General features: G+C 46.8%; 1 protein-coding gene and 3 long non-coding RNA genes across 5 annotated transcripts; 2 read left to right on the top strand and 2 right to left on the bottom strand.

The window, feature by feature from the left end:
• The first annotated feature begins 99,799 nt into the window (after nt 1-99,799).
• Nucleotides 99,800-411,603, top strand: XYLT1 (xylosyltransferase 1). Its single transcript, XM_042972051.1, has 12 exons — nt 99,800-100,153; nt 190,954-190,992; nt 270,441-270,948; nt 328,031-328,203; nt 329,192-329,394; nt 363,505-363,585; nt 378,111-378,327; nt 381,387-381,563; nt 386,191-386,453; nt 392,917-393,112; nt 398,934-399,267; nt 405,476-411,603. Exons 1-12 carry the CDS (start codon nt 99,815-99,817, stop codon nt 405,796-405,798), a joined length of 2,853 nt encoding a protein of 950 aa, XP_042827985.1. The 5' UTR covers nt 99,800-99,814; the 3' UTR covers nt 405,799-411,603.
• LOC122234689 lies at nt 407,509-522,972 on the bottom strand. Of its 2 annotated transcripts, XR_006212598.1 has the most exons (9): nt 522,794-522,972; nt 522,051-522,110; nt 520,582-520,693; nt 497,816-497,913; nt 495,453-495,543; nt 444,154-444,198; nt 411,623-411,689; nt 409,000-409,079; nt 407,509-407,575 (listed from the first exon to the last, which is right to left on the bottom strand). It is a non-coding gene; the product is annotated as an uncharacterized LOC122234689 (long non-coding RNA). The 2 variants fall into 2 exon arrangements; XR_006212597.1 differs by lacking the exons at nt 407,509-407,575; nt 444,154-444,198 and having other exon boundaries at nt 408,999-409,079.
• Nucleotides 483,050-497,587, top strand: LOC122234690. The gene is made up of 4 exons (XR_006212599.1): nt 483,050-483,140; nt 484,222-484,379; nt 495,745-495,871; nt 497,432-497,587. It is a non-coding gene; the product is annotated as an uncharacterized LOC122234690 (long non-coding RNA).
• Nucleotides 522,973-554,057: 31,085 nt separating the features above from the next.
• Nucleotides 554,058-570,572, bottom strand: LOC122234528. The gene is made up of 3 exons (XR_006212296.1): nt 570,298-570,572; nt 567,800-567,900; nt 554,058-555,217 (listed from the first exon to the last, which is right to left on the bottom strand). It is a non-coding gene; the product is annotated as an uncharacterized LOC122234528 (long non-coding RNA).
• Nucleotides 570,573-576,716: the final 6,144 nt, after the last annotated feature.

Raw genomic sequence — 576,716 nt, 5'->3', positions numbered from 1 at the left:
GATAGGAAAAGGCAAAAAGTTACAGAAAAACATCTGGCAAAAGGGCCAGGAATGGCATTAAAAAAAATCATCAGTAGGGAATAGCTGAAGGATTTTCTAGATCACATGTGCCTAAAAATCAATTTTCAAGTTACTTGCTGGGTAGAAGTCATCCATCACCTCGAACTTCCCTTTAAGACTGTTACACACCCAAATAAATGTCTTTTGTAAATTTTGGACTCAGAAAATCAAAGAACGGTTTCTGGCATCCACATCCGCACTGGCATCCCCAGAGTGAAATTAACAGGAAATTAGAACCAGAGGTCATGGTAAGAATATAAGACTCTGGAATCCGCCGAAATCTTGGAGCAGAGATTAAAATTTCCAGCCCAGTGCGGAATGGAGGGCTTGAGTCAACTGTAAGAGAATAAGGCTGGGTGTTCTCGGCTGACTTGTGAGCCACGTGACCCTCTTCTTTGAAACATTTCATGCATTGATGCATGGATCACTGGAGGAACTAGGTTTATAGACCATCCTTATGATTGTTTGGGGAAGATTAGACATAAAAGACAGTGAAAGTAGTCATTAGGTTCTCAAAACAAAACAAAAGCATAAAAATCTCAACCTAAAAAATTATAAAACAGCCTAGCTAAACCTTCCAAAAAGAAAGGCTTCTTGTTGGCTGAAACAAAGAAGTCAGAAAGGCACAAATAGACCTTGGTTGTACTGATTTAAGATTCACAGTGAATCTTAAACTTTTATTTGCTTCCCCCACCTAGGCTAAACTTTGGTTTGGGGTGCACTAAGTGAGCTTTAAAGAACAGTCCTTGGAGATGTCTTTTGCCTGACTGATCACCCCACGATCAGCTATGTCCTTTTGAGCACTCAACATGATTCAATCCAATCAGCAAATTCTAGAATCAGCAAAATTGTGTAGAAGGAGCATGGATGATTAATTCTGACAGAGCCGAGTTAGATTCTAAGTTCTGTGTGACGATGGGGAAGCTAGCTTAGCCTCTTGGAACCTCAATATTTTCATCTGTCAAGTGGGCATAAGCATACTTACCTTACAGGTTAAGGGACCATAAAGTGAGACCAGAAGAGGGACGTGTGTGTGTGCGTGTGTGTGTGTGTGTCTACAGTTGATTCACATCACGTGTCAGAGTGAGGTACCATAAAGTTGCAAGAACAGCAATTTAGGTTCCTGCGAGCCTTTGGTCACAACATTTTCATCTGGCAGTCAACACAAGCCTTGGCTATGTGTGTTTCTATTTAAAGACAGCTTATCTAGTATTATTGTCCGAATTTTTAGCCTTGAACCCACTCAGCCAGCAGCACTGTAACTCCTGCCTGTTATCCAGCCTATCTGATGCACCTGCTTTCTCTTGCAAGCACATCACCTCCTTGCACTTTGAAACTCTAGACGGCACTTGAGCACTATGCTTGGGGGACCATTTTGAACAGAGAAATAACGAATAAAAAGTACAAAAATGAAAAAAACCCCACAAAACTCTAGCACTAAACAGACTGGGGAAGGACCCTTGTTTACCACATGAGAAGTGCAGCAAGGCTTGCTCGACCAGAGCTGGAAATGTGCACACTGAGAGGCTCAGATTGCTCGCAGCTCTTCTCACGGCTGCGAATGACTGCCAACACATCACATGTATTGAATTGGGGATTACAAATAAATTTTAGTGGGAAGGTGAATTCACAAACACAGAATCTGCAAATCATGAGGACCAACTGAAATGATATAGATGTCCCACACTCCAGTCCTTATAGGCCTTAAGCAGATCTCAAACCCCCAGGCTCAGCCCTTACAGGCCTGACTTTCGTCTCTGTCTTCATTTCCGGCCCCTGGTGAGTTTCTTCTCTTTGAAGTTTGGGTTGGTATTTTTATGTCTTTGCTCTGTGTCACCTTGCCTCCCTGTATGTTTGTAGCAAGAGAGGATGCCATCTGCCTCACCTTAGCCTGATAACTTGCTGGAAATCACGTGTGGTTCATTTTCTCCCTCTCTTACTGCAACTTGTGCCCCCATGGCGATGCTGTGCAAACCCCATCACAGCCCCACGCACGCTGACCCCAAGTGTCCTGGGTCTGCCACTTACGGCCTTTGCACCCCATGTAGGGACAATACCTGTTCCAGGTTTTTCATGACAGAGGCCATGGCACCTAACTAATATCTTCAGTATGAGGGCATCAGGTTCTGGAAAGATCTCAGCTGTGGCCTCATACTCTCCCAGGACCAAACTGCCCACTGCCCCTCTCCCCCCATGACAACTTCAGCCTGGTCTCAGCCTCTTGCCCCAGTCTAGCTTCTCCCCGTGCCTTGGGGTGCATCCTCTGCTGGTGTCCCCATGGTTTATGCTGCTAGCTGACCACAGTCAGAGCCACATGGATCAGCAGAGATATAACCTTGATCCTCAAAGGTGAAAGGACCAGCGCTTCAATCCCTTTTTCCCCAGTCTCTGCCCCCTACGCAACTCTAACCTGTCCCCCATCAGTAACCCTCCAAATTCATTTCCTATCAATGCTATAACAAACGACCTCACGCTTTGTGGCTTCAAACGTATTTATTCTCTTGCCATTCTGGAAGTCAGAAATCCAAAATGAGTCTTCCAGAGTTCAAGGCCTGGTGTTGGCAGAGTTTGTTCCTTCTGGAGCCTTGAAGGGAGAATTGTTTCCTTGCCTTCTGCACCTTCTAGAGGCTGTCCTTATCCCTTGGCTCATGGTCCTGCATCACATGGCCTCTTCTCTCTCTCTCTCTCTCTCTCTCTCTCTCTCTCTCTCTCTCTCTCTCTTTCTCTCTCTCTCTGCTTCCATAGTCATTTCACCTTGTCCCTCCCCTGACCTCCTCGCCTCCCTTTTGTAAGTACCCTTGTGATGACATTTAGGGGGCACCCAGGTAACCCAGGATGATCTCCCCATCTCAAGATCCTCAACTTGATCACAGCTGCAGAGACCCCCCTTGCCATACTAGGGAGCCTCCTGGATCCAGGGACTAGGACTTGGATATCTTAGCGGGGTGTGGAGGGGCATTAATCAGCCCACCACACCCTCCGTCACCTTATAAAGGAGAAGGGGGTGTGAAGGCCGTCAAACTAAAGTAGGACAACGTTTACATGCTGCTGTGTACACCCTGCCTTCAGGGCCAGTGCTGCCTCCTTGGATGGCACCAAAGGCACCACTCAAGTGGTTCTCAGGGATCCAGGGACCTCCCCACCATTGGACCCAGAAGGGCTGACAAGGTTTAAATGGAAGTTTCTCACCCTGTGTTAGTGATCATTATAATAATGTGTCTTACCTTACCCTGAGTCCTGCTGATCAGAAGGTGCAGAATTCTAACAGTAAATGGAACATAAGCATGCCAAGTTTATACATGCTTTGTGTCATTGGGTTGTTCTCAGAAGCCTGTTAGTGGACACCATTCTTCTTCCTGTTTTCTGGATGAGGTACCTGAAGCACAGCTAAGGATCGTGCTCAGAGTTCCTCAGTTATTAACAGTTACATCCAAGAGTGAGAGCCAAGCATTCAGACTCCAGAGCCTGTGCCTCCAACAGCTACAGATCATCGTGCTGCCAGGTTCTGCCTCTAACTTGCTGTGTGACCTCGAGGAAGCCACTTTCCCTCTCTGGTCGTAGATTATGAAAGTAGGAGCATAAAGCCAGGTCAGAACTTCTCAACACTAGCACTTCTGACCTTGGGACCAGATTACTCTTTGTGGTGGAGGCTGTCCTGTGCAGGGTATGACATTTGCCAGCTTCCCTGGCCTCTGCCTGCTAGATGCTTCCCCAACACCCTACTCGACTGTAATAATGACACATGTCTCCAGACGTTTCCAAACATCCCTTGTTTGGAGGCAAAATCTCCCCTGGTTGAGAACCCCTGGGAAGTAACCCATCAGGACTTGCCACACGTACAATATTCTGGTATTTCCTTAGCTTCAAGTTAGAAAATTGCTTTACATTCAAGAAGCTCCCTAGGCAGGCAAGAGTTCAGATGCAATGTGCAAGCTAACCAGTCTTATAAATTAGCACAAACATATGTCAGTGGTAATTAATTAAATACCTCCATCGCATCACTAATAGCACCAGCTGAGGACAATATTACCATTCACAGAGCACTGCCGCCCATTTCTCAGCTTCACGTCGCGAGAGGTATGAGTGAACAGTTTGTTTAGCGGGTTAAACAAAAGCTGTTGCTTCCTCGCTTTGAAGGAAAGGGAGAATGTCCCCCAGAACGGACACGGAGCCTTCTCACCCTCTATTCCTGCCACCTTCCGTGAGATCTTCCCAGGGAGCCAGTTTCCAGGCAGTGGACAAAGGAACTGGTCCTCAATGTTGGCTTCTCCTGTTCCCTCTCCAAGTGAGAGTTTGTTAGCTGCCGAGTTCAGGCTCTCACGTCACATTATTCCGTAGCAGCTCTCCAGCCCCCTGCTTCTACGTGGTACGTAGATGCTATTCTCTTATTATCTGACATCATATCCCACTTAAATCAGTGTAGGTTTTCGTTTGTTTGCTTATTTAGTTTTTTGTTTGTTTGTTTGTTTGTTTGTTTGTTCGTTTGGAGCATTTTGGAGTTTTATTTGGCTTCGTTTTGTTTGGTGCTGACAGAAGTCACGAAAAACATAGACAAATATCTGAGTCTGTATTCCAAGTCTTCCTACAACTTGTGTGAGCCTGGACACGTGGCTTAACGTCTCAGCCTCAGTTTCCTCTCATCTGTAAAATGGGGATAGGAACACTGATCTCAAGGATGGCCATAAAGATTAAATTAGACCATACCTATTCAGCACCTAGACAGTGCTGGGCAGGTACGAATAGTGCCCTTCTGCCAAAGTGGTTAGCCAACAGGCGAATACTTGGCTTTGAAATTTTCCCTTAGCTTCTGGCTGTCACTGTTGAAGAACAGTGTTAATATACACAAGATGGTTTAAGTCCACACTAAGAGAAGGAAGAGGTGGAATAATCAGCCCCTGAATAATGAGCGTCTGACTACATACTATTGCTTTGGGAAGCACAGCTCCAAAAGGCTGAGTCCACGCTGGCTTTAAGTAGGAAGATGTATCCTTCCAACTTGAGCTCAGAGTGGGAAGCTTTATCACACACATGCTTCGCATGCACACATAGTCAGACTGCAAAATCGAATCCCCTGGGCCACCACACTCCTGAATCCGTGGAAAGAGCCAATGTAGTATTCCATAGCATTACATTTGAGGAGGTTAGCATAAGGAGCAAATCTCTGGCCTCTGTTATAATGCTGAATGATCAGCGCTTTGGCTAATGACCACCCCCCCCCCCCCCCCGCCCCTGCTTTTCTCATCTTCTGTGTCAGTTAGCTTTCACCGGGTTATGCTATGTAACAAGAAGCCCAAAAATCTCAGTGGCTTACAACAATTCGGTTTTTACCGTCTCCTTATCTGCTGGTAATCACAGGTCAGCTGCAGCTCTGTTCCACATGCCTTCTCTTTCCAGGACCCAGGTTGCAGGAACAGTCCCTATCAAAGCCCAGTGACAGTCATAGGGCAAAGGGAAAGAGCAAGAGAGCTGACGGGAACACACCATCTTAAACTTCTGCTTGAACATGGTTGGCCTTATACCTACAGGTCTGCCACTGGCCAAGGCGAGTCCCATGGATGAACCTAACATCAGTGGGTCAGCAGAGTATAACCCTCTGACAGAATGACTGAATACTTGGAAGTATACTCCCAAATTGGGGGAAGTGATAGATTATGCTCTAAGCATTCCCAGGCCTTCTCTGATTTTAAACTAATTTTCAATTTTTAGAAGGCAGACTAGGTCAAAGGCTTTTTAAAACTAAAAAATCATTAATTTATTTTTAAAATTCCAGTGTAATTAACATACCATGTTATATTAGTTTCACATGTACAGCCTTCATGTTTCAACAATTTCATACATTACTCTGTGCTCATCATGATAAGTGTATTCTTAACCCCCTTCACCCATTTCACCCTTCCTCCACTGGCCTCTCCTCTGGCAACCACCAGTTTGTTCTCTATAAATAAGAGTCTGGTTCTTAGTTTGTCTCTTTTTTCCTTGTTCATTTTGTTTTCTTAAATTCCACATATGAGTGAAATCATATGGTATTTGTCTTTCTCTGACTGACTTATTTCACTCAGCGTTATACTCTAGATCCATCCATGTTGTTGCAAATGGCAAGATCTCATTCTTTTTATGGCTGAGTAATATTCCACTGTATGTATATATGCTGCATCTTCTTTATCCATTCATCTATCGATGGGCACTTGGGTTGCTTCCATGTCTTGGCAATTGTAAACAATGCTGCCGTACACATAGGAGAGCATACATCTTTTCAAATCAGTGTTTTCATATTCTTTGGGTAAATAGCCAATAGTGGAATTACTGGATCATAGGGTCGTTCTATTTTTAGTTTTTGGAGGAACCTCCTCAGTGTTTTCTACACTGGCTGCCCCAGTTTGCATTGCCCCCAACAGAGGAAGAGTGTTCCTTTTTCTTCACAACCTTGCTAACACTTTCATCCTTCCTAATAAAAACACTTTGTGTTTTTGATTTTAGCCATTCTGACAGGTGTGAGGTAATATCTTCTTGTGGTTTTGATTTGCATCTCCCTGATGATGCGTGATGTTGAGCATCTTTTCATGTGTCCATTGGCCTTCTGGATGTCTTCTTTGGAGAAATGACTGTTCATGTCTCCTGCCCATTTTTTAATTGCATTATTTGTTGTTTGGTACTGAGTTGCATGAGTTCTTTATATATTTTGGATATCAACCCCTTATCAGATGTATCATGTGCAAACATCTCCTCCCATCCTGTGGGTTGTCTTTTTGTTTTTTTTTTTTTTTATTTTTTCCCCCTCTGCACAGAGGCTTTTCATTTTGGTGTAATCCAGTAGTTTACATTTGCTTTTGTTTCCCTTGCATAAACATATATAGAAAAAATGCTCCTACCGACAAAGAGATTACTGCCTATGTTTTCTTTTAGGAATTTTAAGGTTTCAGGTCTCACAGTTAGGTCTTTAATTTCATTTTGAGCTTATTTTCTTGTATGGTGTAAGAAAGTTGTCCAGTTTCATTCTTTTACATGTAGCTGTCCAGTTTTCCAGCACCATTTGTTGAAGAGACTTTTTCCCATTGCATATTCCTACCTCCTTTGTTGTAGATTAATTGATCATACAATTGTGGGTTCATTTCTGGGTTTTCTATTCTGTTCCATTGAGCTGTGTGTCTGTTTTTGTGCCAGTACCGTACTGTTTGGATCATTACAGACTTGTAATATAACTTGAAGTCTGGAATTGTGATACCTCCAGTTTTATTCTTCTTTTTCAAGATTTCTTTGGCTATTTGGGGGTCTTTTGTGGTTCCATACAAACTGTAGGATTATTTGTTCTAGTTCTATAAAAAGTGCTGTGGTATTTTGATAGGGGTTTCATTAAATCTGTACATTGCTCTGGGTAGTGTGGACATTTTAACAATATTTGTTCTCCCAAACCAGGAACAAGGGATATCATTCCATTTGATTGTGTCTTCTTCAGTTTCTTTCATCATTGTGTTTTATAGTTTTCAGAGTATAAATCTTCTACCTCTTTGGTTAAATTTATTCCCAGGTGTGTTATTATTTTTGGTGCAATTGTAAATGGAATTGTTTTCTTAATTTCTCTTTATGCTACTTCATTATTAGTGTATAGAAATGCAACAGATTTATGTATATTGGTTTTGTATACTGCACCAATCAAAGGCTCCTTATACACACTATGAGGGGTCCAAAGCTCAAAGTTCCTCTTAAGTATTCTTAGGGTCTGTGGACTCCAACAAGGTTTGTCTAACAGATTTCTAACAGATAACTTATCAATCCCTAAATACTCTTTGTCAGAGCAGGAATCCATTTATGAGAACAGTAATCCATGGTAAAACATCCCTTTCAGGCATCTTTGTGACTTCTAGGTACTTTTAGCTGAGGGAGGTCACGATTCCTTTCTAAAATTGCTATGGCTATGATAGACCTCCCATTGATTCAAGATGGAAGGACATATACAGAATATAGGATGTGCGTGCACGTGGGGAGGGATAGGCTCCTGGGGGATACAGAAATGCTGTCACCAGATGGAAAATATGACAGCCAGCCAAAACTCCCAAGTGTGTAAGAAACATCAGTTCTTCCACTGGTTTCTGAGGTTGCTTTCACATCTAAAATGTTACTGATCTACGTTCAGAAACCACCTCCTCCATCCAGACTTCAAACCAATTTCAACATGTTTTTCTGAGTATGATCCAATCATACTGCTCTCCCCCTCCACCACCACTTGGAAGGAAGCTTTCAAACTGTCCTTCATTAATGCTTCTACTTAGACCTAGGACCCTTTTCTTCCCGTTCAGCAATACCCACTCCAAATGCCATCACCCATCTTCCTAGTCATCGGATCTCCCACTTCTCCCCAATGCATTTACCTTGGAAAACTTTGCTGTCCTTGGATGTGTAAGCAAGCCTTTCATAATATTGTTAAAGCAGCAGTCTGAATGCTCACATTGAGCATGCATGCATGGCCTTAGAAGAAAAAACCTTACCCGTCTTCTATGTTATCATCAATAACTATAATGTCGGCTATTTATTGAGTCCCCTATGATGTTCTAGGCTCCGTTCATAATTTTCATTTATTGTATCTACTCTTGAGTACAGGGGAAAATATATTATTACCCCAGTTGAAGAGAGGAGCCAGTGGAGACTCAGAAATGTGAAGCAACTTGCCCAAGTTCACAGATGCTAATAATTGGCAGAGCAGGAATTCAAACTTGAGTTTTGCCCGACCTCACTATCCATGCCTTCCTGCTACCTAGTGTTTCCTTCTACCTTAATGCTTCATGGAAAAGCGTTACGAAGGGCACGCCACCCTGGGCCTGAACAATGCCCATTAAGGAGAACTCACACCTTCCCTGCTGTTCCTGTACACTTCGATTCACTCAACAGACTGAAGAATGGAACTGGAGACACTTAGTCCTCTCCAGACAATAAATCATTGGCTTTTTATCTGTCACCGGCTCGATTTTCCAAAGATTTGTTTTCGTCAGTTTAATGAATTATTGGATCACCTGGAAATTGCTCAGAATTAACCTGTGGCTGACATTAATGGATCTGCAACACAAGTGTCGAGCTCTCTCTAACCAGTCCAATCCATCCTTTTGTGAGGGGGCCGGCTGCCCGGCACGCGGCGATCCGTCCATTTTGCTGCTCTGTCTGCCTGTGTCTACGGACGGCGAGCAGGCACCAGAGGAGTCTGTCAGGAGCCCGGGTACCGCCTGCTGCTTACCCTGCCTGTGCCGGCAGGAGGTGAGAATCCTAATAAATCCCTTCATGACTTGCCACACGATCCCCTGGTTCTCTGAGAAGCCTTTGGCAAGGGTTGGGCTTCTTTGTTAGGATCCACTCTACATCCCCGACTACCCTCGAGCCCTCTTAGCCCTGGTTCCAAGTATTTCCCTAACCCATCCGGTTCTCTCCACCTCCCCCAACACCAACCAGCCTCGTCAAGCTGCCACTACTTGATGCCCGAGTTTATACAAAGCACTCATTCTCCTTGTTCCCACCTCTGCCCTCCAATAACCTGCTGTCCACAGAGCGATCATTTTATATCAAATAATCACATCCACTTTGCTTAACATTCTCAGGGGCTTCCCCCTGTGTTTGGAATAAGACCCCACAAGAGCATCCATGACCTGGCTCTGCCTCCCTCCCAGCAGACCTAGGACCTTGCCCTGAGCTCTCACTCGGCCCCAGTCACTTTGGCCTTTGGCCTTGCCACATACCCTACTCATATTTTGGCCTGTTTTGCTCACAGCTGTATCCACAGGACCTATGACAGAACTTGACACACAGCAAGTACTTACTCCATCGCCTTAATTCATCAATCGGTTATTTTCAGGGTCCTAAGAACATTGTAGAGAATGAGGACACAGAGGGCTTCTGACAGCTTGTTAAGGTTTAACAACCAGGGTCAGCTCATAGGAAGTCCCAGCTCACCGTGCTCCCCTACCACTTCCCTTCACCCTCACACTCTAGACTGTTACTAGACTGTCTCTTTGGTCTGGAGAGTTGCCTCTCTAGACCAGAAATCCGCACACTTTTTTTTTTTCTGCAGAGGGCCAGAGAGTGAATATTTGCAGACCATTCATTCTTTGTCCCAGCTACTCAATTCTGCTGTTGTAGTGCAGAAACAGTCATAGACAATATGTAAATGAATGACCTGGTGTGTGCCGGTAAAATTGCCTACCTGCCGTAGGCTGGATCTGGCCCGGTGGCTGTAATTTGCTGCAGTCTGCTTAAACTCTAAGCTCCTTGGGGAACCCTAATACACGGCTGGCCACCATTCAGGGTCTGTTGGAGAAAGTCCAATATGATGGAGGCAAGAATTCACCCAGTGATGTGGAAATCAAGAAAGCCGTCTTCATAGCCTTCCATGTCTGAGACCAGCCTTTCACATCTTGAGCGTTGGAATCAAGTCTGTCTTCCACAGTGGCTTGCCCCACTCACAAGCTGTGCAGCTTGGGACAAGTTACCAAATTGTTTTCCATCTTTCTCCTATAAAATGGGATGAACTAATCTCTTAGGGGTCTTTAAAAGAGCAAAGGAGATAATGTAAGTGATTTCAGATGAAGTGAGAATCGCCCTTCCCTCCACCCCCCACATGTGCATACATGCATGTATGTAGGCTGGTGCAAAAATGGTTGTGATTGTCACTGTTCCGTTAACAACCTGGCTTTTGTCCTCCTGAGTGATGTTTAGGATCTAGAGTAGCAGCTGAATTCCTCAGGACAATGGAAGGCATTTCTTTTGTGATGCTTTAGGGGAAAAGGAGAAAAATGAGGTAACTGGCAAGGAGAGATTTGGCTGGAAAAAAATAGGTGGTTGAGGGAGATTTTCATCCTGTATGTGGTGTCTGATTGTAAAATCGCTTTCCCTTTACTACCCATGGGATTCCAGTTAAACGTCCTTTTCTTATTACTGCACTGGGTCCGGGGGCGGTGGGGTGGGGGGAGGGAGGTTGGATCTATTTGTTTTCAGGAGGGGCTAATCTGCACAAAAGCTGAACCCTACTCCTTCTAGGCATGAGCTGAGAACAAATGGCTCCCTTGCCTGGCACATGCTAGGGTCAGTAAATGCTAGTTAGTTCCATTCTTACCTCCCCTTAATCATTTCATCTTTACAAAAAAAAAAAAAAAAAATCATGTACTTCAGACTCTGCCAAAAATCCCTAAGTCTCAAGTACTGGATGTTTGTTGAAGGAAGAGAATAATTCAAATGAGGCTTGCCCAGTAGAGATCCCTCAAGGATACCTAAGAATGGCTCGTAATTAGCATACTCATTCTTAATATATAAATGGATGCTTCTAAAGTGCTGAAGTGTGCTTAAAAGCAATTTGATTATCAGTAGTCACAGCATTCTTTTTGCAACCTTTCCCCCACACATTCACACTGCCTATGGGGAAGTTTTTCCAAAGGGTGGAGGGAACTAGAGACCAGCCCTTGCCAGTATTATCACAAATTACAAATAAATAGTCCTAGCCTCATGCTCCCTGGAAGAGAGAACTCAACCAGGTTCCAATTGTCATTTTTCCTTATGTGAATTATATGATCTTGAGTAAATCACTTATTCTCTCTGTGTTTCAGAATCCTAATAAATTGGAAAAGATCCTGTGCCCATGGATTGGAGGATTTAATATTGTTAGCGTGTCACTATAGCTTTTCCTGGCATTTTCTCACATCGGAACTGTGATTCATTTCCTGGGTGAAGGTGCTCTAAAAAGCTCTTATTCTTATTTTTTTGTCCTCCCATAATTCTGGAGATATGCAAACACACACACTATTTAATTTTTTTGCTAGTGCTTTGGTATCATATATAAGAATTTTGCTAAATCCAAGATCATGAAAATGTACCCTTGTGATTTCTGCCGAGTTCAATGTTTTTGGCTCTTAAATTTAGATCACTGATCTATTCTGAGTTAATGTTTACCTAAGGTGTTAGGTCAGGGAGTCAAACTACGGCCATGTGGAAATCCATTTGTCCCAGAACCAGTTGTCAAAGAGACTATTCTATCCCAACTGAATGGACGTAGCATCCTTGTCCAAAGTCAGCTGGCCATAGCTATATGGGTTTATTTCTGGACTCTCAATTCTGTTCCACTGGTTTATATGTCTAGCTTTATGCCAGCACCACACTGTTTTAATTACTATAGCTTTGCAGTAAGTTTTGATGGGGAGATATGAGTACTCCCAACATTGTTCTTTTTCAGGATTGTATTGGCTGTTCAGGGCCCCTTGCAAATCCACATGAATCTGAGTACTAACTTTTTCAATTCTGCAAAAAAGGGCCATTAAGATCCGATAGGCCATTAGAAAAGATTTGATAGGTCATTGAATCTGTAGATCACTTTGTGTATGTCAACATCTTACCGATATAAATCTTCCAGTCTTTGAACACAGGATGCGTTGCCATTTATTTAGGCCTTCTTTAATTTCTTTCAACAATATTTTTTAGTTTTCAGTGAACCGTCCTTCTTGCCTCCTTTGTTAAATTTGTTTCCAGGTATTTCATTCTTTTAGATGCTATTGTGAATGGGATTGCTTTCTTAACGTCCTTTTGGGATTATTCATTGCAGGGATGTGGATACAGCATGTGTTCATCTTGTCCCCTGCAACTTGGCTGAACTTGTTCTTTAGTTCTACTAGCTTTCTTTTAGAGTCTTTGGGATTTTCTATATCGTGTCATCCATGAACGGAGATAATTTTCCTTCTTTTCCAGTTTGGATGTCCCTCATTTCTTTTTCTTGTCTAATTGCTCTGGCCGGATCTTCTGGTACAGTGTTAAATACTAGGCAGGAAAGCAGGCATCCTTGTTTTGTTCCTAGTTTTAGGGGAAAAGCATTCAGACTTTCACCACTGAGTGTAATGCTAGCTGTGCATTTTTCACAAATGCCCTTTATTGTGTCAAGGAAGTTCCTTTCTGTCCTTTGTTCTCTGAGATATTTTATCATTAAAGTGTGTTGGCATTTTGTCAACATCATTTGAGATGATTATATATTTTTCTTCATTCTACTAATCTCATGTATTACACTGATTCATTTTCTTATGTTGAATCACCGTTGCATTCCTGGGATAAATCCCACTTGGCCATGGCATAAAATCCTCAATAATATGTTGTTCAGTTCTATTTGCTAGCATTTATGGATTTAAAACAGTATTTTTTTCTCTTTCTTGTTTTCTTTCTTTTTTTTTTGATATATGAAATTTATTGTCAAATTGGTTTCCATACAACACCCAGTGCTCATCCCAAAAGATGCCCTCTTCAATACCCATCACCTACCCTTCCCTCCCTCCCACCCTGCATCAACCCTCAGTTTGTTCTCAGTTTTTAAGAGTCTCTTATGCTTTGGCTCTCTCCCACGCTAACCTCTTTTTTTTTTCCTTCCCCTCCTCCATGGGTTTCTGTTAAGGTTCTCAGGATCCACATAAGAGTGAAAACATATGGTATCTGTCTTTCTCTGTATGGCTTATTTCACTTAGCATCACACTGTCCAGTTCCATCCACGTTGCTACAAAGGGCCATATTTCATTCTTTCTCATTGCCACATAATACTCCATTGTGTATATAAACCACAATTTCTTTATCCATTCATCAGTTGATGGACATTTAGGCTCTTTCCACAATTTGGCTCTTGTTGAGAGTGCTGCTATAAACATTGGGGTACAAGTGCCCCTATGCATCAGTACTCCTGTATCCCTTGGGTCAATTCCTAGCAGTGCTATTGCTGGGTCATAGGGTAGGTCTATTTTTAATTTTCTGAGGAACCTCCACACTGCTTTCCAGAGCGGCTGCACCAGTTTGCATTCCCACCAACAGTGCGAGAGGGTTCCCGTTTCTCCACATCCTCACCAGCATCTATAGTCTCCTGATTTGTTCATTTTGGCCACTCTGACTGGCGTGAGGTGATATCTGAGTGTGGTCTGGATTTGTATTTCCCTGATGAGGAGCGATTAAAACAGTATTTTTAATAAAAGGCAAACACTTGACAATTCCATTGCAACCATAATGTAATGAACAGTAGTCCATTCTCTCCTGTCTGCCTGTAACTAACTTGCCTCCCTAGTACTAGCGCTAGATTTGTACTTTGATGGTATGTTTGCTGTATAGAGGGTAGTTTAGTAAAATAGCTGATCTTTTACATCCTTAAGTGTGTGCGTGTGTGTGTGTGTGTGTGTACGTGAAGCAGCATAGCATAGCAGTCAGCTAGGGGCTTTGCTGTCAGAAAGATCTGCACCAAACTGCTGGTTCCGTCACATACCATCCTTGGGAACCTGGACAGTGTTTTAGCTTCACTGAGCTTCGGTTTCATCACCGGATTATTTACTCTCTAGCTCTCAGAGCTGTTAAAAAAGAAAAAAGCAGATGAGATGTTGTATGCAAAGCACAACACAGTGCCTAGCATCAAACAAAGTCTCAATAACAAGAGCAACTCACTTATCAGGATCATTTAGATGTAACAAGTTGTAATTATGTTCCGTTTGAGTATGTTTCCCCCAGGAAGTTAGTTTTTTTTCACAAAAACTCTTAACATGACCTTCTGATGGAGGCTATGATTACATCTACCCGGCCAGAGGTACTGTGGAAACAGTTCCATAAGGCCTCCAGATGTGTCCACAGTGTAGACTGAGGGTATCGACATCTCACCCAGATGCTAGGTGCAGAGCCTCAGCCTCAGATTTTCCCTGATGTCCTGCTTTGTCAGGGCAATGGGGGTTCAGCCTTGTCCAGCCTGGCCCTTCCAGGGTGATTGCCTTCCTGGGCCAAGGGAAGGGTGCAATTCCTCATTCAGCCACCAGGTGGCAGATGACCATTCCCAGGAAGGAAGTTTAGGTGGGCGGGTGCCCTGAACCTGAGCCTATTGGAATTTTTTAAAAAAGGTCAGGTATTTGAGCCACAGCCTAAAGTCGCGGCCTAATTACAACTCAGTAGAAGAGAAATGGCTAATGCTGGTGCTTCCTTTGTTTCTCAGCCTTATCTCAAGAAATGGCGCCTTGTTGGGAGTGGACTTCCCTCTCACCATCCAATTCCAGGAGTGGTGCAGCAGGCGTATTGCAACACCGACGAGGATTCGGATTTGTGACAGTGTCTCCGCAAACAGGGGTGGTGAGAACAAATGAGGGAACACAGGCGAGGTGTGGGGAGCAGTCTGCACTCAGATCCAGGCTCACTATCAGAAAAAAACACGGCCTAACAACTGTTCTAAAAAAGGTTTATTAAAAATAAATTTTTTAAGTTTTTTTCTATCAGAATATGAAGGGGCCAAAAGTTTACAGTCTACTGATGCAGAGTAAGATACCATTTTTTAAATATGCAGAGGGATGGGGGAAATCTTTTTATCCTTCCTCCTCACCTCCGGTGCCACTCCAGAGAACCTTAAATACAGTAGCAAAAATTTCATCCCGGGGCATTTGGACATGCATTTTGCTGGGTAGTGGGGAAGGCTTTGGGGCCCAAAGGCGTTTCCTGATGGGATTTCGGGTACCACCACCAGCTGTGCCAGATGCTGATGCTTCCTCCTGACCCAGGTTTCCTAGAACAGGGGTTTTAACCCTTAATGTGCTAAGGACCCCATCTGCAGCCTGAGGTCACCTACGGGCTCCTTCTTACAATGATGTTTTTAAATGCATAAAGTACACTACATTACATTACAAAAGAAGCCTGTAGTTTGATCTTAGCTATGATTTCTGTAAGTGAAAAGTCACAGATGTTACTAATATTATAGTCATTTTTCTTTATATTCATCATTGACTGACATGCTCAATGTTAGGTGGAACTTTGTGACAACCGATAAGCAAATTGTTCTCACCCAATTCACAGACTCCGGAATTCTAGCCACAGGTATCTTGGGTCAGTGGATCTCAGGTGAAGAACAAAAACACGTCGTTATTATTACCACCTTAGGCGTCCTGAGCAGTGAGATTTTGTTGTTTATTTCAGCAATATACATTCCATTTTGCCCCAGTGGAATCTAAGTGAATTGATTCAGAACACATCGCTTATCACCTTTTTTTTAATTATGAGACTGAGAAAAACTACAAGTGCACCTTATGTTGAGGGGAAAATCCATCTAATTGGTATTGAATGGTATCAACAGCTAATTTTTTTAACACAGCAATTCTACATAGAGAAAATTGGTTTAGATGGTCAATGGAAAACAATGCTGTTTTAGGGCTTAATGAGAACAATTCTTCCTTTCCTTAAAAAGTTGTCACTTCATGGCCAGATTGATATGGCGCTTATCAATTGCCACATTGCTTTTTGTTAGAAAGAAAGAAAGAAAGAAAGAAAGAAAGAAAGAAAGAAAAGAAAAGAAAACGAAACTTTCCTGAAAACTTTTAGCCCTGTGGATGTGTGTGTGTACACATGTGTGAACATGTGTGCATATGAGTGCCTTATATCCCAGACTTGTGATATGGGATGAATAGTTCCATACCTAGTAGAGAAAGCCTTTTGAGATTGTTTCCAAAATAGCTAAAAGAGGGGGAAGATACAAAGAGGCTTGGAAGGGCAAGAGGGCAAAGAGATTCCTCACTCCTGCCTGACTCCCCTGAAATAGCTTCCTTTGCCACATCCGTTACGGTGACTTCATATTGTCACAGGTTCCACCCTCAGAACACTTACCTCAGTTTGAAGGATCAAAAAAAAAAAAAATTAAGAGTTGTAAGTGTGTTCCTATTTTGACTTTTCCCTGCCTACAATTCCTTATTGCTTCTCGAAGAGAGCCCTTCCTACTGTTATCTGTAGCACCTCCCCAATGCAAATACTTTGTCTTAAGATAATGCCTGTAGAGTGACTTACTTAACGGTTTGGTGAAGTCAGGGCATATCAGAACCACCCGGCATAAGGTTGGGCTATGGTCACTTCAGTACAAAACCAAGCCAAAAGTTTGAGTGGGTCAAGACAGTCAATCCTAGGTAGAGAAAAAGGAAGTGGGCCACCTACGAGGATGAAGAATCCATGCCTCTTCTCATTAAGCATGATCCTGTTGGTGTCTTTCCATGTTATCTTCCAGGATTGTCTACACAGAGCATTGAGAGCTTAGCTGAACTTAGACCAAGAAATTTCATGTCTTTATGGATGCTTGCCTCATATGTGTCTACACTCGTGTGTACATCTTCATGTTTGTGTCTTGTATGTGTCTTATGCAGCATGTCTGTGTATTTATGTTTGTGTGTGTGTCAGTGTGATTATATGGCGTATACGGCAATGTGCACTGTGGGTTGAACAGCATGGTAGACATTGCATGGGGCTGAGCTCCAGGATTACACTTTGTATGTTGCTAAACAAATGCCACCAAAGAAAAGCCAGTCGTTCTTAGTATATTCAAGGGCCCGAGATACTGAGAAACTCCCTGAGAAGGAAAACAGAAACCCTGAATCTGTGGAATGTCCTGACACCCCATTTCAATGAGTAAAAGTGACAGAGTTGAGCTAAACTTAAGAGTCTGTCAACAAAACTGTTCTTTTAATATTCTACCAAGCAAAACTATATAATGGTGTTGAATGCAAACTTGGGATTGATTTTTAAGGTAAACATGAGACATTTTGTTGTGTGAATGGACATCATATGGGAAAGTATTAGAGATACAGAAAGTAAGGCTGATTGGTACTAGGCTGGGGAGGGCCTTGAATACAAAGGTCAAGGCAAATGACCCTGGGGGAACCATCAGGGGCTCTGGCTAAGGTGTGGCACAATGAAGGGCATCTCTGCCATCCCCAGGGTGGTCCTAGCATTGGCCATGGTCCCTGGGTCTTCCTCACAGACCAATGTGGACATATTCTAAAAGGTATATAGTTGAGTTTCTTGTGGAAATGAAACCAAGTCACTGTGAACCCAGCATTCCACTGACTGCTTAACTCCAGGCTCTGCTATGCTCTCATCTTTTTGAATTGCCTAAATGCCTATATATATAATTTTTTTTTTTGAGAGAGAGAGAGAGAGAGACGTCATGAGCTGGTGAGGGGCAGAGAGAGGAGACACAGAATCTGAAATGGGCTCCAGGCCCTGAGCTGTCAGCACAGAGCCCGGCACGGGCTTAAACTCACGATCCATGAGATCATGACCTGAGCCGAAGTCAGATGCTTAACCAACTGAGCCACCCGGGTGCCCCCCTAAACACCCATTCTTATCTATTTATTAGTTCATTTAACAAACGTATATTAAGGGCCTACCATGTTGGAGGCTTTGTCCTTGGTACTGGGGATTGAGCAGTGAACAGAACAAACCAACAGCCTGTCCTCATGGAGCATTCAATCTAGTTGGGAGAGACACAAAGCATACATTAAACCAGTAAATTATGTACCATATTAGATAGGAATAAGTGCTTAGGAGAAAAAAAATTGGTGAAGTAGACATGGGAGTTAGGAAGCAATGGGCCATTTAGAACTTTTAAGGAGAGCCATCAGGGAAGGTGGTGTTTAAGGTGAGACCTGAAGACATGAGGGGCAAGCAGATGTCTTGAGAAATAAGAGTTTTAAACAGAGAAAACAGCGCATTCAAAGGCCCTGAGGTAGGTGCTTGTCTGCCTGCCATGGCCAAGGGATTCTGAAGAGGCCTGTGTGGCTGGAGCAGAGTGAATGTATGGGGAGATTTGGTCAGAGAGGGGATGGAGATCATCCTCAAGACATTGATTCGATCTGAATTCTGCAAAGAGTGAGCTGTGGGAGGTCAGGAACAAAGCTGGCATTCTTCAAAACAACGTCTGGAGCTGCATCCACAAAATGAAGCCACAGTTGCTGGTATGTTTTAGAAAGATGCTCAGAGCCAACCGTGGGCTGTAGTAACACTGGCAAGCTGTGGCAATAAACTGAGGTCCTGATTTAATTCCCACATGGCCTGGTTGCAATCTCTCTTCACACTGGAGGCTCTGAGCTCCGTGTTCCAGCCTCTGAAACCCCTTTCTCTCCAGAGAGTGGACTTGTCCTCCACCATCTGTTGAATCCAGCCAGCACTGAGAAACCAGAGGGGGTGACCAAAAATATCCAAATCTCTGTTTTCAGGGAAACTATCAGACCCAGGCTCCCTTTTATCCTACCCTCGTTCCATCGTCTTTTCTAACACATCTGGATTTCAAAGGAAATTGAAGCCACTTGTAACCGATGAATCACAGGCACTGAAACCATCGGGTGGGTTTTACACAATCCATTTAATATTTCAGCTTTTTACATTCCAGTCTCTCTTCCCCCTTCCCTTCTTTTCCTAATGTTTTTCCCTCTTCTTCTCCCTCTTCTAAATATTCTCCTATATATGCAGAGACAAAAGGGTTTTTGGTTGCTTGGGGATTTGGGGTAGGTTTGTTTGTTTGTTTGTTTGTTTGTTTGTTTTTTCGCTAACCAGGCACTTTGCCTGCAAAGACTGGATACCTCCCTACCTCTTCTCATTGACAGCTCTTAGTATGTCCCCCAGACTCAGCCGTCTGTGGCTTCTTATTCCGTGGGCTTCCTCCCTTGCCGGGAGGCAGACATCTCACCTGTCTCTCACCCCTCCAGGTCTGACTCTGCAGGAGCACCCATAAAGAATAGAGTAAGTGGGGTCATTGCGTATTCCTCTAGAAGGAGTTATGATTTGGCAGAGGGCATTTTTATCACTTTTCTGCAAATTGCCTCAAAAGGAATGCCACTTAAAAACGAGGCAGTTTGTTAATAAGGCAGCACGGAACAGGCTAATTCCAGTCACGACTTGCCTGCTGTGCTCAACTGCTATTTGAAGAGAAATCCTTCTTGCTTTGGAAGTGTATTTGGCATGGTGCGTATAATAAACATCAAGAAACCCTGATTCAATCCAGTTTGGCATTACATGAGAGAAATCCGGCTTGAAAAGATCCCAGAGTAGCTATGGGTTTGGCCTACTCCAACTTAAGGGGTGAGATTTGATGGGCAACAAAAAGTTGTCCTCACCAAAAATACCTCCATCACCATCATCCCCACTACCACGTTGATTCTCTCCACTCGTCACTCTCAGAGTGCAAACGTGTTCACGTCTTGTTTGTGTTTCCATCTAAACACTTGCACGTCTTTACCAGTGAGACGCTAAGTACTCCACTTAGAACCTTCCGCCGTGGTCCTACTCCTCCAGGGCTTATCCAGGCTGGAGGGGATCAGGCATCCTCAGCAATGAGCAGAGGCCAGGAGTCTTCTCAGCCCACCGCTGCCATTGCTTCTCGCAGCCACATGGTGTCGCTGTGGAAGACCGGTTCTGCCCCGCTCACAGACGCTCCACTTGGTAAAACCTAAATCCCAACAGAGGCTGCATTGGTTCTGTGAGAGTCCACAATCCGCTTCCTTGGGTTTCGGCACAGCCAACAGTGTTTCGTGCTCGTTTTGTAACCACAACTCTTGCGATCAGCCATTGTTCTCAGGAGTGCAAGCATCGTGTTAAGGTCTCTGGGTCTCTGGGAGCTTCCTGCATCAGCCAAAACCACACCCAAATATGTCTCCTCTGTGAAGAGACTCAGGGACCCTATTGTTGAACTGAGCACTGTAATTAACACAGCTAGGACTTACCCCTTTCTTTGAAGTCATCTTATTTTAGGAGTCTGGTTGCCCTTCCCTGCTCCTTTGCCATGGTCAGGGCCGCCTGGTCAACCTGGACAACTTGGTCAATAACCTCCCCCCCCCCCCCCCCCCCCCCCCCCCCCGCCAAACACAACACACATATGCACACCTAAGTCATGGAGGTACCTGGGCCCAACTGAAAAACTACATGTCCCAGCTTCCCTTGCAGATAGCAGCAGCTAGTGAGATGTGAGGGGAGGCCTTTCGGTGGAGTCATTGGGCAATCACTCTTGATCTTACCCCTTTGCTTCCATTTGGAGGCCAGACTTGTAGAGAGAACCCCAAGAAGCTCTCTTGGACCATGAAGTGGCCCAGAGGATGGAAACCATGAGATAGGGATGTTGGAGAGAAAAAGATAGGAAGAGTTTGGGTTTCTGATGACAAAGGAGCTGCTATACTGTCTTAAGTATTTATCTTCTGATTCATCTGTTAGCTGGACCTCTCAAACTTTAATATGCATGCTAATCGACTGTTAAAATGCAGATTCTGGTTTCGGGGGTCTCGGGAGGCCTGGGATTCTGCAGTTCCCACACGATCCCCGATTAGGGTTGCCAGATAAAATACAGAGCACCCAGTGAAATTTGAACTTCAGAGAAACAACAAATGAATTCTTAGTGTAAGTATGTTCTAAATGTCATTGCATGGGATATACTTATGCGAAAAAAGTTTGTGTAAGTATGATCCAAATCTTGCCTACTGAGCCAACAGGCAAGCTTCCTTTCAGGCACAGCAAAAATGCATATTGGTTCTCAGGGCCGTAGTGTTCATAGGGCTGGTGGATTTCCAGTGTTTTTGTGTTTTTTTAGTACTGGTGCAAAGAAAAGAAACTCACCCCATCTAAGTCGGGTTTTAAAAACACATCAATGGAAAAGGTGTGAGGGGAGCCCTTGACTCCAAGACAAGATGTCCAGCAAGTCCTCAGGAACAGTGGCTGGGGCCTCAGTGGTTGGGGACAAACGAATCTCTCTGCCTCTCTCTGTGGGCTTGAGTTCTGTCCTGCCATTGCTCCTGTCTACTCACGATGAACCAGCATCTCCTTTTTTTTTTTTTTTTTTTCCATCAAGTCTCTGATGCACTCCCAGCTTGCCCGGGCTTTTGCCATGACAGCAGCCGCCCCAGTGTTGGCTCTCCTGAAGTAGAAGAGGCAGCGTGGCCTCAAGGCTTGAAGCAGGGACTCCAGGTTCACACGCTGGTGCTGCCGCTGTTGGTACCATGGTGGGGGAGTCGTCATTCTCGCTGCCCGCCAGCTTCTTTGCCTGTAACATAGGGAGACAGTGGTACCCACCTTATAGGATTGCTGTGGGCTTGAAATAAGGTGAAATATGCACAGGCCTTAGAACAGGGCCCAGTGCAAAGTGAGCACTGAACAAATACGTGCCAGGTGTTAGTATAGCACAGCCTCTGACTCCACATTCCCAGGCTCCGGGTCATCTAGTTTAAAATCTCCAGAAGAGGAGGGTCTGGCTGGCTTAGCGCCGAGGGCTTCCAGTGCTGGGGCCGTGAGGAGGCTAATGATGTCTTCGGGAAAAAAAAGCTGAGACCTTGGCACTGTGGGAACACGAAGGAGAATCATCAGCCTTGCCTTATTTGGAAACAGCATCCCAGAGAAGTGACACTGAGCATCTTGCAGAACACAGAGGTTTGCAGGTGGCAAAGGACAAGAACATCCCAGGCCGAGAGGAGACTTTTAAGCATAAAGAACAGAGAAATGTGAAAGAGCTTGATGCCCCTCTTGGAGTTTCCTTAGCAGCACTAAAGATGTGTGATAAGATGGGGAGGTCGACAAGCAAGACAGAGAAGTCTTTTACTGGCAAATGGAGAAGTTTGAACTTCGTTCTGTGGGCCAGGGATGCCAGACGAGAGCCAAGAACCTCTCAAGGTCCTTTATGCCTGATCAGCGGTCCGGGAGTTCACATTGAGGATTTTCTTAGAAACCTTCTGGTGAGATGACTCAGGACAAGTTGAGGTCACCACTTTGAGCCTTGGTCTTGTCACTGATAATATGGCATTAATAATACTGTCTACCCTATAGAGTTGTGAGGATTAAGTAAATGATAATTTGGCAAGAACTTACAACAGTGCTTGGCACATAGGAATTGCTCAATAAATGCTCATGATTGCTAGTCCTAGTTCACCCATAATTTTAAAATTAGCATAGGTATTTTTTAGATCATTTGGGTGGCCCACTTATAACCTGCAATGGAATGCACTTACCGTTGCAATGGAATGACAGTGTCCGTGTCCACATTAATATTTATGATCTCACCAGCGCTAATTAGCATGTCCTTCACTGTCATGGGTTATTGGGAAAAGAGCAGACATGGAACCGATCCTTAAAGGGTGGCTTTGTTGCAAGTGAGTTTCTAATAGTGTCAGAGTGCGGCATTCGAACAAAGGTATCCTACCTTGTTGAAACTCAGGAAAGGGACCAGAGACCTGAGCCATCCCGGGACCAGCACACAGTGACAAAGGGCCCACATCGCAGCAGCCAACGTGGTACCCTACTCCCTCCGCCACAGGCCCTGTAGTTTTGGCAAAGCAACCCACCGAATTGATGTTGTTAATTTGAAGTTTCCTGGTTCTGTAGTCTGACTTTTTTTTTTTTTTAATTTATAAATTTGGTTTTGCCATTGGATAAGAGCTATGAGCGCACGGGGCGTTGATGCTGAGTTTTATGTTGGGACATAGTTAAGCAACAGTATAGCAAAGATAAGTCACTACTCGCACCTTGCAGTTTTTGTGTCCTTATTGTCACTCCCATCTGCGAATACTCTGGACAGCCAGGAGGGTGTTGAAGGGCTCTGAGCGGGGGAGTGGAGTGGTTGTGTGTTTCAGGAAGGTCCGGCCTAGGCAAGGGCATGGATGGAAGGATGGCAGGCAAGCTCTGTTGCCTCGGCGATATGTGTTGCTTTGAGAAACTAACAACCTTGTGGAGGTAACCACACTTTTTTTTTTTTTTTTTTTACTAGATCTATGTATTTGGAGTAGGGTAGCAGTCGTGGTTTGCCTGGGAGCAGGCAGGTACAGTCACACAAGGGCCCCATGCTCAGGACACCGTATGTGGCTTAATGCTCTGGTATCGCAGTCTTGAAATTCTTACTAAGGTTTCCAGCAATTCCTGCACTTTTCATTTTGCATCATGTCCTGCGAATTTCTGAGTTGATCGCTCTTGGAGTGAGGGGGTTTTGGGGACATGAGATATTCGGTGCTAAAACTAGGACAGGCGTAAGCAACCTGTCTTGCCACCCAAACTGGCACGCAGGGCCAAGCCCAGGAAGAAAGCGGGTTAACTTAGAGGGGCATCTGGTGGCTTTGTTCCCAAGCCCCTGGCTGCTCCAAGGGAGGCACCTGGCAGAGGGTTTGCTGAGACCCCAGGTCTGGATAATGAGCACAGCCAGGTTCCGGGTGTCAGCTCAGAGACACAGGCTGGGAAGTTTCCACAGGGGCGGCTCACTGCAGAGCTGGTGGATGGTGGCGGGGGTTGGGGGGAGGGTACGGGGGAGGCCTGGGACACAGCTGGATCTCATTTGGCTGGAGTTGAGTGGGATGGGGGAGGAGATGGCGTGGCTCTTTGAAAACTGTTGTGACACCAAAGGAAACAGTATCTGGACACGTCTCCTGGCAGCCTTGCTTTTTCCAAAGCATGAGACATTCGCAGAAATCCCCCACCCACCTTGAGAAGTAAAAGTTGGTCTTCCAAGTACAACAAGAAACCCCAGCAAGATAAGGGCCAGGCACCTTCAAAGCCCGCTCTTGAATTCAGACCAGCCCCTCAGTCTTGTTTAATCCCAGGTAATGGGTGAGGCCAGGAGGAGGAGGGGAAAAAAAAAAATAAGTAAACCTTTAGCTCGCCGGGCCCCTGCTCTGGCTGGAACAAGATTCGAGGGAGTCAGAGAAAAGACATGCCAGGGTCATGGGGAGCGACAGACGTAGAAGCCTCGAGAAAAATACCTCTCTGTCATTCTAGCCGCGATTCCTTGCCTTTCCCCAGAAGATACTCATACCCATTCTGTGTGAACTAGAAACAGTTATCCTCTGATCCTCTGAGGTTAGGTCAAAACAGTCTAAAATAGGGAAAGGTTACACGATCCGGTGGGATGCTGGATGAAAACATTAGAATTTCTGCTCATTTTACATTGTTATCTGGTGCTTTTCAGTGGCTCTTTTTTGCATGTGCATTATCATTTGGAAGGTATACAGTTCAACATAGAATTTACAGGTAATTAGTCACCTAACTGGGTGTTCGTTCACTTTTTTTTTGAAGGGGGCATCCTTGATCAAAAGTATTTGGAGACTCTTGGCTCAGAGGTTGTAAGCCTTTGGAGGTAAAAAAAAAAAAAAAAAAAAAGTCTGTAAATTTCTGTTCAGGCTCCCTTTTCCATCCCATAATTGAGCCGATCATGCGGCTGGCTATGTAGGGCATCAAATAGAGGTAATGAACAGTCACACACGATCGATGTCCCTGTGGTGTCTCCATCCAGGGACGCAGGAGACAGGGAGACACCCAGAAGGGGCCTAACACAACGTTTTTGAATACAAGACGGAGGGTAGGATTTACACACTGGTTAAGGAGTTACCGAGTGGACAAAGAATGGGAAGGTGTTGGAGGCAAAAGCAAGAGCTTGAACAAGATTATGGAAAGAATGGTATCCCACTGTGGTTTTGAGAGCTCAGGTGGTGAGAACGGAGAAGGTTTTGGACAGCCGGTGACTTGGTGTCCAGTGGAGAAAAGACACAGGAGGAAAGGTGCTTTTTCCTAGAACAGTGCCTGGAATGTAGCAGGTGCCCCGTACATATATTTTGTGTTTTTTTATTTTTATTTTTTAAAAAATTTTTTTAACGTTTTATTTATTTTTGAGAAGAGAGAGACAGAGCATGAATGGGGGAGGGTCAGAGAGAGAGGGAGACACAGAATCTGAAGCAGGCTCCAGGCTCTGAGCTGTCAGCCCAGAGCCCGACGCAGGGCTCGAACTCACGGACCGTGAGATCGTGACCTGAGCTGAAGTTGGACGCTTAACCGACTGAGCCACCCAGGCGCCCCAGCCTGTACATATATTTTGAATGAATGAGGAAAAGGATGCATGAAAGACAATCTTGAGTGCCAGGATAAGGACATGGGATTTAACTACAGGCAGTGAGAAGGCACGCTCATAACACTGGCTAGCATCCATTATCTTCGGTAGTTTTGAAAATGGGGGTGATGTGCTCAGATCTTCGCTTTGGGGGAAGAGGCCTATATTGTGCATTGGCTAGAGAGGCACTGAAGTCCAACACGGCATCTGCTCCCGTGGAGCCCAGATTCTGTTGGTGGAGACAGGGGTGGAAAAGACATAAATGCATAGAAAACTAAGGAAGTATGGAGCTAGGAAGGAAGCAATCAGGGTAGTATGGGATCAAATAATGACACTTTGTCATCAGCCAGGCAGAGGGAGAAGAAAAGAGCGGTTCAGGCAGAGGACAAGCCGGTGCAAGCTCCCTGAGTTGAGAAGGGGTCGGCCAACTGGAAAAAGTAAATGACACAGAACAAAACAACAACATCACTACTGTGACTGGCACATTGTAAGTCATATGGAGAGAGTAACCCAAGGTGCTCCTGGGAACAGGCAGGGGCGAGGCCGGGCCAGGAGGGACGGCTTAAGAATTTGATTCTTATCCAAAGAACAAGAAGGAACCATTGCAGGGTCCAGGTAGAGGAGTGGCAAGCTTCTCTTTATGTATTTTAACAGGTGACTTTTGAGTTCATGGGTCCAGAAGATTTGTACCTGGATAAAAGGCCTACATCCCCCCTCTCCCCAGACAGTCATGATGTACGTGTATTTGCTAGTAATAGAACTCTGGAGTAAAAGTATATTAACAATATTGAATAGTGCTTTTGCTTGTTTGCTGTGCTTAAGAGGCAGTCCAGAGGTAGGTGATCCCAGAGCTCACTCACCAGCTCAACTCAATAGCTTCTCTAGATTCTCTTGGCCCTTTCCTTATGGTCACAGTTTGGCTGCCACACCTCCAAATATCACATCATCACCCATCAATATACAAAGCAGAAAGAGAGAAGAAAGCCTTCTCCTTGTAGCTTCCCCCTTTTTACCAACAGGGGGTATATCTCCCAGAAACCTCTCTGCAGATTTTCTCTCTATGGAGATTAGGTCGCTGGCTGTGCCATAGGGAGGCTGGGAAAGTGAGTAGTCACCATGGCCTGCTTCTCTGCTAGCACAGAAGGGCCACTGAGCAGCCAAACAAGAGTGCCTTCCATGACAGCTTCTTGATGGGATGTTTACTTTTCCCCCGTCTTTTTTTGAGACTTTCTGATTGTGAAAAGAAGTTCCTCTTTCTTGCACTGAAGCCATACAGAAACCAAATCATCCAGGCTATAGAGCGATCTGGACCCCTTGAAAGAAGGGGCCAAAGGTGACAGAAAAGCAGTAATCAAGGAGGAAGGGAAGTAAAGATAAGTGTGACTCAACACTGCTTCTCACCTCTTGCCCACATTGCACAGTGGGGATAATTACCGGCTTTGTGCACAGCTTGCTGCAGGGGAGAGAGCACTGGTCTAGGAGTCAGGAGGCATAGATCCTTGTGCAGTCCGTCCTCGACTGGCTGGGTGACCTTAGGCCAGGCACCACTTGTTTATAAATGAAGTATTTCCTCTAGAAAAATAACGTATAAAATAATAGAACAAACATCAAACGTCTGCCCAGCCTGCGGACCACATCATGGGAACCACTAAGACCCCTGGTTCCTCTCCTACAATATCATCCCCATGCCTTTGACTACAATTTTGAATTCGGTGCTTCTAATGCCTTGAATTGGAGCCTTTCTAGTACATATTTGTATCCTTAAACAATGCATGATAATGTTTAGTGGATGTCTGAAACTTGGTATAAGATGGTGTTTTACTAACGCATTCTTTGACAGTTTATTTTTTTTCATTCAGTTTGTTGTTTTCTTCCATATTACAGGTGATATGTATACTTGTAGTCGATTCAGTTTCACTGCCTCGTGCCATTGCAGCACTTAAATGTTCTGGTTTATTTATCCTCTCTGCCACTGAGACACATTTGGCATCATTACCATTTGTTTTTACTGTTCCAGCCTGATATTTTTGCATACCTTTCCCTGTGCACACGTATACAGATTCTCCAGAGGGTATAGGTGGAGAATCGCTGTGCAGGCAAAGCACACAATTTAGAGCCACACCCACCAGGACCGGCTCCTAGTTCGGCCACGTACCAGGTGGGTCCTCTACCCTCCCTCCCCTGGTTCTCCATCTGCATTGATGATGTTGTTATGAGAAGCATTGTGAAATTCACGTGAAATTGTGCCCGTCAAATCAATGCCTGTCGGAAGCCGGGCACAATAGGTTTTACAGTCAGTGGTATCACCCTCCCTTTCCCTTTGTTTTTCTGTATCGCTATCTATAAAATGGTGATTCGGGGTGCCTGGGGGGCTCAGTCAGTTAAGCATCTGACTCTTGATTTCGGCTCAGGTCATGATCTCACAGTCATGGGATCGAACCCCATGTCTGACTCTCTGCTGACAGTGTGGAGCCTACTTGGGATTCTCTCTCTCCCTGTCTCTCTGCTCCTCCCCAGCTCCTGATCTCCCTCTCTCTCAAAATAAACAAGTAAATATTTAAAAAAAAAACTTTTTAAAAAGTGGTGATGATATCTCTCAGCTTGCTAACCACCCAGGATCAAAGGGGATAAGGTAATAGGTAATACCTTTGGAAATTTCTGTCCTCATAAGACAGAAACACTCTAATACCAGCCCTATCACACAATTCAGTGTGATATATAAAAGTGCCTCAAAAGTGGAAAACAGGCCTCTTTCACTCATTCGTTTGTTCATTCGTTCATCAGACATTTATTTAAGACACTTTTGGGGCGTGCTGCACACCAGGCAGCAGGTCATCAGAGACTGAAATAGACACAGACACGGACTCTGCATCTTTATGCAAACTGTACCGAACCTACAGACACAGGTAGTGGACACTTAGCACACAAGCAAGTGCAAAATGTGGTGACAGAAAGGAAAAGAACAACTAATAAGATGAGCCAAGAATCATCTGAGCACTTCCTGGGTGTCCTGCCCTGAAGCTCATTCTCACAACAACCCAGGGAGATCGATACTCTTACTGCACAGGTCAGAATCCTGGCAGGAAGCCGGTGGCACCCTCGGGGGGGTAACTGCAGGGAGGTCAGGAAAGGGGATATTTACAAGGTGTAGGTGGGGCTACGGGCAGGGGACCCGAGGCCCCAGAGGCCAACAACCACCATGGGTGCTGAAGCGGCACCACATGGGCAGTGGGGAGCAATTCCGTGAAGTAAGGACTCTGAGATCCTAATCAGGACCCGAGGGAGGGGGCTGGAGCCATCACCCACCGGGCAGTGAGCCGGGTGACTAAACAGCCTGATCTCCTCTCTGCCTGCCTCTCATTGACTGAATCCAACCAGAGGACACGAGAGCACCACCCATCAGCCCAATGGAGCCTCTAGGAGTGTGGAAAAGGCGAGCAGAAACTACCCACCACACTGTTGTCCTTATTTACCAATGGGGAAGATAAGGCACGGAGAAAGGGAAAGACAGTCTCAAGGTAAAGGATAATCGAAAGGCAACCTTTGACGTTGCGTGATCCAGGATGGCTTCTCTGAGGAGACGTGAGTTAAGACTCTCGGAGGAAAGAATGTTCCAGAGAGGATTTGCACGAGTAGAGTTCCTCAGTAAAGAAAGTTCCAGGTGTGTTAGAGAAACAGAACGAAGGTCAGTTCGGCGTGGCTGCAGTGTTTGAGCAAGGTGGAGAGAGAGAGACTGTTTAAAGGAAAGGGCTTCTTCTTACTGCAAACAAAATCTCCTCCCAAGGATCTTGGCTAGAAGGTCCCTGGTAGCTTGGCTCTCGAATCTGGATTCACAGAGGGCCCGCTGTGGACCCCCGGCTGGTTTCTCTTCACTGGGTCACCCCACTGGTGCGTGGTGACCTAAGAGTGACCACTCCTCAGCTGGAGGTTCGTGGCAGGATGCCCAGGCCGGATGGACCAGCTGAGCTTGGCTCGGGGCCGGCAGGACTCTGTGCCTCTTTGGTCAATCCGCTGAGTGATGAACACAGCCTGATGGCACGGGATGTGTTTAAAATGCCCTCCAGGTGCTGGGCCCTATTCTGCATATGGTACCATGAGGGTGCCTCCATCCTCGGCCGGACAGACTCCCGTATCGACAAGGGCAACACTTACCGTGAGATGGTACCGACATTGACTTTGGAGTCAACTTTCTCTGTGCGTGAGAAAGGAGCAGACGGAAGGGGGGCAGAGGGCACCTCTACTGTGGGTGCCAGGCGGTTGCTCTGGGTCTCAGTGGCTGATGTGCCACACTTCTGTTCCCACGAGGGGCAAGGCACACTTCTGAGGGAAAAGCAGAGTCTAACACCCGTGTTTGCATGCTGGACTCCAGGTGTGGGCATTATATAATGTGTGTATTTATTTTGGTAGCTTTTATCCAAGCATGCATGTGTGTATCTGTCCATCGATCTATCAGTCGATCTGTCGATCTGTTATTCCATCCATTCATCCATCTTTCTATCACAAACAGCCAAATAGGACTAACATTTTCCTCATTCAAGGAACACTTCCAAGCACATTAACTTAATTGCAGACTCACAAAAATCCCGTGAGGTAAGTAAGTACTATAATAATTCCCACTTTAAGATGGTGATAGAGAGACGTCAAGTGTTTACGGAACTCGCCCAATGTCATTGTGCAGCTAGTAAGCAGGAGAGTGGAGATTTAAGCCCCAAAAGACTGGCTCCAAACAAGAGCTCGAAGAATAGTGACCACCTTCACCTCCTCCCCCTTAGATTCAAAGTCATTGCCCCTTGGCAATTTCTGCCCTTTCTCTCTCTGTCCACATGCACATACACACACTCTCTCACACACATATACACACAGTTTTCTAAACTATCTGAAAGTAAATTGCAGATTTCATGTTTACCCCCAAAGCATGCATCTTCTAAGAGTAACCTACTCTCCTAGAATTCTGTTTGTTTCTCCCCAGTTTTCTTGAGATATAATTGACATATAACACTATATAAGTTTAAGGTGTAGGGGCACCTAGGTGGCTCAGTCGGTTGAGTGTCCGACTTCGGCTCAGGTCATGATCTTGCAGTTTGTGAGTTCAAGCCCCACATCAGGCTCTGTGCTGACAGCTCAGAGCCTGGAGCCTGCTTTGGATTCTGTGTCTCCCTCTCTCTGCTTCTCCACCGCTCATGCTCACTTGCTCTCTCTCTCTCAGAAAAAAGAAATATTAAAAAGAATTAAAAATAAGTTTAAGGTATACAATGCAATGGTTTGACATGTGTAGATATTGTGGAATAATTGCCACATTAAGTGCACCCATCACCTCACACAGTAAAGCCTTGGTTTGCAGGTATAATTTATTGTGGAAGCGTGTTTGTAATCCAAAGCACTTGTATATCAAAGCGAATTTCCCCATAAGAAATAATGGAAACTCAGATGATTCATTGCACAACCCAAAAATATTCACATGAAAATGATTACAACACTGTAATATCATACAAAATAATAAAGAAAATACAAAATATAAACAAAAATAAACAAATTAACCTGCACTTACCTTTGAAACCTTCGTGGCTGATGTGGGGGAGATAAGAGAGAGGAGGGTTATTGTGTAAGACGACTTTCACTATCACTAACAGAATCACTGCTGTCTATTGGCCCAATGGCATCTTTTATTCTTCGGCAGTTTTAACAGGGAACCTACCCAATGATGCTTGCTTTTGTCTCCTTTTGAGGATTTTGCGGAAATTGGCATTGCAATGTTGTTGAACAGATTCATCGCTCACACTGCTACAGCCTTATTCAGGTGGGGCTTTTCTACAGAATTTTGCACATCTCCCTAATCTCATTTGAAGTGAGGGATTCCTCCTCCTTTTTCTCCTCCTCCGCTGCAGACAGGATGCAGATGTAGACTTCTTACGAAATCTTACAATTTCGGCCACTCTCATACGTCGTTCGTACTTCTAGATGATTTCTTTCTTTCTTTTTTTTTTTTTTTTTTTCAACGTTTTTTATTTATTTTTGGGACAGAGAGAGACAGAGCATGAACGGGGGAGGGGCAGAGAGAGAGGGAGACACAGAATCGGAAACAGGCTCCAGGCTCCGAGCCATCAGCCCAGAGCCTGACGCGGGGCTCGAACTCACGGACCGCGAGATCGTGACCTGGCTGAAGTCGGACGCTTAACCGACTGCGCCACCCAGGCGCCCCTAGATGATTTCTTTCTTAACTTGCACTGCAATCATCTCCTTCTTCTTACTGCCTTTCTTTTCAACCTTTATCTACAATGGGAGCCATTGTATACGCTCTCACGGGTGTTGACTACAGTACAGTACTAATAAACTCTTGTCATAGACTGTATTTAATGTAACTGGCAATAAGGCAGCACAGGAAAGGGTCTATATCTGCAGGCAGCCTGACCTAGAACCAAGCAAAGCATTCCTAAGCTTACTCTTGTCTGGAGAAGCAAAGGATGGTCCGTAGGGGCTTTGAAGGGACAAAAGATACACTAGTGCCAATTGTGGGCACCTTCCCACGTTCTGAAAACTCACCGATATCTGCCAAACACCACAGCCTGAGAACAAGCATCCGAACATGGGAGAAGATCACCCAGAATCCCGCAGTGACAAAGAGAGAGAAGGGCCATTGGCTTAGTGGTGATCATGTGATGTTAGGTGTCACATGCTACTTACATTGCAGGACATTGCTTGTTTATCAAGTTAAAGTTTATCAGAAATGTTTGCTCATCTTGCAGAACAAGTTACTCAGAATCCAAGGTTTTACTGTATATAGTACGATTTAAAAAACTTTTTTTTAATCTTTATTTATTTTGAGAGAGAGACAGAGTGTGAACAGGAGAGGAGCTGAGGGGAGGGAGACACAGCATCCGAAGCAGGCTCCAGGCTCTGAGCTGTCAGCACAGAGCCCGACGCGGGGCTCGAACTCACAAACCGCGAGATCATGACCTGAGCCAAAGTCGGACGCTTAACTGACTCAGGCACCCCTATGATACCATTATTAACTATGGTCACCATGCTGTACATTATATCCCCAGGGCTCATTTATTTATAACTGAAAGACTCTGTCTTTTAACCCCACTCCCCCATTTCCCCACCCACCACCTCTGGCAACCGGCAATCTTTCTGTTTCTTTGTGTTCGGTTATTTTATTTATTTTTTATTTGTTAATGTTTATCTTATTTTTGAGAGAGAGAGAGAGAGAGAGACAGAGCAGGAGCGGGGGAGGGGCAGTGAGAGAGAGGGAGACACAGAACCCGAAGCAAGCTCCAGGCTCTGAGCTGTCAGCACAGAGCCCAACGCAGGGCTCCAACTCTGAAACCGCGAGATCATGACCCGAGCGGAAGTCGGACGCTTAACGGACTGAGCCACCCGGGTGCCCCCAGTTATTTTAGATTCCACCTGGAGGTGAGATCATACAGTATTTGTCTTTCCCTGTCTGATTTGTTCCATTTACATACTGCCCTGAAGATTTGTCCATGTTGTCACAAATAACATAATTTCCTGCTATTTTATGGTTGAGTTAAACTCCATTGTATATATATATATATATACCACATCTCCATTATGGATTCATATATCCATGGACACTTAGGTTGTTTCCATGGCTTGGCTGTTTTGAATAAATGCCACAGTGAACCTGGGGGTGCAGGTATCTCTCTGAGGTAGTGACTTCTTCTCCTTTGGTTATTTACCCAGAAGCGAAGTTGCCGGATGGGGCAGCAGCTCCAGTTTTAATTTTGCGCGGACCCTCCATACTGGTTTCCACAGTGGTGCACCAGCTTGCATTCCCACCGGCAGTGAACATGGGCTCTCTTTCTCTGCATCCTCACCGACACTTGTTGTCTCTTGTCCTTTGGTCATTGTCATCCTGACCTGTGTGAGGTCATTTCTCATTGTGGTTTCGATTTGCATTTCCCTGATGATGACTGATGTCGAGCATCTTTTCTTGTGTCTGTTGGCCACTTGAATATCTTCTTTGGGAAAATGTCAGTTCAGGCCTTTTCCCTATTTTTAATTGAGTTATTTGGTGTTTTTTTGTTTTTGTTTTGTTTTGTTTTTACTATTGATTTGTATGAATCTGTGTTCTCAAACCTTGCTAACTACAGATAGAACACTGCCTTGTGATTTCTTTTCAGCTGATGACCAGTTAACCCCCAGGGAAAGATGGACCTTCAGGTGGTTGGGGCCAGTGGAGTAGATTGAGGAGGGCTGGGCAGAGAGCTCCTTGTAAGAGACAAAAAGGAAGTAAAGTCCCGTTTTACTGAAGGTGAACCGTCTCCAGCTGAGTGATTCTGCACTTCTCACCCTGATTATTGAAACCTGCAATGCATGAAGATTTCAATTCCACCCTCTCTTCCCCTGCCTTAAAAATTCAGCTCACTCACTTGCCAGCCCCCCACCAGCATGCCCACAAACCCTCAGTCAATCCTTTGCCTCGGTTGCTTCGTCTGGAAATTTCTGTGTTGCTGCTGCAAGGCCCTCAGAGCTGACCCTGTTTCCTTCCTTCAGCATCTTTTACGTTTCCTCAGCCATGAGTGGAATATTTTTCAAGTCCTGTTGGCTGGTTTGTTTGTTTGTTTTTCCCTGCCTCAAGCCCAACTCCTTGTTCCTGATTGGTGGTAGGAAAGCCAATCTTTCTGACAGCTGGATAGACCGAAATAGATCACAACCCATAATGGGACCCTACAATAAATAGCTGTACTGCTCTGAGCGATGGCCTCTCTCAGAATGAGTTATAAAGCCGGCTAATGTATTAGCATGGCACGTTTTTACACTCTAACTTCTTCTCAGTGTGTTGTGTTCCACGGGGGACCTCCTGAGCCAAAATACGGCATTTTGCAAAGTCCAGTGAGAGTTATTTGTGCAGAGTTCTCACAAAAGCTCCTTTTTGAGGTTTGCAGGGGTCAGGGGTCTTTGAAGGTGGTAACAACTGTGATAGCAACAGTGGCTTTATCGAGCTCTTACTATATGCCAGACACTGTGCTAAGTAGTTTACCTGCATATCTCATTTAGTCCTGGCAGCGGGTCTCTGAGATCTAGGTACTGCTATTGTTTCTAATTTTACAAATGAGAAAATGGAACTCAGAAAGGGGAAGTCATTTGTCCCGCCCCCAGAGTTTCTGATTCACTATGTCTGGGGTGGGACCTGAGAATTTGCATCTCTAACAGGTCTCCAGGTGATGCTGCTGGTCTGGGGCCACACTCTTGAGAGCCGCTGAGTTTTCGAGCAGCTGCTCTTGTGCCTGGACTGATCCTCACTGCAATTCAGCCAGGAAGTTTCCTTACCCGCATTTGAGATCCCAGGTCCAGAAGAGGGAAGTGGCGTCCTCAGAAGCACACGGGTGTGGCTGACTTCACATCCACCCCTCTGTACACTAAACTGCAGCAGCTTTCTCAACGTCGATTTTAAAGCCCGTGCGTCAAATCGAGAATCCTGGTGAGGGCCTGCCCATCCCTCCTGGCTGTCCTGGAGTCACGGCAAGGAGCCGGAGTAAAGCCTTACAGAGTCACTCACCCTGACTTGGGTATTTTGCCAAATAGAGCTTGGGAGGAAGTTCTTGGACACACGCTTCAGTCTGTGTATCTGTGGTCCCTGACTCCTCTGTGCCCCACGCCCAGGAATGATGACCCTGTCCCTTCTCAGCACGGCAAACGGCCCTCTGGTGGACTAAAAGAGTTAATGCAATTTCCGAAAGGTTTAACATGGGAAGCACAGGGCGTCAGAACTCCTCTGCGTTGAGGCTCAGTGCTGGCTGTGGCCTGGACTCACCTGAGGCGGGTGAAAAATGCCAACCGTGAGCCCCAACGCCAGAGCTGCCCCTGCCGCTGGGTTTGGGGTTATCTAGCAGCCCAGGCATCCTGTCGTTCAAAAGAAAAGCGTTCCAGGTGAATTCTGAGATCAGCCAGAGGTAAGAACCGCTGGAGCATGAATCAGAATCCCCTGGAGAGCTTGTTAAAACACACATTTCAAAGCTCCACCCCCCCCCCCCCCCCCACCCAGAGATGCCAATTCAGTGAGTCTGGGTTGGAGCAACAGAATTTGCATTTCTAACAAACTGCCGGGTGATGCTGATCCCGCCTTCCAGAACCGGACTTGGAGCCAGCACGCTCATCCATGTCATGTTCAGAGAACCGCTCAGAACCACAGAGGAGTGATTGCTTCACATCACAGAGCCAGTGACTTGCACATTCTGGGTGACAACTCAGCTCGGCTGACTGTAGCCTGAGGCATGCTTTGCTACTGGGGCTCAGCACCTCCATTCAGCAGACCCTTGCTTATTAAGTGCTTATTAATAAGCACTTGGTGCTACTCTAGGTGCTGGGGGAGGAGGGGTGAGGATGAGAAGGACAGTCACGGTTCCTGTCCTCCCAGAGCTTATGGTCAAGTGAGGCGGTTTCAACCAGGGATGATTTCGTTCCCCTCCTCCCCACCGGGGACACTTGGGAATGTCTAGAGACATTTCTAGTTGTCACAACTGGGACAGAAGGAGAGGGATGCCATTAGCATCTAGTGGGTCAAGGCTAGGGATACTGCTACATGTCCTACAGTGCACAAGAGAGCCCCCTGCAACACAGAACGATCTGGCCCAAAATGTCAGTAGTCCTGAGGCTGAGAAACCCTGGCCCAGTTGGCAAGACAGACATATAAGCTGGTGATTAAAATACACCGGGGGTGACATGTGCGATGGAAGACGTGAGGGTGCTGTTGGATCCAGAGAAAGGGACCTCATCCACGGGTCTGGGGTCTCGGGAGTTCTAGAAGAGGTAATATCTAAGCTGGAAACAGAAAGATGAGTCAAACAAGGCAAACAAGGCAGTAAGTTTGGGGTGCGTAAAGAATGTTTACTTTGGGGGCACCTGGGTGGCTCAGTCGGTTAAGCAGCCAAATTGGGCTCAAGTCATGTTCTTGCGGTTCATGGGTTCAGGCCCCGCATCAGGCTCTGTGCTGACAGATCAGAGCCCAGAGCCTGCTTGGGATTCTGTGTCTCCCTTTCTTTCTGCCTGCTCTCCACCCCCTCCCCCCGCCCCCGCCCCACCACATGCTCTCTCTCTCTCTCTCTCTCTCTCTCTCTCAAAAATAAATAAAAACGTATTTAAAATTTTTTTGAAAAAAGAATGTTTACTTTGTACAAAGGAAACAGCATGTACAAAGAGGAAAGAAAAGCCCCTTGGAGGAGCAGGACTCACAAGTAACCGAGGCACAGAGCACCCATCAATGGGCTTAATACTCACAGCTACTTTATGAGGCAAATGCTTCCATTATCCCCATGTTATAGATGTTGCACCTGTGGCCCCGAGAGGTCAAATGGCTTGCCCCAGGTCACACAGCTCAAAGGTAGTGGAGCTGGAATTAGAACCAGGCATCCTGGCTTCCAGAGTCCCTAACTTTGACGACCCTTCTGCATGTAGACGATAATCCACTCTGTTGGGGCCTGCAGGCAACAGAGCGGAGAGAGTGTCGTGGGGGAGTGAGAGGGCAGGGGACCCGTAGGTGGGGGACAGGCCAGCAGAGACGAACAAGTCACCTGACTGGAGTATCGTGGTGGCAGTAGGAAGCCACAGAAGGGTTTAGCTGGGAAAAGGACCTATTTAGATGTTCGGGGAGTAGTATAGGTCAGGGAAGAAACCAGATTAAGAGTGAGCTCAAGTAGAGAATCCTTTTTAATTCATGACCCTAGAGGGAACCCTGGTCACTTTTGTATTTGAGGGAAAGGTGTGCATTTCTGGGCTTCTTAAAAAACCTGACTGTCCAGTGTCTCTCCCCGAGAGTGTCAACGGCTTGCCTGTTGGCCTGTGATAAAATTAGAACAAAGTGGGAAAAAACGGGCTTCGGTGTTGCATTTCAGAGGCGTCTTCTCCAAGGCTAGCCCCCGAGTATCGTTCAGCTAGCTCGCTAACTAGAAGCTTCAAAGGAACGGAATTGTTTAGTAGTAGAAAAATACAGTTATTAGCTATGATTATAGGGGAATCCGATCGAGCTGTGAATGGGCTCTGCCTGTCTCCTAACTGGCAATTTCAAGCTGCCTCCTCTCCCCAAATTTCAGAAAAGGAGGAACCCAAACCTTGCAAGCGGCTCCACCTTGTTTATTTGTTATTTTTAAACAAATCAAACGTAAATTGATCTGCCTTCTTGGGAACGCGGTAGCTGCCAAATGGCCTGGCTCTCCTGCAGGTTTTCGTGGCGAACACCATCCGTTAGCCGTGATCGCTTCAATTGTGAATAATCAGGGAACTAATTACAGGCCTTGTGGCATCGCCCTCACCAGCAGGTAACATAATTCACTACTAAGTGGGGTGACGATGAGCCTCCTGTGCTTTGGAGGAAGCGGTCATTCCTGGGTAACGTTCCAACACTTGTCTACTCCAGGTGTCCCTGTAGGAACAGGTTGAAGGAGATCGTCACCCATGTGCCCACCTATCCATCCCTTCCTTCTCAACAAATAGTGATTAAGGATTTGCGTTTCAGACACTACCCAGTGGAGCTTATGTCCTGCAGGGTGAGCTAGGCGATAAGTAACTGACTAAAGAAGACCAATCTCGATGGTTATAAGGGCCGCGAAGGAAAGCAAACATCGTATTACCTTAGAACGATGACTTCTCCCGAGAAGCCGCGTCCCCAGAGACCTGACTGATGAGAAAGACGTGGCCCTGCAAAGATCTAGGGGCAGAAGGTTCCAGCAAACGCAGAGGCCTGGCGGAGCAGCAAGCTCCAGGTTCTCTAGGGTAGAAGGCAGCGTTGCCAGAATGGATTCATGGAGGTCATTTCAGCTTTGCAGCCATCGCCCCGAGCTTAAATGCATTCTGAGGGCAGCGGGACACCCTGGAGGGCTTTGTGGAAGAGGAAGGCAGGATCATTGTGAGACCAATGGAGAGAGGAGAACAAGAGTGCGTGAAGAGAGACCAGTGACCACACTTGGCTCCTGGTGGCTTGGACCAAGGTGCTTACAGCAGAGATGAGGAGGGCAGGGACCCAGCAGTTGTATGGAGATAGAGCCCTGGCTGCCACATGTTTGGGTGATGATCATCCCAGGGCTCTGGACGCATCGCTGCCTTTCCTCCTCAGACCAGTGGACAGAGCTTCTCTCTACAAAGCCTCTTCTTCCCCACCCAGCATTTCTTAAGCAGCCGCTGTGTACGTGGGTTGGAGTTCCCTTTGAGCACTGTGTCTGCTGTGATACCAATACTCCAAAGCAATAGGCTTTTCTCAGTAGAAAACCTCAGTGGTTCCCATAAAGCCTGCCATATGAATATGAGACAATATACACTGGTTTTGGTTTGGGCTTATTTCTGGGTCACAAGGACCTTACAAATTCTCATGAGGAGGGATGCGGACTAACTTCCAGGAAAACGCGTATGCTCGAGAGATTCATCCATATATCCCCTAAAGACAATCCATGCACAGTCTGGGGGCCATGGGAACCCCAGTAGATTCTCTCCTATCAAGTGACAGGGCACTAACTCCCTCTATCTGGAAAATCTTTAAATAATTCTGCCATTGTTGGTGCTAAGTGCCACCCAGCATGACCGGTCACCAGGAGTCCTTGCCTGCCTGTCATAAGTAATAGAACAAGGGCCAATGCTCCCAGAGGTGTGTATTATCTCATCCACTTTCAAATGGAGATACACTGCTACTGTTGACCTAAGTGTGGTCATGGGGCTAAAAGAGTCAGGAACCAGCAAGGACATCAGAAGCCAGTCTGAACCCTTCATAGTGTAGTTTAGAGGTCACAAATGTGACCCCAGGGAGCCAGGCATCCTGGCTTCAGGACCCAGCTTCTGTGGTCACTACTTGTGTGAGCTCAGGCACGACAGCATGCTTTCTAAGATTTAGTTTGCTCTAGAAGGGGGAAGGGTATGGCAGTTTTCCCGTGTTTGGGGGAAAATTAAGTAAGACTGTGTCTCCAGTGCTAAGCTCCCCACAGTGGTGGTGGTTATAAGCTAAGAGGGTTTGGGAAGTCAAGGCACTTTGGAGCCTCACGTAACAATGTTCCTTCTGCATCAGGCTGGGTTGGCTGGAGAATCGAACGCGAGAATATGTGTGAAAACCCCTTTACAATCACAACAGGCAATGTTAAATTACTGTTGCTCTGAGTGTTTGCTAAGACGTGCTTCTGAAGCTCCCCCACTCAGAAAAGGGACGTTCTATGATTTAAAACAAACCAACCAATAAATAAACTTTCTTTTTAGTCTGTTGCAACATCCTTTGAGATAATTGGTGGCATCCTAAGAAACTGGGGCTGGAAAATTTTCGCCTACACTCATAAAGCAGGTTGAATAAAACGTTTGTTGGACTCAGCTGAGTAGCTGATGAATCACTGCTTAGAACTGGGTGAGTTCCAAAATGTGGTCACATCTGGATTAACTGGAAATGTGCGGAAGGAAATTCTGATCAATTGACTGCTCTGGTTCCAAGTCTCCCCTTTTTGTTCTTGCCCTTGTATTGAAGAGGATTTTTTTAAAAGAGAACTTAAGTCCACCATCCTTCCTTGTCAGTAGGAACTAGGTGGGGAGGGGAAGCTTTGGTGAATGCAGATCTTCATTGTTGTCAAGGTGATGGCTACTGTCACTGCACAGGGCTGGACAAAGATAGGTCACAGGTTGCATATTCAGGGTGAACAGAGACCGATCCCTGAACATTTGTAGGTCCACGAAATAGAATATTTTATAGCTATTAAAAATCATATTGTAAAGCAACATTCAATGGCAGGAGAAGCTATTATAGACTATGTCCTCCACCCCTGCCCTGCAAAAAGAAAGAATAAAAAGACATGTTGAAGTCATAATTCTCAGTATCTCAGACTATGTCCTTATTTGGAAATAGGATCGTTGCAGATGTAATTAGTTAAGAGGAGGTCATACTGGAGTCAGAAGTCCCTAATCCAATTGGACCAAGGTCCTTATAAGAAGATGGACATGTGAAGACAGAGACACACAGGAGGATGTCACGTATGATAAAGGCAGAGATTGGAGTAAGGCCACTGTAGGCTAAGCAACCTCATGGATTTCCAGCAGCCACCAGAAGCTGGGAGAGGCACGGTAGGATTCCCCCACAGATTTCGGAAGCATCGGGGCCCTGCGGGTGCCTTGACTTTGGACATTAGCCTCCAGACTGAAACAATACACTTCTGTTGTTTTAAGCCACCCAGGGTTGTTTCGGCAGCTCTAGGAAATAATACTGATAAGTGGAAAAGCCAACTGATCAGTGTGCAGAGTATGAGCTCATCTGTATAAAAGTCACAATTATGTAATCGTAAATGACAGGAAGGATGCCCGATACCATGCTAACGGAGGCATCGCCAGGTGGTGAGACCGCAGGTTTAAGTTTTTGCTCATGTTTCTAGTCTATATTTTCTAAATTTTCAGAACAGATTATTAGTATAATAGGGAGAAAGTTTATTTTTTTTACAAGAGAAATAATTGCTCCTGGAACTAGGCTCCCCAAACATATACCTTATATCAAAAAACAGCATATAAAATTTGCTTCCTAAGATCTTAAGCCTTAAAATATCCCCTCTCTCAGTCTATGGCTCTATTGAGAGAGGTGCTGAAGAGAGAAAGGACTTATGCTCTCTCCATTTTATAATCATTGGCTCCCCACTACCATCCGAATATCACATACAAGTTCTCGGGGTGCCGGGGTGACTCAGTCAGTTAAGCATCTGACTTCAGCTCAGGTCATGATCTCGCAGTTCATGAGTTTGACTGTGCAGAGCCTGCTTGGGATTCTCTCTCAGCCCCTGCCTGCCAAACCTCCCCCCACCCCCGGCCTCTCAAAATAAATAAATAAACTTGAAAAAAACGTAAAAAAAAAAGAATGTCCATATAAGGTCTGACATGACCCAGGCTCTGGAAACATAGCCACCCTCCTTTCCCACCCATACTGATCACTTGTACCTTACACACACGCGTGTGCACACACACACATGCATGCACGCACACACACATACACACATAACACACACATTACCTCCACATATCGATGTGGTAATATTCTGCCTCATTCCTGAAGGAATCTTATGTGGCTTTCCACATGGCTGTGCTGTGCCTCAGTGCCTTTTCTCATGCTGTTTTCTTTGCCAAAAATGCCTTCCCCACCTGAGTTCCAGTCATCTTTAGATCCTCAGCTTAAATGCCAATTCCTCCAAGAAGACTTCCCTGGTGCCTCTGCCTCATTAAGCTTTTTTGGGAGCTCCTACCTGTGCTATCAGTATCTGGGTGTCCTGATATCCTATCCCTAGTCACAATTGCTGGCTTTCTTATATCTGTCCCACTGCAGTGTCAGCTCCAGGAGGGTAGGAAATACTCCCTGATCATTTTTGTACCAGAGTGCCTGGGCCTGGTACACAGCAGCAATTCAGGAAGTCCAGGTTACAAAAGGCAATAGGATTGTTGGGCTGTGTCGTTTAGAGACTACATCTCTCTGCTCCTACTTTTGTCTCCTACAGCCTATCATCGACAAACCAATAATTTTAATCTAAATAGTATTAGGTCACCCCAGCTTAAAACCTTTGCATGGGTCCCAATTACTCTTAGAATAAAATTCAAATTCCTTGACCATTAAGGTCCTGCAGGACTACCTCTGACAACCCTAACCTCAGCTTATATAGTATATGTACTATAAATACTTGCTGAATGATGACATGGATGGATGGATATGAGATAGGTGGGTGGATGATGATGGATAGGTGGGTGGATGGATGGATGGATAGATGGATGGATGGATGGATGGGTGGATGGATAGATGGAAGGAAGGAAGGAAGGAAGGAAGGAAGGAAGGAAGGAAGGGAAATTGGGTGGGTGGATGGATGGATGGGTAGGTGGATGGATGGATGGATGGGTGGATGGATGGATGGATGGAAGGAAGGAAGGCAGGAAGGAAGGCAGGAAGGAAGGGAAATTGGGTGGGTGGATGGATGGATGGGTGGATGGATGGATGGAAGGAAGAAAGGAAGGAAGGAAGGAAGGAAGGAAGGAAGGGAAATTGGGTGGGTGGATGGATGGATGGGTGGGTGGATAGATGGATGGAAGGAAGGAAGGGAAATTGTATGGGTGGATGGATGGATGGATGGAAGGAAGGAAGGAAGGATGGAAAATTGCATGGGTGGGTGGATGGATGCATGTCCTCTCTTCCATTTATGTGAGTGTAAACTTGCAGGGAGTTCAGCTTCAGTATTGATTTTTCTCTTCAAAGACACTCTTTGAAAACATTCCACAGCAAGAGAAAAGTATGCTTGATTTTTGGTTTTGCCATTTATTGTCATTTGTGAATGTTTTGCTGCCCTGGGACTCAGTTTCCTTATCTTTTTACAGAGCATTAAGCCAGATGATTTAGTAAAGTTCACTGGAGAGTCTTCTCTGGCCAGTGGTCCTCAGGCATCCACACCGGGCCACCTAACTGATGTCTTTCACCTGCTCTCCCATCTCTTCTTTTTGTTCTCCAGCCCCACACTGGGGAAATTCTGGAGAATCATTAAACCTGTTTTTAGTTGACTGATGACGTCAAGGTTTCACTTTTCCTCCCAGTTGCCCATCGAGGTGGAAAGTCAGGTGAAATTAAGTTAACATAAAACTAGCCATTTTAAGTGTATAATGTATAATTATAAGTGTATAATTTTAAGCATATAATTCAGTGGTACTTAGCACATTCACAGTGTCAGGCAACTGTCACCTCCTCCTAGTTCCAAAGCACTTTCATCGCCCTTAGAGGAAACGTCTTTCCCCGTAAGCAGCCCCTCCCATTTCTCTAACCTGCTAACCACGAATCTGCTTTCTGTTGCTATGGATTTACCTATTCTGGATATTTCTTGTAAATGGAATCATACAATATGTGACCATGTTTTTGAAGTCCATCCATGTTGTGGCACATATCAGAACTTTATTCCTTTTATGGCCAAATAATATTCCATTGTATGTTTATACCGCATTTTGATGGACATCTGAGTTGTTTCCACCTTTCGAGCTACTGTGGATAGTGCTGCTATGGACATTTGTTTCTGTTTTCAATCCTTTTGGGAGGGCAATTGCTGGGTTATAGGGTAATTCTGTGTTTGACTTGCTGAAGGACCCAGTCATTGTCCATAGAGGCTGGACCATTTTATGATTTAGCTGCATTTCTAATATGTATCCTCTAGAATCCAAGCTTTGTTCACCGTGGTAGGCTCAGCGTCCAGAAGACTGGCTGGCACGTGAATAGGTCTTTGTTTTCTTCTGAAATGAATATACATGGCAGACTGCGCCTCTGAGGCTTATCTACCTGGGTGAAAATGGTATCTTCAGTGGAAAGCTACTGTCCCATCTTTTCCCTACATCCATGTCCTTCCGATCTAACTCCAGGATAGACAAAATTCTCTCCCAGGACTCTTTGAGAATAGCGCACTTCACTAAAGGAAATCAGGTTTATAGGAAGATGTTTCGGGAAAACTGCAGGTCTCAGAGGACTCAGGAGAGAAGCTTGGCAGAAACAGAAGATGCATGCCACTAAAGAGTGGCCACCGTGACCCATGCCTCACCACACGGACCCCTCCCTACCCCACTTTGCCTTCACTGTCCACCTAGCCAGGCGGAGAGGGAGGACAACCTTCTCTGCTCCAGGGTTAAAGTCAGGGCAGTCAGGGATGGCACCAAGATGATATTCAGCCTTGGGATCTTAATCTCCTGTTGGATGAGAACAGACTTATGACTCCAGGACCAGAATTAGAGCCTGAGCAACTAAGTGCTTTGTGACTCTGCTGAAGCAACAGATCCCTTGGTCCAATTCTGTTAAAACACGTAGTAAATTATATCAGTTGGTAATAGGTCCAGTATGGCAACTGAAGCAAAAACAAAGAGACAGACATTTTACGACTGGATGTTTGTTCTGTCTCGCTTTCTGTCTGCACCTCCTCCCTCCTCTCCCTACACACGTGTGTGTCCCCGTGTACACACACACACACACACACACACACACACTTAGTGGAGTCCCATGATGGTTTGTTCTTCAGAGATGCTATAAAAAGAATATGGATATTTGAAAGTCAGACAGATCTGTGTTAGCATCCCAGAGACCCTCCACTAATTAGCTTTGTGACCCCACACTGCTAACTTTACCTCTCTGAACCTCTATTTCTTCACTTAGAAAATGGGAATCTCAGTAATATCTATGCTAGTCACCATGACTGGCCTGACACATATTCGGTGCTCACCTCCACTTTGTAGAGTGAGCAAGTCTCTCTTTCCATCCCAGTGGGCCTCGATGTCAGTGGGAGGACGGGGCCAAGGACTCCGCATGCTTGAACATTTTCAGAGAGCCACGGCAGCCGTGTCCTGGAAAAGTCATATTGAAAACAGGGCCAGTTTGGAAGTGTTTGGTGATAATTAAAAATCACAAAGAACAACATGTAACCCAGTAGTCTTTGAAATACCCGTTAGCACCAACCATTAAGGAAAAAGCAAAGAGAGCCACAGCATCGTTCAGCACTCGATTTCAGACCGACACGCTTTAATCTAGCTTTTAAATTTTTAATTATGTTACTCTAATTTTAGACATTAATGAGATTGTGGTGCAGAGTATTTATTTCCATTTCAGGTTGTTTTCTTTTCTTCTCAATCACTCACCCTCTCAACAGTGCAGGGCGCCAGAGCCGGTGAGCTTCCTGGGAACGCTGGCGACTGCTTCCCCAAGTGCCTCTGCCTTGCCGCTCAAGGCATGGTCCGCCCACCGGCACCACCTGGGAGCTGGTTAGAAATGCAGGATCTCGGGCCCCAGCCCAGACCTGCTGAATCAGAATCCCCACTTTCGAAAGATGCCTCCCGGGTGATTCTTGAGTGCGTTAAAGCATGAGAAACACCCCACGTGAGGACCCGTTAGATACCTGGTGATGCTTCTGTGAACAGGGCTGGTCCATGGATCCGTAAGCAGCAGTGGGCTGCAAAAGCTAGGGAAGACCAAGTCATCATTCTGCTAGGGTTTTCATAGTTATTCTCGTGCTTGTTTCAATTTGGCTTGGGGACAGGACACATTCTCCTGAAAAATCCACACCCCATAGTGGAACATCAGTTCTATAGCAACACAAGATTGGTTCTATCCCTGTCAGCAGCAGCAGCTGGAGGGTCCCTGGCCAGAATAAGCGCAGCTCACCTTCATTCTGTGTTGACCGTGGGCCTAGCCCTGTTCTCAGTGCTTTACAGGCAATAGCTCATGTGATCCTTGCACTTCCCTGAGAAGTGGGCGCCACTGTTATCCCCGTTTCACAGATGAGGAAACGGAGGCTTACAAGTGTAAGTGACCTTCTCAAGATCACAGCCAGTGATCCCGATTCTGACTGCAGAGCCTGAACTCAGCAGTTTTGTGTCCTGGGGAACTTTCACCCAAGTGAGACCCTGATTCTGTCATCCAGCAAATGTCTGTTGAGCACCTATGAAGTGCTGGGCATGCATGAAGCACTGGGGATCGGATTGTGAATAGAGACCAGAGATTTCACCCCAGGGAGCCTACAGTCTAAGGGAAAACAAGGACATTAACCAGATTATCACATACAGACATATGTGTACATGTATCCTTGCAAATGGGGACAGTACTAGGAATGACGCTCAGTGCTCTAAGGGTACTAGGAGAAGAGACGCACGGTGCCCTAAGGGTGACTGGCAGGGGGATCTGCCTGGTTTGGGTGTCGGGTCGGCCTCCCTAGAAGATCTTTGAGCTCAGGGCTCACGGAGGTGTTAGCTGACAATGGGGCATGAACGGTCCAGAAACAAAAGACAGCATGTGAAAATACCCTGAGGAAGAGGTCCATAGGATGTGTGGAATATCTGAAAGGTGGTCCAAGTAAAGGTGCAGGAGGCAAAGGGGATAGAGCTGTCCTAGGAGGGGAAAGAGGGACGGGCCCAACTAGGAGGCCTCTGGAGGCATGCTCATTCATGGTCTCCTTGTCACCACATGGCCCCTCTCAGTGTCCCAGTATGTTTCCCCTCTCCCATCTCACTGTATCCTTGCCCCCTTTCCCCATGCTCCAAGCTTTCCCATCCCCTTCTCCTCTTTGAGGACCTGGCCCTGCTTTGTGACAGCACACATTTGCAGGCGTGTCATCTGGACAGTGGTGGTGCGTATGACAGGAGCCCAGTTCAACAGGGCTGAATTACCTAGCCTCAGGCACGCCTAGATTCAGGTGCTCTATAATGGCATTAGGAATTCCATCTCTCCATCTTTGGACTCTGAGTTCTTGGGATAGCTTCATCTCCATCGTGTTTGATGGCCCCCTCCAACTCTGGACCTGTATATCCCATTAGCTTATTACCAATCAAGAAGACCTCTTTCCTGATGATTCTATGACCTTTCCAAGAAGAAATCCCAGTGGCCCAACTTGTTTGGTATGCCTGTCCCTGAACCATTCACTCTAGCCAGGATATGCTAATGCTTTGGTTTTCCAAGTTAGGGAACCACCCCTGAAGCCCAAGGCTCCTTAAAGCTCTGAAGACAGAATGTGAATAGTGGATATTTTAGGCATGGTGAGCATGGTAGGGACAGGACTAGAGGGAAAAGAGCCATGCCCTTGTGGGTGCCCTTCACCATTTCAGTTACAGTCATCCTCTACTCTGCTCCTAATAGCAGGGGTGACTGAATCACTCTTACAGGAATTTACTCCAATTATAAAATGCCATTGGTTATTTTTAAAATGCTACATTAAAAGTAAACTTGTATCATAGAACACATGCTGGCTTTGGAAATGTCAACATGGTAAGGGCAGCATCTTAGAATCAACAGGGTGGCATTGAGTGCTCTAGTAGGCACAAGGTCTTGGGTGTGGCACCCGGAAAACCCCAGGTAATGAATTCTTGTCTCATCTCCACAGAGTTGCTGCATCCTCTTCCCTCACCCTGCACAATGCTATTTATGATCATTACTAAGGATATATTTGTTATCTACCAAGGATGGAATTTTGTATCTTGGGGTGGAAGAGTAAAGAAGGAGACAGACAGCCCAACAGAAACAGGGAATGGCAGAGACAGACACAGATGGAGAGAGCAAGAAACAAAAATAAATAAATGAATAGTAAGCTTTCGAAAGAGTTTAGGGAAGTGCCCCAAGCCCAAGTGAAAAATTAATCAAGATTCCACTTGTAAGTGGATATGGTTCTTGGGCCAAAGGACAGGAAGCACTTTGACCTGGAACCTTTTGAGGAACTGTGGACAGTTCCTGTGCCTAAGAGAGGGGAGAGAAGAAGTGGGGATCAGAGATGGGGATGGGTGCTCTTCTGGGAGCTTTCCCCTCCCCTCTGAGACAGTGCAGATGAACACAGCATCCGCCTCCAGAAGGAACTGCCATGGCCTGGTCATGGAGCATTCGCAGCCAAAACACACATCCACCCCCGTGCTGCTGTTGATAAGACGTTTACAAATTTCGTGAGAGAAAAATGTGGTCATTTATACTGCCACGTCGTAAAGCCTGACATTAGTGGAGCTATTGGAGCCCATGAATCACAGAAGGAGGTAAAAATTCAAATGGATATAAATGTCCATTAATAGTGAGAAAGTGAAATTACACTTCATCCACATCATGGAGTAATATGAAGCCATTATAAAAATGAGATAGACCTCTACTGAGTGTCATGGAAAGATCTCCAAGAAAAACGCTAAGTTAAAATAAAAAAGCAAATCACAAACAATACGTATAGTATAATTCCGTGTATTTATGCTGCAGGAGCTATCTATGTGTGTAAATGCACAAAGGATCTATGGCAAGCAACACTGGTGATCATCTCCTAGGAGGAAGTGAGCATAGTAGGCTTGGGGTTTCCATAATTTCTTTATATATTTATCTTCTTTATATATTTTCTCCTGTTGGACTCTTTCTCGGTGAAAAGGAAATAAATGACATTGTGTCTACCAGGTGAGAAATAACAATGGAAGTTAGTGGTTTGGGGACAAGGAAAGAAATTACTTAATTTACTCACCTTCAGCCTCATTAGTCACATCCCCACCACCACCAGCAGCACCACTGATACTCCATTTGTGGCCACATTGGTCTGTCTGTGATTCTCCTGCCCAGGCTAGAATACACTTCCTTCCATTGCTCTCCACGATTCTGCTCCATCTACAGGGTTGTTTTCATGCACATTCATTTTGTTCAAAAACATGTAAAATCCGGAGGTGATACTACTACTACTCCAATCACATAATACAGTGTGTATCAGTCAGGATAGGAATGGATATGCTGCAGTAACAAATGACCCCTAAATCACCATGCCTCAGAACAACAAAGGTTTATTTCTTGCTCACATTTCAAGTTGTCTTCAACTCTGGCATCCAGGGTTAGTCTCTGGAGCAGCTTATATCTGGGATGTTGCTGGTGTCATGTCAAAGGCAAAACAAGATCAGAGTGAGCCACATAATGGTTTCTAAGCCTTCTTTATAGAAGAGAAGAGCCCTAACCATTTCTGCTCAAATTTCACTGACTAAAACAAGCTAAGTGGCCAAGCCTGATGCCAAAAAGTCAAAGAGGTATGATCCTCCGGGGTTGGAGACTTGGATAGAGAGGGGAAAGGAGATACTTGTGTGTGGTTTTCAAAGACTTGAGCCACAGCAAGTATTTCTGGAGCATCTGCTCTGTCCTAGGTGCTACTGTATCATAGGAAGAATATGAATACAAGTCATAATTATAAAAATAGACCCTACAACACCAGATACTGTGCTAAACACATTACATGCAACCACTCATTTCATCCTTACATCACTGTTACTAGAGATGAGCAACCCGGAACTCTCACTGCCCTCCAGGAGCTTACAGTCTTAGGGTATCCTAGGTGGTGTCCAGACTTAAAATACAAAGATTGCTCATGACGCTCTGCTTTTCAAGAATTTATTTATTAACTTAACAATCACCCCTCATATGCAAAAACTGAGTGGGTTTTTAGGATGCTTTACAAGAAACGCCATAGAGTAGCGCTTAAGAATACTGCCAGGACCTTAGTTCTTCCTATGTCTCTATTAGCTCAATGACCGAGGGAGGTGATGCAGCCTCTCAGCCTCCACATCATCAGCTAAAACTGAGCATGATTACAGAGCCTACCCTTTGGGCTGTTTAATCAGCAGGATCTATTGAGCACCTCCTCCATGCCAGACACTCTTCCAGAAATCAGCAATGAGTGAATCATCCATAGGCTTTATTTTCTAGTGGGGGAAGAAAGAAAGGAAACCAACAAATCAATATATAACTTAATGTTAAGATAATAAGTGCTATGAAAAAAGATAATAAGGCAGAGAGAAGAGTCTGAGTGATGGGGGTGCTATTTTAAATGCAGTGGTCAGCAGAGACCTAACTGATGAAGTGATATTTGAGCAGAGACCTAAATAAAGTGAGGGACAAACAGGTCACCTGAAGTTCTAAGAAAGCGTGGGTCCAATGGAAGAGATGGTGGAAACAAAGTCCCTGAGGCCAGGCTGTGTTCCAATGGGGCGGGGTGGGGGAGAGCAGAGCAGAGGAGGCCCTCATAGCACAACTGGAGCAGGTGAGCATAGCGGAGGATGGCAGAAGTGAGGCAGAGAGGTTGGTGGACCAGATAAGGACCTCATAGGCCAGGGAAGGGGGTTTCAATTCTGTTCAGTTGTGAAGGTTAAATGTGATAATCCATGGAAAGCTGCTTAGCACTGTGGCAGGTGCATAGCAAGCCTTCAGCAGATGAATGGATGCCAGAAACTCCTCATCCATTCAGTGACCAAAGATTTATGGAGGGCCTGCTGTGTGCTAGGTACTGCCCTGGATGCTTGGGACTCACTAGTGCACCTGGCATGCAAGCCTGATTAGAGCACGAGAGCCAGAACGAAATGAATGAATATAATAAGCAGATAAGTAAGTGATAGAGCACATTAGAAAGTGGTAAGTGCTGTGGATAACTAACCGATAGAGAAGGAGGGTCAGGACGGGGACACTGGGGTACCAGGCTGTAGCACTAAGTACTGTTGATGGTTGAGGAGACCTCATTGAGAAGAAAGACTTGAAATAGGTGAGGGGTTTGGGGAAGTGGATTTCTGGGGGAAGAACATTGCAAGCAGAGGGAACAGCAGAAGGGAGCAAAGACCTGGAAGTAGAGCCATGGCTGGTATGTTTAATGAACACCAAGGATGTCAGGGAGCGGGGGCTGGGTGAATGAGAGGAGAGGAGCAGGGGATGTGGTCACAGGGTTGATGGGGGTCAGGTCATGGAGGGCCTTTGGCTTTTGCTGTGAGTGCCACAGTTTCCACCAGAGGGTTCTGAGAAGGGATGTGACCAAAGGTAGATTCTAACAGGGTGGCTCCAACTGCTGGGTTGAAAAGATACTGGACAGGGGGTGGCTGGAAGCAGGGAGATCAGTTAGGAAGCCGTAGCAGTAATCCAGGTTTGGGGCGGGGGGGAGTGGAGGAGGCGATGGTGGCTGGGGCCCAGTTGGCAGTGGTGGAGATGTGGAGAAGAAATAGGATACTGGAAATATTTTGAAATAGAACCCCTTCCCCAGACCCCTGTCCATTTCCCCCACCCCCAGCACTGTGCAGTTCCTGGCTCAAACAATTGGCAAGAAGAGGAAGCCACCATCAGTGTCCCATGCCTAAGCTCAGGACATCTCATGTCCCTCCACTCACTGCTCTGTTGGCTAGCTCCCAGTTATTAATGCCAGCTGTTCCCACCTCTGATGGTGTGGAAGCAATTCTTCTAATCTCAGATTGGCAATCTGAGGCTGGGCATGAGGGAACACAGGATAAAGATGCCAGCAACAGAAAGAAAGAAGCTTCTACATGAGAAGAATCTCTTCTCCCAGTCCTGATCCAGTGCTGTTTTTGGTAGGACTCCCCCCACTTCTACCCTCTTGAAAGTCGTGGAAGACCGATCTTGCCTGGTGTCCTGTTCTCATGCAGACATGCATCTTAAGTCTCTCTTTTCAAAAGGAATTAATGTATTCTTATTTTTATATGTTTATTCATTTATTCATTTTGCAAATGGTTTCTTAGGGCCAGGCATGCTGATGAGTGGTAAAAATCCATAATAGGCACAATCAGTACAGCCCCTGACTACATAGAGCATATAATTGAGTAGGGAAATAATTAATTTAAGTAATCCAACCCTTCAGCAGAGGAATGCTGTGGTCAAGAGGAAGTAGGTAGGGGCTGAGGGGGCAGACTTTGGAGTTAACTCCTCGCTGGATGATCTCTTGGGCAAGCTAACCTAACTGCTTCTGTTTTCTCATTTGTGAAATGAGGGATAATTAGATGGCCTATCTGATAGGTTTGTGGATGAATTAAAGGAAATCACATGTATAAAGCTCTTGTGGAATTATCCAGCACATAGGACACATCATGTGGGTGTTAGCTACGATTATTATAAACATGTAATTCAGATTTTGATAATTCTATGAAGGGAACATATAGGATATGTATGAAGGTGGAGAGGGTTGAAACTGTAGGTGAATTTAAGGTGAACACTGAAGGATGATAAACTAACTTTGCAAAAACGTTCAAGGACAAAGTGTTCAAGGCAGAGGGAAGGGTATGATATGGGTGAAGACTCTGGCACGGGGCGGAGGTTGGCCTTTTGGAGGAGTGCAGAGATGGTGGTACAGGGCACAGTGATTCAGCAAAGATGCTCGATCTTTTCCTGAGTCTTAGACACCAGGAAGCAGAAAACAGGGGACTGACCTGAACTGGCCAATGGCAAGCTTAATACCCCAGAGGTTTCTGCCATGGATCCTTGTCAAGTGGTCCTTTCAAAGCCTGTAATTGCCAATCACTGCATGTTTTTGGCCTCTTTTCCTGCTTAGTCTCGGGGGCAGATGCTTCCTAGCACCTGTACCCAGTGCACACCCCTGTGAGCTGATATCTACCCCACCCCAAGGGGTGAGCTGCTGCAGCTATGTTTGTGATATGTGACTTTGACCTCACCTTGGGCTTAGATGATTGGGCTAGAACGTACAAAATGGGCCAATTGGATCCTCTTCTGGGAATTTACATTTGGATTTAGTTGTTCTTGTGGGCACTTAAATGGAAAGACCATGAAGAGAAGTGGGGTGGCCACACTGGGGTCATGGGCAAGAGAGGCAACAACACTCCTCTGCAAAAGAGGAAAGCAAACAGATTAGCAGAGTGCCGCAGAGAGGAGCGAGAACACGGCTTCAGAATGAGAAGGAGAGAGAACAGAGTTGCCTTAGACCCTGATATATCAGGTCCCAGGTTCTAGACCCTTGGAGCCCAGCCGTGTTCTAGGAGATAAGGCTTGAACACTTGCCATCAAGCTTAGATCGATTTGAGTCCCTTTCCTTGGCTTGCAACCCCACACCCCATGAGAAACTCCTTCCTCTCCTTGACCATTCCATGAAATGCCAAGACAGGTACCATTACATTGTTGGACTTCTTCCATCTGGTTAGTGGACAGGATAAGATTTCACAGATGGTCTGTAGAGTCTTCCACTTCCCTGAACCTTTTAAAGTAGAAAATTCTCAGCAGCTAACAAGTGAGTATTGCAGGAAGAAAAAACCCAGGTGAACATGGCAGCCCTTTGTGCATAGATATATACAAACAGCAACACTTCTAGACGGTTTCCCCTAGAATCTCTGCACATACGGTCATGTAGTTGACTGAAACATTTGAAGAGCCATAGGGCACTTAGACATTGTAGGGACAGATCTATCCACAGAGTGGCACTTAGGGGTTTCCTTTTTAAAAATTTTCTCTTCTGGATTAATTTGTTGTGCGATTAATAATAATAGTTCACGTTTATCCATTAATCACAGTGTGCCACATCACTGCTTTGTGTGCTTGACATGAATGGACTTATTTCATTCTCATAGCAATCCTGTTAACTATCAGCCCAATTTACATATGAAAAAAACTGAGGCACAGAAGATTAAGGAATGTTCCCAGGAACATCTAGAAAATGACAGGACCGGAGTAAATGTTCAGCTCCTGAGCTCCAGAGTCTGGGCGTTTCAGCATTTCCACTGCATCTGCCCTGATGCAGAGTTTCACAATCCAAACAGTTGGCCCTGCAGGGGATCTTTATAGTTTTATCATGTTTCTGTCCCTATTTTCTTCCTATGAGATATTAGAAAGGCTCTTCCCGCAACCCCTCTGCCACTCTGTCATCCTCCCTCCATCCCAAATATTTGGTAGATATGGCCGATCAACCACAAGGCATTCTTTGCATGTGGGACATTGGGACCACCAGGGAAATAGTTCACGGAAGGTCATAAAAATAGTAGTTAGCATTTATTTAGTACTTGACGTATGCCAGGGTGTCCCCTCCGCAGTCACTATTTCATTTGATCCTTAAATCTCCCTCACAGGAACATACACGTATTTCCTCCTTTTTTTCAGATAATGAAGCTCAGGCTTAAAAAGATTATGTGACTCAGCCAGGGTCACTGAGCTCGTATATGACAGAGCCAATGTTCAAGCCCATGTCGCATGACACACACATAGACACACACGCAAAGCCTGGACTCTTAACCACAAAGATCCTTGGATCCAAAGCTGGAAGGAAATGCCAGGTAGAAAGCAGCACAACACGGGTTCTCATCTCAGGTCAGTCGCTCATGAGCAGCAGGGACTCATGCGTGAATACGAAAAAGCAGTCTCCAGAAAAAGAGGGACTTAAAACCAAAATGGTTGGTTGATGAAATTTCTGGGGACCCTGAGCACCCACTGGCTACTGGTGGCTCAGCGACATTTGTTTCGATGGGGACTTTTGACGTGGCCTGGTGGTTCCGACGCCACCTCATCACCGCTGGCCCTGATGGCGTCCTCGCCTCCTTACCCACGGGCATAGTGCAGAACAGAAAGAAAAGGGCAGGTTTCACTTGCCAGCCAAGCAAACTGGACTTACAAGAATAGGTGAGAGGTTCCCCCCAGAGACTCCCAGAAATGGCGACATCACTGGTAGTGGTGAGCTTTAGGCGGAGGTCGGGATGAATGCCATCGTAGGTATGGGACGGAGCCAGAAAAACACGGTTCTAGGATAGGTGTCCAGGATGATCCAGCAAGTTTTGTCACCTGATGACCCATTAAACACAGAGCACACACCAGTTAAAACAACAGAGGTTTTTTCACCCAAACTTCACATAACACAGTATCATGTGCCAGGCAGCATGGGGCACAGTGCACCCCACTGGAGAAGAGGCAGCACATGCACAGAGAACCCAATTCACGGTGATGCTGTTGGATGAGAGGGATCTCAACAGAGGCAGAGGAATGTAAGATGTCTTCACGTGGTCACACGTGCCAACACTAAGCTAAGGGATTTACTGAATCCATTTAGTCCACATACACAAAAACAAAAGCAAAAAACCCAACCAAGCAAACAGAGCAGGTATTAACATCCTTCAGGGATGAGAAAACTGAGGCTCAGAGAGGTGCATTAGGTCCCGAAGGCCACACAGCTAGGAAGCAGTGGTACTGGCTTCCAGATTCACCCAAATCCCTCTGGCTCCTGAGCCCAAGTGTGTGGACACCATGCAGCAATGCCTCTCGTTTGTCAGGTTGTTTCCTTCCTTAAAGTGGGCTCCTGATACGAATGGCCAGTTTCCCTTGGAGAGACTCCACTCACCCCACCAGCTGACAGGCACAGGTGCTGGTTGAGAAGTCACAGCAGAGGTGCAGAGAGGAGAGGAGACACCGCTGTCTCTCCAGAAGCTTCCAAGGGCTTATGCTTATTCCGCAGGTTTCCGTGGGCGAGCTCGATCTGGTTTTTCTTTTTTAACAAAACCATAAATAGTTGATGCGGTAAGGCTGACCACCTAGCCGGCCTCTCTGTGGTGGGGTCTGCATCCCAGCCTCGTAGGGCCGGGAGACATCTTTCCGCGGAAAAGAAAATGTCTCAACCACAGAGCTGCCGACACAGCATTTCGTTTCTCTACACAGACAGAGGCAGGAGTCAAGGTGAGCAGACAGGAAGGCCAGACTCTCAGGCTCGGGTTCCTAAGCAGGGGCTTCATTCCAGACACCCTGTCCTACCTGGGGACATGGAATGGAACGAGAGGTACGGTGACGTTGATGCAGGCTTCTGGTTTGCAAACAGAGCCAACCCAGGCTGACTTAAGCTGAAAGGGAAATGTATTAAAAAGTATTATTTAGCTCACAGAATCTCCAGGAGGTGATGTAGTGGATTGAATGGTGGCCCGCAAAAAGGTTTGTCCCTATTCTAATCCCCAAAATCCATGAATGTGACCTTATTTGGAAAAAGGGTCTTTGCAGACGGAATGATCTTGAGGGGACAAGATCATTCTAGATTATCCAGGTGGGCCCTAAATCCAGTGACTGGTGTCCTTATAAAATGAAGCTGAGAAGAGTTGACACCCTCAGAGGAGACACAGAGAAAAGAAGAAAGGTGACCAGAGGAGCAGAGGCTGGAGTGGCATGGCCATAACTCAGGGAATGCAAACAGCCACCAGGAGCTTGAACAAGCACAGGACCGATTCTCCCCTAGAGCCTCCTGAGCGAATGCAGCCCTGCCCACACCTAGATTTTGAACTTCTAGCATCCAGAACTGTGAGCGGGCACATTTCTCGTGTTCTGAGACACCAAATTTGTGGTCATTTGTTACAACCTGGCGAGGACAGGATTTGAGGACAAGGACACCAAGGACAATCTCTAAACTCGCACTGGAGACAGAAGTGGTGCAGCAGAGGCATCCCTTTCCCCACGGTGGGCCCCACGGACCTTACGATGCCAGCTCCGGGATGCTTTACTGAACTTGGGACCCCGCCATCCCAGGAAGCTGGACGAAAGCCCCCACCATCGCAGGCAGGGTCAGCTTTCAAGGCGAAGCCGTCACCAAGCAATCTGATTGGTGGAAACCAGGTCACATGGTTTTGCTCAGCTGCAAGGGAGGCTGGGGAAGGTGGTGCCTCAGACATAGGAAGGTGCTGGGAAGCCAAACAGAGAGGGGGGGTGTCCTCCAGAGGTGGCTAGTCGGGTGGACCTGAATCCTCTTCCCTGATTCCTCCCGCTGATCGGAAATAGCGGGGGGCGGCGTTCCCCAAGTATAAGCAGCCCTAGAACCGTCCTGCCGGGCGAGCGGTGCATAAACGTCTTACACGAGGGGATGGGCAACCGCAGGTGCTGCTTGCCCAATTTCATGGTTGTGGCAGCTGGGTTTGAGGGTTTTTGTTTCACAGAGTTAACTTGTCCTCTGTTGTTGCTGCCTGCTTCCTACTCAAGGCTGTTAAGCAATGTAGGTTGCGTTTCAGGAACTGGCCTCACCATCTCCCACCCCCCCGCCGTATCCCCCTCACCCCCTTGGCTCCAGCCCCACTGATCTCTCCGCTGCTTCTGGAACATTCCAGGTACTCGAGGGACACGAGCTTCAGGGCTTGTGCCCATTCATTCCCTCCTGCGTGGAAGTCATTTCCCTTGAACCTGAAAAGGTCCACTATCTCACTTGATTGACCTTCAGCTCTTTGCCCAAATACCATCATTTTTCCAAAAACGAAAGCAAAAACAAAAAGCCTTTCCTGACCACCCAGTTGAAAATAGCAGCCCCATCCCTTTACCCGGCTTTCTTATTAAAAGTTCTTATCATTAGCCAGTGTAAAATGCACAGTGATTAGCCATTGTTGTTGTTGTTGTTTTTACTGTGCCTTGCCCCACCCCCCACCCCCCAACTAGAACAAAAGGTCCATGAGAGGAAGCACTTTTGTGCTTTGTCTAGCTAGGACTGTGTCCCTCGTGCCTAGAATGATTCCTGGCATGTAAGTGGTGCTCAGTGATATCAGTTGAATGCAGAAGTCATATTGTCATTAATAGTTTTATTTTTTCTTTTCCACTAGGATTTAGCCATCTCTAGGAAATGATTCCATCTTCTTATTCTGTATTTTCTGTGGAGCCTAGCACAGTGCTGAGCACATAGAGGCCCCAGGGAATAGTTGTAAGAGGGACAGATGGATGGGTGAGCACATTTGAACTCTTGTAAATCCCAAACGCTTGATGTAAAACGCACGATTCTCAAGGGGAGATTTCTCTGAATGGTGTTTCCCGGCTCTAAGTGGCACCCAGTACAACTGGGTCTCTCTCTGGCTATCTCTGCACCTACAGCAGCCCCTATGGTTTTCTGCTCACAGAGTCTTATTCTAGCATGTAGCAGTCAACATCCATCTCACTCGTATGCTTTTCTTCATTAGCAGAAGAGCTGTCTTTTACCCCAAACAAGAGCTGGTGCTGAATGCCAGTGTAGGAAACAGGTGAAATGGAAAACGCCTGTGGCCGGGGGCGTGGGTCCTGTCCGTGTGGCCCCTCCTTGTGGCATCTCTCCAGTAAGCTCCGGGCCTCTCCAGCAGCTCTGGGAACACCTGTATTAATGAGAACAAGGAGTGCCCATGTCTCCTGAAGGTGGCATACAAACATCCCTTTCTTTCTTCTGTCGTCAGTGACCCTCTTCTGGTGGTGTGTCCGGAACTTGGATAATCTCGTGGGAGTTGAAAAGCCTGGCCAGGGGAGTGTGAGTTAGGCCATCCAGACAGCCCAGATGGAGATCGCCGTCTCACTGTCTCCTTCTGTGGCTCAGTCTTGGGTCATTATGAGAATTCGTTGAATACATACGGACGGACAGTGTGCTGTGTTCCAGCATTAAACACGTTGCCACGTCTACACTGGGTGGTTGGGACTATTACTGTCACACCCATTTTACAGATGAAGAGTGAAGGCTTCGGGAGGTGATCTTATGTATCCGGGGGCACAGGAGACAGAGCCTTAGAAACCCGATGTGACTTTGAACCTCTCCCCACAGAGGAAGGAAGAAGGGATGATTTCTTTCACAATCCATGGGTGTTTGTCACTGATTGCTTTGGAGAGTGCTTGACCATTGGCCATAGGCTTCTCAGCCTCGTTGGGCTCCCAGCTGGACCCTGCAGGCCCCCGGGAAGTGGTGGCCCAGCCCCCCGACTTACTGAGATTGCAGCTTGGCTGATGGCTGAACCATGGGAACCGCATGCTGAGAAGGAGGTGCTGCTTGCCATGTGGGCCTTGGAGGCCACCTGCCTGCGAGGGCTCTTCCCCCCTCCCCAATGATGGACGGTGCTGGAGCTCAGCCAGGCGGCATCTACTCATCCCCATTTCCGGGCCGTGGGTCTGTGCCAGGCACTGTACTGGGTGCTGGGGACTCTCAGTGAGCAGACAGCCATGGCCAACCAGGCCAGCAAAAGAGAGGGCGGCTCTCAGCCCCCAGGAACCCCCTGGGCTTTGTGCCTTACATGAGGTGCAGCGCAGCCCTGACCCTCATCCTCATGGAGCTGATTGTCAAAAGGAGGAAAAATACATGAGTCTACTGAATACACCATTAATGTAAGTGTGACAGGGGAGCCATAGGACTATATAAAAAAAGGAGCCAGGTTAGGGAGAGTGAGGAAGATCATTCCAAAAATGACTTGATATAAGAAAGATGAGCAAGGCTAAAGAATGTGGGGTTTGTATGTGTGTGTGTGAATCTGTGCATGTGTGTGTGCATGTATGGGTGTGTATGCTGGTGTGGATATATGTGGGTGGTGTATGGATATGTGGATAGATGTGTGTGGATATGGACGTGTGGATGTTGGGATTGTGTGTGTGTGGATTTGTGGGTGTATGGGTGTGTGTTTGCATGCGTGTGTGCTGTATGTGGATGGATATGTGTGTGCAGATATATGGATGTGTGGAGGTGTGTGGGTATGTTGTTTGTGTATGAACGTGTGTGTGGATGTGTGTGTGTGTGTGTGTGTGTTCTGTGGGTATGGATGTGTATAGATGGATGTGTGTTAATAGGTGGATGTCTGTGTGGATATTTGGGAATTTGTAGGCGTGTGTGTATAAATGGGTGTGTGTGTATGTGTGGGTGTATGTATTATATGTGGATAGATGTGTGGATGTGTAGATATGTGGGTTTGTGTGTGTGGATATATGGTGTGTATGTGTTGATGTGTGAGTGTGTGGATGTGTGTGTTTGTGGATCATCGGGTATGGATATGTATGTGGATGTGGATGTGTGTGTGTGTGTGTGTGTGTGTGTGTAAGAGAAGAAGTAGGGGCAGAGCCTGGAGCCCAAACTGAGGGCAGAACGAGATGCTCCGGGTCCTGAGCGAAGTCCAGTGGGATAGGTGACAGGAGAGCAGTGAGCAAACAGTGGAGCAGGAAGGAACCCCCATCAAAGCAGGCTGCCTTCGGTTCAGTCTCAGAATGTCCTGTGGTGAAGAAAGACAAATCGAAGCCCAAGAAAATCCGGGAGGAATGATCTGTGTCTTTCCTGAAGAACACCTAGCCATACTGAAGTCAGGAGCCCCCAGCCAAACTTGCTGAAATTCTCCACCAGCCATCTTTTTCCAGAGTCCCAAGAGATGCTATGTAGAAAACAGTGTCTTTAAAGGGGGCGGTTGAGTGAGGAAGGGTGTCTGAATGATTCCCCTCTCTTGTTTTTGCTTTAGTTACCCCTAGGTATCTTTTTTTAATGTTTATTTATTTTTGAGGGGTGAGGGAAGACACACACACACACACACACACACACACACAGAATCCAAAGCAGGCTCCAGGTTCTGAGCTGTCAGCACAGAGCCTGACATGGGGCTCGAACTCATGAACTGTAAGATCATGACCTGAGCCGAAGTCTGACACTTAACCGACTGAGCAACACAGGCGCCCCCCCTCCAAGTGTCTTAAAACAAATTGGATATTTGTTGCTTTTTGAGAGTCAATCAATTGGTAACCCTCATGGGGTCTACATATGAGATTCATTTGTCAGCACACCTCCCTTTGTCTGTTGGTATACCATTGACAGATCATTTTTAATTTTCCTTTTCTGACCTTTTCTACTAACATGACCCTGAAGAGGAGGGTAACCTGATCAGTGTTCCTTTCCTACATTCTGGCTTTCTCCTGCCTGCTGCAGAAAATGAGAATATTTACACAGGACCCTGGGGGCTGTGTTAGGCATCTTGGACTTTTTTCCTAAAAATAATAGGACATCAGTTGAAGATTTTAAACTGAGGAGTGTGATTAGGTTTTTGATCCAAAACAAGAGGATTTTACCTTTCTTGATTCACCGTGAAGTTTTCCCAAGGGCAGCAGACACCGTCTTTCCAAAAACAAGAGACCCTGCTTCTCCCAAGTGGATGCCACCCCCTGCCTGGCCCCATGCTCGGTAGCGTCGTCTTTCCACGCTCTGTCCACGCTGTGGACCAGTTAATTCTGTCTTGTAGGCAGTTGTTCTGGTGGTGTAGGATGTTCACTCGATGCCGCTAACGCCCCTCTGGGTGTGACAACCATAAACGTTTTTGTATTGCCAGGTGTTCTCTGAAAGGAGAGGGCGCAGTCGCCACCAGTGAGAAGCACTGCTCTATGGTTTCATGCTCACATTTTTTTTCTCACCATTTCATGGGACTATCATCTAAATTACATCTGTCAAAGATACATGGAAGCCTCCGTTTCCATGGATATTGACATTAGGGCCTTCCATTTAAGCTCCCGTGGATTTTCTTCTTTCGCTGATAAGACGCAAAGCTCTTGCTGACCCTTTAGCCACGTTCTGAGAATCTTGTCCAGCCCCATCCCATTTGCCTGATGGGCCTCTCCTTAACGCAAGTGGGCTCATCTTTCTCACACCTTTGGGGGCTTAATTCATTATGCGGTGGTCATTGAAAGGCTTGGACAAAGAGGGCATTGGGTAGCCATGACATGACAAAGAGTTTGCTGTGTTGGGAAGTCTCAGGCCTTTTATGATTTACTAAAGATAACTCTAGACTCTTAAACTGTTTGAAAATGTAAAAAAAAAATGACCTTGGACAGAAATGATCTCTGGATAACAAGTAAGAGAATTCATATTTCTATAGCAGAAAGCCATCCTGAGTACTCTCCGAAAGGAGATCTATTGTATTTGCTGGGGAAAGGGAGGTTCCGGCATACCCCTGACTGCCTGTCTCATTCATCCACTCCCAACTCTCTCAAAAGCACCAAACTTAGGATTCCACATCCCAGATCCCCAGGCTCACTAATTTCTCCATGTAAGAGGAGCAGGTGACCCGGCTGTCACAAAGTACCTAGGAGGGAACTTGTCGGAGTTCAGTTCATTGGAACAGAAATGACAGAATGTCAATTTCCCTCCTAACTGCATGTCATAGCCAGGAATCAAATAAGCAATTACAGAAGGCTGAATTGAATTCATTTCAAATTCAGATGGGCAGCCTGGACCTAGGATGCTCCACGGAGGGGAAACAGCCTTTCTGACTATGTATACCATAGCAAGCCATCCCCCCCGGGGCCGGCCCAGTTAAAATTGTCACTGGCAGCTTCCCACCTGGTCTTTCCATGTCAGCTCCTGATCTCACATCCCCTGGCTCCACCCAACCCAGAGATGCTGGCTCTGCTGCTGGAATTTAAGGCATCGAGTCAAGTTGTGGGGATGTGACCATGTAAGCCCGGCCCCTTCCAGGGGCTGCTTCCAGGGTCTCCACAGAACACCTTTTCCACTGGTCCTGCCAGGTAACAGGGTGCTCTTTGAAGGTGAGGAAGAGAGGAAGAGAACAAAAAAAAGGGCTCACTATTTTTTTTAATGTCAGTCACTGGATGATACATGGTTAAATAAGCTAATCCATTTTAGCCCATGTAATTCTAAAAATAACTCTGGAATAGCTATGATCGTAATTGTCTCCATTTTTACAAAATCTTACTTGACGGAGAAGGCGCTCACCATAATTTGTGTTCTTCCCTATGTTTCCTCGCCTCCCTTGGTATTAGTTCTGGGCCACGTGACTCATGCTGACAGATGGGCTTTGAGCAGAAACAATCGTGTTACCTCCTGGCAGAGGTAGTTGAGAGGCATCCTCCTTCCTTCTCTTCTGCTCTTGTGGCAGAAACGATCAGTGTTACCTCCTGGCAGAGGTAGTTAAGAGGCCCCATCCTTCCCTCTCTTCTCCTCTTGTGGCAAACGTGGAAGTCCCATGAGCCAAATGGCGCAGAACCAAGATGGTGGAGAGTAGTGTTAACTATGATTATACACTCATATTTGGAAGGGTGCTTAGAAGCCTGATACCTACCCTTTTCTGGCATTCTTGCCAAGTTCATTTCCAACCTCTTGTTGCACACTTTTAGTAAGAGAGAACTCACTACCTCATGAGCTATTTCTATGTGGTTATGTTCTGCTCCACTGCTCCTCATTCTACCTAGGGAGCCACACAGATCAAGTATCCTCGCCCATAAACAGGACACCTTTCTCAGTGTTTGGACATAGGTACCCTGTCCTCTGGGTGTTCCTTTTCCCAAGCCTAGTTCTTTAAGCTGTCCCTCTCTCTTGCTCGATGTTGAGCGTTTGTCTTATATGACAAACTGAAAAGCAGATGCCCACAGAGGGCAATTGTTGTAGCAAAATGTAAGTCACTCCTTAATGACAGAAACTGGCACTGAGGTGTCTAAATTCCATAAAAGAAAGGATTTATGTCTGTTTGCTTCATTCCCTGTTGTATACCAGAACAGTGCCTGGCACTGAATAGGTGCTCAATTAATATTTGTTGAGCAAATGAATGAACCAAAGAGTCCTAACTCCCAGTCACTTTTTTTTCTCTTTCCTTTAAACAATGTAAAGAAATCAACAGTCAGTCGTTAATTCCATGCTAAACTCACACCTTGGAATCCTTGGGCACAAAACACTATAACACAGCTACAGTCAAGATAAAACATGTATCAAATAGCCTGGGCTTATAAGGCACTTAAATTTGGCAAAAAAAGATATAGGTAGATGATAGATAGATAGATAGATAGATAGATATGGAAAGATAAAGAGGGAGGGAGAGAGATATGAGAAAAAAATCTTAAAGATGATGGTGAAAGTGTATTTGACCCCCCCCCCCCCCACCACCACCTCTCATTCCCTTTAACTTTAAACTATGTTGAGTCCATACTAAGGCATTTCTCATGGAATTTATTCCAGGTGCCTTCTATTCTAATTCTCTCCACCAATATCATGGTCATCTCTAAAGCCTTATTAAGACACATATATTTTGAGGCATACTTCAGTAGGTTGGTTAGTAGCTTCAGGGATTAAAGCTAAGCACAATAACAGAATGTACCTAGCTTTTGACATTAAAATTGTTATTTACAGTTGGGGCTTTTTTGCTGTGATGTGGCATTATAATGAAGGTAAACTTTTCTTTTGAAAAGATGGATATGATTCTGGGATAAAAGTGAACGCTGGTTAATAAAACCACAGATAAGTATACCCTTGTATGATGCTGTTGTGCTTAGGCAGTAATTCAAATACACCTGCCTTATTGGGACTCTACTGCTCCCCAGAAGACAAGGCAACATCTGCCTGAGAGAAATATAATCGAAGAGACGGGTACAGATCCCAGCTATGCATTAACCATTGTGATATGCCTTTTTATGGTGTACAAAATGAGAATAAGATGAAATTCACGTATGCATTTACTTTCAAAAAACAGTCTTGAAACCCCTGATATGCCATGCACTGAAAGTTGAATTGCTTTCTACAATAAAGGGAAGACCAGTCACTAGCTAGCTAGTTATGTGGGCGACTGGGTGGCTGAGTGGATGCATCGATATGTGGGTGGGTGAATGGGTGGATGGGTGGGTGGAGGGATGGACAGCCAGATGAGTTGTAAAGGATGGTACAGAATCTTTGCGTTTCTAGGATCACACCCTCCTCCCCCCCCCACCCCCGCCCCACTTCATCCAGTAATAACAGTCCAGTATTCCTTAGAGAATCACTGTCCTCGCTCTCTGTCCATATGGTTTATGTGACTCCGACCCGTCCTGGCCAATGAGACCTCTGAGACTGGAGCCCATCAGCTCTAATTCTAGAACTGGGGCAGGCGTGACCTAGAGAGAGGCAACTCTCTCCTACCGGCCTTGGATTTGGGACGCTGTAAGCCTGAGTCTGCTTAGTGGGCTGTGGGGACACACAGAGAGAGTGTGCCTAGGAGTGAAGCCACCAGAGAGGAGAGCAGAGTTGAGAAAAGGGAAAAGTCAAGTGCCGATTAAATTACTTGAACATCTGACTTCTGCCATGCCTGATATGAACACCTGGCTTTTGAATTAATGTGAAATTTTACATCCCGCCTTCTGTTTCCATAATTTTTCTTTTGGTCTCTTGCAATCAAAAGAGTTCTATGTAACACAGATCTGTAAGCCAGGAGAGGGACCCAGTTATTGTACAATGTGCTGGGGAGGATGAAAAGTGGAATTGACGGCAGCATCCCACTCACTACCCGCCAAGATAAGTAACCAGTCTCTGGGCCACGTGTGACCTGCCTAAACTTGGGGATAAAGTCCCTGATCTGATTTCAAACTGAACCATTTGAAAGCCAACTCCATGGGTCTACTTCTCAATATATACCCAAATATTAGCCTTTGGGTGGCCAAAAAGCAATGTCAAATCATTTATTGATGGCCTTCTACTGAACCAAGTAAGCTCAGTTTGAGAATGCCCCCCTTCCTGGCACGGAACTCGGTAAAACTATTTTCACTTTGTTTTATTTTATTTTGCTTTGTTTCATTTTATTTAAACATTTTTAATGTTTATTTACTTTTTTGAAAATGTATGTATTTATTTTTTAATTTACATTCAAGTTAGTTATTGTATAGTGCAACAATGATTTCAGGAGTAGATTCCTTAATGCCCCTTACCCATTTAGCCCATCCCCCTCCTCCCTATTTTCACTTTGAATTCACTTTGAATGAACCAGAAGCATGTGGCTGGAAAACATGTTTATTTTCTCCAAAGCACTCCTGTGTGCAAAAGGTTGCTCAACATTGTTCTTGATAGATTATATTCTCCAAGGGTGTTTTCAGCTTTTAAACTCTGTGCTTGCATGATAAGACCAGAGAGAAATTTCTCTCTGCGTCATCACGTAATATCCTCCAAGCTCAACACAGTGTCTGGCACAGAGGAGATTCTCAGTAAGCATTTGGCAAATAATTAATGAAAAAAAATGTGACCCTTCCCTCATCCCTATCTGCTCACCAGTAGAGAAGTAGAGAAGAATCTTAAAAGGATCTTAGAGTTAGATTCCAAAGTCATCATATGAAGAAACAATCACAGAGAGTCATAATTTCATTTAAAAGCCCTCTTAGATTACCCATGAGGAAGTGGGTAGTTTCTCAGTGTGCCCAACACAGTGCATTTTCCCTCCATCTTGAAAAGACCGCTGTGTCTTAGGCTGAGCAACTGATGACAGGGTTGAGTGGTGTTTAAGGGGATCATGGTGACTAAAAACAGCAGCCTGGCACCGAGCACGGGGAGACTCTCACACTCTTAAGAGCCAGAAGGACAAAAGGAGGGAACTGTAGCCTCAGGTTTTCCTGCTTTCTCAGGCTATGAGTGGGATGAGAATTGAGATAATCTATATGATTTAAAAGATTCTCCCTCCTTTGCCTTGGCCTCCTTCTCTTTCTTCACTCCCTCTCTCTCTTCCCATCCCTCTGCACTCTCTCTCTCTGTCTCTCACTCTCTCGCTCTCCCCAGTACCCACCTCACATAATAGAATTTGAATAACTAAAATATACTTCTTGCTGCAACTATGATGTATTCTTAAACATTCACAAACTAATGACTGTCCTGGTAAATGGCAGAGAAGGGAGATTTCGCTCCATCCCCCGAGGCCCGTCCTAACACAGAACATTCTGTGCTTGATAGAAAGTTTTCTTTGCAAGCTTCTTCCCTGCATATCCCGTTGATCTTGAGGAAGCAGAAAGATCGGAGGGAAATGCCACAAGCCATCTCCACGTTAGATGCTAAAACCACTATGATTCATTCTTTTTCCATCCAAATAAAATCCATGTCTTCCCAGTAAATGTGACGAATGGATATGGCCTTCTCAGGGATTTATGCACATCTTGTGGGCTTTTCCCCCCTTCCCTCTCTTCTTTTCTTTTCTTTTTTTTTTTTTCATTTTGCAGTGCAACAAAGTTTCACAAGGATGGATTTTATAGAAAATCCATGTCTGCGGATTTATTCAGGTCTTTGTCATAAATTATGGCAACATAGAAGCAGTCTCTTGCTATACAATTCCAAATATTTCAACAAAGCGATTACAATAAAGTCCATGGCTCTCTTCAGCTGGAGTAGGACTGTGAGCCCAGCTGCTCTCCCAGATACAAGTAAGACAAACACGATACAAAAGCTTCCTTTGATGAGAAGGCAAAGCTGGGTTTTGGAAGGAAAGGCAGTCTTTTCCCCCTGAAGAATACTATGTTGAAATAGAACGATCTTTTTAAAACCCAGATCTGCATCTATGGGGCATGGAAATGACAGAACACAAGACGAAAGGGTTTCCCTGGATGAAACGTGACCTCACCCCTTGATTCATCTTTGCAGTTAATATAACGATCTTTAAAATCGAGTTGCCAAGAATTGGACAAAGTTAAAAAAAAAAATCAAGCAAGAAAGCCCAGCAAAGATCATAAGGGATTGTTTAAATGCCTGCTAATTGGGAACCCTGTCATCTCTGACCTATAACATAAACCAGGGGGGTAGGTGCACCACTTTCCTCACCGTTTCTACATAAAAATCGAATGTGAGAATTAAGAATCCCTTTGATGGGCTGTTTGCAATCTGGGCCAACTCTCTGTGGCCATCCAACTCTTCATTCAGTCTCCATGGAGGCCCCGGGGCTGGTCAGTGGTCCAGCTGACCGTCTCACATAGGCAGAGTGGTCCCTTGCATCCTTTCAATGATGCTGTCAGTTAAATTCAGCTTTGGGTGGGAACTTGTGGGTCCTTTCCATTCCAAGAGCTGAAGTTTCATCTGCAGAGGCCGGGATTGCCTGTGTCTTTCACACCTCAACACTAATGCCACCCTTTCCAGAGGCCCTCCTCGGCTACCTTCTCAAAAGAATGTTTTCATGCCCCAGTCACCAGTACCATCCCCCATTTTATTTTCTTCATGGGCTTTAAAGACCTAAACTTCCTCATTAACGTGCCTATTTATTTGTATGTTGCCGCTCTCTTCCCATAGAACCTGAGCTTGAGAACCCGTGTCTGTCTCATTGACCATGGTGGTCACAGTACCTAAAACAGCAGCCGGATCACTGCAGTTGTGGAGAAAAAATGTGGATAAGGGAATGGCTGTCATTTCTAATAATAACTTGTATGTGTGTTTATTTTGTGTAAGCCAAATAAATGAAAACCTGGTATTTTATTCCTAAATAATTTGAAAGATTCTTCGACGTGAAATTCCACCAGAGAATCCCACTGCTGGCTCCACGGAGGCTCGAAGGGATAGTTCCAGCCTCTTATTTAGGAGTGCCACAGTTACAGATGGAAACTCATGTCAACTTTGGGAATTGCCGAGGCTCCTGGTTGGGTCTTCTAGAAGCAGATGTTGAGTTGGAGGCTAGGGTATGAAGTGTTTGTTAGGAATCTACACCTGGAAAAGGTCAACTTTGGCAATTGCTGAAGCTCCTGGTCGGGTCTTCTAGAAGCAGATGTTGAGTTGGAGGCTAGGGTATGAAGTGTTTGTTAGGAATCTACACCTGGAAAAGGAAGGGGCAAGAAGCAGGTTGGAGATGCAGTAAAAAACGGAATCGCAAGGCAGGCAGGTCTTAGCTCTGGAGCAAGTACCAGGTCACACCAGAGTGACCCAAGTGGGTCCTTGGCTCAATCCCCTTTTCACCAAGTCACAGGGTGTGGGCTCACCTGCAGCCTGGATCTCTGCAGCCAAAGCCGACCTTGAAGGAACTGACAGCTGGAGGTGGTTTTCCAGCCACACTCCCTAAAGCTGGGTAGCAAGTCCCTCCTCAAAGGGGCACTTGGACAGGACGCCTCCTCTGGGTACCATTGTTACAGATTTCAAGCTCAAACCTATACACTTTCAGAAGTCTGACCACCGGTGTCCACTGAGTTCCTGCTGTCTTGGAAGATGAGCCACAAATAGTCCAATTCCTAAATTAGAAGTCGCGTCCTGTAAGTGCTTGCTGGCTTGGCAGCAGCAACACTGACATAATTTCACAAATAATGATGTTATCCGAGGCAAAAGTTGCATTAGATCAATTACCACTCTATTTCGGTGCCATCTGAGTAGCTGTCAGTGTTTATTTCAGTTCGCCTATTTTTAAACCAAAGCTCTCAGGCTTCTGAACCACAACCATGAACCTACCCTTCCTTATCCAGTCCTTGATAGCATCTGGCTCACATTTTGAACTAAAGACAATGATTTGAATACCCTGCCCCCAGTGTCTCTTCTCAGTTCCCTTTCTTTGTGTCCTTTAATTGGCATGAGGTGGGGGGGGAGGTTGTTCAGCTACAAAAAGAGTCCAAAACTCAAGGCTCAAAACAGAAAGGAGAGAATATTGTTATTTTAGGAGATTGAAATGCGATTACCTTAAACTGTGAGAGGAGGAGGTTTGGGTTGGATTGAAGGATATTCTCCTATTGGAGAAGGATGTTGAACCCTAGTGGGTCTGGACTGTCAAGAAAAGTCCATAGCCTAAGACACACATCCACATGGCTGGTGTTATGGGTTGAATGGTGTTGCCCCAGAATTTATATGTGGAAGTCCTAATGCCAGCATTTCAGAATGTGACCTTATTTGGAAAGAGAGTCATTACAGAGGTTGAAGTGTGGTTATTAGAGTGGGCCCTAATCCCTTATGACTGGTGTCTTTTTTTTTTTTAATGTTGTATTTATTTTTTAGAGAGAGGCAGAGAGACAGCAAGAATGAGCAGGGGAGGGGCAGGGAGAGAGTGGGACGGAGGATCTAAAATGGGCTCTACGCTGACAGCAGCAAGACTGATGTGGGGCTCGAACTCACAAGCCATGAGATGATGACCTGATCCCACCTCGGATGCTCAACCGATGGAGCCACCCAGGTGTCCCCCCCTTAGGACTGGTGTCTTTACAAAAGTGAAGTTTTTTGGACACGGACACACAGAGCAAAGAAGATGTGGAAAGACACAGGAAGGAGAGGCCATCATTATATGGGCTGAATGTTGGTGTCTGTCCCCCCGCCCTGGAATCCCTCCATCCCACAAAGGAAAACCCCAGTCCTCCTCCTGTGTGTCTCCTTTGCTCTCACACAACTACTGCATAACACTTCTGACACCAGATGTGTGGGGACTCTTCCCACACCAAGCAATTCTGCAACACCAGCTGGGTGTGCTGCAACTTAACCCAATGCTTATACTGTGGACCTGGAGGTAGCGTCACATCCCACAAGTTAAGAGCTAAGTCCCACAAGACTGCCTCCCCTCCCCACTTGAGAAGCCAATCACAAGTAGTAGGTCCCCAGATTACCCACAACTTCTGTCCCACTTGGCTATAAATCAGAGGTTCCTATGACCTCCCCCCACTTAGATTCCATTATTTTCCAGAACAACTCACAGAACATAGGGAAACACTTACATCAACCAGTTTGTTAAAGGGTCTGATAAAGTACACAGGCAGTCAGATGAAGAGATCAATCAGGTGAGATCTGGGAGAGTCCCAAGCACAGGGGTTTCTGTCCCACTGGAATTGGGGTGTGTCACTGTCTCGGTACATGGATATGCCCCCTAACCTGGAAACTCCTAAAACCAATACTAGTTGGTTGATCAAGTAGGCATGATCAATTACTATGTTTCTGCTCCTCTCCCCTCTCTGGAAATTCCAAGCTTCTACTCATGCTTTGGTCTTTTTTTTTATTATTATTAAAAAAACTTTTTTACACGTATTTATTTTTGAGAGAGAGAGAGAGAGAGAGCGCAGAAGCAGAGGAGGGGCAGAGAGAGAGGGAGACACAGAATCTGAAGCAGGCTCCAGGCTCTGAGCTGTCAGCACTTGAACTCACAAACCGTGAGATCATGACCTGAGCCGAAGTCGGATGCTTAATGAATTGAGGAACGCAGATGCCCCAGTGCCTTGATCTTTCTGGTGACCAGCCCCCATCCAGGAGCCCACCAGCATCACCTCAATAGAACAGAGGATGTCCTAGTGCTCTTACCACTTAAGAAATTACAAGGGTTTTAGGAGCTCTGTGCTAAGAACCAGGGGCAGAGACCCATATATACATTGTCTGTTATGTCATACCTCCAAATATGTTGAAGCCCTACCCCCCCCATGTGATGGTATCTGGAGGTGATGCCTTTGTTTAAGCTGCTCAGGTTGTGGCCCTTTGTTAAGGTAGCTCTGGCAAACTAACCCAGCTGGGATAGATCAGGGGAACACTGGCTAGAGGATCCTTATGGATTGCCCCAGTTCCAGGGTGAAAGGTTTGCCGAGTGTCAGGAAGCAGAGAAATTTGGAAGATACAGTCCTGCTGTTGTGGGGGGGACGCATGAGGAGGTAAGAAAAATGCTTCCCTGTGCCTTTTCTCTCCTCTCCAATATCACCTTCACCTTTTCATTCCCTGCCCCCTGGTCTTTGTCAGAATCGATCAAACAGTGGATGTGTGGGCTCTAACACGGGGCTCCCCACAATCCAGTGCCCTCGTGCATGAAATGGGTGCAATAAAACCATTGACGTGGACATGCTGTTCAGAGGGATCAGAAGGCTCATATGTGTGTGTGCGGTGCAGGCACATGACAAGTGCTCAGGAAACAGACACCATAACCACCATTACTGTGTCCGCAAGGACTCCACATTATACTTAATCATTCATCACTTTAATTAATGATTAGAAATTATGAGTAATGGGTGGGTCATTATTACATTTGGCAAGCCAAAGTCCTCTTCTAGCTGGTCTGTGACTCCTGGGACATGTCAAGGATTATGTAAGCCTGGGGTCAAAGCCTGGCTCTACAGTTTACAAACGGTGAGGCCCGGGTAAGGGCTTAGGGGGTCTGTAGGGATGGGTGTCTAAGGGGTCCCAAAACACACCAAAAGATGGCACAGGGGTGGGGGGAGGGCACGGGAAATGGCCATCCCAGTGAAGGAGTTGCGTGGGGGAAGAGGGAGGTGGACCCTGTAACTGGGTAGTTTTAAAACATCTGGATGACTTTGGGGAAGAGGCAAGAGGAATGACAAGTTGTTTCCTTAACCCTTGCTGACACCCCTCCGGTTGGTTCATATTGAAGATGGAGCTCTTAGTGCTTAGCACCAGACTCCTATGTCCTGATTATCTCTTTGGCGATAAAGATCACAAATATCTTCAAGTCCTCCAAGGTCCACAAAGCGTTCCGACTACAGTGATAGTAATAATTTGGGGTGGTTTTGGGTTCTTGTTTATTTTTCTTTTTGCTTTTGTTGCTGTTTTGAGTCCCATTCTGTGCCAGGAACTTTGGTGACTAACCTCGTTGGACATATTTCTTATTCTCTTCACAATTCCTTAATGTAGACTGTATCTTGGAAAGATAAGAATATCCAGGCTTCAAGAGGCAGAGTAACTTGATCAAGGTTCCATGGCTAGTAATCCTGTATTAGTTTGCTAGACCCCCATGACAAAGTACTCCAGGCTGGGTGGCTTAAAAAACAAATTTATTTTCTCATCATTCTTGAGGGTGGATGTCCAAGGTCAAGATGTCAGCAGGGCAGGGCTGGTCTCTTCTTGTCTTGCAGGTGTCCACCTTCTCCCTATGTCTTCGGGTGGTTTTCCCTCTGTACATGCCTGTGTCCACGCTTCCTCTTATGAGGACACTGGTCAGATTGGATGAGGGTCCACCATAATGACATCACTTTAACATAATTATCCCTTTAAAGACCCTAATCCAAATGCAGTCACCTGCTGAGATACTGGGGGTTAGGATTTGTACATATGACTTTTTGAGAGACACAACTGAGCTCATAACAACTCCTCTGCCTGTGTGTCTTCAGGTGTAAAACCCATAGCATTGTTGAAGCAGCATGGTTTCTGGTATGGCCTGAATACTAACCTCAGCAAATTATGCTTAGGGAAGCAATCATTTCGTTACTCTGCACCAGGGAGGAAGTCTTAGCCGGGTGCTAATGACCTTAACACTTCTCCAAACCTTGCAGGTCTCTCCTTTGAGCAAAGACTGCTCTCTAACTAACTAGAATGAGAACAGCCTTGCTTATTTTCCCTGTACTTACTTTTCCGGTGATTTTCTAGTCAGGGCAGGGAAAACCAGCCTTCCCTTCTAGGGTGCTGATGTCAAGTTTCCTTCTCAAGTAAATGTACCATTTGAAAAAGAGTGAGTCCATTTATTTTTTTTTTAAGTTTTTATTTTAATTCCGGCTAGTTAACATGCAGTGTTATGTTAGTTTCAGGTGTATGGTATAGTGATTCAACAATTCTGTACATGACTCAGTGCTCATCACTTAGAGCTCATCACAAGAGTGAATGAACTCTTAATCCCCTTCACCCACCCCCCACCCTTCTCCCCTCCAGTAACCGTCAGTTTGTTCTTTAGAGTTAAGAGTCTGTTCCTTCGTCTTTCTCTCTCTCTCTCTCTCTCTCTCTCTCCCCCTTTCTCTCTCTAGTATGTTTTCCCTTTTCTTGTTTTGTTTCTTAAATTCCACATATGAGTGAAATCATATGGTATTTGTCTTTCTGAGACTTATTTCACTTAGCATTATCCTCTAGCTCCATCCATGTCGTTGCAGATGGAAAGATTTTCTTCTGTTATGGCTGAATAATATTCCATTGTGCGTGTGTGTGTGTGTGTGTGTGTATAGATATATATAGATATATATAGATATATATAGATATAGATATATATATAGATAGATATATTTAAGTTAAATACATGTATACCACATCTTCTTTATCCATTCATCTAGCCGTGACACTTGGGCTGCTTCCGTATCTTGGAAATTGTAAATAATGCTGCTATAAACATATAGGTGCATGTATCCCTTTGAATTAGCGTCCTTGTATTGTTTGGGTAAATACCTAGTATTGCAATGGCTGGATCATATGGTTGTTTTATTTTTAATTTTCTGAGGAACCTCCATACTATTTTGTACAGTGGCTGCAGCAGTTTGCATTCCCATCAGCAGTTTAAGAGGGTTCTCCTTTCTCCACATCATCACCAACACCTGTTGTTTCTTGTGTTGTTTAGTTTAGCCATTTTGACGGGTGTAAGGTGGTATCTCATTGTAGTTTTGATTTGCATTTCCCCGATGATACGAGATGTTGAGCATCTTTCCATGTGTCTGTTGGCCATCTGTGTGTCTTGTTTGGAGTAATGTCTGTTCATGTCTTCTGCCCATTTTTTAATTGCATTATTTGTTTTTTGGGTACTGAGTTTTATAAGTGTGTCATATATTTGGGATATTAACTCTTTATCAGATAGGTCATTTACACAGAGCTCTCATTCAACAGGTTGCCTTTTAGTTTTGTTAATAGTTTCCTTTGCTGTGCAGAAGCTTTTATTTTGATGCAGTCCCAATAGTTTATTTTTACATTTGCTTCCCTTGCCTTAGAAGACCTATCTAGAAAGAGGCTGCTATGGCCAATGTCAAAGAAGTTATTGCCTGTGTTATCTTCTAGGAGTTTTATGGTTTCAGGTCTCACATTTAGGTCTTTAATCCATTTTGAATTTGTTTTTGTGTATGGTGTAAGAATCTGGTCCAATTTCGTTCTTTTATATGGAACTGTCCCGTTTTCCCAACATCATTTGTTGAAGAAACTGTTTTTTTCCCATTGGATATTCTTTCCTGCTTTGTCAAAGACTAATAAATCATATAATTGTGGGTTTATTTCTGGATTTTCTATTCTCTTCCATTGATCTATGTGTCTATTTTTTTGTGCCAGTACCATACTGTCTTGATGTATGTAGCTCTGTAATGATGAAGCTCTGTAATATAACTTGAAGTCTGGAATTGTGATGCCTCCAACTTTGCTTTTCTTTTGCAAGGATATTTTGGATATTCAGGGTCTTTCGTGGTTCCATACAAATTTTAGGATTGTTTTTTCTAGTTCTTTGAAAACTGCCATTGGTATTTTGATAGGGATTGCATTAAATGTGTGATTACTTTTGGTAGTACAGAACTTTTAATGATATTTGTTCTTCCGGTCCATGAACATGGGATATCTTTCCATTTGGTTGTGTCATCTCCAATTTTTTTCATCAGTGCCTTATAGTTTTCAGAGTACAGTTCTTTCACCTCTTTGGTTAAGTTTGTTCCTAGGTATCTTATTATTTTTGGTGCATTTGCGAATAGGATTTTTTTTCTTAACTTCTCTTTCTGCTGCTTCATTGTTGGTGTATAGAAATGCAAACAGGGGCACCTGGGTGGCTCAGTTAAGCGTCCGACTTCTGCTCAGGTCATGATCTCGTGGTCTGTGAGTTCAAGTGCCATGTCAGGCTCTGTGCTGACAGCTCAGAGCCTGGAGCTTGCTTCGGATTCTGTGTCTCCCACTCTTTCTACCCCTCCCCAGCTTGCACTCTGTGTCTCTATCTCTCTCAAAAATAAACATTAAAAATTTTTTTAAATTAAAAAAAAAGAAATGCAGCTATTTCTGTACATTGGATTTGTATCTTGTGACTTTATTGCATTTGTTTATCAGTTCTAGCAATTGTTTGGGTGGAGTCCTTGGGGTTTTATGTATATAGTTTCATGTCATCTTCAAATAGTAAAAGTTTTACTTCTACCTTACCAATATGAATGCCTTTTATTTCTTTTTGTTGTCTGATTGCTGTGGCTAGGAACTTGCAGTACCAAGTTGAATAAAAGTGGTGAGAGTGGACATCCTTGTTGTGTTCCTGATCTTAGGGGGAAAGCTCTCAGTTTTTCACCATTATGGATGATGTTAGCTATGAGTCTTTCATATACGGCTTTATTATGTTGAGGTGTGTTCCCTGTAAACCTACTTTGTTGAAGTTTTTGTCATGAATGGATGTTATACTTTGTCAGATGCTTTTTATTCATCTATTGAAATGATCATATGGCTCTCATCTTTTCTCCTATTGATGTGATTGATGTTCATGCTGACTGATTTGAGAGTATTGAACCACCCTTGTAGCCCAGGACGAAATCCCACTTGATTGTGGTAAATGATTTTTTAAATGGATTGTTGAATCTGGTTTGCTAGTATTTCAGTGAGAATTTTTGCATGTATTTTCATCAGGGATATTGACCTATACTTCTCTTTTTTTATGGTGTCTTTACTTGGTTTTGGTATCAGGGTAATGCTGGCTTCATAGAATGAATTTGGAAGTTTTCCCTCCTTTTCTATTTTTTAATAGAATAGTTTAAGAAGAATAGGTCTCAATTCTTCTTTAAAATGTTTGATAGAATTTGCCTGTAAAACCATCTGGTCCTGGACTTTTATTTGTTGGGAATTGTTTGATAACTGACTCAATTTCTTTGCTGGTTATCGGTCTGTTCAAATGTTCTATTTCTTCCTGTTTCAGTTTTGGTAGTTTATATGTTTCTAGGAATTTATCCATTTCTTTTAGATTGTCCAATTTGTTGGGATATAGTTTTTAATAATACTCTCTTATGTTTGTTTGTATTTCTGTTGTGTTGGTTGTCATTTCTCCTTTCTTGTTTTTGATTTTATTTGAGTCCTCTCTCTTTTTTCTTGATGAGTCTGGAGAAAAGTTTGTCAATTTTATTGATTTTTTTCAAAGAACCAGCTCCTGGTTTCATCAATCTTTTCTGTTGTTGTTGCTTTTGTTTTGTTTAGTTTCTATGTCATTTATTTTTGGCCTATATTTATTATTTCTTTACTTCTGTTTGTCTTAGGTTTTGATTGTTGTTCTTTTTCTAGATCCTTTAGGTACAAGGTTAGGTTGTTTAAAATTTTCCTTGCTTCTTGAGAGAAGCCTGTACTGCTATAAAGTTCCCTTTTAGAACCACTTTTGCTGCATCCCAGAGGCTTTGGACCATTGTGTTTGTTTCCATATATTTTTTTATTTCTTCTATTTACTGGTTGACCAATTTATTGTTTAATAGCAGGTTATTTAATCTCCATGTATTTCTGCTCTTTTCAGACTTTTTCTTGTGGTTAACTTCTAGTTTCATAGAGTTGTGGTCAGAAAATAGACATGGTGATTTTGATCTTCTTGAATTTGTTGAGGTTTATTTTATAGGCTAATATGTGATCTGTTCTGGAGAATTTTCTGTGTGCACTTGAAAAGAACATGTATTCTGCTGTGTTAGAATGGACTGATCAAAATATATCTATTAAATCCTTCTGTTCCAGTGTGTCATTCAAAGTCATTGTGTCCTTGTTGATGTTCTGTTTAGATGATCTATTGAAGTGTGTAGGGTGTTAAAGTCCCCTACTATTATTGTATTATTACCAATTAGTTCCTTTGTGTTTGTTGCTAACTGTTTTGTGTATTTGGGGCTTCTATGTTGGGGACATAAGTATTTACAATTGTTATGTCTTCTTGTTGGATTGTCTCCTTTATTATTACATATTGTTTTTCTTTGCTGTTAGAGTCTTTGTTTTAAAGTCTACTTTGTCTGATACAAATATTGCTACTCTAGGTTTCTTTTGACATCCATTTGCATGATAGATGTTTCTCTATCCCCTCACTTCCAATATGCAGATGTCTTTAGGTCTAAAGTGAGTCTCTTGTAGGCTGCATATAGATGGGTCTTGTTTTTCAGCCATTCTTTAAGATTGAGTCCATTTAAAGAAACAAAAGTAGTGAGCAGATTAGAATAAGAGTGGTTCATGGAGATGACAGTCTTTCTAAGAGTTCCTATAATGACTAATGGTAGAAAGCCGCTTGTCCCTACTGTAGCCACAGGCGTTGCTGAAACACAGAGAAAGTCCATAAATCAAAGCCTGGAAGAAAAAAAATCCCTGAAGTAATGTCCCAGCTGGGGCTGGTAGGGGCAACTCAGGGATCTGGGGCTGAGACTCTATAGTCTTGAGCCAATGTCACCAAGCTGACCCTCTCCAGGAGTGGGTCCTACCTTGGCAATTCCTCCCTTTTCAGCATTCGGCTTCAGAACCGCACTCTTTCTTCTCCCAAAAGGGGCTAAGAGCTTATCAGCTACAACAAAACCTTGCTTTTTCTTAAACCTTCCCACCAGACAGCTCCAGGATGTTGCCTCTGGTGGTTCATTGCTACTCACCTTTTCACAGATTTTCCCAGAAGCACATGGGGAAGAAGCTTAATGAGATGGGTGGGTTCCAATGTCAGCTTCATCATTGAGCAGTCGCTAGTCTCCAGACAGCTTTCATGACCTCCGCAGATCTCAGTCTTCTCATCTCCAAAATGGGACTAACCATAGCTGGTGGTGACAGTCAAGCGGGAAATCACCTGTACCATAAGCTTCTGGCACCAAGTAAGCACTCAATAAACGATACCTATTATTAGCTTCCCCCAAGGCAGAGAAATGTAAATGTGTACTTGCCAAGTGTTCTGGGAGTATAGCCAAAATCACCCCATCTCAGATGAAAATTCTTCCCAGCCTTAAGTGTGGGATACTACTCTGTAATATATCCATGTTAGTTTTAATGTAAGACTAATGCTTTAAATTATTATCAAGGACAATTAGTGCTCCAAGAAAGTATCCTCTGCCATGAGCCCTCATTACCCTGAATATAAACAGTCTGAGCTTTGAGAAGCATGCAGAGATTCCCTTTAACTTAATGCTTCTCAACAAAGAGTGATTTTGCCCACAGGGTACTTTTAGCAAAGTCTGGAGACATTTTTGGTCACAATTTGGGGGCAGGGTGTGAATACTATACATCGAGTGGGTGGAGACCACCCAAACATTGAATGTCTTCCAAACATCTTACAAAGCCAGGATGGTACCCCACAACAAAAAAGTATCTGGTCCCAAATGTCAATAGTGCAGGTGTTCATGCCCCAAGGGCATCCAGGAGGCATTGTTGAAGCAAGACTGGCTGGTTTGTTTTCATTCTTCCCTCCTGCCTCCAATCCCTTGTTCATCCTATCTCTATTATTGTGGCCCTAGGTGTGGAATAATGGAATATAGCTATTATTGGCAAACTATTTTGAGAAACCCTACTTTAAAATGGCAATGGGGGATGGGGAGCATTATCACAACAGAAGGCATTTATACTGCCTTGTTTTCCATATCTCTTTAGACCAAACCAGTGACTAAGTGCCCACCAGACACCAAATGCTATCCTGGGTCCACACTGGCCCAATGGTGCTCTGGAGTGACAGAATTCTCTCTCAGGAGATAGCTGTCGTGATCGGAGCCAGAGTTGAGCAAAACCAGGGAGAGGACAGCTGGGCTCTTCCCACCTTCTCTGCCTGTACTCATCTCCCTGTTCTGGGCACTTCTAGCTCTTTTCCTTACTCCCAGGCAAGTTCATATTCTCAACCATCTAGCTAAGATATTGCCTGCTGTGTAAGTCAGTGTACTCTGAAGAAACAGAACCAATGGGATATGCCTATATATCTGGAAGGAGATTTACTATAGGGAATTGGCTTCCATGATTATGGAGGCTGGTGAGTCCAGTGTGGGATAGCTTGCTGGAGTCCCAGGAAAGTGTGTGGTCCAGTTCTAGTCCAAAGGCAGTCTGCTGGAGGCCCAACTTTTTGTTCTATTCGGGCCTTCAACTGATTGGATGAGGCCCACCCACATTATGGAGGGTAAGCTGTTTACTCAAAGTTCACCAATTTAAATGTTAATCTCATACAAAAGCACCCTCCAAGTTGACAAATAAGATTAACCACCCCACCTGCTAACTAGGGTGGTGGGGTAAATCATGGGACTCTGACCTTACCCTGACATATGACTATCATGTGTTCCCATCTCAAGCTAACATTGTACGAATGTTGCTGCTACCACTGATGTTATTATTGGTGGTGGAGAAGGGGATGCTAGAAGGAAGAATAGGAGCTCACTTTTTTGGGTCAGCCTGAGGTTTGTTCTGCTGAGCAACATGCTATTTTCTAGAGTAGGGATTGGCAAACTTCAGCCTGATTCCTATTTTTGTGAATAAGGCTTATTGGAACACAGCCATTCGCTTACAAATTGTCTGTATCTGCTTTCATGCTACAATGGCAGCGTTGAGTATTAATACAGGGATGGTATGGCCCATAAATATTTACTATCTGGTCCTTTACAGAGAAAGTTTGCCAAAACCATTTTTAAAGGCATGGACTCTATAGTCAAGCTCTCTGGCTTTCATTCCCCACTCCTCTACCTACTGGTTGTGTGATTTGAGCAAGTTACTTAAGCTCTCTGTGCCTCAGTCCCCTCTTCTGTGTACTGGGAATAAAAATAGCATAGTCTTAGATATATACTTGTAAAGTGCTAGTAATGGGGCCCATCTAAATAAGTGCTCCACTGGCTGTTGTATGTAAGTCAATTTGACAATAAATTATAGTAAATAAATAAATAAATAATAAATAAATAAATAAATAAGTGCTCCACAGATGTTGGCTGTCAGTATTATGCTTAGCAGGTATTTGCTTTCCTGAAGGTATGTGAAGGTTGACAGGACCAATTTGGCTGGAGAAGCTATTGGGAAATATTTTTTGAAGGTGGTGGTCAGCAAGAAGAAAGGAATATCAGGAGAGGATTAGTAGGAAGTTTGACATGCAGAAGACAGTGTCAGCCTCTCCTCTCTCTCCCAAGACAATTGCGCTAAATCTGTCACTCATCAGTGCTTTTAAGGGCATATGGGTTGAACGTATATATTACCGTGCTGTTTCCAAGGTGGGCACTAGGTAAGAACAAGAACAGCTCCCAGAAGCTGGTGGCACAGTTTTGTGTGTCCAGCCCCTCCTAGGGACAGATGCAGTCTGCTGGGGTCTCTGGACATGGGTAATTCCTGAAGATCCAAGGGGATATGTTTCTAGCAGTGGAATGTGAGACACCACTACAGGCAGTAGAGAGGAGATCGGGGAGTACTGAGCCTAACCAGTGCTCACACAGCAAGCATCTACTTTTCCTGATATGGCTGGCCCTAGGCATAAGAAAGTCACCATCACTGTGGCCATTGTAAGCCAGAATTGCAAGTAGCTGACCATGAGTAAAACGGGGTTGGCAGATACATTTTATTTAGCCTAAGCAATGTTTTTAAAAACTGAGCCAGGTTTTAGAAATCTAGGGACTTTGCACACACACATGTGTGCATACACACACACACACACACTCACACACGATGTCAATGTCTTCCTTCTCTTGAAACATTAGGAAATGCAACAAGAGCCCCCTTCCCAGATGACAGCAGTTGATGCATATTGGGTATCCCGTGCACTTTGACCCACCCACAGTCCCCACTACTCCCTTTTGTGTTACATCAGGCCCTGTAACTCACTCCTGGTACATGCTTGACCTCTGTAGGCATGAGTTTTCAAGTTCTATGTTACATGTTTGCTGTAAGGGCCAGGAGAGGGAGAGAGAGTATTTTTTTAAGAGCACAATCTGTAACTGATGAATTCTTTCTTAATAAAGTTCATTTCTGACTAAAATAAAGTTCCTATAGATTCTGGAGTCATGGGAAAGTGGGGCTGAAGCAGTCCCTCACTTTACACATGGGGAAACCAAGATTTAAAGAAATTAATTATTTTATTCAAAGGACTAATGTCCAAGCCCTTTAACTCCTGGTGTATTTGTGTGTGTGTGTGTGTGTGTGTGTGTGTGTGTGTGTGTAGGTGTGTAAGAGAGAGGTGGGGAGAGGAAAGGGGAGGGGGAGAAGAGGGAGAGAGGGACATTTGCAGAGAGATAAGAAAGTTATATTGACAAGGGCTGTATAGCAAACCTCTTCTCTTCTGATACAACATTTTTGTTAGTCTGAAAATAGAAATCCCCCCCCCACCATCACCCCTGGAATTATTAAAAAGGAAGTGTCTATTCTTCCCTTCACCTGATCCATTCCTCCTTTCCTAGAATGGAGAAATAATCGTATCTGCTTGGCAAGATTGGGAAGATAGGATCTGAAGGTGAGTTAGCTCATCCCGTTGGGCTTTCTTTTGGGGCACTGGCCTTTTCCCCGGCCAACAGTGACTTATATAGAATCAGTGTGCCTGGGTCAGGGCTCGGGGCTGGCCTGTGGAGACAGGAGCAGATATCCACCTCTCTCTGTCTCTACGCCTGGGGCCCAGGACTGTTCTCTTGCAGCCAGTGCTCCTCTTTAGTGGATCCAAGGATCCAGGCTCAGGAGCAGAGACCAGGGAACCACATTGTGGTCGTAGGTCCAAGCCATACCTCCCAGCCCATTGTTACCAATAATAAAGCTAATATGTTAGCCAGCAATTTATTTCTGTGCCTACTTCTCAATTTGTTCATAATGCAAAGGGAAAAAGGTGGTATTTCTAAATAGCACCTGATAGAGATCTCAAAAGGGACAACAGCCAAACTTCTCTGTGGGTTCATCCAGATCAAGGAACAGGAGCAGTTCAGATGACCTTCAGCAGCAAGGTCAGTGTCTGCTTTGGGTGTATACCACATCCCACATCCTAACTCATTTGCGTTTATCAGTGGTTGTTACCGCAGGCAGTTAGTCATGGGTGAATTACGCCTCTGTGTACAGGGAATTGTAACCAGTTTACCCCATAGACAGAGAGGATGACACTCTGTGTGATGCATACTATGGTTGACCAGTTGGCCGGCTGTTCTGCTTTTATTGTTCTCCATCAAGTTTTTTTCCCTATTTTATTAATTTCTACAAAGAGAGGGAAGAAACGGTGAGTGGTTTGGCAGGCCAGGTAAGAAACCAAGATCCCTGTACATCAGTCACTTCCCAACACTAACCTCTTCAGTTCCCAAGATCATCAGAAACCGTTAGATCTGTTTAACAACAGGGGTTTTTGAGATAGCCCCATTCCTTCCAATGCCAAGGCTAATGGGTTCATGAGATTCAAGATTTCTTGCTGCCTGCCAGTCCTTTGTGTTGAAAAGATATCTTTATTTTTTTAAGTTTATTTATTTATTTTGAGAGAGATAGAGAGTGCATGAGTGGGGAAGGGGCAGAGAGAGAGGGAGAGAGAGAATTCCAAGCAGGCTCCACACTGTCAGAGCAGAGCCTGACATGGGACTTGAACTCAGGAACTGTGAGATCATGACCTGAGCTGAAATCAAGAGTCAGATGCTTAGCCAACTGAGCCACCCAGGTGCCCCAAAAAGGTATCTTTAAAATACATCAACTCAAAAATTCATATGAACGAATGTATCCTAGGGTAACTGCTTACCCTAGTGTAAGCATGGGGTGCCTCTAAATTGCCACTGGTAGTGTAACCATTGACTTCATCCAGAATGTCCCCACCTTCTGCATGGAAAATTTATTTGCCCATCTTGCTCTTACTTCCTTTCTGCAACTTAAGCCATTTAGAGAGGCACTATCTCATTTACACAGACAACCACACATTGTATGATTTGTTTATGTAAAACGTCCAGGAAAGGTAACTCCTTAGAGATAAAATGTAGATTCATGGTTGCCAGGAGCTAGAAGTGAGAACAGGGATTAACTATAAATGGGCACGTGGCATAATATCATTGGAGTGACAAAAATATGCTAAAAGTAGACTATGTTGATGGTCACACAACCTGATAAATTTGCTAAACATTGTTACAGTGGGTAAATGTTATGGTGGAAAATTTATACCTCCATAGAGTTGTTGATGAAAAAAAAAAAAAAAAGAAGAAGAAGAGAGGTAGACACTGTGGCAGTTGTGTCTTGCTCACATTCCCAAGACTTTTAGTTTTCATACAGGCTCACTGACTCCACCTCCAATCCTAGAACTCCTTGCCTGGGGCTTTCTCTGGCCATCAGAGCCCACTGTGCCCACATGTGTGGCAGACTGCGGGTGCCAGGGAACTCATGTCCCTTGAGAACAGCCCTTGACCACTAACTGCTAGGAATTGGAGTACAAATACCCCAGCTCTCTTGCCTTGTGGGCACATCTTACATGGCATCTCCCAAAGTTCTCCAAGTGGGATTGAACTCCAGTTTCTCATATTGGTCACTTGCTTGAAGAGATCATTTTATAGGCTTCTTTTACTTCCCCCATCCTGCCTCAATTTCCTACTCTTTCCTTCTGGTGTTTTCTGGGGTCCCCAATGAAATATATTATTACTTCCACTTACATCTTTGTCTCGGGGTCTACTTTTAGGGTAACCCACTGGAGAGGATGTATTGGAAATTGTTAAGAACTAAGAGTTGATTAAACAATTTAAATTGAAGTTAAGCAGTGACCTTGGAGTCTGATTTCCTGGGTTAGAGTCTGAGCCCTACCTTCCTTGCTACTTATGTGACTCTGCCTAAGTTCCTTGGCCCTAAAGTCTCCTATGTCTCATCTGTCAAGTCAGGGTAACCATAGTGTCTATGTGATAGGGACACTGTGGGGTTGCCATGCAGTAGTGCAGCTGGAGCTCTTCACAGAGGAATTGGCACGTAGTAACTGTGTAATAAGATGTAATTATATGTGATTTTATGGGGTGATGACTGGTCCATTAAATAATCACAGACATTTGAACCTGAAAAAAAAAAGGATTGGTTGGATTTCCTGAGGCTTATTCATAGAGTGTTGCCTCTGTAGCCAAGATCATAAAGCTTTGGCCTTGTTGCTTGGGTAACACGAGTACCACCGTCACCAAATGACACTGGCCACTCTGGGGTTGAGCAGAAAGTGGAACAGATGATGCCTTATTGTGTCTTGATGAACAAACTGGATTGAATACTTCTCCAGAGGGACCCATTTAACTAAAGTGATTATCAAAAATTAGTAGAATTAGTTTTACGACCTTCTAAAAAGAAGCGGACATGATCACATTTTATTTGATTCCATGTTAAGCCAGGGTTGCTCATCGGATAGATAAGCAATCTTGCTGTGATTGATTGTAGACTTTAGAAGTCGTTTTCCTTGCCTTAGCCTAGATCCTCATCTGTAAGAAGGAAATAGCAATGCTTGCCTCAGAAGGATATCTTGGAGATTATATGACTCATTTTATGTAAAGAGAACTGGACAAGGTCTAGCTTGTAGCAGGTGGGCAGCATTCACTCTTCTTTTTTTTTTTTTTTTTTGAACTCCTCTGTTAATGCTTCTCCAGTGATGCTAACTTGGATAGGGATTTGGTTCCTTCAACCTGTAGGAAATAGAGCACGTGCCAGAGCTTAAGTGACCCTCACTAAACTGGCAGAAATAATCCAGCATACATGGCAAATGCATGGCACATACACCGCCATTCCCCCTTCTACAACAATAGCAGACATTACTAATCGATCATCGCTCTTTTCATTTGAGTTTGGATACAGTCCCAGAATCTTTCCCAGCAGAGCACTCTATGCCACTACTACCAACTGATCAAATTTGGCATGCAAGATGAAAGTTATTTGCCAACTTCCAGTGTCAGCTTAAAAATAATGGAGTTTAGCACAAATTCTGGAACTCAATAAATACTTAATAAGTGGACAACTAAGAGTAAATAAATGCAAGGAGATTATTTAATACTGCCATCGCCTATGTCCTTACTAGCAAACCTGCTCAGAGATCAAGCCCAAATTACTCAGAGTTCCCCCACCTATATTGTGCATCTTTCCTTAGTGACAGAAAGTTTTGGAGAATACCTGGAATACTCATAATTATAGTCCCAAAGGAACATCCTCGGAAAATCTATATATTGGTATGATCTTATCTTGGGATATTAAATCTCCCTGTTACAGCATTTCTGTCCAGCGCTGGCTCCACAGAAACTTCCCAGAAGTCTAAGTTGTCTGAAGAGCTATTCTGGCAACGAAGGAGAAATCCTTAATTGGTAGAACACAGTCAACTATTTTCTGACCAGGAGGCACATCTCAAAACTGTAGGTCAGGAGGCTGTGACTGAGCTGTAACGCAGAAGCTGATGGCGATCTCCTTAGGAAATTGGTTTTAGCCATAGGAGTGATGGCTCTTTTAAAACAAAAAGACCAGCATCGGACATCAAGTCTGCAATTCCTAACATCCCATGCTATTATAGTCACTGCAAGACTGATTCATGGTCCGATGTTTGCTTTTTTCTATTATAAATGTAAAAGTATTCACTATATTTGTATAATTATGAAAATTAAACACATTATAAATGCAAAAAAAATCTGGAAGAGGAAAACAAATTCATCTGTAGATTCACCACTCAAAGATAGCCAGTATTAAAATCTGGGGTATTTCCGGGGTGCCTGGGTGGCTCAGTGGGTTGAGCATGGAACTCCTGATTTCTGCTCAGGTCATGATTTCATGGTTCATGGGATCGAGGCCCACATTGGGCTCTAGAGTGACACCATAAAGTCTGCTTGGGATTCTCTCTCTCTCTCTTCCCCTGCATTCTAAATAAATATACTTTAAAAAATAAAATATGGGGTATTTCCATCTTGTCATATTTCAACACATATTTAAGCATAATTATGCTTGTGTATTACACACAAATATTATATACAAACCTTTATGTCCTGAAGGTTTTTTAAAATTTTAACTATGGGGATGCCTCAATCAGTTAAGCATCTGACTTCAGCTCAGGTCATGATCTCCCGATTCGTGAGCTGTCAGCACAGAGCCTGACATGGGGCTCGAACCACAAACCATGAGATCATGACCTGAGCCGAAGTTGGACACTTAACCGACTGAGCCACCCAGGTGCCCCAGAGCTGCCATGTTTAATCACTGTGCTGTGCCTCAGCTAAGGGAACGCATGCTCAAAATCGTGAGTGATGGCAGAGTACTGATCTCCCATTCAGCTTTCTGACAGTTGACCTATGTGAAGCGGCATATCCCAATTCTAGAAACAAGGAATCTGTACTTTATACCCTTGATGAAGTAGGATACCCTATGTTCTGCAGTTAATAAACAAATGCAGGCTTAGTGGCCTGAATATTTTTAATGGATTTATTGAGATATAACTTACATACTGTAAAAATTCACCTGTTTTGGTATGTTTACACTTCTGCAATGATTACCACAATCTAATTTTAGAGCATTTCCATCAGCCCCCAAAGAAATTATGTAACCCATTAGCCATTACTTACTTCCCATATCCCTCTGCCCCCAGCCTCTGGAAATCACTAAGTGTCTTTCTGTCTCAATAGATTGGCTTATTCTGGACATTTCATATAAATGAAATCATACAGTATATGGCCTTTTGTGTATGGTTTCTTTCTTGAGCGTGTTTTTGGGACTCATCCATGTGATAGCATAAATCAGTACTTGATTCCTCTATCTTGCAAAATAGCTGTTCAATGTGCCACGAATGTTTTCACCATCCTAGACACCTTTCTCTCTCATTCCTTCCCATTTTATAAGACTCAGTGTGTTCAAAACTGGCTTCCCCTTTCTCAAGTCAAGTGCTGCTAACCTTCTTCTCTTCCTGTTCTACTTCATTCTAGTTCATTTCTCTGTCTCCTCTGAAATTTTCAGTGTTTTGTTTTATTTATATTCAGGACCCTATCCCATCTGGAATTTCCATGTACTTGATCTAAGATAAGAGCTCAACATTATTTTCTTCCAATGGAAATTTAGTTAAACCACATTACCCTATTGGATTCAAATATCACCTTTGTTATATATTTGAGTTCTCTGTAAGAGGTCTAGGTGAGCTATTTTTTTCTATTCCTAAGCCAGAAATACCACATTTATATGGTATTTGACTTCATGGTATATTCAGAATATCAGTGAAGGCAAGTATGTCCCTGCCATTTATTTATCGGCTATTTTAGAGCATTTCCTTTTCCGTTTGTTCAATCCAGTCTCCTCCTTTCCCTTCCCTTAGCACTGAGAGCAAACTGTTGATATTCTAATCGATACTGGGGATTTTAGTTAATTTTATTAATTTGGGGAAGGCTTGTGTTTTATTTATTTAAATGAATAAATTTATAATAAACTTATTTAAATAAGTTGTTTACATGGTTCTCACTCAAGAACATAGTATTTATTTTCACTTTTATAGATCTTGTTTTATGAAATTCAGTCACATTTTGAAGATCATTTTAAAAATGTTTTTCTTCATATAAGTCCTGAATCTTTTCTTCTTAAGTGGTTTTCTAAGTTATTTCATAGTTGGTGCTGTTGTGACTGGGATATTTTATCCATCCAATTTCTCCTCGTATCTGTTTCAGAGTCATTATTGTTAGTATGTAGAAAAGCTACTAAGATTGTATAATTTTATTGTTTCCAGTCACTTCACAAATGCTCTCCTTGATTCTACCAGGATTATTGTTTTGCTCTTTTATTTTTCACTAGAGTCAGTTAGTTTTTCTTAGTGCATAGAGCAAGCCATCAGGAAGAAGAGTGTAGGCTCTTCTTTTCCAATACTTACCTGGTTATTTTATTTTCTTGTCTAGATACATTTTCAGAACTTCTGAAATTATTTAAACATTTTAATTGTTGCCATTTTAAAGTGTATATATTTTTGTCCAATGGCCTTCATTATATTTAGGTAACTTCTTCCTTTTAATGTTTTAATAAGATGGTGACTTATCAGGAATGACTGCCAAATTTAATCAAATGGCTTCTCAGCTTCACCTTTAATTTTTTTTTTTTATGTTTATTTATTTCTGAGACAGAGAGAGACAGAGCACAAGTGGAGGAGTGGCAGAGAGAGAGGGAGACACAGAATCCGAAGCAGGCTCCAGGCTCTGAGCTGTCTGCACAGAGCCTGACACAGGGCTCAAACTCACAAACCGTGAGATCATGACCTGAGCTGAAGTCAGTCGCTCAACCGACTGAGCCATGCAGGCGCCCCATCAGCTTCACCTTTAATATATTGATGTGATTAATGGATTATGTTGATACCTTCCCTGGTTCCAACCTGCCTTGAATTCCTGGAATAAACTCTTCCTGGTCATAACACTTTACTCCTTTGATGCTAGTACCTTATTCAAAGGATTTGTCTTTATTCATAAGTAATATTTACTTATAGTTTTCTTGGCTGGTACTATCTTTATCAACTGTGTTTTAAAAGAATTGAAAAGCTTCTCATTACATTCTATGGAAGAGGTTACCTACCCTGGCTACACTTGAGAACCAGCTGGATATTTATACCTGGCACAACACAGACAAATTGGAGAGGAATATCTGGGGGTAAGGCTTGGACAGCATTAGTTTAAAAAAAAATTACCTGGTGATTTTGTCATTCAGTCAAGTCTGAAAACCCGTGTGTATGATTAGGAATTGTTTAAATAACATTAGAGCAATCTAGTTTTTTTTTTTTTTTTTTTTTTTTTTTTAACATAAGGTTAATATAGAACTCAGCAATGATACTCTCTGATCTGGGGGTCTTTTTAATGCTGTATCTTCCATATCTTTGGTAACTGGTTTCTTCAAATTTGTCAACTTCTCTTGTGTCATTTTAAATATTTTTTCAATAAGCCATTTTATCTCAGTTATCAAATGTGTTGTCATAGAATTGCATATGGTATTGTCTTCCATTTCTCTTCTGTTCTGTAACTTTGGTTAAGTGTTTTTTTTTAAAATTTGTTTAATATTTATTCATTTTTGAGAGACAGAGAGAGACATGAGCAGGGGAGGGGCAGAGAGAGAGGAAAAGAGTGTGAGCAGGGGAGGGGCAGAGAGAGAGAAAGACACAGAATCTGAAGCAGGCTCCAGGCTCTGAGCTGTCGGCACAGAGCCTAATGCGGGGCTCAAACCCACAAGCTGTGAGATCATGACCTGAGCTGAAGTCGGATGCTCAACCGACTGAGCCACCCAGGTGCCCCCCCCTCTTTTTTTAAAATAAAGTTTATTTATTTATTTTGAGCGAGAGAGAATGCCTGTGTGCCTGCAAACAGGTGAGGGGCAGAGACAGAGGGAGGGAGAGAATCCTGAGCAGGCTCTGTGCTATCAGTGCAGAGCCCAATGAGGGGCTCGATCTCACAAACCGTGAGAGCATGACCTGAGCCAAAATCGAGAATCGGACACTTAGCCACCCGGGGGCCCAAGTCCTCTTTTTGATAGAACCGTATTTTCTATTTTCTTCAATCAGACATGGCCAGGGGGTTAATCAACAGAGTGACTCAATGTTTGTGTACATTACAAAATGATCACAATTAGTCTAGTTAACACCTGTCCCCATACATAGTTGCAAAATTTTGTTTCCTTGTGATGAGAACTTGTAAGATCTATTTTTTAAAGCAAGTGTCATATATACAATACAGTATTATTAACTATAGTCACCGTGCTATCCATCACATCCCCATGACTTACTTATTTTATAGCTGGAAGTTTGTACCTTTGACCCCCTTCACCCAATCTGTTTTTTTTTTTAAGTGTATTTATTTATTTTGAGAGAGACAAGAGACAGAGACAGCACGATGGGGGAGGGGCAGAGAGAGAGAGAGAGAGAGAGAGAGGGAGACGGAGAATCCCAAGGAGGCTCCACTGCCAGCACAGAGCCTGACACGGGGCTCGGACCCACGAAAGTGCGAGATCATGACTTGAGCCGACACCAGGAGTTGGACGCTTAACAGACTGAGTCACCCAGGCGCCCCCAATCTGGTATTTTTAAAAATGAGCTTTTGAGTTTATTTTCCTCTCTGCTACATACGCTTTCTATTCCGTTACTTCCAGCTTCTATCATTATTAGTTTTCTGTTCAGAATTTCTTTTAGTTTATTTTGTTCTCATTCTAGCCTCCTGGGGTTTATAACCATTTCCCTTGTTGTGTTATTAGTCATTCTTTATAATGAAGGCACTGAAGTCTATTAATTTTCCTCTGACTACAGCTTTTGTTATATTCCATAGATTCTATTACAACGTGTTCTCTTAGTTATTGCTGTAAAAAAGATTGAATTTTTGTTGTCTAGAATTATGCTTCTCAATTTTTAAGTTAGAAAAATAGGTATTTCTAACATTATCGGATTATTATCGGAGAGAATTTGGCTTGAGAAAAATCTCTTTTATTTGTTGAGGCTTTCTTATGTCCACTGTGTATGGCAGATTCCATGGATTTTAGGAAATATATTTATTTTCTGTTAAGGTAAGCATGTTTCTGTATATATCTACTAAATTGAGTTTGTAGGTTGCACAATACAATTTCTCCATGCGTTTACTTATTTTTACTTCTATTTATCTGCTTGATAGGGAAAACAAGTGTATTGATTTCTTCAGATATACATGTATTTATTTTCTCAAGTTCCTATTGTTTTTCTAATGGTGTTCAGTTTTGTACTGAATGCTTGGCATTGCTCTAAGTGTTTTTGTTAGTTTGTTTGTTTAAGTAGGGTTCACACCCAGTGTGGAGCCCAATGAAGGGCTTGAACTCACCACCCTGGGATCAAGACCTGAGCTGAGATCAAGAGCTGGATGCTTGGGGCGCCTGGCTAGCTCGGTGGATTGAGCATCCCATTTGGCTCAGGTCATGATCTCACGTTCATGGGTTAAGCCCTGCGTCAGGCTCTGTGCTGACAGCTCGGAGCCTAGAGCCTGCTTCGGATTCTGTGTCTCCCCCTCTCTATGCCCCTTCCCTGCTCATGCTCTGTCTCTCTCTGTCTCTCAAAAAATAAAATAAAAAGTTAAAAAAAATTTTTTTGAGTCAGACGCTTAACTGGCTGAGCCACCCAAGCGCCCTGCTCCAAGTGCTTGGTACCATGAGCATTATGACCATCCTACGAGAAGGGTGAGATGTCCTCCCAGAAGGAGCAGGGATGGGAAAAAATTTGCCAAATCCCCAGAGTTAAGAAGTAGATTCAAACCAGGGCGCTTTGTATCCAGAGGCTCGTTCTCAACTGTCACCCTGCGTCTGACACGTAGGGCATGACCGACTTTCCTCTCCTGCAAATGGCCCCCCGTTACATGGCTAGTGTGGGTTCCCTCTCTTCTTAGGGACTCTCTTTCTGGAGCTACAATCAGTGGCTCCCATGGGAGGGCCAGACTCAAGCCAGGATAATGATCACCCTTTGCTGAGATGTTTCTGGACTATGACTAAGAAAATGATTCATTCACTGATCCAGCAAAATTTAATTAAACACCTACTATGTGCCAGGTACTTAGTGCTGGGGATAGGGCAGTGAACAAAACAGACAAAACCTACCCTCATGGAGCGTGTGATCTAGTCGGGGGGTGGGGAGGGAGACAGACATCAAACCTAAAACTATGATCAGTGATTTATTTATGAAAGGTAAGAAGTGCCACAGAAAACAACAGCACCAAGTACCGGGCAATCAGGGGTGCTGGCTCGGGCAGTGCAGTTTCATTGGGATGGTCAGGAAAGGCTTAGCTGAGAAGGGGTCCTTTGTGCAGAAGCTTGGCCAAGGTCAGGGGCGGGGTGAGGCATGCAGGTACCCCGGGGGAAGAGCCCTGCAGACAGAAGGAAGAGCCAGGGCGTTGCAGTGACGTGGGCCTGCCTGGTGTGTCCCAGACCAGAAGGGAGTCGGGCAGGGGAGTAGGTCAGGAGGTGAGAGGTATGCAGAGCTTCCGAGCAGCTTCAGAGTGTGTGAATCTGGTGGGCAGGGAGCACAGGCCTGATTTAGGGCAAACGGGAGACCCTAGGTTAATTGTTTTGCAGCCATGCTGGGAAGGGAACAGAAACTTGGGGAGGTTGCTGGAGAGAGAAGTGGGGCCAAGAGAGGGCTATTTGTGTTTATTTGTTTGTTTTAATGTTTATTTATTTTTGTGAGAGAGAGAGAGTAGGGGAGGGGCAGAGAGAGAGGGAGACACAGAGTCCGAAGCAGGCTCCAGGCTCTGAGCTGTCAGCACAGAGCCCGAGGTGGGGCTCAACCTCACAGACTGTGAGATCATGATGGGAGCCAAAGTCAGACGCTCAACTGACTGAGCCACCCAGGCGCCCCTATTTGTGTTTGTTTTTGACCAGAGAAGTAGCAGTAAGTTTGGATGGTGGAGGGAACAACGAGTTGGATGGAGTTGGAGCCATCCATACGTGGGGTGCGGCCCCCGGGCAAGTGCAGGAGGGGCCCTCCGGCAGGAGCCAGGGTGGTTTGTCCGTCAGCACTCACTCCGCACTCCAAGCAGAGGAGTAGGGAAATGAGGCCCAGGCAAGGGCGAAAAGGAGAGGAGGCCCAGGAAGTGGAGGGCATCCGATCATATGGCCTAAGGCCCAGAGGGTGTGTGGACTAGCAGAATGTGCGGTGGTAGGGCAGCATCGAGGGTCCACTTGCGGCCCACAGTCGTGGAGGGCGATTCTGTCCCTTTGTGGTGGCTGTGGCATGTGACCCTCAGGAGCTGTGGCAACTGTGTTTCTTATACGTGGAGAGCGTTGCTCTGCCATGAGAATCACTCAAGTGCTTGGAGAGAAGCAGAGGCAGGGGCTGAAGCACCTGGCTTGCATGTTGGGGTCTCTGGGTCCAGCTCTTCCCAAGGCTTATCTCCATCCCTGGCCTTCGTTTAGGTAAATGGTTCAATGTCACCACACACCTCAGCATACCGGATATGGAAACAGAAACCCACCCTGAGTGGCTTCGATCAGTGGGAGGTTCCCTCTCAGGTTTGAAAAGCAGTTCAAGGGTGGGCCACATACAGCAGATCAGAAAGTATCAGGGACCTAGGCTGCTTCTGTCTTGCTAGCGCATCATCTCTAGCACTGGCTTCTATCCTCATGGACACAAGCTGGCTGCTGGAGTTCCAGCTATCCTTCCTGCATTCCAGACAGAAAGGGCACTCATCCCACCCAATTTAGCACCCTCTCCCAAAGGATTTCTTGGAAGCTTCACAATGATGTTTACTGCTCTTTCTTAGATCATCCTTAACGACTAGGAAAGCTGGGAACCATTGCTTTGTTTGGGCACACCGTCACCCTAAATAAATCAAGATTCTTGGTCAAGGAAGAAGGGAACAATGGATATTTCGTAGGCAGTCTGCAGACTCCAGCATATTTGATTATGCTTTCAATAAACTACCTTTTCCCTTAAGTCTTTTTGGAGTGGATTCCTGAGGTCTACAAGCAAAAAGATATTCGGAAGACAAGACGCTGAGTAATCCCAGTAGCTAAAATATGGGTTGAGATGGTGCAGAACAGAGTCTGCAAACAAGATGGGGACGATGAGTTTGTGAGGACGAGGCTGAACCTACCAATGCAGGGATACGGGGCGAGGTGGAAACTTCAGTCACATGGAAAGCCTTCGACAGGGCTGAGGGTAGATTAATAAAATAAAGGGATATTTGGACCAACGATACTTGTGATTTAATGCAGCAGCTCCTCCCAAGCCTTTTTTTTTTTTTGGTAAGATGGTATCTTTTTAATTTTTTCTCTTTTTTTATGGAATTTTTCCTGACCCATTCCGTATACTACACCACCAGTAAGATGAGTCTTTGTTAACCAGGGTTTGAGAAAATCCAAAATGACAGAATACCTGCCACGAATTAAGCGGCATTTTTCACTTATACATCCCAATGGCACATATATGAAAACATAGACCTCCCGTTATTTATTCGCCCAACAGATGATGCTTGGTGTGTGGAAAGAATCACAGCCCTCTAAAAGTCGCGATTTGTGAGACAGCGTATGAAACACTCCAGTGGCCTTCCGTCCATAAGGGAGGGACCAGCCCTGACCCCGCCCATTGTTGTCACTAGCAGAGGGCTCATGGCTCTCTGGTGTTCCTTGTGCACATAAGTAACTGGTCTCAGCCCTGCCTGCCCACGAGAATGTAAGTCCCATAAGGACAGGGCCCAGCTGTGCCCCCCTTCACTGCTGTATCCTCAGCATGAGCACTGTCCTGGGCATCGGGTAGGTTCTCAGTAAATATTTGGTGTAGTCCTGAATACAGGACTTGGCACATAGTAAGTGCTCAATGAATATTAGCTCTATCTCCATTATCATCACCACCACCATTTTTTTATTTTATTTTTTTAAAGTTTATGTATTTATTTTGAGAGGGGGGAGTGGCAGAGAGCGAGAGGGAGAGAGAGAATCCCAAACAGTCTCCATGCTGTCAGCACAGAGCCTGACGCAGGGTTCAGTCTCACGAACCGTGAGATCATGACCTGAGCTGAAATCAGGAGTCAGACGCTTAACCGACTGAGCCAAGCAGGGGACCCTAAACAGTTACTTTAAAGAAAAAGAAAAGATGCCTGCCACGCTGGACCTGGAGTGGGTCCTTCTTTCAAACAGCACAGCGTTGCAGGGTAGGGTACAGGCTGTGAGAGCTCAGGGGTCGGAGGGCTGGTGCCGTGCAAGGTCAGATAATCCTGCAGGCAGTATGGTGGTTTCTGGTTTTTCACGCGTCCTTTCTTCAAGCAGGTGTCTCCTCCCCTCCTCCATCACCCCCAGCCCCGCCCCACACCTGCTACCCTTGCCAACGGCTGGGGGTTCCTTCTGCACAGAATGGATGCCAGCTCCGCTTAGGACCCCTCCTTTTCCTTGCCGTCTTCAGATCTTTTCTGTGGGAAAGTCTGTGGCCAGAGGAAAGTTATTTGCTACCTAGAGCTCCCTCTGCTGATACACCGGGTGGACGATTCCCTGGAAAAGCAGCCTGTGTCAGAAGCACAGCTGGGTGTCTGTCTGGCAGGACGTGCTGCCTGCCTGTGTCTGTGGTCTGACCAGAGACTATTTCCTTTTCTTGGGTGGAGTGGGGGGGGGGAGGGGGGTACAGGTGAGGCGTGCTTGTGACCTCACGTGCTTCGGTGGGCCAGGGGTGGCTTTCGGCATCCTGGCTCCTCTGACCTCCATGTGCCCAGGGGCCACGGTGCTTTGCATGTGCTTGACTGAGAGAATCAGAGATGCCTAGGATGCGACCACGTTCTGTGCATCCTCCCACTAACACTGCCAAACAGGTGACCCATGTTTATGATGTCTGTGTGATGTTGAAGTGAAACCAAGGGAGAGGTGCTAAATTTTTTAAGACCAAAGTCAGGGTCACAACAGAGCCTGGGTCAAAACAGGCTCTAATAAACCAAAAAGAAACAGACACATTAAGATTAAGACAAATTAAGATAAAAAAAAAAAAACCCATGTATTTGACTACATTTGACTCTTAGGCTGAAGTTTATCTAAATTCAGAAGGCATGTCATGCCCTAGCTCTCTGGTACCTTCTGTGAGGAGTAGAGAAGGGGAGAGCATTTCTTTACAGACCAGCCTGCCAATATGAGCAGGCTAACATTCCTTCAGTGCTGCCACTGGCCAGTGCCAATATTTTATATGAAATAAAGGACACTCTGTTTTATACTCTACCCTGATCCCTACCCCCAACAGTCTTAGGACAGAAGTATTATTTTTCTTCATCTTTTATGGACTGTAATAATGAGGTTCGGTAATGTTAAGCAACTTGCGTAAAATCACACAGCTAAAAAGTTGCTCAGATAGTTATGGGTTCTGCGAAGCACTTGTAAGCACCAGGGTCTAATCCACCAGCTGGTGTTTATTCTATGCCCGGAGTTTACTCTGTGCCCTGCACTATGCAAAGTGCCAGAGAGAGAAGAGGTCCTTGCCCTTGGGGGGACTTAGAGTCTTTTGTCAAAATGGAAGACTAAATTTAGTGCTGCTTCCTCCAAGCAGCCTTCCCAGACTACCTCCCCCCCCCCCCCGCTCCGATACCTATGGAAACTCATAATTGACACTTTCCTACTGTTTGTTAACGAAATGAAAAATACCTAACATTTACTGAGCACTTATTATGTTCCGGTCTCTATACAAAAACCCTGTATATGCGTTATCTCATCTAGTCCTTCTGAGAAATCTATGAGAAAGGCCCTTTTAATACCCCCCATTTTACAGATGAGGAAACTGAGGCATAGAGAAGGTAAACAATGGATGCCAGAAGTCTCAGTTAAAAAGCAGCAGACCTGGGCACCTTGAGGGTGAAGACCCCTCTTCCCTGATTTCCCTCCTAGTCTCCAGCAGTGCTGGGCACACCCAACAGCTCAGAACTAATTGCTGGCCGATCTTCTCTCCCCTCATTTGAAACTGATGATCAAACAAGAAATGGGTGTGGGGTTGTGGAGGGAATCCCACAAATCAGTTGGAACTTCCTTAGAGCTCTGGCTCTCAGTTAACATGAGAATAAGAACCGTATTTAAAAAGAAAAAATTCCTTAGGGAATCTTCTTAATATCTATTTTTCTCTTGCCCAGCGTGGTTCCTGGCGCATAATAGGGTCCAATATATCTGTGTTGAATGACTGAATGAGCTTTAAAAATTCTACAGAGACTTGCTGCTGTTGTCACGGCTGCTGCTGCTGGAGTATTTCAGCCCCGTCTTCTATATCAAGCTCTGTGTAGATGCTCCAGGTGCTGTCTGTCTGTCTTGGGGCAGGAAGATAATCTCGGCGACCCTAGTAGCTCGCCTTCCTGCCCTCCTATCTCAGGTGATTTTTCATCCTGAAAACCTCACATAAGCTGTTTATGGCATCCATAACCTGCCCAGAGCTTTTAAACCTCTTTCTTGCATGGCTTTTTATGAGTTGAGATAAACAAACAACTCTCTCTCTCTCCAGGGACTGGGAGGCCTGGATCTTTAACCTCACTCTTTCAGCCTGTGGCCCCCAGGGGAGCTGAACCAAAGCATGGGCCCCAGAAGACCATGGTTAAACGTGTCACGTGCAGGAAGCAGATAACATCGTTGCTGTTTAGAGGAAAATGCAGCAGAGACCTTGAAGCAGAGACAGGCTGGAGGGAGCTGATGCCAAGAGTCCCCAGGGCAGCCTCTGATGGGATTGGAAAGCTCTGTTTCGACACCAAGGAAGAGTTCTGGGGACATGACATGATGATGCTGGGGCCCATCTATCTCATCCAATCCATCATTTGGCATTGAAGACACCAAATTATTTGGAGGGGAGTGACCTGCCTAAAGTCATGCAACATCGTGGCCGCATGGGATAGACGACGGTACCTGCCTCTCCTGTACCACTGCCCTCCTGCCCATAAGACCATCATCCCTGTAGAACATCCGGGTGGTTGCAGGGAAGCTAGCTTCTCCCCAGTGCCCACGATGGTGTATGGGACCTCGGCCCAGCTGATCAGCACGTTCCATGCTCCTGGCTACCTTGCTTGGTTAGGGGTGACCTGTGACCTAATACTAGTTCAATCAGAGAGCATCTCTGCACCTTTGAGGAGAATGCTGGGAAACAGTGACCCTCCTTCCTCTGGGCTACAGATGAACAAAGGATACAAGTAGTCTCAGCAACTGATGTTGTGACATGAAGAGAGAGCCTCAGGATGAAACAGACCCCATGAAAGGCAGAGAGCAGAGATGGGAAAGAAAAGGAATTCTAGGTCATCATTCTGAGTTGCTGGATCAAACCTCACCTGATGCCTGATGTCTTTAAAATAATCAGTTACATGATCCAGTCCACTCTATTTTTAAGACAGTTAGAACAGAGATTTTTATTAATGATAACCAAAATACTCCCAAGAGATAAATAGATGACAGAAGGCCAAAGAGCTTGCCTCTTCTTCTATCTCGCTCCTGGTTAGGTGGGCTGAACCCAAAGGGTCTGCCTCTGTGCCTTTCCACAGGCCTGGCCAGGCTACAGATATTCCAAAGGCTGAGTCTAATCTGCAGTTTAGAATCCCCGCTAGCTGGTCGTTTACACTCTCGGTTCAGGGAAGTGGGTTGGCTTGTTATATGGGTCCAGAAAGCATTTTCTAGGAGGTCACTCCCACCCCACCCTCAGGAACCAATAGCACTTTGTGCATCTCTCTCAAATCACACTGACCTCACTGCTTTTTAATGACCAACACCTACATCGGGATCCCCTTTGGACTCCAAGCTTGCTGAAGGGGAGACTAAGCCTTACCTTTGGATCCCTGCACCTGGCCCCGTGTGTGACACAAGTCTGATGTTCACGGATTCTTGACGAGTGGATGAAACCATGTCTTTCCCCTCTCTGCCTCCCTCTCTGATGGATCCTGTTTATTCCTGTACTTTCTTCTCTTTAAAAATTAGGATGAGGTTTCAAAGCACTGCAGACAAGATGCAAAGCATTCGCCCCTGCGTCCCCGATTTACAAACCGGGGATTTACTCTGCTACTGTCTTCTCATAGTGCTAAGGCCTGTCCGGGACACCCACTCCCTCTCTCTGCTCACCATGGGTTCAGGGCTGCCGTGTATAAAGCCCTGGGCGAGAGGACAAGGGAGGGAAAGAGTGGAAAGACTGAGTCAGAGAAGGCTGGGGATGAAACTTGAGTCCGTTGGGCTCATCAGTCTAAAATCTCATTGACAGACAGGGAAGCTCGGGCCCTGGGAGGAGTCCTCCTCGCTCAAGGTCACTGGGACAGTCCAGCCGGGATGGGAAGGAACTCCACTTTACAAGGCAAGACCCGTGACCCCAGAAGCTGAACCCCGCACAGACAGGAAGGTAGGCTTCGGGACGGATGGGAAGAAAGACTGGCGGAAGGCTCAGCGGCCAGACCTGGAAGCTTGCAGCCTTTCAAGGTTGAGACACTGCTCCAGTGGGTGCTCCCTTCCCAACCAAAGCCCTCGCTCGCCAACTGGGTTTGGAGTCTCTTGGCTTGTTTGTCCTTAGGGACCAGAGAAGTGACTCAGTGAAGCACTTAGTAAGTACATCGTTGGCTCTGGAGGGTGGGGTGTGACTCAGGAGCCACTCACAGAAACTCATTCATAGCCTCCTCCCTGCCCCTTCAAGCCAGGGATCCAGGGATCCGCCGCGTGAGACCCTCCCGCGGCTCTGACACTCCTGATCCGTTTCTCACGTCTCCACCTGCCCAGCCGTCTGTGTGCCCGTGGAAGACACCTGGACTGCAAACTCCTGGGCGGGGAGTCCGCTCCGCTCAGCGGCCTCGTGCTTGCTTCCCTCGTGGGAGGCAGGGTCTCAGGACCCCCAGATCTCCCTGACCTCCCCTGGATTCTGAGCGGGCCCACCCTCACCCAAAGCTTCCCCTGCTCTTCTGCCCTCCCCTCCCTCCCTGTGTCGTGGAAACTGTCCCCTTCTCCCCCACCCCGCCGCGACTCTTGCGGTGGAGGGTGTCTGACCTCTCTGCTCGCCCCCACCCCCTTCCTTTCCCTCCTCCTCTTTCCTCCCTCGCTCCGCCCCCAGGCCCCGCCCCCTCGCCACCCCGGCCCGCGTTCCCCCCCCCCCACGCCCCCCCCCCGGGCCCCCGGGCCCCCGGCCCGCCACCACCCCCCTCCGCCAGCCGAGGGCTGTGTGGGCGCGGGGGGGGGGAGCCCCACGGGCCAGGCCCCCGCCCGCCCTGCGCGCCCCCTCCCCGAGCGCGCGCGCCCGGCGGCCCCCTCCGCGGCCTCCCGCTCCCCGCCTCCCCCCGCCTTCCCCTCCTCCTGGTGACGTCCGGGTCCCTGCCCGTCTGAAAACTCCGCGCCGCGGCGGTGGAGGCGGCGGCGGCGGCGGCGGCGGCGGCGGAGGAGGAGCAGCGGCGAGCCGAGGCGGCGGCGGCGGCGGCGGCGGCGGCGGCCCGAGCGCGAGCCCGAGCGGCAGCCGGCGGCCGCGGGAGCCGCGGGGAGCGCGGGGGCGGCCCGGAGCGCCCGGGGTCCCCGCGCCCCGCTCGCCCGCCGCGCTCCGAAGATGGTGGCGGCGCCGTGCGCCCGGAGGCTGGCCCGGCGCTCGCACTCGGCGCTGCTCGCGGCGCTCACCGTGCTGCTGCTGCAGACGCTGGTCGTGTGGAATTTCAGCAGCCTCGACTCCGGGGCCGGGGAGCGCCGCGGGGGCGCAGCGGCCGGCGGCGCGGAGCAGGCGGCCCCGCGCCGGGAGCGTCGGGACCTGCCCGCCGGGCCGGCCGCAGCCCGCGGCGGCGGCGGCGGAGGAGGAGGACGGGGGCCCCCGGCGCGGGCGCGGGGAGGCGGCCCCGGAGAACCCCGGGCGCAGCAGCCGGCCAGCCGGGGCGCACTGCCCGCGCGGGCGCTGGTAAGATGCCCTTTCGGCTCGCGTCCCGGAGGGAGGGGGGGGGGGGTGTGTGTGTGAGAGGGAGGCAGCCCCGACCCCACGCCCCCCACGCCCCCCACGCCTCCGCCAGCCCTTGAACCCAGGGCGGCAGACTGGGACTCCCCAAGCCTGCTGGCTCCACGTCCCTTTCCCTGGAAGCCGGGGCGGGGTCCCTGCCGAGGTTCGGGGGCCGTGGGCTGCCCCATCCCGAGTCTGAGGACTGCCCCCTTGGGGTCTGGGGAAGTTGTCTCCAGAGGAGGCGCTTCGGGGGTTTTCGGAGCCTGGCCGGGTTCCCGTTCCCCGTCACTCTTGCTGGGCGCCCCGACTTGCACTGTGCGTGTGGGTGTTGGTGCCTCGCTCTCTGTCTGAGTGCGTGGATCGTGCCCGGGCTCCTCAGCCGCTGCTCATGGGCGGTGCTCACAGCATCTCTTCGGGTTTTTGCTGAGCTGAGTGCAGAGAACTCAGGTCCCTGCTTGGGGTCTCCTGGTCTTGTCCTGGCCTCAGCTGGGGTCTGGGATCGGTATCCCACAGCCCCAGCCGACTCCCGGAATCAGGATTCAGCCTTGGGCGCCTGGTCTTACTTCTCGGGCTCCCGTCTGCCATCTCTGGCTGTCTGAGACTCGTGTCTCTACCTTCTCCGTCTCTAACCTTGTCCTCTCCCCGGTGCCCTCTCTGACTTTCCTCAGCCTGCTCTCCAGTGATGGGGCATGCCCCCTTCTCCTGGATGATGGTTCTGTTCCCCGTGTCTCCTGTGTAGCCGATTGCCGTCACCACAGCTGTGTGTCTGACCACCTCATCACGACTTCGGCTCTCGTGGGTTTTCTTTGCTTTTCCTTGGGTGTGAACAGTCTGAGCTCTGAAACTGTTTTTTTCTGCAGATCTTCTGGGGCCATCTGGGTGTCTTCCTGTTCTGTACCCCCCGCCCCCTTTCTCCAGGGATGTCTTTCACACCTTCTCTGGGCTGTCTTGCTGAGAGCCGACTGAGCTAGGACACCCAGGACAGGAGGTCAGAGTCCCCAGCTCTGGGCCAGGCTGTCACTGTCCTGTGGGTGTGAGTGACTGTCTTAAGGAATAACAACGTGCAGGGTGTCTGTCTGTATCTTCCTCATGCCATCTGCCTACAGGGATTCTCCTAGTCCTTGGGGGACATCAGATGCCAGGGGTTAGTTTTAGGATTCTTAGCCACTGACTGAATACATATCTGTGTCGTTCGTCGCTCTGGGAGCCCTCACTGAAGATTGTCTTCAGGCACAGCGTGATGCTTTTTGATCTGTTAAACTTCTTTGGAATCGGCGGCGACCCTCTTTGCCAGAGCGCGGCTTTTTGTGCCTGTGGGCAGAGCAACCCCAGGACGTGATGTGACGGCATTTCGCTAGCTTGTCTGCGTGGGTAGCAGGTAGATGTCTTTCCCTCATTTGTAGAGGTGGGGGGAGACTGGAGTGAGATTCCCGATGGAGAACCAGAACATTCCCAATGTCCTGTGGCCGTTTATTTACAGAGAAGAGTATTCCCAGACGCTGTCTTTGAAACTCCTGGGGTGACTTGGGATATGTTTGGGCAGAAACTCAGTGAGAGGTTCTTTGTGGATTTGGAGCCCTTCCGGAGAGTGGGGTGGAAGAGGGCTCGGGATGTGCACCATTGGCCCGGAATGGGAATGTGTACGATGAACATGGGGGCATGGGGCTTCCTATAGCCTTTGCATCTGGGGTTCACACAGGCACCAGGAGGTATCTTTGGGTGCAGAGACCACATGTTGACAAAAGTGGAGAGAAGGAAGGAGGCCTGGATGGCTGATTTCTTCCTGGGTCCTTGACATTTTGAGTACTCTGTCCACACTCCGTGTGTGTGTGTGTGTGTGTGTGTGTGTGTGTGTGTGTGTGTGTGTTTAATGTCCTCCTCTCTTCTCTCTGGGTGTCTACCTGCTGTGGTTAACTGTTACCTCTCCTGGATTTGTATTTTACTTTCTCGGCTTGTCTGTCTCGTCTCTTTCCCCTGCCCCACGTCTACCCCCCTCACCCTGCTAGCTCCTGAAATCACAGCGCAGACACGCTGGATGGAGCCAGGGGTCGGCCCTCCCCTGGCTGTGCCCACCCAGCCCCTGCCCTTCCATGGGGCTCAAGGAGACCAGAAGAGGGCAGGCTGTTCCCAAAGTCCGATGTCGCCTGAGCTTGGGTTGCAGTCTAGGAGAGGACCAAACCTTTTCCAGAGCCCCTAAGGCCCTTGCAACATGTGGTTTCTCTGCAGACCCTGCCAGGGCTGCTGGCGGGATGCTTTGGGGGGTGGATTCAGGAGTGGGACATGAAAAAAAAATTCCCTGTGATTTTCCAGGTGGCTCACTTAAAGAGCTGGTGAGACGCATGCTTGGGACATGATGCTTCATCTCTGCACTCTGTGGAGGGTGGGGCTCGGGCCGGCTGGGCAGGGGGGGTTCTCGAAGGCAGAGGGAATCTGTCCCTCCGCCCCCCCCCCTTGGTGGCGCTGGTGGGTGTGTCCCAAAGAGTGTCAGGCAAGCATTGCCTCTAGAGCGTTTTCTGAAACAAGACCTTGCTGCTTCCTTGTGCCCATGGCCCCGGAGCTTCCGCACTCGCACCTTCTGTGTCTGGGGAGCTGCGCCCCAGTGGAAGGACATGATTATATTTTTGGTGCATCTTAAGAAGCCAAGAAGAAACATGCTGTTTCTCCAGCAGACAGAGTCAGACACAGCATGAGGATGGCCACAAGATGAGCATATCTAGAAAAGATTTCCAAGCTCCTGTGTCCCCCTCAGCCTCTTTCAAAGCTCTTAAATATTAGCATTATCAGGTGGCTTGCTGCAGAGTTGTGGCCGAGACGCCGATTCCTTTCCTGGGTCTCCAGTAAGCTGTGGATTTGTCTGTCGCCTCAGAATTTATGAAACAGATGGGCTCACTTATCGAGGGAGGAAAAACACTGGGGAGAGTGTCAGAAAGCTCACACTCCAGTTTCTGAATAGACTGGGGAGAAGGGAAAGAGAGCTGTGTGCATCAATGTCAGGAGAGTTTCTTTTCTTGCCCTTGGCCTCCAGCGAGGCCTCTGGAGGTCCCCACATTTATTGCTTGTGCCCTTAGATAAACTGCTACTCAGTAAGTTTCATTTAAGGAACCGAATTTTTAATTGCCCTCACACACATGCGTGCTTAGGATGGTGTTTCTGTGTCGACTGACCCCTTTGAAATGTTGGTTTTTCGGCAGAAATTCCTCATATTCCACATTGCTCAGATAACTCAGGACTTTTTCAGACCTTGGCAATGACTTTGAAAAATTGGTTTGCAGTATCCAGATCACCTCTGCTTTTAACAGCCTGAGAGGTGTGGCTTCTGTTTTTATCCAAATGTTTCGAGACCAGAGAGAACAGAGGATGTTTTATTGATGGTTTGGTTTCTTTTTTTTTTTTTTCACACTCTCAATGGGGTTTTATTTTGCTTGAGCAATACATTACACTTTGTATACAGAAATACGCATCATTGAACAATATTTATCTTACTGCAAATGTTGCCATCTGCTTAATCATATACTGGAAAATATTAAATAGAGTAGATAAATAAAAGCAGAAATTATTAGACATGTAGGTGTATGTATGTAATTGTGTATATACGTTTGCTTTCCTTCCAGTCTCCTCACAGTTTAGATATTCTCTCTAGTTTATTAGTTTATTAGTTTTTTTTTTTTTTTGAGAAAGAAAGAAAGAGAGAGAGCATGAGTGGGGGAGGAGTCAGAGAAAGAGGGAGACACAGAATCTAAAGCAGGCTCCAAGCTCTGTGCTGGTAGCACAGAGCCTAACATGGGGCCCAAACGCGCAAACTGTGAGATAATGACCTGAGCCAAAGCTTAACTGACTGAGCCACTCCGGGCGTCCCTAGTTCTTTTTTTTTTTAATCTTCTGAAAGTTTGCATGACAAGATACTTGCTCGTCTGCAAATAAGAAGCCAAGGTGTAAGTCCCTGTTTCCTGGGGAATCATCCAACTTTGATCCATAGGATCCTTTCTTTATAGGAAAGGAAATATGGTGTTTTGAATTATAGCAGACACCTGACATCCTGTGTGTGTGTGTGTGTGTGTGTGTGTGTGTGTGTGTGTGTTTCCCAGAAAACAAAATATTCTTAAGTATATCTCTGTAGTCAGGGGCTGCCCTCTCACCCAGAGCTATTTATGGTCAGTGGGGCCATAAATCTGCCTGCAGAAAGACGAAAGGTGCACATTGCCAATATAATCGGACGGCAGGCACAAGGTGCACTGTGTAAGGGCTGACCTCCTCTCTGTCTTTTGGTTAATCCTGCCCTAAGACTTGTCACTTAGGAGAACGCTCCCTTCTTTTTCTTTTTCCCTTTGCATTTCCCCATTTCTGTTGACTCTGGTCCCCATATTTCAGAACCTAGAAGATACTTTGGAGAAAATGAAAAATAAAACATAACCTCAATCCCAACAAACTCCAAGTTCAAAGGAAAAGGCATGGGAGCAGGACAAAAAGTCATAGCACACATGAAAGAGACCTCTGTGAAGTGTCCTTGGGTCTGAGACACCTGGGTTCAAATCTGGCTCTGCTCTTGGCCATCTCCATGACCTTGAGCAAATCATTCTGCTCTGCTCCTCTGAAAAGCTGGGCTGCCTCATAGGGTCATGTGAGGATGAAGTGTATTCATACATGTGAACTGATTGGGGCCTGGCACACGAAAATGCTCAAATGTGAGCTGTTGTTCTTAAAAAGAAAGTCTTAGTATGTTTGAAAATAAGCAATTTTTCGCAATTATTCATTTTCCCATGGAAAGTGGGGTTTGAATGAAATCCAAGGCAGTAGAGTGCGTCCAACACTGCTGTGTGGGCCAGACTTGGAGAAGGATAGAATGTGCTACAGGGAGGAGCACTAATATTTATTGAGTGCCAGCTGTATGCCAAGCATCCTGGAGATGGTTTGCATAAATTATGTTATTAAATGCTCACACACACATGCAAAAAACAAAAAAAAAAAAAAACAAAAAAAACCACGATGGAAGGAGGCACGATTCAATTTACACAAAATTCTTTGCAAATATTGCCTTACTGTCTCAGCCAGTCTTCCCAGCTCTGTGGGATAGGACTGTTTCTGTTCCCATTTCACAGATGAGGAAACCGGCTCAGAGAGGTGAAGCACCTTCTCACTAAGAGCCCTGTGCTGGGGAGTCCCAGACCTGGGATCCAAACCCGAGTCCGCCTTCTTCCGATGGACCTACAGGTTTCTGAGCACCTTGTGTGTGCGGTTCTTTGAGAAACTCTTCGTGCGGCCAAACTGTTCTTGAAAATCTTGAGACCACATTTCTCACTTCTCACCGCGGGTTTCCAAAAAATGTGCCGACCCTAGAGGAGGAGGAGGGCTGCAGCTTGCATTGAATCAGACCCCTAAACAATGACACAAATAGGGAATAGGAATAAAAATGATAATGACTCTCCAGAAAGCAGTTATAAGGTACCAGGCACTGTTTTAAGCGCTTCTTCTGTATTAACTCATTTATTCCTTCAGCGAATTGTGTTACAGTTGTGACAGTTGTGACAACAGTCATGGTGCTTAATGGAACTAGGCCCTGTTCTGGGTGTTTTACAAACATTAACTCATTTCAACCTCACGCTGCAGAGGAAACTGAGGCACAGGGAGTTTCAGAGACTTTTCCAAGGTTCACAGTTAAAAATGGCAGAGGCAGGATTTAAACCCAGGCATTCTGGGCTCTTAACTCCTCTGTTCCACACCCTCCCTCTTCTAAGCATGTTGAGAAGGTCCCCAACCTTAGAATCACAATGCTTCAAGGAGGCACAGAGGTGGTTGATTCCGTCACAATGCCCAGCCCCAAGCACGGATTTTTATGGTCCTAGAATGGTAGGTTAACACCCTAGAGTGAAGCATGCAGCGTCCATACAAGGGTTGAACTAGAACTGCTAAGTTGGCCCAGAGGAAGGAGTTTTGAACTCCGCTCTCTCTAGCCAGGAAAGGAAGGAAGGAGGGTGCAACACAGGGTTCCTTGCCCAGTGGAAATAGCCCTTCATTCATCATCAACGGGCTTCCTGCTTCTGCCCCCGCCCAGTTAAACTGCTCTGTGGTTCTTTCCGGAGGAGCCCATGGCTTGCCCCCGAGAGCCTGGGCGAGGCAAGGAGGTATCTCTAAGAACATGCAGGTCGATTGTCTCATGGCACTTCCTTCCGCCAACAACAGAAACTACCCGTTTGCCCGCAGATAGTCATCAGGTTGTGCCCCTCTGATACTTGTGGTTAATGTTGCCTCCTCCCCCTACTGGAAGCCAGAGATGTTGAGAAGAGGGAGATAGGGAGGGTGGATGGGTGTCACCTTGACCCGCTCGACACTGGAGTGAGCAGGGAGACTGGTATTATTAGCATCAGGGCCTATGAGCCCAGACAGCCAGCCAGGTGGGGAAGGAGGGCAACTAAGGGCATTTCCAAAGTCTCTTTGGGAGGAAGATCTCCCCTTTCTGGACCCTCTTTGGGCAGTGAAATGGGTTTGTTCTGTCTCTGGCCCGGTTTGTCGCAGCCAGATGACTGCTGGCTTATCTGGGTATCTAATCCAGGCTAATGTGTCTGTGGATTCTAATGACGAGCGTTTCTCCTCCCAGGGAATCCTTTGCTGTAATCCTTGGCCAGGAGAAACACTGGTTAAGCCCAAAGGAGTCAAGCTGATGGGGTGGAGAGGTTGATGCAGGGGTCCTTTCCCCAAGGGGCGTGGCCACTGTAACTGTGATCATAACAGTGAGGAAGGTGAGCAGGATCTCTCTTCGTTGAAAGTTTACCTTACACCAGACCCTGTACAAGTACGAGGAAGATGTGATCTCATGAATTCCTACAAGGTGCCACAGCTCAGTCTCCTCTGTTTTACTGATTGCAAATAATAACAACTAAGGCAAGAAGTTGGATGGAAGTTGAACAGCTAAGAAGTGGCCAGTTATAGGAATTGAAGGTTGGTGGTGACTTCACATACTGTGTTCTTAATCTCTGTCCCCAGTTGAGTAAGTCCCTTGTCCCTCCCTCTCTCCTCTCACATCTGTTGATTCACAAGTGCACCTGTGCTTACATCCATCTGTGCATGCATTCATCCATCCATCCATCCATCCATCCATGCATTTATACATCCATCCATCTATCCATCCATCCATCTATCCATCCATCCATCCATCCATCCATCCATCCATCCATCCATCTATGCATTTATGCATCCATCTGTCTGTCCTCCATCTATCCATCCATCCATCCATCCATCCTCCACTCCAACAGTGAGAGCATGGCAGGCACTCTGCCCAGCGCTGCCACGACCTTTATGAACAGGACAGATGTACTCCCTGCCCTTGGGAGGATCACTGCAGTGAGCTTCCATCAGGTGAAGGGTAGCGCCATTGCCAATACTCAGGCTATCAACAGAGAGGTTCCTTTCGAATCCTAGCCTAATTCACTGCTGGTTTCACTTCCCCAGAGTGGCCTCTTGCACACAAGAAGAAGGTTTCGTCTGGACAGGTTGGGGGTCAGGAATGGTGTGATTCAGGGGCCTGGAAGCCCTCAAGTCTCCCACCAATGCCCCAAACTGCCTAGCATGAGGTCTGGACTGCTCCACTCATGGGGCTCAAGCTCTTCATATTGCTTAATAAGGAGCCTGGAGATTAGCAGTGAGCTGCCTGAAGGTTGCAAGGGGAGCAGGTGGTCAGAGGCTGTGGGGCCTGGGAGGCGTGTCCTGTGATGTTTGCGGGCCAGAGGGAGTGCTCTGACATTTGGAGTTCATAGCATCTGAACTCCGCCATTCATATCTGTGGGACTCAGATGTGTTACTTCAGCTCTCAGGGGCCCAATTTTCTCATGTGCAATGCACGAACCATGAAGGCACCTACCTGGGAGGGCCTGGTGATGAGGCACAACTCTGGCCCGTGATCAGTGCTCCCGTTTTCATTCCTGATTCGTACCCTTTGGGTAGGTTTTGTTTGGCCACACAGTATATTAAAATAAAAAGGCACTGAAGTTTGAGGATTAAGATATGCTATAAAACGATACGGATTATTGAAATTACTTTAAAAAGTCACAAGATCTGGCAGTGCGGGGCCCACATTCTTGCTTGTTTTTCAACTGGCCGGGCTGTGGAGGGACTGTTTCTGAGACCCTCCAGATTCCTGAGACCACTACCCCCCCCCCCCCCCCCCCCCCGCCCCAAGATCTTTTCTTTCCCCTCTTGTATCTGACTGGCCCCTTTAGGCTGCTGAATTTGCAACCTCTCTCTGGAAGATGTCCCTGTTAAAAATAAGTGCCTGTGGTCACCTGTCAATTATCCCCATGCGGTTTATTCACAGCACTTACTAACCTGACTGCTTTTGCTTGCCTTGGGCATGATGGAGGTTCTCTTCCCTTTCTTGCAGTGGGTGAATACTCAGAAGATGCAAATTCTTACAAGGATTAGGCCATTGTGAAGGCAGCAGTCCTCAACATTCTACAAGTCTGGTAAACCAGCATGCAGAGAACGTGCCGTTTTGAATGGCCTGCCTTCCCCGCACAGCCTCGCCCCACAATAGCATGTATCGGGGTGTTGAGGGTTTCCTGAGAGCTGGGCACGGCAGGTGGAAGAGTGGAACGTTCTACTGGAGCACCTTGGCTTGGATTCCAGCACTGTCAGGGACCAACTGTTACTTCTGTCTTTTTTTGTGTGCCTTTTTGGCTCTTCTGTCAGATGATTAAGCCCACTGCCCACCCTGGGTCGAGAGGACCTAATTCGATGAATAGATGAGAATGTGCTTGGTAATCCCTAGGGAACCAGGAACCAGTGAATGAGGGAAATCACTAGAGACTTCCCACCCACCCATCAGTGTGCACGTTAATTCACCAGGTCACTTGAGCTGCCGTGTGCAGGGCACTGTGCAGAGCACGTGGGGAAGACAGACGGGCCTCCACCCTTCATGGACTTGATGGTCGTGGGGCAGGGTGACCCCTAGATAAACAGAAACCAGAAAAAATTTAAAAATCAAATTGTTACAGGGACACCTGGGTGGCTCAGTTGATTAAGCGTCCGACTTTGGCTCTGATCTGTTCTGATCATGACTTTTGTCATGATCTCACAGTTCCCGAGTTCAGGGCCCCGTGTCGGGCTCTGTGCCGACAGCAGCCTGAAGCCTGCTTCAGATTCTGTGTCTGCTTCTCTCTCTGCCTCTTCCCTGCTTGCGCCCTGTCTCTTTCTCTCTCAAAAAAAAAAAAAAAAAAAAAAAATTACCAATTTTTTTAAATAAAAAAAAAATCAAATTGTTACAGGCGTACCAATGGAAGCAGTTGGGGAACTGAGAGAAAACAGGAGGCAGCCGGTGAGGATTTTTGGAGGGTGAGGTGGATTAATTTTATTTAGTTTTGGTTGATGGACACCTTTTGCCAGAGTAGCTCCAGACTGGTCCCAGGAATCCCAAGTGTGGTTTGCACCCCAGTTCTGATTTGCCAGTGATTAAAGCAGCTTTTTCTTTTTTTTAATATTTGTTTTAAGTTTATTTGTTTATTTTGAGAGAGGGAGACAGAATCCCAAGCAGGCTATGTAGGGTCAGTGGAGAGCCCGATGTGGGATCATGACCTGAGCCCAAATCAGGAGTGGGATGCTTCACTGACTGAGCCACCCCCCTGCCCCTTAAAGCAGCTTTTAATAGAGTTTCTGTCCATATCTCTGCAAAATTTATTCAGTTCTGAAATTTGAGGTATATTCTTTTAAGTGTTTTTTTTTTAACTGAAATGTACTGCATAAACAAAAGTGCACATTATTCTAAATGCACACCTCAGTGGGTTTTCACAAACTGAACACACCCGAGTAACCCACACATCAGACCATCCACCACAGCCCCCATGCACACCACCCCTGCTGCTTGGGTGAATGTTTTTAAAACTTGTAATGCTGTTTGTTTCTTTAAACGTGTATTAGGGAAAACATACAAATATTACCATTCAATCAAAATGACAGCTTCAGGGCTCTTACTGCTTAGCATGTGAGTAAAGCAGCGTTTAAGTACAAAAGGTTGGTTACCACGATGAAAATGCGTAAGCGAGAGCACCAAGCCTTAATTGTATCCTAATGATGGCATCCGTTTTGGTGGTTAATGACAAGGAAGTGCCCGAATGACCAAACTTTGGTAAATGTCAGGTTAACCCGCGTGAAGACACTTTGTTCCTTTGGTAAACAGCAGTGCCATTTTGTTCTGACGTTTGAGTGGAGGGGATTTAAGTCACACATTAGGAACTGTGCACTGGGTCTGAGCGGAATCTCCCTGATGTTCTCATTTGCTGCCTGTGTCGCTCCTGCAGGAATGGGGCTCCTCCGGCCCGTCTTGGGGACTTGGGTCTGGGTTCTTCATCTGCAGCTCTTAGATTCACGCTGCACGCTGGCCTCGCGTTGACTGTGTATGTCAGCCCCCCATGTGTTGTCACACATGGACTTAACCATGATGAATGCGTTCCCAGATGGGCCTGTAATGACTCCGTTAACTTAACCCCGAATCAAGACTCTCCTGTCCAGAACCAGGGTAGCAGAAACCCAGCACAGCCTGAGTAGCAATTCAGAAGGGCAGCAGAGACAGCTAATCAGTTCATAATGAGCAAGGAGACAAGCAATGAAAAGAGAGCCCAAGGACGGCATGATAGTTTCACAAAGTCTCAGCACTCAACCAGGCTCATGTTAATAAAATAAACAAATGTTTTTGGTCACGGAGAGCTAATGTGTACATTATTTAAGGATAATATTAAAACCAGATTAGATGGGTCAAGTAACAGTGGTTCCCTCATTAAGCATCTTCTCTTTGGAGATGTGGGAAAGTTGCTCTCTTTCTGTTTTTCTTCTTTCCTTGTGAAATGGGGCTTTATTAATTAGAGATGTAATGGGAAATCTTTTTTTCTTTTCCCCCAGACTAGTGGCTGTTTTCTGTTTATTTTTTAATGTAGGACCATGCTTTGCAGATGTTCTCTTTGAAATAAAAGCCTATTCATTGTCTCTCTTTCTCTCTCTCTTTTATCCCCAGCTCCGAAGGGGCAGCCGTTGTAAAAGACACAAACAGAGAACCCCATTTACTTGTCATCAGGCGGTTACAGAAGATTCCATCCCTGATGTAAAATACTCTCATTACCTGCTTTTTTTCCCCCCTGTAGCCCCATTGAGGGATAGTGTTTGAATTGTTGCATCTGATTCTCTCTTGTTTAGAAGACGAGGTGATGACAGTGAACGGGTTAGAGAAGGTAACGCGGAGGTGGGGTGCATTCACGGAAAACGGCCGGGTTTGCAACTGGGCCTGGCCTGGGTTCACTCTTCTGAGGTCAAGAGGCTGACTGCTGTTTTGACTCTCTTTTAGGGTAAAAAAAATAAAAAATAAAAAAAACAAATCACGTGGAGCAAACAAACCCTCTGTCGGAAGGACAGCAGGCGGTATGAACCCCCAACAAGAGTGGACACTTTCTAGAAAATCCCTTTGGGCCACAGATGGAATAAAGGCAGCACTGAATTCTCTTTCTCCTTCTTCTTCTTCTTTTCATTGAAAAATCTTAAATCACTGGCCAACATTTAAGAATCAGGGATTTCAAGCAAACATCGAATTTGGGGTTCCTGTTTAAAAATGTGAAGTTCTGGCCTTCCTTCCCATAGAAGTATACATTTGAGGAAAGGGAGATAGGGCTGCCCCTCCCTACTTAGGGCCCCACTCTCCAGTTTGCCCGTCTCCAACCTGCCCGTCTGCTTTGCTTAATTGTGTTACCTGGAAGACTGCAGTTAGGATTTGAGTGTACGGCAGTCAGAATCACGCTGAAGAGGAGGAAGAGGCCGGTGAGGGTCATTGCTCTGGTAGATTAAACGCTCGCTGGGTTCCTGACGCCGTGCTACACGGCATCTCCTGGGCGATCTCCCCGAATCCTTACAACCACTTTATGACGCTGTCCCCATTCACAGATGAGGAAACTGAGGCATGGAGAGGGTGAAGAATTGCCCAAAGTTGCAGAGCAGTGCCCTTGGCGTTTGAACCCAGGCAGTGTGATCAGGGAGCCTGTGCATCAGATGCCGTGCGTGTGATGCACAATGTTTTAACAGAGCAGCTCTGGTTAGGAATTCTTCAGAACAGCTCTGTGGGAGGGTTGGCACTGTTTGTTTGCCCATTGCATGGATAGAAATACCAAGGCCCAGCAGCGAGTGGGTCACCCAGCGTCAGACTGTGAGGGAAAGTGCAGAACATGCCCCTCTAAAGCAAGGACAGGCATGGAAACGACTTGGACCTGGGCACTGGGGAGGTTGGCGTCTGGCCGTGGTAGGAAGTACTGTCACCAAAGCTCCCGTCATCCTGGCACACAGAACAGGGCAGGGGGGACGGCCTGTACCCTCTGCCTATCGACTCAGAGCAGAGAGGCAGCATCTGGGGGTAATATTTTGATAAGTTGCTGATTTGTATTAAAATAATAATTACAGCAATCATTGCAAGCATGGGTTTCAGGGAGACTCGGCTTCTGGCTGCGAGAAAAAATAATTAACTGCATATTCTCTCAGTCACACGGAAGCCAGGCTTGGCCTTTCTCCTTTGTGTGGGTCCAGCACAGGTTTCGGTGCGGGGCCGAAGGCCACATGTTTTGCCAGGTGCTGTCTCTGGTAACGCGGGTGATGGCAGATTGCCATGCGAGGAGGAACAGACATTCGGCGAACACCATCCTTCCCTACAAACACCAGGGGAAGCAGCCTGCCTGGAATCTGATGGTAGCACCTTCCCTTAAACCAGGAAGCGCACCTCACCCTAGAAGGAAGTAGGATAACAGCTGGAGGAACAAGGATTCGAATCTACCCCGTATTAAGCACTCCAGCACCGACTGGCACCTGACTCTAGCACAGGATTCGTAGCTGATTTCATTGGATGGCTGGATTCTCTTTACGCTTCTGTTTTCGAAGCGGATCAAATGGGCTTGCCTTGATTTTAACAACTTTGCTAAGTTTCTCTTGAAATAGAACACACCTAGTGAAAAGACACAAATCATAAACCAGCTCCACCAGTGGCCATGCTCGAGTAATCGGGACCCGGATCCAGAGCAGAGAGCGTGACAGCTCACCGCCCTTCCGCGCCCCTCGAAGAAATCCTTCTCCTTCCTGCTTCCAGTACCTGCGTCTCCAGGGGGAAACCTTGATCGTGATCTGACCCCGTAGGTTACTCCTGCATCTTTGTAGAAACAGAATCATGCTGTCTGTTCAATTCTGTGCCTGGTTTGTTTTGCTTAGCATTATGTGAGATGAGAGTGTGTGAGATTCTCTCAGAACATGGCAGACTGCAGCCCCCCGAGCCAGGTCCGGGTTGTCTGTTTTTTCACACAGCCTGTGGGCTAAGAATGCATTTCACGTTTGTGAGTGGTTGGGGGAAAAAAAAAATCAAAAATAGAATAACATCTTGGGACATGTGAAAAGTATGTGAAATCTAAATTTCAGGGTGCATACATAAAGCTTTATTGGAACACAGCCACATCCAATTCATTTACATCCTGGCTGTGGCGGATTTGCCCTGTGATGGCAGAGTTGAGTAGTCTGGACCCAGACCACATGGCCCACAAAGCCCAAGGTCTTTACTGTCTGGCCGTCTACAAAACCTTTTGCTGACCCGTTTCCTGTACTTGTAACTGCTCGTTCACGTTGTTGTATGGCATGTCATTGTGGACTATAACACAGTTTACATATCCATTCTGTGTATGGGCCTTTGGGAAGTTCCCAGTTTCGGGCAGAGTGCTGCTGTGAGCATTTTCATGCAGGTGTTTTCCAAAAAAAAAAAAAAAAATATATATATATATATATATATATATATATATATATGTATATATATATATATGTTATGTAAACATTTATGTTAGGTATATACCTAGGAGAGGAGTTGGTTTAAGCATCGCTTTTGTTTTTCATGGCTTGCTTTTCACAAGTGTATTTTAATTCGAGAGTCTTGGTTTTCCTGCTCAGTGATAACTTCTGTGTGTTGAGACTCCAGAACAAGGCTTACTTTCCAGCAGAGTAATTAGGCTTGCAAAATGGAGGGTCCGTAGAACCACCATTCTTTAATGGACTGCCATCCTTCCAGCTCAGTACCTTCAAGGATGTTGGGAACATGCCTGACATTAACTGCTTTAGCCGTTTTTGGGAATGGTGCCACCATTTAATTTCTTCTGCTGAAGCCGCGTCGTCCAAATGACTCTTATCTTTATGCGGCAAAACAGGTCTGGCAGAATTAGGCAAGTTTTTCCGATGTCACTTTCTGCTCCGATTGACTTCTGTTTATCTCTTGTTGCTCTGCTTTCCTTGCTGGGAAGCAGAGGAATACGGCTCGATGTCCCCAATCAGATCTCAAGCCCAGGGTAGCATGTGTCATTTCTCATTGAAACACTGTGCTGAAATGTGCCTTCGGGGACTGCCGACGTTGTGTGTGGCCTCAGCCTTGGAGCTAAGACCCCTCACCCCCACCCCCGAGGAGCTGCCTTGTCAGTGTCGTGGAGCAGGCGTGGGTCCTGTGTCTGTTCCTGCCCGCTCGCCCTCTTCCGCATGACGCCCCACTTTTTCTGGCAGAGACACTCCCAGGGTGGGGAGGACAATGTCAGGATTCCCCGGGATCCACCCATCTCTCAGGGTTCCTCGGCACTGCCTGAAAAATGACTTAATATTCTTTCTGGGGCTTGTCGAAAGAGCTGCGTCAGCTTCCTTTTCTAGCCAGCCCACTTTTCCCAGGCGTAAAGTCCTGCTCGCCTATAGGAGCCTGGCTGCTGGCTGTGCCCTGGTACAATGAACCCACTTTAGGAAGCTCGCCAGAGACCTGCTGCTGTGTTAGTACTCCTTTGAGAAGAAAGTTGGGTTCAGTGGTGAAGGGGTTAGTGGAATTGAAAGATGGTCTCAGCTATCATTTACTGTTATACCTGACTCCGTCTCTGGCAGCCTCAGTTTTAGTCTTTAAAATGGGGCTACAGGGGCACCTGGGTGGCTCAGTTGGTTGAGTGTCCGACTTTGGCTCAGGTCATGATCTCTTGGTCTGTGAGTTCGAGCCCCGCGTCAGGCTCTGTGCTGACAGCTCGGAGCCTGGAGGCTGCTTCGGATGCTGTGTCTCCCTCTCTCTGACCCTCCCCCACTCATGCTCTTTCTCTCTCTGTCGAAAATAAATAAACATTAAAAAAAATTAAGTTAGCTTGTCATTTAAAAAAATAATAAAATAAAATAAAATAGGGCTACACAACATCAGTGCCATTGTGGGTGTGATTCCTGAGTGTGGGATTCCTAGATCAGACACCCTTAATCCTTAAGTATAGTTCTGGGCCCCCCACCAAGTTAATGGTTTGTTTACCTCTTTTATAAAGGTGTGTGTGTGTGTGTGTCTGTCTGTCTGTCTGAAGCTATGTTTATTCTAGGGGATGGCCTTTTCTTTTTATTTATTTTTAAGTTTTTATTTATTTATTATGAGAGAGAGAACAGGGGAGGGGCAGAGAAAGATGGAGAGAGAGAGAATCCCAAGCAGGCTCCATACTGTCTGCACAGAGCCCCATGTGGGGCTCGATCTCACTAACCGTGAGATCATGATGTGAGCTGAAATCAAGAGTTGAACGCTTAACCTACTGAGCCACCCAGGCACCCCAGCCTTTTCTTTTTAAAGGCTATTGTCTAGATGTGTTAAGATACTGTAATTAAAATTTGAAATTCATTTGTCTTGAGAAATCTAGTAGATTTCAAAAGTAGAAATCTGTCAGGCCACACTCATAAAACAATAAGATACATTTATTTTATTTAAAATTTTTTTTAACATTTATTCATTTTTGAGAGACAGAGTGCGAGCAGGGGAGGGGCAGAGAGAGAGGGAGATACAGAATCTGAAGCAGGCTCCCGGCTTCGAGCTGTCAGCACAGAGCCCGACGCGGGGCTCGAACTCATGGACCGCGAGATCGTGACCTGAGCTGAAGTCGGATGCTCAACAGAGTGAGCCACCCAGGCGCCCCTAATAAGATACATTTAAAACTAGCCTCTCAGAGGCAGTCACTTAGAAATTCAAACAAAGAGGGGCGCCTGAGTGGCTCAGTCAGTTGGGCATCTGACTTCTGCTCAGGTCATGATCTCACGGTTTGTGAGTTCGAGCCCCATGTCTGGCTCTGTGCTGACACCTGGGAGCCTGGAGCCTGCTTCAGATTTTGTGTCTTCTTCTCTGTCTCTGCCCCTTTGCCGCTCTCTCTCTGTTTCTCTCTCTCTCAAAAATAAGCATTAAAAAAAAAGAAGAAGAAAGAAAGAAACCTCTTCTAAATAACTGTCAAATCAGAGAAGAAACCAACCTGGAATTTCTGATCATGGGGTGATTAATGCAAATAAGAACACCTCATTTCAAAACCCATGGGATGAGGCTAGCCCTGGGCCCAGAGGAAAATTTATAGCCTATTTCAAAGGCACTTTAGTTTTTGACGTGAAATGTGAACGATTAAAATGATTAGCACACGAGTCCACTTTTTATTTTAGTTTATTTTTTTAATCATGGAGAATAAACAGAAAGTAGGAAAGGGCCATAAATGAAAATAAAAACAGCAATTCATGAAACAGCATGCAAGTATACAGGCATTGCACTGAGATCCCCTCAGGACTCTGAAGCACAGAGTGTTGGTCTGGTTCCTCCCGGAACCTCCCGGAACCTGGTTCCTCCTCTGCAGTTGTGGAGTCTGTGAATAGGCTGCGGGTTCCTTGTTCCTAAGTGGGTGGTCAGTGCTTGTGTTGAGGCTGTTGGACGAAGGAAGCAGTGAGGAACAAGGGGAGCCCGTGCAGTTCGAAGTTACCTGGGCCAGTGAGTTCGATGTTGTCTCGGAACCTGCCCACATCGAGGCAGAGCAAACCTTGTGTCCTTTTTCTCCTACTGGCCTCCTTCCTCCTGAATAAGGAGGCTGGCTGGGCCTGCCTGGGTCTTGTAAACGCCAGCGTTCTCCTTGTCCTGGTGTTCACTACCTGCCAGGGTTGGGTGGGACTGGAGAGTGGTCCCTGGGCAGATGGGTAAGAGGCATCTTTCCCATTAAGCACAGAGCTGGCTCCGTGCAGCAGAAAGGGGATGCTGGCCCGGTGAGCAGGGGGTTGACTTCGGTATATTCCCAGCAACATCCATTGGCGATCTCCCAGGTATCGTGTTCTAAAACTTTTACACGAGTACATGGCTGTATAGATTTGCCCTGGGCGTTCACCCGTGCTGTTTCATTCAGCAGATGTCACCGAGGGCCTGTTGTGTGCCAGGCACTATGCTAGAAGCACTGAATAAAACAGGGGCCCTGCCTGCCAGTAGCTCATGTCCCGGTGGAGGGGACCGATCAGTAAAGGAAGGGGTCACCTGGACAGGCTTTTCCGAGGAGGTGACATTTACGAAGAAACAAATAGAAGGTGGTCACACGTAGCTCAGAGGAAGGGAGGGGGGACAGAATATGACCTTCGTGAGCAAGGGCATACACGCCATCTGGGGACGGACAAAGCCAGGGGCTGCAGGAAACTCCTGGCCACTATAAAGTGGTCTCTGACCGGTGCTCCCCGCAGCTCTGTTCTCATCCTCCCTGTTGCCCTAAAACCTAAAAACATCAACTGGTTTAGACATTATGTGATTTGGAGGTGGAACCCAGCAGATGAAAAAAGTTGACTGTCAATTGTACAAAACCATTCTGGCTCCAGTGATCTTTCCAGAGCTTTTCTGCCGTGACTGCCACTCTCTGTCCGACAGAAACACTCCTGCCTTTGCAGGGGCTTTTCCGATCGCCGCCTGCCCCTTCAGAAGGACGTCCCTTTTCTCTCCCTCCACCTCCACATCAGAACTCCCCTGTCCTGTGCTGCATTCTTCTTTTTTTTTTTTTTAATGAAATTTATTGTCAAATTGGTTTCCATACAACACCCAGTGCTCATCCCAACAGGTGCTCTCCTCAGTGCCCATCACCCACTTTCCCCTCCCTCCCACCCCCATCAACCCTCAGTTCTCAGTTTTTTTAAGAGTCTCTTATGGTTTGCCTCCTTCCCTGTCTGTAACTTTTTTTCCCCCTTCCCCTCCCCCATGGTCTTCTGTAAAGTTTCTCAGGATCCACATATGAGTGAAAACATATGGTATCTGTCTTTCTCTGCCTGACTTGTTCCACTTAGCATAATACCCTCCAGTTCCATCCACGTTGCTACAAAGGGCCATATTTCGTTCTTTCTCATTGCCATGTAGTACTCCATTGTATATATAAACCACGTCTTCTTTATCCATTTGTCAGTTGATGGACATTTAGGCTCTTTCCGTAATTTGGCTGTTGTTGAAAGTGCTGCTATAAACATTGGGGAACAAGTGCCCCTATGCATCAGCACTCCTGTATCCCCTGGGTAAATTCCTAGCAGTGCTATTGCTGGGTCATAGGGTAGATCTATTTTTAATTTTCTGAGGAACCTCCACACTGTTTTCCAGAGTGGCTGCACCAGTTTGCATTCCCACCAACAGTGCAAGAGGGTTCCCGTTTCTCCACATCCTCGCCAGCATCTATAGTCTCCTGATTTGTTCATTTTGGCCACTCTGACTGGCGTGAGGTGATATCTGAGTGTGGTTTTGATTTGTATTTCCCTGATGAGGAGCGACGTTGAGCATCTTTTCATGTGCCTGTTGGCCATCCGGATGTCTTCTTTAGAGAAGTGTCTATTCATGTTTTCTGCCTATTTCTTCGCTGGATTATTTGTTTTTCGGGTGTGGAGTTTGGTGAGCTCTTTATAGATTTTGGATACTAGCCCTTTATCCGCTATGTCATTTGCAAATATCTTCTCCCATTCCATCGGTTGCCTTTCAGTTTTGTTGATTGTTTCCTTTGCTGTGCAGAAGCTTTTTATCTTCATGAGGTCCCAGTAGTTCATTTTTGCTTTTAATTCCCTTGCCTTTGGGGATGTCAAGTAAGAAATTGCTGCGGCTGAGGTCAGAGAGGTTTTTCCCTGCTTTCTCCTCTAGGGTTTTGATGGTTTCCTGTCTCACATTCAGGTCCTTTATCCATTTTGAGTTTGTTTTTGTGAATGGTGTAAGAAAGTGGTCTAGTTTCACCCTTCTGCATGTTGCTGTCCAGGTCTCCCACTGTGCTGCATTCTTGAGCCATTTGATAGTGGCATCCTGCACGCACCCCAGCCTGATGGCATTAACCCAGATCGATGGCAGAGAGAAAGGACAGCTGGCCCTGGGCCTGGTGGCAGTGTCTACACGTCATGGGGGCTGTGCTGTGTGGGGATCACTTACACACTTTACAAAGCAGATCTGGACTTCCAGGAGTCAGGACACCTGGGGACCAGCCCCGCTCTGTGTCTCACTTTGTGGGGTTTTGGGTAGCCTCTCAGGGCCATTCTGTCCCCATCTTTAAAATGGACTAAGGGAGCGGTGCCTGGATGGCTCAGTCGGTTAAGTGTCCAACTTCAGCTCAGATCATAATCTCACAGTTCATGGGTTCGAGCCCCGTGTAGGGCTCTGTGCTGACAGCTTGGAGCCTGGAGCCTGCTTCGGATTCTCTGTCTCCCTCTCTCTCTGCCCCTTCCCTGCTCATGCTTGGGGTCTCTCTCTCTCTCTCTCTCAAAAATATATAAACACTAAAAAAATTTTTTTTAATGGTCTAAGGGATTTCTGGGTCGCTTACACTCCCCAGTTTTAGGTCTTTTATGGTTTTCTCTGCCCAAGTTACACACCTCTTTCCTCGTTCCAGCCATGACCTTCATCCCACAGAGGGACTTACTAGGAGCCTTACCTACCATGTGTACAGGTGGCTGTTCTCGTGTGGTTGTGTGCAGAAAAGGGCCTCATTCCCCCCAGAATCTACCCCCTTCTGCCTGACGATAAACTCCAGTCTCTTAAGACCTTACTGCCATTCCCCATTACCTTCAGAGTTGTTCTCTGGCCCGCTAACTCCGTCAGGGGACCCCCCCAGGGCTAGAACAGTGAATGACACATAGTCGTTGCTCAGTAAACATTTTCGTTTCCTTCCGAAACTGCATGAAAGATCAGATGATGAGATACTCTAAAACCCAGAGCTGTGGAACCCTGCTTTAAAGAGATTTTAAGATCCAAAGGCCAAAGATTCCTCTAGAACTTAGAATCATGTGTTGTTCTGTGGTTTCTTCTCAGCCCCTCAACCATCCCGACAGCACCTTAAGGATCACCGTGTGTCGTTAGTAGCTGATACAGAGGTCTGTGGTTGATGTTGCTGCTGCTGCTGCAGGGTGATAATAATTAAATAATAATAACAGCAATTAATAGCAGGTGCCATTTATTAACCACCCCCCACGTGTCAAGCATTTTACTTTTAATGCTTGCCTGTGATGTGAGCATTGTTGGTCACTGTTTTGTGGAGAGAGGAAGTGGGGCCCAGAGAGGGGAAGTGACTTCCCCAAGGCTGCACAGCTGGTGAGAGGCAGAGCTACATTGTAACCCAGGCAGGCTGGCCCAGAGCCCACGCCCTTAACCACCAAGTGACCTAATGCTCCATCCTCTTGATGTGATTGCAGACTGGCTGGGACAAGGTGGCGCGGGGGAGGGTCTCCTCTCCCATCTTCTTGCCCTGCCTCTACCCTCCTGTGGGTGGGGGAGGCCTCGGCGGTCCAGGCCTGGCAGGTTTCCAGTCTCCTGCCCTCTTCAGGCTCTCCCGTTCTCCAAGCCCACAGATGGGGCAGGTAAGAGGCTGACTGCTCGGATCGGAGCCTTTACCCAGGCTGGGGCTGCACACTTGTCCCCTCCCCGCCTTGCACAGCTCAGCTGGCCCCACACGGACACATCAGGAGAGCACAGAAGAGAGGCAGGAACGTGGCCTCGCCCTAGGGAGAAGGGGGTGTGCTCTCCAGGCTCAGAGGAACCATTCTGTGTGTGTGTGTGTGTGTGTGTGTGTGTGAGCGGGGACACGGTGTGACATTTGTATGGCACTCTGCTCCCCCTCCCCCGCACATCCCTGTCTGACTTGGGGGTGGGGGTGGGGCGCGGTACAAGGGACTAACTAGGCAAGCAGGTGGATTCTGCTGCGGGTTCCCATCCAGGCTCTGTCACTAACCAGCTGTGTAAGTTTAGGCAAGTTAGGCCGAGTCTCTGTGCCTCAGTTTGTTTCGTCTGTAAAACGAAGGGGTAACGGTGTCTACCATCATGGAGGCTCTTTGGGAGAAAGAGATGAGCCGATACAGGCAGCTCACTTAGCACGGGGCCTGGGCACATAATAACCACCATAAAGTGCTTGCTAGTGTTGCTCCCTCTAGTCTTTGTGGGAAGAGGAGGACAAGGACAAGGATGAGGAACCGGGAGGCAAGGCTGTCGGGTTGTCCGTCCAACCTTCGGAGTGGTAGGGACGGGATCCTGTTCCCAGCTCAGCTGTGAGTGGCCGTGTGGCCTTGATCTAGTCACATAACCTCCTCGTACCTGCTTTCTCACCTAAATTCAAGGCAGTGATTATAACCAGGATTAATTTTACCAGTTGGTGTGCACGTTTCTTTAATGGTTCCTAACACACCCCAGTGTCCCCCAAACTGGTAGGAAATCCATGATGCCTCTGGCAAGCGCACAGGGTCTTAGGATTAAGTAAAGAGGCCACAGTGTCTGTGATGTATGAAGCAAGGCATGAAGGTTTTTGCATGCACCGTTTTATGTCAACCTTACCATAGCCCTGAGGGCTAAGTACTGTTACTCTCCCATTTTACAGACATGGAAGCTGAGGCTCAGAGAGAGCAAAGGTGGCTTGCATGGAATCACGCTTGTTTAAGCGGCAGAACGTGAAAGTCTCTTCCAGGGTGTCGGGTAACGTCCCTCCTCTTCCCGGGACGTGAGAATGTGTTCCTGAAGACAGACTCAAGTTTTTTTGGGGGAAAAATGCTAATGGTAGTCTTAATGGTTCGTAAGCCGCTGCCAAGTAGCAAATGTCCTTGACCATGAACTTGGCAGGGTGACAGCATGTCTGAGAGACCCTCACGAGTCTGAACACAATGTTTTCAGAGCCCGAAGCACTTTGTAAAATAATGTGGATTCATCCCAGAGCCTGGCACAGGGTCTGGAATTCTTGAGCCCTGTTTTCCACTTGGATTAAACTGAGGTCAGATATACTGCCCCAAAGCCCACAGTGAGTCATGCAGCCCCTGATGTCAGGGCACCGCCCAGGGCGGAGGTTGGTAGTGGGCTTTGGGGGTCTTTGGCGACAGGAGGACGTAAACAGCGGGCTGCCTGGCAGCTTGGAGCAAGGCTGTTGGGCAGAGTCCAGAAATTATCTTGCTAACAGTGACAGTCTATGAGTTTGTGGGAAGCGAGGTCGTGAATAATTGATTGCCGCTAACTGAGTTGTGAAAACCATTTTCAGAGATTCCAATCTGCAGGCTTGCAGAGGGAGGGAGTACACAGGCACGAGGGCTCCCTTGTCCTTCGAGGCCCGGGGACATTCTGAGGCTCCTTCTCATCTGCCCAGTGAGCTCGGCCATGGCCCTTGGACCAGGAGGCGGTGCTGGCGGCCCGAGCCCTGGGGAGGGGCCACCTGTGCGGTGGGTGGGGAGGCCTGGCCTCCCTTCTCTTTGCGCTGTTCCCCGCTGAGGGTCGCTTGAGCCTGCCTTCCAGGTGTCTCAAACCCAGAGCGATCCCTGGGTCTTTAGAAGGGTTCCATGGAGATGCAGACTTCAGGGCCCTCCTCCCACCCCCCTCCTGCCTAAGCAGCTGTAGAACCCAGAGCACATGCAGCGGGAGCATTGTGCTTTCTGAGCATGACATTTTGGGGCCTTTGTAGCCCACCTCGTTTCTAGAAGAGGCAACATTGCCTAGTCATTAGAAACTGAGGGCTTGAATCCTGGAAGCCCTTGCTGTTTGTATGAGCTTGGACCAGTCGTATTCTCTCTCTCTGCCTCAGTGTTCCATCTGTAAAATGGGGATGCCAGTGGTCCCTACTTCAGAAGGGTAACAATTAAATAGGTTTGCTCTTAAACATAAAAATAAATATATGCCTAGATAAAATAAAGGTCCAGCTGTTACCTTATCCGGCCCCCTTACAGCCCTGTGAGGAAGGCAGGATGAGAACGGATGGGCAGATGAGGTGATACAGGCAGAAGAGATGCGGTGTGGTTCCAAAGGCCACACCACTGGTTTAAAGATGGAGAATTAGTGCTTCTCAGCCTTTTTGTCAGGAAGGTGAGGATGGATAAATCTGGTGAAAGAAGGAGAAAAGATGGAATGAACCAGGAGGAGCCCAGGGTGAAGGTAGGGAGGCCTTGATACTTCTTGTGGGTTTTCAGCCTGGTCTGGTGGACCTCTCTGTTTTAGGCTGCTACATGGTGCCTTTATGTGTTAGAGAAAAGTGCCTACTCTAGGTAGAGGCCTGGCTTGGCCAGGAAACAATGTTTGTGACTAAGAGAGGTGTTCCTTCTTCTGAACAGTGCAGTGCTGGACTGTGGGGCATGGCTAGATTTCTCCCTCACTGGGAACACTGTGCAGTGCCCAACCTGCACAACTGTACATGGTGGCCTTGTATAGGACATCAACCTTTATTCAATAACAGGTGGTCACTTGGCTCTCTCACTTCCAAGCCTAAAGGGCTATTCCAGGTTTCTCCTACCTGTGGGTGCTCACCTGCCTACATTTTCATTCGGGAGTTGGATCAGACTCTCAAGCATCCCTCCAGAAGCTGACATTGTGCACGACATCACCATGAGGTCTGGCACCTCCCAGATTGCTGTCTTCCCGCTAGTGTCCAAACTTCCTAAGAGTCCCCCCTCTTTATCCTGTTAAAAATAAACACCGTTTTCTTCGCTCCCTTCAGCTGCTGAATTGTGCCCTGGAGAACAAGCGTTTGTGTTTCCTCGCAAAGGCTCCAAAGGGAGAGGAATAAACAAACTGTAAACAGCTGTTTCTCCTCTGGTGACAGGATTCAGACAATAGACCCTCGGAGGGTATTAATCAGTTGCCTTTTCTGTGGAAACTTTGCATTGCGGGGCCGCTGAGGAGCCTCCATGCTGGGTGCGACTTCCTGAACGAGCAGGGGAGCCTCTCGACAGAGTCCTGGGCAGGCCCGGTGGCAGGTGCCACCTCCACACAGCTCTGTGTGGGCCTGGTGCACTTTGCAAACAGATGTCCACGCAGCTGTTGGGAAGGCTCCCAGCTTTGCTCGCCGGCAACCTCTTGACAGGGATCCTTGGGTAGAAAAGTGGCCTCCACCTGACTCCCTTTGTGTGGCCGCCCTCTTGCTTTGAAAATGGACAATGTGCATTCAAATACCCTTCATCCACCAAATATTTATCGAGCACCTGCTCTGTGCCAGGAGGCACTGTGCTGGGTTCTTGCGTTAAGTCGCTGATCGGTACTAAGTTCAAGAGGTATTTATTGAGTACCTACTATATGCAGGCTCTGTTCCAGGTTCTTGGGATACGCCTGTGGACATTTACAAACCGATACCCTTCCTTCATCTATTCATTCCTTGAACTCATAGTCCCAGAAATATTTTCTGAGCACCTGCTACGTGCCAGGCACTGTCCTAGGTACTTGAAGAAAAATAATGAACAAGATGGACAAGGTCCCTACATAGTCTAGCAGCGGAGGCTAGGCCATCAATCATAAATATATAAATAGGATCCGTTCGGGAAGCAGTGCGCGTGCTCATGAAAGTGAAAAAGACATATGTGATGAAGGGGGCGCAGGCTTAGCTGGGATGATGGAGGAGGCGTGTCTGACGAGGTGGGCGTGCGCACACACCTGAACTTGAGGAGGAACCAGCTGAGGAGACAGCTTTCCAGGCAGGGGGTGCAGCAAGGGCAGAGACTGGACCAAATTTGGGATTTATAGAGGTGTCAAAAGACGCATCTGCCAGGGAGCACTGAGGGAAGGGAGCTTGCCTGAGATGGGAGAGAGGGAAAGGGTTGGAGGGGTCCACTTGTGTGGAGCTTGGAAACCAGGGCACGGAGTTCAGATTTCATCCAAAACATATGGGAAATCATTGCGGAGGTTAGGGTGGGGAGAACGATCCGCTTTGAGCTTTTAAAACAATCCTTCAGGTCTAGACCTGATGACAAACGCAGTGTGGTTTTCTGGATTGGATCCTGGGACAGTAAAGCTCATTGGTGGAAAACCGGGTGAAATCCAATAAAGTCTGCAGTTGAGTGAGCGAATGGTGTTGCACCGATGTTGACATCTTAGTTTTGCCAGATGAGCCATGGTTAGGCAAGGTGTGCACATTGGGGGAAGCTGGATGAGGGGTAGGCAGCAACCTTCTGGCCATCTTTGCAACTTTCCTGCACGTCGAACATGATTTCAGGATAAAGTTTTATCGTAAAGATCCGTCTGGGGAACAGGTGCTAGGGGGAGCACTGAAAGAAGGTGAGAGTGGAGTCACAGAGACCAGTGAGGGTCTTCTGGGGTCAACCGGATAAGGGATGATGGCAGAGAATCACGGTGATGATGTGGGCCTGGGAAAGGGCGTCCTCCTTAGTTGAGTGACAGGTCTGCAGCCCTAGCTCTGGAAGATCTTTCCGCCCCTGACTGAAGTCATTCCAATCAGCTCCAAATCAGCTGCTATTTTTTGAGCACCTGCTAGGTGTTGAGGCCCATGCCGCAGATCAAAGTTAGTAATCACATCCATTCCCAGCCAAGATGGCCTCTTATTTACACCTGCTTTTGTGGAGATTACCACCATCACCTTTGGTAATGACTTGGAGTGAGTGAGTGAGTGAGAGTGTGTGTGTTTGTGTGTGTATAATGCCTTACCCCCCACTTAGGGTAACACCCATGGGATCAGGGGGTTAATTTTACTGATCACCATATCTTGAATGTTTGTCATACAACAGGCACTTAATAAATAGTACAAAATATATATTTATGTTATATCAATATACCATACATAAATATAGTAAAAATAGAAGTATTGTAAAACAACACTAATCATGGCAGTATGCACTTAATTAGCATTTGCCATTTACCAAAAAGATTTTAAGCCCTTGGCTTGAATTTTAATCCTTGCAACTCTTTACAAGGTGACTATAATTTTCATACCCATTTTATGAAAGGGTTTAAGGTCTTTGCTCAAGGTCGCAGAGCAGAGCCAGGATTTGCACCCGGGCAGTCTGGCTTTGGTGGCCCAAGTCTCTAAATACTAAGCTATACTGCCTGCCATAGAATGGATGTGGAATGAATGGGTAACTTTAATTATCTTTGCTGATTAAAGCAACACATGTTCATTAAGAAAAATTTAGAAAACAAAGATGAACGTGTGAAGAAAATGCAAATCTCCCATAAGTCCGCTCACAGTTTACTTCTGGAAGAGGGTGGGGACCCATGAAATTGCTGTTTTCACAGGAATGAGGCGGTTTCATCTCCTTGGAGAGAATATGGACGCAGACCGCTGGGCTTGGGGTACATGGGGGACTTGGGAAGAGAGCTGCAAAGGCGTTCATCTTACGGAAGGATGCTTCTGCTTCTTCCCAGCATTCCCAGGGGAAGCGGGAAGAGAGCTGCAAAGGCTTATGGGAGGACGCCTCTGCGTCTTCCCAGCATTCCCTGATGTGGCCTCTGCCACTTCCTCAAGGCAGGAAAATTGACCAAGCTCACTAAAAATCCAGAGCTATGGGACGTTCGGTATCTAAAAAAAGGACACTCCAGGCAGCCTGTCAGAGCTGATGAACCTCCAGGTAGTTGAGCCTCGTCAGCTTACACATTATCTTGCCCAAAGAGTTGGGGCTTTGTGTGGTTCTTTGATGCCAATCTGCCATCAGTTGTAAGTTCTGTGCCATCAATTTGATAACAGCCTTTTGGGGATGGGGAGAGGGGTGCATACTGGGTTTCTCTAGGGAAACGGAAACGATGGGATGCATAGAGACAGAGAAAGCGATTTACTGTGAGGAATTTGCTTGTGCTGTTATGGAGGCTGAGACGTCCCGAGATCTGCAGTCAGCAAGCGGGAGACCCAGGAGAGCTGACAGTGTAGTTCCAGTCCAAGTTCGAATCAGGAGAACGGATGGTTTAAGTTCCAGTTCAAAGGCCGGCAGTCCTAAGAACCAGGAACAGCCAATGTGTCAGTTTGGAAAAAGCCAGTGTCCCAGTTTGAAGATTGTCAGGCTGGAGGAATATTCCCCTTTCCTTGCAGGAGGGTCAGCCTGTTTGTTTTAGTCAGACTTCAACTGATTGGGTGAGGCCCACCACAGTAGGGGGGGGCAGTTTGCTTTACTCAGTCTGCCAATTCCAATGTGAATGGGGCAACGGTGTGAATGGACACCCCATGGCCCAGTTTATTTAAAATTAACCATCACAGAAGTAGGGGGAGGGCAACAGTTTTGGTATTTGGGCTCTGGCAGCTCACTTTTGAGTCATGTGTGGAGGGTTATTGCAGAGAGCTCGATCTTTATCCTCTTTTTGATCTGACTCTATCTTTATCCTCAGCCATTATCTGCCACTTACTCTTGCTGTGGATTTCCTTAGGGAAGACTTAATCTTCTTCATTATCTATTTTTGCCTTTGCTACTTAGAGTACATGATATTTAAAAAAAAAGTCTTAGAATTTCAAATGGAGGCAAGTGTTTAAGAAACTAAAGCAAGTGTCAAAAACTCAAATGCCGTTAAAGCCAGGCAGGTTTGTAGGACAGGTGTAGAGCGATAGGGAGTAGTGTGGACTGTGGCTAATGGAAGAATAAATGCTCTGCCTTAGGTGGACAGTGACTCCTTGACTTCAGCTGCCTGTGGCTATGAGACAATCAGGCCCAGGCTTATCTGCTTTTCCAGGTTTTAAAAGAATCCAGAAGCTTGAATTTCTCAGGGTCATCTGGAATACATATCGGCAACTAATTCAAATTTATTATTTTTTAAAAATGATACCCTGTGTGAACCAAACACAGTGTTTCTTTCGGCTAGATTTGTGCCATAGACCTTTATGTAACTGGCTATGAGTTAAATGACAGACTGATCATAATAAATAATTTAATAAACATCTACCATTAATATAATGTTTACTGTGGGGCACTGGGGGGCCCAGTTGGTTAAGTGACCGACTTCAGCTAGGGTCATGATCTTGCAGTTGGTGAGTTCGAGCCCCACGTCGGGCTCTGTGCTGACAGCTCAGAGCCTGGAGCCTGCTTCGGATTCTGGGTCTCCCCCTCTCTCTGTCCCTCCCCTGCTCACACTATGTATCTCTCTGTCTCTCAATAATAAGTAAATGTTTACATATATATGTGTGTGTGTGTGTGTGTGTGTGTGTGTGTATAAATATATATATATAAAATATATATATGTATGTATGTATATATGTAAATAAAATGTTTACCGTGTGCCTGGCACTATTCTGGGTCTCTGGCTACATTATCTCATTCAGTTGTCAGAACAGAGGCAGGCGTGGTGTTCTCCCCATTTTACAGATGAGGGTAAGGTGCACACAGCCACACCTTTAGTAGGTGTGGGAACTTGGCTCTTCTCAATCAGTAGCCTTTGCTTTAAGGTTCTATGTGACGCTGGCTCTTGTGGCCCTCAAGTGTGAGGCCCACAGCCCCTGGGGATGTCCAGCCTGGCTTCTCACAGATCAAGGCAGAGCGCCAAGCAGGTGATACAAGAAACCATGTATTTTATTGGGCAGCCGTGTGCCACGGACCATGCTAAGCAGTTTCGAACATAGATGCCTGGAACCCTTCCATTTACACAATGAGGTGGATCTTCTCATCCAGAATCGGCAGATGAGGAGATCAGGTTCTGTCTCTGCTTCCCTAAGCTCACAGCGCTAGCGAGGGGCAGAGGTGGGACTGGAACGCAGGTCCCACGTCTCTGCGGCCTGTCATCTGGCTCCTTGTCCACAGAATTAAGATCAAAGAATGGGAAGGAGCCGACACAGAATACGGTTGTGCCGACACCTCGAAGTGGATGTGCATCCTCACCGAGACAGTCTTTCAGATATTTACAATTTATTGCTGACTTGTGTGAGTGAGCACATGTCCACAAGGTGATAAAATAGACGTTTGATGGCTGTTTGTGTTTCCCTGTTGAAAATTGTTCTCAGTAAGGTTTTTGTTCTTTGCCTCTTTGTATTAGCTGGCCGGTAACAGTGTCTGTTTATTTCCGTCTTCGCAAAGTTAAGCTCAGGGTCATCCAGTGCCTTCAGATTGTTGACCTAGCTTTGGCTCTAGAATTTCCACTTGTCTTCTCACCTGTCTTGGTCTTAATGAAGTACAAAGAAACTTACCCTCCATACTTTTAGGCTCGTGTTTCCCACAACATGGGATGTTTGTTTTTAACATTATTCGAACTGATTGTAGGCAGGTCTGTATTCACTACCTATTGCTTCATAACAAATGACAGAACTTGGTGGCTTGAAATAATAGATAGTTCTCTCACAGTTTCTATGGGTTAAGGACCTAGGAAAAGCTTAGCTGAGCGTTCTGGTTCAAGGCCCCTCTTGAACTTGATTTTCTAAATTTTTCTCCATGAACATGTGTTACTTTAATCAGGAAAGATAAAACTAACCAGCTCATTCTGCCTGTGATTGATGGCCAGAGCTGTAGTCTCATCTGAAGGCTTGACCAGGGCAAGATCTGTTTCTAAGCCCACTCACGTGGTTGTTAGCAAGCCTCAGTTTCTCACAGGCCATCACACTGAGGGCCTCAGTTCCTTGCTGGCAGTTAGCTGGAGGTCTCTGTTAGTTCATCACTGTAGGGCAGCTCACAGCATGGCAGGTGGATTCCCCCAGAGCCAGTGATCAGAAGAATAGAGAGCTTGGGGAAGGAAGCACTTCAGATGGGAGCTGTAGTCTTTTCATAACCAAACCTTGAACGTGAAATACCATCACTCCTGCTGTATTCTCTTTGTTAGACGGGACTCACTAAATCTCTCTCACCTTCAAGGGGCAAGGATTTGCCCAACCAGCAACCAGTATTCAGCCTCCTTTCCGTGACGACTTTAAAGTGGTGTTTGGCCCCAGGGAAGTGATGCTGGAGTCCAGGATGGTGAATTTCACTGTATGGTAAAACCTGGCCAGATTTATGTTCCTGCACATTCTAAAAGGTTCCCCCCATTCCCAAGAACAATTTTCTGTAAGTCGTGCATGGAGAGAGATACTTTAAAGGGGGGATCTGATTCCTTTCTCCCTCTCCTCTCTATCTAAATAACTGTTCCACGAAAAGTACGTTGTCAGTCTCATCGGACCTGAGTGATTTTGTCCCACGTGTCACTCCGAGAAAGATGTAATTCCTAGTGTTGCAGTCTGGACACAAGTACATGCCAAGCAGTTGTGGGGAAACATTGTGTGCATAGGCTTAATGTGAGACCATTTCCTGGAGTGGCCCCAACAAACATTTAGTACAGATAAAGATCACTTGTCCCCAGATGCCTTTTTTATTTCAGCCAGAGCCAAATATGATTGGAGGCAGAGGACGCTGAGTTTGAAAATCGCATCTCTGTGGCCACATGCGGGAGTTTCGCCCAAGGGAATGCCATTAAAGTGGGAAGGAAGCAGCATGTACCCGACGTGGGCCCAGATGGTCCCACGCTTCTTGCCTTCCTATCTGAGATGTCAGGATTTGGGCAAGCATTTTTTTTTTTCCCCTTCACATAATCTTCAGTGTTCTTTGCAGCAAAGTCTAACAAATAAGATGGAAGGACTAGGGGCTCTCAGTTACGTGCCCGTGTTCAGAGTCTGGCTTTGCTGCATTTTCCTCTCTGCAAAATTTAGAACCTAGGGTATTGGCTTGCCACAGAAGGGTCTTGTGAAGATTCAATGAGATAGCACAGGAATACCATTAAGCATGGGCCCGGCACCCAGAAAGTACACAAGAAGTCAGTTACTATTATTGCCGTGTTATTATCAGTCACCTCGGATAGATGGTCTTCCAGACTGTTCTCTGTGGGGAGCACAAATGTTAGAAAGTGAGTGGAATATGTCTTCATTTCCCTGTGTGACCCAAGCAGTTATGTAAAACCCTACCCTTCTATATCATGAACTTAGAAATTTTACAAAAGGTAGCGTGCCAACGGAGGCTGAACCTGTGTTTCCGAGCTGTTACATAATTCTTCAGTGCATCTCATGTAATCATCATGTATCAAGGCCATGTCTTGGTCCCGTGGTCATTTGCATAGAATCCTTTCTCGTTTCCTACCTCTAAGTCCTAAGAAATTCCTCAGGGTAAATTTCTGCTTTCCATTTTTATAGAATGACCTTGTTCCCAGCCCAGAGCTTAAAAGCTGAGTGTGATTGCGGTAGCTTTAAATAAGATGATCAAATTCAATTTAGCAGACACTGATTGATCCCCTACTGTGCGCCAGCCACCATTTTTAAAGGCTGGTGGTGTCAACATCAGAGCCACGGCAAGCTTCCTTGAAAGGCACGGGTGGCGTCTTGGTTGCTGGTGTGGACCCTGGAGCCAAATAGCCTCGGTTCAGTCCCTCCCCCTCTTCCTGTGGGTGTGACCCTGGGCAAGTCCCTTCGCCTCTCGGAGCCTCTATGTCCTTTCTACAAGGGAGATGTTAATACCCGCCCACCTTTAATTGGAAGTACATGGGGTCATGCATATTTCATGCCTCCTGTGGTACATAAAAATCATGTAATTGTTGTGCACGGCTTCTGTCCCCAGATGCTCACAGGCACACGGGACAGGAAGAAAATAAAGCCAATAAGAGAATCTTTAGAAGATTAAGCCCTGGAGAGAGGGCCCTGGGGTTTTGGAACTCCGGATTCCCTTTGTACACCAGGGGCCATGCTTTGTCAACTATGCCATTGGGCGTTGGACCCCCGTCTTCTCCCCTGGCCCCCCACTTGCTCTCTGTATCCATCCCAGACTATCATCTGCAGGCAAGGCCTGCCCTGTGCAGCTCACCTGTGGATGCCAGCACCTAGCGTGGAGCTCGGCATGTAGCACAGACTTTGTAAATCTTGGCTGAATGAATCAGTGAAGCCTCCCCAGATTGTTTTTCTCATCAACAGTTTACCTCCGCAAGCCCGGAGGCCAAACTTAGATGTAACCGAAGCCGCTGCCGCCTCCAGACCGATCTGGAGCCTGAAATAGCCCCCAGAACCTCTCGCCGTGTGCACTTCTTCGTATACCGCAGCAGCTGTCTCCTGTTTTAAAAAAAAAAAAAAAACCTGCTTGTGTGACAGAACAAAGTGACTTGACCCCGAATTGCCAAGTTCCAGGGGCGCTCGGGAAGGAGAGGGCCCCGGAAGGCCAGGTGACACCCCTTCAACTTCACCTGGGTTTCTGGGGGTGACTCACTACCAGCCACCTTCCTTGTGTTTCTGCTCTTGAGCCGGTTGGGTGAAAAGTCGGCGACTGGAGAGCTCTGTGTACGCTTCCAGGACAGGTCCCTGGAGGATGGAAACTGTCCCGAACCTCCTGCCGCGTCAGCCTGCTGCAGCCCCCCGCCTCGTCCGTGTGCCGTGGCCGTCCTGGCCCCCAGCACTGCTCCTGCACAAGGCATCTGACCAGGCGTCCGCACCTTGCTGCCTCCAGTGCCAGTGGCCCGTCCTGCCCCACCAGGAGAGGCCAAGGGACCAATAACCAAGACTGAGCACCCCTGAGCCCCTACATGCAAGGCACTGCCTTCCCACGTCCCTCCTTTCGTGCCCCTGACCACACGCACGTCAGAGTTGCGCATTTTGTTTTGTTCAGTGGTTAACCTGATGGCAAAGAGGGGAGCAGACTTACTTAGGATTCCTAAAGCAGGTCTTTGGCTTCCTCATTTTGTCCTGTAGGTGACTATTCTTTATATAATCCCCCCCCCTCCCCCAGAAAGTATGTAGACTTTCCTGGTTAGAAACTGAAGAAATACAGAAAAGTATTGTATTGCTAACAAAGCTTCCCTGGCTATTGCCAGAAAAAAAAAAAGAGGAGTGAGGGGTGAGGTGATTCCTGGAGGGGAACCCCATAGCTCACTGGAGGATAATGACACGCTGTCACTGATTTCTCCGAAGCCTCGTTCTGTGCTTGCCAGAAAGACTTTTCCTAAAACATCACTTGACATTGATAATGATGGAGGCAATCTGTAAAGGTTTGGTTCCACGGGGAGAGGAGAGAGTTTCTAAGCCAGAACAGGTCATTCTGGGGCTGTCCACTTAAATAAAGCCCTGGCTTAGAAAACCCCAAACACGCTAAAGTGGATACTGTAATGGGATTTATGCAATACTCCGCTAAGGGCAAACCCAGCCCCATAAATACATGTCCGAAATTCAATCTGCCAAATGAAATGTTAAAGGCGCCAAATGGATTTCTCAAAAGGATCAGAGCTAAGATGTAGTTTGCCTGCACTTGATAAGCTTATCCAGCTTTGCCACTAGGAAAGAAGAGGGGGGAAAAAAAAGAAAGGAAGGAAGAAAGAAAAAATGGAGTTAAGGATTTTACTGTATTCTCCAGTATCTTAGATATTTTCTTTTTCAGTGAAAAGGGAGAAAGAGATTATCAGTCCTCTGGCTGTGAAGCTAGTGTTCCTTATCCAAATACCTTCTGGGCTACAAAGGGAATGGTACTAAATCACTAGCTGGGGCCCAAATTCCATTCTTTCAGTCCTAAAACCTCCCCAGAAGGGTTTCTTCTGCACCTGGTAGGCTCAGCTACCTGTGTGTCGCATCCAGAAGACCAAGGTCACGGCCAGACTCTCACATGGCTCAGCTCGAGTCCCACGTCCGAGCCCCAGGTTCAGGCTTTGACTTGGTGCCAGCTGCTGCCACCAAGCGTGTTCATGGGCGATGAAGTGAATTAGGGGAGCAAGCTGTGGCAGGGACCGACAGGATCCTTCTAGACAGCTCCCCCTGACCCGCCCTCTTATTCTTTATGATTTGCATAATCAGCTGGGACTATATCCTCTCCTGCAAGTGACTCGGATTGTCCTGTTTATCCAAAGGAAGAGGTGTCACGATAGTTCCTAATTTCGTGAGATTTTTCCCATACCATTGGGAGGAAAGCCAAAGCTGTACTGTGAGTCGGAGTTTTCGTTTTCTTCTGAGAACACGAGAGTTGCTCCTGCCATCAGAACGGGATCCCAGAGAGTCACTTTCAGGATGACAGCACGTGTCAAAAAAGAACCATGTCATCTCGGATGAAGGTGTGAGTTTGTGGGTGTTGGTGTATTGGGGGGACTAGCGAATTTGGCTCTCAGCGTGGTGGATTTTCCTGGCCTTTTCTGCAGTACTGCTAGCCACTGGACGAGGCTGTTGCCGTAACTGGCCTCACTCCTGACTCCCCTGGGGCCGAGGCCTCTGCAGGTCAGGTCGCTGGGTTGGGTTGGAGGTCATGGCTGTGGATCTTAAGGGGCGTCTTCACAGGTGTTGCCCTGCCGTGCCCAGATGATGCTCTGACCACAGATGAATTCGGCTCTTGCTGTAAAAATATCAAGGCCCCGGCTCCTGCGTGTTTATTTTCGTCCTCTGACGAGTCAGCTGATGTGCCAATCTCTGGGGTATTTGTCTGGGCCGGAGGCCTTGCTGAAGCCTCATCTGGAATAAACAACAGGTCTTTGGGTCTGTTGCAGTTTATGGGATTCCTGAGTATTTTAAGAACTAGGGAGGCGAAATGTGAAACAGAAAAGGACATAATGGAAACCTTTAATTCTTCAAAAACTTTATTGAGGTATGATTTATATGCCCTAGAAGTCACACGTTTTAAGGGTACTGTCCAGTGATTTTTTTTAGTAAATTCACCAAGCTGTGCAACCATCACCACAATCTAGTTTTAAAACAATTTTATCACACTCGTTAGATTCCTCGCGTCACTCCCGGGCAACTAACTGCTCATCTACTTTCCGCTCCTGTAGGGGCAATAGGTTTACGGATTGCAGACATGTAGAAATGGCTTCTTCCACTTAGCATACTGTCCTGGAGGTCTGTACATACTGTGGCGCCCTCTGCTAAATAATACTCCACGGCATGGATATACCGTAGCTCATTCATGCATCGGCTAACGGACGCTTGAGCGGTTTCCCCTCCTGACTCTTGTGAACAACGCCGCCGTAAGCATTCACGTACAAGTCTGCGCGTGGACGTATGTTTGCATTTTTCTTGGGTGTCGTCCCAGGAGTGGGATTTCTGGGTCATATGGTAAATTCGTATTTAGCTGTTTAAGAAAGTTGCCAGATTGTTGTCCACAGAGACTTCGTTGTTCCGCACTCCTACCAGCAGCGAATGAGTGGATCCGTTCATTCTCGGTCTTGCTCTGAGCTGGATGGTGACGTGGGTCAGAAACCACCGCATGTAAAAATCCGAAAATTGCTACCTGCCTGTGGGAACCTGGCCCTCACTGGGATGTTGACAACATTCTAGAAGAGCCTTGATCCCAGTTTCCACATAAGCTTCCTCAGCATGGGGCAGAGCTCCTGGCCCAGAAGCTCTGTCACTAGCCCCCTTTCTCCTCCCCCACTCCAGCCTTGCTGGCCACGCTCCCCTGCAGTCCATCTCATTCCAGAGAGGATTCGCTTTTATTAAAAAAAAAAAAAATGTTCTGTGTCGCGCTGTTGCTAATTTAGCAACTTTGGTGGACAATGTGATTTACCATCCGTGGCCTGCCTTCGAATGGATTCATTTACCTGCATTGATTGGTATATGTCGCTGTTAAGTGCTGCCAGAAAATGCACAGCAGTGCTTAAAAACTGTGTAGCATTCTGCTTTCTGATAATGATTGTTCACTCCATCCTTGATCTCCAATGACATGGTATTCTCCTCTTGAAGGTGGACTTAAATCGCAGAACTCTGTTCCTTGGTCATGAGAAAATGAATTGCTTTTCTGTACCGCGTTCTGCTAAGCACTTCTCAAAATTTGGGTTCTTTGGTAAGTGCTCCTTCTTTTCTCTTTTGGGTACTCTCTCCTTGCTACTCAAAGCGTGGTCCTCGGGTCAGCAGCCTCAGTATCCCCTGGGAGCATGTTGGAAATGTGGAGGGAGTCTCAGACCTCATCCCAAACTTCTAGAGTCAGAATTTCATTTTAACAAGATTCCCAGGTGACGTATATGTGCACCGAAGTTTCAGATGCACTGCCACGGGGCACCTGGGTGGCTCTGTAAGTGAAGCACCCAACTCTTGGTTTTGGCTCAGGTCATGATCCCAAGGTCGTGGGATGGAGCCCCATGTCGGGCTCCATGCTGCCGTTGTGGAGCCTGCTTGGGATTCTCTCTCTCCCTCTCTCTCTGCCCCTCCCCTGCTCATGTGCATGCACATGCCCTCTCTTTCTCTCACACAAAATAAGCAAACTTTAAAAAAGAGAGAGGGAGGGAGAAAAGTGCTGCCCTGAGTCTGGAGTCAGCCAAAATAAGGCCCTTGGACTGAATCTGGCCAGCTGCAAGTTTTTCTTTAAAAAAAAAAAAAGTTCTATTAGAACACTGCCACATCCATTCATTCCGTATCGTCTGTCTGTGGCTACTTGGCACCGACTGTGGAGTTGAGGAGACTGACGGAGACCTTATGGGTTGCAGAGCCGAGAATGTTTACTTCCTGGGCCTTTACAGAAAAAAGTTTGCTGACCCCTGCTCTGCAGAAGGCTTTAATTTTACTTTATTTTTTATTTACTTATTATATTTATTAATTACTGGCATTATTATTTACTTATTATTTGTATTTTTTAAAGTTTTGCCAGCTTTTTCTTATTGCACTTTTTTCATTTTACCTTATTTATACACTTTGGGCCATTCTACATCTTTTTTTTTAATTGAGATGTAATTGACACAAAGCATTATATTACTTACAGTCATACAGCGTAATGATTCAGTATGTTTATAGATTGCAGAGTGTTCCCAGTAAATCTGGTTAACATCTATCACTACACATCATTATCAAAAAAAAAAAAAAAAGTTCTGAGAACTTTTAAGGTCTATTCTCTTAGCAACTTCCAAATATACAGTACAGTATTATATACTTCTTTTTTTTAAATTTTTTTTTTTAACGTTTATTTATTTTTGAGACAGAGAGAGACAGAGCATGAACGGGGGAGGGGCAGAGAGAGAGGGAGACACAGAATCGGAAGCAGGCTCCAGGCTCTGAGCCATCAGCCCAGAGCCTGACGCGGGGCTCGAACTCACAGACCGCGAGATCGTGACCTGGCTGAAGTAGGATGCTTAACTGACTGAGCCACCCAGGCGCCCCTATATACTTCTTTTAAGAAAGTAAGTTACGAGTGCCATTCATCCCCAGCCTTTCTTTGCATCCTGCCTTGGTAGGATGAAGTGACAGAAACCAGAACAAACTTAGGCTTTGGGTTTCTGGTCCACGGGCTGGAAAGCTCTGAGGCTCCCTGATTTCTCAGATACCATCGTGCTGGTATGAAGATTGTTCTGGGTGAGCTCTGTTTCATGTCATTCTGTTCTTTGTAAGCAAGAGGATTCACTGTCGGTGAAATGGGAAGGCCATATTATTCCTTTGTAAGGACTTTGCATAGACACTCAGAAATTAGAAGAAGAAGAAGAAGAAGAAGAAGAAGAAGAAAAAACCCTTTGTGAAATCCCAGGATCTGGTCCCGCTGGGAAAACCTAGGGAAAGTGATGACGGGAGGCAGCCCAGAAAGGGAGGAAGCCGGCAGGATTGGCTTTCATGCTCTGCCATCACTGTCTTGAAATTCCTCACCGCTTTTAAACCAGGCACCCCCATCTTTGTTTTGCACCAAAGTGGCCTGGCCCTGGAAGCCAGCGACAGGCTCAGAGGACCCACGCGACAAGCCTTGCATGGAGGAGGAGAGCAGCGTGTGCGGTGTCCTGTCCGCCAGCGGCTGAGCTCTCCTGACCCAGCGACTGCATTGCCGACGAGCTAGCTTCCTCTCCCCTCGCTTTGTGCCAAGGGAAGAAAGACCACTTTCAGTGATTTTCTGAATTAAGCAGTAGAGACGTAAGCCTGCTCGTGCAGAGGGGGTTCAAAGCGAAGTTCGGATTACCTCCAGTTAAGGACGTGTTTGATGCTCACAACTTGAATGTAATTGCTTGCTAAGGACGGAGGCAGCACTTTTTCCTGCAGAGCCAGTGTGAGACCCCGCTTTTCTACGAGGGGGTTTCTTAAAGAAATTGGGCTCCCGTCCTGGCTGAGGTTGAGGTCCCTGGGGACTTCTGAGCAGTTGGGGTTTTCAGGCCACGGGTCACCAGTGGAAGCGTCCCAATGGGGCCACTTCCTCCTGATCCCTGTGGGGAAGAATTTCATCCAGTGACCCTGCAGGTAGCTGATTGAGTCTGAAATAGCAGCCTCCCAACCCAGCAGGGACCAGAACAAGGAACATTGCAGTAATTTCTTTCCTCCTCCCCTCTGAACGATTGTTAATCAGGAGTCTTTTGGAAACAAAAAATAAAAGGAAAGCAAGAAAAAGGAGACCTACTTTGGCAAACCCAGTGGAAAACTACTGCTCTGTCTACAGGTCCCCAAAACTACTGCTCTGTCTACAGCAAATGGGCGGTGGGCGGACGGAGGGCCGCAGATGTCTCAGAAGCTCAGACACATCGGTGACCAGAGGGGTTGTTCGCACTTTGCGAGAACAGAAGGGCCGTTGGATGATCATAATTGTAACCATAAATAATTCTGTATCTGTTGTCATAGCTGCAGTCATTTATTGAGAGCGTCTGCTAGGTGTCAGGTTTTAGGCCACACTGTGCACATCTCCTAATTCCTACAACTGTGTGGCCCGGCTCCAGTTTACAGACGAGAAGTCTGAGGCTCTCAAGGTTTGAGCTGGCCAAGAGCATATGGCTGGTAAGGGGCAGGGTCGTGTTTGAGCTGTGTGCGACCATGTCCCCTGCACTTGGGCCGCGTCCCCTGCACTCCCCCGTGATTGCATGGTCCCCTCTGAAGCCACTGCCCTATGTTGTGATGTGGGGAGCTGGAGCATCAGTGAAGTTCTGGAAGGTCTATGCCTAAGCCGTGGGTTCCCAAAGTGTAACTGGGAGGCAGGTGGTAGACAGGCAAACATTTTTTTGTAAGTGTATTTCTTGTATTTAAAGGAAATACATATAACTGCTATATAAAACCTGTGGTTTTAGAGTGAACTAAAAGTTCACTCTCACAACACAAATTAAGAAAAGAAACCGTGAGTCTTTTAAATAAAAATAGCAGTGTGGGTGAGATGCTTGTTTGGCCCGCTGGTTCCACTATTCTGGAAACATCTTGCCTAAGCAGTTGGAACAGCCCTGAATGTTGGGCGGGGGGGGGGGGGGGTTGACACGGAACTGGTTACCCTGACAAGGAGACTTTGTTCTCAGCGGGAAAGAAGTCGTGAGCCAAGTTGTCAGCATTTTGGGTTCCATCGTCCACCGTGATGGTGCTGTCCCCTCCTCTTTCATAGTTACCGTCTTGTCACTTGTTGCCAAAACCCCAGACACTCTCGCTGACTTTCAGAATTGTTCACAAGTCTTAGCAAGAAGCCCTTACCCCAGCCTGTGGGGTTTTTCATCACCTCTGCCTACCGTGGGGTTGTCTTGTGCCAGTCGATAGCTGATGGCGCCTCACTGGCCTCCTATCTCCGGAATACACCAAGCCCAGTCTTACCTCAGGGCCTTTGTACTTGCTGTTCTTGCTGCCTCGGACTCCCTCCTGCCCCGGTATTTGCTTGGCGGATGCCTTCTTCTCATTCTGGTCTTCATTCTAACATCTGTCTTCTCAGGGGGGCTTTCCTGTTCACCTACTAAGGTCTCCCTCTCCCCACATCTCTTTCTATGCAAATCTTTTTCTGTCAAAGACCAGATAGTAAGTATCTTAGGCTTGAGGACCATATGGTCTCTGTGGCAACTACTCAACTCTGTCATTGTTGTGCAAAAGCTTTCACAGGCAACATGTAAATAAATGGGGGTATTATTTTGCTAACACTCTACTTACAAAAACAGATGGCCAGCTGGATTTGACCCACACAGGCTGTAGTTGGCTGATCCCTGCTCTACTCTACTACCTTTTTAAGAATTGTTGTCATAACATTTATCACTATCTGAAATCATCTTGTTTATTTGTATATGATTTTGTCTCTTTGTATCTACAACGTAAACCCAACAAAGGCAGGAATGTGCCCTTCCTTCCTGTTTAGTTGGTATCCTTAGTGCCTCGCACACAGTGCGCACTCAGCAAATGTTTGTTCAATGAATGGATACTGTCACTATGGGATTCCTGCATTCATTTATTCTCCAGACATGTATGGCTCACTTATTCTGCCCCTGGCCTCATATGGAACATTGGAAACGGAGCTCACGGACAAATACGTAGATGCTCATGGGAGCAGGTTATGGTTCGACGTGATGGGCCAGATGGGATGGATAAGTGGCTCTCCATAGCGGGGTATTAACTCTTAGGTGGTCAGCGGTGGCTTCTTGGAGCAAGCAGTGTCTGAGCCGAGAGTGAAGGGGACATTTAGGCTCTCTGGGTAGAGAGGCAGCCTGGAAGAGCATTCATGCACAGGGAACAGCCTGAGCAACGGCGTGGTGGCAGGCACCCGTGTGGCTGTGTGCTGCGGGAAGGAAAAGCCATTCGGGGCTGCTGAGTAAAACCAGTCCAGACGTCACTGCAGGTCAGACGAACAGCAACAGGTGTAAGTTGACAGTCCGGTTGGATGAGTTCTTGTGAACAATTGACAAAGGTCTTTCTCTGAAATATGGAATTGGGCCCTGCATTTAAATGTGGGCTTTGGTTTCTGTGAACTCAGAGGTTCTATTGCTCCAAAAGCTTAAAAATTCGTAGTCCGTGGATCTGGCTTCTCAGTTGACCTGGCCCCAGTCATCTAGAGTTGGCCGACATTTGCAGGCGAGCTACCCGACATCCTATGTAATTGGTAGGTCTTGGCTCTCAAAATATATAGACGATGCTAATGAGTGGCCTTCCCTGGCTGTCACCCTGCCCTTGTGCGTACACCTAAAACCCATCCGTTGTCAGCAGGGAGTAAAGCACACAGAGAAAGGGCAGCAGATGGCATGGAAGAGTGGGGAGTTGCAAGCCCCGAATAAAATTTTATTGAGGTGGGCCAGCCCTGCTGTTGACGAGGCGCTTAAAGGGAATTTGTGATTTGCAAAGCCGAAGACTGTTCTTGCTCGTCACCCTGGAGAGGGGAAGAATGCCTGAGACTTCGGGGACTCTGCCTCCAACTTCTAAGCCTTGGCCAAGCCCTAATGAGGCCAGAGCCAAGTTCAAGGGTAGAGGCTGATGCTGTCACAAGCCTTGGGGCTGCTGTGACAGGCGAGCCACAGCAGAAGGAAGCAGACCTTCGTCAGCACCTAACAGGCCCTGGGGTGCTGATGGGGTGCACACATACCACGTGTGCACATGGCAGATTCTGTAACATCCACGTTACACTCTTCTTCTTTATGTTTTTTAATGTTTATTTTTATTTTTAAGAGAGAGCACGTGAGTGGGGGAAGTGCAGAGAGAGAGGTAGACAGAGGATCGATCCAAAGCAGACTTCATAATGACAGCAGAAAGCTCAATGCGGGACTCGCTCATGAGCTGTGAGATCATGACCTGAGCCGAAGTTAGACACTCAACCGACTGAGCCACCCAGGCGCCCCAACATTTTTCTTTAAATGTGCTCACTATTTACTCGGGCTCAGCCTTAAGCTCTGCTATCCATAATGTCATAGTATGAATGAAGCCCATTTTCTTCTTAAATATATCAAAGTAAATAAATAACTGTTAGGGGCGCCTGAGTGGCTCAGTTGGTTGAGCGTCCGGCTTCGGCTCAGGTCACGATCTCGCAGTTTGTGAGTTTGAGCCCCGCGTCGGGCTCTGTGCTGACAGCTCAGAGCCTGGAGCCTGCTTCAGATTCTGTGTCTCCCTCTGCCTGCCCCTCTGCTGCTTGCACTCTGTCTCTCGCATTGTTTCAAAAATAAACATTAAAAAAAATAAAAATGAAAAAATAAATAACCGTTAAAGTTTTTTCAGAAAGGTTTATTCACGAACCACACGGGAGAACCTGTGTGCTGTTGTTTCTAGTGCTTTGGCCTTATCCTCTTCAGTACTTGCGGGTTTGCTAGAAGGTGTTGTTGCCTCCGTTTTGTAGGCAAGGAAACAGAGACCCAGAGAAATTTAGCATCTCACCCAAAGTCACGCGGCTAAGAACCAGCAGAGTCTGGATTTGAACACAGATCTTTCTGGCTCTAAAGTCCCAAGCGATATGCACCCACTTCTCAGAGGACAGAAAGGGAGAATGATGTCCAGACATCCCCTGGATTGGACGGACGGATTTAAAGTTTCTCGGGACAGGCATAAATGGTAAGACTGAGGCCAGTCAGACTTCCTGCCCCTTCTCGGGAGGCAAAGACAGCTTCAGCCACCGACATGTAGAGTCCCGTGGATGTGGGCGTCAGCCTCGCTCACACTGTGAGGATTGTTCCTGGGGCTCCGCCGCATGGCACGGAGAGCCCTTCGTCATTCCGTGAAATAACCGTAATCAGTGTGGACTCCCACACGAAAGCCCAGGCAAGTGACTGTCCCCACTGCCCAGCAGCCAGGGCAGCAGGAGACCCCTTCTCTGTAGTGGAGATTCATTAGTATTCAGTCCTCACGGAAGGGCCTTGGAGGAAAAAATCATCGTAATGGGTTCTGAATTAGCCCAGCTGCCAGCCACTGGGGAAAGGCCACAGCGAGCAGACTCCACTGCCCTTGAGCTACCTCAGTGATGGCCTTCTGTCCTGAGGTGGGCGGTTCTGTGGGGTGTCCGTCAACAGGCACCACCCCTGAGTAAGCAGCCCCGATGGGCAGGAGGACGTCAGCCTGCAGTTGGGGGGTGGAGCTTGGGGACGGAAGAAGGGGGGACCGGGAAGACCTGGGAAGCCCAGCAAGATCACCAGCAGGGAAGATGGCTGTGGTTGGCTGTGGTGATCCCATTTTTCCTTGAAAGTCTTAGCTTTCCAGCATTGAGGTCTCAAATCTGGGTAGGAGCTTGGGGTCACTGCTAGTCTATATGGAACCTTGCAGGGATGATAAAGCCCCCCCCCCCACCCCCCTTAGAGGAAGACTAGAGAAAGCATCTCTGGGGGGAAGTGCCAGCCTACCTGGGCAAGATGTGAGGGCCACTGGCTGGATTGGGCCCCTACTTTGCAGTCCACAGACCATGGAGCCACCAACAGGGCCTCAAATGAGAAGTACCTTATGTTTCAATAAAAACAAAAAATACACGTACCAGTTCTTTATTATTGTAAAACAAACTGTCTCAAAACCTGATGGCTTGAAACCGCCATTTTATTTGGTTGCTGGTTTTGTCAGGGTCAGGATTTGAGGAAGAGCTCTGCCGGGCGGTTTGTTTCTGCTCTGTGCGGCAGCAGCTGGGGCTGGGCGATCCGTTTCTAGAATGATTTCTTCATCCATATGTTTGCCCTCTTGTTCCTTCCTGAGCTCCTTCTCTCTCCATGTGGCATCTTGTCTTCAGAGCCTTTGGCTGTGACTTGATTTTCTCATGGCAGGATGGTCTCAGGGCAGCAACACTTCCAATGTGGCAGCTGGCCTCCAGGAGGCAGGAAGTGGAGGCCGCCAGGAAGTGGAGGGCTCCGACTGGAACTGGCACGGCATCACTCCTGCCGTGTGCCGTTGCTCAAAGCGGTCACAGGGCCCGCCCAGATTCCAGGGGCTGGAAAAAGAGGCCCTACCCCTCGTTGGGATGAGGGGGACGGGTGTGTGTGGCAAAGTCACGATGCAGAAGAACGTGTGGGTTGGGTGACGTCGTTGCAGTGCTCTCTGGAGAATACAGCCAGCCACACCTTCATGGCTGGGGGTGGAGCAGATTTAGGTGAAGGAGCTCACCTTCATGAGCAGATTTTTCAGGAGCCCCACAAGGAATTTTCTGGTTTGAGCTCCCCTTTGCTTCCCGTCTAAAGAACAGTGAGAGGCAAGGCACAGGTGTATTGTTTTAAGATAAAAATATATGTGCAGCTCTTAATTCACTGCACACTCTTCATGGGACCCTAATATTTGATCTGAAAGGTTGCTCTGGGGCACTTGGGTGGCTCAGTCAGTTAAGTGTCTGACTTCAGCTCAGGTCATGATCTCACCGTTCATGGGTTTGAGCCCCACGTCGGGCTCTGTGCTGACAGTTCAGAGCCTGGAGCCTGCTTCGGATTCTGTGTCTCCCTCTCTCTGTGCCCCTCCCCTGCTCACACTCTGTGTGTGTGTGTGTGTGTGTGTGTGTGTGTGTGTGTGTGTGTGTGTCTCAAAAATAAATTAAAAGAAAGAAAGCTTGCTCTAATAGGGTGTGTGTGTGTGTGTGTGTGTGTGTGTGTCTCAAAAATAAATTAAAAGAAAGAAAGCTTGCTCTAATAGGGTAAACCAACTTGCAAAGTGAAAATAGCCCCAGGGTGGGCACAGCTCCTGGGGGAGGGACATTGTATGGGGGAGGGACCGTGGTGGTGTCAGGGCACGGTCAGGAAAGCAGCTGGCTTCTGTTTGGTGAGATCCCAAAGAAAAGGCCATCTGGCTTGGACCAGCTCACCTCCCACCCTGGTGTTTAAATCTGAAGTGGGTTTTATTGAGTCAATCAAGAAAGATTCAGTTATTGAAACGGAGGCAAATTCAGGCAGTAAATTGATGTTTTTGATTGAAATTTGCTTCCAAGCCAAGCCCTTGGGTCACTATTGGACATTCGCCTCCTTTTCAAAATATGGTGTAACAAATAACACGCACACCCACTCAACTGAACATTTTGGACCCTCGCTAAAAAAAAATCTGAATAATTAGCCAAGCTAACATTTTTTTTGGATAGTGCTAAACTTTGCAAAGCACTTGGAAATAGATGTTGCATATCAATTATAACTGGAGAGGAGTTACCCTGTTCTTTTGAGGTGTTCCCATGCAAGGGCCCTGAAACCAGAAGGTGTGGTTTACAGCCTCATTTCTGCCCCTTATAAGCTGTGTCCATGGGCAGGTCACTGGTACTTACTGTGAACCTCACTTTCTTCGCCTATAGAATGAAAATGGTTATACCTATTTAATCCTGGAATTGGTTTAAGAATAAAATGATACCGCACTGTTTTTAAAAAGTGCTCTGTGAGTTCAGAAATTCTTCACGCATTGAGCTGTCACTGCTAATAATAGCATGGCAAATTTCTGTTGTCTGAGAATTAACATTAGCCATTTAAAAATTAAATGTATGGAGTCTGTAATTATTTTAAAACACAAAGTTTAAAAAAAGTTAACTGTATAACTCTGATATCTAGGTACAAGCTATGGTTGGAGCGCTACCTTATGTATACCTAAGTTCAATTTTGGCTAACCTAGGTGGTACTTTCTGAAATTAGAGGCTTGATCCTACAAAGACAAGTGAGTAAGGAAGCCATTACTTACAATGTTTTGCTGCTTTGAATAAACTTCACCCAGTAACTGAGCCCTACTATTGAATGGGCCAATAGAAACGAGTGGCTTCCTCTTATTCTAATAGACACAGATTCAGTTATTTATTAACAAATAGTTCATTGAGGGCCTACAAGGGGGCATTTCTCTTGGCCAAGAGCTGCCTCAATGGTTTCCAAACACCACTCTCATTGAACGTTGCTCTTATGAGCTGGTGATAGGCATCTCAGACTCAAATCAAAGGGAGCAGACTTCCCCTCCCCTAGTTTATAGGAGAAAAGGTCGGTGGATCAGATTTTTTTCTATATTAATTTTTTTTTTACTGTATCTTCTTCTTATATCTTTTGTACCTGAACCTGCCTGCCCATGCTAACATACGGTGAAAAATGCTGTCTGCAGTGCACTATTCAGTGTACTGAAAGTTATTTCCTTTGGAAGCATTGCCTGTTTCATTGGGTCTGCAAACAACATGATCACTCCTAAATTTAAGGACGGCTGGAATATGCAGTGTACCAGGGAGGGGCAGATCTGGCCCTCTGTTTGTGTTTGTGTAAATAAAGTTTTATTGGAACACAGCCATACCCATTCATTTCCATATTGTCTATGGTGCATGCTTTGACCCTAAGGCAGAGTTGAGTAGTTGGAACAGAGACCTCATGGCCTGCAAAGCTGAACATATTTATTATGTGACCCTTTACAGGAAATGTTTGTTGGCCTCCGTGCAATACCACGGTGAGGGCCTGACAACACAAAAGCAAACTGGCTTTTTCACTCTGAACTTCCCCTGGGCTAGAAAGCTGCAGAGGCTACTATCTCGCGACAAGACTCCGTTTGAGAATTCCACTTTTCCTCCAGAACCTATAGCAAATATGACAGGCAGGAAGATCATGTTTTGTTTGGTTTTCATTTGTTTCATTTGATTTTATTAGTTTATCTTATTTTTTTTAATGTTTTCCTTTTTAAGGGAACATTAGGTTACGGTTAAAAAGAAAAGGGAAGGGAGATTTGAATTTATGTAATTTGGTTCAAATCCCACCTCTGTCATTAGTTGACGCATTCCGTTCTTCATTTAATCAACCGGTTATGTACTTACTGAGTATCTAGTCGTCGCTGCTGCCTCAAGTATGTATCCCTAAGGCGTGAACACCTACTTATTGTAGCGGATCCTAGGGCGTCCTGCTTATCTATTGCCGTGGAACAAATTGCTCACAAACGTAGTGGCTTAAACAGTTACTTATTAGCTCTTAAAGTTTCGTGGGCTGACTGGGCTTAGCTGGACGGTTGTCCCTTGGATTTTTTGTGTGTGTTGCAGTCAGATAAGGGCCGGGGCTGCAGTCAGTCATCTTAAGGTTTGGCTGGGCTGGACGCTCAACGTGTCTCATTCATGCGGCTGGCAGCTGGCACTGACGGCTGGCTGGGAGCTCATCTGGAGCTGTCGACTAGAGCACATGTGGCTTGGGCTTCTCGCGGAATGATGGCCGGGTTCCAAAAGGACGCTTCCCAAGAGTGAATGTTCCAAGAGTCCCAGCAGGAGCTTTCTTATCACCTAGGCTCTGAGCTCCCAGAACACCCCTTCTGCCCCATTCTGTTGGTCAAACAAGTCACTGAGGCTAGCCCAGTTTTAAGGGGGAAGAAGACCCCACCTCTCCATGACTGGAACGTCAAAGATTTTGTGGGCATCTTGAATCTGGCAGACAGATGCATACAGTGGGGAGCCAGCAACAATGGCTCTTCTGTGAAAATGTAACTTTTACAAAGCGATAGAGAAAAAGAAGCTCTGATGTTAAGAGAGCTTTTAATAGGGTGGTTTGGTCTGGAGAAGGGCCAGAGAAGGCTGCTTGGGGGATGAATAAGGTGGGATGTGAAGGTTGAGTGCAGTTAGCCAGGTGAAGAAGGGAGGAGAGAGTAATCCAGGCACAAGAAACAATCTGTGCAAATGTCCTGGGGCAGGGCCACAAGAAGACTGGTGTCGCTAGAGCTGAGTGAGTGAGGGGGAATGTGGTAGGAGATAGGGCTTTCTAGCTGGATGCTGCAGGCCACAATTCCTCCTCCCTCCTAGCTTCAGTTGTTACCACCTGAGGCTATTGTGAGGCTAAATGAGGAGTAAGTCAGTAAAGCCTTCTTGTGGCTTCTGCTTGTGCTGGATCAAGTGGTGGTTGGGAGGGAGGCGGGTTTAGACTAGGAATCAGTTGGTTTGTATATGAAAGGGGTACCCCTGGCTGACCTTTTGCCGTGTGTAAGAACTGGAGAATTGTCCAGCTCTGGGAGGCACCCCAATGCCAGAGCATCAAGAATATAGAAAATATGAAAATATGTAGTTAATATAATCCTCCCTGTGATGCATGGATGCTGGCTGGACAAAGACAGAATCTAAGAGAACACAGTGAGAACAGCCCCGCTCTTTGCTCACGTGTGGACACTGAGAATGTCTCCTGGGAAGTTGTGAGAGAGTGTGGATCTAGCCCAGGGCCCCCAAAGTACAGGGGTGTGCAGTGGTGATACATATATGTATCTTGTCATCAGAAATGCCACCTTTTTTTCTGAGTAGAGCTTCAGGGGCACACCCAGGCCAACTGTTGCCGTGTGTCCCTGTGGGCTGTATGCTGTGAGTGTCTACGGTGTGTCAGGCTCTGGGCTAGGCTTTGGGGGGATAATGGTGAGCATGTAGGCACATCCTCTGGCCTCCTGGAGTTTTTAATTTAGTGGAGGAGACTGAGGTTAATGAGAGTGTGCAAGGGGGGCCTGAACCAGTCTGAGGCACCATGGGGGCCTTCCTACAGAACTGGCATTGTAGCTGAGTTTGGAAGGGTGTTTTGAGAATGCTTGGTGTGGGCTAGAAAAGGGGAAAACAGGATTTAGCAACCATGGAATGCATTTTTCTCCCAGCGTTGAAGGACCTGTGAACACCTCTGTGCAGAGAACTGGGACTGACACCTCCTTTTGGGGGTTCACGTCTGGCCTCTTGTAAGGTTGAATTTCTCGGGGTGTACTTTTCCTTGTGGTGTATCTAAGCTTGAGTGATAATGAGTTTCAGGGAAAAAGTGGGGAGTATCCCTGTCCCTATTCACCTTCCAGTCACACTCAGCCCATATTAGTCACTGCAGTGAGCTACTGACCAGATACGGATATAGCAAACATGGGCTGGATTGCAAATCAGGTGTAGGATTCGAGAGTTTATATATCCTTTCTTCCTTTTTCCCAACAGTAGGACCATCAGGAAAATGAGAGTGCAGCTGGAGAGATCCCCCTGTTAAGGTGTTCCTTGGTTGGGAAAGCAAATGTCATTAGATCCCTTTGGAGCTCCATTAGTTGGGCCACCTTCCAAGATGGTGGATGGTGGTTGACAGGGAGAACCCAAACATGAGAGGAATTTCCATCAGAGTCGGAAAGAACTTTGATTACTTAGATTCCTGAGAGCCTCTCTGCCTTCTCCCTTCTCTGCTCTGCCCAAGAAATGCTAATCTCCAAGTGAGTCCTTCCCCCACTCCAATCCTTGCTATTTGTAAGATTGGAATGTGGTTGTCATGGCATTTAATCTGTTTACATGGGTTTTATTCTGGTCTCTAACTACACGGGGGGCAATGTGCTTGAGTCCAAGCAGAGTTAAGCCTGGAGTCGTGGAATCCTTGGGGTGTGTGTGTGTGTACTCGGACCACCTCACATGGATGCATTTTGCCGTCCACGCCTCTACATCTCCGTGCTTTCCTGGGTGCTTCTCACATATTGTTCGTGTGAATGATTGCCTTAGACTTGGGCTGAACTGTAGCCATGAGAACATAAACTCTGCCTCATCAGGATATAGATCTTCAGCTGCAGGGTCTGTGGATAACACTGGAAGGGGGAGAGATTTGGGGACCCAAAGAAGCAACCATGCAAGTACTGTTCACACATAACCTTCAAGCCAAGCTGGTGTGGGGTGAGCAACTGGGCGCCTGCCCATTAAAAACATCATCTCTTACAGCGCGGGAAGATCACGTTCCCCCTGCTTTGTCTACCAAGAAATCTGAATGGGCTTTCGAAAAATAATGGGCCAGTAGAAAGAAAACATCCTTTTCTCCCTCGGCCGCCTTGCCACCTACTGTTGAGAGCCCGGCTGAGAGTCAGCAGTGGATGTCATGATTTAACAGCTGGACCGCCCGTGTACCTAACAGTCAGTAAGATAGGGTTCCTGTTCATCAAACAGAGACCTTGGCCAGCACTAGGTTTTTTTTCTAGAGCCTTTTGGCTTCTTTTGAAGCCAGGTGAGTATTTTGTCATTTGCACAGAACAGAGCTGAAGTGGGACGTTTCATAGTTCCGCTGTCTGACCCAGAGCTATCAGAGATGGGAGGTCTCGGAAAAGTCACCCTCTTGAGCAGTGACCCCCAAACTCAGAGCCAGCCAAGGAGTGTTTTCAGCTGCTCTTAGAAGTGATTTTTCTCCATTCAGTGTCACAAGGCCTGATGGCCAAAAGACTTCTTCAAAAAATAATCAACTTAACTTTCATCGAGTGAAGTGACAGGGATGCCTTATAAGCAATTTTTGGTGGCAGGACATTTTTAGCAGCCCAAGGTGAAACTACCAGTTCCTTGGAGAGTGAGACAATATAATTCAATTTGGATATAATATAATTAATTAATTGGGAAGCAAATTGCATTAAGCAGATAGCTCTTGGCTTTAATGTTGCACTCTATCTGGAAACAAGCACCACGAAGGGGGTTATCATGTTACTATTTTATTTTTTATTATCAACATCAACAGCAGCGACTACAACTGACAAAATTTGTACAAATGTATGTTACAGGCGCTGTGTTGAATGCTTGGCCTGCATGAGCTTGTATAAGCCCCACAACTGGGCTGCGAAACACATGCGACTGTGATCCATGTTCTACGGTGTAGATGACTGAGTTGTCCCAAGACCTCCAGGCCATACGGGCTGAGTTGCAGGGTGCAGACCCAGGCGGTGAGGTTCCGGGGCCCCGTTTCTTCGCTGCTGAGTGGGCAGCCCAACCTCTTCATTACAGTGTTTACAGCAATCTATGGAATATGCAAGAAATCTCATGCGGTGACAATGATGGCAGGCAACAGCATCAAAGTGTAGTGTACCTGGTGGCCCAGGAATGTCCAGGCACTTTCTCTACTCACTGAGGACTCCTCTGATGCACCTTTCTCATGTGCATTTTTGGATTTCGTGAAGAAGCAAGTGAAATGAGGGAGGCAGCCAAGCACGCTGGCCCGAAGGGGAGCCATTGAGGTATTGGCTTTGGGCATCAGCAGAGGTCAAGGTTTTGGTTCTGTGCCCGACACGGGTAGTGTAAACCCAATAGCAGCAAAGGCAAGGGGGTCTGTGCTGGCCATTCCCATTGTGGTTGGGTCATTGTCTCCTACAGCAGAGGAATCCCTGAGCTTGACTCTGGCTGTCTCAGAGACCCTGTCGGTCACCTGGTAGTATTCAGTGTTCCTTTTGAGTCTGGTCTGCAGCTAAAACCCTATCTTACCCATGCCCTTCGGATATCAATGCACCAGAAACTATTGAGTACCTCCAGAGGACATTCTTTCTCAACGTGTGACCATCCCTTCTTGACTCCCTGCATGAGGAGGTAGGAAGGTAACTGTGATTCTCAAAGTCAAGAGCACACACATCATTGCTAATTTGCTTAGGCATGAGGGGGCTTGAGGGGCCGTGAAGATATTGGGGGACCCAAGCTGCCAGGCCCTTTGAATTCTTTGGTCTAATGTGTGTGTTTCAATTTTGTCCTTGCCTTCAAACTGCTGGCCTCTTTCAGATCCCTTTCTTATTTTCTGCTTTCCAGTAAACTCCAAAATAGAATTAAATTGCAAGTTGGAAATGGACCTGTTACTCTTTCTAGCTCTGAAGAGGGAGGTTGGGGCACACTTTGGGCAGCTTCCTGCTCTTTTGTTCACTTTTAGAAGGTGGTTCAGAAGAAGGGCTTTGTAATTTTCATCCTTTTTCCCCATGACCGAGGCTTTCTCCAGTTTTGATATGTGTCATTATGGGCAGATCCTTTGGCCTGGTTTCTAGAACTCAGTCTGGGCCCTGAGTACTATCTAAATATGGCCTCTGAACTCAGAACAAGCCTCAAAATGTCACACGAGGGCCTCCTGATGTCCCTTCCCCCCTAAATTTAACATTTCTTATTCTTCTAGAAGCTAACCACGTGTCAACCAAGGATATTGTGGTCCCCTCCAGCGAGTCTTGAATAAACTAGGGGAATGTTTCCAGTTTGAGGCTGAAAATCAGATACCTGGTTTGGAAAATTCTGAGTGTGCAACTGTGAGCATCTAGGTACGAAACTCAGGACTGAGCATGAGCCACAAGGAAGCCGAGATGGTCTTCGTGACGTCCCGGAGGTTCTGGCTCAGAAGACTTCCTGAGAAGGTGCAGGATGTTCACCTGAACCACTGAGTGAGCTCTTAGCCAGTGCGCGTCACTGGGCCCAGGAGGGGCTTTAAAAAGCCTGATTCTGTTCCTTCCTTACAAAGAAATCTGCATTATTTCCATTTTAACAGAGCAGGTAGCTGAGGCCTGGCTTCGAATGCAGACCGGCCTGATCGGCAAGGCTGGCTGCCACAGTGGACTCTGTACGGTGCTGGTTTTAGCCAGGGGCCTGCACACGGCTGGTGAGCAGGCAAGGAAATGGATGAATGAATGAATGAATGAATGAGTGAGGCCACGAGGTTCCAGGCAAGAAGGTGACTTGTGAAAGACTATATGACCCTTGCAGGAAGAGGCACTCCCTCCTCTTCGGGCCCCAGTACCTAGCCTGTTCGAAGCACACCAAATAATTTTTTAATGAACACTGAACGTATTACTGTTGCATTGACCATTTGGCTTTTCAGCATCTCCCTCTTTGTCCTAGGGACCTTGTGATCTCTTTTGACCCTGAGCGTCCAAGGGCTGTTGGAGAAGGTGGAGCGAATGCAGCCTCTCTTCCCTGAGGCCGCCTTCGCTCCACGTGTCTTCCCATCTGCTTTCCAGATGCGCAAATGACTCATCAGCTCCCCGCAGCTCTCTCAAACCCGCTTTTTGTCTTCTCCGCTCTCTTTCCTAATCTCCTGGGCACAGCTCTTGGCTGCGAGTGATGGAAACCAACCCGGTCTAGTTCAGGCCCCAAGGGGGAATTTGGTGGCTCCCAGATGCTGGTTCACAAGAACCCTAGGAGAGACCTCACTGATGCACGGAGAGGGGACATGGTGTGCCCCAGGTCACACAGCTGTTAATTGGAGGAGGGCTGGGGAGAGCGTGACAGTTTCGAGAAGAAGCTGTGTGAGGGGGGAGACTGTTCTGTTCACCGCTGTGTGTGCCTAAAACAGTAACACGCGGCACATAGTAGGTGCCTACTACACTTTTGCTGAATGTAGAGAAAACGTGAATTGGTGAAGTATTGAGACCGTCTCAGGCACTGCACGTAACGGAGAGCTTGCCTGCCTCAGTCTCAGCCTGGGTCTCCGGGCTCAAGAAGGCCCCACGGTGGACAGCCGTCTCTCAGTTCTTGCATCATGCCGTCTCGGCTGACCACAGCAAGCTGTGGCCCCCGAGGAAGATGCCAGAAGCGGAGTTTCCTGCCAAGGGTTTTCTGATGCCATCCCCGTGAATTCCGACTCCCCGGGGCTCCCAGCGGGTGAGAACAAGGGCTGGCTGTAACTGAGCCCCTCGTCTCTGGGTGGGGTGTGTGGTGAATGGAAAGTCAGCCGCTCGGGCCTCGTGGCTTGGCCTCCGCGAGCCGGGATGTTTCATAAAGTGACTTTTCAAGGCCTTCTCCCCTCCGCTGGGCTTTGGCAGCCACACCAACTCTCTAGAACTGAGCAGGCCTTGTGTCTGTTGGGAAGAAAGACGTGAAAACGAGGGCTGGAACAGACTCAGGGCTCCGATTCCAGGAGAAACAGGGCACCGTGTTGTGCTGCTGCGGGTAGCAGAGTCGACAAGCGGCACATTCATTCCTAGGACTGGGTTTCCTCCCTCCATGGCACCAGACCCCCGCTCTGCACAGCCGCGGTGAGGACCAGTGGCATCAGCGGCATAGAGAGGTGGCGGGGGGAGCGAGCGAGGCCACTCGTTTGTCCAAGGGAACTTTAAATACCGATTTTCTAAGCCGAGTTCCCCCTCCAGAAAGCTGGGTGCCGGTATCTGCTTTGTATCCTGTGTGAACGGTGCCCCCTGGAGGTGTGCCAGGAGCCGACCCTTGCGTGGAGACAGGGATGCATATGTTCATTGTTGCAGCCCTCCGCGTGCCTATCTGTGCTGTCTCTTGTCATCTGCACCACGTCTGTCTCTCTGGGTAGGCCCGTGTCCTATGTGTGTGGCCACAGCTCTAAAATACCGTGCATCAGTGTGTTCCTGAGGGAGAGAGGCTGCCTGGATTCAAATCATGACCATGTGACCCTGACAGAGCCACTGAACCCAGTAAGCCTTGGTTTTCTCACCTGTATGATGGGGCTGAGAACAGTTCCCACTTCACAGGATAATTAGGAAGGGGAAATGCGGCAGCGCCTGGCCCCAAGTAAGTGGCTGGGAAGTCTGTTGCTGCTACAACAAAACAGCTGTGCTGTTTCAACTGTGCACACGTGTGTGCACGCACACGCTTCCCTGTGCCCTACTTCATGTTGTCAGCTTTGACAGGAATTGTGTCCGTTTTTTCTCTCGATTTCTGAGCAAAAGATCCAGCGCTTTGAGGTGGGAAGTGACAGCATCAGAACCTCTTCTGGTCTCTCTGGGGCTGCACAGCCTGTTCAGTCTCCCATCTGGGCAGGGGAGAGGTGTCCGTCCCTCTCAGTGCCCGGCACCTTCTGCTCACGCATGCTGGCACCCTCCCCTTGAGCTCTCCCCCTCCCCCCGCCCGCCCCCCCCCCCCCAGATCTTTCTGAGGCCAGTACAGTTTCCCAGAAGGGCCTTAAAAAATTCTCCAGTCTGGGCACCTGGGTGGCTCAGTGGGTTAAACGTCCAACTTCGGCTCAGGTCATGATCTCACGGTTTGTGGGTTTGAGCCTCGCGTCGGGCTCTGCGTTGACGGCTCCAAGTCTGGAGCCCGCTTCGGATTCTGTGTCTCCCTCTCTCTCTGTCCCTCCCCTGCTCGTGCTGTGTCTCTCAAAGATAAATAAATGTAAAAAAAAAAATTTTTTTTTAACATTCTCCAGTCTGAACTGCAGAATCTCTTTGTCCCTAATCCATACCGTGGACTCTCCTCATCTAGCTCCTGGCTCCCTAAGGCAAGCCCAGGGTTTCAGGCTGGGCGTGAGCTCAGGGAGGCCAGGACTCAACAGAGCCCTTGTGTCTGACATAGACATGAGTGTGAGCTGTTCCTGGGTGGGCATCTGGGAGAGGGACTTTCACCTCCTCCTGCATGAACACCCTCTGTGGCTCTTGGTCAGAGACAGAGCGGTGAGAGGAGGAGCCCTGGGGAAGAGTCTTAGGTCCAGATCCTTGCTCTACCACTGACGGTGTGACCTTGGGCATGTCATTCGCTCTTTCTGATCATCAGTTTTCTCATCTGTCAAATGGCTGCAGCTGCCTTGAGGTTGGAGGTTCGCTATGAGGACCAAAGGGGGTTCTTCCCATGAAACCCTCAGAACAATGCCTGGCCTGCAGGCAGTTGTGTTAGCCGCTGTTGGCTTGTCCTCTGTGACTCATCCGTCTTGTCTTGTCTTCATTTATCTCCTTCGTGAGTGAGGCCTTTCCTCTCGGGGGCTGTGCCGGTGGCCATTTTGTACCAGTCGTTCACGCAGTAGGCCACCAGTAAGTGTTTGGTGACGTATTCCATTACCCATTCATTAAAAAAGTAAGATAGGGAAAATAGACACCCAGGTACATAGGATACGACGAGCCTGATGTCGGAAGAGCTTAGCGATGGATAATTTCACCTTCCTTGGAGGTGTTTGCCATCCCGTGGAAGAAACCATTGCTTTACAAGGGATTCCATGTTCCAAATCCCCCAAATAACGCCCTCCCGAGTTTCACTCTCATTTTTTGTTGCAGTTGATTTTGTATTTCCATGCGTTAACCATCTTTTAAAAACTTTACCTGTGATCCAGCTTTGCAACCCAGAAGCTGTTTTTTAAACGTTTGTTTATTTTTGAGAAACAGAGAGTGCGAGTGGGGGAGGTGCAGAGAGAGAGGGAGGCCCAGAATCCCAAGTAGAGCTGGCAGCACAGAGCCCGACGCGGGGCTCGAACTCATGAGCTGTGAAATCATGACCTGAGCTGAAGTCGGACGCTTAACGGACTGAACCGCCCAGGTGACCCCGAGAGCCGTTTTCATGTCTCCACAGTCTCTTCCACCTCACTTCCCAGAAATGCACAGTTTGTCTTTTTCAGATCCACTCAACACCATTTTGTAAACATCGTGGAAGCATTTTGTAGTCTCCGTATTAATCATTCGATTTAGCGTGTGGTTTTCCATTGAGCTGATGTGCCTTCGTGAATGCTACCGTTCCCTTATTGTTCAGTGTTTAGATATTCTTGTTGTTATTTTAAATAAATAACCTGGTAAGTATTTTTGAACATACGGCTTTTTTTTCTCCCCCCAAGTATTTCTGTACTAAATTTTCAAGCAGGATACAACAGGCCAACAAATATTCCACAAATGCCAGGTGCTCCCAAATGTTGTGGAGGCTGATGTGGTAGTAACAACCACGGCTGATACCCCCTTCGTTGAGCAGTTAAGCCGGGCCTTCTCCTGAGTGCTTAACATGGATTCTTCTATTTTGTCCCCTCAGCTCCTGGAGAGGGAGATGTTATTATTCCCATTTTACAGAGGCAGGAACTGACGCAAAATAGAAGTTGAGTGACCTGCCCAGAAACATAGAGAAGGATGTTACAGGAAGCCACCCATTCCCTGGGTTGTAGAACGTTACAAGTAATTACATCAGCAAGCTCCAAGTTGTCCTGGCCAGGTCTTGGGGAAAATCATAACCACTCCCACCACATTAGTTTGGAAATGCTAAATATGGATCCATAAGTATATCTCCGCATATAAATCTAGGCAGTAATTGAACTTGCCGGAAGTCCCTTCTGACTTTCACGAAGACTGCCCCCGCCCTGCACTGCACCATTCTTGGCACCCGCCAGGCAGAATGGGGGGTGGTTTGAGCAGTTGATCTGAAGCCCTCTTCCCCTTGCTTCCTGTGCCTCTTCCTCTGCGACCTTCCTCCACTCCAGGGTCTTCATATACCATCTCCCTTCCAGCGTTCCCAGCTGTTCTCCGAAACAGCTCATCCATCCTGAGGTTGAGTTGAATATGGAGTTCATTCCAGAGAGAGCTGCATTTGGTCAAGGACTGATGTCCAAGAATTGGCTCTGAATAATATGTTGTAGAAGTGTGTGTGTGTGTGTGTGTGTGTGTGTGTGTGAGAGAGAGAGAGAGAGAGAGAGAGAGAGAGAGATTGGCTGAAAGGGAGGACTGGATTACGGCATCCCCCCACTTGAAACCTTGTCATGGCTTTGTGCTGCGTCTGGAATAAAATCCCCGCTCCCTTGCTTGCCCCTCCTGACTCTTCCCACTGTTCAGCTTTGCGGTCGTCTACACGCCCTCCCCCCCCCCCCCCCCCCACCGTCTCTCTGGTTAAGCCTAGCTGGCTCTCTCTGTGTTCTGCATTCAGAAGTTCTATACCTCTTGGCACTGGATGGCTGGCCAGCTCTGGACGAGCCCTCTTCCCTCTGCCAGCGTGGGTTTGCCCTCCTCCTTCACATCTCAGATCAAGTGCTGCTGGCCGTCCTTACTCCATACCTTGTTTCTTTCGCATGTAGCTCTTACTACGAGCTGGCTTTACAGACTGGGTGCTTGTTTGGTTAGTTGAATGTGTGTCTCCCCTACTAGACTGTAATTGGGGGAGGGCAGAAGACGCCACAACGGTGTCATTCACCAAGGCACCTGGCACCTAACATGGCGCCCATGCCCGTCCTTCCAGCCAACATGGCCGCAGACTGGGCAGGCTGTGGGAGCCAGGAGAGTCCAAGGCTGTGGTCCCCCTGTTACAGAATGGATGTGAATCCGAGTGAGGACCCGTTAACTCGATGGCAGCCATTGGGTAAATCTGTTGGCTGTGTCCTTGGTGTTTATATTTAAAGCACAGTCGTTCTGTTTTTTCCTTCGCAGAGAAATGTTTGCTTTATTCTCTGACAGTGTGTATTTTATTGGAACTGAGCAGGAGGATATTGTTGACCGGAGATGTGAACACAGTTTCCAAAGAGACTCTGTCAATGGCTTAAAATTAATAAAGGCTCAGCAGGGGGTGGGGGACAGGGACACTGCTGCCATTTTGTTATGTGGACGACACTACGTTTCTTTTAGAGGCAGGTTAAGGGGAGGAAAATCTGAATTGGCATATCTATAAACAAGTTATTACTTTAGCTGGGAGATAATTTGTTGAGAAAATGCCATTATTTTCCCAATCTAGGTCCCTCGGAGTGTGTGGCCAGGGCACGATGCCGGCTGCCGCTCTCGCATGTCTATGCTGTGAAGTCACCGAGTGGGAGAATGAACTTCAGGTTAAAGCCTGTTTGTTCTCAAATAAATTGAGTTTTCTGTTTTCCACAGCATAATGAAAAGGGAGAAGGGCTTCTCCTCCCTGCTTTCAGTGCCCCACCCCCACCCTCCTCGACTCCCAGGATCCTTATGGAAGCATCAGAAACTCCTGAGACTCTCGTTGTGCTTAGAAAGACAGGGGGGTGGGGGGGACCCGGGTCTTTAGTCTTCATAGGGAAGAGTCTCAGAAAGGGTTTTGAGAGGCTCAGCTCCTGGCTCCATGCTTTCCTGACGCCTTGAAGATATTGTCTGTTATGGGCTGAGTTGTGTCCCCAAGAATACGTGTGTCCAAGTCCTAACCCTCACACCTTAGAATGTGACTTTATTTGGAAGGAGGGTCACTGCCCATGTAATTAGCAAAGGTGAGGTCATCCTGGGATAAGGTAGGCCCCTAATCCAGTATGCCTGGGGTCCCTGTAAAAAGGGGAAATTCAGATACAGACACCCATCCAGGGTAGACGCCACATGAGGACAAAGGTAGATATCGGGGTGATGCTTCTACAAGCTGAGGAATGCCGTAGATGGCCAGGAGACCACCAGATGCCAGGAGGGTGGCACGGAACAGACCTTCCCTGCCAGCCTCAGAAGGAATCAAAGCTACCGACACCTGGATCCCAGACTTGAAGCTCCCAGAGACAATAAATCTCCATCCTTTACACCACGCTGCCTGTGGTACTTTGGTATAGCAGCCGTAAGAAATTAATACACCATCCGAGAGCCTCAGCTGACCCACCATCTGCCCACCCTGAATAAAGAACCACTCCCATCCCCTCAAATCTATAGATCCACCCACCCCGTGCCCTGAGTAGGCCCTTGATTCCACCAGTAACTGCCCTCTGTGCTCGCCAGGTACACAGTCTGCCTTGTGTTGTTGTTTCACAGGTACCAGCCTCCCCATGAGACCGTGACCTCAGAAAGGGAACCAGACGTCTCTCTGTGACCTGCTTCCACTAGATTTTTTAATCAGTGCTTGTTTGGTTCGTTAGGTATGTCGATGTTGACCTCTGAGACCTGCCCACTTCTTGTCCTTATTTTTCTGGAGTTTTTACAACCCTTGGCTCACTCTTCCTTTGGTGAACATCTGCTCTTTAATCTGTATGCATCCCACAGAGATCCGAGATCTTGCGTATTCCATAATAAAGCCTCGTTGTGTGTGGAAGAGCTCAGCAAACTGTAAAGTGCCCTAGAAAAACCGTAGTGATGACTGATCCTTTTGTTCGAATGTCTGAAGAGGGCAGTGAATTAGAGACAGAGGCCCTGGTTCCCGTCAGACATTATCATTTCCCAGCTGGGTATCCTTAAGGAAGTCACTTAGCCTCTCTGAACTTTGGTTTTCCCATCGTAAGGTGGCAGTGATTGACTTGTCTACCTCATGGGTTGGCAGGGTACCAGAGAATATGTGAGACAGGCCTTTGTGGCAATAGAGCGAAGGCCACAGACAAGATCCTTATAAGACAGGGGAAGGATGTGGGTTTGGTGAGGATCATGGTAAGCTAGAGAGTAGGCCCCCATCGAAAGAGGGTTCAGTGGGAGTGTGGGTCCACGGTGTTCTAGATATTCAGAATTTTTAATAGAAGCCAAAAAGGCAGATGATCACGATATGTCTTCCATTGTGTCTTGGGCATTTTTAAGCACCATGAGGGTCATACAAAACAGGTTTATGGGCTATTTCTGGCCCCAAGAGCCACCATTTAGTGACTTCCACTATAGAATATGATATAGGTAAGGGTTGGTGGCCTCCTTTCTGTTACTCAAACCTGTGGGTCTAAACACACTCTTTGAGAACTCTGAAAAGCAAGAATTAATACTGGCCAAGGTTGTCACCTTCTCCAGGAAGCCTTTCCTGATCTCATCCCCGCCAATCTGGATTAAATCAGATGTTGGCAGTCCTTTTCTTAAAGGACCAGACAGTAAATGTTTTAGACGTTGAGGGCCATTCAGTCTCGTTGGCAGCTACTCAACTCTGTGCAGTGCCAAAGCAGCTAGAGATAATAATGTAAATGATGGTTGTGGCTGAGCTCCAATAAAACTTTATTTACAAAAACAGGTCACCAGCTGGATTCGGCCCATGGACTATGGTAGTTTACTGACCCCTGAGCTAGATGCTGCTTTTATGTGCTGTCGTAACATCTAGAACTTAGTCCCTTACAACTAGTCTACTACTAGAACTAAAAATAAAAACATTAATTGAGCACTTGCTGTGCGTCAGGAGCTATTCTAAGCCCTTCATGTGTCTGAACTCAATTCTCACGGCAAGTTTATGTGGAAGGTCCTGCAGCTATCCCCGTTTCACAGGTAAGGGGATAGAGTCTCGGACAGGTTAATCAACTTGCCCAAGGCCACCCAGCTGATAAACAGAGCTGAGCTTTCAGACTGCCAGTAAAGTAAACTCCACTTCTCTGGCTCACCCCGTGGACTTGGTCTCTCTTTGGTATCTAGCATGGGGACCGGCTTGAAGGCTGTACTCACAAATCACTGAGTGAGTGACAGGCATTGTTTCAGCCTTTGCAGACCTGTCCAGGAGAGGGATAAAAATACCAATTTGTAGCCATTTCCAAATAGACTGTGACAGTCCGTCTGCTGTGGGGACATGCCGCCAGACTTTTCCTGTTTCTCTTGCACCAAGAATCTGGCAGCTGACTACCGGAGGTGGTTTGGGCTTGCATGGGGCTTGCATGGGGCCAGTTTGAACACCTGGTCCTCTTAGTGGCCCTAAAATCTGACAGACCTGCACCACTACCGGTCTCTCTGTCCCAGCGCTTCGTGAGCCATCACAGCCTCCCGCTGCTGATGGAGAAACTCGAGCGGAGTCTGTCCTTCATCAGGAAACAGATGAGAGTGACATAGAGGACACACTGGGTCTGGGTCCCTCCCAGAAAGGTCTCTGAAGAATTCCATGTCAATATGGTAAATTGATTCTTATTTGAAAAGCCCTTCAGAGATTTCACTCTATTTAAAGAAGTGTCCGATGGGAATCCTCTGTACTGTGCATGATCTGGTTCGTTCCCTGCTGTAGAAGCCTGGCTTCTGTGTAACTGGGGCACCTGTATCGTTCTGTACATATGTCTGAATTTCACGGGTCATAATGAGTAACGATAACGATTACGGTGATTACACTGGGACCTTGCTGTGTGCCAGGCCCTGTGCCAGATGCTTTCTGTACACAGTGTCATTTGACCCTTTTGACTCCTCTGTGGGGTAGGTGCCCCCTTTTTGCCTATGTGTAAACTGAGGCACAGAGAAGCTAACTAGTGTGCCAAAAGACACACAGCCAGTGAGCAGCACTGTGAGGACTTGAACTCAGACAGCCCAGCCCCAGGGCCCGAGCTCTTGACCACCCTGCATGGGGCTCCCTCTGATATGCTTCCAGAAGTGGTGTCCTCCTCCGTGCTCTGACACGGAAGCTCTGGAGCATCGCACGTGCTGGCCAACGTCACACCAGAGGTCAGTGAGGACCAGATCTGTTGGTTCTTCCTCCAGAGCATTTCTCCCAGTCACTGGCCTCCCTGCTGGGATGATTTCCACCCCCGGTGTGGTGGGTGGCGTGGGCCACACCTGGGCCGCCCAGAATCGTGGCCACCAGCCGCTGTGGCTATTGCTGGTGGGATGAGAAATTGAGTTTTTAATTTTGTTTTGTATTAATTTTAATTTAAAATGGGATACAGTTATTGGAAAGCTTCTAAATATGTTTGGACCAAGTTGAGTCTGCGAATTTATTTTTTTCACTTGATATTTTTGTGAACTCTAAATACGGAAAACTTGAGCATCTAAACTGAGATGTGCTGTAATGTAAGAGACACATAACACCCTCTGGATTCACCTGAACCCTTAATGTGCCTCAGCCCTGTTCCCTTCCTACGGTCATTCTTTCATTCATTCATTCAACACACAGGTCTTGGGCACAGCTGTGGACAGATACTGGTGTGCATGCTGACTATGCAGCTGTGAACAAGGTACAACAATCAGACAGACAAAAAAAGGAAATATTAAGATGATAAGTATTGTATGTGAAATTAAAGCAGGGTGTTGCAGTGGAGAGGAGGGTGGTCACCAGAGGGGATTCTGGGGAGGTGACATTTGACATGAGACCTGAATGACCAGAGAAGCCATGTGAAAACCTGGAGACAAAGCATCCCAGGCAGAGGGAAAAGGCCTTGGGGCATCAGAGAGCATGGAATGTTCTAGAAACAGAAGGCTGTCGGTAGTAGAGGAAGAGGGAAATGGGGAAGTGACATGAGCTTGAGAAACAGGAGTAATAAGATCCTGGAGGGCTTTTCCATCCAGAAGGAGAAGTTGAGATTTTGTCCCAGGTGAGATGGGAATGTGTACTATTTGCTCTTTTGTGTGTTATTTGGGTTATGACGTTTTTAAAGGTGCCTCCGGCTGCCGGGTGGACATAGGGCCACAGAACGTGCTGGGACTTGGTGGTCCAGATCAGAAGTGGTCAGCTATGGACACTTTTCGGATGTGGGCAGATTCTGTTGGACTTGGCCGTGAATTGGAGGTGGGTTGGCTGCGGGCCATCAAGAGAGGAGTCAGGAGTGACTCCTGCATATTTGGCTTAAGCTGTAGGGTGAGTGGTTCGCCCATTGACTTAGGTACCTCCACATTGCTTCCAGGCCAGCAGTATTGTTTTAATTTCCTTCCTCCTGTGTCTGCGAGTGCCTTTTGGCAGCTGACAAATGTATATATAGCCACGGCCTCATTGGAGACGTCTGTTTTGAGTGGGGAAAGCGGAACTTGTTCCCTTTCATTCTGGTTCAGGGCCCTATTTTCCTTGTAAACCCTCCCCCCCCCCCCCCCCGCCCCAGTCTGTTCCTGCTGATGGAAATGACGTTTGGATTAAGAATAGATCTCTTAAACCTAGTGCTGACTTCCCTGGCGTTTTTCCCTCTGCGGGGAGATGCTAAAGATGCGGGAGAAGTGGGGGGTGAAGTGATTATTTAATTGTGTGCAAATGAGAAGTGGCAAATACAGCAGACAAAGGGCAGGACCAGAATTCTGTAAGAGCAACACCTGACATGATTCCATTTCCTGACTTGAGGCTCCAAATGAATTTCTACTTGACTAAAAATACCTCAAGAGCTAGGTGGCAGCTTAAAACGCTGCCGGTAAATTTAAAACAGGCCTGCATGCCACCGACGATAGCGAGGATAAAAAGTTAGCAGAGAACTTTCCGCCACTCATTTTCCTTAACTCCTGGTTCTCCATCCTGTCTGCTGTCTGTTTTGATTCTTGGGGGGAGTTGGGAAGGTGGGTTGTATATTTCATTTCCTTTTTTTTCTTTTAACCTGTCAGTGGCCGGGGGCTAGGTTGATGGTACTTTAGGCATAAGATGTGTCTGGCCTAAGAGAAGATGACGTGACAACATCCTGGGACTGCAGAGAGAGCAATTTCAGTGGGAATCAGTAGCATCATGTGCCTAAGCGGCTAAACAGGCATGCAGTCCCAGGCTACATATTTACCTGCAGCACAGTTCCAGAATGTTCTTTACCTTCGAGCTCTAATAGACAGTCTTCTAGATTATCCTGGAAGTAAACAGTGATTAGCGGAAACTAAAAGCAGCTAGTGCTGAGTTTACTTTAAGCACTTTCACATCGAGTCCACACAACAACCTTCTTGAGTATTGACAGTGTTAAATTTGACCTGAGTGAGCCCTGTGCTCCTGGAAAAGAGCAAAGGAACCTCCCACTCTTGTGTGTTCTGCAAAACACTTACTCCAAAGACCACCCGTCTCCATATGACTCCGTTATGATGCACGGATGCCCCCTTGCTTACCTGTGATGAGGCCAGACACACACCCTCCAAGTTCCCATTCTTTGCCTCTGAAATGACTCACTGTGATGCTTGCTCCCGCCAATCAGAACAAAATGCTTGTTAACCAGACAAACTTTGGCGCAGCTTCTCTTCCTTCTTACGGGGTCCCTGTGCTTGGGTCCACCCTCAGCCTGAGCCAGCCCATCTGGGGAATGGGCTGGTTTCAGGCTGAAACATCCTCTCATCTCCTGGATCCCCGGCCCCCCCCCCCCACCTTTTCATCTTGCGTCCCCGTAGTTCTGTCTTGTTCACTCCTCCCTAGAAAAGAAAACTCTGGAACTTCAAGAGGCTTGCGGATCCTGTGGTGAGAGCGTGCTCTCCAGCGCAGGAGACCTGGCCCATTATTGCAGGACTTGTGTTCTCCCTTTTGCAGCGATCATTTCACATCGTCTCCTGACGAGTCCAGACTCGTTTTTCTCTGTGACCACACATATTGTGATGATCTCTAGTTTGCGAAGGAGGAAGTTGGCACCCAGGGATGTGGTCCGAGGCGGAATGGGGAGCTGTGTTCTCTCTGAACCCGGATTCTTTGCCTGTATGGTTCAGTAGTTACCAAGGCCCTATTTATGAATTTTGGACTTTATCTGAACTCCGGCTGGTCCTCAGTGTGCTTATTATCTAGTTGGGGTATAAGATACTGAGTCCTGGCATCTTGTGTTTCAAAAGTCTGGGAAGAAGCTCCCGCAGGATCCAGATTTCATGTGCACCTGTGTACAGGTGCTAACAGGCCCCCCAGAGAGGACAAGTGGTGGGCTCAGCAACAGAAACAAGCCGGTGGGGCAGTGAGCTCCCAACTTGGATGTTAGGGGAACGGGTACTTGGCTGGGGGAGTGGGGACAGCTGGGTGAGGTGATGTAGACCAGGGGGCAGGGCTCTCCCTAGGAGTCACTGGGTGTGATGTGTGGGGATGATTAAGAGGGATGAAGGAAAGAGCAACAGCAAATCGGTGGCCTTGCCCACCAGGCTCCTAACTGCATCTTCTTCTCGGGGCAGTGGGGAGCCACTGCAGGTCTTTAGGCAGGAGAATGTCATGACGGAAATGATAATAGTAATAATGATCGTGCTGATAATAGCTTGCTCCTCCGTGTTTTTATAGCTCCTCTCCCAAGGTGCCCTTCTCCAGAAAGCTGGGAGTGCTTCACAGATGTTACCTAATTAATCACCAGCGCTTCCCTGCCGAGGGACGTAGGGGGTAGCTAATATCCCCATTTTTCAAGGGAGGAAAATGAGGCAGCGAGAAGCTCTCAGGTAGCCCGGTAAGGCACCGGGAGGGGGTCGGTGACAGACTTCCTCTCTCTCTTCACCTCCCAAGCCCGCAGCCCACCTTTGGGGAGCACGGTCCCCCAGGACGGACTGGTTTGTGCTCAGAGTCGTTCTGATGAGAGTATCCCCGGCATTAAGGATGGAGGAGAGAATCCGGACATTGGAGTGTGGGCTGACAACTGAGGGCTGGGTTGAGCTCACATCTGACTTTGTGAGCTCACATCTGAGCTCACACCAGGCTGTGGGCACACCCCGAGTCCTTGCTCTCCTCTTTGTCCTCACAAAAGTCTCTTTCAAGGCATTTATCATCCTTATTATCTATCCTTTGACCTCTTTAGCTGATCTTTTGTCTCCTCCTTGAGGCAAGGATTCTGCCTTTTATAATATAACCTCAGGGCACGGTTCCCATCATACTTGGGCTTGAATTCTCCCTCTGCCATCCACTCCTTCTGGATGAGCCATGTCCCCTCTGTCAGCCTCAGCTTCTTCATCCCTAAAATGATGGTTACAATCATGCCTACCTCACTGGGTTGTTCTGATGATTAGATGAAATGTTGCAGGTCACATGCTCAGCAGTGCTGGTGCATTACAAGCAGTTACTGCATTTAATAAATTATCAGTGTTGTTATAGCAGGGGCTTAAAAACAAACAGGCTGGATTATTGCTCTAAACTGGCTCGTGGATGCAGGCGTGCCTTCTTTAAAGCAATTGATGGTCAACTAAAACATTGGGTAGGAATAGATTTCTTTGAAATGGGGTAGTTTCTCTTGTCGACACTCATAATTTTAAGGGAAACATACTCACTTGTTAAATTTCTGGTTGGACCTAATTTAATCATGCTTTTGCCACAAGTTCCTGGGCCCTCCACCTCCCCATGAAGTATTTAGTAATCCATAAACAAGGCTTAAACTGCTATTTAAAGCAACTCTGCTGTTAATCCTTTTGTGAGAGCAAATCTGTTTGGAATGTGAATAACCTCCCCCCTGGTCTCCTAGCTCCTCTCTTGGGCTTCCATTGTGTAGATTGTGTAGATTCAGGTTTTACCCCCCCCCCCTTTTTTTTTTCTTTTAAGGTAGGGTCATCCACAAATTGAAAATCTGAGAATCAGAGGTGGGTGAAGGAGTGAGTCTTAAGAGTGTCTGGCCCAACAACCTCATTTAAGTCATGGGAGGGGACATCTGGCTGGCTCAGTCCATTGGGTGTCCCGCTCTGGATTTCACCTCTGGTTAAGGTCTCACAGTTCATGAGTTCAAGCCCCATGTCAGGCTCTGCACTGACAGTGGGGAGCCTGCTTGGGATTCTCTCTCTCTCCCCCTTTCTGCCCCTCCCCCACTTGCACTGTCTCTCTCAAAATGAATAAATAAACTCTTAAATAAATAAATAAATAAATAAATAAATAAAGGGAGAATGGGGGCACAGGGAGAGGGAAGCCTTTACACATCTAGGTTGTGGCAAAGTAGAGGCAAAGCCTGTGTCTCCAAAAGTGGTTTTTAGCTGTTACGTGAATGACATTTTTAAAAATTGTCATTTATATATTTATGTATTTTATTTAGGTTTCAGGAGAGGAATTTAGTGATCTAGCACTTAGATATAATAACCAGTGCTCATCCCAACAAGTGCCCTCCTTAATGCTCATCACTCATTTATTTAGCCCATCCCCTTACCTACCTCTCTCCATCAACCCTTAGCTTGTTCTCTATCATTAAGGGTCTCTTATGGTTAGTTTCCCTCTCTTTTTTCTTTCCCCTCCCCTATGTTCATCTGTTTTGTTTCTTGAATTCCACATATGAGTGAAATCATAGGATATTTGTCTTTCTCTGACTTATTTTGCTTAGCACAATACACTCTAGCTCCATCCACCTTGTTGCAAATGATAAGATTTCATTCTTTTTGATGGCTGAGTAATATTCCATTATATACGTATCTACACACATACAGAATTTGTCCCGTACACTTTTCTAAGCACTTGCTATTAATTACCTTTACATGTTTTAGCTCATTTGCCCCTATCATTTGGAGGTTGCACTCATTACTGTGTTACAGGTGGGGAAACTGAGGCACAAAGAGGTGAACCCACTTTTACAAGGTCACACGGCTAATAAGTGATGGTCAGTTCCAAAGCACATCGATCACAAGTGCCCCTCGATTGCCTAGATATCTTTCCATAAAGTCTGATATTTTTAATAGACCTATTTCAACAAACGAGAGTTGCCTGGAGACAGTACCGAGTTGTACATGTGCTAGAGAAATAGGCAAGAATCCCGAAACTGTTGTGTAGTTGCTGGTGGTCTGGAAACGGTGCAGGGCACCTTGTATTGTATCAGCGATGCCCTGAGCAAATTTTCAGTAGGGGCCTGATTTTTGCTGCCAAGTGCCGGCTGAAGTGCAAGAACCAGAGAAATGTGCGGAAGCAGACCAAACCAGAGAAGGTCCCTGCCTTCGTGGAGTGTGCAGTCTAGCGGGAGGGAGGGCGTAGAACAAATAACTCAGGTGGGAAGTTCTGGGGTGGAAGCAGCCAGTGGGGTGTGAGCATGTGTGTGTGAGCATGTGGGGGGAAGAGTGGGGGCCCACTTTTACTAGGGCAATCGTTGTCACCTCTCAAAAGAGGTGGCCACACCTCAGAGGAAGCAGAACGGTGACGTGAGCCTCTTTGTCTCTGCATCTGGCTGTATTTCTTTCCGTATCGTTCCCTCTTTGCGCCGTGAGCAAATGCGGAGAACTTTGAGGGCCAAGTCTTTTTGCAGCATCTGCGTCTCTTAAGGACCGTGCTCTAGGCTGGAATCAGGAGCTCGTCCAGGCCTCGTCCGATGGAAAGGTTATAGCACCACCTGACACCCCTTTATCAGCTGTAGATTGATAAGCTGTGCCTCGAGTGATTTATTTTTAGCTTTCTACGTGAGAGAGGCAGCAAAGGCATGGTTAGGTTATTATCAAACAGAACCATTTCTTCATCTGTGTCTTTTTTAATGTTTTTATTCATTTATTTATTTATTTGAGAGAGAGAGGAAAAAAAACGTGAGTGGGGGAGGGGCAGAGAGAGAGGAGGAGACAGAGGATCCAAAGCAAGCTCTGTGCTGACAGCAGAGAGCCTAACATGGGGCTTGAACTCACAAACTGTGAGATCATGACCTGAGCCCAAGTCAGATGCTTAACTGACTGGCGCCCCTCATCTGTATCTTCACCTACTGGTGGTGTCAAAGGGAAATCAGGTGGGTTTGGAGTCTATGGATTTTGACTCAAACTCAGAGCTGCTCTCTGACCCTAGCAAACTGCTTTCCTAAGTAAAACAGTGGCAGGTACCTGTTTCTGGCCAGATCCCTTCTCCTTGAGAAGGACCTGGAAAGTTAGAAGCCTTCTGAGCAGGGCAGGTAGTGAAAGCAAGTGTGGTGGCCACATGGGGCCTGCTCAGGCATCCCAGCTCCAGCTGACTGCAGGTGGGGACCCAGTGAGGCCAGATCTCATTTTCCAAGGAAGGCTGGACATTCAGAATTTGAACGTACAGTCTTCCTGAATTTTCGACTTCGGCAACTTAGTTGAAAATGTTTAAAATGCTTTGCAGACTGTGGCGCCTGGGTGGCTCAAGCCGGTTGAGCGTCTGACTTGGGCTCGGGTCGTGATCTCACGGTTTATGGGTTTGAACCCCACATCTGGCTCTGAGATGACAGCCCGCAGTCTGGAGCCCACTTCGGATTCTGTGTCTCCCTCTCTCTCTGCCCCTCCCTTGCTTGTGTGCTCTCTCGCTCTCAAAAATAAATGAATAAACGTTAAATAAATAAATGAATAAAATACTTTGTAGGCTAAAACCAAAATCTCTGTGAGAGTCATAGTCAACTGCTGGCTGACTGGTCGTCAGCCTCTTGTCTGAGGGCCCCTGAGAACCAGGCCTGGCCAGGGAGAGACCAGATGGGTGCAGCGTGGTGGGAAGCAGAGGAGAGGACATGGGTAAACCACCTGTTTACTCAAGGTTGGTGGGACAATGCCTCCTCCTGCGCTCTGATCTGCTCTTGTTGGGATAAGCTGGGCCCAGAGCCGACCAGTTCTTAAGATCTTCCCGAGACCAGCTTCGATGCCTGAGCCATTTGTTGAGCAGCTTTGCCAACGATTGTGAGTGTTTACCAAAGGCTCTGAGCCAGGGCTCCATGCCAAATGCTTCCCATACCTTATTAGCTCAGGTGACCCTCATGCTAAAGCCTTCAGGTAGAACCCCATGCTCTCCCACCTTCTAGATAGGAATTATGGGGCTCCGAGAGGTTAAGACCCTTTGCTTCGGGTCACACAGCTAGAGTCTAGCTGAGTTGGAAAAGTCACCCTGGCCTGTCTCCAGGGCCTGAGATGTTGAAAGATACTCACGACTCTGTCTTTGACATAAGGCAGTTCTTAATTCATCTCTTAAATGTCAATGTTCCTTTTGTTTAAGCCATTCCTCTTATCGCTGCCATTCAAAGTCAACATTTGCTGTGCAGGGACCTCGCGTGTCAGGCACCCTCTTCGCCTCTGGGAGAACAAGGGTGGGTGAGATGCAGGCCCTGCCCATCACCAGTTCTGAGGGTGATCAGTGCCAAGGAGGAAGTAGTCACAAGGTACTTGGAGTTGGTATGGCGGTGGGAGTGAGCCAGGAATGCAGGGGTGGTCAACTTATCTTTGAGAGATCAGGAAAGGATTCAAAGAAAAAAAATATCTGAGTTGAATTGGGAAGGATAAATAAGAATTCTGCAGGTGGGCCGGAGGGAGAAGGCCTTCCTGGGCAAAGGAATGGCCCCGGGCAAAAGCAAGCAGCCGCATTTCCTCTGGGTTTGCCTGGAGGGACTGTCCTACAGGACTGTCCCACTCCCTGCTATCTGCCTGTGTCTTTCTCAGAAGACCCAGCCCTTCTCCTTCCACCAGAACAGAAGCCTCTGCCCCCAGATGGTTGGGAGTGAGCGGACGCATCTCAGAGCAGGCAGTGAGGTGTGCTTTTGTCTTGGGACACAGGATTATGTAGTGGTTTGGAATCTGTCCCCTGGAATCAGACCTCCCTGGGTTCAAATCCCGGCTCTGCCGATGGCTTCACCTCTCTGAGCTTCAGTTTCCTTACCTGGCACAAGAGTAACCCCCTTGGGGGTCCCCAGGAGGTAACGCACTAAAGCACCTTGCATAGGACTTACTGTTTAATTAGTGCACATCGTGGGAGACTATCCTCCCCGGCACCTGTCGGTGGGTGTCCACACAGCTCTCGGCCTTCTGGATGGCTCACAGTGGCTTGAGAAGCCGTTGGATCGGTGGTACACAGAGCTTGGGGCTGCTGAGCTCATCTCACACGGGCTGTGCTGACTCTCTGCCGGCCTTCCCCCTGGGCCTACTCCTGGCCGTGCTCTGCTGACATGGTGAGACTGTGAGGTCCCTTAGGTGCACGCTGTCCAGCACTGTATCCACCAGACGTGTATGGCTGTTTACACCTAAGTTGATTAAAACCAACAAGAGTTAGAAATTCAGTTCCACAGTGGCACCCGCCACATCTCAAGCAATCAGCAGCCACATGTGGCTAGTGGGCAGCACAGATACAGAACATTTCTACCATCATAGAAAATCCTCTGGGGCCATCTTGGCTTCGACAGTCTCTAGGACCTTAAAACACCTCTTGCTGAAGTGAGCCCTTGGAGGAGCTCTGTGTGTGTCTGCACACCCCAGAGGAGACAGTGTGCCAGGACCCACATTTTTATCTGCCCCTTCCTGGGACCTCATGGTTGGGGCGTCTGGCTGGCTCAGTCAGTTAAGCGTCTAACTTCAGCTCAGGTCATGATCTCACGGCTTGTGGGTTTGAGCCCCACATCAGGCTCTGTGCTGACAGCTCGGAGCCTGGAGTCTGCTTCAGGTTCTGGGTCTCCCTCTCTGTCTCTGCCCTTTCCTCCTCTTGTGCCCGCGCTCTCTCTCTCTCTCAAAAATAAATAAACATTAAAAAAAATTTTTTTCAAAGTGACCCCTGTCGCTACAAATCCAGACTGAGAGAGTGCCTAGCACATATTAGGTGCTCAGTAATAATTGAGGGGAGGGGCTTGGCACAGTGAGTAGGAGCACGAATTCTGAAATGACCTGGTCCGAATTCTGGAGAGATGACCTCGTTGTGCCTCAGTTTCCTCATCCGTCCAATGGGAAGAATACCAGTGACTGCTTCACAGGCTGGCTGTGGGGAAGTATGAGATAATGGTTATGGCGAACCATGCCTGGTGCCTGGCATGCTGCAAGAGCTCAGGAAATGACAGCTGCAGTCATTATTAGTTGAGTAAATAGATTAATTCCTAGAAGTCTTTGATCTTCCTTCTATAGTGTTTGCCTGGACTTAGAACCGTAATTTCATGGACTGCCAGAGCCGAAAGGTTAGCAATTTTCTAACCCAGATCTCTATTTTATTTTGGTATTGCCTTTTACTAATTCTCTTTTTTAAAGTTTTATTTTATTTATTTGAGAGAGACAGAGACAGTGTGAGTGGGGGAGGGGCAGAGAGAGGGTGAGAGAGACTCCCAAGCAGGCTCCGCCCCACCAGCACAGAGCCCAGACTAGGGGCTCAAACTCACAAACCGCGAGATCATGACCTGAGCCGAAACCAAGAGTCAGGTGCTTAATTGCCTCAGCCACCCGGAGGCCCCTCATTCTCTCTTAAAGCTGAATGGCATTAGTTTTCCCAAATCTGTGCTGTCCAGCTTTATTGGAGAATGGTTGACTCGTGATAAATTGCACATATTCAAAATGTACAATTGGATGGCTGATGACCCCTCCCCACTGCCCCCTGTCTGATTTCTCTGCGGCACCCTCCTTGGGATGAGCTCACATTTTCCTGTGGTAATAGTTTGCTCAGAAGCCCCGGGGCCTCGATGCCCTGACAGACTGCGCTAACCCCACAGGGGTTTCCCATCTCTCGACTGACCTGAGTTAAAGCTGCCTGTCAGGTGTTGCAGGTTGTGTTAGAAATTAGCCGTTTGGGCTGAGCCTGGGCGAAGCTGCTGCCAGATGGAACCTTTTGAGTATTTTCTTCTATATATAGTCCATGGTGAGCTAACTAAAGTCAGCGGGGTTTATTTTAGGAGGTAACTCCTCGGGGCAAAACGTAGTGTGTCGGGCTGCCTGCTCAGAGGAGCGTTTGCAAGATCGTTAAGACAGACCTCCCGCGGGAAGAGCCACTGGCCTCTGACAGTTCTAGCTCTAGAAGGTACGCTTTTGGCTGCATTCCACTTGGTTTCTGGCAACAGTTTGCAGAAGTGGTTGGGAGCTGTACCCACTGAACGGATGAAGCAGTGAAGACTTAGTCACTTTGCAGCGCACTTAGAATGGTGCATTGGTTGTGATAAAGCTGAGAGCGGACAGAGGTTTCCTGATTCCTTGTTTTGTACTGCTTGTAAAAATTGAGCTCCTTGGAGAGTTCTGTGCATGGAAAAGTGTAACAAGAAAGGGGTGGTCGGCTTTAATCAGAGGTTAGTAGGACGTCGTAGGAAAGAGCTTAGACTTTTGGGGTGCCTGGTGGCTCAGACGGTTGAGCGTCCCATTTCAGTTCAGGTCATGAGCTCACAGGTTCGTGGGTACGAGCCCCGCATCGGGCTTGCTGCTGTCAGTATAGAGCCTGCTTCGGATGCTCTGTCTCCTTTGCCCTCGCACGCTCTCTCTCTCTCTCTCTTTTTCTTTGTCTCTCAAATAAACATTAAAGAGCTTAGACTTGGAAGTAAGACCCAGTTCAAATCTCAGCTCTGCCTCCCACTAGCTCTGTGTCACTGGAGCAGTCACTGAACTTTTAGCCTCACTTTTGTCAGCTGTGAACTGGGGCTCTCTGCCTCACAGTGTTGTCCTGAAGGTAAGAATGAGAGTTTCAATGAGTTAGAGCCAAAGAAGTACCTGGCCTGTAATCGATGATTAATCAGTGGCAGCCATTATTGCCTTATTTGAAGGAGAGGAAAGATTCCCAGAAATGACTTCCTTAGAAGCAGGCATTTTATTGAAATATGGTCTAGGATTTTAGGTTCAGTTATGTGGGCAGCTTCACCGAAGGGCCACCTTTTGGAAAACGGCTTCTTTCTGGTGATCTGGCAGAAGAAAACCTTAAGCGGATTTCCCCTTAAGGGCTTGGACTCTTAAGCAAACCCAGTAGATCTAATCAAAATTAGAGAGGTGATTATATTAAAATGGTTATCTTTGTTTAAAAAAAAAACGTATTTTGCAACAAGCGAGCACCCATTTGGTGTGGGAACCACAGTGTCCCTGCCCCTCTCCCCCCACACACTGTCCCTCTCCCCCCACACACTGTCCCTCTCCCCCCACACACTGTCCCTCTCCCCCCACACACTGTCCCTCTCCCCCCACACACTGTCCCTCTCCCCCCACACACTGTCCCTCTCCCCCCACACACTGTCCCTCTCCCCCCACACACTGTCCCTCTCCCCCCACACACTGTCCCTCTCCCCCCACACACTGTCCCTCTCCCCCCACACACTGTCCCTCTCCCCCCACACACTGTCCCTCTCCCCCCACACACTGTCCCTCTCCCCCCACACACTGTCCCTCTCCCCCCACACACTGTCCCTCTCCCCCCACACACTGTCCCTCTCCCCCCACACACTGTCCCTCTCATGCTGTGCCTGGCAAATGCTTGCTGATGCCATCCATTCACTGAAAATCTATTGAGTGTCAGCTGTCTGGCATGCCTAGGGAGGTAAAAACCCCTCACCTGTGAGTGTCCGTGTTTGACTATTTTCCTTCAACTACGAGAAAATGGCAAAGGAGAAAAAGCACGATGCAACTACTCTGTTCTTTTGAGCCCCAGTGTTTTCTGGCTGTGCAGTGAGCATACCTGGGTGTGACAGTCTCCAGGTTCTTTGTAGCTCTTCGGTTCTAGAACTCAGCCGAAGCCAGGAATTTCTTTTGCATGCCCTGCACCTGATTCAGCTCTGATTCAGAGCTGTTTGTCTGGCCGGCACTTCTAGGTGAGATCGTCCTAGGGTGAGTTGAAGTGCTCAAATGCTCAAAATTCGCACGCATCACATGGTGAAGCCAGAAACAGAAAGTAGGGTTTAGGGTTAGGGGTTAGGGTTAGGGTGTCTGGGTCTTGGGGGGTTCCCTGAGTATTCTGGTTATCTTTGGAACAGAGGGCTATGGAAAGGATGAACCCCTGGAATGGGATCACAGCTTTCTTCCCACAAAGACCTTCCCCATCAGGATGTGAGTCAGGTCGAGGTCTTGAGAGGCTTGTAGGAGGGGGACAATGAGCCAACCAAGTGGTTTTCAAAGTCCTCCAGGGCAGGTAGAAGGCTGGCTGTCTTTGCCCACAGGATTAAACCTTGGTCTCCAGTTGTTACGTACCATGTGATGATAATAACTTTACTTCTTGGAGCCCATGTTTTCTTTATAATACCTGTGGTTGTTGTGGCTAGAGAGACCTATTTGTCCTCGTTTGGGACATCCTGATTTTAGTATTGGACACCCATGTCCTCAGTTTGAGGCGAACTGAATGGGGGTCACATGAGCTATCAAGTTGAAATAAACACAGAGCACACAGTAGCAGTCAGTAAAAGGGAACTGACAGGACATAGGATATAGTTTGATTGTGTGTGTGTGTGTGTGTGTGTGTGTGTGTGTGTGCATGTTGGGGGGTTGCCATTCATCTTTTTCAATATACAAATGCCTCTGGCATTTTCATAAGCCATAGAACTTCAGAGCTGCAAATTGACGTTTGTCTGAGATTGATTTTTTTTTTGTCTTTGATTTTTTTTTTTTTTTTTTTTTTTTTTTTTTTTTTTTTTTAGACAGAAGATACTTCAGACTTGAATATGCTGCAACGTGCCATTTCTTGATTTCCCCTCCCCCCCCCATGGTCTATAACAATGAGGATTAAATCACTTGTAAAGCTTGGTAGGTAGTAGCAACCTATGGCTTAGACAGTGTGGGATGTGTTATGATCCCTAAAAATGTGAAGTAGAAACCACTTGAAGTTCATCTCAAACTTTAACTGTGTTGGTCCACTGAAAAGGTTTTCCGAGGTACCTTTACATCCGATTGTGTGAAGCCGTTTAACAATGATCTAGGACGTGGGAGGGAAAGCTGGCTTCTAGGGAGGAGTCCCGTCACTCCCCACATGAACCTTCTCCATCATTCTCTGCTGCTCTTAGCATGAAATCCAAATTCCTTGGAACCCACAGGGTCTGCCTGGCCCGGCCCGGCCCTTTGACCAGGTCCTCCTGTGTCCCCTTATGCCCCTCACCCCTCCACATGCTAGGATTGGGCTGCCTCTCTTTGTTGCTTAAAAGCATTGCTAATGCTGTACTTCGTGCCTAAAATGCTTATGGGCTTTCCCATCTCAAGTGAGTTGACCCTTGTTTATTCTTTGAAGCCCATTCTATTTTACTTTATTTTACTTTGATTGATTGTGAGAGGGAGAGTGTATGTGAGTGGGGGAGGGGCAGAGAGAGAAGGGGGGAGAGAATCCCAAGCAGGTTCTGCACTGTAAGTGCAGGGCCTGATGGGGGGTTTGCACTCATGAACCGTGAGATCATGACCTGAGCCGAAATCAAGGGTTAGAGATTTAAACCACTGAGCCACCCAGGAGCCCCTGAAGCCCATTTTAATTGTCACTCCCTGAAAGAATCGTCTTCATTGCCCGACTAGGTTGAAGTTCCTATGTTTGATGTCCTCCCCACATCCTCCTCTTGGACGGCATTTCCCACAAACAGAACTAAGTCATGAATTTTGTCATCCTTGTTTGATAGATGGTGATTGAATCCATTCACCCCTATTCCATCCAGCTTGTTGCACCCTAGGTGTTTATTGAAAGGGCGACAGTTGTTGAATTCCGCAGGCTTTATGAGAGGCTATATTTCAGAGTGTTGAGGGGCAGGGCCTCTGGAGCTTGAATTTGATCAAATTCTGGCTCCAGCACTTTGTAGCTGTGTGGCTTTGGGCATCTCCTAGAACCCCTTTGAGCCCAGTTTCCTCATCTGTGAAATAGAGGCTAATAATAGTCTGTGCCTTTATAGGATAGTCAGTGGCTTAGAATAGTGCCTGGCAGGTAGCATATGTTGGTGCTGGTGGTGGTTGTTACCATTCATTCTGTTAGTGGCAGTAATCACCTTGACACATGGACCCAGCCAGCTTAAGAAAACGGGGAAGGAGAGAAGGTTAATGGTGAGAGGCACGTCACAACTTGGTTTGGTTAGCAACCTGAGCGATCAGAGACGAGTTGTTTGAAGCCTCCGTCTCCTCATCTGTCAAACAGGGGCAGCGTTACCTTCTCCACATTCTCCATTTCACAGTGCCTACTTGGAGGCTTGGTGTGAGAGCTTAAAAGATGGGGTTGTAGATGGCCAAGCCCAGGTCGAAGCACACAGCAGGTGCTTGAGGAAACTCAGCAGTCCCAGTACAGCGAGAAACGGATCAGCAGCTCCTCATATGCAGTAATTAGATGGTTGGAAGCGTGCTTGGGGTCTGAGGAGTTGGGCCTCAAATCTGGGTTCCCATGACAGCCTTTCAGGGAGAGGTCTGCTTCTCTGTGATTTAAAACAAAACAAAAAAATACCATGGATGATCCAAGGTGCTGGTTTTATATGGCAGCTAATGAGATACCAGGACAAGTAATTGGAGAATGCATTGCTCACAGACACAATAAATACAGCGATGATTATATATTAGTAGTTCTCAAATGGCTCATAATGCAGTGAGATTGCATGAGGTCAAGAATGTGTTAGAAAACAGATGTTGTTGAGGTATGTTACAGCCTCCAGTGATTAGTTCTTATAGCCCGCACTTTTGGAAAAAATACTTGATGATGATTATGAACCAGATACGATTCCAAGTGTTTTACAAATGTGAATTCAGTCAGTCCTGAGCACAGGCTTCAGTGGCGGGTGTTACTAATGCTCTGGTTTCATATGGGGAAACCAAGGCATCAACAGGTTAAGTAGCTTGTTGAAGGATAAGCAGAGTAAGCCGCCAAGCCAGCGTTTGAATACAGGTGGACCGGTACAGGAGTCCATCTTCTCAGCCACTGAAGAATGGAAATAGGTAATCAAATGCAAAATACTCACTTGACCCTTGAATGGGCCAAGCCAGCTGTCCTTGGTCCTGATACCTACAGGTCTGTCGATTGATGGAATTTGTCTACTGGGTTCTAGAATCCATTGGGAGAGTTGCAGCCCTCCAATTAATGGAAGGTACACAGCCTCTTCTCTCTGCCTGTGACACTGTATGCCCCCCCCATCCCCGCCCCCTTCAAACTCTGTCCTGATACTGATGGTCTTTGATTCAGTTAAAATGTATAAGTGGTTCACCATACCTGCTGAAAAACAGGGTCTTAATTAGCCTTAATTTTTGAAGTCTACAGCTGTAAACTGTGTTGGAAAGATTGAAAAGATTAGTGCACTAGTAATAAGATAATTGTCCCTGAGAAATGCTGTTAGCATGTAAATACAGTTAGCGTGTGAAATCAGCAACTGTAATATTTCCCCCTTTTGGTGTTTAACGATGCTCCTGCATGAATAATTATAACTAAATGCAAAGTGCAGAAATAAAATACTGCATGCTTTCCCTCTTCCTCACCTTACAGCTCAGAAAGAAGTCTGCGGAGTGGGATCTCTGCTGCCATGGCCCTCCCTCCCTTTGCACAGTGACCATTGGAAATTAGTACTAGGAGTGGGGTGACTTAGAGGCAATTCCCCAAAATTAGGGGTAGCAGGCAAACAAAACTTAGAAATCTCACGGCAGCTTTTTGGAAGGCTTCAAGGGGAAGAGACCACGTGTTCATGCAAGTGAATGCTCACAGATGTTTGCGTGTACGCATGTATGCACGAACACACACACAGACTCAGTCGTATACAGAGCTTGAAGAATAACGGTCTTGGCTACATAGGACAGAAGCAGATGCAGTAAATGTCAACCCACCTTCTTGGACCTAGAAAAGCTGTAATAAAATACGCTGTACCTGCCACCACTGAGGGGCCTGCCCTGTTTGTGTTGAGCTTTTGTAGCCTTGGCTAAATTGGGAACTTGATTGCATTTTATGATGTCGGTGTAGGTAATAACTTCTCAGGAAACCACAGCTTGCCAGATAAGCTACATATGCCACATGGAGGAACCTCTCTGTTTCTTCATCTCACATGGTGGCCAGTCGGTTGAGTTCATCTGCTTTCTGCTCGGTCTTTGATGCCCAAGGCTCATCTTTGCAGCAGGCACTTGACCTCAGGAAAACCTCCTGCAACTCCTAATTTGGCCGGGTTCTGAGGATTCATCTTTTAAATCCCAACCCTGTGTGGCTTCAGGTACAGTTAGTGTGGGCTCAGTGAAAATGAGAGTGCTGTCTAGGTTGATAGCCACAGGGCTTCAGATATGCGTACAAAGAAGGTAGTCCGGGGTCTTGGGAAAGCAGGACAAGTTGTTAAAATAGTAGCTAGCTGGGAAGGGGACCCTCACCTCTACCGGATGAGGGGACTCAGCTGCAGACACAGTGTCTCGGATGTGTGTTCATCTGTGCTTCTTAGGTCAAACTGTCCTTGGATTTTGTAGCCAAGTTGGCCTTAAGACCAGTCTATGATACATATTCTGTATTTATCTCTCATCCCAGGGCCACCGTTGAGAGTGTTGAGACTTAATAAATCAGATCGCAGAGTTGAGGGCCCATAGCAGCTGCCAGGCCTCCTTCATAAGGGAAGCCTGTCTGCGGGCTGGGTAGCCTGGAGGGCACATGCCCCTTCTAAGGGAGACAGCTGCTTCCCAGATCCATACTACTGGTACCTTAGGGAGGTAATGGATTTGTGTTTCCAAGTCTTAGGGTTTTATAAGAAATGCCAGGACTTTGCAGTTTTACGTGGGACCTCCAAAATATTAAGTGTTGGCATGGTATTTAACAGTTTGCTTTTGAAAATAATGTACAGGGTAAACAAAACATGTCTGAACTGAATCCTGGTCCATAGGCCCCCAGTTGGCTCTTTGCTACCTGTGCAGTAAATCTCTGAAGATGAGGCTCTCAATGTGCCTGCAACACAGGGGCTCCTGCTTGGTCATCAGCAGTGACTATTCCCACATCGTGAATCGGGTCAACTTGAGACTGCAGACTTGAACTGGCTTCTTCTCCAGTCCTTTCTCGTCCTGCCCTGCCCCCTCTGTGCAGATGTCTCAATGAAGTTTGTGGGAAGGAAACACTTACTACCCTGAATAGATCCTACAGTTATGCCAAACATGTCACGCGTGTGAGTGAGCCCCCCCCCCCCAACCCCGAGTGCCCAACCCCACTGCAGAAAAGCATAAAAATAAAAGGGGATCTTTGTAGACTTCAGGTCAGCCAAATGGCACTGGGCACTGTGGTTGTCTCCTGGGTGCTGATTTAGCAGCTTGCTTGGGGGTCTCAGGCTCTTGCCTGACCTTGGCACAGGGTCTGGCAAATTTGGCTTTCTGGGTGTAGAATGGGTCGTTTAAGAAACAAAGCCATTGAGACTGAGTTGAGGAGAGTCCTCTATTCACTGATGAAAGGAGCTCATTGTACACAATCCATGTGCCCTGCCGAACCCCCTTCCTCTGGCCTCCTCCTCCTTTTCCCTGTCCCCCAGCTGGGGCTTTGTCAGTGGGCTACAGGATGCTGTATCCCAGGCTGTGCTTTCTTCCCATTTTCCTGTCTGGGCAGCTCTGGGGTTGCTCCGTACAGAAGGAGAGCTGGGACTCGGAGCCGCTGCGCACGTTCTCGGTTCCTAGGGCCAATTCTGTTGTCGTGGGTGATGAGCGCGCTTCCTTCCGGGACAGCTAGGAACAAACAGCCAGTTCAGAGGCAGCTGCGTGCGATGGCTACGCAGGAAGCCAGAAAACAGTGGTGCTAATAACCTCTTCCTGTTCTGTGCTCTGCACTGAAGCGTCCCCATCACCACCTCCCTGTGTGATCCCACCACCCCAGGAAAAATCAAAGCTATTGAGCTCCAGGTAGAGGCTTGTAAATGAATAAACCATAGTGTTGAACTTACTGTGGATTAGTAGAACTTTGATCCCTTTTAGGTGAAGGCATCCCAAACGTTGCTTTCTTGGGACTGGAAGTGAGGGTGGGGTCCTGATGAATCAACCATTGAGTGGGTAAAATGGCACAGCGATAAACCCTGGTGGCAAAGATATGGCGGGGGGGGGGGGTGGTCACCAACTCTGGCTCGCCCAGGTGGGTGGGGCAGGGCCGTAGCTTAGAGGAGGGTGTGTACCTACCTTAAGGAAGTAGCAACTTTCTCCAGTTCAGCCATGCCAACCAGCATGCCCACTTGGCCAGATCTTTGGACATTCTAAGGAAAGCCATAAATCTGGATGTTCTGAAATCACCCAATCTTTGGGGGTTGGCAACTAGTAGAAAAAAAAATGTAAAAAGCGCTGTGTATCGTTTAAGTCAAACCACACCACATCTGAGGGTTCTGGTTACTTTTTTTTTTTTCCTAATGTCTATGAGGATTAGAAGGTTCAGTGGGCCAATCTCTGTGGCTTCTGGGCAACTCATGTAACCTCTCTGAGCCTCTGTTTTCTCCTCTGTAAATTGGCAACAGTACCACAGGGTGTCCGTACTCTGGCAACAGAGGTGAATGTGCATGGCCATCAGGGGCCTCTCACTCTAAGAGCATGATATAAAACCATCTGTTTCCAGCCTTGATGGCCATCCTGTGGTAGCCAGGCCTTGAGGATGGGACGAGGATTTATTGAAATAATGTGCATGAACTGCTAAATGTGTTGCTTCATGAGGACTTTGAAAATAGCTGTCCTAATGGCCACCGTCATTGGTGCTGTCACTGTCATCCCCACCGTTGATAACATTAAGAAACCTAGGAGAAGGCCAGGAGGCAGGAAGGAGACCCTGAGTCTCTTTGCTCTGAAACCACCTGACTTTGACCTTGACTCTGAACATAGGAACCCTCTGTCTCCTGCATGTTCGACGACCAGCCATCTCTTTTCCGGCCCAGGAAGGAGGCTCCCCTGTTCTGAGGCACAGCCTGGAGTTGGGGGTGACCCCTCTGCAAGCACTGTGAAGTTCTCCCCTTCATCACCCTGTGCCCAGCATCCTGGGATCAGTTTTCCCCCATGGCTTGAATCAGCGGGTCTGTGTGTGGCATCCTGGAAACACTCCAGACCTGAAACACTGCTGAATTGGTTTTCCCAGAGCTGGGATATGCTATCCTTTGAACAGAAAATGTCCTGGTTAGAGGCTCTTGTGTGGGAGCCGAAGAAGAGAAAATGAAGAAAAGGCAGAAGGGACAAGCATAGAAAATGACTTTGGCAAAAAGGGATGAACCCAGGATTTGGTATTAAGAACCTTGGATTCTAGACCAGGTTTTGATAGAAAGTGCATGTGGCCCTTAGGACATTCACTTCCCATCTTGAATCTTCTTTTCCTTACCAGAAAATGAAGGGTTTGATTCAAGTCAGGGACAGAAATAATTTTGCATCTCCTAGGACAATCAGAATCTGTTAGTAATGGCTGCCCAGAGGGCCGTATTGAAACTTTGAGGCCGAGTAATTGCTTAGTAGTAGCCACCTTGGGCACTTGGCAGGGAGGCACTGAACACCTGTCCTCCACCTCTAAGTCTCCTGGTGCTCAGTCTTGGATTCTGGGTCTTAAACCTGAACTGTTTGCCCGTGGGACAGAAGGCCCACTCAGTGGTGCCAGAAGCTGTAGAGCAAAGCATAGTCTCTCTGGAACTCGCGACAGTGTCTGCGGGACACTCAGTGGCATTGGCTCCAGTGGGCCGTCTGCCATTTTGGTGACCACAGCAAGTGAGTGCAAAATTGGCAGGTGCCACGGCATGTGCCTGGGGAGAAAGCTAATTATCGCGCTGAGCTTGAGCTGTGGCTTGCGTCCACGCGGAGTTCAGGTGGCCAGCTTCAGAAGGACATGGAGCCCTGGAGACAGCTACCAGCACCTCTTGCCCAGCAGTGGTGGGTGGAGGCTGCGTTTCTCAGGTTTCTCCTGGCACGTGGCCTGTCTTGTTTCTGGTCTGAGCTATGAAAAGCCGAACACGACAGAGTGGTAGTAATTGTCCTCCAGAGGAACTGACACTTGTGGCTCGCCCACTGTGCACCAGGACTGAGCAAGGCTCTGCTCCACCATTTGAGTCGGTCTTCACTTTGTCCCTCTGAGAAGGTTGTTGTTAGGATGGTTGCCGTTGTGACAAGTCACTGGCCTGAAGACACACACGAGGAGATGGGAAGGTTACCACTTACTAACAAGTGACTTTGAGCAAATTCCTTTCTCCTCTGAGCTTCGAATGCATCGTCTGTAAAATGGGCCTGTTAATACCTACATTGTTAAGAGGTTTAAATTAGATGGTTCTTACTACCCACTTAGGACAGCGCTTTGTTTTCACTATGAGCCAATGTTAACTGCTCTTCTAATAATTGTTGATACCAGCCATGTGACCTTAGGCGAATTGCCTTAGTGAATGGAGGTGACCGATACAGTTGTTGGCAGTGACCAGGTAGCGATCCAGCCAGAAGCTTTGCTGTCTTGCAGGGACACGTGCAGTGTTGGTAAATCTCTCATTTTCAATTATTTTTTAATGTTTGTTTATATTTGAGAGAGTGTGCCCGCATGAGTGGGGGAGGGGCAGAGAGAGAGGGAGACACAGAATCTGAAGCAGGCTCCAGGCTCTGAGCTGGCAGCACAGAGTCTGACACGGGGCTCGAACTCATGAACTATGAGATCATGACCTGAGCTGAAGTCAGACGCTTAGCAAACTGAACCACCCAGGCACCCCTAAATCTCTCATTTTTTAAAAGAGAAATGAGAAATCTGGATTTGCATGTGAACTATCCTGGTTTTAGAACATGGGCAACAAGGAAAAATCTGTCATCGATATTACAGGCCAAAAAATACCACCTAGCACGAATCATCTAGAGGCCACCAATTGGCCATCCCATGTTAACACTTCCTACCACAAGCCTCTCCTCTTTTAGGTAGGTGTGTTCAAAACCTTATTGTTCGAAGAATTCTAATTCCGTGTGGTTTGCAAAGAATTAAAAAACCTCTTAAGGCATACACAGAACCAAGTGTGTGGTTTAGATACTGGATAACTGTTTATTCTCACAGGTGTTCACACCCACCTGGAGAACCATTGAAGTCCTTCCAGAGTTTCATGCATCTATGGTCTTTTGTAGCTTCCAAGGTGATTCACTAACTCCAAGGCCCCGAACTTCATTTTGAGGTCCTGTGGCTCGGTTCTGGGGTGTGGGTTACAATCTGTGGAAGGAAGGCCAAGTGGTAAAGAGACCTGTAAATTCTTAAAACTTGGAAGACCACAGAGACAGGACAGAGTAAGGAATTTGCACCCAGTTGAAAGGGCCCAACTCTGCACCACCGTCTCTCTAAAGCACTGCCAGTGTCCTTGACCTCTCTGTGAGGTTTCTGTTTGCTCAGTCTTTCTTCGAGATGAGTTTGCATTTTCCAACAAGGTGAGGGCTGTGTGATTCTGGCCGGCATCTGTATTCCCAATGTAGCCTTTCTGAGAGAACAAGGGGACTTGTGTGCTGTTGGAATCCCTCCCTCATCGACCAGTGTTGCCTGCCATGCACGTCCCCAGCCTTCATCCCAGGAGCCACGGACACATGAGCTAAGCTCCTTGTGAAATCCCAGAGGGACACCTGGCAGAGAAAGTCCCATTGTGTGAGCACCTTCATGGCTGTGAACAAATCCTGAGGAGTCCAAAGGAGCCACTTATCCCTGGGGAAAGAAAGCTGGAAAGATGAAGGTGATGGTCAGGGTTTCCGGGGCAAGAAGGAGGTCATCACCATGTAAGTGGAGAAAAAGGAAGGAGCAGAAAACACCTTGTACCCCACTGTGGATGGAATGGTTTGTCCCCCTAAATTAATTTGTTGAAATCCTGACCCGCAGTGTGGTGGGGGCTGCTGAGGGCAAAGCTCTCAAAAACGGAAGGAGTGCCATTATAAATGAAGACACTGGAATGCTCCCTCAGCCATTCGTCTAGGTGAAGGCACAGCAAGAAGAAAGCTGTCCATGAACTAGGAAGTCCTGCCAGACCCTGAATGCACCAGCACCTTGATTTTGGACCTCTCTGCCTCCAGAACTATGAGAAATACAATTCTGTTTCTAAGTCACCCAGTCTGGTCAGTTAGAGCCCTCAAACACACACACACACACACACACACACACACACACACACACACACACACACACACATATATACACATATATCATGGAAATGTCTAGCGGATGCAGAACGTGAACATCGGAGTTGGATGAACACCTCAGAGCCTTGGTGACTGGCTGGGGATCAGAGGGGACCTATTCTTGGTCTCGCACTAGCTGTCTGTGTCACTGCGGATGCTTCCGGTCTTGAATTACCCATGCTACAGTGCAGGTCTTGTCAAGCTTCAGTATGCATAAGACTCAGCCAAGACTGTTCAATGAAAACGCAGGTTCTTGGGCTCCTGACCCAGAGATCCCGATTCACTAAGTTCATGGTTTTGTAAAGGACCAGGATATTGGTGAAGGTGCCTGTTTCAGGCCACTTGCAAACCTAAGCATCAGTCCTGGCTCCAACCCTTATCAGACCTGTGTTTCTGGGCAAACGATCCTCCCTGAGTTTCAGTTAATCTGATCTGTAAAAGGGGTAGCATGATACCTGCCTTGGCAGAGTGGCAAGGATTTCATGTGCTTGGCACAGAATAAACACAGAAAAGGAGATGGCTAAATTTGCCCGTTTCACTACTGTCGAATGGGATTGGTTCAGCTGGGATCTATAATGAGTGGCCGTGGAGAAGAATTGTGGCTGATTGGTTTGGGGGTGGAGGGGTAGGTCTTAGCCTTCAAAAGCCTGGAAGAAGATGACAAAGAGGAGATAATTTTTGAGCTTTTAAAAATTTGTTTATTTAGATTGAGACAGAGTGAGTGTGAGCCGGGGAGAGACAGAGAGGGAGGGAGAGAATCCCAAGCAGGCTCTGTGCTGTCAGCACAGAGCTTGACGGAGGGTTTGATCCCACAAACTGAGATCGTGACCTGGGCTGAAATCAAGAGTCAGACGCCCACTGAGGCCACCCCAGTGCCCTTGTTTCTGAGCTTCTAACCACGCAGCAGACGTTAAAAATAGCTGGTTTTATTAAACATGCATGATCACCTATAATGTCTGTCGTAGCCCACTTCCAAGATGAGGAGGTGACTCTCTATACACATGAACAGTCCAGATTTCCACCTCTTAAGCTAGTGTCCTTATTTATTTGTGTCCCCTTTAACTTCGAAAACAGTCCTAGACTGTCCTTTCCTTCCTTCCTTGCAGTAGCTCTGTTGGAGAATACAGTCCCACCTATTCACAGGGTGTGGTTGAGAAAAGTTAAGCTCACAGAAACTAAGTAGTTTGCCTGAGGTCCCAAATCTACTAAGTGGTTGTTAATCTGCTGAATCGCCAAACCCCAGCACCTCAGAATGTGAAGGTTTGGAGACCGGGCCTTGACAGAGGTAATGAAGTTAATATCAGGCCTGAAGGCTGGGCTCTAATCATTCTGACTGGTGTCGTTATAAGAGGAGGAAATTTTCGATGCACAAGGAGACACCAGAGAGGCTCAGGCATGGAGGGTAGAACATGTGAAGACACAGTGAGAAGATGGGTGTTGGTGAGTTGAGGAGAAAGGCCTCAGCAGAGAGCAACTCTCTTGGTTCCTGGATCTTGGATTTCCAGCCTCCAGAACTGTAAAAATAAACATGTCTGGCACATGGGCCAAGCAGACTAATCAGTGGTGACGTGTGATTTCAGCTGACGGTCTGACCCCGAACCTGCACTCTTCCACTGCGTTTTCCTTCTTTGCCCCATACAGTCCCTTGTTACAAGTGACAGCATCCTTTTGGGTCCTTGGCTTGGCATCCGAATTCCCCTTGCACTTGATGGTCTTGCTTGGTGGTCTCCAGCAGGCAGGAACGCTGTTGGTGAGATTTTGTGTGTTTTAATCTCTGATCCTATAAACAGCTCCCTGCATTTTCTGAGGTACCTGGTGTTTGGTAAAGCACAAACTCCTAATGGGGGAGGCTTCTATTTCTGTCCCCCAGAGGGCTCTCGGGAAGACAGTGCCACACCAGCCTTCTGAAGTGTTCTCCTGGGTGTGTCCGTGCAGAGATTGTACTGCAGGGCCTGGTGCCTATAGCTCTGCTGACTTGATGGCCCCGATGGGGAAATCTGGCTCTGAAGACTTGAGTCACAGTATTGTTGCCTCCACACCAAAGCCATCGCTTAGTACCCAAGAGCAAACACTATCTTAGGAGATACTCAAAGCACAGGAAGGGAACACACTTTCCAATGGCTGAGGCTAAGCTCGAGGCTCACCGCCGGCCAGGGGAGCCCAAAACGTTTGAGGCACGTATGGAATGATCATGAAATGTCTCCTCCTATTTTCTTCATGAAAGTCTAATTGCTTGTTAAAATTAGGCTTTTGGGCTTGCTGAGCTCCCAAGTTTCTGAGCCTGGCTTCCTGGTCTTGAAGTGAGACCGAGTTTCATTTCTCCAGGATCTGTAATCAGACTTCTGCCTATTATTTAAACTGTTAGCTTTGGGAATAGAAGTGTACACAGAGTCCCTTTAAACTCCTTTCTATCTCCCTCCTGGTGCCCACCAGACATGGTGCTAGCTACTGAGTCGGGACTCGGTAAATATGTGTGGATGGATTTGGTGCCCCGTTGTGGCAAAGTGGCTGTGTTTTATTTTTAGTCATGACACGTGTGCTAATTTCCATCAACCGTGTCCACTACCTTTTTTTAAAAAAAGGATGCTAATAGTGGTTAAAGTGCTACTGTTGATTTGCTGTGCATGTTCTTTCTTTTAGTAGATCTCATCCAGGTTGCAAAATGATTTTTTCTGATGGGGGATTGTGTTCTCCAGTGCAGCTAGTATAAAATAACGGAGCACAGGTTTCTCAAGTACAGGGCCCTGGTGTCCAGTCCAGGCTTCAGTACTGTCTGTGTAACCTTGGGCACGTCACTCAATTTCTCTGGTCATCAGTTGGCTCATTTTGGTAATGAGCATCATGGAGGTCTCTATCTCCTAGGTTTGTTACAAGGGGTCAGTGGAATGATACATGTCTAGAAGGTAAGCCAGTGTCTGAAACGTGGTAAGAACTCCAGGTATTAGTTATCACTTACTAGTTCTTACTGGTATTGATGATTGTTGGAAACGTTGGTCAACTAATAGGCCCATGGGTTAAAGTTTAAAATAAGCTGGAGAAATGAAAATGGTAATTATCTCAGGGCAAGAGGATTCTGAGAAATCCTGTGACCATTGTTTGTCATGGCATTGGAGTAAATTCGGAGGGACTGGTCCATTTGGCAAAGAGATGAAAGTGACCTCCTATATAGTATGAGGTCTTGGTGGTTGAGAATGTCCTTTGCTTGGTATAATCTACAGCTCATGTGGAGTGTGGCACATAGTAGGTCCTAAATCATAGCTATAAATGGTAGTTAGTTCAGGTTCCTGAGGTTTGTTTGGATACTTGGGGAGAGTAGATAGCATTTTGTTTCCAAGGCTGGATTGTCCGTTATGTTTTTGTTCTATTAAGATCAATTCTTCAGAAAGTGTATCAGTTAGTTACTACCACAATGATGGCTGTATAACAAAGCACCCTGAACTGTGTGGCTTGCAACAACAAGCATGTATTATGTATGTGTCTGAAGGTTGGTTGTTCAAGGCTGGGGTGGGCTTCAAGCTGCAGGTTGCATATAGGTTTGTTTCCTGTGTGTGTCCTCCTCCTTGCACCAGCAGGTTACCTGGGGCATGTTCTTGTGGGGGTAGCAAAAGCACAGGAGATCATGTTCAATCACACAAGCATATTTCAAGCTTCTGCTTAGGTCCTGTTAATCTCCCCTTGGATGAAACACATCAAAATGGCAAGCCCAAGGTCAAGGGATGGGGCAGAACACTCAGCAAAGAAATGGAAAGTCATGTGACTAGAGGGCGTGGATACAGGGAGTGGTGAAGAATGCAGGCCACTAAATCTGTCTGCCTGGTTCCCTATTTGACTTCCCCAATTTAGTCATTGCAATAGATGATATGAAAGGGCTTCCCTTGCTTCAGGCAGTTCCGTAGCCCCAGTATCCACATTAAGATTCTAAAAGCACTCCACTGTAGCATCCGAGCATGTTGCAAATTCCCCTTTGGTCTCCAGGAGCCTTTCCCCTGACAGACAGGAATTTACTCTACTGTAAACCAAAGAGTCCCAGTTTAGACAGACACGATGGATTAGGCAGACAGCATCATTGACCCGGTTCCACTTCGTTAGCCTTTCCAATTAAGGAGGATGTTGCTGAAAGGGAGACCTCACAGATATATTGCCATACCTGGAATCTTCTGGATGGAGCTTCTGTAGGGAGAAGCTTAGGTTTTGAGTGTGCACAGAGGGAGGAGATTGAATTTTTGTTGGCAAGTGAATCCTAAGTGTTAATAACATGGCTGCTTGGGAGTACTCTGTCTGCTTCCTGGCTAGGTCATTAACATGCTGAGTAGATAATACCGGACCCCTGACCATGTGCTGGGAGGGTTTCTGATCTTGGAATTCCAAGTAAAGAGCCGGTGCTCTACCAGAATCTAAGTATCAGCTTTGGGTTTTGTCAGTACAGTTGACAAGTTGACAGAGTTTTCTGTGGTTTGCTAAGGACGATCGTTTTCAGGGAAGTTGTTCTTAGGGGTTCAGGATGGCATTCTCCCCTCTCCACCCCTTCAGGATTCTGAGCAGTGAAGCATAAGCCCCAAACAATAGCCAAATGGGCTGAGAAGTACAACTTAATTAATCTGGGCGCACACCCAACACCCCAGTGTGGTTCTTCACTGTGACCTGGCTTTGAGAATGAGGCTCATGTTGGAATCTGAGAGGCAGCTTCTTATCTTCTGGCCAAATCGAGATGGCAGAAACTGAACTTTGGGAGAGACACACAGGCTGACTCGGAGTTGAAGAGTAATGTGGCATGCCCTCACCTACAAAGCAGCATGCCGGAGGCTGGAGTCCCACCCTGTCATAGACCAGGAGGAGAGCCTTGTCTCCCAAAGACAAAAGTGGGTCCTGTCTAATGTGCCTGACACAGGGAAAATGGAAGAACAGGGTTGCCACTCCCTGTGTGTGAGGATGAAGAGGCTGGTCAGGGGGAGCCCCGTGAGGAATGGCTAAAACACAGAGGCTGCTCGCTCGAAAATGCCTCAGCCAAGGTTCTCACCCATATAGCGGCCCCTCCTCACCCTTGGGAGGGAGCTAGGTAAGGGTTTAAAGAGAGAGCCTCTAAAATACTTTCAAGGCTTGAAGGACAAGGCTGCAGTGTCCAGAGAGGGGGAGGAGTATTCCCCTCAGTATCTTCCTGGGTCTGAGGAATATTCTGTGCCTGGGTAGAATGTGGAAATTGGAGTGAGCTGTTTGCCTGGTGGTCAGCTTGGAGCCGTAGCCTTGGAGAAATGCTGGGGACTGGATTCAGAGCTAGGATCTGGGGTGGGGGTGGGGTGGGTGGGGAAAGGAACCCTTCATCTTGAAAGAAAACTCAGAACAGACCAGAGCTCAGGGTTACTTTGGCATCGTTATAAAGATACCACAGCGGAATCATTAAGAAAGCAAGTGACCATTCCCCTAGGGTAGGGGTTGAAAATTTTGCCACAGTTTTTTCTTTTCTAATTGTGGTAAGAACACAACAGGAGTTGTACTCTGTGAACACTGCAGTATACACCTAAAGTTTTGTTCACTATAACCACAATGTCACACAGCTGAATGCCAGGGTTTCTACATCTTGCATGAATGAAACTTGACACCTGTTGAATAGCAACTTCCCATTCCTTGCCCCCAGCCCACCTGACACCCACCCTTCCACTGTCTGTTTCTGTGAATTTGACTATTGGAGATGCTTCATGGGAGTGGAATCATGACACTTGGGTGCCCATGCTCGTTGAAGCCATACAACAGCCAAGATAGGGAAAAAGGGTAAACATCTGTTGTGGATGAATGGATCAAGATGTGGTGAATGCGTATAGTGCACTGTTACTCAGCTTTATGTGACAACAAGGATGAACCTTAAGGATGTTACGTAGAGTGAGCCAAGTCAGACCATAGAAGGACAAATACAGCATAATCCCTATACTTGCTTCTTATTCACCGACTAGGCCAGGGGGTGCTCAATTGCATGGCTTCCTAGAAGCCAGTGCTGGAAAATCTCTTGCCTAAAGCAACGCTTCCAAACTGAGTTTGTCCCTCGGGGCCCTAAAATCAAGCCCATTCTCTGTAAGAGGCAGCTTGAGGTTACTTTACCAGAGTCCTGAATCCAGGGTGGTTAAGTTCAGAGCCGACACAGTGCAGACAAAAATAGTCTTTATGTGCTGGGTTTCCTGTTTTCCTTGGAAACCACTTGCTGAAAAACCCTGCCTCCTCCTCACCCATCCCTCCCGCCTCTCGACCTACCCTGCCCCCCACCTAAAGAGTTCATGTTTAATGACCCGCGACATGACCACCAAGCCTTTCCAGTCAATTGGCTTTTGTAGAGAGTGAATGAATAGGACTTTTCTCTGGCCTTTGCTATCCTGAAAAGGCTCTTCCCCAGCCCATTGGAATGTGCTGCGAAAACGGGGAATTAAGCTCTTCTTTTTCTGTCTGTTCCTTCCCTCATTTTTTGTAAGACCAGGCCTTGCCCCCTCATCTGGACTCTGTGTTCCTTGAGGTGTGTTTCTAATCTTCTCAGAGGTCCATTGTCTCCATGTAGAGGATTTGAACACACTTTGAGAGAAGCAGCAAGAGTGCTTTCTTTCCTATTTCCTTACGTAAACTTGCACATTCGCATGATCTCCGTGGCAGGTGTCCCCTTAACCTGTCAGTGAGAAACTTGAACCTCCTTAGTCATCTGGGTGTGGGAAGAAGTTAGGGGGAGATTGGGGATTGGGTCAAGCTCTTCTCATGAGTTGTGGAATGGGGAAGACATTTGGGTAGCCCTCCCTGTGGGCTTGTTAGGCACTGAAGAGATGTAGCTTTGTTGGAAAATGTGAACTGGGTTAGTAGGCTCAGTTTCCCCCCCATCACTTACCTGTGTTTTCTCCTCTCTCCCTGCAGGACCCTCATCCAAGTCCACCGATCACCCTGGAGACACAGGTCAGTACCTTCCCCTGATTTTTCTCACTTACCTGTTTCAGCTCTTCAGGGGGCTTGGTGCACCCTCTAGGCTCAGGAAAGCTGGGCAGGCACATCAGACCGTCCTCTTGCCTATTGGGATGTGTGCAAGCACGCGCAGGTGGGGACACGTGCCAGCCGATTGTGTGTGCATGCACGTGTGTACCCTCGTATCCGCGTACTCATCTTCAGGGCCTGAAAAGTGACGTCGCCTGTCGGTCTCCCTCCTGCCACCTGGAATATTCCCATGGTGGTAGTGCCTACCTTGCGGCGTTGTGAGCACAGCAGAAAATGGTGTCCATGAAGTTGTCAGTATGTATTAAGTACTGGTGAGGTAGCTTTTGAAACCAATAGACTGTTGCCTTTCCGGCTGGGCTTTAAGGGGAGCTATCTTTGGATTGATCGTTTCCTGGACTATGAGGGTTGGTCACACAGAGAGGAGACCAGATGGACTGCATCCAGAGCCCTGTCTGCCCAAGACAGGCAAGCCTGCTGGAACATGGCAAGGCTGTGGAGCAGAGCTGTGGCTGTTTCTGGAGTTGTCTGGCAAGACCCACCTGCCTGTCTCCCTCTCCAGCCTCCTCCATGGGTCCCTGTTCTCACCGATGTCTCTGCCTCAGTCTCCCCTAGGGGAATGAAGGCCCTCCCCCACCCCCCCACTCCCCCGCCCAGCTTTTCCTTACCTGATCAGGAGGGCCAGACACAATGGGCAAAGTGGAGTCCTCTGCCTTCTCTTTCCTACATGTATGTTGAGTTCTGTCGACTTCAGGAATGACACAACAACAGAGCAGGCGGGAAAGAGCATGTGACTTGGGGGATAAGGACCCCGTTCTCTGGCCCTTGTGGGCCATCCTCTGTTCTGGTTCCTCTGAAACTTCTGCCAGTGACCTGTCACCTTAGCCGTGTTTGCCCCATGTGAATCACACCTGTTCCAAGTCCCCTAGAAGTACATTGGCCTTAAATCAACCTAATGTACTTTCAGAAGTGGATTTACTCTAAGCTAATCGTGCTCAGTCAAGGAGATCTTTGACCTCCAGAGGATGTACGACAATGTCTGAAGACAATTTTTTATTTTCTCACCTTGGGGTGGGGAGGTGACTACACCAGGGTAGCAGGTGAGGAGGTAGACTCCAGGGATGCTGCTAAACTTTGGGCAGCACCGGGGCCAGCCCTCCCCTGCCCCCCACACAGAGAACGAGCTGGTATAAAAGGTCAGTAATAACAACGATGAGAAACGCTATCCCGTGGGATAATATTGGTGAAATCACAAGCAAGGAATCACATGCTGGTTAGATTTTTTTTTTCCGCAAAACATTAAGAATTAAACTATTATTCAATAGTTAAATGATTAAATATTAAACGATTAAATAAAAATAAATAAAAATATATAAATTTTAAATATTAAACTATTAAACTATATTAAAATGTTAAGCTATTAGTTAAATATGATTAGTTAAATATTTAACTATTAAATATAAATATAAAATTAAAAACATAAAACTTAAAATACTAAAATACAATTTAAAGGTTCCTTTTGAGTTCCCTCCAAAGTCATCTATGTATACTCTCAGAGCATTTGTTTGTATGCTGTGTTTTGGAAAACAAGGCTCTCCCCAGTCTACTGAGTGGATTACCAGAGAACTTCCACAGTATGTTTTTATTTTTTGTTACTTTTTAATGATTTTTTTAATGTTTATTTGTGAGAGACAGAGCTCAAGTGGGAGAGGGACAGAGAGAGAGAGAGGTAGACACAGAATCCGAATCAGGCTCCAGGCTCCGCCCTGTCAGCACAGAGCCTGATGTGGGGCTCAAACCCACAAACCAGGAGATCATGACCTGAGCCAAAGTTGGATGCTTAACTGACTGAGCCACCCAGGCATCCCAGGGTGTGTTTAAATGATGGCCCTTCCCTTGATCAGTCCTTCCCCAGAAGAAAACTTGACTCTGCCCCTGGGCAGATGGTCTGTGTCCCGAATTCTAGGAGCCAAATCTTATCTCCCAGGGAGGAGTAGATGTGCCCCAGGTAGTTCTGTCCTTGGCTGTCTTGTGTCCTTTACTGTAGAAACCATCCAGTCAGCAATTAAGAACCTCCATGGGAAAGAACAGTCACTTGCTGATGGCTGATAGCTATGGTGAGAGTGACAGCTCACCCCTACACAGTGACCTCTCCTAGACCCGAACCTGATGCCAAGCCAGCCACAGCACAAGACAGGCTTTCTACGTTGATGCCACGCTATCAGGGAGATGACTCACCTGGGCTCCAGTACCACTCTGTCAGCCCCAGCCGGCTCTTGGGGAGCCATAGGATGTTCTAAGTTTCTATGTTAAAGAGACTCTGGAACCCAACCAAAGTACTAATGTTTTTCTGTAACTGTTGGCACAAGTCCGTGGCCAGATCTTATGCTGTGCTGGGCCCCAGTCCATCCTGGGACTCATGATGGGATCCTGTTCAGCTGCCTGCAGGCAGGTTAGACAAGAGGGACATGGATGGGTTTTCTGGCAGAAAGTGGTGTCCCAAATATTACCCATATGGCAGCAGCGAGACAGCAGATGAGGCTGAGCTTGGAAAACCAACCATGCAGTGGCAAGGGACAGGTGTAGGAAGTCTGGCTCAGTTCCTGCTTCTTTGCCTCAGCTCCCTTTGCTCCTCAGACAGGCGTTACCTGGTCCAGCCTGGAGCACAGGTGTCACAGGTAGGGCTTGCCTTTCAGATTCATTGTGAGCTGTGTTTGTACATGACATACCTGTGGCTCAGCTTACTTAGTGCTCGGCCTGTGTAGGAACATTGGGCCACCCAGGGTGTTCGTTGGGTCCTCCCCCAGAACTTGGTGAATCCACCCTCAAGCCCCTGTTCTGAGTTGGGGACCATAGACAAATGGGCTTCTGGAGCCCCTGCAATGCACTTAGCCTGTGGCAGCACCGAGCTCTGCATCTGCTGGCGTCAGCATGCCTCACTCTGCCTGATGGCCACGTTAATAGAATGAGGGAGCCTAGTGAGGTTGAAATCCCTGTTGTCAGCTTTCCCTCAGCAGGCTGCTCCTGGGGTGCACCAAGGAAGCCCTGACTTGCCATGGTGGATGCTTCCCTAGTCTCCAGATGGTGGTTACCCAGGAACCAGAGAAAGCCAGTGTGAAAGCCGTGTGAATTTGGTTAGTGGCATTACCACAACCTCTGCTCACACTGTCATTGACCATCTGCCGAGAACTGGCTTCTCCCATTATATCTTCACCTCATTATGTAGGTGTTCTCATGATACCCATTTTCCAGATGAGAAACTTAAGGGTCAGAGAGGTGAACGAACGTGCTCAAGATGATGCTGGGAGCACATAGCATCGGTGAGTGTCAAACTGGGGGCCACAGGATAGCACAATCTATCTTCTCAACTTGTATCTTACTGTTCCAGAAAAACAAGTTGCCTTGACTGGTAGATGTGAAATGGCTCAGGCAGAACTGGAGGGATGGGCTTGATGTATACAACCTAAGGTCTAGATAAAGGGAACGCTTTGCAAAAGTATCCCCAATGTACTTAGATAAATAGGAAGAGAGATAGATGGATGACGGGTGAGTAGGTATGTAGATAAATAGATATAATGCTTTGCACAGTGAGTAATTCTTTGACAGATAGATTGCCACAAGGCTTGTGGATAAAATGGTTTGAGCAATGGAGCCAATAGAAAATTTATTTTAAAGCAAAAATGAAATCTCTCCCTGTACATCAGTAGTGTTTTTGACCAGTTTAAATGCTCATTATTTGATTCTTTCTCATTGATCCCCAAGATGGCTTATTTCTGAACCCTCTCCAATTTGGCAAGGCTCTTGTCATTTAATTTTAGCTTCTCTGCCTGCCTTATCCCCTCTACCCCCCCCACCTCCTGCCCCCACAAACGGCTTCACTGTCAATTAGTTAATGTCCTCTACTCAAATCCTGAAATACCCTGGGAGTTGTAATAAAAGAACTCTTAGTTAGAACAAAGATTTGTCAATCTGGGTATTTGTGAAGTTGGCTGTACTTAGAAGGGAAACAAACCTTCGTTTGCATTGAGAATTCTCGCAGGACCTGAATATCAAGGGCATTAGGAGGAAAAACTCCTGATTGCTCAGTGTTCATCAACCAACCAGGTACTTGAATGTCTTTGATCTGCTCAGTAACTGGGAGCATAAGAGGACTGAGTTAACTACATTCACTGAATTAAAAGATGATGCTGGGGCCATGAGGATTGTGAACAGAGCTCAGGCAGACAGAGAAGTGGGTGGTAAGAAATTAATACTCCAAAGCTACAGCTATGCAAATTCGTTCATCCATTTGCTTACTTACATAGTTCTGGGGCCAGGAAGAGGCCAGGCCTTGTGCTAGATGCTAAAGATACAGCTGTGAACAAGACAGAAAGCTCCCTGCCCATAGAGCACCTGCTCTGGTTGGGGGAGTCAACCAGTGAATTTCTGAATAAAAAAAAATGTGCCCATAATTTCGGGTAGTAATAAGTGAACAGAAATACAGGCAGGTCTGTAAGCAGGAGTGGCTGGGCGCTGTAGAGAAGCTTGTCCAGGGAGCGTTCTCTTTGGACTCGAGTTGCAAGCTCAGGAATGGAGGTTTGAGCTGAGAGCTTACAGTGGAGAAAGAGTTACAGGCAAAGAGACCACAGTGACAGCATTCTGAACATTTTGCATATTATATCTGGGTTCCTATAAAAATAATGCCACTTTTCCTTAGAATCAATTAAAGTGTTAGCTCCTTCGAGCTCCTTCAATGCCTTTGTGTCACTAGAACGTCAAGATGAATAAGGAATTACCTTATCAGGCAAGGGTGAAGGGAAAGGACTGGTAAGGGAGGTGGGGGGAGAAAAGGTGGTCACATTTGGAACCAGCCTGTCAAACTGATGTCCAGTGCATCTTGCCAGGGTCAAAGGAACTTAATAGCTCCTACAGTACTGTGCAGATACTGGGGACTTAGGTAAGAAATCTGGCTTATACTTAGCATTAGCTAATTCGCTGGCTTAAGTTCTGCTGAACTAAAGCCTCCCACAAAACCAGTGGTTCACAACTGGTTGTGAATTTACCCCCCCAACCCCGCCTAGGGGACATTTGACAATGTCTTGAGACATTTTTATTACAACATGGGGGGTGGGGCAGTGCTACTGGCCTCCAGTGAGTAGAGGTCAGAGGTGCTGAATACCCTGCAGACACCTGAGGAAGAATGATCTCCCAAATATCAGCTGTGCCAAGGGTGAGATACCTTGGCACACCCCTCTTTGCTCTGTGGACAAAGATGACCCTGGCCATGGAATCATAACCATGTAGAAAAGTGTAATTCATTCCTTCCTAGGTGTTGCCTCGTTTATGTCCAAACGTCACCCTCTCTGGTTAATATCAGACTTGTCCCATCTCCAGCCATGACATACTTGTCACCCAGAGTCTCTGGGTCTGTGTTTGCGTGCATAGTCACTGTTGAGTAATGACTCATGCGTGTGAGCATGTGCATGGCGTAGGTAAAAGGGAAAACACCTTTCAGAGATGGTTTCCTGAGAGATTTATGGCTCAACAGTGCAGGGAGTGTGCAGCGTGTTAAAAAAAAAAAAAAATGAAAATGGAGCTACTTGGCTTGGGTTCAGAGAGGGACTGGCCAAGGCTTGTGGCCTGATGGAGCAGGCTTTGCAAATAACTCGATTTGGAGGCCTGGTTCCTTTTTCTGAGGCAGACCACAGCCTCCTCCGTGCAAACTTCTCTCTGTGGAAGCTCTTTGCCGACTTGCAGGATTAAAGCAATTGCTGTCTCCTCACCTCTCTTCCAGCTCTGGGCTTCGATTAACCTTTTCCTCCGTGGAGAGCGGTTTTTGGAGCAATCAGGGAGCTTTTGAATGGCTCTTACCTGAGTCTCCAGCCCATTAATTCTTATGGTGCCCAGCATCTGTTGAGAGGACAGCGAGACCAAATTGCTTCTCAGCCCATCTGCTTTCCTCCCGCCAGCCTCCTTGGGGGAACAGAACCTCTCTGGAGCAGACAAGGCTGGTTTTGGGACAGGCTGAGTCCCTCTCCTATGATCTTTGCTCCTGGCTCTGGTTTGCTGGGTCTTTAATCAGCCCTGGTGGGGAGTGGAGCAGGGAGGTGACCAGCTGGACCACTGCTTGGGCAGAGACAGGCAGGGAGCATATTTCCTGAGAACGGAAACATTCTCAGGGAGGGTTTGCGGTCCTTGGTCCTGGGCGCCTTACTGGTCTGTGTGACTCAGGGCGAACCATGTGATGCAACATTCCACAAATAGCCGACAAGTTCCCCCAAAGCACAGCCACATGTATTGTTGTGAAAAATAGATCATGTTGAGATCACTATTCATCCCTTCTTGGTGGGAGCTGACTTTGCCCAAGATGTTGAAGGTTTGAGTTTGGCTGTTGACTGAGAACACTTCAAAATCATGACTCTTGTTGTCCACAGTGACTAACGTACCTTGAATATGTTTCTATGTTGTAAGATTTTTTAAGTAGTCATGTACTCAACGTTGGGCTCGAACTCGTGACCGTGAGATAGTTACATGCTCTTCTAGCTGACCCAGCCCGTTGCCCGTTGAATATAGGGTATCATGAGCTGTGAAGTGTGCAACATACATGGATATGTAAACTTACCGTTGTTAGCTAACCTTCATTAAGCACTTTGAGTGGGTTCTGGGCATGTTTCTGAGCAACCTCTTGGTATAGGTTCACTCATGCAGATTTCACAAGTATCCCCAATGGGAGGTGTATCAACATCATCTCCACTTGACAGACAAACGGGCGCAGAGAGGTTAAGGTGCTTGTCCAGGAGCTAATGGGGAGAGCAACTATAATTTGAAACTGGCCATCTAGCTTTCATTTGTCAGGTACCACAACCCCATGAGACAGGTACTAATCTTAGCCCATTTTCCAGATGAGCCGACTGGAAGGCCACGGAGACCAAGTTTCCTTTTATTTATTATTTTTTAAATGTTTATTTTTGAGAGAGTGGGCGCGTGTGCACATGTGAGCTGGGTAGGGTGAGAGAGAGAGAGAGGCTCCCAAACACGGTTCACGTTGCCAGCACAGAGCCCGGCATAGGGCTCCATCCTGCGAGCTGTAGGATAATGACCTGAGCCAAAATCAAGAGCTGGACCCTCAACCACCTGAGCCACCCAGTTGCCCCCAATTGTTCTTTTAAAGGTAATTTGGTTAGCAAGTGGTAGAGGCCGAATTAGAAACATGATCTCTTTTACTACTTGGTTGCTGAGGATACACATGAAATGTACAGATTGGATGTAGGGATAAGAGGTAGGTATGCAGATACAAACATGGTTGTAGACCTGTGACTTAATTATATACAATATATGTCATGTACAATGCACACATGGTAATGCGTATATCCTAAATCAGATGTAATATATATTACCAACATATAACCATATAGCTAATCTATGTATCTCCAATTTGTAGCATTTCTAATGTATATACGTATGATGCTGCATGCATGTATCATGTATACACTATAATGTATGATACAGAGGTAAAGGTAGTTTAGATGCAGGTGTAGCTACAGCTAGAGATGCAGTTATCAGTAGAAGCACATACGAGTGATGGAGAACGCTCACTTGGCAACCCCAGGCAGATGGGTCTGGAAACACCTGTCTGTGCGGAGTAGCATGCAGGTGAGGAACCAAACCTCCAGGCTGTGGGAAGTTTCGCCCTGCAGAGGGGAAGCAAAGTGGCGGCCCACAGGGGAGTGGACACTCAGACTCCTCACACCCCCACTTCAAGCACAGAGTCAGGAGCCTGCTGTGCTGCCCGCTGAGCAACAAGGCAGTGTCACCAGATTTGCATGGAGTTGCAAGCCAAAGCCTGGGTGAGGAGGCAGTGCTGCTGTTTGGTGGAAATATCAAACGTACCAGCGTGTTTGAAGCTCAGTCTGTCTTCTCCACGGGCGTTTTTGGGCAGGGCTGTGCAAACCAGCGAGCTTCAAAAGAGCGGGGTCCAGTGCTGGAATGTTCAGGCTGGGTTTTGAGGTTCTAGTTATCAAGATAACTCAGTCAGGAAAATCGCTTTTCACATGAAACGGCAGCCTGATGGAAGTCCAGGCGTATGAGGCACGTAAAACTCAACGTCCAGGGCCCAGACTTGGAGAATATCACAGAAGAGGGCCTCCGATGTTCCTTGCTATACATTAGTTGCATGTAGGACTTGCTTAAGTACCTCTTTGAGGTGATCTCCTCTCATCCTGACAGCCATGCCCGGGGAGGGGACTCTTGGCCCCCTCCTTAGCAGGTGCAGACCCAGAGGCGTCAAGAAGTTAAATACTTGGTCCAAGACCATCGTGCTCCTGACGTACTGACATGAAGTGTGTTGGGGGTGTCTCCTCTCCCCTCACCCCAGCAGATCCACTGTCAACCTTTCTTTTCCTGTTTTTGGGCCCTCAGAGGCTTGACCTTGATGGATTTCATCAGCGTGACTTCTCATTGCTTCCACTAGGGGGAGGCACTGGCAGGAGATGGGAAGGTGGGACGACAGTGGGTTGGGGGTCATTTTCCATGTGTCTCTCTGTGAGGGCCACAGCTCCCAGAGAGCTGCTATGATAGCTGTATTCTTCAGGATCTGGTAACACCACTCTCCAGGGTGGTGCCAGCTCCCCATTGTGGGCAGCCCTGCTTTGTTTCCCTTAGAAAGGGTTTTGTTATGGGGGAACCTGAGTGGCTCAGTCGGTTGAGCGTCCAACTCTTGATTTTGGCTCTGTTCATGAGCCCAGGGTCATGGGATAGAGCCCTGGGTTGGGCTCCATGCTGAGCATGTAGTCTGCTTAAGATTCTCTTTTGGTCTGCCCCTCTCTTTCACTGGTACACACATGTACACACACTCTCTACGGAAACAACTGTTTGCTTATTCCCTAGGAGAGTAGTATATGTTTCCTTTGGGAACCCTGCCTTGGACATGAAGCCTGCCCCCAGCCCTATGCTAACACAGCATTGCCGGAGTGAGCGACTGTCATTTCATGCCATGTTTTGGTAAAGTAGGAGTGGGGGTCTATCTTCACGCCAAAGAAAGGCCTCACAATGGTTGCGAGGGAACGGGGAAGCTGTTGAAACTAAATGCCCAGTTGTCAATGGCGTGAGTGTTTTTCTGGGCAGGACATCGTAGCTGTCATTCTGTTGGTGACAACTCCCCCCAAACAGAGACACGAACATTCTACACACCACTGTGCTAGTAAATCATCCTGGGACCCATGTATGTGAGAAGAGATGTCCCAGGCAGGGGACACTATGCTCTGAGTCTCAACAGTCACTCATACGCATTCTGTCTGTCGTGACTACAAAGCCGGGAAGAGCTGTCTCACCTGGGGAAGGGACTCAGGTTGACGGTAACAACACAGCGGGGGTGGGGAGGGCAGGCCATTGGCTCCTCCCTGTAGCCCACAGCAGACAGACAGACAGAAGACAGATTGTTTCTGCCAGCCAGCACGGCCTTGGCAAACTCTCCCTGTTCACTGTCCTCCTGTCACTCCCAGGAAATACCACCTTTCTAGCCTTTGAATCTGTTTTCTCAGAATTGCTCCTCTCCTCCCTGAGCCTTCTGTTGCCATTCCTCCAGCCCAACTGGTCCTGTCTGGGGAGCTGGTGAGTCCTCTCCCAGCAGGATGAGGCGGTTAGCTGGCCCCAGCTCCAGCTCAGCACAGCCCTCCTGCTGTGTTCAATTGCCTTCCTGAAAAGGAACATCTTATTAATAATGATAAGCCCTTCTAATTTTCTTCTGGGAACTGTAGCTCTGTTTTTCCACTGCAAGGAAGAGAGGAAAGGAAGGATGGAAAACTGAAGTTAGCTCTGGTGCAGGTGCCAGATGGGTGGGGCCAAGGACAGTGGTGCTGTTTTACTGTCCCAAGAAGGAAAACCCCAGCCAGCTCGATGCAGGAAGAAACTCCAGCCGTTAAGAGAGGCCTCGCTGTCCCAATTACAGTCTGACATTGGTTATGGGGGAGTGGGAGGTGGCTTTTTATTCTGTGGCCCAAGATCCAAAGTGATATACGAGCCTGCTGATGGGTATCTCCCACTGGCCTGTCATTGTTCTGGGATTTTTTCTTTCTTTTTTTTAAGCAGGGGGAAAGGGGGTTGGAGGAGTTCTGAGAAATTGGAAAGTAAAGGGGCTTCTAGAAGTCAGCTAGTGGTAAGGAAGGGGCCCAGGGTTAAGAATTTCCAGCAGCTTTCTTAGAAAGTTGGCTGCCAGAACCATCTTAGCTGCCTGAAGGTAGAGGGTGGACCAGGTGTTCTCAATCCTGTTCTTGTGTCTCCAGCCAGTATGTCTTTGAAGGGTCTCCTTTCCCCAGGGCAGCCTCCTTTGTGCAGAGTCGTTCAGCCAAAACACCCCAGATATTTTGGACTGGATCATTTTTCATTGTGGGGGGCTGTCCTGGGTACTGTAAGATATTTAGCAGCACCCCTGGCCTCTGCCTGCTACCCCACCCCAGTTGTAAGAACCAAAAATGTCTCCAGACGTGGTCACCAGTCTCCTGGTGGCACAATCCACCCCAGCTGAGAACCACTGACCTAAGTAGAGTTTGTAGGGATTGTGTGAAAGTCTGTTGACTGTCTGAAAGGATTGCTCATGAGGGTTAGGTGAAGTCCACTGGCTGAACACCTCCATATAAATGTCACTGGAATTTAAGGTTTTTTTCTCTCAAGTGGCTTCCTATTGGCTGGGTTATAAATAAATTAGCACCTGCCAAGCCTCTGGGGGTGGGTGAGATGAGATATGGAGGAAAGTTACAATGTTTCTTCTTCTATCCTTTAAAAAAATTTTTTTAATGTTTATTTTTAATGTTTGAGAAACAGAGTGCAAGTGGGGGAAGGGCAGAGAGAGAGGAGGACAGGGGATCCGAAGTGAGCTCTGTGATGACAGGAGGGACCCTGGACTGTCAGATGACCTGAGCTGCCCAGGCACCCTTCTTCTTTCGTTTGACACCCAGCAAACCCTGAAACACAGGAGGGTGAGAGGCCTTGGTGTGCTCCTGGGGAATGACCTCTCAAGCCGCAGCTTTGAATCACGGCAGCGGGAAGGCTGAATCCCAGGCCTCGCCCTAGAACCCCATCCCCTTGAAGACACAGGCATGGGGCTGGCAGATTTGCCACGGCGTGGCTGTCTGAGGAGGGTGTGGGCTCGCCTGACACCCGGAAATAGTCTGTGGCTTTGGAGCTGACGCTGTGATGGGTTCAAACTGGCTGGTCTTTACTCCTACTTACTGGACTGTCACTGTACTGCATTCGTACAGGCTGGTCTTTACTCTCTCGACTCCATGAAAGAGGCCTGTGTGTCGAGCGCCAGCCTTAAACAACCAGGCTGCTGTGTGCTGTGCTGGCTGTTAGGTGTTTACCTGTTAGTTTGTCCTTGGGTGTTCCCCCACCCTGTTCTCCGAGGACGGCTGTGGCTGGAATGTGTTTGGTTTTGATTTTTATTATTTATTAATAAATTTGGGAGGCGGTTGAGGTCTTCTTTGGGTTTATTTTTCATAGTGTTTATCAATAGTACTTTGTATTATTTCGTTATTATGTTATTGATTTAGTTCACTCGTCGAACCTTTTTTGAATGCTTTCTATGTGCCAGATAGTGTTTTAGGAGTCAGAGATACAGCAGTGAGCAAGACAGAAGTCCCTGCCCTCATGAGCTCTCATTCTAGATAGATTACAAATGTGTTAAGGAGAAAAGCTAGGCAGGGGAGGGATTACCCTTCACCTTTGGTGGAACCAAGGATAACTTGGAGATCAGGCAACATTCAGGCAGAGACCTCAAGAGTATGAGTGGGCAAGCCCTGGAGAGAGCAGCCAGTGCAAAGGCCCTGGGGTGGGATGTGCTTGGAATGGTCATTGCACCTTAGAAGCAGGAGTGAGCAAGGGAAAAGGGGGGTGAAGGTGCAGGCAGATCATTAGCATCTTGTTCAACTGAGAAAGGCAAGCCTTTGGATGATTTTGAGCAGAAGACTGACATGGCCTGACTTGGTTTGGTGGCCGCTGTACTGAAAGTGCACTATTGTTGTTCAAGAGCAAGAATAGGGAGTTGGGCAAGGGCAGAGGCTGTCAAAATAGCCAGGGCATTGTAGTGGTGGTTTGTACCAGGGTGCTAACTGTGGAGACGCAGAAAAGTGGTTTCATTCTGGATACTTGTGAGGGCAGAGCCACGGAATTTATTGTGGATTAGAAGGATGTAAAGCAATACAAGCACACGATAGAAAGTAAAAAAAAAAATCAAATCAAATAATACAAAGAGTATTCAGTGAGAAGTCGATCTCGCATACTCTTTTCTCCAGTCTTCAGAGGCAGCAACCATTAACCTTTTTCTCGTTTCCTCTCCTAGACCTTCCTTTGCATATTAACACGTGTGGGGTGTGTGTGAGTGTGTGCATGTGTGCGTAGGCAGGGATTTTGTTTCCTTGAACTGGAATCTAATGAAACATATTTTCTAATCACGCATGGTTTCTTTGTATCTTACCCCCATTGGCTATCATATCTGCACACACTGCTCTTTCTTACAATTTTTAACTGTTTTCTGTGTTGTCCAGCTCTCTATCCAGCACTCAGCATGGCGTTAATGTGTAGAAACTGTTCAGTAAGTACAAGTTGAATGAATTACTTTCTCGTGTATGTAACTGATTTCCTATTGGTGGACGTTTAGGTAGTTTCTTCTGCCCCCTCACCCCCACCCCCCTTCTTAACACTGTCGTTCTCGTACACACGCTTTCTCACAGCTGAGTGGCTAGATCTGTAGGGTGAAGTAGATTTGGGACTGTGAGTCAAAGGGTATGTGCGTTTTCCATTTTGACAGTTGTAGCTGAACTGACCTTAGGGAGGTTTCTTCAAATTGACTGTCAAAGTGATTTCCTGTTTCCACTCTCAAAAGCACTGGTAATCATCAGTCTTTATCATCTGTGTCAAACTAATGGGTAAAAACACTGTCTTGCTGGTATGATTTGCATTTGATGTGTGAGTGGGGTGGAGCATATTTTAAGAGTGGTATCTGTTGATGAATTTCTTAGCTGCATTTTCCTGGGTTCTAAAAGATGCCTCCTCGGAGACATGATTATTAAGACTGGCCAAGCCAGCTATTGTGCTAAGGACTCGACGTGTGTTAACTCACTTCATGTTGCCATGAGCCCTGCATAAGGAGGTATGGTTCGCATTCTCCCTCCCAGACAATGAAATGGAGGTATGGAGAGGGGTGAGGTCAGTGTTGCCCAAGGTCACGCATCATGTGGAGAGGAAGTAGGGAGCCGGTATTGGGACCTAAAAAGAACTCTTAACCACCATGCCGCGTAGCTCAGCGTATTTGGTAATAGCCGTGACTCTCCTTTAAGGCTTAACCACTCTGATATTTTGAAAACAAAAGCCTAAGTGTCTCTGGGCTTTGGAAAGCAGATGGATGAGACTCTGGCATGTGGTGGGACCTGGGCTTGAGGCCCCAGCCTGTGCTGGAGACAGAGCTGTGCACTAGGCACCTGGCAGGCATGTGCCATGCAAGGAGACCGTGTCACCTTTTTCATACTAAATCGCACTGCCCTCTGACCAAGTCCCCAGCTGCACGGCGGAAGTGGATCTAGGGGCCAGTTACATACGGAGCTATCAGTAGTTAGAACTGTGCATTGGATCACACAGATGGAGAACAAGATCGAAGACAACAGGTAAATGGGAAGAAGGAAGGAAGATGGATAATATAATATCTCAGTTCCTATTGTAAGAAAATATCCCTGCTATATACTGGCCACTTCTTCAGGTACTGGGCATTGGGACATGAAGGACCCAGGGCGCTGTGCTCGGGGAACTCCCATCTAGAGCATCGTGTTTGAACTTTTCCTGTGTCACAGTCCCCTTTGGCATCCTGAGAAATCTGTGATCCCTTCTCTGAATAATACACATTTTTAATTTTTTGTTTTCTACTTTTTTCTAAAAAATATTTTAAATGTTTACTTTTGAGAGAGAGTGAGAGAGGGTGCGAGTGCACACAAGAGGGGGAAAGAGCAGAGAGAGAGGGAGGTAAGAGACAGAATTCCATAGGCTTTGAGCTGTCAGCACAGAGCCCAATGTGGGGCTGGAACTCAAAAACCCGGAGATCACGACCACAGCCCAATTCGGATGCTTAACTGACTGAGCCACCCAGGTGCCCCAAAATAACCTTGAAATGCAAAAAAAAAAAAAAAAAAAAAAAAAACCTAGCTGCAAAGGATTACAAAAGAAAGCAGTTGCGCCGAAATACAGCTAGCAAAATATATATAAACATAAAATAAGTGTGGAGCAATTAATGCATTTGCATCTTTACTAACACATTAAGTAACTAGATTTGGCTGCAGGTCTAATAAGTATCATAATTTTGAGGTAGTGACAAGTATAAGTAATATTTTCAGCATCTGCTACCAAAGCAGTGTGATAGGAAAATCTCTGTAATTTCCACTCATGTCAGTCTCAGGTCTTGGTAATACCCCTGCAGTCTGGTGCCTGCATTCATAGCTAAAGGACACAGCAAAATTGAGTTAGAGTTAGTGAAAATAATTACAAAAAGGAATATGTATGAATCTAAGACCCCCAGAATTGTCTCTACCGACCGCTCACTCCTCCCCCTCCCCCCTCGCCGAGTCCACGGACATCCCTGTACTTGACAGAAAAACCATTGCAAAATGGTGTATACCTGCTGAATGAAATGGTGAACAGGGTCACCCACGTTATGTAAATGATGTGTTGCCCTGTCTTTTTTTTTTTTTTTTCCCTTCCACCTGATATTTGTAGTTGAACTGTTGTAAGATAAATGGACTTTTGCTGTTTCTTTCTTGTGGGGTGGTATCGGATCCGTGATGGTATAGGAGGAAACAGGACAACCTGGAAGAATCCCAGAAGGCTTCTCGTTGGAGCTCTTGGCCACACCATGTCCTCAAGGGTGAGTGAGACCAGACCAGGAGAGGCTGGGATGACAGACAGAACATTCCCAGAGAAAAAACAGAGCTGAAATAACGGGTCCTATCAAGAAATCACCAGGGACATCTATCTGGGTGGCTCAGTTGGTTGAGCCTCTGACTTTTGATTTCAGCTCAGGTCATGATCCCAGGGTCACGGCGTCTGGCTCTGCACTGAGCACGGAGCCTGCTGAAGATTCTGTCTGTCTCTGCCCCTCCTCTACTTGGGCGTGCCCGTGTATACTCTGAGTCTCTTTCTCAAATAACATCACACAGTATGAAGGGAACACAGGTGGGGGAGCAGAGAACGGCAAGAGACTGTTGAAGTGGGCACAGGCCCAGATAGCGCCGGGGAGCTTGAGATCGACCTAATGGGCAGTGGGGCAGCACTGAAGGGTTTTGGGCGGGAGAGTCTGAGGTCAGCTTGGGAGGATCGCTCTGGCTGCCACATGGGCAACAGACTGGGAGGCAGGGGACCAGAGAGGCACCTTTAATCCAGAAGAGCCAAGAAGAAGGCCTGATGTGGAGCAGTGACAGAAGGGAGAGTAGGGGATTGTATTTGAGGGGCCATTAAAAAGACTGGGCAGGGTAGGATTTGGGCAAGTAAGAGTAGGGCACAGAAGAAGTTAGGATAGGAATGCGTGAGGAAAGGACAAATTCAGTGGGAAGACGAAGTACTCCCTGGGCATGGGAAGGGGCGCAGTACCTAGTGAGGTTGTCAAGGAACAGGTGGAGTGGAGGAGACCTTCTGGAGCCCCTCACTCTGCTTTCCCAGAACACGGAGCCCTGATAGTGCTGTGGGGGATGGGGGTGGGGGTTGTCCTTGGACCGAGCAATATGGAATCTTGCACCCAGGAGCTTGGGCAGATTTTCAAGTTCAGTCTCCCAGGAATGAATAGAAGCAAAAGGTAGGAAGAATTAAACCACTTTTTAAAAAGAAAAACCTGCACTTTGCAGGGATTTATATGCCTTCCTGGATCTGAATAATAAATTTTTTTACAGCTACAGCTGGCGTTATATACGACCTTATAAAATGCCATGATAGCGTCTAATGAATATCGTATTGCGGAATATATGACTTTTTTTTCCAAGGGCTTTTTAAGGTACTGTCTCTGGCTTACGTCGGCAGGGAGGCCACACTGCACTCCATCTGAGAATGCGGGCGAGTGTCTTCGCTGGGACTGATCCTCACTGTCAAGGTTTTCAGGCCCGGAGGAGGCAGCTCCCGGCAGAGACACGGGCGCTGATCTGACACACTGGCAAAAGCCTCCGTGTTTGGGCAGATGTCCCCTCTGCGAGATCAGAGATCAGACCGGCTCTTCCCCCTGTGGAATTGAGGCTGGCTAGACTTGCCTGACCAATTTAGAAGTGGACCTTTCACAAGGCATGTGTGTCTGTCTGGAGACCTGGATGGCCCTGGGAGAAATCACACACTGTCCAGTGGGGCATGGGCTTCCAGTGTCAACATCCTCTCCTTGGCCTTTGACTACACACCTTGTCTCCCTTCCCACCCCCCCTCACCCTGACCTTGGACATCTGCATGTAGAATTACATCACCATCCCGGAAATTGGATTCCTTCCCCAACCCCCACTGCCCCCCCCCCAACCGCCGGAAAAATGCGATCAGAGGACAGTGTTGGGAACCAGGAGGATAAGAGGCTGGGGGGGGGGGGGGGGCTCCGGTTAATTGTTACAGGGTTAACTGGGAGTTAGGAGAACACTATTGTTCAAGTCCTTGCTTGTAAAATACTTGCTAAGGGAGTCCGTCCGTGTTCTCAATGTGTCCAATCCATTGCACGTACCTAAATGTCAGCTCCCTCCCTGCCTTTCCTGCTCCATGCATGTCTACTCTTGCACCTTTGTCCCTGCGGTGTACCTCTCCTGGGACGTCTTCCCCACCTCTTCTCCTACACAGATCTTCCCAGCTCACCAGGCAGAGCTCAGGTGTGTCAAATATGAACCGGAGGCGCCCAAGATAATTTCAAGCAGTGCTTGAACAGACTTTAAAGAAATGAATAGCTATTGTTTTCTTTCCTTAGTGACATTCTACCTGTGGCAAATTATATATATATTTTTTTAAGTTTATGGGTAATGTTTCCTTTTTCAATTAGTTCCTTAAAGAAAAATAGAGCTGAGCTGATTGAAAGAGCTTGGTAAATAAAGAAAACTGCAGATGCTCCATGGATAGGGCAAAATCAGAAAGGTTAGCAGGTGAAGGACTAATATTTGAGAAGGGTGACTGTGTTCCTTGCTGTCCTGCTTTTGGATTTCCCACTGCAGCAGGTTGGGTCAATTCATTCATTTTTGTGACTTCCGTTCTCTCCTCATGATGATCTCTGCCTCGCATGAGGGTTAGCCCTCCTTCCTTGCAGGCAGCGGCCTCTGAGCTGTATCAGCTCCATCGATGGTTGATTTTTTTCGTGTGGGATTTGTCACTGCCCCTCCCTGGCTGTTCGCGTCTTTGGGGGTGCCTTTGTGGGCACCATCAAACTCTACCCGTTTCTAGGTGGTTGGCAGTTAAAAAGGCCTTTCCAAAGAAGTATTTTTTGGCTGTAAAGTGTGAGTTCCCTTAAGAGGTGGAGAGACCACCCACTTATCTCAACGCTGAGAAGGAGGCAGGTGATGGAGTCGAGGCCACCTTTCTGCTAGGAAAGACCCTGGGTGTGGAGAAAGGTCTTGGTTGCCCCCTACCACAGATCCTCATGGCTCGTTAATCAGCCCAGGATGTGCTTGTTAACCGTGATGCACCAGTTGGGAGAAGACAGTAGCAGTCATTGACTAATGACCTGTTTGTTACAAATGCCCAGAATCGGCGTTCTCAACAGTCCCTTCAGACTTCGTTCCAAGCCTGTGCTCTCCAGCGTGGTGGCCAGTGAGCTCTTGAAGGGCAGTGAGTCCTGTGAGCTGTGCTTAGGTGTGGATAGTATGAGCCACACCACGTAAAATACTGCCTTGATACTTGTTCATATTGGTCATATGACGAAATGAGACTATGTTGAACATATTGGGTTGACATTATTCAAACCCATCTGTCCCGTTTCTTTGTTTTCTTTTCCTTTTTTTTAAACATGACTCTCGAAAATTTCCAATGAGTCATGTTCTCCCGATGATGAAGGAAAGTGGTCTGGATCAAAGCTGAACCTGGGAAAAGCTAAGAAAACAGTTTTTCTTTTTCAACTGTGCATTTCTCCCTTTTCTGAGCTCAGAGTCTCCTGAGAGGAAGCAAAAGGTGATCTCTGTTAATCGATGGTTCTGGTCCATTGAGTTCAGTTAATCAGGGTTTCGCCTCCCCCCAGGTTCGTGAGCGCTCGCTGCTTTCTTGGGCTTAAGGTACCCCCCCACCCCCCCACCCCCCGCCCTGGATTCCAGGTGGAAGGAAGGGGGAGGTTGCCGATTTGTAACAACAGTCCGTCCTGTGGATGTCTCACCAGGCATCTGTTTCTCGGGAAGCGCCGTGGCCTGTGAGGGAGTGATTCCTGGCCTTTGGCGGGTTGGCCACACACCTAGCATCCAGCACTGGACCGATGAGATGGGGAGGAGTTACTCACATACACTGAGCCTGAGGGAGGATGTCACATGCCAGGCAGGGTCATATGGTGGAGGGGAGAGTGCGAGGGCCCGTTGCTCTCCACGATTCCAGGGTCAGTCTTGGTAGTATCAGGAGGGTGGGCGAGGTGACTACAGCTTCCCACAGCTGGGTGAGATTGTCTTGTTGGAATAATCCTGAGGGGCGAAGCCCGCTGCTCGGGGACGAGCAGGAGCTGCCTGGTGTCTGTGATGGGGAGGGTTGCCGGGCCAGGGGACCTCACCCAGTGGAGAGAAGGGGGCACAGGAACTGAGATTTAGGCTGTTGGAGGCCTTCCTGATTTTCCCCAGATGTTGAGGCAGCACATAATACTGATTGTAGCCCTAACACCACAGTGGGGTGGGGGGGGAGGGGAAACTAGGTGGTGGGATCATCCTATCTGGGTTTGACTCTTGGCCGTGCTGCTCATTAGCAGTTCACCTCATGGGTCCTCAGTGTGTCTGCCCATCAGTAAAATGGGGATGTGAACATCCACCGTGTGTGCTTGCACATGGGTGTGTGTATTTTTGTCTATCGGCAGATCGAATACCGCATACACCTATTTCTCTTTTCTAGAACAGTGATTTAATCCCTGCTCCTCTCCCCTCTCCCCCCACACCCCCTGCCTTCAGACAACAACACATCCACGATCAAATCACAAGCAGCATTTAATAAAAAACAGATGTGTGAGTTGAGCCAACTGAGTTCTTGAAGCCAAAGGCTACATCTGGCCCTCCATGTACTATTTCCACTGACCGAATTGAGTTTTGCATCGCCAGAGGCAGACATTGGCTCATTCTGTTTCAGGGCTGAGGAGCCAGGCTGTTAGTTTGTGTAATGCTAAGTGGACAGAGCCTCCGCCCTAGTCCAGACATGGACGTCCATGTTCCAGGGGCTTTACCTTGGCAGAGGGAAGGCAGCTGTGTGGGAGCGAGGCATGCCACAGAGCACGGCAGCCCCCGGAGGGCCTTGTGTGCCGTCGCTTGGGTCGCCCCGCCGAGTAAGCAAGCTGTCGCCTTCTTGGCTGACAGGCAGCCTGGCCGGGACCTGATTGAGTATAACACACCCTTCGTGCAGGAGAAGGGGGCATCTGTTGGCTCTTTCCTTCCAGATAGACACAGTGTCTTTGTTCGAAGACAGAAGGTCATCCCAGCCGCTCTAGGGACAGCCCTCCAGTCTCCACGGTGCTCAGACGCCATCTGATAGGTGGGTTGGGGGTTTCGCTGCCCCTTGGTCACTGCCCACCTTGGTGGGGATGTTGTCTGTGGAAACCCCAGCCCTGGTCTCCTCATGGGGCCGTAGGGTCCCTGCTATGCTGAACGTTGCAGGGGACTGAACTGCAGTGGTGTTCTGAGCAGTGTGGGTGGTGACGTTCTGGAATCTGGCAAATGGCCAACAAAATTGCATAATCCCAAGCCTGGAGCACCCTGTTGGTCAGTTCCTTCCAGGGGGTGAATGAACGCGGATGGAGAATTGCAAGAACCTTGGGTCGCCCAGCTCATCTGTTAGCTGTTTGCTGTGATCTGTTTGTATGTGCGAGTGCTTGGCATGTTTGTAAATGGACAGGTGCGTCATGAGCACATGCTTTGTGTCAGATGTAGTTCCTGCCGTCATGGAGCTCACAGTCCATGTGCGGGGTGTGTGTGTGTGTTTATATAAGAGTATTTGCATATATATTTAGTTTTGTGTAGAGTGTCATTAACAGAGCAATGAGCATTTATTGAGCACTCTGTGTACGTCAGACACTGGAGCTAAGGATACTTTTCTCATTTAATCCTCAAAACCACATGGCTCTTTCAACCTATATTGCTGGAACACTGACTATGTACTTGGCATTATGCTGAGTGTTTCACGTTCTAAGGTTGAGCCTTCTAGAACTTCTCCTACCATTAACTCTATTTCACACAGGAAGCACCCAAAGCTGAGTGGTCAAGTGCCTTCCCTGGGGTTATACACCCAGTCAGTGGATGTTCCAAGCTGGAACTTGATCCGGGTAGATTTCTCAACGGGCATGTGTGCAGATTGATGTGTGTCTGTACTAGGTGCAGACGCAAAGCTGGTGGTTGCTGGTTTGGAGAGCATACCTTACTCCTCTGGCTACAAAATCTACTTTCGTGAGTTTTTGTTTTCTTACCAGTAAAGCAGCTGGCAACCTCTGTCTCCCCACCTTGTGGAAGATGAGCAGGGGGAGGTTATGAGAAGCCCCTTGATAATAATCCAGAATGGTCATTGGTGACTGAACAGAACCATATGGGTGCATAACCAAGGAAAGAACCACATAGATGAAAAGAATAACTACTGGGTGGGGCAGTTAATTTTTAATCATTCTCCTCTGTTTTCTCTTTGATGTTCCTAATAATCCAGCAAAGTGGGCATTATTATCTCCCATATTATAGAAGAGGGAAACTGAGTCTCAGAGTAGCCAAATGGTAGAGTCATGGTTCGAATCCAAGTCTGGGCCTGTCAGAGCTCATGTTCTTTGTTCTAGACCAAGGGTTGGTAAACTCTTGCTCATGGGCCAAATTCAGCTGGCTGTCTCGTTTTCTAAGTGGAGTTTTTATTAGGAACACAGACACACCCATTCATCACATACTGTCTATCGCTTCTTTGATCTACAAGGTAAAAGCTGAGCCGTTGTGACAGAGACTATATGGCCTGCAAAACAAAGTCTTGACTGTCTGAGCCTTTACTGAAAAAGCTTGCAAGTCTTTGTTCTAGACTATAAGGTCTGTGATGAGAATATTTTTTAAATTTTTTTCTTTTATTTTCTTCAAGTTTATTTTGAGAGAGAGCACAAGAGTGGGAAAGGGGCAAAGAGAGAGGGAGATAAGAGAATCCCAGGTAGGCTCCACACTGTCAGTGCAAGGAGCCTGATGCAGGGCTAGAACTCACAAACCTGATGCAGGGCTCAATCATGGCCTGAGCTGAAATCAAGAGTCCCGACGCTTAGCTCACTGAGCCACCCAGGCACCTCAAACATTTTTTAAATAGGTGAAAAAAAATGGGGACGGGGGCCGCCTGGGTGACTCAGTCAGTTAAGCAACCAACTTTTGCCCAGGTCATGATCTTAGGGCTTACGGGTTCACGCCTTGCCTTGGGCTCTGTGCTGATAGCTCAGAGCCTGGAGCCTGCTTCGGATTCTGTGTGTGTGTGTGTGTGTGTGTGTGTGTGTGTGTGTGTGTGTGTGTCTCATTCTCTGCCCCTCCCCTGCTCATGCACTGTCTCTCAAAAATGAATAAACATTAAAAAGTTTTTAGGTAAAAGGAAATGCTACAGAATGTAAGCACTCACATACATCATACATATGCCTGTGTACGGCCAAACTTCAGCCATCTGGAGCCTTGGGAGAGGAGACCATCTTGATTTTGTCAAGAAAATTAAGTCTTACAAGGGGGAATCTTTCTAAATTATATCACCTGTTTCCCTGCCTTCTGAAACAGAGTGTGTGCTGGGCAAGTGTTAAACTTTCCTTGAAGAAATCTTGACTGCATTTCAAGCACCAGGTTTTGGATTCTGCTGAAAGTGCTAATGACCCCGGAGGGCATCAGGAAGGCTTTCACTTTTTCCCTCAATGGGCCCACGGTCCTTTTTATTTTTGTCTGCCTTTTGATCAGTTTTTCTGCTTTTGTCTTTCTTGCACGCTGTTACTTCTCAGTGCTTTCAACGTGACTGATTGTGACTCTCAGCTGGCTTTGCTTCTCACCTTTAGAAATCATCAAACTCATTACAGTCCTACACAGAGTAAACAGGTTGTGATCAACAGCCGGGGACACCTGTGTCTCTCTCATTCGCAGCTTCTCAGGAGAGCTGAGTTCCCTGGAAGCAGGGTTTCACTGTGTGTCTGGCTTCCTCCTGCAGCCCAAAGACCGTTTCCCTCTCCATCATGGCCCTGTTGTCCCCGGGTTCAGATTGATAATAACCGAGAAAACAGCAAACCTTAGAAGCAGATGGTGAGCGTGGCTGGCTCCTCACACTTTGCAAAATACCAGGTCTTATCCTCAGGTTTGAGCTTCAATAGCCAGAGCTGACTGTGAGTTACTTTAATCTTGATCACAGATGTTAACAGAGGAAAGGTTCACTGAGTTTGGCTCACTGCAGTGGAATTTAAGACCTGGGAAATGCAGACTTGCCTGCGAAATCCAAGCACAGTTTTATGTCCAGAGACATGTTTTTTAAAAAAGAAACTGATTGTAATCAAGTATGCAAAGGCAGTTGTCGTTAGTTTTTAATCACTCGACCCGAGAGTATTTTTGTTGACAAGTATGTTATCTACCTTGTGAGTCATTCTTAGTGAAATCTACATGCTTGGTCTGCCAAACTGTTTTAAATCCCCTTTTGTTTTGGTCAGTGGTGCTTTATCTTTTGCCTTCTGTCAGCAGAGCCAGCTTCATGGGCGGGTACCCTGGGCAGTCACACAGGGCTTCATGCTCAGTAGGGCCTTGCACTTGGTTGAATGCTCTATTGTCACTGTCTTGAAATCCTTAATTTTTTAAAAAATAAGTTGCCCTGTATGTTCATTTTGCCTTGGGCCGTGCAACTTAAGTAGGTGGTCTTGGCCATCATGGAATAGGACGATGGAATATCAAAATAGGAAGGAGCTTACAGATGAACCTTTCAAAGCCCTTCAACCTAAATGTGGAGACTGAGGCCACAAGAAAAATGAAAGTGACTTGGTGAAGGTCACAGGACAGTGAAGGGCAGATTCAGACGAGTGGAAAAGTCCAATTTTGAGGCCCCTCAAGATCACAGGCTCTTTCTCTTACACACAGACAGTGCTTCCTGCTCAGTTCATTCTTGCAAATGAGGAGCTAATTTAATAGTAAACTAAGCACTTAATACTTAGGAATTTAAGTTTGCCACTCATCCCCATTTCCCCAACATGCACAGAGTAAGTAACCAGTTTTGTGTGCACTATTCAAAAATGGCTGTTGACTACAATGGAGTTCTCATTAATAGCATAAAAATTGGGACGAAACTCTCAAAAATGCTGGTAGTTTTCTTGAGTTAAATATTTGAAAGGCACTTTTTTCCCTGCTTACAAAAGTAGTACATTCTCATGGTTGGAAATTTGGAAAATGACCAAGAAGAAAAAAAAATCACCATGCTACAGTTTTTTGTATATTTTTTCCTGTCTTTTCCACGATGTGCATTTTATATATCATCAATCTCAATCTATTCATGTGAACTTTTATGTTCCATTTAACATTGTACTAGGTTAAACCATATGAAATAGCTGTTTTTTATAGGTAAAAAAAAAAAGGGTTGAATATCAGCAATTTGATGTTGTACAACCAGATTGCTAAAACATCTCCTTAAATCATAGAATACTCTTTGTAAACGTTGTATTTATTGGATTGTATAAAATTCCAGCATGTGGTTATATATAGTTAGGTAATTTTTATTAGACCATGTGATAATTATATTTTATATAATAATTAATATACTTAAAACCTATATAAATACATGTGAACAACTGTAAGTCACGTTATGATAAAGCTTCTTATTTCTCTGCCTTCATAGATGGAATATTCTTTTAAACATTACTTTCACGGTTCTTTATGTTTAAAAAAAAGTTGATTTTTTTTAAAAAGCTTGAAAAGAGAAGGAAAGAGAAAAGTCATCATCCTGAAATAGCATCTTTGGTGCATTTCTTTCTGGTCTTTGTTTCCTAGATTTATATGCATTTGAAAACTTACTTTTTTTTTTCTTTTTTTGGTCACCCACTGACATGTGTGAAGCACTAAATGGAATATTATAAATCTGATGAAGGGCATTTCCAGCGACTCTGGGGCATCTTTTAGAAAAGAGCCCCTCAAAGTGTGGTCCATGGATCAATGCCAAGCTCAAAGAGCCAGTCACTGCCTGCTCTGAGACCCTTTCAGAAATTGAGGGCATGGTGTTGGAAACTTCTATAATAATTGAACATGGACCCAAGCATATCAGCCTGCCTATCTATCTAACTATTTACTTATTAATTTATTTTGATGCTTCCTTTTTTGTTGTATTTTATAAAACTACCAATCTGCGATGGGGAGGGGAGGAATCTCCCCACAGCTGGATTGAGCCCTGGAGGTAAGCCAGCATATAGGGCTGGGGCACAGGGCAGGACACCTGCTCACCTCAGATCCTAGGCACGCGTGCCGGGCGGGGCTTCTAAAATCCCCGTGATTGCTGTCTTGTGGTGTTTCACTTTATTGTCCCTGTTTGCTGCTTTCACTGAGCATGTCTCTTGTCCTCTTAGATGCTCTTCTTCTACCTCCCTTGACCTTTCTCTCTCATTTTTCCCACTCCCATCTCATGGTAGTGGTAGCAAACCACATTACCATGCTTGCTAGAATAAATTGGGTCTCAGAGAGTGTCTCTGTCTAAAGCAAATAGGCTTTTGTATCCAGCTGTCATGACACATCCTCCTGTAGCTTGAGAATGAGGCTTTTTCTCACTTAGTAGATGTTGGTTGCATTTTAAATGTGAAGTCAGCTGGCTCTGAATAACTTAATGACGTTCTAAGGATAAGCATTTTTTTAAGCTTATTTTGAGAGAGAGAGAGAGAGAGTGAGAGCGTGCACAGGCAGGGGAGTGGCAGAGAGCGAGGGAGGGAGAGAGAGAATCCCAAGCAGGCTTCTCGCTGTCAGCACAGAGCCCGACTCAGGACTCGAACCCATGAACTGTGAGATGGTGAACTGAGCCAAAACCATGAGTCAGATGCTCAGCCAACTGAGCCACCCAGGTGCCCCTAAAGCTGGGCGTTTTTTTTTTTTGTTTGTTTTTTTTTTTGTTTTTTTTTTTTTCAACGTTTTTTATTTATTTTTGGCACAGAGAGAGACAGAGCATGAACGGGGGAGGGGCACAGAGAGAGGGAGACACAGAATCGGAAACAGGCTCCAGGCTCTGAGCCATCAGCCCAGAGCCTGACGCGGGGCTCGAACTCACGAACCGCGAGATCGTGACCTGGCTGAAGTCGGACGCTTAGCCGACTGCGCCACCCAGGCGCCCCAAGCTGGGCGTTTTTTAATGTTAGTTATACTTGGCACCTTCTCTGTCCGTGCCCTCCAGCCTTGACGTGGAGTCCAGATGTGCCTGCAGGTCAACCTGGGCATTTTGGGGACATGCGTAGTACCCGATCTTGTTCCGTAGCGGGATCCCGCGCCCAGTGGAAGCAGCGGCATGTTGGTGACGCTCTGTTGCCGGTGAGCAGGAGCAGGCGGCCTCGGGCTTTGCAGTGCTTCCTCGGGCTCCGTCAGCCTGACGTTCCCTGGGCGACATGCGCAAGTCCGGTGTTGGGAATGAAGCGAAAGGCAATGACGAAATAACTGGCTTTGGTTAAATAATTTGCTGTTTACGGCTTCTCTGTTTATGAATCAGTTAAAAGCCCTTTTAAGTGAAATTGGATAGACTACAAAGTGTTGGTTTCATGTGTTTTATTTGCAGTTTAATCAGCGTGATCCAGCTGCTGGAGTGGGGAGAGTGGAACAGGATTTTAATTATCCCTGCTTTGCCCGAGTTAGGAATTCCCAATGGTGCCGTCTGTGCGAAGATGCCAAAAACCGCATTGTTCTTTAATTAGCTGTTGTAATTGTTTTAGTCTAATCTCCGTGATTAGCAGCAGCATTAAATACAGCAGGAAGAAAAGGCCTGTCCTCTATGCGCTGCCCCAGTAAACAGAGCCTTTCTCCCTTCTGGAGAGGGATATCATAGAAAATCAATTAGAACTCAACCAGTGTTGATTGGAAAATGATAAAGACCAGCCACCATGAAGAAGGGTTTATGGCCTCTGCAACCAGCTCGCCTGAAGAGCTCCGCGGGTTCTGACGTGTCACAGAGGCGCCTGGACAGGGCCCCACTGGATGGCTGCATCCCTCTCTGGGGATTGGGAGATGGACTGGGCTGGCACCAGCTGTGCTTTTGGCTTCAGATCGTCTGCTTCATGCATTCAACCACAAGCTTTTATTGAGCCAGGCGTCATGCCAGGTGCCTGGGGATGCAGGGCTGATCAAAGCAGGCGCAGTCCCTGTCCTCACCAAGCCTATAGTCTAGAGGAAGAAACCGCTGTCGGTCAAACACTTGGACAAGTGCAGGGTTCCTTGTAAATTGTGAAATGCTATGTAGGTGCGGGGTGTGGCGCTGAGAGAGAGTTTAACAAAGATAAATCAACTGGTTAGGAAAAGGGCAGAGAGGGTGTCCTAGCAAAATGAATTATAAGCTGAGGTCCAATGGATGAGAAATAGCTGGACAGAGGGGCCAAAGGAAGGGTGTTTAAGGAAGAGGAAATGGCTTGTGCAAAGGTCCTGAGGCAGAGGGGAGTTGGATTCTTCCTTCCGTCGTTCTCTTAGAAGCGGTAGAGTGTGGTAGGAAGGAACCAGATTCTGGATACATCTCATCAGGTTCAAATCCCATCCCTGCTACTTACCAACTGTGTGAAAGTCTTCAAGCGGCTTCACACCACTCTGCCTCAGTGTTCCCAGATGTAAAATGGGTTGGTGATCATGATGAGGATAACGACAGTAGTATCTACTTCACAGAGTTGTTCGGGGGATGAATTAGGCCAGATGGTAAGCATTCAGACAATTAAGCATTGTCTGACATGTGATGAGGCTCAGGAAGTATGATCTGGGGCAGCCCTGATCATACTTTTGTTTGGAATGTAAACAAAAGGGACTAAAATTGAGATGGACTGTGTGCAAGCATGGTGACCTTGGCCTACTTACCCAACCTTGCTGGTCCTGCTTTCTTGAGCATGAAGTGGGGACAGGAGCCTCTAACTCAGAATTGCCTTGTGGTTAAGTAAGATATGTCACCCCCTGGTAGGTGCTCAGAGAATAGTAGCGATTCTGGTTATTCATGAAACATCTGCCTGGCACGGGGCTGGAGGTTGATACTCACTAGTGATGAGTTCCCTTCCCTTTTTCTTTCTTCCCACTGTCAGCCTGCCGCTGTTGTCCTCCCCACCCCCACAGAAGGGATGACTCTGTAGCACACTTTCCCACCCCGACTGGGGCTGTTGACATTTTGGGGTATGGCATTCTTTGCCATGGGAGCTGCCCTGTACTTTGTAGGATGGTCAGCGGCGTCCCTGGCCTCTACTCACTGGACGCCAGTGAGTACCCTTTCCTCCAAGCCGTGATACCCGGAATGTCTCCAGATACTACCACACATTCCCAAGAGGGGTGGTAGCCGAAAACCACTGATCTAAGCTGGTAGTTTGGGAGTGATCCAGAATAGGGGCTTAGAATAAAAATAGTAAAGGCTGTTGAAGAGGACAGTAGACAGCAGATAGTGTTGAGGGTTTTTTGAGCATAAGGACTTTACTGAGGTTCTCATTTTCTGCTCCGCATCGGAATCACCTAGGGAGACTGAGAAACTGGCTTGAGCCCTCCCTGGAGAGGCCTGTGTAATTGGTCTGGGGGTCCCCTGGGGGTCAGGGTAACCTAAAGCTCCCCTTGTGATGCTAATGGACCCCCAGGGGACAGAACCGCTGTCCAGTTGAGGAGCCCAACCACCTGTGTGAAAGGTCATGTGCCCTGGAGGGGTGGGGACAAGAATTATTACTCCCACTACCAGATGTCACTTACTCACATACAAGGCACTATTCTTCGCCCTTCACATACGTTAACTCATTTAATGTTGAAAGCAGTTCTTTGAGATAGGTACTATTACCGTTCGAACCATTCTAATGGTAAGGAAACAAAGGCACAGAGTGGTTAAGAAGTTTTTCCCAGATCACACAGCTGAAAGTAGTGGAACCAGGAATGGAGCTCAGGTCACCCATGCCCCACGGCCCCAGGGAACAGAGTGGGGAAAGAACTGGACACAGGCATTGGGAACAGTGTGCTTTAAGATTCTGCAGAGTGAGCTAGAGGAAGGCCTTGATGTGTGCAGACTGGCAGGAACGCCATGCCGTCATCTGCTCAGTTGTCAAGCCTTTATTGAGCACCTGCTGTGTTCCAGGCATTCTGCTAGGCTCTGGAGATACATGGCCGACCAGGTCAGAAATGGTCCCTTTTCCTTAAGGAGGCCTACAGTCTCCTACTCTGTGGAAGAAACGGGAGAACGGCACACATTTACTATAGAGCTACACGTGGTGATAACAGGAAAATGAATAAGGAGCTGCTATCAAATATAATGGGGTGGGCTACGTTATACAGGGCAGCCAGGAAAGGGTGAGAGGTGCAGAAGGAGCCCATCACTGGAGGGAGGAAGACGTTCCAGGCAGAGGGAATAGCATATGCAAATTCTCTGAGGCTCAGATTGCTTAGAGCGGCTGAAGACAGGAAGTCCAGTGCGGGAGGGATTAGAATGTAAAGTTAAGGGCTGGGAAAGGACCAGAGACCAGCCACTATCCCATCTAATGATTGAGGAAGAAGGCCCAGAAATTGGGTGAAGATGCTTCATTTTCTCAAGGTCGCACAGCTGGAATTCAGATCTAGACGGTGTGGCCCTGACGTGAGATGTTCTAGAATGGCCCTTGTTTTGCTGGCATGTTGTGATGTAGGGTTTGGGAGATGGAAGTAAGACAGGGCCCATCCTGCCATGATTCTAAGGCTTTGAGAGGTAGAGAAAACTGAGGCAGGCTCCCCACTGCCCCTTGAACATAGTGGGCATTTAATAAGTCTCTCAGGACCACATCCGTAAAGCTCCAGTTGCTGTGATTGATGTTTTTCCACGTATTTCTTGCTGCAGCATTGAAAGTATGCCCTTGACAATAGGTGGACAGTCATTATCCCCGTTTTCCCTATGTGAAAACGGAGGCCTAGAAAGTGGGACCGCTCTTTGAGACTCCCCCAGCAAGTTCCCCAGGAGGAACCTCCAGCTGCTATCAACACAGCTCACACTTTCCCCCTGCTGGGTCTCTACTACTTCATCTCGACATTGTCCAAAGCGCCCAGAAGTTCATTCTTTGCCTGTGTAGAATCAGTGAATGAATTCGTGGCTTCGGGTTCTGAATTGCAGTAATGCTTTGGGTCTGCATAACCGACGCCTGTACTCATGCTGTTGGATTTTGCTGAGGCACCAATGTGATCCCTGCATTCAGAGAACAAATCTGTGGCTAGAGAATCGCGTCAGGACACCATACCCTCCACCTCATCAAGTGTTGGCATAGGAGCCTCGGTGCTTCTTAGGAAGTGGTTTACAAAACCAGATAAAACCTCAGCCTTGTGGTGAAATTTGCCCCTCCCCCCAGAAGCCACATGCCGGTGTTGTCTTTGGAAGTCCAGCTGACTCAGTGTCCTGTGCTGAGGCCATGTCAGCCAGTGGTTAGGAACCTAGGCTTTGGAGTGACATCAACTGGAACAGTGACTCCTGTTCCCCTTTCATTCTCTCCCGGAGTCATTACTTGGCCTCTGCATGTGCTGGCATGTCTCCAGGCACTGGGTTTCTTGGGAGTCCAAGGTCTCTGATTTCATGGAGCTTAGCGAGAAGAAACAGACTATAAATGCCTAAGCAGACACATAAATATGAAAACTTGAAAGAAGTGGAAAGGTGCTATGGGAAAGATGAAACAGGGTGATGAGATGGGTAGTGGCTCCAGGGGGCATAGGTGATATTTGAGCCCAGCTTCAAGTGATGGGAATAAACCAGACAGATATTCAAGGACGTGGGGAAAAGTACACCAGGCAGAGGGGTAGCGTGTGCAGATGTCCTGAGGCAGGAATGAGTTTGCTTCTGGTGGTTGAAACCCACTGATGAGTAGGGGTGGGAGGAACTTACAGAAGTTGACAATCTCCTGATCCCATAGGGCCTCATGAGGTCATGATAAGGAGCTTGGATTTTGTTGTTCTTATAAAAGAACATATGAGGTTAGTGAAATACTGCATGTAAATATCTTTACAGTCCCTGGCACTTGTGCTGGGTCCCTAATTATTAGCCATTGATGTCATGATTTATTTATGGTTATTTTTTATTTGGGCATTTATTCCCCAGGCCCCTGCTGTTTCCATCATGAATCTGAAAGATTGCTTTTCCCCTCCGGTCGTAAATGACCCAAGGAGAAGTTACAGCTCAAAGAACCATGAAGAGATGGCATGAGGCAAACACCTAGAGATGGGATCACATCACAATTCGCTGCTGCCAACAACGAGAGCCCTGTTAAGTCGGCCTGAAGTTTAAAAGTCCGTTCTCTCTGAAACCAGTTTCTGCAGAATATTAGCTTTACCCAAAATGCTTCCACTGTTCAAGCCAGCCACATGGAGGGAAAACACGGGCTCAGGAGAAGGCCCACCCCGCCGCCCCCGGCTCAGAAATCTGCATGCAGTGAAGAAACAGGGTATCTGTCCTTCCACCCTATTCCCGTTCCAGCTGTCATTCAAAACTCAGTAAATACTTGGTGCCAATAACCACTAGTCCCCCAGGCTCAGATGACATGTGTAAATATATCTTCTCCATGTGGTACCAAAGACTGAGTCAATAAGCTTAATTTCCTGTGGATTCCACTGTTTGGTTGGCGTAGCCTAGAAAATTGATGAGATAAAGGCTGTGTACTTGGGGGAGGATAGTTTGTGTTGCGAGCTGTGGAACATGGTGGCCATAAGGCCAGCCAGCCAGGTAGGGTCTTGCCGCATCCCCCTTTGCTCTCCTACGTGGAGCCGGACTCCAGCTGCAACTTCCTGACCCTCTTCTGATCGTCATCACATTTCTTGTTGGCTCCGTAGCAAGGCACAAAGATCTTGATGCAATCCATCGGTAGGGGTCTTAGGGAGTAAGGTCAGGGAAGGGTCTTGTGATTTGACTCCTGAGCAATTGGATCAGAGGCCCTGGCCTGAGAGTCAGACCTGGGGTCCACCAGCAGGTAGCCTGACATCTCTGAGCTCTCCTTTCCTAACCTAGTGGCTCTGCGTTTTCACCAGAATTTATTAAGCACCTGTTATGTGTCAGGCCCTGGGCTATGATGGAGGAGGAGATGCCATGGGAGACACATCTTTGTCTTGGTGGAATACTAGACCTCCTGGTGGAGAGATGGGCCATAATCAAGCAAGAAGTAAACCAGACCACAATAATGATGGGCTGTGATTGGGTGCTAAGAAAGAAGCAGGAGAGTCTGGGATTGAGGGAGATCCTACATGTCACAGGGGCTTGAGAAAGAGCTCTCCCGGGCTGACAGTCACAGTGCCATGCAGAAGTCAAGGGAAGTACATGATGGGCAGATACCCAACGTGACTAATAGACGGGACCAGAAGTGGACAGATCTCAGTGGTGGGAGGGAGAGAAAGTGGCATGGGATTGAGCTGAACACAGAGGAGGGTCTAGAGCATGTGCAGCCTTGTGGGTGCTGGGAAGTAGGCTGGGTTTCATTCTAAGGGCTTGCACTGTCTCTTGGGTGGCATTTTGCTGTAGCCTCCGGATAGGCCTCCCCGCTTCTCCCGTTGTATCCCAGCAGGCTATTCTCAGAACATGTCAGAATTGTTCTTTTAAGTCATGAGTGAGATGAGGTCAGGCCTCTGCTTAAAGCCCACCCCTGACTCCTCATGCCGTTTAGAGTATAAGCCAAAGGCCTGATCTTGGCCTGGCTGCCACTGACCTCTGGACCTCCTTACGTCCTGCCTCCTTGCTCACACCTGCCGGGCACATTGTACCAGGAGCTAGCTTTTCTTTTTTCTGTGGCTAAGCTTCCAGGTGTTAGATTATGAGCTATATAATATGATAGGTTCTTTTTTGCTTTGGCCACCAGGAAGCTCAGAGCCTCATCTGATGTCGGTTGGAATCGTTCTGTTAGCTGCCGTTTGTAAAGTTCCCATTCCTTCACTGTGGTTATTGATTTTCTGTCTGTATACGGTTTTTCTGGCTTCTGTGTCTTTCATTGCAGCCTTCCCTTTCTGGAATGAGAGGGTATAAATGGTAATTTGGTTTCACGTGATGTCCTCAGTTAATTGTGTGCCCATTTCCCCTTCTATTATGGGTTCATTTGGAGAGTAGATGTATTGATGTCCCTTAAGGAACAGTAACTGGTGGGAATGAGTGGGGAGAACTTCTGGCCATTTGAGGGCAACTGGTAACACATATTCTGGTTTCAAGAATCTAGTGGTTTCTGGGAGGCTCTAAAAAATGATGTTGAGTTAGCCGCACGCAGCCTCCTTCTCTGTGGCACCCAAGGGAGTTCCTGTGCAGGTGAGGAATTGACCTGGGAGGCCTCTGGCCAGAGACTGGGCAGCTGCATGGACACTCCAGGACCACAGTTCATTACCTGCGGGCCCGTCGAATCAGAGCTTTCCCCCTAGAATCTTCCGATCCAAAGATCGAAGATGTCCCAGAGCTCCCGAAATGCTTCTGGGCACGAGTGGGCTTCAGACGTCAAATGAGCACCTAAGGCAATCAGCCAGCTTGGTTTGACCTGCAGAATGTTTTAAAACAGTCGGGTTTCATTGTGTTTCCCAACCCTCCCAGAGTGGATGGACTTAAAACTAATGACCATGACGGATTGGTGGGGCCTGCCCAAGGCTGCATTTTGAATCTCTGGAAAAAATAGAAGTAAAAGACTTGCTTTAACTTTGCCCCCTCCCATACAGGTCTCTGTAGCTTAACAGTTGGAGATGGATCCTTGTAGCCACACCTATGCTTTCCAGTCAAGGGAACTGAGGCTTGGAGAAGTTCAGACATGAGGCTACTTACCAGACTGTAACAGTTGTTTCACATTTAAGCAAAATCATTCCCCGTGCCATAGTGTCCTTTTCTAAAATTTGCGCCCCCCCCCCCCCCATGAAAGAAAACCTTTTTGCCTAACTACACAAAAAGCATTATAGTAACATTAGCAGAGTGCCAAGTTGACAAAGGAAAGAATTCACCCATGGCCCCACCAGTCTGGCTACAAATCCAACGGTGTGTGTGGGTCTGAGCAGACCCTGTCCACGTGCATGGATCATCTTTACATGTTTGTAATCACAGAGAACATTCCCTTCTAAGAAGCCCACCAAGCCATAAAAGCAGCAAAAGGAGGCCTATGTCTGGTAGTCGCTGGCCACTAAGGCGGTGGCTGGAGGCCCTGATCATGAGGGAGGCCTTGTTTGGTGGTGTAAGGCCTTGCTGTGTGTCTTCTCTCCCTACCCTATCCTCCCCTAGCCCAGCCCAGCCCAGCCCAGCCCCTGGGGGCTCAGAGCTTGTCTGACGGGAAGGCTGAACAGCCCAGCCTCCTTCCTGCCTTCACAAACAGGCCTCTGTGGGGTTGCCAGGTGCCAGGGCAGGAGCTGGGATATGGAACAGCAGATTTCTGTCTGGTCCTGATGTTGGCAGACAGCCCAGGCCAGCCCTGCGAACATCACCCGACCAGGTACCTGGGGGCAGATCCAGTGGACAGGGGCGCCTTTGAGCTGGGAGCAAGGCTTCCCAGGGGCCAACAGTAGAGGAGCATCTGTGGCCACCCTCCCCTTTCCCAGCTTCTCTGCTTGGCTCCTGCCAGTGAGGCTTTTTCCCAGATGACAGGGTCCTTCGGGATGGGCCTCTTTTTGCAGATATGCATCCCCCTTGGAAATCTCCCTGATCTGTGAGTTTGCATAAATATCAGAACTTGTCAGAGAAGCAAGACTTCCAGAAGTCAGTTTCTTCCCCCTTCTGCTCCTGCAAGTTATTCTCTCTGTGCTTTGGTCTCCTCATCTGCAAAATGGGATAATAGCAGGGTTGTTGTGAGGACTCAAGAGTAACACACCCACACGCACACATACACACAAATGTGTGCATGGAAAATGTGAACATGAAATAACTGTGGTCTTAGTTAATAGTATCATAGTGATGTGAATCGTCTGGCTTTAATATTGCAACGCAGTTAAATAAGATGTCACCATTGGGGGAAGCTGGGTGAAGGAACATGGAACTCTGTACTATCTTGGCAACTGCCTGTGAGTCTATAATTCCCTCTTTCAAACAGTTGGAAAAGAAAGAAAGCTACGTTAATGGAAGTAAGGCCTTGGGATGAGACTAGATGTATGGTAAGCGTCCCAGGAGCGTTAGCTATATGATCGTGACATCTGAGGATGTTTTATTTCCTCCTTGGCAGTGCTGTGTGGGGTGAAGAGGAAGCAGGGCTTCTGTGACCTTGGGGCTCCCTTCCCTCCCCTCCCCTCCCCTCCCCTCCCCTCCCCTCCACTCCCCTCCACTCCCCTCCCCTCCCTGGTCTTCTTCCTGCCCTGCCTGGAATCCAGGCACCGATAATGAATGACACAACGTGCATCATGCTTCTTAGTTTGTTCTGTGTGGTGTCCTCTGTCCACATTGCCCCTCTAACCTGTTGTGTGGCAAGCTCTTACTCATCCTCCCAGCTCACACCTCACTTCTTTGAGAATGCCTTTCTGGGCCTCTCTGAGGACTTCCTTCCTGGACCCCCATAAAGCTGTCAAGTAATGGTTCTCAAAGCTTGATCCAGGACCAACCCCATCATCTTGAACCTGAGTCCTGCTGTACTGCAAACACTGAATCAGAAAGTGGGGGTGAGGTAGGTGGGGTCCAGGGGCCTCCAGATGGTTCTGTCCAGCGCTCTCTAGCCCAGCGCCAATACCCATCACCTGGGATCTGTTCACATGCAGGTTCTGACCCTGGCCATCTGGGATGGGGCCTGGGATTCTGCATTTCCAACCAACCCCCCAGTTGGTGTTGCTGCTGCGGGCCTCCTGGAGATCAAGGTCCACATCTCGCTTCCAGTAGGAGTTTGGCACTTTGTTGTCAAACCAGTGGGTGGTTTTGCTGGGGCTCAGTGTCCTGGAAGGGGGTGCAGGGCGGGGAGGACCGGTCTTCATCTATCTGGGGCCAGAATAGGGAAGCTTGCAAGGGAGAGGAAAGAGGAAGGGGCAGAGCAGACACCACACTCCCCTCAGCTCCCTTTTTAATTCTCCTGGGAGGTGTCTGGGAATGGAGCCATGGTATGACCCCTGAAAGGGACGCTCTGTCTAAGCTTGGGGCAAGCTTCTCTCTTCCTTATCCCCATTCGTGAGGTTGTTTATTCCACAAATGTTTACTGAACTGAATAGGAACAAAGACACATCAGTGGACAAAATAGACGCCCTGCCCTCAGGCAGCTTCGTCATCTGGTGGGGACAGATGCCAATTGTTGAGCCAGACTGAAGTGCAATGGGATGAAAGTCCCAGTGTTCGGAGACTGTTTCGCTGTGGGCTTGGCCAGGAAAGGTCAGCAGAATGTCCCTAGGGAAGCGACATTTAAGCTGGAATAAAGAAGTGTAGTCCGGGTAAGAATTAGTGGAGGAGGAGGAGGAAGCGGCATGTGCAAAGGTCCTGGTCTAAGTGGGAACCTGCTAATGACTGGAGAGAATGCTAAGAAGCAAAACAGAGGGTGGAGAAGGGGGCAGGTGGGGGCTGGGCAGGAGCCTGGCCTTGTGGGCTGCAGTCAGAATTCCGTGTGGATCCTCAGCAATAGTAGCTGTGCAAGGGTTTTAAGCAAAGGAGTAGCATCTGATTGGTCTTTTCAGAGGGTTGCTGTGGCTGCTGGGTGTAGGAGGGCTGCCTGCGTGGGCCAGGTAAAGCACAAGGGGATCAGTCTGCATCTGCTGCTCATATCTAGCTGCTGGCCGCGGTGGAGCTGCAGAGAAGTGGCCACATGCGAGGAAGACAGAGGGCCTGGCCGAGACTGGAGCTGGGATGTGAGGGAGAAGGGGGTATTAAGGGAGCGTCCAGTGAGTCCGCTCCGTTGTAGCTCCTTCCTTAAGGTGGGTCCTAGAAGTTCGCATCTGCTGGTGGTCCTACCCCCAGCCTTTGAGCTCTCAGGTGACCTCTCTCCCTTGCCCCCCCTCCCCAGCTGTGCACCTGACCTGTGATTTCTCTTCCTCCCTCCATAGCTCCCTCACCATCTGCCAAAGGGTTAGGTTCAGGAGCTAGAGAGGCCAGGGTTTTCCACCTCTAAGCCTCCAACCGCAAACCCAGGGTAACTCCATACCTCTTACTCTTCCTGACTACAATGGCTCGGCCACACAACAGGAACATTAAACCATTCGGGACTACAAGTACTTCCAGAGAATCCCTTTGAAGGGAGAGTGATGAGAGGCAGGTTGAGTGGTACGGATACTGACTGTGCTATCCACAGACAATCTTCAGGACCAGAAAAATGGATTCTCAGGGAAGTTGCCCGCTTAAGGCAGAGCGCAAACAGTGGGCTTGAGTAAGAGCCACCTGTTTGAGAGAAACCGAGCTGCCGGCGGACAGCCTCTCTCCGCGTCGTCTATCAGGAGTGAAGGTCAGGAGAGGCAGCCAAGGCCTGCTGCCCTGCGGGTCAGCCTGGTTCTGTTGCTCCTCTGTCCCTGCTTCCTTCCAGCATATTTGCTGAGTGAAAGCCTGGCGTGTGTCAGACAGTTTCAGACCAGGGGTTCTCAGAGGCATTTGTGCCCCCCCCCCCCCCCAGGGAATACTTGGTAGTGGCCAGAGACCTTTTTTGGTTGTCACAGCTGGGATGGGGAGGGAGGGATGGTAAGGGGATGCTGCTAACATTATACATTGTGGGGAACAGCTCCCACAGCACAGAATCCTCGGGCCCCGAGATTTGTAATCCTGAGGCTGAGAAACTCTGCTGTAAGCCCCTTGTACTTCCCTGAGTCACTTCCTCTCCATGGAGCAGATAACATTTTTTTGTTTTTGTTTTTGAGAGAGAGAGAGAGAGAGAGAGAGAGAGAGAGTGAGTGTGTGTGTGTGTGTGTGTGTGTGTGTGTGAGAGAGAGAGAGAGAGCGCGCGCAGGGGAGGGGCAGAGACAGAGGTAGAATCTGGAGCAGGCTCCAGGCTCCAAGCTGTCAATAGAGCCCAATGCAGGGCTTGAACTCACAAACCATGAGATCATGACCTAAGCTGAAGTCGGACGCTTAACCGACTGATCCCTGATCCACCTAGGTGCCCCAGAGCAGATACCTTTTGGCCACTCTGTGCACGCTAAGCTCCAGGCTAGACATTGGCCTTTTTCTTTTTCTTTTTTTTTGAGTTTGTTTATTTGGAAAGAGAGAGAATCCCAAGCAGGCTCCCAAAACGGGGCTTGATCGCATGAACAGTGTGTGATTATGACTTGAGCCATGCAGGTGCCCCTGGACGTTTGCTTTTCCACAAACCTTCATTTGTTCTTGTCACTTATGTTTGTGCCCACGTATCGATCCTTTGCCTTCATCAACCAAGATGTACTCGTTATCATCAAGGACACGAGGCACTGTGCTAACCAGACTTCACGTTTTATTATGCCCGTGGCAGTTAGGAGAGAGACGTTATTTTCCTTACATAAAATAACACATCCCATTTATTGACCACTTGCTGTGTGCCAGTTGCCGGGAATGATACTGAGTTAGAATCTTCATGGATGGTGACTCTGGCTTAGAGCAGCTGGTATATACCCCCTGATCTCAACCTTGAAGCTGATGCTTGGATAAGAGAAGAATCTTGTTTGTGTTCATACGCCTAGGAAATGGGAGAGAAGGTCGAGATTGGGATGAGATCTTGGGTAGATGAGCCAGAGTGTGGGCCTGTGTCTTAGCCTTGAACCAGAGCACTGAACCATCCTGTGAGGATGACAAAAGAGCTTTGTCTGCACTTGGTTGACTTTGGCACCCTTACTGACATTTTGATCTGGATCATTTTTTCTTGCGTGTGGGGAAGGATGCTGTCTTGTGCCCCGTAGCATGTTGAGCAGTGTCCCTGGCTTCTGCATACGAGATGCCAGTAGCACCCCATCCTACTCCCTGTCTCTCAGTGTGACAGTCAAAAACGTCTCCAGAAATTTCCAAATGTTCCCTGGGGGGAGGGGCAAAATGTCCACTCCCAAATTGAGAATTGCTGCCCTAAGGTAAGCAGCCTCACCCCACTTTTACAGAAGAGTCAAGTACAGTCCAGAGGGAGAAGTCGGCTGCCCACGTGGCAGCATCTAAAACTCGGCTCAGGTGTCCTAGCCTCCTAGCCAGCATAGAACTCTGGGCATCGGCCACCACTAGGGGATATTGGGTTCGTGGGATGTGTCCAGAGCCGTGGGGCATCCATCCTTTTCAAGCCCCCAGGTCCCTCTGCCCTGTTAGGAAGCCTCTGAGTAACCCCACTGTGGCAGTCCATTGAAGATGCTTAAGAAATGCCACCCCACTGGCTGATGGACGCACTGAGGCTACGTCATGCCAACTGTGGATTGGGGATCACGAGGAGGGGAAACTGAGGTGCAGTTCCTAAGCAGCCAGTGGCAAGCCTTCCCCCTGTTTCCTTTTAAGCCTCTGAATTTTGGAGACTTGTAGGCATCCCTCCCTCTAGAGAACCCCCCCCCACCCCAAGCAGAGCAAGGCGGAGCATGTTTAACCCCTCAGGGCTCACTCTTCAGGGGCCGAGCTGACCCCTACTGGGCTCTCTCTCCAAGAGCAATTGCCCCATTGAATTTCATCCCATCGTAGACCGTGTCTCCTAGGGCGCAGGACGGCCCCTGGGCATGGAAGCAGTCCAAGCCCCGATCAATCCCTTCTTTTATTCAGGGCAGAGTTACAAATGGGCCGGAGTCATTGGAAAGATTTTCCACCTCACTGTGCAGAGAAGCCCTTATGAAAGATGTATTGATGGATCTCCTTGTACCAGGATGTTACTGGCCTCGCAAAGGCAGGAAATAAGTATCTGCTGGTTCTCCTTTTGCCACAAAGACAGTCTTTCAGGTCAGATTTCCTCTGTGCCCGAGCACATTGGCTTTAAATCATTTTGCTGCAAAATATAAATAAAATCAAGAGGACTCCATAATGAATAAGAGAAACACCCTGGTGGTGTAGTTTGGACTTCCAGAAAAATAGGGCATTAAAACTACAGGCTCGTAAGACTAACAGATTCCTTGGTCCCAGGCTCTGGCCCGCTTATTTCAAGCGTCCCAAACGAGTAACTGCCAGAGCGCATACTGCCAAGAAGAGCAGACCCTCAAGTTCAAGGCTCAGCTCTGACTCCAGCTGTGTGACCTTAGGTCAGTCACTTGGCCTTTTGGGCCTCAGACCCTTCCTCTGTCTAAGGAGGGGGGCCGGAATACACCCCTATCATACAGGTTTGGCTTCATGAGTATAGGGACATTCAGAACACTTGGAAACTCAAACTTGCCAAAGGATACTTTTTTTATTAATTTTTTTTTTGAGAGTGAGCGAGTCTACAAGTGGGGGAGGGGCAGAGAGAGAGAGAGAGAGGGAGACACAGAATCTGAGGCTGGCTCCAGGCTCTGAGCTGTCAGCACAGAGCCTGGTGCAGGGCTCGAACTCACAAACTGCCAGATCGTGACCTGAGCCAAAGTCAGATGCTTAACTGACTGAGCCACCCAGGCGCCCCCAAAAAGGATTTTTAAAAAATTCCTGTTCGTATCCGATTTTTCTGAAGTCTATCTACTCTATAAAGTGAAACGTCCGTGTACAGACACATTGTATCTTATCTGGAGTTGAGGTTTGAAAGGGCAAAAATCCTGTGTCGTCTGTTTTTGTTCTCTCTTGTATATTGTCTCCAGTTTGCTCACTTTTGCCCTCCCAACCACCTGCACTTGAATTCTCCTTGAGTACGCACATGGTGTGTGTCCACCTCTCTGACTTTGCTCTGGCTGCTGGGACCAAGCACTGTAGAGCGGTGGCTTAGAGATAACAGACCTTGATTGCTCAGAGTTCCCGAGTCTGCTGCCGGCTTGGTCCTCCTCCTTCCTAGGCGCTGGTCGCCCACCTCTTGTGGCGTCCTCACAGGGTGGAACGAGGGCCAGGGCGCTGGCTGATTCTGTTCATGATGAATCCACCCTTGTGACCTGGTCAACCTCCTGAAACCCCACCTCCTAACACCATCACATCAGGGGTTAGGGTCTCAACAGGAATTCTTGGGAGACACAAGCATTTGGTCCATAACACCCCTGCAGCTAATCTCCTAATACAAGAATGCACTTGGTCACTTACCCTGAAAATGACTCCCGTGTGCCAAGGGAGAGTAAAGTCTTCAGCTGTCCCTTGGTTACTCACAGGCTCTCCAGGTTGACTGTATAGTTGTTTCCCCGTGTCAGGTGTGTTTGTGTCCGTGTGTGTTGGGGAAGGGACATAACCACAGTTCTCAGCCAGAGAGGGCACCCTGTCTCCCTGGCTAGCCTTGGCCTGAGGCCATAAGAGTTGTGGGGAGTCAGACCCCCACCAGGCCCCCCGTGGCTGCCAGCTCACCTGGGGAAGGGGTTCAGCACACGGGACTGACGGTTTCTCACACATGTGGGCTTGAGACCCAGCTCTTTTCATCTGGAAATAAAAGTTCTCCCGGTGCACCTGGGTGGCATGGTTGGTTCACCTTTCCACTCTGGCTCAGGTCACGATCTCGTGCTTCGTGGGTTTGAGCCCCGCGTCAGGCTCTGTGCTGACAGCTCAGAGCCTGGAGCTGGCTCTGGATTCTGTGTCTCCCTCTCTCTCTGCCCCTCCCCCGCTCGCTCGTGCGCACTCTCTCTTTCTCTTTGACTCTCTCAAAAATAAACACTACACAAACAAAAATCCTCATGAAGCCAGAGTGTGGGGTCTGTGGGGCCTCAAGAGTTATTAATGCTTAATAGACTAACACTTGGTCTCTTGGGTCTTGTTTAGAAAGAAGGTATTCTGTATTACACGTGAATGTTACACATAACTGAAGCTCACCCTGAAAGTGCCCCCCGCACAGTTTGGTTAACCTGTATTCCTGAAGATGTGTGACCCCTTCGGTGCCTTGTAAACAGGATCTGGAGAACAAAATGCTGCCCACGGCCCCATCACCATGATCAGGGATTAGCTGTTGTCCTGTGAGTTTGATACCTGAAGGAGGTTTCAAAGTGTACCCTCCTGTCTCCTGTCTCAGACCCTTCCTCTCCTGTCTCTCACTCCAGCACACATACACATTCTAATCTGCCATCCGCTAGAATCCAGAAGGGCATATTTTTGGAAATCAGAGAAGGTAGTTAGATCAGTGACTGTAGACTTATACTCAGGATGGACATGTGAACTTGAACCCAAGTCTCGGAATGACTCCTCTCCTGTCCCAGGTAGTGAAGCCTCGTGGCACCCTGCCGTGGAGATTGGGATGTGCTTCAGAGTCCACACATCCCTGACCTCCCCCCTCCTCATACAATAGGGACAACTTGTAGGCTCACATCAAGTTGTTAGTGGCCACAGGAGGCACTCGGATGCAGCAGTGAGCATAGCTGGAGGCATGCATGTTGCTTTAAGGGTCAGGTCTTCTTTGTTACCCAGAAGCAGGTGCCCTTTCTTGTCTCAGAATATGGCTTTGTTCTTGGCTAGTTTGTCACAACCCTCGCAGAGAAATGTCACAGCCACGACCTCATTATCCCATTGTCTCCTCTGTCTTTGCAAAGTTTGGGGATGTATGCACAAATACATTGATTTATCTTGAATGCTATGCTAACATTCTGCAGAAATAGACACCTTCTCATTCAGCTTTACTCATCAAGTGCAAAGCAGGAAGCAGGACTGCCTTAACTGGTCCTACAACTTTGATTACAACCCATTCCGTTCCCATGACTTTTTGGAAGGGAGAAAAAAATCTTACCTGTGGATTTACTAGGTTGTTGACAGGTGAGGCTTTTGTACATAGGCTTACCGCAGGTTTATGGCCAAGAAAACACGTCAGCTATTTCAAAGGAGCTGAGCTTGAGTAAGCTGAAATAAAATGTTAGAGTCACCGCTCTCCCCTTCCCCGTCCAAATCCCTGCGCCATTATTTCACGCTGCGCCAGTACTGTGCAAATATAGCATTTCTGTAATCCGTGGGTAGCATTGCAATAGGAACAGCTCTGGCATCGAGAGGGGAAAGGTGGGGGATGGGGGGAGACTATTGCCAAAGATACGTGTCTTTGCCCCCTATCTCACACCTTTTCTTCCCTCTACCTAGAGCCCTGTGCTTCCAAACGGCAGCACGCTTTCTCCCTCACCTGTCTTGGGTCCTGGTTCAAAGCTCCTCCTCTGGAGAGGCCTTCCTGACCACCACTCTTAAAATGGTAAACTATCACTGTTGTCTGTCCCATCTGTGCGGATTTGTTTTTCCTCATACCTGTTATTACCAGCCGACAGCTGATACACAGTTACCGTGTGCCTCCCTTGTTCCAGCATGAACTCAGAGTGAGCATAGCTTTGTCTTGTGAACTTTACACACACACACACACACACACACACACACACACACACACACACACACACTTAGTGCTCCCATATTTTCACAGATCTTCAGTGCCTGCCACATAGTTGGTTCTCAGCAAATATGAATGAACAAGTCAGGTGTCCACATTGACCCTACGATAAGCCTCCATTTCAGAACTGTTGAAATAGTGAAAAAACCCATACTCATCTGAACATTTAGAGAGCATAGGAAAATAGCCTGTAAAGGGCCTCGATTACTTCAATCATAATTATACCCCTTCCTAGAACTGGAATGAAAAAGGCTGCCTGTGTTGTAAAGACACGTTGGCGTTCTTCCTTCCCTGTCCTCCCAGCTGTTGGGAGATCAGTAGTAATGGGCATAAAAAGCATGGCAGTGTCTGTGCCTAGGCTTCCTTCTCAGAGCCTCCTGTGCCTTCTGTCATTTAATCTTCGCACTGGCACGCTTATCGTGCCACGTGTAATAGATGAGAAACCCGGGGTCTCAAGAGGGTGCCAGAATTTTTCTGTTGGTTTAAAAAATGTTTGTCTACTGACAAATAAAATGTGGGGTTGACAGACTTGCTGTGAAGGGTCTGACGGTAAATATCTGAAGCCGTGTGGACCCTTCAGCCTCTGTCACCACCACTTAGTTTTGCATGGAGCCCGGTGCTCTGTAAGTGGCAGGTCCCGACTGAATGAATGAGTGAGTGAGTGAGTGAGTGAGTGAGTGAAGGAACCAGGGAATCACTTGATGTGCCTGCTAAGACCCTCATGACTAAGCCCCTGCTTGCTCTTTTCCGTCTCCATATACGTACTTCCCTACCTTATGAGATCTCTCCATCTTACATTTTCCAGCCCAAACACCAGTGTCTGCCCTCCCAGCTTCCCTCAAAAGCGCCCGGGAAATTGGGTGATCTAGCCCAATGAGTTCTGTCAGTGGTGGCTTTTTCTGGAACCTCTTGGAGTTAGTTCCTTGAGTTTGTGTTGAACTATTTTTTTTACACTCCTCCTATTTACGTCCTATTCTAGGACGGTTGTATCGCAGTCTACCAAACAAGATGGCGTAAGTGAAAATGAGGCCAAAGGAAGGAAACACAGTGCTGGGGCCTTAACTTAGACTCAGGATTGATAATACCAAGGCCTCGTGATGGGGGAACCAGAGACTGAGCTCACAGCGTTTTGGCAGCCAGCAGGAGAAACAGGTTCACTGCCTTCCATCACCCTGTGTCCAAATAAGTGACAGAGACCATTGTTCACAGCAGGTAGGATTGTTCTTAGTGCCCAGGGCTTTGGACATGTCTCTAGGGAGCCTCCCAAGAAGACACTGTCAGAGCAAAGGACCAGCGGCTCAAGTGGACCTGACGGGAGCTCCAGGCTGTGTGCTATAGCAGTCTCTGGGCTAGACTTGCCATCCTGTACTGGCGCTCAAATGGATGAGGGCGTATTTGGGTTGACCTATCACAACCCGGAATGGATTGTAGGGCAGCTCCGTGAAGCATGTGGTCTTCAAGCACTGTTAGTGTGTCGAGTGGGGGCGCCCAGTCGTGGAGACCAGGTGAAAAGCCTGGCTGTGCTAATCCCTTGGCTTCTTTGGACCTCAGGCTCCTCATCTGAGAAATGAGGCTTGTTACTCAAGTTCACGGCCTGGCATGGTGGGGCATTGGGGGTGTGGGGTGGATAAAGAGATGGGGCCTCGTGGCCTCTCATTTCAGCCTGACAGCAGTGTCACAGGTCAGTGTCATCCCCATCTGCTCTCTGCAGCTTTTGAGGACTTCAGACCAGTGTCGGTCAACATTTTTTCAAGATCACTCTCCTAAGAAGAAAAACTTCGTTTAAAATTAAACGCTAAGGGTTAAGATTGATCCGGTAGGGTCAAGGTTTGGAGGATCCCAGACCACTGTAATAGGTTAAGATTCTTTTCACCACCTCTTGGTCTGAGCTAATGTTTGCCCTTTCAGGCGGGGGACACATAAGCCTTGTTGAGAACGTTTGTTCAGATACATTAACTCTTCTTAATAGCTCATTGGATGGATGAAGAAACCGAGGTCCATAGAGACAAAGTAACTTGCCCGAAGTCCCATTAACTAGTGACTGGGAGTTGGAATCCTATCTTAAGGTGGTCTGGCTTTGGACTATGCTTTTGTGCTGCTCTTTTTAACTCATAGGGACAGGCCACGCCCCCTGTCACAAATCTTGGGGGGGGGGGGTTTGTTTGTTTGTTTGTTTGCTTATCCACATACCCTGTTGATTGTTCCGTCTCCGTGCATATAGAATTCCCTTGTTCTTTTTAATTGCCACTCCTTTCCATTTGTATCAACAGAGCATCAGTTATTTAACTGGGGCCCCAACCAAGGAAGGCTGGGGTGGATTCCAGTCGTTCGCATCTCAAAACTCTGCGGGAGCAATCCTCCCTTGCCTGCGTGTTGTTTGACTTGAGCACAAGCAACCTTGAAGGTTAAATTCCTAGAAATGGCATCACTGTGTGCTTGCTAAAAGGCAACGTTTGTTGGGAGTGTGGAAGCATCTCCATAGAGCTGCAACTCTTACCCAGCCATCCAAGGTCAGTTCTACCACTTGATTAACAACTAAGCTACTGTTTTGACCCCCAGATTCCGCCTGACCTGGTTATTGACTTAGACGTGGGCTCCCCACACTGCCACCTTTTATGCACTCGGTCACCCAGTTCTTCTTCTGTCATCTGGTATTTCCCTACGAGGCTTTGCACAGTTTATTTTTGAACCTCAATTCTCATCTCATTAAACGAAAGCCTAGGCAGCCGGCTTTCATTTCGGTGTGTTGCCTGGGTGCGTGCTTTGAAATGGGTCTGGAATAAAGCAGTGGTGAGGCTTCTCCTAGGGCTTGACACCCACCAGGTTTGGGAGGGTGGTGCGGGGAGAAAAATCCTTCCCGTGTCGCTAGTCTCTTTGAACCTTCCTCAAAGAGCAGGATCTCATTCTGCAGACTTTCCTTCTGGCATTCACTTATGAAGGATGGCTGTCCTTTGGCAATCGAGGAAATCCGGCATGAGTGGTCCTGGTTCAGTATCTGCAGGGGTTAAATTAAAAGCAACTCTCATGGCAGAATCTCTATGGCTGAGCCAATGCTAAATCAGCCCCCATACTCTATGACCCCTCCTAGAAAACCATGGACACTCGTGGCGGGTACCTTTAGTCCCTTGGCAGCAGAAATGCCTGTAATTAAAGCCTGCTGCACTGTTAAAATCATCTGAGTAATTAAACCCAATGGTAATGGGTGATGGTTTGTTTTGTAATCTCCTTGAGGAAAGAAAAGCAGGTTAACGGGATGGAGAGGGCTGAGAGGTATTTTCTGCAAGTGGAATCTGCCAGCCTACTTTGTCTGGTTATGAAGTTCACTCCCATCCTGTAAGCTGTTTCGTCCAACTCAGGTTTGCTTATTAAACATGGCAGCCAGGTTGATAATTGCACGTGGCTAGGTTCCATCATGGTGGTGGGGTTACCCAGGCTTTCTGCCTGGAAAATAGTAGGGGCACTGAAATGGATTTAATGTATTCACACATCTGCTCAACAAATATTTACCTGATTTCTGTCATGTAGTAGCTGGGGTTTACGGGTACATAAGGGATGAAACAAAGTAGCTTACTTTCTAGTTGGAGGATATACATGACAAGTAAATATATCATGTCCTAGTTACAAGTGACACGGGAAAGAGCCCTAGTAAGAGGGTTAGGGAATGCCTATTTGAGGGGTGAGGGGTGGCTCTCAGAGTGTCTTCTGAACAGTTGGCTGAGGAGTGAACCATGAAGATAAGTCGGGGTGATCTTTTTCAGACATAGTAAGTGCAAAGGTCCTGAGGTAGGCTACAACGTTTCCCTTGGGAAACACTGGTTTAAGATCAACATAGAGCAACACGTGAGGTCAGAGCTGAGGGATATCTCACTGAGCCCCCTTCCCTGTAAGAAAAAGATTAAGGCCAGAGATGGGGAAACTAAGTATCCCGGGGTCCCATGGGTGCTTGTGAAACAGTTTTTCAGATTCCTGACTCCCACCGTCATAGTTAACAAAGACTTCGAGGGGCCCCACAGTGGCTGGGAACGTGTCCGCCAATCTGGTTCAAGGCCCAGTACCTCCGTGTGCCAGCCGCATGGCTGAAATTATTTTGCTTTCCTGAGCTTGACCATCAACTGTAAACTGGGAGTGACTAGAGCAGTGACCTGGCGGCTCTGTGAGGACGGATGAAGAACACGTGGGCGCACTGCACGGTGCGTAGCTGCTGGGGGCCCAGGCTTCTGAGCGCTGACGAGCATGGCGCCCGCTCGCTTCCCAACCGCGGACGTGCTGCCTCTCCTTCCTCACGAGGCTGTCCCCTGACCCGAACCACATTTTTAGGGGCAGGGACTCTTTTGGGAGGGAGGGGCCTGTGTTGGCCCAGTAGAGATTTCTGGCGGTGGGACACGGAGGGACATGTTTTGGTTTTCTCTCCCGCGAAATGGAGCAGTGATGACTTCGATAGCTGACTTTCCTGCGTGTTATAAGGCCCCGGCCTCACAGTACGTGTGCGAAGTTCAAAGTGTTCTGCGCATGGCGGTATGACTGATACAACTTGGAGAAAGGAGGGTCCCACTCCTTGGCCCAAGCAAGTGGCGTGATGCCTCTGAATCACAGCATCCTTCCATTAGAGCGGGGTACCCAGTGCCACCTTGGGTTTGAGAATTGAGTGAGCTAATAAGTCTATACATTTAGCACAGTGTCTAGTAAACCAGAGTCGGTAAATGGGACTTGTGCCGTCTTCCGTATGCCTTCCCACCCACCCCTCCAAATCCTTTCTCAGGGCTATTCCTGATATTGGCATTTGATTCCATTTTACAGATGAAGAAACTGGGACTCAAAGGGCTTAGATGTTTTAACACAGCCAGGAAGGGAAGGAGCCAGGGACTGAACCCTGATGGTTTGACTCCGGCCAGGAGAGCCTTCCTCTGCCCTTCCCAGTCTCGAATCTCGCTCTGGATTTTTGATGCTTTGATTTGATTGATCTGTGAGCTGGCTGAGGAAAGCCAGATCCTCAGCGACTCGTCCTTCTATGTCTTTGAGCCTAAGGGTCAGCTTGGCCCTGGAAAAATCTTCCCCTCTTGGGCCCTAGCCGACCTCATCCCCAGTGATCCCTGTGGGTGCTCAAGTCAGATCCGCCTCTCAGTTTATTTTCGGAGCTTCGTAGATGTCTTGCATGGCTAAATCCTCCTCCCATGGGGCCCTGGCTAATTAGCCTTTGATTATTCACAAACTCAGAGGCAGGAACAGCGAATGAAGTCCTCCTTGCTTTAATCACCCACATGAAATGATGCAGGGCCATAGGTGTCTAGGAGTAGCTAGGCCAAGACCTGGCAACTGGGAGAGAAAGCTCTCAAGCAGCCACCAGCACGGCCACCACCCTGCCCTCCTGTCTTCACCTGGGGAGAAAAGGATGTTGAGCTGACCTCCTCTGGGGCCCTGTTATATCCCAGTGCCCGATAAACCTGGTTTTTCCTGCTGATTTCAGGGTTTTCCCCTTGGGCGGATCCTGGCCACCCCCTTGTTACCGCAGCCAGCTTTCCAAGAAGTTTCTTCCGTTGTCACCAGGCCAGACGGCAGTTGGCATCCTTTTAGGTTGCACATAAAGTAGGACGTTTCAAAACCCGGAGTTCGACTGTGTGCTTTTGGCAGGAAGAAAGGCCTCTTTTCTCTGTTTTCCTATTCTTCTCTTTTTCCCAACTCTATTAATAGGACAAAGCGTTCGGAAGAAGATGAAACACCTCCTGACTTACCATTTGTGTTACTGTTCATTCATTCAGCACGTAATCTCCACTCACTCAGGGCAAGAGCCAAAAGGTCCTTACGATGGTCTAGACTTGCACCAGGGGATATCTCAGGCCAGGTAATGCTTTGTGGGGATGTCCCGTGCATCATTGGACTTTTAGCAGCACCCCTGGCCTCTACCCATCAATACCAGCATCCTCCATCCCCAATTGGGACGACCAAAAATGTCTCCAGACATGCAAGGATGTCCCATGGAGGATAAAATGATTCCCATTGAGAACCACGGTTCTAGAAGGCTTTATATGATCTAGGCCCCATTCCTTCTCTGACCTAATCTCCTCCTTCTCATCCTTTTACTTTTTCCATTCCTGCTTCCTTGCTCCTCCCCACTGGTGAGGGGAGCCACACAGGGCATGCTGTCACCTCATGGCCTTTGCACTGCACTTCCCACTTCCCTGAAAAGCTCTTCCCCCCGATATCCACACAACCTGTTCACACCCCCACATCAGGTCTTTGCTCACATCACACCCTCTCCTCTCACTTTGAAAGATTGCACCCTTCCCTCCAAGCTTCCTAACCCCCTTCTTGCTCTCTTGTACCCTACTATGCACGTTATTTGTGTGTATTATTATTATTTATTATCTCTCTGTAGTAGACAAAAGGGCAAGCGTTTTCTCTGCCCTGATCATGAATGCCCTCCCCCCCCAACCCCTTGGATAACACTTCTTTGGGGATGTGTTTATCCAGTGCCTGTTCTCTGTATGTGCCAGGCATTGTCTGGTCAATGGGAATATAATGGTGAACGTGGCAGATCAGGTTTCTGCCCTGAAGGAGCTCAGAGCTGTCACAATTCAGATCTGAGCTGCCTACACCTGGAGGACAAGTTTTGTCCCCCTCTCAGGGGGAAAAGGAACTTGGAGATTCCTGGGCAGGATGGAGATGAGACAGGGCGCTGCCCCGGGGCAGCTGGTCACAGCGCTGAGTTTGGCGAAGGACATTTCTCTCCATCAGGTCAGCCCTGCTCTGGGACCCCGCATAGCTGTGCCCCTCCCCGCCTCTCTTGGGCCCTGTCCCCTGGAAGCCCTAGCAGCTCAGTCTCCCACTGGCCCCATTGGTATTCAGGCCGCCCCTCGCTCTGAATAAACAGTGCCCTGCCACCCTCCCTCCAGCAATAGCTTTTGCCTGTGGTCTGGGAGTGTCAGAGCAGTGATAAAAATAGTGTTGAGTTACCCGCACTCTGCTTATTTTGTACTTTGGAGCAGTAACACATCTTCAGACGTGTCAGGCTGGCCAGCAAGCCCCTCATCCCCCCCAACCCCAGCCCCACCTTGCATGGAGCAGCCTCAAGACAGCCTCTGAGGTTCTCTGTCCTCAGACAGGCGTCTTTAGCTGTGACACCAGCCAAGTTGAGCCCAGCCCCAGCAACTGGGTTTTCCAGAAACCTTTCCTTCCCTCCCCAATCTGTGTTAGAAACCCCTGAAGAATGGATTCGGAGGCTGTGCTGAGCAGAAGATCCCCTGCAGAGAGCACAGCCTCGGATTCTGGGTAGCTGCTCTGCATTCAACGGCAGGGGTGCCCTGGGGACTCCTAATTATTCTGGCCTAAACACTTTATCTCTTTTAGTCTCCTCTGCCAGGTAATAGCTGGCTTTGCCCCATTTTGCAGATTAGGATAATGGGGTGCAGAGAGGTCAAATAACTCGCTCAAAATCCCACAGCGTGTAAGCTGGATCTAACCCCGTTTCTGTCTGAGTCTGCACTAGGAGCACAGCCCCGTTCCACCGGCTCTCTGCCCTTCACAGCAACCTGGATGCGTTTTCATACGTTTCCAGGGTTTCGTACCTCCAGCTGCTTTGTGACTGGCCTTTCTGAACAGCGAACAATGATCGCTCACGTTGACTCCGAAGAGGGAGATTTTTTTCCCCCTGCTTAAAATCTTTAAGAACCCTCGAGCCTCTGGTTTGGGAGTAAATACATGGCTTTACACCTCGGAAGTGTCACGTTATTTAATTGGTACAACTATCCTAAGGGAGCTACAGTGGCTCCAGTAAGTGGTGGTTGCAGGGACCAACCATTAGGGAGATGGTTGCAGGTCATTGAAAGGAAAGCTGAAATACTAGTTGCTGGGTGTTAAACAGACGTTTCTGGGGTTGTCCAATGGTATTAAACTCAGGGATGGCAGGATATCCTGTCCTGCTGATCACCCCTCTTCCCTCCTGGTTTCCTAGGGTCTCTGCACATCAGCTAGAGTAACAGATGGGGAATCATATTCCTGATGCCCCAAGCACACGGTTCTGGTAAAAGTCTGCTCTGGAGCCCAGAGCTTGAGGATGGTGGGGGTGGGGGTGGAGATTGAGGGGCTGAAGTTGGGCCCTGGAAGGCTTGCATGTCTTCAGGGAGCCTGACTCAGTTTACAGCCCTGTTGCACAAAGCCTACTGTGCAGCCAGAGCCCGAGTCTCCTTCCCCACCCATTTCACGCGGCCCACTCAGTGCTTGGGGCTGAGGTCCCCTGGCTCTGCCTGCCATCCTTTGCCAGCAGGACTAGGTAGGGCAGAGAGAGAAGTGGGGAGGGGTCACCTTACTCCTGCATGCCTCGCTTCGTACAGGAAAGGGCTTCAGAAAAACTGTGGCCCCACGGAGAGGACATGAACCCAAATGTGCGTTTCATCATTTACTTCCACTTGAAAGAGCCGTCTCTGCTTCGTTTCCAATTGCTATTCTGACGGTTCAGTCTCCTACCGGAGCCGTTTTAAACTTCTTCATCGGCAGTCTGTGCAGACGATGCTCGGTAAATAAACACTTGGCAATCGCAGGGAGGCAAGACAGCAGCCAGCTCTTCTGATTCCAGAAGCTTTTCTCCAGAGACTTTGCTGCAGGTCATTTCAGATCAGCTCAGCAGATACAGAGACAGAACTAATACCTGGGAAACGGAACACAGTTAATGGTACTGAAAAATGAAGGGTGATAAAGAGGCTTTACAGTAAAGTGAGGAATCCCATCTGTGACACAGAATCACAAAGCTAATTGTGTTTCCCTCTTTGCATTGCCTGCCAGGGAGCTCCGAGATAGAGTTCTGCTTCTCACAAGTGCCTAGTACGTATGGTAATTTTCTGCATGCTTCCCATGCTCCTGGTAGCAAATTAAATTCTGTATTGGATCTTGTCTCCTGATTCCCTTCCTTACTCCCCGCCCCCCAACCTGCTGTGTTTTGTCTCTTTAGTTTTGGGTCAGTGGAATTGTGTGTTTTGCTTAAGACTTTTTATAAGACAAGGATGCATATCTGTGGAGATAAAAGCACAATTTCCAGCTGTATCTGTGTTTGTATATGTCTTTTACTTAAGCGTCTTTCACCCCTATACCCCACCATTTCAACATACTCCAAATGTGAGGTATATTTTGGCCTTGGTAGCCTTAGGAAGATGCAGCTCAATGGGCTCACGGGGTTCCTGGCCCTGGAACGTGTAAAGACTGTGCAAAATCAAGCTGAGCGTGTTCCACCCCAGCCTAATCCTCACCCCTTTGTTGGCTCCAGGCTGGAGGCCGGGACCCATGGTCCATTCTTGGCTGTGCCACTGATAGGCTGGTGGGCAGGCTGTTTACTTTCCTTGGGCCCCAGTTTCCACATCTGTGTAATGGGAAATAATAATCCCCTGCCTGCCGACCTCAAAGGCCCCATATCTTATCTGATGCTACTCATCAAATGAAAGTCCTCTTAAAACAAGTTTTTCAGAAGGCCCGAGGGTGATTGGGTTATGGTGACAGAGCTGGGGGTGTTGACCGACACCAGGAACTTATCTGTACCTGGTCATAGATGATCCCACAAATAGGATCATTCACTAAGTCAGTTATTTTGTCTTAAGAGAAGCCTCTGAACTCAGATGAAGGGGCTGTGAACTTCAGCTCTGCCTTCACTCATTTGGACCTTTGACTTTGGTCTTCGTTTCTTTGTATCATGGAGGTAATGATGTTAGAAGTGATTAACACCACCTCTGGCACAGAGCGAGTGTGTGTCATTCCAGGAGGTTGACCAATGCACATTCTGCGGCAAGCTTTGGGCTCTTACTTGGCTGGGTTGGACTGTCTGGGGCACCCCAGGGAAGTGCATTCTGGACATGGAATGCACTCGTACCTCCGTGCAATCAAGGGACCCTATTCTATAAGGCATCTCTTTTCGCTTTGTTCTTGGCCTTGGTGGTAATGACGACCTCCAGACACAGTTCACTCAATGCCAGATGCCGGGACTGAGGCCGGCCCTTCTTGGAAATGGAATTTAACCATAATGAAAAACGAGATGGGCCTCCCTCTACCTTCCTAGATTTGGAACTTTAAAACCTAAAGTCAGTCCAGATAGACATTTTTATTTTCACTTAGGAGGTTGTTGAAATTACGGAAAGTTTGACACGATCCCTGACTTACCTTGGATGAAATTTTCAAGACGTGGCTCTCAGCCTCTAAATTGGATGAGTTCCTTTGCTAAACTTCCAGATCTTTTTTTTTTTTTTTTTTTTTTTTTTTTTTTTCAGTTGGGAGAAAAATAACAGAGCTCAGAGTCTACTTTGATTGCCAGCGAGGTTCTGTATTCTAAGTAGGGCAACAGAGAAGTGGGCAAGTAAGAGGTGGAGAAAGTGAAATCTTCTGTAACGCTTTATTTTGGGGATGAGGTGGCTAAGTTTCCTTAACCCTGAAAACCTCTGGGATTTCATTTGCTCCAAGCCCAAGTTTTATTCTCTGCGAGAAGTCACCGCAGGCCTTTCCTGCTTCTTAGAGAGAGGGTGCCCCAGGGACTGGGTGTGGAGGGTGATAAAAAAGCTATCCAAGTTACTTCTGCATCACCCTGGATCTTTTTTTGGGGAGGGGGGGATAAAGTTTTATAGAGTGAGTCAAATAATCTGTAGCAACAGAACTGAAACTTTGAAAAAAATGTTCTGAACAGGAGTAATTTGCATTGCCAACTGTCAGAGTGATGATGTTGGGTCTTAGATTTAGAATACAATCATAACTTTTTACAGTTCCCATACCCAGGGAATCTAGAGAGCTATCAACCTAACATTGGGAAAACATATCAGTCAAACTGATTTTTGGAAATGACAGAGATTTGCAAAATTAGGGAGTCGAGTCACACACACACACTGGGGAAACAAAGCCGCTGGGTGTAGAGTTAGTTGTCACATGTCGTGGAGTAGAGTAGAAAAATGGCAGAAGATAATTGAGGGGTTTTACATGGAAATCCTAGAGAAAGGAAAAAAATGAGACACCAAGGAAAGAACGAAGGGTAGTGGTGTAGGGAAGTGGTCTAGAGCAGGATGTGGCAGTTTGTAGCTCACGGGCCAAATCTAGCCCTCCTCTTATTTTTGTAAACAAAGTTTTATTGGAACACAGCCACCCCCCACTTGTTTATATGCAGTTTATGACTGCTTTCACTCTGCAATGGCAGAATTGAGTAGTTACAACAAAGAGTACAGGACCTACAAAGCCTAAAATATTTATTAGCTGGTCCTTTACAGACCAGCTTTTGTTGTTGGTTTGTTTTGTTTTGGTTTGTTTATTTTAGTTTGTTTTTTGTCCCCTGCTGTGGATTATCATGGATAAATCCCTAATAATGGTACAGAAACCCTGCTCTGCCACTTACTAGCTAAGTGACCTTAGATAGTAGCTTCTTGTCTCTGCAACAGTTTATCTGGATGATGCTCATTGTATCACTGGGGTGATTAAACGAATCACCCCAGAACCTAGTGGTATAAAACAGTAAGCGGTTTTGTTCTTGATTGTTGCTTCCAGGTCTTTGGGTCAGCTGGAGGTTCTTCAGGGGTCTCAGTGGTAGCTCCTCTGATCTTGGCTGGCTCTCCTGGCTGGGGTTGACATGACTCCTCTGGGCTGCTCTAGAATTGTCTCGACTGGGACATGTGGACTTCCCTCCACATGTTCTTTCCACCCCCAGTAGATGAGCCCAGACTTGTCCACGTGGCAGTAACAGGGTTCCAAGGAGGAGAGCAATAGAGGGACAGAGGGGAAGTGTGCAAGGCGTCTTGAAGCCAAACTTAGACGGAAGCGTGGTCATATTCTTTGGGCCAAGACGAGTTTCCCCTGGGCCGGCCACGTTCCAGGTGTGGGGGAACACACTTCATCTCTTGATGGGAGGAGATGCCAAGTCACATTGTGAAGGAAATGGATATGACAGACCGTTACTTGGGGCCTTCAGGAAGTCAGTCTCCTACGCTCCTAATAAGCCAAGCTCCAGTAGGAACAAAGAATCATGCCTAGTACTTGACATGGAGGAGGCACGGAAGAAATCCCCGCTGCTGTATGAGTGAGGCTGTGCTCCCAGGGTTCAGCTGGCGATCATCTCATGGCCTTCCTGCTTGGGCCGGGCGCTATTGCTGTACCTGGGAAGGACCGGTAACTGTTACAGGTTCCCTGCTGAAAAAGCGTGCTTAATAGAGAACCTCGCACACATTACCCTCCCTCACTCTTAGTCTTTGTAACTAAGTGATCGGTAAAAGTAAACTCTTAGTGTTTTCCCTGCCAGTGAGCAGGACCAGTGTCTCCATTCCAGACAGACTTGTGGTTCCTGTCCCTGGTTTTTTCCTGTAGGCACCCAGTCTCTTTCTCTCCCCTCTTCTCTTCTCTCCTTCCTGCCATGCTTCCCTCTCTCTTTCCCTCTCTCCCTCTTTCTCTCTCTCCCCATTACCCTTCCCCTCTTCCTTATTTGACTTCTCTCTTGGGAACATTTAGCAGAGATCCTGGAGTCCAGCGCAGTGAGCCTTTAAGACAAAGCTACATCGGCTCAGCGTCTAGGGCCCTGGGAGCGTCCCCAGCAGCAAGCTCTTGGCTGCAGAAGCCTCGAGCAGAATCCTCGGAATGGCTAAATTGCAGCCTGACAGTGTAGATCAGGAAGGGTCACTGTGCAAAGTGCCTGCCTGATTGGGGCGGGGAGACTGAGCCCCCGCGGTACCCGCTGTAAGGATTGGACATCTGTGTCACAGTGGAGAGTTGCTTTCTGTGAGCCCAGAGTCTTTCTGAGGCTGTGATGAAGTGGTCACAGCTCCTGGGGATGGAAGAGGTCCATTCTGTTCTGGAAGGATCTGCTCCCAGCCACCACACTTGACAGAGCTGTTGCCCCCTCAGGGATATCGGATGGGGCATTTTCTGAGCAGCCTTGGATGCAGTTGAATCTAGAACTGAGTCAAAAAAGAGGGAAATGGTACCTGAGGTGGGTGATGGGACATCTGTAATAATTTAAAACCAGATCCATGTCAGACCTGGATTGGGATCTCATTTCTGCCATTTATTAGCTGGGAATAGTGCTTCTGTGTACGGTTATCCAGGATGTGCACTGCACGAAGGAGTAAGCAAGAACTAAAACTCAGCTTGTACCCTAATTATCAAGACATGCACTTAAACTCAGGACTGAAATTGCCCGGAGTAAGGGGCAATTCTTTTTTTTAATTTTCACAGCGTGAGCGTTACTGGGTGGGTGGCATTGGGAGAATTCAACCTCTCTGAACCTCAGTTGTCTTACCTATAAGACAGAGACAAAGCTAGCCCCAGAGTCATAAGTTTGTTTGTAACATAAGATATCTGTGAAATGCTTAGAGTAGTATAAAGGTCTAATAAATGGTCACGTCTAGTGGTTAGGATATCAGATGGCCTGGGTTCAAATCCCACTCGGCCAATTCCTAGCTGTAAAACCTTGGGCGACTTACTTAAACTCTCTCTGCCTCAGTTTATTCATCATTAAACACAGGGATAATGACGGCGATGACGACACCTCCCCGTGGAGTCATTGTGAGGATTAAATGAGTTAATGCATATAAGGTGCTGATTTAGATACCACTTAATATTAGCCTTTATGTAAGCCAGTTCTAGAGCTGTGGTGACCAGGGATCCAAGTGGCTGACCAGTCCATCTGGGTTAGAGAATCTGCCGTGAATAAGCACCCATGGATCCTCGAGGGGGGGTGGTCTGGGATGCCAAGGAAAAGCAGCTTGTATCGAGCTGATGGGCATTTGCCCTGCTTGACCAAGACCCTGAGGAGATTCTCTGCCTTGACTCATTTCCTCTAACTCTGTGTCTGCCATCTGCTTCCCTGATGGTCTGGCCAGTACGTACCTACCTCCCACTCACTGCTGCCCACCTGTAGCCGTTCAAGGATGAACGGTTCAAGGTGAAGGGGTGTGACTTAGGGGTTGAAACGTTTCTGGCTCAAATCCCCAGCCATACCAGTTTCTTAGCCACTTGAAGCCTCGGTTTCTTCATCTGTAAAATGGGAATACTAAGAGAGCCTGTGTCACAGCCTTATTGTGAGGTTTATGGCAGATGATGCAGGTTAGGTGTTTAGCACACGTCGTGGGGGGGGGCACGCTGGTTCAGCGCCACACCATTAGCTGGTGGTGGTGGTGTTGGCATAACCCACGTATGGGTCCAGATTTGCACAGGCATGCACACACACACACACACACACACACACACACCAGGTTTGGGGCTAGACCCTTGGGGGTCATAAACCTGAATGGGTTTTCAGAGGGGCATGTTTGGGTGGAGGTTATACCGTGCTACCCAGTGAGCTGAGCACAGTGTGGAAAGTTCTGTAGCGAGGGGAGGAACAGACTTCTCTAGGAACACAGCTGTAAGACAGAAGGAGGCAGAAGGCAAGAGCCACGTGAATGCTGGCTTGCAGGTGAACAGCTTCAAGGCTAAGGCCACAGCAGAAATCTGAACTTGCAGCCACTCACGTGAAATTCACAGCCAGGCCTGAATGCTGCTTCTCAGTTCTGGGCACAGACACCCAGCTCCCATTCTGGCAGGGGCCTCCTACTCTGAGACTGTTGTGTGACAGCAGCTGCCCCACGTCAGAAAGGATTGGAGCCCCAGATCTGGTGGGAAATGCCAACGTCATTAATTCTGGCCCTGAGTCACCCGAAGGATGTGGCCAGGGACCTCCTGAGAGCAGATTAGAAGCAGCCCCTCCAGCGCAGGTACCTAAGGCTTCTGGGGCGCTTCAAATTAATCAGCTCTAACCGGTACTTGAGACTCATTAGAATTGTGATTTAGGCCCATTTACTGGTGTGAGATCACAATGGGGTGCTGGGTGATTATGGTCACCCAAGCTTGCAGCCAAAGACTATTAAATAAATTCCTGTCACTTCCTGTTTGACTTGCGCCGGTCCCCAGCCCATCCTGGGCAATGCCTCAGGGGGAGAGGCCAGAGCAGTACCTGGGAAAGGGGTTCTCATCCTCCTGGGCTTGGTGAGGGCTGCCTGCACCTCTGTCCCCCTGCCCCTCCTCTCTCTCCCTGCGTCTGCGAGTGGTGAGTGTGAGGGCGCCTCCATGCCCCAGCCCCAGGGACCTTTCTGAAGCCTAAGTCTGATCGCGGCGCGCTCCTGGCTCAGAAAGCCTCCCATGGCTTCTTTGAAGGACTTGGCCCCACACGATGTCATAATTTACAACCATTTGTGGCTCTGTTTTTGCTTGTACTGTGTAAGTTCCGTGAGCTTATTTAGTTTACTACCTTGCATCTAGAACATTGGATGTTGCCTAGAAGGTGCTCGAGTATTGGTGAGATGAGTGAATGATAAGAAGTAGTCAAAGTAGAACAGTAGTGACGATGAAATATAATCGCTGCTGCTGTCTGAGTGCCTGCTGGGTGCCTGTCACTTTGCCGAGCACCTGCCCTACTTTTTCTCATGTGATCTTCACAACAAGCCTATTGAGGCAGGTGCTAGTTCGTCCCATTTTACAGAAGAGGAGCCTGAGGCTCACAAATGCTAGGAGTAACTTGCCCAAGGCCACCCAGCTAGTAAAAGGTAATTCTGTGACTGAGTTCAGCTCTTACGTGTCCTCTGTGTTCAAGTGGAACAGTGAGGACAAGGGGCCATTCTCTCTCTGCTCCCTGCCTGACTTATTGACACAGGAAGGCCTTACTTCTGTCCACAGGTCACAGCTGGGTCCTGAGGAAGAAGGGGAAGTTGGTGAGACCCTGAGAGTCATAGTCATTGTCAAATGGAAATATTGATGGGGGCACCTGGGTGGCTCAGTCAGTTGAGCATCCCACTCGGGCTCAGGTCATCATCTTGTGGTTTGTGAGTTCGAGGCTTGTGTCGGGCTCTGTGTCGACAGCTCGGAGCCTGGAGCCTGCTTTGGATTCTCTGTCTCCCTCTCTGTCTGCCCTTCCCTGCTCACACTCTGCCTCAAAAATAAACGTTAAAAAAATATTTTTAAATGGAAATACTGATGGAAAAGATGCTGTCGACAGAGAGCGCCATCACCCTATGCAGTGACGGCGGTGGGATTCTCTGCCAGCCCAAGACACATGAAGGATCCAGAAATGGGCCGATGACAGGATTCCAGAGTGCTCTTGGTGCATTTCATCAAGAAGTTGAGCTATGGTTTCTTTGCGAGTAGCAAAAAAGTTTGAGCCATTTGTATATTTTCAAACTGGAGCCTTTTTTTCCCCCAAAGGCCAAATTTAAAACTCCACTTACTACTTATGGAGTAGGAAGAACGCAGACATGGGCTTTCAAAGGCTCTAGAATGTCAAGTGAGAATCTGGCTGTCCAGGCAAGCCAGGAGAGAGAGAATGAGCGTGCGTGTGCACATGTGTGCACACATACATTTGTCCTGGACCGTGCTGTACTTGGCATCTTTCTTGACACTCTGCACACTTCTTCCGTGATGCGATGGGACGGCCCGGCCATTTTCGCTTTGTGTCTTTGTGAGTGGCTGTGACTGCCACCGGCCTTCAACAGAGTTTAAGCTCCTGACAGATATTAAAGAACAATTCACTTATTACAGCTAAACAGAAAAGCATATGGAAAAAGCAAACTGCATTAACATCTGCTGCCTGGTCTCCATCTGCTCCCGTTGGCTTGGCTTTGCCTCCAGACGTGCCAGCCTGTCAGTTTTCCAGGGCCAGCTTCTCCTTCCTTCCAAGCGAGGACAGGATGTGCCCGTCCATTTCGAGCCACTCATGCAAGACCGGCACTTCTTAGGTGTTGTGGAAATGCAGAGAAATGTGTGAAATGCGGGAAGTCGGGAGGTGATGGGCTCTGGAGCTCACACTCTGGCTCGGCTCCTGACTGACTGTGTGGCGTTGGGTGGGTGGCTGAGCATTTCCGTGCCTCAGCGTGCTGGTCTGGGAAATGGGGTTAGCAATGGCAGTAACTGCATCTAAGGATCGGTGTGAGCGTTAGAAATGTGAGAATGCAGGTAAATCCCTTGCAACAGTGGCGTATATAACGTACGTGTGCACCAGATAGTAATTGTGGCTTTCCGCAGAAATACTCACCGCCACCCCCACCTGGTGTGTGTTACTTATCCGGTTTTCTAGAGCCTTGCGCCCTGGATTTGAAATTCTCATTGGACACCACAGGCAGCGGGGTCTTCCAGCCTTGTGGAAGTTCCCCCATTCGCACCTTAAAGACGCGGCCCCTTCTCCCGCACCGCTGACCTTGGCGAGGACCAACCGGGCAGCTCCCAGCACATCATTTCCCGCTGGGGTCACAGAACTGGGTCAGCTCGGGGCCAGCCGGCTGCTTGTGCGTTTCGCCGGCAGCCTCCTCCTCCCACCTGAGCTGATTTTTGCCTCCAGCTAGCAAGACAAACCAAATGTTGTTATTTTAGTATCTGGTAGCCTGTCGGAAATAATTTCTGAAAGCGTTTTCCCTCTTTGTCTGCCCTCCCCCCTTGCTCCCCGAAGCAGCCACCTCCGTGGAGCGGTTAGGACGGGGCAGCTGGCAGCCGCTGGCCGTTGGGAGATCGGGCTGCGGTGCAGTGGTCATTGGGTGCTTACTGGCTGGGGTGCACGGTTGGGGTGCGGGCCTTAGGCAAGTCTCTGTACCGCCTTGTGCCTCAGTTTCCCCACCTTTAACATGGGAGTGTTGGCAGTGTGTGTCTCCGTGGGCTTGCCATGAGGTTTGAGTGAGTTAACCCATGCACGGTGCTTAGGACAGTTCCTGGTACGCAGTGTGGGGAAGTGGCAGGTGAAGTCACACAGAGGGCTCTGGGTGTGAAGGCAGCCTGACGTGGGGGAGGAGTCAGCATAGCCAGTCCTGGGTCTCCCTGTCTTGGTCACCCCTGTCTTGGGAGACTGGGAAGAGGGGTAGGGGTTTCACTTCCCTTTCTTGCTCCGTAATCTCAGGCATGGCCCATAGACTTGTGGGATCCTAGAGCATCCGAGTGACAGGGAACCAGAGGGCTGGACTAGTCCTGTGTTTTTGCAAGAGCACTGTGTGGCCCACTGTGGCGTCCAACAGGATTTAGGGGTGCTCCCTGCATATTAAATAACCTTAAACGATCCAGGGAGAACATTCATGCCTTCTCCCGTTCCTCACTGTCTTCGATTATACCGAGGAGACTGTCTCAGCTTGGTGCTCGTGTGTCTTTCACACCTGACACTTACACATGTCCCTTTGCAACACAAGCAGTGTGCCTTGGGCTTAGAGCCTTAGGACGGCAGTTTGATCTAGCTGGGGTGGAATAATACCACCTCTTGTTCCTTGGGTTCAACGTTTTAGAACCCACGGCCAGCAACTTTTCTTTTCGCGTTATAAGTACATTTACATGGTGGCCAATTAAAACTACAAGGGGCAATATGGCAAAAGTGTTATAAAATGTCCCACCCCCACACGACTGGTTTGCGAATGCTTGAACAGGGTTGAGGGAGTGCCACGGAGGTATAGCAGAGTCACTGCTAGGGTGTAGTTCCAGAAGCTTCAGCCCCCATGCCCTCCTCCTGTTCTACCCTCATGTTCACTGTCCCACCTTCCTTTCCTGCTCTGTCTGGGCCCAGCTGACCCTGGGTCACAGCACGACCTGAGACTGTAAGAGCACTGACAGCTTGCATCTCTGGCTACACCTGGGAATCACCTGGGGAGCTTGGACAAATCCCAATTCCCGGGCCCCAGCCCCCTAGTACCTCCCTGGTTGCAGCTGGGCATCAGCATTTTTAAAGCCTCCAGGTGATTCTAGTTGGGCCGGCAAAGTTGGGAACCCGGTGGACTAAATGCTGCCCATTCTCACTGCATCGTGCCATCTGTGGAAGGAGCATCGAGCAGAGCTAAGGGGAGAGGAGGAGGAGCAGAAATGCTAATAAAATATTGAGCGAAACCAGCATGTTGCAAAGGGGATATTTACGGCATGGTGCCATTTTGTCAACCTTATAAACACACAAAGCAATACTATATATTGTCTGTGGACACATACCTATTTACTAGAGATATAAACGCATAGCTGTGAAGGACAGAAGTGACCTCTGGGTTGTTGAGAAATGGGAGCTGAGCAGTGGAGACTATGTCAACCCTACCTATAAAGGTTTATTTCTTTAGAGCATTGAATAAAGCGTGGCGGAATTGGTCTCTAGTGGTGTTATATCATTTTTCTTTATTTTTGGTATGTTTTGAAATGTCCTAAGTCAAGAGGATATTAGTTTTTATACTTGTTTGATTAGCATTTATATTAGGAATATATTTCGATCCCTTTTAGAAAACAATAGAAGAAAAACCACTAAAATTTACCACCTCTGTTCTTGAGAAACGTAACAACTTTTGTAAATGTCCTAGGCCACGGGCAGCTTTTTGATCGCAGAACGATGCAGGACGGTGGGGTGAGAGGGAGGCAAGACCCAGGGGGACAGCGGGAGGACAGAGACCCAGGGGTGGAGACACGCTGACCCCTGGGGTCTGAATGAAGCCAAAGCCTTCAACAATAGGGATGGCTCTGCCCAGCACAGTTGGGGTGCCATCTGCACGACTTTTTTCAGGCCTTGCAGGGCTTTAGTGTCTAGTAAGTGCCGCCACGGACATGCAGACCTTGGCCTCAAGTGATAATCTAGGACGGGAGAAGTGGGGGAGGCCCAGCCTGACCCTCAAGATCTTCTATGGCGGTCCTACGAACACTCTGAGTGGCCTGGAGGTGGATGAAACCCGACGGACACCGTCAGGAAGCTGGACCCCCTCTGCACAGGATCTGAAATTGGAGGCTTTTATGCCCCCAGAGAAACTGCAAGCCCCCTGGTTGGGTGTTTCACCCCTAACCAGAGGCAGCTCATTGTTAGTCTTGCATTTGAGGGAGCTGTTTTGTTTGGGAAGTGGGTATGAATTTGAGCTCCAGAGTCACACGCTGTGGTTTAAACCCCCGTTCTCCCTGGCCTTGAGCAGCTGTCTTTAGCTCTCTGAGCCTTGGTTTACACATCTGTCAGAAAAGATAGCCCACCACTAACAGGAATACTGTCAACGGGTCTGATTTGTGTTCCAGGCACTGTCCTGAGTACTCTGCCAGCAATGACTGATTAGCTTCTCTTATCAATCCTATGAGTTGGTTATAGCTGGGAGGTCACAGAGCTTTTAAAAGGCACCTTTTAAAAGGATACAGGTTAGCCCGTTTCAGTGCCCATTCCTCTGACCACTGGTCCACACTGCTTCTTCGTAGGGCTGTTAGGAGAGTCAAGTAGGAGAATACATCACAACAGTTTGAAAGGTGTGTTAGGGAGCAGGGGACTGTATCATAAAATCCTGGGGGTGCCTGGGTGGCTCAGTGAGTTAAGAGTCCAACTTCGGCTCAGGTCATGATCTTGTGGTTCATGAGTTCGAGCCCCACGTCGGGCTCTGTGCTGACAGCTCAGAAGCTAGAGCCTGCTTCAGATTCTGTGTCTCCCCCTCCCTGTCCTTCCCCTGTTTATGCTCTCTCTCTCTCCTTCTCTCGTTCTCTCTCAAATAAATATTTAAAAAGTTTTTTAAAAAAAATCCTGAACACCTAGTGTCCACTAGGATTCTCTGGGTCTTGACGCTAAGTGTGTGGATATGACAGATGAATTTCTGTCTACTTCCTAAGGCCACCCAGGAGGGGAGATTTCACGGCCTGCCCCCTCCACCCTCACAAACCCCTGGTTCCGAGTTCAGACACTGCCAAACCTCCCCTGAGAGATGATGCTGGGAAGTTGAGAACACAAGCTTTGGAATCAGACCTGGCCTTGTTCCTAGCCCTGCCCCTTCCCACCTGTGTGACACATAACCTCCTCTCTGAGGTTCCACTTCCTCTTACATCAAGTGAGGATAATAACATTCCCCATGATAAATGCGAGGGTTAACCGAGGGAGTAAACAGTAGGTGCCCTCGCGTGTAACTTGGGGCTGATGGGATGGCGTGGAGAAGATGCTCAGAGTTACAGGTGATGGAAAGGATCACGAAGCTCAAAAAACAGGCAGCACTCATACGTTGGGGGAGCCTGTGGGGACTTGGACGTCTGGCCTGTATTTTGAAGTCAGCTTGGGAGTCCCGTGTTGCTGACTCACCTCTTAAGTGAGAAGTCCTAAGGGGAATACTGCCTTAAGGGAAGAGGTGACCTACCCTGGGGCAGGAAGTCCGCCAGGAGTCAGGGTGAGATCCTGGAAGGCCCCCAGAAGCTGAAGACTCAGAAGAACTCAGAGATAGGTCCTGTCAAGAGAGAAAGACAGAGGGACAGAGACAGAGCAGCCTCTGCCTTACAGCAAGCAGCTTGCACCACTGTAAAGTTCACAGAAAGAGCCATCTAGTGGTCTGAACAGCTGCGGTCCATCGGGTTTCCCAGAACCACCATCTGCTGGCTTTGTTCCGCGAGCTGTTTGAGGATAAAGGGGAGCGAAGTCAAGGCAGGGCTGGTGGTGCTGGGAAAGGTGCACCTGCTCAGCCCCTTGAGTAAGGAGCTTGCCCACCGGCACCTGGGTGGCTCAGTAGGTTTGGTGTCCAACTTCAGGTCATGGTCTCGTGGTTGGTGGGTTCAAGTCCCGCATCAGGCTCTGTGCCAACAGCTCAGAGCCTGGAGCCTGCTTTGGATACTGTGTTTCCCTCTCTCTCTCTGCCCGTCTCCTGCGCGCTCTCTCTCTCTCTCTCTTAAAAGTTAATAAACATTAAAAAAAAAAGAGCTAGCAGATCTTCTGCCTTGATGGGAGTGGCACATGTCACTTCTCAGAACAGGGGCAAGAGGAGGCAGAAACAACCCTTTGATCTGTAGCCCAGGCACCCGGCCTCTCCACGTCTTTTCCTCATTTTCTCAACTCTGAGACAGGGTAGGCCTGGTTCCTGAACTGGCTGAGATGAGCTCTTCCCGCCTTGGTCCCCTTGTCTTTAAAACGGGTGGATAGGGCCCTCTGGCTGGCTCAGTCCATTAAGCGTCCAATTCTTGGTTTCGTCTGAGGTCAGGATCTGACGGTTTGTTCGAGCCCCAATCTGGCTCTGCGCTGACTTTAAAAAAATAGAAGAATAAACTTAAAATGGGTGGATAAAGACATGTAACCAATGCTCAGCATTGCATCCATAACACATTCTGTTTTTATCTTTTTATGGAGTTGGTAAGCTGGTTGTCTGTCTCCCTGGTACTAAAATGCAAGCGCCCTGAGAGCAGGCATCTGTCACTCTCAGACACATTCCTGCTGCTTAGAACAGGGACTTGCACACACTTGGTACTCAGTAAATAGACACGAATTCATGCACAAAAGTTTACCCGCAGATAGAATTTTGGATGGAATGATAACAGCTACCTCCTATCGACTGTTCCTCTGGGCCTTGAGCTGTGCTTGTGCACTGGTTAAGTCAACATAGCTTTTCGTCAGCCCTAGGAGGTTTGGATATTATTATACCCATGTTCCCTAGGAAGGAACCAAGGCTCAGAGAGGTTAACTAACTTCCCCAAGGTCACACCGGTAGGAAGTGGCCGAGCCAGGTTTCTAATCTGGAAGAGCAACTCCACACATGACCTTGGAATGCACGCCATTGCAGGGGGCCCTCCGGCGCGTCACAGTGGCTGTGGTTGCCTGCTGGCACGTCGATGCTCAGCACCATTGGAGAGATGGACGTCAGACACGTTTCGTCTGAACGAGGTGACCAGACCTTTCCTTTGGAGGCGTGTCAATACCTGCGAAAGTTGGTTGTGATGAAGCTTTGCATCTCCCCCTGAAGCGTGGTAGAGAGTCGGGCAGGGTCTTGTGAACTGTGTGGTCAAGAATGGTGCCTCCCCTCCCATGGACCACAGCAACCCTCAGTCCAGAGTGCAGCCATCATTTTATTTTTATTCTTTTAATGTTTTATTATTTTGAGAGAGAGAGAGAGAGACAGAGTGTGAGCATTTTTATTCTTTCAATGTATTTATTATTTTGAGAGAAAGAGACAGAGTATGAGCGGGGGGAGGGGTAGAGGGGGTTGGGGACAGAGAATCCAAAGCAGGCTCCAGGCTCTGAGCTGTCAGCACGGCAGGGCTGGAACCCCCAAACTGCAAGATCATGACATAAGCCCGAGTCAGATGCTGAACTGACTGAGCCACCCAGGCACCCTGGCAATCATTTTTCAACAGCTCAGGGTTGGACATTGCTGTCACTGAATCCCCATAGCCCTCCTGTAGGGGTGCCGTTGGCTGTGGCACGCCAAGCCCACCTGTAAACAGGAAGTGTGGAGGGGGACGGCGCTTGCATTTTGCAGGGAGGAAGGCTGCGGGGCAGCAGCCTGCTTAAGGAACATGGCCAACGAAAACTTGGTTGGAAGCCCCTGTCCCTGGCAGGGTGGGCCAAAGCAAACACAGGCTCATAAAGGAGATTTAGGGGGTGGCAGCAGCATATTCATTTGTACCTCTGCATAGTAAAAATAATTTATTGGCAGCCGTCTGGGAAGCTCAGTTCTGAAATCACATGGATGGCGATATCAGGTACCTTTCCCCTTCTCTCTCCCCACCCCAAATGGCTCAGGGCTTTCAGATGAAATAAATTAATTGGCTGTGTGTGTGTGTGTGTGTGTGTGTGTGCACGCGCACGTTTGCGTATATATATTTATGTACAGGCGTCTTTATTTATATCGCTGGCTCTGCGAGCATTTACATTTCTTCAGAGATTCTGCAGTAATGAGCTTACAAGTGTGTCATTCATTACCCACTTGTGGCAGGGTTTTGGGAGGGGAAAGGGGGCTCGGCAGATGCAAAGGATGGGTTTGAAAGCTGGATGTCTTTCATCAACAGGAGGCCCATTTGTCTCCTTAAGTGCCCCTTTCCTAGAGGACCTGGGTCGGAGAATGTTAAGAGGGTGGCAGCTGGAAGCAGGAAGGCTTCTGGGGAGTCAAGGCAAGAGAAGTAAAGAAGGTGTATGGGAGAAGGAAAGAGCGTGTCAGGGTTTGGGGGTACAGAGCTGGGGTTCATCTCAAGTCATGGAGATGGAATGAGGCAGAAGGACTTGGACCCAAGGACCTAAACTGTTCAAGCAACCCTCTGTCTCCCTGCTGACCCTCTCCTCCTTAGAGATTTCAGCCCACATAGGGATTGATGGCTTTCTTCCAGGGTCTTTGGTGGGGGTGATATCGCCCCCTAGGGGTCATTTTGGAAATCGTGGGGCACTCGTCTAAGGGCCAGCTGTTAATGGCGCTTGGGAGTAGTGAGTGGATTTTAAAACCATACTGCGTGATGTGGGGATGTGGGCCTTGTTACTTAATGGCGCCTACCAAATAGCTCTCTGGGATTCCCCCGCCAGCTTTACTGAATTCTAATTGAGAAATAAAATCATACTTGAGATGGTTAAAGTATACAATGTGATGATTTAAGTGTACATTGTGAAAGTATCCACCACCCCCACCCCCATTGGAGTTGGTTAACGCGTCATTCTGGGATTTTTAAAAGATAATCTGTGTTGAGTGTTTAGCGCAGGCTTTGGAATAAATGTCAGCAACGATGGTTATTATTAATAAGTTTGCGGTTTGCTGGTCTCTTCTGCCATTGATTTCTTTGTCTGCCTCATGAGCATATGCTCTTTCTTCTCTAGATTGGGGCTGGAAAGTGCTTTCTCTGTGAAAGCCTCCTCTCCTCTCCTTGAAACCTAGTCCTTGACGAAACCCACCCATGGCACACGTCCATCCCCGCTGCCCTTCCCTCCCTGTCCTGTGGTGAAATAATTTACGTGCACGGCCACTTCCCGATTCTGTGCCTGAACTCCACTGACAGCAGGAAGCACATCTTAATTCGCCTTCTTCTCCTTTGCCTCTGCCTTTCCTGGCAGGGAATAGGCACCCAATTAAAGTTCATAGAATGACTAAACCAGTGATTTTCAACCCTGTTAGACCCAGACTCTCTTAATGCAACACATCTTCTAGAATATTCCTTTTATCTATCTTGAAGTGAAATCCATTACTTATCACCTACTTACACTCAACAGCTCTAAATCAGATCAATATCCTGCCCGTGTAATAATATCAAGGATATATAAAGGTAATTTATAATAAAAAATAATAGAGATTTCATTCCATAAAGGATCAGGGGCACACAACAACACTGGACTAGGACTTCTCAAACTTTCATGTGCAGGTGGGTCACCGAGGTGCACTTGTTAAAATGCGGATTCTGATTCTTGTTGGCCCAGGCAGGAGCTGAGTTTCTGCCTTTCTAACAACCTTCCAGAGCTTTCTGCCATTGCCAGCTGAGGGGCCGCACTTTGAGTGACAGGGGGCTAGAAGTCCCATGACGAGGTCAGGTGCCATATGTGGAATCACCGAGAATTCAATGGTTACAAATTCAGGTGTGTTTGTTGATGATGCCTGGCCACAGCTTACATTTGTATGGATGATGTTATTTTCTTAAAGTTATGGTCCAACTATGAATGATGTAAAATGTCCCCTTGAATTAAACGGTATTTACTTTCCTGGAAAATTCAGTTAGGTTAAAATCATTCCAACCTACTCTGTGTCATATGTAAATTTGAGTTGGGTTCCTGGCTCCAATGATTTAAAATGAGTTGTTGACCTACCGGACATCTTAGAGACATTCAGATGTCCTACAAGATGTAGGACATTTTTTTATTGCTTGGCAATGCGTGTCCCCATGCTTTCCTAGGGGTCCGGTGTCTGCCTATCTATCTACTATCAGGAGCATCCCCCAGTCATTGTGGCAACCAGAAATGCCACCATATGTTTTCAGAACATTCCATGAGGGACAGTTTGATTTCCATTGAAGACCCTGGAATAACAGGTTTGGTTAAGAGTTCTAAGATCTTTGAGGCAAGGCTCAGTCTAGATAGTTATCTAAAGATCCTGGGTCCTTGGTTTTAACCAGTCATGCCTCATAGGCTTGCAGCATGCAAGGGACTAAGGGGACATGGGCTGGGGTGGATGGAGACTGATACTCTTTAGTATAGATGTCCCTTCTTGGTGCCACTGGGCCAGTGCTCAGCCTCCAACAGCTGTCACAGATAGAAATCCAAGTCCAGTGATGTCAGCTCCCCTGATGTTTCCAAGAGAGGTTGGAAGTCCAGATTTGTAGATGAAGTCTCCAGCGTTTGAAATGTTGACTGAGGGCACTTGGGTGACTCAGTCTATTAAGCGTCTGACATCAGCTTAGGTCATGATCTCGCAGTTTGTGAGTTCGAGCCCCGTGTCAGACTCTGCGCTGACAGCTCACAGCCTGGAGCCTTCTTCCGATTCTATGTGTCCTGTTCTCTATGCTCCTCCTCTGCTCACACAAATATTCTTTCTCTCTCTCTTCCTCTCTTTCTCAAAAATGAATAAACATTTAAAAAATTTTGAAATTTTAGTGGGGATTAAAAGCCAAACCGATGAAGACCTTACAGAGCAAACCAAGCGTCTGTGCATTTAATGGAACCTGTGGGCACCCTGTAGTGACCTCTGGCTTAAATGAAGGCATGTGCCATCACTCAGGGACTATCCACACTCTGAATGACTGCCCCTCCCCTCCTCGAGGCTACCCCTTGCCCAGCTGGGGACCCTAACCCTCATCCCAGTCTCTGCCATGCACCTGTTACTTCTCCTGACCACCTCCCGCCTGGCTGTCACACCGCCCCCCCCCCACCCCCCCGACCTTGAGTGCCTTTGCCTGGTTAACTCAGGCCCTTTCCTCCTGGCTTAGCTCTCCTGTTCGGACAACCCGTCTCATCGCGAGGTGCTGCTGTTCCTGGACGGGGACAGGGTGTGAGCAGCTGAGGCCCACTAGCATCAGCTGCCACAGAACATGCCCCCAGAGCCAGGCTTTTCCACAGGGGGTGATTTTGCCTCCTGGGGGACATTTGCCAAAGTCTAGACACATTTTTGGTTTTCACAAGGGGTCTCAGTGGCACCTAATGGGTAGGTCACAGCTGCTGCTAAGTATCCTACGGTGCACAAGATCGCCCCCACAGCAGTGTCAGCTGGCCCACATGGCAGCACTGTCATCGCTGGGAAACTGTCGTAGAGGTGCCCAGAAGGCTTGATCATTGACCCAAGACTGGGTTGCTTCTTCCCTCTCTCTCTCTCCTCTCTCTCTCTCCTCTCTCTCTCTCCTCTCTCTCTCTCTCTCTGTCGTATCTTCTTTCCTTCTTTGCCTTTCCACCTTTGGGTATTGTGGCCTTAAGTATGAATTGATGGAAAGTTGTAATTGCAGGCAAACTCAGGTTCAAACGACATTCCGGAAGGGGCCAACCTTAGAGACCATTTCTTTGCTTTCACAGTTATGAGGCCTCCCTGCAGAGACCCCTGCTGTGTGTTGGGCGTTTTGTTTCAAACTAGTGGTGGTAGTAGTCATTCCTAGAAAGCTCTTCTCACCTTCCCCTCTGTCCTTGCAGCTGATTTGCTACCCTCACCTTATCTCTGGCATCTAGCCCCACCCTAAGTCTCCAAATGACCGTGAGCAAGCTTGGCCTGGCCTCGGTTTCCTTATTTGAAGCAGTGCCCACTTTGTCTACAAAGGCTGGATTTCAGCTTTTGCGGGCCATTCTGCCTCTGGCGGGCGTGGCTGTGACCCAGTAGAGCTTCAGAGACAGATGGCGGTGCGTTGTAGGGGGCTGACCCCTGATGTACTTGCTGGGCCTGTTTGGAGGAAGGGATAGGCTGTCCCAAGGGGAGTGCGTAGCGCGGTGCCTGGCGTGTCATCACAGGTGGCCCCTGTTAGCCTGCCCCTGTTTGCTGCACTGCCTCCCTCTTCCTCTGGTCCTGCCCCACCTCTGCCATCATTTCCTACTCCTCCATCTTTCTGCCTACACGTCTGGGTCTCATACTGTCCGACACACAAACAGCCAGAAGAGGTGGGTTCAGATCTTCCCCAGCCACCACTGCCCGTTCCGATGCCTGGTGGAACTGGAAGAAGCTTGTGGGCCCAGCTTGTGTTGGGCTCTGAGCACGCTTCTGCTGGACTCCCGTACTGGAGTCCAGTCCTTGCTGGATGAGGTATTGCGTACAGGGTTGAGGTCCAGGCCGTGTGCCTTGGGCAGTATCCGCGGTAGACAAAGCCATGAGGACAGATTTTAATTGGTAGTAATACTGTGACAGTAGGGTAAGGAGTCGAGCGTGAACCGGACTGCACCTCGAATGCTACAGAGGTGACTGGGCATTTTAAAAGGAGAATGTGGGGAGCCTGGGTGGCTCAGTCTTTTAAGCATCTGACTTCAGCTCAGGTCAAGATCTCACAGTTCCTGGTTTTGAGCCCTGCATTGGGTTCTGTGCTGACAACTCAGATCTTGGACCCTGCTTTGGATTCTGGTCTCCCTCTCAGCCCATCTGCCACTCAGAGGCGCGCTCTCTCTCTCTCTCTCTCTCTCTCTCTCTCTCTCTCTTTCTCACTCTCTCTCTCTCTTTCTCAAAAGTAAATAAACATTAAAAAAATTTAAGGGGAGAATGAAGGAATGCTGGGGGGAGGGTTCACAGCCAGGGGTGGGGTGGGGGGAGGGGCTCAGTGAAGTCAGGGAAGGGAAAAACAGCAAAGAGCAGAAAGAGGGAATCAGTCTATATGAAACCCACCTGGGTTTGCTAACTGGCATGTGTCCAGGTTTGCTCCTACCCTCCCAAGGAGGCCAGGACACAGGAACCCTGTCTTCAGGGGTTGGCTAGAACCAACTAAATGCTTCTGGCAGCCCTGAGTTTTCTCAGGTAGGCACAACAAAGGGGGAGGGAGAGGGTATCATCCTCAGAATGTGGCCTTGAGCTGTCAGAAACTGTGTCACTGCTGGTTCCAGGCTTTATAGGCCAAGGTTGAGGCCTAGTTGAGAAGGGGCTCACAGGAAGCCGACTAGAATTTGGTCAAGGAGAAATCTTTCTCAGCAGGTTGCTTTCCTTCCCAGAAGATAGTTCCGGGGCTTCAGGGATCTGGATTCCTGCTGCCTCTCTCCCTCTAAAAGTATTTAACAGCACCCTGTTTCCACTTGACCTAGATTTCTATCTTATGTGTATTTATCGTGTGTGTAAGTAAAGTATAAATCCAAAGGCTTGGCATATAGGGAAACAACGGAACTGAAAAAAGTCCTACGCCTTTAATTTCAGTCATGAGAGATATTTAGAATCGCAAGTATGTATTACCCCAGCATTCTCAAACTTGTTGGTCTGAGGACCCCCATATATTTTCAAAACGTTGTAGACTCTCAGCTTTGGTTTACATAGATTTTATAGATTATCAATTATTCCCTGTATATTGATATTTAAACTAAGGCACTCTTAAAATGTTTACTAGTTTACTTAAAATGCCAATGATCCCCCATAACATGTCTGCACAAGTAAACATACAGACTGCACAAGTCTGAAAAATAGGTATGTTTTCCACAACAAAAACACATTTCGTGAAAAGGGGCATTGTTTTGCATTTTTGCAAATCTCTGTGATGTCTGCTGGATTCTCACATTTGCTCCAGCTTTCAATCTGCTGTGATTTCACACCTCGTGTGGCCTCTGGAAAATTCCACTATGTGCTTGTGAGAGAATGAGAGAAAAAGGGAACAGGATGTCTTTGTATTTTGATGGAAATAAGGACCTAGAGATGACTCAGAAGGGTCTCAGGGACCCACAGGAATCCCCAGACCACACTTTGAGAACCACCACGTTAGACCACCATTGTAAGCGTCGACTCCATTGTAATGAATTATAGGTAATACTTCTTAAGCTCTCAGCCTTATTGCTAAATGCATGACGTATATTAACTCTCTTAACTCTCAGAGAGGCCTGCATGAGGGAGGTGCTAGTTAGGTCCATTTTACAGACAGGGAAAGTGAAGGTCACACAGTGTTGTGCCCAGAGCCACCCGCTGAGCAAATGGCAGAGGTCAGATCTGAATGCACTATGCCTCACCTCCCTGTCTTTACCCAAGACTTAGGGCTTGCTCATTAAATGACAGCGAGGTACCAGCTAAAAATGTCCTCCTGCTGCAACTTACTAAGTGCTGAATATATATCAAGCACCATGCTAAATACTCTTTTGTTAAATAGAATTAAATATCAGTGTGCCATATTACTTACTCTCTGTCTCACCGTTGCAAAGTAGGTCCTCTTACCCCCTTTTTTGTAAATCAGAAAATTAAGGCTCTGAGGGGTAAATCTTGGCCTCTCCTGGGGTTAAGGGGTGAGGGCTGGATTCCAAGCCAGCTCCATCCATCCAGTGCCCTCCTTCCTTATCCCATGCTGTGTTTCCTGTTAACATAACTCAATTCGCTGAACTGAATTCACACCAGGCTTATCATTTAGGGTTCTGTTAAAGAAGGGCCTGCCCATGCCCATCATGGCCCACGGGCTTCTCAGTACTGGCCAGCCAAGCCATGTGCAGTGTATGCCAACGAGCTTGGGCGAGAGGCCTGGGTTAGGTCTATTTGCATTGGCAGCCTGGGTAATTGCGTATTCGAATTGGGTACGACCATGCACACTGCCCCTCCACCATTCATCTACCCTGGCATTGAGGTCCTTTTGGAAGCAGGTGTGGGCTTCTACCCCAGTGGCCCTCCCAGTGGCCTTGGTCACCCTGGTGATGGGAATGAAGCCTCAGACACTGGGTTCAACAGCAAACCACCAGTCATCTGGCTCTGCGTCTACATGGCACAAAAGGAAGCCATAAACTGGTCGTGATGAGCAAGTGGGTCGGACAGCTTGTCCCTTTGACATCATCTCTACTCCTAATAGCTGCTGAGAGGCAGTGTGGTTTTGGTGGGCATGACCACTGGACCCTGACTACCTGGGTTCAAATCCTGGCTCCTCCCCTTCCTAGATCTAGATTCAGACACATAACATCCCTGAACCTTAGTGCTCCCATCCAAAACACAGGGAGAGAAATGGAGCATCTTCTTGATAGGGTCATCACGAGGATTACGGGAACTGGTACGTGCAGAGGGGCTTGGGATAGAGCTTCGGACATGTAAGTGCCATATGTGTATTTTCTAATAGATGGCATGTTTCCTCGGCACCTGGCATGTGTCGAGCCCTGTGTTCTGTGTTTCATCAATTTGGTTCCTGGGAGGACAGTGCCAGCCTCAGCCCCCCAGGGTCGGATGAGGGAACTGAGGCACAGAGAGGTGAAATGATGTCTCCCAGATCCAAGGGTCCCTGGACACAATAATCAAGAATGAGTCAGGAAGGAGACATGATGCCCTTGGGAGTATCCATCTCTTTCTCAGTCCCTGATCTCATACAGTCCACGAATGACTTCTCATTGAGCTGGAATGACAGAACTTTGTGAGTCAGTCGTGTTGATTAGTGGCTGATTCAGAGAACGCTGAGGAACGCGTATACAGGACCTGTCATTTTACAGATGAGAAAATTGGACTGTCTCCAAAGCAAGACAGCCACCCGGGTCTTCTCCCGCCCTGTCCAGTGTTCTTTCTCTACAAAAAATAAGAGCTATGGTGTATCAGTGAGCGGGTAGTTGTAAAACAAACACAGCCACCCCCCTCCACCTCCTTAAAGCAGAAACAAGGGGCCCAGGTTCAGTCAATGGGGTGAGGAGAGACCCACTCTGAAATCGGAACATGGGAAAACCAAGGAGAAACAGACATGGATCCTTAATTCACCTCCGAACAGAAGCCCGGGTCACATAACCTGCCTCTCGGAGCCATACTGGGTTTAGCATATTTCTCCCTGATTGAAATTGGCTCCACACGTGCCCAAGGTTGAATAAGAATAGAGGACATTATTGCATTTAATTATTTCTCTAGAATAAAAATGGATTCTAGCGGCAGCCTAGACGTAAGGCATCAGCAGAGCAATTAGAGTTTTGGAGCTCTCAAGCAAACATTTGAATGTACAATCATTGTAATAAGTACATTAAAATAAAATAAGTCAAAGGGTTGCATTTGCATAAATAACTCAAGGTGAGAGTGTTGAATTGGTTAAGAATAAAGGGGACACAGCTAGTTGATCCTAATGAGAAAATAATAACCAATCTGTCCTGTGGGCAGAGACCGTCAGGGGTGAGATGGTTGAGGCCCAGTGCTCATAGGTAGCAAACCTAATCTGGATTCAGTGGTTATTCTTCTTCCTGCTTTGGGTGGCAGGCACATTCTGGAAGTTTTACATAACATTCATCCTCACTAAAATTCCCATGAGGTAAGTACTGTCATCATTCCCGTTTTCAAGATGAGGTGACTGAGGCACAGGGAGTTTGAGTCACTTCATTTCTAGCAGCATGACCTTGGTCAGGTTGTTTAACCTCCCTCTGCCTTCATGTCCTTCCCTCAATTAGGACTACTCCTGCCTGCTTCTGTGGGTGTTTGAGAGGATTCAGGACACAAGGTGTATAAAGGGCCACGGTAGGAGGGGATGTGAGTGCTGAGGACAGGATGGTTATCTTGCTTGTAGCTGCCTAGAAACCTCCCACGGTTGGTTTTCGTAGGGAAGAGGACCTGGATTTGGATGTCTGGGTCTTGATTCTCTGGGGAAAGAAGAGTAGAGCAGAGAGCTGTTGACCCTTGGTGTGCAGGTGAAGAGTTACTGGGAAGGTCAGGCAGTATCTCACGTCCATCGAGGGATGGATAGAGAAAATGTGGTGTGTACATTCAGTGGAACATTATTTGGCCTTAAGAAAGAAGGAAATCCTGGGGTGCCTGGGAGGGCTCAGTCGGTTAAGCATCCAACTCTTGATTTCAGCTCAGGTCACAATCTCATGGTCCCTGGGATCGAGCCCCACATCAGGATCTGTGCTGACAGTGCAAAGCCTGCTTAGGATTCTCTCTGTCCCTCTCTCTCTGCCCCTCCCCTGCTCATGCATGTCCCCTCCCCCCTCAAACATTTTTTTTTTTTAAAAAAGAGAAGGAAATCCTGCCATATGCAATACCATGGATGGACCTGGAAGACAATGCAAGATGAAATAAAGCTAATCACAGAAATACAAATACTGCATGAGCCCACTTAGGCGAGACAGCTAAAATAGTCACACTCAGCGAATCCATAAAATGGTGGTTGACAGGAGCTGGGGGAGCCAGAAATGGGGAATTGCTAATCAAGTGGCATAAAGTCTCAATTACGCACGATGAATACATTCTAGAGATGTTTTGTACAACATCACACCTATAGGTAGCAATATAGCATCATGTGCTTAAAAATGGGTTAAGAGAGTAGATCCTATGTTAAGTATTCATACCACAATAAAATTTTAAAAAGAACAGAGTGGGTACAAGCCAAGGGAGAATTCATCAGCTACTGTAGAAAGCAGAGTTGACTCCATGAGCCAGGAGATCTCAGACCTCTGAATGACGCCTGGTTGTCATTGAATGTGCCCCTCACTGACCTTTCTGGAAGCTGTCTAGTATCTTTGAACTCTTCATTCCAGAAGACAAATCTTTCCCTTTCCTCTTGCCCTGGAATCTTTTGATTTCCTTTGGCAGCTGTGGAGCGTCTGGGGCCAGGCGGAAGGCCACAGGGAGACACAGAGCCAACCATTCCCATTGTGGGGGCCTCTCTGAGTAGATGACGCATTAATCAGGAGTTATATTAGAATTGATGGTGGCGCCTGGCCCTGATATCACAAATTAACTGGAGGAATCAGATGTTCTCCGATGGTCAGATTAGCTTCATTGATTGCAGTGTTTCCTGTGTCTGGTTTTGTCTGGAGAAGTTCTTCCAGAAAGTGAGAGAGAACGAGAGCTTTTGAAATCGGTGGCTTATGGAGGTTTTCTGCTCAGACTTGTGATCCTCCCTTAATGAGGAAAGAGAGCAACCCCAGAATAACAGTTGGGCTGTGTGTGATGAGAGAGGATACACATTGCTGCAAAGACAGAGACTCTTCCGCTTACTCCCACCTTCTTGTTAACTCCTAGAAAACGAGCTTGGGGTCAGAACTGAAATTCATGTTTTCAGACAGCAGTAGTCATCGAACTGATTTTCTGTCAGAGGCAAAACCAAACGAAAAAAGGCACCCCAAAACTGACTCCTGAATCTGAGGACCGCTCGGAGGAAGAAAGCAGCCCAGGTTGGCTCCTGTATCAGTCAGGATGAGTTACTCTGCTGCCGTAACAAAGATCCCCGTGAGTCAGTGAGGGAAACAGCGCAAGAGTTATGAGAGTTGGTCCCCGCTCCACACTAGGCTCACTTGGGGATGCCGGACCTTCACCATCAGGAGTGTGGTGGGATGCTATGGAGGAAAGGGGAATGTGGCAAACTGTGCCCTGGTTCCTTTCGCTTGTCTTGGCCGCAGCACGTTGCTCGGCTGTGCCTGATTTGCAGGGTATGGGAAGTACAGCCCTACCGTGTGCTGATATGAAAAACAACTGAAGTGTTTGTCAAGAGCCTTATTGGAAAACCAGCCTCCCAAGACCCATTTCCATTCCAGCCTGGGCTAAGATGAACAAAGAGGGAAACCACCCCTCCACTCCCCACAGTAGACAAGGGGGAGCTCACTCCTCCTCAGTTTACCTCCCAGCCAAACGGAAGGGGCGGTGCGCCGTAGCAAATTGTAGAAACAGACCTGTGCGATCTGACTTCCTACCCCAGATGACTTTGGGCAGGCCACTGAGCATCCTCGAGCTCTCCCCCGCCATCTTTTGTAAGATGGGAGAAGCGCAGTACCTGCCTTGGAAGTTGTTTCTAAAGGTTGAGTGGCACCCCACATGTCAGGACTTAGTTTGGTGCCCGGCACCTGGTATGTGCTCAGGAAGGTTAGAGCAACAGGCCTCAGCTTCTCTTTGTGTCAAGTGGCAAGGACAGTAACGCTTACGGGGTGACTGCATCCAGGAAGTGATACCTGTGAGCCACTGAGTCTGTGGTGCGTGACTTGTGGAAAGTGCTCAAGAATGTGGCTGAGAGGCTGCTTGGGTTTCTGTGAGGGCCTCTGGACAGGAAGAAGGGAAAAGACCAACATCAGGGGGGTTCACTTAGGTTATAAGAACAGAGGTGTGGTGTTTCAGCAAGGGTGATTTCTTGGAAGAAGTGTGGGGAGGGAAAAAGGGCTGGAAGCAGGGGTCAGAGCTGACACTTTGCCCTTCACGGACCAGGATAGAAGACTTGTGTATCACCAGCAGCTGTGCTGGGACCCAGTACAGACTCCGCTCTCCCTTCTTGGTGGCTGCTTCCTCCTTCCTACTCCTTTACCTCCTGGCTCTTGCTGCCTTGTGGCCCTACTTACCGTCCCTCTTTCTGTGTGACTGCTTGCATCCTGATGAGCCACTGGCCAGACTTGAGATGGCTCCTTGGAGGTGGCATGCGTATTCCAGATCCACGTAGCTGGGCTGGAGTGGATGGGAAGGGACCCTGTGGTCGGAGGTCAGGCTGCAGTGCCCAAGGAGCCGGAGTGAAGAGGGTCCACGGGGCTCTATAGCTTCTTGCAAGTGGGTAGGGGAATTGGTAACCCAGGCCATGGGGCCTGCAGCCGAATCCCAGCTTCACCACCAACCAGCTGGGGTATGTTGGGCAAGCTCACGAACGGTCAGTTCCCTCACATGCAAAATGAGAAGACTAGTGATGTCCCAGAGAAATTGGTGCTGGATCCTGGAGAGATGGGGCAAAGGCAACAAGGAGGCAGCCATATGTGACTTCTTTTCCAGACCATTACTAGGCCACGTGGGGACAGTGGGCACAGGGATGTAAACCAAGCCCAGGGGAAGAGGAACCTCCTGAGCCCATACTCCTGGAGAGCCGGTGTCTGCCTACTTTTTCTTAAAAGGCCAGGTAGAAATATTTAGGCAGGCCAGAGGGATCGTATTGCAACCATCACTTCTGGTGTTGGAGCGGGAAAGCAGTCATAGACAGTACATAAGCCAACAGTGGTGGCTGTTTTTCAATAAAACTTTATTTACAGAAGTGGATGGCACTCAGGATTAGGCCCCCGGGGGCCACAGTTTGCCCACCTGCTAGAGTTGGAGCTGCGTGGAGCATTTCAGCCCACTCACAGGCCCCAGCCCCGCCTCTGCCGTTTCGTTCAACCATCTTCTTCCCCGGCAACTGTTAACAGGCACATTTAGGAAAACCGAAGGGGATTTTTCCCTCAGAATTGCTACTGATGGCCATTGTGTTTCTATAGCAACGGGGGTAGATTTATGGAGCCAACTAGCGTCGTCTGTGGCTCTAGAGGTCCCCTCTGGGTCTAGCTTTAGAACAGTGGGTACTCTTTTCAGGTTAAGGCCTTGGTAATGGGCTCTATGCAGAAGCAACTTGTTTTGGAAATGATGCAAGGTGTTCATTGAATGGTACATTTGCTATGAGCTCAAAACGGCCAGGGCCCGCCTAGGCATGGAGAAGCTGAGTTGGGGGCCTTCCTGGAAAGATTCCTAGCAGGCATGGTCTCCAGAAGGACTCTTGGCCTTTCTCCTGACACCCGGTGACTTAATCAGTTCTGCTCCAGGTACAAACATCAGGAGTCGAGCCCAAACACAAGAGTGTTACAGGTTTGCCTCCCCGCCCGGGATTCATTGTAAAGATCATAATGCAACAGGTGCTTTTCCTCCAAAACAGCCAGGACGTCTCTCCCTCAGAGTTCACTCTGGCTCCACCTCATTTCTCGTATGGGTGTAGACCTCTGAGCATGTCCAAAGGAAGTAGATTATATATAATATCCTGCCTATATTTTCTCCCCTTATAACTTTCTTATGACATTCCCAGCCCTTAAATAAACCATCACAGCACTCTCTGCTAGAAGGTAAACAGGAAACTAGAACAGAATATCCAGGATCCAGGGGCAGAAACAATTAAGGAAACTTACTTGAAAGGGAGGCGTGGTTAGTTACAAAGCATTGGGGTCCATGGACATAGCATTTAGATTTTTCAAAGTCTTGGTCCCTAGTTGGAACATCCTTCTATTTCCAGATGGGGAAACTGAGGTCCGGAGAGCAAAGTCTACCTTAGGTTAAGCCCATAGCGAAGGTATCACACGAAACTGGGGCCCAGACCTCCAAACCTATGTGCCCCACTCTCCAGGGGCCAACCTACTTGGCACGACCGCTCAGTGACATTTCTCCTCTGTGTTTCCTCCCGTCTTCTCCAGGACGGCTACTTTTCTCACCGGCCAAAAGAGAAAGTGCGAACAGACAGCAACAATGAGAACTCCGTCCCCAAAGATTTTGAGAATGTGGACAACAGCAACTTTGCCCCTAGGACTCAAAAGCAAAAGCACCAGCCTGAGCTGGCAAAGAAGGCCCCGAGTAGACAGAAGGAGCTCTTGAAGAGGAAGCTGGAGGAGGAGAAGGGGAAGGGGCATCCGTTCCCGGGCAAGGGCACCAACGAGGTGCTGCCTCCTGGTGAGAAAGCCGCCGTGAACGGGAGCCGTGGGAAGGATGTCGCAAGACAGCCCCACAGCAGGAAAAGCGGGGGCAGCTCCCCTGAGATCAAGTATGACCAGCCCCCCAAGTGTGACATCTCGGGCAAGGAGGCCATCTCTGCCCTGTCCCGTGCCAAGTCCAAGCACTGCCGCCAGGAGATCGGGGAAACCTACTGCCGCCACAAGCTCGGGCTGCTGATGCCCAAGAAGGTGACTCGGTTCTGCCCCCTGGAAGGTAAGCTTGAGCCCTGGCTCCAACTCCTCCTCCTGCTCAGTGCCGTTCTGCTCCCATTTCTCAGACCTTCTGAGAAGGAGCGCCCTATTTTGCCCTGTTTTTCTTATTTTTTTTTTTTTAACATTTGTTTAGTTTTGAGAGAGAGACAGAAACAGAGCATGAGTGGGGGAGGGTCAGAAAGAGAGGGAGACACAGAACCGGAAGCAGGCTCCAGGCTCTGAGCTGTCACAGCACAGAGCCTGATGTGGGGCTTGAACCCATAAACCGCGAGATCATGACCTGAACTGAAGTCGGATGCTTAACCGACTGAGCCTCCCCGGCTCCCCAGGACCACCCTATTTTCCAAACCCCTGATCAACACAAAAGATATTTTCTTCTGGGAGTGTTTGAATTCTGAAGTTTTGTATAAGAAAAGCTTTGGAAAAATCAAGTTACGTTTGGTTATAGCTTTAGACAATCGTCATTATGGCAATGGGTAAAAGACACAAAATCAGGGCTGATGTGGAATCCGAGGTGATCACATTCCATAGGGTTCGTTTTCTCTCTCCACAGACTATTGGGATTAAGATTGACACAAATATTACTGTAATTGAATATGATTTGAAAGGTTTCTAATTGGTTACATTGACTTTGGAGGTTCTGCAAAAACAACCTTCCTGTTTTCTCTATCTAAAATTCCTTCCTCTCTCCTTCCCACCATCTGTCTCTCCCCACTTCCCACCCTGTACTGGGGACTCTTCTATGTGCTGATGGCCAGTGACAAATCAGATGTCTTGCTGTGATACAGGGAGAGGTTGGGGCTATAACAGGTGTTCATAAGCACAGCAGGGTGTGGGGGATGGTTCAGAAGGTGTGAAGTGTTACTCATTGTATTTCTGCACCTGACCTCATGCCCTTGACCAGATCTCATGTGTTTCTTGGTGTGTATTACTTTCTCCAGTGCCTGCAAGGGACAGGCAGTTAGGGAGTGCTCGCTATGTGCCAGGCACTGCACGAGGCACTTAGCATTCTGTTAGCTCATGTTAACTCATCTCATCTACCATCCTGTGATGTTAGCCCTGTCGTGAGCCTAATTTTTTTTTCCACTTTTTAGGATTCAGGTCAGATAGACAGGAGCCATGTGTGTAAGAGGTGTGAAGGGATATGCAACAAACCCCTTAAGTGTTGGTTCCCCTTTGTGCAGGGTGCAGACAACCTTGGATTCGTCCTCAATGTTTTATCTGTATTTTTTTGAGTTTTCAGTTGTAAACGTGTATGTGGACTCTACTCTCTTTTAAATGGAAAGATTTAAAAAGAAAAGGTTCATTTCTCCCTTGGATTTCAACGCTAGTCTGAGCTGTCCATGCGGTGTGCATTTATATTCCTGATGGCACTTGGCTGATAGGGTGTAGGGATGAATGAGTGGAGGAAGAAGTTTCCAGAATCTTTTGTTTACCGGCACGTGACTCAGCAGAGAAGTGTTGGAGGCCTGAGTTGAATGCCCTTCGGTGAAAATAATTCCGGGTACTCCTTGTACCAGGGGCCAACCCTCTGTTTCTGCAAAGGGCCAGAGAGAAAACAGTTGAGGCTTTGCGGGCATACAGTCTCTGTGCCAACTACCCGACTCTGCTGTTGTGGCGCAAAAGGAGCCGTGAGCGATATGTGCACAGAGCACTTAGTTATGTTCCAAGAAGACTCAGTGTACAAAAGCAAGCGGTGGGCAGGCTTTGGCCTGTGGGCCGTAGTGTGCGTACCCCTGCTAGATCCTAATCTCACGTAGTAGTATTTTCCACCCGCTTTGTGCCTTATGTCATTGATTCCTCACAACAGCCCTGGAAGGCAGGTCTGCTATCAGCCCTTTGTATCGATGAGGAAATTGCTCCTGAAAGATGTTTAGGACGTGGTGAGAGGTGTGTGGCTAGTCGAGCTGGGATTGGAACTCGGGTCGAAGAGCCTTTCCCTCGTCAGGAGGCAGAAGGTTTCACTTTAGCTTACACCGTCGGACCTTAAGGATGCTTGCAGCCTGGAGGCAGTATTTCTCAATGCTCAGTAGCCCTTGCAAGGAGCAGGGAGGGCGGTAATGGGGAAACAAGAGAGCCGAAGTGGCCAGTGGAGGCCAGGGGCTCCCACCCTGTGCTGAGACACCCCCAGGGTGGTTGGGCAGCGTGTTTCCCGGGGGTTTCCCGTGGACTCCACTGCGTCAGCCAACATGGCACACCCTCCCAGGACCTCTGAGCTGGTTAATAAGATTGGCATTTAAGAGCCATTGCACACCCAGCCCGGCAATGCATTAATTTGCTGCACCACAGCCTCCCCTTTTGCAATAAATTTACTGTGAATAGACTAATTGCAAAATAACCCTAATTGGGTAGTTATCAATGAACAACTTCCCGTGGAACAAAACGGCTTACAATTAATAGCATTTAAGCCATAAACTATTCTTCTGCAGAAAGCTAAGATGTAATTACACCCCATACGGAGATCGTATTCCCTTTCTGGAAACCATGACACCCGGATTTCCCTCTGCTTAGGAGGGATTTGAGCTTCAGCCTATGGCCCTTTTATTTCCTGCTACATGAGGAAATGGAGGTAGGAGGGCAGGGAGATGTAATATACACATATGTGCACACACGGATGTATGCACGGGGTTTGTCATGTTGCCGAACTCCATATCACCCAGACTTCAGCCAATATGCTGCCGGAAGTTGGATATAATTAGGGAAGCAGTTCTTTGGGGAGCGGGGCGGGGGGGCGAGTCTGAAAAACCCAGAGGAAAGGAAATGGGGTTTGAATGTCAACTTTGTAAATGGCTTCTGCTCCTCGCGCCCCCTGCCCCCATCCCGGCCCTTTGACTCTAGCAGCACTCAAGGAAAAGGAAGAGTCTAGAACCCCAGGAGCGGGTTTGCTATCTTTGGGGCCGTTCCTTGCCTTTGTGACTTAACCACTTGGCTCCGCCTCCTGGAGGCAGCACCTGGCATGGCAGCGCATGTCCCGATGGAGAGGAGGGATCCCTACGCCATCTGCTCACAGCCACCGAGAGATCTGTCCGCTCACAGCCTCCAAGAGGGGGATGCATGGATGGTGGGAGATCATCCCGTGGTGGTTTCTCACTGCAGCCGCCAGGCCACCCGCCCGAACCCCTTCTGCAGCCAGGCAGCCCCCACAATTGGCTGGGCTCCCTGTCCCTTCAGCTGGACCTCCTACTGTTTGATGGAGATGAAACCATGTCAGATGGAAGGCTAAGGGTGGCCTGGGCTGGAAAAAGAGGTTTTCTCCAGCCACAGGGTTTTGAATTGCGGTTGTGCCTTTACTAGGTGTGTGAGACCCTAACCTCTCGGTGCCTCAACTTCCTCATCTGTAAGATGGGCACAAAGACTCCTACGCTATCCTCATAAGGATTGCCGGCTGCAGTGGGAGCATGCGTATAAAATGCTTGGCGCGGACGGGGGGATAGGCTGTTGGCAGTGGTATAAATGAAGGGAGCATTGAGAAATGGAGCGAATAGAAGGCCTCCTCAATGCTGACTTCCTGTGGCACCCCACCTTGTCTGGCTACCACCCCTCCCCCCACCTCCAGATCTCAGCCCAAATGCCACCTCCTCAGGGAAGTCTTCCTGGACCACATCTCCCCGGGAAGCCCTGACCACAGGAGAGACGCTGACCCTGGGGAAGGGCAGAGGTAGTTTTTCTAATAAATGGCTTCCTTGATAAAGACTCTTCAACCTGTAGCTGGCACTCTGGTGCCAGGTGCTAGGTAATGCAGGTTTTCATGCCTCATTACAATTGGAACAATTAAATACCAGGAAGCCCCCTCCAAAGGCCTCATAGGCCTCTAGCCTCCCTCCATCTGGAGTTAAAATACCCCGAGGAAGGACCGCCATCCCCCACCCCAGTCACCCAGGTCTGTCCCGCATGCAGTCTCTGCAATGCTAGGTAAAGCCAGTGGAGCCGTGCTTCCAAAGGCCTTTGCCTTCTGCAGCCTGCACGTTTGGGTGGAGAATAATCTGGGGAAGATGTGAGACGTTTCCAGAGAAAGCTCTCAGCTGGGAGGTACGGTGGGCTGCCACCGGACCAGGAACTTGTGCCTGAGCCCCTGGGTGACAGGGCAGTTCCCTGGTGAGTGACAGGCAGTGGGCTAGTCCTTTGCAGTCAGCTGACCAGCCGTGGGGCTGCGAGCATTTGCACCTGACGGGGGAAGCTGGCTCGAGTGTGAGGGCTAGAGATGGACAGAAAGGGGGTTTCCGATAGAAAGGCAACCGTTCAGGGAGCTGACAACGGTCTTTACCCATCAGCCTTTACGGGAGGCCAGAGGCTCTGGACGCATGGGCTTCTGGACGGCGGTAGCCGGCTGCCTGCTTCAGAGTGGCAGATGGCACAGCCAGCTGCGGGAGGGCTGTCTGCTGTCCATCTCTCTGCATCCCGGGGGCAGTGGGATGACTACACAGCACGCATAGCTGGCTTCTAGAAAGCATGGTTGGCAGACTGGCACGGGAGGAAGACGGACATGTGGATGTCAGTTTGGCCAGTCTGAGTGCCCTGGGGCCCGTGCCTCAGTTTCCCCACCTGTCAGCCAGAGACCCTGACACCCCCCCCCACCCCCGCCCAGGATTTTTGCGGTATCCATCACGATGAGGAAATGAGAGAACAGCTGTGGAAGGTTAAAAGGCACCACATATCCCAGGACTGCATAGATCTCCTGCAGTCTGGCTAAGTGGCCGGGGCTGATTTGGTTTTCAAAAGGCCAGATTTGCAGAGGCCCCAGTCAGACCCTTCCGGGGCTCCTGTTGAAGAAGGCACAAAGCCCAGGAGAGAGGAGGTATTTCAGGGGTGGTTCCCTGGGATCAGAAAAACCGGGTCCCGGAGGTGCTTCTTGGGCTACTCATGGAGGGAAAGAGACCGTGCGGAGTCCAGAGAACATCATCAGCCCTCACTTACGGGGCACCCAGTAGGCAGTGTTGAAAGCCAGTCCTCTGCAAGTGTTGTTTATTGAGGGCCAGATTGTAAATATGAGGCTTTGCAGGCCATATGGTCTCTGTCACAACCACTCGATTCTGCGTGGAAGAGTCAATAGATCAATAAATGACCAGCTGGCTGCGTTCCAATGAAATTTCGCTGATGGTCACCAAAATGTGAATTTCATAAAATTTTCATGTGTCATAAAATGTTATTCTTTTGATTATCTTTCAACCATTTAAAAATGTACCAAAAAGTCTTGTTAGCTCGAAGGCTGTACCGAAATAGGCAGCCAGGGGCTATAGTCGGCCGACCTTTGTTCCAGGACCTGACCCATAGCGGTGAGCAAATGCAGAGAATGCGTTGTTCCTGCGGGGTCTCGACTGGCACAGCTCGCGCCACCGAGTCCCCTGACCTAAGATGGACAGTGACTCTGAGAGGTGTGCCAGGAGATAGCGCCCCCTTCACGGAGCTTCTGCCCTAAAAGGAGAGGCCATAGGTGGCAAGTGAGCCAGTGGGTCTAGGGCCTGCCGTCTGGTGTAATGAAGCCGTGAAGACAAAGCAGAGAGGACAGGATGGGGACACTCGAGTTAGTTGATCACAGAGGCCTCTCTGAGCAGCAAGTGAGGGCAGTGCCACAGGGGAGAGGAACAGTCCTGGCAGACGGCCTGGCCTGTAGAAGCAGCCAGGTCAGTGTGGCTAGGCAGGGCAGGTGGCAAGGGCGGAGGGACAAGGGGTCGGCCCCAGGGGTAGGACAGGCCATGGCAGGGAGTTTTCACATGTCGTTTTTAGTGACATGGGAGCCGATGGTAGAACTGAACAGTTCTAACATGATCTTACTTCACTTTTTTTTTTTTTTTAACTTTATGCTACTTAAAATTTTTTTTAATGTTTGTTTATTTTTGAGAGAGCACAAGCAGGGGAGGGGCAGAGAGAGAGGGAGACAGAGAATCCCAAGCAGGCTCCAGGCTCTGAACTGTCAGCACAGAACCCCACGCAGGACTCGAACCCATGAACTGCGAGATCATGACCTGAGCCAAAATCGGACGCTTAACCAACTGAGCCACCCAGACGCCCCAATTTTATGCTACTAAAGGACTTTGTTTTATTTTAAGATAAGAATACTTAACGTGAGATCCACACTCTTCACAAATTAAGGGTACAATGCAGTATCACTACACGTGGGTGCCATGTTGTACGAAAGATCTTAGACCTAATCTTACTCAGCTGAAACTTTACACCCACTGAAGCCCCTTCCCTGCCCTCCCAAGCACTGGTGGCCACCATTCTACACTGTTTCTATGAGTTTGACTATTTTAGATGCCTCATTTAAGTGCCATCGTTCCATGTTTGTTTTCTGTGACTGGCATAGTTTGCTCAGCATAGTGGCCTCTGGGTGCATCCGTGCTGTTGGACATGGCAGGATTTTTCCTTCCTTTTGAAGGCTGAACAGTATTCCATTGTTAAGTATATGCCACAGTTTTTAATCCCTTCCTCCGTTAGTGGACATTCGTTTATTTCCACATCCCAGCTGTTGCAAATATTGCTTCAATGAACGTGGGCATGCCCATATTTCTTTGAGACCCTGATTTCAACTCTGAATAAACGCCCAGTAAGATAACACCTCCACACATTTGGAGGGCCATTACCAAAAACAAAACAAAACAGAAGACAGTGTTGGCGAGGATGTGGAGAAATTGGAACCTTTGTGTACTGTTGGCGGGAATGCAAAATGGTGCAGGCACTATGGGAGGTACTATGGAGGTTTTCAAGAAATTAAAATAGACGGTTAAGCATCCAACTCTGGATTTTGGCTCGCATCATGATCTCGCGGTTCATGAGTTCGAGCCCCTCATTGGGCTCTGCGATGACAGTGCAGAGCCGGCTTGGGGTTCTCTCTGCCCCTCCCCCACTCTCACTCTCTGTGTCTCTCAAAATAAATAAACTTAAAAAAAATAGAACTACCCTATGATTCAATAATGTCACTTTTTTTTTTTTTAATTTAAATTCATGTTAACATATAGTGTAGCATTTGTTTCAGGAGTAGATCTTAGTGATTCGTCACTTACGTATAATGCTCAGTGCTCATTCCACCAAGTGTCCTCTGTAATGCCCATCTCCCACCCACCTCCCCTCCACCAATCTTCAATTTGTTCTCTATATTTGAGTCTCTTACAATTTTCCTTCCTCTGTTTTTATCTTTTTTTTCTTCCCTTCCCCTATGTTCATCTGTGCTGTTTCTTAAATTCCACATATGAGTGAAGTCATAAGGTGTTTGTCTTTCTCTGATGGACTTATTTCGATTAGCATAATGTCCTCTAATTCCATCCAGGTAGTTGCAAATGGCAAGATTGCATTCTTTTTGATTGCCAAGTAATACTCCATTATATATATGTGTATGTGTGTGTGTGTGTGTGTGTGTGTATATATATATATATATATATATATATATATATATATATCTCCCATGTCACTAAAAACATACATATATATATATATACCGTATCTTCTTTATCCATTCATCAGTGGATGGACATTTGGGCTCTTCCCATACTTTGACTGTTGTCAATAGTGATGCTATAAACACAGAGGTGCGTGTGTCCCTTTGAATCAGAATTTTTGTATCCTTTGGATAAATACCTAGTAGTGTAATAGCTGGGTCATAGGGTAGTTCTATTTTTAACTGTTTGAGGAGCCTCCATACTGTAGAGTGGCTGCACCAGTTGGCAAGAATCTCACTTCTGATCTGATTGTCTTTTAAGGAAGGAGTCAAAACAGAGCAGTTGTGGAGAGGTTCTTACTGGGGTCAGTAGAGGATTTGCTAGCAGGCCGGAGCTATTGGGATTGGCCAGTGGACCAGCTGGGGGTGACTGTCAGTTGGTGCTCTGGCCTCAAAACACAATGACCACTCAAGCCTGATCTTTCAGCAAAGAAATTTATTGAACTCCTGTGTGGCAGGCAGTGGTGGCCCACAGTCCCTCAAGACCCACCCCACCCCCCACATTGGGAGGTGAGTTCCAATAGGCCAATCCCACAATGCCTTGTCCTTCTCAAGCACTGTGGTGTTAATTCCCCACCACTGTCCCAGTCTTGGAATCATAAAGAAAGCCAGCTGCCACCCACAAGGCTTTTTAGAAAGCTAAATATGTAGTTACGGGAAATATCATAAATGGCCCCTTCACCTCCCGCCCACCTCCTCTTCTTCCCCCAGGAACATTCTGCCAGCTGTACAGTTTTGCCACTCACTTTAAAACTTGTCATTAGGGTATGTGTGTTCCCTAACTGCCATGCCTGAAAGCCAAGCTGGAAGGTTTAGGTGCAGAGAGAAGCTGCAAACCACAGCCGCGGAAAGAGCATATTTGAGACCATAGGATCAGGGTTCGATGGATATTTTTCCCCATTCTTGTGTGCACACAATGACACCTATAGACGGTATTGGATGTGTGTTTATAACCCACATTTGTGGACCACTGCTTGGAGCAGCTTGGTGGAGAGCTAATTGGCTTCCCTTTCATTTGAGGCTAGAGGGAGGCTGGGAACGCAGTGACTGTCCTGAGTTTCTGGATGTTGGCCCAGCCCTGGATGGAGATCAGAGATGCCTACGCCTCAGACCACCCTCCTGTTAGCACTGCCCCTCCCTCCCGCACATAGCACGTGGAGACACTGGTGGGCCAGTCTCTGTCACCAGGAATGTTGCAGGCCACTTGGGATTGCTAATAATTCAGGTTCCACACTTGGCACGTTCCCCTTTTGATACGTTGGAGCAGAATCATGGAGTCTCCTAGCACCTGACACCATGCTGGACATACAGCAATTACCTGTTGCTCGATGAGCGAATGAACCCCTGATACTCCATCCTCTTGCTTTCTTGCAGCTCACTGAGAATTTAGGAGAACCCCAGAGATGTCCTTGGAAATTGGTCCTGAAGATAATCAGCGTTCTTCCCCTTAGCATTCTTAAATATATTTCTTTTGGTCCACCTAGTGAACGGATTCGTTTTGAGAAGCTACCCCACACCCAGCATGGTGCTAAGTACTGGGATGCAGTAAACGAGAGGAGATCCCACCTTACGGAGCTCACAGTCCTGGGGTGGGGGTGGCGGGCAGACAAGGAACGGAGAGACACAGGGTAACGGCAAACTGCCATATGCGTGGAGAGAGGGAAAAGATCCAGGAAGCCAGAGAGGCTATCCCTGAATGACTTCCAGAAAGCAGTGGACAAAAGGTGGTCAGACATGGGTTTGGTCTCATTGTGGAAGAACATGCTAAGATTAGGAGCAAACCCCAAAAGGAACAGTTTCTAGTTTTGGGATATACCGAGGCCTTTCATTCAACAGCTGTTTATCAAGCGTCCACTGTGCTGGGCACTAGATTTGGGGAGATTCACTTGGAGGGAAAAGAGACAGAATCCCTGTCTTCATGGAGCTTGTAGCCTGTGAAAGGTGGGAGGGTACATCCATGAATCAGATCGCAAGAATAAAAAATCGCAACAGGGACCATCATTTCTGCAGAGTCATGTGGTGGCAGGTCAGTTGGGCTGAGAGTTGAAGGGTGGGAGGAGTTAACTAGGGGAAAGGTGGGAGGGGGAACATTCCGGGCCTAGGGTGCCTTGTGTGCAAAGGCCCTGAGGCAGGAGGAGGCTGTAGGGAGGTTGAGGAACTAACAGTGCTGCTCCCCAGGGAGCTCTGAGTTTGAGCAGGAGGGTCAGTCTGTCATCTTCCCAGCCATGTGTTAATTCCCAAAACGTCTGGGTTAGATGATTCCCGTCTTTACCTTAAGTGAAGAAGAATGAAACGGAAACGTGTCTCTGAGGGGCAAAGTGAAGTCGTGCAACAGCCAGGGGAAGATCAGCCCCAAAGACAGGCAAGGTTCTGGAAGGCGAGACAGAGGACAGGTGCCGCATCCTCTCTCCAGAGAACTGTGTTCCTTCTGCCTTTGGGGACTGACCCACACTCTTAGCCCTGGGCTCAGGCTGCCCGCTCCTGGGGGACCTCACCTCCTGTGGCACCGTTGTTTCTCATGACACGCAAGGCACAGAGGGAACTTCTCCCTGCAGTAGCGTCCCAGCATGGGACACAGATTCACGCGGGCCCTGTGCCCTGGGCTGCTTCGATCTCAGCAGCTAAGGCACAGTTATGGAAAGGATCTGAACCGGACTGACCTGAAAGATTTGAAAGGCAGCCCCTGTGCCCACTGCCTCAGCAGTAACCGCCTCTGACAGCACATCTGTCTTCTGTAAGCCTCACTCCTTACCTATGCGGTGGGTTGTTAGATGCCCCCCGCCCCCACCGCCTCTTTGGATTGCTGAATGAGGTACTGTCTTTCAGGTTAGTTATTCCCTCTCTTCAGCCAGCAGATGCTTACCAAGCACCCATTAGAAATCAGCAGTGGATGGTGAGTGTTCTGGAAGCCTCCAGGGTGGGCAGGGTGGACCTGCTTCCACAGCAAGGCAGTTTATGATCCTTTTCTCAGCTTCTGGGAGTATCTTGCTCTGAAACCGCCCCGGGATGAGCCAGAGAATAGCAGTTCAGAGGGCAGCATTCTGGCCTTCTGTGCCGTTTCTTCCCTTGGGTGAAGCTGGCTGTGTGTCAGCCAGCTGGGGCCCAGAAAGCACTGACCTAGTGCAGAAAGAGAGAGCCCATGCCTGTGGATGAAAGTTGTATCCAAGCTGGTCCCTCCCTTTTACACAAACCAACACAACCAGGTTGATTTTGCTCTTCTCTCAAAGTTTTTGGCAGGTAAGGGTAAGGAGTTCCTTCAAATATCGCTTTCTTCTGGAAGTCTCCTGTGATTCCCTCCCCAAGTTTCCATGAGGTGCCCAGACTGTGTTCCCCCAATCATGTTTCTGGTCCCCACTGGAACACATGTTACGCTGGAATCTTCTGTGGTCCTCACTTAGCTGAAGGCCAAATCTCATCTGTGTGTGTGTCCTGTTGGGTTGCCAGCCCTTGCAGAGCCTGGGATGTGTGAGTGCTTTTGTCTTAGGCACTTGCTGAGTGCCATTGGAGCGCTTGGGTGGCTCAGTCGGTTAAGCACCCAACCCTTGATTTCAGCTCAGGCAATGATCTCACGGTTCGTGAGTTCGAGCCCCATGTTGGACTCCGTGCTGGCAGTGTAGAGCCTTGCTTGGGATTCTTTCTCTTCTCTCTCTCTCTCCCTCTCTCTTTCTCTCTCTCTCTCTCTCTCTGCCCCTACTCTGCTTGCACACTCTCTCTCAAAATAAATAAACTTAAAAAAAAATTAGCCACTTGCTGGGGCACCTGGGTGGCTCAGTCAGTGGAGCGTCCGACTTCAGCTCACGTCATGATCTCGTGATCCGTGAGTTCAGGCCCCGCGTCGGGCTCTGTGCTGACAGCTCAGAGCCTGGAGCCTGCTTCCGATTCTGTGTCTCCCTCTCTCTCTCTGCCGCTCCCCCACCCATGCTCTATCTCTCTCTGTGAAAAATAAATGAACTTAAAAAAAAATTAAAAAAAACCAACAAACTAGCCACTTGCTAAGTGCCAGGCACACAGGAAAACACTTTGCATGCATCTCATAGAGCCTTCCCCACAGCCCTGGAGAAGAGTGCGTTCCCTCTCCCCATTTTATACCTGGGGAAACTGAGGCTTGGTGAGGTCAGCTGGCTTGCCCAGTGTGACACTTGCAAGTGGCAAACACTGGGTTCAAACTCCATTCTGCCTGACTTCAAAACCCGTGTTTTAGCTTCTCTACTATGTGGTACCTTTAGTACATGTGCATTTGGAATATGTCGAATGACTAATCCAATTCCTCCAGAGATAAAGGGAGAGGCAGAGGAAATGTTAACACCTTTCTCTCGCTGTTCATTACTCTCCTTCTCTGCAGCCAAAAGGAACAGGGCACTGAGGTCTCTGTACAAGAATCTGTTCTTAAATAATGATGCCTAACCTTTACCTAGGGATTGCTAAATGCCAGGGACTATCCAAAGCATTTTAGCCATATTGAATCATTTGTTCTTGGAACAGCTCTGTAGTCCAGGAAATTGACACACAGAGAGGGAGGAAATCTGTTTAAAATCATACCATCTCCTCAGTGGCGGAGCCAGTCTCTGAGCTCAGAGACTTCAGCTCCAGAGGCAAAGGCGTAAACACTCTGCTGCGCTGCCGGTCTAAGCACCTGCCCTTAGAAGGGAGCCTCGTGCGGTTTAACTTCGTCCCCGAGCTGCAACCTGTTTGTTGCAAAGGGATCCATGCAGTCGGGCAATTCACCTGGTTCTGGTGGTGGCTGATTCCATCCAAGACCCGCAGGATTTGCCCGCGAAGCTTTCCGGGGTGAAAAATAGCCAGCCGAGGTTGCTTGCTATTTCTCGACCGGCTTCTAGTGGCCGTGGTATATTTGTGTTAGTGTAAAAATGACAAAGCAATAATTTTTCATTGTATCCTTCAGTCACCCATGAGAGATTGGATTTAGGTCACAATTTATTACCCCGTGGAATTGAATCCAATTTTTAACACCATGTCAGCCATTCTGGTATTAGAGCCTTTTAATGGCTGTGAAATTTATACAATGATAAAGTAATTTAAAACATATGTAGGAAAAGCATCAGGCAAATTGATGTGTATAGAACCCTGTGGTAAAAATTGGATAGGAGATAAACATGGAAAATGGTGATGGATTAGGGAACGGTGCTCGCTTTGATAAACTCTTAATGGTGAAATTAGTAAACTAATTTATTCCTCGAAATTTTGAGGAGGGTTTATGTTGCCCTAGGTCAGAAGCAAGGATAAGCCACAAAGTGCAAATTAATAGCTCACCTCCGAGCGTGGTGCGGTGAGAGCAAGAAGCCTGTCTGAGTAAGCGGGAGGCTGCCAGGAGCCTGTCTCTAGGGGTGTTTCCAGCAGCCGGAGAGAAACATGGTCAGAAGACATGGCAATGAGAGGGAAAGCAGATTTTTTTTTTTTAATTTTTAAAGCTTGCTCAAACAATGCAGAAAGCGTGTTTGTTGTAATTTCTTGAATTACTCAAGTGGGAGAATATATGTTCTCGTTATTTCAAAAAACAGCACGGCAGATCAAGGGAAAATTGAGCTTGACCAGGCCCCTCTGAGAAGGGAGTGCAAGCACGTTGTTGTGTTCGTGGAGATCTTTAAGTTCAACAGATGCAAAAGTAGAGTTTGTTCTGTGCTGAGGAGAGGGTATCAGTGGTAAGAAACGAAGGTGGAGATCTGAAACTTGCAAAAATAGAGAATCTGGTTTGGGCTGGGAAAATTCAGAAACTGTATGAAATGGATACATAGTTCTGGAGCTGGTTTTTTAATTTAGACAAGTGTCTTGTTCTGAGACCTGTATCCCTGTCAGGAGATAGAGGCCTATGTAATTCCTCCCCCCCCCCACCCAAATATAATGTTTATTTTCCCACTGTCTCTTACTGTCTGTATAATTCTTTGTAATGGCTGGTGGCTACTCTGGAGTATAGCCACGCCTTAGTTGAACTAGCCATTTCCCTCACGGACATATACGTTGTTGCCACATTTTTGCTATACCGAATGGGTCTTTTTTCGTTTTTCCCCCAAATGGTGCATAATTAGTACCATTCTAGACGCATTGGAAAAAAGTTAATTTGCTGCTTATGATGGCTGCCTCCAGGACATTAGAGCTTAATTTCAATTCTCTTGGGCACCTTGAGTTGAGACTGGCTGTTAGAATCATCCTGAGAAACGCAATTGGTAGGTTAGAAGGCTTGTCTGCTTGAAATTTTGGTAAGTACCCCAAACTGTTTTTGCACAAATGCTGTACCAGCTACAGCAGGATGTTCTATGCTGTATTAGTCACGAACAGAATGTTAGAAGTTTCCAGAACATCTTCATCCTCCTAGAGGGGTCGGCTTCCTTCCCAGGAGCTTTTGTCAGACTTGAGATTAGTAACAACTCTACTTCCTCAGCCTCTGAGACCCCAGCAAGTCATTTCCACAACCATGGATACTGGGTCACAGAGTGCAGCTCCTTAAAGCACAGTTTCCCCAGCCCGCCCCCAGAGATGCCGATCCGGGTGTACGGGGGCCCCAGGAAGTTGCCTTTCTAAAAACTGTTGCTTCTCCAGAACCACACCTTGAGTAGCACTGACCTGGAGAATACCTGGGCCTCCCAATTCTGCCCTTTCTCCAGGTCATTGGTTCTGAATGGGGGTGATTGTGCTCTTTCCCAGGGGACAGTGGGTCATGTCTGCAGACACGAGTTATCATAAACGGCAGGGGATGCTACTGGCATCCAGTGGGTACAGACCACGGATGCTGCCGAACATCCCACAAAGCATAGAAGGGGCCGCGCAAGCACTTTCCAGTCCAGGATGTCTGTAAGTGTCTCGTTTGAGAAACCCTGCTCTCCTGTGAGCCAGGGCAATGTGTCTGAGGCAGGCTCATGTGTTTTCCTTTGGGCGCTTTTTTCTCCTCTGTGTGGCCAGTTCCCGTTCAGCATGGATGTGCGTATCCCCAGTCTCATTCCTGGGCATGGAACGCATCCACCTTACCGCCGTGTCTTTCTCAGCCCCGCTGATCCCTCACCCCATGAAAGTCCCCCTTCCCAGCCTGAAGAGTCAGTAACCATTAAACACCACCTACTGATCGCTGACTGCTGCCGGGTGGTGTGTGATGTACGTGGAATTGTGTTCAGTTTTAGTCCGCTTGGGTTTGAATTTTGGCTGGCCACTCACCACCACCTGAGCAAGTGACTTTACCTCTGATGATTGACATCCCATTTTGCCCGTGATGTCCCCATTTCTGACTATGGTCCCTGATATAATTACAAATAGCACCGCTTTTCCTCTTAGGAGTTTCCCAGTGTGGGCAGTTAACTGTATGGTCACCATCATGATAATCACGCTTCTGCCTTTGTACGGTTCTTGTGAGGACCGAATGACCATGTGTGCGGTGTACTGTAGAGGTCCTTGATGGAAGTGAGTCCTTCTGTTCTGGGTAAACATCCAGGAGAAGAGTAAGCAGATCTCAAGATGTTTGTGTATCCATGTTGGCAGCAGCCATATTCACAAGAGCCAGAAAGTAGAAGCAAGCCAAGTGTCTGTTGATGGAAAAATAGATAAGCAAATGTGGTACATCCACATCACAGGGGAATATTATTCAGCCTTAAAAAGGAAGCAGATTGTTTTTTAAGTTTATTTTGAGAGAGGGAGAGAGAGGGAGACAACGTGCACACACACAAGCAGGGGAGGGCAGTTGGGGGGGTGGAGAGAATGCCAAGCAGTCTCTGTGCTGTCAGCATGGAGGCCAACACAGGGCTTGAACCCACGAACTGTGAGATCATGACCTGAGCCAAAACCCAGAGTGGGAACTTAGCCAACTGAGCCATCCAGGCGCCCCAAAAAGGAAGGAAATTCTGGCGCATGCTATGATGTGGATGAACCTGGAGGACATTAGGCTAAGTGAAATAGGCCAGTGGCAAAAAGACACCATATGATTCCACTTACATGAGGTCCTTAGAATAATCAGATGCATAGAGGCACAAGGGAGAATGGAGAGCTGTTGTTTCATGCATACAGTTTGAGTTTTCCGATTAAAAAAAAAACAGAGGTTGGTTGAACTCACAGTGTGAATGTCCTCAACACTACCGAATTGTATACTTACAATGGTTAAGATGGGGGGCGCCTGGGTGGCTCAGTCAGTGAAGCGTCTGACTTTGGCTCAGGTCATGATCTCGTGGTTTCAGGAGTTCAAGCCCAGCCACGGGTTCTGTGCTGACAACATGGAGCCTGCTTCGATTCTGTGTCTCCCTCTCTCTGCCCCTCCCCTGCTTGTGCGCTTGCTCTCTCTCTCTTTCAGAAATAAGCATTAAAAAAAATTTTTTTTAAATGGTTAAGATGGTAAATTTTATGTTCTATTTATTTTATAATTTTTTTAAAAATTAGCTCTTCTACAAACCTGGATTACATCATGTGAACCTCACTCTAAGTCACTGAGTTGCTCTTCATTTGCCCCATTTTACAGATGAGGATCCTAAGTCAAAGTGTGGCTGGGTGATTTGTTCAAGGTCTACACATAACCAAATCACAGAGACAGTGCCAGAGATTAGACTGTCTGTCTAAGGCAGGGTCCCACAGAAAAGGATTTTGAGGCCTGGATAATGTAGTCCGCCTTGATCGTAGGGTAGTAGGGAGCCAGTGATGGCTGTTGAGCAGGAACAGTGGCATGATCTGATTTATAGTTTGCAGTAGGGATTGGCAGACTTTTCATAAAAGGCCAGATAGTAAATATCTTGGGCTTTGCAGGGCATATTAAGGTCTCTGTCTTAACTGCTCAGCTAGATGTGTAAATAATATGTAGATAAATATGAATGGCTGTGCTCTAATACCACATTATTTACACACGGACTGGATTTGACCTGAGGGCCATAGTTTGCTGACCCTGCTTCAGAGTGAGCTCTCTGGCCGCTATGCCCTTTCAGCTGTGGTAGGTTGGGAAGAGAACTGCAGAAGGCAAGGTACATACCTGCCTTCCCCTGCCCCGTGTAGTAGCCCGGAAGTTGCTAAGAGCCTGTCGGGAGGCAACAAGCCCCCTTGGGTGGCCTATAGGTCCCAACTTACATGCAGCCTCTGCTCTCCCTACTCGTAGTGAAAACTCTTCAGGCACGGGGCCCCTGACAAGGTGATGTGAAGGCCCAGAGAAGCCACACAGCCAGGCCAGGCTTGAAGGAGCCGTGGTCCGGGCTCATGATGCTGGCTTGACAGTGTTGTCTGTTTCCAGACTTTATTAGCATTGCAGCTGGGACCCAGAGAATCTGGAGGTGCTGTTGCCACTGCTTTCTCAGCCTAGACCGCGAAGGGCAATTACCCTGGTTATCCAGGCCTCCTGCCCTCCCCTTGTTTATTGCTGTGAACACAGGAAATGCACTATTAAGGTACACAGAACACTATCAAGGAATTTGACTGTAATTTAAAAGGCTCTATGGGGAGGACCCCAGTGGCTGATTAATAATGCATTTGTAGAGCAATAAAGACTCCAACAGATCAGTGGAGCTCAGCCTCCAGACTTTATTTATGCAGCTAGAATCCTGTGAGGTTCCTCTCTGGGTAGGTGGGGGTGGGAGTGTCTACATTGGGATTTTCTGACTCAGATGATACTTGTAAAATTGAGAATCACAGATTCTACCACTAGAATGGTAGTCAAGGACATGGCTACCAATCCTTGGGGTTCTAGAGTTGAATCCTGGTGCTACCAAGTGCTACCTCTGGAACCTCAGGGGTGCTGTTTCAACCTCTTTGTGCCTCATTCTTCCCATCTGTAAAATGGGACTAGTGATAGTATCTGTCTCCTAAGTCTTAAGATGATGCATATAAAAGACATAACAAAGTACCTAGTACATACAGAGTGGGTGCTCATTCAGTGTTCGGTGATCTCTTACTATCCCCATCATTCAGATTAGTATTCCCTTCTGAGGAGCTTAGGTGACAGAGGCTGGCTCAGGCTTCTTTTTGCTCCCTTCTCGCATCTGACCCAGCAGTGAGAATGTCACTCACTGGTCCCTTTTTCTCCGTCTCCTCCACAGCCTCTCTCGCCAGGTTGCCCACATCTCTTGTGGGGACGCAGAGTACGTTCTTCGCTCATCTCCTCACATCTACTCTGTCCCACCCTACGCCATCTGCCAAGTGACTCTGTGCATCCAGGACATTCTTCCTAAGATGTACTTTGAACTGTGTTGTTCATCTGCTAAAAACCCACCAAAGTCTACCCATTGTACCTAGGGTGACTCTACTCCCTTTGGGGTCCCGTGGGAACCGCCCCACCTCTCTCTCCAGCCTTGTCTGTTTTTATCAATGGTCCTCTCCCCACCATGGCTCACTGTGCCAGGGCCGCCCAGCCTCCTGCACCCCTAGAGAAAGCAGGCTTCAGCCTGAGGCTTTCCCACATTCTGGTCTCCCTGTCCACACCCTCGTTCCCATGTGTCTCCTGGCAAGTTCATATCATTCTTTGGAGCTTAAATCCAGTTATGCTTTCATAAGGGAAAGTTGTCTTTTATAGCATTTGTTCTAGTTAGTAATTTTGTGTGGCTATTTGTTTAACATCTCTTTTCCTAAATAGACTAAAATCTCTAAGGAAGGCAGGTTATGTTTTTATTTTTCAGTACTTAGCCCACCTGGCACAAAGTAGATGCCCAGGATGGATGGATGGATGAACAAATGGATGAAAAGATGAGTCAATTAGATGGACAGATGGATGGACAGAGAGATGGCTAGAGAAGTTGAAGTCTGCAGGCAGAGTTCAAGAAACATGGTTTTGGGATAATCTGGGTAGGAAATTAAGGAAGAACAACTGAGAGATTTAAGAATAATTCAGGAGGCAAATATGGCAGAACTTGGCAGCCAGTTGACTGTAGAGATGAAGGCTGGGGAGGAATTGAAGGAAATGCCTGGATCGTTTATTAGAGAGACTCAGTGGCGTTGATATAACCAGTAGAAGTGGAGAATTTACTGCATCTGGACAGTGGAGCTGATGACTGTTTGTACCTCAGTGCTGTGAAGGTAAATAAGATAATTTATTATTTTGCAAAAGCTGATGGAAGTGAGAGAAACTTCCTACTTGGTCAACTGAATCAGAGCCCAGTTCTGGTGGAACTTTTAAAACCGGAAGAACGGTTGTGCTCACGTCCCAAAGTGGCCAAGCACTCGAAGACTAAGAACAGAAGGGAGGAAGGGGTGGCCGAAGCTCAGTCAGCCGTGGGGGCCACCATGGGCCACGAAGACCGGCAGGCATCTGGTCATGCAGGCTGTTGTAGGCCATGAAAGGTAATTTGGAATTTCTTTTTTTTTTTTTTTTTTTAGTGGGGTCCAATGGCCTCACAAAAATGCATGCCTGATTTCTCCAACACGGGTCACCTGATTTCTCAGGCGTCGTATAGGACCATGGCCACCCCCATTCACATATGTATCATCTGTGCCGTTTTCCAGGCTCAAGGGTGGAGTGGAGTAGTCACACCACAGTGGACTATGTGGCACCCAGAGCCTAACCTACTTACAATCTGTCCCTTTACAGAAAAAAGTTTGCCAAGCCCCGTTCTGGGACAAAAGCTCCTGGACTTACTATGTCCAGTGTAGATTCCAAGACTTGAGAAATTCTCCATTGCCTTCAAAACTGATGAATGGGAATAAATTACAGATACAATAAGGAATGTCTAAAACTGCTTTCAGTGGGGTTTCAGTTGACTTTCAGGGATGGGCTGGCTGGATGGAAAGGTGGGAGGAAAACATCCTCCGATTTCACATCATTATAAAAACCTGCCAGCCTAGTTCCTAGATGCACCTACACTCCCTGGAGAGAACCTGCGTGAAGGTGGGGTGCCTGACCTATAACAGGTGCTCAAAAAATGTTTACTGAATGGCTGGTGAATCAGCAGTGACCTTCAGAGGGGCTTGGAGCTGGCCTCCCACCTGGAGTGTTAGAACACAGACTTGGAAATCGGGACAGAGCCTCTCCAGCTCATGGCTGCCTTTCATTGGACCTATCAGCTAACTTGTTCGGAACAGGCTAAACACTCACTGTCACCTGAGTGACCCCAGAGGAGCCCCCCCAAATTTTGCCAACACACGGCACATAGCATCGACACTGCTGTGGTCTCACAGGAAGTGAAACTGGGCCCAAGTGAATATTGGATCATCATTTTTAAATGCTGGTAAGAAATGCTGATGATTACCGTCTCCGGCTTCTAATTACACCTCTGCGTCTCTCAGGAAGGAAGAGACCTTTTTGCCATAGGCGCACTTCACAGCTAATGTGAAACCCAGCACAGGCTCTGTTTAATTACATGTGCACTTCCTGAAGCCATGACAAAGGTCCTGAAAAACTAATCTGCCTGTCAGGACAAAGGGCATTGATCTTGAACCTTAAACTCCACTGACATCTTCAGCCAAGACACATCCCTGTGCATGACCAGGGGGAGGGGAGGCAGGAACTGCTATAAGGCACACCAACTGGTGTGGGTGAGAACATTGCATCTGGGGGAAGAAACGAATATTTTCTCTACTACATTTGAGCTTCTTTCTCAACTGAGAATGGTGGGGAGAACTACTGAAAGACAGATCTGAGTATGGAGCCCATCTAAGTAATAATAATAATAGGTGATTATTTATTGAGTACATTATTTCCACCGATGGACATTACACTTTGAGAGGGAGCAAGCTTTATTACCAAACAACATCTTTACACATGCTTGGGTATATAATCTTTTAAATGCCAGAGTTGCATTCACTGGCATGTGGTTCCTCATCCTTTTTTTTTTTTTTTAAGTTTATTTATTTTGAGACAGAGTAAGCGCACGCGTGTGCATGCTCACAAGCAAGAGGGGGAGGGGCAGAGAGAAAATCCCCAGCAGGCTCCAAGCTGTCAGCACAGAGCCTAAGACGAGGCTCTGTCGTGTGATCCGTGAGATTGTGACCTGAGCCGAAATCGAGTCAGATATTCAACCCTCTGAGCCACCCAAGTGCCCCAGGGGGCTCTTCATTTTATGTTCTGTGTTGAACAGTAGCTTAACTCCTACTGAGTCTAAAATCAGGTCTCTTCCCAGAGTTTCAGAATCCTAAACTCAATTGCTAGGTAAATATTATGGCTTGCACTGTTTCCCCAAAAAGATGTTGTGGTCCAAACCCCCGGTATCTGTGAATGTGACCTTATTAGGAAGTGTATGGTCTTTGCAGATGATGAAGTTCAGTTGAGGTCATTAGGGTGAGCTCCCATTCTAACATGACTGGTGTCCCTATAAAAAGCAAATTTAGGGTGCCTGGGTGTCTCAGTCAGTTAACCATCCGACTTTGGCTCAGGTCATGATTTTACGGTTCATGGGTTCGAGCCGCGCATCAGGCTCTGTGCTGACAGCTCGGAGCCTGGAGCCTGTTTCAGATTCTGTGTCACCCTCTCTCTCTGCTCCTCCCCTGCTCATGCTTTTTCTGTCTCTCTCTCTCTCTCTCTCTCTCTCTCTCTCTCTCTCTCTGTCTCAAAGGTAGATAAATGTTAAAAAAAATTTTTTTTAAAGGCAGATTTGGGCACAGAGATAGACACATACAGGGAGCTTGTCATGGAACGTGAAATGGAGTCGGGAGTGAGGCGTCCATAAGCCAAGGAACAGCAGGAATAGCCAGGACACCATGGGAAGCTGAGAGGGGTGAAGGAATAGACTCTTTCTTACAGCCCTCAGAGGGAATCAACCTCCCTGACACTTTGATCTTGACTTCTAACCTCCAGAACTATGAGACAATACATTTCTAGTGTTGAAGCCACTCCATTGTTGGAGCAGCTCCAGGAAACTAACACAACAGACGTCACCACTGAGAGATGTCCCACTAGCGTCCCACACCCACATCGACTTTGCAACCATCCGCCCCCCCACCAAATCCAGCCGCGTTTTTGTCTTCTCTGTTTCAGCTGGTCACTCCAGTCTGTCGTTCTAATGAACAGTCCTGGTATCTCCTTTGCTTCTTGATAGCCATTTAGGCTAGTAAATGAAAACAAGGCGTGTGGGCCCTGCACACTGATTCGGCTCATCTTCTCAGGGCCACAGCTGGCATACGGGCAAGCTGGGGCTAGAGGTTTAAACTTGGTGAATTCGTTGCTAATGATTAAAGATTGGAGATCCTCATTTCAGCTTCCAGATTTCTGGCTTCTCTTGGAATTGAAGGGAAAATGTGGCAACCCCAAGCTGGCAGAGCCTCGTGTAGCAACGTTTGTCTGACGTTGAGAGAAGCAGCCTCCTTTTGATGGGATGCGGGTCCTCTCCTTCCTCCATCAGGTCTCTCGCTGAGGCCCGCCTCACTCGTCAGGTTACCTCCTGGCCCCTGTGATCTTGGTGTTTCCAACCCCTGATTACTGCAGTTGAAAAGTTGACAGGGAACCAATTCCAGCTCAGTGGTAAGTGGAGACAAGCTTCCAGAATTTCCAGGATGAAGAGAAATGAAATCACCCTATCAACCAACGTGCCCACCATTTTCTTCTCAGAAGCTCACCCCTCCCTTCGTGACTTTCCCCTCAGTCCCCCCATCAGTATAGCCTCTCATAAAATGATGGAGAATGGTGCACGTGGTTAAAAATACGGGGATGGTGGCTCTAGGAACTAGGTTTGGACAGAAACTTACTTGGAGGACGCTCAAGGTGCAGTTTTACCAACACATTGGATTTTCCTTTTTTTTTTAAATTTATTTATTTTGAGAGAGAGGAGGGAGGGAGGGATAGGGACAGAGAGAGAGAATGCCAAGCAGGCTCCACACTCGGCACATAGCCCGACACTGGGCTCAAACACAGGAACAGTGAAATCATGACCTGAGCTGAAACCAAGAGTCAGACACTCGCCACTGAGCCACCCGGGTGCCCTGCCACATTGGATTTTCTGTAAACACATGGATGCACTAGGCAAACATGTTTTGAGCCTGAAAGCCCTACGATCAAGACAAATGCATAAAGGAACCCCGAAGAAAGCATTTGCCATAATTCCCCACTCAGGATCCCAAATGCACAATTTCTACCATGATTCAGTCCATCTTTGGGGACCAGAGAACAAGTGAGGCATCATGCCTGTTGTGTGTGTGAAGAGTATTGACAGGCAATGGGATGGGGTCCTCAGAATTTAGAGCCCATTACTACCACTTTCTAGCATGTCAGAGGCCTCTTAGAGCCCCCATTTGTAAATGAGGCTACTGGTACCTCCCTTTGCAGGGTCGATGGGAGTACTGGGGGAAAAAAAAGTCTACTTAGCACATGGTAGGTCCTCAAAAAGAAAAAAAAAAAAAACGAGTCCAGTTATAGTGGGGATTTGCCTTTGCAAACTCCAGGCTGCTTTCAACACACTCAGTAGTATATGTGACTTGAATAGCGTTGTCAGATTTGTCTGGGATAAGGGAGTTTTTTTCTGGAATCCAGAACTACGTTTAGTTAGGTGTCAGGAATCTCCATTCCCAAATTGAATTGGAATGAGCTATTTTCCACACTCAAACAAGGGAAGGAGGAAAATGGAGCAAGATGACTCTCCTTTTTTTTTTCCCCCCAGGGAGTTTCCCCATTTCCCATAATGAAAGATCATTAAAATAACCAGAAGACAAATGGTACCAAATTAATAAAAATGTAGATCAAATGATCCTCTGTTACCTATTTTTGCTCAATTGCAGTTCAGAAATGCATTGATTAAACTGCCAGCAAACCATTATGGTCATATTCATTATGGTAGCATAATCTGTTTTATTATGATAGGATAATAACTAACACAGCCTTGCAGACAGACGTTTCTCTGTGGGCTAAGTAATCATTTACTGGGGATCTGCACCAAAGAACACTCAGTTCGTTTTGCTCGCGGTAGAATTGAGCCTTGGAGTTGGGGAAGAGGGAAAAGCAGTTTATTTTCTTTGCATTTATTGCAGGACTTCGCCTGCTTGACTCCCAAGTGGAGGGCACTCTGTTGGCTGCTGTGAAATCTATAATGATCCAGGAGAGATTTTAGAAATGTCAAAAAAGTAGTCAATGAGCTGAGTTTACTAATTTTTTTTGTTTTTGTCTACTCCATACGCAAGAGCTGAGTTGATTGATTTCTCGTGTGCTTATTTATTCATTAAGCTTATTTATTCATTGGGCATTTATTTATCATGCATTAGGCAAATAGGTGATAGGGCCTGGCAGTGTGCCAAGCCCCAGCCATGGAGAGATCAGTATCACGAGACCCCGAGTTGCTCACAGTCTAGCAGGAGAGGCAAGGGCATAACTAAACCGTTATCAACATGCACAGAGAGAGGTGTGTGCACAGATTTGTAAAAGCCAATGTGGGGCGTGATTTTGCCAGTGGTGCAACTGGCCTCAGGAGCGCAGCACCTGGGATGGGGAGTGGCCAGAAGGATGCAGGAGACCTGCCGTTTGCATTTGAATCCAGACTCTGTCACTTAAGAGGCAGATCACTTTCTTTCTTTCATCCCAAGGACCTCCTTTACAAGATGGGGGTGATCACGGGACTCCCCTCCACTGTTGAGACAGATTCCGTTATGAGGATATACTGCTTGTCCTGTGTATGGTTTTGAGTCCTTCAGCAGGGAGAAGCCACTGTCATCAACCTCCTTGTTTGACCCATGATGAAGCTGTGATTTAAGAGAGGTACCTTGCTTGAGGTCTACTCCCAAGTACATGCTCTTAACCAGCATGATGGTGGCATTTTCACACATGGACGTTCAATGCAAGGGTCCAATGCATGGACGAAATACCTTGAGGGGCCACGAGGACGCAAAAGCCTGGAGCAGGCAGGTGTGGACCATGGCTGACTGAATAACAACGGGTCCTGTCGAGAGACCCAAACCATCATGCCATGTGAATGACAGGCACAGGCTGGCTCTTGTTTTTAAAAGTAAGAAATCTGAGTTTTTGTATGAAATCTTTTGGTTTAACTGACAACTGTATTTAAAACAAATAAGCAAAACAGAAAGCAAGCCCAACAAAACCTGTCTGGAGGCTAGGCAGGCCCAGGAGCTGGCAGCCCGCAGACTCCACTTTGAAGCCAGCGTCTCAGCAGGCCGCTTGGTGTGCTGAACGCCTTCTGCCCCGCACCTTCCCACATAGATTTCTGCTTGAAGGACTCTTGCCTGTTTGTGCGGTCAGAAGTCTCTGGCACAGGCTGACGGCAGGGAGCCAGGCTGCTTTTCCAGGCCCCCTCTCTGCTGTGCTCAGTTCTGGCACCCCTTGCTCGCTGCTTTCAAGCAGGATGGTCAGGGCCCACCCTGTAATGAAGCTTGTCTTCTGGTGCTGCCCCCCACGCTCACAGTGATTTGAAGCTGGGGAAGAGCTTGCCCCGAGGTTTCCTTGAAGCAGGCAGGGATGCAGTCTCCCATGAGTTGTTTCTGTTCTCAGTGGGAGAGAGGAGTTGGAACATTCTGGTGCCTCAGTAATCCACCCCATTCGATGTCAGCCTGCGTATATAAAATGGCCAGTCTGCTTGTGCCAGGGAAGGAGGGAGGAGTGCCCCTCTGCAGGGGCGATGAGTACTGGACAGGAGACAAGACAGGTACAGGAATCCTGATTGCATATGGCAGATGGTAGTATGGTTGAGGCATTAACAAAACGCTGCAAAACACAAATGAGGAAGAATTTTGCCCAGAGGAGGCAATCAGTGAAAGTGTCATAGTCCTTGAGCTAAATTGCTAGGTGTGGATATAATTTCACCAAGCTGAGAGGGAAGAGGAAGGTCATTCCAGACGGAGAGCACGCTGTCACCATCACCAATGCCACCCCCATCCAACATCATCAACCACCACTATCACCATCACCACCATACAACTCTCATTATCTCCATCACCACCATGTGACTGTCATCACCTCCATTACTATCGTTGTCACCACCACATCCACCTTCGCCATCACCACCACCAACCACTGGTATCGTCACCATCACTACTCCATCGTCTCCATTGCCATTACCATCATCTCCACCCTTATCATCACTGCCTCTATCCCCACCTCCACCACTGTCATTGCCACCATCAACTCCACCATCACCATGGTCGTCATCAGTGAATCCTTAGCCAACATCACGATAAAGACCTTTGTTCTATATAATTTGTCCCTCACAACACTTTAACATGGATACTAAATGGAATTTCATTTAGAGGTGAGAAACTCAAGGCTTAGAGAAATGCAGGGATTTACCAAGGTCACACTGATTATTAGTGTGGCCCCAGATTCAGAGCCAGCTGCCTGACTCCGGAGCCTGCACTCAGTCACTGCCCTTCCCTGCCTCCATATACCGGTGCCGTAGGGGACAAAGGCTTCAGTACATGTGAATGCTTAAGGCACTGCTGGCATGTAGTAAATGCTCAGTAAATGTTAGGTGTTACAGATTCTTTCAGAAGAATGTAGTGGCTGTTGCCTAATCAAAGAGTTTCTGTACTCAAATACATTTAGGAAATACAGGATTAAACAAAGTGAAACAGGTTTTTATTTGGCTGCAGAAATTGTCAGAGCCTTTTAAGCATAAACCCACAGTGGGAATCTCTAAGAAGCAGTGCAGGAATCTTTTCCCTTTGAGCATGTTCAAGGCTCTGGTCCCTTGAGAGAAACAGGTCATGAGATAAATAGTCAAGAGCTTCAAATTTTGGGGTTAAGTTACATCAGGGTTTCTTAATAGTGGCACTGTTGACATTTTGGATTGAATCATTTTTCATTGTCAAGTGGTACCCTGTGCACTTTGAATGTACTTGAACCCCAACCCAGTGGATGCCACTAGTACCCCTGCCCCAGTTATGAGAGTCCAAAAGGTCTCCAGACGTTGATCCCTGTCCTCTGGGACACAAAATCATTACCAGTTGAGGGCCCCTGGGTTAGCTTATTTTGAGCTAAAATAGAAAAGATAACAGGATAGACTCTTCTATTTAAGGGTCTGCAGGATGAAGAAAAGGCCACTACTGAGCTGAGGAAAGTAGTAAAAAGAGCTTGGGTGACCTAGAAGAGGCAGTACTTGGGCTGCCAAAGGAACAGGGGGTCCCTGGAAGGGGAGGTGTGCCCCCAGAGGTGCCAAAGCTTTGGAGAAGAAAGACATCTGGAGAAAACTAGCCCCTGGTTTTTCCACTGGCTTCCCTTGAACAAGCATCTCCAAATGACTAACAGGCAGCGGCCAGACTCCAGGGGCCAGCACACAAGACTCCCCCTGGTCATGGGGGGAGGCTAGAGAAGCCAATGGCAGGAAATGTGAAGGTAGGAAAATCTGACTTGGTCTAGAGAAGGAAGGAGGGCATGGTGGAGAGGGAACATTTCAAGGGGGGAGTGAGTTGATGAAGATCCAGGAGATGAGGAAGCAGAGGAGGGATCGAGACCATGATCCCAGGACCAGCTGAAGGACCGTGGACGCTTTCCTCTCACTGATGTGTGTCATTTGGGTCAGGGTGTTACTTTCCTGGGGTTGCCATAACAGATGACCACAAGCTTGGTGGCTTTAAACACCATGAATTCACTCTCTCTTTCTAGAGAATAAGCACTGTAGAGGTCAGAGTCTGAAACCAGGTTGGTGGTTCCTTCTGGGGTGTCTGAAGGAGAATCCATGGCTCTCTCCTACCTTCTGGTCGTTGCCGGCAATCCTTGGCCTACAGATGCACAGTTCCAATCTTAGCCTCCCTTGTCACTTGGCCTTCTTCCCCACGTGTCTTCAAGTGGAGATCTTATGAGGACAGCAGTCACTGGATTTAGGGCCCACCTTAATACAGTATGAGCTCATCTTAATTTACCTAATTACATTTGCAGAGACCCCATTCCCAAACAAGGTCACATTCTGAGATTCCAAGTGGATGTGAATTTTGGGGAGATCCTGTGTGACCCATACACCCACATACAGATGATATTTTCTTTAGGGACAAGGTGGGAGGGGCAGAGAGAGAGAGAGGATCCCAAACAGGCTCCATGTTCAGTCTCACAACCCTGAGATCACTGCCTGAGCTGAAACCAAGAATCAGACACTCATAACTGAGCCACCCAGGTGCCCCCATACAGATTTTTTTAATGTAAATTAGTAACCATTTTAACAATTGGAATATTGAACATAAGAATCATTATTTCTGGAATCTTGTGGAAAACCAGAAGATTTACCAACACTGGACTGCATCCCCCATGGCAAGAAGCCCTTAAGAGACCCAGCCCTTAAGAGGTGATCTCTCCTGTCTAGCAGGGTGAGTGGGCTCTTTCTGATTTGCTACTGCCTCTGCCCAGCGTGTTTCTCTTGTGGACTTTGTGTGGCAGCCCTTGTTTGGGCTGAAGTTTGAGATACCCACCACAAGCCCTTCCTCCCTGGGGCCTAGCTCAGTCCTGGGAGCACAGGCCACCATTCTGTAAGTTCATGATGGTCTGATGCAGATCGGAGAGGCCACTCCCTCCCTGATGTGTTCTGACCTTAGGTTTAACCACTGTTGTATTCAACCATCCAGGTCAAAGCACGCAGCTGGGCTCACAGAAGTAGGCCTCCCAAGTTGGCCCTCCTGTGGACTCCGTACTAGGACTGGCTGGTCTCCTGGGGTTTCCCTCGCCTGGCTGGAGTTCAGGCCCTTTGCCCCATTGTTTTTTGTGGCAGTTCTGGAATCCCACCCTGTAAGGGCAGGGTGCCAAAGGTGAAAGGACACCACCTTCAAAAATCACAGGGATCTGGCTTTGAAACCTAGCTCCAGCCCTAACTGGTTGTATGGTCTTAGAATGAGGGTACCAGCTACTCAGCCCAAGGATTGTGTGCTTGTGACAAATAATGTGTATGGAGGGCCTCAGACGGCGCCAGGTATGAAATAGCCACTCAGGAATTGCAACCATGTAAAAATGATTACCATTCTATTGTTAGATGACTTCCAGCGAGCAGACGGATGGCACACAGCATTCGCAGGCCAGGGAGGAACAGGGTGGATGGAGAGGGGGGACGGTAAAGTCTCCCCCAATCATAAGCCTCAGTAGGGAGGATGGCCAGGTTCTGAGTCTCCCATTGGCTGCTTGAAACAGGAAGTCTTCTAAGCAGCAGTGACCTGTCCCTTAGTCTCCACGTCCTCTCATGTCCTGTGTTCATTTTGTATGCACCGTCCAATGTTTAGGCGATACCTTATTAAACAAGGTTGCCTGCAGCCCTGGCAAGTCACAATGAAGTCAGGAATTAAGATATAGCTTCCTGCATCGTGTAATTGGATTACAAGGATCATACGAATGCCACGTTGCCTATGAAATGTGCAGGGGATTATTCAGTAATGACTTTCTTCTGTCATCCTTCACTAATCCTACCAATCGGGAATAGTTTTAGATTAGGAGAGAACCCCACTGGTAGTAGCTGTCTTTCTCATTTACAGCTGGGCCTCCCTGGGATTTGGGAAAGGAGGTAGCTGCAGATGATTGACTGGCCAGTGGTGCCAGCTGCCATGGGTAAACCAGTGACTCTGGTCCTTGTTACTCATCTGAATTCCTGCTCCACATACCCAGCAGTCTGTGGACATTTTTACCCTGGGGTCCCACAGGCATCTCAGGGTTCCAGAAAGAACCCACCATCTTTCTGTCCCCAAATTCTCAACATTTTTCCATAAGGAATACCATCCCCAACCTCCGAGTTGCCCAAGCCAGAAACCCAGGGACCTCTATGTTATTGCTACTCCCTTAAATCCATAAGGTGACTCTCAGTTTTAACTTCTCAACACCTCTTGTGTCCGTCACCTCCTCCCCAACCATCCTGTCCTCCCTGTTAGGCCTTTATCATCTCTCAGGGTATTGCAGTCAGTCCCCTACTCTTCCTCCTGCTTCTACTTCTGCCTCTCTTTAACCTCTCCTTTAAAAAAAAAAAAACAACAAAAAACGATTTCTGGAGTAAGTTTTTAAAAATGTCCTTTTCCTATCACTCCCCCGATAAAAATCCTTCCATCACAAAACCAGTAAATACATTGCACTGTTGGGTCTCTTCTTCCTCCCTGGGCTCAAGCAGACATTGTAATTGTACAGACAATTAATCACTGTACATTTCCTACTGAGCAGAACTGGGACTGAGCTTTGCCATGCATTCATTGGCTTTGATATCTCGGAGCTTTCCATCATCTGCCTTCTGCCTACTTGTCTTGTCTCTTTCCCCACCCTTACTGTGCAACTCACGCCCCAGCAGTCCTGAGCTCTGGGTAGTTATGAGGGGCTCCTACCACCATGCCTTTGTCCGTACAGCTCCCTCTGCCTGGGATGCCCTTTATCACACATGTCTTCCTGGAAAACTCACTCCTCTCAAGTGTCGTCTCTCTGAATCTCCAAGATTTGGATATTTTTCTCTAAATCCCCATTGCCCTATGCCTCCATTTCAGCAACTCTCCCTTTGCACTGAAGCCGTTGGTTTGCATGTCTGACCACTGTTTTTGTTTCTTTAATGTTTTTATTTAGTTTTGAGTGACAGAGACAGAGCACGAGCAGGGGAAGGGCAGAGAGGGAGACATAGAATATGAAGCAGGCTCCAGGCTCTGAGCTGTCAGTACAGAGCTCGACATAGGGCTCAAACTCACGGACCGTGAGATCATGACCTGAGCTGAAGTCAGATGGTTAACCAACTGAGCCACCCAGGTGCCCCATTTTTTTTGGCTTGTTTTTTAATGTTTATTTTTGCACATGCGTGCCTGAGAGAGAGAATACATGAACACATGCCGAGAGTAGGGGGTGAGGGGCAGAGAGAGGAACAGAGGATCCAAAGCAGGTTCCATGCTGACAGCAGAGCCCGATGTGGGGCTTGAACCCACGAACTGCGAGATTATGACCTGAGCCAAATTTGGATGCTCATCCGGCTGAGCCACCCAGGGGCCCTGTCCACTGGTATTTTTCGCTCCCACACCAGGGGCAGGGACAGTGAGTGGCCTATGCATCTTAACATCTCCAGCACGTATCTTCGCTTTGCTGTGATCAGTACCTCTGTATCAAATAAGTGATTGACTAAACAGCATCCAATTTTTACTGGACACTTATGTAGTACCCAACATGGAGGCACTCTGCATGAATCTTCCTGCTCCTTCTTAACGTCGCTATAAGGTAGGCACAGGTTTTTCTACTTTCTATTTGAGGGAGCTGAGGCTCAGAGAGATGAAGTCATTTATCTGTTCAGGGCCACACGGCCGAGGACCCAGGTCTGTCTCAACTGGTGTTCTCCCAGGGCAATGTTTGGAGACGTTTTGGGTTGTCACCACTGAGTGGGGGGTACTCCTGACATGGGAGCACAGATGAGGTGGAATTCACTTACTCTGCTGGACATCATGCAACACCCAGGGCAGCCCCCTACTCCCAACAGAAGGTGATCCAGCAGCAACGTCGATAGTGGCAAGGGTAAGAAACCCTGCCCTAAGCCTTTTGCTCATAATCATGGCTTTGAACGCCTCCCTCGAGGATGTGTAACTTAAAACTCTCAGTGTTTTTATTGATTTTGATTGCTGCGGCTCACAAACTGCAAAAATACAGGCATGAGGTGCTGCTCTTACTTGGGTTACATCAAGACTGGGCGAGCCAGTGGAGACAAACATCCAGGTGTGCCTTTTCCTAAATCTTGGGGGTTCATCAGTTAAGACATTAGACTGTGACGGCCCCCAAAGACGATAGGTCTCAATACAAGCCCTCTGTCCCTGAGCTGTCACCTCCAAACCCACCGCCTGATGCAGATTTCCAGCAGCTGAAATAAATACATGCAGATTTGGGGGGGAGAGGGTGGGGTGAAGATGCTCACAGGAGCAAGGTAAATAAGTAATTTAGATCAATCCAAAGAGCCTGTGACCCGAATCTGCTTAAGCCACGTAAAATTGGCAGAGGGTTAACAGCACCCTATCCATTTTCATCACCAAAGTTGAACTTTAGTCCTAGTATGCAACTTACCCATGATTCTATGTTATTTATTATTCATGGGGCATTGTAAGTTACCATAGTCTCTGAGTAATCTTCTTAAGCCTGCCAAAAGAACCGGTGTTAATTGCTTACACTGGAACATATTTGCTGTTGGAAATGTCACACCATAATTATATCCCATTTCACTGTCTGACAAGTAATAGACTAAAAGAAAATTGGGTTTCTTTCTTTTTTTTTTTTTTTCTCCTTCTCCTCCTCCTCCTTGTGATGTGTAAAACCATTCCCACAACCCTTCAGGCAGCAAGCAGGTGGCAAGTTCCTGGACTTGTCAAAAAAGTTAGAAAAGTTTCTGGGCGGGGTGATGATAATACAAATGAGTATTTGTGGACAGACATGCACACAGAGCCCGTGTCCAGAAAGGCCTGTGTGTGATTTAATGTTCTGCTTAAACTCATGAGAAAGAATGAAATATGGCCCTTTGTAGCAACGTGGATGGAACTGGAGAGTGTGATGCTAAGTGAAATAAGCCATACAGAGAAAGACAGATACCATATGTTTTCACTCTTAGGTGGATCCTGAGAAGCTTAACAGAAACCCATGGGGGAGGGGAAGGAAAAAAAAAAGAAAAAAAAGAGGTTAGAGTGGGAGAGAGCCAAAGCATAAGAGACTCTTAAAAACTGAGAACAAACTGAGGGTTGATGGGGGTGGGAAGGAGGGAAGGGTAGGTGATGGGTATTGAAGAGGTCATCTTTTGGGATGAGCACTGGGTGTTGTATGGAAACCAATTTGACAATAACTTTCATATATTAAAAAAAAATGTAACAAAAAATGTTCTGCTTAAACTTTTAATAATTTTTGAACAAGCTGCCCCACGTTTTCTCTAGCACTGGGCCATGCAAATTATGGGGGCAGTCTTACAAAAGGGGAAGGACCAGGGAAGTGACAGAGCCCACCAGGGTATGGCTGAAGACCAGACAAGAGTTGGTGTAAAATGAAATGGTGAGAACGTCAAGGACACAGACCGGTTATAAATTAGAAAAATGCGTATACGTGTGTGTTCGTGTTATAAGAATCGGTGCCTTGTGAGGTCATGCGGGGCAGACTGTCTGATCAGACGGCCCTTTCTGGAAGGCTAGTGACCACGTTTGGTAGGCTGAGCTGCTCTTAAACCGGGAGTTGGTCGCCTGTGGCACACAGACTAAATCCAGCCCGGTCTGGTTTTGTAAGTCAGGTTTAATTGGAATGCAGCCACGTGCATCTCTGCAGGGGTTGTCTGTGGCTGTTCTCCCAGACGATGGCAAGGCAGAGTAGTAGTCACGACAGAAAACAGTATGGCCGCAAAGCCCTAACTGTTTACCATCTGGCCCCTTACAGAAAAAGTTTGCTGACTCCTTCCTGTCTTCACCTAGGGGGTGCCTCTCTGTAAGAGGGGCCAGGAAGTGGGGTCCCAGGCAGGCAGCCTCTTCCCCACCTGTAACTATACACAAGAGGGGAGAATGGATTTTGACGGATCACAGGCTGTGTGTGCTACACCCATTTTATAGATTTGGAGGCTGAGGAGGCTTCAGGAGATGAAACCTCTTGCTCACAGCCACAGAGCAAGTAAGTGACTCAGCCAGCCCACAGAGAGAGGCCTGCCTGACTTGAAAGTACAATGTACTTGCTGGTTGGGTTTTTTGTTTTTTTTTTTTCTCTTGAGCTGATACAGACAGACACCTGTCATTTCCCCATTTCCCCCAGCATCCTTTTCCTCTCTTCAAAAAATAAATATGTACATTCTCCCTTTTGTCAATCTTATTCCAGGATCTGACATCATGGTTTTTTGAGTGAGATAGAATATTAGGCGAAGTCAACTTGTGTCAAAAAAAAAAGATACTATAAATTTATTCTCTAAAGCCCGAGTCAGTTTACACTATGTGCTATGCATGCCCTGGGCTAGGTGCTTGGGATCTAAGATTGAATAAATTGTCCAGGTATAATAAATAAGAAAATTAGTTAATTGGTGACATAAAGTATGTGTTTTCTACACTGCATCAGCTCACAAGCAGTACAGTCACTCAGTGGTGGGGTTGAGTAGGAGTTGCCACACAGTACAACCCTTGGTCCAGGGCACTCTGCTCAGACTGAGGAGGGAAGCGAGCTAAGTCAAAAGTGGATCCTGTCCTCCAGGGGAGATGAGACTTGCACGTGCGAGCTCTGTGTGGAAGGCAGTGCCGCTAAAGGGATTTGTTCACCCATTTGCTCACTCAAGAAAGCTACAGTGTTGAGGCCAGTAACTATGCGATCGTGCCTTTGCCAACCTCCATGCCTTGCTTCTCCTCCTGCCAACTGGCTGATAACAGGATGTGAGCAAAGCTGAGAACATCTAGAATGGCTGACAGCTACGAGATGGTTCCTTTCAGCCACACCCTCTAAGTAGGGCACATGGGCTCATCCTCCCACGTATTTTATTTCCATTTTTCATTTAGGGAAACTAGAACCTCACAGAGGTTCTTCTAACTTCTTCAGATCGTGCAGCGAGCAGGTACTGGCCCTAGACCTTTCTGCCTTCACAGCCCAGAAGTACAGTCACTGTATTAGGGCAACATTAGCTAATTGACCAAACGGGCAGAGTAATGTATAATGCGTCAGACAGGAAGGAGGTTTACTGGCCCCCCTCCAAGTAGTGATTGACGGACCCAGGCCCCTTGCATCTTGTGGCTCCACCTTCTCCAGCACATGGCACCCAAGGCGGCCATGCTCTTGGGCACCCAGGGGAGGAAGAAAAAGCACGGAGGGGGTGAGGGGGAAATATCCACGGGTTAAGCCTAGAACTTAGCCTTATACTTAGCTTTTTCAGCTAAAGCAGAGCCATTTGACAAGATGTAACTGCAGAGGATGCTGGGAAGCAGGTGCCAGTGGATGCCAGGGGAAAACCAGCAGTGGGTTTGATGGAGAGCCTCCACCACTCTGCTTGTTCTACTGCTCTGGTCTTGATTCCCTCACTTTCCAGCTATTTCTAGGCGAGCCAGAGGCCGCTGGCCCTTTTGAAGGACATGTGACCACATACGTGACCACATGGCTCTTTTCTGATAAAAGGGTCACCTTCCACGATGCAGGGAACACATCTCCAAGAAGCATTCCTCTGTTAATGTGGCTGTGTATCTGACAGGGATATGGGGCACGGGGGAAGGCAAGGTTAGTAATTTAGTTGTCATTGGCTGACAGGTTAGTCTTAGAATATGTTCCCCGCAATTCAAGGCTTGCAAGAGAGAGGCACTTAACAAATGTCAGCTTCCCGCGCCCCCCCATAGCTGCCTCACACTGACCCTGACACATTCCGAGAGTGTCTCAGCACGATTCCATTGGTGCCTCTCCCCCACCCCCCCCCCCTTGGTATTCTTGCCTCTCCTGCCTGGTGAGGTTTCCCCGGGTGTGGCTGCAAATAGTGGCCATCACAATCACCAGAGGAGCTCTGGGAGCTGCATTTTTTCCTAATTCATTTATTTTGAGAGAAACAAAGAGCAAGTAGGGGAGGGGCAGAGAGCAAGAATCCCAAGCAGGCTCCACGCTGTCAGCACAGAGCCCCACACGGGGCTTGAACTCACGGAACTGTGAGATCCTGACCTGAGCTGAAACCAAGAGTCAGACGCTTAACCGACTGAGCCACTTAGGCGCCCCCTAGGGACCTGCGTGTTTAATGGTACCTTCTTGAGAATCCCTGGCTCCAAGCAGTTCCTCCGCTCCGGAACTTGACATTGGGAATCAGAGGAACCCCGTGGTGGGGGTGGGGCTGCCCTGCGCACCCTGGGATGTGAGGCAGCATCCCTGGCCTCTGTCCCCTGCATATGAGTAGCACCTTCTCACCCAGTCGTGATAACCGAGAACGTCTTCAGACGTTGCTAAATGCTCCCTGGAGGCCCAAATTGCCTCTGGGTTCATTAGAGCGTTACTCACTATGTTTCTGTGTCATAAACTGAATGTTCCTCAGGGACCCATGTTCCCTTCTCTGTCATCCACTCCTACGCTTCTGGGCGAGGTCCTGTGACCGGGTCTCCCTATTACTGGGAGTGATGGTTCACTTCCTGGCTGAGGCAGTTACGCGTGGGTATGAATTCTTCACACGGGTCCCCTTCTCCTCTGTGTGCTTGGTGTCAGAGGACTTGGGGGGAGTGAAGTAGAAACAGCTTGGGTCCTCAAGTGACCTCTCAGAGGACAGCAGCTCAGCAGGGAGAAATGAACCCTCGTTGGCACCAGCCAGCAATGTGATGAGGAGATGTTAGGGCTGCAGAGCCTTGCATGGCCCTGGGTCACACAGGTCCCGGTGCTGAGGCTTCCCGTGAGAAGCAGTCACCTTCCCTTCCCTTCTTCATCTGTCATCTGATACAGGCTCGTGATGCGTTTAAGGCAGAACAGGGTAGGAGCTCTGAAATCACATGAGCCGCGGTTCACAGCCCAGCTTGGCCACCAGCTGTATGATCTCGATCATCTTGCCTGACCTCTGTCAGTCTCCTCTGTAAGATGAGGTTGGTGATGGCTCCTGCCTCCCCGTGTTTTATGAGAATGGAATGAAAAACACTGCAACAGAACCAACAGAAAAAACCCAGAGACACACTTGACTCAGTGCCTGGCATGTCGTAAGCGCTCGACCAAACGTTAGCCTTTATGAATGTTAGGTTTCTGCCAGGCTTAGTACACACATTGTTTCTCGGGTCCGCATCTTTAGCAAAGTCCCATTTCTTTCCAATCGATGGGTTCCCATAGCTTTATTGACCAAAGGACTAGTTTCTGTTGATATTGAAAAGGAATGACAGCAAGTGGACAAGGACAGGGACCTCCAGACCACTCTGTCAGAGGAATGTGGATTGGAGGTGATGGTTGCCGACAGCGTTAGAGTCATGATGGAGTCTAACATGAGGGTATATTGGAAGACACTGCATAAGGAATGTCCATGTTATTCATGAATCCCACGTTTTTTAATGTTTGTTTTTGAGAGCGAGCATGAGCAAGGGAGGAGCAGAGAGAGAGAGGGAGAGAGAGGATCTGAAGTGGGATCTGTTCTGACAGCAGTGAGCCCAACAAGGGCCTCGAACTCACCAACTGTGAGATCATGACCTGAGCAGAAGTCGGACGCTTAACCAGCCGAGCCACCCAGGGGCCCCTCAAGTAGTTCCCATTTAATGCCTGACTGCCTACTGTGTGCCAGGACGCAGGAATAAAAAGGAAAGCCATCTTTGCCCATTTTCTCATGCCTTAAATCTTGAGTCATCCTTTGCTTTTAAGAAATAAAAGGAAATAAACAAGCAGGCACATTTCCTGCCCAGGGTGAGGTTTCACTTGTTCGGAAAGACAAGCAGATGGTCGTGTCTGCCCAGGCACACAGGAGGGCATCGAAAATCAGCAGGGCGCACTGGCCCGAGTCCCCTAAATTCGTCCATGCCCTACTGCCCCTTCTTCTCTCGAGCACAGTGCACCGAGTACGCGTGGGTGACCTGGCCTGGGTGACAGCTTGCTCAATTTTGAGTTACGCTTGTGTTTTTTTGTTTTTTTTGTTTTTTTTCCAAATGGCAGTTTCAACAAATTCTACCCACTGATGCATTATTTAACCAAATGTCATTTCTCTGCCTCTCTCATTTAAGTATCATCTGTTAGGTTTACACATTGGTACACCCATGAAATTAACATTACACGTGTTTCCTTTTGGAGCTGACTGAATTTAATTTAATTTAAATTGTTGTCACTGTCGGTGGCCTTCGAAAGCTGTAATAGTGCGGGTCCCCTCTCCTCAAAGGCTTATCTTAACCCCATCCTGTCTCGAAAGCTCCGACTGCCCTTTGCCCTGGAGCTCTCTTGTCCGATGTCTAGGGCATGTTTAAGATGAGTTTTTTATGCCACTTCATTTATAGGGGTTCTTGTTTAGGAGAGGGTATTCTCAGAAGCCCCCTAACTTAGATGCAGCTTCTGAGCCATGGTTGAGAAATCGAGGTGTCCTTGGTCTTCCAGGCTAATCAAGGAAGGTTCACAGGAACGAGAACTCTAAACCAGCACGTTGGGAGACCTGATTCGTACAGATACCATGGCAGAGGGTGGCTATCCCCACCGTGAAGCTATATATGGTGAAAGGCAAGACACAGCATTCATCCCATTCCATGCTCATTTTAGAGACTCGGTGGGAGAGGAAGTGTGTCCGTCTGGTCCAGTGCTGGCCACCCCAGCAGCAAGTATTTGATAATTATTCCCCAAATAAGTGGTATATCTGTTCTATTAAGTGCTGTTCCCCCCAGGGTGTAGTGCCATCAGACACTCACAATTACTTAACGAATGAATGAATCCGTGTTGTCACATGCCTAGGAGGCTTAACTTTTTTTCTGTGGTGATCGTAGGGTATGCTAGTGCAGGGTCCTAATCAAGAGCACTGTTTAACCATAGGCTGATAGCTCTTAGTCCCTCTCAGGAAGGAGAATGACAAACAGAACAGGTGTCCTCAGTGTAGCAGGAGCAAACCGAAATGAGCTGGGGAGCACGTTTGGCATGGGCTTGGAGGGTGGTATGGGGCGGAGTGATTGTATAATAACAATTTTCATATACTGGAGAGGCTGGTCCACAGCAGAAGTGGTGGTGCTAATCTTCAAAGGCAGAATTAGGACCTACAGAGAAAACCTTCTGGTGGGCATATTTTGAAAGAAAACAGCTATTGATCAACACTGACCACAAGTATGGCTGGCTGCTTCTTAAAGCACTTAGGTTCCCGTCTTTGGAGGCATTCAAGAAAGAACTGAATGGCCCTTCATCGTGTATTCAATATGTTTTTGTCATTCCACTAGAGAAATTTGAAAAATAAGGAAACGTAAAGTAAAAAGACAAACAACTACAAAAAAAAACAGAAGTCCTTCTCCCTGTTTTTTTCATCCTTCATGGTAAGATTTTTTACCTCTTAAGACCTTGATACATGGCCTTCCCTTTGCCTGGAATGACAGCCTCTTTACCTGGCTCCCTCTTCCTCATGTTTAAGATGTTGGCTTCACTGTTGCATCTTCAGAAAAGTATAAAGACCGGGTCGGCCTTTGATCCCCTGGCCCCATCTTCTCCCTCCTTTGCATTAAGCCTTTCCTTCATTGAATTCAACACCTTTTGTAAAATAGGTTTGTCTCTCCTTTCCACCCTCCCCCCTGCCGCCCCCACCCCAGTTAAGTATAAGCTTCTTGAAGATAAATTCAATATGTGTTTTGTTCTTCTATGCATCCCTGGCACCTGGCAGGGTAACTGATCCTAGTAGACATTCATTGAATATTTGTGAAGGTAGAGGAAGGAAGGAAGGAAGGAAGGAAGGAAGGAAGGAAGGAAGGAAGGATGAATGAATGAATGAATATCTGTGTTCATTGACACGAAGAGATGTCAAGGGTATATTGAAACTAGAATGCATACGACAGAGCAGGATGCATATGATTATATGTAGTGTGGGTGCGTAGAAATACTTGGAAAATCTTCACCAACGTGTAAACAGTGGTGATCTCTAGATGCTTTCATGTGTGAGGGGTTTCTCCCTTTATGTTGCTCTGCATGCTTGAATTTTCTAACAGTGAGTATGTATTATCTGTAAAGAAATCAAAGAAACACCCAGACCAGGCAAAGGAATGACTCTAGACAGGGTTAAACACGAGCTCCCTCCTTGAACCCTAGTGAGGTGCAGCTCCCAAGCATGGCCCCACACCCAGGTGTCACTCACCCTTGCAGGGAAATGGATCTGTTGAGATCCCAAGTGCACTTGGGGGGCTCCCTGTTCCCCATTGCCATGAGCTCTCTAGTACATGGTGGTGGGGTTTTTTAATTTTTTAAAATTCTTTTTGTATTTATTTTTGAGAGAGAGAGAGCGTGAGCAGAGGAGGGGCAGAGAGAGAGGAAGACAGAGTCCAAAGCAGGCTCCAGACTCCAAGCTGTCAGCACAGAGCCCAACGTGGGTCTCGAACCCATGAACCATGAGATCATGACCTGAGCCGAAGTCAGATGCTTAACCAACTGAGCCACCCAGGAACCCCATTATACATATGTGTGTGTGTGTATTTGTGTGTGTGTGTGTGTGTGTGTATGTAATTTTTTTTTTTTTGAGACAGAGAGTTATGAGTAGGGAAAGGACAGAGAGAGAGAGACAGAGAATCCCAAGCAGGCTCTACAGTCAGCACAGAGCCCTATGTGGTGGCTCAAACTCTCAAATCATGAGATTATGACCTGAACTGAAATCAAGAATCGGACGCTTCACTGACTGAGCCACTCAGGCATCCCTGATCCGTGTGTTTCACTAGCTATGTCTTCTTTCAACAGAAATGTATTCAGTGTGTCTCAGGTGCTCCTGGCTTTGTCCCCAGGCATCTGGTTAGGCCTTGGAGGGGCAGAAGTAAAGAAGGCATAGTTCCTGCCCTCTAGGAGCAAAGCCTAATGCTGTGCTGGGTTGACATTTGCTTCCCTTACTGTTGAAATGAACTGGCGGGGTGCCCGGGTGGCTCAGTCGGTTGAGCGTCCGACTCTTGGTTTCACCCCAGGTCATGATGTTGCAGTTTGTTAGTTCAAGCCCCACACTGGGCTCTGTGTTGGCAACAGAGAGCCTGCTTGGGATTCTCTCTCTCCCTCTCTCTGAAAATAAATAAACTTTGAAAGAAAGAAAAAAGAAAAGAAAAGGAGAAACCATTAGCTGTGGGTTGGTTGGCCAAGAGGATGACTATGCTTCTGGATCCACCCAGTGCTTGTTTCTCAGAAGGCAAGATGGCAAAGTATTCTGTATTCAGGCTGCCTGTATCCACATCCTGGCCCGTAACTCCCTAGCCGTTTGGCCCCAAGCAGTTGACCCACTCCCTCTGTGCCTCAGTTTCCCCATCTGTAAAATGGGGATGGTGGTGGTGCTTCCCTTGTAAGTTCACTGCAGGGTCTAAACGAAGCGACCCATGAACAAGCTTGGCCGAGTGACCCGTGCACCAACACAAGCCTGTGTGTTTACCCCTGTCCGCACTGTGTGATGTGACAGCATTAACGTGACAAATGGGCAACAATTTGGGGGAATGTCCCATTTTAAAAAGAAGGCACCTGCAGAACATATTTATGGTTTATGGTCAGGAGACAGCGTTAATGGCCCATAATGTGATTACTATGAGGATTTTTATTAGGAAAATTCCAACCAATTCGGCATTAATTAATGTACTGTTACTTGAGAGTGTTACTCTTCCAGTCCTTGGTGAGTTGGAGAAAATAAACCTGTTGTCAAAACCCTTACCCTGAGAAGTAAATAAGAGCTGTTCCCTCTTCCAGTGGCTCCATTTGTAATAAAAATAGATGAGTCTCTGCGTTTTTCCACAGCAGTATTTATTGAGCCCGCGAGTGCCTTTAGCAGAGGAGAGAAGGACAGAGATGAAAATGTCAAGCGACAGGAAGGCTCGCAGGAGAACTTGGGAAATGGTGTAACCTCAGGGTCAAAAAGGTAGGGAGCACAGATGAAGCAGCATTCTCGACACCCCAAACCTCAGACCGCAGCATGTGGGTCTTGGCCCCACTCCCCCTCCTGTCTGCATCAGGCAGCCGTGCACCGAGCACCATCCCATCTGCGAACCACAAAATGGGTCCTGCCTGCAGTGTGCACCCGCACCCCCACCCCACCGCCCCGCCATCCATTACAAGCCTCTTAGGATGGCTCGTCTCTCTCTTGAGCTGCAGTCCCTAAGATGGTGCCCAGGACCCTGTGTGATGATGTCTCTTCATGCCAGTCGCACCACGTGCTTTAGCTGGGCATCAGTGTTGCAGCCACCCTGGCCCTCCTCCCTGTCCTGTCATTTACTGCACTGTCTTTCCTCACGGGCCTTGGCACGTGCTGATCCCTCTATGTGGGGACACTGTCCCCTTCCTGTTTACTTAGTTAACTAACTCCTCACTCTACCTGGAGATCTTAGATCTTCGCCCAACAAATGCATCCCCTGCCCTCCTCGAGTAGTGTACTAAGCAGCTCTGGGCACCTTCAACACAAGAAAGTTATTTTCTCATGCTTCTGGAGGCCAGAAGTCCAAGACTGGGGTGCCAGCTGGTCGGGTTCTGGTGAGAGCCGTGTTCCTGACTTGCAGATGACCAGTTCTTGCCGCATCCTCACATGGTGGACAGAATACAAGCTCTTTGCTGTCTCTTCTCACAAGGGCTCTGATCCCATATGACCAGGGTTCTGCCCTAATGACCCCACTTAATCACCACCCCCCTTCAATGTCCATCTCCGATGCGGTCACCTGAGGGTTAGGGCTTTGACGTACGAATTTGGGTTGGGGACACAATTCAGTTCATATGGCGAGCTGGTGTCTGAGGAAAAGGGAAGGGCAGCCCAGCACGGTGAGGAGCAGAAGCAGGGGTTCGATGACATTCAACTAGGATGCAGCCTCACGGAAAGGGTCACTGGGCGAGCACGGTTGGAAATAAAATTGGAAAGGAGAAGCAAGAACTTGAATGCAGCCCCTCGCGTGTCATGATTTAAGGTGATAGTAATAGGGCCACCATTCGGTTCTCTTCCTGTGGTGGAAACGGTCTGGGGAATATTCAGGTGTTCGTTGCTGGTCTTCTCTTCGGGAGAGTCTTCTGCTCCTGAGCCAAGGCTCTCTGTGGCACAGGCGTCGCTCTGTTACCTGCTCCCGTTAACTGCTCCTGGTTACGGTTGCTGAGTATCAAACCACCCCATGTAGAACACTGCACTTTTTTATTCCAGTGGAGACTGCAGATCAGGAATTTGAGGCGAGCACAGAGAAGAAGACAGGTGACTAGAGGGACAAAATTGCCCCAGGTTCAGAGCCCCTGCTCCGTGGTGTGCACTTCCCTGAGTGATCCCCAAGATTCCTCCCTACAAGGCAGGTGTCAGTATTTGCCCTCGTTTTTGTTTTTTTTCTTTAATTTTTTTTTTAATTTATTTTTTGAGAGAGAGACATAGAGTGTGAGCAGGAGAAGGTCAGAGAGAGAGAGGGAGACACAGAATCTGAAGAGGGCTCCAGGCTCTAAGCTATCAGCACAGAGCCTGATGTGGGGCTTGAACCGGCAAACTGTAAGATCATGACCTGAGCCAAAGTCAGACGCTTAATCGACTGAGCCACCCAGGCACTCCCGCCCTCATTTTACTGATGAGGAGCTAGAGCGTTAGGTGATAGAACTTGCCCAACCTCACAGAGTCACAGTGGGTGAAAAGCTAAGGTTTAAACCCAGATCTCATGGATTTCAGAGCCAAACTTCTTTCCGCTTGGCTATCCCGCCTTGCCAGAGTGACTGTCCATGTTGGCAAGAAGGAAGTAGGCCAATCTGGGCAAGAATCTCCTGCCTCCCCATGGGGTAAGAGGTTCTCAAGCCACAGTCCTACTGATCCCTTTATGGGACGTTGGGAAATGCTGAGGGGACGGGGCAGTGGGTGGGACGATGTTAAATGTCCTTGAGTGCATGAGACAACCCTCCCCAACAGAGAAGTCGTCTCTCCTCAAATGCTGGTAGTTTCTGTTGAGAATCCCTACTTAAGAAGGGGAGAATAGGTGACCTATTCATTGGTACTGAAACCGTCTGAAAGGTTGCTCAAGTACAGTAGGAAGCTGTTAGTTTCCTCGTACAGTTTAGCTTAGGGGTTGTCTTGGTCCTTTGTGCTTTGTGTCTTGGTCCTTACCACAGAGTAAGTGGCTTATAAAGAAGAGAAATTGATTGTTTATACTTCTGGAGGCTGATAAGTCTAAGATAGAGGGTGTCCGTAGATCCGGTGTATGGTGAGGACCTACTTCCTACACAGCTGTCTTCCATTTATGTCCTTGCTTGGCAGACTGGTGAGGGAGCCCCCTGAGATTTCTATTATTTGGGCACAGGCCCCATCGCATGTGTGAGCACTCTGCCCTAATGACTTACCTAATCACCTCCCAAAGGCCCCACCTCCTAATATCATCACCTGGGGCATTAGGTTTTCAACATAGGCATTTGGGAGTTGGGGACACAAATCTTGATACCATAGTAGAGGTTAAAAACCCTCATTTTAGGGGCGTCTGGGTGGCTCGGTCGGTTAAGTGTCCGACTTCAGCCCAGGTCATGATCTCACCGTCCATGAGTTAGAGCCCCGCGTTGGGCTTTGTGCTGACAGCTTGGAGCCTGGAGCCTGCTTCAGATCTGTGTCTCCCTCTCTGTCTCTCTGCCCCTCCCCTGTTCTCACTGTCTATCTGTCTCAAAAATAAATACACATAAAAAAAATTTTTTTAAGCCCTCGTTTTAGTGGCTGACAGAGATTTGAATGCTGGTTTTGCACCTTATGAGCTAGCCAGGTCAAGCATCCAGTCTGAGTCTCAACTTCCTTATCCGTAAAATAGGACTAAGCAGGGTATCTCCCCACACCGTTCTGCTGTAAGAAGTAAATGAAATAATGTCTGTTGAGAAACACTCAGCCTGGGGCCTGGCACACAGCAGTAGCTGTTATCATAATGGCCCTTTCATCCGGATGCCAGGGAAAAGTAACATCAGCAGGATGGACACGAGCTTGCAGGACCGAGAGCAGCATTTTCACAGATGATGTGTAACAGGCAAAGTGACTGGGACCCAGTGAATTGCGGCGAAATGTACCATACGCCATCAATATCTATCCCACCAGTTTCCATTTATTGAGCAGTACATCATTAGAATATCCCTGGGCTCTCGACAATAAAATCAATAAGACGGTTCAGCCATGGGCTGTGGTTTAATAACTCCAGACTTGAATGGAGGGGAAAAAAAAATCAGTGAGCAGGAACATTTCCTGAGTGCTTGGTCGGGGGTGGAGGGAGGCATTTTCTCAGAGTGGGAGGAAAAATAACAGTGAGCTAGGCTTCGGTCTGTGGCGGAGCAGGAGGCCATGGGGATTTGAGGAGGAGTCTGGAGATGTATCTGGGTGTAAAGCTACACCTTGAGACACGTGGTTTTGTAAAGGTGGTTGAAAAGAAAAGAAGGTATCCAGAAGGTGGTTCTCAACCCTGACTGCACATCGGACCCCCTGGGAGCTTTAAAAAATTGCCACCACTGTCACCCACCAAAGTTATTAAATTAGAATTTCTTGGGGCAGAGCCAAAGCATGGATTTAGTTTGTTTTGGTTTGTTTATTAAGATGCTACGGTGATTCTAATGTGCACCCAGGGTTAAAAATCACTAGCCTACTGTGCCTACTTGGGATTTTCTCTCTACCTCTCTCTGTCTCTCCCCCACTCACTCACTCATGCAATCTCTCTCTCAAAATAGACTCAAAAAAAAAAACAAGAATCACTAGACTAGGCTAGTGATTTTTCAAATGTTAGCTTGCACCAGAATCACCTGGAAGGCTTGTCAAATAAAATGCAGAGGTGCTGGGCCCCATGCCCAGAGTTTCAGAGTCAGAAGCTCTGGGTGGACTGAAATTTGCATTTCCAGTAGGTTCTCAGGTATTGCTGATGCTGATGATCAAAGACCACATTTTTAAGACCTTCCGTTCTACAGCAGTGCTTTTCTATGGAGAGCGATGTTGTCCATTCTCCCAGGGGACATTTATCAATGAATGGAGACGTTTGGGGAAGGTTCTACTGGCATCGAGTGGGTACACACCAAAGATGTGACAAAGATGTGCATCCTACAGTGCACAGGACGACCCTCACCTCCCACAACCGAGGATCTGGCCCCAAGTGTCAGTTGTGCCAAGGTTGAGAAACCCCTTTGGGTCCTGCGGAATCCTGAGCAAAGCTGAGAATGCTGAGGTTCTTGCCAGGCAAAGGCTGCACGTGGAACATGGTATTTGAAGTCAGATCCACTTGTACCCTAATCTCTTTTCCACCTCCTGGCTCTGTGACCTTGAGCAAGCTCCTTCTCCTCTCTGATCCCAGGACAATTATCCACGAATGGGGATAATTTCCATGCGCTGCATTTCTATGAGAGGTAGAAGCCTGTAAAAGAACCTCATGAATGTTAAGTGCCCCACAAATTGGAGTGAAAATCGAAAGGATGGTGTTTGTCAGCACAGCCATGGCTCTGTCTCCCTAGCGGGAAGATGGTCCCTCAGAGCCTCCCCTAGAAAAGTCCTGAACAAAACCTGGTTCCCTGAAGCCGGCTGAGAAGGGCAGGAGTGTAGGAAGGACCTGCGAGTCCTTCTGTGAAGTATGGATGGGGCTGCTCGGGCATCAGCCTGTAGCTGGTCTTCACCTCCCCTCATTTGTTTAACAAACTCAGCACGTCCCAGGTGGGGAAGCAGGCCTGTGGAGCCTAATTAATATTCCTGAAGCTTCCTTCACCCCTCAGCCCTCTTCACCATTTTCCCATATCCACATTCCACCTGCCCTATTATTCTCATAATGTTTTCATGGCCAGAGACTCACTCTCATTTTTACTTAAGTCAGTTTTTTTTTCAGAGTAATTTTGCATTACTGCTGTAAGTGGAAATCTTGCTATCGCTTGCCATAGAGAGGCGGGAACCACGCAAGGGCATTCAGTGGCATTCAGCGCTGGCCGGTACTCCCTTCGCTTGCCAAAGATGCCGGTCCGTGTGATCCAGCAATTCCGCTTCTGGGGGTAGACCCAAAAGAACTGAAGGCAGGTCTCAGAGGCCTCTCAACACCCATTTCCACAGCAGCGTTACTCTCAAGCACCAAAAGGTGGAGGCACACCAGCTGTTCACCTGCCCGTGAGTGGATAAACCAGAATGTGGTCTGTCCTTAACAATGGAAGATGACTCAACTTGAGAAGTAAAGGAAATCCTGCCATCCGCTACAGCATGTACGACCTCTCGGCACATTAGGCTAGAAACCAGACACAAAAGAGCACCTATTCTACGATTCCACTTCGGCGAAATCTCCTGGAGCGGTCACATTCATGGAGACAGAGAGCATGGTGGTCGCCTGGGGCTTGGGGGGAAGAGAGCATAGGAGCTGTGGTTTAATGAGGATTCCAGATGTGCAAGATGGAAAGTCCTGGTGCCAGATGATGGTGACAGTTGCACGACAGAATGGATGGGCTTAACACTCCTGAATGGTATGCTTAAGCATGGTTAAGATGGTAAACGTTACGCACATTTGGGCACAGTTTGACCCAAAAGGAAGTTCAGGATGCTTGGAGGGCCTTTAGCGGACTCGAAAGAAGGGAGAGGGGCAGGGTCAAGGATGGCTTTGCCGAGAAAGGTTCATTGCTCCTGAGCCCTGAAGGGTGCTGGCCTGGCCACCTTTACCCTTGGAACGGCGTTCTCCCAGCTCCCCCCTCCCGACTCCATGGTCCCCTTGTGAGACCCTCTCCCCTCCTTCTCCCTAAGTCCAGCTGGTGGTAATTTGATGGCATTGAATTAGCTTCCATGCTGGAGGGCAGCTGGGCATTTTCCTGGTTGCTCAGCAAGGGTCCCCAAGCTGCCAAAAGCCTCAAGGAAAAGTGGAGACCCAGCGCTCGGCCAGTTCACCCGATGAGTGGAGACAGTCAGGCCTGCATCCTCCACTTCGGCCTCCTGGCCCCCAAACCTGGGCGAAGCTGCCAGGCTTAATCCACCGGACAGAAATCATTCATTCACTGAGACCTCCACGCTGGGCTCCACTCTGTGCTGGGCCAGGGCAGAAGGGTGGTGATGGCGTCCTAGGAAAGGTGAAACCTGGCCGTGGCCCGTGGGGAACTGAAAGCTATCAAAAACCGAACTGACATGGTGTCTCTATGCAGCGTTCTGTCATGCGACCATGACAGAGAAGGGAATCCTGCGGTGGGGGATGGCATGGATGGACCTCGAGGGCATCATGCCAAGTGGGATAAGCTGGACAGAGAAAGATAGATACTGCCTGGTATCACTTACGTGTGGAAACTAGGAAGGAAGGGAGGGACGGAGGGAAAAGAAAGGAAAGGAAAAAGCCAAGCTCCTAGAAATTGTAGAAAAGTGGCTGCAGGGTCTGAGGGATGGGGGAAATAGGGAAAGGTGGCTGCAAGTGTGAAAACTCTGAGTTTTAAGATGATTGAGCTCTGCGGGGCTGATGTAAAACATAGTGGCTGTAGTTGATAACGCCGTATTGTGTAATTGAAATTTGCTGAGAGTAGACCTTAAATGTTCACACACACACACACACACACACACACACACACGCACACAGAAGATAATAAATATGTGAGGTGATGGATGTGTTAATTAACTAGATGGATGGGGGACCCATTTACAGTGTATATCAAAGAACTACAATGTACACTTTATGTATTTCAAAATTTTATGTCACTTATACCTCCATAAAGCTGAAGAGAGACAAGAGGAGGGAGGGCAAGAGAGAAAAAGGAAGGGAAGGGGAGGGAAGGAGAAAGGAAAGGAAAGAAAGGAAGGAACGGGACAGGAGGTCAGCTTAGGGAAGCCAACCCCACTTTCAGAGAAGGAAGCTTTCTATGCACTGGTGCTAATTCCGTAAGGGTAGGATCCCAGACTATGGAAATTTCATCTCCCTCATCTGGCAGACTGACACACAGGTTTTGGAGCCCGGCAGGCCTGAGTGTTTGTCTTTGTCCTGGCACTCAACAGAGAAGGTGACTTGTCATCAGTTAGTGCCCCCTTGGCCTCAGAATCCTTCATGGTAAGATGGGGTTATCAAAAATTAAAAAAATTTTTTTTGTAATGTTTATTTTTGAGAGACAGACCAAGCACAAACAGGCAGGCGAGGGGCAGAGAGGGAGAGGGAGACACAGAATCCGAAGCAGGCTCCAGGCTCTGAGTTGTCAGCGAGCCCGACGCGGGCCTCGAACCCACAAACCATAGATCATGACCTGAGTCGAAGTCAGATGCTTACTTAACTCACTGAGCCACCCAGGCGCCCCTTGGTACCTGCTTCCTTAGACCTTGGGAGAATGACACCATGCGTGGATAGTGCTTAGGACATAGTAAGTGCTCAGTCTACCTAGACATATCATTACTGTTTTGTAAGGGTTAGAGGGGTCAAGGAAGGGAAGTGACTCGCCCAGGGTCCCATGGCTGGATCACAGCAGAAGCAGGATTGGGACCCAGACTTGGGGCCTTTGGTGCACTTGCCCTCACACCCCGGCCAGCTTTCTAGGCACACTGAGAGCAAGGACATCTTTCTGGGCACTGGGCATCTCCCAAGTACTGGTCACCAGAATTCCTCATTGAAGTCTCCCAGTGGGGAAAGGCACCCCCACCCAGGTCTGACAAAGAATCTACCACCGTCAGGGGCTGTCCCCCGAGTGATGTGAATCCTGCCCCTGTGCGGTGAGCCTGCTGCCAGTTGGAAGCCGTGTCCCATCCGTAGTCACGAATCACCACACAACTCCGTGGGGTCGGGGACAGATTGCTCATCCGTCTTTATTTTTCGTGTACATGCTTTATCCTATTGTGGTAAGAACACTTAACATGAGATCTATCCTGTCAACACATCTTCAAGTGCCCAGCACTGGTCACTCAAGGTACAGCGTTGTGCAGCTGGACCCTAGAGCCTGTTCATCTCACTGGCCTGAAACTTTGTGCTCATTGCTAGTAATCCCCCCCGCCTCAGCCTCTGGCAGCCACCAGCCCACTCTCTGATTCTCTGCAGTTGACCACTCTCACCACCTCACATGCAGGCAGTCATGCCGTATTTGCCTTTCCACGACGGCTTCTTTCCCCAAGCATCACACCCTCAATGTTCACCCTGATGGGAATGAACAACAGTACGGATGCTCCTCAAAAAATAAAAAAATAGAGCTACGAGGAACCATCCCGTTTGACAGAGGAAGAACCGAGGATCAGAAAGGAACTCTGTCTTCCCAGAGTCTCTACCGGGAAACGACAGAGCTGGCCACCGGTGCTGAAGTGCAGCCCACAGCCTCCCAGGCAGCAGGAAGCTGGTCATGATCCAGCTCGGAACCTCCTGACCCGAGTGCCACGTGCGCACAACCTTGTGTCCGCGTGCTCCCTTCCCGACCCAACCAACCCTCTTATTTGGAACCGAGTCAGAAAGCTGCTTTTCTTGCCGCAGGCCCGAGAGGCCCTCTCAGAGTATAAATAGCATTGAGGGCTTTGTTGGTGAAGCAACTATTCCAATCAAGTGGCTTTTTTGGATTTGGTTTTTGTTTGGTTGGTTTGGGTTTGGGATTTTTTTATTTTAGCAGTGTCCTGGAAGTTGTATTTATTTTTACTATTTTTTAATGGAGATAGAGTGAACGTATAGCATTCGTTCCAGGTGGACACTGTCATTACCTGGTAGTGGGATTCACCGCAAAAGGATCGCGGCCGTAAGTCGTTCCTGTTGGCCGCATTTATTCATCGCGGTGTGAGGCGCACACTGCAGAGGACTCCGGCTGTGGACATTGGCTTGGAAGCTGCCTGTGCACAGCTCTCGGAGCCTGAGAGGCTTCGGGGTTGAGCCTGCAACTGGGCCCATTAGTTAAACCAAGCTGGATGCTGATCCTTGTGGATGAACACCCTAGTAGAGATGATGACGTGAACACTGACGACGCGGACGCTCTTGTCTATTGAGCATTTACCGCACGACAGGCACAGTGCCGGGTACCGGACGTGAACATTCACGGGATGCAGGTGCTGTGATTATCACATGCCCGTTTTACAGACGGGAAAGCTGGGGCTTGGAGAGCTTGTGTAACTTGTTCAAGGTCTGCCTGACCAGAGGCCATGCTCTTCGGCCCCACACCTTGTTTCTTCCTCCCAGGCAGTATTCCTGCAAGGTTGTTACCAGCATCACGATATTTGCCCAACACATCGACCCTTGCGAAAGCCGCTTCATCTTCCCCACCTCCCTGGAGCCTAAGCATCACATAGTCCTCGTCTGACCCATGACCGTGATGAGAAACGCGGAGTTTGGGCAACAGGTCGAGTGCAGCACAGATAGAAACTGGCAGGACTCTCCGTGATTCCCTTTGCTTGGCCTTCACACCTGCATCGCAAAAATAGGTTTGATATTCTTCCCCGAAAACGTGGCTTGTTAACTTTGGTCTGAAGTCAGCTTCTCCGGCTGTCCCTAATCACTCTGATTCTTCCACTTACTTCCTGTCTTGTGCCACAGGAACCTGATTACATTGTGAAATGCATCGGGGGGTTTTTTTGTTGATTTTTTTTTTTTAGGAGCTGGGCAGTATTTGGGTCTTAGTCTGTAGAGACACACACGGCTCCGGCCACATGTCGTTATCTGTCCTGCAGCTGAAAGCCAGCTGACATGCTTCTTCGAGAAGCAGCCTTCCCTCTTTTTGTAATGGCGACAGTTTGATCGAGCGTAGTGGCAACGATAGGGCTCTGGCATCACACACTTGCTTCATCCCCAGCACAGCCACGTCCCAAGTGGGACTTGTCTGAGCTCCAGCTTCCTCAGTCATATAATGGAAGGACAGTGACTCTCCTCATAGGGGTTTGGGTAGAAGTAAGAAAAAAAAAATCACGGATAGAAATTGCTTAACACGTAGCAGCACTCAATAAACAGTTTGGTATTAGAATTATCGATTAGGCCTTACCTTTGTTATGTTTCATGATAAATGTAATCCATTTTACCAAATGCAGATAATGCAGAAAAGTATAAATAAGAGAGGAAAACTGTCATGTCACCATATGAACCTCTGTTAATATTTGGGATCATGTCTTATAAAACGTTAGGGGTTATAGACTAGAACTTCTCTTTTGCTTGATATAGACAACAGTCTGTATCAGTACGTATTAATAACACCTTTTAGGTGATTCCTGTTTTGGACCATTATAAACACTATTGAGGTCAAGGCCCCAGGACCTTTGCACTTGCTACACTGGCTGCCAGCAATCCTCCTCATCCCTGATAATAACATGGCTCACTCCCTCATCTTAATCAGAGTTTGTTCGCATATCCCCACATCAGCCTTCCCCGGCCACCGTGGTTAAATAAACCCCTTCCCTTAACACGCCTTTGTTCTCTTTTTCATAACCTTTATCACTATCTGCAACTGTATTTTCTATTTGCTTTTTTTTTTTTTTTTATTGGCTTTCCATCCTGCTAGACTAAGCAGCATTCAGGGAAGTACTCTCTTGTGTCCACTAACATGACAAGAACTATGCCTGGCACATTCAAGACACCAGGTGAATGAAGAAATGAACAAAAGAGCCTTCTGTATGTAGAGACTTACACGCTTGCCTTCTCCTAACCTTAATTAAGATAGATTCCTGGGGGCGGAGTTACTGGGTCAAGGGCTATGTTTAAAATTATAATTCTTGCGGCCACATCAGTGCTGGCCAAGCCGTGGCAGCTAACCGCCCCCCGCCCCCCAACCTCCCGCCAGCAGCATGGGAGAGAAGGTTTCTCCACTTCCGGCTCGTGCTGGGAATCTCACCACAGTCCGTTGAAGACGTACTGCATAGAAGACTTTTCAGGACCGCGGCCCCCGCAGTGGTGGCCGGGGTGTGGAGGGGGCCACCGCAGGGCCCGTCTCCGCCCTGTCTGCGGTGTGGCTTCTTGTCCTCCCCAGCTCCCCCACCCGCCAGCCCCCACCGTGTCAGAGCTGATTGCCGGAAAGGTCATTACAGGAGCCAGGGGCGTGCGACAACAATGGGAAGCTGGTGGCTGGCAGCTGGCAAAGGGCATTGTGTGAACCTCAGCCCTTGGGAGCCGCACCCCCACCCGGCCACCATGTGGGCACAAAAGTCACTCGTTCCCTCTCTGGTTATTCAGTGAAATGCATCGAGGTCCTACTACGTGCCGGAATGGGGGGCCGTTATGGGTGTGTTTCCGGAGCCAGCCATCCTGCCGCTTTGGGTGGGGCTCTGGGCCTCGGCTCCTGCCTCCGTCACCGGGCCCCTGAGGGAGGCAGAGCCGCAAGGTGAGGGGGCAGCAGGGGAGCCCTGGGGCCTTCTTGCACTCTGACGTCCTGGGGGTTCGTTTGCCTTTGCTCTGAGGGATGCTCGATAGGTGCGGAAGCTCGGTGGACCCGGCTTCTCCATCGTGGCTCCCTCTTTCCTTGTCTCTTCCTGTCTCTCTGTATCTGATTACATGGTTTGTCTCCGTTTATACCTGTGTAGGTCTCTGGCTTTCTCGGCGCTTCTGTGTGTGTTTCTCCCTCCATATGTGGGAGGAAGGGGGCAGTCTTCCTGCCTGCAGCTCTCCCTCCATTTTTCTCTCAATGGGATTGTGGCCTCTCTGTGTCCCTGCTCCCTCTCTGCATCTGTCTCTCTGTCTATTTCTGTCTGTTTGTCTCTCTGCCCCTCAGCCCTGTCTTCATCCTCCCCTGTGTGTGTGTGTGTCTCCTTTCTTCAGGTATTTCAGTTCTTTCCTGCCCACCCCTATCCCCAAAATAGCCGGACTCCAGAGGAACCTGGGGTTTTTTGTTCCCTCTTCTCTTGGTTGCTCCCCACACCAGCTCTCTGACCCGGGGATGGCTTTCAGTCCAGAGGCTCTGTCGCTGGAGTGATAGTGCCTGATTTCCCTGGGGCTCGGTTCCTTTTCTTCAGAAGGGAAGCATTCACATCTGTGTCTGTCTGTCCGTGAATCTGTTCTTCTTTCTAAAACCCTAAAGAAAGTTACGAAAGGTTTTCTTGAACATCAGTGCACAAATCTCTTTAAAGACCAGCACATGGGGGGCTCCTGGGTGGCTCAGTCAGTTAAGCATCCACCTTTGGCTCGGGTCATGATCTTTCAGTTTGTGGGTTTAAGCCCCACATCAGGCTCTGTGCTGACAGCTCACAGCCTGGAGCCTGCTTTGGATTCTGTCTCCCTCTCTCTCTGACCCCCCTCCCTCCCTCCCTCCCTCTTTCTCTCTCTCAAAAATAAACACTAAAAACATTTTTTTTTTAAAAAAAGAAAAATCTGCACAGGGTCTGACGCCAACCCTCTCTGTCTCTCTACCCTCTGATGCCCTGGAGGCAGGTAGAGGTAGCAGACTAGATTTGGGCTTGTGTGTGACCCTGGGGAGACATGCTGATTTCTCTGAGCCTCACAGGCTGACTCTGCATTCCCCCAGAGCCAAGTAACTCTCCCGCAAACCCGGTCCGGCACAGGCTGATGGGTAGCAGGCCCTCAAGTGACATCAGCTCCTCTGGACCGGAGCAGTGGCTCGTGTCCAGAATGCATTCCTTCCTTCCATTCATTCATTCACCCCTTCAGCAGCATGGCAAGAGATATCCACGGCCAGAGACCACCGGCTGATCCTAGAGGCCCAGGAAGCTGCAGGTGTGGGGAGCTCCAGATCAGTGTTACCCAGACACCTTGGTGTAGGGATGAGCACTGTTACCTGAGGACCAGCAGGAGCCCCTGCAGAGTGAACTTCCTAGAAAATACGGTGTCGTGGGCCACCTTTAGGCCTTTGAAAAACCACCCGATGAAGTCCAGGTGGTAAAAAGGGGCACAGGTAGCCATTGTCTCTAAACGTTCCTCCCTTTGTTAAATAGTCTCCAAGGAAGGGAAGGCGAGGTCGCAGCCAGCATGGTGAAGATCAGTATGTTGCCTTTAGGCTGCAGTCATGGGAAGGAGAATATAAGCTTTTCTTACACATTATCATCTTTTTACTTTGGATTCTCACATTCCTTAGTCCATTCATAATCCATTTGTGAAAACAGGCTCACATCCTACGTGTCTCAGCACTTCAGGCGTTGTCCAGGGCTGGCATGTGGGGGGTTTTAAGGATGCTGGGTGGGTGGGTGGGTGGATGGATGGATAGTTGTGTGAGTGTTTAAAGGGACACGATTCCTCCAGGCATGCCCCTCTCATATAATCACCGGGAAAGCCCAGAGTATTTGTGATTGGTTTGGAGGGAAGATTAGAGGGTGGTTAGGATAACCCTTTCTGGTTGCTGCTCAGTCTGTCTGCAACAAGAGCCAAGATGGTAATTATCCCCAGGATCGCAGCTACTGGCTAAACAGCCAAGGAGCCAAAGACGCTGGGATCCACCACGAGTACTTAAAAAGATGGGCTCAGAAGCTTTGAGCTGAACTTCCTAAGGTGCCCCCTAGCTCTGCAGGCAGACCGCTCACCCCTTCCCCACTCTGAGGGCAAGCTGAAGACACTCCTATCCTAAAACAAGTGACCGTTGTCTTCTGTTTGCCCCAGCTGGCTGAGCTCCTCAAAGATAAGGATTTTTTCCCCTGAATTTTATTTTACTGGTACCTAGAACAGTACTTGGCAAAGAGGTACAGGCTAAATTAATATGGCATGAATCACCAAGTTGATAGTTGGAAGAGTGCGGGCATGGGTGATTTGCTTTGAGGATGCTGGGTAAGTGGATGGAAGGATGGTTTTAAAGGTGATGAGTGGATGGATGGGTGCATGGATGAATGGATGCTTGGTTTTCTGGATGATAAGCTGTTGAGTGCTGTGCTGGATGGGTTGTCGAATGGTTTGCTGGATGGGTGGTTGGATTTCGATGGATGGATGGATGAAAAGGTAGGATCTTATTGGCCATCGAGAGTCAGCCTCCCACGTAACATAGGAATCCTTCCTGCAGTGCCTATGATAGACCTTGAATGCATGTCTACCTAGCTAAAATGACTAATTTACAGGCTATTTCATTAAAAAGCAGAATTGAGTAGGGGTTGTTTTGTTTTTTATTTTCTCTTTTAGAGAGAGTGTACATGAACAGGGAAAAGGGGCAGAGGGAGAGAGAGAATCTTAAGCAGCCTCCATGGTCAGCACAGAGCCTGACACGGGGCTTGATCCCACGACCCTGGGATCGTGACCTGAGCCAAAATGAAAAGCTTGATGCTTACCCGACTGAGCCACCCAGGAGCCCCTCTGGTGTTTCCTGTCCTCTCCTCAACTCAAGCAGAATTGTTATAAACTTTTCCAAAGTCTAGGTGTGGTACCGTAGTATATATTAGTGTTTAAGGACATAGGCTCTGGAAATGGATCCAGGTTTGAATCTCAGCTGAATAATTAAAGCATTGTAACCTTGAATAAACAAATCCCTTGGCCTCTCTAAGCTACGGTTTCCTCACTTGCAAAATGGGAATAATAGCACTATCATGCAGGGTTGTTAAGAGGATTGAGTGAAATAATGAAAGGCAAGGGCTGGTCGGCGCTCAGTGAAACGTATTGTTATTATTACGGACCAAACCAAAATGTACCCTCCTATCGCTTTTTTTTTTTTTTCCAGCGAGAACCAGATGTGTGCCAGATCCTGTTATAGCATTGAGTGTTCATTGATAAACAACACTGAAATAGCCTCTCATCTCTTGGAGTTTATGTCCTAGTGGAGTGTTCAAACAATTAATAAGTAAACAGATAAACAGTTTAAGATGGTATTAAATGCTATGCAGAAATTGAGATACGGTGAGGTGAAAGAGAGTGATGTGGCTGGTGGCGGCAGGTGTTCTTCTGTTGAGCTATGAACTAATGACAAGCTACAGCCATGCAAAGATCTAGGGAGAGGGTGTTCCAGGTAACAGGAATAGCCAGTGAGAAGGTCCTGAGGCAGAAATGAAATGGCTCAAGGAAAAGAAAGTAGGCCAGGTAGCAAGGTAGACGGTAAGGCACGCAGGGCACAGAGGGCCTCAGGAGGTAGGTCACGTAGGCCGTAAAGGCTGGGCCACGTGATCTGGACATCATCCATGTTAATTTCATCCTGTCTTCTGGAACAGCATAGAAGGAGCCGTGTTCATTTGGCAGTCGCTCAGCTTTCCAGTGACAGCGGCAGGCTCCCAGTCTCCAGAGCTCCAGACTAACCGCTCCTGGTTCTCTGTTTTCCAAGCTGACATCCTGGGACACCTGCAACGTTCTGGGTCTCATAAACCTAGAAGCCAGAAGAAATCAAGTTTGAGCCAAAGGCAGTCAGGCAGAAGATCTCTAGTCAAAATTGTAATGAACTAACCCAGCAGGCTGTGTTCCTCCTTGAAGCCCTGCCCTTGGAGTGTTTGCAAGGGAAAGGAGGAGAAAAGGAATCTTTAAGGCTATTCTAGGGTAAAAGACATATGGAACCACGTAGATGCAGGTGGTTCTGGTCTAGCATCTGGGCTTTCTAAGAAAACCAAGAGATGATGGTGGCTGACCTCCAGCAGGACTGATAGAGCTAACTCAGGCGGGGTCATTAGGATCCCATGACTCAGCAGTGCCTCCTCTGTGTTGGCTTTTCTCTCAGAAAAAAATCTTTGTCCAGGTGGGGATAAATGGGCTCTTAGAGTCTTGCAGTTTTATGTATTGCAGAAGGGGAGCCTCTCTAATCTACTTGTTGCAACAAAAGTCTGAAATTCTACTGTCTTCTTGGCTAATTAGCTTCTTTGGGTCACACATCCGTCTCTGAACCATACACACTGTTCATTGCCAGAGAGATACAGTGTTCTGATTGGCCAGGCCTTAAGCTCTGTGACCTTCCCTGTCACCGATAATGGAGACCCTCCCCATCCATGTAGACTGAGGATGGAGGAGGGGGACGATGCCCCCAACGTCCTGTATGAGAAAGTTTTCATTTTGGGAGATGACTTAGTTCTAGAGACCTTCTGTGTGACATTGTGCTTAAAATCAACAATACTCTGCTGTGATCTTAAAAGTGTAAGAGGGCAGATACCATATTTTCTCTTCTTACCACAATTTTTACAAAAAAGGGTGCTGTTAGGAGGAGAAGGAAGAGTGGGTGCTTGACAGGCAAAGCCAGCTCATGTATCTTGTGTTTTCCAGCTCAGAAATACCTCCTCCTTCCCCTGCAGTTCAGAGACACAACTCTTACACCTCTCATTTCCTCTCTCCTTGTTCTATAGTTTAATACATGTGCTTAGGTCTCCATCAGCTTTTTTAAAGCTTCTTGGGGTTTGGAACCCTGCCTTTATGGACCTCATGGTCCCCCACATTTGTACCAGGACGTTGTAAGTGTCCACGACAAGCTTAGTTAAGCTGGATTAGGTGTCAGGGCCTGATGTGATGACCGTGCCTTTCAAATAGTCCCCAACTGAAGCATTAGAGAAACTCCCTGTCTCTCACCAAAGAACCTCTGGGCCTCACCCACCTCTGTGGTCTCTTGGGTTGTCCCCAGGCAAAGCCAACAAGAACGTTCAGTGGGACGAGGATTCGGTGGAGTACATGCTGGCCAACCCAGTCAGAATCGCCTTCGTCCTGGTGGTCCACGGCCGGGCCTCTCGGCAGCTGCAGCGCATGTTCAAGGCCATATACCACAAAGACCATTTCTACTACATCCACGTGGACAAGGTGAGGAACTCCTCCCCCGCTTGCCACCCCTTGCTGCCTTTCTTGGCCCGTCTGTCTGCCCCTCTCCAAGCTGCCCTGCCTCTCAGGCAAGTCTGATAGTCTAATCAGCTGCCTCTCCTTGTAGCATTTGGTCTGGGGGAGAGAGAAAAAGAGAGAGAGGCACAGTGTGTGTGTGTGTGTGTGTGTGTGTGTGTGTGTGTGTGTGTGTGTGTGTTTCAAAGTCCCCAGTTGTGACTTTAGACTTTATCTGTAAACGTTGTTTTTCTTACCTCTTTTTCCTCACTGCCCCACTGCCCAATACAGTGCCTGCCGCTTTGTGAGCGGGGCTATCCCAGGGGTGGGCACACATGTCCCAGAAAGGGCCAGATGGTAAATATGAGCTCTACACTCTCTGCTGCAGCAACTCCGCTCTGCAATGTGGCGTGAAAGCAGCCATAAGAAATGTATAAATGAGCATGTGCGGCTGTGTCCCAATAAAACTTTATTTATAAAAACCCCGCAGCCGACTTACGCCTGAGGTAGAGGTTTCTGTCGGTCTGCTGACCTGACACGATTATGTCAGTAGTCGACGAGGAAAAACGGGACGCTTGATCACAGCAGGACTTTGGGAAGGTCATGGAGAAGTTCCATCCCTCAACATACACACCAGGTTTAGACACGGTCGTACTTCTTAGCTTATTATCCTCAGACCACATGCCTCAGTCTTGTATTAAAATGCAGCATCCCAGGCACCAGCCCACATAGAGTGAACCATCAGCTCAGAAGTGGGGCCAGGGAATCTGCATTTCAAGTACCTAAAACAAGTTTTTAAAAATAATAAAGTTTCACACAGCCACATAGAAAGACCCTGCAGGCCTGAACCAGTTACTTGGCAAAGTCCAGTATGTTCAGAAGCCCTGTCAACTAGAAGGGAAGGGACAGAAGCCGAGGGGCATGTCTGCGTGTTTTCTGGGCTGCTGAATTGTCCCCTTTTCTCTCCTGGGAAAAGCGCTCTAATTACCTACATCGGCAAGTGCTCCAGTTTGCCAGACAGTATGACAACGTTCGCGTCACCCCCTGGCGGATGGCCACCATCTGGGGAGGAGCCAGCCTCCTGTCCACATACCTGCAGGGCATGCGTGACCTCCTGGAGATGACCGACTGGCCCTGGGACTTCTTCATCAACCTCAGCGCAGCCGACTACCCCATCAGGTAAGGCGGCCTGTGGCCCCAGGCCGGCCTGCGCTAAGGTCTTGGCTTCCTCTTGCTTTCCTTGGTCCGAGCTGTGAAACCAGAGGCAGAGGCACATGGCCGCCGGGCTGGAGAAGCATTCTGCCTCCATGAGATGCTGTGGAGACCTTACACTTGGGGTCTTCCGGCCTGGGATCCGCACCAGACCTGAGCATCACGGGTGCGTTCGTTCACTCATTCAGCTAGTGTTTATTTACTGAGGGCACGGTGTCCCCAGCTCTGTTCAAGGGTACACAGAAGAGACCACAAAACCCCTACCTGCGGGGAGCTTCCATTCAAGTGGGGGAGACCACAACAAAATAGTACGGTGGCATGTGAGAAGAACAGAGCAGAACGTAGCAGCAGGAGAGAGTTGTGATTTTAATAAGAGTGGCTGGGGAAGTCCTTATGGAGAAGAACAGGAGGAGGGGTGAGTTGCTCTGACTGGGAAAGTGGTCTAGGCGGAGGGAACTGCGGCTGCTGGGAATGCGCCTGGTGTACTGGGGGGGGGGGGGCACAGTGGGGCTCAGTGTGGCTGGAATGGAGTATGCAAGGGATAGAGAGCTAAGAGATCATAAAGATTCCTGCAGTGACATGATGTTCGTTCTAGAATCTGGGAGTCTCTGGCATGTTTGATTAGAGGCAGGGCAAGGTGTTGGAAAGGGAAGCAGAGTGGAGGAAGGGAGGTCAGTTGTGTTAGGCCCGGCAGAGTCACAGACGTGTGTTTTTGGGCTATTGGACACCCACAGGTCTCTGTGCTTGGTCCCTAACAACCGTTAACAAAACAACGGTTTGCGCACATTTAAAAATTGGGAGGTTTCACGTGAAAGTATCAAACGGCAAGCTATTCTCCAACGTCTGCCCGCTGTGGGCCTGCAGGCTGCCAGCCACGATTGTGTGGAGCTGGTGGGGCGGCCAGCAGCCCTGAGGCACTGAGAAACTGAGATGCCACCAGGAACATCTGTCCTTTGGCCCAAACATTGATCTGCTCTTGAAAATAGGCTGTAAAAAAGGAAACCCCTCTAGACGGGGGGACGGGGAGAGAAGGCAAAGAAAATGAAATGTATTTCCTGCTGGAAGGCAGCTCTTTGCTTGGCTGTGTTGTGTCTTCCAGCCTGATTTATTGGTGGGGCTAAAAAGGAGAAGAGGACAGAGAGCGAAGGGCGGGGGGCCTAACTTCCTCTGGTGGCACGAGGGTATTGGGTGAGGACAGTACTTTCACACAAGAGCCACATGAAGGCATCTTTTAAAAAAAGAAAAAGAAGGAAACGTTTTTGGGCACGTGGGTGGTTCAGTCGGTTAAGCATCCGACTTCGGCTCGGTCATAATCTCGCGGCTGATGAGTTTGAGCCCTGTGTCAGACTCTGTTCTGGCAGCTTGGAGCCTGGAACCTGCTTTGGATTCTGTATCTCCCTTTCTCTGTCCCTCCCCTCCTCATGTTCTGTCTCTGTCTCTCTCTCTTTCTCAAAAATAAACATTAGAAAAATTTTTTTTAAAAAGTTATCAGGGCAGTTTTCAAACACACATACGTGTGCTGAGAATAGTATAGGGAACCCTCACGTACACATCACCTGGTTTCAGCTGGAATCAGGTCGTGGCCAGTGCTGACGTGACTGTGCTATCACCCTCTTCCCGCGGCCCCACTGAAGCACTCCCAAGACACCATGTAGTTGTGTGTGTGTTTCCGTATACCTCCCAGAAAGATAAGTTCTTTTAACCTAACATCCACAGGGTGATCGCACCTAAACCATCATTCTTAATGTCATCAAATATGGAAAGTACACATCCCCAGGAGTTTGGGTTTTGAATCAGGAACCAAATAAGATACAGGCGTGGAGGGATGTTCTCTGTCTAAAGCTAGAATTGTCTCCATCTCCTTCACGATGTGATTCCTGGTGCCTTCCTTCCATCCTTGGTTGGTGGCATCTCATTGTTGGCTGGGAAGCCCTGGGCCCTGGCGGGAACCTGGGGAAGGCACACTCTTTGGCCAGTTTAGGCAGGGTCCACCTGGCACCCTTGCACCTGAGAAAAATGATCCTTAGAAACATACCTATTTTCTTTTGTTCATAGGATAGCAAGGCAAACAGATTATGAAACATGGCGGGCAGATTCTTACTTATTTACTCATTTGTTCAGATGCCCATTCCACAGACGTTCGTTAAGCAACTCCTATGCTAAGCACTAATTGGGCATTTAGTGAGCAAAAGCGCCCCAGGCCCTACCTGGTGGAGCAGGTCCCCTGTCTGTGAAGGTGGAATTAGAGGCGCCATGCAAGGTGTGAAAGAGCTAGAAAGCAAGGGGATGACTAGGGGGTGGACATGGTCAGAGGTCAGAACATCTCAACTTGCAGTTTTAACTTGAAAACTGAAGGATTAAAAGATTGTCAGGCAAATGAGACAGAGATCATTCTAGAGTAGGCCCCAGATCATTCTAGACTGGGCACTGATGACATATTGAGTTGGATGACTCTTTCTTTTGGGGACTGTTCTGTGCACAGCATGACATTTAGCAGCAGCCCCTGGCCTCAGTCCACTAGATCCAATAGTGCCTTGCCTCCCCACCCCCCCCACCGACTCATTTGGGACAACCACCAATATCCCCAGACTTTGCCCAATGTCCCCAAGGGGCAAAAATGCTTCTAGTTGAAAATGCTTCTTGAGAGACCAGTCTGGTCAAGACATGGGTCTGAGATGAACTTGATGCATTTGAGAAATTTATAAATGGATGGAATATAATAAACAAAAGAATGAGGAGATGTGAGTATAGAGAAGCACCGGGCAGGGGTGAGTTAGGACCTTCTCCCTCTGTCTTCCAAGAAAGGACTGAGTTCATATGTTGAGCATAACGTCTAATGAAGTAGACACTTCCTTCAGCTCCCAAAGCAAACCCCTTTTACACAAGGGCAAACTGAGACCCAACATCATGTAAGAAACACATGGTAGATTGGAAACGAGAACCAGTTCTGTCCCATTCCAAGGTTGGTGTTCTTTCTGCTTCCTTGGGGAAGTCAGCCGGGCCCAGAGTGGCGAGATGGCCCCAGGCTACCTGGACCACAAAGCAGGAAACAATCCCATCCCTCAAGCTGGGCAAGGTAGTGGTTGCAGGGAAATGCCTTCAGAGAAGGTCCTTGGAGGTGGAAAGGTCACCTCTTGTCCCAAGTCTGATCATTCCTCCTCTGGACCTCCAATGCAGGCTGAGGTCATCTCAGCCTAGATGAAGTTGTGGCACTCGGCCAGAGACCTCTTTAGGTCCAGTGGGCATTCTTGTGCCCAGGGCCCTTCCCGGGAGACTTCCGCCAGATCTCGAGGCTGCCCCCTAGGGGCCCAGTGTTGCTTTGCCACAACCGTAGACACAACCAGGTCACCTGGGCCAGGGTGTCAGGATCTCTAGCACTTACACATCCCCGAGGGTGGGTGCTCTGAGTCCCATCACTTGGCTTAGGGTTTGAGTCCGTGTTCCGCCAACTTCACTAGCTGTGTGACCATCTGGAAGTAAATTCGGTCTTTGTGAAATCAGGGTAGGGTAAGAGAGCCTAACAAAGTGTCAGGCACTTACAAAGGGCTCAGTAAATGTCAGCTGTTAATTCTTGACCTGAATCCAAGGCTGAACCTCCTATATTTCTGAGGGGCCCAGAAATACTTTCCTAGACCATGTGCCAAACCTATTCTGGGTTCCAGAGAAGGGAGTCTTGGTATTTTTAGCTTCTTTAGCTTTAATGCTCCAGGTCTCTCTGTACCTCTGTCAGTCTGTCTTTCTCCCCCTCTACCCTCACTGTTGTCATTTCCAGCACCCTTCGCCCCCCACCCCCACCCCCTTCTTCTGCCCACTTCACTTTGCCAGCCTCATGGCCTGAGGTACTTTCTGCATCAAGCACTGCTGGTTCCTCCTGCTATTGTTTCTGGGAAGTCGCCCCACGCAAAAACATATGAATTTTGCAGATGAATGGTTTTATCCTGGGCAACTCTGATAGGCTTTCACTTCCCATCTGCCGCTCCATCTGTAGCTTCCAAAACCACTACTTCTCCCGTCCCAGGAAGGGTGAGCACACTTAGCAGCCTTCTCAAAGGGGCACGAGTGCCCAAGTCAGAAGCTTCTAGGAGGTTCTCAAAACTTCGGGGATTTCCGAGGGCAGAGTCCACCCCACATGGCTAGTCTGAGCCATTCTGTGATTTGACCTCACCTCTCTGTGTCCCCTGCCCAACTCTAACTGAAGGGCCAGACTCTTGGCCTCTCAAGTCATAAAGACTCACTGATCTTTACGGGCTCCTAGCCTTGTTTGGGCCCTGCACACAGACAGCCTGGTTGGAGATTCTGAGCCACTGCCCTGGCCTTGGGGACCGTGCACGTTGCCTCTGCTTTTTGCTTCTCAGTTTGTCCACCTAAGAAAGGGACACAATGTTAGCACCTATTTTATAGGAATGTTAGGAGGGGTCAAGGAAATAGTACATCAAGGGCTTAGCACAGTGCCTGACACATGGAAAATTCTGGATAAACACAGGCTATTCTTATTCCAGCAGTGGAATCATGAGGGCTTCACAGGCAGGACTTCATCATCAACCGAGTTGCTTCCTTTGTTCCCTTTACTGAAGAAAAGACTGGTAAAATATTACTTGAACTCCCATCTCTTTTAAAAGGGGGAAAAGCAAAGTTAGACAATGAAGTCCAAATGTCTCAAGAAAACAGGACAGAACCAACTTGTTTGTGACCGTGAACTGTAGCCCTGTATTTGGAATATGCAAGCTAAGTGTGTTTAAAGAATCCAGACCCTCCTGCTGTGCTGTGATGTGATGTGACGTCCTGGCCCGTGTAGGCTCTGGTTGCTGTTGGTTTTGGCTGCAGGGCATGGATGAAAATAGATATTTCAAACGCCGAGGTCCTGCTAGGCGTTGAGTCTTCAAAGGACACGGTGGTTTTGTTGAGTATATTGAGCTTACTAAGGCAGGAAGCTCCACTAGTTAGTATCCTCTAGTTAGATGGACCTTAGAGACAAAACCAAAAATATTTCTCACTGTTGCTGGTTTGAGCTAGTCGTGAGAGACCCCACACTCTCTATCCTACACTAGGTCCTGTGTCCCAGACAAAGCAGATGCAAACAGAAGGAGGGTTGAGTGTGTCCATGGCCCCTCTGAGAGTTTCTTTCTTTTCTTTTTTTTTTTTTAAGTTTATTTATTTTGAGAGAGAGAGAGTAGGAGGGGTAGAGAAAGAGAGGGAGAGAGAGAAAATGCCAAGCAGGCTCCGCACTGTCCACGGCACGGAACACGATGCAGGGCTCGAACTCACAAACCGTGAGATCATCACTTGAGGCGAAACCAAGGGTCAGAAGCTTAACCAACTGAGCCACCCAGGCGCCCCCAGGGCTCACTTTCTGTCTGGCGTGCAGATGTGCATGTGTGCATGCATGTGTGTGACAGGGGAAACAGTACTGAAATTTTTCAAGCTAAATCTGGGATCTACTAATTCTGCCTCTTGCGGATCCGCTGCAGTAAGGTCTAACCCAGTGGGGCCCACCATGTGGCCATGGAAGTTACACCTGACCATAGACCCAAACTGCTGTCATAAGACAGCAGAGCCCCAGGCCAGGAGCGTTAAGAGCAGATCTGTGGTGCCTCAGCAGGAAGCTCCAGCTCATGACAACAGGAACTGGGTGTGTCAGGGACTTCCCTGCTGTTCTAGACCAATGTTTACATAGGACCGATGGAGCCGAACTCACATCCAGATCCAACAAATACCTACTGTGCACCTACTGTGTGTTAGGCCCTCTGCTGAGGCTTTTAACATACACTTTGTCTCAATCCTCATTCCTCAAAATGTAACTTCTCCTGTGTAAGAAAATTTAAGGAGGTTAGTAATAAAACAGAACTTCGAGTAAATTCTGCAGGAAGTCAGACCCTGGGTGATCTTCACAGCACAGGTCCTGCTCAGCCTATGCTTTGAAGTTACGTTAACCAGTACGGATGCCCAGGCATCTGTGTGCAATTGCTTCCCTGCTTTTCATTCCGTTGGTTGCTCAGTGATCTTTCAGTGCTCAAAGAACTCCTGTTGTTAATAGCAAATCGCAACCACAGCAAATGCATATCCCTGGCATAATTCTGAGTGTTTGACATAGTCCCGACAGCAGCTCTATGACGTACACACTTTCAGTATCCCCATTTTTCAGATGAAAAAACCGAGGCACAAAGATAATTAAGAAATTTGACTAGAAGGATGCAGCCGGTAAGGTGGCAGAGCTTCCCTTTTTTTTTTTTTTCTTTTAATGGGGGCAGAATTCACTTAACGTGTGATTAACCATTTTGAGGAGTTTGATGCCATGGCACGGAGTGCATTCACCACCGCTGTCCGCTTCTAGAACTTTCTTATCATCCCAAGAGGAAACCCTGTGTCTATTAAGTAGTCCCTCCCCATTCACCTTCCCCAACCATTTCCCGTCAACCACTAATCTGCTTCTATGAATTTGCCTTTTCTGGATATTTCATACGAATGGAATCATACGATGTGTGACGTTTTGCGATTGGCTTCTTTCATTTGGCATGTTTTCTCGCTCATCCACATCGTAGCATGTATCAGTACTTCGTTCCTTTTTATGACTGATTTTGCTCTTCGACTGTGTGGATATATCACAGTCTATCTGTTCCTCAGTTGATGGACCCAGAATTCTTAGGGCTGCCCACAAGCCCAGTCTCTTGGCTTGGATTGTGCTGTGTGCCATGAATGGAGGGCCTCGTCTGGCTTAAGAAGTTATGGCTCCATTGCCCGAGACTATACACGGCCGTGGTACTGAGGGACTCAGGGCTGAGTCATGGGGATGCCAGGGCCGGGTGGCAATGATGATCTGCATATCCCTGTCCACGCAGGCCCAGTGACCTTTCCCACTCAGCCTGGCCCTCCTTGACTGAGTTTTCAGTCTCTGGTTGGTTGAAACAGATTTGGGTTTGAAGGTAGAAGGATGAAGGCCTAGAATCTGAGCATTAAGCATGCCTCTTTCCTTCCTGAATCATCCAGACCCCTTCTGAAGGCAGCTGAAAACAGATTTCTACTCCCACAATGAGTTCAGGAGATGGGGCTCCTTCTGACCTCCTCAGTCACTCAGTAAATATGTACTGAGCTCCTACTGTGTGCCCGACACTGGGCTGGGCAGCAGGTATTCAGCAGTGAGGAGAAGCATGTTAGACTCTGCCTTCATCAGAGGTCAGTCAAGGGTGTGGACTCGAGCCAGACCACCTCGGTTCAAATCCTAGCCCTTCTGTTCACTAGCCGTGTGAATTTGGACTTGAGAAAATCACTTAATGTCTCAGTGCCTTAATCGCCTCATATGTAAAGTGGGGATAATAACAGCACCACCCCATATGGTTGCTAAGAGGGTTAAGTGAGTTCCTGTGTGTGAAGTGCTTAGCACACAGTAGTGCTGTCCATGTGACAGCCCTTGTTATTAATAGAGGGAAGATGGGCATCAATCAGAATGATGACACAGATGCACATACCATTACAAGGTAAGGCAGGTGTTCTGAAGGGAAGGAAGGGGTGTAAAAGCACCCAGCTAGTGTACCTCCCCTGAGCTGGGGGCCTGGGACACCCTTTGAAGAGGCAGCGTGTGAGCTGAGATGGGCATGATGGGTGGTAGTTCCCTAGTAGAGCACGAGGGGTGCCAGGAGAGTGTTCTGAGAAAGGGGTGGCATGAGCAAAGGCCCTGCGGTAGGAGGGACCTTGGTCTGTTTGAAGAGTTGAAAGAAGGCTAATGTGGCTGAAACACAAAGAGCAAAGGAATGCCTTTCTACCAGTGAGGTAGCTCAAGGCCAGTCCCTGCAGGGATTTTGGATCACCTGGTGGGTGGTTTAATTCTTAGCCCTGAGCTGTGTGGTCTTAACGAGGAAAAGTCACCTTCACAGTATGAAGAGATCACTTAGGCTGCTGTGGCAGACAGTTGCGGGGGGCGGGGGGTGGGGGGATGGTGGAGCACAGGTGGGAGTGGAGAGCCCAGCAGGGAAGGAGGTGGTTGCTTCTGCTGACCCCAGAAGCAGGCCTAGAGACCCCCCGGATGCTCGCCAGTCCTCTCTGGAGGCCGGCGTCCTGGGAGTCGTCACACGCTGCCTGAATGCAAACAGCCATTTAGTCTTCTCATCACACAGAGCCCGGCAGCCGCCTTCTTTTGGGGACCAGGATCCCACCCTGCACGGAACCGCCCCACTGGGGAGACTCACAGAGCAGGGGCTGGTGCAGAGAAGCCGGCATGCCCAGCGGTCAGAAGAGCACTGAGTGTGAGGCAGCCGGGACAGCCTGGTGATTAGTGGGAGGACCATGGAAGAATGTGACTCAAGACCCCTCTTGGTTCATTTGTTTTTAACTATGGCAAAGTACAGTAGCATAAAATTTACCATATTAGCCATTTTCACATGTCCAGTTTGGTAGTGTTGAGTACATTCCTTCACACTGCTAGGCAGCCAGTCCACAGAGCCCTTTTCATCTTGCACAACTGAAGCTCTGTGTTCCTGATACGACAGGTCCACATTGTCCCCTCCCTGGCTCCTGGCAGCCAGCACTCTGTCTTCTGTTTCTGCAAATTTGACTCCTCTAGGTCCATCCTGTAAATGGGATCATACGGTGTTTGTCTTTCTGTGACTGGCTTGTTTCACGTAGCATAATGTCCTCAAGGTTCATCCGTGTTGTAGCAGGTGTCCGAATTTCCTTGCCTTTTAAGGCTAAGAAATAATCCACCACATGTATATTTGTACCACACTCTGCTTACCCATTCATCCCCCACTGATGGACACCTGTGTTGTTTCCATCTCTTTTCTGTCGTCAACAATGCTACTGTGAACATGGCTGTAAAAATATTTCTTCACCTCCCGGCTTTCAGGGGGTTCTGGGGGATATACCCAGAAGTAGAATTACTAGATTGTATGGTAATTCTATTTTTTTTTTTTTTTACAGCCATTGCACACCATTTTCCACAGCCATGCACAAGGCTCCAGTCTCTTTACATCCTCGCCAAAATGTCTTATTTCTGGGTTCTTTGATAGTACCCATACTAATAGATGTGAGGTGTTTCTTACTCTTTTTAAGGAGCATAGATTCCTGGAGCAAAGAGCCCTATCACCCTTAGAAGTTTTGAATAGCTGACATAGCTCTCCCTAGAACTGCAGGGAACTGTCTCCCCCACAGGCCACGGCTTTCAAATGATTCTTCTAGAACTTCTTCCCAGCCTCCACCAGTTCACTTCATTTCACACTCCGCTCACCAGTGTCTGGAAACCTGTGCACCCACCACCTCGTCACTCATCCAGGTCTGCAGAATTCCGCCCCAGCCGTCTCTCTCATGTACATTCCCACCCTCAATCCCCTCCGTCTTGGCCCGTCAGACCCTCCTCGCCACATACCTGGGCCATCAGAGTCCGCCAGGAGGACGGAGGTGCTCCAGAGCCTGAAAATGGGCTGGAGCTTCGAGACCTCGAGAGCTTACAATCTCTGGGAGAAACGGAGATTGTAGAAGTTAAATAATGACAGGGTGCCGTGACGGAGAATAAAAGGGGGTCCTACTTTAGTGGTCGAGGTAGATAAAATGCCTGTCAAGAGTATGTTTAAGCCACGTCCTGAAATGGGGTCCACTATGGAAAAAAACAGGAGTGGAGGTGTCAGGCAAAGGGGAACAACATAGGCAAAGTCCCTGGGGCAGAGAACAGCCAGCAGAGCTCAGGAACGAGAGGGAAGAGTAGTAGGGTGGAGCAGAGCAACGGAAGTGGGGAGGGAAAGAAGCAGAGTCTGGAGAAACACACAAGGAGACTTACCAGGCCTGTGCCCCTCTTCCTTCTCCTGCCCACTTACCTCTTCTCTCCCTGCCCTTAGCCTCTGTCCTAGTGTCTTGGGGCTGCTAAAAGAAATTCCCATTGACTGGGTGGCTCAAAACAGCCTGCAGAACCTTACAGCTCTGGAGGCGGGGAGTCTGAAATCAAGGTGTCGCAGGGCTGTGCTCCCTCTGCAGGCTCTAGGGGAGAGGCCTCCCTTGGGGCTCCTTGCCTTGTAGATGCATCATGCCATTCTTTGCCGCCATCTTCATATGACCTTATGGGGACATAAGTGGTTGGATTCAGGGCCCACCTTAATCCACTGTGACCTCATCTTAACTAATTATATCTACAGAGACCCTCTTTGCAAATAAGGTCACCTTCTGAGGTGCCAAGTGGATGGAAATTTGGGGAGGAAGGATGCCCTTTGGCCTCCCATGGCCCCTTCCTGGGCCAAGCACATGAGGCAGCTGCCCTGTGAGATGGGCTGATGCTGTCCTGGGTCTCCAGCAGCATCTGGAGCCCACTATGAAGGCAATTCTTAGGTAGATTCCCTCCTCTCAGCGCCATGTTGGGATGGAACTGGTATTTTCCACTTCCGAATTTCCTTCCTTTTTAAGGGATCCCAGTGTGACCCTCCCTGTGTCTCTCAAAATTCAACAGCCATGTCCCACACATCTACCTACCACGCACCGTGTCCTGGGGGTGCAGCAGGCAGCAAGACAGGGTCCCTTCACAATGAGTACGGTCTCCTGTCACATAGTTCTCAACAGGGGAAAGTCAGGGTTCCACGTGATGTTTGGACATTTTCCTGCAGATGCCTTTAAAATATCAGATTCTTTAAAAACATCACAACTCCACCCAGACCAGTTGAATATAAATTCCTTGTCAGAAGCAAGAATCTGTGTATTTTTTAAAGCTCCCCACATGATTGGAAGACACAGCAAGAGTTGAAAACCACTGATGTCGGAAAGACGTGGTCACTTAATTACAGTAACAAATAGTAAGGTAAATGCTATGATGGAAAATTCTGTAGTAGCCTTAGTACCTTGTGGGAAGTCCTACTTGGGGGCCCAACACCCAGGTCTGCAGGTGTGACCATCTCTTGTTGGCCACTTTCTCGGCATTTAGCCACTTTCACTCTCCGGGTGCTCAGAGATGCACATCCTCTCTCCTGAGACCCTCCGACCCTGGTGTGACGCCTTCTGAGGAAAACTCCGCCCAGATAATGTGCAAGTTGGAAAGGGTGTACCTTCTCAGGCTGTTGTTCATGAGGAAGCTGGAAAGACATGCCGGTAATTATGCCGTTAGCAGGTTTGTTTGCATCTAGTAGCAAAATAATCATTTCCTCAGCCCTGTTATTTCTCAGCCTGACAGAGCGCACTCCTGCCTTAGCAGAAATGTGGTTGGCTTTCCTCTCGCCAGCTGGTCTGGGTTTCTTTCCTGAGCTGCATCTTCGGTTGGACAACCCATCGGGCTCTCTGGGGGAAGGGCAAGGACTGACCCAGAGCATCCCCTGGACAAGCGGAGTGAAGCCCAGGTTTGGGGAGTTCTCATGGGACTTGGTGGAAAAGCACTGAGGCTCTTGAGAAAGCCAAGGGTGGTCATATCGCTTTAAAGCGCTGTCTTGGCTACCAGATAAGGAAGGATGTTCTTGCAAGAATAAGTTTGCAGGAAGAAGGGCAGAATGATGTGACTGTTTCACCCAAGGGATGCCGCTGTTTGGCTTAAATACGTTCCAGCCATATTGTCTCTGTGCTTACCATTGTGTTCATTTTTCCATTCTTTCATCACTGGAAAAAAAAAATTCCAAGTCCCAGGGAAAGGTGGTTCGATCTTGCCCCCTATGTCCATTCTTTGCCAGCAGAAGTAGAGCGCTTTGGTCATTCATTCATTCATTCATTCATTCAACACATGCTAAGATCCTTCTGGACACCAGGAAGTGTTGTAGGCAGCACCGTGCGATAGGACTTCAGTGATCGGAATGTTCTATGACTGTGCAGCAGCCACTAGACATGTGTGGCTATGAAGAGCTTGAAATGAAACTTAAAAACAAAAAGAAGAAGGGCTTGAAATGTGCCCTGTGGGGCTGAGGAGCTAAATTTTAAATGTGATTTGGTTTTAATTTGAATGTAAACCAATAGCATATCAAGCAGCACAGGCCTAGGTGATCACGTGGAGTACTGAACAAAAGCAACCAAAAACTCCGGCCTTCACGGCCCTTCCGTTTGTGTCACGGGGCAGAAATACTTCCGCTGGAGAGAAGTGCACCCCTGTCCACAAGGTGAGGGAGACTGGATGCCGCCAGTTCAGAAACCCACGTGGCCTCTGTCCTCTGCCAGTCTGATGCCAGTCTCGTGGGATCCCGGTGTGACTGTGCACTGAATTTCGCAGCGTATGCTCTTCCTAACTCTTCCCTCCCCAGAGCTCAGGGCGTGCTGCTTCTCCTTGGCAGCGGCTGTCTGTGTGCCTGGGGTTGGGACATTTCCCTCCCTGGGCATCTTCCTTCCTGGTGCGTTTTGCATGTGTGCTTCTCAGGAAAGCAAAGCCTTCATTTATGTGGCTTGCCCGCCAGTGGCCGAGAGCAGGGTGGTGTGCGTTCTGGGATGCTCCAGGTGCATCCAAGTACAGTCCGGGAGTTTGGCTGTGAGCCCCAGGTGGTCCACAACATGGGTGATCTGCACCGGCGAGCCCGTTGTTCTTCCACACCCTCCCCCCTCACATCCCCCTGCCAGTAGGGGTTAGTGTCGAGGGCAGTCTGGAGGGACAGCATGTCTTCAGAGGTCAAGTGGAATAAGGGAGGAATGTTTCCGCTCCCTTTTTATTGATGATAGCAGAGGTTTGCATGCGATGGGCCCAAGGGACAGGGTTAAGTTCCAGCCATTGGGATGGAAACTTGTGGGTGGTGGTGGTATTATTATTATTATTATTATTATTATTATTATTATTATATATTTCCTCCCTCCCCCTTGCTGCCACTCAGAGTCATTGCCCACTGTAGAGAGTGGTCCATAGTGGAGTTTCAAAGTAGATGCCCGGTGAGTCTGCCAGACTCTGGGGGTGCCTGGGGTGCCTGGGTGGCCTAGCTGGTGAAGCATCTGACTCTTGGTTTCGGCTCAGGTCGTGATCTCCCAGTTCATGAGTTCAAGCCCCACATCGGGCTCTGTGACGACAGTGCAGAGCCTGCTTGGGATTCTCTCTCTCCTTCTCTCTCTTCCCCTCCCTTGCTTGTACTTTCTGTGTCTCTCAAAATAAATAAATAAACTTAATAAAGAAAAAAGGGATCTGCCAGACTCCCGTAGCTAATCGTAATGCTCATCAGCTAGCATTTTGCCAGTACTGAACCATCCAGGGAATCCCCGGCCAGTGTGTCCTCAACCCCAGAAGGCAGGTGCTGTGGCAGTATCCCATCTTGCAGGTGAAGAAACTGAGGCTAAGAAAAGTTAAGGAATCTGCCCCACGTCTCACCCTGGGTGGGGATCAGAGCCGGAGTCCGAACCCACACTTCTTCTATCACCGGAGGAGAGACAAGAGCTGAGTTCTTCACCAGCACGTCCTAGTGCACCCAGTGGGCAGCACGGCTCTCCCACGCGTCCTCCCATGTGAGTCCACGTGCTCTCCACCTGGATGAGAGTCCAGGAGGCAGACATGTCCAGGAGCCAAGAGAGCAGCAGTGCAAGCCAGAGCCTGAACCCAGAGTCGTCCGTGTTCAACAGCCGCCAAGCCCCCATCACTTTCTGCTTTAGCTCCGCTGGATGGAGGAGGGGTGGGGCAGAGAAGGGCACGAGGCTTAGTGAGTCCGAATGACCTGCCAAAGGTTACACAGCTTGGCAGTGGCCGAGCGGGAATTGGCACGCAGGCTCAGTGACTCCCAAGTGCAGTGTGCTTTGTGCTCCATGAGGTCGGCCAGCGAGATGCACAAGCCCTTGACCCCAGGGGAAGAAGCCAGTCAGACAAGAACTTGAACCCCAGCACGTGGCCGCCGTGGCTAGAGTGGCCCCATTTCCAGATGGGCGCTCTCCCTCTCTGGCCGGTAAAAGATCGGGACTCTACCAGTTGTCTCTGCTCAAGGCATAGACTGAGGAGCCAGCTGTCCTGCATTAGCTGGAACTGCCCTGGCTTTCAAGTTCCTTTATAATCCTGTCCCCTCCTGATTTCACCCTTCAGAGTCTTCCCCTAACTGCTGGACTGCGGTGCCTGATGGAACCCTCACTCATTTAAATGTTAGCCTCAGGAAGGCTAATTCAGAAAGAATGGCTGCCGTCCCTCCAGATATGCACAGTTGTTCTACAGCAAAACCTAACCGACGCTGGCATTTTCTGCACCATTCCTCGCTCTGCCAGGGCACATGAGAGGCCCTGTGTGTCGGCCTGACCTGGGCTTGAATCTGTCCCCTGCTGCCTGTATCATCTTGAGACAGGTGACTCCAAGCTTCCTGGGTTTCCGTTTTCTCACCTGGAAGAGGGAGGTGATCATGTTACTTGTCAGGAAGCCACGTGAGGAACAGCAGCCACGCGGGGATCCGAGCCCTGCCTCAAGTCCTGCTCTGAAAGCTCTCTGATAAACAAATGGGTTAGAACACAATGGCTCAGGCCTGGCTCCCACCTCCATGGGGGCTCATGTTCATCCCTACCACCATCTGAATGTCAGGACCAGGATGCTCCGCCGTGCCGACGGGCACAGAGGAGAGAGGTATGCCAGGTCTGCCGGGGAGACCTTCGCTACTGTATCCACCCAGTTGCATGAAGGGAAGAGGCAAGAGAGAAATGTGTGGCTGGTCCTCGCCCCAAGGACTCAGGCACAGCCGAGGTTTGAGGCAAGAAATGGGAGAAAAAGTAGTGGAGTGCAGGTGGGGGCTTTCACCAGATGGTAACCCAGCCCCTGATAACCCTGTCCAAGAAATGTCTCTGGCACTGCATAATCATACCATCAGTTCCTTCTCCTTTTGGGAGAGTCTAGGAAGGAGATGAGCAGATGGGGCCCTAATATGAGAAAGCCAACCAGAGCCCCTTCCCCACAGCCATTTCCTCAGGGTGGCATTATGGCATTGGGAGACACTCAAACACAGGACCTAAGCCAGAGCTGGGCGTTTATTACAGGCGCTCACGAAGTGGTTCTCCTATTATTATCATGCAAGCTAAAAATCCTTCACAGTTCTTAACTGTAGACAAAAAAAAAGCGTGATCTGGCCTTTTTTGTGGTCGTTTTCTTTATTCCTTCCTGTTTTTTATCTCTCTGTATCCTTGTACTGCTATTGAAATGCAGACCCAGAGAGAGCGCACACACTTACCTTTGAGGAGATGTGGTGGTTACAGGGAGTCCTGAAGGCTGTTGCCTTGGTCGGAGCCCTGTTGGGATGTGTCTGCAGTTGAGCAAACCTGGCCCCCACCTCCCTGCCCCCCCGTAAGGCTGTTTGAAAAGACCCTCCTTGTCGATCAGCCTGCTTGAGCTCAGTGGGCAGAAACACCACTGTCCTTCTCCATTCGGCTTACTCTTGAATCTGTGTTGCTACAGTCTCCTTCAGTTTCAAGGTGGAATGTGCCTTCATAGTTCTACTCCTAAACCAACTCACCGTCCTCACCGCTCCACCCCTCTCCCCAGGCTCAAGTGATACGCCTCTGGCCAACCCGGTGGCCATTGCAAGGCCCCTAGGCAGGGTCAGAACGTGGCTCAGACATCTGGATGGGTCCACAGCCTGAGGGATAGTGTCACGAACAGAAGCCTTTCTCCATCGCCCCTGTCCTTCTGAAGTGAGAAGCCCCACCCAGTCCAGATGGATCATCTGGAACCCGGATTCTGGCCTTGGCCCATTGCCCATAATGCCACATAATCAAGTAGAGGTTGGGGAAAGAGGAAGTCAGTTGGTGGTGCGGGCCAGTTTTCCCAGGGTGAGGGGCCCAGTGGAATCCCACATCAGTGTTTTGCTCCCTTGTGGAGGAAGAATGGAAACGGTGTCCCCCAGAGCCACCGCCTGCCTCCTGTGTCCTTTACTCCTCCAGAGGATTCTCCCCGGTGCAATTTAATCGTGTCCATCAGTCAACATTACTTGGCAAACCCAGCTAGAGGCGCAAACATCACCCTCCCTTTCTCAACGTAATTGCGCTCTTTGGGATGCTGAATGTGGTTTAAGGCCAAGCAGTTTTTGATTACAGAGTCAATCTTTGTTTAAAAGTTTGCCGCCCTGGGGATGTTTCTAACAAGTTAGTTTAAACAATGCATTCTCCAGGCACCTACAGCTAAATAGTCCCATTAATCCAAATTGCTTTGCCAGGGATATGGTGGAACCTTGTCCACTCCGGGGTGGCTTCTGCCCGGCTTCATTCACTAGGAGCGACGGCCGCAGGACTGGGAGGCAAGAGAAGCTGCGTGGTCATACACTGACTTACCAGGAGACACCCCTCTGCCAAACGTCCCCACCTCTGTACGTCCAGTCCTGAGCATGTGCGGGGGACTGAGCCAAGTGCTTCCCAAATCTCACCTAACCTCTCAGCTGCCTGGTGAGATGGGACCTTCAGCATCCTCATTAGAGAGAAGGGACATGAGTTTGCCCACTATTGCTCGCTTCCCGTGAGACGGAGCTCGGACTTAAACCCACCCGCATCCTTAACCACAAGCCAGGGCTTCCCAAGTCTAATTCACAAGCCACTTGCAGCGTGCAAGACGATTTAAAGTGGTATGCAGACATTTTTGAAAACGTCAATATTTATTTATATTAACACATACAAGGAAGACCTGACATACCCCAGATTTCTGAGGCTGAAATTTTATTTAAAAATACAGTTGAGGGGCGACCAGGTGGTTCATTTGGTTAAGCATCCGACTCTTGACTTTGGGTCAGGTTACCATCTGACATTTCTGGTTCGAGCCCCACATTGGGCTCTGCATTGACAGAGCAGAGTCTACTTGGGATTTTCTCTCTCCTTCTGTCTCTCTCTGCCCCTCCCCCACACTTGCTCTCTTTCTCTCTCAAAATAAATAACCTTAAGAAAGTAAAAATACAGTTGATCCAAATAGGAAAATGTTAAAGCAAGTATACAAGGTGTAAGTGGCTCTTCAGTCAATTCCACAAGTATTTATTGAGTGCCTATTGTATGCCCGGCAGTTTTCTGGCTGCTGGGGTATAGCAGTAAATAAAGTATGTTACTGCCGTGCCTCCTTCCATGCTGGTGAGGGAAAGAGACAAGACATCAGCAGGTGGATGGCACATCCAGTGGAAATGTGTCCAAGGGAACATACAGTGTGGATGGAGGAGGGAGGGCCCAAGAAGACACTTAAAAAGGGGGTTAAGGCAACAAGTTGAGAGGAAGGTGTGTGAAGGGTCACAGAGAGAGAAGCACAATGGCAGAGGTCAATCAACTTTTTTTTTCATAAAGGACCAGGTAGTAATTACATCAGTTTTGTGGGCCAGATGGTCACAATGACACAGTTCTACCGTTGTAGCAATAAGGCAGCCGCAGACCATACATAAGCAGACAGGCTAGGCTGTGTTACCATCAAACTTTATTTACGAAAGCAAGGGCAGACCATTGTTCACAGACCCGTGATCCATACCATTCTGCCAGGTCTCCCACATTTCAGGTCATGGCCTTGCCCAGAACACACAGGTTTCAGCCTCTGCAGATTCGCTTCCCCACCCACCATCTTCCCATGCATGGCCTTTATAGATGGTTCTGCCCACCCAGGCACTGGCGTGCGATCCACTCCTTGCTTCAGATTTCATGACCCTGGACAGAGAAAGAATGGTAAGGGCTTCTGGTAACCTCCCCCAGACCCTGGCCTGGACTCCCACTCAGCCCTGGGTAGCTGAACTTGATACTAAACAATAGTCTCCTTTTACTTTATTTTCCCCAACCTGCATCGCTTACCAGTCCTAAACTCGAGCTGGAAAGCAGTGTGTGAACTACAGCTCCCCCATCCCTGTCTCCTGACCAAGCCAGCCAAGAGGGGATGGGGAGTTTGTTCACAGAGTGTCCTCCATGACTATAGGCCTGTCCAGCCTCGCATAGTATCCTTCAGCCAGAGAAGATCATACGTTGTTCCCATCAGCCTTCTCTGTACAAACCCGTCAGAAATACCGTGTGCCCATTAGCACTGTAATTCACCCTGTGCCACCTTCCTCATTCTGAATCAGAAAGGTTAATGATGTTGAATCCCAAGACTCATTGATTTCAGCACTTACCCCAACTTCCTGCTCCCCCTGAAAGCACAAGACTCATTTCTCTTTCCTCGGCTGACCTGGCAAGTTGCTGATGAATGCCGTGATGCCAGCTAATTCTCCAAGATTGCCCAGAGTGACCAGACCCGTGTACTTTTACCTTCTGTATCTCTGGTTGATCTTGTGGGTCCGGTTCCCCACCTAGATGTGTTTGGGGTCCCTGTCTGTAATCTGTCTCACGAGTCTGCCATAGGTTGCCACGTTGATTTAGGGAGAGAGAAATTTTTAACCAAGACAATGACCACGAAATGCATTCTAATGAAATATCAGCTTTAGGACCTCAGTATTGATTGATTGATTCATTCAGACAGTCAGTCAATACACACTTGTAGAAACATCCAGCGTGCCAGACATTTGCTAGGATCTGGGGTTATAGCTACCAATAGGGTAGTTAACATCTCTGCCGTCACAGATTTGACCATTAAATAATCACATCTTCACGCCATTGTCAGGAAGGAAGTTTACATGCATATAACGTAGGAAACCACTGTGCATATAACCGTTTCTCTTCTCAGGAGTCAGAGAGAGCTTCCCTGGAGAAGTGTCTCTGAGCTGAGAATTGAAAGGACAGAAGGAATTAACTGGGTGAACAATGGGGCATGAGTGTTCCAAGCAGAGCGGGCTACAAAGCCCTGAGACACGAGGCAACACGGACCATGCATCAGGTCAATAGCGGCTGGTGTGGGCAGGGGGATAAGCACATAGAGAACCGGGCTGGAGAGTTAGGCGGGGCCCAGACAGCCTGAGACCCTGAGAGCCTGAGTTTATCCTAAAAGCAGCAGGTTATCTTGGGAAAGTTTTAGGTTGGAAAGTGCCATGATGAGATTGCCTCAGCTCCTATTCGGTTGTTTGGCATTGGGGGGAAAAGGAAGGAAAGAAGAAAAAAAAGTAGAGAAGTCTACCAGGCTGCTGGAGAAGGAAATATGATAGCGGGTACTTTGTGCGAGCGGATGTGTGCATGATAGCTCAGGTAATTACTTTCCAGCAGGCTATTCCCCCCTGTTGTTTCACCGCTATTATTTCTTCTCTCTTGGGCCTCTCTGCGGCACATAGTGCTCTTCGTCTCCGTGCCTCGGGGGGTTCCTGGGGAGATACTATAAGCTGGAGCTGGACCCAGAAACCCTCTTTCGGTTCTCTGTTTGGCAGAAATTTTCTGGGGCTCGGGCCTTCGGGCATCGTAGGAAAGGGATCAGAAGTGTGCGTGTGGGGAGTCCGCAGAGTCTGAATCCAGTCGTCTCGTTTACTGGCCCCAAAAGCTTGGGGCAGGTTGCTCACCCTTGGCACACCTCGGTTTTGTCATCTGTAACATGGACAGCGTCACAGTGCCCCGCCGCAGCCTTCGCCGTGAGGATGGAACTTGCAGGGCCTTGCCTGGCACAGAGCAGGTGCTCAATGCACAACGACCGTGGGGTGACCTAGACGGGCCAGTTCGCTAGGTTGACAGTTCCACAAGCATGGCAGTGACAGGTCTTCTGCTGAGGCTGTGTCTCTAGTGCCTGGCACAGTGCCTGGCATGTCGCAGGAGCTCAGCGAGTTCTCTGTGCAGTGAGGGCTGTAGGAGCAGACTGACGGTCGGTGGCCACCCCCTACAACGGCGGCAGGCGGCAGCCCCTGCTGTCATTTATTCCTATGTGGCGGAAGACTCGCTGATCCTTCGTCCCATGTTGTTCGCTTCCACAACTATTAAATGGCATCTCTGAGCTTCGTTGTGGATTGAAGACCAGTGGAAAGGTTTTGTCTTTACTTATTTCTTTCAGCTAGAGGCATTTTCAGATTTTCCCACCATGAAAATGGAAAACATTCCAAAGTGCCAGAGACTCGATTTCAGGAGAACAATGAGCCGTGATGGGTTCTCATAAATCCTCAAGTTGGCTCTGCTGCTTCTCCACTTAACTGGAGGTGCCAGCACAGACCCAGGGGGGCCCCCGTGTGGGAGCCCAGCAGGGGGGGATGGTGGCACATCATACTTGCCCGGCCGCGGACATCACACTGCTGGCTTCCCTGCAGCCTGGGAGAGGGTCCGGATCCCAAGTGATCTCTTGACGTCGTGTGGCAGGGAACCTAGTTGTCCCCATCTTCCACGAACAGGGCCGGGAGGTAGACACTGTGCTGTCCACCTTCCCTCCATTTCCGTGACCAAGCCTCTGTGCCAAAGCCCTGGGACTCTGAGGTCAGGTGGCCGCTTCTGTTACACGTGGGCTGTCTGAGCCAGAAGAGGTCATGGAACTTCTTTGTCCTTCCTCATCTGCAAAATGGGTGATAATAATGGCAGCCACCTCATGAGGTCTTTGGGAAGGCACAGTGAGGGTGGACGCAGATCCGGTTCCTGGAGCGCTTGACCTCTGTCCCCCGTAGTTAGCAGCCGCAACAGCCCTGGTACTAGAGAAGCTAGGCCGGCTTGAGAAGTCAGTGTGTCCATTGTGAAAGGAATCCAGTGCTGCCTCCTTTCTAGGGGAGTTGTGAGGATAAACACGTAGAGTGCACGAAACGTTTACAACACGCCTACCATGGTTGTCGTCGGAGCTGTGTGATGATGAACTTTGTTTTTTTCGCTTTGGAATATTGGAGTTCAACCGATAGAAATCACCACAAGTGACACGTGGTACATTCACGATGTGGTGCAACCACCATCACCCCGGTGCCGGACATTTGAGTCATCCCGAAAAGCTAGTGAGCGGTGGCTCTTTGTTCCTTCCTGTCCCTGGGCCCCGGCAATCACCAGTGTGCATGGGTTTACCTATTCCGGATACTTCATATAAATGGAACCCTGTGATATGTGGTCTTTTTGCCTGGCTGGTGTCATTTAGCATGATGTTCACAAAGTCCAGCCACATGGTAGCAGATATCAGTGCCTCATTCTGTCTTACGGCCGAATAATACTCCGCTGTAAGGATGTACCACATTGGGTTTCTTGGTTCACCCTTCCGTGGACGTTTGAGTCGTTTCCGCCTTTTGCTGTTGTGCATGGTGCTGCTGTGAACATTTATATAGAAGTTTTTGTTTCAACACTGGCTTTTCAATTCTTCTGGGTATTATGGTGACTTTTTACTGTATGTGGTTCAACTGCCTAAGAGAGAAAAGGAAGAAATAGTAAGAAGATAAGGTAGGAAAAAAGGGATTCCAGCTTCTGAGGGTCTCCTTTTTTGGCCGACCTCAGCCTTTTAGGGGCAGCAAGGGCACCAGCTGCAGAGAGACATTAGTCTCGGCTTTGTTCTCAAGCTCTTGGGCCATGTCAGCACCCCACGGGCTTGGCTTCCCCGGGGAAACACCTGCTGACTGCAGCTTGCAGTGTGGTGTGCCTCGGGAAGCCAGGCCTCCTTGTCCATCCCTCAGAGGTCCTGAGTAACAACAGCTCTGGGATAACCAGGCACTTCCTGTGTGCCAGGCCCTAGGCCAATAAACCTTCACACACGTGATCTCATCAGTTCTCTACCCCCCTCAGACCAGGACACTGAGACTCAGGATAAAGTAGCTTGCAAGTTCACACAGTAGGCTTTAGAACCAGGTCACCTGATGCCGAGCAATGTCCCTGCAGACCAGTGGCACATCTGGCTGTCACTCAGTGGGGCTCGTCTCAGCTGCACCTGCCCATTTATCTATCTGCCTTAGCATGAAAGGGATGCCATGTGAGTTTATGAATTCCATTTCAGGAACCTGGCAGAGCCTTAGGGATTCCATTCAGCGTTTGTCCCTGTAGGTCTTAAGCAACTATTAAGTGCCACACATTGTGCCAGCCGCACCTTTCTTAACGGGGGTTCCTTGTGGGAACCTCAGAACACAGAAAATGATCAGAATGGCTCTTTTCTTGATTCTTGCAAGAATGGTCTATAACTAGTACCGTTTGTAATACATGGGAGAAAAGCTAATCCAAGGCATACGGTGGGTGCCTCGAGACACTAGGGGTCAATTCTCACAGAGACTGGTCTCAATCGTCACTGTTCCTCCAACATCTAGAACAGTATCTTGACATGTAGTAGGTGTAACGGTAATGTTTGCTGACTGGATGGATGTGGGATATAGTGATATGAACAAAACAGACCTGCTCCCATCTGGCACACATCGTGTTTTACAGTTTACAACATAAACCTCTTTTACAATCCAAACCATTTGAATATTCAAGGACCAGCACTGGAAAATATTTTATCAGTGATCGATGAACTTGTAATAGTACCTTTCAGCATTATTATATGTGAACAGGTTTTCGGAATAGTCCCAGATGACAGTAAATATTTTTTTTAATTTTTTTAATGTTTATTTGTTTTTAGAGTGAGAGAGAGACACAGAGCATGAGCAGGGGAGGGGCAGAGAGAGGGAGACCTAGAAATCAAAGCGGGCTCCAGGCTCTGAGCTGTCAGCACAGAGCCGGATGTGGGGCTCACACTCATGAACCCCAAGATCATGACCTGAGCCCAAGTCGGACACTTAACTGACTGAGCCACCCAGGCGCCCCCAAGTATTTTTTTAAGAAACACTCTGTCACTATCAGTCAGGAACACAAGGGGAGTGGACGTAAGGTATTCTCTTTGAGTAAACACCTCAGGAATACCCGGAAATGAATGACTTTTACCCAAAGAGCAGGAAGTCTGAGTTCATAGTCCAATAAAACCTGGGAAAGTTACCCCTCCTTGAAATAGGTCTGTGCGACTCAAAGTGATACCAGTGGTCTAAAAAGCTGAATTCCTATCTAACATCAGAACTCAACACAATTTTTGGCATTTAGGCAATGCTCAAAAATGTGTAAAAGGAGAGGGGAGGAAAGAAGGGAGGGAGGGCAGAAGAAAGGAATTTATTCCCCAGCCCCAACAGTAACACATTTAGTACCTACTAAGTGCTTGCTGTATACCAAGCACCCATGCTAAGTGCTTATAACCTCCATGCATCATTCTCTTTATCTTCAAAACAGCCATACAAAATGTGTCCTATCATGATGCCCATTGCTCAGAATGCAAGAGTGCTCCAGGAAAGTGTTCCCGCCCAAGGTCAGACAGTCTAGTGAGGGTGGAGTTCAGCCAGTCCTGCTACACAGACTTAGTCACCTGCTATACTCTGCCCTCCCTGCCCCTCCCCCCCAAATTAGAATCTGAATTGGCCATCTTCTTTAATCACGTTTCAACTTACATTGTTATTCTACTAAATCTTTTACTACCAATTGAAACTTCTCCCAGTGTGGAAAGTAGGTGACAGATTTCTCTGGAGAAATTTCAAGTGAGCTGTCCTGAGGCCCCACTGGCCAAGTGGAACCTAGCGCTGCCCCAGACGCAGTTTGAGAACCATTCATCTATGTGATAAATTCTCTTTTAAAACATTTCAGAAGCTTTTGCCTCTAGCAACTGCCAAATTACAACCTCAGAGCCTGTGTCCTCTGTTTAAACAGCCTGATTTCTTGTATAACTTCTCATCAACCCTCCAAAATAAATAGGCTTAGAATCTGCGAGGAAAGAAGATTCTGGATGCAGCATGTCCTCGTCCCCTAGAATCAGTCTCTTGAGCCAAGAATCTGTGTCCGCTTGAGGTTTGCAGAGGTGGCAAGACGTTTGCTTTTCCACGGAGGAGTATGTGGCTTCTCTTCTGTGTTCCAATGCATTCGGATCCTATTCCGGAAAGGACAGGCTAGGGGACCTGGCAGGCTGCCCAAGGTGATCCATGACAGTCAGCTGTCCTTTGAGCTCAGTCCTGCTCTGGGACTGAAAGCAGAACTGACCTGACCCTGAAGTTCCAGGGGATGGAGATGCTTGTTGTATCCTGTCAGCGGCAAAATACAGAACCTAGTGCTGGAGAAGTAAGGGGAGTAACAGCAGCCTTAAGAATAGTAGCTACATTGTAGCGTTCTGCGGGCTAGGTTACCCAGTCTCGGTGTGTGGCTTTCCCCTGCCCACCATTCAGTATCCTGTCCTACAGCACTCCTAGTGCCTGTGTATCTGTATCAGCCTGGATCTTTCAGTAGCAGGCAACAGTTAATATTGTCGTATTTGACTTAATCGTCACAGCAACCCTATGAAGTAGACATCCTCATCCTCAGTTTTAAAGATGAGGGAACTGAGCTTCAAATCGCAGAAATGACACGCCCAGGGACACGCAGCCGGTAAGTGGTGGAACCGGGACTTGAACCGACATCTCTCTGGTCTCAGGCTCATTATTGTGAACATTCCACACATCAGTATATTTATTGTTGGTGAGTTAGGGATGTCCATCTGGTGAAACTGGAATAGAGAAATTATTATGATGGGTCACTGCTGTCATTTGAGCAAACCCAGGGGAGTGTGGAATGGTGAAAAGAACTCTGTTCTCAGCCATACACGCAGATGGAGAGTTGAGCTTATCAATAAAATTTCATTCAGTTTAGTTCTCATTTATACTCCAGCCTGTTCCCGTTGATGTGACCCTGGGCCAGTTCTTGGAAAGACAGTTGGGGGTTAACAGGCGAATATATGGGAAGGATGGTCCCAGCATAGGGAACAAAGGTCCTCATTCTGGAATGCAGTACAGACGGGCTGAGCCCCTCAGAAATGAGCAGGGGGACTCATAGACATCAAGCTGCTAGAATGTGTGTTTCAGGCCTATGCCGGACACTGAGAAAATAAAGATGAATCAGAGAAAGTTCCTGTCATCAGGTAGTTTACAGTCAAGGGACTTGAACATACGTAACTTATTCTGGGCTAGGCACACAGGCGGGTAGGATTAGAAATGTCACACAGCATGATGGAGGTCTGGCAAGTGGTGGGCATGCCTTTCCTCTGGCATTTCGAAGCAAAGGATATGGGGGTTTCTGTTTACTGAGCACCAGCCATGGGCCAGGCACTATGGGTGCCTTACCCACAACACACAGGTGTCTCAGGTACCATTTTTATCCCCGTTTTGCAGATTAGAAAACTGAGGCTCAACCAGCTTCAGGAATTTGCTCAAAATCAAATAGCACAAAGTGGCAAAGATCAGGGAGAAATTTCTGCAGACACAGCTTCCGTTGTAGCCAAGTTTTGGTTCTCTCCCATAGATCACGTTTACTCTTAAGATTCAGTCTTTCTGTGTCCTCCAAAGCAGGCCTCTCTTCTTGCCCAAAAGCAAATCAAATAACTGGCTGTAATCAGTCATCGTAAGGGGATGCAGAATTTGGTTAACCAAATGTTCTGCTCATTTGAGATGTCTCGTGGCATATGAGGACAACCAGATTTCAGAAAATTAAAATACAATCAAACAGACTTCACATGCACACACACGCGCTCACACACACAAGGCTGAATGGCAATTTAGTTCTGCATTCATGATTCCAGCAGTGTTCCAGGATCAGGCATGGCCTCCGGGGCGCTGATTCTTGTCAGTTACCTTTCCATTACAGCCGTCTGCAGGAAGGGCTGACATGTTAAGAGTTCCCACTGATGGAAAGTCAGATAAACTGCCTCTTAGAATGGCTTATGTATGTTTAAAATGAAAAATGTGTGTCTTACAAGTGTTTTGTGAAAGCGTTGAGGCTTTGAGAAATGGTTTGCCAGTTCCTGCCAATGCAGTGAGCATGTTTTAATTCTGCATCGGTTTCTCTGGTAACAGAAAGATAAATCCAATCAAAAGTGACTGAGTTTTATTAGCCAGGTGGCTCCCCAGTTTGCTGCCCGGCTGCGTGGAGGGGAAGAGCTGTTCCCCTGGTGTCTCCAGGATGCTCGGTGCCTTATTTCACCTGGCAGTTCACCCCATATCATAAGAATCTACCTGTCTGTCTGCCTTCTCCACTGTCCTCTGCGCTCCTGGAGGACAGAGACCATGACCACCTTATCTACTGCTGTTCCAGGTATCTGGCACCCGCCCTGTCAGGGGGTAAGAAATCATGTTTCCAGGAGAGCACAGTTTTATGCGACTTTTCAAAGTCACGGGAAACACAGAACATTTAGAAAACTTCAAATAATGCCAGAGATTCAGCAGCCAGGCCAGCTCACAAACCACTCTATATACCTTGCTAAGGAGTTAAGAGCATTGTTCTACAGGGGACAAAGTGCCACTGAAGGGTATTAAGTAGAGAGGGGATACAAGCAGACTTAGGTTCTAGAAAAATCCTGCAGCTGCTTTCCGGAGGATGGATTAGAGTGGAATCTGAAAGCTGGGGCAGCATTTTATCCAGTTCACTTTTCCTTGGGTACCAACAGTGGCTGTAAGTACGCCCACAGGGCCGAGGAAGAAATACAGTACCTAGGTCTTTCCATACATTTCCACTGTGTCTTCGCAGAAGTGGGTCTCACTCCTCGTTTTGGCTCTGTAAGATCAATCAGTGATTGCCCTTCTCTTATCTCCAGTGCTTTGGCTCTTGGCTCGTCTGCGGAGAACCCTGAACTTGACCTTTCTTTGTGTTGTTCTGGAATTCTGGCCTTCCTGAGAGATTTGCTAGTAGACAAGAAGACTTGGTAAGGTCCAAGCAAAACCTGCCTGGAGGGTCATGGACAGAGCATCGACAGGATCTCCCCACCCCCCTCCCAACACCCAAAAAGAAATAAGCCATGTGGAAAAATGGGTTTGAATCCTTCTGTGAGCCAGAATGCAGCGAGAGAAACCCAGTGGCTAGGGCTCCGATTTTAGACCAGCGCAGCAGAAAGGCCCACACTTAGGAGGCCGTATCTGTGTCACCTTGTGACATGCAGTGTGTGTTCGATGATGGGTGCCCTTAGAAGGTGGCTGCAGTTTCAGGTGCCTGTTTCCCGCCTGGCTGTCCTTGGAAAGAAACGGAGGGCACTCCTCAAGCTGATCCAGCATGAGGAGATCAGGATTGCAAAGAGTCATGTTTTGGGCCTGGAATGCGAAGGTCCAAGTCTGTAGTCCACCTTCCTGCAAGACTTCAGCCAAGTCATTAAATCTCTTTGTGTCCTACTTTATTCATGTATCAACTAGTTCCTGTGTGATGGGGGAATTGTGGGTGAAAGGGGGAGGCATAGTTAACACAATGAGCAACACAGGCATGGTTCCTGCAATCGTTACTAAGTGTTTTCTGACTGCTTCACATTCTCCTCTCCCGCTCCAGTTCAAAGACACAGGGAAAAGCATGTCCAGTAGAGGAAACATTGTGGTCAAAGGCAGGGACATACATACGAGTGAATGACAAAGCTCTCTGCCTTGATGGCCACGAGCCCTGCACGCCAGTGCTCCCCTGGGGCATTTATTAAGAATGAGGGCAATTATTTGTTGCACATCTAGTGTCAAGTCCAGGAAGAACAGAACGGAATTAGATCCAGTGCCCACCCATCTCACAACTATAGCCAGGATCCTGAAAAGTATTGTCCAAGGTGCCCTGGTTGAAAATCCCTGTGCTATTAACAGACAGATGGGCACCAGCTGGAGCAGCTGCCCCGGGCACTGGATAGTTCTGCACACCCCACACCACACACACATGCACACACACACCTCGCTGCCTGATGGAGGCTCATTCCTGTCCCACTGGCTGTTGGTACCATGGGGAAGCAAGAAGGCCCTTGCTAGTCCTGCTTAGCCTGCCAAAGAAGCCCACCAGCCTCCCCAGGAAAACTCCCCCACCCCTTTCATCACCTTTGCCATTTCCTTCCCCCTCCCCATATTCCTGGGAGCCCACTGGCTTGGTTCCTGCGTGATGGTGTGAGCCCCGTCCTGGCTCTGGGCGTAGCCTCAGTCTACGTAACGTGCCTTTCTAAAAGCAAAGAGACACTAAAAAGTGCCCTTTGCACGAACAATGCCGCATCTGGGAATTGAATCCTACAGAAAGCTATCAGACCCACATATGGGAAAGAGAAACGCTCAAGGAGGTTCCTAGGAGCGGTATCTGTAAGGGAAGCAAACAACATAAATGTCCATCGCTAGGAGACTGGCTGTGTCCCTTCCATGAGATTCTGTGTTGCCCTTAGGAGGATGAAGTCTACTTTATGTGCCGATTAGACAGATCAGCATGATAGATCCTTACATAAAAAAGCCATGGACACACACGCTCCCCTTTTTGTAATAACAAGGGCTGTGAGTGTCCCAGCACCTGCTTCATAGGGGTGCCGTGAGCACTAAGTGGGTTAACAGATGCAGAGTGCTGCGGAGAGTGGTCCCCACTGCAGGCCCTCAAGTGTTAGATGCTGTTCTTTCTGTTGTTCTTGCCATTAATTGGTCTGTCTTGCTGTGGGCTAAGCTGTAGGATGGTAATTTCAGCATAAATTAAAGCATCGGGAAGGGTTACGTGCTTCCCCCAGCATGGTTTTCTGCACTCTTGGGCTCCTCAGAAAAGGACGAGTATGACGTTTTTCTGGGGTCACATGGCTCTCAGCAGACGTGTATGCCACCAGCTCAAGTTGGTTCGCCAGGACCATCTGATATTTATTTAATCTTTTGAGAGAGAGAGCGCGCGCATGTGCGCGTGAGCAGGGAAGGGGCAGAGAAGGAGGGAGGGAGGGAGGGAGGGAGGGAGGGAGGGAGGGAGAGAGAGAGAGAGAGAGAGAGAGAGAGAGAGAGAGAGAGTCAGTCCCAAGCAGGCTCCATGACCAGCGCAGAGCCCGATGCAGGGCTCCAACGTGAGTTCATGACCTGAGACGAAATCAATAATTGGACGCTTAAGTGCCTGAGACACTCAGGTGTCCCAGGACCATCTGATTTTAAAACTGAAACATCTATGTCCTGGATCCCCTCTCAGGGCTGGACAAACCGGGACAGCTGACTGCTCTCCATATGCCCCTGGTGGCCCAGGTGCTTTAGGAGGTACCCAGATACGTAGTCATTATTGTTTTTCATGTGTAACGGGGGAAAAAAAACATAAAAATGGTGTATCGGAATTACTCAGCCTCGAAACAGAAATACACATGTTATGACATGGGTATCCCTTCAGAACATTGTGCTAAGGGGAAAAATAGCCAGTCGCAAAAAGACAAGTACTGTATGATCCCCCTTATAGGAGGTTCCTGGACTTTGACTCCTCTATGAATGTGTTCACGGAGACAGGAAGCAGAACGGGGGCTGCCAGCGGCTGGGGGAGGGGGAAATGGAGAGTTCTTGTTTTCATGGGTACAGGGTTTCAGCTTTGCCAGATACAAAGCATTCTGGAGGGGTATGGTGGTTGATGGTTGCAGAGCAGTACGAAGGTACTTAATACGACTGAACTTTAACACGTAAAAATGGTTAAGACGGCAGATTTTCTGTTAGGTGTATTTTACCAGAATTTAAGATTTGTAAAAAAAAAAAAAAAAAAAAGTACATCACATACTGCAGATATTGTCACATAGGGTAAAGCTGAAGCGCTATTGAATTGAACGTTAAATTGAACATGTGTCTGAAAGAACCGTGCAGATGATAGAGCAGTGGAAGCTGGGGAAACACGGTGTGTTTATTCTGAGCTCACACTGAAGGTGTCTCCACCCTTAGCATGCTCGGCTTGCCCAGTGCCCTGGTCCTCCACCTCCTGCCACCCACACACATTTCTGATCCTCACATGGCCCACCCGCCACATCCGCGAGGCCTGGATCTGGTGCCCCTGGGGTCTGCACACACCCGGCAGCATCAGCGGGTGGAAGTCTTGAGTCCTGACATTCACAAAAACTCTGTGCTTAGCTTTTGCCTTGCCGGTAGTCGGGAGTACCTCTGGCAGATTCTTCTCAGCATCCTGTATCAGAGAAGGGGGTTCTGGGCCACAGCCTGGTGGGCAGGAGGAACGTAGAGCAGTTGAGGGCTGGCTCTGTGTTGTGCTCTTTCCAAGTGGAGGCTGAGAAGGTCCCCGTTCCCTCCTTGCCCTGTTTCAGGCTGCCAGCAGGCAGGCTCGGCTGTGACCGGGCTCCTGGGTACTAGAGGGACCTGAGAGCTGAGCTGTCCTCCTCCCCCCGAGTCCTCGTGCCCAGAACCATTATGCATCTTAGACACACAGTGTCGAGGTGGCCCCCCGGGAGCCAGTTCCTAACTCTCACACCAGCCGGGAGAGGAGACAGGTCCGTTCGATGGGGCATTTCCCAAACCATGCTCCACAGGGCATCCCCTGGGGCTTAAGCACAGAAAGCTTTCCAAGTTCAAATCTGGCTGGGTCATTATACTGCTGTCTCCAGTTCAAAATGTCTTAAGCTTCTGATATTCAAGATGGCAATAATAATACTATTAAATAACAGCTAACATTTATCAAGGGCTTACTATATGCCCGGTGCTACGGCACAGATCTTCAGGCATTATTTTATTTAATACTCCCAACACCTGAGGCTTACTGAGACGAAAGTAACTTGCTGCAAGTCCAGGCTTTCAGGAGCAGGCCTTAGGGAAAAGATGAAGAAGGAAAAGAGGAAGAGAATTAACTACCATATTCATGCTTCACTTAAAGCAGCCCTTCTTAAACTTTAAAGGGCACACGCATCCCCTGGGAATCCTGTTAGAATGCAGAATTTGACTCAGTAGGTCCGAGGTGGAGCCTGAGTTACTGCATTTCTAGTAACAGTGGATGGAGGCCGTTCATCCAAAGACCAGGCTCTGAATAGGGGGGCATTTGAGCACCTACACCTGGCATGGAACTCATTCATTCACTTGTTCATTTGTTCACTCATTCATTCACTCATTGACTCGTTCATTCATTTATTCATTCATTCATTCATTTACTCATTTGTTCATTCCTTCATTCATTCATTCACTCATTCATTTATGCAAACAGTCTAGTAGCAAAGGGCATGACACTCTCTGACATCTGGATTCAGATTCTAATCCTGACGCTGTGCTTCACTAAGCGGCAATTTTTGAGTCTCAGTTGCCCATCTGCAAATTGGGAATGAAACTAGCATCTTATAGAGTCTTTGTGAATATTAAATGCAGTAAAATGTGGCAAACATCTGCTCCAGGGTCTGGGGCATGGTGGACAATTTCATAAATGGTCGTGGTTTAGAGCTTATTTGAAAAAAAAAATTTAATGTTTATATTTGAGAGAGAGAGACAGAGCGTGAGCAGGGGAGGGGCAGAGGGAGAGGGAGACACAGAATCCAAAGCAGGCTCCAAGCTTTGAGCTGTCAGCACAGAGCCCGACCCGAGGCTCGAACTCATGAGCCATGAGATCATGACCCGAGCCGAAGTCAGACACTTACCCAACTGAGCCACCCAGGCAGCCCCTTTTTTTAAATTTTTGTAATGTTTGGAGCTTATCTATCATTCACTTATTCCCTCATTTCAACAGAGATTTTCACATGGTTCCAATAAGTTTGTTTATATTATAGCCAATTTATTAATTGAAATAAATGACTTATTTATTAAAATAAATCACTTATTTTAACATTTACTTATTTACGTATTTCCACAAAGACATCCCAGTGGCCACGAAGGCTGCCAGTGAGGGGCCCAGAGTCACGGTCACAGAGGAGTGGCTGTGGACGAAGAAACATGTCTCCTAATGATTTTCACAAAAGGTAGGGACAGGCACAAGTGATGAGTGGTGGGAGCCACTTGGCACATGACTCCACCAGAAGAGGAAGAGTGAGAAACGTATGTGGTGGGGAATGAGGGAGAGAGAGAGAGGCTGGAACTGGGTAAAATGTCAACAGATCGCAAGCTGTTAATTATCTGAGGAGAACTAAATATTATGTAGGCAATTATAGACAGGCGTTGGAAAGCAGTGATAGGAAAAGTTGGGCCCCAGCCGAATTGCGTGTCCCCTTGAAGAAGGGCTGGGAGACTGGTTTCAGTGTGCAGAGCAAGCTTTTTACTCTGAGAGAGAGGGGGAGTGAGGGGGCCGGTGGAGGGAGCCCAGGGAGGGGGAGTTAGGGGTCCCCTCGACCCCGCCAGTCCAGCCAAGCCAGGCACACAGCACTTTGCTTTGAAAGGCAGCCTTACCCCCCCACCCCACCCCACCCCCGCATTCTCCCTCCCCGGGCTCTGGGCCTGGAATCCGCAGCCCCCTCCCCAGCCGCCCTCCCTCCCCCAAGATGTCATCTTTTGAGACGATTTCATGTGGAAGCATTGCTAAGTAAATTCGCTAAATGCCTATTCATCCCCGTCAGATGGGGACTCGGTGAAGCGGTAAATGTGAAAATGGCCCCAGCTCAGGGCCCTGAAAGGCGCTTTCTGGGGTTGCCAAATGGAGCTGCAGCCACTGACCCTGGGAGGCCTGAGGCTTCTCGCACGGGGGCCCAGGAGCCCCGGCCCGGCCCCTTCAATCCTCCCTCTGAGGCCGCTGAGAGGTCCTATTTATTATTCCTGCTGCCAGGGACCCATTCAGAGGTTAACTTGTCCCCGTATTCATCAGGACTACGATAATGAACTGTCCCAGAGTGGCAAGGGGGTTGGTAAACAGGAACTGCTGAGACACGGAGATGGAATGGGCCTCTTTAGGGTTTGGAAAGAGAGCTTGCTTTCATTTTTTTTTTTATGGGCTGATCTTGTTCCCACCTCTCCCCGCAACTTCGGGAGGCCCTTTGCCCATGGCTGTCTGTAACTTGGTATGAGGCACACGTGGGCTTTACCTTGGAGCATGTGGGCAGGATTGTCCACACACCAGATGCACCGTTTTGCAGATGCGTGGGGTTAGCCATTTGGCTGCATCCCTGGAATTTCCCTCTGTGTGCCTCAGCAGGGCTTGGCTTGCGTGTTCCTATCAGATTTACCTCAGTGCGGATGGGGGTCTCTCTGCTACCGCCAGAATGGCCGCCTCTGTATTGGTGTTCATTTCAGTAATACGATGGGACACCAGCAGGGCTCGTTTTCACTGCAGCGTCCCTTGACTGCTTTGTGCCCCCTCCACTGGAATTATGAGTTGGTCAGCATGCGTCATCCAATCACAGAATAGGGGCTTGCAGTGGTGCGGCTGCAGGGAGTTGCAGGGAAATGAAGAGGAGTGAGGCGTGGGGGCTGCTTAGACCAGATGGTGGCAGGTGGAAGGAGCAAAGCACTTTGCATTTATTGCGCACCTACTATATGCCCTTTAAATATTCCCAGCTTTCCATTCGTTATATATGTACTGAGAGCCTACTGTCTGCTGGGCAGTCAGGGGGGTTCAGAGAAGCCTACCACCCAGATGTTAAATCACTCACCCTTGGGTCAGGAGTGGAGCTGGGATCTGCCTCTAGACCTTTCTGCTTCTAGAGCCCAGGCATTGCTTTCTAAGGCACCTACCTGCCCCCCAAAGTTCTGAGAGCCTCCTTTCGGTTCCACGAGTGTCCTTCCTTTCCACCGCCTCCATCTCGTCTCCCACTTTGAAACAATGGTTAACCCTTTCCTTCTAAGTAAAAATTCCTGAGCAGAGCAGATGATAAAGGAGCTGTCACTTCAGCACCATTTACCTGTTTGGGTTTATTCAGCAGAAGAGGCGACTGCATTTCTGGCAGATGGAGACCCGTGTGACTGCCTTTTAAAATACTGTCACAGCTGTATGCACAAGCTGATTAGCTGTGACTACACTGCCTGCACCGAGATTGATGGCGATAAATTTGGGATAACAATACTGGGAACGACGTCATCTGTTTCGATCGCACTTCATATTTTTTAAAGCTCTCTCAATTGGTAGCCCACTGGTTATTCAAGGACTTAGTATTCATTCATCCAGCAACCATTAATGTAGCTCCTACCATGTGCTAGTGAGGAGCAAGTCCCACTAGGTTCTGTCCTGATGGAGCTTACATCATAACATAAACAAGTTTAACATTTGCAGGTGACAATAAAATAGTAATGGAAATAAAGGGATATGATAAAGATGGGGGTGGGGGAGGCTGATGCCACATTAGGTTGGGTGGCCAGAAAAGGCGTCTCTGAAGAGGTTACATTTGAAAGGAGACCTGGATGATAACAGCAAGCCAGACCTGGAAAGATACAAGGCAGAATTTCCCAAGGACAGCACGTGCAAAGACCCTGAGATTGCTGTGTATCGCATTGAGCTACACACTAATGACTTACTGTTTGCCACGCCCAGTGCTGAGCACTGGAGATTCCAGAACAGCTAAGGTAGTATGCTTATACTCAAAGAGTGTACAGGCTATAGGATAGGTAGGATACAAACACGCCAATATCCCCTTTTAATGTAGTGTGGTAAGCCTAGGGTGGTGACCCATGAAAGAAGATGCTTTATTAGCCTGTATGGACCTTATTTCTGTGACCACGAAGGAAGCCAAGACTCAGAAAGTGTCCATGGTCTCTGGAGGACCCTGACCTTCCTCTTGGTTTGTTTCCACAGGACGAATGACCAGCTGGTGGCATTTCTCTCCCGATACCGAGATATGAATTTCCTGAAGTCACACGGCCGGGACAATGCAAGGTAGCACATCCTCCCCCTACCCATGTGCAAAATGGAAATGAAAATCTGAGTGATCACTTTGGGGCTTCCTTTGAGGCTAGCCTAGAGGAAAGTAGAGGACAGGAGGAAGGCATGGCTCGGGTGGGCCCCTGCCCCTTCCATGTCGGGTCTGCAGCGGTCTTTCCCGTCAGCCAAGGACAGGGATAATAGTAAATACATCTCTTCTCGTAATAGCCCTTTACGCACCCCCCCCCACACACACACACACTGAGCACTTTCCTGGGTCCATTATCTCATTATGGCAACACTTTGAGGTAAGTAGGGCAGCCATTGTTCATTCCCACTTTATTGGCGGGATGACTGAGTCCCATAATTTAAGTGATGGCCCCAGATCATTCATTGGGTCAGCCATTCAGCAAACACTCACCCAGTGCCAAGCATGTGCCAGGCACCCTTCTAGAGCTGAACAAGACAAAATCCTCATTCTCATGGAACTTACTTCCTGGTGAAAAAGAGTCTCATTCCAGCATGGAGTTGAGCTCATATATCCTGATTCCCACCCTTTGCCCTCACCAGTGCCTCACTCTTGCTGCCCAAGACATTGGCGGGGATTCAAGGCACCAAGAAGCCCAATCTGGATCCACAAATAGCATGCTGCAGTCCCACTTTCAGCAGAGTCAATATCTCTGTGGCCAGAGATCAGCTACGAGGGATTCAGTCTCAAGCGCCCCCTTTAGGGGAGATCACATGATAGGCCTCACCGTCCTGATGGCAAACACCATTAAAAAAAAACCAGCCCAGATCACTGACATGCTGGCAGCTTTTTCTAGCTTTGAACTCAGACCATAACCTGGCAGCACATGGGATAATTTTAGCTCGTTAATGTGTTTTCTTTGGTTTGGCTCTTGTGTTGGTTTTGTTTTGTTTTGTTTTAGTTCAAGTGCTCCATTTGAAAATGAATAGCCCCATTTAAAAATAGCAATGTTTCCCAGGCACATCCAGCTCATCTTAAAAGATCCAAAGGTCCACTGACTCTGGGCCTCAGGTTTCTCCTTGGAGGCTATCACCTGGGTCATAGACAAAGCCCGTGTTCTCCTGTCCTCTCCTGTGCCCCTTCCCTACCTGGCCCCCACTGGCATTTCAGTTTGTAGTCTGCTTCAGGCATTCTGTGCAACTGCTGACTGACCTGCCCTCTGGCTGGCTCTGTAACTCAGTTTACCGAGTTACCTACGGCCGGGGGGCGGGGACCAGAAGGTAGCCTTGAGCTCCATCTCCTGAGCTCTCCAGATGTAACCCCAGAATCCTTTGTTGTGTCATTGCCTAAATTCTAACTCTGATTTCATCCAGCTGTTTATAGCTTGTTCCCATCCTACTGACAGCCTGCATTTTTTACATTTAGATGGAGCCCCCAGACTTGAGGATGCTCTGTAAATCAGCATGATTTACAGATTAGCGTGAGCATGTTCCCACCGCTAAAGGGAGAGAGGCCTGGGTAGATCAAGAATTACAGCCACTGTGTGATGTGTTCCTAATAAGTGCCCTTGCTCCGCTGACCTTTTCCCTGTGGGATCCAATTTCATTCTTAGGGCCCCTCAATGCAAAATAAGAATCATTATCCCCATTTGTCAGGAGATGAAAGGGGTTTGGGGGAGTCTAAATGGTTTTCCCAAGGTTACACAACTGGTAAGTGTTAGAATTTGAACCCAGTTCTCTGACCCCAAAGCCCCTGGGAGCAAGGTGGAGCTGAACAAGATTCCATTCAGGTGTTAGTTATCAAAACTGGCCCAGATGTTAGTGTCTAGGCTCTTAGGTTACCTCAGGTAACCTTGTAATATGTGTTTTGTGCAAAGCTGTTTCATCAGAAAGGAGCCCATTGTAATTTGATAGACTTGTGTCTGAATTATTATCCACCCTGATATTATTATTCCTGCCTAGTTGGTATTTATTCTCTGTCCGCTATTTCTAGGCCCAGTGCTTGGGACTGGGTATGTAGCACAGAGGTTAAAAGCGTGGGCCTTGAGGTTGTACTTCCTGGATCAGAGTCCTGCTCTGCCATATCCTAGCTATGTTGCATTGGACAGGTATCTTAACCTCTCTGAGCCTGTTCCCTTACCTTTATAGTGGAAATAACAATAGACCTACACTCTTGGGGTTGAGAGGATTAAATGAGATGCTGCATATAAAGCATCCACCATAGAGTAGATGCCCTATGTGATGGTGGTGATGATGATGGTGATGTCATGGCTATGATAAGTGTAGGATGAAAATATTGTGGTGGGAGAAATAAACAGATGGTGTTTGGGCCAGAGTTACCCCGCTGGGTGTGTGAATACCTGTCTGGTGGATGTGCGTCAGTAGCTGACAGGTAATACCCACATGGCACAGAACAACATAAAGTTTCCGGCTAAGATGTTGTTGGCACTTCCTGCTAAAACTAAAACCCAAGGATCTCCGAACAGAAAAGCTCCCACATTCCACTACCCAGGAATGAGCCCTTGGCTGGTTTTCTCTTACTTGAATGAATGAAGGGCAGTAATGCAGTATTAATTTCATAGTAAAATGAGCCATTACCTGCCACCCTCTCCTCTCTGTCAGCTGGGGCCTCACCTGCTGATGAGTAACCCTAGCCACTGTGCGTCTTCTGTTGTCCCCTCCCCATCGCACAGAGCTGGGCATGGCTAGGCTTCAGACCCTGCACGGGTGATGTGTTATAAAGGACCCTTGGTGGCAGATGACAGAAACCCAGCTTAAACTAGACTAAGTGGGTAAAGGAAGTTAATGGAAGGAAAACCTTGATCTCTGACTTCAGATATGGCTAAATCAAGCAGTTCAAATGCTTTAATCACACCTAGACTCCGTTAGTTCTTTTCTTTTCCTTTTTATTGGGGGGGGGGCATTTAATTATTTGCTATTCCTGGACTGGGTTAAAGTAAAATAAACACATCAAATAGCCAAGTAGTTCACTGAGGGGGATCTTTTTATTTTTTTAATTGAGATGTAATTGACATATAACATTATGTTAGTTTCAGGTGTATGACCTAATGATTCGTTATTTGTATATATTGCAAAATGATCATACTAAGTCTAGTTGACATCTGTCACCCCACATGGTTACATTTTTTTTCTTGTTGATGAGAACATCTAAGATTTACTCTCTGAGCAACTTCCAAATACACAATACAGTATTATTGGCTATACATCACCTCCCCCCAGCATGTATTTATTTCACACCTGGAAGTGTGTACTTTTTGACTCCCTTGTTTAGTTCTATCTTCCTTTGTGTCATTGGATTTTCTGGCTCCAATGGTGACTTAGTAGCTTCGTTTTAGAGACGGGGAAACTGAGACTCAGGTGAAGTAATTTGGTGAAGCCTACATAGTTACAGCAGTGCTAGGACTCCGGCCCAGGTGCCTGTGTCCCCAGAGCCCAAGCTCATAACCCTTGTATGATGCAGCCTGTCTGTATTCTGGGCCTGCTTTCCTCCAGCATCCTCCAGGATGCTTCCTCCAGCATCCTCCAGGATGCTGGGTGGCTTTCAGGCAGCGACTCTGCTTCTCTGGGCTTCACTTTCTCCCTTTGAAAAAAGAAAAGTGGATGAATAAGATGGTCTCCGAAGACACGTCTCCTTCTGATGCTCTCTGCTCCTGGACCAGCCCTTATAAAAGACATTGTGACAAAGGCAAAGAGTTTAAAAGATCAAACGATGTGGAGGGACCAAAAACAAGCAGTAAGATACAAAATAGGCCACAGGGTGCCTCGGTATTTAGTTCCACGTGGCTCCTAATAGCAGTGTTGACCTTCTGTCCCCATCTTCAGCCCTTGGCAGCCAGTGTGGATTCCCAGCTCCTGCTCCACAGGGATGGCATAAAGGCAAACTAATATTTTAATAGCTGCCAAATTGGTCCTGACTGTTCCTGTAATTAAATGAAGGGGAGTGTTGTGTTCACCATTTCTCCTTGCTTTCCTCCAAAAATAAAGTTGATGCAACGAAAGGCACGCAGCACAGTTACTGTTTTCCCAGTTAGCCTCTGTAGGGTGAGCAGAAGCAGGTGTCCTAAAGCTCACTGAGGGACTAAATATGTCCTTGCAGACTAAATAGGTCCTTGCAGTTACCCTGGAACTCCTGGCTTCTGTTCAGGGAGCATTGGAGAAGTTTACCAAATGTCTGCAACCTGATTGTTGCGGGGGGCCGGCGGGGTTGGGGGGGGGGTGGTCTGATAGGGGCTAGAAAGGGAAGATCCTTTCCACCAGCCAGAATAGGGTTTCCTCTGACACTTTGTCTGCCTCAGTCCATCTGACCTCTCTTGCTGATCCAAGGTCCACAGGCCCCCATACTGAGCCCAGGGACACATTGTGGTACAGGGGCAGGTACATGAACATTGGAGGCCTGGCACCTGTGTTGAAATGCTGGCTTGCTCATGTGATGGCCATAGGACTTCAACAGATGGCTTTGACTCTCCAAGCCTCTGTTTCCTCATCTTTATAAAATGTGAATAGGGAGATGGGCATTGTGGAGGACGGAGTGTCCTCCCTGACCCTGGGAAGGCCCTGAACCACGCACTTTCTGGTGTGTTGTCTCATTCCCACCTCACTTGGCAAGTGAGATCTTCGAGATGAGTACAGCTGAGGCTTACAGAGTTGATTTTACTTGCTTAAGGTTCCACAGCGAGCAGACCACAGAGCTGGGACTGGAACATGGCTCGGTCTGGCTTTTAAGGCCTGATTTTATCACGCCGTGATTCATGACCACATCTGACAGGACCTGCAGTTTTGCCTTTGGGGCGTACAACTGAAAGAGCAGAATCCTGCTAACTTTAAGCAGAAGTATTGTTGAAATGATCAGGAGAGGAAAAGATCAGGTTCTTCCCCTCCTTTCTACTAGAGTCGGCGTCTCCCAAAGTGTGTTCCCCATCCACCCGTAGCGTGAGAGGTGGATTCAGGTACTTCACAGACAGGAGTGCTGGGAAAGCTAGGTACTGATCGCAAGTGTATCAACAACAATTGATAGAATTAGCCGTCTGCCCCATGGTTTCATAGAAGTTATGCTGAGAATAAGACTCAGTTTAAAAAAAAACAAAAACACCGTTGAAGCTATTCAAAGTTGATTTAGAGAAAATTATTAAGGGAGCTTTCCTGTAAGTGCTATACATAAAGCACTTGGCACAGCAGGTAGGAATCCACATTCTGGATTCTAGGTGTATGACCTTGGCTGAGTGACATCAAGCACCTGTGTGTCAGAGTTGTTAGAAGAATTCAATGGGAGAATATAGGGATAAACTCTTGGAACAATTAGTTGGGCGTGTCAACTTAGTGACAGTGATGATGGAGAAGAATCTTGAAAATGGCATACATATGATTAACATTTTGCAAGCACTCCTCCAATTCTTATGGAAACTAGCATTTGACGGGTAAGAAGGCTAGACCAGTAGGAAACCAGGAGGGGTCCCAGCCCTGAGGTTGGAAGTGACATCAGCAAGTTTCTTCCAGCTGTCAGGTCTGGACCCCACCTGCTCTAAACAGCACTCCCCCCGACTGGGCACCAGAATGACAGCCAAGCAGCTTCAGCAGCCCTTTCTCTCTGACATTGAACTCATCTTCAGACCCACACCTCCCTTGATGTATAAACAGGCAACTGTTTAGCCAATAGTTGGCAAATCCATTGAGAGCCTGGCCAGGAACCTCCTCCAAGCAAATCTGTGCTCAGGAGGCCCTTTGGTGCCAACTTGCTTATCAAGAGATGGGCTCTCTCCCCAGCTGTCTTATAGCACCATGATTGATGTGAGGAGATAATTAATATCTCATTTCCAATGGGGAAAGCAGATTGCATTTCCCCTTTGCTTTTCTTAAACCCAACCAGTGCATTTATCACTGTTTGCATGTTCACTGTATTTAATCCAATTATAGCAGGCATGTCAAAATAAAGCTTTGCGTTGCACCAGCACCCACACAAAGCTGTGTATGCATCTCCTTTCTTGGCCCCCACATGCGTTTTGAGGTCAACTTGGGAACTTTTCTTTTTCCAAAACAATATACATCGAAGTTAGACAAAAGACTAGGACAAAAGTATGTTCAGGGTGTCATCTCTGAGAGGTGGACTTTGATTTTTTTTTTTCTTTGCTTTCTCTTTCTGTTCTAAGTTTTCCATGAAGGACGTGCATTACATTTATAAACAGAACAAAAGGCTGTAAACACTGTTTTTTAAAATGTGTGAAAAATTGTGGAAAACCACTTAGCCTTCAGTGGACCTTTAGCCTCTTGGAAGTAGAAGCTGATTGGGCACCAAGCACCATGAAGACCATATGGCTACCAAGTCAGGGGATTCTGGGTCCCAGGATTTGGGCCCCTGACTTGGCATCTCTTCTCAGTCTTCTTTTTTCTCCCACCCTTGGATATCAAACACAAGTCCACTTTCTTCGCACAAGGCAGTAGTAACAGTCACATGTGAAGGGTTTCCTGTGTGCCGGGGACTGTCCTAAATGCCTTAGTGAGGTTATTTCTTGCAAGTCTCAAAACTACCCCATGATGGAAATGCAGTCCTATCAGGCTCAGTTTTCAGATGGGAGCCCAGAGGCTAGCTAAGTTAAACACACAGATTATAAGTGGGGAGGCTGACTAGAACCCAGGAAATCTGGCCCCAGGGTCTGTAGTCCTAGCCTCTGTATCACGCTGATTCCCTCAGCATGTTCACTGTGGGGCTTCCTGCCATATCCAGGTAGATGATGCATTCCCCCCACCAATCAGGTAGGGTCTGCCTCTCTCGCAGTTGACCTGCTCAGATGTGTCAGCAAGGCTCTCACTCCAGCCACCTTGACTTCTTTCCATTCATTTGAGTTCTTGCACATGCTGTTTTGGTCCCCAGTAAAGCTCTTGCCTCCAGATCTTCAGATGACTGATTCCTCCTCATCCTTGACGTGAAGCTTCAATGCCACCTCGTCAGTGAAGCCCTTCCCCAACAATCTTCACTAATGACGTCTCTGTCTCTTTATTTTCTGCCACTGCGCCCTTGAGTTTTTCTATATAGCACTTATTACAAACATCTAATTACATATTAATGTGTTTTGTGGCTCTTTGTGTCTACTTACTTAGTTATTAAGAGCAGGATTATAGCTCAGTGGCTAAAAGTGTGGGATCCAGAGCCTGACGGCTAAGGTTAGAATCGCACCCTTGGCACTAACCAGCTGTATGGCTCTGGGGAAATTACTTAGCCTCTCCGTGTCTCTGTTCCTTCATTTGTAAAATGAACCTTCATAGGGTTGTAGTAAAGACTAAATGAGAGAATATGGATTTAGTGTGAGGAATGGGATCTGGAAAGTAGCAGGTGCTCAATAAATGGTAGATGTTATTCTATTTTTTATGTCTCTCCCTGGAAGATGGAGAAGGGTAGGGATGATGTCCATCTTGTTCACAACCAGATTCTCAGCACACAGACCTGGGGTAGTGAAGATGCTATCTGGAGCTGCTGAACGAGTGAATGCTCCAAGCCCCCTGTTCTTCCAGGTACTTCAGAGTAGAGGCATAACAGTTGACCCCAGCCTAGGTCAGGAAAGGGGACAATCCAGCCTGGGCCTGAAAGAAACAGCCAGTAGGGTCCCTGTGGAGCTGCCAGACTAGGTCCCAATGAGCTGAATCCTTGCTGACTGGTAGCATGAAAAGATGATGTATTCATACTGCTCGGACAGAATTAGAAAGGTGCCCATGACCCTTGTCACCTCCACTACCACAACCATGGGCATTGCTTATTAAAATAATCACAGGAGATGAAGTTCACGGTTTGTGTGGGGCTCTGGGCTTCTGTCCTTGGTGCTGAAATATCATTGCTTTTCTGGACATAGAGGTGTGTAATTAGTTCTGGAGGTGCCCTGCCCATTCCTGTGTACCAAATCACAGGAGAGAGAAGAGGAGAGATAGAAAATTTAAATTTGTAGCTTGATGAAGGAAAAATATTAAGCATCTTGGTGAATATTTATGGAGCACTTACAGTGTGTTGAGCACTACCCTAAGCCGTTTCTATGTATAATCTCATTTAAACTTTTGCACTAGCTCTCTGAAGCGTTATTATCATCACCAGTTTCCATGTGAAGTTACGTGTTCAGGTCGTCCAAGGTTGGTGGCCTACCCAGCACGTGAATTGTGTAGTCCAAAGCTTGGCCCCTGCATTATACAGCTGTTACGTGTCAGCACATTCACATAGCTGGCTGAGTTCATACACTGTGGGTTTTCGTGCTTTGTTCCATGACTTTATTTTTTAACTAAAATGCTTAGGTTGTATTTAGGCTAAAGGAGTAATCTGGATTCAGTGACAGATCACTGGACAGGAAAAGAGAAGAAGGGGAGATTTTTTTCCTAGGCTATGTGACTTTGGATGTCTTTGAATCATACATCCTCTCAGTGTGTTGGGGTTTTTTTTCAATCTATAGAATTAATTATATTAACTGATTGCTAAGATTCCTTCTTACTCAGACACGCTGTAAAATCTGAGGAGCAGAGTTCTTCCTTTTCAAACTCATTATAGGACGAGACAGTTCTGGAATAATTCCACACTCAATGAATATGCCAAGACTGTAGCCAGGGAATTAACTGAATTAAGAGACCTTCATTGTCTGCCTTTTCTGAGATCATGTTCAAAGGCTACAGAAGGTTTCTTAACTGACCTTTTCACACACGGATGAGAATGAGGACCCCTGTCCCCTTCCATCCAATTTCCTTTGATGCTCAGCTGAGTAGAACTTGGTCCCTATGACATCTCAGTAGAATCCATTTAGTTATGACTTTGTTCCATATTGTGCCAGTAGAGAAAGTCCCTGGAAGGCAAACCACCCCTCCCTGAAATCCTGGGAGGTAAAACCAAATGCAATTGATTCCATGTTTGCCCTCAGGTAGTCTGTTCTGAAGACAGAAGTCTTTGTGACGTCTGGCAGGGAGCTCTTCCAAGACCAACAATGAACCCTTTTCTGTCAGTTTTCTCATTTCAGCACCGGGTCTTTTTGAGGTAGTGAAAATTCTCAGATCCTCCCTTTGGATCCTTTTACAAGGACCCTGGCAATCAGGACAGAGCAGTTAAGAGCTTGCATGGATTCATCCAGACCTGGATTCGAGTCCAGGACTGTTAGCTGTGTGACTTTGGGGAACGCCCTTAACCTTCTTGGATTGAGTTCCTTTGTGTCTCAAATGTTTGTTAGAAGAATCAGATACCTGGTTAAGGGCTGCTACTTCCTTATTGAACAATTTCATGGCTTTTACTCCTCCCTTTATTCATTGGCTCAATAAATACTTATTGAGCACCAACTGTATGCTAGGTACTAGTCTAGGCACTAAGGATACAGCTTTGAACAAAAACAGGCAAAAAACTCTCTGCCTTCTTGGGACTTACATCTAGTAAGGAGACAGTAAGCTAAATAAATACCTTGTATACAGTGGTACAAATTTTTAAGTTCTATGGAGAAAAATAAAGCATGAAATGGTGGTCACAGATGTGAGGGATTCTGGGAGGGTATAATTGCTATGTAAGAATGGTTCACTGTGTAATGACTGGCTCAATCCATTGCTGGAATGAATAGTGCTTACTGAATACTTAGCAAGGACCTTTGTAAACCTCATTTGTCAGCCTTTCACAGCTGATTCAGGAGGGTGTCAGCACAGGTGTCATGGAACTCATCTTCCAGATGAGGAAACTGGCATTCCAGAGAGTCAAGCCAACCCCATATCTCCCCATCTGCGAAGATAGAGTCATCATTAGTACCCAGATCCTTTTTTTGTCTGCTCTGAATTCCACCTGTTGACTCGGTTGCCCTCACATAATCAAATCATCTGGAAATGAAACTAAATATAAGAGAGTGTCTTTGGTCATCTTCTGTGTGTTTGGCCCAGTGCTTAAATAAATCTAGTCTCCACCCCTCAGGTAGAGAATCACACACCCTTGACTGCTGAATCAACATTTATGAAAAGGCACACCCAGGTATTTGCCTACTTACCTTGATTTCCAGCCATTCCCTTTTTTAAGAGATGGCAAATGCATAGGGTAGAAAACAGAATGCAAATCACTGTCCAAGCAGTTGATTCCTTTCCCCTGCTAAATACCCAGACTCTGGGCCTCTGCTGCTTTATCCCAGTCCAGATGCCCCTCTTAACCCAGGAACTGAGACCTGGGGGGATTGTTTGTCTCTATTTACTCATAATTAACCGAAGCATGCATTTGCAGCTTATCAGTTTTCAAATGCAAGTAAATATAGCAACCAATCTCCCACCCCATGAATATTTCATTTTGGAGATTACTGCATAAATATTGTATTTGGATATTATGGTCTGGGACATCACATTAAAATTGCAAGACGATGCTATTCTCCCACATAATGGAACACAAAATTAAAAGGCTGGCCTATGGAAAGAAAACTTCTGCATGTCCTCAACACCTGAATTTTGTTTCTTTCTTTCTCTGGGTGAGTTAGTCTTGGCTACCACATAAGTTCTCGTGGAAGTTACCTAAAATTCAAAGGTTTAAGCAGGGTTAAGTGTCTGCAATTTAATATTATTATATAATTAGCACCAGACAGAGCTGAGGTAGGATTTTATTTTCCTAAACTCAGGCACTTCCTTTAATGGACCCAGTTAGAGCCGAGTTTTGTGTCAGTGGAGTGATACGGTAAGTATATTGGAAAACCTTCGAGTGACTCCCAGAGAGAACGTGGCTTTGCTGACAGCGTGGATTTGCACTTGGAAACGTGTTAGGAAGGATACCTGGGAGGGATACCTGGGTCTTCTGGTTGGCTTGTATCCTCTGTGTGTCTGTGGAAAATTTGTCAGCCTTCTCTGGGATCCCATGTATCTGTCTGGAATGCCTGCCCCACCTCCTCTTCCTGGATATAACAGAGTGACTTAGAGAATGTCACAGCTGGGAAGTACCTTATGATTACCTAACCCATATGACTGATGGCCCATGTGCTGGCTTCAAGGCTAGGGATATGTTTTATTTAATCAGAGCACCTTTTTTTTTTTTAAATGAATTTGAGTGCTTTTCAAAAACTGCCTTCTCTACTTTGCTGACTCCACCAACCCTGTGGTCTTCTACCCAGCCTGCCTCAGATGCTTCCATTATCCATCTGACTCCTGTAGGCATTTAATATTACAATCCAGACCTAGCCCAACTTTGGTCATCACTTTCCAAAGTCATGTTACCAAAAGGGAAACTAAGACTCAGGGTCATCACTTTCCAAAGTCACTCAACTCGTTACTGGTAGAGCTGCACCACCATGTAGATGGAAAGCACATTTCAGCAGAATAAGTCAGCAACATAAAGAAGATGTGGTTTATATATACAATGGAGTACTACTCAGCAATGAGAAACAATTAAATCTTGCCATTTGCAACAACATGGATGGAACTGGAGGGTATTATGCTAAGTGAAGTCAGAGAAGACAGATATCATAATGTTTTTGCTCATATGTGGAATTTGAGAAAATTAACAGAAGACCATGGGGGAAGAGAAGAGGAAAAAATACTTTCAAACAGAGACAGAGGCAAACCATAAGAGACTCTTAAATACAGAGAACAAACTGAAGGTTGATGGTGGGAGGGGAGGGGGAAATGGGTGACGGGCATTGAGGAGGGCACTGGTTGGGACAAGCACTGGGTGTTGTATGTAAACGATGCATCATGGGAATCTACACCCTAGGCCAAGAGCACATTGCACACATGGTATGTTAGCTAACTTGGCAATAAATTATATTAAAAAATGAAGTCATCAACATTTTTAATACAGTCATCAGTTTTGCTAAGAATTCAGTGGATTACTGAATGCTGAATTACTGATCATGATGCTCAGTGAGTGACCAGTATCTATGGGCAGGTTCTCTCCTTAAGCAGGAGGAAAGTACTGGGGATATGGATTTATTAGTGAGGTTCCACACACTTCCCTCCAGTGGATGCTAGTGGATTTGGGAGGACACACTGGGAGGGATTCTTTGTAGAATTCAGCACGTCCAGCACAATGGAACTATCTGCAGCTTTTATACCCTGAAGTCTGGGCATCACGGTAGATCTTTCCCGAGTCACTGCCTTGCACTGTCCTAGGAACTGTGAGGAAAGCAGAAAGGAGGAATCCAGAGTCAGTTCTAATGATAATAGCATCTACCTGGTGGGGGACTGGTAACTCTAATCTGAAGACATGCAGGTTCAAAGGCCTCTAAGACACATGATGGAGGTGCAGACTGGCATAGTGGAAGAGGGGTATATATGTGCCACGTCCATGGCTATCTGCTTTCTCTAGGGACTGAGATGATTCACATCCATCATGGTAGTGATAAAAGTTTAAGTTGTTCAGGAATGTATAGGACTTTTTCAACGGCAAATGACAGAATCCCATTTCAAAATGCCCTAAGCACGTTACTGAGGAGTCCGGGTGAGTCAGGCACAGTGGGATCCAGGGTCTCAAGCATAGTCATCAAGACTGTCCCTCCCTCTTTCTTTCCCTCCCTCCCTCCCCCTCTCTCCCCCTCTCTCTTTCCCTTCCTCTCTCTGTTTTCTGTGTTACCTCCACTGTCAAACAGCCTTTGTACTCATGGTGACAGGATGGCTGCCAGCTGCTCTAGGCTTACATTCTCTCAGCTGAAAATGCCGTTGAAGAGCCCTCCTTCCCAGCAGATCCAGCAAAAATCCGGGGCCCAATCTCAGAGTTAGCTTGAGTTACTCACCCATCCCTGAATCAGTTATGGCAGCCAGGCAGATGGAATACTCTGACTGACCAGGCTGGGTCGTGTCACCACTGCTTGGTGCTGGGGGTGGGGCGCAAACCCAAGTTAAGTGAGAGTTAAAGATAGGTGGCTGTCCAAAGTAAAATCAAGGTGTGGTTCTCAGAAGAATGAGGAGTGGATGCTGGGTAGACAGAAACACAGGATGAAGCCTTGGAAACATTATTGTTGGTAGAGAAAGCCAGACCCAAAGAGGCCACATATTGTATGTGTGAATCTGTATGAAATGTCCAGAGTTGGTAAATCCATAGATACAGAAAGCAGATTGATAGTTGCTAGGGGTTAGAAGGAAGGCAGACATGGAGTGACTACTTATGGGTATAGGGTGTCCTTTGGGAGTGCTTAAATATTTTGAGACTACGTGGGTGACAGTTGCACAGCATGGTCAATGTATTAATGCCATTGAATTACGTGCTTTAAAATGGTTGATTTTATGTTGTATGAGCTGGAGAAGCAGGACAGCCCCTGGATTAGGAGACTATAGTTAGGAGATTATAGGTCCTAGTGAGACAGCACCCTGAGGAACAGCAACATCCTTCCCTCTCCCTTCCCCGCACCAGGCCAGCACAGTGCCTGGCACACAGCAGGTGTGGGTCTCCTACTGCAAAGGAACTGAGGGTTCACGTCAGAAGGCTTGGTTCTGGTTTGGCCCACCTTCCCAACACATCCGTTTTGCTAGCTCTTTGATCTTTGGTTTCTGCATCTACAAAACAGGAAGTGCCAATTCTGCTCTGCCCACCTTGCAAATCCCAAATATGTATACACTCCAGAGCAGGAGTTCTTAATCTGGGGTCCTCCGATAGAATTCTAGGGGCCCACAACTTTGGCTGGGAAGAAAGTGATCTTTATTTTCACTGAACTCTAATTGAAATCCAGCTAAATGGAGGTAACAAACCACAACAGTATTCGCGGTAACTGTAAGGAATCACGTATTTTCATATCACTGTGATTGATGCGTATACCTCTAAGTATCATTTATGCTCCCCTCTTCTGCAAAATTACAACAGTTGTTAGACCTGCCACAAGAGCTTGCTATCTCATGTGTTACAAAAGAAACACACACAAATTTGGTGTTTTGAAAAATATTTTGTAATCCTGTCTTTCTTGTGTGAATCTAAAACCATATGAATTACATCATAACTGGGGTTTTGTAATATTTTTAATACTACATATTTAAGGTATACCTTTAAGAGCATTATTCCAAGATGAGCATCCATAGGCTGTATTCACCAAAGTGCTAAGGCATTCATGGCACGAAAAGGCGATTTCAAAAGTTCCATAGGGAAGAAGTGGATATAACAGATGATTGTTCCCATCTACTTGTAGTGGGCAAGCCCCCTAAACCTTCTAAGCTTCAGCATCCTCACCCATAAAATGGGAATATTGACAGTGCTTACCTCATGGGGACATAGGGACCTGTCTCACTTGTGTAGATCAAGTGGCAAACTACACACAGAGCCCCTGGCTCAGTACTTGGCACACAGTAGCAGTGCCTGGGTAGCTCGGTCAGTTAAGCGTCCGACTCTTAGTTTCAGCTCAGTTCGTGATCTCACAGTTCATGAGTTTGAGCCCCACATCGGCTCTGTACTGACAGCGTGGAGCCTGCTTGAGATTCTCTCTCTCCCTCTCTCTCTCTCTCTGCCTCTTGCCCCACTTGTTCTCTCCCTCTCTCTCAAATAAATAAACATTAAAAAAAATACTTGGCACACAGTAAGTGTCAATACATGCTTTTATTGACATGACTGTGCTATTTCATTTGGATTCTGTGCACCTCTGGGCTAAGGGCTACTTTGGCTTTCACAGGTTCATCCGAAAACAGGGTCTGGACCGACTCTTCCTGGAGTGTGACGCCCACATGTGGCGCCTAGGGGACCGGCGAATCCCAGAGGGCATTGCTGTGGATGGAGGCTCGGATTGGTTCTTGCTGAACCGGAAGTTTGTGGAGTATGTGACGTTCTCCACAGATGATCTGGTGACCAAAATGAAGCAATTTTACTCCTATACCCTGCTTCCTGCTGAGGTGAGTGTCTAGGGAAAAGTTCCTCAGCAAGGTAAGAGCCAGCTCTAGCCTTTGGAACAAAGCAGATGCTGAATTTTTGCCGAAGGTTTTGCAAAGCAATGCTGGGTCCAATACATAGTCCTGCAAACATCCAGAAGAAGTTGGAGAACTGCATCCGCCACCAGGGTCCTTGCTGTCATAGCCGGCCTCTGGTATGGAATAGACAGGCATACAACACGGCCACTAACAGTCCACACAGCATATTTGTGCAAAGTAGAAAAGGCAGCTCTTCCTTAAGACACTTGGCTCCCATTGGTCGTAAAATCATCACAATATACTGATTTTGATAGAACAAGACCCTTCACTGCCATTTTCCAGAAAACTTAAAAAAAAAAAAATTGAAACCTCTCAGACGGACAGTGTTGATGGTGTCCCACTAGGGTTGTGCAGTGTGTAACCCTCACAACTGTATATGCCGGCTCTTTCAGGACACACCCACATCAACTTTTGAGAGATCCTCTACAGTCATCAATCATGTAATAACCACTTTTTCAACATGAAGAATCCCTTTTTCAATATTGAGGGTTTTTTTTTTTATTTTTTTAATCATATCATGATAGACATTAGTGTTGGCCTCATCGGTCACAATAGAAATTCCAGTGATCTCAAAGACAAAGAGCCAGGGCTTCTGCTGGACCTGTACTAGCCCCTGCATTGACAGCCATCGGGACTCAACATTTCCTGACAGCTTCTGGAAGCTCCAGGGAGCCTGTCACCACTTTTCAGACCTCAGTGAGGGGAAGGTGTCTTAGTTCAGACTGCTATAACAAAATACAATAGACTAGGTGGCTTTTAAACGACAAAAATGTACTTGTCACAGTTCTGGAGGCTGGAAGTCTGAGATTGGGGTGTCAGAATGGTCAGGTTCTAGCAAGGGCCCTTTTCTGGGTTGCAGATTACATACTGACAGTTTTCATTGTGCTCAATCCCAGAAGGGGCATGGGAGCTCTCTGGGGTCCCTTTTATCAGGGCACTAATACCATTCATGAGGGCTCCACCCTCCTGGCCTAATCACCTCCCAAAGGCCCCTACCTCCTAACACCATCACATTGTGGGGCTAGGATTTCAACCTATGGATTTTGGAGGAGATGCAAACATGCAGTCCATTTCAGAAGCCTGGTTGTGTACAATTGCAGCCTGTTCTGAAACAGTGCCAGCTCCATCTGAAAATGGGGGCGGGGGGGTGGACACAGTTCTGAATGTTGCCAGCAGCCTTCTTATCAGACCTGACTGGGGGGTTCTCGATTCAGCTCTCTGGCCTCCAGTTCCCTTTCCTCCTAATTTCTGACTTCAGGAAACTCCAGAGCTGGTTGCCCTTCTGTTGAGCCCATGACACCTCTCGTGAGTGGTCTACCATTTCTTCCTGGCTGTGCCTCAGGCTCAGGCTGTGTGTCTAGGTCAGACAAGACAACGTATCTCATTTGATGGTTTCCACATCCCTCACCAACATCTGTAGCAGTGCCAAGCTGATAGGGTTGACTGCCCACGTCACTCCAGAGGGATGATGGGCTTGTCATCACTGGGCCAGGTTTTACTATTCTGCACACACATTAGGTAATCAGCTTTTAATCCTTTTTCAGCGAAAATCACCTTTTCTCTCAATGTCGATAACCTCCTCATCCATTATCTTCGGGGAATTTCTGTATCATTATGAAAGGACATAGGGTAATTGGTAATTGGGAACTTCTCCCCACTGTTTGATGGAGAATATGTGCCTCTGTGGGCTTGTAGACAATTTAAGCTTAAAATCCAGGTTCATGGGCATATGTCATTTAGCAGCACAGGGCAGCTGGAGTTCGTGGGTGGAGCCTCATTTTGCCCATCCCCTGCTTGAGAAGGGACTGTTTGGAGGCTCTGGTTGTTTTAATCAAGATGCCGTTCATGATGCTGGCTCTATCTCAACCCCGCCCCAGCACACACAGGCACTTAACACTCCAGGATCCATACCTTGCCCTCCCTTCTCCCAGACCACCTCTAGGAAAACAGTTTAGAGTAAATCTAAAGGCTGAGCTATAAATTTATTAGAGGCAGACATGTGTACCCCAACATCTTCCCCCTAGGGAGCAGAGAGCAGGGAGAATGTATCTGCCTGGTATCTGGGGTTGTTATAAAACAGTGTCCAAACAGAAGTCTGCCTGTCTGTCTGTCTGTCTCTCTCCCTCTCTCCCTCCATCCCTCCTTCCCTGTCCCTCCTCCCCCCTCCTCTCTCTCCTCTCTCTCCTCTCTCTCCTCTCTCTCCTCTCTCTCCTCTCTCTCCTCTCTCTCCTCTCTCTCCTCTCTCTCCTCTCTCTGGTCTCTTTCTTCACTCTCAGTATTGCTTCCTTCTCAGATTCCTAGGAGAGGTTGGCCAAGAGTTATTGGATTACAAGAAACTAATGGAGCCTGTTTCAGCACCATGGACAGCGAGCAGCCCTGCCCCACCCCTCCCTGTGTTGTAGCCACACCCGTGTGGCTGAGGCAGGAGGAGGGGGGCCTGGGACTGAAACATCCCTGAATCTGGCTTCTTTTACCAAGGGGTGAAATTCTAGAGCATCAGTCCTTGTTCTCTAGATATCTCAGACAGAAATCCCCTTGGTTTCAGATCTGACTATTTGCAAAGCAGGATGCCTTTTGGCCCAAGGTTTTCTGGAAAATTGTCACCACGTTTCCTCTGGTACCCATGAGTTGACATAACCTGAGGGACTTTTCCTCTCTGCCGGGCAGACAGAGATGTCGTGAACAATAGGAAACGTCTTGCAATCAGATTGTAGACTGCTGGGGAAAGACAGTTTAGAGAAACACTCAGAGCGTTAGACTTGCAAACAGAATGAAGCCACTTGGACAAAACATCCTGTGTAGCCTGAATTGGACCAAGCTGGCAGCTGACCCCATTTGCAGAGAGACCCAATGAGTGTCCAGGAGAGGGGAGTCCCTGCGCAGTCAGGTGGTCCTGGAGGAAGGGAGGCCCCACCACCACCACCACCTCAGCCCACTCGAGGGAGGCTGGAGGAGGTCTCAGGCTGGTCCCTGTCTCCCCGCAGTCCTTCTTCCACACCGTCCTGGAGAACAGCCCCCACTGCGACACCATGGTGGACAACAACCTGCGCATCACCAACTGGAACCGCAAGCTGGGCTGTAAGTGCCAGTACAAGCACATCGTGGACTGGTGCGGCTGCTCCCCCAACGACTTCAAGCCGCAGGATTTCCACCGTTTCCAGGTGAGCCCACCGGGGCCCCTGCCAGCCCCTGGCCCACGCCCTCCCGGCACACGTCCACAGGCCTCTGAGGCCGGGCCTGCGAGTCTTCTCATCTTGCGGTTTCCAGACCTGGGTGTCCGTAGTAACAGTGACAACATCAACTGTGGCCACCGGGTTTTGATCACTTACCCCCCAGGCCACAACAGTTTTAGCCACTTGGCCTGTATTGACTCATGAACCCCACATCAACCTTGTGTGACACATAGAGAGTGTATTATTGGCTTTTTAAAAAAAATTTTTAATGTTTGTTTATTTTTGAGGGGGGGAGGGGAGGGGCAGAGAGAGAGACAGAGGGAGACCCAGAATCCAAAGCAGGCCCCCAGGCTCTGGCCCGACAGCGGACTCAAACCCATGACCAGCAAGATCATGACCTGAGCCGAAGTCAGACGCTTGATTGAGCCACCCAGGCATCCCAAGATAATATTATCAGTAATCTATTTTAGAGATAGAGAAACTGAGGCATAGAAAGGTAAAAAAACTCGAGGTCCCATAGGGCTATGTATGTTTCCAAATCCATTTCTCTCTACTGCTTTTCAGTTAGAATCCCCTGAAATATTCAGTAAAAATACATTTCTGGGTTCCAAGTTGAGTGTACCCAGGGCAGAGTTTCTCAACCTCAGCCCTCCGAACATGGTAGCTGGATAGTTCTCTGTTGTGGGGCGCTGTCCTGTGCGTTGTTGGGTATGAGTCTGCATCCTTGGGTTCCAGCCGCTATATCTAGCCACACACTCCAGTTAGGAAAACCAAAAATGTCTTCAGATATCGCCAAATGTCCTCTGGGGGCAAACTCACCCCCACTTGAGAATTTCTAATCTCTGTTGAGGTCCAGGAATTTTTATTTTGATGTGTTACACTCTGGAGAATCCTGATGAGCAGTCAGGTTTGCAAAACACCACGCTCTCTGAACCCGAAGAAGTCAGAAGAGGTAGAAACGTTACTGCCGTCACAGTGTCTCAGCACAGCCAAGCGACTTACGGTTCTGGGGGGAGCAGAGGCAGGGGGTCATAAATGCTCCATCGGCTTCCATGAGCCCCAAGGATGCTTGGCGCCCGGACCTCTTTTGGATGGCAGCCTCCTTCCGTCCTGTGTGAGTGCCCGTCCCGCTCCCGCCTCACCCCCCTCACCATGCCCTGGCACCTGCTGCTGAGAGGGCGAGCAGAATGCTACAGAGTGGTTAAACACATCACTCTGAGGTCACCAGAGTCACCACGTGGATATGGTATGCTTCTTCCCCAACCACTAACACAGAGGGAGTACAGGTGGGTAACCCAAGCTGAGGCACCCCCGCAGACTCACTCTGACACATAATAGAACCATCCATGGGAGGACACGGCCACCCCCACCCAAGTGGAGCTTCTAGTCTCTTAGCAGGCTCCTCAGCGTGTGGTCCAGGGAGCTGGCATAAGCATCACCAGGGAGCTGTTAGAAGGCTGCAATCTCCACTGCTCTAGCTGGCCTGGGGCAGAATCTGCACATAAATAAGATTCCCAGGTAGAGGAGGAGGCTATTTATGCTTGAGAAGCACAGCAGTAGGACTCTGTCCCATACCAGGCTCTGTGCCAGGACCTCTGTGGTCCTTGGCTTCACTGGGGTAGGCAGCATCCCCATTGTGCACGTAGGGAAACTGAGGCACAGAGGGGCTAACTTCATTGTCCGTGGACACAGAGTGGAGTGGCAGGGCTGGAGGTCCCTCCTGGATGCCTCCAGCTGCAGACCTGGGTCTTTTCCATCAAACCCCACTGCCACCCTGGTTTTGTGTTCACGCGGGTGCAGAACACACAGAGGGTTCCGTCTCATTATTTGGATTTCCTCAAGGTGCCCACCTAACATCTTTCACCTCTGTAAGCAGTTGCTGCAATAAGTATTCTTTTAGGCCTGTTTTTGGTGGCAGATTAAGAGCTACCCAGGGACCTCTTCAAACCCATGTTAATTTAGGTATGAACTTGGGTGACATTTAACTCCTTTGTCCATGGAGAAAGGATCCACTGAGCAGAAAGAAGGTTGCAGGGGAAATAGCTGACCTATTCAAAAGGAAAAAAAAAAAAGATTCCCCCTTTTGTAGAGGACCAACTATTTGCCTCAATGCCAAGGACCTTCATCATTTAGAGCAAATGGCCACGGCAGTTGGTGGGAGCGCTGCCCCTGGTGGCGGCATCTGCGTTCCAGCCCCAGCCTCCCAGGAACATCGTGGTCTCTGGTAAAGACGAGCTAACACAGAGACCTTGCACGTGCTCACAGCTATTCCTCTCACAGTAAACAGAGATCAAGAATATCCCCCAACATCTAGAGTCTAAGAAACTGCTGCCTGTAAGGAACTTAGAGTTCTTGTTCAAAGAAGAGTGATAAATATAGAAACGTGCCCTTTTAGAAGATACAGCTGTGAATAAAGAATCACAAGCAGACGAGGGAGGCTGCCGGCCTCTGAGTCCATTCTCTGCCTCGAGAACATGAAGGTCTAGAAGCCCCTCGTAGCAAGCTTCAGGGAGTAGTGATAATAGTCACATAATAATAGCTAACACCGTGTGCCAGACTCTGTGCTTAGTATGTATTTTATTATACCCATTTTAAGGATGAGAAAGCTAAAGCCCTGGGTGATTTGCCCAAAGACATAGTTAGGAAGTAGCAGTGTAAGGATTTGACCCCAAGTGGTCTCCTTTCAGCACTACTGTAAGGTAACTGAACTGAACTTCCCCCCCACCCCCCCAGGGAGAGTGAGAATACTATTAAATACTGTCCATGAACCGCCACAGGGTTCATGAAGCCGAGAAGCGAAGGGATCTTCAGGATAATACCAAGGATGTTTGTTTTCGGGAGCTTCCAGCTTACCCAGCAGCCCAGTCCTAGGATGGCATAGTGGAAAGAGCTTGGGCTTGAGAGTCCTACAGCCGTGTGAGTTTGTATATGAGCTCAGTTTCCTTCTGTGTCAAATGAAACTCATAATCCCTGCTTTGCAGAGTTGTGGATTCGAGGTGGTGATATAACGCAGCATTCGGTGTACATAGTATGTGCTCGGTGTTTTTTATGGTCATTGGTGCTATTAACCCACTGCAGTGAAAACAGTGTTAGACCCAGCTTAAGGTCAGTAATAACACTAGACCATTAGCTCCTCAAGGGAGGGCTGGGTTTTGTTTCCACAGTCCTAGATGGGGGTCACCAAACTACACCCCCTGAGCTAAATCCAGCACACTGCCTGCTTTTGTAAATAAAGTTTTTTTGGAAAACAGCCACACCCATTGACCACAGCTGCATTTACTATGTGGCTGCTTTCACACTATGACAGAAGAGTTGAGTAGTTGCAAAGCTGGAAATAGTTACTATGGCCCTTTGTTGATCCCTGCCCAGATATTAGTATAAGACCCAGTAGGTCACAGCGGGCTCAGAATTTTCCTTCTTTATCCTCAACCCTGGATCTTCATCTTGGCTTTGCCATTAGCTTGCTGTATGGCCTTAGATAAGTCCCTTTCCCTCTCTGGACCTCAGTTTCCTTGAAAACTTGGTTTACATACGTGGTCTGTTAATACTGCATCATGGTCACCTGGGAAGCTTCTTGGCCTCCAGATTCCTAAACCTCATCTCCAGAGATGTTGAGTCTGTAGGCCTGGGGATGGACCCCAGAATCTGAATTTTTTTAAAAATGTTCAATTGACTGTGGTATTTAGCCCAGTCAGGCACCATTTACCTTACCCTGGAGTCTTATAAAAGTATCACCCCAAAAACCTGTTAAGAATGTAGATTCTTAAGTCTCACTCCCACAGATTGTTCTGATCAGTACCTCTCGGAGTTCCTTGTGAGTCTGTAAATCAGCTGCAGGGCCCAGGAGGCAGTAGGGAGTAGTGGAGACTATAGCGAGCTGAAGAGGATATGCCCATCTAAAGGGACAGCTGCTTTTCAGCCTTATTATTTTTTATTTTAGAGTGGGCACATAGGGAAGAGGGGGCAGAGGGAGAGAGAGAATCCCAAGCAGGCTCCACACTCAGTGCAGCCTGATGCGGGGCTTGATCCCAAGACCCTGGGATCGTGACCTGAGCCGAAATCAAGAGTCGGACACTTAACTGACTGGGCCTCCCAGGCGCCCCCTTGCTCTCCAGCTTTAAGCAGTCATTCCCATGTAGGAACAGGGGCCTGGATGTTGCCAGATGTATTTCTGTTTAAAGGAAAGCTAAAAGTTGTTTCTGTGAACTCTTGTACTTTTTAAATATTGCCAGCTAATTCAATTTTAAAACACTCTGCTGGACGACTAAAATATATCTGTAGGCTATATTTGCCCCAGACCTTCAGCTAAATGATTCCTGAGATCCATCTCAGCTATAAACATCTAGGACGTCATTTATTTAACAGACATTTAAATGATGCTTACTCTGTGCCCATCATTGCTTTAAATGCTCTCCAAATATTAACTCATTCAGTCCTAACACACTTCTGAGGATCTCCACTTTACGGATAGGGAAACTGAGGACAGAGAGGTTAGAAAGTGTCAGAGCTGGGATGTGGATCCAGACAGGGTGGCTTGCCGAGCCCTGCTCCCCAAACCCCCACTCCCTCCCCCATCCCACTCCCTGACACTGCTTTTTTTATCCCATGAGCACAGCAGACAGCCAGGCCCACCTTCTTTGCCCGAAAATTCGAAGCCGTGGTGAATCAGGAAATCATCGGGCAGCTGGACTATTACCTGTACGGGAACTACCCCGCGGGCACCCCGGGCCTCCGCTCCTACTGGGAGAACGTGTATGATGAGCCAGATGGCACCCACAGCCTGAGCGACGTGGCACTCACCTTGTATCACTCCTTTGCCCGCCTGGGCCTCCGACGGGCTGAGTCGTCGCTGCACGTGGAGGGGGAGAACAGCTGCCGGTGAGCCCATGGGTGGGGAGAATCGTCCCGGGGTGCAGGAGGGGCGGGCGGCACAGCACCAAAAGGGGGCACTGCGTGGGGACCTCCACCTCTCTGGGGGCTGTAGCCGCGCACCTCACCTCTCCCAGTCTCCTAGGGCCTGAAAAGCATCTGAACCGTCCGAAGGGCCGGCACTCTTCCACTCTAAGCCACGGTCACTCTTCCGCTTTTTCATAATACCAAGTCTACTGTTTACCTACTTATTCCCTTGCAGCGCGCTCATGTTTATGCTAAGTACGTGTATCTTACAGGGAAGCTTTAGATCACCATGTTGTATAGTGGTGTTTGTCTTAAGTGGAAGGTAACCATGAAAATGCAGAACTTATTTTTTTTTTTACTTTTTATTACAGAAAATGTCAAGTATATATGAAATAGCAGAGTGCGACCCCATGCTCCCATCGCCCAGTTCTAGCAATCTCTAGCTCAGGGCCACGGTGATTTCCTCTCTTCGCCCTTGCCCACTTACCCTCCTCCCAGATAGTTTGATTGCAGCAAATCCCAGGCGACCTTCCATTTGAGCTATACATATTTTTAATACGTATCTCTGAAAAATAAAGACTCCTTTTTAATACATAGCCATACTATCACTGACACACCTAAAAATATAACCAGAAGCGTCATTAACATGCAGAACTGTTATTTAAGATGTTCAGGTACCGCTTAGCGTCATCTCACCCACCACTAGCAGGTACCAGTTGAGACTTGAAGAAAGAGTGTTCTAGAATATATGCAAAGAAGAGGGGAAGGTAGAAGATCATTCACCCTGGGCCCCTTCCCCTTCGCGAAGCCCTCCAGCCCTGGTCTATTTTGCCTGCCTCTTCTTCCGTACCAGCAATGCGCATTGCAGATGTTTACATAATTGCACCAAGAATTGGGAGCCCTGGTTTTTTTTTTTTTCATTTGACGTTATAATATTCGCCCCCTTTTCCCCATGCCGCTCTGCCGCCTCCCTAATGATAATGATCCTCTTTAATGCCTGCAAGGATTCCATTGAGTAGAAATTCCAGAGTTTGCCTGGTTCTGCCCTTTCCCGTTGCCTTGGCAGTAATGGACCATTGTAAATAATGTTCTGATGACTATCTTTGTGCAGAAAGCCTCTTTTTTTTTTTCCCCTTCTGTTTTCTGATGATTTCCTTAGGATGCATTCCCAGAAGTGCTAATCACTCTCCCTCTCTTTCTTGGTCTCCGTTCTCTTCGTCATCCCACCTCCCTCCTTTAACTACAAAGAGAAAACATTTCTTCTTCTTTTTTTTTTTTTTTTTTTTGGAACAACGGTCTGTCCACACTGAGGCCTCCCCTGGTGTCCCTCCTTGCTCTTCTGTTTCCTCATCTGGGGAGTGGAAGAAGAGAAGAAAGAGGAACTGTCTTGTTCCCTCCAAGCTGCAAACATGGGAGTATCCGCCCAGTGCCTGGTGCATACCCAGCTGGGCTGCAGCAGACACTTCCGTTGTCTCCTCCTGGCCTCACACTTCGCCTCTCCTCTCCGTGCGAGTTCTGATTGGGTTTGAAGGGAGACCAGCCTGGGTTGGGAGCCCAGGACTGCACTCCATACCTGTTGACCTTGGACAAGTCATTAATCTCTCTGCCTCAGCTTCCTCATCTATAAGATGCACATAGTGTCAGTAAGGTGATGTGAATTTTAACGGAGATCATCTTCAAATGCTGCCTCATGAGCTACGTATCACTGTTACTATTATCATCCCCATTTAAGTGTTTTACACGCTAAGTGCTCAGTAAGGACGCATGTCACTGTTGGTATCTCAGTTGCCATTATCGTGAAGCTGCCAAAAGCAGTCAACACTGAGCCCGGTGTGGGAGCTGCACGCTTCGTAGCTGGTATGAACCGCTTCCTCCTTGGCTGTTTCCCTGTGCTCAGCGCCTCCCCGCTTCTTGTGCGGCCCACCCTTCCCCAGTCTTTGAAGGTCACTTTCAAGGCCTCTGTGATGCTCATCTGGGGCTCCCCTAAGAGCCCCACTCCTCCCTCTCCCAAGCGGCCAGTAGCTCAGACTTCCCTCCAACACGCCCACTGCGGATAGGTGCGGTGCCCCGGGTCAAGGTCGTCACCAGTGTCTTTCCCCTCCTGCTAGTTTGGGGACAGGATCCTGGCTTTCAGAGCCACCACATGCATCCCTGTAGGTAACTCGGTGTCTGACTCTGGGGAGGCAAATGTTGTTCAAGAATAGTTTTAGTCCCAGACTTGATGGAATTGATAAGGTAAATGACCGATACGAAATTCCAAAAGACACCCACAATTTATTTAGGGTTGTTGAAATATTCTCCTGGTATTTGTTTGGGGATTAAACAAGCCATCAAGTTGCCTCAGGCCTAGAATCCTTTGGCTTCTACCTCATTTTTTATTATAATAGAACCATTGTGCCTTGCTGTGGGCAAAGCAGATATATTTATGGATATGTGCCTGCAAATAAATCAGGACAAAGGACCCTTATCCCAAAAGGCAAAAGAGAGTGAATTCCTGCCTCTGGGGTATCTGGGGAAATAGCAAATGAAAACTTTATTTCAGGAGTCTCATTTCCTCTGGGCGTCTCATGCAAATTGTCCTTCCAGTCTATAGTATAACCTTTCATAAAAGTAATGTTTATTGATTTTTTTTCTCATTATAAAATGACACTTGTTCATTGCAGAAATTTTTGAAATGGCAAATTGAGAGAATACAAAATAAACAAATACATACATACATACATACATACATACATACATACAAGTTTGCTTTTGAGCCACCATCCAGAGATAACCATGTCAGTATTTTAATACAGGCGCTTAAATCCAAATGCTATCCCGAGCCAGAGAATAGCAGGTGTCAGCCAGTGCCAGTCCTCACGGGGCGGGGTGACCATGCCAGTGTGGAGTACCCATGGGCCCTGGTACCGAGCTTCAGCACATCCTTGCCTTCTGGGAATTGCAGACTTGAAGTTGCCAACCAGTCTCCTGATTTTTCAAGAGAAATTAGAAATCCAGATTTTTGTGTGAATCTAAGTTTTTTCAATGCCCACCTTCTTTAAATAAGGAAAACCCCTTTGGGCCAGATGGGATGCATCTGTGGCACCCTTTGGGTCATATCCTGTTGGATTTTGTATATTGTACTGCACCTAATTAAAATGACCTGTCTTGCTGTTTTTAAATTTTTTAATGTTTATTTTTGAGAGAGAGAGAGTGAGTGGGAGAGGAGCACAGAGAGACAGAGACAGAATCTGATGCAGGCTCCAGGCTCTGAACTGTCAGCAAAGAACCCTACACGGGGCTGGAAATCACAAGCCGTGAGATCATGACCTGAGCCGAAGTTGGACACTTGAAGGACTGAACCACCCAGGCACACCCCTCATTTTAGTTTTAATTGCTCAAGTACCATATACAGTCAAGAGGAGGTATCACAGGACTTTTTTTTCAGTTATATATAGGGTTATATGTACCCTAGATGCACCTTAGAAGCCAAAGGTTCAAGAGAAAACCCTTCTAGAATTTTCACTCAATCAACATGCATTTACTGAGCATCTCCCATGTGTCAGGCCCTGTTAGGCACTGGGCACTCGGCTGTGACCCAGACAAACCAGGCCCCTGAATTCAAGGATTTTCCATTCTAGTGTAAAGACAGTACCTCAGCATACCTAACAAAAGCCACATGGTAGCAATGAGTTGGTGACTTAAGATTCAGTGGTCAAGCAAGATCTCTCTGAGGTGGTAACATTTGTGCAGAATGGGACTACAGAGCCAGACGTGCAATGTAACAGGAGAAGAGCATCCCCAGCAAAAAGTTTATCCTGTGCAAAGATCCCAAGGTAGAAATGAGCTTAGCATGCTCAAGAACCCAAAATAAAGAATCCATGTGGCTAGAAGGTAAAGGGTTGGGACAAAGGGAAACAAAATGAGGCTGGAAGGAGAGGCAGGACCTGGTCAGCCACATGGGGAGGTTGGATTTTATCATAGACATCAAGCAAACCACTTATGGTATTTAAGCAGTGGACAGTGGATATGGCTACTAACAATGGGTTACGGTGGACAAAGTAGGAAGGGACAAGCAAGGAAGCTCCTAGAAAGGGCCAGGTAGGGTGTGATGGTGGCTTGGATGAGGATGGATGCTAGCAGTGCATAAGGAGAAGAGAGGATGGATTCAGGTGGGAACAACAGGATTTCTTGATAGAAGGTGAGGGAAGGCAAGCAATCAAAGACTAACTCCTGGATTTCTAGAGTGCTTGACCATGGCTCATTTACTTGATCCCTTAGTAGCACCTAGTACCACTGACCACTCCCTTCTGGAACCACTTTTTTCTCTTGACTCTCATGACAAGCTCTCCTATGTTTCGTCCACCTTCACTGACCCTACCCACCTTACAGAACAAACGTGGACAGACTATCTATTGTAATGATGCCACATAACAAGTCCCAAATCAGTGTTTTGAAAGGGTCAGCATTGACACAGGGCTCAAGTGTGTGGGTCAGCTGGGCAGTTTTCCTGGTCTCAGCTGGGGTCTCTTCCGCATCTACAGCCAGCTGCAGGTCACAAGTGGGGCTCTGTTGTCTATAGCTGAGACTTGTCAGCGGATCTAGGATGGCTTCGGCTGGGATAGTGGGGATGGCTCTGTTCTTGTTCTCCGTGCCTCCTCCCCTGGCAGGCGAGCTCAGGCATGCTCTCAAGGTAAGCACAAAAGAGCAAGAGCCAAGTAGAAATGTACAAGACTCTGGAGGCTCTGGCTCAGACCTGGCGTGACACCCCTTGTACCACACTCTGCTAGCCAAAACAGATTCAAGACCGAGAACTAGACTGTCTCATTGGTGCAAGGAGACGTACAGAGTCAAATGGAAAAGAGTGTGGAGACAGCAGAGGTGAAGAACTGGGGACATGAATGCAGGCTGCCCCAAGACCCCTCCACAACTCTAGGCTCTCCACAGTGGCTACCAGCCACAAGCAAGCATTCACGTTTAAATTAACTAAAATTCAAACGTCAGCTCCTTAGTCACACTGGCCACGTTTCAAGCGCTCAGGAGTCACAGGTGGCTGGTTGCTACTGTACTGGACAGCAGAGGAGAAAAGCATTCCCATCATGGCAGAAAGTTCGGCAGCACAGTCCAGGGAGGGGGGTTTGTGGCTCCCAGCATCCAGACCCAAAGCGGGTTTGCATAAGCCCTGAATGTTCCACTGGCAATCCCAAGACAGCATAAGCTTTTTTTCTCAGAGCCCCGGAGGCATCCCAACAACAAGACGGTGACTTTGGGAGATGTGTCAACACAGGAAGGCAGCTTCCCTGACCATTATAATTGGACATGAAGACTTAAACTCCTGACTGGAGCCAGAGGGCAGGAAGGACAAGGGGTGGGGCAATGATTTGTGGAATGCTGTTCCCTAGGGGCCACCAGCACCTTCTGAGTGCTATGCTATTAACACATTACAGAGGCCGGCAGCTTTTATTTCATGCGTAGGAAGGACAAAGAGCTGAGCTGTCCACAACTCCCCTCTCTCTGTGCCTCCCCCCCAACCCCCGCCCGCCTCCTTGGGGTACCTCTGCTTAGCTTCCCTGCACCTTTCAGCCCAGAGACCTTGAGTATCAAAGGCATGTGTATTAAGGGGCTACCTGTTTGTGTGTATATCTCTTGGATTGGCAATAGTTTTTAAGGATAATACCCAATGCTGTGGGGTGAGAAGGACAGTGGGAATGTAAATCAGTACAACCTTTCTGATAAAGTTGAACAGCAGACATAAAGAGCCTTTTGGAGATGAGAGCGAGTGATGTTCCAAAAAAGGTTTTTTATTAAAAGATGTTTAATGCAGCATTGTTTAGAATTGCAAAAAAAAACAAAAAAAAAAACACATTAAGCATCCAAAGATGGACTTGCTCTATGACCTATGGCATTACAGTGGAGTGGTGTGTGTGCACACACTCAGAAAAAATCATGTTTTCAGAGACTTTTCAAAGACATGAGATAATGCTTAGGCAATACTATGAAGCAAAAGCAGAATAAAAGCAGAAGGTGTATTATGATCCCAAATATGTAAGATATATGCAAATATATGCATAGAAAATAAGGCTGAAGGGAAAGACATCAATATGGCACCGTTGGCATACTGTTGTCACTCTCTGGTACCTAGCACCAGATGATCAATAAATAACTGTGAACTGACATCCTCCATGGGAAGAAGCATCAAAAGTAATAATGTTTATTTTCTTTATTGTGCTTTTGTTCAGTCAGCATGTTTTACATTTATAAACAGCCAAGAAATCATTTATAGTTATTGGGACCCAAGATACACAGGGAGCAGCTTTCAGGAGGGTGCAAAGGACCATGGTCTGCACTGTGTAAAACGGGGCCTGTTTTTGGAACAGCCCCAGTATGATGGGTAACGCGCTCTGTTGTGAGCCCACACACCTCTGGCCCTACCACATGAGCCCACGTAAGACTGCATCTGTTACAGGTACTACCCGATGGGCCACCCAGCATCTGTCCACCTCTACTTCCTTGCGGACCGCTTCCAGGGCTTTCTGATCAAGCATCACGCTACCAATCTGGCTGTGAGCAAACTTGAGACCCTGGAGACATGGGTGATGCCAAAGAAAGTCTTCAAGATTGCAAGTCCCCCCAGTGACTTCGGGAGGCTCCAATTTTCTGAGGTAGGAGTCCTGTCATGCTTCTTCGTCTTTTGCGGCCCCCCTGCCGGCCTCTGTTTCCCAGTCTGACATTTGAGGATGGAGATGGAAGAGAAGGGGAGTTGGAGAGCCTGGACGATAGCTAACCCCATACCTGCAGATCTTCCAGTGCACGGGAACCGGCATCTTAAACGGGAGGAGGGAGAGAGACAGAGTGTGTGGCCGCTCTCAGTGGTCCAAACTGACCTGAACCCTTGGTCTGTTTTTTTTACCAGTAGAATCCTCTTAATTTTTTATCCTACCCAGTGACTCCTCCTAAACCTGTATTAGCAATAGACGGAACAAACCAGTATCGTAATGAAGTGATGGCATTAGTCTCCTTTTACAGACTGGAAAACTGAGGCCTCTGGAGGCCTCTGGAGGCCTCAAGAACTTTCTGGATCTTAGCTAGGAAGTGGTAGAGCTCCAAATTGAGCCCAGGTATCTCTGCCCACGCATCTCATGCTTAATGGTGTTTCTGTCTCCCCAATTCCTAGCACAGGGTTTTATTCAAATCAGTCATTGAATGAGTGGATGGATGGATGGATGGATGGATGGATGGATGGATGGATGGATGGATACATGGATGGACAGATGAATTGATAGATGCATGGATGGATGGATGGATAGATGGGTGAGTGGGTGGATGGATGGATGGGTGGGTGGATAGGTGGGCAGGTGGGCCACTGGATAGACAGACAGGTGTGTGGGTACATGAATCCATGGGATGCATTTTTAGTTTTTATTTTGTTTTTTGTTTTTGTTTTTTTGCCCAGCACCACCCTTATGACATCAGCCATACCTGCAGACCCAGTCTGGCCTCTATGTATCCAGCCTCATTTGTTACCACTCTCCTCCCCACTCACACTTCTTGTGTTGTTGTCACACATGCCAAGCTTGTTGCTGCCTCCAGCTTGGCAGATTCTCATCTTCCGGCCTAGAATACTTTCCCCCAGGTTTTCACATAGCTTTTTTTTTTTTTGTTATTCTGATCTGCTTCCCAATGGTGAACCATCAGAAAAGCCTTCCCTCCCACCTACATATGCCACAAGAGCAAATTCTCCACTTGACATGTACCTATTTTATTGTTTTCTTTTCTTAGCACTTACCATTTAAACATCATCTTGTTGGTTTCTCTGATCACTTGCTGATTATCCTCGAGAAAGCTGGGACTGTGTTCCCTGTACCCAGCATCTCTAGGTGCTGAACACGATTTCTGAATGAAGGAATATGTCGACTTGGGTGAGGGATGCCGGAGGAAAGGAAGCATGATCCAGCGTGGTGAGGGTCGCCCACACAAAACTCCAGCACCTGATTTCTGCCTTCCCCATATCAGCAAGGAGCCAGAGAAGGTGATGCATCTCTGGAGTTGAGCAGTCCCAGTGAGCTGGGCTGCTGGGTTAACTACGAAGAGTCTAGTTTTAGAATAGGGAGTATCTTGAAAAAGCTGGGAGTGGGCGGGGATAGGCAGGAAGGATCCCACCTGCTTATACTGTCCCTGCCGGTCCGTCACCAGCCGCCTGTGGCCTACCTGGCCGAGCTGTGCCCTACTGCATGGGGTTTCTTGTTAAGCCACCATTCTCAATTAAGGATCCAAATGGATTGGCTGGATTCAAGCTGCCATGGAAGTCGACTCCATAAATTACCAGCATCAGGGGGCCATTAGACACTGCCCCAGTTGGATCCTGCGCTGGGGGCCCCGGGCGGCCAACTGAAGACATTAACGTCCCATTAACGAGACAGATGCCTGGTGGCTGGGCTCTCCCTGTTTATTAGCCTGCCAGTGGGTAACTGGGCACTTCTGGCGGTGACAAATGAGGTTGGCCACTCAATGGCTAGTGATTTGTGAGGCTTCCTACCATAGGGCTGGTAACTTTGATGTGAGAACCACCAAGACCTCTGGCAGAGCAACAGCGTGTGATGCAGGGGGCCCTGGATTTTGTATTTTGAATTTTTTTCTGAATTCCTAATAATTTATAAGGCAAACAGTATAAAATTGGTAAAAAGAAAGGAGAGAACTGTAGGGAATGCCCCCCCGCCTTGTGGCAGCACAGCCCCAGGACTCTGCGCAGGGCCTGGCTCAGAGCAGGTGGCCATTGTTGGGCCATCAGAGGGACTTCGCCATCCCATGGGAGTGCCATGCTGGTGGCTGGCAGAAAAGATGCTCATTGCTTTACAGACAGTCACCAAGTGGCTACAGTGTACTAGGTGCAGAGAGACCACGGTGACCTAGACAGGCTCTTGTCATGGAATTATAGTCAGGTGGTAAGGCAGCCTGTGAGTGAGCAAATAAATGAAGAAAAACATTTCAGCTAAAGAACATAAAACTTCATTCCTGTCCTTGCTGAGGACTGAAGAGGCTGATGGGGACTACTTCCAATGGGATGGTTCATTCAGGAAAGCTTTTCTAAGGAGATTACTGCAGAGCAGCATCCTGTAAAAAAGAACCATCCACTGGAAGACCTATAGCATTCCAAACAGAGAGAAGAGCATGTGCAAAGGCCCTGGGCCTCCAGGAAGGAGCTTGGCACACTCAAGGAGCAGCAAGGCCAGTGTGGCCAGAGCACCGTGAGAGGGAGAGTGGTAGAAGGGAGGTCTCGGAGGGAATGGGACAGATCATGAGGGGGTGCTTGAAGGCCGTGGAAGGAAAGCTCAGATTGTATTTGAAATGCAGTGAGAAGCTCTTAGTGGGTTTGAACTTGGGGAGCCATATGTTGAACTTGAACAGGCACTTAAATTTGAGTAGTAATCACTGTGTAGTAAGCGTTTATGGGCTTGCACGGTGAGTCTGTGAAAAGATCTTGAAGCCCCAGAGGTTGTGACAGCAATGGGGTTCCATCTCAGGCAGCCCTGCTCGTGCTTGGGGGAGGCAGCCAGGCTTCTGCCCCCTCTTCTAGGATTGGAAATGAGATCCACTTCTCCACTGACAGCTGCTGTACAGATCTTCTATCTGGACTATCTTGGTTTTAGAGCTCAGACTTAAGAGAATTGGTCATCCCCCTTTCTTTGGGGAATCTAAGGACACTGGTCTGGAGCGTCCCCACACTGCCCTAAATGGCCACAAAGCCCTTCCTTAAGTAGGACCCCAGTAAGTTTGTGAGCAGTCCTCCATTTGTTAGTGTCTGTGGGAAAGCCAGCGTGTGGAGGGCCTGGTGCATAGGGATGTCCGTGTGCTTGGCCCCTAATTATTCATGGATAGAGGATGGATGGATGGATGGATGGAGAAAGTCAGACGAGCACCACCATGTGCTCAGTACTGCTTTAGGCACCAGTGATACATCGGTGAACAGGCCAGACACAGCCACTCTCCTCATGGAGTTGGCAGTCCAGAGCTCAGGAAAGAGACACATAAATTAAAAGGTGTAAAACTGTGCAAAAAAAAAAAACAAACCCAAAACTGAGAGGGGCAAACACCTAGAGAAGCACCCACCTCGGGGCGCCTGGGTGGCTCAGTCGGTTAAGCATCCGACTTCCCCTCAGGTCAAGGTCTCATGGCTCCTGAGTTCAAGCGCTGCATTGAGCTCTCTCCTGTCAGCACAGAGCCCACTTCAGATCCTCTGTCCCCTCTCTCTGTGTCCTCCCCCTTCCTCTGTTCACGCTCTTTCTCTCTCAAAAATAAACACTTTTTTTAAAAAAGAGACTAGAGAAGCACCAGGGTGGTGCCTGTAACTGGGAAGGCTTCTTAGTAAAGCTGATGCATTGGCTGAGCTCTCTGTGGGGAGTGCGGTCTGGGCAGGAGGATGGTGGGGAAAGGAAGGAAGACTGTTCCAGCCAGAGGGCCAGAAAGAAAGAAAAGGTCAGAGACGAGAGAGAGCCCTCCTCACAGAGGCGCCAAGACATCCAGGTGTCCTGGAGCAGGGGTGAATGGGAGGGAGGCTGGGGGGCGGAGATGAAGCGAGACAGAAAGGGACGAGACCACGCAGGATGGGGATGAGAGACTGGACTTGAGACCAGCAAGGGTTGGATGTAGGGGATGTAACAGGACTGCATTTCTTGAGAAAACTCTCCGAGACATGGAGGCTATCTGGAATCCTGCGCGCTCATTCATTCATTTCTTCAGTTAATGGTAGCTGTTCGCTTCCTGCTGTGTTCCAGCCACTGTGCTAGCACCAGGGTCCTCAGGGGGAGCTGATCCACACGGTGGCAGCGGATGCCGCATTATCATCGATCTGGGAGGGCCGGCCACCCCTGCCGAAGTGCCACAGCCATCCCTACCTCCGCTGCCCTTAGGACAGCTCCTCGGTCCCAGTCCGTAGGCTCTTGTGTAAACATGGAAACCTGGAACAAGCTGTGGGAGCGTGCATCCCTGGCAGACAGTAGGCGTCTGGCACGTCTGTGTGAGTGAACTTTTGAATGAGCAAGTGAATGAATGATCAGCAACACAAGAGTGGACCAGAACACAGCCTCTGGGGTTGGACTTCCCGGGTCCCCTTGTTGGCTCTGCCCCTCACTGACCACAACAAGTGACCTCAGTGCCCTGAGCCTCGGTTTTCTCATCTGTAAAACGAGGATAATGATGGTGTCTCCCCTTCACAGAGCAGAGAGGGTCAAACAAGTGGGTGCACTGGAGCGCTCAGTGTTAAGCCAGTCCCATGGTAAGCTCTTGGGAAGCATGAGCCACGGAGCTCTGGGTCTAAGAGAAAGACCAGAGGCAGCAACCAGTGGCAAGAACAAGAAAGTAAGCCAGCGCCTGTACATGAGGCATCTTCTCGGGGTGTTGGTGCACCTTCTCGTGCACCTGTACCCCAACCCGCATGCACACCTTGGAGATGCTGGTCATGGAAAGACCACAGAAACAGGCAAGCCTTAGAGTGTGCTCATTATCTGCTGACAACATTGCCCACATGCTGTATCTTCAAAAACATGAAATTAAATCTCCTGGGGGAGCAGAAGACCCCTCGTTTAAATTGGTTTGAAATAGTAACAGCTCAGTATCAGGGATCTGTGTAGTCCATTCACTTCTTTGCGATGTCACTCACTCAGTGATGTGACAGATACTAACCAGACACAGACACCTGCTGTGCACCAGGCATGGTGCTAGGCACCAGGAAAGCACAGTGAAGCAAGCCACAGGGGCACTGAGCAGCAGCGAGAGGACATTTCAGAGGCTCTTCCTGGCCACTCTGGCTGAAGAACAAACTGCAGGTGACTCTAGTGTTAGGAGGGAAGCCAAGAGCAGGCCCCTAGCCAGTCAGAGCCACACAGACACCAGCTCACTGGCAGGAAGGGTGGGTGTCACAGCCACCTCCCACCCCTAAGGTCTAGCTCTGAGTGCGTTAGAGAGGCCACAGCGGTCTCTTCCCAGGAGAGCCATGTGAACTGCCAGCAATAAGTGAGGCTGAGGGACCCTCCTTTTTCCCAGCTTGTGATAGAGCAGCTCAGAAACCTGAGCTCCGTTCATGTTCAGAATGTCATACTAGATGGAGGTGCCTGATCTAGAAGACGGAGAACCAAAGTGGAAACCGCCCGCACCTGCTGAGCAGTGGAGGTATGTGTCTTCGGGATGGCCTGCCAGCAGGCATTGATTGATTCAGTGCATGTTGTGTGTTTTCTTTCCAAGTGTCAAATGCTGTATGAGGCCCAGGAGGCCTAGTGGTTTAATGAACAGACCACAGACTGGGTCCAAATCTCAAATCTTCTGCTTACTACCACTTTTGCAGTCTTGAGCAGGTGACCTCCTGAGAGCTTCCATTTCCTCATCTGTAAAATGGGTGTATGTAGCCCAACAAGCAGGATCGTAGGCCTCTCTGGGACCCTGTATCCTAAATCCGGCTCAGTGATTCCAAGACTCGTTCTCTTCTTTCAGGTCGGCACCGACTGGGATGCCAAGGAGCGGCTCTTCCGCAACTTTGGGGGGCTCCTGGGGCCCATGGATGAGCCAGTAGGCATGCAGAAATGGGGGAAGGGCCCCAATGTCACCGTGACTGTCATCTGGGTGGATCCCGTCAACATCATCGCAGCCACCTATGACATCCTGATTGAATCCACTGCCGAATTCACTCACTACAAGCCCCCTTTGAACTTGCCCCTGAGGCCTGGGGTCTGGACAGTGAAAATTCTTCATCACTGGGTGCCAGTTGCAGAGACCAAATTCCTCGTTGCACCTCTGACCTTCTCAAATAGGCAGCCCATCAAACCAGGTGAGTACTCCTAGTGTCTCTGGGGGTGGAAATAATCCATCCTGGGCGTCTCCCGGGTCTTCTCCCTCAGGCATTGTAGGTGGGGGGCATGTGGGCTGCCTCAGAGAATAGTGCTCTCTGCTCGGCATTTTTCCCTGCTTGTTTGCAAAGAGAGCCTTCTAATTTTCTACCTGCACACTGAGATGATGTCATCTGTGTATTAGGTACCTAATTATTAGATGCTCTCCCACTGGACTTCCAGAGAGCCCTGATTATATTTAAAACAAGATGGGAAATAAACCCAGGCAGATACTGAGTTTTGGCAAATCTTACTTTTTTAAAAATAGTAATTAAAATAGGAAATTCTTTCCATCAAAAATATGATAACACTAGATGAAAAGACTAGTAAGAAAATATTTGCTACACATAAAAAAAATACATTCAGAATATATAAAATCCCATAAGTCAAACTACAAGCCAGGGGCCGAATCTGGCCCACTACCTCTTTTTTAAATAAAGTTTTATTGGGACACAGCCACACCCATTTATTTACATATTGTTTATGGTTTCCTTGGGACTACAGTGGCAGCATCGAGTAATTTTGACACAGATTGCATGGCCCACAAATCCAAAACAACCGACTATCTGGCCCTTTAGAGAAAAGGATTGCTGGCCTTTGCTACAAAGGAGAAAGGAGAAAGAAAGGGAAAAAAAAAAAAAAGGACAGGGCATAAATGGCCCACACACATATGAAAAGATGCTCAGCCTCATGAATAACGAGAGCAACGCAAATTAAAAGCAAAAAGAGATCCCATTTCATGCCACTATGTTGTGAAATGTTCGAAGGTTAGACAATATCATATGATGGAGGGTTGGAGAATAATGGCTTCCCATGTAGTGCTGGTGTGGGGCAGGGGGTGGGGCAAAGTGATAAAACGGGTTTAGAAAATGGCATAGCATCTCCTACCAAAGCTGAACACACACCTCCTACTGCCCAGAAATCCCAGCCTAAGGTGTATGCCCTACAGACGTGTACAGAAGTAGAGCAGAATTGTTCATAATGGCACCAAACCGGAAGCAGTCCAGATGCCCACATTCAGATGCATGAACACCGCGGGGTCTGTTCAGACAGCGGAGCTCCGTGCCATGCATTGATCTGGATGAGTCTCTACAACATAATGTTGAGAGGAAAATATCACAGAAGAGTCATAATTAGAGCGCATACATTTAAAGTTCAAAAGCAAGCCAAGCCACCACTACGTTATTTCAGGATTCTCTGTCCATAAAAAGCTGTGAGGAAACGAGTTGTTAATAGGAAATCAGGACAGTGGTTCCTGCTGAGCACAGAGAGGGATGTCAGACTCTTAACGTGCCGCCTTCTTTTTCTTTTCTTACCCAGAGAGTTTACTTTTATTTTTCTGTCCTTTCCTCCTCCCCCTTTGATCACTGGGAACATCTTCCTCCCTGCTCAGTCCTACCTCCCAGAGTAACCACTGCCAACACTTTGGTGTTCATCCTTCTAGAGGTTTCTCAAGGCTTCTAAAGCATCAACACACAAAATAAGTCACACACACATTGCTGGTGTTTGAAAATGGAGTGATACATTTTGGGGTGAAACTTCTCTTTGGACTTAACGAGTCAATATATATAAAGCTACTAGCTGCCTCGTATTCCACTGGGAGAAAGACCCACAATCTATCTTTCATCCCCTGAGTGGATATACAGTTTCTTTCGGTCGTGGTAGGGTTACAGGTAACGCTGCAAAGATTCTTGAAATTGTCTGTGCCCATGCAGATACATCTATAAAATAGATTCTTAGAAACAGGATTTCTGGATCTCTCTGTATTTGAAATTGTTGGTCTATATCTAACAGATCAGAAACCCAGAAGCCAAAAACGCACTCCAGCCTCTGGTTAGCTAAACTCTCAGTTCTGGGCTGGGTGCCATTTAGCTGGTGACACAAGGAGAGGGGGACATAGACATGGGGAGGGGTTGCCTGGAATCCTAACAAGGGGGTGTTGAAGTGAACTTGTGTGGGCCTCTTCTAAGTTTCTGTGCTGAGCAAGCAGAAAGATCCAGGCCTCATATTTTCTGGAGAAGGAAATCTGATCCTCCCAGCTCCCCTGGGAAGCAGGCAAAAGAACACATCCAGAACTAGCTGGGCCAGAGCCCACCCACTGAGGGCCCTCAAGTGCCCTCCTGATTAGGTTCACATCTTTAGCATCCCTGAGAGTTCCCAAAGAAAGATGCAGAAGAGAGGGATAGAAATAGCATTGTCCTCTTTGCTCCACATACACCTGTCGGATGTAACAAAGGAGGGGTCCTGAATCTACCTCCTCACCCCAGTAAAATAGCCTGGGGCCTTTAACTGGGTCCTGATTTTTCCAGTTTTTCCTCCTTAGAGTTTCTGAGGATGGCAAGGCTCTTGGAACCCTGCCCAGGAATAGCCAGGGGTCATTGTACCCCACTGGGAGCTGCCCCCCGCCACATCAGCATTTGTGTCTATTAATGATGTTCCAGTGGCAGGGAACACGAAGGTGGGAGCAACGCAGTTTGTAAAATGATTCATCAGGAGTAATTTGCTATTGATGCGTCCCTGGTAATCTCGAGAAATCTGATGAGGTGGAATTGAGGAAAATTTAATTATAGAGGCAAGCATCACGGGCTAATGCTGTGATAGCATTTCCCCACATTAACCTCGTTTTTCATCAGGGTTTTCTGCATCACCCATAATACGGGGTTCCCAGCGTTCAGATGTCTGTTAGCTGCTCTTTTCACTTTGCATGCCCTGCCTTTTGTCAGTTCAGAGATCTCCCCACCACCAGCTCTGCAGATGTGGAGGCACGGAGAGGCTCTGGTGGACAGATCAGGACCTGCTGGAGAGAGAAGAGGTTTTGTTCTTGGGCAGATGGTTCAGGAGCTACCCGCCCTGTCTGCCAGATTTATAAACACGTTGGGTCCTACCTAAGTCAGCTAAGTCACAGCAAGCCGGGATATATGTTAATGCAGGCTCCTGCCCCTTCTTGTACCTGTTACCCTTGGAGCCCAGCCCCTCTGCTTCTGGGAAGGGGAGGGACGGAGAGGGGATGGAGGGAAGGGAGGGAGGGAGGGATGGATTTTCTTGTCTGCAGTCAAGGCATGTTGTGAATGCCACTAGTTGCAGGTGTATGGGATTTCTTCCCCCTTCGTGAACCTCACTCATGGACCACATATTAGAAAACAGTCTGTGGATTATCTGAGCTCTCCTGGTTGCCAGTGAGGGTGACAGCCACTGCCAAGCGAACAGAAAACGTTTTCTGAATGCCACACTGTCCTATAAGGACATTTCTTAGAACCCTGGCTATCTCAAGCAGGGCAAGAGCTGATTTGCTAAAACACAACTCACCAGAATCACTGGCCCGTGTGTTTTAAGAACCTGTTCTTGTATTTGGCAATAAGTAGGCAATAAGAGAGAACCTCTCCAAAACAGAAGTATCTTGGCTTCTTTCCTTCAGCCCAAACGTGCCCTTTCTGCTTCCCCCATCTTGAAACCCTGGGAAGGAGCCACACAGCCTCCTGAGTGTTCCTTTACTGTTTACAGAGCATATGAACCTTTACCTGAGCCTCTTGCCAGCCCTCGGGGTCAATCTGGTACCAGGAATGAGTATCCAGTTTACAGATGGGGAAACCAAGTCTTTGAAAGACTGGCTTCCAGATGAAAATAAAATTTCAAACTTAAAACCAGTCTTAAAACCAGCTTCCAGTTGGTTGGATGTGCCTGCAAATAGAGTGTCATGATGACGAGCTTTGGAACCAGCCAGTCCTGGATTGAACCCCTGATCTGTCTCACACGATAGCCACCTGTGTCCCCATCTGTAAAATGGGGATGACAACACCGGTCCTGTGGCTGTGTGAGTGTAGGAGGATTGTGTCCTAAAAACACCAGCCACATAAACCTTGCTAAACTTCTTCAAGCACTTAGTACAGGCCTGGCATTGCTTGTGTGCGTGTGTTTGCACCAGATTTTGTCTCGTTTAATTTTAAGTCCATTATAATTAACATGTGGTATTCTATAGTTTCAGGTGCACATGTAGTGATTCAACAAATCTATACATTACCCAGTGCTCATCTCGATAGGCAACTCCTAATCCTCACCTAGTTTACCATCCCCCACCCACTTCACCTCTGGTAACCACCAGTATGTTCTCTGTATTTGAGTCTGGTTTTTTGGTTTCTCTTTTTTCCTTCTTGTCTCTTAAATTCCACCCAGGAGGGAAATCGTAGGGTATTTATCTTTCTCTGACTTATTTCACTTAGCATTATACCCTCTAGTTCCATCCGTGTTGTTGCCAATGGCAAGATTTCATTCTTCTCTGTGACTAATATTCCACTGCATAAATACCACTGTACATAAGTTACCTGCTTTATCTTTATGGATAAAGCAGTACTTGGGCTGCTTGCATAATGTGGCTATTGTAAATAATGCTGCAATAAACATAGGGGTGCATGTGTGTTTTCAAGTCAGTGCTTTCATATTCTCTGGGTAAATATCTAGAGTGTGAGTGCTGGATTGGAGGACAGTTCTATTTTTAACTTTTTGAGGAACCTCCATACTGTTTGTGACAGTGGCTGCACTAGCTTGCGCCCCCACCATGAGGCTTCTTTTTCCTCCACGTCCCCAGCAACACGTGCGTGTGTTATAGTCCTCATTCTGACAGGTGTGAGGTGATACCCCATTGTGGTTTTGATTTGCATTTCTCCAAGAATGACTGATGATGAGCATCTTTTCATGTGTCCGTTGGCCCTCTGGATGTCTTCTGCCGATTTCTAGTTGGATTATTTGGGGGTTTTTTGGTGTTGAGTTGTACAAGTTCTTTCTATATTTGGGATCCTAACACTAGGTGCCTTTTTAAGCACTTAAAAAGAAGTCAACCCTTCTAACCATCACAAAAGGTACTAGGTCAAGGAAACCAGGTGCTCAGTGTTGGTATCAGAATCCACACCCCAAGCGTGTGGGCCGTGGGGATTCAGACCCAGACACCCTGACTGCCATCTTCGTGCTCACGCATGGAGCGCTGCTGTTCAGCAAAGCAGGGCTGTCCTGAGAGACAGCTGAGGTCAACCGACGTGGGTTCAAACCCCCGCTCCGCCTCTCGTTACCTCCGTGATTTGCAGAAAGGCACTTAATGAGGCTTTGTGCTCACTGTTGCCTCTGCCCTGAACGCTCTTTCCTGCCATCTACCTGCGGCTGCTGCTTTCTCATTAACCAGCACTCAGCTCAGCTGTCACCTCACAGAGGCCTGCCTCGCCCCTCTCATCCCAAAGAAACACGCTTGTCACTCTCTAACCCCGGGGCTGCAAGCTTTTACTGCAAAGGGCTACACAGTAAATATTTTCAGCTTGTGGGCCACGTATGGTCTTGATCTGTACTCACCTGTGCTGTGGTAGCACAGAAGCAGCCGCAGACAAGATGTACGCACAGGCATAGCTGTGTTCCCCTGAAACTTTATTTACAACAATACGCGGTGGGCCAGATTTGGTCCAAGGGCTGTAGCTCGCCAACCCCTTGCTCTACCGTCACACCCAGTTTAGTCCCGTTTTGCGTATTGCCGATTGAAATGACCTTGCTTATTTATTGCCATCAGTGTTCCTCCCCTGGGTCGTAATCTTCTTGACCACCTGGTTCACTCCACCACTGGGAGTGGAGCTTGGCACTTAAGAAAAAAGATTTAATGTTGAAGAGAGAGAGTATGTGTGCAAGCCAGGGAGGAGCAGAGAGAGGAGGAGAGAGTTCCAGGCAGGCTATGCCCTGTCATCACAGAGCCCGATGTGGGACTCGATCTCACAAACCTGGAGATCAGGAGTGGAGCTGAAACCAAGAGTAGGGTGCTCGACTGGCAGAGCCATCCAGCCAGCACTGAATACATCTTTATCACATGAATGAATGAAGGAGTGAATGCCTTGCACATAGGAGGTGCTTTAAATGCTCCACATGAATGTGTGGGCTAGTAACTGACGCTGCTCTGGGAACATGTGCTGACTGGAGGGACGAGGGGACAGTGCCCTGCACCAAGCAGGCCCCTGGCTGGGGAAGGAACGTCCCTGTGGTCGGATTCCTCGTCTGTGCGGTGGGCGCCACTGACCAACTTCCCGTGACTGACGTGGTGACAGACGGTGCTCCAGGCCATGCAAGGCCCGCAGCCGGCCCCCACTCTGGTGCGTCTGACCCTCTAATCCCTTTGCGTTTCAGAGGAGGCACTGAGGCTGCACAACGGGCCCCTCCGCAGCGCCTACATGGAACAGAGCTTCCAGAGCCTGAACCCCGTCCTCAGCCTGCCCATCAGCCCTGCCCAGGTGGAGCAGGCTCGTAGGAACGCGGCCACAGCTGGCGCGGGCCTCGAGCGCTGGCTGGACTCGCTGGTAGGTGGGATGTGGGCCGCCATGGACATATGCACCACGGGCCCCACTGCCTGCCCCGTCATGCAGACCTGCAGCCAGACGGCCTGGAGCTCCTTCAGCCCCGACCCCAAGTCGGAGCTGGGGGCCGTCAAACCTGACGGCCGGCTCAGGTAGCACTGGGCACACGTGAGCCACAGCAGATCTCAAAGGGAAACAGCCAGGGGGGCCGGTGGCACCTGGACCCTGGCCTCCCACCCCCGGGAAGGGGGGGGGGGTGTCTTTTGTGAGAGGAGCTCTCATGACTACAGAATGATGGAGAAGGAAGGTGTAGAGGTCAAAGCTGTTTCTGCCGACGACCTGCATTTGGCAAGCTGGGTACTGGGGGCAAGGACTGCTTGGTCCCCGTGCCACAGTGGTCTTAACCTCTTTTGGTTGATCCTCAAAGCCTATAGGTTCCTTGTTGTCCCTGCCAGTGACCCAGTCCCCCAGACAAGTGATTCTCAAAACTTTTATTTTGAGCAGCAGACTTTAGTTTACTAAGCGCAGTTAGAAGGGGGAAGTTCAAGGTGCAGTTGAACTCCAGGCTGCTCTGGTTGAAGCCGGGGAGTGTAAGGTTCTTCTCCAAGCACAGCCCACCAGGCCGTCCCTTTATCAGCGGCACCTCCCAAGGTACCTGTCCAGAACCCACAGGCTCTGCAAAAGCCAGTTGGAAAAGCACGGCCCAGACCGTGGGCTTGATTGATCTCCAGCCCCCTGCTTGGGCTCATTTTCCTGCTCCTGGGCCGGAGAAGGAGACTGTCTGAGCCTTCCCCCAGCCTTGTCAGGTTGAGTTGTCCTCCTTAGTCACTAGATGAGCAGGAGAGCCTTTTGATGGAACATGGCCAAGGTTCCCCAAGGTGTCACTGCCACAGAGCCAGGGTTCCAGGCCAGCCTCCCTCCCGACTGCCACCGACAGGCTGATGCTTATACGCATCAAGTCTCCTAGGCATTCGTGGGCCCTGGCCAGTGGGAACTTTGGGGACCACGGCCATGAAACTCAGAGATTGTTGGGAGCCAACTCCTGAGCTGGACAGCACAGCAATACCCTCCTGTGCGTGAGCCCTTCCGCCCTGAGGTCCGGGCACTCCAGACCTCTGTGAATCATACCTGCCACCCCCATCCCTGGTGCTGTAGGAATGGACCAGACTTTCTACATCCCTGCAAAAGCATTTCAGATTTGGTTTCTAACTCCATGTCCTTCCTCCTGTGAGGTGCCGTGTGAAAGGGGGAAGCTTGTGGATGTGATTGGTTACTACCTTAACAGCAGTGTTACTCTAAGTGCTCAAGGTGCAAAAACCTGACATCTGAGCCGTGGCTCCAGGCCCCTTCCTCCTCCAGCCCCCACCCCGTCCCCACGACAGGCTTTCTTTGGCACAGGCCCACCCGTGGCTGCACCGTGCGTGTGAAGGGAGCAGAGCCCATGCCTCTTGCCCCCAAGCCCCTGTCCCACCGGGCCGGATGTCCTGCGGGCCAGGGAGGGGCTGGAAGAGGGACACTTGCAGTATTTATTATTTATATGTTTTAGTCCATGACTAATAGTAGGTGCTGCGTTTGCAGCTTGTTAGTTATGTTCTCTTACTAACTGAAGCTGCCTTTATTCATGAAAGGCCCCCCCCCTTCCCTACCCCTTCACCTCCCTCCCCACGGCCAGTGTCTGTCTATCTCCTGTCTGCTCTGTATTCTTCACATCCTGAGAGAAAGGCAGGGGTGTTTGACACTATGAGAATGTGTGCCTCAGCATCTGCTGATAGTGGGGTGCCCCTCACGATAATGAAGGCTTCCTCCTTCGCCGGCAGGGTGGGAGCCTGGGCCTCCAGTACCGAACAGGCCAATGACTCCAGTGGAGGGAGAGGACCCAGGGCAGAGCCTGGGACCTTAGCAGGTGACAGAGGGAACCTGACTCCTTGCAAGCCTGGGAAGAAGAAAGATCCAGTTTAGAAAAAGGGGGAGTAGTCGGACCGAGTTGGGAGTTAGCCCCTGTCAAGGGGCTGCAGGGGCTGTGGAGGGTCTTGCTCTGCAAGCCCAGGTCATTAGTCCATGAACTTGAGTGCAGAGGCCTCTGCCACCACCTCTTTCCACCCCAGCCCACCCAGGGAGCCTGCCTTTTCTCCCTCCTGGCAGAGTGGCTAGGAGCGTGTGTTTTCCACAGTGTCCTGTGTGGGGCTCAGCCCCATGTCCACACTTGCCCACATTGCTGGCTTTCCCCCCAGAACGAGGGGAAGGGCCAGCTTACTCTGGGCATGATCCACAGCCCCCCTCCCTGCAAGGGATTTGGGATGCCAGGCAGTCAGCCCAGGTGTTTCTTTTGGGTCAGGGAATAAAATAAGCAAAAGCCTAAGATGATTTGAGAAAAGATGTTTCCACAAGAGACACACTAATAGTTGAACTCTCTTTTAATCTAAGAGTGATTAATCACAAGCCCCTGGAAACCCAGTCATAGTTGGAAGGGCAGTGCCTGGGGCACTGAGTCACTGACCAGGTCTGAAGTCACTCATGCCAGAGGCTGGGGCATGCAGTGCGATTTCCCAACCAGCCTGCCCAAGTCTCGCCAAATGGTCTCCAGGGAGGACAGAAAGCATGGCCTAGACCCCGTGGGTCACAAGGGTGCCCTTTCCTCCCTTTGGAAAGAGACCTTTCTGGTCAGATCAAGGCATCATTTGGACTTCATTTCCCCATGGCAGTTTAACTTTTAAAAGGCCAGCACATTCAGAGAGAACCAGCAAGACCCCAGATGTCGGGGGGCATGGGGGCAGGTGGATGCACTGCCTTCATTGTTCCCTGGCTGGTGCATGGACACCGGCTGGAACCTTGATCTCTTTGCCAGGAAGGGGCAGAGTACGGACGTGTAGGGCTTTAGCCTGTCCCTTGACACAGCCCAGTCTATCAGGGACTCAGGACACAAGCTCCCCTACAGCATCCAAGGGGGGATGGAGTAGGAGGGTGTACTGGCAACGGTTGCTGGCAGACACCTGCCGGGTCAGAGCCATGCTGTGTGGCAGGGGTCCCAGACCCTTCCATCGTGGGGTAAGACAGCATGGTGGCTGCTGCCTGGTTTTGCACGTGAGTATGCAGGCACAGTGCAGTCTTCCCTTGGGGCCAGGGAGGACAGGAAATGGTCCTGGAAATCTGATTTTAAGTGTCGGCAAGGCTTTTTCTTTGTTTTGTTGGAGAGAGTGGGCAAAGGGAAATTCCACAGTTCATCCTGGGCACTGCCGGCCCACCTGCTGGCTGGAGAGGTGGTTTACCATGAGGTAGGCAGTGCCCATGTGGAGGAGGAAAAGCGCCACCCTTGGTGAAATCTCACCAAGCACTCTGAAGAAACCATAAACCTCTTACCAGTCATTCCAACCAGGAGAGACCGTCCTGCAGAGAAGGGTCCCAGGAGGAATGGCTTGTTCAGCTGTCCTAAGATGGTGCTTAAAAAAAAAAAAGAATTTGGAGACCTCAGTCGCTGCCCCTTCAACCTAAAGAGGCCCACACTTTCCAGAATTCCTGCCCACCCAGGCAGAGGTGATGGATGACAGGTTGGCTGGGGGGCCCGGGAGGTTGTGTCGCAGCCCAGCTCTCTCCAAGTCCTACATTTGAGCAGCTGTCCTTGCGCACGTTTCGGAAGCCCTGCTTGCTCGCAGGATGCCCTCTTTGCCTCAGTTACCTTACTTTGCCCATGGGTCTACCACAGGCGCTACCTCATTGTGTCTGCTGAGAAGTTTACCTGGGGGAGAAACAATTAGGTGTCCCAAATCTGCTCGAGCTGAATGTACAATCTATGCAAATTCTCTCCCTCTGTTTCCTTCTCTGTCTCTCAAAAGTATTTTTTTTTTACGTTGCAAATCAGATACTTTATAGACCCTAGACTGAGGGCTTTCATGCGCCACCTGTGTCTGCCCCTCACGTTGTCTTTGGTTCCGTCCTCCCCAAGCCCCACCCAGGGAGAAAGCGGCCCCCCTCCTTCGGGCTGGGAAGCCTCCCCACTGCTTCTGCCCACGGAGTCCCCAGGAAAAGCAGGTTCTGCCCCCTTGCACCTCCATCCCCCTCTCCCATCTCCTCCTTCATTTTCCTTCCCTCACCCCCAAAAGCCTTAGGTTTCTCCTTTTTGAAATGTGGCCTTAAAATTATTTTTGGAAAGCTGACTGCCCTCTGCGTCCACCTTCCACCAATATCCGAGAAGAAGGAGCATCCTGAAGCTTTCACGGCAGCCTCCTAAGTGAGAGGCTGCCCGTCTGTAGTTTGCAGATGCCATACACATGGCTTCTAAACGCCGTCTTTAAGAGAAGCACTCTTCTGTTGTTCCTGTGGGTGAAACGAAGGCTCGGGTGCTCACGTGAACGTCAGCCCGTCCTCCGCGCACACTGCCGAGGTACCCTCTTTCCCCCACCCCCACCCAGGCATGGTGACTTGGAGGTACTTCGTTCAAGGGTAAAGCAGGAGAGTTTCTCAGTTTCTCTCTTCCTCCTTCCTGCCTGGAAAGTGAGAGCATTAAATATTCCCAGCCAATGGGTCGTGTTCTCAAAGGGATCACACTTGCGCCTTCTGTTGTTCCAGGCTCTATTGGAGGCCAAAGACAACCCTAGGGTTTCATAGGAAATTTACTGGAATTGAGTGCAACCGTCCTTCGAGTCCGTTCTCAGTCTTTTTTTGTTTCTAATATGTTGTCAATAGCGTGTGTTTGGGTATTTTTTTTTTTTAGAGGCCTCACGATAAGTTATTACTGTCCCCCTCATTTTTTTCAAAGACATGTGGTGATATAGTTTTTAAAAATAACTATTTTGTTATAGATCATGATATGCATAAAACTGTACAGAAATATTTTGTAATGTATTGATTTAAAAAAAATCTGTAAATAAAGTTTAAAAAAATTCCAATGGCACACACCTGAAAGATGTAGATATTTTGCTATTTATTTAAAGGAGTATTTTAAGAGATATTGAACTATCTGAAATTGACGAGTTATCAAAATTCCAATCCTACGAATGCTTTTCCTCAAGGTAGACAGTGATTCTTGGAAATGATTGCACTACCCGCCCATTTTTGCACCTTTTCTGTCTTTTCATTTAGCAGAAAAACAACAACGAAATTGTGCCTTAGCTGTATTTTTTTGTCTAGGGGAGTTTGTTTCTGTCTGACAAAGCAAAATTTTTTGCAGAAAACAGTGGATGTATTAAATACTGTATCATACCAAAAACACTGCAGGTGTACATAGATGCTTTCTGTCATACTGTGTTTTCAGATGCAGAATTTTAAAATTAAAAAAAAAAATACTGTCTTTATGGAACAGCGGCTTATGGCTTCTCTTCAGCAATATCCCAGGTCTTCGCCAAATCTGGTCCTCTCTCCCCTCCTCTGCTCTGTCCATCCTGTAGTCTGAGGGTGATACTATCAGTTATCCAAAGGGGCACCAACTGGCTGGAATTACCAAGACCACAGGCCTGAGCTGGGCCCCTCCTGGGCAATCCTGGAGGTATGGCTACACTCCCTAATCATCCTGCTCTGTCTCTTGACGAGATTAGGACAGTGCCCTCCTGTATAGGAGTCCCCTGGTTGCAGGAGATGTTGTTAAGGAGAAGCTGCCATTTAAGTGGCCAGGGGTCTTCTCTATCCAAATGGCTGATTGTATAGCAAAGCCGTTTCCCTTTCCTTGCCACACATGCTTGACCACAATTCGCAGACTTCCTGGTGCATAGGTGTGATCCCATGGGGCCAAATTCTGGCCAATGGAATGTGGGTGGAAGGGGCATATTTTGAATCCTCTACATCTGGAGCATTCATTGGTCAGTCTGCTCATTCCTGGCAACCTCACAAAGCCCCCAATTTAAAGGCAGGCAGACTTAGAGTATGTAAGGAGCTAGGCCCCTGATGGTCACATGGAAAGCCATCTGACCAGCTGTTTCTGACTGGTGATGACAATACAACACGTGATGTGTTACACCCCTAAGAACCTGTGTTACACAGGTAGCCTTACCTTAACTGCTAATTCATCCAGAATTGGCAACTGACATCATCTGGGAAAGTCCTTCAGCCCCTTCATTCTACAAGTAAAGGACAGAAACTCGAGTGAGTCAAGTGATTTGCATGAAGCTACCAAGATACGCAATACCAGTATCATGGTCAGAACCAGAACCAAGGTTGCCTATGTAGTCCCAGTGAGACCTCAAGTTGTTAGGAGGACTGGTTTTCTTGGGTTGACCTCACTACCACATCTGTATGTGGCTCTCAAAGGTCATGGACAAAGACAGAGAATGCCCAGGTGGTGCATTCACCCTTCATGATCGTTAAAGGCAGAGCATGCCACTAAGACCCAGATGGGACTACACAGCTGGAATAAAACAGTCTAGAGACCGTGACCTTAGGGTGGAAGTAGGGGGTATGGTGATGGCATGCACTGACCTCCACACTAAAAGATGCCCCATTCAGAACTTCCTGGGAAGATGGCAGAATAAGAGGAGCCTAGATAACAGACAGCTCAGTATAAATAACCCAAAAACACGGGGCACCTAGGTGACTCAGTCAACTGAACATCCAACACTTGATTTCGGCTCAGGTCCTAATCTCACGGGTTGGTGAGATGGAGCCCTGTGTTAGGCTCTGGAGGGCAGCACCAAGCCTACTTGGGATTCTCGCCGTCTCTCTGTCTGCCCCTTCCCTACTCGCACACAAGCTCTCACACTCTCTCTCCAAATAAACAAACTTAAAAAAAAAAAAAAAACAGCACAACCCAAACACTGGCAGAACAGACTCTCCACAGCTAATTGTAGAGAAGGGGCCATAGGAAGGCAGGAAACATGGTCGAGAGCAAACTGACCCATGGGGCTGTGTGCAGGAGGCAGGGACACCACAGGCACAGAGAGAGGAGCAGACGTCAGACCTAAGACATGGGGGCCTGCACTGGGAAGATGAATCCCCCTAACATTTGACTTTGAAAACCACAGAGGCCTAACTTCTAGAGGTCTTACGATCAGTCAGGCTTAACATCCTTAACTTTCACAATCAGGTTCAGCTCTGGGAGAGCCAGGAGGGTGATAGGAACCTGAGCCTCCACCCTTAAAGAGACGGAACAACAAACAGCCCATGGAGATATGTCAATAGAAGCAGCAGTTTGAAAAAATGCTTGGGGTATACAAAAAGAGTTATTTACGAAGAGCTTGTCCCAGAGGGACAGAGAACACTGCAAGACTCCTCCAGGAACAGAGGCACCATTTCCCACCCCCGCCCCCCAGCATAAACACACGGCCACCCGTGGGAACCAGCACAGTGCCAACATCCACCACCTAACTTGACTGCACCATATGCCCCACCACCCGGCGCTGTGCTTTGGTGGATCTGCCCCCTCCACACAGGCCCACTTCAATCCCTCTTGCAGAGGACCAGCTGCTCACAAACCTTGCTTACCAGCACCACCCATCCGCCCCTCACACCCCTGCACATGGTGGGTCTGCCCCCCGCCATATGCTCTTGGCAGCAGCCCATCCAAACTGGGGCCACAAGCCCGGCAGTATGCAAGCAGCCCCAACAGGGGCCGCCACCACCACTCCAAGGTGACTCCTCCCCCAGGCAGAGGGACAGATGACCACATAAACCAGTCCAACTAACCCAGACAGTGGGCAGGAGGAAGAAATCTTATCTATAGTCCCATCCACCAACCGAAGCTTCTCAGGTGCTACTTCGTCTCTGGCAAATGCCTGGTCTGACTCAACTCAAGCCCAAGGCAGCCCCAGACAGGCCCACTGCCACCACAGGGACCAAACCCTGCCCACAACAGGCAAAAAGCCACTGCAGCTGACTGGACTGAAGGCAAATAAATGTGGCTTAGCCACAACTACAGGGCACTTGCAACACATGCAGGAGACACCCCTGAAACACCAGGTTCTGATGAACAGGGGACACTGGACTCACTGCAGCACATGACAGGACCTCTTCTTCTTAAGGCCATCACTTTCAAGAGCAAGGGCCATAGCTGACTTTGCTAACACAGAGAGAAAGACACAGAAAGTTAGGCAAAATGAAGAGAAAGAAGATTATGTCCCAAATGAAAGAACAAAATCACAGCAAGAGAGCTAAACGAAACAGAGGTAAGTAATCTGCCTGATAAAGAATTTAAAGTAGTGGTCATAAAGATACTCACTGGAGGAGCCCCTGGGTGGCTCAGTAGGTTAAGCATCCGACTTCGGCTCAGGTCATGATCTCGCGGTCTGTGAGTTCGAACCCTGCGTCAGGCTCTGTGCTGTCAGCTCAGAGCCTGGAGCCTGTTTCGGATTCTTGTCTCCCTCTCTCTCTGACCCTCCCCCGTTCATGCTGTCTCTCCCTGTCTCAAAAATAAATAAACAGTAAAAAAAAAAATTTTTTTTAAAGAAAGAAAAAAAAAAGATACTCACTGGACTAGAGAAAAGAGTGGGGGACCTCAGTGAGACCCTTAACAAGATAAAAAAAAAAATAACCAATCAGAGATGAAGAACACAGTAAGTGAAATTAAAAATATACTTGATGCTTGATGGGAGACTTCTCAGGGAAGATGAAAAGAGTAAGAGAACCCTAAACTCAACTCATCCCATGGGTACAACTAGGTAACACTCACATAGGAGCCAATACCCAGAAAAGGACCCAAAGACTTGCTGAACAAACTCCACAACTAATGTGAAGAGGCCACATCAAAGGGGAAGGGTGAAGACTCAGCAGGACCCTAAGCCCCAAGGATCTGACTACCAGAGGGAGCCATAGGAGCAGACACAGGTGAGAAACAGTCTATCACAACAGGGAGCGAGCAAAGGAAAGAGAAATCCCCTAACATTTGGCTTTAAATCACAGGGGCCGATTTTTTTTTTAATTCTTACAACCAGCTGGACATAAAGCTTCCAGGCAAACCTAAAAAAACAGCAAAAACCAGCTGGCTCTGCTCTGAGAGAGCCCAGAGGGCAACAGGCACCTTAGTCCCCACCCTTAGAGAGAGAGCACAACAAATAGCCTGCTATCTCTGCAGTGAAGCAGCAACATGAAAGGCACGTGGGGCTTACAGGAGGGATAGTTGGTTAACTAATCACAGAGTTCCCTGAGGGACTTCTCCAGGAACAGAGAAGCTGGCAGGCACTATTTACCTCCCCTGCTTCTCATCCTAAACACACAACCACCTTCAGGAACCAGTGAGACACCTGGTCTCCAGGGTGGCTGCACATCCCCCTGTAGAGGAGGGCAAGCACCACCTATTTAAAAATGCACTTCCACCCACAACTTTCAACAGCAAGAGATGTAGCTGACTTTGCTAACACAGAGAAGCACAGAGTCAGGCAAAATGAGGAGAAAGAGAAATCCATCACAAATCAAAGAACAGAACAAAACCACAGCAAGAGACCTAAGTGAACAAGATCAAAGTAACATGCCTGATAGGGAATTTAAAATAATGATCATAAAGATACTCACTGGACTTAAGAGGGGGAAATCAATGATACCCTTAGCAAAGAAAAAACATAAAAAGGAACTCCTCAGAGATGAACAACACAATAAATAAAATTAAAATTACACTTGATGGACCAATAGCAGACTGGAAGAAGCAGAGGAACGCATTAGTGAACTAGAAGAAAGTAATGCAAAGTAATCAAGCTGAATAAGAGAAAAAAGAATTATGCAAAACAAGAATAGGCTTAGGAAACACAGCAACTCCATGAAGCATAACATTCACATTGTAGGGATCCCAGAAGGAGATGAGTGAGAAAAGATGGCAGAATATTTATTTGAAGAAATAATAGCTGAAAACTCCCCAAATCTAGGAAAGGAAACAGATTCAGGTCCAAGAGTCACAGAGATTCCCCCAACAAAATCAACCAAAGGAGGTCCACACCAAGAATGAAAATGGCAAGGGGTGCCTGGGTGGCTCAGTTGATTAAAGCACCTGACTCTTTATTTGGCTCAAGTCACAATCTCATGGTTTTTGAGTTTGGGCCCCATTTCAGGCTCTGCACTGTCATTGCATATTCTTGAGATTCTTGGTCTCCCTCTCTCTCTGCCCTCATCTACTTGCATGCTCGTGTGCACTCTCTCTCTCAAAAATAAACTTTAAGAACAAAAAAAGAAAAAGGCTCAAAAAATTGTGATACAGAAACATTTTAAAAGCAGCAAGAGAAAAGAAACAGTTACATACAAGGGAAACTCCATAAGGCTATCAGCAGATTTTTCAGCATAAACCTTTCAGGCCACAAGAGTGACATGATAAATAAAAGTGCTAAAAGGGAAAAATCTACAGCCAAGAATACTCTATCAAGCAAGGCTGTCAGTCAGAATATAAGGAAAGAGAAAGTTTCTCTAACAAAAACTGAAGGAGTTCGTGACAACTAAACCAGCCATGCAAGAAATATTAATGGGGAATCTCAAATGGAAAGACTGTAAGTGACAGTATGAAAAACAGACACACAAAAGCATTAAAGGATAAGTATTTCTACAGAAAAAAAATCAGTTGAGGGATTCACAAAAGGGTGTCAAGTATTACACAATATACTTTAAACACGGGGGGAGAGGAGTAAAGAATGGGTTCAAACTTAAGTGACCATCAACTTAATACAGACTGCTGTATGCAGGTGTTACATACAAACCTAACAAACTACAAATCAAAAGCCAATAATACATACCCAAATAATAAAGAGAAAAATATTCAAGTAGATCACTAAAGAAAACCAGCAAACCATGGGAGAGTACATGAGAAGAAAGGATCAGAGAAAAACTACAGAAACCATAGAATAATTAACAAAATAGCAAGAAGTATACATCAATAATTACTTTGCATGTAAATGGATTAAACACTCCAATTGAAAGACAGTGGTTACTGATTAAGACATACGGTGTCAGAGTAGATAAACAAGACTCATCTACATGCAGCCTACAAGAGAGTCATTTCATACCTAAAGACACACTGCAGATTGACAGTGAAGGGATGTAGAAACATTTATCATGCAAATGGATGTCAAACAAAGCTGGAGTAACAATATTTATATGGGACAAAAGAGACTTTAAAATCAAGGCAGCTAGAAGAGACAAAGGAAACTATATAATCATAAAGGGGACAATCTGACAAAAAGATGTAATAATTCTAAATATTTATGTCCACAACACTGAAGCACCGAAATACATAAAACAGTTAATAAAGCAACTAATCAATAGTAACATAATAATAATAGCATATTTTAACACACCACTTATATCACTAGCTAGATCATCCAAACAAACAAACAAAACAAAAAAAAAAATCAAGGAAACAGTGGCTTTAAATAACCAATTGAACCAGATGGATTTAACAGATATATTCAGAACATTCCATTCTAAAACAGAATACAAATTCTTTTCAAGTGCACACAGAACATTCTCCAGACTAGATCACACTTAGACCACAAAACAATGCATATTTTCTGACCACAACATTATGAAACTAGAAATCAATCAAGAAAAAAAATCTGGAAAGACAACATATACACAGAGGTCAAATAACATGTTACTAAACAATCAGTGGGTCAACCAGGAAACAAAAGAAGAAATCAACAAGTATATGGAAACAAAAATAAAAACACAAAGCCTTTGTGATATAGCAAAAGCAGTTCTAACAGGGAAGTTTATAGCAATACAGGCCTAGCTCAAGAAGAAAAATCTCAAACCATATATCCTTACACCTATAGGAGCTTAAAAAAAAAAAGAACAATCAAAATACAAAACCACCAGAAGAAAGGAAATAAAGATTAGAGCAGAAATAAATAATACAGAAATTAAAAAAAAACAATAGATCAATGTAACCAGGAGCTACTTCTCTGAAAAGATCAATGTAATTGATAATGCACTAACCAGACAGATAAAAAAAGAAAAAGAAAAAAAGGAGTGAAAAAAAAGAGCAGGAGAAAGGACTCAAACAATCACAAATGAAAGAGGAGAAATAACAACCAACACAATAGAATACAAACAACTGTAAGAGAGTATTATGAAAAAGTATATGCCAACAAACTGGACAATCTAGAAAAAAATGGATAAGTTCCTAGAAACACGTAACCTACCAAAACTGAAAGAGGAAGAAATAGACTATTTGAAGAGACCGTTACCAGCAAGGAGAATGAATGAATTATCAAAAACTGCCAAGACACAAAAGTCCACAACAGGCGAATTCTATCAAACATTTTAAGAAGAGTTAATACCAGTCCTTCTCAAATAATTCCTAAAAATATAGAAGGAAAACTGCCAAATTCATACCATGAGGTGAGTATAATCCAGATACCAAATGCAGGTAACAATACCACTAAAAAAGAGAACTACAAGCCAATTTCTCTGATGAACATAGAGGCAAAAATCCTTGGGGCACTGGGTGACTCAGTCGGTTGAGTATCCAACCAAGCCTCAGGTCATGATCTTGCAGTTCATGAGTTTGAGCCCCTCATCAGGCTCACTGCCTCAGCCTGTCAGTGTAGAGCCCACTTAGGATCCTCTGTCCATCTCTCTCTGCCCCTCCCCCATTTGCACTCTGCCCAAAATAAAATTTTTTTTAAAAAAAATCCTCAACAAAATATAAGCAAACTAAATCCAACAATACATTAAAAAAATCATTTGAGGTGGGTCCAAGATGGTGGAGCAGTATGGGATTTTTTTTTCTCTCTCATCACTGAAAGGCAGCTAGATCAGCACCAAATCATCTTGCACACCTAGGAAACTGATTTGATGATTAACACAACAATCTAAACAACTTCAGTCACAGAACTCGGCAGGCACACAGCATAGAGAGGTGAAGTGGGGGAGAGAGAAGCCGCAGAGGGTAGGGAGCTATTTCTGCTTATGAAGAGAGGACAGAGACAGGGGGGAGAGTACGGGAAAAGCACCACCCGCCTGAAAGCAGCTGGAGAGAAAAAGAAAGAATGGACTGAACAAAAAAGGGAGAAAGGGACTCCAAGAGACTGAACCAAAAAAAAGGGGAGAAAGGAGAAAGAAGAGTTTTAATTCTATTAAGATGCTATAAACAGTGGAGCACAGAGTCTGAAACTCTGCAGCTCGATACCTGGTGAAGCTCTGGTAGGAAGGGTGAATCCCTAGGAGCATAGTGCAAGATCCAAAAGGTCCTCAGGCCACACAGGGAGAGGCAGTTCCCTCCTGAGAGGACATGTGGGAGAGGCTGTGTGGTCTCCACACAGAAAAATGTCCCAGGGGACCCCAGACAATAGACACATTTGCTGGTGTTGGAACAAGGACATTAAGGGTGAAGCCTAGTGGCAGACGGGTGTTCTAATTTACCATAATCCCTGAAACACTGCTGCCAAATGATCGCACCAACTTTTTCTGGGGTGAGCTGACACCTGGCCACAGTCTCTGGCCATCAGCAGCAGCAGAGTCACATGAACATACCAGGGGGTGGGTGTGTTTGGAAACACAGACCCATCTGAGATAAAATTCAGGAGGGAGGTGTTGCCTGGCAGGCCGATGGCTTGGTCATGGACATTGCAGGATGGGGGAGTGAATGGAAGCTGGAGACAAAGGAGGGGTATTTGACTGCTGGTAGACAAAGAGCACAGAGTTCTGATACTAGAGAAAGGGTAGCTGGGTGACGCCATTTTCACCTCTCCCTCCCACACATGCACACACATGCCATTAGGACCACAATGATCCATCCCAGTAAACTAAGTAACACCATATAGTGGAGAATGAAGGCACTACACCAAGCCCCACCCAACTGAGCCAACTTGCTCTAGAGGAACACCACACATCTCTCCACCTGCTTAGTTTACTGATTATAAAAGGTTTCATGGTTTGACTTCTAGGGGAAACTGGATGGAATTTCAATCATATTTCATTCTGTTCCCTGATCCATCTATTCAATATTTTTTTCTTTTCTTATTCTTGAATACAAAAAAAGAAGAAACTATTTTTATTTTCCGTTTTTATAAGAAAGAATTTTTTTTTGTTATATTTCTTACATTTTTGTAAGTTTTTTAAATTCTATTTTACTTTCATCATTTCATTTTATCCTACCTTATTCGTTTTTTTTTCAAACATTTTCTTCTTCCTTTTTCTTATCTTTTCCTTCCCTTTTTTCTCTATCAAGCTTCTTTCAACAACCAGAAAAAACACACGTAGGTGCTAGCATCCTTTCTTAAGTTCGTGTTGTTTTTAACTTTTTAGTTTCTATTTTATTTATTTATTTTATTGTTTTTTCTTTCTTCCCTCAAAATGACAAAACAAAGGAATTCACCCTCAAAGAAAGAACAGGAGGAAATGACAACCAGGGACTTAACACAGATAGAAGCAAGATGTCTGAAGCAGAATTTAGAATCATGATAATAAGAATACTATCTGGAGTTGAAAAAAGCATAGAATCCCTTTCTATAGAGATGAAAGAAGTAAAATCCAGTCAGGACAAAATTAAAAATGCTATACCTAAGCTGCAATTTCAAATAGATGCCACCGCAGCAAGGATGGATGAAGCAGAGCAGCAAATCAGTGATAGAGAGGACAAATTTATGGAGAATAATGAAGCAGAAAAAAAAGAGAGGGAAACTAAGGCAAAAGAGCACGCTATAAGAAATAAAGAGCTCAGTGACTAATTAAAAAGGAATAACATCTGAATTATAGGGGTCCCATAAGATGAACAGAGACAAAAAGGGGTAGAAAGTTTAGGTGAGCAAATCATAATGGAAAACTTTCCTAACCTGGGGAAAGACACAGATATCAAAATCCAAGAAGCACAAAAAAATCCCATTAGATTCAACAAAAACCGACCATCGACAAGGCATATCATAGTCAAATTCACAAAATACTCAGGCAAGGACAGAATCATTAAAGCAGCAAGGGAAAAAAAAATCCTTAACCTACAAGGGAAGACAGATCAGGTTCACAGCAGACCTAATCACAGAAACTTGGCATGCCAGAAAGGAGTGGCAGGATATATTCAATGTGGTGAAATGGGAAAATATGCATCCAAGATTCTTTATTCAGCAATGAGGTCATTCAAAATAGGAGAAAGAAAAATTTTCCCAAATAAATTAAAACTAAAGGAGTTCATGACCACTAAACCAGACCTGCAAGAAATTTTAAGGGCGACTCTCTGAGGGGAGAAAAGACAAAAACAAAGAGCAAAAGCAACAAAGACTAGAAAGGACCACAGGAGCCTGGGTGGCTGAGTCAGTTAAACATCCAATTTTGGCTCAAGAGCCTGGAGACTGCTTCAGATTCTGTGTCTCCCTCTCTGCTCTTCCACCACTCATACTCTCTCTCTCCTTCAAAAATAAACAGGAAAGAAAGAAAGAAAGAAGGAAAGGAAAGGAAAGGAAAGGAAAGGAAAGGAAAGGAAAGGAAAGGAAAGGAAAGGAAAGAAAAGAAAAGAAAAGAAAAGAAAAGAAAAGAAAAGAAAAGAAAAGAAAAGAAAAGAAAAGAAAGAGCCAGAGAACACCACCAGAAACTCCAACTCTACAGGGAATATAATGGCAATAAATTCGTATCTTTCAGTACTCACTCTAAATGTCAATGGACTAAACACTCCAATAAAAAGACATAGGGTAACAGAATGGATAACAGAACAAGATCTATCTGTATGCTGTTTACAAGAGACCCACTTTAGACCTAAAGACACCTTCAGATCGAAAGGGGATGGAGAACCATCTATTATGCAAATAGTCTCCAAGAGAAAGCCACAGTAGTGATACTTAACATCAGACAATCTAGATTTCAAAATAAAGACTGTAACAAGAGATGAAGAAGGGCATTGTATCTTAATTAAGAGGTCTATCCACCAGGAAGATCTAACAATTGTAAACACTTAAGCTCCAAAAGTGGAAGAACCCAAATATATAAATAAATTAATCACAAACATACAGAAGCTCATTGATAATAACACCATAATAGATGACTTCCATGACCTACGTACAGCAAGGGACAGATCATCTAAACAGAAAATCAACAAGGAAACAATAGCTTTGAATGACACACTGGACCGGATGGATTTAGCAGATAGATTCAGAGTATTTCATCCTAAAGCAGAATACACGTTCTTCTCAAGTGCACATGGAATATTCTCCAGAACAGATCACATACTGGCACACAAATCAGGCTTCAACAAGTACAAAACAATCGAGATCATACCATGCATATTTTCACACCACAATGCTATGAAACTCGAAATCAACCACAAGAAAAATTTTGGAAAGACAACAAATACTTGAGAACTAAAGAACACCCTACTAAGAATGAATGGGCTAACCAAGAAGTTAAAGAGGAAACTTAAAAAGTACATGAAAACCAATGAAAATGGTAACAGCACAGTCCAAAACCTCTGAGACACAGCAAAAGCAGTCATAAGAGCCAAGTATATAGCAATCCAGGCCTTCCTAAAGAAGGAAGAAAGGTCTGAGATACACAACTTAACCTTACACCTTAAAGAGCTGGAAAAAGAACATCCAATAAAACCACACAACAGCAGAAGATGAGAAATAATAAAGATTCAAGAGGAAATCAATGCTATCAGGGGAACACACACACACACACACACACACACACACACACACACAGAGAGAGAGAGAGAGAGAGAGAGAGAGAGAGAGAGAGAGAGAGTATAACAGATCAATGAAACCAGGAGCTGGTCCTTTGAAAGAATTAACAAAACTGATAAACCCCTAGCCAGTTTGATCAAAAAGAAAAAGCAAAGAACTCAAATAAATAAAATCAAGAATGAAAAAGGAGAGATCACAACCACCACAGCAGAAATAAAACAATATTATGAGCAATTATATGCCAATAAAATGGGCAATCTGGAAGAAATGGACAAATTCCTAGAAACATATGAACTACCAAAACTGAAACACGAAGAAATAGACAATTTAAACAGATCCATAACCAGTAAAGAAATCGAATTAGTAATCAAAAATCTCCCAAAAAACAAGAGTCCAGGGCCAGATGGCTTTCCAAGGGAATTCTATCAAACATTTAAAGAAGAATTAACACCTATGCTTTTGAAGCTGTTCCAAGAAATAGAAATGGAAATAAAACTTCCAAACTCATTCTATGAAGCCAGCATTACCCTGATTCCAAAACCAGACAAAGACCCCACTAAAAAGGAGAACTACAGACCAATGTCCCTGATGAACATGGATGCAAAAACCCTCAACAAGATACTACTAGCAAACCAGATCAAACAAAACACTCAAAGAATCATTCACCAACCAAGTGGGATTTATACCTGGGATACAGGGCTGGTTCAGTATCCACAAAACAATCAATGTGATACTTCAAATCAATAAAAAAAAGGACAAGAACCACATGATCCTCTCAATAGATTCAGAGAAAGCATTTGACAAAATACAGCATCCTTTCTTGATAAAAACCCTCAAGAACCATACTGCAAGATCATAAAAGCCATATATAAAAGACCCACCGCTAATATCATCCTCAATGGGGAAAAACTAATAACTTTCCCCCTAAGGTCAGGAATACAACAGGGATGTCCACTCTTGCCACTGTTATTCAACAGTGTCGGAAGTCCTAGCCTCATCAGTCAGACAACCAAAGGAATAAAAGGCATCCAAATTGGCAAGGAGGAAGTCAAACTTTTCCTCTTCACAGATGACATGATACTCTATATGGAAAACCCAAAAGATTCCACCAAAAAAACTGCTAGAACTGATCCATGAATTCAGCAAAGTCGCAGGATATAAAATCAATGCACAGAAATAGGTTGCATTCGTATACACCAATAATGAAGCAACAGAAAGAGCAATCAAGGAATCAACCCCATTTACAATTGCACCAAAAACTATAAAATACCTAGGAAAAAACTTAACAAAAAGGTAAGGAATCTATACACGGAAAACCATAGAAAGCTTATGAAAGAAATTGAAGAAGACACACAAAAAAATGGAAAAATATTCCATACTCCAGGATTGGAAGAACAAATATTAAAATATCAATACTACCCAAAGCAATCTACATATTCAATGCAATCCCTATCAAAGTAACACCAGCATTCTTCCCAGAGCTAGAACAAACAATCCTCAAATTTGTATGGAACCAGAAAAGACCCTGAATAGCCAAACCAATCTTGAAAAAGAAAACCAAAGCTGGAAGCATCACAATCCTGGACTTCAGGATGTATTACAAAGCTGTCATCATCAAGACAGTTTGGTACGGGCATAAAAACAGACACTCAGACCAATGGAACAGAATAGAGAAACCAGAAATGGACCTACAAATGTATGGCCAACTAATCTTTGACATAAGAAAAAAGAATATCCAATGGAATAAAGACAGTCTCTTCAGCAAATGATGCTGGGAAAACTGGACAGCCTCATGCAGAAAAATTAACCTGGACCACTTTCTTACACTAGACACAAAAATAAACTCAAAATGGATGAAAGACCTAAACATAAGACAGGAAGCTTACAAAATCCTCAAGGAGAAAGCAGGCAAAAACCTGTTTGATCTTGGCCTCGGCAACTTTTTACCCAACATGTCTCTGGAGGCAAGGGAAACTAAAGTAAAAAAATCAACTATTGGGAACTTATCAAGATAAAAGCCTTCTGCACAGTGAAGGAAACGGTCAGCAAAACTAAAAGGCAACCGACAGAATGGGAGAAGATATTTGCAAACGACATATCAGATAAAGGGTTAGTACCCAAAATCGACAAAGAACTTATCAAACTCAACACCCAAAAAAAGAATTATCCAATGAAGAAATGGGCAAAAGACATGAATAGACATTTCTCCAAAGACGACATCCAGATGGCAAACTGACACATGAAAAATGCTCAACATCACTCATCATCACGGAAATACAAATCAAAACCACAATGAGATGCCACCTCACACCTGTCAGAATGGCTAACATTAACAACTCAGGCAACAACAGATGTTGGTGAGGATGGAGAGAAAGAGGATCTCTTTTGCATTGCTGGTAGGAATGCAAGCTGGTGCAGCCACTCTGGAAAACAGTATGGAGGTTCCTCAAAAAACTAAAAATAGAACTTCGCTATGACCCAGTAACTGCACTACTAGGTATTTATCCAAGGGATACGGGTGTGCTGTTTCGAAGGGGCACATGCACCCCAATGTTTATAGCGGCACTTTCGACAATAGCCAAAGTATGGAAAGAGCCCAAATGTCCATCAACAGATGAATGGATAAAGATGTGGGATATATATACAATGGAGTATTACTTGGCAATCAAAAAGAATGAAATCTTGCCATATGTAACTATGTGGATGGAACTAGAGAGTATTATGCTAAGCAAAGTTAGAGAACTACAAATATGACTTCCCTCATATGAGGACTTTAAGATGCAAAACAGATGAACATAAGGGAAGGGAAGCAAAAATAATATAAAAACAAGGAGGGGGACAAAACATAAGAGACTCCTAAATACAGAGAACAAATTGAGGATTACTGGAGGGGTTGTGGTTGGGGGAATGGGCTAAATGGGTAAGGGGCATTAGGGAGAACACTGGGTATTCTCCACTGAATACCCAGTTGAGATGAGCACTGGGTATTATACACAGGGGATGAATCACTGGAATCTACTCCTGAAATCATTATAGCACTATATGCTAAGTTGGATATAAATTAAAAACTAAATAAGAATAAATAAATAAAAATAAACTGAACTTTAGCCCAGAAAAAAAAAATCATTCATCCTGACCAGGTGGGATTTCTTCCTGGTTTTCAAGGGTTGTTCCACATTTGTAAATCAATCAATGTGATACGTCACATTAGTAACAAAGTATAAAAACCATATAATCATTTCAATAAATGCAAAAAAGGCATCTGACAAAGTACAACAACTATTCATGCTAAAAACCCTCAAAGTAAGTTTAGAGAGAATATATCTCAACATAATAAAGACCACATACAAAACAACCCAAGCAAACATCCGTAATGGGGAAAACTGAGAGCTCTACGCCTTAAGGTAAGAAATAAGACAAGGATGTCAACTCTCACCACGTTTACTCAACACAGTACTGGAAGTCCTAGCCAGAGAAATCAGAGAAAAAAAAAATTAACAAAAGGTATCCAAATTGGTAAGGAAGAAGTAAAACTTTCACTACATGCAAATAACATGATACTATATACAGAAAACCCTGAAGACTCCACCAAAAAAACTACTTCAGCTGATAAATGAATTCGGGAAGGCCCCAAGATATAAAATCAAAGTGTAGAAATCCATTGAATTTCTATACACTAAAAATGAAACAGCAGAAAGAGAAATTACAGTTTTACCATTTACAGTTGCACCAAAAATAGTAAGATACCGGGGCACCTGGGTGGTTCAGTTGGTTAAGCATACAACTTTTGATTTTGGCCCAGGTCATGACCTCACGGTCATGAGATTGAGCCCCTCAGAGCACTTGGCGCACTGCGCATGGAGCCTGCTCAAGATTCTCCCTCTTGGGGCGCCTGGGTGGCTCAGTCGGTTAAGCGGCCAACTTCAGCTCAGGTCATGATCTCGCAGTCCGTGAGTTCGAGCCCCGCGTCGGGCTCTGTACAGAGCTGACAGCTCAGAGCCTGGAGCCTGTTTCAGATTCTTAGTCTCCCTCTCTCTGACCCTCCCCCATTCATGCTCTGTCTCTCTCTGTCTCAAAAATAAATAAACGTTAAAAAAAAATTTAAAAAAAAAAGATTCTCTCTCCCTTTGTTCCTTCCCCCTTCATGCACATGTGAGTTCTCTTGAGAAAAAAAAAATTGTCAGATACCTAGGAATACACTTAACCAAGAGGTGATAGACCTGTACTCTGAAAGCTATAAAACACCAATGAAAAAAATAAAAAATGACACAAAGAAATGGAAAGACACTCCATACCTTGGAAGAACAATTGTTGTTAAAAAGTCTACACTAGCCAAAGCAATCTACAGATCTAATGCAATCTCTATCAAAATGCCAATAGCATTTTTTACAGATCTAGAGCCACCAATCTTAAAATTTGTCCAGAACCACACAGGACCCCAAGTAGCCCAAGTAATCTTGAAAATGAAGAACAAATCTGGAAGTAACACAATCCTCGACTGCAAGATACCCTATCATGCTGTAGTAATCAAAATAGTATGGTACTGGCATAAAAACAAACACATAGGTCAACGGAACAGAGTACAAATCCCAGAAATAAATCCACAGTGTTATGGTCAATTTATCCTCGACAAGAGAACCTAGAATATGCAACAGGAAAAAGATGGTCTCTTCAACAAATGATGTTGGGAAAACTGGACAGCTACATGCAAAAGAATGAAACTGGACCACTTTCTTACACTGTTGCATCCACACGACTCCTGAAACAGAATGCTACGGGCACCAGTGACAGTCACAACAAAGTTTATTACAATGAGAGGCAAGGCCGACCGATCGGGACCAACACTCTTGATAAGAGTGCGGCCCCGAACAGCCGGGGGGACAGAGTTTTTATAACCAATCATATCGTTTTATCATCACCTGGGAACAAAACAAAGAAACAGGTTCCAGATGAGTTAACAGTTGCCTAATGAGGTGTTTACTTTAGACTTTCTGCCTCTAAGTTGCAACCAGTGGATCTCCTTGACCCTGCCTCTGATGCTCTTTTCTTTGAACTTTTGTTTCCTTAATTGGTGAAGCCTAATTTACAAGGGTATGAGGCGTAGTTTACCAGAGCAAAGCAAGGCTGTTATCTCTTAACCTTCAGTGTCAACACAAAGCTGTTATTTTTCAAGCTAAGCATTAGCCCTACACTACAATTTAACCCTTACAACACCAGACACAAACTCTCAATGAATTAAGAATCCAAATGTGAGACCTCAGACCATAGAAATACTAGAAGAGAGCACAGGCAATAATTTCTCTGACATTAGCTGTAAGAACATTTTTCTAGATAGGTCTCCTGAAGCAAGGGAAACAAAAGCAAAATTACTGGGAATACATCAAATTAAAAAAAGTTCTACACAGCAAAGAAAATGGAGAAGATATTTGTAAATGACATATTCAATAAAGGGTTAGTGTTCAAAATATATGAACAACTTATACAACACCCAAAAACCCAAATAATGCAATCCAAAATGTACAGAAGACATGAACAGACATTTCTCCAGAGAACACATCCAGGTAGCCAACAGACATATGAAAAGATACTCATAATCAGGGAAATGAAAAATCAAAACTACAATGAGAGGTCACTTCACACTTGTCAGAATGGCTAAAATCAAAAACACAAGAAACAACAGATGTTGGTGAGGATGTGGAGAAAGAGGAACCCTCATGCACTACTATTGGGAATACAAGCTGGCACCACCACTGTGAAAAACAGTAGGAGATTCCTCAGAAAATTAAAAATAGAACTACTCTATGATCCAGTAATCATACTATTGGGTATTTACCCAAAGAATACAAAAGCATTAATTCAGAAGGATATATGCACCTCTGTGTGTATTGCGGCAGTATTTACAATAGCCTAGATATGGATGGAGCCCACGTATCCAATGATAAATGAATGGAGAAAGAAAATGTGGTGTGTGTATGTATATGTACATACACACACACACACACACACACACACACACACAATGGAATACTACTCAGTCATTAAAAATGAAATGTTGGGGCACGTGGGTGGCTTAGTGGGTTAAACATTCAACTCTTGATCTCAGCTCAGGTCTTGTATCTCAGGGTCATGAGTTCAAGCCCCACATTGGGCTCCACACTGTGCATGAAGCCTACTTAATAACATTTAAAAACTAAAAATTAATTTTTTTAAAAGGGAAATCTTGCCATTCGCAACAACATGGATGAATCCGGAGGGTACAATGCAAAGTGAATTAAGTCAGAGAAAGACTAATACCATGTGATTTCAATCCTATATGGAATTTTAGAAACAAAACAAAGAAAAAAAGAGACAAAAAGAAAACAACCAAAAAAAACCCCCCGATTCTTAACTACAGAGAACAAATAGATGGTTACCAGAGGGGAGGAGGGTGAAGGGGGTTAAGAGTGCACTTATCATGATGAGCACTGAGTAAGGTATAGAACTGTTAAGTCACTATATTGTACACCTGAAACTGATATAACACTGCACGTTAATTATACTGCAATTCAATAAAAATAGAAATCAGCTAGAGAAGATAAGTGATTTTGGAAAGATGGATGGTCCAGATCCATTTGCCAAAACCCTTTTTCCATCTGCATTTGCCCAAAGAGACATTCTCAAAAAGAGAGTCTGCCTGCAGGGGGGAGGAAAACCTTCTACACTCTCCACAGGAGGAAGGATCATGGAAGTCTTACTCACTATGGTGTTCGCAGCACTTCACACAGTAAGCCCACGCCATGGGTACTCAGAGTATTTAGTGAATGAACAAGAGAATGAGGCCGTATGTCTTAATTAATATATGGACATGATGAGGTCATTTGTCCAAGATGCGGTCTTGAGAGCCAATATTTAATAAAATTTTGCAAAACATGGGTCACTGTAAAGTCAACATTGATTCTTTTTTCCCTTCATTAAGGACGTTTCTGGACCTTCTTCATGAAAAGGTTGGCCGGAATGTTTTTCTTGATTTATCTGTCCTGTCACATGTCACCTTTTGTTCAGAGAATAGTAGTGGTTGGTTCAAGTTCATTGGATTAATGGTTTTCAGGAGGTTTTGTCCTGTCTTTTAAACAGAACCATTTTTCAAACAGAACTGCACATTAAACACCAATATATAAAAGAATTAAAAACTGGGGATCTGGGTGTCTCAGTCAGCTGAGTGGCCAACTTTGGCTCCCATCACGATCTCACAATTCATCAGTTCGAGACCTGCATCCCACTGCTGTCAGCTTGGAGCTGCTTCGGATCCTCTGTCCCCCCCCCCCCACCCCGTACTTTTCCCATTCGAGATCACTCTCGAAAATAAATAAACATTTTTAAAAATACAAATACAAACTCCTTTATCAAAAAAAAAGGGGGGTTGGGAAGGCTCCTCCAGTTGAAATGGGAATGAAGCTCTGTGTTAGCAATGCCCCTGCCCCTACTCCCAGTCCCCAGGCGACCCCTGCAGGCTCCAGGGGATGTGTCCCTTTGAAAGCCATGCCTCTGGAGGAGGCATCGAGGCCTTTTGCATGGTTGGCTGAAGGCCTTGCTGCCAGGATGCCAAAAGTTGAGTTCTAGGCCAGCTAGGCCAGTTCTAGGCCATTCTCTCTGAGAATGAGATCCAAGCAAGTGTAATTCACACCTCACCTGGTCTTGAAAGTCGGAAGGCAGAAACAGAACAGAGACTAAAAGGAGGTACGGCTGGCTGGAGGTGAAGGCTTGGAGACTCTTGACCCTGAGTGTTCCTATTTAGTTGGGTGCCCCACTGTTGTGCCTGGAAGCTGCGTGTCGCCTGACCTCCAACGCCAAGTGCTGGCATGAGAACCAAAAGACCCAGGTGCTCTCCAGCCCTGGGTCTGCCACCAATTTGCAGCGTGATCACAGAGCCTCTTTCCCATGGGGCAGCTCAGTCTCCTCACCCACCGAATGGGTAAAGAGCCTTACTGACCACTGAGGTCAAGTTCAGACATGTAGGTACAGAGTCCCAAGTTCCAACTCAACACCCAACACAGAACATGTAAGGTGCCAGCTGCTTACAAAAAGCTGCTCTCGGGGCGCCTGGGTGGCGCAGTCGGTTAAGCGTCCGACTTCAGCCAGGTCACGATCTCGCGGTCCGTGAGTTCGAGCCCCGCGTCAGGCTCTGGGCTGATGGCTCGGAGCCTGGAGCCTGTTTCCGATTCTGTGTCTCCCTCTCTCTCTGCCCCTCCCCCGTTCATGTTCTGTCTCTCTCTGTCCCAAAAATAAAAAAAAAAAAAAAAAAAAAAAACGTTGAAAAAAGCTGCTCTCAAAATAAATTTTTATTGATTCTAGCTGCGTTAGTCAGGGTTCTCACCGGAAAGCCATAGTAGGCCAACTCAAAGGCATTTATTCAGAAGAGCAATCTATTGGTTCATAGAAGTGCATTAGATACCAAGCACAAAAACAAGATGCAAGAATGACAGTGCCCTCGGGGACTCCAGAACTGGAGACTTCATACTTATGGTCCCCTTTTTCTCCAATTCCACTGGCCCCGGTTTGATTTTATGGTCCCCACCAGACAGCAAATGCCACGTGAGAGAAAGACGACCCCACAGGTCCCAGATGCTTTGTCCTTCAAATTCTAACACAGAAACATCAACATCCTTGGTCCTCATTGCCAAGCAAATGGATCTCACAGGCAAGCTGGGAGCACATGCCTAGCCCTCCACCTATCACAGGGGCCAGGCACACGACGGGCTGTATTTGGCTGAGTCTGGGTCATATGCCCACCTCTGTGGCCAGGGGATTGGGTGAGAAGCTGTGATTGGCAGCCCCATCTCCATCATACGATCCAATGGAAGAGGAGCTGCTCCCCAAAGGGAGAGGATGATGTGAAAGAGACAAAAACAACAGATGTCTATACACTTGCCACCACCAACTCCAGGCTCAGGGGGCTTCTCGGCTTGCCAGTCCGATTCCTTTCTGCTCCTCAAGTGCCCAAATTGCCTCCCCCCAGCTCCTAGATAATTCCTTAAGGAGAAGGGTTCCAGACCTGTCTTCAGCAAATCACTTGAAATAAATATCATATGGATAACACAGCTGATTTCACCCTCACTCGTGGAGTATTTGTGCTCATGGGACAACACGATGGATTTCTCCTTTTCTCCTTGTCACTAGGCACAAGGTTCATTAAAAAGGTCCCTGTAACTCCCCTTCACTAATTACGGTGCATGAGTCTCACCTGAAGCAGCAGCATCTTCCACGTTTCCATGATACCCTCCTCCCGGGATCCCAGTCTCCTCAGAGCTTCCTGCTGCTCTGTGCCCTCAGCACCACCCAGAGCCCTCTGGCCAGCAAACTCCTCTGTGAGGAGGTGGCCTTGCCTTGCTGAGTTGGTGTGTTTGCATCTAAAAACGGAGCTCTTCAGGTCATGATCTCATGGTTCGTGGATTCGAGCCCCGAGTCAGGCTCTTTGCTGACAGCTCAGAGCCTAGAGCCTGCTTCAGATTCTCTGTCTCCTTCTCTTTCTGCCCCACCCCCACTCATGCCCTGTCTCTCAAAAATAAATAAACGTAAATAAATAAATAAGTAAATAAATAAATAAATAAAAACAAAGCTGATGAGGAAAGCACTGGTGAGCCCCGTGGTTAGAAAGCATGGACAGCAGATAGGCTGGTAGCCGTCACTGCAGATTGGGTGGGACTGTGGAGGAAGAGGAAGAACTTTTTCAAATCACAATTATCAAGACTGAACCCTTTGCTATGAATTTTCCAGCACCTCCTCCAACTTCGGAGTCAGATCATCCTGTGGCCAAATACTGGTTTCATTATGGGTCAGCTGAGTCAGGTTTGGGTCAAGTTTAACCTCTCAGGACCTCAGCCTACCCATCTGTATGTTGGGGATAACAGTTCCTCACAAAGGTGCTGGGAGAATCTTAGAAGAACAGCACATAGGAAATACACAGCCCACTGTCTGCAATTGGGAGGAGGTCAGTAAAGGTCTGCCCCACCACCTTCACACCCAGAGGTAAAAAGCTGGAAGGCAGGGCTAAGGTCTAAATTTTCAGCACAGATTAAAAGGCTTGGCACGTAAGGCAGTGTGCCAGTGTTTAGTGAATGAGTCCATAATCTCATTTCTTCGGGGGTGCTCCATTTAATCTGGTCTCCACAACCATTCTCTGTTTGAAACTTGGTATCTTCCTTAAGCCCCTGTTCATGACAAGGTGCCAACTATCACCTAAACTTCTGATGTTCAGGGGATATTTTCTCCAACACCCTGAACTGATGGAAAAAAAGTACTGCTCCCCAGTCTCTTTGGAGATTCTTGGAGACACTCAAGGTCAGCTACAGCCCTGGGTTCCACATCCACTGAACTGGTTCATCTTACAGGTCACCCGTCTATTCTTCAGGGGTTCTTGCTCCTTTCTGCACCACACCCCCCTCCCCTACCAGAAGCACCCGAACCCACTGCTCCCCAACGTACTACTGCCAAGATACACAAACCAAAGACTTGACCAGTGCTTTCAGAGAAGGGACTGCAAGATGGCATTTCCAACGATCAGGAATTTAATACTCGATAGCCCCATTCTCAAAAGCCCCAGAAATCTCTCCTCCACCACCATTCGGGCAGTCTCCAGATTCCAGGCATGCTTTGGGCTCCCCATTGCATTTCCAGTCTTTTCTCTCCTTCTGCCTGCTCTCCTCCACCTCCACAGTCCAGCCATCCACTGCAAGTTCTCCCTTGCCAGCAGGAGGGTTAGTCTTTTTAGTCTATTCAGGCATACAACTGTTTGGATCAGGCCCATCCACATTAGGGAAGTTAATCTGCTTTACTCAGTCTATGGATTCAAGTATTAAGCTTACTCCAAGGGAGGGAGCAGACCAGTCCCTCCAGGTCCCACATTCCATACCTAATGAAAACTATAAAGGCAAGTTCTCTCCTACGTTCTATCCTCTCTTAAGAGGGGCTCTGGAGCCAGCTGTGGTAACAATTACCACAAAATACTCCCCTCCACCCGCCCCCAATTATTCTGATTGAACACACTCCCTGGCTAAGTGGTGGCTAAGCACTGGGCTTCATTCCTTGGATAATGCTTTTTTTTTTTTTTTTTGTACAACCTTTGGGGTCTCCCACATCACCACAGGAATTATCTCGGCATCTCCAACTTCCATCATGGGCATCTGCTGATTTAACTGGGGATGAATGGTGGGCAGGTAGGTTACAAGGGTCCGAATTTGAACTTGGATGAACTCCAGAATGGAGAATCGTTCAAAACAAAGAACACTCATGCTCTAGGACAGTCCTTCCTGCCAACTTTTGTTTTCCAACCTTGCCTATTCACAATGAGCATCGGCCGACACAAGGCATCTAGGATTTGCTCATCTGATATAGGTACTGGTCCAGACCCAGCTTCCAAGACTGGAAACAGGACGAGGAACGAACATCACAGGAAATAAAGGACATACAACCCTCCCTAACTGTATCCTAACTTAAAAGCCTGACCTCTATACAGAAACCTAATTGTTACATCTCTCAGCGTATTAGTCAGGATTTACTGAAGAAAGAGACCAATACAAGACATATCCATACACAGAAAATCATAAACTTTATAAGATGTATTAACATAAATAAGGTTACTATCATGTTGTTATTACAAATTAGACTTATTGTTATAAAGAATGGCTTCCCTGATTATGGAGGCCAAGGCTCAAAATCTTCAGTCAGCCAGCTGGAGACCCAGGAGACTTGATGACTGAAGTTCGAGCCTAAGCCCAAAGGCCTGAAAACCAGGAAAGCCAATGATGTGGTTCCAGTCCCAAAGAAGAGCTAATGTCTAACTTCGTGTCTGAAGAGAGGAAAAGACCGAGGTCAAGGCAGTCAGGCAGGAGGTACTCCCCCTTGCCAGCAGGAGGGTCAGTATTTTTAGTCTATTCAGACCTTCAACTGTTTGGATCAGGCCCATCCACATTAGGGAAGTTAATCTGCTTTACTCAGTCTATGGATTCAAGTATTAAGCTTACTCCAAAACACCCTCACAGACATATCCAGAATACTGCTAAACCAACTATCAGGGCCCAGTCAAGTGTACAAATAAAATTAACCATCAGACTCAGTTTCCCTTCCTTTGGCATAATACTAGCTACATGGAGGCAATCCTGATGCAAATGGAAAAAAACCAACCAGCGAACATGGGCTTAAGTTCTACCCTTTGATTTATTGGTTTGTGACTTTGAGCTAGCCACTCAACTTTGTAATACACTGTTTCCATGTGTTAAAAACACAAGAAAGAGGAGAGAATCTTACCCACCTTACCTATTAGTAAAGGGTTCCCCCAAGATGAAACCAGGGGCTCTCCACCACAGCCACACAATGCACTTAAATGCAGGTTTTTTAAGTGTTCGTGTCCACACCACACTCCAGACCAATTAAGTCAGATCTCTGGAGGCAAAACCCAGGCATCGTTTTTAAAGATCCCAGGTGATTCTAATGTGCGGTCCAGGATGAGAACCACTGAATTAGGTAGATGTGAAACCTTTCCCCAAATGTGAGGGGTTTTCATTATTGCCCTATGCACTTTCATCAGCCCCAGGAGGTAGGAAGAAAGCGGGCTTGAGACCAGAGATGTCACACACATACATCAGTGCCCCAGGCTGCTAAAATCAGAGACACAGGATCAAAGTAAAATCCAAGGTATTAAGAGAAAACATTTCAATGATCCAAGTCAACTCAATTTTCCCGAAAATGTGACCCTTAGAATTGTGTATCCTCCCAAGAACTGGGAAAAACAGTATAAACACACCATCTAGTCTATTGGCCGGCCTCCAGCCACAGCTGGGTTTCATGAGTTCTCTGGGGTGGGGATGGGGACTCTATCACCCACAACCACCCAACCCTACCTTTCTTCTGGATCCCCCCAGGCAGCTTGGCCAGCTTCCCTCTGGCCATTCCTCATGCCACACAACCCCTTTGCCCATACATGAGGGACCCCAGGCTCGACATTCCAGAGCCAGAGCTAAGAGAACTTACAAGAGATTGGAAGTCTTCCTGTACCCCACAGATGCCTTCTTGACTGTCTTTTTCTGGCATCTCCTCCATCATACTGGGCCAATGAAGGGAGAGGGAGCCCAGCACAACAGTAGGTAAGCCCAGGACTAGGCCAACGCTGCCTGTGGCGGGCCTCAGGCTGTCCTACCGGCTGCAGTGTCTTCCCAGCTAGGTTACTCGGCTTGTCTGCGAATAGGATCACGTGTTCTAAGACCCGCCTCCACGAAGCACAGCATCAGCATCACCTGGGAGCTTGTTAGGAAAAAAAACAGCATCTCGGCTTCCACCCCAGACCTACTCAATCAGAATCCTCATTTAAAAAAAAAACCCAGGTGATTTGCAGGCATGCAAAGTTTAACAAACTTGTTAAACCATTTATGTGTCCAGAACAGGTCACTGAGTCATTCAATGGTCACCAAGCACTGTGCAAGGCACTATGGTAGAATCTAGGCATATAACTGGGAACGGAAAGCAGCCCTGATCCTCAAGGCACTCATGGGGAGCCGTGGGGGACAGACAGTGACAGCAGTCTGCCAAATGCTCAGTCAGGGGTAAGTGCAGGATGCTGTGGGGGTGTGGACGAGGGGCACTATGGTAGTTTAAAATGTGCCCACAAATTCTTGGATACTCCTTCTTTCATGAGGTAGAGTTTAATTGTCCTTCCCTTAAGGGTGTATTGGACTTCATGAGTCACTTGTAACCAACAGAATATGATAGAAGCCACAGTATGTGACTTCAGGGCCTGGGACATCATCTTAGCCTATCAGGCTGCTATAAACAGAATACCACTGGGGGGGGCCTATAAACAACAAAACTTATTTCTCGCACAGTTCTAGAGCCTGAAAGTCCAGGATCAGAGTGTCAACACAGTCAGGGGCTGGTGAGGACCCTCTTCCAGACTGCAGACTATTATGCTCTTGTAGCCCCACATGAGGGAGAGAGAGCTCTCGGGGCCCCCTTTTTTTTTAAAGCATGGCTCCCATTCATGAGGGTTCCATCCTCAGGACCTAATCACCTCCTGAAGGGCCTCACCTGATGCCGTCACACTGGGGGATAGGATTTCAACATACAAAGTGGGGAGGGGAACACAAACATTCAGTCTACTGCCAACATGCAAAAGGCATCGTAGCTTCCTCCCTGCTCTCTCTCAGCCCATCAGTCTGGTGGAAGCTGGCTGCCATGTTGTATGGAGTGAGGGACTGAGGCCTCCTGCCAACAGCTATGTGGCTGAGCTATTTTAAAAGGGATCACCTGGGGCGCCTGCATGGCTCTGTCGTTAAGCATCCGACTTCCATTCAGGTTGTGATCTCACGGTCCGTGAGTTTGGGCCCCGCATTGGGCTCTGTGCTGACAGCTCGGAGCCTGGAGCCTGCTTTGGATTCTGTGTCTCCCTCTCTCTCTCAAAAATAAATAAACATTAAAAAAAAATAAAAAATAAAAGGGATCACCCAGCCCTGGTCAAGCCCTAGATGACTGAAGCCCAGGCCAATGTCATGACACCTTGATCCAGAACCACCCAACTTAGCCACCCCTGGAGAATGCTAAATTGGGGTAATTTGTCAAGCAGCAATGGGGAAATAATATAGGCACCTAACCAGATTCTGAAGAGACAGGGAAGGCCCCAAAAATAATCTCTAATTAATCTCTAAGCCAAAGCCTGAAAGATGAGCAGGAGCTGGTCAGGTGCTATGGGCAGGAGAATGTTCCAGAGAGGGCCGCAGCATGTGCAAAGGCCTGCCAGGGAGTGGCGGCACCTCTGCAGGGACTGCCGGTGATTCATATGGCCAAGGGGAACGGAGCTAGAGGACGCTGGAGTGGCCGGCAGGGGCCAGGTTATGCAGGGCCTCGTGCACCATGGACAGAGCCTCAGCTATCTTGAGGACCATGTGGGACACGCATCAGCGCAAGAGTGACGTGGTCAGATTCATGCTTTATAGCGTTTATCCTGACGTTGCAGGAAGAACAGGTTGGGAGGGAAGCAAGGTGGGAGGTGGGGAAACCAGAGAACAGGCTGCTGCTGCCATCCAGGTGGGGAATTACAGCAGCTCGGCCTAAGGTGAGGCTCCTGTGACCAGGACATGCTGATTACTGCTTGGAGATGCACCTGAGCAGGGGACCAGAGCCTCCTCTGTGTGCACACATATGCACATTTATGCTCAGGGTTTGCTGGCTGGAAGCATGTCAGCTGAGGTAGGGCTTAGAGGCAGAAGGTAAGGTCACGAAGGAGTGATTATGTATCGGGACACCGGCCAGCACCCCCAGAAACCGAGCGTGTAAAGCAATAGAAATTTGGATCCTGGAGGCAGCTCCAAGGGAAATGGAGTCCAAGAGGCCTCATTTGGGAGGTGAGGATGGTAAAGGCTCCTGCCTTGCCCCTCACTCTCACAAAAGAACTGTTTGTTTCTCTGTCCACAACAGTCAAATCCATACAGAAAGTAGATTACTGCTTGCCTAGGGTTGGGGGTGGAGGTTGGGGTATAGGATGGTGTTAGCTAAAGCTTATAGTTTCTTTTTGGAGTGATGAAATGTTCTTTTTTTCCCCCTAATGTTTCTTTATTTTTGAGAAAGCAGAGCACACGCACACGTAGGGGAGGGGCAGAGAGATAGGGGGACAGAGGATCCAAAGTGGGCTCCATGCTGACAGCAGAGAGCCCAGTGCGGGGCTCGAACTCACCAACCATGAGATCATGGCCTGAACTGAAGATGGACACTCAACCAACTGCACTGCTCAGGCACCCCTGGGATGATGAAATGTTCTAAAATTGTCTGTGGTGGTGACTGCACATATGTGTGAACATACGAAAACCCATCAAACTGTATACTTCCAGGGGTTAATTTCTATAGTATGTGACTTATACCTCAATAAAGCTATTTTTTAAAAAGATGATCTTTTCTTGGTGCACCTGGGTGGCTCAGTCAGTTGAGCGTCTGACTTTGGCTCAGGTCATTATCTCATGGTCCATGAGTTTGAGCCCTGCGGCGGGCTCTGTGCTGACAGCTCAGAGCCTGGAGCCTGCTATGGATTCTCCCTATCTCTCTGCCTCTCTTCCACTTGTGTCTGTCTGTCTCTCTCTCTCAAAATTAAATAAACATTAAAAAAAAATTTTAAGATGATCTTTTCTCATACTTAAGAGAGAATGCTGAAGCACTGGATAGAAATGCTACCTGAAGTCCTATCGTGTATTCATTCAGTTATTGTTTACCTACCTCAGATAGACTGTAAGCTTCATGAGGACAGAAATTTTGTTTTATTCATCACTGGGTCTCCAGAGCCCAGAACGGCCTGACACATAGCAGAACGACTTCCTCAGCAAGCCTTGGAGATGTTTTTTAAATAAGCCACACTTCTCAGAGGTGATGGAAAGGGTTCCTGTGGGGTAAGATTCTATTTCTAATTTCAAAAACTCCCCAAGTACCTCCTGCTTTTTGGCACAAGAAAAGATTCAATGAATAAATGAATGATAGGTAGATCTTGAGAAACTTAACAGAAGACCATGGGGGAGGGGCAGGGGAAAATAAAAAAGTTACAGAGAGGGAGGGAGGCAAACCATAAGAGACTCTTGGATGCTAAGAACAAACTGAGGGTTGATGAGGGGTAGGGGAAAGGGGAAAGTGGCTGATGGACAATGAGGAGGGCACTTGTTGGGATGAGCACTGGGTGTTGTATGGAAACCAATTTGTCAATAAATGATATTTAAAAAATAAAATAATAACATAAAATGAATGAATGAATGAATGAGCATCTTGACCCAATCCTCAAGCTCGCCAGCATCCAAAGCAAACCCTCTCCTTGTTCTAATGCAAGAAGTGTCCCTCCACTTTTCAAAGGTCTGTGGGGATGATACTGTCTTCCCTAAGAGCAGCTTGGAAGAAAGTGCCAGAGGTAGCCTATGCTATCGGCATCCATGCAGAAAACGAATTCCCAGAGGCCTTGGATCCCTCCGTCACACCAGTGTGCTTCTCTTCCATCTGACCCCATCCCTTGTAAACCAGTTGAGTCAGCACCAATTAACACTTATTAATCCAATTTTCAGGAAATTGGACAAGCAAACCCAGAAGTTCACAGAGCAGAGCGAATTACTGGAAACCAGACTCAAACACCTCTTCTGGCTTCTTAGCCTGCTAAGATGTTAAGGGGCCCCTCCAGTGGGAACTGGGAAGCACGTAGCTGTTCAGGGTCGCCTTGCATGCAGACGGCTGTCTTACCATCATCAGAGGATTGAGAAATGGGAGGTTGTGTAAGACTAACAGGCCCTTTCACGCTTACGTGGAGCTGGAACTCAATGAATGAGTCACGACACCCCTTCTGGCCAGATGACTCTTGATGCCTGTCTGCACCCACATATCCCCCTGTTCAACCTTGAGATCTGGGCAGGAATGGAATCTCCCATCCGATGGGTGAGGACAAGAAGGCAAAGGTGTTGGCTGCCTCTCTTAAGGACCCAGAGTTAGTGAAGGAGTCCTTGCAGTAAACTGGCCGTGTGAATTTTGGAGTCAGACCCAAATCTGAGTACTCATTTGGCCTTTTGCCAATTACTCTCTGCTCTTAGGCTCATCAGCTATCTCCAAGCCTCAGTTTACCCATCTACAAATTAAGCAGCATCTGCAAATTAACGTCTTCGTGTTAAACCAGGTAATGCATATAAAGCATTTATCACAGGGCCTGGCAAAAAGTTATGTTTTTAATAAATAAAAGTATGTTTAAATAATAAATAATAAATCAATGTTTTAGCTGAAAAAGAAATCACTCGGGCCCTTTCTACCATGTGTTAAAAACTCCAACACACCCTGTTATACTGATAAAAAGCCTTGGACTGTCACACCCCACGCTTTCCCTTCCTTCCCCCAGTTACCCCTACAAAAACCTCACCTCAGATGATCAGATCTGCACTGAATCCGTAACACATACATCTACTCATTCAGGGCTGCTTTCTTGAGCAGCTCCTATATGCCAGGCCCTGGGCAAAGTGCTCATGGTACAAAAATAACAACTTCTACGCCTACCTTCAAGGGCCTTGTGATACAGGATAATACAGGATGAAGGTGCACACAGAAAGTGTAAGAGAACGTCAGAAGATAGAACTTCCTGCTGCTCTGACCTGCCCTCATGCCTCACCGATTGCAAATTCCCTAGTCAGCCCCGACCTCAACCTGCATCCCCCCCCCCCCCGGGGCCGCAGAGAAGCTCATGTGGCCCTAATCCCCCAAACATGGGGCTTTGTCACTGAGGCACTATTCACTCAGTCTTCCAGCTAACACTTACTGAGCACCTATGAGTGCTAGGAGTCAGGCACAATTCAAAAACACTGGGTGAAAACAGTAATAAGACAGACATGGCCACATTGGAGCTCAGGGTCTACTGTGGAGGACAGGTGTTAATATAATAAGTGTGCACAGAAATGAAAACTGGCCACTAGGAAGCAGTGTGCGAGAGTGTATAATGGAATAAGCACATATAACAAGAGGGCAGGAGCTGGTCGTGAGAAGATGATGCTGGAGCTCAGATGTGATGTATGACGAAGGCTTAACTGGCACGAAGGAAGGGAAGGGTAGAGCCGCCAAGGAGGAGCAAAGCCCGTGACAGGGAGTTCTGCATGCACGACCACATGCACGGCCTGCACGAGGCAGCCGGACCACAGAGATGGGGGTTTAGGGGACAAGAGGTCAGAATGGCAGGTAGAAGCCCAACTATGGCAGACTCAGGAGCCTTGTTGGGATTCTTATCCTCAGAACAATGGGGACCAGAGAAGATCCGTAGAAACTGAGGCCTGTAAGGGGAGCTGTGACATGATCATATTTGTGTATTGAGGTGTGGATCTGCTAGGAAGGCCGGTGGAGTGGGCCTAGAGTGGGCACAGGGAGAGTGGTTGGTGATGACTTTGGGGAGGAGGGCAGATCATGCACAGCTTTGCAGGCCAGTGTGAATTCTGGTCTACGTTCACCCGGAAGACTCTGGTCTCTGCTGTGCAGAGGAGAGGTGGAAGGGAGGAAGAGCGGGTGGGAGGTCAACAGTTACTAAGCTACTATGACAGTCCGGATGGGATATGATGATAGCCTCAACAGGAAGGGGGGAGCAGAGAGGATGCAGGGGAATGGAGAGAAACCGTAAGATTCAGGAGCTATTTAGGACACCACAGGCTTCCCAGACAACCTTCCTGCGACTCAGATGTCCCTGGGAATGGACACATCCAGGGCAGGGAGGAATGAGGCAAGGTGAGTCACCTTGCTAGGATTCAGGAGCTGACCTTGCAAGGTGCTTGTGGACCAAAATGCTTGCTCTGGTCTCAACCTGATACCCTATCAAGCATGTTCCTTATCATCAAGCAGGGGGATCCAGCACTTTGGCTGAACTCAATAGAATTCCCTAGAGAGAAGGCCTCACTCTCTCCTATCCCACTGAGGAATCTCGGGTTGAACTTTGTAAGTATGGAGCCATCAATATAATCAGGACAGATTCCAAAGGCACTAAGTCTGAGCCCATATGCCAGGTTAGCAACGGCTTCTCTGTCAGAATGACTTCCTCAGTAAGCCTTGGAGATGTTTTTTAAATAAGCCACACTTCTCAGAGGTGATGGAAAGGGTTCCTGTGGGGTAAGATTCTATTTCTAATTTCAAAAACTCCCCAAGTACCTCCTGCTTTTCGGCACAAGAAAACAGATCTCTAGGAAACAAAATGTCTGGAAATGCTGCCGTTGCTGCAGAAATTAAAGTCCTGGGTTCATTTCCTTTCTGGTGAAATGTGATGGATTAATTTCCCTTCCTGAGGACAAATGTTCCTATAAACCAGGGTTTCTCAACTGAGAGCAATTCTGTCCCCCCCCCCCAACCTCCCCCCTAGGGGACATTTGACAATGTCCTGGAGACATGTGGTTGTCACATGAGGGTGCTATAGAAATCTAGAGAGTAGAAGTCAGGGTTGTTGTTCAATAGCCTACAATTCAAATGACAGCCCATCCCCCACCACACACACACATACACACACACACACACACACACACACACACACACACACACACACGACAAAGGATTATATGGCCCAAAATAGCAGTAGCACCCAAGTTAAGATACTTTATCATAAACCTTGTCTATATCATCTTTTACCATAGCTTTGGTTACACTGAATATAAGGATCATGTTACTCTTGTCCTCTTCCTTCAGCAAATGTCAGATGGACGGACGGACAGATGGATGGACAGACGGATAGGTCATTAAGAATTAATCACTGCATAAATGAACACATGAATGACTAACTTGAATTAACAAGTTAATGAACAAATAGCTAACGTGTATATTTATGATCTCTGTATACTACACACACACACACACACACACACACACACACACGTGTGCGCGCACTTGCTATTATACGCCCTCCATGAGAGCAAGGATTTTTGTCTGTTCTATTTACATCAGTGCCTTCAGCACCAAGCAAAGTGCCTGACACACAGGGTACCCTAACCCTGGATAACAATGTATTAAATTTATGATGTCCCGTAATGTTCTCAGAAAACCAGTGAGGAAGGTACAATTTTTGTTCTCGTGTGACAGATGAAGCAACTGAAGCCCCAAAATGTAAGTCATCCAAGGACATACAACTAACAAGTGAGAGAGCCCAGGTTCCCACAGGCCCTAAAGGACACTCCTGACTATCACTCAGTATTACCTCACTTTAGAAAGAATGAATGCAAGTCAACTCCTTTCAAGACTTTCCCTGGCTTCCCAGGAAGTTCTAAAGACAAAGCACAGCTGGTCTCTAACCTGTCTCCCCCACCTCCCAATTCCTTTGCCTTCCCAGGTGAAACAGTGATTGAACAAGGATCGCTGAACTTTGGCAAAGAAGAAAAGGTTCGTAGCCCCCAAGTTAGTTCTCTTCGAGGCAGGCAGGCCGGACTCAGAGGAATGTGCTCAAGGAATGATGGTCTTGAGTCTCTTTGTTTCAGCTACAAACTTCAATTGGTTGCTAAGAGACTGTACAAAGGGAGGCCCATTAGAAGCCCTCGGAACCCAGAGCCGTTACATAATACCAGGCCCTTCCTTTATAGAAATGCAAATAATCCAAGTCCAAGCCCTGTCTGCAATCTGTGCTGCCTGTGATAAGGGGATTTCTGTGGGGCCCCCAGAAATCCTATCTCATGGGGATGGGCTGTGGAGGAACCAAAGGGTGGCGAGAGGGTTCTTCCTTCCGTGCCACTTCCAAAGGACTTAAATATTAATTAACAGGCAATCCAATCCCCACTACACAATAACCGGATTTTGCACAATCGGTATCCACACTAATTAATTCAATGATCCCAGTGTGTTATTTCCAGCATTGCTTTTCTGGCACTTCCAATCAATAAGCAAGGAGAGCATTTATTTTATGGCTCCAGATGTTGCAGAACCATGGCACTCTCTCATCAGGTTGACTAAGTACCTCTCACTCCTGGAACTATCTCATGATCTGTGCTTATCAAAGCTAATTCAAAAAAGGGGGCCACTAAGAATAAGCAACCTCTGGGTAGCCCTGTACAACCCATGCCAGCTTTGGCTAGAGCTCCTGATTTGGACAAGAACATGGTTCCTGATCAGCGCAGAAAGGCAGGTTTTCTGATTCACGGTTCAAAATGAAAAGATCAGTGGAGCCAGGATAACTCACCCATAATCCCAGCTACCTAACTCATAACTAATCCCATAAGTAACCCAACTACCTAATCCACGGACATTGTAAGGTGCCTTACAGTCAACATATTTTAATCCCCACATACTTACAGAGCACCTACTATGTGCTAAACCGTGTTGTTAAAAACAAGGCAACAGGCTCAAAATGGCCTCACTTCTGCTGAAGCCCACATCACCAAACTGAGACTTAATTACAGTTTTAGCATTCCCAGAAATGGAATCCTAAACCGGTCAATCAAGAATAGTCTGATCAGCACTAGTCAGGTAATCTGCCTGACAGACCCGTCATCCCCTAAAGAAAAATGACCTTGCAATAACCAACCTGTTTCTTGGCCAAGTATAACTTTCTGTTCCCACTCGCTCTGGCCTGTGAAAATAAAGGGAGAAATTCACCGAAATGGAGTTGGGAGAATCAACAGGAGAGGCTCTCATCCCCTACCGCTCGACCTCATTTGCACATCCAAGAGGAAGAGACCACCTTGCAGGTACACACACTACTTCACTCTCCCAGCCCAGGAAGAAAAGTTTCCTCCCGCTCCTGCAACAGCCCAGCCAGTAAGAGACAGTCACGGCTCAGCCAATGAGAAGCCACCATACTTCAAGCTCCCAGTTTAGCCCAATGGGCTTCTTGTTTAGAACACCCCTCCCCACTTCCTCCTTTCTTGTGCGAAAGAGCCTCCTCCCTTGTTCTGCGGACTTACCTTTGATTTTGGGGGTAGCTTGCTTATCCCAGGTTGCAACTCTTTGCTATTCCCTAATAAACCCATTTTTGCTGGTAAAATAATTGGCAGTTTTCATTGTTAAGGTTAACATAGCTATAAAAATCATTTTGTACACCTCCTTAGAGCTCCTTCCCATCCGTTGAATTGGATGCTGCCTGATTCATGAATTTAATAAAGCCAATAAGATCGTTATCATTTACTCACTTGAATTTTGTTTTTTTGACAGCATTCAAGGGGATGAGGTTCTAAGAGCGAACCAGAAAGACGGTATCTCCAGGCTCGCGGAGTTTACATTGTAACAGAGCAGAGAGGTAATCAATATGTTAACAAATGACATCAGTTAATGACAAGGGCTGTGAAGATAATAAAGCACAGTATATGATATAGACAGGGTGTGAGTAGTGGGAGGGCTCATCACCCATCTTGATTCAACCTGTTGTCCTGGCTTCCTTGTATAGATCCCCCTTTCACCCCTGCAAGTGGTCTAGACTGGGCAATAAATTATATGGTCACCTTATAAGTGACCATACAGTGATAGGCTACACTGGACGAGGTGGTCAGGAAAGGCCTCTCTGAGGAGGTGACAACTCTGCTAAGGCCCGAACAGTGAAAATAAGTCATGCCAGCAAGGGCTTCCCGGGCTGAAAAAACCCACAGGTGCAAAGCCCGTAGGCAAGCATGAGCTTATCTTACTGGAACAGAGGGAAGGTCAGTGCAGCAGGGCCATGATGAGCAGAAGGGAAAGTACAAGATGAGACCACAGAGATGGACAGGGGTCAGATCACATGGAACCATGAACACCTGCGTGTGGATCTCAACTTTCATTCCAAGTGGCACGGGGAGCCACTGCAAGCTTTAAGCAAAGGGGTGATGCGGGTCAAAATTTTGAAAGATGGCTCCAGCTTCCACGTAGAGAATGGATTTTAAAAGGCTACGAGTCAAAAAGAAGGCTCAACGAGGACGTTATTGCCATGGCTGAGAGGTAGTAGAGAGAAATTAATGGGAATGGACTCGGGCATGTCTTCGAGGTAAAGCTTACAGGACTTACCAATGTGGTACATATACTGGACATGAGAGAAAGAGGAGAACCCCAAGTTTTTTAAGGAGAAGGACTTTTGGACTGGGAAGCATGATGCCTAAGTGCTGAGTGGAGAGGAGACTCCCAGCACCGACCAAATGTAAAGCTAGCGCTGGCAATTTGCTGAGGGATTGCTATGCGCCAGGCACCGCGGGAAGCACTACACACCTGCACCCCACCGAATCCTCACAACAATCCTGAGAGGGTAGACACTGAGGGGGGAGCACGATATGCCACCCCAGATCCGCATCTGTGGCACAAGGATTATTTTAGGTTATTTTTAAGAGACAGCAGACAGGAGAAAATATCAGAAAACGGAGACGTTACCCTTTCCTAAGAGATATTTACACTTATAAGGGAAATCTCCATTTGTAAGGGGGTCTCCCCCTCTGTCCTAGGAAGTGGGTGACTAGATTTCTAGAAGCTCTTGCCAGTGGACAAGGCAACAACTTGCATCTGCACAACACCCTTACCCTGCTTTTCCTGGTAAACTCCCATGACTGGCCTCCCCCTACCTATCCCAACATCTTCTGGTTTTAGCTGAAGATGGTGTCTGAGGTGGTAGTTTGGGTAGTTTTCGTTGGTATCTCTCAATGTATACAGGAGGTATATATGTCATTAAACTTCTCTTTGTCTTTCTCCTGTTAGTCTGCCTTTTATTTCAGGGAGTTGGGGTCTCAGCCAAGAATCTAGAAGGGTAGAATCTCTAGAGGTAGAGCCCTTGTCACAACATTATTTTCCTCCCCTACAACACTAATTGCCTCTATTTCACAAGTAAAGGGAGCAGTCCTCAGAGAGGATACATGATTTGTTAAAGAGACTAAGCTGAGGTTCAAGGATATGTACCAGGGCTCATGTAACATCAAATCCTAGAGAAAACAGGGCATAATTTCCAGTGTGTGTGTGTATGTGTGCATGTGTGTGCGTGTGTCCGCACACATAAACACATGCCAACCTCACTTTGCCCAGATCTAGGATCTTTGCTTTGAAATGATGGATTACCTTTAGCGAACATTTAAGTGATCGGATGGAATTCATCATAGGAAAATGTTACAAGACAATCCTTTGGACGAAATTGAGGGAAGGGGGTGTCCAAGACTGCACCTTTCTTTCAGATTCTAAAGAACAGGCAACAGTCCAAAAATAACGCTAGAAAACAAAACTCAACCGAGTAAATTTTAAAGACCTTATTGGCTTTATTCAATGATTCACAAACTGGGCAGCATCCAATCTAGCAGCCAAAAAGGAAGTCTGAGGAGCTACAGAAAATGAAAGACTTTTGTAGGCAGAAGAAAGTGGGAACAAAGAAGTTACACTAGACCAAAAAAGTGGTTTGGTTGTGGAAAGGTCACTCTCCTTTAGGGGATGGCCAGGTCTCTCAGGCAGATGACTTGGCTAGTACTGATCAGGCAATTTCTGATTGGCCAGCTTAAGACTCCATTTCTGGGAGAGCTGAAATTGTAATCAAGCCTCGGTTAGCATTAGTGACTCTTTTGGGGCCTGTTGTCTTGTTTTTAATAGTAATACAGCTCAGGAAAGATGCCTGGAATGAAAGATTCAGCCTCCAGGACCATGCAGGGATCAGAAGGCTGAAAAGAGAGCTTTCTATCAGGAACTTTAAATTCGCAATGTGAGTGGCACTTTTTCCTTTTGAAATCCCAAGCCCTACTAAAATTCCCCCAACTCTGAAGCAGACAGAACACTGATGTCAGAAAAGGCTTCTGTGGGCCCGATGCATGGACTCAAGCTTGCTTGCTGCTGGGGAGTTCCTGCGTCCTGGAGAGTCTGCTCTGCCCACATGAGACTGCCTGCTGCAAACTCATCTGACAGTCTCACCTTAGCAATGCCTGGCTCTAATCCAAACTGGTACTGACCAGTCCAGCCTTCGGTGACAGCACCATCATCTCTCCCAGGGGCCATGTTTCTCGCCCCCGCCATCTGGCAGGGAATTATTTTGTTAGCTGAAATACAATGAACGTTGGGCTCAGGAAGGAGAGGAGAGTATACACCTTGGTCTCAGAGAACAGGAAACTGAATGCTTAGTGTGAGACAAATCCTATTAGCAACAACACGGATCTGTGCAGATTCCGTACAGCGACTCCAAGGACAGACAGGAATGTGACAGGAGAGACGTGCCGAACCTGTCAGGTTAGATGATACAAAATTGATTCACTTTCAATTTCCTGGATGTGGGATCAGTGCTACTGTCCTCACTTGCTTTTAGCCTCAGTGAGACAGTGATGCCAGCCCAGATGTTGTCAAAGTCCTCCCAAAGCATAGTGTTTGCTTTTTATTTTTAATTAAAATACAGCTGTGGTCTCACGCTATTTTGGAAATGTGTGGGATCGCTCTTGGTTTTCACAATGGTGGGGAAAGGGCACTATGAATACTGAGAAGGTCAGGTCCATGCCATAGAAAGGACAACTTCAGCCCACGCAGAACTGCCCCACATCCTAGCTGGCATCCCAAAGTCTCTCTGTCTGGACCCTCAAGCTGATGAAAAGACTTACTGGTAAACTCGATTTTCCCTATAAATACAGAAGTATTTTTCAGTCATAATTTACACTGAAGCTTCCAGATCCGGGACTAAATGATAAATCTCACTTTGTTTATTCCAAAAGTTTACCAGCCATTGTTCACCGTGTCAGGAACCCCCAGCACTGGTGGCAGTGCCACTCAAAGTATCAGAGGCCCCAACAAAGCACGCCTGCATCAGATGGCTTCAGTAGGCATCCCATTCGAGGCGATTCTAGAGATCAGTGCAGGCACCCGCCTACATTGGTATGTCTTCTGTATTCACAGTCAAGCAGCTACATTTTGAAATACATACTATTTTATGTAAATTACTTTCCTTCCATTCTCCTTTATAATACAGCAAGGTCATTATATCGAGCTTTTATGAAATTAGGTGTGCAAGGGAGCTATGGAATCTATGATTTTTATTTCTGGGTACTAAAGGGCATGTCACAAAATAATAGTTATAAAAAGAGGGCATTGGGTCCGATAGGGCTGAGAAACACAGAAATACAATGAAAAAAAAATTTTTTTATTTGAAAAAAGAAAAAAAATCACTCTAGTAAGCCATTTTCAGTTTCTCAATATCCCTTCTCAGCCTTCTTTCCCACATGCCCACTTTTGAATAGCTGCAATTATAGTTCACAGAGATATATACGTGTAGTTAGAGTTGCCATTAAGGAAACCCATTTTATGGAGGTGGAAACTGAGGCTTAGAGAAGTGACCCATCTTCAAAGAATTTCTGAGTACCCAAGTTTTCATTCTAATTTTGATTCCAAAATGGGCTGTTCCCACACCAAATTCTGTTCTCATAATAATTGTTAGTTTTTGCTCGTGTAAATGAGCCTTGGATGAGCATTTGAAGGAGGGGAGGATGGAGGGGGAGGTACGGGGTAGAAAGTGGAGCACAGGGGTAGAAAGGGTAGCACAGGGGTAGAAAGTGGAGGAGACTGTGGAGGGGAAGGTGATGACTGGGGGACGGGGGGTTGGGATAAAGACAGGAGGACAGAGAGAAAGAGAAGGAAGGGAGCAGGTGAATAAGGCAGATGTTGCTTTTCTACAGGAAGGAAAATGTGATTTCACTCTACAAGTCAACATAAAACAAGGAAACAAAAACAAACGAGACCAGGAGACCAAGACTTGACCCTGATGATCCATGGCAGCTCCCACAGGCAGCAGCGGCCCCTGGTCCTGGCCGAGCCTCAACAGCCATCGCTCCTCGGGGTCGCTCCGGGGTCCACTCAGAACCTCAGAGCTTGAGGCTGAAGCCGGGGGCCCCGCAGCCGAGGCCCCCTGGTTCGTGGTGGTCACGGGCAAGCCGGGGTCCTCCACCAGAGACATTAGATGGCGAACTCGTTCATGAGGTTAAGCCTGGGTCTGAGCGCTGAGGTTGGTACAGGGGCTCTTGATGAACGTCATGGTTTTTGGCTGCGGGGAGGCCATCACAGCCGGGCCGGATTTTCTCCCTGGGGGTCCCCGGCTCCTTCAACACTTTGTCGACCTGAGATATTTCCAACCTCCCAGGGAAGGGTGGCTTCTGAGGCAGCAGCCGCCCGAGATGCAGCAACCCTCCCCGCGACGCCCTGTCCAGGGGGGTGGAGCACTCTGGCCTCCAAGCAGTAGCCGGGGGCGCAGAACCCCAAGACCGCGGCGACCAGAGTGTCGGCTTCACTGGGGGCCCGTACACACGCGCCGGCCCAGAGCCCCCCCACCTTGAGGACTCCAGCTGGCTGCCTCGGCAGCAAGCTGGGCGCCCGCAGGTTGCGGCGCTTGATCCGGCGGCGGTAGGTGCTCCCGGTGCCTCAGCTGGGCCGCGAGGGGCCTCCGCGGAAGGGAATGGCCCCACCCCCACCCCCACCCCCGCGCCGAGGTCGTGCACCGCGGTCCTCCTCACCACGCGGGGCCGCTGCACTAGACGCTCTCCCACGGAGCCCAGGTTGGGTGCCGGGCACCGAGCAGGGCGGCCGCCTCCCTCAGCGCCCAGACCGATAAGCGCTTCTCCTCCTCCCCATCCAGCCCCTTCAGAGTCTGTTCCCTCTGGGTTCTGGTCACCCTGCACCTGCCCGCTTCCCTCTGGGACAGGTGCGTGACCCGGGGCCCCGCAGCAGCTCCTGTGCGTCGGCGGTGACAAGGCTCAGGCCTCGGCACCAAGTCCTCTTGGGTGAGGGCGCTGTCTGAGGGGTGCCCTCGCCCCTCCCCTTCTTCACTGCCCCCCCCTCCCCGGTCTCGGGACAGCTGAGGTATGCTTCCATTCTGCCACTGTCCATCGTCCCATTCCTTCTTCACTCACGGCTCAGACGAGTGTCAGAAGGGCCCTCCTCCTCCTCTTCATCCTCCTCCCCCTCCTCCACGTGGAAGATTCCACTGACAAGGACTCAGCTGAACTGTCTTCCTTCCACTGTCACTGATATCCTGTGGGTGGGACAGCAGGTGTCTCTTCTCCCAGCTCAGCGGCTGTATTTACTCTGGCTCCGGGGCCACACTCCTCTCTGGCAGGTTCAGAGATGTGCAGTAACAACCCTCCAAGTCCTGCACTGACTGTGCTCCACTCCTTCCACTGCTTCTGCTGCCTCCTCCTCTTGCTTCCTTTCTAACTGCTCAAGGCGGTCCCTTTCTCTCCTGGAATGTTCTCTCGCCGTCTCCTTCCTGTTTTGGCTTTCCCATTGCCAGCCAACTTTGTCCTGTCCTCAATGTCGTTTCTGTGTCCCTGTTCTCCTTTCACTCCAGCATGCTTCCCCCTTCCAAATGGCCACAGTCCCTGCATTTCTCTTTTCCTCTTTCCTGTGATGCTCTTTATCTTTCGAACACATTTGCTGGGGTGGTTTGACAGCCAAAGACTCACCATCCTCCCCTCTGCCTGCTGTGGATCCCCTCTCCTGTCCTGAGCTCCTCATGGCCACTTCTATGTGGGGGGGTCCCTCCACTCCCCTCATGTCAAGGCAATTGTGCTGGGAATCACGGTCATCAGAATATCTTAGCATCTTCTCTCTGCTTTTTCCTCCTGTTCCCTCCATCGCTCCTTTACCTGAAGAACCGCATCTAGTTTCCACTTTGCAAGAGTCCTCTTCATCGTTCATCTGAGTTAAAACACCCTGTGTGGCCATCGTTGGTCCCAGAACCTGAGATCAGAACCCAGTTGCTTCCTGCATAGTGCAGATCGAATTTTTGTTAACCAAGCTAAGCTATTTAAGCCATCTTCTGCCATAAGCAAAGGGACAGAAGATGAGTTTTGCAGAAGAATGAAAAGAGATGGAGAGGAGATAAAGGGAGGAGACAGAGGAGGAAAAGGTGGAGGAAGAGAAGGTGGAGGTGAAGAAATGCCAGAATCTAGAAGTAGAATCTTGCCCCAGGGTGCTATTTCTATGTCCAGAGGCAGTCACTTCTCTCGGTGGTGTCTATATCTCCATTTGCATGGCTACCTGACCAAGTGCATACAGTTACGAGTAAGGCCAACCAGCACAACAGACTGGACAGAACTCTGGAAAAGCTCAAAGACCTGTCACAAAAGTGCAAGGGGGGCACGTTCTAACTTCCTTACAGAGACCTCCCAGCTGGGTCCTCCAGGTGCCACGGGCCCGTGTGCACATGCCGGTGTGTATCCTGTGTGCCTTCTCTCAACTCCCCACCCACGCAGAGGCAATCTCGGAGGAAGCCACGGGAACCCACCCATCACCGAGCAAAGCACATGCTGTGGTTTCTCCCCAGCCTACTGTCACTCCTGGGCTCTGAGACAGCCCCGGCCAGACCAGAGGGACGTACGAGGCATTTGTCACTGAGGTCTACTGAATTTTATTAGCAATTTTCTCCTTTTGTTGGCAATCTCACATTGTATATTAGCACTTGTTTTCATATCATATTAGTATTCATCACAAAAGGCTAATCCCATTAGCCCTCTTCACATTGTATTAGAGAAAACAAATAATCGCTTGGTGCCAGTGTGTCTCTGCAGCAAGACTGGTCTTTTCAACTTTTTTAATTTTTTTTTATTTTTGGGACAGAGAGAGACAGAGCGTGAACGGGGGAGGGGCAGAGAGAGAGGGAGACACAGAATCGGAAACAGGCTCCAGGCTCCGAGCCATCAACCCAGAGCCTGACGCGGGGCTCGAACTCACGGACCGCGAGATCGTGACCTGGCTGAAGTCGGACGCCTAACCGACTGCGCCACCCAGGCGCCCCAAGACTGGTCTTTTCATCTGCTTTTCTGTTCACTCCAGGTCCACCCTCCTCTCTCTGCCCAGCCACCTACACACAGGGGAGACTCACAGATTCACACCCAATGAACCCATCTGGGCTATTCCAGAGCTGGGATGTGCCCTTCCAAACATTCCCATCCATCCATCCAACCATTCACTCGTTCATTCATGCAACTAATATTTATTGAACATCTACCTGTAGCAGGTGTCACTCCAAATGCGAGAATACAGTGGGGAATAAGACACTACAAAAAAAAAAAAAAGGGCAAATAAATGTTTTACTCCGGGTTACGGTACACGTACACAAATTGCAAGGGGATGTTTAAGCAAACTTTTTGAGAGTACTTTGTAATTGTTCACTTGTCAACAAAACGGATATGCCCATTTCAGTGCCTCCATCTTGACCTGTGCATTAAAGCGGGTGCTTTAAAGATCTCTAGCAGGCAGACTTCTGTTAGCTTAGTGTACCGGCTTGAACTTAAAAGAAATCATCCTGCATTTTCCGTAGATATCAATATACACAGGTCAAGATTTGCCTTATTTCAGATTTGTTACTGAACAAGTAAGGTATTTTTAGAATACAATGTAGATATTTATAGGATGCATACAAAATTTAAATAGTTTTTCTTTCTTAAAAAACAAACAAACAAAAAAAAGAGTCTAATGGGGCACCTGAGCCTGGGTGGCTCAGTTGGTTAAGCGTCTGACTCTTGATATTGGCTCAGCTCATGATCTCACGGTTGTGAGACTGAGCCCCACATCGGGCTCCACACTGACAGTGCAGAGCCTGCTTGGGGTTCTCTCTCCCCTTCTCATTCTCTCTCTCTCAAAATAAATAAATAAACCTTAAGAGAAGAGTCTACTTTCTTATACTTTCAGACTATTCTCAAGGTAAAATTGACTGCTCCTCACTTATCAGGCTCAGATGCTTCAGTTATCACAATTTCTGACAAATGCCTCATTTACCAGAACAGCTTTTCAATACTAGGAGTGGTTTTAGAAACCTGACCTTCAGCTGTAGGTATGACACCTGTGGGTCCCCATGGCAATGAAGACGATATGTAAAGATCTGGGTCAGGGGAAGCTTTGCAAACTATAAAGCTTTCTATAAATGTGCATGGCCGTGATCACAAATCATGTCGAGGTCTCATGCCAGGGGAAACATGATGAAGACCAAGGGATCTTAAATGTTTAGTGCAAAGGAAATGTTCAACTGTTTGGTGGACCCTATCTCAGATAAAAACACAGGTTTTTAGATGCATAAAGCAAAACACATAGTATTCAAAAGAAACAGTATACTGAACCACAATCACCACAATACTTTTTAAAATTGTGATAAACCAAAATGTTTATGGAAGCCTTCATCTCATTGAATGACTAGTTGCTCCAGTCATGACTAACATTCTTAAAGAGCTTGTAAAGAAATCACTTATTTCTTAAACATAGATCAAGATAAAGATAAGTCTGGCCCACAAAGTAATGAAGTTGATGAGGAGGAGGAGGATGATAGTGGTGAGGCTAACTGTGTAGAACAATCTTTTGGGCCCCAGTTCTTCTCCCTTCCCGGTATCTACACTCTTGCTATGAAACTCTGCAATTCCTCCCACAAAAGGGAGGGTGTATTTTGCTACTCTTTGACTTTGGGCTCAACCATGTGACCTGCTTTGGCCAATGGGACTATCAGCAGACATGACACAGGAGGAATGTGTAATGTGCACGTGTGGTTAGGCATACCCCTGTATGACTCTATCATCACTGTAAGAAGAGCTGTCCCTGGGTCGTGGCTTCCCCTTTAGCCTGGGCCCCAGAATAAACACACAGGGATCAGAGCCACTCTATACCAAAATGAAATTGACACTTCTTATTGTATGCCATCGAGACTCTGTAGGTGTTTGTTATGCAGCCACAGCTGACTAACACATGGTGAGTGAGGGCAATGGTGATAATAACAAATTTATTCACTTCTTTTTATAGACAGTTCCTTTTAATAATACTGAGGAGACTGAAAGTACAAGGGCTCTGAATTGTGAGGTCTGACTTGGTTCAAATTCGGGTTCTGCAACTGACTGTGTGATTAGGGCATTCATCCTCTCAATCTCAGTGCCCTTGTGTGTAAAAGAATATTTAAGTCACAGTGTAGTCATCTAGAATAACTGAGGTGATGCCCATCAGGTGCCTGGAACAGAGTAAGCACTCAACAAAGCAAGAAGGGTGGGAAGGAAGGAAGGAAGGAAGGAAGGAAGGAAGGAAGGAAGGAAGGAAGGCAGGCAGTGTGGGAAGGAGGGAAGGAAGTTCATGAAAACAGCAAGTTCACCTGGAATTGGGGGAGAAGGTCCATAGCTCACACTTCACTTGCCTGACTTCTTTCCCCCCAGCCCACACTCTAGGAAGGATGCTGTGCCCATCCTCCCTGGGCTTCCTGGGGCATATGGCATCTCCAGAACCACACCAGGTGTTCGATGCTTTCACAAGGCTTCTCTTCCTTTTAAACCTGTTGCCACAGGAATAGAGCTCCCGTGCTGGCAAAAGACTGGCAGAAAGAATGAGGAGGGGGGGGAAGAATCCACCCTCGTGTATTCTCACTGGGAAATTATCCCTAGCCTTTGATATATTAAAATTGAAGAGCTGTAAATGCCGGTTGTCATGGCGACATTCTGCATGCCGCCCTGCGATTGGTGGTGTAAGTTCACTTTCCTTTGGGTGTTGCAGCCTAATTAACTGTTATTTTTGTCAGTGTGGAGGAAGAGCCCACACTTGAGGTTTCTGGCGGTGATTGCAGTGCCTGTGGACTGAGTTAATTTTCACAGACTACAAAGAGAGAAATGGCTGAGCCCCAATCATATTTTTAGTCTCAGGAAAGTTGCCAATGTTTAAGTAAGAGTCAGAGAAAATATTAAGAGCACCCCCCCCCTTGCAACTTTTCTCTTTGGCAATTTCCATTTCTTTAGCAATCACCCAACTTATTTGGGTTGGAGAAGGGATAGCAGGCAGTAGCTAACCCATCCCGAGAATCGGTCCTTTGTTCCTGGCTCCAGCTGACTCTGCTGCCCCCACCGGACACGCATGCACTTGTGTGCCTGTGCTCACTGGAATGTCTCGTTTTGTGCTGTCATCGCACATAGGCTGGTAGTGCACAGCAACAGTACGTCAGCAAGGCTAGCAGGGACACGCGAAAGCCATCTCATCTACTCCTCTTATCTCTACACACAACTAGGTCATATAATTATGCCGGCCAACCTGGTGGATCCAGCCAATTCCCGAAGGACCTCCGGGAAAGACATTCCATGTTGCCACAAGCCTGAAAACCAGAAAGCGGTCTTGCTGCAATCTAAACCAATTTGTTTTCAATTTTGATTTTTAGATGAGCTGAAGTTAACCTGCGTTACAATATGAATTGCTCAACTCACATTCCCGCTTTCTTTCTTTTTTTTTTTTTTTTTTTTTTTTTGCTTCCTGCCATGAGTTTTTAGAAATTGAAGTCTCCCTTCTCCTCAGGAAACAGGAAGGCGGGTTTTGCACTACTAGTAATCTGAATTCTGTTCTTAGGAGAAACTAAGCTCCTGAAAAGCCAGATGTAGGAGTGGCACTTGAGGGCTAAAGAATGTAGAGAATGCGGGTGAACACTTGAAATTAATCTGCGAAGAGAGGAAAAGTAGAAGGAATGGTGGACAGGGCCCTAGACACACAAAAAGCTGTCTTAGAAGGTACAGTGGGCATTTTAAAATTCCTTTTGATCACTCTGCTCCTTTGCATATTCTTCCTTTGTTGGGAGGTTTCTCTACTTTAGGACAGAACCTTCAGACTCTTTCCCAGCAGCCTCTGCAGCAAGGGCACAGGCACATGGCACACAAGTCAACTCGGCCAATCAGCTGGGCCTGGGCAAGACTTGGAAATGGGAGCTGGTTGCTGCGGGAATCCACTCTGAAGAGAGGGGCAACAGGAATGCTCGGCTTCCAGAGGCAAGAAAGGCAGAGATTCTTAACAACAGCATCCCATGCCCCGTGCCCTGCAGTCAAACCACGGTGTCTGGCCCAGGGCAGCCAACATGGCAACTCCATCCACCCAAGGCTGCAGTATAATTTCAGGGATGCTCCTGAATCCATGGCCTCCAGTCAGGTTCTCTGGAGATTCCAGAAATGTGCATGAGAAATATCCTTTAACAAAACCTTTCTGCACGCATGTGTGTGTCTGATAGAGCTTACTGGGGGTTAGGAGTAGAAGGAGGTTGGCCCAAGGAATTCTTTGGAGAAAGAATGTGCATCAGTTCCCTCATGAAACATGTCCCAGCTCTCATCCAAGAGACCACATTTTGGATTACTTTTGACACTCAGCCGCTGTTCTCTCAAACTAATAGTTATATCAAATTTGGCAAAGCCTCACTTCTTGGAGATCTGGATTTTCTGGCATCTGGGGAACATGAGTTTGGCCCTGAGTTGGGCTGAATCATATGGTCCTTGTTCTAGACTTGCTGACTTGGCTGGCTGAGTCTGAACCTCTCCCGGGTGCTCTGCGTATTGTCTGGATCTATCAACCCTAGCACAGGGCAGGTATTACTGATGTGAGTGATGCAGAAGGGTGGCACTCACTCAGATGTGAATGCCTTGCCAGCATTCTTGGTCTCTTAGGAGTTCCATGTGTGTAGACATCTTCCAGCTTCAGAGGCGGGCCGCTCACGTCCATCAGACACCACGCAGGCAGAGATGGAACACATCCCTTTTGTTTCCTTCCAGCTGAGATCAGAGATGCAGATCGGACATCAGAGACGACTTGGCAGAAAGGAGACTTGGGCTGTTCTTAAAGCATCAGTAACACTGGACAAGGCAATGGCCCATGGTACCAATATGCTCAGTGGGAGCCTGCAAAGGGAAGGTAATAAACTCCTTGCCTCATTAAACGAAACAGCGATTTCTGTTGCTGTCAGCTCAGATGCTAACTGATGCACAAGGGCTTGGCCTGTGTTTGTAAATAAAGTTTTACTGGAACACATGCTCATTTATTTACATTTTACCTATAACTGCTCTTGCACTGCAATGGCAGAGGTGAATAGCTGTGACCTTGACTGGCCCACAAAGCCTAGAATACCTATTCTCTGGCCCTTTACAGAGAAAGTTTGCTGACCCTTGGTCGAGGGCATTACTACTCAACATGTGGTCTGGGGAAGAGCAGCATCTGGGAGCTTATTAGAAATGCAAATGGTCAGGACCGACCCCAGACCTGCTGAATCAAAGCTCTGGGCGTGGGGCCCATGAATGTGTGTTCTCCCAAGCTCTCAAAGTGATTCTTGTGCACACAAACGTCCAAGGAGCACCATTCGAGAAAGTTTGCACTTCATACTGCACAGAAGTCTGTCTACTTGAAGAAGATGTGGTGTTTCTACTTCTCCCCCTGAAACTACCCCAAACAAAGCTAATGCCTCCTCCCAGTGGCCCTCAAGGGACCTGAAGGCTCATTCCCCAAGGTCTTTTTTCCTCAATAAAGGGACAGTTCCTACACAGCTCACCCATCACCGGCATCCTGGCCAGCTGAGGTACCTCAGCTCATCAGTGCTCCTCTTGCTAGTTGCCTGAACTCTAAACCATAGGTGTTTTTGTGGGCCCAACATAAACGCACCCTCAGGTGGTGAGCAAATACCAGAGTGCTTAAGTACTGCGACCACGCAATCAGACAGGTGGATTTATACCCTGGCCTTGCCCTCTCAGAGGCGTGACCTTGGCTGCCTTACTTAATCTCTCCAGCCCATGAAGGGAGCAAAATAATTACAGCATCCACCTCGTGGGGCCATTATGAGCATTAAATGAGATAATGCACAAATACCTGGCTCTTGATAAATGTGGGAAGAGCGATGTCATTATTAACCAGTGGCCCATCACAAGCAAATTTTACCTCTTCAGTTAGAGCTGTGTCATCGCCAAAAAGAGAGCAGTAAATGGGCATCTGGCTTGGTACACAAGCTTTTGTGGTCCACTATCATGAAGGGCATTGCCAGCTCTCCGGGTGCCCCCAAAGCCCTCAGCTTCCTTCCCATGGTTTAAGATTTTCCAGCCATAATTCTTCTCTACTGCTTTCTGCCGGTTGTCAATTCAGCGCTCTCAGCTCAACAGCTGGTGAGTCTGAACTGTGTGCCGGGCACTGGGTTAAACACCGAGAGACAGAGGTAAGCAAAAGGACTTTCTTCCTGAACCGATCTTGGTATAGAGCCGTGTCTAGCAGAGGAATCCTTCCCTGCCTCCCCCCGCCGGCCCCGAACAAGGTCTTAAGTGGAAACGCACTGAAAAGAGCAACAGAAATGAGAAGGAAGCCGGGTGGGGGTCGGGGGTATCTGAGCTCCCCCCACTGAGCTTCCTCCAAGTCCCACTTCTCAATTCTCTCTAAAAGAGCCTGAGGAGCTGTCCCAGAGCTTTAGGTATCCGCAGAACAAAAACCAAAGATCACTGGCCCATGAGGTATGGGAAGCGGGAATCAGCCAAGGCTGGGCTCTCAAAGCATTTCCTCCTGTGTGTTCTGTCTCTTGTGTGTCTCTTGAGGAGGTGAAGGGAAATCTTTCTGGTTCTTTGCGAATTCTGTGTCTCCACTTCTGAGCAAGCCTCTCTGAAAGGATCCTTCCATCTTTCCCTATTTTCTGTTCCCTCCAGTGTCTCTCCTCAAACTGCTCTCTCTCTCTCTCCTAGAACCTTTAGACCCCAGAGGATTTGGGAGGCAGAGAGGCCTGAAGAGAGGACTGGATACCTGTTAGTTTTGTCTGGTGGGCATCTCTTTCCCCTTCTTCCAGCCACAACACCTGGATCGTGCGGAGAGGGACCCCCACCACCTTTCTCTTCCTCTCAGACTACACCATTCAGGTGGTAAGGACTTCATCCACACCGCCAGCAGTAAGCATGTGACTCGGCCTGGCCAATCAGAGTACCAGACCCCCTGGCCTCAGTGATTGGTTGAATTTGGGCCAGGAGACCCAATCAGAGCTGAGACTACCGAGAGAAAAGCAAAAGCTTCTCTGCGGAGCTTGAGCTGTGAGGTTCTAAAGCCTGGTCCTCCCAGAGACGGTGGAGAGGGAACATGGATCCCAGATGGGCACATGCCCTTGACCCCACCAGCACTTCATCTCACAGAGTGGGAAGCAGATGCAGGAGGCCAGGGGACCTGACTGACCAGCTCTAAGGGAGGTCCTGCCCCAGGGTTTCACTGGTCAAGACTTGTGCAATCATCCCTAAAAAGACATCAGATCTTAGAGCTTAGTAGTAAAGAGGGTGGTGTCTGAAGCCAAGCAGACAAGTCTCTACTCCTGCCTCTGCCGGTCACAGGCTGTTCATGTGAACTGGGGCATGTGACTTCACCTCTCAGAAGCTCGGCTTCCTCCTCCGTACATTGGGGATACTAGCATTTTTGTCGGTGATTGTTGTGAGAGTTTACTGAAATCATAAAGGTGATGTGCCATATCACACTACCTTGTACCTCGTGAACATCCTAACGTGTCATTATTAGCTCAGAAAAGAAAACCCAAGAGCAGATACCCAGGTTCCAAGAAGAAGTTTTCCATGGGCTTTGCTGGAATGCTATAGTAGGTGAAGGGATGGGAAGCCAGTTTAAGAAGGAAAAGGGACGAGGAGCCAGCAGCGATGACAGGGATACAGAACCTTAAGAAATGGCTTAAGACTTAGTCTTCAAAGAGCTGCCACTCCCTGACAGTAGCCATTTCATGCCCGACTGTCAGCTTTGACAAGCTGGAAGCGGCCAATCTTTGCCGAAGGGCAGACAGTGTAGCTATCACATTATCATGCTATAAATTAACATTTCACCACAAAACTGGCATTGGAATGCAACTCAAATCCATTCCACCATTGCCTCCTCAGTCTCGCCTTGAAGTTGCTGCCCTCTGATTCTTACCAAGCAGCCAATGAACCCAAGTGGCCGTCACTCGTTCCTGCTGCCAGTGGGGGGGGGGGGGAGGCATGGGGGGCCCTCATTCTGCTCATCCCCAAGTAATAACTGGAAACAATGATGTTGCTCATGCCAGTGGCTGGCTCTTTGTTGTTGTCATTGTTGTTCCATTCTTGGCCATTGTTATTGGCTTCTATTGTAGATTCAAGCAGCTTTTGAAAGCACACCCCCTTTCATTTCTCCTCTGCTTTGAAGGGAACAGCTATGCCCAGCCACCAGTGGGGAGACGTTCTTCCTCTATCATTTTACGCTACATTACAACAGAAGTTGCATGACTCCAAAGGATGCTTTTGACTTTAAAGTTCTTGTGATCTATTTGTGCAATACACATGTTAAATTAGAAATTCATTTGTCACTCCCAGATAATAATGTTCAGAATGGTGCTTCCTGCATGAATCATTATCTTCAGCCTGGAGTTGTTCTCCTGATGAATATGCATGAGCCCAGAGAGGGAGAAGGGAGATTTGCACAACCTGTTTCCCGGAGGAGCCTCAGATGGTTCAGCTCGGTGTTCGGAGTCTGAGCTCCCAGAGCCAAGCCCAGCGTCGACCTTGCCACCCACAGCTCATCCAGTCTTCTCAGAACACCTGCCCCCCTCTGCCCATGGTGAGTGCCCCGTAGCAGCAGGGAGCCCACGCCAGCAGGGAAACGCCACTGCTTGTTCATTCATGAGCCATGAACAGAGTGGACAACCGGTTGGAAGGCAGCGGAAATGGAAGTGGCCTCCCAGTGGCCTCCAGAAATTCCAGCTGGAGAACTGAGAGGCCATGAGAGGAGCCTGCTGACTCTGCTTCCACAAAGCGAGAATTAGAAACAGGAGCCTACAATGCATCGTGGCGAAATGAACCGCCCTGGAGTCCCCACAGCAGCTTGGTCACACCTGCAGGAATGTGTGGCTTTGGGTCCGTTTCTCAGGACCCAGGCTTCAGACTCTGGAACAGAACTCATTTCCTGCCACGGAGGATGGCTCTTCAGAAAAGCTTGTTCCATCTGGATGGGTTTCACATCCCATCAAAGTTTCTAGAGGCTGAACCTCTCTTGCATCCTCTGCAGTGATCAGAAAAGGTCATAGCAAGGGATCCGCTGCTCTGACCTGGTCCCTGCCCCAGGTGTGACTACAACAAGTTCTGAAATACAAGAGTGCCCTCTCTCCTCACCCAGGGCATCCCCTGCCTTGGGAAGGATTGGGGCAGTTACGGCAGAAGCACAAAGAGAAGGGAGCCATTTCTAGCTTTTGACTCCCCAAATAAGAATAAGGTCTCAGCACCCTTCATGAGACAATAGTCCCCCTCTCGACAGATACATAGACAGATAGACAGATAGATATATACAGAGATATTAGATAAAGACAGATACACACGTATTTGTGTCCTCCAAGGAAACAGAACCTATGTATACATCCTAAATAGGAAATATATGTGTATCTGTAGGCACAGCTCCCTACTGGTTTCATTTCTCCAGAGAAGTCTAGTTTTCTGTCTGTCTATTCACGTCCTCTACAGATTGGATGCTGTCCCACCACACTGGTGAGGAAGGTCCTCTCCACAGTGTGTGCCAGTTCACATGCTAATCTCTTCCAGAAACACCCTCACAGACACGCCCAGACAAAATGTTCCACTAGCTGTCTGGGCTTCCCTTCGCCCAGTCACGTTGACACATAAAATTAACCAGCACAGTGGTCACTCTGCAGGGACACCAGCACAGAATACTCAGGGTCAAGATGAGACCCGAGCTCCCACGGTGAAGGCCAAAAAGGTCAGAGGACAACACGTGGACAGAGACCACTTCTCCTTGGCTTTGAAACATCTGAACTTCTTTATGAGCCCATACACCACCTTCTGGAGGTAGAGGAGAGGGTTCCAGACAGAGGACATAAACCACACAGAGAAGGCTTTGACAGGTGACTGATTCTTTGCCAAGACTGAGTTCACTTGAAAAAATGATGCAAAACCAGTATCTCTTGCACTCCTGTCCCAGGTATCTGCCCACGCCCATCCTGGGGGTGGGGACTTTGAGCACAGTAGGATGGGTTATAAAAAGTGGAGAAAGCAGAGGAAGTTACACAGATCCCGTGTGCATCTGAAGTCTGGCGAGGAAATCCCACATCTCCTGCCAGTGGGGGGCTGGCCCAGGGCTTCAAAGGATCCCAGACAGCACATTCCTACCAGGCAAGGCCAGGAGTAGGGCCTGTCAATGCAACAGCCACTGCTTTTTACATCAACGTGTGGTGCTAAACCGAGGAAGGTGACCGTTATTGTGGGTGGCATGCAACAGGCTTACTATACTTAACTGGCCCGGAATGTTCTTTTTTGTGTTTTCACTCTCCCTAAATGCTGCTCAGGCTAATAGAAGAACGACAAGGCTCTATGATGGGAAGAAGCCCATTAGAAATATTACAGAAGACTCTATAGTTCTGTGGGAGCACAGAGGAGGAGCACATCCATCTGCCAAGTGGACATGAGAGCACTATGTGGCAGAAGGAGTACCTTACGTGACACGTGCTGCATCCTGGCTACTCAGCGTAGGGTCCCCGGACCCCTAGCACTGGCATCACCTAGAAGCTTGTCAGAAATGCAGAATATCAGGTCCTACCACAGAGCTACTGGACCAGATTCTGCATTTTAACAAGATCCCCGAGTTATATGAAGAAGAAAAAATAACAAGAGTGGCACTTTACAATGACATAAAGAGGCTAGACACGCTCGGGCCCCTATGATCCCTCCGTGATCCAGCAGGAAACAGCTGAAAGCCCATCAGCCCACCCTCTCAGGGCTCCCGGAGCCTGGGCTGTGTCATGACCTTTCCAGGACATAATCAAACTAAGAGTCCCCTGAGGCACCAAAGCACAAACTGTGAAAATCAGATTTTCCTTTAAATCAAGCCTTACAAAGTGATGAAAATAGACTTAGAAATGCCAGAGAATCCTACCTTCTAAGAGACAGGAAACAACACAGAGCCAAAGAAGAACTTGTCAAAGGGAGAAAGAGGTCCAGACCACACACATGCGAGACCAAGAGACGGAAGGAGAGAACGAGAGAGCCAGGCATTGGGGGAGGGAGGAAGAGGTGGTCACAGGGGAGGAGGACTGGAGATGGAGACAGAGGCAGACGGCAGACAGACAGACCAGAGTCAGAAAGGAAACAACACAGAAGGAGAGGAAGAAGGAAACCACCAAGAGACCTTGTTGGACCAACCCTGCTTACTTGTGCTGTCTGAAGCCAATCACTTAAGGACACAGGGAGAAGCCTCACTGATCCAGAACGCAAGGCTCTTTGCTAGGACCTTAGCTCACTTTGTAAGATGTCTTCACCACATTTCTGGCCATGGCCACCATCCCAACCCAGCGGGTGCCCTGTCCAAACACGTCTTGCCCTCTCACACCCCACGCCTTCCATGCATGATGCCACAGCCCGGCCCGCCCTTCCTGCTTGTCCCAGGGTGGCTCCCCATTTCTGGTCCCAATCCCAGCAACCGTCCCAATTGGCTCCTCGTAGATTGAACTGGTGCATGTACCATTACAATTCCCCTATCACTTCCTCTCTGGGTCCATTGATCTTCCCTGCCTGTACATCTCCTCTATTGGACCGTGAACTCCTTCAGGACAAGGGGTGGTATCTTCCTCAATTCTGCAACTCTGGCACCTACTATGTGCTTTGTCACAGAGCTGGCAGTCAGTAGGTGTTGGAAGAATCGTTTTATTCTTCCTGAGAGGTGTTGAAAGAAAACAGCATCAGAGCCTCAAAGTCAGTGCAATTTTCCTTAGTGCAAATGAGTAGAAGGGCCACCGTCTAGAGCCCACAAAACCAGTATGGGATTAAAACAACCCCATTCTCCACTTCTGTGCCAGGAACAGACGTCACTCATCAATTGGCACACTCCTTTCCCACTGAGCCTGAGCGTGAGCTCAGAACCTCTCCCTGCTGCCAATCACCTCGAGTTAGCTTATTGATTTCTACCATCCAGACATTCAGAAGCAGCAAAAACATCGATCCTGTTGGGTAAAAGCAACATTTTTACACGCTTTAAGCATTCATGAACACATGCACAGATGCAGGCTGATACCACGACTAACGTTTAGTGATGGGTGTGTGCAGTGCTCTGACTACATCACCTCAAATGATCCTCAAGCAACCTCGTGAGTTTGGGACTACCACCCCCAATTTGCAGATGAGAAAACTAAGTTGCAGACAGATTAAGCGGCTGCCCTAGGTCGGTAAACAGAATGAAAATTTAAAGCCTTGTCTGTCTGACCTCAAGACCGATGTGGTTCACAATTATGCTACAGTGGACAGAAATCTTCGGCAGGAAAAACAAGTTAGGTCATCAGCTTTTGTTTTCATGTCCATGTATTTATTTTGAGAGAGAGAGAGAAGGGGAGGGGCAGAGAGAGGGGGAGAGAGAGAATCCCGAGCAGGCTCTGTGCTGTCAGCACAGAGCCCCCCAAGGGGCTCGATCTCACAAACCTGTGAGATCATGAACTGAGCTGAATCAAGAGTTGGACACTTAACTGACTGAGCCACCCAGGTGCCCCTCGTGTCACCAGCGTGTCTCTATCTTTGAAACCTGGTATAAGATTTTGCCCGCTTTATTAATTGATCATCATTAACAGCTGTCACTCGGTTGTCACTGAGTGTTTACCGTGTGCCCAGTGCTGTGCTAAGTATATGTGGATCACCTCATCTAATCAATCCTCAGTATCATCCTGTGGGAAAGGCTAATCATCAGATGCAGAAATCGAGAGGATTCAAACCCTGCTCCAGACTGCACAGCCGGAAAGAGCCAGAATTTGCACTCAGGCCGCTGGACCCCACATCCTGCATCCCTAATCCCCATGCGGGGCCTCCAGTGGGCCCGGCACAGCACTCACCCTGACACGGCCATGAACACGCAGGAAAAAAGACATAACGTACTCCATAACGCATACAAGCTAGAGTTTATTTTTACTTCTTGGTAAAATTGTTCCCCAGCACTGACTTACTTAGCAAAATGTTGGGTTTTTTGAATCCCATCTTTTCGCTTTAAACTAATTGCCATTCTTTGTCTATAATTTTCAAATTCCCATTTTCCACTTCAAACCCACCACGTGCATCCACGTTGACAAGGAGAAGAGATGGGAACAGCTTTTGTAAGTGGGCCTCTTCCGTCTGGCATCCTCCCTCCACCTGCCTGAAGGCAGGAGCCATCGCAGCCTCATAATTTAAGCTCTGTGGTTCCCTGCCATTCAGCTTCATAAAACCACAGCCTTCTCCTCAACAGCAGCATCCTGGTCTTATTCTTTCCAGGGAGATTCAGCTGATGGGGGGTGGGGGAGAAGCTGTAAGTCACGGGATCTGAGCCGAGGTGGTGATCTGGAGTGCGGAATGGCAACCCAGGCTGTGAGAATTCGCAGAGGGAAGAGAAGACAGGGGTTCTGGGGCACCGCTTTACAACAAATGCATCATTTATTAGGTTACCACCTAAGGAAGCAGTGATGTCTCTTTTCCCCTAGTCTGCTGGAACAGCAGCCAATTGCGTCTTAGGCTCTGCTGAGCTTGTGCAAAGAGGCAATGTAACAAACCAGCTAGGTCCAAATCCAGCTTTGTTCTTTCCCAGCTGTGTGACCTTGGAGAGGTTAGCCAACCTCTCTGGGCTTCACATTTGTCATCTGTGAAACAGGGATCAAGAACCTATAGCAGCGTAAAGGACTTACAACCAGTCTCTGTTGTGTTGGAAACTCCGCGTGAGTGTTGGTCATAAATAGGACACGTATGACACACGGGGTTGATGGAGTGTATCAGAAGTGGAGGTACTGAAGGATCCATGAGAAGTGCAGTCTCCAGAGCAAGAAACGGGGACTCCCCTCTACCATGGCAGCTTAGGAGCAGGAGTCCAGGGGTCCCTCATCATCCTCCCCCAGGACACCCCTCCTCCCTGCCCTTTCCTCACACTCTTATCTTGCCTTGAATGCCAAAGACGGGTAATAAGAATATGTTCGGCCACATCTTAGTATCAGCTTCCTCTTTTTAACAGCCTACGACGCTCCAGGCACTAGGATGGGCAACCGCACGCAGCCCTGCCTTCCTCTGCCCGACAAGGGGGCAGGGCGCATAGGAGTATCTCCGCTGGCTGGGGAGCTGCGAGGTGAGGACCAGGCCAGCGGCACAGGGGCAAACAGCAGAACCCGGTTCTGTCCGCTTTCACACCCCCGTCTGTGCAGGCAGCCTTGCAGTTCGGGTTTCCCTGAGAGCGGAGCCTGAGACATGGGCACGCACGCAGGGGATGTGTCTGGGCAGCGACTCAGGAGCCAGGAGTAAGAGAAGGAGGAGAGAGAGAGATGGAGAAGGGCCGGCCGGCACGAGCAGGCCACGGAGCCGTCGTCAGGATGAGCAAGCAGTGTGCAACCCGGCGAAGCCCCTCCGTGGACCTTGCGGCCGGTGCCTCGGATTCATCCCGGGAAGGATGGGACCTGGCAACTTCTTCACCGACGCCCACTGGTTGAGGGCGGGTGCCGGACACGACCTCCCCACACAATCGGGTCACTTCCCTGCAGGCGCTGAGCCACCTGATCAGAGACAAGCCCAGGTCTAGAAGCACAGAGAGACACCTCGGGCCTGCAGGCAGCTGTCCGCCCCCGACAGCAGGCGAGCCAACACGGGGTGGCCCTGGGCCAAGAGTGTCTGTGACCAGCCCCTTCTCACTCAGCCTCTTCAGATCCTTGGAGACACAGTCTCTACCGGGAGGCTGCACTTTCCGAGGGGGAGGGGCCGCCACAGACTGAGCATCCATGTGCCCTCAAAACCCGTATGTTGAAACCTCACCCCCAATGTGACAGTGGCGGGTGAGGCTTTGGGGAGGAAGCGAGGTCACAAGAGCGGAGCTCTCGTGAACGGGATTGGTGTCCTGGTGACAGGGACCCCACAGAGCCCCCTCGCCCCTCTGTCATGTGAGGACAACACTGCGAAGATGGCCATCTTGGAACCAGCAAGTGGGTCATCACTAGACAGCCTCGTTGCCAGCAGTGTGACCTAGGGTACAGTTTTTACTTCCAGCCTCCAGAACTGGGAGGAAGAAGTGTCCGTCATTTATGAGCCCCCAGTCCCTGGTGTTTGGTTACAACAGCCTGTGTGGACTCAGAGGCGTGCATATGGTTTTTCCTCCTCACAACCCCCTGGATGACAACAGTATCACCTAAATTTTTCAGTTGAGAAAATAAAGGAGTCTAGATGCCACAGTCTGCCCTTGTGTTGAACAAACAGCCTGGCTTCTAATTCTGTTCTGCCACCAACAGAACCGTAACTGGGGGCAAATTCTCTTAATATGCTGCATTTCCATTTCCTCACCCGCCCATTCTTTTACCAACAAATACCTATTGAGCCCCAAGTGCCCAGCCTGATTCTAGGTACTAGGAATACAACAGTGAGCAAAACAGACCCCCTCCCCCAAATATCTCCAATCTCACTGACCTTACGTTCCACTGGATGAAGACAGACAGTACACAAGAAAAATAAGAAAAATGTTTGCTGTGGGAGCCTGTAAGGGAAAGCACGGAAGGGAGATAAGGAATATGTGGGGCAGGGGGCAATCCATGTCTGGGTGATTAAGAAAGACCTCCCTGAAAGGAGGCATTTGAATAAAGATCCACCAGGGATGCGGGAGGAAACATGTGGCTATCTGATAGAGGGGCTTTCCAGACAGCAAGAACAGCAAGTGCAAAGGGCCTGGGGCAGGAATCTGCCTGGCGTGTTCCAGGAATATCAGGAAGGCTGTGAGGCTGAAGTGGATTGAGCAGAGGGTGTAAACAGGAGATGAAATCAGACAGGGAAGACAGAAAGTGGCAGATTGGAGGCTCTGGGTTTCACCATGTGTGGGATGTGGAGCTGTAAAGAGGGTTTGGAGCAGAGAAGTGATGTGATGTGACTTTTATTTTTATAACATCATTCTGGCTGTTAAGAACAGATTGCATGGGTGGGCCACCTGGGTGGCTCAGTTAGTTGAGCGTCCGACTCCAGCTCAGGTCATGATCTCGTAGTTGTGGGTTTGAGCCCCGCATAGGGCTCGCTGCTGTCAGTACTGAACCTGCTTTGGATCCTCTGTCCCTCTCTCTCTCTGTCCCTCCCCTGCTTGTGCTCGCTCTCTCTCTCTCTCAAAAATAAACCAACATTTTTTTAAAAATTATTAAAAAAAAAAAAGAGCAGATTGCATGGGGGCAAGAGCAGAAGGAGGGATTCTAGTCAGGAGGCCACGCAGCAATGAGAGTAACATACACTGGGGGCTGCGGCCAGGGTGGTATTCATGTAGGTAGCAGGCAGTGATGGATTTGTAAAATGTGCACAGCACTCTCCAGACCTGACGTGCATCATCCTGTCCACTTTTCACGGACACTCACCTGAGGCAGGGATTATCACCTCCCGTTCTTACAGAGTAACAGGAAGCTGCGTGCCTGCCCAAGGTCACACGGTGAATCCGTGGTCAGACCAAGCTAAGGACACGGCTATCCTGAATCAGTTCCTTAGGATATGTTCCCTAATCTGATGACCCTTCTGCTGCATTTCGACTGACAGGTTCTACTGTCTGCGAAGGCTCCACTTCTCGAGAAGAGGGCTTCCCAAATGTACTCTAACCACAAGACCCCCATTTCCAAAGCCAATCAGGACTTGAGAATGAAAATGTTCCTGGCAGATCTGAGACCAAAAAAGAAAGACACAGAGAGAGAGAGAAGCAGAGTGAGGGTAGCCACTGAAAATTCCAGTGCTGTGCAGGCAGGGATCAATTCCTTAGGGTATTTTTTCCCCTTTACTTGAGGTTGTAAGTGGAAACTTAATTAAAAGTGTGACTCGACTCAAAGAGGGGCAGAGAGGATGTGACACTTTTAAAATACCACAGTGTGGGGCTTGGCAATGATTCTGAGAAAATGCCTCCCCGAGACGTCAGGCATCTGCATGCAGGATGATACACAGGGAGACGGGCAAAAAGGAATTTTACCAGCAAATAGGTCATAACGTATTAATGGTTGCAAACATTTTATCCAGCCCTGACCACCGCCCGGAGCTCTGGGCTCAGCTCTGGAGCTGGGCACCTGCAGCTCCACTTGAACAGAGAATCGGCATTTCAAACCTCTAAGTCCAAAACAAGCCCCCAGATCCCACCACCCCAACCTGTTCCTTCCGATGTCTTTCCAACTCAGTGAGCACAGCCACCACCTGCTCAGCGCCTCAAGCAAGAGACCCAGCAGTCATCCTTGACTTCTGTCTCTCCCTTGCCCCTCCGATCCGGGGTCTCTTAAGTGCCACCTGCTCCGCTTCTGGAACATTGATCATCCCTTTAGCCCCACCCCTACTGATAAAAGTCTGTCCCTTGGGGCGCCTGAGTGGCTCAGCCAGGAAAGAATCCGACTTCAGCTCAGGTCATGATCTCTCGGCTTGTGAGTTCGAGCCCCGCGTCGGGCTCTGTGCTGACAGCTCAGAGCCTGGAACCTGGAGCCTGCTTCAGATTCTGTCTCCGTCTCTCTGTCCCTCCCCTGCTCACACTCTGCCTCTCTCTCAAGTATAAAAAAACACCTAAAAAAATTTTTTAAAGTCTAGGTGTCCCCACCTCGTGCATGAGGTACTACATACAGCCGCTTTTCCTTGCCCCTCTCCCATCCACCCGACAGCCAGTCTGAGCTGCTTAAAACATGAAGTGTGAACCTGAACAGGTGTCCCCTTCTCTCAATGTGTTCAATGGTTTCCCAGGATCCTGAGAATAAAAGGCAATTTAAAATCTGTGTGACCCAGCTGCTAACTTCTCTCTAATCTCTGCTTCTGCAGGGATTATTTCCCCTCCTCATAGCCTTCCCGCCACCAGGTCTCTTTTCTGATCCTTCAGCGCATGAAGCCCTTTCCCTCCTCTGGGCTTTGCAGATGCTGTTCCCTCCGCCCATAATGCTTTGGGGCCAGGCAGGCTCGGGACTGGTTTCTTCTCATCCCTGAGCTCTCAGCTTGAATACACACTCTTCTTCGAAAAAGTTTTCACTCGTGATTGTATCTCAGAGTTTCTCAACCTCAGGACTACTGACATTTGAGGCCAGATCATTCTTTGTGGTGGAGCTGTCCTGTGCATGGCAGGATGTTTCCCAGTATCCCTGGCCTCTCGGCCCACCACAGGCCCTTAGCACATCTCTTGAAGTTGTGACCACCAACAGGGTCTCAAGGCACTGCTGAATGTCCCCTGGGGAGGAGATGGAGTGGGTGAGTCACCTACCCTTAAGAACTATTTCCCATTCAAAATTTCTCCCAACTGCTGTGCTGTATCTCTTAGCCCTCACACTTAGCATTCTCTGCAGTTAATTTTCGTGTTACTACGTGTTGCCATGTTGCCCTCAAGAATGTAATCTCTGTGAGCGCAAGAATTGTGACTGTCTTACTCATAGTTTCATCCCCAGAACCCAGAAGACGTTCAATAAATAGTAAATATTCATTGAATGAGTGAGGAAGAGCTGATATTCATTAAATGCTGATCATGAGCCAGACTCTGTGCCAAGCAATGTTCGTGTGTCAGCTCATTTAATGCAGCTAATGAGGTAGATAATGCTATTATCCCCATCTTCCCGGATGGAAAAGTGAGATTCAGAGAGATGAAGTCAGGAAGCAAGCAAAGGACAGAGCCAGGATACGACCCTTGAGTTTATTTCACTGCTGGACTACAATGCCTCCAAATCACCATAGATGAAAACACCAACCACACAACCTTCCAAACTATAAGCTCTTCATTGTTCTAGACTCTTCTTCCTCCTTCCTCCGGGCCCTATCAGTCCTTCAAATCCCCTTAACTGGACCTCACAAACGCTACCTAATTTCAGCCTCTCCTCCCCACCTTGTTGCCTTTGGATTCAAGGGCCTCCTCAATTCACACCTGGCTCTAGGAACAGCTTCCTAAATCTGGCCTCTCCACCGCCAGCCTCTGCCCTCTCTGCCACTTCCATACGGCACCGTGTTCACTTCTCCATCAGCTCAGGTCACGCTCTGGTTCTGAAAATGTCTCTTGACTTCCTGGTGCCGACAAGATCAAGTCCGAACTATTTAATGTGTGCATGGGTGTGTAACTCAATCTCTCTGAGCTTCGGTTCCCTGTCTATAACAACAGACATCTGAAAATAACCTTTTCAGAGAGGTTTTTAGGATTCGATGGGGGAAAGGCATGTGGTAGCTTATAATGGATGCTCAACAGTGTTGATTTCCTTTCCTGCCCTTTCTTCACAATCTGAACCCAACCTGCTTCCTCAGTGTCATCTCCCATCAGTGTCCCAAACCACCTCCCTCTACCTAGAGAACCCCCCTAATTATCCTTCAAATTGCAGTTCAAATGCCTCTGTCACTGTCCAGTCTCCCCCTACTTTCTCTGGCAGAGTTGATGGCCCCTGCTCTGGGCTCTCAGACCTCTACTCCAGCATTTAACATGTCGTGCCTTCCAACACTGTGTTATTATTTGTTTACCTATCCTCCTCCATTAGACTAAGGGCAAGGATATACGTATTTCTGGATCGCCAGTACTAAGAATGGATAAGCACATAGTCTGTGCTCAATGAATTACTATTTTGGAAGTAGGGAGATTGCAACACAATTCTAGAATCACACAAAAAAACTGGCGTCGATGGTGACTCTGCCCCCAATTTGCTGCACAATTTGTATTTCCTTTCCGGACCTTGGTTTTCTTTCTCTCTTAAGAAACAGACACAGGGGCGCCTGGGTGGCTCAGTCGGTTAAGCGTCCGACTTCAGCTGAGGTCACGATCTCGCGGTCCGTTGAGTTCGAGCCCCGCATCAGGCTCTGGGCTGATGGCTCAGAGCCTGGAGCCTGCTTCCGATTCTGTGTCTCCCTCTCTCTCTGCCCCTCCCCAGTTCATGCTCTGTCTCTCTCTGTCCCAAAAATAAACAAACGTTAAAAAAAAAAAAAAAAGAAACAGACACAGTCACAACCCCATAAAACTAAAAGTCAACCACAAGAAAAGAATCTGGAAAGACCACAAACACATGAAGGTTAAATAACATGCCAATGAAGATTGAATGGGTCAACCAAGAAATCAAAGAAGAGAGCCAAAAGTAGATGGAAACAAAAGAAAATGAAAACTTGATGGCCTAAAATCTTTGGGATGCAGCAAAAGTGGTACTAAGAGGGAAGTTTATAGCAATCCAGGCCTACCTCAAGAAGAAAAATCTCACACAACCTTGTCTTACACCTACCTAAAGGAGCCAGAAAAAGAACAAAGTCCCAAGCCAGTAGAAAGAAATAATAAAGATTAAAGCAGAAACAAATGAAATAGAAACTAAAACACACACACACACACACACACACACACACACACACACACACACACACACATCAGAACAGATTAATGAAACCAGGAGCTGGTTCTTTGAAAAAAATCAACAAAACTGATAAACCTTTATCCAGACTTATCAAGAAAAAGAGAAAGGACTCAAACTCACAAATGAAAGAGGGGAAATAACAACCAATACAACAGAAATATACACAATCATAAGAGAATATTGTGCAAAACACTATGCCAAACTGAACAACCTGGAAGAAATACATAAGTTCCTAGAAACATATAAACTATCAAAATGGAAACAGGAAGAAGAAAATTGGAATACACTGTTAACCAGCAAAGAAACTGAATAAGTAATAAAATATCACCCAACAAGCAAAAGTCCAAGGCCAGATGACTTCCCAGGCAAATTTTATCAAACATCTAAAGAAGAATTAATACCTATTCTTCTAAAACTATTCCAAAAAATAGAAAAGGAAGAAAAACTTCCAAATTCATTATATGAGGCCAGCATCAACCTGACACCAAAAGCAGATAAAGACAACACAAAAAAAGAGAACTACAGGCCAATATCTCTGATGCACATAGATGCAAAACTACTAACAAAATACTAGCAAACTGAATCCAACAATACATTAGAAAATTCATTCACCTTGATCAAGTGGGATTTCTTCCTAGTTTGCAAGGGTGGTTCCATATTTGCAAATCAATCAACATGATACATCACAACAATAAGAGAAAGGATAAAAACCACATGATCATTTCAATAGACACAGAAAAAAGCATGTGACAAAGCACAACATCCATTCGTGATAAAAACCCCCAACAAACTAGGTTTAGAGGGAACATAATTCAACACAATAAAGGCCACATATGAAAAACCCATAGTAAACATCATCCTTTATGGTAGGAACAAAACAAGAATGTCTACTCTCACCACTTGTATTCAACATGGTGCTGGAAGTCCTAGCCACAGCAGTCAGACAACAAAAAGAAACAAAAGGCATCCAAATCATTAAGGTAGAAGGAAAACTTTCACTATTTGCAGATGACATGATACTATATGGAGAAAACCCAAAACACTCCACCAAATAACTGCTAGAACTGATGAATGAATTCAGTAAAGTTGCAGGATACAAAATCAATGTACAGAAATCCATTGCATTTCTATACACCAATACAGAAGTAACAGAAACGAAAATTAAGAAAACAATCCCATTTACAATTGCACCAAAAAAAGATACCTAGGAATAAACCCAACCAAAGATATGAAAGACCTGTACTCTGAAAACTCTAAACACTGACGCAAGAAATTGCAGATGGCACAAAGAAATGGAAAGACGTTCCATGCTCCTGGATAGGAAGAACAAATATTTTTAGAATGTCAATACGACCCAAAGCAATCTACACATTTAATGCAATTCCTATCAAAATACCAATAGCATTTTCCACAGAACTAGAACAAACAATCCTAAAATTTGTATGTAACCACAAGAGACCCCCAAATAGCCAAAGCAACCTTGAAAAAGAAAAGCAAAGCTGAAGCATCACAATTCTGGGCTTCAAGTTATATTACAAAGCTGTAGTAGTCAAAACAATATGGTACTGGCACAAAAACAGACATGTAGATCAACAGAACAATAATAGAAAACCCAGAAATGGATCCACAATTATATGGTCAATTAATCCTCAACAAAGCAGGAAAAAATATCCCATAAGAAAAAGTCTCTTCAACAAATAGTGTTGGCAAAACTGGAGAGCAACATGCAAAAGAATGAAACTAGACCATTTGCTTACACCATGCACAAAAATAAGGTCAAAATGGACGAAAGTCCTAAAATGAGACCTGAAACCATAAAAATCCTAGAAGAGAACACAAGCAGTAACCCCTTTGACATCTGCCATAGAAACATTTTTCTGGATATGTCTCCTGAGGCTAGAGAAACAAGAGCAAAAATAAACTACTGGGACCTCATCAAAATTAAAAGCTTCTGCACAGTGAAGGAAACAGTCAACAAAACTAAAAGGCAACCTGCAGAATGGAAGAAGATATTTGCAAATGATACATCTGATAAAGGATGAGTAACCAAAATATACAAAGAATTTATAAAACTCAATACCCAAAACCAAATAATCCAATTAAAAATGGGCAGAAGACATGAACAGACATCTGTCCAAAGAAGACATCCAGATGGCCAACACATACATGAAAAAAAGCTCAACATCACTCACCATCAGGGAAATGCAAATTAAAACCACAATATACTATCAGAATGGCTAAAATCAACAACAACACAAGAAACAACAGGTGTTGGCGAGGATGTGGAGAAAAAGGAACCCTCCGGTACTGTTGGTAGGAATGCAAAATGCTGCAGCCATTGTGGAAAACAGTATTGAAGTTCCTCAAAAAGTTAAAAATACAGTTCCCTTACGATCCAGCAATCACACTACTAGGTATTACCCAAAGGACACAAGAACATTCATTCAAAGGGATACATGTACCCCTACGCTTATAGGAGCACTATTTACAATAGCCAAGATAGGGAAGCAGCCCCAGTGTCCAACGACTGATGGAATGGATACAGAAGATGTGGTGTGTGTATACACACACACACACACACACACACACACACACACACACACACACATATATATACACATATAATTCAATCTTATTCAGCCATTAAAAAAGAATAAAATCTTCCCATTTGAACTGATATGGATGGATCTGGAGAGTATTACGCAAAGTGAAGTAAGTCGTTCAGAGAAAGACAAATACCGTAGGATTTCACTCATATGTGCAAGCTAAGAAACAAAACAAACGAGCAAAGGGGAAAAAAAGAGAAAGAGAGAGACAAGCCAAAGAAAAGATTGTTACCTACACAGAACACACTGATGGTTGTTACCAGAGGGGTGGGGGTGGGAGGATGGGGGAAACAGGTGATGGGGACTAAGGAGAGCACCTGTGAGGAGCACCAGGTGCTGCATCCAAGTGTTCAATCCACATTGTACACCTGAAACTAACATAACACTGTACGTAAGCTGACTGGAATGAAAATAAAAACTAAGAAAATACATCACAGAGGAAAAAAAAAAAAAGAAATAGAGATGGTTATATCTTCCTCAATGGATATAATGAGATGATTAATGTAAAGTATCTAGCATAGGCCTGCACGTGATTAGCGCTCAATAACTAGTATGCCATTATTATTACCCAAATTTATTAATTGCTATACTCAAGAAAACTGGGGTCTACTTTGGAGATGAGGGAAGTTCAAATATTGACACTTGGAACGATTTGGAAATAGAATGAAGCACTGTGTAAACTGAGCCTCAGTAAGGCCCAAAACAATAGTTGTTGTCTATTGGTAGACGAGCGGTCTGAGAAGTCAGGAAAGACTTCCTGGAAGAGGTGGCATGATGGTCTCCAAAGATGGCCACCACCAATTCCTTCCCTCCTTGTATGTAAGTGCTGCCCCACCCATCAAGGGATGGAATCCACTTCTTCTCCCAGGGACATCTAGGCTGGCCTGCTGACTCAGCAACAGAACGAAAGCAGAAGCAATCCCATGTCACTTCTGGAACGAGCCCTTAGGAGGCCCGGCAGCTTGTACTTTTGCTCTTAGAAGCAGCCGCCCTGACGCACAGATGGGCAGACTAGACTGCTGAAAAACGAGCTATCACCTGGAAGGAAAGAGGTCATGTAAAGGAGGACTGAGGCCCGGGAAATGTGAGGGAAGCTTCTTGAACTTTCAATCCCCGCCCAGCACTTGAGAAAGCAGCAGAGGGAGAGACGTCAGCCAATGCCACACGGGACCAAAGAATCACCGTGCTGAGCCCCGGCCCAATTCTGAACCCACAGAGGCACGAAAAATAATAAATCATCATTGGCTTAAACCGCTGAAGTTGGAGATTATGTGTGTAAAAGCACTAGATAAGATCAACAGGTGGTAATTCGAATACAGGCAGGCCTAACATAGGTGAGAAAGGCCTTCCAAACAGGGAAATGCAACTGAATAAATGAGTCAATCTTAATGGTTCCCCCAGGCCCATCTCCCAGCCTCTCAACCCACTCCTGCTCATCTGCCACACTCCAACCACACTGAAGCCCTCTCAGGCTCTCAACTTCAGCCTCTGCACCTGCTCTCTGGTCCTCCTCCGGCCAACTATGAGGTCTCAAACATTGCTTCTTTGGGGAAAGCCTCTCCCTTTGTCAAGTCCATACTTCCAGCACATACCACAGTATTGCTCCTGCGAGTCTAATGACCTTACTTCTCCATCGTGATGATTCATTAATTAATGGGAGGAAAGGAAAGCATTTACTGTAGAATGCAAACTAATTAATGAAGAAGGAATAACGGAACTAGGAAATTACCATCTGCAACCATCATAGGGATAACGGACCCAGGCACGAATCATCAATAGATGCTCAAAGGAGAGGGTGAAAGTTTGATGAGGTACAGGAGACTTGCACAGCCTCTGAGTGTACGCCCTAAAATTATTTATTAATTACAAAGGCATGAAAGCAATTTTATAATGGAGAACCCTGGCATACATCACTTTAATCAAGCGATCAAAGTTAACACCCGAAGTGATAGAACAAACCAACTTGGTACACGTACTGAATAATCAGGGAGACGGACACGACATCACTAGTGTAATGAAACCAGAATGTAATCAGGAGGCATCCGATAAACCAAAATTTATGGACCTTCTTACACTTCTCCAAATATGTCAATGTCCTGAAAGACTGAGGAAGCATTCCAGAAGAGTAGATCCAAGAAAACCAAATCCAATGCATGATGCTGTATTGGATCCTGAGCCTAAAAAATATGCTCCAAAGGGTGTTCTTAGAACATCTGTAAATTTTTTTAATGTATATTTATCTATTTTGAGAGGGAGAGAGAGAGAGAGAGCATGAGTAGGCAAGAGGCAGAGAGAGAGGAAGAGAGGGAATCCCAGGCAGGCTCCGTGTTGTCAATGCAGACAGAGCCCAACATGGGGCTCGATCCCACACACCGTGAGATCATGACCTGAGCTGAAACCAAGAGTTAGATGTTTCACTGACTGAGCCACCAAGGGGCTGTGCAACATTTGTAAAATTTTTTTTTTATTTAAAAAAAATTTTTTTAATGTTTATTTTTGAAGGAGAGAGAGAGACAGAGTGTGAGTGGGGAAGGGGCAGAGAGAGAGAGAGACAGAGATAGACAGAGACAGAATCTGAAGCAGGCTCCAGGCTCTGAGCTGTCAGCACACAGCCTGACACAGGGCTTGAACTCACAAACCACGAAATCATGACCTGAGCCGAAGTCAGATGCTCAACCGACTGAGCCACCCAGGCACCCCAACATTTGTAAAATTTTTAAGAAATTATCTATAGATATTTATATTGATGAATGTTGAATTTTTGTTTACTATACTGTGGTTATTTAAGAGATGGCTCTTGGCAAACACAGTCTGAAGCACATCATGGTAAATGGGGCATGATCGTGACATTTATCTCCTATTGTTAAAAAAATACTAAAGCAAATGTGAGAAAGTATGAACAGTTGGCGAGACAAATACTGGATGATCTCATTTATATGTGGAATCTAAAACAGAAACAAAAACAGGGGCGCCTGGGTGGCTCAGTCAGTTGAGCATCCAACTCTTCATTTTGGCTCAGGTCATGATCCCAGGGTCGTGGGATCGAGCCCTGCATCCAGCTCCATGGAGAGTATGGAGCCTGCTTAAGATTCTCTCTCTCTCCCTCTGCCCCTCTCCCTTGTTCATGCGCTCTCTCTCTCTCTCTCTCTCTCTCTCAAATTAAAAAAATACAAAAATAGGGGCACCTGGATGGCTTGGTCACTTAAGTGTCCAACTCTTGGTTTTGACTCAGGTCACAATCTCACGGTTTGTGAGTTACAGCCCTGCGTTGGGCTCTGTGCTGACAGTGTGGAGCCTGCTCGGGATTCTCTCTCTCTCTCTCTCTCTCTCTCTCTCTCTCTCTCTCTCTCTCTCTCTCTCTCCCTCCCTCCCTCCCTCCCTCCCTCCCTCTCTCTCTCCCTCTCCCTTTCCCCCTGCTCACACTCTCTTTCTCAAACATAAGTAAACTTTAAAAAAATAGATAAATAATAATAAAATAAAAACAAACCAAATTCTTAGAACCTAAGAGATCAAACTTGTGGTTACCGAAGGTGGGGGAAGGAAGGGGGTCAGGAAGGGGGCTCAAAAGGTACAACTTCCAGTTATAATACCTACCGGGGCTGTGATGGCCAACATGATGAGGAGAGCTAATAATGCTGTAGGACATATAGAAAAGTCATTCACAGTAAATTGTAAGAGTTCTTATCACAAGGCAAACACTTTTTTTTCTTTTATTCTGTCTTTTCTTTTTGTTGTATCTGTACGAGAAGATGGATGTCAGTGGGACCTACTGTGGTAACCACTTCACAATCTATGTAAACCAAAACATCATGTTGTAGGCCTTCAACTTTTACAGTGTTGTATGTCGATTAATTCTCAATGTAACTGGGGGGGGGGGCGGGCGGGGAGGGGAACCAGCTGTGAATATGGTTGAACAGTATACAAAATCTGTACTAGTCTTGCAACTTGTAAGTTTGAAATTGTTTCGGAATGAAAAGCTGGAAAAATAAAGTATCAGGTATCTGGTGGATAAAATACAATTGTCATAGGACTATCCTTCCACCAGACTGGCAACAATGAAACAGCTAGATAATACTAGAGGTGGTTAAGGATGTGGAGCAGCTGGAACTTACCCCCACTAGTGGAGGGCTGTAAACTGTTACAGTCACTTCACAAAACTACTTGGCAGCGTCTGCTAAAGTTGAGCAGATCCTACCCTAGGATCAATTTCATGCTAAATGATAGACCTCACAGATATGGAAAGTCCATCTTTAAAAAAACGTGCACTAGAATGTACTATAGCTGTGGCTATACTTCCTAGCCAAAAAATGGAAACTTGGGTGTCTGGATGGCTCAGTCGGTTAAGCATCCGACTTTGGCTCAGGTCATGATCTCGTGGTTCGTGGGTTCAAGCCCCACATCAAGCTCTGGGCTGACAGCTCAGAGCCTGGAGCCTGCTTCAAGTTCTGTTTCTCTCTCTCTCTCTGCCCCTTCCTGACTCATGCTCTCTCTGTCTCTCTCAAAAATAAACATACATACATACATATATACATAAATAGAAACTCAGATCTGATGTGGCATATTCCCCAAATGGAACACTACAGGGCAATGAAAAAATGAATTATTTCTACCCACTAAAACAGAGAGTGAATCTCACAAATATTAAGCAAAATAAATCGGACAAAGATAGTGCATTTGGTATGCATCTATTTACATAAAGTTCAAAAACAAGCAAAAATGAACCTACGGTTGTTAGAAGGTTAGTGGTTAGCCTTTAAGGGAAAACCGGTTAGTGGTGAGAAGTAAACACGAAAATGCTTCTGGAGTCCTGCTAAGGTTTTGCTGATCTGGGTGGTGCCTACATATATGCATCACATTTTGAAAACTCAATGAGCTCTACCTTAATGATTCAGGCACTCTTCTGTATGTGTCACTTTTCAATAAAACGTTCACATGATCAAAGCATATGTTACAGGCACTGCTGTTTTCAGTGCTTTCCATGGATTAAATGAGGTTGGCAAATCAGGAAATATGCACAATCAGGTAGCTGCCCCTGCCACACACCCTTCATTTTTACAAGTGGGGAAAGCAAGGCCCAGAGTAGTTAAGCAACTTTCTGAGGGTCACACAGCAAGTGGCTGATCAGAACTCAAATCCAGGTGGTCCAGCGGGCTACAGAGTCTGCATTCCCAGGTGCTCTGTGACACTGGGTCTTACCGAAGAGCCCTCTAGTAGAGAGAGGATCTTCATTCCTTCATCAAAAGGCCTCCGGATAAACCCAGGATGTTAGGAATTATGCAAATGAGCTTAAAGAATCAGAGACTCTGGTAATAAAGAGTTGAGAGAAGAGAGTACCAAACTGACATGCGATAAGGAGGCTGATCTTAGTGCCACTTCTCAGTCCTTATTTGCGAAATTAAGATCTGGGGGCGGGCGGGGGGGGGGGGGGGAGAGGAGAGGAGGGAAGAAAACCACCCCAACCATAAAAGGCAGGGTGCATACTCATGAGATAAGATAGTTGAAGAAGTGCTAATGATCCAATTAAAAACTGGAATGCAGCTCTGTGATCCTTGCTCCAATTATCAGTTTCCGAGCCCTGTGAGATACTCACCGCAGCAAGAGAAAGCGTAGGGGGAAAAGAAATAATGGTTTGATTCTGTCTTCTTCTACCTATGGCAATAATTTTTGCAATTATCAATGTGTGATTTCTTTGCTGTATGTTTGGACTTCCATCCCGGAGAGATTTCAGGATTTTTTGCCAAGCAGAATGGTGCAGGCTTTGCAGAATCTTTTCATATTCTGTTCAAGTTTCGCCTGGAGAAAGCAAAGGGCTGGACTGGCAGAGAGAACGAGGAAGTCCCTCTAGACACAGGAAGGAGGGTGAGGGTCCCTTGACGAGTGGGAACGTTGGCCCCTACGTAGGACAAGCAGGCAGGAAAATTCGAACTCAGGAAGACAAAGGATAAGAAACACCTCTGGAAGGTGGGCCCCAGGCTCAGAGGCCCTCGGCCCTAAAGCTTGAAAAAGAGGAGAAGGTCCACAGACCACATGAATCCCAGCTCTGAGTCCCCCACACATATGCATCTCAACAAACAGTAAATACACTCAAGGGGTGAGGAAACTCAGTATTGACAGAAAAGTTTGGGGGTGGGGGGGAGAGGATGTTTTGTTTTGTTCACCAATCTAGCAGTTTGAGGGTTTGGGGTGGGGAGTGTTGAATGGAAGTAAGGAAAATAAGGAGTGGTATTTCTTTCACACTTAAGCCTGGGGATTTAGAGGATTTAGATGCCTATCTCCCACCTAAGAAATGAGTGGAAACTACCCATATGGACTCCAAAGAGCATTTTGCATTGAGAAAAATCTCTTGCATAGAAAGAACATGATCTCCTTTGCTTTTCGAGGTGCCTGCTGAATAATTCCTGAAGCCTCACTCTGCTGTGACAAACAAGGCTGCCTTGGACCACACATTCCCTTTTCTTGACCTCCGGGTCCAAATGCTCATGAATTCTTGACGTTAGTATTTCTGTCAGGCAGGGCTGTTTGAAGAGGACTTCAAGTTTTAACAAAACTGAATTAAATATTCAACCAAGAGTATCTCCCTCCTGTGAGTAAAGATTTGATTGAAGCCTGTGTGGTGATTGCTATTATCATCCCACGTTATAAGCCAAGTGTATCAACCAGGATATTTAAATTTACCTAGAAGCCAACTGTTATTGCTACCAGGGGCAGCACAGAACCATTCAAGGACAGAACTGGGTAAAATATGAGAATCATCATGGAAGCTGGAGCCATTAGCCCAGATGTGTAGAAGGCTTGTGGCGATGATAATTACACATCATTAGTGCGTTTGCAGAATGAGATCCCTTCTTCCAGCAGGAAAGGAAAATCCACCCAGTGTAGGTGAGCACACAGCATCATGGCAGCCATCCACCACCGTCTGCACTCTGGGAGAAGTGTGTCTTTCCCCAGCTACATTTTCTGAGGATACTGGAACCTTCAGTGAAGGATAATTGGTCAACAGAGAAAAGGGTTGTCGTCTGCATAGGTGCAACGTCAAAGCTGGTTGGCAGAAGAGGATGTCTTGATTTAAAATGAGGGGTGTCAGCAGGTGTACGTGAACATCATTTGCAAATCCTCGCTCACATGGACTCAAGGAAGGGAAGGGACAGAGCTGCAGGGCATGGTTTCTCTGGCACTTTCTAGCTGGATGTGTTTGTGCAAATGATCTAAGCAGCCCCCAGTCTCTGTGGAGACAACAACCATGTAGGGATTCAATTCATAGAAGAAACAGAGCTAGTTGGGTGAAGAGTCACAGGCTTCCAGGGCTGTTGATAAAGGGGGGGTTCTGTTTGGGTGCTCTGGGCAGGCAAGATTTGAGTCCTCGCGATATCTCATTTATTGGTGTGTGACCTTAGGTAATGAGTTCACTTCCCTGAACCTCCATACCTTCATCTATAAAATGATAACCTCTCTCCGAACATTATTTGACGATTCAATGAGATTCATGTCAAAGCACATGGCACTGTGCCTCACATACAGTAAATGCTCACAAATATTAGCTATTATTCTCCCCGAAGAGTGTGCAGGGATGTGTAATATAATGAGAAACAGATATTTGGTCTCTGCCTTCAGTTCCTGACACAGAGCTCCTAAATCCCTTAGGATTTCCTGGGTAACAGGGGCGTCTTTCATGCTAATCATGGAACTCTCAGCAGGCTCCTAGATGAAGGCCTGGAAAGTCGAAGCTTGGACCTTTCAACCCCATCCCCCACTCATCCAGAGAGACTGAAGTCATAATGGATCATGCCTGTGTGGTAAGACCTCCACAAAAATGCCTAACCGATCGGGTTTGGAGAGCTTCTGGGTGGCGAACACATCCATGAGCCAGGAGGGGGACGCACATCTCCTCCACAGAGACAGAAGCTCTTATGCTCGGGACTTTTTCAGACCTCATCCTATGTAAGTCTTCATCTGACTGTCCATCTGTATCCTTTAGAATATCCCTGAGAATAAGCGAGTAAACAGAAGCAGAGCGTTGGCATTCCCCTGAGCTCTGTGAGTTATTATATGAAGGAGAGGGTTAGAGAAACCTCTGAACCATAGCCAGGTGGTCAGAAGTACAGATGACAATCTGGGACTAGCAACTGGCATCCAAGCGAGGGTGGGGGTGGGCAGTCTGTGGGACTGAGTCTTTAACCTTGGAATCTGCTTTCACTCTGGGTTAGTGTCAGAAATGAAGTGTAGGGGCGCCTGGGTGGCTCAGTCGGTCGAGCGTCCGACTTCAGCTCAGGTCATGATCTCATGGACCGTGAGTTCGAGCCCCGCGTCGGGCTCTGGGCTGATGGCTCAGAGCCTGGAGCCTGCTTCGCATTCTGTGTCTCCCTCTCTCTCTGCTCCTCCCCCACTCACACTCTCTCTCTCTGTCTCTCAAAGATGAATAAATGTTAAAAAAAATTTTTTTAAAAGAACTGAAGTGTAGAAGGGGTGCCTTCCTGGCTCAGTCAGTAGAGCATGTGAATCTTGATCTCAGGGTCATGAGTTCAAGCCCCATGTTGGGCACAGAACTTACTTAAAAATAAATACATAAATAAATAAATAAATAAATAAATAAATAAATAAATAAAGGTATGACCTATTTTCAAAACAAAACAACAACAACAAAAGAACTTAATTATAGGGTACCCAGTTGGTATCTGGAGGGCTAGAGAATTTGTTGGTGTGGGGAAAATGCCCACACACATGGTGTCAGGAGTGTTCTGCGAGTAGAGAAATAGTTTTCCATGAAGTAACATTCCAGCCAGTTTTTGGCTCTGTTAATATGAAAAACGGAAAAGACGAAGTATAGGTATGGAAAGACAAATATAAATGCCCCCTGATTTCCCCTAAGCCTCATAAGCCCAAGGAAAAATGAGGTCATGACCAGTGAGAATTCATATTTCCCTGGCTCTTGATTTCAAATGTAAAATCCAGAACCTTTGGACCCACCTTAACATTTCACATGGTCTGTTGTGCAAACAGCTCTTTTGCCTTCTTCCTACAGCCCTCCACGATGGAAGGTCAGAAACAAGTCCATGGGGCAGGTAAGGGGCAGACAGGACAACCACAGCCAAGGTGTACTGAGCCCTTACTCTGTGCTGGGCTGTATGTTGAGCCCCTCACGTGCTGAACCCTACTGAACCCTCTAAACAATCACAGGAGGTTAGTAGTAATTGTTCTCATTTTTTTAAGTGCATTTATTTTGAAGGAGAGAGAGAGACTGAGCGCATGAGCACAGCATGAGTGGGGGAGGGACAGACAGAGACAGAGAATCCCAACAAGTTCCGTGCGGGGCTCAATCCCACGAACCTTGAGATCATGACCTGAGCTGAAATCAAGTCGTATGTGTAACCAACTGAGCCACGCAGGTGTCCCCTTATTTTTTAGATGTACAAACAAAGCCCCCCAATTTAAGTAACTGGCCCAAGACCATAGAGATAAGAAGTGAGACCAAGAATGTCTACCCTCAAAGCCAGCAGTCTTTATGATTATGTTGTTCTCCTGAGGTACCTTATGTGTTAACCACCATCTCGACTGCCCCTTACAACTCTATCCCCACCGTGGAAATCAACTCATTCAAATAGATGCCTGATGAAACGGCCCATAAGACATGCTCAAATGCTTTGAATCCAATTGGGAGCCAAAAGTAGGCTCAAAATGAGCCACTACATCCCTTTGACATAAATCAGGTGATTCATAAACAATGGAGAAATTGCAAATGAGCTGAGAGCCCAATGGCTTGCCCCAAATCCAAAAGATGCCATTAAAAAAAAATTTAATAGACCTAGAGCAGTCTACTGGGTAGAGAGGCCATTAATATAAGATAAATAATGGCAGTGAGGTGGGTGAGAACAGGCTCATAAATTCTCACTTGCTTATTAAGGGAGGTATCTTTTGGACTCACATTCATAACATATATGACTGCATATAGATGAATTCTAAATGTATGTTTTCCTTAAATACCAAACACTGGCTGCTGTTCCTCCCTGATGCAGAAAAAATTAAGTCATAAAGGAATGAATTAAGATTCTGTTTACTTTCCTATTATCAAAGAGAATACTTCATAGCTAGAGGGGAACTTAACACTTAACTATGTATTCCAACTCCCTCCTAACATACATGAGAACATCTCCACTGTAGGCCAGAGCAGGATTTCAGGTGCCTCAAAATTCAAACACACTAGTGGAGCACAAACACATTTTAATTTTCTCCCTACCACTGACAGCTCCAATCAAGGTATGAGTCTTCTGTTCAAACCCAACAACTGATTAGCCTTAATGACGAATGGACACAGAATCCTAATTCATATTGATTCCAGCCTCGGGCCTCTGCTACTATTTCAGGCCTGAACTTGCACAGTTATTATCCATATTACAAAGCAGTATTGATTGTTTTCCATCTTCATCTGGAACACCAATTGGCCTATCTTTTGAGGACAGATTTTGTTTTTTGAAGGTCATTTGAAACCATTAGGATTATACATGCTGACTCTAGATAAACCAAATAAATATGGCCTAAGATGATGAAAGAAACCACAGATGTGTTTATCCCAGACCGAAAGAGTCACTGCTTTGTGTCCCAGGAGGCCATATGATTTATGGAACAGCTCCCTGTCCAACATGGTGCCCAGGCCATAGAGTAGCAGAGGCTAAGGGGCCTGTGGCAGGGAGTGAGGGGGAACCTTGTAGCTCCCGACTGTGGAAGAAAGCAGCTGGAAGCTCTCAGCTCCCGTGAAGGGCAGACAAGCGTCCATGAGAACCAGGAGACCGAAGCTGTCCTCATGGTTGGAGGCTGAGGATGTGGACGCACTGAAGTGCCTGCAGACCCACAGCCAGCAGCAGCGGAAACAAAGGGGACACAAAGCCACGCTAAGTGGGGACAACAGATGGTGACCCTTCTCCCCACTGGCTGGCATGTCCCAATACTGAGGCTTCACTTCACACCAGGAACTTCAGGCACACCTGCTGAGAAGGAAAGAAAGGAACGCGAGGGAGAGAGAAGCTTGGGTCAACTGAGTAATTTCCAAGAGACTGAATCTGAAGCCTGCAGTGACTTCATTTCCTCTAATGCAATCTCCAGCGCGTGATGGAAATGGATGCTTGAGAGTGAAATTAAATTCAGTTACAGGAAAATAAAGTTCCATTTTCACCCATCTGAGTTTTCTAACTGTGCAAATGCCTGCTGCATAAAATAAGCTGTTAATACCGTCTCTGGCTTAATAACTCTTAGTGGCCGTAGCTTTTGCTATTACTGCTAACTTTTATTGTTGTTGGGTCATTATTATTACGCTATCATCTCCTGGAAGCAGACACAGTATCTTTGGTTTCTGTATCTCCAGTGTGTATCACAGAATACTCTCCTCCGTTCACACGTTGACAAAATGACTCAGATCCTAAATTTATCCCAGCAAGCACACACTGCTATCATTTGGAACCGGGCATCCAGGCAGAAGCCCCACTGGCCCATGTTCCTGAGTGACTGACGAGAGGACTCCAACAAGCAGTGCCAGACAGACAGCAGGGATAAGAAGGAATGTCTGTTGTGCTGAGCCACGGAGATTTCGAGGCTGCCTGTGACCACAGCACAACCCAGCCCATCCTGACTGATGCAAACAGAAATGTGCAACATATTCAACAAGTCTCCAGTCCGTGAAATGCCCTTTCACATCCTTTACGGATTTAATCTTCACCGTGTGTATATTATAGTCAATGAATCCGAAGCTATGATATTAAAGGATCTGTCTCAGACCACATAGTCAGTAAAAGACAGGAGCATCCGAGTCCAGAATCCTAGGCAGCCGGACTGCCCCCAAATTGAGCCCTTCTTGTACCTACTTCTCAACCACACAGTTTACTCTGAATTTCACAGGAGATAGCTGTTTGATTTACATTCCTTTGTAAGCAGTCCTAAAGTAAGTAAGGTTTGGGATAGAGCACAAGGAGGGAGAGCTGACAGTTGGAAGAAATCCAGAATAGAAATGAAAAATCATTACTTTAAAATTGGGGGTAACTCATGGAGAGATGAAAAGCGTCCTGCTTTCCTGTAAGTGGAGATCGGATAAAATGGAGATCAGATAAAAATGAATGACAGAAGTCTTGGCAAAAATGTGGAGCCACTGGAACTCCCACACACTGCCAGTGGGAGTGCAAAACACTTCAATCACTCTGGAAAAGAATCTGGCAGTTTGTAATACAATTAAATAGACCCCTACCCTACCCGGACGATCCTGCCGTTCCAGTCCTAGGCTGATACTCAAGAGAAACAAAGACATTTGTCCGAGAAAAGATTTGTACAAGAATGTTCACAGAAGCTTGATTCACTATAGCTTAACCCCAAGCTAGAAACAATGCAGATATGTCTATGAATAGGAAAACAGATAACTGAGGTATATTCATACATTGTAATACTAATCATCAATAAAACAGAATGAAGTATGGGAAATCATCACACAGATGATTTTCAGAAACATGATGTTGAGAGAAAGGCAGCAGACCCAAAAGAGTATCCACTGTAGGATATGAGTTTATGTCAACAACAAACACAGACAATGCTCATCTACAGTGCTTGAAGTCAGGCAGTGGCTACATCCAAGGGTGGGGGTACTAACCAGAAAAGGTCAGGAGGAATTTTTCTGAGATGATGAACATGTTCATCACTAGATCTGGATGGTGGCTATACAAGGCATACAGCTATGCATAAGCTGTACACTTATAAGATTTGCACATTTTGGGGCACATGGGTGGCTTTGTAGGTTCAGCATCTGACTTCGGCTCAAGGGATGATCTCGCAGTTCCTGAGTTTGAGAGTACGACAGAGTATCAGGCTCTCTGCTGTGAGCAAAGAGCTCGCTTTGGATCCTCTGTGCCCCTCTCTCTCTGCCCCTCCCCCACTTGTATACTAGTGTTCTCTCTCTCTCAAAAATAAATAAACATTAGAAAAAAAATTTTAAATCTTGTGGGCTAAGGCTGAGAGCCAAGTCAGTTTTAGTAACTCATTCCTAAGCGTTATGGAAACACTGAAGTCACTTTTTTCAGACAGCCACCCTGAAGTTCACAGTGAATGGTAGCTGTCAGAAAGGGGAAAGCAGATTTAATTTCCCACCAAAAAAAAGAAAGCAAATTTAACTTTTTTTTTTTTAAACTTTTAATGTTTATTTATTTTTGAGACAGAGAGAGACAGAGCATGAATGGGGGAGGGGCAGAGAGAGAGGGAGACACAGAATAGGAAGCAGGCTTCAGGTTCTGAGCCATCAGCCCAGAGCCTGACGCGGGGCTCGAACTCACGAACCGTGAGATCGTGACCTGAGCTGAAGTCGGACGCTCAACCGACTGAGCCACCCAGGCGCCCCCAAATTTAACTTTCTTATAACTGGAACACTTGGCTTCCCAGCCAGTCTGAGCCCTTGCTGTTCTATCACCCCAGGCAAGTCACTTTTCCTCCCCAAGACTCAGTGTTCTCATCCGCAAAATGGGGATAGTAGCTCCTACGCCCTCACAGAGTTATGAGGATTTAAAATGAGAAAGTGTGTAATACAGAAAGCCACATACAGGCCAACTGCCTGGTTGACTCAACTCACTTTCCAGCTGTTTGCTCAGAGGTTGTGTATACAGAGACTGCATTAAGGGTGAAGACAGGTCCATTTTCAGAAATAAACTCTCCGGGGCCCCCAGCTGGGAGCCTGAATTCACTCATTGACACTGTGGCTATTCAGATGAAGCGAGGTGGAAATAGAGACGCAATGACCCAGCAAATTCTAGAGCCAGGAAGGAAAGCATCAAGGCACACTGGAGAAAAGAAATCAACGGGCTTGGGGCCTGTTTCTGAGGACGGGGGTTGGAGAGGCTGAGTCCGCCATGCTGCCTGCAGTGAAGCTTTCTTCCATCTTTTTCCCACAGAATAAAGACGTGCGCGCGCGCGCACACACACACACACACACACACACACACACACACACACATTGAATGTCAGCGTTTGGAGACAAGGATGGGACATTCTAAAAATCTAGCTTCGAATCTTGTTTCACATGGACACCCAGATTTCTTCCTTTCTCACTGCCCCAGGGCGGCCTATGCAGAAACTTTCATTCATCCCCTTTGGAAACTCACTGTTGTGTCAGATCTCTTCAGACAACAAAAGGAAATCTGAAGGGCTGCTAAGCAAACTGGTGTGGGAGCAAGCCCCAGAAGGACGGTTGTCAGCCTGGGTCTCTGGTCCTGGCCTGCCCCTAACCTGCCATGTGACACAAGTCACCTCATCTCTCTAGACTTCAGTCTGTCTAGCTACGTAACCCCGGTTTGGAGAAATGAATCATTCCAGCTCAGGTAATTTGCGATTTTCGATTTAAAAAAATTGTTAATGGGGGCTGCCTGGGTGGCTCAGTCAGTTGAGCGTCCGACTTTGGCTCAGGTCATGATGTCACGGTTCATGAGTTCAAGCCCCGCATCGGGCTCTGTGCTGACAGCTTGGAGCCTGGAGCCTGCTTCACATTCTGTGTCTCCCTCTCTGCCCCTTCCCCTCTCAGGCTCTCTCTCTCTCTCTCAAAAATAAATAAAAGTTAAAAAAAAATTGTTAACGAAGAAGTGGGAAACTGGCCAATGAAACCATGACTTAAAAAACTGAGTGAGGATATTCTTAATTCACCATTCGCCATTTTTTAAGTCACAAAATGAGATGACAGTGACAGAGCAAGACATGCCTCTTTTGCTCCAAAATGTTACCTCCTTGTGAGGAACAACCACACAATGGTGTCTGCTATTTATTTATTTTTCAGAGAGACACAGACAGAGCTTGAGCGGGGGAGGGGCAGAGAGAGAGGGAGACACAGAATCGGAAGCAGGCTCCAGGCACTGAGCCATCAGCACAGAGCCCGATGCGGGGCTCGAACCCACTGATGGTGAGATCATGACCCAAGCCGAAGTCGGACGCTTAACCAACTGAGCCACCCAAGCGCCCCTGCAATCCACACTATTTTTAATCCATTCATTTTTCACTTCATGTGAAATTAAATCATTTTCATCTTAATTAGAAATTAAAACATTTTAAAATCCTACTCACACTATTCTGTTAAATGAATGCAACACAATTTGTTTAATGAAGACTCTAAATGTGGACATTGGGGTTGTGTACAAGTTTCCTCACCGCCATACACAACCGTGTGGTAAATGTTCATACCTGATTTCTTGCACATACCCTCCTTTATTTTGTCAGAATGAATTCCTAGCATTGAAATCATGGAGGTAAAATCACATATCTTTTTAAGGCGTTGATACACAGGGCCAGATTTTCTCTCGAAGGTTTTGCTGATTTTCGATTCCATCAGTGCGACACGAGTATGTCAATTTCTCCCACATTCTCCCCATCGGTAGGTATTGTCATGTATTGTTACAGATTTATTGTCACATATGTAAGTTGCACTTAGTTTGGCCTTTCAAAATTGCCAATTTGTTAATATCGTATGTCACAACAATGCTTCAGTGTAAAAACGTTTCCTTTCTGTGTCTTTTCTTTCTATATTAATTTGAAATATCCCTTTACATATGAAGAATATTGTCATTCTGGTCCATCGTGTATGTTACAAACATTTTCCCAGCTTTTCATTCACAAAGCAGTTTTAAAACTATTTTTCTCACAGAAAAATGAGTCTGGTTATTTAAAGTTGCTGCCTTTGTCCCACGTAAGAAAGTCCTTCCTTACCACACGATTTTAAAAAGACTCTCTTGTTATTTAACCTAACACTTTACAGTTTGGTTTTAAAATATTTAAATCTTTATTCAAATGAGTTGCCTCTAGGATACAGTAGACATGATAAACGGCTGGGTTTCAATTTTTACTTTCATATACTTTTGCAACACTGGTCTCTGGACGCTGTAAAGTGAGCAAGCACAACTTCTATCACTTGAATTATTATGAAAAATGTATCACCACCTAGGCTTTTATTCTGGAATCTGATAGGTAGGAATCTCACTTTTGTGGGTTCTCTACATGGCTCCTCAGAGGCCCCAACACCCGTTATTTGACTCCGAGCTGAGATCTGGAACACGTGGTGAAAAAGGCCAGAAGGACATGACAGTGAGGGGAAGCAGTGTGGTCAGAGGTAAGAAAATAGCCAGTCGGTTCTGGAAATTTCAGGTCAATCCATGTGATTCAAGTAAAAGGTGTGGATAGAGTCCTCTCAATTTTTGAGGGCATTTTGAGGAGGATACATTTTAAAAATTCAGACTTCAAGAATTAACATTATCATGGGTTGTGACACTCGTTCCCACCTTCTAGAATTCATAACTATTTAAACATTTGCTATGTTTGCTTTATCTTCTGTTAAGAGAAGAAACAGAACCTGATAGAAGTTAAGGTCCTATGGATTATCATTTCCCATTCTACTCTTTCTTCCTGTGTTCATATATTTGATATGCTACCACTTATGTTCCATAAACATACGTATGGAACATAGGGAAACGTAAAGTTATACAGATGACTTTGTGTGTGTGTGTGTGTGTGTGTGTGTGTGTGTGTGTGTGTGTGTTAAGATTAGGTTTGGCCACAAACCTGAAGTAAACCCAGAAGTAAAGGGAAGAGGGGTCTTTAAAGAGAAATATTTATTTCCCTGTCATATTAAAGTCTTGATAGAGAGTCCAGACCTGATGTGGCTTCTTTATGATATCAAGAACCCAGCCTCCTTCCTATCTTATAGCTCCTCCATGCATGGATTCCATTCTAAAATTTATTTCTTGGTCCAAGATGGCTATTCCAGCCCCTGCTATCACATCCTTACTTCAGTCAATAGAAAGGATAGAAGGGGTAGAGAAGAAATAGAAGAAGGAAGAGAGGAGGGTGTTGTGGGTGTCTACCAAAAAGATGTGTTGAAATCCTAACCCCCAGTATCTATCAATGAGACCTTATTTGGAAATGGGTTTAAATGTAATCGAGTTAAGGGGCACCTGGGTGGCTCAGTCAGTTAAGCGACCGACTTCAGCTCAAGTCATGATCTCACAGTCCATGAGTTCAAGCCCCGCGTCAGGCTCTGTGCTGATAGCTCAGAGCCTGGAGCCTGCTTCAGATTCTGTGTCTCCCTCTCTCTCTGACCCTCCCTCATTCATGCTCTGTCTCTCTCTGTCTCAAAAATAAACAAACATTAAAAAAAATTAAAAAAAAATGTAATCGAGTTAAGATGAAGTAACGTGGGTCCTCATGAGAAGAGGACAGACACAGATTTAGACACACAGGGAAGAACGTCATGTGAAGACAAAGGCAGATATTGGAATGATGTGTCTAGAAGCCAAGGAATGCCAAGGTGTTGCCAGCAACACCCAAAGCTAGGGGGAAAGCATGAGACAGATTCTCCCCTGGAGCCAACAAGAGAGCATGGCCGTGCTGGAGCATGGCCGTGCTGGTAGGACTTCCTGCCTCCAGACCTATAAGGGAATATACATTTCTGTTGTTTAAAGCCACTCAGTTTATGCTACTTTGTTATGGCGGCTCTAGGAAACCAGATACAGGAAGCCCATCCCAAGACAAGGAAGAGGAAGGGGAGCAGGAGAGCTGAGAGCTGACCAGCTACCCTGAAGGAAGGTTCTGGGAAGCTGCCAAATTGTAGAGCTCATATCCCACTGAAAGTAGCGAGACATGGCCACAGCTCCCTGCAAGGACATCTTCCTTCCGGATTCCCTGTGCCCAACTCAAATGGTTCTTACAATGGGGGAAAAATGGAAGAACGGTTTTTTCTAAAAAGTTACATCCATGGCATCAACTATGGTGTTCCTTTTGCAACTTAAAAAAAAAAAAAAAACTTGTTTGAAAGCTTTATCCAGGTTGAAATGCGGAGTTCTAAATCACTATATTTAAGAGCGAAATACCAGTCTACCATGCTGATTTACCACCACTAATATTCTAGATACGGTGACGCTTTTTTCATGTTTCTTCTCTTACAAACCTTGCTGTAGTAATGTCATACTATCTCCTGGAACATGGATGGGAGAATTTCCCTAAAGTGTGCACTTACAGGAAGAATGTCCAAGTGCCAGCATATACACATTTTCCATTTTTAAAGGTATTTCCAAATTGTTTTCCATGTATACCCTCTCCTGCAGTATCTCCCACTTTACTACCAACATTTGATTTTATTGGACGTTTTAATTTTTTCCAAAATTATAGGTGAAATAATAAAGTCTACCCATTTTAAGTGTACAGTTAAAGAAGTCTCAACCAGTGCACATCCCCATATAAATACCACCACAACCAGAACACAGAGTATTTCCATCACATAAAGTAATTCCTTCATGCACTCTGAAACAGTCTAAAGCCAACAGATTTGAAAAATGGAGATAAAATGCAAATATGTCTTTAAAAACAACTTAGCAAAACTGACAGAAGAAATATCAGAAAATTTGAATGCTCCTTTAGCTAATAAAGAAATTGTATCTACAGTTGTAATCATAATCCATCCTTCCTGCCCACACACAGACACACACACACACACACACACACACACACACACACACCCAGCGCAAATGACTTCATTAGTGAATTCTTTTGAGGTAAGGAAGAAAAAAACCACCAATCTAACAAAATTCTTAAATTAACGTATCACTTGAAAACAATCTTATTCAAAATCCCAGCAGGTTTTCCGGTGTAGAAAGTGACCACATGATTCTAAAATACATATGGAAATGCAAATGCAAAGGGTCAACAGAGTAGAGATAATCTTGAACAAGAACAAAGTCAGAGGAAAGCTGTCAGGGGTGTTAGTCACATTCTGTGCCTTGATCAGGCAGTGGTCTCGTGGGAGTAATCACTTTGTAAGTTTCAATGAGCTGCTAGCTGGAGGTTTATGCACGTTGCTTTATGTGTGTTATATGTCACTAAAAAATGTTTACAAAACAAAACAACCTCCACAACAAAACCCTCTATTTGCCAGGAGCAAAGGTTTCCCAGCAAGTCTGCATTACTTACACCTGGCACTTTGGTGGGGTGTATTTCAGCAGTAAAAAACATCAGGGCAGGAATCAGCCAGACTCCCTGTCAAATCTGTCCGTGCTGCTTAAGTTGATCAAATGACTTTGGAAAATGGACTGGCAGGTTCTAGCAGTGATGTGGGTACAGCCCAGGACCCTGCAGTTAACCTGCGAGACATACACTCAACAAGAATGAGCTACACAAACAGTCAAAAATTTGCAACAACTCAAGTTCTAAGGCAGGGGAGGGGCGCCTGGGTGGCTCAGTCGGTTAAGCGTCTGACTTCAGCTCAGGTCATGATCTCTCGGCTTGTGAGTTCAAGCCCTGCATCGGGCTCTGTGCTGACAGCTCAGGGCCTGGAGCCTGCTTCAGATTCTGTGTCTCATTCTCTCTCTGCCCCTCCCCCACTTGTGCTCTGTCTCTCAAAAATAAATAAAAATGTCAAAAAAAATTTTTTAATTCAAGTTCTGAGGACGGTCCGACCTTGAGCCAGTCGCTTGACCTCTGTGAGCTCTAGTCTCCACATCTGTCAAGTGGACGTGACAACGCCTAGAGTTGCCTCACAGAACAGGCATGGAAAGCACTCAAGACTAGCACCTGGCATGCAGGACGTACTCCATAAACGACAGCTGATATTTTCATTGGCCTCCTAAATATAGACACCATCGTCCGTGCCCCCAATAAAGTACAAGATGCCTCTCCCGCTACTCCTACAGCCCTGAACTCCCACCCGACCTTGACGTCCACGTTATGTTCACCGAGTGAAACGGCTACGGCAGGAAAGGTTATTCCATTTGAGAAATCTCAGCCTGGCTCTGCACAGAAGTTCCTGGTGGACTAAACGGGGAGGGAGGGGGTGCCGCAGAGCACTGCAGCCCTCCCTGGAAGAGAGCTCGCCCTCCCCTCCCTTGTCTGAGATCACGGCACCCCGATAGGTGGGGCCAAGGCTTCAGGTCACACACCCCGTGCTCACTCCTCCCCCAGGATCGCCAGCCATCACAGAAGTGCCTCTGCTGAGCTCACTCCATCTGGAATCCTCTGGGAAAACAGACACGGATTGCGCACACCACAGAATTAGCCTTTGTATTTCATTGTGTGTCTGTTGAGGCGGTGGTGAACCAGATGTGGTTTTCGGCAGACATGACTTCAAAAGCCGTAAACACACTTATCAGTAAACTGCAGAACACGAGGCAGCCGGCAACAGTCAAGGTCACTGACAGGTGACACGGCAAATAAAGGGAGATTAAAAGCCATGCCTTGTCTGACATGGGCCCATTTGATACTTACCAATGGCGGGATACGGAACACTGCTTACTCTTGATGGGAAGTCATTGAACATAGTGTAATTTCTTGGAAAGTGAGTCCCTGTCATTTTTCTCTGGGGGGAAAAAAAAGGAAAAGAAATAAAACAAAATTCAGGTAGCTCTCTGCCGATGGTCTAGATGTTTTCATTTATGTGTTACTAGCTTTTATGAAGAGTTTGCCACTGGCCAGAGTTTCAGCTAAGATTTTTCCCTTTTTGATCCTCAGGACAAACACATTTATCCTCCTCATTTTAATAATTATTCTTTCTTTCCAGGAGGGGAAACTGAGGCTCGGGAGATTTATGGTAACCTTCCCAAGACAGTCAGTGACCAGCCAAGATGGAACACAGACATTATGTTAGAGCATTTATACGTGATGACAGAGATTTACTTGGGGTGAAGGTGAGCGCATATTAGGAGCACATCTAGATGGCTTGGCTTCCTGGCAGGATGAACAACTGGCATGCACACTGAATCCCACCTATTTTCTGGAACACCATCTTCTCTGCAGTCGAGAAACGTGTGCTGTAAACAATTGCCGGGCATGGTCATTTGCATGCCGGGGTGGTGGAACCCACATCCCTTGATTCCGTGTCTCTATGGGATCAGGGAGGATTTCCGTAAATCAGGCTCTCTTCCATCCCAAATAACACTTTATGTATGCCAAGGAGATGCACTATTTGAAACAGCCCATTTGCCTATTCACGTTCTTCACCCACAAATCTGTTACTAAGTGTAGATTTTTAAAAAACCAGTTTGAGGGATGCCTAGGTGGCTCAGTCGGTTAAGCGTCCGACTCTTGGTTTTGGCTCAGGTCACGACCTCATGGTTTCGTGAGTTTGATTCCTGCATCGGGCTCTGTACTGGCAGCACAGGGCCTGCTTGGGATTCTGACTCCCTCTCTCTCTTCCCCTCCCCCACTCATGCTGTCTCTGTCTCTCTTAAAATAAATAAATAAAATAAACTTAAAAAAAAAAAAAACAGCTTGAAAATCAGGTTTAAACCACAGGCCACATCCACTAAGAATAAACCAAATTAAAAGGATAGGACTCTCAGGGCACCTGGATGGCTCAGTCTGTTAAGCATCCAACCCTGTGTTTCGACTCGGGTCATGATCTTAGGGTTCGTGATTTCAAGGTCTGCACCAGGCTCTGTATTAACAATGAGAAGGCTGATTGGGATTCTCTCTCTTCCCCTCTCTCTGCCCCTCCCCTGCTCACTCTCTGTCTCTTTCTCAAAAATAAAGAGATAAACTTAGAAAAAAAACTTTTAGTGATAGGACTCTCCAAATATTTGGTGTCCTAAGTAAGTTTGAGCCAGACAGATGTTAAGCTGGAGTTACCCCTTTGAGTTTTAAACAGATTTGGCCTAAGCTGCCATCCCAAGTCCTGTGAGTCTAACATCCCAGGATTTCTGTGGAATCCTCAGCGTTTATATTCCTCTTGATTACATCTGCCTATAAATTCCTGATTCCCCTGCCCCCCTGCCGCCCCTGTTCCTCTCCTTGTCACTTACATTTTACATTTTATCTCTCAAGCCTGTTCTCTCCTCTCTGCACTGTGTGGACCCAGAGAGTCACAGCTTCCTTTTCTGGCATTCCTTAATATGTCTGTCATTGTCAACACTTTGAAATGACCAAGAGAGTTTCCTCTGTAGCTCTCATCAACACCTGCCATACTGTGTATTTTTTTTTTTTTTTTTGCTTGCATTTTTTTCTATCTGCCTCCCTTGGCAGAACTCGTGTGCCATAAGGGTGGTGATTTTGCCTATTGTGTCGTCTCCTGGATCCCCAGCACCTAGAACAGAGAAGCACATAGTGGGGGGCCAATGCAACGTGTTGATGGAGTAAAGCAATCAGCGAAGACACTTTCCATTTAATTAAAGTTTTCTTTTCAGGAGCAGTGTCAACATGATCACCTCGAAGTATAATTAAGTAATTAGGGTGAAATTTTGATATTACAGAGAAAGCAACCCATGGGCAACGTTACACTGGAGAAGAACTCATGATCTGGGCTAGAATCCAAAGACTTCTGCCAAAAAAAAAACAAAGTAAAAATACTAATAATTTTAGATCGGCTGGAGGTTGAAACGATCATATGTTGGCTATCTGAGGATAAATAAAATGTGTTATTAAATTAATTTCACCTGTTCGGTTTACTTTTTAATGCGACTATTAGAAAACTTTAAATATGTATGTGACTTGTATTGTGTTTCTATTGGATAGCACTGTTCTAGACTCTCTTGCTTCTCTTACATAGACATATGTGTGCCTATATGTTGTTTGTTCAAATAAGAGCACATTACACTACTGTTTTACACATCTGCTGTCGTTACTTAACAACTTACCAGGAAGATTTCCACACGCCAGGAAAATTAGATTCTCATCGTGAGTGTTAACAGCTCCAAAGTATAACACTGAGCCAGCGCCCCAGAATTTATTTCACCTATAACAGAAATTTTCGAGGCTATTTGTTTTTTTCCTTTTCTTCTCTTCCCTTTTTTCTCTTCTCTTTTTCTCTTTTTTATTGGTACATAATGCCCCGTGACGTCGCATTACTTATGGACTTGTTCCGTTACTTCCCTAGGATAAACTTCTAAGATATATTTAGGGCTCACGGGAAAACCAACTTAGTGACATGCTCCTTGGACCAGCAACTTTATGAACACGGGATACTGTGAGACAAAGCAGCAGAGTGACCTCAAAGGCCTCTGACCAACCACTTCGAGATTCAGATGCACGTAGCCCCGGGACACAAGGAACAGTGTAATGGGTGGCTGGACATATAGGCCCTGGAGGCAGACAAGCCAGGCTCTGATCTCAGTTCTCTGTCATTTCTAACTGCGTGACTTCCAGGTAGTTTTGTAACCTCTCTGAGCTTCGGTCTCATAGCAAAGAAATAGTAGTAATTGCACCTCCCGTGTAAGATTGTTACTCTTAGGACTGAATGAAATGCCATGTGTAATTGTTCAACATGGTACCCAGCTCTTGGTAAATTTTTGGTAATTATTCACATCTGTGAGATCTTGTTTGGATATGCCAATCAACACACGCATATACGCACACACATACACACATGCATGCACACAGATTTCTGCATTTTAATCATACTCTCCCTTCTCTCAACTACTTTTTTTCAAACAGAGATCTATTTGCTAAAATAAATTGAAATGGGTAAAGAATATGAGGCACAATTTATACTAGATATATCTGCAATTACTAACTCTGAATTAAACATATCCCTTCATGAATAATGAAGCAGAAATAGGCCAAAGGAAAAATGAGATAAGATCTTAAATCCATGTATTTTTAATTGCTTCATTATCTAAAATTTGCTATGAATAGCACTGGATACAGTTTGCTGTTTAAAGCACAAAAAGAAATAAGAATTTTCAGCCAAATCACAAAAGGCTATCAAAAATTAATTTTGTGTGCTGTGATCATTGAAAATGTAAGTGATTTTGAGGCAGAGTGACATTAAAAAATACCATTTATATGCTAATAATAAATGTATTTTCTTCATTTTGATGCAAAATAAATTTTATTTTCATTTTAATGAACTGTAATGAATTATAAGCTTTTTCCTCTTATATCTGGGTAAAAGTTTGGGACAGATAGCAGAAGGTTGGCAGATGACAGGCAGAAGTTCTGAGAGGGAATGAAAATGGGGCAGGTCCCACAGGCTGGGTACCGAGCTCCTAAAACTGCATGGGAACCTTTGGAGTTGAGGTAGTTTTCTCTAGGTTTCTAGAAATTTCAAATAGTCAGACTGACCTCAGAGGTGGCCACCTACCCATTGGTGCCATACTAGAGAAAGGTATCTATGAACTATATTGAATTAATCATCCTTTATTTCTTATGTGGAGTGATATTCACATTCTGGAATTTGAAAGAGAGTACAGCTATGGGATTCCTGGCACAGGGAACACTCTCTGAAGGACAGTTTTCAACAATAATATTTATTATTTATCAAAGCCTTACTCTTACCTGGCACTTTGCTAAGTATTCAATCCATGCTTCTCTCTACTCTTCATGACAGCCCTAAGCAGTTAGCATTATTATAATCCCCATGTTACAGACAAGAAAATTGAACCTCAAAGGATGTAAGCCATTTCACAGACTGTCAATTGTAGAGTTTAGATTTGAACTCATATCTGTCTAGGAGTTAAGGGCAATACATTTACTTATGTGTAACGTTGACTCCTTTTTAAAAAGAAGAAATAGAAAGAATGTTAACGTTGAACCCAATTAAATGAATTGCAAATGTTACAATTTCAGGCATCCGTGAGAAAAATGCGCATGGGGAGGACAGGAAGAAGGACACTGGGGGGTCCTAGGATGTCACTGTCCATTCTTCCTCCAGGATGCAGGAACCTGCTGAACACCTCACCTGTGTCCTGGCTAAGTGAAAGCCTAATTAGTTATTTTGCCAGATCTGAAAGGATAGAGTGCCCGAGACTTTCACACACACACACGTCGGGGCGCTGGGGAAAAACACCCAGAGCCCTGCTTGGCTGGGAGGCCCTTCATTCTTCACTGAGGAGCTGACACATTAGTCTCTCACATCGGACTTCTTTGAAGTGGGGAGCCAAGATTCCAAATTCATTTCCGTGTCTCCCCTTAGATCTTGGATCGCCTTTGCTGACTTGGTTGTTGATGCTAATTCCCTTTAACCAGGGTCTCTTTAAATGGGACCTTGTGAGTTATGGAGCAGTAATTCACCCCTTCAGAACTAGTGGACCCAAGGCCACAGGCTGGCTCCTATTAAATGGAAAGGTCTGAATTATTATCCTATAATTCACCTCTTGGAAGTGTCTTAATTCAATTACACCGTGTCCCTGAATGACTATTAAAAGAAATAGAAAAAGGGTTCTGGATCTTTTTTGTTACAATCCAAAGTAATTTGCAGGGCCAGGGAGTTCTCTCGAGTTGTTAGGAAATTAAACAAAAAGATGAAAGAAAGTCACCTCTTATCACCTGGCAGGGCTGCACTGTGGACAATCAGTCGTGCTTTAACCCATGGGAACGTGGCAGGGGTCACAGCAATCAAGTGTCTCCTCTGTGACCAACTAAATCCTTCTGATTTATATCATCCCCCTCTTCTGATTGTTGAACTGTCCTCCTAGTAAGTCTGAGTTAAGACGTGTTCTATTCTGTTATTACCTACCCCCTAGGACAACGTAAGCCTCTGCATAATAAATGCAGATGGCTAAGGCTGGGTGACCAGACTAGCTTCAAGAGAAGCAAAGATAATCCAGTTTCGGCAATAACCAAAGAACCTGAGATTCCCTTGGGTCTTGGTTTGGGTTCTCCCAGCAGCAGACACCCGAGACAAGGATTCATACACGCATAGTTGATGTGAGAGGGGAACGCAGTGAGAATGGAGGGAAGGACACCAATTCAGGGTATCGAGTGAGATACTCCTACAGACAACTGAGGTTCAGGCCCGCTGGGGAGCCCTAGGGAATGGTGTGGCGGGGAGCGGTAGGGGGTGGCTGTATTTATTACCAACTTCCCTCAGGCACAGGATGCAAGCTGCTCAGGAAAACAACACATGGGCTAACTTTGTCCCTGCTGTCCTCATGCACTTGAGGCATTTAGGATTCTCATTTGGCCATCCGATGGGCTTTGTTCCACTTCACGTACATGGATATGGTCGAAAACTACAAAAAGCCTTTCTAAAGCTCAGAAACACTCATCCTCAGCTCCAAGCCACATCTATCGGTCAAAAAAAGGTACAGATAAAAGCCTGTACACTTCCAGGCTCAAATCCTCCCGTGGAATCGTGAGCAATTATTATTTGTCACGTGATAGTGAACAGCTACTACCGAGACACCTGGGTTTCTCATCTACAAAAGGAGGCAGCATTTCCCAGGGTGCTGTGGGAAGCAAGCAACCTTGCTCAGGCCCTTACCTTGGTTGGACGCCTAACACACAAATGGCCCCTGTGAGCCAATGGGGTTGGATGAGCCTTTGCTTTGGGGATGGGTGGGAATGCCATTTCTCCTGAATTGGGCAGGTCTTCAGTTCATCCCCCCTCCCCCTTAACCTGGTCCATTTCTAACCTTCTGGCCAAGTTTACTTTCATATGCAGAGAGCAGATGGCTCCCAAGAACCTAAGTAGAGATCGCCCTCTGATGACTCACAGACCACATGGAGGGAACATATATGGTTTTAGACATCCTGCATGTTAAAATAAATGAATGTATTTACGACTTCAGATTTCTACTGAAATGTCAAAAGGTCTTGCCATACTCACACTGGGTCCAAATGCCATTCTGCAGCATTGGCTAGACGTGAGGGACAGATACTTCCAGCCTGGGTGAGCCCCCGCCCAGTGTCTCCCAGTTCCCATGACTCCCTATTTCAAATGGCCTGCTTTCTGCCTTCCAATTACCTGCCTGGCCTCTGTAGGCATTTTTGACTTTATAACAACTGTTCTAGTTTTTTTGACCAGAAACAGATGCTCTAGACATACTCCTGCATAACAACAAAGGTCTATCCAAAATGTTGATCTTTCACCTCATTTTAATGAAGACTACTGAAACGTGAGTCATATAATCAGCTATGAATACAGTATGCAGAAGGATGGATGTTGCTGCTGCTTAGGATATACTAAGGCGGTGATTCTGGTTTGGAACAGGAAGCTGTGCTCTACCAGCAAGAATTAGAGAACCAGGCTGGGCAGTCATGGGACTGAAGGAATGAACGGGCACAAAGCTACCAATCTCAAACGCGCAGCCCACAGAGATGAGATAAGGCAGGCGCCCGTGCTCTAGTCTAATAGGCTTGTAATTGGCTGATCTCCATCTGCCTCTCGTGAACAGGGCATCCTTTGTACCTGGGGTGGTTACAGACATGGAAATGAGGGGCTGTGGGTGGTGATTACTTAATAAGGAAGAGTGGTGGGCATGCGGTGGAAAATCACTTCTGCGGAAGCATAAAGGAAACAGGTCGGCGCTTTGCGATGTCTGGACAGGAGAGGGCCATCCCTGAGCTTCTGGCCCATCTGCTCATTTTCAGAAACTTGCTGACCTCACCAACAGATTCCGTCCACGGGCATGTTCTGTTTAGCACAGATTTCCCAACCTCAGCAATTAGTGACATTTGGGGCTGGATCACGCTCTGTCGTTGGAGGGTGTCCTGCACATTGTGGGACTGTAGCTGCATCCTTGGCCTCCGTCTCCACCTGTGTGCTGTCTCCTGGTAGTAGCCCCCTGCCCAGATATGAAACCACAAATACCTCCAGACATTGCCACCAAGGTCCCCTGGGAGGCAAAATCACTCCTAGTAATGAACCACTGGTTTTAGCCTGTGCAGCATTTATTTTTTCAAATGAGTGGACTCTCTTTCAAAATTAAGGACTACCGCTTTAAATTTTAACTTCTGGTCTCTCTAGGAGACGTTCAAATGAGTTAGCAGCACTGGATCCAGCCCCTTTCCTTTCCCTCTACATCTTGGCCTCCATTACCCCTCTAACCCCACGTCCTGTCCTTCTGCCCCACACCAATTCCTCCTCTCTACTCACTCTCCTCCAGTCACACAATTTCCTTTTCAGATGTGCTCCTGCCTCAGGGCCTTTGCACTTGCTATTACTACTACCTAGACAGCTTTTCCCCAGATATGAGCTTTTGCCCTGCTCCTTGCTTCCTTCACGTCTTCATCCAAGCATCACTTTCTTGGTGGCCATTCTACCTACAATTTCAACACTTCTCCCCACAGAAAATTCCCTATCCTCGTTCCCAATTTTATTTTTTGTCATTAGCATTTATCTAAGAGGTTATATAAGCACCGGTCTTTACTCAACATCTTGATGTTTTTGCATTCATTTTATCTTTTAAAATATACTGCATTGCAATATTATTTATCACGATCGCTGCGTTTTTTGCCATCCTCTCCTAAATTTTGCAAAGCATGTGCCTCATCTGTCTCACCCTAGTCCTGGCACTATTACATACATTGACTTATTTATCTTGCTTATTGTGTGTCCACCTCCAGCACAATGAAAGCTCCCTGAGGATGAGGCTGTTTTTAATCTACTTTGTGCACTGCATTAGATTCGGGCCTGGTATACAATATGGGTACAATACATAACTAAAAAATGAATTAACGAATTCCTGCCAGGCAATACTTAACTGCTGCTAAGATCCAGAATCCCAGTTTTATTCCTAAATTCAGCCATTCATTCGTTCTACAAACACATACAGGACACCCACTAAGTGCCAGGCACTGTGCTAGGTCCCAGGAAGGAAGAGGTGCGTGAGTTCCACCTGTCCTACAGCTCAGGGCTGGACGGGAGCCAATTACACTTTAGAGAAGTGCATGCTAGGATAGAGAGAAGCAGGAGGGTAGAACTTGAACGTGGAGGAGCTGGGTCACACATCATCCCGTAACCGTCGGAGTAGATGCAGCACAGAAGGTTTCCATCAGCACTGCGTGGAAACTAGCACTCTAGTTTCCTGGGACCAAAGTTCTTCCCAAAGATCAAGAGACACAGTCTCTTTTTCCACGAATATTTACTGAGTATTCATTAGCAGCAAATCACTCTTGCAAACCCTAAGAATACCAAATAGCTGGAAAGGGGAACCCAACTTAGATTTAGGACCCAACCCCAACTGAGAATCGGTAGAGCTTCCCTGAAGACACAACATTTGAGTACTCTAAAAATGAGCTGACTAAAAAAAAAAAAAAAAAAAAATGGAAAGGAGAGGGGGCAATCCAGGCAGAGCATAAAGTGCAAAAGCCCTGAGGTGGGAAGGAGCTAACAGCAGACCAATGGCACTGAATTGCAGACGGCAAGGTCTGAGTGAGATGTGATGGAGATGCACAGGTAGGCAAAGGGTAAGCCTTACAGGATGCTTTGAGCACATTAAGCATCCTGAACTTTATCCGTGGGGTCTGAGAAAAGAAACCATCTGCCCTCAGCCTGGACACTGAGAACCAAAACTACGTTTTACTGTCTACCTGAACATGAATTTGTGCTACTCCTCTGACTTCGTTAGCATGGCTGACCCCCTCCCCCACCCCTCTGGCCCCTGCCAGGAGGCTCCTGCCTGGGCAAATGATCTGATATCCATTATAAGAACTACAGAAAGGGGCGCCTGGGTGGCTCAGTCGGTTAAGCGGCTGACTTCGGCTCAGGTCACGATCTCATGGTCCGAGAGTTCGAGCCCCGCGTCGGGCTCTGTGCTGGCAGCTCAGAGCCTGGAGCCTGTTTCAGATTCTGTGTCTCCCTCTCTCTCTGCCCCTCCCCTGTTCATGCTCTGTCTCTCTCTGTCTCAAAAATAAATAAACGTTAAAAAAAAAAAAAAGAACGAGAGACTCATCAGCTCTTCAGTGGGAAATACCAAGTTTATACTCACGTTTAATCCCTCCCCTCAAATCCACCGCTCAGTATATGCACCAACCCTGAACTCTTGCATTATTGTCCTTACCGAGTCCTAACCAAGCCCCCACTTTGAAATACCCCATCTTAAACTTCCAGGTCTCATTAAATTCTGACCTTGCCTTCCCTGCTCCATCTGAGACCCTGCCACCATTTGGCAGGGTGGGGGTGCTTTTGCTTACCGCCACAGGCGGTCCCACCCCTCTCTCTCTCATCAACAGGTTGTGTTTGTGATATTAAGGGAGGGCGTCAGACCCGAGCCATGGAGGAAAGGTGAACAGGGAAATGACAAACAGGTGCAACAAGTCTGACACAGAATGAAGTCCAGAGAACATCTAGAAAGGGAACACTACTTGTAAATGGCATCCGGTTTTTCATAGCCATCTCCAAGCCACCTAAACAATCGGGAAAGAGCAGACAAAGCAAGTGGGGGACAAAGAAAACAAAAGCCAGGCAGGAGGCCTTGGTAAAAAGGGAAGGAAGTCCAGGAACAACGCCACCACACCCGTTGTCCTGCTTCTCTCCAGCAGAACCCAGGCACCAAATTCCTTAAAGATGTTCTTAAGTCACTTGCTTAACATACACACTGGAAACCGCACAGGCTTGGTTTTGTCTTTAATGAGGGGAAACTGCACCATAATTTTGTTTAGTCATTAAAATGCTCTATAGCAAATCTTGTCAACAAGAACAATTTAAAGGATTTTCATCAGTCTTAGTCAATGTCGAACAAGGTAGAGGTACAGCCTCTGCAACGAGACAAGTGAGATGTGAGAGGCCGAGACAGGCGGCCTGAGAGTCCTGCATCCGTTGCTGAGAGCGGTTTCCGCTCCACTTGCTTTTTCTGCTGTTCCAGCTTGCCAGTTTTCACATCCATCACCATGTCCAACTCCGCTTACACAACAAAGTCATTCCGGGGGGTCTACAGGCATGTGTGTATGTGCACAGGCAAGGACAGGAAGGCAGAAACCAGGAATAGGTGGTATTACCCACACAGCAGGCAGACACTCTCTCTGGATTTAATTGTAAAAAGAAGAATCGTCCCTTACGTGTCTTTGTCTCCCACAAGATGCTACAGTCCATGAAAATCCTGTAAGAATTAGAGACCCCTGAGTGGAGGGAGAGCCCGCGATGCATTGCAGAAAGTGGACCATTAGAGTATCACCCTGATCGACTGTCCAGCCCAGCTCTCTCTCCTGCATGTTACAATGTCAGACACCCATTCACATCTGTACCTGTTAGAACGCTTTTGCCAGCAATGACACACATCCCAACTCAGACTGGTTTAAATGACATTTTAAAGGAAAGGACAGTCGCAAAATGGAGTCACTTGTGCTAAGCCCCACATCAGCAAACTAAGATTTAACATGTGACCCACATGCAGTTTCAGCCTCCTCCAGGAATATAACCTTTAACCAGTCAAATTAAAATTATCTGGTCAGCACGAGTGAGGTAATCTGCCTGACACCTGCCTTTCCCCCAAAGGAAGGTGACACTGCCTCAAGCAATCTACTCTTTGCCAGAAACTTCCTTTTTTCTTTCCCCTTTTGCTTATGAAAGCCTTCCATTTTATACAGTTCCTTGGAGCTCCTTTCGAGTTTCATGGGACCAAAACTTTTCCCAAAGATCAAGAGACACAACCCCGAAGAGCCAAAGCAATCTTGAAAAAGAAAACCAAAAGCAGGAGGGATCACAATCTCGGACTTCAAGATATATTACAAAGCTGTAATCATGAAGACAGTATGGTACTGGCACAAAAACAGACATTCAGATCAATGGAACAGAATAGAGAACCCAGAAATGGACCCACAAACATATGGCCAACTAATCTTTGACAAAGCAGAAAAGAATATCCAGTGGAATAAAGACAGTCTCTTTAGCAAATGGTGCTAGGAAAACTGGACAGTGACACGCAGAAGAATGAACCTGGACCACTTTCTTACACCAGACACAAAAATAATCTCAACATTGGGGCGCCTGGGTGGCTCAGTCGGTTAAGCGTCCGACTTCGGCTCAGGTCATGATCTCACGGTCTGTGAGTTCGAGCCCCGTGTCGGGCTCTGTGCTGACCGCTCAGAGCCTGGAGCCCATTTCAGATTCTGTGTCTCCCTCTCTCTCTGCCCCTCCCCTGTTCATGCTCTGTCTCTCTCTGTCTCAAAAATAAATAAACATTAAAAAAAAAATTAAAAAAAAAAAATCTCAACATGGATGAAAGACCTCAATGTAAGACAGGAAGCCATCAAAAACCTCGAGGAGAAAGCAGGCAAAAACCTCTTTGACCTTGGCCACAGGAACTTCTTACTCAACACGCAAAAATGAACTATTGGGACCTCATCAGAATAAAAAGCTTCTGCACAGTGAAGGAAACACTCAGCAAAACTAAAAGGCAACCAACAGAATGGGTTAGTATCCAAAATCTATAGAGAACTTTTCAAACTCCACACCCAAAAAACAAATAATCCAGTGAAGAAATGGGCAAAAGACATGAATAGACATTTCTCCAAAGAAGACATCCAGATGGCCAACTGGCACATGAAAAAATGCTCAACATCACTCATCATCCAGGAAACACAAATCAAAACAATGAGATACCACCTTACACCTGTCAAAATGGCTAACATTAACTCAGGCAACAACAGATGCTGGTGAGGATGCAGAGAAAGACGATCTCTTTTGCACTGCGGCTGGGAATGCAAACTGGTGGAGCCACTCTGGAAAACAGTATGGAGATTCCTCAAAAAACTAAAAATAGAACTACCCTATGATCCAGCACTACTAGGTATTTATCAAAGGGATTCAGGTGTGCTGTTTTGAAGGGGCACACGCACCCCCATGTTTATAGCAGTGCTATTGATAATAGCCCAAGTATGGAAAGAGCCCAAATGTCCATTAATAGATAAGTGGATAAAGATGTGGTATATATATATACAATGGAGTATTACTCGGCAATCAAAAAGAATGAAATCTTGCCATCTGCAACTATGTGGATGGAACTGGAGAGTATTATGCTAAGTGAAATTAGTCAGTCAGAGAAAGACAAATATCATATGACTTCACTCATATGAGGACTTTAAGAGATAAAACAGATGAGCATAAGGGATGGGAAACAAAAAATAATATAAAAACAGGGAGGGGGAACAAAACATAAGAGACTCTTTAATATGAAGAACAAACAAGAGTGTTACTGAAGGGATTGTGGGAGGAGTGATGGGCTAAATGGGTAAGGGGTTTAAGGAATCTACTCCTGAAATCATTGCACCATGTGCTAACTTGGATACAAATTATAAAAAAATAATTAGATAAAAAAAAAAAGTCAAGAGGCACAGTCTCTTTTTCCACAAACATTTACTGAGGATCCATTAGAAGCAAATCACTCTTGAATACCCTAAGAATGATAAGAAATTATCATTTGATCAAATTGTCACTTAGATGCCCCACCATAATCTTCAGCTGAATGCATCTAAATCAAGCCTCATGACAGAGTCTGCAACATGTGGATTCTGGGACCAGACAGTCTAGATTTGAAATCCCATCTCTGCCACTTACTAACTGTGTGATCTTGGGAAGCCACTTACCCCTGTACCTTAGGCCTCCATTTGGAAAATGAGCATCATGATGTTCACTCCACTCCTGGGTTGCTGAATGATTGTAACCTGTCCAAGAATGGTGCTTAGTAGACAGTGAGCTCCATATGCATTTGAGTCTTATTTAACCCCTGAAAGCCACACCCAAACTTGAATCTCCTTTTGGGATTCATCTCAGAAAATGGCACCACCCTCTGCCCAGGCACCAACACCAGACTAGACTACATCCCACAGTGCTCTCTTTCTTACATTATTTATGACAAATCCAATTTTAAATGGTTATTTGGGGGGCACCTGGGGGACTCAGTCGGTTAGGTGTCTGACTTCAGCTCAGGTCAGAATCTCATGGTTTGTGATTCTGAGCCCTGTGTTAGTCTCTGTGTTGACAACTCAGAGCCTGGAGCCTGCTTCAGATTCTTTGTCTCCCTCTCTCTCTGCTCCTCCCCCCGCCTCCCTCCTATCCTCCCCTTCTCTGTCTGTCAAATATATAAACTTTAAAAAAAATTTTTAAGTAAAAAAACTGGTTATTTGTTTATTATGAGTTTAATGTCTGTTCCTCTCTCCCACTCAACTCTAAGATCTAAGGCAGTTGAGACTCTGTGCCCTGTTTATCAGTGACTGGCACACAGTACTAAATGAACGAGGAAATGAAACATTTGGAGGTCTCATGAACCGTGAACAATTAGAAACTTTTAAGAAGTTATGAAAATTGAAATAGATGATGATACATGGAGTGTGATATTGTGATTTGTAATAAGAAATATATATTTGGTCTTCGTCCTCATTTCTGGCATAGAGCTCCTAATACCTTTATAATTTTTAGTGTTAAGAGTGATCAGGTGTCTTCTCTTATGTTAATGAGGTAGTTGTTGGGTGTGTCTAAGGATGGGGGCCGGTTGCCAGTAGACCAGCCCTGTGATCAGAGGTTTGAAACTGTCAGTCCCCACTTCCCACGCCCCCCCAACCCAATCCAGGAAAGGGAGAGGGGCTCAAGATTGAGTTCCATCACCAAAGATCAGAATTAATCATGCCTCTGTAAAGAAGCCTCCATAAAACCCCAAAAGGACAGGTGTGGAGAGCTGGGTTGGTGAACATGTGTACCTGTGCCCAGAGAGCGCTTGGAAGCTCTGCACCCTTTCCCCACACCTTGCCCTATGTATCTCTTCCCTTTGGCCATATCCTTTTATGATGAACTTATGATCTACTAAGCAAAATGTTTCTCTGAGTTCTGTGAGCTGCTCTAGCAAATTTAACAAACCCCAGAAGAGGGTCAATGGAACCTCTGACTTACAGCCAGTTGGTTAGAAGTACAGGTAACAACTTGGGTTTGCAACCGGCGTCCAAAGTGGGCAGAAGGGGCGGAGGAGGACAGTCTTGTAGGACTGAGCCCTTACCCTGTGGGATCTGATATAGACAGTGTCAGAATTAAGCTGAATTGTAGGACATCCAGCTGGTGTCTGCGAATTCTTTGTTGGTGTGAGTCAATCTCTCTCTCTCTCTCTCTCTCTCTCTCTCTCTCTCACACACACACACACACACACACACACACACCTGATTGGTGACCAGAACTCTTTCAGGGGGAAAAAAGTCATTCAATGCTTTGCTTGATGACACAGCCTGGAAAGGCAGAAGATGTTGTGTGTGTACAACTAAGATTACCTTTGTCTGGTCTGCTTGACTACTTTTTCTTTAGGATGATAGGGAAACAATGCTTAAAAATGTGACTTGAAGCCATTGGACAGGTGGAGTTGGGAGAGGCTGGAGGAGGGGGGAAAGGGCACAGTTTCCAAAAGAAGAAGGCTGCCCATGTCATTGGCAACTACATGGATGGAACTGGAGGGTATTATGCTAAGCGAAATTAGTCAGAGAAAGACAAATATCATATGATTTTACTCATATGAAGACTCAAAGACACAGAACAGATGAACACAAGGGAAAGGAAGCAAAAATAATATAAAAACATAGAGGGAGACAAAACATAACAGACTCTTAAATGTGGAGAACAAACAGGGCTACTGGAGGGGTTGTGGGAGGCGGGATGGGCTAAATGGGTAAGGGGCACTAAGGAATCTACTCCTGAAATCATTGTTGCACTATATGCTAACTTGGATGTAAATTTTAAAAGATAAAATAAAATAAACATATATATGAAGAAGAAGAAAGAAGAAAGAAGAAGAAGAGGAAGAAGGCTGCCCAGAAGGTCATGTGATGCTTCGGTATTCTGAGTCTTCACCTTTCTTAAGCTAAGGCCGTATCTCCTGCTACTTGCTAGGTGTTTAACCAGATGTCCTTCAGATTCTCAAACCAAACAACCCAAAACTGGAGTCAGTCAGCTTCTCCCCCAAAATGTCCTCTCCTGTGTTTGTGACATTAACATTCACCTAATCACCCAGCACTAATCAAAGAAGTCATTCTTGATTCTATCCTTCTTTCTTCACCCTCCTCTTGCCCCATTCTCCCCCACAGATATTAGATTGGAATTGAGATTCAGAGTTCTTCCTACGATATCCAGATGGGAAGTTTGAAGAGTTTGCTACAGAGCTTGGCCCAAGACAAGGCTCCATATGTAAGTTCCCTTCTCTGCCAGACAGAACACCCTGTGCTCATGGGCAGGCACCCAGTTGGCCAAGAAAGTCTGTGTTATCCTAAAATTGGGCACCACAGCAAAGATGTCCTGGCCCAATTAAGTTCCTTTCCATTTGTTTATGGAAATTAAAAGATAATCGAGTTCTAGACAGCATTTCCTTTATCTCCCTCAAAGCAGGCTAAAAAAAAAAATCCAAAAACTATCACTGTTGAGCTTTCTCTCCTTACCGTATCTTCCTCAGCATCACAGAGAGACCCCTGACTTGTGCAAAAAGGAATCCACGCTCTTCCCCACCGCACACACTGTAAGGGTGACAAGTGCCAGTCTGCCTACATGGAGGACCATTCTCTCCTTGCTCAGGAATCTATGGACGTTTACTCAGAGAGCCCCTCAGGTTGTGTCTAGCACATGATCATGAGATAAAGACCAATTCTCTGCTAGAGAGACCACAAATTCAATGCCCTACCAACCTGTCAGCCTCCCCCGCCTCCCTCTGGCCCTAATAACTCTGCTCTGGAAACAGCGACCTTTTATTTTTCACTCCCCCCAAGAGGTTGTACTAAGTGCCCCTCTCCTTGCAATGTTCACCTGATTAGGGCCACTCTCCCTGCAGACCTCAGCATTATAACATCACTCCATCCTGAACCTTCACTGACCTTTCAAGGGAGATCAGCTCCCCTCTTACATGCTCTTAAAAGCTTCTGTACCTCCATTGTTGGTTTAGATTTATTTGTGTGATTCTTTCACTTATGTCCGCCTCACCCACTAGACTGTACGTTTCTTAGGTTAGGAATCTTGTCAATGTAGTCTCAGAATCTAACACAGCATCTGAACACAAGAGGCATCCCCCAGATTTTTATTTATCTGATCACTTACTATCCAGTAGTTCGATAAACACTGGACACACTTACGTAAATCATACACACACAGTCTAGTCTCAAGAAACCCATGGACCAGTAGAGGAGATGAAAGGAATACAGAAAACTACAGAAGAGTGCCATTAAAACATACACATAAGAAAGGACCTCCTGGGTGGCTCAGTCGGTTACACACCTGACTCTTGATCTCAGGTCAGGTCTTGATCTCAGGGTTGTGACTTCAAGCCCTACATTGGGCTCCATGCTGAGCGTGGAGCCTACTTAAAAAAAGGGGGAGGGGGACTTTCTAATTTTTTTTAATAGAGGGAACCAAAAAAAGAAGAAATGGGCTGAACCTTGAAGGCTAGATTGGATTTGCACCCAACCAGAAGAGAGAGTAACAACCCCAAGGAGGAAGGGACAATAAGAGAAGGGAAGGGGGGGGGGGGGCAGAGCGAGGCAGTGTGGTAAGAATATGCAGAGCACACAAAATCAAAGTGAGATTTTAATGTGAGATTTTAATCTTGGCCAGCTGAGCACGGAGCTTCACCCTCCAGAATGTTCCAGAGGGACTATAAATAGAAGGTTGGCAGATGAGCAAAAGCACCATTTTATCAATGGCCAGAACTCGTAACCTCAACCCAAGTCCTGATAAAGCTGAGCTGGAGCTCAAAGCAGGGGCTTGGAGCCCCCATGCCCCCACCCCCCACCCCCAGGCTGCAAGAAAGAGTTGGGTCTGACCTAGTTTGGGTCTGAGCCTCTATGACAGTAACCACCCCCCCCCCAGCCCCCGCCCCGTGTCAGCAAACAAGATCTCGAGCCCTGATGGATCCAATCAGCATTCCATTCCCTCAAAGAGGATTGAAGCAGAGGGGATAAGGCAGGGAGAGAGGGGTAGGTGTAGGGAGAGGGGAAAGGGCAGGTACAGAGCCCTCCATGGGGAAGATCATGAGGGACAGAGTTGTTCTTTCTGTTTCTTCCACCAGAGCACCAGTTTGCCTCTTGACCTCTTAATCAAACCTTGAAAGTAAGCAGAGACTTAAAAGTCACCTCTGAAAAGTTTCCTACCTTTTTATTTTCATTTATTTATTTATTGAAACTTTTTTTTCTTTTATGGCAAGACCATTCAACAGTAAAGTTCTACCCTCTAAGCAAATGTTTTTCCTCCTAGCAATTTTTAAATGTACAGTACAATATAGACCCTGTGTTGTACAGATCTTCAAACTATCAGACCTCAATAAAGGGGTTTAAAGGAAAAAAAGGGGGGTTTCTGGCTGGCTCAGTTGGAAGAACCCACGACTCTTGACTTTGGGGTTGAGTTCGAGCCCAAAGTGGGTGTAGAGATGATTTAAAAATAAAATCTTTACATTTGCAACTATGTGGATGGAACTGGAGGGTACTATGCTAAGCGAAATTAGTCAGAGAAAGACAAATATCATATGACTTCACTCATACGACGAATTTAAGATACAAAACAGATGAACATAAGGGAAGGGAAGCAACAAATAATATAATAACGGGGGGGGACAAAACATAAGAGACTTGTAAATGTGGAGAACAAACAGGGCTACTGGAGGGGTTGTGGGAGGGGGGATGGGCTAAATGGGTAAGGGGCACTAAGGAATCTACTAAAATCATTGTTGCACTATATGCTAACTTGGACGTAAAGTAAATACATAAATTAAATAGAATTTTAAAAATGCAAGTAAAAAATAAATAAAATCTTTAAAAACAAAAAGTAAGCACAGGACATTCGTAACTTGAAACAGCTCAGGGGACCTCTGTGAGTGCCCGAGGACTGCCTCTTCCCGGGGCGGAAACCAGAGGCCTCTGGCTTAGCACAAAGACTGCTGCCCTTAACTTCTTTGCTTAAGGGGCACAGGAAAACCCTCTTTCAAACAGAAGAAAAGCTGCTCCTACAATGGGGCAAGGAGCCGGCATCTTTAAAACTGTCTGGGGGCACCTGGGTGGCTCAGTCGGTTGAGCGGCCGACTTCAGCTCAGGTCACGATCTCGCAGTCTGTGAGTTCGAGCCCCGCATCGGGCTCTGTGCTGACAGCTCAGAGCCTGGAGCCTGTTTCGGATTCTGTGTCTCCCTCTCTCTGACCCTCCCCCTTTCATGCTCTGTCTCTCTCTGTCTCAAAAATAAATAAACGTTAAAAAAAATAAAAAAAAAAAAAAACGGTCTGCAGCAGGGGTGCGGGGGGGGGTGGGGGGGGGGTTGGTCAGTTAAGCCTCTGACTCTGGGCTTCAGCTCAGGTTGTGATCTCGTGATTTTTGAGATCAAGCCCTGTGCTGGGCTCTGCACGGAGCATTGAGCCTGCTTGGGATTCTCTCTTCTTCCCTCTCTCTGTCCTTCCCCTGCTTGTACTCTCTCTCCTCCCTCAAAAAAAGATCAACACTAAAAAACAAATAAATAAAAATATAACTATTGGCAGCAGCAGCATTTTTGTGTCAGTGGACCCTCTTGCCTGTTGCTGCCCCCAGACCAGACTCAGCCCAGGGGCCTCTCAACACCATGATGCACACTACACAAGTCGAGGCCTAGACTCGGATTCAGCCCAGACGCAGCCCATCTTCCTACTCATAACCCCACCTCCCCGCCCACCCTTCTCCTCTGGTCAAGTTTCTTTTACTTACAGCCTATCTTTCACCATCATTGGGTTTTAAGCAACTATGAAGTAAGGATGTGGGTCTTACTTAACTGCATGTTCTCTCCCGTACATCCACAAAACTATTCATGCCAAATTATAATTATTATTTTGCACAACATAGGGCAGTCTTAATTCTGCTACTTAAAGCTGTGAGCTGGGGCAAGCTTAGCTGGCGCTTTCACCGTGTGCCCTCTGTAGGTGGGTGATAAAGGTACCAACTCCTAGAAGTGTGGGAAGGATGAGCTGACATTAGGTGTGGGAAGGAGTCACAGTGACAGCACAGTGAGTACTGGCCATTATGATCAGACACTCAATCGGGGTGTTTATCAAATGGAACAGTTAACAGCCTTCCCTTCTATGGGCTCCGTTTGGCAGGAAATGTGTGTGAAGGTTGAGCCCAGGATGGGGAAGGGGAAGGAGAAAGGGGTAGGAGGAAGGGGGAAGGCACAGGGAAGGCCCCAGGTTTCTTTTACCCAAGCCTATTAAGAAGAAAAACTGTCAACTTGAGTTTGGGGTTTGGAAGAATAGTGAGCACAGAGATAAACGGAGACGTGTCAGTCTTCTTGGAAATCTAGGGCATTAGCTCATTTCCCTTTTAAAATAAAATAGGTCAGCTAAGTGAAATTGTGTGCTCCATCAAAGATATCCTCTGTATGAATGTGAGACAGGGAGAAAGAAAGAGGGAGAGAGACCCAGCTGGGCAGCTTTGAAGAGAAGGATTTCCCCGAACCCGCGTCCCTATGACAAGACTCTCCTTGTGGGATTTCGTACTATTCACATCTTCTCAGGGGGGAATTTCAGTCATCAAGCAGATCAATCTTCTGCCACCACTTTGGTGTTTGTTTGTTTCAGCAGGGCTCCCTGGTTAATGAAAGAGTCAAAGAGATCGAGCTTCAAACCCCAATTCTGCCATTCACTCTGGGTGATCTTGGACAATTTACCTTGATCTCTTTGAGCCTCAACATCTTCCTATACGACATGGAGTCAATGTGCCCCACGTTGGTAGGCTTTGTGAGTATTAAGTTACCTCATATACATAAAGTGGCATGCACAAAGAAGATGCTAAAACCAAAAGGCAGAGCGCCTGAGTGGCTCAGTCGGTGAAGCATCCGACTTCAGCTCAGATCATGATCTCACAGGTCATGGGTTCGAGCCCCGCGTCGGGCTCTGTGCTGACAGCTGGGAGCCTGGAGCCTGGTTCGGATTCTGTATCTCCCTCTTTCTCTCTGCTCTTACCCTACTCGTGTTCTCTATCTCTCAAGGCTCTCTGCCTTTTTTTTTTAAAGGCAGCTGCTAGGGGTAGCAGTAGTAGAGGCAATAACAGCAGCAGTGTGGTAACAACGTAGTGGTACCAGTATTGATAGCTATAAACGTTATTAACAGTAGCCACAGTGGTGGGGACACCTGGGTGGCTCAGTCGGTTCAACGTCTGACTCTTGGTTCTGGCTCACGCCACGATCTCACGGTTCCTAAGATCAAGCCCCGCATCAGGCTCTGGGCTGACAGGGTGGAGCCTGCTTGGGATTCTCTCTCTCTCTCCTTTCTCTCTCAAAATAAATTTTAAAGAAACATTAAAACAGGAGCAGTTGTGGTCATAGTAACTGCAGCAGCAGGAAGAGACAGAAGAGTGTAAGAGGAATAGTAATAGTCACTTGTAAGTTTCAAGCATTTGACGCCATTTTAGAAATCCCAGACGACCTTCTCACTAATTTAGCACCTAACAAGGACTCAACAGAACTACACTGTGTGCTCCTAAAGTCCCTCATTACAACTGAGTGTCACGCTAAGGACACGAAGAAATGCTGCTTTGTTGTAGCCTGGCACCTGGGTTTATCTTTAAAAGAAGCTGGGGCTGGTTACCAAAAAACATCTCTTCCGGAGGCTGGTAACTTATTTGCAAGTCTGCCTTAAGCACTGTATCCTCTCATCAAGTTCTAAAGGGTGGCAGTGACCTTGGCAAAAATACATGTGTTAGAGCAGATCAAACCCTAGAAAGACAGAAGCGCTGAGTTCTTGAGCTTGAAATCCTCCCTGGCAGACAGCCGCTAACTCTAGTCAAGCGTATCCACTCTTGCAAGACGATAAAACACTTTGAAAAACTGCCTGCCGTTCAACTGTGATCTCAAATCATTTTCTTTTCCCATTGATTCTTTGTTCAAATTTCCAGGGAAACTAATTTGAAAGAAGGTCAGTGTTTTAAAAGGGGGGCTCGTTACCACCTGCATGTCTGGTTCAGGCTGTTTGATGACAATAAAGAACATCGAGAGGTTCTGAGTTGTTTCCTTTCCACCAAAATCACTTTCAGTATGAAAACCATATGTGACCTCAGACCCACACCTATTTATAAATCCGTCTCTCCCAAATGTGTCTGGGAGAATAAGTCCAGCCGGACAGGTTCTGGGGGCACCACTGTTGAAAGGAGATCACAATGGTGATTTCTGCTTGTGTATAACCCATGGTCACCAGCAACCCTGTGGAGCTGACTTTATTCCCTACAGGCACGGGTGGCAGAGCGTGATTGGATCTGGAGGCTACAGGAAACCTTGTATCTAAAGCCAGGGTTACTTTTTCCCCTTTGTTTTGTTTTTCCTTCCACCTGGCATTCAAGGAGAGGTTGCTGAAAAGAGGGTGAAAGTAGAGTGCTTTTGTAATACCTTAAGCAAGGCAACTTCTGAGCCTCTGCTTGGGTCCCAGGAGTTCTGCCTTTCTGTCTCCATCAAAAGTAGTTTCACCAAAGGCTTCTGACGTCCCTCTGGAAACAGCGAGCACAGGATAAACCCATGTCTGGCAAGAAGTACATAGCTGAGTCCAGAACCCTTCCTCGGATCAGAGCTTACCTTGGCTGTCCTGCTTACTGGAGCTTTCTGCTTTTCTGACACCCTGGACTCTGAACCTAGGCTGCAAGAATGCAAGGCATACCTGAGCAGACTCTCCAGGCTCCATTTCTTGCCTACTTCACAGTGGTCCTTGCTTGACTATTTCATCCTTAACAATTAACTGGAATTTGACCTCTGTGGTTCACTGACATTTTAGGTTTCTTCTGAAAATCTATTCATTTTCTTCCTTCCAGCTAGACTGTTGGTCCAGGCTCTTTCTATTCATCTCTGTCCCATTCAGCCTGTGCCCTGAAGGATCAAGACCCACAAGCTTATCACTTCGGAAGAGCAACACTGATTGGTAGGAAAGTTCTTGAAATGGCTAAAAATTCGATACCCAGCTAAACCATCGATCAAATGGGAGTCTACAAGAAAGACACTTTTAGACATGGGAAGACCCAAAATATTTCTCTCTCATGCACTCTTTCTTGTGAAGCTACTGAATGGATGTTTTCCACCAAAAAAAAGGAATAAATGAAGAAAGAAGCACGGTCTCAGGAATCCAACATGGCAAACCAGCGACAGTAAGTCTCAGAACAATACTGAGCTACAGACTTCAAGAGTAAACCATCCAATAAGAGTGGTCAGAGAGAGACAGTCAAAGCAAAAGAATAGAACCTATAGAATGTTTGGGGATGTGTCTGTACATCTGGAAAATTATCGACCAGTATTGACAGAGTAGCTGGGGGATTCAGAAGAAAAGAAATACATAGAGAGGAAACTAAACATAATTTGGCCATGTGGAAAAATTTACATAGTCAAAGTAATGTAAGTACTATTACTGATTTAACCAAGTGTTTTGATATCATTAAACTGAAACACAGTCAACTGAGACATTGATGGGTGAGCAGATAAAGTGGGGAAGTTGATTCAAGAGAGCTAAGCCCTCAACCATCACAACCAGAAGCCAATAAGGAATTTATGAAATTCAGGATTCTAGTAATAGATGTATAAGCATATTACATAAGCATATGGAAGGATATGCCCAAAGAAATAGCTGGAAAAGAAGAACAAGTTATTTCCAGGGAACCAGACTTGATCTATTTCACTATAGGCTTTGCAACATTTTTTTATATTTAACTATGTACATGTATTACGTTAATATATTGAACAAAAAAAGTTTGTTGTTAAAACCAGAAAATCTAGAAAAATATAAAGAAGGGAGTGCAAAGTGCTCACCATCTCACAATCCTCCGATAACCACTATTCATGTTTTTCTGGATTTCCTTATAATCTCATTATGAGCAATTTAAAGAACTGATGTTTGTACACAATATTATGGTTCTCTTATTTTACATTATTTCATCTAATATTATATCTGGGGAATGTTCTCAAGTCATTAAAATTGCTTAAAACATTATTTTAACATCTGCATTATAGTCCATTAGGTAGATTTATAATAATTTACCCAATCAGTCCCTTATTATTGGGCATTTAGGTTCTGTCCAATTTTTCACTTTAATTTTTCTGAAGTGCCACAATGAACATTTTTGTACATAAACCTCTTTCCTCATTTCTGATTATTTCCTTAGCAGTGAAATTACTGGATCAACAATGAGAAAAACAAATATTTAATGAGCAAAAAGCAGTGGAATTGTTATATGAACTTTAAAAAACCCTGCATAATTGTTATAGATTTTTTAAACACTACATTTAAAACATCTTCCTTGAGATGTTCACACCCTGGGGCAAGTCACATCTGCCAACTTTTAGGCAAAACGGCTAGACTGCGGTTGGAAAGGAATGCTTACTTAGACAATGACTTCTGCACTGAGCGATTACGGAGAATAGTTAGCATCATTAAATGATTTGCCCTGGAGCTTCCCCAGCTTCTTTTCCCATAGATTATCCCCAGAGAACATCACTGACTTCTCCAAATTCAGCGGCAGGGCTGGGACTGGAAGCCTGGATTTCTTCCTGACTCCTGGTCTCACGCACCCCATAGCATCACTTGATTTGAATAGGCAAGTAAACACGTAACTCTTACTATCTTGACTGGTCACTGACATTTAAAGATGGACTGATACAACAGACATTTCAGGCAGCCAAAAAGAGTTGTTGGGAGACCTTGAATAATGACTTTCTGAAAGAAAACAATGAGTTGTTGATGGAACCAGAATTTCTGGTTTCATCAGATACAAGGAAAAGAAAGAACTCGATCCTGATTTGGATTACAGAAAGCCAAGTTTACTTATCTGAGGTCTGAATACAAAAGAGAGAAAACCGGGTGTTTCTTAGATGCCTTTTGTTTACAGAATGACCTCAGAGTCTCCACTTGCTTTTTGCTGAGAAAAGTATTGTGTGGTAGGTGGTATTATTTTTCCACCAGTCTCCCTTCTTTTCTGCCATGGATCACCGTCAGTGTTTCCAGCCCCATTGAAGTTGGGCCCAGTAACGTGCCTAGTTTTGGTCAACGTAATGTGGGCAAATGTGACTGGGTAGGAGTTTAGAGCATCCTTAACCGTGTTTGTGATCACCCTTACTTACACTGCTGTCACCATCCATGACAGAGTATGTACAAGGTAGTATACAAAGAGTAAACCTAAGCTCAGTTTGCATCCTGAAGCATGGCTATATCCTAGCCAACCCACAGACCAACAAGCACAACAATAAGTAAGTAAATGTATAGGACAGCAGAAGATATAATTAGTTAACACTGTTGCAAAGCAATGAGATTCTGAAGTTGTTTGTCATGCAGCATTGACGCGACAGTAACTGATTAATACACATAGCCTACATTTCTGGGATCTTCCCACCTTCTCTGAGTTAGTGCCATTCTCAGAAAGAGCTTGTTAATATGACACTGCATGAAGAATTAAGGGTGATTTTCCTAAATTATAAACTACGTTACGAGTAAGAGAGTGTTTTATAACACGTTGCTTCATTTAACTCTCACAGCAGAGTATGAGGCCCACAGAGGTAACAGGACTCCTATAAAAGTGACACATTGACTAAAAGGTAGGCCTGGGGCTGGAACGTGAATCAACTCAATTAAGAGAATATCCCCTTCACATACAGGACCACAACAAACAATGATACAAATGGTCCAATGAAATTAAGCTGCTAAGACGTTGACAACAAATACCCTTCAGGAGATTACAGCCAGCTGGAATGGGCAACAAGAATGGCCTGATGTGGTGAGGGAACAAGATTTTCATTAGTAGCCATTTCTTACATTCCTCTGTATTCAGGGAGCAATCCGACACGTCAATGTTATTTGAAAAGCAAACCTTGCATTTCCTAGGGAAACTCTTCCCTCGTGACATGGTGACATCCCAGGTACAGCTCTGTGGACACATAAAATGTCGCAGTAAACAACTCAATATATATTTCAAACGTTAATTGCCTTCCCAGACCTTGGAATTTCTCACTGAGCTCACTCACAAGTTTTATTGAGGGCATAAAATTTATTGTGTTGACATACCCTTTAAAGTGCTGAATTCATCAAGGCCAAACCAAGCCTGGATGACATTATGAAGAGTGAGTCAAATTTTTTTACTGAAAGTTTCGTTCCGTGCTTCTATTTTACATCACAACCCAAATTAAGCCACTGGAAAAAAAAAAAACTGCCAACACTTTTTAAAAGAAATGTAATCATCCTTTTCCAGGCACATTTGCACAGAACTGGAAGGAAGGCACATTATCTATTCCAAAGAAGTCTGGGCCTCGGCAATGAAACAAAGTGATGAGAGACTGTGTTTGAAATGCCTTGGCATGGTAACCCAGAGTCAGAGAGGCCCCTTGAGAGTCTCAGATAAAATGACAAGCTTAAAGGTTTTGCTATGGGACTTCCCGATTTGTTTAAAGAGAAGTTTATTGTTACATGATTCCTTAAACTGATAATTGTTCAAAATTCTGCCTCTGAGAGGCTTTGCTTGCAACTTACATGTGGACATGCCTGGTAGAGAGAGCACCTTAAAATATAAACGACTCCTCAGGGCACCTGGTTGGCTCAGTTGGTTAAGCATCCAACTTCGGCTCAGGTCACGATCTCAAGGTTTGTGAGTTCTAGCCTCACATCGGGCTCTGTGCTGACAGCTCAGAGCCTGGACCCTGCTTTGGATTCTGTGTCTCCCTCACTCTCTGCCCCTCCCCCACACATGTTCTGTCTCTCTCTAAAAAATAAATAAACATTAAAAAAATTATATATATACACACACACACACACACACATATATATAAACAACTTCAAAAGATAGAGAAAAAGCCTAGCCTTCTGAGCCTTGTGAAGGCCTTAGCGAAGTAAAGAGGGAGATGGAAAAACGAACAGGATGCTTCTAGAATATGTATAAATGGTCCAACCAAATCAGATTGTAAGATGTTGACAATAAATACCATTCAAGGGGTAATAAAAAACACCAGTGAAAAAACAGAGTGACAGAGAGGTACCCAGCTCCCAAGGACAGCAATCAGAAGTCAAATATAGTTTTATTGCCTCAGTTACTTAAACACAAATGTTTACTAAGAACTCTGAAGCCAGACTGCCTGCGTTCAGATCCTGGTTCCTCCACTTCTAGGTGGCATCACTAGGTAACTTCTCTCTTTTCTGTCTCAGTTTTACACCTACAAAATGATGACATAATAATACTTTTCTCATAAGATTGTAATAAAGGTAAAGAAAGTTAGTGAATATAGAGTACTTACCATGTTCAACATGTACTAAGTGCTCTGTGCATGTTAATCAGGTTGATGGCATGCTAGGTACTGGAAGAAAAGAAATAAAACATGTGGGGGCGCCTGGGTGGCTCAGTCAGTAAAGCGTCTGACTCTCGAGTTTGGCTCAGGTCGTGATCCCAGGGTCATGGGATCAAGCCCCTTATCGAATTCTGCTGAATGCAGAGTCAGCTTAGGATGCTATCTCGCTCTCACTCTCTCTCTCTGCCCCTCTCCCCCACTCACTTGTCCTGTCTCTAAAATAAATTCTTAAAAAAAGAAATAAAACATTCGAATTTCCTTATAGAGCTTACATTCTAGTAATATAAACAATCTCCTGAAAAGACAATTACTATCCAGCGTGAAAACCTTAGGATGCCTCTTTAGTCTAATGAATAATATTTGCCTAGATACAATGGTATCTGCCCCACTCATCAGTAGAGGAAGGCAAATTCATACTGAGCCACAGATGATCATGCCACTTTGTTATCAGCTGCTGCCTAAGAAATTACCTAAAACATAGTACTTCAAACAACAAGTATTTATTGCCTCACAGTTTCCATTGCTCAGGAACTTAGATATACCTTGGCTGGTTTCCTCTGGCTCAAGGTGGCTCATGCCACAGCATTTAAGCTGTTAGGGCTGCAATGTCACCTGAAGACTCAAGTTGTGGGGGGATGCCTGACCAAGGTCACTCAGGTAGATTTCTGCAGGCCACAGCCCTAAGTCCTTACCATGTGGGTCTCTATGTAGAGATGTTTCATGAGATGGAAACTGGCTTCACCTGGAGTAAGTGACCCAAGAGAAAGAAACAGAGAAACCAAGAGAGAAGCCACAGTCATTTTATAGCATCCCGCCATTTCTGCCATATTCTGTTTATTGAAGTAAGTTGTTAAGGCCAGCGAACATGCAAGGGGATGAAAGAAGCCAATCAATCCATTAGCCAAATGTCCACTCAAATGCCCCCCTTCCAAAGAAGCCTCCTTTGCTACCTAATCAGTGTCATCTCCTGTTGGTCATTCTTAGGGGTTCTGAACCCAATTCCAACATGGGGGGAGAGGAATGGGGGTTTCTACGACATCATCCAACAATGCTCTGACACCAGCTTGGTGTTCTAGAATTCAACTGAATTCTAACACTATCAACCTGGAGACAGCATTAGATCTCACAGTATTAAGTATTTGGTCACACAAGATTGCCCCCACCCCACACATCAGAAGCCAGTCACAAACCCAGGTTGTTACCTCTTCTTCTAAACTCCTGTCTATAAATCAGAGGTCCCCATGACCCCTTCACAGGGTTCCATTAATTTGCTAGACTGGCTCACAGAACTCAAGAAACCTGTACACTCCCCACATTACTGGTTTATTACAAAGAGTATTAAAGGATACGAATCAATAGCCAGAAGAAGAGATACAAAGGCTGAGGTATGGGGCACAGAGCTTCACTTCTTCTCAGGGTGCACCATACTCCCCAGTTCCCCTCATTAACATAACAGAAGACATCTCTGCTGCCCTCAGGAAACTCCCAGAGTTTCAGGAACTCTGCACCAGAAACAGGACAAGACCAAACACGTATTTCTCATCATAAAGCACAATATCCCACTCATTTGCCCATAATCTTGTTTGATTTTCATCATTCCGTAACGTCTTATTTCTTTGCTTCTCATCTCTTCCCAGACACTATATTGCAACCTCCATGAAGAAAGGGACCTTATCTATCTCGACCCTTCAGTAAACAGAAAATACTTATCAAAGGGCTGCCAGGATCTTTGTATAAATAAGAGGTACGCTTGACCTCAAAGTTCCTGAAATGTGGTTAGAAAGACCGGGGTAGCATGTAAGAAACAGAAATCAGGGTTTGTGAGATTTCATCTTAAGGTGCTATCTAAGAGGATGAAGAAGCCCCTGGAGGTGGAAGGAGTCAGCGAACTCTTGGTGGAGAAGGAAAATCTGAGCACGTTTGAACAGTGGTCTGGATTTAGTGAGGCAGAGAGATCTCCATTTACAGGAAATATAAGAAATAAAAAAAGGAGTTGGATAGGTAAAGCAGGGTCAGATCCAAGAGCTTGGATAACTAAGCAGGACACCTAGAGAGAGCTGGAAACCAATCCCAATTCATTGCCAGTAGCTATGCACGGACCAAATGGATGAACAGAGTCATTACATTGCCAGACTTTTTCCAACTGTCTCCAAAATGGCCCCAAATGAGAAATGCAATATCCACGTCCCTTAAGAATAACTCCCACCCAACTGGTTCCCCCAGCATGAGTTAACATCCTTGAAGATAATCTAATTCCCTTTACTTAGATTTTGTGTTCACCTGGAAACCCAGGACAGTGGAGTTCTCTGAGGAGTCAAACCTAGGACCTGTGGTTGCCCTGTGGCCACTCCCTGTGGAGTGAGGTCAGTCACAGCCATGGCAAAACCACGTGATTCAGAAAGTGAGGGGAAATGATGTCCCAAATGAAAATCGGGGTGTCTCTGCCCAAAGAAGACAAAGGATCCTAGGAAGGCAAAAAACCAACAAAACAGATGTTTACTAAACATACTACCGTGAACTATCCTGAGCAGACCCTGGGTTTCTGAGCACAGTTCACAGTACCACAGACCCACATAAGGGACTTTCACGCAATCAAATGAACACTGGGTGGAAGAACAGAACTCATTTAAACTAAAACCCAGTGACAAATCTCTGGGACCTGGGAGCACCTTTCAAATACCCCCACAAAGAAAGATACATGTTATTTACTGTTATCTCTAAAGAACAGGATCCAGAGTATGGTAGGGAATGGATAGATGTTTGTTATAAATGGCAGAAATCAAAGAGGGAGAGGCCACTTTTACAGATTTTAAAAGACTTAAGGACATTGTATGTACCGCTATACATGTTTTCTCTTCTCTTGGGTAAATAACTGGAAAGAGAGCGACTGGATCTGACGTAGGAGTATGAATCAGTTTGCTATTGCTGCTGTAACTACCACAATGTAGTGGCTTAGAACAACCAAAAGTTATTATCTTACAGTTCTAGAGGGCAGAGGTCCAAAATGTGTTTTACTGGGCTCAAATGAAAATGTTGGCAAGCTTGCACTCCTTCTGGAGGCCCTGGAAAGAACCATTCTCTTATCTTTTTCCAGCTTCTAGAAGTCAAATACATTCCTTGATTCATGGTATGGTCCGTTCTCCCTCTTCAAAACCAGCAGTGTGGCATCTTTAAATCTCTGTCTCTGACCCTCCTGTCTCCCTTTTGTTGGGACCCTTATAGTTACATTGGGCCACCTAGACTATTCAGGTAAACTTCCCCCATCTCAAGACCCTGAATTTAATCAGATCTCCAAAGTCCCTTTACCTATGTAAGGTAACATATTCACAGGTTCCAGGGATTAGCACATGGATGTCTCGGGGGGGGGCATTAAACTGCCTGCTACAGTATATACTTAACTTTTTAGGAAACTGCCAACTGTTTTCCAAAGGGGCTGTACCATTTTACAACCCACCAATAGTTTATGCATGTTCTAGTTCCTCATCCTTGCCAACACTTGGTATGGTCAGTCTTTTTAATTTTAGTATTTCTAATAGGTATGCAGTGGTAACTCATTTCTGATTTTAATTTGCATTTTGTCTAAGTAGAGAGGAATCTGAAACCAGAATTCCTGGTTTTGAATCCCAGTTCTACAAAAAGTGTAACTTCAGGCAGCCCTTAGTCTTGCTGTTCCATTTCCACACCTGTAAATGGGGACATCTGAGAGAGACAGAAAGAGAGTGAGAAGAGAGAGAGAGAGAGAGAGAGAGAGAGAGAGAGAGAGAGAGAATATATCTCAAGCAGGCTCTGTGTGGGGTTCAATCTCACAACTGTGAGATCATGACCTGAGCAGAAATCAAGAGTCATATGCAAACCAAATGAGCCACCCAGGAGCCCCAAGAACATTACTTCATGATAATAATATTATAACACCTGTGTTAAAAGAGGTGCATTAAAAGAGCTAACCTGTATTAAAAGAGCTAATTAGGGGCACCTGGGTGGCTCAGTCGGTTAGGCATCCGACTTCAGCTCAGGTCACGATCTCGCGGTCCATGAGTTCAAGCCCCACATCAGACTCTGGGCTGACAGCTCAGCGCCTGGAGCCTGCTTCAGATTCTGTGTCTCCCTCTCTCTGCCCCTCCCCTGCTTGCGCTCTCTCTCTTTCTCTCTAAAAAAAAAAAAAAAGAAAGAAATTTTTAATTAAAAAATAATAAAAGAGCTCACTAATGTTAGCACTTAGAAGAGTGCCTGCATACTGGCAGTGCTCAATAAATGCTAGCAAACAGTAATAACACTACTATTGGTAACTGGTTCTATCCACATATACTCTCAGAACAGGATTTCTCAACCTCCACACCAAGGACATTTGGGGCAGGTAATTCCCTGTTGTGGGAGCTGCCCTGGGCACTGTAGGATATTTAGCGGCATCCCTGGCCTCGCTGTACAAGATGTCAATAGCACACACTCTTCCTCCAAAAGTTGTGACAATCAAAAATGTCTCAACATTGCCCAATCTCCCTGGGAGCACAGAACTGTCCCTGGTTCAAAACCACTGTCCTAGCAACTCCAACTGCAAAGTTGGACGAGATCTTAGATACTAACTATTCTGACGACTTCCAAATTCTTTTGACCACGTTCCATGACCCATTACACATGTAAATGGATGTAGATTTCAACGTATCATGCCTACTGATAAAGGAGATTCTATCTTTTGGAACCACAAGACGGAGGCTGCCCTAGCGGCCTGGCCCACATCACAAACTTAAACCTAAGCACAAGCTCACTGTCTAGGAACCCTAATATACACCACTCATAGCCTTCCATCTCAGCTTTAGCTAGCTCACCTTACCCTGGAAACGACCTGCTGGGCTTACAAGAAAATCCCTGGCCTCCTGGCCAATTAGGCCCTGTTTCTGTCACTTCTAATGCTCTACATAACTTGCTCTTGCCTAGGAACAGGGCTCCACTGCTGGGAGACACTGTACTCCCCCAATCCATGGCATGTTTTCCCTCAAACAAAGGACTCCAAACTCATGACTAATTCTAGTTTTGTCATAGGACAATATACATATGTATCAAAAGTGTCACAAAACAATACTTACCCCTACTGTGTCCATGTAATACATGCTGATATTATCAATTCTGTTGTTTTGTATTCTATTTCTTTTTTTAAAAAAATACTGGTAAAAGGCCTCTTTAGCTGATGTCGTGATCCACTTAGAGGTCACAACCTACAGGTTGAAAAATACTGACCTAGTCAACTTCATTTTACCAAGGGCCAAAGAAATGTCCAGACCTTTTAGCCCCATGTCCCTCAGGGTAGCAATCAGTGTTTCAGGCTGATCCTCACCACTCGTCCCTCGGACCAAGACTCCATGCAGTACAGGGCAAATCGAGACACCAACTTTTTCCTAAATTTCAATATATATGATTATCAACCTACACACATTTACATGTGCAGCGGCACATGGGACACGGTCAAAAGAATTTGGAAATCACCAGAATAGGGAATAGCTAAGACCCCTCCCAAATTTGCAATTTGGTGATACTAAGTTGTTTTTAACCAGATGGACACAAATTGAATTCCACGGGATCAAGACACATTCAAACTGATTCAACATAAACAGCATATTCTTTCTGTCTCTCTCCACTCTACACGGCAAGTGGCACGCTGAGAGGGGCTGGTCTATTTCCCCGCGGCAGGCATTAGCCCCAAACCTGGAGAGCCGCCTGTGCGGGCTCTCAGAAATTTAACACCCAGGCACAACATCGAAGAGGACAGCCAAATCCGGCCCTGAGACAGGACAAGAGTCGTTGGACGGAGAGCTTTTGGGTGTAATCAGCCTATTTATTTTTTTTATAATCGACTACAAAAGAAATCGGAGGGAGGCGGCGAAAAAGACCTTTTCTAAGAAGAGAACTATTTCCTAAACTAAATTGCTTAGTGTGTTTTTTCTCCAAAAAGTTACTCACCTTAAGTTAATGCTGAATAATAACCGCTGACATTTACTGAGGGCTTGCTACAAGCAAGGCTCTGTGGTACGTCCTTCACGTGATCTCTTCATTTTCTTAAGCATTTTAAGAGACAGGTGGCATTATTACCATTCCCATTCTGTAGATGGAGAAGCTGGCACGCAAAGAGGTTAAATGACTTGCCTTAAATAACATGGCTCTGAGACAGTGAGGGACCATGGGAACGAGCCCCAGGTGAAAAACATTGTGCTGTGCACCTGGAACATTTCTGTTGGTTGTTGTTGTTAAACCGCTTCCCTTACAGCGTGGAAGGAGGTTGCGGCCAGGAGATGACCACTGAGACAAGCTGGACATAACACACAGGACCTCGGCTCCAAAAGGCACCAATGAGCTGCCTGAGTCGTCTGCTAATGCCGACCAATCAGAATGAGCCCCTTCCAACCAATCATGACAAGGCTCTTCCAACCAATCAGATGGAGACTGTTTTTTTCCCTTTCCCTCATTAGCATACTGGCGGGGGAGTGGGATCCAGAGCTGGAACTTTCTGTGTTTGAGCGTGGCCTCCGCCCCGGTCCGTTTTGTTGGTGCGGCGTCTTCTTCCAGGTCGAGCTGTAGCCCCAGTAATACCGTGTCTGTACTTTTGATTTTGGGCTCTCGCTGGCCTCTTTTCTATCGTTGTCAGGCCCAAGAACCCGACTATGGCTAACAGCTCCACAGTCGCAATGCTGGGAGTTCAGCCCAGGAGGCATGCGTCTGAAAACACAGGGTGCCTCTTGCATGGGACATCGTCATAGATTAAAGTTACTTGTGTTTGTATGAAATTCAGATGTAATTGAGTGTCCGGTTTGTTGTTGTTTTCATCAGGGAACCCTAAACTCAAGTGGCTTGAACCCAGAGCTCTTATTCTAAGCCCCTCTGGTTTAGAGGGATTGTCACCATCACCTGGGAAATACCTGGAAATGCAAGTCCTCAGGCACCAACCGATAGCGACTGAGTCAGAAACTCTGCGAGTGGGGCCCTAAAATCTGGGTTTTAACACGCTTTCTGGGCGATTCCAATGTCTGGGAAACATTGGAGGCTGGTGCTTTCTCATAGATTTTTCATTCAGGCAGGCAGTCATTCAACGCAACTTTATTAGGTGCCCATTTTTTTTTTTTTAAGGTTTATTTATTTATTCATTTTTGAGAAAGAGAGTGTGAGCGGGGGAGGGATGGTGGGAGACGGGGTGGGGACAGAGGATCCGAAGCGGGCCCTGTGCCTATGGCAGAGAACCCTACTCGGGCTCAAACCCATAAACTGGGAGATCAGGACCTGAGCAGGAGGCAGACGCTTAATCAACTGAGCCAACCAGGTGCCCACTTTTTATTCAAAGTCCTCCGGGTCTGAGAATGCCGCTTGTCTTTCTCCTCCCCAAAAGAAAACCACGAAGACGGCACCGTTATTTTCCTGGGCACGTTTGACAAGTGGGGGTTCCTCAGCCCTGATGCTGAGTGGATTTTTCTGTGTGTGGTTAAGACGGGAGGGGGGTCATTCAGGAGTTCACCTGCTTCTCTTTCTATCAGTCAAAGAAACCATCCTCACTTCCTGCCTGTCGAAAAAGGGCTGAGAATTGGGGTGGTCAAGAGATATAATTGAAGATGGCATTTTTACATCTGCAACACACACACACACACACACACACAATACCTTTAGGTCTTGCAATTTGCCAAGGGCCAATCACAAGCCTTCAGTAAGGAAAAAAGATTCATTCTAGGAACTGATGTCAAAATCCCTTTTAGAGAGAAAAGGCATCTGTCAGGGCTCCTGGCTGTCAGCCAAGCTGGCGAAGCTCAGAAAGGCAGTCGCTGACCGTGGCACTTGTAGCCAGCACCACAGCGGTTGTGAACAGGCTGGAGGGGCAAGTGTGTGGCTCAAGGATACCATGAAGGTGGCCTCCAGCCTGGAGCCTTCAGCCTGCCTTTTCACTCCGATTCCTACTTGTCCTGTAGACCTCAGTCTAAACCGGAGCCTCACATCAGGTCTGACCCCACCTTCACATGGCCCTCACACAGCTCCTTCCTGAACATTATCACAGTCAGGATTAAATCATTGTTGTGCTGGTGCCTGTCTGCCCCCGTCTAGAACAGAAGCACCACCAGGGCAGAGAGGCTGTCCTGTTTGTTCCTGTTGCATTCCATGCCTCTGGCACAATAGTAGGTGTTCAAGAAGTAGCTGTCGAAGGAAACAAGTGAATGAATCCCAACTTAGCCACCCAGTAGATGTGTGACCTTGGCAAGTTACTTGATTTGTCTCTTGAAACCTCAGTTCTCTTACAGACGTGATGAATAAAAATAGTACCTGCCTCGGGTCGCCTGGGTGGCTCAGTCAGTTGAGCAGCTGACATCTCAGGGCTCGTGCGTGCAAGCCCAGTGTTGGGCTCCGTGCTGACAGCTGGAAGCCTGGAGCCTGCTTCAGATTCTGTGTGTCCCTCTCTCTCTGCCCTTCCCCAACTCACATGCTGTCGCTCTCTCTCTCTCAAAAATAAATAAACAATAAATTTTTTTTTAAAAATAGTACCTGCCTCTTAGGTTTACCGTCTAATAGAATGAGGTATGTGTGTAAAAGATAAGCATAGGGCCTTGGCACACAGTAGGTACTGGATAAAGGTCACTCACTGTCACTATCAGCTACGTTGGTCAGCCCAGTGCAAAAAGCAACATGAGCACCTAGAACATTATCCGTGACAGAGAACGGGTTCAGTAAACCAACATTAAATAACAGTGCATTTTACATACACAGTCCCTCTTAATCCTAATAGGAAGTGCTATGTCATCAGTATCCTTACCTTCATCCCCACTTGGGAGGCTTAGGGAGTTGAAACTTGCCCAGAAACCCCCACCCCAGGGATCTGCTAAGTGGCTGTTTGTTTATCTGAAAAATAAAATAAAAAACAAACAAAGCAACCCCCTAGCCTTGTTGGTCCCAGACATACCCCACCGGGTAACCACCGCATGACAACAGTGGGTAAAATTCTTCCAAACCCATTTGCCTGGAGCCCATGCATTTAGGAGAACTGTTTACATGTTAAGTGCTCATTTTCACTGCATGACAATGTTGCTGCGCTTCCTGAGGCCTCCTTCCATGCCTTAAGATCAAATCAATGCCAAGGGGCTGAAAGACAGGAGAGAAAAGGAAGGCTGGTGGATTCCATCTTTGTCTCCTGATGGAAGCAAACACAATCAGTTTCCCCAGACTCTTTGAGCAGCTTAACCGTCTCTGAGTGCTTTAATTTCCTACCACCTTGTTCCTAAGTGCTCTACTTCCCTTTCACAGATGTTAGGTCTGTTCTCTGCATCTGGCAGCGGGCATGATACTCTCTTGATCCCCCTGAGGCCCCTCGGGTTCGTTTCCTCCTCTTTTCTCTTTTACATTCCCCAAACAGAGCAAACGCGAAGCATAAATGTTTCCCATCCAGAATGCAGTTAAATCCCTTTAGCCTATATTTTGAATCCACACCCATTAGGGAGTGCGATCATGGCAACCAGCTTAATAGGTCCTGGAGTTTGTGTGTCTATTTCCATTTGTGACTGACATTCACATTCTAGTAGCAGAATTAGTAGCCATCAGTCAAGCAGAAAGTTATCATCAGACCGCACTAAACAAACCCCAACTCCAGGTGGAATCGAGGTTTTTCAATAATGGATGTCAGAGTAATTTAACTAATCGCAAGATTCAGCCTCGCTGAGTGTGTTTTTTCCTCATACATAAGTAAACAGCAATCTGGAAAGATCTGAGTGTGGTGCGAACAAATTAATCTTTGGATAGGAATTTAACCTGTGGAAGTCAACTAAATCCTCTCCAATTCTTTTGAACTGTGTGTTTGTTTCTGTTTCTTTCAACCTGTTTCTTTCAACCTGTGTCACGTTGAGTTCTTTGCCAGGAGTCTGACTTAAGCCCATGATGAAAAGAAAACGGGTAAGGAAAAGAAGGAAGGCGCCCATTTATCCTATTTGATGATTTCTAAAATTATCACCCGTATTCTACTGTCCTAGAAAAGGCTCTTCTCACATTATAATACGCCTCTTGGCCTCTGTCCATTTTTTTACCATGTATATTTGCAGCAGGCAAAAAAGGCAAGGTTTCCCCATAGGTCAGAGGAAGCTATCATTTAGGCACTGCAGTGACTGAAGTTTGAATATTATAAAATGCTCAACCCAGCATGCACTGAGGCAGGTATTCTCCATAGACAATGATGGGTTTTGCTCCTAATTTTACAAATACATCAGCCCATCTCCCAAGAGATTATGAACAGAAAGAAGCTCACATGGCTTGCCCAAAGAGTCTGGGAAAACCAACAAAGAAATATTCCCAGGGTTACATATAAAAAGGAGGAGTACAATAGAACAGCAGAACTGGCCCATAATGAGAATTCCAGACTCATGTTTCTTAAAATATAAGAGAAAAGCACATGGATAGGGATCTAGTGCATTTGCAACAATTCTGAACGTGAGTTCTGGAACCAGGCAAGCCTGGGTTGAATCCAAGCCCTGCCTTTTACTGATTTTGTTGGAGCAGATTACTTAGCCTCTCTTGGCCTTAGTTTTCCCATCTTGGAAATAGGGATAATAACTGTATCTAACCTATGGGATCATTCTAAGGATTTAATGAGATAAGGCCTAAAGTGTTTTAGCCAGGACCCAGACCATAAAGAACCCCAGTACATATTACTTTTTTCACTACCATGTATGGGACTGTTCCAAAAGTCATCTCTGTTGTCGTTTTCATCATATTTATTAATGATATACGGTGGTCCATGAAATGAGAATTTTTTTCCAGTTTTTTTTTGAGATGTATTGGGCATACAACACTGCGAATTTAAGGTGTACAACATGATAGTTTGATACACAAATATATTGCAAAATTTTACCATGATAAATTTAATTAACACATCCTGCACCTCACATAATTACCATTGTTGTTATTGTTACGGTGAGAACAGTTAAGACCTACGCTCATAGCAACTTCCAAGTATACACTACTTGGATTATGCTGACTATAATCACCACACTACACGCCGGATCCCCAGAATTTATTCATCTTATAACTGGAAGGTGGTACCGTTTGAACCACATCTTACCATTTCCTCCACATCCCAGCCCCTGGCAACCACTAAACGACTCTCTATTTCTATGGGTTCAGGTTTTTTTTTAGATTCCCTATGTAAGTGAGATCAGACAGTACTTGTCTTTTTCTGTCTGACTTCTTTCACTTAGTATAATGCCTTCAAGGTCCATCCATATTGTCCCAAAAGGCAGGATTTCCTTCTTTTTTAACGGGCGAATAATGTTCTATGGTACATACGTACCACATCTCCTTCATCCACCATGTGTCAACCGATACTGGATTATTTCCATGTCTTGGTTACTGTGAGTAATGCTTCAATGGACATGGAAGTACAAAAATCTCAAGACGGTGATTTCATTTTCTTCAGCTATATGCCAGGAAGTGGGAGTGCTGAATCATATGGTCATTCTATTATGGATTTTTTGAGGAACCTCCATCCAGTTTTCCAGAGTGGCTGCACCAATTTACGTTCCCACCAACAGTGCTCAAGGACGCCCTTTTCTCCACATCCTCGCCAACACTTGTTAGCTCTTATCTCTTTGATACTAGCCATTCAGACAGGTGTGAGGTGATACCTCATTGTGGTTTTGATTTGCATTACCTCGATGATGAGTCATGTTGGGCACCTTTTCATGTACTCTCTGGCAATTTGTATGTCTTCTTTGGAAAAATGGCAGTTCAGGTCTTTTGCCCATTTTTAAATCAGATTATTGTTTGTCTACTATCAAGTTGTATGAATTCTTTTTTTTTTTTTCCAACGTTTTTTATTTATTTTTGGGACAGAGAGAGACAGAGCATGAACGGGGGAGGGGCAGAGAGAGAGGGAGACACAGAATCGGAAACAGGCTCCAGGCTCCGAGCCATCAGCCCAGAGCCTGACGCGGGGCTCGAACTCACGGACCACGAGATCGTGACCTGGCTGAAGTCGGACGCTTAACCGACTGCGCCACCCAGGCGCCCCTCAAGTTGTATGAATTCTTTATGCGCTTTGGACATCAACCCATTATCAGATACATGCTTTGCAAATACCTTCTCCCTGGAACGAAGAATTTAGGGCCTCAAAGCTTTATAAGAATATTGCCTGAACAGGGGCGCCTGGGTGGCTCAGTCGGTTGAGTGTCTGACTTCAGCTCAGGTCATGATCTCACACCTCATGAGTTCGAGCCCCACGTCAGGCTCTGGTGCTGACAGCTCGGAGCCTGGAGCCTGCTTTGGATTCTGTGTCTCCCTCTCTCTCTGTCCCAACCCACTCGCATTCTGTCTCTGTCTCTCTCAAAAATAAATAAACATTTAAAAAAATTTTTTTAAAAAGAATGTTGCCTGAACAGCCAGTGTGGCATGGCTACAGGAAAGAGCCTTTGTCACAAAATTCTATGCATAATTCTGTGAAATAAATCTGAGACTATAGAAGACTTTGAAAGATCTTTGTTTCTGTGTATGATTTTTCAAATAATAGGTGATTATTACAAAAATAACACCTTTTCCTTGATTACAAAAATTTATCAGTCTGATGAATGGGGTGTTCACCAGATTCCTTAGGATCCCCTTTACCATTTCTGCATGTTTATTCCTCAGTTTTGTAAGCTTTTGCTCCTGATGGTTTGCACCTGTGACTCCTGGGCAGGGGACTGCCATCAGGCTACCCAGGGCAGCTTTATCCAGAGTGCCTGGGTGGGTGTTCTGCCCAGGGTGGTCCCTGGACAGTGCCTGCTGTGTGGAGAATCTGCATCAGGCTGGAGTTGCCCCCCACATGACTTGGCCTGAAGTTACATCATTGCTTTGCTTCTTCCCTTTTCTATCCTGCTTCCTCCATCTCTTCTCTTCCTCCCGGAAGCACTTCCCTCATAAATCTATTGCACACAAATCCTTGTCTCAGGATCAACTTCTGCAGGGCCAAACCTAACATAACCACTGTTAATAAGGGTATCTCTCCAGGGTGCCTGGGTGGCTCAGTCGGTTAGGTGTCTGACTTCAGCTCAGGTCATGATCTCCCAGTTTATGAGTTCCAGCCCCATGTCGGGCTCTGTGCTGACAGCTCAGACCCCAGAGACTGCTTCAGATTCTGTGTCTCCCTCTCTCTCTCTCTGCCCCTCACCAGCTCATGCTCTGTCTCTCTCTCTCTCAAAAATAAATAAACAGTTTTTTAAAAATGGTATCTATCCTTCCAGTGTGTGTGTGTGTGTGTGGGTGGGTGTGTGTGTTTGGATATTTTATGATCTCCAAATCTGATTGACTATGAAATGGCATAGTATATATAAAATTTTCTTAAATTTAAATAATTATCTTTACCATCATGTCACCATCTTATGAATAAACTTCGACAACATGTTTTTAACATGGTATCCCATCACATGGGATCATGTACCATGATTCCATGAGGAGCCACTCAAATTTTTGGGTTATCATTGCTACAGTAACAATGCTAGATTGAATGTCTTTGTGAGCAAATTTCTGTGTGAGTCCACTTATTATGACTCTATCCCAAAACACTATGAGTCAGATGGTAGTGTATTTTCAAGGATTATGATTCTTATACCCAACTGTCCCCCAAAAAGATTGGACCAATTCACACCTCTGTCGGCACTGGCCTTGGTCTCCATCCCTACCTCCTTCCACCATCTGAAAGACTAAATTAAAGAGAGGTAGGCACACGCCTCCAAAGAAGTCTGCAGTTTGGATAATGCTAACAGAAACTCTGGGCTTCAGACTGGCTGATTGCCATCTCTTTTGCACGAAGTGATCTGAAATGAATCCACATCTTAATTTTCATCTCATGTGAATCAAAATGACTTTTCCTGGAGGACTCATGCCTTCTGATTTCAAAACTTACTGTGAAACTACAGTCATCAAAATAGTGTTAATGATATAAAGATAGACATGGCATCCAATGGACAGACCAGCTAGCCCAGAAATAAGCCCTCGCATATAGAGTCAAATGATTTTTGACAAGGGTGCTGAGTCCATTCAATGGGGAAAGACTGTCCTTCAACAAATGGTCCTGAGACAAATGGGATATCCACAGGCTAAGGAATAAAGCTGAACCCTTATTTTTTAATATATACAAAAATTAACTGAAAATGGATCAAAGACCTAAAGTGTGAGAACTAAAACTATAAAACTCTTAGAAGAAAATGTAGGGGAAAATCTTATAATATTGGATTTGGTAATGATTTCTTGGATATGACACCAAAAGTACAGCAACAACAACAACAAATACATGAATCGGACTTTATCAAGATAAAAAGTTTGGTGCACAGGAGTACATGATTAAGAGAGTGAAAAGAGCACCCACAAAATGAGAGAAAACATTTGCAAATCATATATCTGAAAAGGGATTAATACTCAGAATATGCCCCCCCAAAAAGGAAAAACCTCCTACAACTCAACAACAAAAAACAAGCAACCCAATTCAAAGATGGACAAAGGGCTTGAGTAGACATTCCTCCAAAGAAGATAAACAAAGGACCAATAAGCACATGAAGAGACGCTCTACACAATTAGTCCTTAGGGAGATGCAAATCAAAATGCAATGAGAGACCACTTCACACCTACTAGAACAAGCGTGACCAAAAAATGAAAATAACAAGTGTTGGAGAGGATGTGGAAAAACTGGAACCCTGCTGATAGGAATGTAAGATGGTACAGCCACTCTGGAAAATGGCTTTGTGGTTCCTCAAAAAGTTAAGTGTAGAATTACCATATGATCTAGTAAATTCTACTTCTAGGTATATATCCAAATAATTGAAAGCAGGGACTCAAGCAGATCCCTGTACACCAGTGTTCACAGGAGTATTATTCACAGTAGCCAAAGGCAGAACAATAGCCCTCAACAGATGAGTGGATAAACAAAATATGATCTAGACATGCAATGCAATGTTATTCAGCATAAGAAGGAATTGAATTCTGACACATGTAACATGCACAAATCTTGAAAATATTATGCTAAGTGAAACAAGCCCGACACAAAAGGATGTATATTGTAGGACTGCATTTCTGTGAGGTACCTAGAAGAGGCAAATTTACAGAGACAGGAAGTAGAATAGAGTTTACTGGGACGTGGGCAAAAGAGGGAATGGGAGATTTAGTGTTTAACAGATAGACTTTGGGGTATCTGGGTGGCTCAGTCGGTTAAGTGTCCACCTTTTGCTCAGGTCATGATCTCGCGGTCCGTGAGTTCTCATCCCACAACAGACTCTGTGCTGACAGCTCAGAGCCCAGAGCCTACTTCAGATTCTGTGTGTCTCTCTCTCTGACCCTCCCTGGCTCACATTCTGTCTCTCTCTCAAAAGCAAATAAACATAAAACAATTTTTAAATAAAAATAAATAAAGAATAAAAATAAAAATTGCAAAATAAATGACTTTCCTACTGACTGAGAAAGAAAAAATAAACTTTCTCTCCTATACCCAACATGACATTCAGAGGTGACAATCGTAAAGAAGACTTTCTTTAAGGGGCAATACAGCATAACAGTTTAAGAGGGGTAGAATTTACATTCTGATAACCCACGTTCAAATTCCACCTGTGCCCCTTACATGCTGTGTGACTCTGGGCGTCTAGCTGAGCTCTAAGCAACTCACCCAAAGTTGCTGGTAAAATGCCGAGAATATTTGTTCAAACCCAGAAAGTATGAAATATGCTTTGGCATGCTTAGCCCGGGGTCTGGCACACAATTTTAAAATGCAAAAGTAAAATATAATTCTGGTTATGGTTGTTATTGATTGTTACTGTCATTATCATCTTAGGACACTTTGCTTTTCTTGATTACTTATTTTGATTACTTTTCATATCATTAAGGAACATGCTGGATGAAATTAATCATGGGGCATTTTCAACTCTGAAATGGGAAAACCTGATCCTTGTTCCCTTAAACAATACTTTCTAATTATGCAAATTATAGTGTTCCTGGCACTTCCTGATCTCTCTTCAATGAACTTGGTTACTGTCAATTTGGACCTCTTCACTCTCACTATCAATTAAGTAAATTTAGAGAGGATGGTCCTTTAAAGGAGAAGGGACTCGGCAAAGCTAATCCCTAGCTTTTAAAAAAAAAAAAAAAAAAAAACTATCTCAAACAACAGAGAAAGCTGAAGGGCTCTGGCCCAAATGTTCAGTCCTCCAGATTCACAGTGGCTGTAAAACCCATGCTGGCTAAGTAGACCCCTCCTTCATGGGATCCATTCAGGTAGCTGCACAAGGAGCTGGCTTTATGCAAATATCAGCCTCTCTGGCTTAGTGATGATATATTTACGGTGTACTAATTCTCAGCACAGCCCTCTCCTTCAGCTAACTGTGCAGAAGGCTTACTTTGAAGGACTCTGAAGGCAGGCTCAGCATTTTCCTTCCAGTGAATTAGGTCCTTCTTGGTCATGGCTTGAGAGGGTTGACTTACTCATGGCTTCTGCATCAAAGTTCAGTTTGGGACCCCAAAACCCTCATTCTAATTTGATCCTGCCACGAACTCCTTGGGTGACCTCGGGCAGGTCACTTAACCATAAATGTGCAGTTTCCTCAGGAGTCAAAGTTCTACCCTGCTGGGTGAAGTAGAAGTCAGATATACACAGGCATTTAGAAAAGCATAAAGTATATACAGTAAAACCTCAGTTTGCAAGTTTAATTCATTCTGGAAACATGCTTGTAATCCAAAGCACATTTATCAAAGAGAATTTGAAGAACCATGGGCTCAGTTGTGATCATGGGACATTCGGCATCATGTACTACTCATACTGCAAGACATTGCTTGTTTATCACGTTAAAATTTATTAGAGAGCACCTGGGTGGCTCACTCGGTCAACTGTCTGACTTCAGTTCAGGTCATGATCCCACGGTTTGTGAAGTCAAGTGCTGTGTCAGGCTCGGTGCTGACAGCTCGGAGCCTGGAGCCTGCTTCAGATTCTGTGTTTGCCTCTCTCTCTGCCCCTCCCCCGCTCACTCTGTGTCTCTCTCTCTCTCTCTCTCTCTCTCTCTCAAATAAATAAAAACATTAAAAAACACTTATTAGAAATGTTTACTTGTCTTGCGGAACACTCGCAGAGCAAGTTACTCCCAATCCAAGGTTTTATTGCACCCACAAATTTAAGTATTGTGGTCTTTCTCTCTTGAAGAGTGTTGATGCAGATAAAGATCCATGAGAATATTAGAGTTGTAAGTTTTCTCAGAGATTCTAATGGTTCATTTTATAGATAGGAAAACTGAGGTTCAGAGAAGCTAAGTGAGTTTTTCCAAATAAGGGACAAAGTTAGGCTTAAACACTGTCTTTCATGACTTCAAGCGAGGGCTCCATGGGACCCTCCATGGTGTGTGCCCCCTCCCCTCCATTACGTGTCTGACCGTTTTGCTCACACACTTAACCTTGTTCAGCTTGTTCCAGGCATGACATCCTGCTTGCAGACTACACATTATACTACCATGTTTTTTTAGGGCATTGCACTGACCTTTCTACATACTATTAAAAACATAATCATCCAGAGAGAAAAAAGAGCCCTTGGAAAGTCAGCAATGCGATAGCACACCGGGATGCCTGGGTGGCTCAGTCCATCAAGAATCTGTCTTTGGCCCATGTCATGATCTCACAGTTCTTGAGTTCAAGCCCCACATTGGGCTCACTGCTGTCAGCACAGAGCCCACTTCAGATCCTCTGTCTCCCTCTCTCTCTGCCCCTATGCCACTCATGCTTTCTCTATCTTTCAAAAATAAACATTAAAAAAAAGCACACATAAATTTCTAAAAAAAGAAGAAAGAAAGAAAAGAGGAAGAGAGAAAGAAAGAAAGAAAGAAAGAAAGAAAGAAAGAAAGAAAGAAAGAAAAAGAAATTTATTTTCACTAAATGCTTTGGTGAAAGGGTTTGAAGATTAGATTGACAAAAAATTTCCAGAACCGAAAAAAAGACAAAGGAACACAAAATAGGAGAGAATAATTTTTTTTTTCTCACAGAGAACCTACATCTGAATAAGAAGAGTTTTAGAAAGAAAACAAACAAAAAAATGGAGGTGAAGAAATTATCCATTAAATAACTTAATAAAGTTCTCCAGAACCTAAGAACATGTGTTTCTGGCTTCAAAAGATTAGCACAATGACCAATGTCATGGAACTTCATGGAAGGTCATGGAATTTCAGAAACTGGCTCAAAATTTTACAAGTTTCCCCAGAGAAAAAGGAGGTCCTATGCAGAGTCAAAATAGAGTGGTTTCAGACTTCTCAACAGCAATCTAAAAACTAGAGGATGGCAGCGTAATGTCTTTAAAATTTTGAGGAAAGTGATCTCTAACCTAGGATTCTATATCCAACATTTACATATAACATCTCCAAAAATAATAATAATAACTCCTTTCTCAGAACCTAGTGAAAGGAGGGCTAACTAAATTGGGAGAATAAATCAAGAACGTTGAACGAGGGCTAGGAGAAATAGGGTATCCTCTATGGAGGACAAAGGGGATGGGCCAGGAGGGTGAGGAAGGAAGATCCAGAATGAAAGCTGGTTTCCCTGTGTAGCGAAGCAAAATCTGCCACCCAAAAACGTATCTCTTTGGCATGTGGATAATTTTAAGCTGATGATTTATTTATTTATTTTACATTTATTTATTTTCGAGAGACAGAGAGAGACAGAGCACAAGTGGGGGAGGGGCAGAGATAAAAGGAGACACAGAATTGAAGCAGGCTCCAGGCTCTGAGCTGTCAGCACAGAGAGCCTGATGTGGGGCTTGAACTCACAAACTGTGAGATTGTGACCTGAGCCGAAGTCGGACACTTAACCAACTGAGCCACCCAGGCGCCCTGAGGCTGATTATTTTTAAGAAATAGAAGGCTCAGAAAGAAACTTTGATCTTCTCCCTAAATGCCTAAAAGAATTTAGACAGAGGACCTGCTCCAGGAAGGCAGCTATCACCATAGGTAACTACAGTGTTGTATGAAATAGGCAGGGAGAAAGCTAGCAAAATCTGATAGTTAAAATTCCTTTCTGTGTCTCTTTGCTGCTGTATGGCCAAGCAAACACTTGTTCACCAAACACTTACTCTTCTTCACCTTCCTGTGAATTATCTTCCTTCCCTTTGAAGTTCCAGACCCCTACCCCCTTCTCCTCAGCTCTGGAGGCATATAAGCCACAATTGCCTGACCATCTGTGGGCCTCCTAGTCTAAAGGGAATCCCATATGTATGCAATTAAATTTGATTTTCTTCTATTAATTTGTCTCACGTCAATTTAATTCTTAGACCAGCCAAAAGAACCTTGAAGGGTAAAGAAAAATTTTTCCTTCCCAACACTGGCCTCAGGAAGAAAGGGGCAGATTTGAAGACCCCAGAAGCTTCAAATTCCTAGAAGGTAAAACTTGATAGCTGACCTGATAAAAATGGATGTCATTACTAGTGAAAAATTGGGGGTTGAATTAGTGACAAGAACATAGAAAATTGAGCCAATTTTTAAAAGGCAAATATTAACTTCACGGGAACTGGTTGCGCAGTAAAAAGGAAAAGATCATAAAATATATATTACACCATTCAACTGTGGAAAATATTTGGCATGATCATGACATAGAAAAAACTGAATATTGAACTATCCAAACTCACTGAGAAAATTCAGAGATGGGGGCGCCTGGGTGGCTCCATCGGTTAAGCATCTGACTCTCAATTTTGGCTCAGGTCATGATCTCACGGTTTATAAGTTCAGGCCCATGTTAGCACAGAACCTGCTTGGGATTCTGCCTCCCTCTCTCTCTGCCCCTCCCCCACTCACTCTATCTCTCTCTCCAAAAAAACAAATATAAATAAATAAATAAATAAATAAAATAAAAATGATAAAAACCCTAACATGCTTTGTTTTTGAGTTTTTTCCCTTGTTTTTGAGTTTTTTCCTTTGTTTTTGAGTTTTTTCCCTTACTGAAACTAATGTTTACCTACATTATTTCCTGTAACACTAAATTCTATTTTCTGCCTGCATAAACCACCTTCCCCCGTGCCCTTGGCACCCCCTCCCGCCCCCACCGGGGTCAAGCACCATTGCCAGGGAGACCTGTCTTTAAATTGAGCAGCAACTTACGGGAGGTTGGCCTTAAAAACACAAACTTACAAAGTGATTCTAAAGTCTCAATTTAAGAGAAAAATTTCCAAGGAGCCTCACTTGGAGAAAGACTCGTTCCGCCACACCAGGATGAAAGGGGAGAAATCTTCTTTAAAATCATTGGGTTTTGCTATAGCTTTCCTCTCTGCTGGCCACCATCTTGTTCGAACTGCTGGAGTCCTGTAATAGCATTCAGAAACTTCACCCTCCCTTCAAATTCAGCACCACAGCAATAAAATTAATGGGTTGAGCATTTTCTTTCTAATAAGTGTGGCAGATATAAATGTCTCAGCCATTTGTCTTTTCAGTGGGGGTTAAAACAACAACAACAACACTTTTCCAGCATAACGTTGCATTTCTCACATTTTGGTTAACATTATCATTTAAATTGCATCTCACGTGTTACTAGATTAAGGAAGAGGGGCTGTTTGAATAGGTTACACTCGGCTTTTTCATTCACAAGACTGTTTAGAGTCTCAAATCAATTCCAACTGACTTTCTAAAATGTGTTGGAGGAAAAATACATTGTGATAAATAGCAATTCCAGTGGAAATTCCAGGAAGGAAAAAAAGACATTCAGTTTGCTTCAGCAGGAAACTATTCAATTTGTGGAATATGCCTGGCCCTTGTTTTCCTTTATTTTCTTTCCAGTGGAAGGAATTTTAACCATCTGACTTCTCATTAGCATTTCCAAAGTGGGCAAGGGAAAAAGCTTATCTCAGAGGCTTGTTATCTTAGAATAAAATGCCTGTTAGACTAGTCTGTGTATTAGCTCCTTCCCTCAGGCTCTGCCCTCCACCAGCTTTTGAACCCCAGCCCTTCTGCCTGTCTGATTTTGGGCAAGTCACTTTATATCTTTCTAGGTCTCTGTTTCCTCAACTGTAACAATGCATATTATTGACTCTTACTTACTAAGAACAGTATTTTTCAAACTTTTATGATCATGATCCATAATAAGAAATAGTTTACATCAAAGTCCTGAACACACATGCACACAAGTACACACATATACACATACATATGCATACGTGGGTACATATGTATGCACATATCTGAAATTAAAATGGGAGTTATCCATATTAGACGTGATGCGTTCACATAGTTTCTATTCTTTTTTTTTTCATGTTTATTCATTTTTGAGAGAGAGAAAGAAACAGAGTGCGAGAGGGGGAGGGGCAGAGAGAGAGACAGAGAGACACAGAATCCAAAGCAGGCTCCCCAGTTAACTTGGATTTAAAAAGTGGGGGAGGGGGGGCGCACCTTGGTGACTCAGTTGGTTAAGCCCAACTTTAGGTCCGGTCATGATCTCACAGTTCATGAGTTTGAGCCCCAAGTTGGGCTCTGTGCTGATAGCTCAGGGCTGCAAGCCTGCTTTGGATTCTGTGCACCGCCCCCCTCTGCCACTCCCCCGCTCGAATTCTGTCTCTTTCTCTCTCTCAAAAATAAACATTAAGAAAATAAATCCAACTTAGTTAACACATAGTGTAATAATGGTTTCAGTAGTTTTTATTCTATTTTGGCTTATTCCATGTTTTTAAAGATTTATTTTTGCAACACACTAAATTGATTCTATAACTAATGAATCGTAACCTGAAGTTTGAGAAACACAGATGTAGAGCAGGTCTTGTCAAACTCTGGCCGATGGCCCAAATTGGGCCCAATGCCCATTTGTGTAAATTAAGCTTTTACTGGAACACAGCCATAGCTACTCCTTTATATATCGTGAAAATTAATAAAGGGAAACCCCCAAACTGGAGCTGGGAGGCCAAAAGGGGGAGCTATACCACTCGATGTCAATTACAGGAAGAATTGTCAATTAGACCGACAGAAAAAAGAACATTAAAGAACCATCAGTTACAGACCCCAACAGGAAAAGATGTACATTGCCTCTCCCCGCAAGAAATCAACCACGCCTGCAACTTGGCCAGTGAACAACTGACATCACCCTACACTCTCACTTCTCTCCAATCTACTTTCATTCAGAGCATCCTCTCCCAACTTCTCCTTCACCATAAAATAATATTCCTCTCCTTTGTTGAACTTTGCTGCTGGTTTAGCTGTAGCCTGCATGTCCCGAATCTCAATTCTCTGCTATTCCCGAATAAACCCATTTTTGCTGGTAAAATAACTGACTGTTCTGTTTTGAAGGTGAATAGTATGCTTTAGGACTGCTTTCTGGGTACAATGGCAAAGTTGAGTAGTTGCAGCAGAGACTTTTCGATCTACAGGGCTAAAATATTTACTATCTGGCCCTTTAAGAAAAAGTTTGCCAACCCCTGTTTCAGAGGATTAAGGGTAATCCGTTCAAAGTAAAAGGCTGAATACAATGCCTGGCATAGCCAAGGATCCAATAAATATCTTTTATTATTATTGTAGGTGATGTTTTTGCTCCTACTACTATTATTACAAGTAAAGCTAACTAGCCATGGAAGGAGTTTTCTCATAAAATAAATGTGAGAAACAAGTTTTGCTTTTAAAAAACGGAGGGGAGATTTAAATAAACAAGGAACAAAGACTTTGTGATCTAAGCATCAACTCTCACCCTGAGAATCATTCAATCTCTTTTTCCTGAAGCTTGAGGCACATACATCAGTGCAAACACTTCCCCAAAACGGCATTAGACCTCCTTACTGGCAGGCAAACCAGCAGACCGAAAGAGGTTACACCACATTTCAGCTTTTAAACCCCTCAGATCCTTCCACTGAAGGTGCCCTGATCTTCTTCTCATAGTCATTAGAGAATAAATCTCTGATAAGCAAAGTAAATTAGATGCAGTGACATTCTGCTAATTGAGTCGTCTCCTCTGCTTGGCTGGGCCGGGCTGTTAATTACCAGCTAATCTTATCAATATGGCGGCTGACTGGCTCAGGGAGAAAAGGGTAAAGACCCCAGTTTGCTCCCAAAGTCTCTCATCGGGCAAGGTGGATATCAAACCTGCCAGTCCCACCTGAAACCATCTGAACACTGAGGCCATATGGTTTAGAAGAGCGACAAGACCATCGTTCCAGAATCATGTAGGAGAAGCATAGGGAAATGGCAAGCCTCCAAGTAAATGTTAACGCCAAGAGAGAAAGGGCCAAGATTGCAGATCATGCACTATTAAAGCTGCATTCTCCCCTCTCTCCATCTTGATCAGATTTTATTCCAGTGAAGCACAAGGGCTTAAAGAGAGATAAAAGACTTTAAAATATAAATTAAGTCCTGTTTATTTCACCGCCCTGAACCACACGTGCCAGGTTCTGTCTGAATGTGTTGCCCAGAAAGGCTGAATGGGTTGGCTTTCAGCTGGACGAATGTCTATGATTTGCTGACCTCTGGCAGAAGGGGTCTTGCTGCCAGTCAAATCAAGGCCCCCTGGAAGCCATTAGGTTTTGTCTGAGGATCTCCGCCCCCTCTTCTTTTCAGAATTATCCTGATAACCATTTGTCAGTCTTCCAGAGCCCAAATGAGCACATGGCAAATTAGAGGGATGGGGCAGCAGTTCCTTGCATTTGTCGGAGGCCTTCTCAAAGGTCCCTATATCTAGATTTTATGACGGGACCCAACTGTAAGAGTCTCAGTAAAGTAAAATAAGCCCATCATATGGCAAAGTTAAAATGATTGGTAAGACCTGTATTGGCCAGCGTGTAAGGAAACTGGCAGTCTCACTGTGTTGGAAGGAATGGAAATAGGTAGAGCCTTTTTTTTTTTAAAGGTTTATTTTATTTGGGGGGGGGAGGAGAGTGAGAGAGGGTGAGAGACAGCATGTAGGGGAGGGGCAGAGAGAGAGAGAGAGAGAGAAATGGTCTGGAGCTGAAATCAAGAGTTGGATGCTCAACTGACTGAGCCACCAGTAGAAGCTTTCTTCTGGAGGGTCTTGCAGGATGGGACGAGGGGTTTGTGACGTGGCAGGAGATACTAAAATATTAAATGTAGGGGTGCCTGGGTGGTTCAGTCGGTTAAGCGTCCGACTTTGGCTCAGGTCACAATCTCACAGTTTGTGGGTTCGAGACCCACGTCGGGCTCTGTGCTGACAGCTTGGAACCTGGAGCCTGCTTCAGATTCTGTGTCTGCCTCTCTCTCTGCTCCTCCCCTGCTCGCACTTTGTCTCTCTGTCTGTCTGTCAAAAATTAATAAACATTAAGAAAAAAATTTTTAATAAAAAAATAAAATAGAATAAAAAAGGATTTACTCTCTATGTTGTACCTTCTATGAGTCTGGACAAATGTATAACGACAGGTATCCGCAATGATGGTGTCATAAAGAGTATTGTCACTGCCCTAAAAACCCTGTGCTCTCCCTATTCCATCCCTCTGTTCTCTCTGTCCAATCTTTTTACTGTCTCGATTTTTGCCTTTTTTCAGAATACACTATGTAACCTTTTCAGATGGGTTTATTCCACTTAGTAACCCGCATTTCAGTTTCCTCCGTATCTTTTCATGGCTTGCTAGCTTGTTGCTTTTTAGTACTGAATAATATCCCATTGTCTAGATGCACCACAGCTTATGTCTCCATTCACCTACTGAAGGACATCTTGGTTTCTTTCAAATTTTGGCAATCATGAATAAAGCCGCTGTAAATGCCCGTGTGCAGGTTTTTGTGGGACCCATTTACCTCTTAAAATAGTATGTGCTATGTAAGCACGGGTGTGTGTTTAAATCTCAAAAGTATCACACCAACTATTAACAGCGGTTTCTTCCAGAGAAGTAACTGGACATAGTACACAGGGAATGTGAAGAATATGTTTCACTTTTTTACTCTTCATAGCTGTGTGTCAGTGTAATGTTTTTTTCATTGAACATGTATTTGTGAAATCACTTGAAGAGTTAAATTCAAAGTTAAGGGGCCCCTGGGTGGCCTAGTAGGTTACGCATCCAACTTCGGCTCAGGTCATGATCTCGCGGTTCATGGGTTCGAGCCCCGCGTCGGGCTCTGTGCTGTCAGCTCAGAGCCTGGAGCCTGCTTCCGATTCTGCGTCTCCCTCTCTCTCTGCCCCTCCCCTGCTCATGCTCTGTTTCTCTCTTCAAAAACAAAAACTAAACATTTAAAAAAATTTTAATTAAAAGTTAGAGCTGGAAAAAACTAAGATGAAATGAAAATAAAGAGTAATATTTTATGCAAAGCCACAAGAAGTGAGCCTTATGTTTTCATATTCCTCGGCAAATACTCCATAAATATTTGAGTGACTGATCTGAGTTAAGGAAGCACAACTGATCCTCGTTATTCGTGAATTCGGTGTTTGTGAATTTGTCTCCTTGCTAAAGTATATTTGGGACCCCCAAATCAATACGTGTGGGGTTTTCACAGTCATCTATCAAGAAGCATAGGAGGATGCAGGCTCAGAAAGGTAAGAGGAACCCGCCCAGCTCACACCGGCTGGCAAACAGAGTCAAGTCTGGCTGGCCCCAAAGCCCACACACTGGCCACTGTGGGGAACTGCCTCGGTGGAAGAAACACACACAGGTGTATGTGACAAAAAACATCTTTTAAAGGAAAGGTTATATGGCCTATGCCTTTGGCGTTGGCACAGAGTCTGAATGAAAGTAGGCAGAGGAAAAACAAAACAAAACAAAAGACAAGGATTCCATGCATACAGTGACAGATGCTCACCCCACGGAAGGCTGGGCAGGTACAAGGAAGGAAGAGGGGAGCTCCGTGGGCACGTCTGCAGCACCCATCTGGGCTGGAGCCAAGTGGGCATCGCCCGTGCTCCACTCTTCACCCTTCCCCACTCCGTCTTCCCATGCAGGCTGCCAGCTTCTGACTGCCAGCATCCGGGCTGCATCCAAGGGCTTCCAGCTGTGCTCCGCCTGAGCACTGGCCCCTGAGCAGCCCTCAGCCGATGGATGGCAAACACTGGACCGTGAACACCCCTCGTCCTTTGGTGGCATGACAGTGAGGCCTGTCTTCAAGTGGCTCCCAGGGGTTCCCAGGGGGGCGAAGCCTTAGTTGCTCACAGGGGTAACTGGCTCAGCAACACATGCTGGTTTCTGTAGCTTCCTTGCTCTACTCCCTCTCCCTTACTGGTGTTCCAGGGATCCCTTCCCAAATAAACTGCTTGCACCCAAATCCCTGTCTCAGGTTCTGCTTCTGGGGAAGCAAGTTCAGAACCATCCGCCATCAGTCATGCATGGCAGTATAATATCTTGATGTGTTAATTACAGTTCTGTCCTCGTTCTAATGAACAAGTTGGCCTTGTTAAGTTGAACACAGAGAACAATTTTTAGCTTTCCCTCTGTTCTTCTGTAAGCCGCTTGTCATTTTCAGCTAGCACGTCACCCTACACAATAAGTCACAGGGGGTAGCAGGGTAGAAAACAGAAAGAACTCAGGTCCACCCTGGGACTGCTTATCACCAGACTTCTGGTTCTTTAGCCACTGTTCGTTGATTCTTCTGTTACTTGCAGCAAAATGCAACCCCTGCTGATACAAGTTCCAAGATGCTTTCTAAAAGCAAGAGACAATGCCTCAGGGGTGTGCCTGCCAAAAAATGCATACATACCCTGTATCCAGTCATGAGGAAACATCAGACACACCCGAAATGAGGATTACTCTACAAAATTACCAGCTGTGATCTGCAAAAACGCCAAGGTGAAGAAACACAAAGAAAGAACCAGGAACAGTTCCAGATTAATGGAGATTAAAGAGACAAGACCTATAAATACAATTTGTGGTCTTAGATTGGGTTCTGGATGGAGACAGGGGAGAAAAAGAGTTTGAAATTCAAATATAAATATGGCATAGGAAATAGTAGGTGTATCAGTGTACCTGACCTTGATAAGTGACATTTGGTTTTGTAAAAGAATGACCTTGTCCTTAGGAAATACACACAGAAGTATCGAGAGGTAAAAAGGCACCCTCAAAGTCTTCAGAAATGTGCATGCGTGTGCACACACACACACACACACACAGATACAGAGAATGATAAGCAAATGAAGCAAAATGTAAAAACAATAGGTGAACCTGGATAAAGGTTATCATCAAAGTTCTTTATGTTATTCTTGCCACAGTTCTTTAAATTCAAAATTAGAGCAAAATAAAAAGTCATCCAGGGGCACCCGGGAGGCTCAGTCGGTGGAGCGTGTGGCTCCTGATCTCGAGGTTGTGAGTTCAAGCACCATACTAGGTAGAGAGATTACTTAAAAATAGAAATAAAAAAAAATTTTTTAAGTTATTCAAAAAATTAGGCACATATTTGCACCTGTGCTGGTGGGGGAAACCTTAGCTTATCTCTGCTTTTTCTCTCTCTCTGGGACTATCAGCGGCTAAGGAAAAAAATCTGAATAACAAGATTCAGGATACAGAGAGAATATAAATTGAAGTAAAACTGTTAAAATGAAGAAATGCTAACTTTTTTCTTTGATGAATAACCCCCTCCCCACAAATGATGTGATTTTGAAGGATCACCCCAGATAGATCAAGAATGATCATGTTTAAGACATTTCTCCAAAGAAGACATCCAGATGGCCAACAGACACATGAGAAAAGATGCTCAACATCGCTCCTCGTCAGGGAAATGCAAATCAAAACCACGCTGAGATATCACCTGTCAGAACGGCTAAATTCAACAACACAAGAAACAACAGGTGTTGATGAGGATGTGGAGGAACGGGAACCTCTCGCGCTGTCGGTGGAAAAGCAAACTGGTGCAGCCACTCTGGAGAACAGTGTGGAGGTTCCTCAAAAATTCAAAACAGAATTACCATATGATCCAGTAATTCCACCACTGGCTATTTACCCAAAGAATATGAAAACACTAATTTGAAAAGAGACAGGCACTCCTATGTTTACTGCAGCATTGTTTACAATAGCCAAGATATGGAAGCAGCCCAAGTGCCCACCAATAGAGAATGGATTAGGAAGAATGACTATTACTCAGTCATAAAAAAGAATGACAACCTGCCATTTGCAACAACATGGATGAATCTGGAAGGTATAATGCTAAGTGACATAAGTCAGTCAGAGAAAGACAAATACCATATGGTTTAACCCCGAGGTGGAATTTAAGAAAAAAAAACAAATGAACAAAGAGAGACAAACAAACAAAAAAAAACCCAGACTCTTTTTTTTAATGTTTATTTATTTTGGAGAGATTCAGAGACACAGCACCAGCTGGGAAGGGCAGAAAGAGAGAGGGAGACGCAGAATCCGAAGCAGGCTCCAGGCTCTGAGCTGTCAGCACAGAGCCCGACACAGGGCTCGAACCCAGAAACCGTGAGATCATGACCTGAAGTTGGACGCTTAACCGACTGAGCCACCGAGGTGCCCCATAACACACTCTTAAATAGAGAGAAGTGGTGGTTGCCAGAGGAGAGGTGGATGGGGGGGCTGGGGGGGGGGGGAGATGGTGAAAGAGGTGAAGGGGATTAAAAGTACACTTAATGTGATGGCAGTGAGAAGTGTATACAGTTGTTGAACCACTATATTGTGTGCTTGAAACTAATACAACACTGTACTTTAATGGGAATCGAATATACACATACTTATACATCTATATAGAGATACATAGATACATACACGAATTTTAAAAATAAATAAAATTTTAAAAGAATTAAGAAAGAATGATCATGTTTAAAAACTATTAGTATACTGAGCATTTCCCGTGTATTGAGCTGTTTTATGTGTGTTAACTTGTTTCATTTCATTTCAACCCATTTCATCATTTAGTATATAATTCTTCATCATCAGAGCTATATTTCTAATGTAATTAGTCTAATCATTTAATGTACATTGATAGACATGAATCTATTAATATTTAATTACTTATGCATTAATAAAAGCTAGTATTTTATTGCTCATAATATGTAGTCATTTAATTTACAAAAGTGAAGCCTTGGGGTTGTGTTTTTGTTTTTTGTTTTAATTTTGTTAAAGCCAATAGTTAATGACACTAAGCGCTAACATTTACTGAGCCCTGAGCATGTGCCAGGGATGGTTCTAAGCATTTGACACGCACTATCTCATGATTAAATTAAGGCTTACAGCAACCCAGGAAACCAGTACCATAATTATCCGCCATTTCACACTTGGGGAGATTGAGAAACTTGTTCTAATTCACAGAGATGCTACGTGATGGTTGGAGCTGGATTCAAACCCAGACTGATAGGACTTTAGAGCCAGCAAGGAGTAGAGTTGGAAAACACAGATGTGTGTGTGGTGCAGCCATGAGGGTAGCTGACTGAGGTTTAGTCCAATCGGGTGGGTGGGGCGGCCACAGTACCCAGCCCAGAGGAATGAAAACAAATCAGAAGAGGTAAAATCAGGTCCCGTATTTTTCTTTAATTTTTTTTAAGTGTATTTATTTATTATTGAGAGAAAGAGAACACAACTGGGGAGAGGCAGAGAGAGAGGGAGACACAGAATCCAAAGCAGGCTCCAGGCTCTGAGCTCTCAGCACAGAGCCCTTGAGCTCTCAGCACAGAGCCCTACGCGGGGCTCGAACCCACAGACCGTGAGAGCATGACCTGAGCTGAAGTCAGACACCTAACCAACTGTGCCACTTGGAAGCCCCAGGTCCCGTATTTAAAAAAAAAAAAAATTCTGGAAGCTTCCCCAGTTCAGAATTGCAAGTTACAGACCCATGTGCTTCAGTGTCAGCACCTCCAGAAGGTAGTTTATTTAAATTCTGTTGTACTGGGCTCCTTATTCTTGTCATGTGCAGATTTAAAACCAGCTTCAAAACCACTTCAATCTTTACAATTCTGAGGAACTTCCCAGGGCTTACAGTGAGCCACGTCAATGGTCCTTTCTCCTGAAAGTGCGCTTAAGTTGGTTGAGTCTCTGCAAACCCCACAGGTTCCTAAGGCCTTTTGGATAAAAAGTGGCTACAGATTAAAGCCTAGTTTGTGAACAGTGTCTTTCACAAAAGGCCCTCAAATACTCTGCAGTAATGCTGAGAACGTGCAGTTAACGCATTTAGAATGGATCTTTCATTTCAAGGTAGCATTTTTGCCTTCTTTCCACTCTGCTGGAATTTGTTTCATTATTTATCCTTTGGCTCTGCTCCTCCAAAAAAACTTGTTTTTTTGAAATCTAATCCTATGCCATCCTTCACCCCCCTCCACTCTTCTCCCCCTCCCCTGCCTCCCCCCACTCCACTGCCAATTAAAAACAAAAAAAGAACTATTAGCCTTAAAAAGATTTCCAGTTCATAAAATTTCCCATCCTTTCTGATGTCAAGGCTAAAAAGAACTGGGTAATGATAAGAGCTAACAGTGAACAACGAGCATAATTACCCAAGGGGTCAAAGGGATTTTCCATCTCCGTGAGTTTCCAGCTTCCCTGTGTCTTTTGGGGGTTCAGTTTGCCCTACTTTGGTTTAGACCCGCCCAGCAGCCGCCCAAAGAGCAGGGCTAGGGTGACACCAGGGGGTACCTAGGGCACAAAGTTTAAGGAGACACATACTTTCAGGGTTGTGCAAGTGCCCTAGGCTCTAAGCCCAGCCTTGCCTAATGGTCCCTACCTGCATGGCAAGCACCTGATGAGGTGTTTGGGGTGACAGTGAGGTTCACAGGGTCCAGAGCTGTTGGCCAAGAAAGTATTCTTGAAGACGTCTATTGTGCAAAAAGGTGATTTTGTTAAAGCATGGGGACAGGACCCCATGGGCAGGAAGTGCTGCCCTGACCATGAGGAGAGACTGGTTGTATACTCTGGAGCTGGGGGGCAGTAAAGTCCAGGGGAAGTTTCCAGCGAGATTTTCATATGCTAAAGAAGCCTCCCAGGATACTGGAGGCTTAGCTCTTGTCAAGCTAGGGTTGTTGCCCCTCCAGCAAAACGTGAACATTAAGACAGCAGGGAGATGCCTGAGAAAAGTTTTACTCTGTAGGCCTCAAGTATCTGTCAATGGGCTGCAGGCTGTAAGGAAATTGAGTTCCAGCTGCCATTTCCTTCTGCCTTTGTTTCCCACATCACTCCCACCCTACTTCTCTGTTCAATAGCCTCCTCAACAGCCAGAGTGAACATTTAAAGTTTATTTATTTATTCTGAGAAAATGAAAGAGAATCCCCAGCAGGCTCAGCACCATCAGCATAGAGCCCAACGTGGGGCTTGATCTCACCAACCAGGAGATCATGACCTGAGCCGAGGTTAGGATTTGGCTGCTTAACTGCCTGAGCCATCCAAGTGCTCTAGCCAGAGCGAATGTTTTAGAGGATAAATCTGATCACATCACTCCCCTGATGAAACCCTCTGATGGCTCCCCAGTGCCTGCGGGTTAGAAGATAAACACCCACGAGGTGTTTTACAGAGCCTTTCAGATGGGACTCCTGCCCAGCACGCCTCTCGGGTCTCACGTCCCCCCTACCGCCCACAGTTCTGACGGCTCCCAGCTCCCGGAACCTGATGCATTGTCCAGTCTGGGCTTCACAGCTGCCGCCTCCTGTCACCTGAAACAACTTCTCTGCCTATTTTTTCCAAGCTACCCCCAACTCATTTTCCAGGTGTCACTGGGACACATATTGGAGCAGCAGATTAGGACAGGGGTTGAAATAAAGTCACAGCCTGGCTTTGCCTCCAGCTCTGCCACTTAACTGCAATGACCTTGGGCAAGCTACTTAACGTTCTGGGTTTGAATTCTCTTGCCCATACACTGGTGGCGAAAGGTTCACTCCATGAATTGACAAGGGATGAGAGGCTTTTAAAAGGCGACCCATGTAACATTCTAAGATCTGTACCTGGTACGTGGCTAGCACTTGATGTGTCAGACATCACTATGCCCCCTTCAACAGAGTGAGCCCCAGATCTGGCTGAGAAGCCCCTCCTTAAGTATTTCTGGAGCACCTGTTCTTAATTCCGTCTTCTGTTACCATTATCATGGTAACAGAGAGATTGGGTCTGTCTTGTTCACTGCTGTCCAGCTATATAGTGCCTAACACACGGTAAGTGCAAATAAATACATGTGGAACACATGAGCCAATCGTACAAACGACAGGGCCACTGCGACAATACCCATCACAGCTCCAGGACGCAAGCAACAGAAGATTTAGAAGAAGCAACAACATTCTGCTAATAGAATTCACTGCTAAATTTGAAAGCCTCAGTTGTACCAAATATCAATTCAACCAAATGTGAATGGATTGTGTGCCGGCCATTGTGCTCTGCAATAGGAAAACACAAAGATGAAGAAATCTTTGCCCTAAGAGGTGCTTCAAACTCCAGGTCACCATCTCTCCGTGCTGAAAGAGTGGCTCTGCTGGTCTGGATCGCACAGTTTCAAGAATACGGTATCTTGAAGCAGACGTATCTGGGTTCACATCCCATAGCTTCCTGGCTTGTGAATTGTGGGACCAGAAGCAAGTCATGTCCCGTTTCCCTGAGCCTCAAGGCTTTTCATCTGGAGGAGGCAGAAAAATAGTACCTGTGACAGAGGGTTGCTTGTGTGGAGGCAATGAGAAAACCCACAACGTTCACCTAAGCAGAAGGCGTGGCAGATAGAAAACAGGGGTACGTTTTTATTGTTAGTATTACTGCCGTCCTCAGCCCCTCCCTGGACTCGCTCCATGTACCCTAGCTTCCACCCTAATCTCTGCTACCAGCTTGCTTTCTTTTTCTTACTGCTTCAACTTAGAGACAGAAAAATACACATCTGAGCCTCAGAACTACTTGGTACCATGAAGCAAAGCTGAGCTTTTGTACCCAGAAGAGCATCAGGACACTTTTAATATCATGCTAATTGCCAACACGGTGCCACAAGGCAGGCCAGACTTGGGGTTTTGCGATTTTCCTTTTGCTGTTTTTGGAAGGATTCTAAGAATCCATGTCTTAGTATGGCCGGTGGCTCATGGCCCTGTGATAATCCCATGGGGATGACTTTGTCTTCTGTGGCAGATTTTGAAGAAGTTAAAAAGTTTGTTGTCTCTCTCTCTCTGAGAAGGTTCTTCTTTCCTGGTATACAGTATTGCTTATGGAAGGCACAAAAAAAGGGCACAAAAGGAATAATAAATAGGTCTTGCCTCTCATGCTGTCTCTTATTGATTGTTGGTGGGTGTCTGAAGTATCATCTTAAAAAGCACTCTGATGCAGCTTTAGGTTTCTGTGGGAAAGAGCACATTGATTGATTAGTCATGTCTGCCCTGGGTGGGGAATGGAGGTGGGGGGGGGGCAGGTACTGTGCCAGAACTGAACATCTCTAGCTGAAAAGCACTTTTTCCAGATAGACGATTCCATCTCCTCTCCATATTCCCCAGGCTTCTTACTTCTCTCCATTTTACCTTACTGTCTGATTCCACTGCAGTATGGCAGTTCAAAAATCAAGTTACTATTAGTTCAAATTGATTTCTTTTGATTTGAAGAAAAGAAAGCTTCAAGGATGATTCACAGAAGAAGAAAACCCTCTCAGTAATGAAGTAGAGGCCATTCATTGCCAGCAAGATCGATGGACCACCTCCCACTCAGGGCCTCCAATTTCAAAATCAAGATGCTTATTCGACCAACTTCATAATGAGAAGGAAAATAAAAGTAATCATCGTAGCTCAATTTGGCGAACAGGTTCTACTTGCCAGGCATCGTGCCTGCTCGATAATCCTTTAACCTTTAAAAAAGATACATTCCAATGCTAAAACCTTGACAAATGTTGAATTTGGGTGATGGGTGGATGGGAACTGTATTATATTACCCTTGTGTACGTTTGAAATGTTTCACAATAGGAAGTTTTAAACACATGATGCCAGATATTCTGATTTCATTGGTCTGTGAGAATCTGGGCATCAAGTAGCCTAAAAAACGTCCCACAGGTTATTGTTTTGATGACCCTGGTGTGAAATGGTCAGCCCACAGTCGTACAGCTGCTGAGTGGCTGAGCCATAATTCAACCCAGATCAACCTGAGCTCTGAGCTTGGGTCCCTAACCTCCTGTGCTAGATTCAGTCTAATTTTGGGGTGCCTAGGTGGCTCAGTCGGTTGGACATCTGGCTTCGGCTCAGGTCATGATCTCACGGTTTGTGGGTTTGAGCCCTACGTCGGGCTCTGTGCTGAGAGCTCGGAGTCTGGAGCCTGCTTCGGATTCTGTGTCTCCTTCTCTCTCTGCCCCTCCCCAACTTGTGCTTTGTGTCTCTATGTCTCTCAAAAAATAAATGTAGATTCGGTCTAATTTTTTCAGCTTTATTGAAGTATAATTGACAAAAACTGTACACATTTAAGGTGTACAACGTGATGTTTTGATATATACATACACTGTGAAATAATTACCACAACCAAAGTAATGAACACATCTATCACCTCACATAGTTACAATTTTTTTGAGAATAGTTAAGATCTACTTGAGGGCATATTTTAAGCTAACAATACAGTATTGTTAATGACAGTCCCCATGCTGTATGTTAGATGTCTATGGCTTACTCACACTGCGTAACTGAAACTTTGCACAACATCTCCCCACATTCCCCATCTCCCAGCCCCTGGTAACCACTGTTTTTCTCTCTGCATCCATCCTTTTGACTTTTTTTAGATTCCATATGTAAGTGAGATCACGCAGTATTTGTCTATCTGTGTCTGGCTTATTTCACTTAGCGTAAGGTCCACTAGGTTCACCCACATTGTTGCAAATGGCAGGATTTCCTTCTTTTTTAGGCAGAAGAATATTGTTGTATGTATAATACCACATTTCCTTTAACCATCCACCCACCCACCCACCCACCCACCCATCCATCCATCCATCCACCCACCAACACCTGAATTGTTTCCATATTTTGGCTACTGTAAATAATGCTACAGTGGACATGGGAGGGCAGGTATCTCTTGAAGATCCTGATTTCAACTCCTTTGGAACTGTACTCAGAAGTGGGATTGCTGGAACATAGGGCAGTTCTATTTTCAGTTTTTTGAGGAAATTCCATACTGTTTTTCATAATGGCTGTAACTTTTTTGTGGTTAAATATACATAGCATAAATTTTACCATTTCAACCATTTTCCAGAGTACCATTCTGTGGCACTAAATACATCCGCAATGTTGTGCAACCCTCACCACCAATCATCTCCAGGACTTTTCATCACCCCAAGTTAAAAGTGTTATCCATTGAATATCAACTCCCCATTCGTGCCTCCCCCCAGCCCCTGGCAACCACCATTGTACTTTCTGTCTCTATGAATTTGGTTATTCTAGAAATTGAGTATTATTTGTCCTTTTGTACCTTATTTTGTGCCTTACTGTCTGATAAGATCTATCACCTTCAGGGTTCATCAATGTTGTAGCACTTGTCAGAAATTCATTCCTTTTTTAAGGCTGAATAATAAGTATAACTTTTTTTTAAAATTTTTTAAATGTTTTTATTTATTTTTGCGACAGAGAGAGACAGAACATGAGCAGGGGAGGGCCAGAGAGAGAGGGAGACACAGAATCGGAAGCAGGCTCCAGGCTCTGAGCTGTCAGCACAGAGCCCGATGCGGGGCTTGAACCCACAGACTGTGAGATCATGACCTGAGCCGAAGTCTGACGCTTAACCGACGAGCCACCCAGGCGCCCCAATAATAAGTATAACTTTTTAAATAAACATTTCCTGACACTGGCATTGTGGTGATCAATGAAACATACTTTCTGGTATCAGTCAACGATCTCACAGCCTGGTAGTATGACAGACAGCAATGCATTAAGGTCCTAGAAAATGCACACACAGAGCTCCATGGAAGCTTCCAGTAGAAGTTTCCAGTAACTCTTCCACAGAGTTGCATCACGTTATCCATGGTCATCCATAAGAGCTCAGGTCCCTCCCTGACTGTCCAGAGTAAAATCCCAACTCCACTGCCTTTTAGCTATGAGCTACAGGGCAAGTCACTTCTCTCTGGGGCTCAATTTTTCCATCTGTAAAATCTGGATAATATCCACCTCTGAGTTCTGATCAGGCCTAAATGAGTCAGTCCATGTAAAGCACTTAGAGCGGTGCCTGGCACATTATAAGTGGTGAAAAATGATGTAAATCAATCAACTGATAATACAAAGTAATTTCTGTCTGGGGCAATCTGTAGAGAATATAGCACTTAGGTAGGTTTTTGAAAGGCAAGATTTCCTTAAGGTAGGGTAGCCAGATCAAATACAGGACATGGAGTTCAATTTGAATTTCAAATAAACAACTAATGGTTTCTTAGAAGTCACAACTACTGGATACTCCTCATCAAATGCTGACAAAAGGCAAGTTTCTGGGATCCCACATATTTGATACCTTAGAATACTTTAGTCACACGGATGAGTGTAAGTGAGATCGGCTGCTTGCTCCTAACTGAGCTGGACAAAGTGGCAAAAGAAAAGAAGAGCTTGAGACTTCAGAGTCAGCTCAAACTCTGCATAAATGACTTGAAAGAAACTCTTACTTCCTGCATCTCTTGCAGGGCTGAGATTGCTGAAATCATCTCGAGAGTCAATGAATTCTAATACAAATTGAATTCATAACCTCACAGGGCGACTGCTGCTCAAGTGAGGGCACTGATTAGGAAGGACTGGAATCCTGAGACTTGCAAGGGGGCACATGAGCAGATCCCAGTGAATCTTGGGACAGGGGCCCCTAAATTGAGCAGAGTCTTTGCCAGACAAGCAGTCCATTCTCCCCTTCCCATCCACCTCTACTAGTCTGAGGAGGTCAACCCTGCTTTGCTTAAAGAACCTGTGACAGTCTCCCTCGAGGTAGCTGTTTTACAATATACTTCTGATTCTCTTCGAGACCTGACCTCACCATCCCCGTTGGCTTCTAGATCTATGACCACTCAGGTCAGAGCAGGTCCCAAACGGGGGGAGGTATAAACTGTGACCCATGGGGTGGGGATGAGGGAGGCCTACACTCCAAGAGAACTACAGGACTTTTAAAAATTTATACATAGAAACCTGGCAGATTTCATGGGAACAGATATTAAGGGTGTGGGATAATAGTGGAAGGAATATAAATTCCCCAAATTTTCTTTTCTTTTCCCCAAATGTATTGATTTGAGCCCACTGAGTAGAGATTCTGCAGCTTAGAGGGTTAGAAAGAGCTCTAGGGGCACCTAGGTGGCTCAGTTGGTTGAGCATCCAACTCTTGGTTTTCCGTTCAGGTCACAATCTCAGCGTTCATGGGTTCGAGACCTGCATTGCGCTCTGAGCTGGCAGCGCAGAGCCTGCCTGGGATTCTCGCTCTGTCCCTCTCTCTCTGTCCCTCCCTTGCTCTCTCTCTCTCTCAAAATAAATAAGCACTAAAAAAAATAAATACAAGTCTTCGAAAGAAAGAGAAAGAGAGAGAGAGAGAGAGAGAAAGAATGGAAGGAAGGAAGGAAGGAAGGAAGGAAGGAAGGAAGGAAGGAAGGAAGGAAGGAAAGAAGGAAGAAAAGAAGGAAGGAAGGAAGGAAGGAAGGAAGGAAGGAAGGAAGGAAGGAAGGAAAAGAGCAAGCTCTAATGGTTTGCTTGGTCGGCTGGCTGGAGCAGGAGGCGGCCCACGGCAGACAAAGCTGGGACACCAGCACACTGACGGTGTGCTGCAGAGGAAGGCAGCGGGAGGTGTCCAAGGCCCAGGGCTTAGGGAGACTGGAACGCCAGAGTTGATTTATCGTGGAAGACTTGCTCATCTGCCTCGGGAGGGTCACCACAACTGTGAGAAATAAATCAGTGAGGGGAGCCCCAGCATCCTTACAGAGATTTGTGGTCGTCCTTCTCTGTACGTCAGAAATTACGGTGGGAAATGCAGCTAAGTGGGGGATTTCTAAGTGCAGCGGGGACAACGGGATCCTGGGGTGTTGGGGCCCAGTGGCAGCTCTTCATCAGCAAAGGCAAGGTGGGCATGGTTACAGTAAGGGACAGTGGAGTCAAAACGGTCCTCAGAACAGTCAGACATGCAGACTTACAGGGCTGGCCAGCTGATCACAGTGCCGCTGGAAAATAAATACAGGCACAGTCTACTAAACTCTTACTTGATCTGTAGAAACAGAAGAGTTTAGGTCAAGTGAAAAGAAGTCTAAGTTGAATGACCAAAACAGAGTGTGATGGCCCCTCAGTCAATTCCCAGACTTGAGCCAGCTGACAGAACCCAGGAACCTTTGAATGCAAGGGAAGCTTGCACACTGCCCTGCCCCCAATTTGTACTGTTGATCTTTCTCTCGGTCTTCCCCAGAGGGACCTATGACCTTATACCAGGCTGACTGTGCATGGGGAAAAAGGCAAGCATCAGACGTTTTGGGGACTGGCTGTGACTGACACTAATTCCAGGGGACACAAGACCTCACTATGATCCACTAGTCAGAGTAGGGGCTTATGGAGGTCAGGCAATCAGTCAGGAGCTCACCTCCTTTTCACAGTGAATCCTGCGGGTCCCTGGAGCCAGCCAGTGGTTTCATTTCTCCACGGCTAGAATGCACAATTGGAATAGACATGTTCAGGAATGGGCAGAATCCCTGAAACTCAAGTCCAACTGGGCATCCTGTATTTGTATTTACTAAGCCTGGCAATCCTACCTGAAGGAAACTCCAGGTGGGGAAAAACACGTAGTGCACAAACGTTTCTCTCCGAGGGCAGGAGAATAAAGTTTTGTTAGGAAGATTATGACCCTGAACTGGACCTCAAATGGCAAAAACCGGAGGCCAAAAGATGTGAAGTTCAGGGGAGTGAGGGGCTTGGGAAAAAGTTCTAGAAATTTCACTTTTTATTTTATTATTTTTTAAATAAATGTTTTAATCTATTTTTGAGAGAGAGAGAAAGAGAGAGATGGTGGGTAGGAGGGAGAAGGGCACAGAGGTGGGGACAGAGGATCTAAAGTAGGCTCAGCGCTGAAAGCAGAGAGCTTGATGCAGGACCTGAACCCATGAACTGCGAGCTCGTGACCCGAGCAGAGATCAAGAGTCGGACACTTAACCGACTGAGCCCACTCAGGTGCCCCTAAAATTTCACTTTCAGCCAGGTAGTCCATAGCCAAAACAACCTCCCCAAACCAAATGAAACCTAAGCCAAACCAGACCTCTGCAGTCCTTCCTCAGTTGATTAATTTCTAGGAAGTTCCCTTTACTAGGTCTGCTGATTACAAAACAAATTGTCTGTGATGATTTAGACCGCACAGTGCAGAGCGGAACATTCACATCAAAGGAATTGTATGCTTTGAGCTGACGCAAGAGCCGCCTTTGCGAATTTGCTGCTTGGAGTATGTGCCTTGAGGGCGGGAAGTGTTTAAAGTGCTTGAAGTAGTTTGAACTGGTCGGTTCGGGGGAGGGCCAACCACACGGTCATTTGGTGCTGGATACTAGAAGACCTGCGTGTGCACCTGCCCTCTATCACAGCAATTCCACTTGGACCAATTTATCCCAAAGCAAAAACCAGCTAACTGCAGGAAGATGCGTGTCCCACGATGTTACTGCAGTGACGATTAGAAGTAGAACCCCAGAAATCCCCTATATTGCTTCTTAAATGGCAAATTGAGTAGTGTTGAAACATGCATACAATGAAATGTTAGGGAACCATCAAAAAGGTTTGTATGGGATTTTTTTCTTTTTTTTTGACAGAGGAAAAACGTTCCACATCCATTGTTAAATGAATAAAATTATAAAACTGGATCTAATACGCTCCTCTTTGTGTCTAAAAAGAAAAAGTACACATTCCAAGCAGAAGACAGACAATGGGGAAGAAATTCATAGACACGGATTCTGCGATGGGCTTATGAGGGATCACTGAATGTAGCTTTGGTCTTGTTCTGTACCTGCTTCTCTGTATTTTTCAAGCTCTTCTAAAATAAAGATGGCCTTTCTAAACAATCAAACCAGCTTAAAGGAAATAATACAAAGCTGCCAGGGCCTCATGGGAACTGCAAAGACTAGGACCCTGCTCTTTGACAGCTGTCTACACTGGGAGCCCCTGGGGATGCGTGAGGTTTTGTGAAGGCCGTGATTCCCCAGAGAGTCATTCTTGGCACTTTTCTCCCCTTGTCATATCGCCATCGTCTTAATCCCACATCTGGAATACACTTGGCGTGTGTTAAGGAAGTCTTGTGATCCCACTGCGGACTGCCTTACTCTTGGTGTGTCCTTTTCCTGGTCCTCTGTCCTCCATCGCGCCTGAGGTTCTGACAACAGCTTGGGGATGGCTCTCGCCATGCCCACCATGTAGACCGTTTATGGTGTTGCTTTCCTGCTTGTTTTTTTTTTTTTAACCACCCAGTCTGTGTTACTCTTCTCTCCCTCCCTCCCTCCCTCCCTGCCACTTTTCAAATATTTGCCCAACCTGCCGCCCATTGCACACTGACTGAGACAACTCAGGCTGGTGGCATTTTCTGGGTTGGGCTCCCGCATCACTTAACCCAGTGGTCTCCATCCTTGCTGCATCTTAGAATCACATGGAAGAGCTCCTTAAAAATACAATGCCAGGGCCCTCCCTCAGAGATTCTGATGTACTTGATCTAGGATGGGAGTTGTTTTAAAGTCTTCCCCCAAGCGATTCTAACTCATGGCCTATGGTGAGAAGCCCTGCCTTTGCCCTTAGGCATCTGCAGGTCTAAAAGGAGAAAAGTCTCCAGGGAACCTACTTCTGCACAGGGACTCCCACTGGTCTGTGCTCTGTGCCCAAATGGATCCGACCAGCAAGCCCTCTGCCTCAAATTAACCCCGACAATCAAAAATGTTGCTCTTGCTGCTAAGGCTCTTGTCCAGATCGGAGGCTTGAGTCAGCTGAGAAATTCCCACTTGGCTCATTCCAGGATTGACTGATGTGTATTTTCTCTCCTAAATGCACAGAGCAGCACCCTGTATGTCTCTCTTCTGCTGTCACTCAGCATATCAGGGAGGCTGACAAGAATCCATCCTGCTCTCCCAGAATGCTCACCAGGCTCTGTCAGGTTAATTCCAGCTTTCTTCTTCTCTTCTGCTTCAGGACCTCATCATCTCTTTCCTGGATGTGTATAACAGCCTCCTAACCAGCCTCCCTCTGGTCCCTGCCGCATCCCTGTCATGTCATGCCACAGGGATCTTTCTAGATTCTCTGTCCCCTGGCCATGTCATTCCCTCACATCAAAACCTTGAATAGTTCCTAACCACCTGACTTGTAACACTGTTGATAGAATAATCTTTGTGAAATTAATTGTAACTGTCATATTTTTTGGAGTTCTTACTATGTGCCAGGCACTCAGCGAAGCACATTACATGCACGGGCTTATTTTTCAAAATGTTTCATTACAAAAATGTTCAAACATACAAAAAAGGAGAAAGAATAACACAGGTGCCCACTCTCTTCTCCATAATTTTCAAATTCAAAGATCTCTAAAGTCCAGAAGTTTATCATGCATCTGGTGCTAAAACTCATTTGGTAGAAAAGCTGACCTGAGTGAGCATGAAATGGTGTCTCGATTTAACCCACTTAGTGTGAATATTCAAACATATTGTTGCAGGCATATTAGTATGTTATATTACGGAGTACTCTCCAGACTTTCGTTAAAGGTGTGATACAACATACAGTTGCACTTGAATGCCTTTCCAAAATCTAGAAACATTTGAAATAAAAAACACAGCATTTTTAGAACTGTATGCCTGTACAAGGAGCACCTATGTACCTGCAACAGAGATCAGCAACTCCTCACATTTTGACATACTTGTTTTTTTGTCAATTTATAGATTGCATATAGATAGAGATGTATAAAGATCTAATGATACAGATATATCGATGATACATGTACAGATATAGATGATGCAGATAGATACGATGGTGGTCTCCTCCTAAAAATATATCCATATCAAATCCCTTCAACCTGTGAATGTTACCTCATCTAGAAAAGAAGTCTTGGCCAACTAATTTTTGACAAAGCAGGAAAGAATATCCACTGGAATAAAGACAGTCTCTTCAGCAAGTGGTGCTGGGAAAACTGGACAGCGACATGCACAAGAATGAACCTGGACCACCTTCTTACACCAGACACAAAAATAAACTCAACATGGATGAAAGGCCTAAATGTAAGACAGGAAGCCATCAAAATCCTCGAGGAGAAAGCAGACAAAAACCTCTTTGACCTTGGCCACAGCAACTTCTTACTCAACATGTCTCTGGAGGCAAGGGAAATAAAAGCAAAAGTGAACTACTGGGACCTCGTCAAAGTAAAAAGCTTCTGCACAGCAAAGGAAACAATCAGCAAAACTAAAAGGCAACCGACAGAAAGGGAAAAGATATTTGCAAATGACATATCAGATAAAGGGTTAGTATCCAAAATCTATAAAGAACTTATCAAACTCAACACCCCAAAAAATGAATTATCCAGTGAAGAAATGGGCAAAAGACATGAATAGACACTTCTCCAAAGGAGACATCCAGATGGCTAACAGAAACATGAAAGAATGCTCAACATCACTCACCATCAGGGAAATACAAATCAAAACCACAATGAGATACCACCTCACACCCGTCAGAATGGCTAACATTAACATCTCAGGCAACAACAGATGTTGGCAAGGATGCAGAGAAAGAGTATCTCTTTGGCACTGCTGGTGGGAATGCAAACTGGTGCAGCCACTCTGGAAAGCAGTGTGGAGGTTCCTTGAAAAATTAAAACTAGAACTACCCTACCCCAGCAATGGCACTACTAGGTATTTATCCAAGGGACACAGGTGTGGTGTATCGAAGGGGGACATGAACCCCAATGTTTACAGTGGCACTATCAACAATAGCCAAAGTATGGAAAGAGCCCAAATGTCCCTCGATGCATGAATGGATAAAGATGTGGTATATATATGCAATGGAGTATTACTCGGCAATCAAAAAGAACGAAATCTTGCCATTTACAACTACGTGGATAGAACTGGAGGGTATTATGCTAGCGAAATTAGTCAGTCAGAGAAAGACAAATATCTTATGACTTCATATGACAAATTTAAGATACAAAACAGATGAACATAAGGGAAGGGAAGCAAAAACAACATAAAAACAGGGAGGGGGACAAAACAGAAGAGACTCATAAATATGGAGAACAAACGAGGGTTACTGGAGGGGGTGTGGGAGGTGGGATGGGCTAAATGGGTAAGGGGCATTAAGGAATCAACTCCTGAAGTCATTGTTGCACTATATGCTAACTAACGTGGATATGCATTTAAAAATAAATTAAATTAAAAATAAGTACAGAAATAAAAAAGAAAAGAAAAAAAGAAGTCTTTGCAGATTAAATTCAGGATCTTTATTTTTTAATATTTATTTTTGAGAGAGACAGAGAGAGGGCTCACAAGGAGGGGAGGGGTAGAGAGAGGTGGAGGACAGAAGATCCCAAGCAGGCTCCGCCCTGACAGTAGAGAACCCAATGTGGGCTCGAACCCACAGAGAGATCATGACCTGATCTGAAGTCGGATGCCTAAGTGACTGAGCCACCCCGGTGCCCCTTAATTCAGGAACGCAAGCTAAGGTGATCAACCTGGGTAATTCAGACCCTAAGTCCAATGACAAGTGTCCTCATAAGACACACGCAGACAGAAGAGGAGAGACAGTGTGAAAATGGAAGCAGAGATCTGGGTGATAAGACCACAAGCCGAGGAAAGCCGGGAATATGGGAAGTGGAAGAGGCAAGGAAGGACTCTCCCAGAGAGCCTCAGACCAGGAGTGGCCCTGCCCACATCTTGATTTGGGACTTCTGGCCTCCATAACTGAGAGAATAGATTTCTGTTGTTTCAAGCCACCCAGTTGGTGGCCATTTGCTGTAGCAGCCCTGGGAAATGGATACAGATTTAAATACAGACATAGATACTGACAATGTCGTGGACAAAGGCTGAGCCACTTGAAAGAACTTACAGACCTCAGGACCCTTCACTGCTAAATCCTTCCCTGCCTGCATCTTGTGTAGTCCCCCCAGAGCCCCGTGAGAGACATATACACGTTTTTTTAAACCAACTTATGCAGCCATCGCCATAAATCAGTTTTAAAACATTTCATCACCTTAACACGATCCCTCGTGTACATTTGTTGTTACTTCCCATCCCCATCCCGCATCCCCATCCCCAGGCAACCTCTAATCTATCTTCTGTTCATATAGCTTTGCCTTTTCTGAATATTTCATATAAATGGACCATACAATGTGTGGTCTCTTGTATCCAGCCTCTTTCCCTGAGCATGTGTTTTTTTAATGTTTATTTAGAGAGAGAGAGAGAGAACATATGCATGTGTGTGCAAGTGGGGAAGGGGCAGAGAGGGAGAGAGAATCCCAAGCAGTCTCCACACTGTTAGTGCAGAGCCCAACGCAGGGATAGAACTCATAAACTCAGCTCTTGACCTGATCTGAAATCAAGAGTCTGGTGCGTAACCAGCTGAGCCACCCAGGCACCCCCTGAGCATAGTATTTTTGCGGTTCATCCATGTATCTGTAGATTGTCTCTTTTTATTGTTGACTAGGATTCCACCATATGGATACACCACATTTTGCCTTTCCAGTTACCAACCAATGGACATTTAGGTTTCCAATTTTTGTCTAGCCCATGAAATGTTAACTTGGGGCTAATGGGGAGACTCCATAGCTACCATCAACTCCTTGACATGACATGCAAAATGTATATGTAGGTGGTATGGGTGTGTGTGTGTTTCTTTTTCTGCCCAAGGTAACAAGATGAAAAATGGTCTGAGATCTACTATTGTTCCCATTGCAGAGGCCAGGAAATGGAGGCATATAAAAAGGATGCCCAGTTCTATTTCTTGCCACTCCTAGAGTCAGAGTCAAAACACGGGAATTGCCCCAGACCTGCGATGGAATGTATAAGCATGCATTCCAGAAGGAGAACTTAGGGAGTCGTGAACCCCAGCAGGAAGAAGGGGCTAAGGGCAGGCAGTGGCCCATGCCTTTGAAAAATAGAAGTTACCACAAGGATTCCCTGCAAGGAAGCATTTAGAAACAAGGAAATTGGGCACCCCTGCCATGTTCAAGCCAACAACAAGAGCTTCAGTGCCTGTAGGAGTTGTGCCTGTCCTACAATCTGATACTCTGTCCTTCCTGCTCCAGGTCGATGGAGTCAGCCAGCATCAGTCAATGAGGTGACTGGGCTAGGGCGGCTGTCTCCTCAGTGGGGACGCCTGCGTTTGTCTGAGTCAGATGACACAGGCAAACAGCATTACTGGGTCAGACGCAATGAGGCAGGAGCTGGCTGGGGAACTAACAAGCTCATAAATTGGAGAGGAATCAGACTATCAGATGGCAGAGGCAGGACACAACACAGCTACCCACTGGAGTCTCTGCCATAACTCAGGGAAAGCATAATATTTTTCCCAGGAAGGGGTCATCTGAAGAGCAAATCAAATCAGGATGCTCATTTAGAGGGGGAATTTATGTCTCTATTAGCAAAGTACCCCACGACACTGAGGAAGGAGCTGGGAGAAGAGGTTGGATCATCTGTGTTTCAATCTTCAAAGAGGGGCTCCCTTGGTGACAAGACCCTTCTGGCACTTGCAAGGAGTGGGGAGCTCAGAAAACCTGGCCAAGGGGCAGTCTGTGAGGTCCCTGAGGGATCCTGTTGGGGGCGTCAAGGAGAAGGTGGGACAAGCCGATGTTCCCCATCACTCCTCAATTTAATCAGGGTAATGAGTTGGTTTATAGAAGAAATTCTGAACAATTTCGCTTAGTATAAAGCATTCTGAAAAAAAATTTTGAAACCCCTATAGCACATCTTTCAGTTAAGCCACTGCAATTGGCAACAGCGTTCATTCAATGATGATAAATGAGCACTTACTGTGTAGAAAGCATTGTGCCGGGTACTGGAGACAAGGTGTGCACAAAACAAGTGTGATCTTTGACCTCTCGGAGTTTTCAGTCTCCCCGGGCACAGAGACACTGGAAAGAATGAATTCACAAAAAATATATATAATTATAAGTTGCGGTAAGTTTGATACAGAGAAGGGTAATATGAGACAGAACACCCGCAAAGAGGGAACAGGGTAGCCAGAGAAGGCTTCTCAGAAGAAAAGACATTTAAACTGAAACCAGAAGTGAGTGGGAATATTTGGAGAAAAAAGATGGATTTGTGAGGAGACCCAGCTGTTTCCTAAAATTCTACAATTTTCTCTGAACAAAACACCCACAGGCAGAGAGAGTAAGGTGACCCCCTAAGAATAAAAAGCCCATATTGTTTTAATTTCTTTTTTTCAATTTTTCTACTAATGGGCTCATTTCCTATAATGCCCAGTGCCAGCACCCTGGATGGCATCAAACACAGTGGAGGACTCAAAGACAATGGCCCTGCGCATGGCATTTGCATGGAGATGCTTCCAGGAACCTCAGGTAACTCATTCATGCATTCATTTGTTCAACAACATTTGCTGTTTATTTGTGATGGGCCAGGGACTGGGCTGGAGTAATGAGAGAGGTGTGAATCCAGATCTCATACACAGCTTAAAACAAAGTAAGGAAAGGCAAGTCAATGGGCAGTAGGGGGAGGACACAAGGGACCCTAATGAGGGACTGCGGGTCACAGATTAACAGGTGGAGTGTCCTTGAGAGCATGCACAGTGGTGCCCAGCTACCTGGATCTGAAGCCCAGCTCTCACTCCCTGTTTTATCCCAGGTGAGTGGCTTGCCCTCTGTGCATCCCTTTCCTCCCTTTTAAAATAGTACCTCTTCAGATTATTATGAGGTTTGAAGTATTAATATTTGCAAAGCCATACATAGTAAGGGCTATAGAATTGTTTGATAAGTGGATTTTAGCAAGATGGAAATAAATGCATTTTACTTTTTAAAAAAAACTTTACATGTAGAAAGTATAAAGAACTATATAAATATAACTATGTAGTCACCAAAGTTGAGAAAAGTTATCAGATTCGTATAAGTGTGTGTGTGTGTGTGTGTGTGTGTGTGTGTGTGTGTGTGTGTGTGTGTAGCAACCCTAATCCCTGTGTTCTCTTACCTAGGACACCTCCCTTGCCCATTATTATGAACTTGGTATGTACGTGTCCCTTCTAGTCCATGTTTTTATGATTTATCACCTATATGTACTTATAAACTCAGGTGCCTGGGTGGCTCTGTCGGTTAAGCATCCAACTTTGGCTCATGTCACCATCTCCCTGTTCAGAGGTTCAAGCCCCGCATTGGGCTCTGTGCTGACAGCATGGAGCCTGCTTGGGATTCTCTCTCTCTCTCTTTTTCTCTCTCTCTCACTCACTCACTCCTTCCCTCTTTGCCCCTCCCCCACTCGTGCTTTCCCACTCTCTGTCTCTCTCTCTTAAAGTAAATAAATATATAAAATAAAGTGTCATCGTCAGTTCAGAGGATCAGTTGCAGATTCAGCTTGACCCCATACTGCCAAAGTGCTCTCCACAGTGTTGCACAAGTTTCCACTCCCACCAGCAGTGTGCATTAAAGCATTAAACCTGGATCTTCTCAAGCAAGGTGAAGAACATGAAGCTGTTTCTGTATTCATTTTATTTCGAAGGACCCCCACCTTAGGTGAAAGTAATGACCAAACAGATTAAAATCCATTCACATCCTGCATTTTATGGTCTAAATTTAACTGGCCAACATTCAGATGGATTGGAGCTATTAGCATCTAAAGTGTCATGGCCTTTGTTCCCACATCTTTTGCACTTCCCCACCCTTAAACCTTTGTCCTTTTATCCCCTTCCTGTCTTCCACATTCTTTAGTTTGTATGTGGTTTCTCAGTTAATACATAGCTAATAGCTCTTACTTTTCTTGTGTTTTTAACTGCTTAAGTCTATGTGGATGTAAGAGTGAAAATTCATTTGATGGAAATACTTGCGTATATTTAAAGACCCAATTGCTCCCCTGGAGCTTGTATGCTCAAAGGATGATTAATCTTGGGGAGGCTGGGTGGCTCAGTCAGTTAAGCGTCTGACTTCAGCTCAGGTCATGATCTCCCGGTTCATGGGTTTGAGCCCTCCGTGGGGCTCTGTGCTGACAGCTTGGAGCCTGGAGCCTGCTGCAGATTCTGTATCTCCCTCTCTCTCTCTCTCTGCCCCTCCTCTGCTCATGCTCTCTCTCGCTCTTTTGAAAATAAATATTAACAAATTTTTAAAAAGAATGATTAATCTGTGTAATAAACTGATTACTACAGTCACTACACTAAAAACAAAACAAAACAAAACCTGGATCTTTTCAGCCTGAAATAACTGTGTCCCAAAATTCTTCCAAAGATATATGGACCTTGTGCTCGCTTCGGCAGCACATATACCAAAGATATACGGACCTTTACATCCATCTTAGTCTCTTATCCTTACCACATCTTGTGAGACAGGGCTTGAGAGTGCCAGAGGACAGAACTGAGGTGCGGGGGAGTCTCCAGGCTCGTCCACAGCTGTCAGGGTCTTTGATTGGGAATCAGAGCATCGTGCACTCCTTTCAGTTATGCTGACCTTTAGACCAGTGGTATCTCAGCTGTGTTCCTTAGAGCAACAGGATTCTATGGTGTCATCCGAGTTAAGGGGAGGGGGTCATGAAAAAGAAGGTGGAAAGGGAAGATGACCAGAAAAAATTGTAGGTGCTCTCCCCCAATCTCAGCCCGGGTAGTTCTGCCCTAGCCTGTCTGCCCGCTTAGAAAGACTTTATTTGGGGAAAAAAGAAGAGTCCACTGCTTAAAAAGAGAGGGAAGGGGAAGCCTACATTTATTAAAGAATGTGAATCAATAATTAATAATCTTCCAAAACAGAAAGCACCAACTACTTAAAAAAGAAATTATACCAACTCTCCACAATCTTTGTCAGAAGATAGAATCTGAGAGGTACATCCTAACTCATTCTATGAGGTAGGCATTACCCTAAAACCAAAACCAGATAAAGACATTATAAGGAAACTACAGACCAATGTCTGTCATGAACGTATACCAATATCTCTTACACAAAAATCCTTAACAAAATATTAGCAAATTAAATCCAAAAATGCATAAAAATTATACAGCATGACCAAGTGCCATTTATCCCAGGTAGGTAAGACTGGCTCAACAGACAAAAATCAACTATGTAATACAATAAAATTAATGTAATCCATTACATCAACCAACTAAGAAAAATCGTGTGATCATATTGATACAGAAAAAGTATTTGGCAAAATCCAATACCCATTCGTGATAAAAACTCTTACTAAATTAGTTTTAGAGAGGGATTCCTTCAGGTTGATTTAAACACCCCCCCCCCACCCCCACAAAAAAACCCTACTGCTAACATCATACTTAATGGTGAGAAACTTGAATCTTTCCCACTAAGATAAGGAATTAGGCAAGTTTATCTTCTCCTACCATTGCTTTTCAATATTATACTGGAAGGTCTAGATAATGTAATAAGGCAAGAAAAGGAAATAAAATGTATACAGCTTCAAAAGGAAGAAATAAAACTGTTTTTGTCCTCAGATGACAGGATCATGTATATAGAAAATGTGAAAGAATCTATAACAAAACAAGACAACAAAAACTCCTGCAATAAGTGATTATGGCAGTGTTTCAGGATACAAGATTAATATACAACAATTAATCATTTTCTTACATACCAACAAGGAACAAGTGGAATTTGAAATAAAAAACACAACACCATTTAAAAAAAAGGAAAAGAGGGGCCCCTGGGTGGATCAGTCAGTTAAGCATCAGACTCATGATCTCAGCTCAGGTCTTGCTCTCAGGGTCATAAGTTCAAGCCCCATGTTGGGCTCTGTACTGGGTGTGAAGTCTACTTAAACACACACACACCACACCACACACACACCACACCACACCATTTACAAGTAGCACTCCCCCAAATGAAATACTATGGTATAAATCAAATAGAATATGTGCATGATCTTTGAGGAAAATGATAAAACTCCAATGAAAGAAATCAATGAACTAAATAAATAGAGATAGGTTCCCTGTTCATGGATAGAGTCAACATTGCCAAGGTGTCAGTTCTTCAATTTGATCTAGAGATCCAATGCAATGCCAAAGTTCTGGCAAGTTATTTGGTAGATATTGACAAACTATTTTTAAAGTTTTTATGAAGAGATGAAAGACCCAAGATAGCCAACACAACACTGAAGGAAAACAACATTGAACTGACAGTGACCTATTTCAAAACTTACTATAAAGCCACAGCAATCAAGAAATCCTGTAGCAGTGAGTCACACAGAGAGTGTCAGGACACCAAGGCTTTTCTTTCCATGAAGCAGCTTTATTCGTGCCAGCACGGGCTCAGTGAGCTAAGACCCAAAAGGCCGAGCCCTGAGTGCAGTGGGAGGTTGCCTTTTGTACATTTTTTGCTCCTTTGTCTCCCATATATGGTAACATACAGTCTGAATGGGCAGTCTAGGTTACAGAGTTGGAAGGAACGTCGCACATGTGCACACAGCCAGGTTGTCTTCATTTGTCTTGAGATTTTCACCACATTCATTAGTGTGGGGTTCTACCACAATCCTGCCACCTAAGGGGTATTGCCCTTTCTCCCATGGGAGTTTATTGGAGTGGGTATTTGGAGTTGGGTATTTCCCTTTCCTGGGGTTAGTTATGTTCTGAAAAAACCCCAGGGGTTAGATTCTGGCTAACTAGTTTCTCCTGAGAGGGCAAATTTTGTAAGAATAGAGTGTTCTGGCATATTTTGAAATGGTTCCCTTCCATGCCCTGCACCCCGCCCTTGCCCCCCTCCCCCATTAAAAGCATGGGGGATTTTTCTCCAATGTTTATTGTGAGAAACTGGTCAAGTTCCTGGAGGTAAATCTCACAATACTGTGGGAGCCTTGCTATGAAGTTGTGGGGGGAGGGGACACAAACATTCAGTCTATAGCAAGCAAGTCTATATGATATTGTCTCATTGTTATTTTTAATTTTGATTTCCCTAATGACAGATGATAATGAGCATCTTTTCAAATGTTTATTTTCAATTTGTAATCTGAGGTGCCTGTTCAGGACTTTTGCCCTTTTTTAAAATTGGGTTGTTTTCTTACTGTTGAGCTTTAAGAGTTCATTGTATAGTTTGGATGCTAGACTGTTATGAAATACATGTTTTGAAATTATTTTCTCCTTGTCTGTGGCTTGTTTGATATGCTTTTAGGTAGAAGCTAAGTTTATAAAAAGTGGGTTAATTTAAAGAAAAAATGTTATGAAAATATAGTGAATCCCTATAAGGAACTAAGTACAGATGGTAGTTGAATGTAGAAGAAATCTTTTTTAAAAAAAAATTTTTAACGTTTATTTTTGAAAGAGAAAGAGACAAAGCACGAGTGGGGGAGGGGCAGAGAGAGAAGGAGACAGAATTTGAAGCAGGCTCCAGGCTCTGAGCTGTCAGCACAGAATCCGACATGGGGCTCGTGAGATCATGACTTCAGCCAAAGTCGGATGCTTAACCAACTGAACCACCCAGGGGCCCAGAATGTAGCAGAAATCTTAGTGGCAGTAAACACATGAACAAAATACAGGAAATGCTCCTTTAGGATAAAGTGTCTCTGTCTCTGTCAATGTCTCAGGTACACACACTCCGCTTACACAGAATAAGTCAAATTCCACCTCATGGGAATGTTCATGTCTCAGGTAACATTTCGGACCCTGGTTTACAGAGCACAGTTAGATTATTATTCTAGCAGTTTGCACGTGTGGGAAGTTAATTATTCCAAGTCTGTAAGAAAGAGTTTTTACCAAGTAGTACATGCAACACATACACACACACTATAATGTAAGTTTTAAATCCAGTTGAAGGTGCAAAGAAAGGAAACTGGTATCTTCATTCAAAAACACAATGTTTTAGTTTAACTGAATTCTTACCCCCAGAAAATGTGTCTTCCATGGGTCTCTAAACACCCGAGTTTTCACACTATCTTGCTTCTTGTGAATTCACAGAAGCAAGAAAGGCACATTCCCCCCACATCTTAACAAAAATCCTTGGCATTTCTGAATCAACAGTGGAACAATAGCATGAGCTAAAGCTGGGGGCAGAAGGGAGATAGGTGTGTTCAATGACCTGAGAGAAAGTGGGTGGCCCGACTGCTGCGGGGGTGAGCAGAGAGTGAGATGTTGCCAGGGAGGTGGGCAGGGCCAGTTGTGTGGGGCCTCAGATGCCACTTTAAGCATTTTGAAAGCAAAGCAAAGGTCATTGAAGGAGTAGTGGTGGGGGGGGCGGGGGTGACATGATAACATTTGACTTTCACATTAAAAAAAAAAAGTAGTTCCTATTCACCATGTATTCCTAAGAAGGGTGGTTTTAGGGCTAGAAAATTGGGTCATTGAAGTTGCTTACTGCTTGTCGGAGAAGCAGGAGTTGGAGAGATGCTCCATAGGCCAGAGAGGAAAAAGTAAGACCCAAGTAAGAGAGTATGGGTTAAATAGTTTATTTCTTGTCTACTTTTTTTCACAAGTACAACTCCACTTCTCTTTCCTGTATGCAAGGTGTATCTGTAGATTATCACACCATCTTGGACACTTTCTAGCATCCTCAATGGAAGCATGCCTTTGCCAACACCTTGGTCTTAGACTTCCAACCTCCAGGACAAAAAGAAAGTAAATTTCTGTTGTCCCAGTTGTCCAATTTATGGTACTTTATTAAGGCAGCCCTGGCAAACCAAGACAGTGGGCGATAAACTGCTATACTATTTGTAGTATTTGGACCTTGGTGATCAACAGATCATGGCTATTTTCCTATCACATTCCAGGTGTTACAGTCACTTCAAAATATAACTTATGCTCATCAGTACTTTAAAATCACAGTTGTTATTGGAGTGCCTGGGTGGCTCAGTCATTTAAGCCCCTGACTCTGGATTTCAGCTCAGGTCATGATTTCACTGTTTGTGAGTTGAAGCCCCACATCTGGCTCTGTGCTGACAGCATGGAGCCTGCTTGGGATCCTCTCTCTCCTTTCCTCTCTGCCCTTCCCCTGCTCTCTCTCTCTCTCTCTCTCAAAATAAATAAACTTAATTTAAAAAATAAATAAAATAAAATCACAGTTGTTATTAAACCCACTGCTAAATCATGTTATGTAACACATTAACAAAGGAAGTGCATGTGTTATTATGTCACAATTTGTAAAATTCTTTGAGAACTGTTTATTCGTTTTCTTCATATCTCTATGTATTTTATGTTATGTATTTTAATACATTATTCTGAGAAGGGCTTATAAGATTGCCAAAGGGGTCCCTGGCACAAAACAGATTAAGAATCCCTTCTTTGGGGCACCTGGATGGCTCAGTTGGTTAATCATCTGACTCTTGTCTTTGGCTCAGGTCATGATCTCACAAGTGTGGGATCTAGACCTGTGTCAAGCTCCATGTGCTGAGCTTGGAGCCTGCTTGGGTCTGTCTCTCTCTCTCTCTCTCTCTCTCTCTCTCTCTCTCTCTTTCTCTCTCTTTCTCTCTCTTTCTCTCTCTCTCTCTGTCTTTCTCTGTCTCTCAAATAATTTTAAAAAAAGAATCCCTTCTGTTTTTATATTTATTTTTTTGGATAGCACAAGTGGGGAAGGGCAGAGAGAGGGGGATAGAGAATCTGAAGCAATCTCTGTACTGACAGGTTGACAGCGGCCAGCCTGATGTGGGGTTCTAACTCATGAACCTGATCATGACCTGAGCCGAAGTTGGATGCTCAACCAACTGAGCCACCCAGATGCCCCAAGAATCCCTTCTTTAAGAAGAAGAGAAACAGTATAAAGATATGTCTCCACACCTCAGACCCCCCCTTCCCATCCCAGAGTTCTGGGAGGTGGAGGACAGGGCGGGGAGGTAGTGTGTTCAGGGAATTGTTTTTCCAGTTAGAGACTATTATGTGACTAAAAGTGCTGTGCAAATTTGTCCTGATACACAACAAACCAGGTGCAGAGACTTCCCCTACTCTGTCCCCACACCCAAAGGTGGAGGCTTGGTTTATTTCACTTCTGGGTTCCCAGATGTATTAGTCTGGGTTCTTCAGAGAAGCAGAACCAGTAGAAGTCCCAGGATCTGCAGTTGGCAAGCTGTACACCCAGGAGAGCCTGTGAAGTGAGTTCCAGGGTGAGTCTGAGACCAAAGGCAGAAGGCTAATGTCCCAGCTTGAAGGCAGCCAGGCAGGAGGATTTCTCTCTCACTTACAGGAAGCTCAAGCCTCTTTGCTCTGTTTAGGTTTTCAACCGATTAGAGGAGGCCCACCCACACTGAGGAGAGCAATCTGTTTTACTCTGTCCATGGAGTCAAACGTTATTCTCATCTGGAAACACTCTCACACACATAACGAGAACAATGTTTGGCTGAATATCTGGGCAGCCCATGGCCCAGTCAAGTTGATGCATAAAGTTAAGCCTCACATCACAGTACGACTAAGCTGTGCTTAGAACACCACTGATGCTCACATAAATATTTGTGGAATGAATGAATGAATGAACAAAAAGTTGTGGTAGAAATATCCAAATGGGGCCAGCTGGGAAGTGGAAAAGCAGCCCAGGACCTAAACTGTCTTCCATGGGGTAGAAGGAACCTCCACACCTGGTTTCCCAAGGATAAGAGGGAGAAGGAACAAGGCTTCGGTTCACTTCTGAGCACACAGTTTGCTTCTGATTGACTCCCTGGAAGCCACAGGACTGCTTACGGCCGTGCATGCTAACTAAACCTCGGCGGAGGGACTGCTGGCTGGGCAACCTTTGCACAATGCTGGCCGCCAACATACCAATGGGCAAACATAAGACCCTCAAAGGAGATCCTGGCATTCGATGCAGATTCCACAGACATC

The sequence above is a fragment of the Panthera tigris genome, chromosome E3 (genome assembly GCF_018350195.1).
Source record: "Panthera tigris isolate Pti1 chromosome E3, P.tigris_Pti1_mat1.1, whole genome shotgun sequence".
Classification (NCBI taxonomy): Eukaryota; Metazoa; Chordata; class Mammalia; order Carnivora; family Felidae; genus Panthera; species Panthera tigris.
The sequence above is the reverse complement of the archived record's forward strand: the minus strand, read 5'-3'. Positions and strand labels throughout refer to the sequence as shown.

Excerpts from the sequence above, each read along its gene's own strand:
- XYLT1 (XM_042972051.1), top strand. The coding sequence starts at position 99,815 with ATGGTGGCGGCGCCGTGCGCCCGGAGGCTGGCCCGGCGCTCGCACTCG. Across the intron at positions 100,154-190,953 it reads CACTGCCCGCGCGGGCGCTG|GACCCTCATCCAAGTCCACC; the intron begins GTAAGATGCCCT and ends CTCTCCCTGCAG. Across the intron at positions 270,949-328,030 it reads TCGGTTCTGCCCCCTGGAAG|GCAAAGCCAACAAGAACGTT; the intron begins GTAAGCTTGAGC and ends GGTTGTCCCCAG.